The 503,857-nt window shown below is 40.5% G+C and overlaps 9 protein-coding genes, 2 non-coding genes and 3 pseudogenes across 17 annotated transcripts; 7 read left to right on the top strand and 7 right to left on the bottom strand.

Moving 5' to 3' along the window:
• The first annotated feature begins 10,959 nt into the window (after positions 1 to 10,959).
• Positions 10,960 to 11,353, top strand: LOC105872540 (protein FAM136A-like; annotated as a pseudogene).
• A 9,691-nt stretch (positions 11,354 to 21,044) lies between these two features.
• Positions 21,045 to 21,151, top strand: LOC142871610 (U6 spliceosomal RNA). The gene has a single exon (XR_012919847.1). It is a non-coding gene; the product is annotated as a U6 spliceosomal RNA (small nuclear RNA).
• A 27,029-nt stretch (positions 21,152 to 48,180) lies between these two features.
• FRMD5 (FERM domain containing 5) lies at positions 48,181 to 344,545 on the top strand. Of its 2 annotated transcripts, XM_020285994.2 has the most exons (15): positions 48,181 to 48,499; positions 291,627 to 291,731; positions 296,187 to 296,229; positions 296,477 to 296,555; positions 306,961 to 307,058; positions 309,219 to 309,342; positions 313,495 to 313,582; positions 323,011 to 323,099; positions 326,186 to 326,249; positions 326,768 to 326,859; positions 330,167 to 330,241; positions 331,137 to 331,205; positions 332,046 to 332,152; positions 339,572 to 339,915; positions 340,801 to 344,545. In XM_020285994.2, the coding sequence occupies exons 1-15, from the start codon at positions 48,398 to 48,400 to the stop codon at positions 340,873 to 340,875; spliced, it is 1,554 nt and encodes a 517-aa protein (XP_020141583.1). In that variant the 5' UTR covers positions 48,181 to 48,397; the 3' UTR covers positions 340,876 to 344,545. The 2 variants fall into 2 exon arrangements, with proteins under 2 accessions (XP_020141583.1, XP_012622125.1); XM_012766671.3 differs by lacking the exon at positions 340,801 to 344,545 and having other exon boundaries at positions 339,572 to 340,499.
• Positions 344,546 to 347,065: 2,520 nt separating this feature from the next.
• WDR76 (WD repeat domain 76) lies at positions 347,066 to 393,835 on the bottom strand. 3 transcript variants are annotated; one of them, XM_012766665.3, is made up of 15 exons: positions 393,675 to 393,835; positions 392,453 to 392,529; positions 391,608 to 391,937; positions 390,617 to 391,015; positions 381,015 to 381,107; positions 379,620 to 379,675; positions 374,710 to 374,839; positions 372,400 to 372,504; positions 372,262 to 372,305; positions 370,428 to 370,581; positions 367,383 to 367,541; positions 359,325 to 359,542; positions 358,585 to 358,737; positions 356,703 to 356,756; positions 347,066 to 347,637 (listed from the first exon to the last, which is right to left on the bottom strand). In XM_012766665.3, exons 3-15 carry the CDS (start codon positions 391,659 to 391,661, stop codon positions 347,370 to 347,372), a joined length of 1,887 nt encoding a protein of 628 aa, XP_012622119.2. In that variant the 5' UTR covers positions 391,662 to 391,937; positions 392,453 to 392,529; positions 393,675 to 393,835; the 3' UTR covers positions 347,066 to 347,369. The 3 variants fall into 3 exon arrangements, with proteins under 3 accessions (XP_012622119.2, XP_012622122.2, XP_075860420.1); XM_012766668.3 differs by lacking the exon at positions 381,015 to 381,107; XM_076004305.1 differs by lacking the exon at positions 391,608 to 391,937.
• A 64-nt stretch (positions 393,836 to 393,899) lies between these two features.
• On the top strand, positions 393,900 to 406,217 carry MFAP1 (microfibril associated protein 1). Its single transcript, XM_012766679.2, has 9 exons — positions 393,900 to 394,108; positions 397,997 to 398,216; positions 399,394 to 399,523; positions 399,774 to 399,961; positions 400,482 to 400,590; positions 400,690 to 400,850; positions 402,724 to 402,883; positions 405,313 to 405,402; positions 405,493 to 406,217. The coding sequence occupies exons 1-9, from the start codon at positions 394,030 to 394,032 to the stop codon at positions 405,673 to 405,675; spliced, it is 1,320 nt and encodes a 439-aa protein (XP_012622133.1). The 5' UTR covers positions 393,900 to 394,029; the 3' UTR covers positions 405,676 to 406,217.
• Positions 396,600 to 396,706, bottom strand: LOC142871649 (U6 spliceosomal RNA). The gene has a single exon (XR_012919881.1). It is a non-coding gene; the product is annotated as a U6 spliceosomal RNA (small nuclear RNA).
• A 1,669-nt stretch (positions 406,218 to 407,886) lies between the features above and the next one.
• HYPK (huntingtin interacting protein K) lies at positions 407,887 to 409,188 on the bottom strand. Of its 2 annotated transcripts, XM_012766664.2 has the most exons (4): positions 408,963 to 409,188; positions 408,551 to 408,606; positions 408,190 to 408,241; positions 407,887 to 408,058 (listed from the first exon to the last, which is right to left on the bottom strand). In XM_012766664.2, the coding sequence occupies exons 1-4, from the start codon at positions 409,122 to 409,124 to the stop codon at positions 407,963 to 407,965; spliced, it is 366 nt and encodes a 121-aa protein (XP_012622118.1). In that variant the 5' UTR covers positions 409,125 to 409,188; the 3' UTR covers positions 407,887 to 407,962. The 2 variants fall into 2 exon arrangements, with proteins under 2 accessions (XP_012622118.1, XP_075860424.1); XM_076004309.1 differs by lacking the exons at positions 407,887 to 408,058; positions 408,551 to 408,606 and having other exon boundaries at positions 408,182 to 408,241.
• Positions 409,189 to 409,242: 54 nt separating this feature from the next.
• SERINC4 (serine incorporator 4) lies at positions 409,243 to 415,154 on the top strand. Its single transcript, XM_076004637.1, is given in 13 exon segments — positions 409,243 to 409,852; positions 410,300 to 410,476; positions 410,648 to 410,826; positions 411,979 to 412,058; positions 412,165 to 412,258; positions 412,677 to 412,888; positions 413,085 to 413,180; positions 413,285 to 413,411; positions 413,797 to 413,869; positions 414,285 to 414,333; positions 414,465 to 414,618; positions 414,799 to 414,979; positions 414,981 to 415,154. Coding segments are annotated over 13 exon segments (1,698 nt in total). The 5' UTR covers positions 409,243 to 409,750.
• Positions 415,155 to 416,072: 918 nt separating this feature from the next.
• Positions 416,073 to 417,653, bottom strand: SERF2 (small EDRK-rich factor 2). Its single transcript, XM_012766663.3, has 3 exons — positions 417,581 to 417,653; positions 416,916 to 417,024; positions 416,073 to 416,293 (listed from the first exon to the last, which is right to left on the bottom strand). The coding sequence occupies exons 1-3, from the start codon at positions 417,585 to 417,587 to the stop codon at positions 416,230 to 416,232; spliced, it is 180 nt and encodes a 59-aa protein (XP_012622117.2). The 5' UTR covers positions 417,588 to 417,653; the 3' UTR covers positions 416,073 to 416,229.
• A 20,369-nt stretch (positions 417,654 to 438,022) lies between these two features.
• ELL3 (elongation factor for RNA polymerase II 3) lies at positions 438,023 to 442,315 on the top strand. The gene is made up of 11 exons (XM_012766660.2): positions 438,023 to 438,870; positions 439,097 to 439,132; positions 439,474 to 439,586; positions 439,700 to 439,901; positions 439,991 to 440,070; positions 440,213 to 440,288; positions 440,756 to 440,936; positions 441,020 to 441,062; positions 441,177 to 441,348; positions 441,562 to 441,606; positions 441,690 to 442,315. The coding sequence occupies exons 1-11, from the start codon at positions 438,433 to 438,435 to the stop codon at positions 441,798 to 441,800; spliced, it is 1,497 nt and encodes a 498-aa protein (XP_012622114.1). The 5' UTR covers positions 438,023 to 438,432; the 3' UTR covers positions 441,801 to 442,315.
• Positions 442,316 to 443,904: 1,589 nt separating this feature from the next.
• PDIA3 (protein disulfide isomerase family A member 3) lies at positions 443,905 to 468,528 on the bottom strand. Its single transcript, XM_012766658.3, has 13 exons — positions 468,216 to 468,528; positions 461,326 to 461,404; positions 459,698 to 459,815; positions 454,608 to 454,715; positions 452,951 to 453,080; positions 450,623 to 450,739; positions 450,180 to 450,305; positions 449,123 to 449,305; positions 447,162 to 447,270; positions 446,025 to 446,153; positions 445,027 to 445,106; positions 444,582 to 444,639; positions 443,905 to 444,351 (listed from the first exon to the last, which is right to left on the bottom strand). Exons 1-13 carry the CDS (start codon positions 468,380 to 468,382, stop codon positions 444,235 to 444,237), a joined length of 1,521 nt encoding a protein of 506 aa, XP_012622112.1. The 5' UTR covers positions 468,383 to 468,528; the 3' UTR covers positions 443,905 to 444,234.
• A 64-nt stretch (positions 468,529 to 468,592) lies between these two features.
• On the top strand, positions 468,593 to 484,338 carry CATSPER2 (cation channel sperm associated 2). Of its 3 annotated transcripts, none has more exons than XM_012766655.2 (13): positions 468,593 to 468,668; positions 469,459 to 469,605; positions 470,079 to 470,252; positions 470,427 to 470,495; positions 474,758 to 474,930; positions 475,447 to 475,602; positions 475,886 to 476,010; positions 478,005 to 478,183; positions 478,397 to 478,496; positions 478,820 to 478,876; positions 481,721 to 482,103; positions 482,468 to 482,635; positions 484,191 to 484,338. In XM_012766655.2, the coding sequence occupies exons 2-13, from the start codon at positions 469,461 to 469,463 to the stop codon at positions 484,220 to 484,222; spliced, it is 1,761 nt and encodes a 586-aa protein (XP_012622109.1). In that variant the 5' UTR covers positions 468,593 to 468,668; positions 469,459 to 469,460; the 3' UTR covers positions 484,223 to 484,338. The 3 variants fall into 3 exon arrangements, with proteins under 3 accessions (XP_012622109.1, XP_012622106.1, XP_075860421.1); XM_012766652.3 differs by having other exon boundaries at positions 468,628 to 468,901; XM_076004306.1 differs by lacking the exons at positions 468,593 to 468,668; positions 469,459 to 469,605; positions 470,427 to 470,495 and having other exon boundaries at positions 470,166 to 470,252.
• Positions 484,339 to 487,135: 2,797 nt separating this feature from the next.
• LOC105872527 (phosphatidylinositol 4-kinase beta-like) lies at positions 487,136 to 489,638 on the bottom strand (annotated as a pseudogene).
• Positions 489,639 to 496,919: 7,281 nt separating this feature from the next.
• Positions 496,920 to 497,739, bottom strand: LOC105872526 (ribose-5-phosphate isomerase pseudogene; annotated as a pseudogene).
• Positions 497,740 to 503,857: the final 6,118 nt, after the last annotated feature.

Here is a 503,857-nt window from a genome sequence, read left to right as displayed (position 1 = left end):
ACATCAAATGCTGAACCTAAAAACCTGGCCATTTCCCCATATTTTGGTTTTAGGGATAGTTCAGTAATTTCTGATATAGTTTAAAACCAAATGTTTACTTTCATGACTGTTTCTTTGGCTGTGCAGAAGCTTTGTAGTTTCATCATGTCCCATTTATTTATTTTTATTGCTGCTTTGATTGCCTTTGGGGATTTCTTCATAAACTCTTTGCCTAGGCCGATGTCTAGGAGAGTGTTTCCAACATTTTCCTCTAGAATTCTAATGGTTTCATACCTGAGATTTAAGTCTGTTATCGAGCGTGAGTTGATTTCTGTGAGAGGTGAAAGGTGTGGGTCCTGTTTTAACCTTCTACAAGTGGCTACCCAGTTTTCCCAGCACCATTTATTGAAAAGGGATTCTTTTTCCCAGCGTATGTTTTTGTCTGCTTTGTCAAAGATTAGATGGCTATATGAAGATGGTTTTATATCAGGATTCTCACATCTGTTCCACTGGTCAATAATCCTATTTTTGTGCCAATACCAGATTGTTTTAATTACAACAGCTTTGTAGTATAGTTTGATATCTGGCATATTAATACCTCCCAATTTGTTTTTGTTGCCTAGAATTGCTCTTGATATTCGGGGTCTTCTTTGGTTCCATACAAAGCGTAGAATTATTTTTTCTATATCTGTGAAGAATGCTGATGGGATTTTAATAGGTATTGCGTTGAATCTGTAGATCAGTTTGGGTAGTATAGACATTTTAAAAGGGCTGATAACTAGAATATACTTAGAACTCACGAAAATCAGCAAGAAAAAATCAAATAACCCTATTAAAAAGTGGGCAAAGGACTTGAACAGAAACTTTTCTAAAGAAGACAGAAGAATGGCCAACAAACATATGAAAAAATGCTCATCATCTCTAATCATCAGGGAAATGCAAATCAAAACTACAATGAGATATCACTTAACTCCAGTGAGAATGGCCTTTATCAAAAAGTCTCCAAATAACAAATGCTGGCGTGGATGTGGAGAGAGAGGAACACTCCTACACTGCTGGTGGGACTGCAAACTAGTTCAACCTCTGTGGAAAACAATATGGAGATACCTTAAAGCGATACAAGTGAATCTACCATTTGATGCAGCAATCCCATTGCTGGGCATCTACCCAAATGATCCAATGACACTCTACAAAAAAGACACCTGCACTCGAATGTTTATAGCAGCACAATTCATAATCACAAGGCTGTGGAAACAGCCCAAGTGCCCATCAATCCAAGAATGGATTAATAAAATGTGGTATATGTATACCATGGAGTACTATTCAGCTCTAAGAAACAATGGTGATATAGCACATATTATATTCTCCTGGTTAGAGCTGGAACCCATATTACTAAGTGAAGTATCCCAAGAATGGAAAAACAAGCACCAGATATATTCACCAGCAAACTGGTATTAACTGAGTAGCACCTAAGTGGACACATAGGTACTACAGTAATAGGGTATTGGGGGGGGAGGGAGGGGCAGGTATATACATACATAATGAGTGATATGCGCACCATCTGAGGGATGGTCATGCTGGAAACTCAGACTTGTGGGGGGAGGGGGAAGGGCATTTATTGAAACCTTAAAATCTGTACCCCCATAACATGCCGAAATAAAAAAAAAAAAACAACCAAATGACTTATGGTTTTAAAATGAATACTCAGGCTGGGCAAGGTGGCTCACGCCTGTAATCCTAGCACTCTGGGAGGCTGAGGCGGGCGGATTGCTCGAGGTCAGGAGTTCGAAACCAGCCTGAGCAAGAGCGAGACCCCGTCTCTACTATAAATAGAAAGAAATTAATTGGCCAACTAATATATATATAGGAAAAATTAGCCAGGCATGGTGGTGCATGCCTGTAGTCCCAGCTACTTGGGAGGCTGAGGCAGCAGGATTGCTTGAGCCCAGGAGTTTGAGATTGCTGTGAGCTAGGCTGATGGCATGGCACTCACTCTAGCCTGGTCAACAAAGCAAGTCTCTGTCTCAAAAAAAAAAATTAAAATAAAATGAATACTCAAAGCCTTGAAATTTAAAAACTGATCTAACAGATCAATCTTGCGTGGATATGTAGACAAACTGAACTGACAGTGTGCGTGGTAGCCAAAGTAAAGCTCCAAACTCCACAGGATGGATTCTTTTAAATTATATATTTTCTAAGAAAGGAGAACAGTGATACGAATTCCAAAACATAGACCATATAAAACTATTGAAAGTTGGTTGCAATGCCTATTCTTTACAGTAGCAGACTTATTGTTTTGATTAAGTTTCATTTAAGATATTGCTGAAATCTTCTAACAAGCCAATAATTTTTAGTCTTTTTTGTTCTATGAGATACATGAAGGATAATGATGATCAATGGGGCACTCTTCTAGGGTTATCTGCAATTCCCAGAACGAGCTACAATTCTACCCCTTTTTTTCCCATTCATGAAAAAAATAATAGAGTGCAAGTAAGTGGGAGTAAAGTTATAAAATGAATTACTGCTTATTTTTTTCTGGTGGGGAGCTCAGCTGAGCCTAAACAAGTTAATATTCCTCTTGGGAAAAGATCTCAAACCATTCATAGCCAGAGCCAGACGTATTAGCATATGGAGTAAATTAGGGGTAAGATGGGAATGATCGAAGTAAAACAGAAGCCAAATTTCAAGGGGAGTTTACCTCTTCGGAAAGACTCATGCTAAAGGAAGAAGTGACTAAACCCTGTCTTTCTCAGTTTGGGCCTCTTGCATCTTGGACCTGCCCTTTTATCATTGCACTTATATTATTGGTAAACCTCGTACTATAGGAAGGGTTATAAAATAACCACTACGCCAGATTTAGAGAGCAGCACAGTGAAGGGATCACAAGGAGAAAAGGGGTTAATGTTCACAGCTCACCTTATTTGGTTTCTTCTTTTTATCTGCCCAAGCCTTGATGTATTTCCTTGGATTTCAGGACTTTCCCATTCTTACTGATACCATGTCTCTCCGTTGCTGACAGTGACAGGTATTGAGCCGCAGACGGATTCTAGAGAAGGATTCTCAAGAGCAACAGTAAGGACATTTTGGGCTAGGCTAGATAATCCTTTGTTGGGAGAGTGGGGAGGAGCAACTGTCTCGTGCATTGTAGGATGTTTAGCAGCATTTGTATTCTATATCCACTAGATGTCAATAGTCTTCAGACATTCCAAATGTCCCCTGAGGCGAAAAATGGTCCCCAAGTTGAGAACCACTGTAACAGAGGTATGAAAAAGTCCTTTTTCTTTTCATTCAGTTAAGAGAGGAGAAATTTATTTAAAATAATATTTTCTTTTCTAAAAAAATTATTTGTAGAGATGGGGGGGTCTCACTATGTTGCTCAGGCTGGTCTCAAACTCCTGGCCTCAAGCGATCTTCCTGCCCTGGCATCCCCAAAGTGCTAGGATTACAGGCATGAGCCACTGTGTGTACCCAGCCTAAAATAATATTTTCTAAGGACACTAAGGGAAAAAAAGCAAAACACAAAACATAGCATTTATAGTTAGTGGGGATGGTCACACAACATTATGAGTGTATACAATGCCACTGAATTAATTGTACACTTAAAAAATCATTAACATGGTAAACTTTATGTTATGTATATTTCACTACAATTTTTTAAAAAGATCATATATACAAATTTATGATCCTAATTTAACTAAATTTAACAACAGATTAGCATTGCTAGTGAAGTTTAACATGTACCTAGTTCAAGGTTCTTCTCTTTGCTTCAACATTTTCTAGGGATCTCTACCTAACAAAGAGCCCCTTTCTTAAGGATGTCTTGTTCCAGGCATGTGAGGCAAACCTCTTAGCTAGACAGGACATTAGGCTGCTAATTAGCTCTTGGGTTATCCTCTGAAAGGACCATCATAGAAAAAGGGATCTTGGAGATCGTCCTGTTTTACAGATTAAAAAAAAAAAAAAAAGTTGAGATCAAAACAGGTTGAGTAATTTGCATAGATTCGTGGACTTCCTTCAAGGATGTGCTAGGACCAACACCAGGATATCCTGCTTAGAGTTGAGCGTTTATGCTGCCAAACCACACTAATGCTTGTACATGGATACATATTTTTATCAGAGACTGACAGTACCTTTTTTGAATTACAGTCATTCTTATAAAAGAGAAAAATGGCTAATGGAAAGAAAATGAATGCAGATTAATGGAAGTGAAATCATCTAAATAAATATGTCATTGAGAAGTGATTAAGGAGCGGTAGCACCTATTCTCAGGAAATAAGATATGTTATTTCTATACAATGAAATGGATACATATTTACATTATTTAAAAAGGTTTGTGAAAATCGGCTTTCAAAAAAACCGTGTTTTAGCCATGAAAGTTGAATTTCTGTTCTCTGAACTTCCACAGCAATGTTTCCTGTTAATCGGTTCATGCTGCGTCTTCACCTGGAGGGGCCTTCACCCTCTTCCACACCTGCAGACATTCTTCTCCTTGCTCAAAATGCAGAAATGTGAAAATGTCCCTGAACTTCAATCACCCTGGCACCTCCAAGAGGGAATTAAACATTTTTTTCTCCATGTTTCCATAGCAACCTATATACATAGGCCTTTCACCTACAGAATGGGTTTTCATGTTGCAAACTAGATACAATCAGATATGTAGGAAACTTGAATCACAGGGCTACTGATTCTATACCACAACTGCGATGCAGAACCACTGCAGCTTGTTACAGCAGGAACATACGGTTGCATGCATGGCTGGCAGCTCATGCTTGATGTTTGCAAACGGGGCTGGGATTTGTTTTGCATTGTATTTCACATCTGTGTGGTATCTATCATTAAAGTGAGTAATAAAAGTGATAATAGTGTAAGAAGTGCTGGGTTAATGACAGTACTGTGCAGAGCTAGGAAAATAAAGGCCACGACTTGTGAAAAAGTCAAAGGTAATAAATTCTTTGAAAAAACATGCAATATCATCAGAGCTGCTTGATTTCATATTATCAGAGTCAACGTTAATAACATTTTTAAAATTATCTTTCTAGAATGTTAGTGCTTGGAAAACTTCAAGGCCAGAGATGATAACAGTAATGGGTAAGCTCCGAGATGTGAAGTTCAAGGGCCACGAGAAGGGTTCAGGCTTGTTTTTGTCCATTTTGATCAACCAATCTGTTATTTTTAGGCCACAATAACACAAACATCTTTATTGCTGACATTACTGAAGAAAAATAACTTTATAATTTTTCTTTGTTAAATCTCAGTTTTTCTCATTGAGACCATCACTTTTAATTGCAATTCTTAGATAATGTGATGTTTTGTAGGAACCCAAGTAGTCAGCCTGGACAACATAGTGAGACCCCATCTCTAAAAAAATTTAAAAATTAGCTGGGTGTGGTGGTGTGCACCTATAATCCCAGCTACTTGGGAGGCTGAGGCAAAAGGGTTGCTTGACCCCAGGAAGTTTGAGGTTGCAATGAGCCATGATTGTACCTTTGAACTCCAGCCTGGATGACAGAGTGAGACCCTATCTCCAAAAAAAATTTAAAAAAGGAAAAGAACCCAAGCAGTGCAAATAACAGAACAATACCTTTATTTGTTGCTTATTGGATTCTACCTTGTAATACTTTAAATATCTGTCATTACCATAAGATTGTAATTGTCTTGAGGACAGGAACCATGGCATTCATCTTTGTATTTCATTTCTCCCTTGGCTTCAGAAAAGAAGTACCAAGTCTAAAACATAAGCACTGAATACTTTTTTCCCCCCTTAGTTAAACTAAATGGGGATAAAAAGATTCTGATCCTTTAAACTGCTCATAAGATACTTGAGTCTAACAAAAATAAAATAAAAAGAAAGAAGAATGAGTATTAAAATTTATATTAATTAAAATTAAAATTAAAAAAATCATTCTGATCTTATTTTTTAACCTTTTCTATTGTAAAACATAAATCCAGATCACAAAAGTACACAATACAAAAATGTATAGTTCAATGAATTATCAAAAAGCAAACATCCATGTAACTATTACTCAGCTCAAGAAAAAGAACATTACCAGAAACCTTTCTCAATCATTATTCCCTTTGTTTTCCAAAAATGATAATTATCTTGACTTTTCTAAGCATGTATCCTTAAACACTGTAGATTAGTCTTATCTGTTTTTTTTTTAAACTTTCTACAAATGGAATAACACACTATGTATTCTGTTGTATCTAGCTTCTTTTACTCAGCATTGTGTTTGTGAGATTGATTCATCCATAATGTTGCATATAGATTTAGTCTGTTTATTTTCAATGCTGTATGTCATTCCATTGTATGAATATATCCCATTACATATTTACTCATTCCGCTGTTGATACTATATTTGGGTTGTTTCCAGCTTAAAAAGATTACAAATAATACTTCCATGAACATTTGTGTTTGAGATATATATGCACATATTTCTATTGGGTACCTGAGAGTGGAATTGCTGGATCATTGGGTATGTGTGTCTTCAACTTTAGAAGAGAAAGCCAAACTGTGGTTGTATCACTCCTGCCAGCAGTGTGTAAGAGTTCCCAGTGCTTCACATCCTTGCCAACAGTTATAATTGTCAGTCTGTTTAATTTTAGCTATTCTAAGGGATATATAGTATTATCCAATTATAGTTTTAATTTTCATTTTCCTGATTACTAATGAGGTTGGGAAATTTTCATATAGTTATTGGCTATTTCCTATCATCTTTTGGGAAGAGCCTGTTAAGTCTCTTGCCTATTTTTCAGTTGAATTGTTCATCTTTTTCTTACTGATTTCTAGTATTAATAGATCTTTATATAGTATACCCTGAATACAAATGTACTACGTTGTATATGTTATAAATTTCTTCTCCTTTTTGTGGCTTATCTTATTCTTTTAATAGTATCTCTTTTTTTTTTTTTTTTTTGAGACAGTCTTGCTCTGATGCCCATGATAGAGTGCTGTGGTGTCAGCCTAGCTCACAGCAACCTCAAACTACTGGGCTCAAGCAAGCCTCCTGCCTCAGCCTCCTGAATAGCTGGGACTACAGGCATGCGCCACCATTCCCAGCTAATTTTTTCTATATATTTTTAGTTGACCAATCAATTTCTTTCTATTTTTTTAGTAGAGACAGGGTCTCGCTCTTGCTCAGGCTGGTTTTGAACTCCTGACCTTGAGCGACCCTCCCACCTCGGCATCCCAGAGTGCTAGGATTACAGGCGTGAGCCACCACGCCTGGCCTTTCCTTGCCACTTTCTATTAGTGTAGTCCATGAGAAGGGTTCAGGCTTATTTATATCTATTTTGATCAATCATCTGTTATTTTTAGGTCACAATAACAAAAACATCTTTATTGCTGAATTACTGGAGAAAAAATAACGCTTTTTATTGCAAATGTGAGACTATCTTCTTCCCATTGAGACAATCACTTTTATAATCACAAGTTAATTAAATTCCTTAAATTCAGTTTCATCAGTTGTAAAATGGGGATAAAAATATCTACTTTATGAGGAATAAACTTTTGTAAATATGCTTAGCATAGCCGGACGTGGTGGCTCATGCCTGTAATCCTAGCACTTTGGGAGGCCGAGGCGGGCGGATTGCTCAAGGTCAGGAGTTCGAGACCAGCCTGAGCAAGACCCCGTCTCTACCAAAAATGGAAATAAATGAATTGACCAACTAAAAATATATATACAAAAAATTAGCTGGGCATGGTGGCGCATGCCTGTAGTCCCAGCTACTTGGGAGGCTGAGGCAGTAGGATCGCTGAGCCCGGGAGATTGAGGTTGCTGTGAGCTAGGCTGAAGCCACGGCACTCACTCTAGCCTGGGCAACAAAGTGAGACTCTGTCTCAAAAATAAAATAAAATAAAATAAAATAAAATAAAATAAAATAAAATAAAATAAAATAAAATAAATATATATATATATATATATATGCTTAGCATAGAAAAAGAACTTGGTAATGGTTGCTTCTACTCCTGTTCCTTCTTAGTTTGTCCAGTATATTTTTCTATGCCCTTCTCAGTTGACTAGGAGCAAAGACAAATCTCAGATGCTAGAACTTTTTGCATAATAAAAGCCTAACTTTCAGAAATTCATGTTATCTAACTGGGAGAGTTTAGGGGTACATCTAAAAATTATGTATGTGGATATGCTCTTCATAAGTGTTTTATAAATTCTGATGTACATTTTTGATTTTACCATCATTCTTCTTTTCTCCTCCTCCAATATTAGTTGTAAAACATGCGAGAGTATAGGTTTGTTTTCAATAACACATAATGTAATAAAAATTCAGGCTTGTTGCAGGATTGTTACAATTCAGCACTGCACAGTTTTGTTGGCATCATGATAAATACTTCTTAGTCCAGTTCAGAAATATGTCATAGCTATCACAACAATGTAGTAGACAATGTATCAGTCAGCTCTGAGCTTCATTACCCACTTATCATAATTGTAATTTGTGCTTCATCTTTTTTAACTTTAAACATTTGCCAAGAAACCAATTTAAAATGTTTTCCCAGCTTAGCACAGTGGCTCATGCTTGTAATTTTAACACTCTGGGAGGCCGAGGTGGGAGGTTGCTTAAGCTCAGGCGTTCAAGACCAGCCTGAGCAAGGGTGAGACCCCATCTCTACTAAACATAGAAGAATGAGCCAGGCATCATGGCGCAGAGCTGTAGTCTCAGCTATTCAGAAGGCTGAGGCAGCAGGATCACTTGAACCCAGGAGTTTGAGGCTGCAGTGAGCTATGATGATGCCACAGCATTGACAGAGTGAAACTGTGTTTCAAAATAAATAAATACAATGTTTTCCCTATTATTTTTCACGATCTCCCAGAACATATATTTAACTCACAAAACACATATGTCATATATGTACATTATAAAGTTATAATGAATGCTCATGAATATAAAATCTGTCATCTAAACTATGTGCTCCTCTATTCATACAAACTGGCTTCCTATTTAAGATCTTTGAGAATTTGGCCTCTCTAATATATATTATTGGTTTAATATTCACTAAAAATATCCTCAAATTTATAGGATATATATAAGTATAGACAGCTGCATCCCAGCTTCAATGTGTGATTATTTTGCAGCTCATTAATGCTATGAAATCTGTGAACATATTTATTTAGAAAAATTGGCGAGCAGGCAATTTTGTCTCCAAGTCTATCTACACTTCTACGTGTCTGTGTGTAAATGTGACTGCATATGGCCTCTTACACACATTCAGAATTGAATTCTTCTCTCTCTTTCTCTTTCACTGTCATACACACACACATATTCAGACACACATATAAAGAAAAGGATGGATATAGAAAAAGAAAAGATAAAAACGGCTCCCATTTGATCCATCTACCATCTGTACTTTCCTATCCATCACTCTGCAAAATTGGGCAAATGCTCTCTCTCGTATTCATTTCCCTCCCTATTCCCTTATTCATGCTGGGTTGAAGACAAAGTGGGTGTGCAAAAGGCAGTCTGCTATTGCACATTTTCCCTTTTCAGTGACTCCATGGCTGCTGTCAGCTTACAGAAGCCATCATAGAGATGATCTTTTATGGATATGGGGGGAACTCTGAACACTGTGGAAGGTGCCTCATAGGAGAAGAGGGAATAGTCTCCCAGCCTATTCACTTTGCTGCAATCCTGTCACCAGGTGGCAAAAGCAAACATGTGCTGTCAAATGGCCCAAAAGCTTATCAGAGAGGAAAAGATTCAAGGGTTATAGCATCTCAGCTTATACGACCTGCTCATTTAATTCATAAGATGTCTCATTTTTGTATTTTGCTCTTCAATTTTAGTGACACTTATGTCTTTATGGTTGTAATCTTTTGCTTTTTCCTCTCTCTCTCTCTCTCTCTCGATGCATAAGTAAGCCTGGCATGATGGCACATGCCTGTAGTCCCAGCTATTTGAGAGGCTGAAGTGGGAGAATTGCTTGAGCCCAGGAGTTCAAAGCTGCTGCAGTGAGCTATGATTGTGCCACTGCACTTTAGCCTAGGTGACAGAGCAATACTCTGTCTCTAAAAAAAAAAAAAAAAAAAAAATGGCCGGGCGTGGTGGCTCACGCCTGTAATCCTAGCACTCTGGGAGGCCAAGGTGGGTAGATATCTTGAGCTCAGGAGTTCGAGACCAGCCTGAGCAAGAGCAAGACCCAGTATCTACTAAAAATAGAAAGAAATTAATTGGCCAACTAAAAATATATAGAAAACATTAGCCAGGCATGGTGGCACATGCCTGTAGTCCCAGCTACTCGGGAGGCTGAGGCAGGAGGATTGCTTGAGCCCAGGAGTTTGAGGTTGCTGTGAGCTAGGCTGATGCCACGGCACTCTAGCCTGGGCAACAAAGTGAGACTCTGTCTCAATAAAAAAAAAGATAAAAAGTATAGATGCATATGTATATATTATGTGTGTGTAAATATGTGTATATATTTTTAATAATATGCATCTATATAACATAGTTCAGTTCAATAGGCATTTATTGGCTTGGTGTGTTGGCTCATGTCTGTAATCCTAGTACTTTGGGAGGCCAAGGTGGAGAATCACTTGAGCCTGGGAGTTCGAGACCAGCCCAGGAGTTCAAGACCCCATCTATAAAAAAAAAAAAAAAATAGCTAGATATGGTGGTGTGCGCCAATAGTTCCAGCTACTCATCACTGAAGCCTAGAGGTTAGAGGTTGCAGTGAGCTGTCATTGTACCACTGCACTCCAGTGTGGGCAACAAAGGGAGACCCTTTCTCAAAAAAAAAAAATAGGCATTTATTAAGTACTTATGTGCCATGTGTCAAGGACACAGAGATAAATAAGATATAGATTCTGCTCTGGAGGAGCTTGTGGGCTAAGGGTATTTGTTTTCCTCAAGAAATAATTGTATACATAGGGATCATGTTTAAGTATATTACATAGAGTATTAAAATGTAATAGAACTTTCCAGAAGCAGCCAAGTCCACATGGGTGCTAGCACAGTGCAGGGCAGTGCAGGGTCCCCATGGTGGAGCTGCGGCAGGTCCAGGTGTAGGAGATGGTGGACTCCATGGTGAAGAGTCTAGACAGAGAGAACATCCAAAAGATGCAGGGCCTCATGTTCTGGTGCAGCACCACCTGCTGTGAGGATAGCCAGGGGTCTATGCAACACTGTCATTCACCTCTGGCTCAGGCTCAGGATTTGGTGACCAATGAGTTGGAGGAGATCCAGGACTGTCTGGCCCGATGCACCATGCATTGCAACGACAAAGTCAAAGATTGAATAGTTATAGGGAGTAAGGAGCTTCAGGTGAAGCAGCAGCTGGACAGTTGTGTGACTAAGCGTGTGGACAACCACATGCGCCTCATCCCGACCGACCAATAAGATGAAGGAGTCTCTCTCATCCATTGGGAAATAAAAGTCATTTCCAGTGGCCATCAGAGCTGAAGGCAAGAGTCTATTTTTAAAAAGGAATGGGAATTTTAGTCTTTTAAGCAAAAGTTATGATTGAGGAAACTAAGGGTGGCAATAAGTTTAAGGCATATATATATGTCCACTTGCCTCTGCACAATTGTTCCTTTATGTTTCAAACCTAAAAAGTGAAATGGAAAAAAACTGGTGCTAAAATTTGAGTCAGAGATAGTATAGGAGAATGGTTTAAGGCCTATATATTTTTTTTTTTTGCTAAGTGCTTGTTTTGGCAGTAGGGATCTCCCATGGACCAAGCCAGAGCCCTCCAAGCTACCAAATTCTCATGACACAGGTACCAGCAAGCTGGAAGTGTCCTCAAACCTGCCTATGATCTGGTGTAGTTTGAGAAGTGTTTCTGTTTGTTGCCAACCTCCTGTTTACCAGAAGTGTCACCACACCATTTCCCATAAGCTGTAAAATAAAATCCATGAGATCTCTAATTTAGGAGGGTAAAAAAGTTTTCTGGGTCTTCGTTTTACTTGATTTTGTTTTATTTATACAACGGCACAAAGTTGATTTAAGATGTGGAGTTGGGATGAAGAGTAGATTGGATAAGAACTTTATTTATTTATTTATTTTTTCTTTTTTTTAACCTCCATTTTACAGATGGATGGATAAGAACTTTAAAAGGTTCCTTGTAGATATCCTTTTCTGGCCATCAAGATGTGGATGTACAGTTCTTAAAATTATTACACATTACATCTTTTAGCCCGGAGACCATGTGAAAACATGAGAGGTGATGTCATACAGATTATGGGAAACAGAGTTTACCTCTTATTGGCTGATAGGCCCTGAGGCTACCTGCAGCAGAGTGACAGGATAATCTCGTGGGGTAATGCTTTCTCTTTGAAAAGAAAGGGGGTTTTGATTATGGTATATACCAGTATCCAGGAAGGAACAGTAAAAGAGGGACTGTTGGCTACCTGAATAGAAGAGAATTGTTAAATATTGGATTTGGAAGAATCTGGTTTTCATAGAACAGAATGGAATGAAAGCTTAAACTCAGTATTGCTTACTTAGCCCCCTGAATTAACAGAGCCCTATTGAGCCAATCCCCTGGCAACAGGACATTCAAGGGAGAAAAAGTAAGCAAATTGGGCTAGGACAAGCTGTGACTCCCTTAGAGCAAAGGGTGGGCAGTCCCCCATCACCAAATACCATTTTTGCCTGGAGCCTTTGCAACAGGCAGTGTTCCTGCCCCAGATGGCACCTCATGGTTTTGATAACCACCTCATTGTCTTTTTACCAACTTGTTACTTGAAATGATACTATTTGCTGTTGAAATGATAGCCTATTTGCTGTTTCCAGGCTGTGATATATTTTCCTAGTGGTTTGGTTTAAAATAAATAAGGTTTATTTTTCCCCTAAAAAAGAAGAAGAAGAAAAAAAGAACTTTCCAGAAGGCACAGTTCAGCCATAGGAAGCAGAAGAGACTTAATTTGTGTATCAATTACATGTAATTTTAATTTTTTAATTAAATGTTTTGAATTTTTGAAGTGATTTTAGACTTACATAAGAGTTGCAAAGACAGTACAAAGAGTTTCTATCTACCCTTCACTTAGGTACCATTAATATTAACATCTTACTGAACCCTAGCAAATTTATCAAAACTAGGAAATTCTGCTAGGTGTGGTGGTTTATGCCTGTAATCCCAAAGGAGGTGGAGGTGGGAGTATCCCTTGAGGCCAGGAGTTCAAGGCCAGCCTGGGCATATATATATATATATATAGACACGCCCTCACTTCCCCCACTTCTCCCTATTTCTAGGAAAAAAAAAAAAAAAATTAGCCGGGTGTGGTGGTATGCACCTGTAGTCCCAGCTACTCTGGAAGTTGAGGCAAGAGGATCGCTTGAAGCCAGGAATTTAAGGTTACAGTGAGCTGATGACAGAGTAAGACCCTGACTCAAAACAATCAAACGAACAACGGCAACAAAAATCTAGTAAATTAACATCGGTACAATACTATTAACTAAAACACACACTTGATCTGAATATCACCAATTTTCACTAATGCTCTTCTTCTGTTCTAGGATTTGTCATGCTCCTTGGTTTCCTCCAATGTCTGATGGTTCCTTAGTTTTTTTTTTTTTTTTTTTTTTTTGAGACAGAGTCTCGCTTTGTTGTCCAGGCTAGAGTGAGTGCCGTGGCGTCAGCCTAGCTCACAGCAACCTCACACTCCTGGGCTCGAGCGATCCTTCTGCCTCAGCCTCCCAAGTAGCTGGGACTACAGGCATGCGCCACCATGCCCGGCTAATTTTTTATATACATATCAGTTGGCCAATTAATTTATTTCTATTTTATAGTAGAGACGGGGTCTCACTCTTGCTCAGGCTGGTTTTGAACTCCTGACCTTGAGCAATCCGCCCGCCTCGGCCTCCCAGAGAGCTAGGATTACAGGCGTGAGCCACCGCGCCCGGCCGGTTCCTTAGTTTTTCCTTGTCTTTTATGACCTTGATACTTTTGAATAGCACTGATCAGGAATTTGGTAGAATCTTCCTCAATTTGGGTTTGTTTTATGTTTTCCATTATTAGATTGAAATTATAGATTTTTGGGAAAAAATATCACAGAGGCAATGTGCCCTTCTCAGTATCCTATTAGGGGTACATGATGTTGACATGTCTAATTATTGATGTTGTTTACCTTGATCATTTGGCTAAGGTGGTATCTGCCAGGTTTCTCCACTTAAGGTTACTATTCCTTCTTTCTATAATAAACAGATATTTTGGAGAAGATATTTTGAAGGTATGCAATTTTCCCATTTCTCCTCAAACCTTCACCCACTCATTTTTTATTTTCTAAATAACCTTCTTATTTTAGAATGGTTTTAGATTTACAGAAAGGTTGCCAAGATAGTACATAGGGTTTCCATATACCCTCTCCCATTTCCCCCTATTGTTAATACCTTCATGTACAATTGTCACCACTACTAAACTGGTATTAATACATTACTTTTAACTAAACTTTATATTTTATTTGGATTTCACTATACTTACTCATTTTAAAATTCAATTAATCTTACCTGTAGCAATTATTACTATGGTGTTCTAATGGTGATTTTCTGTTTCCCTCATTTTTTTCTACACTATTCATTGGAATTCTTCTGTAAGGAACAGTTGTTCCTTATCCCCTATTTCTTTATTCTATCATTTTATTTATATTAGTATAGATTAATGGACACTTATGATATTCTTTGGGTTATAATATAATACTATTATGTATTTTGTTGATCAAATTATTCCAGTTTTTGCTATTGGGAGCTCTTTCAGGTTAGCTCTGTGTCCTTTTGACATGTTCCCATTCCTTGTCTTTTCTTTTTTAGCTTTCTGGCACGGTACATATAATTATTATATAAGCCTACATAGCCTGTCATCTAGGAGGCTGTTAGATTATTTTCTTCCTCAATTGACATTTTACTTTTTTTCCTTTCCTTATTCTTATCATCCAACTATTATAATTGTTCCAAATTACACCGAAATATCAAGGCAAGACAAATAAACCAAGAAGGTGATAAAGGGTAAGACATAGGTGGACAGGACATATTTTCCTGCTCCTTCCTTTATTTATGGTCTTGGGCAAATTACTCCACCTAAGTCTCAGTTTACCCATCTGCATAAGTGGTGATAATAGTAATAATATCTACCTCATGGAGGTATAAAGATCAGATGAGTTATAAATGTCATAAGATGAAAAAGTACCTTGTTAATTATAAAGTTTTATATAAATGTGATAGTGTTATTTCTGTATCATAGCACAAGGGCATTGTATCCTATCCCTTTAGTTATTTGGTAAAGGTTGTTAAGAAAATGTTTTTATGATTATACAAAGAAGCCCATTCAAGGAGGAACAACGAACAATTGAAATTGTACTGAGCCTGGAATGAGATTAATGTATTTACTCAGAGGCAATCTCATTTCTATAACTCTATTCATTCAGAGAACCCAAGGATTATACTGGTAATAAGTATTACCCCTCTGTCTTTCAGACATAAAATGAAAGCTTTGTCTCTATTAAAATAAAAATATGTCAGGATCCACTCTGGGAGGCCGAGGCGGGAGGATTGCTCGAGGTCAGGAGTTCGAAACCAGCCTGAGTAAGCAAGAGCAAGACCCTGTCTCTACTATAAATAGAAAGAAATTAATTGGCCAACTAAAAATATATAGAAAAAATTAGCTGGGCATGGTAGCGCATGCCTATAGTCCCAGCTACTCGGGAGGCTGAGGAAGGAGGATTGCTTGAGCCCAGGAGTTTGAGGTTGCTGTGAGCTAGGCTGATGCCATGACACTCACTCTAGCCTGGACAACAAAGTGAGACTCTGTCTCAAAAAACAAAAAAACAAACAATGCTTCATGTAATCATAGCACTCTGGGAGGCTGAGGCAGGCAGCTCACTCAAGGTCAGGAGTTCCAAACCAGCCTGAGCAAGAGTGAGACCCTGTCTCTACTATAAATAGAAAGAAATTAATTGGCCAACTAATATATATAGAAAAAATTAGCCAGCCATGGCAGCACATGCCTGTAGTCCCAGCTACTCGGGAGGCTGAGGCAGGAGGATTGCTTGAGCCCAGGAGTTTGAGGTTGCTGTGAGCTAGGCTGACGCCACGGCACTCACTCTAGCCTGGGCAACAAAGTGGGACTCTGTCTCAAAAAAAAAACAAAAACAACTCAGGATCAAATTTTTTTTTCAAAGCCATGTAGTGTTTCCTAAATCAACATAAACTATCATGTGGAAGCAATGCAAGTTGAAGAATCTGCAGTTTTGCTCAGAACTTCATCTGCCTTGTTCATCAGTCAGTGAGATTAATGGAGGACATATTACATACAAAGAATGCATGCTGCAAGCACTGCCCAGGAAGTAATAGGCTTCGTACCTGCCCTTGAGGAGAATGAAACCTATCTTATCATTTTTGGAACGAGAGCTAAAGAAAGAAATAGCTTTTTTTTCTTTCATAGATGGGGATTTCACTTTGTCACCCAGGCTGTAGTGCAGTGGCAAGATCATAGCTCACTGCAGCCTTGAACTTCTGGGCTTAAGCAATCCTCCTGCCTTAGGCTCCCAAGTAGCTAGGATTATAGGCACATGCAACCATGGCCAACTAATTTTTAAATTTTTTGTAGAGACAGGGTCTCACTAAGTGCTGGGATTACAGGAGTGAGCCATGGTGCTGGCCCTTCCTTAATTTTTATGGCTATGAAACAGTAATCAGGCTGCACTATGACATTTCAGCACTAAGTGGAGCCAGATGCCCAATTGCCTTAGAATTTACAAATCTGCAGAAGAGTGCAGCTTGCTTATCTGGAAACCTGACTTTGCCATTGGGTTTATAGACAGACAGCACTAGACTTCCATGGTATATCATATATATCATATATATTTGAATACCCAAGACTCATGGCATCATTATGTTGAGCTATCTTCTTTACACAACTTTACATAACTCCCTTTACATATAAAATCCTTATCATAGCCAGGTGTCGTAGCTTGTACCTGTAATCCTAGCCATTGGAGAGGCTGAGGCAGGAGGATTGCCTGAGCTCAGGAGTTCAAGACCAGCCTGAGCAAGAGTAAGACCTCATCTCTACAAAAAATAGAAAAATTAGCCGAGTGTTGTGACATGAGCCTGTAGTCCCAGTTACTTGGGAGGCTGAGGCAGGAGGATCTCTTGAGCCCAGTTGGAGGTTGCAGTGAGCTCTGATGATGCTACCGCACTCTACCTGGGGTGACAGAGCGAGACTTTGTCTCAAAAAAAAGAACAGCCTAGGCAACATAGCAATACTCTGTCCTTAAAAAAAACTGAAAAAAAACTTTATCGTTTTATTTAGCATGTAAGTATTTACTCCAATTTATTGTGCCTAATTGTTTCATGCGGGGTCTCTCTCCCTAGTTGTATCACAATTCATTTCAGAGAATAGTCCATGAGTTATAAATCGTTGTATGCTGTCCAGTATCTAAGTGAGCTGAACATATAGTTAAAGCTCAAAAGTGATTTATTGATATTATAGAAGTTAATCTGATAAAGGTGATACTTTGGGAAACAGAGCTTTCTCAAATTTCAATTCAGATAAGATCTATGATGTTTCCAAATAATTTGGTTGAATATCATATTATGCTTTCTGTCTTATATTGACTAGAAGGTAAAATGTTGCTGTACCATTTATTTCAATAAAAATTTTTCTATTGATGAAAATTCTCTCCCAGATTTATCTTTTTTATCTGAATTTGATGCCTAAAAACCATTTCTTAAAGAGGAATAAAAAATTACAAAAATCAAATGAAAAAAAAGAAAAAAAATTACAAAAATCAAACACCATCTAAAGTTTCTATTTGTTCTTAAATGCCAGCTCAACAAGTAAAACTTAAAGGTATTCATTTCAGTCCTTCTAACATTAACCCCACAGCTAGCTTATAGCATTCCTCCCACAAGGTAAGTCCAGGTTCTGGATATGTCAAAGCCTTGGAATTTAGAGGAATCTGTTAGGTCCAACTTGAGGGCTGGTTGTTGGATGCTAAGAAGGGCAGTGTGCCATAATAAAAAGACAGAGACTTCGTTTTTCTTTTAAATCCTATTAGGAATCCAAGGTCCGTGGTTTGACATAGTGTGCTATTCCTTTTTATTCAGTTCTGCCTCAGGGAAATGGTGCATGCATGCATGTCAGGGCAAAGGAAGCTTTAGATATCATTCTCTTCCAGGTGATCCCCTGTCGCCCCTTGAGTTTGTGGAAAGTTACCAAACAAGGGTTCCTAGGCTTCAGTAATCCTTGTCTCATCTTCATCGTTTCTGCCAAACATTTTTCTTTTTAAATGAACTATTTTTATTTATATACATTTTGTCTTTATATCACTCATAAACAAAATAAACCAGTTTCTGTTATCATAAACAGAATGCAACCATGAAAATAAATACAACAAAAATAAAACTCTTTAAAATCAAATTCCAGCTAGATACTCTCAGACTTCAAGCCCAAGGCTTGATTCCCTCTTTGCTATAAAGGAAGATGAGTAGATGTTAGGAGGTGTTAAGACATGTTAGCATTTAGCCTGGGCAATAGTGAGACTCCTCTATACAAAAAATAGAAAAATTACCCTGCATGGTGGTATTTGCCTATAGTCCTAGCTACTCTGGAGGCTGAGGCAGGAGGATCACTTGAGTCCAGGAGTTGGAGGCTGCAGTGAGCTATGATGACACCATGGCCATCTAGCCAGAGTGGCAAAGTGAGACCCTGTCTCAAAAAAAAAGAAAGAAAGAAAGAAAGAAAGAAAGAAAGAAAGAAAGAAAGAAAGAAGAAAGAAAGAAAGAAAGAAAGAAAGAAAATTGGAAACATCTACCTTTTTAGAGCTTAACAGATATAATAGGTATTCAGCTATAAAACAAAACCCTTGGCTCATAAATCCACAACAAACTAAGGGAAACAAGTCAGCAGAGTTAGAGGGACAAACATTTTAGGATTTCAGAAAAAACTATAAACTTGGAAAAGATAGGAGGGAGAAAAGGTACAACAGAAAATCGGAATAGGTCCAAGTAAGTTTTCTATGTTGTTGTTTTTTTTTTTTTTTTGAGACAGCCTCATTCTTTCCCCTGGGTAGAGTGCTGTGGTATCAGCCTAGCTCACAGCAACCTCCAACTCCTGGGCTCAAGCGATCCTGCTGCCTCGGCCTCACGAGTAGCTGGGACTACAGGCATGCGCCACCATGCCCAGCTAATTTTTTCTATATATTTTTAGTTGGCCAATTAATTTCTTACTATTTTTAGTAGAGATGGAGTCTCCCTCTTGCACTCCTGACCTTGAGCAATCCACCCACCTCTGCCTCCCAGAGCGCTAGGATTACAGGCATGAGCCACCACGCCCGGCCTCTATGCTTTTTTTTTTTTTTTTTTTTTTTTTGAGACAGGGTCTTGCTCTGTTGCCCAGGCTAGAGTGCAGTAGTGTCATTGTAGCTTACCTCAAACTCTTGGACTCAAGCAATCCTCTTTCCTCAGCCTTCCAACTAGCTAGGACTACAGGCATGCACCACCATGTCCAGCTAATTTTTTATTTTTTGTAGACATGAGATCTCACTATTGCCCAGGCTGGTCTTGAACTCTTGGCTGTAAGTGATCTTCCCACTTTGGCTTCCTGAAGTGCTAGGATTACAGGTATGAGCCACTGCACCAGGCATGTTTTCTATGCTTTTTTGAAAGAAATTTTCAAAGTCAACCATCCTGTTTTTCTTGGGACTGAGGGATTTCACAGGACACAGAACTTTTAAGATTGGGAAAGCCCTGGCAAACTAGGATGAGTTGATCACCTATTTCAAAAGCTTTCTTCAAATGCCAGGCACGGTGACATGGGCTTATAATTCCAGCTACTTTAGAAGCTTAAACGGGAGGATCCCTTGAGCCCAGGAGCTTGAGACCAGCCTGGGCAACATAGTGAGAATAGTGAAAACCCTTCTGTCAAAAGAAAAAAAGCTTCCTTCAAACATACGTTAAGCAGGGCAGAAGTAGAACTATTCCTCCTGTCGCTGTGGGAGGATGAATGAAATTATGTCTACACAACCTACAGAATGGGAGAAAATATTTGCATGCTACACATCCAATAAAGGGCTGATAACTAGAATCTACATAGAACTCAGCAAAAACAGGAAGAAAAATTCAAACAACCCTATCAAAAAGTGGGCAAAGGACATGAACAGAAACTTTCCAAAAGACAAAATAATGGCCAACAAACATATGAATGCTCAACATCTCTAATCATCAGGGAAATGCAAGTCAAATCGCAATGAGATATCACTTAACTCTAGTGAGAATGGCCTTTATCAAAAAGTCCCCAAACAATAAATGTTGGCATGGATGTGGAGAGATAGGAACACTCCTACACTGCTGGTGGGACTGAAAACTAGTACAACCTCTGTGAAAGTAATACGGAGATACCCCAAAGACATATAATAGGATTGCCATTTGATCCAGCAATCCCATTACTGGGCATCTACCCAAAAGAACAAAAGACATTCTATGAAAAAGACATCTGCACTTGAATATTTATAGCAGCACAATTCACAACTGCAAAGATGTGGAAACAACCCAAGTGCCCATCAATACATGAGTGGATTAATAAAATGTGGTATATGTATACCATGGAGTTCTACTCAGTCACAAAAACAATGGTGATCTAGCACCTCGTGTATTATCCTGGATAGATCTGGAGCCCATTCTACTAAGTCAAGTACCACAAGAATGGAAAAACAAGCACCACATGTACTCATCATCAAATAGGTATTAACTGATCAACACTTAAGTGCATATATAGTAATAACATTCATTGGGTGTCAGACAGATGGGAGGGGGAGGAGGAGGAGGAGATGGGCATATAAACACCTAATGGATGTAGTGTGCACCATCTGGGGGATGGACACGCTTGAGGCTCTGACTCAGGTGGGGCAAAGGCACTATATATAACCTAAACATTTGTACCCCCGTAATATGCTGAAATACAAAAAAATCTTTTTAAAAAGAGAAATTATGGGCCAGGTATGGTGGCTCACTCCTGTAATCCTAGCACTCTGGGAGGCTGAGTCAGGAGGATCACTCAAGGTCAGGAACTAGCCTGAGCAAGAGCGAGACCCCATCTTTACTGAAAACAGAAAGAAATTAATTGGCCTGTGCTCGTTTCGGCAGCACATATACTAAAATTGGAACGATACAGAGAAGATTAGCATGGCCCCTGCGCAAGGATGACATGCAAATTCGTGAAGTGTTCCATATTTTTGGTCAAGGGTATATGAGTAGCTGCGCTCCCCTGCTAGAACCTCTAAACAAGCTCTCAAGGTCCATTTGTAGGAGAACGTAGGGTAGTCAAGCTTCCAAGACTCCAGACATATCCAAATGAGGCGCTGCACGTGGCAGTCTGTCTTTTTTTAAAAAAGAAAGAAAGAAAGAAAAAAATTGTCCAACTAAAACTATATAGAAAAAATTAGCCGGGCATGGTGGTGCATGCCTGTAGTTACAGCTCCTCGGGAGGCTGAGGCAGAAGGATTGCTTGAGCCCAGGAGTTTGAAGTTGTTGTGAGCTAGGCTGATGTCATGGCATTGTAGCCTGGGCAATAGCATGAGACTTTGTCTCAAAAAAAAAAAAAAAAAAAAAAAAGCCGGGCGTGGTGGCTCACGCCTGTAATCCTAGCACTTTGGGAGGCCGAGGCGGGCGGATTGCTCAAGGTCAGGAGTTCGAAACCAGCCTGAGCGAGACCCCGTCTCTACCAAAAATAGAAATAAATTAATTGACCAACTAAAAATATATATACAAAAAATTAGCCGGGCATGGTGGCACATGCCTGTAGTCCCAGCTACTCAGGAGGCTGAGACAGTAGGATCGCTAAGCCCCGGAGATTGAGGTTGCTGTGAGCCAGGCTGACGCCACAGCACTCACTCTAGCCTGGGCAACAAAATGAGACTCTGTCTTAGAAAAAAAAAAAAAGAGAGAAATTATGTCTACAGAGCATCTGATAAACTTTGCCATTCCTGGAGTCCAGAAATCACTTTGGGGATATTTTTAAGTGTCAAGGCTTTTTTCTAAAATTATAATTCATGCAGTGAGTATGTCACTGAAAAAAAGAAAAGAAAATAAAATTATAATTCCATTTTATTGAATAGTTACCTGGAATTAAATGAAAGGGACAAACACCCTCCTCTAACGCCCCCTCTGTTTGCTATTAATCATCTAAGAGCTTGGTGACACTCACATAGTAATCCTTCTAGGGACTCTGGGGCATTATCTGTATGTAGGTGAAGAGTAACCAAGGGCACTTGAATAGGAAGACCCTCCAGTTCAGCATGCCAGTGTTTTTTCACAAATTGTCTATTGTCTCTTGAACTCCTACAGCTCAATTTATAAGACAATCTAATTAAATTAAATGATCAGTCACTGAAATGCCTTCTCTGTGCAAGGCACTTTACTAATTCTAAGTTCCTCTTGCAAATCATGTATAAAGCTGAATTATACACTTCTACTTTATTGAAAATCAAGATTTGGGGTTTTTCCACATTTACACCTGGAAGATTTGAATTTTCTATAAGGGAAACCATTACCATAAAACGCTTAATTGTGCATATTCTTAGCACTCCACACATAAAGCTCTAACAGAGTTTTCTGGGTGGAAAACACAATACAGTTACTAATATTTCACAAGTCACTGCATAGTAACATCATTTTTTCTTAATATTATTCTCATTTATTTGCTGCATTATTTTTTTTTTTTGAGACAGAGTCTCACTTTGTTGCCCAGGCTAGAGTGAGTGCCGTGGCGTCAGCCTGGCTCACAGCAACCTTAATCTCCGGGGCTCAGTGATCCTACTGCCTCAGCCTCCCGAGTAGCTGGGACTACAGGCATGCGCCACCATGCCCGGCTAATTTTTTGTATATATATATTTTTAGTTGGTCAATTAATTTATTTCTATTTTTGGTAGAGACGGGGTCTCGCTCAGGCTGGTTTCGGACTCCTGACCTTGAGCAATCCACCCGCCTAGGCCTCCCAAAGTGCTAGGATTACAGGCGTGAGCCACCACGCCCGGCCTATTTGCTGCATTATTGAAACAACTATTCTTCCAATTTTAGTACATGTGTTGCTGACATGAGCACTATTGGAAAAAGTTATTGAATACTTTCTCTGGACTGAACACTGTGCTAGTGACTGGGGATTCAAGAGCAAGATAGACTATGTCCCTGCCTCCATGGGGCTCACATTCTGGCTGGTGCCTTTGAGGTATTTAAAATGAATGTCAGGCCGGGTGTGGTGGCTCACGCCTGTAATTCTGGCACTCTGGGAGGCCAAGGTGGGCGGATTGCTCGAGGTCAGGAGTTCCAAACCAGCCTGAGCGAGAGCAAGACCCGTCTCTACTATAAATAGAAAGAAATTAATTGACCAACTAAAAATATATATAGAAAAAACTAGCCAGGCATGGTGGCGCTTGCCTGTAGTCTCAGCTATTCGGGAGGCTGAGGTAGCAGGATCACTTGAGCCCAGGAGTTGGAGGTTGCTGTGAGCTAGGCTGACGCCACGTCACTCACTCTAGCCTGGGCAACAAAGTGAGACTCTGTCTCAAAAAAACCCCAAAAAACCACACAATAAAATGAATGTCAGAATAGAAAAAAAAAAGGTCTCCAAGCCATAATGCTCTGACTACTTAAGAGGAAAAAAACAACCAAAAAAACAGCTAGCCAAACAGATCTTGTCTATCTTTAGTTTTCAGACTTTGGAGACCAAATAGAAGGAAAGCAGAGCAGTTTTAGAACAAGAAATGATTCATACTGGAATACAATTAGAATAAAAAGAAAATAAAAAGTTGGAATCTCTGAAGTTTCTGTCTTCTTTGGAGCAGAATTCCACAAAAGAAATCTTTTGAGATATATATAGCTACTTCCTCCAAAGGAAAGCACTCGGCCTTTCCCCTGAATCTTTTCTAAAGCTTTGGGTAAACAGCTTTGGTTAATATATCCTGTTTCTTTTAATGATATTGGTCCATCATTTAGCTATTACATACCTCCCAATTTAACTTTCATGGACAAGGTGCTGTACCCATGATATTCTTGGGCATACCAAGAATTTAGCCCAAGAAAGTAATTGGGACAGGTTTTCAGGCAAAATCTTCATTTCCTTTCTATTGGTACCGGGACCTCTGAATAAAAAAGAAAACGAAACTATTGGTAATTTAAAAATTCTTTTGGCAGGCTGGGCATGGTGGCTCTTGCCTATAATCCTAGCAGTTTGGGAGGCTGAGGTAGGAGGATCACTTGAGGTCAGGAGTTTGAGACCAACCTGAGCAAGAACAAGACACCTGTCTCTACAAAAAATAGAAATATCAGCCAGGCATGGTGGTGTGCACCTGTAGTACCAGCTAGTTGGGAGGCTGAGGCCAGAGAATTGCTTGAGTCCAGAAGCTTGAGGTTACAGTGAGCTATGAAAACACCACGGCACTCTCGCCTGGGTGACAGAGTGAGACTCTGTCTCAAAAAAAAAAAAAAGAAAGAAAGAAAAAAGAAAAGAAAATTCGTTTAGCAACATGATAAATAATAATGCCTACTATTAATAGCAGATATTTATTGCAAGTTCTTGGTCTTAAAGAAATAACCTTGTAGTGTTTCAGATGCTAGAGGTACCCAGTAGAGATGCAAAAAAAGTATTTAAGAAGGTTCTAGAGTAGACAGAAATTATCCCATTCATCCTTACTAATGAACTCTGATTTTAACCAGGAGTTCACCCTTCTATTGGACAGATCATATGCTTCAGGAGAAACTAATTGATCTTCCATAGCTCTGGACACTTTTTTAATCTAAGCAAATCATGATGACTCTTCCCCTTTGTCATGTAATTGGCTTAAGAAGAGGGATGTGAGCCAATTCTGGCCAAAAAGTCATAAGGAGGTTTGTTGAAAGTTTCTGATAAAGGAAGTTCATTGATCTTGCTGGATGGTAAGAGGTAGAATGAAGCCTGATAGTTACTGACAACCACTTTGAGATCATGGCAGAGGAGGGAGGGTCATCTTAGAATGAATCCTATATTATGGAAGGCAGAGCAGAGACATGGAAGAAACCTGAGTTCTTGATCACATACATTTTCCTCTGAGTTAACCAATACTGAAGTTCATCCCTCATCACTCTTGATTTCTAGTTTTGTGAGCCAATACACTTTTTATTTAGCACATTTTGGATCAGAATTGATGTTATTTGTAGAGAATATCCTACCTGGATGTAGATTCCAATTTTTACAGATACATTCTAGTTGGGGAGTCATCATATTCATTGACTCTATTGATATACCTCCTTTTCTCCATATTTTAACATCTCTGAAATCAGGGTGTGTCTCTGAAATCAGGCTATAGTGTCATAGAATTGTTTTCAAACCAGCAACTTTATCATAGTTGTCAATTTCTCTGTGTGTGCCTGGCCTTGGTCATATTGTTCATGTAGCTGTTGCTTTGGTTAAATTATAAGCAGTATTTGAAATACAGGTATTATGTTTAATTGCCATTTAAAAAATCATGATTGCATTATGATTCAGAATTGAAATGAAAGCTTATTCTGTCTTTAGAAAAGCACAGAAATAGAAGTGAATTATACATTTGATATAAATGGAGCAAATATTCATCCTTGGAGGAATTAACACAATTCCATAGTTTTTGCAAATACTTTATACAGAAAATAGGAAAAGAAGATACCCAAAAGTATATGAGATTGTGTTACATTCTCTTTTTTTTTTGAGACAGAGTCTCACTTTGTTGCCCAGGCTAGAGTGCCGTGGCTTCAGCCTAGCTCACAGCAACCTCAAACTCCTGGGCTCAAGCAATCCTTCTGCCTCAGCCTCCCGAGTAGCTAGGACTACAGGCATGGGCCACCATGCCTGGCTAATTTTTTCTATACATTTTTTAGTTGGCCAATTAATTTCTTTCTATTTTTAGTAGGGACGGGGTCTTGCTCTTGCTCAGGCTGGTTTCGAACTCCTGACCTTGAGCAATCTACCCACCTGGGCCTCCCAGAGTGCTAGTATTACAGGCGTGAGCCACTGCGCCCAGCTCATTCTTTTACTGAGATTAATGCAAAAGGAATGCTTACCATACAAGAGCAAGGAAAAATACAAAATCCCTGAGAATAGATGCAAGAAATTTTAGTCATAATATGCCTTTGTGTTATGGACTCCTACATTATGCAGGACTGTCATTAAAGCATTGTGCCACAGAAAATGGAAACATTATCAATTTCCTTTTACTTATAAGAAACGAATTGGCCTTTTAGGTAGATTGTGGACACACCAAATATATATGACAATTCATTTTCCTGAAATAGGAGAAGAGTTTTTAATAATTTGGTTCTCTGCTGTTATTTTTTTCAAAGGCCAGATCAGCTTCTTTCCTTTACATAATTGAGGCAATTTGCTCTTAAGTGAAAAGACCAGTACTATTATTGGAGATCCTGTTATTTAGTCCTGATAAAAACCTATTTCAAAAAGAAAACCACTCTAGCTACAGTGGTGCAGGCCTGTAATCCCAGCTGCTCAGGAGGCTGAGGCAGGAGGATTGCTTGAGCCCAGGAGTTTGAGGCTATAGTACACTATGGCCATGCTTGTGAATAGCCACTGCACTCCAGCCTGGGCAATATAGCAAGATGCCAACTCTTAAAAAAAAAATAAAGAAGAAGAAAGATAAAAAAGAACCATTCCAACTTAGGAACCTGCACTTCTTGACATAAATTTAGCTGGATAGATCCTTTATTCCCCTGGACTTAGCATCTGTAATATCCACAAGATAACCCACATTCCTTTGAAAATGTTTGTGTGTAGCAGGATAGAGGCTTCTTAATCTCTTGTGTGTTTTAAATGTTTATAGACATATTTAGAATGTAGAGAGACTGCTCTCTGGAAATAGATCTGTTCCTCTAAAGAGTCCCTAAATTATCTCTCTGCCTCTTCTCTCCTTCTCTTTTATTTAATTCTATATGATACAAAATGTCCTTTCTAGGCCGGGCGCTGTGGCTCACGCCTGTAATCCTAGCTCTTGGGAGGCCGAGGCGGGCGGATTGCTCGAGGTCAGGAGTTCAAAACCAGCCTGAGCGAGACCCCATCTCTACTATAAATAGAAAGAAATTAATTGGCCAACTGATATATATATAAAAAATTAGCCGGGCATGGTGGCGCATGCCTGTAGTCCCAGCTACCCGGGAGGCTGAGGCAGAAGGATCACTCGAGCCCAGGAGTTTGAGGTTGCTGTGAGCTAGGCTGACGCCACGGCACTCACTCTAGCCTGGGCAACAAAGCGAGACTCTGTCTCAAAAAAAAAAAAAAAAAAAAAAAAAAGTCCTTTCTAAAGTCAAATTTGGTTCTACTGCCTACAGAACATCATACAAACTCTGCAGTCTGATATTCAGTTTGATAATGCCAGCCTACTTTTCCACCTTTATCTTGCACCACACTCTTCCTCACGTTCTATACCTCAACCACATTGGAATACTTGCCTTTGCCCAAACCTACCTATAGTCTCTTATCTCCATAGCTTTTCTTATGCTAGCCTCTCCTTGTGGATCCTTTCCCATCATCTCTTCCTGTTGGAGTCCTTCCCATCCTTCATGGCCCAGTTCAAGTGTGCTATTTTATGTCTTCTTATTGAGAGCTGAAGTTTGTATTCCTTGTTTTCCTATTCCTTCATTGCATGTTGTGTCACTATTACACTTGGTTTATCTTGTGTTAAAATTAAGAGTGATTTTTGAGTATATTTGCCCAACTAGACTGTGGGCTCCTGAGAGCAATGATTAAATTTTTTTTCATTCATTTTATTAATTCAATAATGACTAGGGCTAGCCACTGTCTTAAATACTCTCATGAAGCTTCTAGTCAATCAGGAAAGCCAGACATTAACAAATAATTACAAGTGTGTTGAATATTAGGATAGAGAAAGGCAAGTTTGAATAGGAGTGTGTTAGAGGGGAACATAATTTAGTCTGGGTAATTAGGGAAGGCTTCCGGGAAGAAGTAACATTTAAATTGAATTCTCAGTTCTCGGTACTAAAAACCTCAGGATTGTGGGGATTTAACGAATGTGGAAGAGATGGCACCATGTGAACCTGTAGAAGCAGTCAGGGCCTGGGTCATGCAGTTCTAAGAATTTATGATTTTATCTTGGAGGCAGTAGGAAGTCAATGGAGGCTTTAATAAGGGGAATGAGGAGGTCAGAATAATGTTTTTAAAAGTGCATGTTCACTGCAATATGAAGAATAGACACAAGAGCAGATGTGGGAAAGCCAGCTTGTTGTTTGTTTGCTTTGGTGGGAGGTGGTTTTGTTTATTTGTCTTTTGCAATCATCCAGACAAGAGACAATGGTAACTCAGGTCCTTAGATCTTTGTATCCCCTATAACATTGAATACAAGTGTTTGTTTTCAGTATCATTAATAAATGTTCCTTGAACTGAAATAAATTAATTGGCTCATTATGTATAAATTCCAAGACACTGCAATCATCAGGAACACTTTTGAATACTTGGGCATTCTTCTCCAGGTGACATCCTAAGGTCTGTGAATCTAGATTTCACTTGGTCCAGTACAAACCATTTCTTCTGTGGTGGTCCCTGAAGATTCTGTATCAGGAAAAAACAAACAAACAAAAAACCACTGTAACTGAAACTACTGCCAGCTACATTTTATCGGAAACTTCCCTGTAAAGGTCACTTGTTAAGTATTGGTGGAAATGACATTCCTTTCAGCTTCAAGAAAGAAAGCTCATTCTTTCTCATTAGTTGCCTCCTGTTTTGGTTGCTAATATTTCAAGGTATGCAAATAAAACCTCTCCCTTAGGTTACTGCATAAAAACAACAGCCTATGCTTTTAACTTTTTGTGAGACTAGAAAATCAGTCAAGGTGTAATATTTGGTAATCTTTGTGTCAGACCGTTTTTTATGCTTAGTAATTTTTTTTTAAATGTCAAGGTAACTATCTTCAAAAAGAGAAATGTGTGTAGGTATGCATAAGCATGATTAAAGAAGAAAACAGGCCACATTCTTTGTCACATTTTCACCTTGAAATGAAAATAACTATAATGTATTAGAAAATAATATATATATATTTTTAGAAAATAATATTTAAAGTATTTTTTAAAAAGAAAAGATGAGTAGGTACCGTGTTTCCTCGAAAATAAGACAAGGTCTTACATTTATTTTTCCTCAAGAAGACACCCTAGGGCTTATTTTCAGGGGATGTGTTATTTTTTTAAGTACGCTACAACAATCTACATTTATTCAAATATAGTTAAGTCATCTTCTTCTGGAACATCATCATAACTCTCCAAACTCCGAATTCCATCCTGAATTTCTTGCGACTCTATTTCCTTTAGAACCATTGGCCCCGATGTCTCATGTGGAGCAATAGAGCTCTCATGGGGCAGATGAGAAGGGCTGCTCATCTTCTTTACCACTCGGTGACGAAATGCATGGGTGTGTAGATACACTGCGTAGCCATGTCCATCACTAGGTCTTATTTTCGGGGTAGGGCTTATATTGCAGAAATGCTTAGAAATCCTGCTAGGGCTTATTATATGGGTAGGTCTTATTTTCGGGGAACCACGGTATCTGAGGACAGCAGCCAGTTATCTGAGGCATAATCACTCAGGGCAGCTGAGAGATACACACAAATACACACACAATCTTCTTTCAGATATCAAATATATGTAATCCTCATCAGGCCTCTTGATCGAGAGCTGAGGGTCCTAGGACTGGCTTATAGACCTGTCTCCAAGTCCCTGAAGGTTGGTCCCTGACCATGCCAGGGAGAAGAATGCTGGTCCTAAGTTGCCTTTGGGGTATTTTAGCAGGTTTGATGACCTCTTGGGTTACACTGCAGTGGCTCCATTTTCAGTTGCAGGCTTGGCCAGAAACATGCTCCCATTGCAGAGAAACAGACCTCTCAGTACTGAGCACTCTCGGGGTTACTAAGTGGGTGGGACATTTCCCAGCTTCCATGTTGTCCCAGTATCCTCCTTACAGATCTTGTAATACCTGCAGGTCACAGGGCAACAGAGGCTATGGCAGAGACACCTGGACCTTCCAGAGCAAAGGAGAAGGAGCAGTGAACATGGATTGAGCTTGGTGGGCTGACCTTGATTTTTCATTACTGAAAGGTTTCCATTTTTCTGTTATGTGAGTTACATGCATATTAATTACTATATCTGGTAAAAAGAAGTTTGGGAAAGTTGAATGGAAAGATAATAGAGCAATAATCATAATTTAAGTGTGATCAAATCCAACTCCTCACATAGGAAAAAAAGTCAAATGCTTAAAATTACATAGCTACTTAGAGGTGGAGCCAGGACAAACTTTAAATGACTTTAACAATAGGATATTTTAAAATAATGAATTTTTAAATAAGACTCATTCCTGAAAATGGCAAAAATTCAAACAATATGAAAAGGTACAAAATCAAATCTCTGGCTCCATTCCAATTTGCCCTTTCAGAGGTTACTTTTTTAAAAAGCTGTTTCTAAGCCGGGCGAGGTGGCTCACGCCTGTAATCCTAGCACTCTGGGAGGCTGAGGCGGGTGGATTGCTCAAGGTCAGGAGTTCAAAACCAGCCTGAGCGAGACCCCGTCTCTACCATAAAAATAGAAAGAAATTAATTGGCCAACTAATATAAATCAGGCGGGCATGGTGGCTCGTGCCTGTAGTCCCAGCTACTCGGGAGGCTGAGGCAGGAGGATCGCTTGAGCCCAGGAGTTTGAGGTTGCTGTCAGCTAGGCTGACGCCAAGGCACTCACTCTAGCCTAGGCAAGAAAGTGAGACTCTGTATCAAAAAAAAAAAAAAGCTGTTTCTGAAAAAAAAAAAAGCAAGCTGTTTCTGCCACAAATAATATAACTATTATCTTCCACAAGGCGGCAGTATTGCTTACTCTTCAACAATCTCCCCACCTCGGGACACCTGTTTGTCCAGAGTGGACTGTGAAGATTCAAGTCATCATCTCAGTGACACAATCAGTCCCTGGTACTGAAATGTCAGGTCAAACCCAGATTCCTGATTCATGAAGAAAACCAAAAGTGAACAAAGAACTGCAGCAGACAGAGCTGTAGCTGTGTGGAGAAACAGTAGGGAAAGAGAGAACCAAAGGAGGCACAGGGCAGTGGGCAGCCTGGAAACCTAACAGTGTTCTGTCTCCACGGAGGTTCTAAAAGAGCTGGTGTCCAGTTTTGTAAAAATATCTATCCAATTATTTTATGCACAAACTCTTCCCTTCACAATAAGCTAAAACTAGTTAAGGGTTTTCACAGTATCCCTGATGGCTCCACAAGTCTTTGGGCTACTAGAAAAAGACCTGGATCTTTTGATAGCGCCCTTACAAAGAAAGATTTGGAGAAATGGTGTTTGGGTTGCCCCAACCTTGTAGGTTTCCAGCAGGAACAGGTGATAAAAAGCACAGATGCTCCTGTTTTTGTCATTAAATTCTAGAGACATATGGTGTGAGAATGATTTTCAAGCTTTCTGTGTGATCACATACCTACTAGAATAAAAAGTTTGTTGCTGGTGACATCTTTGGGATCCTGAGAGAATGACCCTTCTCTGTGACATTCAGGAATAGGCTCCTCCCTGACCTAGAAGGGGACAGAATTGAAGAAAGTAGTAAGTGATGGAACAGTAGGAAGAAAAACTCTTTTTAATCCCTCAAAGCTGTGAGCTTACTGCAGCAGGAATAGGGACATGGGAAAGGAATGGACTATGACAGAAAATGGTTATGGGAGGGCCAGTTACTAAGAGTGAAGTTTTGTCCCCAAGGTAAGCCAAACTATAGAGAAAGAGGTATGAGGGAAACATTATGGAGTTTGCAAGATAAAGCTCTAATAACTATGGATCTGTTGTGATGAGATCTGTTTGGGGTCCTTTAAAATAAAGGGTTTATTTTTAACATAGAACATAGAGCCAAGGACTAAGAATCCAACCTTTTTTTTTTTTTTTTTTCTAATCAAAGGGCTTTCTAAAAATTTCCAAGCTCTTAGATCAACTTTGTAGTTCAGAGTCTTTTGTTAACTAATGGAAATTGCCATTCCTAATTGCAACAAGAATCAAGAGAGGCATCATATTAAATACTTTGAGTCATAATGTCAAGTTAAGTTAAAATCTTTAGTTTCCACAAGCATTATTTCTTTTAGTGCCCCTGATTATGTCTAAATGATGTGCCTGATTTCAACAATGAAGCTCTATTATTTATTTATTTATTTATTTGTACACTGTATCTAAACTTCATTCCAGATGACAGCACTTGGCAATGTGTCCAATTATCAAGGTTGGTAATGGGAAATCGTGACCATTTCCTTCATAAGGCTTATAAATATTGTATAGTCCTGGCAAAACTGTTATTGATACAAATAAATTTTGCACAGGGTATATATTGTAGTTAGTGGGTACTCCCAAACCTCCTACTGGAAATTTGAAACCTAGTCAAAAGCCAATGAGGAAAACTTGATGTACTCCAAGAGACTATTAAGAGAGTCCACTAAAAGGGTTCTTATTAATAATGCAAGTGCCATGCTCATTGCTACAGGATTATAAGAACCATGAAAAAGAAATGCCAAGCCGGGCGCGGTGGCTCACGCCTGTAATCCTAGCACTCTGGGAGGCCGAGGCGGGAGGATTGCTCAAGGTCAGGAGTTCAAAACCAGCCTGAGCGAGACCCCGTCTCTACTATAAAAATAGAAAGAAATTAATTGGCCAACTAATATATATAGATATAAAAATCAGCCGGGCATGGTGGCGAATGCCTGTAGTCCCAGCTACTCGGGAGGCTGAGGCAGGAGGATCGCTTGAGCCCAGGAGTTTGAGGTTGCTGTCAGCTAGGCTGACGCCACGGCACTCACTCTAGCCTAGGCAACAAAGCGAGACTCTGTCTCAAAAAAAAAAAAGAAAAGAAAAGAAATGCCCACTGAGTTCTCTTAATTTCATTTTAAAAGGTGAGAGGCATAAAAACCAAGAAGTGGATAGCATTGCCAGTGCTATAAACCCTACCTTGTTCTGGAACCTGGTGCTCAGTTAGGAGGAGAGAGGCTCTTGTTGATCAACAGGAGTGTGTATGTCTCAATCACAGTGGACATGTCTGAGAAGACTGCTTGTCTGTTAGATTGCTCACAAATATCTAGTTCCTCTTCTTGTGGGAAGAACACACTTACCTGTCCTGTTGAGCTCAGGTGTCACCATGTGACTTGCTTTGGCCATTGAAACGTGAGTGGAAGCTTGGGGGCTCCTCCAGCAGAAGTTTTAAGACCCAGAGATTTTTTAATGTTCCCTTTTCCACTGCCATGCTTATCAATGATATTCCACATGGACGTTGCTCTGGCAGGCTGGGTGCCAATAAGAAGATAATGACACAGAGCAGACTCTGCTGACCCCCAATGGACACGTCGTAAAAGCGAGATGTAAACTTTTGTTTGAAGCCACTGAGATTTTGGGTTGTTTGTCACTGTAGCACAACTCTACAACCTACATTCTCAAAGGGAGAAGTATCGGCCCAATGGGTGGAAAAATTTGCTCTTGGAGGGCAAGCCATACTCTTTTTATGTATAAAACACAGATATATATTTTGTGTGTATATGCAGCACAATAACAGATACAGAATATTTCTGTGGTATTAAATTTTCATGGGGGAAGATGATTAGAAAAAGTCTTAAAAGGTTCATTAAGAAGTAATAATGAGGCCAGGCGCAGTGGCTCATGCTTGTAATCCTAGCACTCTGGGAGGCAAAGGCGGGAGGATCCCTCAAGGTCAGGAGTTTGAGATCAGCCTGAACAAAAGCGAGACGGTCTCTACTATAAATAGAAAGAAATTATCTGGACAACTAAAAATATATCGAAAAAATTAGCTGGGCATGGTGGCACATGCCTGTAGTCCCAGTTACTTGGGAGACTAAGGTAGAAAGATCACTTGAGCCCAGGAGTTTGAGGTGTTGCTATGAGCCAGGCTGACACCACGGCACGCTAGCCTGGGCAACAAAGGGAGACTCTGTCTCCAAAAAAAATAAAGAAGTAATAATGAAATAAAAATTGAGAAACATTGGTCTATAATTGTCAGGTTATCTTAATCAAGTCTAATCTGAGGGGGATTCTCAAATCTGGTGGCACATTTAAATCTCCTGGAGAGCTTTTTTTTTTTTTTTTTTTGAGACAGAGTCTCACTTTGTTGCCCAGGCTAGAGTGAGTGGTGGCATCAGCCTAGCTCACAGCAACCTCAAACTCCTGAGCTCAAGCAATCCTACTGCCTCAGCCTCCCGAGTAGCTGGGACTACAGGCATGCACCACCATGCCTGGCTAATTTTTTTTCTATATATATTAGTTGACCAATTAATTTCTTTCTGTTTATAGTAGAGACGGGGTCTCGCTCTTGCTCAGGCTGGTTTTGAACTCCTGACTTCAAGCAATCCGCCCGCCTCGGCCTCCCAGAGTGTTAGGATTACAGGCGTGAGCCACCATGCCTGGCCTCCTGGAGAGCTTTTTAAAAGCACTGGTATCCAAGTCTAGTTCTCAGAGATTTTAATTAAATTGGTGGAATTCACACATTGGCATTTTAATTCTAATTTGCAGACATGGTTAAGAACCACTGGGCCAGACATTCTCAAAGACAAAGCAGCACTGCTTCTCCAGGGAGAGGTGCCACACAAACAGCACAGAACATTGGAAGTGACTGGTGTGGAGTACAACTCTGTCCGGCTGTAGATGGGCTATTCTGGCCTCACACCAGGTAACAAAAAGCCGGATTCATCAAGAATAGACAGCAATGTCCATTTTCTGTATCTTATCGTTCCCATTTCATGACACACTATTTGAGTGCAGAGGGTCCTTTATGAGTCATTTGGAAAACATAAGGGAAAAAAAAAACTGGCTGTGGTTATTCCTGGACTAGTACCCATAGTCAGCATTTTCTGCACAGATGCATTCGGAAGTCATCTCTATCTTCAGCTCCTAAAATCCTAAATTCTTATAGAGTGGGTTAAAAATGCTACTCAGTATGGCATCTTATCTTCTATATCTTTAAATGCCACAAAGGGACTTTCACATAGATTATAAAAGTTAAGAATTAAATTAAAAACAATTAAGAAGACACTTTTTCCTTCTTAGCACAGAAAGGAGCCTTGGTCTGGGCTAAATTACAGTGATGAAGGATTATGGCTGAATTTGATGAATTAGATGGATCACAACTTACTGTTTCCTGGATTGTCACTTGGCATTCACAATGATATGGTCATGTTTTAATGAAGTGACTCTATTTTCAGCTAGGAAGTCAAAATTATAATGTGCTACTAATGATATCACTTTTAATTTTCATTTTATGCATCTTTATAGTAAGATAGCATTTACAGTGGTTTCATTTATTCAGAGGTTAAAGTTAAAAGGTGTAGATTGGCTTCACCCATGTTATTTTTGGTCACTGAGCACCTAGCTCATGGGTAAGGGTGGAGATATTTGCAGGTATTCCTTTTGAAATTTCTTGAAGCATAAAAATAAAATTTCTAGGAAATTCTTCATGAGAAGAGGAGCGTCTGTGTCAGTTGTACCAGTTGCCAAATGCTCAAAACTAGCTTGTCAACATTTTGTTGATGATTTTGGCAGATGCAGAAAGGAAAAAAAAAACCAAATGTTTAAGGTTATTAGTATAGGTAAGGGTGGATTTGAGATGCAGAGATGGACAAAATGTGAATCCAAGAACAGCTTAAATGTTAATTCATCTGTAGTTCATTATCTCTAATTTCTTTTTTTAATTGACAAATAAAAATTGTATATATTATCCAGGCATAGGTGCGCACCTGTAGTCCCAACCACTTAGGAAGCTAAAGTAGGAGGATCCCTTGAGTTTGAGGTTGCAGTGAGCTATGATAACACCACTGCATTCCAGCCTGGGTGACAGAACAAGACCTTGTCTCAAAAAACAAAAACAGACACAAAAACAAAAAACCCAAACAAAATTGTATATATTTATCATGTACATCATGTTTTAAAATATATATACATTGTGGAATGGCTTAGGTGAGCTAATTCACATGTGCATTACCTCTTTATTGCTAACTTCAAAGAATGGCAACAATGTGTTGTGAATTCTTTTCAGAATGTCTGCTAGCCCCAGTTCCTAATGTGGAGAGAGCAACCCAGTGTCCATGTGATGCTGCTCCTCTAGCCATAGCTAGAAGTAGACAGCTGACCTAAGCTAAGTTAATTACATTGTCTCTCCTGGGAATTTGTGATTGGGATGCAGAGTCTTTGGTTAGTTTGTATTGGGCACAGTAGCTGCTAGGTAATGAAGAGCTGGGGCTGGACTGCCATTTTCTCTCAAGCACATGCTGAAGCAGAGAAAGCCAATCTTTGAAGAAGAGAGAGAAGACATATGGAGCCTAAATGAGATGAAAATAATATCTTCAGTTTCTGACTTACAAGTGCCATGTCAAGTCTTTTGTGAAAGCTGGCTGTTCTGCCAGCTTTGCTTTTACAAGATACACCTGTACCTTTTCAATAAGCATCATCCCCTTGTGCTTGAACTACTTTAAGTGGGATTCTGTTCCTTGTAGGCAATAATTCCTGATTAAGACAGTGTTCTTCTCCACACACAATGGATAAAATCTGTGAAGGACATGGGCCACATTTACTGCCAGTGTTTGCCTGCTTGAAATTTTGCTTGAATTATCAAGATTAGCCAGTAGATGAACTGGCTATTTAATACAACAGTTGTGGCAGGCTTTGTGAGCAAATGGGTCACAAAGAAATGCTGAATGGTATGAAATCTTTGCAGCAATGGGCACATGTTTTACCACACATGTTCTAAACAAAAAAGTATACTTCTAACATGCAAAACCTTATGGTTGAGTTTTCTTTCTCTAACATAATTAAGCCCTGTTAATATAGATAGACTTAAAGGAGGTATGCACAGCAATTTAATGTCTCCATTATAAAAAGGGTTTGAAAAGATGCTAAGATGGATAGAATAATCAGCTCTATCAGCTCCATCAATTTCTAGCCCCCTTTTGCTTCTGCTTTAGACCCCCCTGACACCAATTATGCAAATTTGCTCAAACAGCGCCTGGTTGCTTTTGCATTGTAATTTAAATGTAGGTGTCTTATGAAGACAAAAGGAAATGCATTGTCCTTTTCAGAATTTAGAATTTGAACTGATTCACTGATTTAGTTCTTGTCAAATTACCAGGCAGCTGGGAGAAACAGCTGGACCAGTTTCTGAAGATCAAGAAAAAAACCTCAAGTCTGAATTACAATAGGGGTTTTCATCAGAATTTTATAGTATTGTTTAATAAACACAAAACACACTTTACTGGTAATTGGCTACTTTCCTGTTTACATTAGCAAATATATTATGAAGATGGAGCCAAATGCACGAGGAGTTCCTTGATTCACTAAGAGTAATCAATTTGGACTTTATTTTAAGGACTACAAAATCTACTTTGAAGGAGGATCTAAAGATCAGCAGCAGTAGAGCATACAGGTCCTCTAGGATTGCTTGGGTTCAATGCCCTATTCTAACTGTGTGAACTTTGGTAAATTAATCTCTCTGTGCTTTAATTTTCTTGTTTGTGAAATACAGATGGTTACAGTACCTACTTTATTGGGTAGTTATGAGGATTAAATGAGTTCGTTTATATGAAGCACTTAAAACAGTGCCTAGCATATAGTAAGTGGCATTAGTCATTATTATATTCCAAAATGCAAAACCTTATCTTTTCTTCTTGAAGTTTCAGCCAATATAACTAATTATTCCATTGGTGGAATAATATCCTTTCAATCTAGTCAAGTCAGTGACTTGAAAGTAGGGAAGAAGACATATGTCTGCCTTTTTGTAGGAGACAGTAGTGTGGGTAAGGAGAGGTATAGTGTGTGGATGTGCTATTTGTGTATATGTGTGTAAGAGCTGTGTGTGTACAAGCAGCCTTGATCTCAAAGTTCAGACCTCCTACTTCCTTATAAGAATTATTTTCTGGCCAGTAGGTTGGTTGAATGACTGTCTTGACTCAGGGCAGGGCCAGGATGTTCTGATTAACAATAGGTGGACAAGGTACATAAGTGTAAGACAAGTGTAAGGTGGACCTAGCTGTAGGTCCTAGGAGGAAATCTGGCCTCACTGGTACACATAAGAAGGGAGAGCAGGCCGGGCGCTGTGGCTCACGCCTGTAATCCTAGCTCTTGGGAGGCCGAGGCGGGCGGATTGCTCAAGGTCAGGAGTTCAAAACCAGCCTGAGCAAGAGCGAGACCCCGTCTCTACTATAAATAGAAAGAAATTAATTGGCCAACTGATATATATATTAAAAAATTAGCCGGGCATGGTGGCGCATGCCTGTAGTCCCAGCTACCCGGGAGGCTGAGGCAGAAGGATCACTGGAGCCCAGGAGTTTGAGGTTGCTGTGAGATAGGCTGATGCCACGGCACTCACTCTAGCCTGGGCAACAAAGCGAGACTCTGTCTAAAAAAAAAAAAAAAAAAAAAAAAAAAAAGAAGGGAGAGCAGCCTGGGGAAGCTGTAGGTCCTAGGAGGAGTAGAGGATGCTAGTACTTTTTTTTTTTTTGAGGCAGAGTCTCACTCTGTTGCCCCAGCTAGAGTGCTGTGGTGTCAGCTTAGCTCACAGCAACCTCAAACTCCTGGGCTCAAGCAATCCTTCTGCCTCAGCCTCCCAAGTAGCTGGGACTACAGGCATGTGCCACCATGCCCGGCTAATTTTTTCTATTTTTGGTAGAGATGGGGTCTCGCTCTTGCTCAGGTTGGTCTCGAACTCCTGAGCTCAAATGATCCGCCCGCTTCAGCCTCCCAGAGAGCCACCACGCCTGGCCAGGATGCTAGTACTTTGAGACAAGAGCCTGCCAGCCTCTTCATTTGTTGGCAAATTAATAAACTCCTCTTTCCTTCTCCTCAAACTGCTTGTCCTTCTTCCTCTGATGCAGCCTTGGGGACAAGTGCTGAACTTTTGGTAAGAGATTTGGCCTCCCTGGGTAGGGCCATTGGCTTCCCATTAGAATAGCACCCCGTGACTGCTGGAAGAGGCAGGGAGCAGCTCTGGGTCAAGCCATGGGCAGGAGCATCACTTTTTTGGGTAAGAAAGAAAGGGATTCTCCCAGCATCTTCCGGGGCCTAGTTAGCTCTGGAGAGTCCTGTCTTTTTCTCCTCGAATTTATGCGGCTCCAACCAACCTGAACTGAGTTGAGGAGAAGGAAACAGATTTGGGAAGCATCACGACAGCCATGGCCATTTGTAAGTCAATTTCCCTGGGATGTTGAGACCCTGAGTCCACCCATTTTGGTGGGGGTGGTGGTGGTTTCAGACTTTGCTGTTGGATTTGACAGGTGCCATTTGCAGGTGGAAGTCCAGAGGTTAAGTGGAACTTGGGGACCTGGTTTGGATTGAGCTCATTTGTGGTTCCCAGGGAACCAGGAGGTATTGAGGGATGTTGGTTCTCTTGTCTGAGATAATTTGGTTCTCAGTTGTCCCCTTTGGATTAGGAGATACTGATTCTCAATTGAGAATTTGGTTTTCATTTGTGGTTCCCGTTTGGTCGGCTGTGGCATTTTATGTTGGGGATTCCCTACGTTGTCTGTTCTTCTACCACCACTCAGAGATGTTGCCAGGGCTGACATAAAGCATTCTTAAAGACTATCATTCCTTCATTGAGAGAATGCTCAGAAGTAAAATGGCGCTTTCTGTGACTCTAAGTTGATTAGACAAAAGAAACTGCCTGAAGAACTGCCTCACTTCCCATAGACATTCTGGTGTTCTTTTCTCCCTCCTCTTCCCAGGTGGTAGAAGAAAACAAAAACAAAACAAAAAGAACTATATTCCATACAGATCTCCCAGGTTTTTTCCTGCTGGCTAATATCGTGGAAGTTTCCTCCCCACAATCCTATGTCCTTAAAAAATTTGCTTCCTAGTATGCGAAGAAGAATCAGACTTATTTTAAATGACACATGCATTTAATTTGAAAAAACACATTTTGCAATTACCAGATTAGGGAAATAGAATGGCATCTGGAATTGAAATTACACTCGTTGTAGAGGAAAATGACCTTCTATGAGAGTTGGATGCTGGTCAAATATGTTCCTGTAGTTGCTCTTGGATTTATATGCTCCCTTACTTGTCATTGATCACAACTTCTTGTTACTTACAGTAATAAGTATATTACTGATACTATTATCAGTAATTTTATCAGTAATATTATCAATGCTGATACTATGATTAGTTTTCCTTTCTTATACAACTTTTTGTTTTTCCTGGAATTAATACAAGCTTTATTTTTATTTTTCACTTATATTGCTTTAATATAATTATTACTGACTCATAACTAAGTTCTCTGCTAAAACTGTATTTCTTCTCAATACTGCATAATCAGACATATCAGGTAGTCTTATCATTTTATCCTCTTGGAAGCACCTGAGAGTCATCTGATTTTCTCCCATCTAACCTTGATTTCTTCTCTAGACTAGTATCACAGCTGTCATTCTGTAATCAGATTTCACCATTATTCTGAGTATTTATATTACTTCTTTCTGTGTTAGATCCCATTTCTAGGATCCTAAGTGTATTATTCAGCTTTTGATACTTATTTCTTACAATAATGACTCCAAAATATCAGTAGCTTACAAAAAAAAAAAAAAAAAAGATTTATTTCTCACTCTCATTAGCCATCCTCTATGGGTTGCTTTTTCCCAGGACACAGGGCCATACCATACCAGCCTTTTGGGACAGAAAAGAACAATAGTATCTACCATTTCCACTTAAATTCCATTGTTCAAAGCAAATCAATGGCCAGGCTTGATGTCAGTGGGACAGGAAGAAAAATCCTAGTCCCAATAGAGAGGGCCAGGAAATATTTGAAGATATCACAGAATCTACCATGTATTTCTGTTTCTTTGTTTGCTCTGACTTTTTGGGGAGATCATGCCCCAAAAGTTTCTTGAGGAAGAGTGCATAAGAGTGAAATTTATTGAGATCACACATATCTAAAAATATCTTTTTACTCAATTGTAGTGTATTTGGGTATAAAATTCTAGATCGGAAGTCATTTTCCTCAGAATATGCAAATACTGTTCTACTATCTTTTTGATTCCAGTGTTGCTGTTGAGAAGTTCATTACTATTCTAATGCTTGTTTGTGACTTTTTTCCTTTCTGGAAGCTTATTTTTTTTCCCTAGCATTCTAAAATTTCACAGTGGTATGTTATGGTGTGGATTTGTTTCTATCCATTGTGCTGGATACTTGGTAGCTACTCTAAATTTAGAAATTCATGTCCTTCATTATGGGAAATTTTCTTGAATTAAACTGTTGATAATTTCCTGCTTTTTAATCATAATTTGCTTTTTGAAATTTTTCTTTCTCCTGCTTAGTTTGTCCTCCAAGTTGCTGTTTCCTTTTTATTTTGGTCTCTATATTTTATATTGAAGATATTTCTTAATTTCTGGTGACCCCATCCCTAGGTCAGATATTCTGTTTTTCTCTCTCCAGAGGGTTTACGCTCCAGTCTTCTGACTGGGGAGAGAAAAAAAGTCTCTTGGCTACATGGAATTGGGGAAGGAAACTACTTCGTACGGGTTTTCAAATAGTCCCCGTTTTCAGTTCTATCTCCATTTCCAAAAGCACTAGGTGCTTCAGTTTCTAAATATTTTGTGGGTTCTACAATGCCAATCAGGTTGTTTCTCAGCTTTCTTGGGTTTACTTAGTCAATTAATACTCATCCATATGCTTTCTGGGTTGGAAAATATTGTTGCTGTGATTCCTCTCCATTCACATTGGTATTTTAGGTTTATGTCTGTTAAAAATCTCTTTACTGTTGTTTTAGTGGATTTGGTGTGAGAGCTGAGGTAAATGCATGTGTTCATCACCATTTTTAAGCAAAAGTATTATGGACTCTCAGAACAACTAAGGAAGATATTATTATTCCCATTTTACAAATGAGAAAAATAGTTTAAATGACTTGCCAAGATTACATATCATCTAATGTTGGAGCTGGGGCTTGTATTCAGGTCTTCTGACTCCAAGTCCAATGCTCTTTCCACTAAATTTCTGAAAAAGAAAGCTGTATAATGCAGTTGTTAAAAACCCAGTCTTTGGTACCAGAGACTTGGATATGAGTCCAGGTTTTGCCTGTTGGTAGCTTTGTTCTTTCAACAAGTAGTTTAATCTTACTATACTGAAAGTTCCTCATCTATAAAATGGGCATGATAACAAGAGCACAACCTCACCACACTGTTGTGAGGATTCAATTAGTAATATATGTAAAGTACTCAGCACAGTCTGTGGCATATAGTGAGTGCTCCTTTATTACTATAATGGAAAAATTGAAATGATAAGATGTAATAATGATTTGCAATTTTAATTAACTGGACTATGTCCAGGGAAACTTTCAAATTAATTCTGCAGACATTTACTGAGTAATTAGCATGTGCACTGTGGAATGTTTATTCTTTTTTTTTTTTTGAGACAGAGTTTCACTCTCTTGCCCCAGCTAGAGTGCCGTGGCGTCAGCCTAGCTCACAGCAACCTCGAACTCCTGGGCTCAAGTGATCCTTTTGCCTCAGCCTCCCGAGTAGCTGGGACTACAGGCATGTGCCACCATGCCCGGCTAATATTTTCTATATATTTTTAGTTGGCCAATTAATTTCTTTCTATTTTTAGTAGAGACGAGGTCTTGCTCTTGCTCAGACTGGTCTGGAACTCCTGATCTTAAATGATCCACCTGCCTCAGCCTCCCAGAGTGCCAGGATTACAGGCATGAGCCACTGCGCCCAGCCTTTCCTTTCTCTTCTGTTTAAACTTCTTCATGAAAATACCTTTTTAAAAAAATGTTTTTTGATGAGCAACCACTTCAAGCCTAGTTGAGTTTAGCTGAGTGATTTCTGAGTAATGGTAGAAGAATTAGGCAAGGTTGAAGCTTTTCTATCCACCTATATCTCATGAAATAAACAACAAAAATACATTGACAAAGCCCAAAATTCACCAGCAGCTACAACAAGGTAAAGGGAGAAAGTTTATATATAGTGAAGTATTAAAAAAAAAAGTGGAGGTGGCTCATGCCTGTAATCCTAGCACTTTGGGAGGCCAAAACTGGAGGGATAGCTTGAGCTTGGGAGTTCGAGGCCAGCCTTAGCAAGAGTGAGACCCTGTCACTACCAAAAATAGAAAATATTAGTTGGGCATGCCTATAATTGCAGATACTCAGGAGGCTGAGGCAGAAGGATCACTTGAGCCCAGGAGTTTGAGGTTGCAGTGAGCTATGATGATGCCACTGCTATGATGATGTACCCTGCCCAGGGGCAATGGAGTGAGACAATCTCAAAAATAAAAAAAGAAAAGAAAAAGAAAAAGGAAACATGGGCTGTTCTGATTTCCTCTTGTTTGTATATTTTCTTTGCCTTTTTCCTTTATATCTTTTTTTAAAAAACCAATGTATACTGAATATTAATCTATATAAACTGAATACTTAATAAATGCTGTTGAAGTTATTTTGCGGGTTACATGTGACTGTAAGGTATATGGAGATTGGGAATGTGTTTTATTTATCTTTGAGTGCTCTCAGCACCTGGCATAGGTGCTCTCAGCACCTTGCATATAGTAAACCATAAATAAATTTTTTTGAATCAATGAATTAATTTGCTTTGTTTTATATGTATTTTGTTGCCAGAATAATGGATGAAAACTAGCTGGAAATATAAGGAAAATGAGCACTAATTGAAAAATATAATAATGCCTGTCACCCAAATCTGAGAGACTTATTATAACTACTTCTGATGCCTCATTAAAGATATTCTATTGTATTCAGAATCCATTTTCCTTCAGTAAATAATTTCTTAACTCCTTTACATTGCTATCAAAATGATCATTTCCAAATACAGATCTGATCCTGTCACTTCTTTATTTAAAAACTTCCAATGACTGCCTACTGACTGTGTGAGAGAGTCGAAATTCCTAACCATGGCACCAATGGTATTGTTTAATCTGGCCTCAGTCCAACTCTTTCTGGCCAAGCTACCCTACATGCTATCCATCCAGGAGTACTTGCAGTTTCTGGAACATGCTATACTCATTTGTGCTTCTGTGTCTTTGCTCATGCTGTTTTCTCCACTTAAATATCACTCCTCATCCCAAATCCATCTCTTCTATTGCCTTCTTCATGATCAAGAGACTATTCCTCAGGACACAACTCAGACACTTTCTCTGATAAATCAAAGGCTACACTGTCTCTCCTAAGATTAAATAATTGTACCATTTGTGGTACTCCTGTAGTATACTCATGCTCCATGTATTATAGTAGAGCTAATTGTACCTACATATAACACTCTCTCTTAGACTGTGAACTTTTTCTGTGGGAACTTCTTGATTTATATATTTCCTTTCCCATATTTGGGCTATGTCTTACATATCCTAGAAAGCTGTCATAGTGCCTGACACATAGTAAATCCTCAGGAAATGTTTGTAGTTTGAAATTAAAAAAAAAAACAAAAAAAAAAAACCACGGCTTATATTTCCATATTAAAAAAAAACAACACTTCTAAGTGTAATGAGGACTAAACTGGAAATCCTTAGAAGGTAGAAAAACTCTCTCAAAAGGGAAGACTTGAATATTTCTTCAAGGGCTGACTGGGAAAACTACATGAATTGTTTATTCATATTGAAACAAGTATGCATCTGTTACTCTTAGAAAAATATAAAGTGACTATTAACCTGAACATAGATGCTTTAGATTTGTGGTCTACAACCCTTTACCGGTCCACAGCCTGTTAGGAACTGGGCAGCACAGCAGGAGGTGAGTGTCAGGCTAGTGAGTGGAGCTTCATCTGTATTTATAGCTGTTCCCCATTGCTCCCCATCCCCCTGCACCCCTGATATCTTCCATGAAACTAGTCCATGGTGCCAAAAGGGTTGGGGACTGCTGCTTTAGACTGAGAAGCAGAATGCTCCATTTGGATATGCAAATCTTTGTGTGTGGTGGAGCTGAAGTAAGGCTTCTGCAGACATTGATACAGAAGAGAACGAAAAAATTGTTTCTTTCCTCTGTGGATTTAAAGCATACATGTGTCAATATTTTGTTGTTTCTATGGAGGTATGAATGTCCTTGTGTGAGCCCTTGCTCTTTGGAGAACAGAAGCTGAGACCTAATGGATACAGGAAAGCAAGGACAGACATTCTTATTGCTTACTGGAGCAATAATTATGCAAAGAGACTGGACTAGCTTTGATGAGGCTCTACCTTGACCTACATGTAAAGACTGAATAACTCAACCTTTGCGAGAAATGTGCTGATGTTGGGCCATTATGTTCTAATGTGATTGTCCTGTTGGACTGTTGGATCAGAGGTCAAGGTCATCCTCTGGGTGTGGAGGGTGGGGTTTCTTCTAAAAGAGTAGATTTCCATGGTCAGTCATTCTAGGAAGATGTAGCACCTAGGACAGAAAATGGGACTTTGAAAGTGGACCCTAACCTGGGTGAGGAGGGTTGTTTTCTCTGGTGATTGGGCCTAAACGCCCAAGACATGGTCAAGGGAACTCTTGCTGCAGAGGGGAAGCTGTCTGTGGACACATGGACCAGGCTGGAAGCTTGACAGTGAGGCAGGCCTGTATCTAGAACAGGAGGGCTTTGAGAATAGCCACATCAAACCTGCAAACACTTTATATTATTCTTCCTTTCTGAATATTGTTAGCAGTTACAGCCTGGTCTTGGCTGTACTGTGGGGAGAATTTGATGGGAAGGGCCTGTGTTTGTCACATCCTAGTAAAGAGAGGGCAGTGCTCCTTCCTGCCAAAACCCAAGGCAATGGCGAAGGCTGCATTGGGTAGAGAGAGCGAGAGATCAGTGTTCCAGAACAGCAGGGTATGGAACATCTGAAGCAGAGACAGGAATCAAACTGAGGAATACTTTGTTCAGTTATTTCAGGCATAAGTAGGAGATAGTACCTCTCCTGGGGACTACCTCATAGTAGATAAAGAATAGAAATTTAAAAAGAGATTTATATCCTGATAATTTGAAGGTGAGCATTCAGAGCCATTATAATTTAAATTTTTATTTTAAATATGGCCTCCTTTATATAAAAAGACACATGAAAGCTATGACACTCTAGTTCTTAAGGACAACATGAGACATTTTATTAAACAAATCCTTTGCATCCTGGGCATCCTGCTCAAGAGATTGAGGAAAATAAAGGCAATCCAAATATACCTCAGTTTGGTTTTGTATGAGACCTTTCTTTCTAGTTACCCTTAGGCTTCTTCTCATGAGCCTGTTGTAGAGGTGTACATCTAGATTCTTGGCTTTCTTCCATTAGTTTTCTATCCTCTCTTTTCCTCACACAAAGTGTTTGGTATTAGAGAGGAAGGGAGAATTTGCATCTGTCCCTGGGTATCATGCATAAGCAGGGATATATATCTAACTGGTCTTTCAATGAAGTGGGCATCTAAGCAGACATGATTTTCTTAGGCTGAGCAGGGATGCCACTTAACACATTGGCATAGCACAATCTCATCCCTGTTGATTGCATCTACTGCCATACTTTGACAAAAGACTGCATTCAGTTCCTTAGAGCTTTTCTGGATTCATGGTGCTTTGCCTTTTTATTCTAACAGCTGCTTATTTGCATAACCTGTTAAAGATACTTTCATACCATCACACTAATGGGCTTCCCCTAGCTTCTTGGACAGTATTTTTTGTTTTTGCTCTTGTAGATTCTGTAACAAACAACTTTTGCCTTCAAAAACGTTCTTCCTGTTTGAAATTTTTCATAATCTTCTCCCAGCTACATAACATAGCTAAACTTTATATTATAGAACATCACTTTAGCATATTAGACCTTACTGAAATTCTGAGTTTCTTCACAGATTTTCTTCTCTGGGATTTAAATGCTGTAAAATATCTATCAATTCCATTTACTTCAGTTCAGCATTTATTGAATACCTGTTATGCTTCAGGCATCAGACTACCTGCTGGGGTTACAAAGCAGAGGAGCTCATGCCTGGTTTTATGCCTTGAACACTTGACTCTAGTTCTAGTCTTATAACTAACTCTTCAGAATTGCATTGAAAAGAGAAACCTCCCAAGGCTATTAAATGGTACAAGCAAGACTGCAAACAATAAGAAGAGCAATCCAGGTTATTAAGGTGGGGGGGGGGAAGAAAGATCTCCCCATGCAAAGATTGGGAAAAAGAATCCAAAGACACTAGGGAAGAAGCATACTTTAAAGGTCAGATATTTTTCTAGGCTAATGTAGGGTTTCATTTTTGTTGTGTGTTATACCTATAAACAAGAACAGTATAAGTGAAAATAATAGGGAAGTATGCACATTTCATTATTTTAAATTAATATGTTTATTACAGCATTTATGTTCTACATAGACAGGATTTTTAAATAACATTTCCTTTTATCAAAATTCTTTGAGGAAGAATATGTCCCTTAAACGTAATGAAGTCTTGGTAAAGAACTTTAAATCTTTAGATGTGGGGTCACAAAGAGAAGGAAACAATTTTTTTCCTTTGGGATTTATAACTCCTGAAATACTGTAGTGTTTTGTTTAGGAAGTCTGAAGACATGATCCCAGTTCTAAAGGTGCAATAAAGATATCCCATCCATTGCCTCCTCTGCTTCCTATCAGCTGAAGGAAAATGCCTCAATCTCCTTTTGTCTTCTGAAAATAAAAGGAGGGAGGCAAAGGGTGTTAGAGTGCAGGGTTTTTTAGGGGTTAAACTGGGGTGCTTAAGAACCTCTGCAGTTCCCACAGTTTTTACTTAAGAGGCTCTTGTAAAGCGTAAAGCAGATGTTCCTCCAAATAAGAGGGCTGGAATACAGAGACTCGCCGGGAAGTCTTGGGGTGCAGCACAGGTTGGGGGGCAGCCGCCTGGTCTGTAGCGAAAGGTGCCCGCATTCTGCAGGTGCAGGGATTTTGATCTGGCACTCTGCCGCCTCCCCGCCCCGGCTCGCAAGAGGACTGGAGCCCCAGCGTTGCAGGGTGCGGGATTTGGCCCCTGAAACAGAGCTCAAACATATTCCAGGCAGCAGACATCAATCCAGCCAGGGGCCCACACCTGGCCCGGGGGAGGGGAAACGGCATCCAGGAGCCCCACGTTTGGGACGCTAGAGGGCCGGTCGGGCTTGGCTTGGTCCGAGTGCTTTCCGGTGATTGCTTCCCCAACCCGCCCATCATCCCAGTACCCTGTCTCGATTGGCTCTTTCGCCTGCCACTCGGTTCCGCCGCGCTGACCCCCATTGGCCCCCTCCGGCCGAGGCCCCGCCCCATGAGCTGGGCACGGGCGGTGGGGCACCGAGGAGACAGAGCTCGGCGCTTGGTCTGGGCTTTGGGGGGGAGGCGGTGGCAGCTGAGAGGGAGGAGAAGGAGGAGGAGCGGGGCCAGCAGGAGGCAGCGGCAGCTACCGGGCTGGGGTGATGGTGCAGGTGCCCGGGGTCGGCGCGGAGCTGCCGGGCTGAGGGGCGCCTGGTCCAGGGTCCGCAGCGCCGCCGCGTCGCTCTCGGGGGCGGGCGGGCGGGAAGATGCTGAGCAGGTTGATGAGCGGCAGCAGCAGGAGCCTGGAGCGCGAGTACAGCTGCACCGTGCGGCTGCTGGACGACAGCGAGTACACCTGCACCATTCAGGTCAGCGCTGCGCCGCCCCGCCCGGGGGACCCCCTAGTCCCCAGAGTCGGGCCAACTTGGCTGGCAGCCGCCGCCCGGGGGTCGCCCCAGCCCCAGCGCCGCGCTTTGTCCGTTTCTGGCTGCAGCGGACCGCCCGGTGCAGGGCGCTTTCTCCGGAGCCCCTGCCGGGGACCCGGCACCCGGTGCTAGGCGCCGCCGCGGGGCGAGTCCTCGCGTCCCGCACCCCCAGTTCCTCCCCTGTCCTCTCCCTGGGTGAGGGTGCCCCTTCCTGACTCCTCGAGCCCGCCCGGGTGGGGAGCACCTTCCGAGGGCGTCCGGAGGGAGGCGGGCGGGGCAGGAGGCTCCTAGCTTGGCCGCCCCGTCGGGGGGCGCAGGCTTCGGCTCTCCGGCTGGGCAAGGACGTCTGGCTGGCTTTTCTTATCTCTCTTTGGTTGGAAGGATAATGGTTTATGTCATAATTTCCCCCCCAGCATTTGTGAGTCAGAGCCTTCAGAAGGTAGAACTGAACGCGCAGCCCATGCAGAGTGGCCTATGGAAGGGAGCCCAGCCCTCTGGGCTTTGAAGATTTAGGGCCCCCTCCCGCCTTTCGAGCCACCAAACCTTATTGTGCTGGGTAGTTTTGGGGGGCGTGGGATAAAGATTTATCAACAAGTCCCAGCGATTTGGGGGTTGGCTGTGGCCGGGAAGAATCGGCGACTTACAAAAAACACCAACAATACGATAATGCTGCACAGCATTTACCTCAGAACCTGGTGTTTTTGAAGGGGTTTTTACAACCTTCACTACTGCTGTGTGGTACGTCAGGAGTAGTAGTCTTTCCCGGGAATGCAGTCACAGCCCTCTCTCTCCTCCTTTATAGAAAAGTCAGAGATTGAGAAAACATTGACGATGCTCTGGTGTTTGGTGTTTAGTTCATCAGCTGGGAGGATCCTGCGCTTTTACCGCCTGAAATTGCTCTTTGTGGAAAAGCAAATTGAGTTGGACCCGGAGGGGTCTCACCTGATCCCTTGCCTTTGCAGCATGAAACCAGAGGCTGTGCTGCTCGGCTCTGATGTGACAGACAAAAACTGTCGGCCTGGGTCCTACCCTTCTCAGTGTCTCCCTGCCCCCGCCCCCTTATTTATTTATTTTTGCTGACAGTGCTCAATAGCGGAAAATAGCGTTGTGTGAGAAAGACGCTGGGTCGTGTATGAGAGCAGCTGCTCTCTGCTGACTCCGTGCTCAGTTCAGCTTTCTCGCCACTTTCCCTTTTCTCTCCCTCCCCTGCCCCCAAAACCAGCTCTGGGCATAAGTGCTGACTCCTGCCAAAGATCCATGAGGGTAGAGAAGGAACACAAGATCTCTTTTTTAAGGTCACTTAAATACAGATTAAGCAGTCATAAAGATGCTAGCCATCAAGTGAAAGGATTTTTGTGGTTGAATATGATAGAGAGATGCTATGTATTATTTCCTTACTGAATGAGTGGCATACCACTTTTTGTTTCTATTGTATCATTGTGCCATGTACAGTTTTTTGTCTTTTTCTTTTGGTGGGATAGGAGAAAACTTCAAATTGACATCTTCACCATTTGAATATTCATACATTGTCAAGATCTTTTAAAGTCTTTATCCTTTTGTTTTAAAATTTAAAGCATTTACACAATAGCATATGAAGAGCAGTGACTTCGTGAGTCCTAATAATACTTTGGGGTATGTGGTAAAATAAGATTTCTGGGGAAGATCATTAACTTTTGCCAAGGTATAAAGTACAAATGAAACACAATTCACATCACTATTCTGCTAGAAATGATTGATAACCTGGTGGTTTTAAGGTATCACACAATAAGGCATCGAGTTATGTTTTTCCCAGTTAGTGGAACCTTTGAGTTTGGTTGATTGGTGTTATAATTGTGGGTAGTTTTTTATTAGTGTTGAGAAAAGAATATTTTTAAGTTAAACAGGACTTAGTGGATTTATGCTTGCTATATCCTACTATGGGTGTATTTATTTTCCTACTGCTCCTATTTTACATTATTGCAATTTAATGTCATAAAAAATCTATGCCACTTTTTAAACATTAAGATGGGTGTAATATGGCCACACTGTAGTAACTGTCCATTATTTAGACATGTTAATGATTGTGCATTGTGATTCTTATATAGAATCTAAAAAACACAGGATTTCTAAAGTGTATGTAATGTTGTCATTCTTTGACACCACTATTGTGAATTGCTTTTGTTTTTACCCATGTGGGGAAATGTAGAAAAAGGACAATATCGAAATTAACATTTTTTGCATATTGTTTTCCTGAGTATTTAGAAATTGACCTTTTCTTAGCAAGTTTTCTCCTTGTACATTTCTGTAGTGTGTGTGTGTGTGTGTGTGTGTGTGTGTGTGCGCGCGCGCGCGCATGCATGCGTGTGCTCATTTGTCAAGCACTGGGCACAGTCTTTTGAATCGGTATAGAAAGGATCTGTGAGCTTCTTACTAGGTTAAGCAATATTCCCAACATTTTAGGCATTTGCAGTACTGTATATTTAAAAAAAATTTTGGTGGTAATTTGAACTCCTTTTCCTTAAAGTGTTGTATGTCATATTTTTGTTTAAATAAGGCTATCTATTTAAAAAATATTTTAGTGCCTCTTGAGATAACCAGAGACCATTTAGGGTATTATAGAATCAGAAATGTATCACTGGGTTGGAGTTATGATAGCTACATTTGGTAAATATCAGTTGTAGGAAATTCTGTCAAAGTATTGGTCTGTCTTTTCATAATGCAGCAGTAATACTGATCTGGCATTTAGGATGTGATATTAATGTAATGAAAATGCCTTATATCTTCTCAATGAAGGTTGCCACAGTTACCAGTCTATTTTCTTTCATTCTTTCTGATATGCAAATGTATTTGTAGAACCTGAGAAATGAAAGTATACATGGGAGGGTTGTAGTATAATTGCTCTCCTGTGAAGAACATTGTTAACAGCTCCCTGCCAGTGTTGAAGGTCATTGCTTCATAAATGCAGGTCTGGTACACTCATCTATTTTTCAGTCATCTGTTTCATTTATATTTACTTACCACATTTGCCATCTTACTTAATTTTATTTGGAAGAAAATAGGGGAAATGAAAAATGAAAAGGCTACCTAATATCTTTGAACTCAGTATACTGAATGGAGTCATTTAAATGCTTAGGTGTATAATATCTTAAGGAATAGATTTTTTTTTAAGACATGGGATCTTGCTATGTTGCCCAGGTTGGACTCAAACTCCTGGGCTCAAGTGATCTTCCTGTCTCAGCTTCCTGAGTAGCTGGGACTATAGGCATGCATTGCTGTGCCCAGCTTCTGAGGAATAAATTTTTAACTATCTTTCAGGTTATGATAGTTTACAAATTATTAAGAATATATATTGCAGAATTTCCAGTAGAGATATTTATTAAAAATATATTTTCAAATCAAATATATTAATCACTTTTTTGTGATTACTGAAAGGTGAAGCTACTTTAGAAATGACTTTGATTTTACTGGGGACACATTGATATAGCTGATTAAGCAGTCAGGTTAAATTTTGCAGTTAAATAAGATACTATCATAAATAAAATGTTATACAGAGACAGTTCTACAGTGGAACCAATATTTGGATTTGATTGTGGCTCAACCATTCAGTAACTGTAGGATCTATGGTAAAGGAGGAAGGGAGAGAACAAATGTGTTAAGCTTTGTGCTTGCAAGGCATTCTATATGTGGTATCTTATTTACTTCTCAGCAGCATTATGGATTGATTATATATCCATTGTACCCGGTGAAGAAAGTGGGATTGTAGGTTGGTAGGAGAGTTGATGGTGTGAGTTGAAGGGCTATGAAATAAACATTCTGGTTGGTCCTTTGCTTACGCCTTACCTCAAACATTTGAGAGGTAGGTAGTATAATACCTATTTTACAAATGAAAAGAACTGATCCAGGAGGCCAAAGGAACTTGCTGAAAGTTACTGGGTGGCCATACTATATAATATATGTATATATATTTTAAAATTTATTTATTTATTTATTTTTAGACAGAGTCTTGCTTTGTTGCCTAGGCTAGAGTGAGTACCGTGGCGTTAGCCTAGCTCACAGCAACCTCAAACTCCTGGGCTCAAGCAATCCTTCTGCCTCAGCCTCCCAAGTAGCTGGGACTACAGGCATGCGCCACCATGTCCAGCTAATTTTTTCTATATATATTAGTTGGCCAATTAATTTCTTTCTATTTATAGTAGAGACGGGGTCTCGCTCTTGCTCAGGCTGGTTTTGAACTCCTGACCTCGAGCAATCCGCCCGCCTCGGCCTCCCAGAGAGCTAGGATTACAGGCGTGAGCCACCGCGCCCGGCCTAAATTTATTTTTTAAAATTTCAGAATATTATGGGGGTAAAAATGTTTTATATAAATTGCTTTTGTACCATTTGAGTCAAAGTTCTAAGTGTGCTCATCCCGCAAATAGTGTACATGTGAATTTACCCACCTCTTCCCACCTGCTTGATTTCTAATGAATGTTATTTCTGTATGTGTACATAAAAAATATTGATTGATTAGTTCCAATTTAATGGTGAGTATATGTGGTGTTTGTTTTCCCATTCTTGCAATACTTCACTTAGGAAAATGGTCTCCATCTCCATCCAGGTTAATATAATGATATGCTCTCATATCTAGAAAACCCCAGAGATTCTGCCAAGAGACTACTGGAATTGATAAATAAATTCAGCAAAGTCTCAGGTTACAAAATCAATGTACACTAATCAGTAGCATTCATATATGCCAAGAACAGTCAAGCTGAGAACCATATCAAAGACTCAATATCATTCCAATAGCAACAAAGAAAATAAAATACTTAGGAATATATTTAAGGAGGTGAAAGACTTCTGTAGGGAGAACTATAAAAGACTGAGGAAGAAAATAGCAGAAGTCATAAACAGATGGAAAAACATACCATGCTCATGGATTGGTAGAATCAACATTGTTAAAATGTCTATATTACCCAAAGTGATCTACAGATTCAATGCAATCCCTGTTAAAATACCAACTACATTTTTCGCAGATCTAAAAAAAATAATCTATGCTTTGTATGGAAACAGAAGACCCTGTATAGCTAGAACAACCTCAAGCAAAAAGAAATAATTGAGAGGCATCAACTTACTAGACTTCAAGCTATGCTATAAGGCTACAGTAACCAAAACAGCATGGAACTGGCACAAGAACAGAGACGTAGACCAATGGATCAGAATAGAGAACCCACATATAAAACCATCCTCACATTGCCATCTGATCTTTGCCATGCTATATTTTAATGCTGGTCTTCTTGTCCCTTAATCCCATCTTTGTTTCCTCTCCATTCTGACTCCCCAAGTCACTTTACCTCCCTATACCTTCATGTTCTCATCTATATAATGGGAATATTAATTTATTTCATAGTAAAAAGAAAATGACTTGGAAATATCATTAAAATAATACTACTAAGGAACATTTAAACAGGTTAACATACTATACATTGTGCCTTATTCTATTCAAATAAAAAGTAGAATTGGGAAATGTTTTACCTTTTTTTTGAAAATAAATCAATTTAAGTCTTAAGTCCCCTTGAAATGATTTCTGATTAGTCTCAATGAAATTGTAAAATCCTAGGATGGGATAACTTGATTCTTTATTAGAACTCTTCTTTAAAATTCAAGAGTTTACATTTACTTCCTTTCTGTTCTACCAAGTCTTTGGATTTACAGGGGCATCTATTGCCTGGACTGTGATTTGTCTTTTCAAAGAACTTCTTCATATTTGGTAAGTGGAATCCTTGGTTTCATTAATGCAAAAAGAATGTTGTTAGAGAATTAGGATAGTTTTATTCACAGAGAAAAACACAAAGCTGTTGTATTTTCATGAATATTGATTTTTAAAAAACTTTAATAGGTAATTATGCTGTCTCGGGATCTCTGTTACAGTAGCATGTCAGTTAAATTCTTAACTCTTGAAACTAAGTTCCAAAATTAGCCTTCTGGGTTCCTAAAAGCATTTATATTCTATTTCTAATTTCTATATTAAATATTTATTGTGTAAAACTAATGCAAATCAGCCTTTTTGGTATAGAAGGTAAATTCTAGATATGCAATTGTGCTGTCATTCCTTTTCTTCTTGAAACAGTGCCCGTAAAGGAAGTGTCAATGGCATCCAAGAGAAATCAAGCATTCGCCACTGCAGATTTTACTCATGGGTATTTGTATGAATTTGCATTCTATTAAATGCTTGAAATGAATATGGTAAGGGAGGCAGTTCAACATAGTGTTTTGTTTTTTTCTTTTTCTTTTGAGACGGAGTCTCACTCTTTTGCCCTGGCTAGAGTGCCGTGGCATCAGCCTACCTCACTGCAACCTCAAACTCCTGGGCTCAAGCAATCCTTCTGCCTCAGCCTCCCAAGTAGGTGGGACTACAGTCATGTGCCACCATGCCCGGCTAATTTTTTCTATATGTTTTTAGTTGGCCAATTAATTTCTTTCTATTTTTAGTAGAGACGGAGTCTCGCTCTTGCCTGCAGGCTGGTTTCGAACTCCTGACCTTGAGTGATCCTCCTGCCTCAACATAGTGCCCGGCCTCAACATAGTGTTTAATAAAAAAGCAGGTGGTTTTTGAGTCCTCTGTTTGTTACATTGCCCAGAGACTCGTTTATCATGTCTGTGCTATCATTAATACATAACACTTAAAAAAAAATTTATGGCTGGGCGCGGTGGCTCAACGCCTGTAATCCTAGCACTCTGGGAGGCCGAGGCAGGCGGATCGCTCGAGGTCAGGAGTTCGAAACCAGCCTGAGCAAGAGCAAGACCCCGTCTCTACCATAAATAGAAAGAAATTAATTGGCCAACTAATATATATAGAAAAAATTAGCCAGGCATGGTGGCACATGCCTGTAGTCCCAGCTATTCTGGAGGCTGAGGCAGAAGGATTGCTTGAGCTCAGGAGTTTGAGGTTGCTGTGAGCTAGGCTGACGCCATGGCACTCACTCTAGCCTAGGCAACAAAGCAAGACTCTGTCTCAAAAAAAAAAAAAAGAAAATTGCCAAAGCAAAATCAGACAGTCACCACCCAAAGACAAAAAATAGTCATTTTTTTGTTATACAATTGTAATGATTTATGAATAGGTATGAAAACATGTAACCCAAAATAAGAGGAAACAGGCATTAGTTTTAGGAGAGATTTACTAATGATATAATTGCTGTATTAAAATATTTGGGATTACTTTAAGAAATGTATTTTTATGGTAGATTATACTTTAGAATTTATGAAGAATAAAGTAAGAGAAAGCTAAAAGCTAAACCTTAAGAATTATAGTACCTAGTTCAGTGCCTTATGTAGTTATAGTTCAATAAATATGCTAATTTGTTGTACATGATTGCTGTGCTAACTTCAACACTTTAAAATTTATCATTCCTGAAAACAATATTTTCTAACAATTATATACCCTTTTTTATAGTTTCAGCCCATCCCATTACAAACCATTTTGCTGCAACCCTTCTCCCTGGTGAGAAGTACAGTATGTAAATATGGTATTTATGGAGCCTTTGAAGTCTCTGATAACTTTCTGCAGTTATCCTTTGTTGAATTAGTGGAGTCCTAGTCTACATAGCTCTTATGACTTTTTGGTTTGTCTCTTAGGATTTCAGGCCTTTTAGGTCTCCCCCTGCTCCCATCTCTGTGGGTTTAGAGGGCTTAGATCAAATGAATACTGTGTAGTGCAGTGCTTTATGAAACGTTAGAGGTCTGCCAGAATTAGGATTTTGAGCATAGGGATCACCATAGCCACAGAAACCTCCTTCACACCTTTTTCCTATGTCAGTCAGTACCACATAAAATAGGATGCAGACCTCCCCACAGCCTCATTTTCTAACTTCTTGCCTCAAGAGGAAGTGAACCATGCTTTTCAACCTGTTTTCAGCCTGTCTATTTTAGGCTGAATTCATCTTTGATAACCTCATCTATAACATTCTGACTCTGCAGACCCTGTTTCATGGAGCAGCCTCCTGTGGGTTGCTCTTCCCTCAGGTGTGCCTAGCCAGGGCTTGAACTATGGATGTGAATATCATGGAGGATTGGCAGCAACCTTACAGCTGCTATTTCTCACCTTGTTGGTGCTCAGGGAGCAGGGTGCTGTTCTTCTGGAGGCCTGGTGGCTGTTGTCCTTCTGTTTTCTGGCCTTGACCCTTGGGGCTTAGGTCGGCCACCTGAATGGGTTTCTTAAGCAGCTAAGGGTATTAAAGCATCTGCGTTCCCTCGTTGCAGAGTGAATGGTGTTTCCCCTAAGAGAACAATATCTATCTTAGCAATTGAAGCAGGTCTTCTGTTCCTTTAAGACTCTCTGGACTGTGGTGACCAATATAACTCTTTGAACTTTTATAAACACTTTAAATATAGGTAGAGCCAAAGATAGACCAGGGACAGCAGAGGGTCTAAGTGTACATATTTCCAACCTCCAGTTTCTCTGAAGAAATTTCCTTCTCAGAAAAATTTAAATTATGGACTTCTTGCTTCACAAGATCACTGTGTGATCCTGATTATTGTTGTCAATATTTTGATCAAGGTAGGCTTCTGTATTGGTCTATCATCAGTTGTAATTCCTGTATTATTTCTAAGGATAGCGTTTTACTTCTTTGATCTTTCCAACTTTTTTATATCCTAGATTTGGAAGGCAGGAACTTGTAAAGCCTCTTAGGTTCAAATTCTCCAGGGTTTTGCATGCTACCATTAGATGAAACACAAATGTGTATGAATAAAGTTCTCTAAAGAGATCCTTCCGTGCCATGCTCGTAAAGGCAAAATAATTGGGCCACATGCTTGGCAACCACTGAGTTTGTGTACAATAGCTCTATTCACTTGTCTACAGAAAACACCCCTTTGACAGCGATTATAGCTTTCATTCTCCCCTCCTCTACTTCTGACTCCTTGAATTACTATGACCTCATCTGCTGGTTCATCTTTAGAGGCACTCTGGACCACTCCAGAAATGCTATAGGACTCATTCCTGTGTGCTAAAGATCATTTCAAAGCCTCAGACACCAACCACTGCCCACCAAGGGAAATCATTCAAGCCCAGGCCCAAATCTAACTATTCTCATGTCTCATCTGAATCATCTTACTGTGTTGCAACTCAGGGACTTTTCTTTTTTAGAAATTATGAACCCTGTCAAAAGCGTGGAAAATAGAGTGCAGGATCTGTTGCAGCAGTGATTCTTAAAAGTGTAGTTCTTTCCTACCTACTTGGGAGGCTGAGGCAGAAGGATTGCTTGAGCCCAGGAGTTTGAGGTTGCTGTGAGTTAGGCTGACACCACGGCACTCTAGCCTGGGCAACAGAGTGAGACTGTCTCAAAAAAAGAAAAAGTCTAGTCCCTGAATGGGCATCATCAGTATCACCTGGTGCTTGTTAGAAACGCATATTCTTGGCCCCACCCTAGACCTAGTAAATCAGAAACTCTGGGGATGGCCAGGTGTGGTGGCCTACACCTGTAGTCCCAGCTACTCAGGAGGCTGAGGCAGGAGGATGGCTTGAGCCCAGGAGTTTGAAGTTGCTATGAGCTAGGCTGATGCCATAGCACTCTAGTCCAGGTGAGCAGAGCAAGACTCTGTCTCAAAGAAAAAAAGAAAAAAAAAACTCTGGGGATGGAGTTCAGCAGTCTTTTGGTTTTTGTTTTGGGGACAGAGTTTCACTCTGTTGCCTAGGTTAAAGTGCCGTGGTGTCAGCCTAGCTCACAGCAACCTCAAACTCCTGGGCTCAAGCTTCGGCCTCCTGAGTAGCTGGGACTATATGCACGCACCACCATGCCTGGCTAATTTTTTTTCTCTATATTTTTAGTAATCCAGCTAATTTCTTTCTATTTTTAGTAGAGATGGGGTCTCGCTCTTGCTCAGGCTGGTCTCAAACTCCTGAGTTTAAATGATCCTCCCGCCTTAGCCTCCCAGAGTGCTAGGATTACAAGCATGAGCCACCACAGCTGGCCTCAGCAGTCTGTTTTAACAAGCCTTCCAAGCTTCCTATGCTTGCTGAGGTTTAAGAATCACTACTACTGGATTACAGAGATATTTTGTAGGTAAAACTGACAAGTCTTGATTTACTGGATATAAAAAGTGAAGGAGAAGGGAAGAATTAATCTCAAATTCTAACTTTTGATTTATTTCTGAATGGCCTTAACTTGCAACATAAAAGCTAGCTTGTTTACAGATATGCATACCTATCTTCAAGTGGGCAGGAGTCTAGAAATTCCACAATGGGTCATTATACCAATTTGATACTGTTGTATTTATTGGTTAGTATTTTTTTGTCTCCCCTTCCCTGACCTAAAAACAATATGATTGTTGTATATTTTTATATTGTTTTGCAAACAAATTTTCTTCACAGCTTAAAGCACTGGGGGAAGAGTAAAGGCCCTTGGTGTCTGGGGACTTTCAACCTACAGGCTGCAGACACATAAATAACTAACTATAAAACATTATAGAATTTGGGGCTAAGACAAGGTGATAAACTGTGTCAGTGCAAATTTAGGGTGGAGCTTGGGAGAGGGGGAGACACTTCAAAATTCATAAGCATTTTCAAAGGGGGTGAGATTTGAACCAGATTGTGAAAGATTGCCAGAAGCAAAAAATGGGCTGTGGGGATGGGTAGGGGGGAATTCCAGGTTGAGTTAACAGCAGGCTACTTGTAGGTAAAAAAAGCTAAACATGTAAAATCTTTAGTCTGTCCTTTAGTATGTTTATCATACTTTGGTACAGTTGAATCAAACAACAGAAATCTGCTTCCTTAGGGGAAATTACTGTCAGCAAATTTCAATCATACTTGACACACGGAGAGAAGTCAGTGCAAACTAAAAATGAATGCATAAAACTGCTGTTGAATAAAATCTAAAACTGTTTAACACAAATTAATGTTCTTCACACAGGAATGGCATTATATAAAGAAAAGGTGGATTCAGATTTCAATCTTAATTCTGTGGCTGCAGCAACTACATATGAATTTTATTTTCAAGAGACCTCTTCTCTTTGGCATCAGTTTAATCATCTGACAAAAAAGAGGATATCAAAACCAAATCCCAACATTTGGTTGATGTTTGAAAATTCTTTGATGGATCCAGGGCAGCCTCAGTTGTGCATTAACAGTTAAGAAATGTGACCTATGGAGCCCTAAAAGACACATTTCAGCATCTCTGTTCATAAACCTAAGTGGCCACCAAAAATAGCTTCTTTAGAGGACTGAGGATTGCTTCACTGAATTCCCCAGTGAACCCCTGCCTGTCAGCTCCAGAGTTCCCAGCCCTATGTAGGGTCTACTTTCAGCAGCCAACACAATGCCAGGCTAGAGTTTTGGGAATGGGAACCTCCAAGAAAGCACTGTTTGGCATTTGAGCAATCAATGTTCGGCAGAATGCCAATGCTAATAGGTTATTTTGCTCTGGAAAAGGAAAAAAAGAAGGGATAGTCTAAAGACTGATGAATAGAGGATGACTGACAACACGGGCACTCCACTTTGTTGGAGAGATTAAGGGGGCTTGCCTGTGAAGTAGTATTATGGGAGCCAAAAAAATTAGCAAAGGCCCACAGGCCTAAGACCTGAAAGAAATAGTGGTACATCAAAACAGCAGGCCCCAGGGCACACTCAAATGTCTGGCCACTTCCATTGAACTTGTAGTAGGAAAAAGCCAAATCATTAGGAGCCCTCATACCTGGCACTCCATAGTCAATCAAATTATCTTTTACCTTCAGGCAGGTGAAAAGCCTTTTTTCTCTATATTCTGATTTAATTCAAGGGCCTGTAGTCTGGGCCTCAGTCTAATTTTGAGGATACCTGAGTGGAAGAGTTGACTTCAGGATTCCCAGAGGATTCTAAAAACTCTAGGCAGGAGGTGCCACTAATATTCTTGTTTTGTTAGACGAGAGTCAAGCAGATAAGAGCATTGATCAGAACACAGAAAGCAGAAATAATCAATTCACCTAAGGATCTCAGGTATTTCTAGGGATAATTTAGACTGGAAAAAACATCCAGCTTGCCCTCTTTCAGATTTTTGCCTCTAGAAAAGTCCAAAAGCCCCAAAGTTATAATGGAATTGGAGGTTTGTAGGTCAGAAGGACTTCATGGATTGGCATTATGCCTGGAATGTTATGAGGCATATTGAGCCTGCAACTTCACTATATACTTATTTGTGCAACAGAGTAGCCCATAAGCTCTTTGGGAGGCCAGTCAGAAATTATGCTATCAAAAGAAATTTGGCTGTTGAATGAAAAATATCTGATAAAAACATAATGTCCCAGTACTAGAATGCAGCTGCTTCAAACTATGCCCAGCTTCAGATTCTAGTACATGTGAAATAGGTTTAAAAAGAAAAAAGCGATGGGAGTTTGTTTGGTGTAGTGGCAGGATGTAAGATACTGAACCAACTATTGCAATGTCAGATTTTATAAGCAGCATAGCTGATCTGAAAAATTATTACTTTCTTTGCTTTTTAATATATCTGGTGTAATTTAGACAAACTTGTTTAAATGCGTAGTCACAGAAATTACATCTAAGAATTGTTTTCTAATTTTATGGTAAAGAAGATATTACTCATATTCTAATTTTAAATATTGGATATACTAGTCAGTCTGATTATTTTTGAGACATAGATATAATGATATGCTATCTTGCTGCAAATTAGATCTTTCAGTGTGTTATTATAAAACATTAAGGACTATTTTTACTAATTGATATATGTCACAAAAGCTACCTTTACTTTTTGGCTGAAAGAAAATGACAAAAGAAGTAGAAAAACTTCCTTTTCAATTCCTGAATTCTATAATTTTATTTCTGTCCATCTTTCCTGACATGGTAGCTCTTCTGTCCATCTTTTATCTCCTTTGCTTTATACTAATTTATACTTTCAGCCACTCACTTGATATAGTCTCTTATTATAATTTTTAATTGTTATTACTGCTTAGTTATCTTTGCTGATCAGTTTCTTTGTGTGGTGGTCACACCTTCTGTTGTTAGTGGGACGTATTAAAAAAAGGTGTAACCATAATGTATAAATATATACTAAGGCATAAAATGAGAATATGAACTTTAAGTTCATTATTTAACATGGGAGTGTTGTATATTTTAGTTAACTGGAGCCTAAGACAATACAAACAAATGGAAATCTGTATTGTATAACATCTCGAAGCTCCAACCTAAAGATTGCTGAAAGCCTTGGGTTTTAGCTGGATTGGGTATTATATGTTTAGAGCTTTCTATTAACTTTCTTGCTATTATTTCTTAATGGATTAATAAATCTAACAAGACTCTATGTCTGTCTTTAGGTCTGGTACTTCAAGAATAGGTGGACATGGTGGGTGCACTGCTAATGGCCAGGAAAGTCTTTACTCTGTATATCTGAAGTTAGTGAAACTGGAGAGAGAGTTAAAATACTTGACTAAAGGGAGAAACAAAAGATCAAAACCAGAGAAACAGTAGGGTTGGCGCAAGGTAAGTCTTCAGCAGTATTACCTGGTCAGAATCGAGGGAGAATCTGGAGCAGCAGGTTGGGGATGATGAGAGAATATTGGAGATCTATTTTTTGTTGTTGCAGCTATGTGCGATGGTAGAGGCTTAATGGTTTAAAGGAGCCGTCTTTGCTTGGCCTCTGTGCAGGAGTAATATTTAAAATATTTAACAATCAGTGAATCATGGTGAATACCTCAGTGAGCAATATTCTGCCAGAGTGCACTGTGGCTGGATATAGGGCTCTCTGCCGTGCCAGACACTATTTAATGCTGAATACATCGCATTCCCTGGCTCCCCATTTGTACTTGCCAGATGTGGGGTCCAAATGATCTAGGGAGTTTTACCTTCCTGTGGAGCAGTGGGCCCATTCCCATCTTTCATATGCTTCCCAAATGCAACTCTTGATTATTTTCCCTTTTTTAAATTCTTCGTGGTTTTCCTATTGTCTACTGGATAACAGTAACCTTTTAGTGTGGCATAAGAGGCCTTCTGTGATCTCCCTGCTACCTCTCTTTCCAGAATATTTCCTTCTCATCCTCCATATGCATCTTTTCTGATTGCATGGATCATCAACCACCTTATCCCAGGGTAGATTTCCTCCCCAGTGTTGCTGGACCTCCTTATCCCAGGGTAGATTTCCTCCCTAGTGTTGCTGGACAGTGCCTTGAGGGACCTTATTATAGCACTTATCACATTGAAATGTAAATATTTACTCACATGCCTGCCTCTTACTGTACTGTCAACTATTCTAAGAGCAAAGATGATACCTTTGCATAATTAGTATCTAAGGTGTCACCTAGGGGCTTAATATGTGTTGATTGTAGATGTGCATGAATAGAACTATTAGCTCTGAAAAAGATGATTTTTATTTTTATTTTTTTTTGAGACAGAGTCTCACTTTGTTGCCTAGGCTAGAGTGAGTGCCTTGGCATCAGCCTAGCTCACAGCAACCTCAAACTCCTGGGCTCAAGCAATCCTGCTGCCTCAGCCTCCTGTGTAACTGGGACTACAGGCATGCGCCACCATGCCTGGCTAATTTTTCCTATATGTATTAGCTGGCCAGTTAATTTCTTTCTATTTATAGTAGAGACGGGGTCTTGCTCTTGCTCAGGCTGGTTTCGAACTCCTGACCTCGAGCAATCCGCCTGCCTCGGCCTCCCAGAGTGCTAGGATTACAGACGTGAGCCACCGCGCCCGGCCTGAAAAAGATGATTATTAATAAGGTAAATGTAAAGATACCTCTAGCTTGAGCTAAATACATTAAAGAAATGAACACATCAGATTTCCTGGTCTTGAGAGTTATGCTATGGTGACTTTAAAAGGTGGTTAGTTAGTGGTGAGGGTTGCACAACTCTGGGAATATAAACATTACAAAACACTGAATTGTGCCCTTTAAAATGGTGAATTTTATGGATTAGGAATTATATCTCACTAAGTGCCAATGTTTCCTGGTTTTGATAATATAGTTATATAAAGTGTTACCATTGGGGGAAGCTGGGTGAAGGGTACATGGGGCATCTCCATACTATTTTTTACAACTTCTTGTGTGTCTATAATTGTTATACAATAAAAGTTTTTAAAAAGTTATTGAATTAGTTTTTCTGACCAGATGTATTTATTATTAAGTTGGGATTTATGGTTTAGAATAACTATAGAAAGTTTTTTCACTTGATAAAGATTTAGTTACTTTTCAAAATAATGTAGGATTATTTATAAGTAGGTAACCTGAGAATAAAATAAACTATATTCTAATAAAAAGATAAATTAAAGGTAGTATTTATTTTTTGCATCATTTTTTTCTATGATTCTTTGTTTTTTATAATATTTCTCTGACATAATTACAATTAAAATGAATGTACTGACAGGCTAAGTGTGATGGCTCACGTCTGTAATCCCAATACATTGGAAGGCCAAGGCAGAAGGATAGCTTGAGGCCAGGAGTTTGAGACTGGCCTGGAAACATAGTGAAACCTAATCTCCACAAAAAAAAAAAAAATTCTCTGAGTGTGTTTGTGTGTCTGTAGTCCTAGATATTCAGGAGGCTGAGGTGACAGGATCACTTGAGCTCAGGAGTTTGAGGCTGCAGTGAACTACGATTGTGCCACTGTACTCTAGCCTGGGTAACATAGCAAGATCCTGTCTCTAAATAAATAAATGAATAAGAATGTGCTGCAAATTGTGCATATCGTAACATGGTGCCATTTTTGTTTCTTAGAAAATTATCTGATGTAATGTCCATATTAAAAATTTTAAAATTGTAATATGAGTTAATTGATTTAAAAAGTTATTGACTTCTTTTTATGTTCTAGGCTCTGTGATAAGCACTTTGTATGCATTCTTTCATTTAATACTGTTAGACAGAAAATATTATTGTCCCTAATTACAGATGAATACAATGAAACTTATAAAGGTTAAGTAACTTAATATCTTAGGAGTAGTAAGTGGGGAACCTGGGATTTGAACTCAGGTATGTGTGATTTCAGAGTTGTTTTTACTGCTCTGTAATAATGATTTGGGGGAGTCAGGAGATCTCTGTTAAATGTCTGACTCTGACTAACTCTGAGACCTTGGGCACATAACTTAATCTCTAAGATGCAATGTAACCTCTTATCTGCAAAATGAGGAGGCTCAAATAGAAGATCCTTCCAGTCCCTTTTAACAAAGACATTTTGTAGTCCGCAAGAAATTTGTCCATGGCTCAATAAGTGTTTTTTTTTTTTTGGTGTGTATATGTGTGTTCCCTCTGTGAAGGATATTCTTTATAAATATACATATTCCTTTTTAAAAATATTTTTTAAAGACAGGATATTACTGTTGCCCAGGCTGGAGTACAGTGGTGTGATCATAGCTCACTGCATCCTCGAATTCCCAGGCTCAAGCAGTCCTCCTGCCTCAGTCTCCTGAGTAGCTGGAACTGCAGGTGCAAGTATTTCTTTTAAAGAAAGATGTCAAAGGAAGAGCTTGGTGACTGCTGCAGTCTATATTCTGGTCCTTAGTTTCGTAGAACACAAAATATAGCTTTATCTGCTCGTTCAACATATATCAGGTTCTGGGGGATTGATTCATGCTAAACAAAATCATAATCTAGAATCTCAGTTTGTTAATTAGAGTGGGATAGTGATTACTGGTTTCTGCTATTGTAGACTGTCTTTAGGGTCAGAGGCTTTGGAAAACCAAATTAGAAAGGTATTTGCAAAGCAGGGAATTAAATGGTTTTGAGGGATATTCTTTCAGGTTGAAAATCTTACAAGCAATGTCTGTTCCACAGTAGAGTTCTGGTAATTATATATCTACCAGAATCAGTTTTCTTTTTCCCTTGATTAGTCTTACTAAATCATGACAAAATCTTCTCTTCTTCCCCTACTTTATGCAGATTACTGTACAACACTAATACAACTTTTTTTCAGACAGGTTAATTTTTCTTTTTTAAAGGTATATCCCAGTTTAGAGAATATATTCTGTTTACTTTTATTACACTTGAATGTTTAAGACTTGACTCTAAATGCAACCTTGGGGACTTGGCCAGACAACTTTGATTTTATGTTGACTTTTACTAGTTTGTCTTTCAGAGGGAGGCCCTTTTATAACTTTGATCCCAAATTTCAAGAGGAATTCTGCCATGGTCCATATGTATTTGACTACATTGTCATTCTGTCATAGTCGGTATTATGTACTCTTGATGATATCCATAGGAGGCATACTCTACCTAAGTTATAGAACTCAAGAGTAAATTCTGTTATATTTTAAGGTTTCCACTATTATTTTGCTCTCAAATTTCCGAATACTGTTTTATGTATCTCTGCAATGTAAACTTACCTTTTAAAAAAGTCAGATTTATTGGGGTAAAATTTACATAGATTAAAATTCCTTTTTTTAGGATGTATAGTTCTATGAATTTTGCCAAATGCATACAAGTTGTATAACTACCATATACAGAATATTTTCACTACTCGTAAAATTCCTTTATGCCCCTTTATGGTCAGTCCTGTCCTTCTCCAGCTCCTGGCAGCCACTGATCTGATTTCTTTTTTTTTTTTTTTTTTTTTTTCTGTCACCATACCATTGTGTTTCTAATGATCTGATTTCTGTCCTTACAGTTTTGCTTTTTTCACATTGTTATAAATGGAATCATATGATATATAATCTTTTGAGTCTGGCTTATTTCACTTAGCATAATGCTTTTTTGAGATACAGTCTATATACCATAAAGTTCATCTGTTTAAGGTGTATACTTTACAGTTTTTAGTACACTTACAGAGTTGTGCAACCATCAACATAATCTAATTTAAAAATATTCATATCACCCCCTTGAAAAGAAACCTTGTACTCATTATCAGTTGTTCATTTCCCACCCGCCTTCCCATTACTTCCTGTCCTTGGCAAACACTAATCTACTTTCTGTCTCTTTAGATTAGATGTGCTTACTCTGGATATGTTATTTTATTTTTTAGCCACCCTGCTTCTCTCTGGGATATTCTGGATGTTTTAAATCACGGCATCATCTTAACACTTGAGTTTATGATACTAAAAGAAAAAAAAAAATAAATCATGGCATCATACAGTATGTGGTCTTTTGTAATGTCTTTCACTTAGCATAATGTTTTTGAGGTTCATCCATGTATTAACATATATTAGTACTTCATTCTTTTTATTGCAAAATAATTTTCCATTGTTTGGATATACATTTTGTTTATTCATTCTTCAGTTGATGGTTATTTGGGTCATTTCAACTTTTTAGGTTTTATGGATAATGCCATGAATGTTTTTGTTTATTTATTAGCTTTTCTGTGGACATGTTTTCATTTCTTTTGGATATGTTATGAACATTTGTGCACAAGTTTTTGTGTGGAAATATGTTTTTATTTCTCTTGGATAGATACCTAGGAGTGGAATTGCTAGATCATAAGGTAACTGTGTTTAACATTTTGAGGAATTGCCAAACTGTTTCCAACATGGCTACTCAAGGGTTGCAGTTGCTCCTAGCCAATCCTCACTACTATCTATCTTTTTTATTATAACCATTCTAATGAGTATGAAGGTAGTATCTTATTGTGGCTTTAATTTGCATTTCTCTAATGACTAAAGATGTTGATCATCTTTTCATGTGCTTATTGGCCATTTGTATGTCTTTTTGAGAGAAATATCTATTCCAATCTTTTGGCCATTTTATTTTTTATTTTTTTTTGTAACAAAACTTTTTATTTTTTTCTATATATACATTTTTTATTTCAGCATATTATGGGGGTACAAATGTTAAGGTTATATATATTGCCCGTGTCTACCTCCCCCCTTGAGTCAGAGCTTCAAGGGTGATCATCCCCCAGAAGGTGTACATCTCACTCATTATGTATGTATATACCCATCCCCTCCTGCCCCCTCCCACCTGCTCAACACCCGATAAATGTTATTCCTATATGTCCACTTAGGTGTTGATCAGTTAATACCAATTTGCTGGTGAGTACATGTGGTGCTTGTTTTTCCATTCTTGGGATGCTTCACTTAATAGTATGGGTTCCAGCTTTATCCATGAAAATACAAGAGGTGCTATATCACCACTGTTTCTTAAAGCTGAATAGTACTCCATGGTATACATATACCTCATTTTATTAATCCACTCATGTATTGATGGGCACTTGGGTTGTTTCCACAACTTTGCAACTGTGACTTGTGCTGCTATAAACATTCGAGTGCAGGTGTCTTTTTTGTAGAGTGTCATTGGATCTTTTGGGTAGATGCCCAGTAATGGGATTGCTGGATCAAATGGTAGATTCACTTGTATCGCTTTAAGTATCTCCGTATTGCTTTCCACAGAGGTTGAACTAGTTTGCAGTCCCACCAGCAGTGTAGGAGTATTCCTATCTCTCTGCATCCGTGCCAACATTTATTGTTTGGGGACTTTTTGATAAAGGCCATTCTTACTGGAGATAAGTGATATCTCATTGCAGTTTTGATTTGCATTTCCCTGATGATTAGAGATGTTGAGCATTTTTTCACATGTTTGTTGGCCATTATTCTGTCTTCTTTTGAAAAATTTCTGTTCATGTCTTTTGCCCACTTTTTGATAGGGTTGTTTGATTTTTCCTTGCTGATTTTCCTGGGTTCTAAATAGATTCTAGTTATCAGCCCTTTGTTGGATGTGTAGCTTGCAAAATTTTTCTCCCATTCTGTGGGTTGTCTGTTTGCTCTCTTGACAGTTTCTTGGGCTGTGCAGAAGCTTTTTAATTAGATCAGGTCCCATTTATTTATTTTTGTTGCTGCTGTGATTGCCTTTGGGGTCTTCTTCATAAATTCTTTGCCTAGGCCAATGTCTAGAAGAGTATTTCCAACATTTTCCTCTAGAATTCTAATAGTTTCACACCTAAGGTTCAAGTCTGTTACCCAGCATGAGTTGATTTTTGTCAGAGGTGAAAGGTGTGGGTCCTGTTTCAGTCTTCTACATGTGGCTATCCAGTTTTCCCAGCACCATTTATTGAATAAGGATTCTTTTCCCCAGTGTATGTTTTTGTCTGCTTTGTCAAAGATTAGATGGCTATATAAGGATGGTTTTATAACTGGGTTCTCTGTTCTGTTCCACTGGTCAATGCCCCTGTTCTTGTGCCAGTACTAAGCTGTTTTAATTACTATAGCCTTGTTTAAAATTGGGTTATTTGTCTTTTTGTTGAGTTATAAGAGTTCATTATTCTGGATACAAGTCCCTTTTCAGATAGATGATTTACAAATAGATTCTCTTGGTTGAACGTGGTGGCTCATGCCTATAATCCCAGCACTTTGGGCCATGAGTTGAGACCAGCCTGGGCAACATAGCGAGACCTACTCTCTATAAAATAAAAAAAAAATTATCCAGATGTGGTGGTCCGCGTCTGTAGTTCTGTTAATAACTACTCAGGAAGCTGAGGCAGAAGGATCACTTGAGCTCAGGAGTTGGAGGCTGCAGTGAGCCACTACATTCCAGCCTGGGTGATAGAGTAAGACCCTGTCTCCAAAAGAAAAACAAAAACCAATACAAAAATCCCAAATAGTTTCTTCTATTCTGTTATTCTGTGGGTTGTCTTTTTATCTTCTTGATGGTATCTTTTCAAGCACGAAAGGTTTTGATTTTGATGGTGTCCAATTTATTAATCTTATTTTTTATTTATTGTGCTTTTGGTGTCATACCTAAGAAATCACTGCCTAACCCAATGTCAAAAAGATTTACACCTGTATTTTCTTCTAAGAGTTTTATAGTGTTAGCTCTTACATTTAGATCTATGATCCACTTTCAGTTAATTTTTGAGTATGGTGTGAGATAGGGGTCTAAATTTACACTTTTGTTTTTTGAGACAGTGTCTTGCTCTGTCACCTGGGCTAGAATGCAGTGGGATGTTCATATCTCACTGTAACCTCAAACTCAGGCTCAAATGATCCTCCTGCCTCAGCCTCCTGAGTAGCTGGGCCTATAGGTGCTCACCACTGGGCCTGTCATGTATATATATCTTTTGTAAAGATGGGGTCTCACTATATTACCCAGGCTGGTCTTAAGCAGTCCTCCCACCTCAGCCTCCCAAAGTGTTGGGATTACAGGTGTGAGTCACTGTGCTTAGCCCCAAAGTTATACTTTTATATGTGGATATTCAGTTGTCTAGCATCATTAATTGAAAGATTATTTTCCCCATTGAATTGTCTTTGTCCCTTCTGTTGAAGATCAATTGACCAAAAATATATTTATTTCTGGAATCTTAATTCTGTTCCATTGATCTATCTGTATACCTTTACTAATCAATACAGTACCAAACTGTCTTGATTAATTAAGCTTTGTAGTAAGTTTTGAAATTGGGAAGTATGAGTCCACCAACTTTGCTCTTTTTCAAACTATATTGATTATTCCTGGTCCATTGCATTTCCATATGAATTTTAGGATCAGTTGCCAATTTCTTCAGAAAAGCCAGGTGGAATTTTGATAGGAATTATATTGAATCTATGGAAAATTCAGAAAGTGTCGCTGTCTTAATACTTTTTTTTTTTTTCTAAGAGATAAGGTCTTGCTCAGTCGCCCAGGCTGGGATGCAGTAGTGTGATCAGAGCTCACTGCAGCTCATACTCCTGGGCTTGAGTGATCCTTCTGCCTCAGTCTCCCAACTAGTTGGGACTACAGACATGTACCATCATGTCCAGCTAATTTAAAAAAATGTTTTTAAAGATGAGGTCTTGCTATGTTGCGTAGGCTGGTCTCAAACCCTGGCCTCAAATGATCCTCCCATCTCAGCCTCCCAAGTCATGGGATTATAGATGTGAGCCACTCTCCTCAGCTCATCTTAACAATATTAAGTCTTCTGATTCATGAATGTAGGATGTCTTTCCATTCATTTTTAGATTTTTAGTTTTTCAAATAATATGTTGTGGTTTTCAGTGTAAGGAATATGCTTTTGAGATTCGTTCATGTTAGTGCATGTACTAGCAGTTTGTTCCTTTTCATTGCTGGGTGTATTCCATTTTATGTATGTATCACAATTTGTTTATCCATTCACCAGTTGATGAACATTTGAGTTGTTTTCATTGTTTTGGCAATTACGAATAAGGCTGCAAAAAAGACATTTATATAGGTTTTTATTGAAACAGAGTTTTCCATTTTACTTAGGTAAATACATAGATGTAGAATTACTGGTTGTATATATGTGTATATTTACCTTTATAAGAAACTACCAAATTGTTACCCAAAGTGGCTATGCCATTTTGCATTCTCACCAGCAATGTATGAGAACTTCAGTTGTTCTGCATCCTCACCAGCACTTGGTATTATTAGCTTTTTGTAAAAAACTATTCTGATAAGTATTGAATGATATTTTATTGAGGCTTTAATTTGCATTTTTCTAATGACTAATGCTATTGCGCATAAAATTCATGAAATCCTGGAATTTTCATTCCTGAATTTTACATTGAGTTCTTCAGACATATTTCACAGGATGTCTGAAGCCAGAGGTTGGGGCACTAAGGAGTGTGGTACTGTGAATGGGTAAGATCTGAGCACCCAGCCTGGAGGGCCTCTACTTTATTTTTTTTTTTTTTTGAGACATAGTCTACTTTGTTGCACAGGCTAGAGTGAGTGCTGTGGCATCAGCCTAGCTCACAGCAACCTTAAACTCCTGGGCTCAAGCGATCCTCCTGCTTCAGCCTCCCGAATAGCTGGGACTACAGGCATGTGCCACCATGCCCGGCTAATTTTTTCTATATATATATTAGTTGGCCAATTAATTTCTATTTATAGTAGAGACGAGGTCTTGCTCATGCTCAGGCTGGTTTCGAACTCCTGACCTCAAAGCAATCCGCCTGCCTCGTCCTCCCAGAGTGCTAGGATTACAGGCGTGAACCACTGCGCCTGACCAGGGCTCTACTTTTATCGGTTTTTTTTTAATTGTCTATTTTTTTTTTTTTTTTTTTTTTGAGACAGAGTCTCACTCTGTTGCCCAGGCTAGAGTCCCGTGGCATCAGCCTAGCTCACAGCAACCTCAAACTCCTGGGCTCAAGCAATCCTTCTGCCTCAGCCTCCCAGGTAGCTGGGACTACAGGCACACACACCTTGCCCGGCTAATTTTTTCTATTTTTAGTTGTTTGGCTAATTTCTTTCTATTTTTAGTAGAGACAGGGTCTCGCTCTTGCTCAGGCTGGTTTCGAACTCCTGAGCTCAAGCAGTCCTCCCGCCTCAGCCTCCCAGAGTGCTAGTATTATAGGTGTGAGCCACTGCACCCAGCTATCAGGTTTTTTTAATATTGAATTTTCATGTGACAAATTGTTAGTAAAAAGGATACCTGTGTTAAAAAAAAAAGCTGCTGAAGTCAGTTTTTTTTTTAAAGGATGAAACTGAGACCCAGAGAGGTAAATTGTCTTACCCAAGGTCCTATACTTAGTCTGAAATAGACTCCTACAACAGTGCTCTTTATTCTGCAGTGTATTATAGTGTCCTAACTTTTTTTGGGGGGGGAACAGAGTCTCACTTTTGTTGCCCAGGCTAGAGTGCTACGGTGTCAGCCTAGCTCACACCAACCTCAAGCTCCTGGGCTCAAGTGATCCTCCTGCCTCATCCTCCCGAGTAGCTGGGACTACAGGCATGTGGCCACCATGCCTGGCTAATTTTTTCTATATATTTTTATTTGGCCAATTAATTTGTTTCTATTTTTAGTAGAGACGGGGTCTCACTCTTGCTCAGGCTGGTCTCGAACTGCTGAGCTCAAACGATCAACCCGCCTTGGCCTCCCAGAGTGCTAGGATTACAGGCGTGAGCCACTGTGCCTGGCCTCTAACTTTTAAATTCTGTTTATTGGCTCAAGGAAGAGTTAAGATGAAAAGTCTACTGATCAAGATTTGTTAAAATCATATTTTTAAAAGTTTCTTTTATACTTAAAAGTAGTACATGGAAACTAAGTCATCTTTCATGAGTTAGCTGTATTGACTAAAAAAATGGGGGTTATCTCTTCTTTAGGAAACCAATTTCTAGTACAAAACCTTCTAAAATTACTCTGCTTGGTTTCTAAGTAATGTAGGAAATGTGGCACAACTGTCAGTGGTTATAAATGACAATACATTATAGAAATAGGTGAGGGAATAAGGAGAGATTTGCTGTGGGGAAATAGTTATTATATTTTGTTATCAATTTTGACAAACACTGGCAGTGGCTCATCAATGTTGAAAGGGTAAAATTGAATTCATTAGGTGCAATCATAATGGTTAGAATAGGTTATTTTTTATAAGGAGGATTCAGTTCTGAAATCATTCCTTTATTGAGGTTTTTCCAGAAATTACCAGAGTGTGAAAGCAGTTCTATACAGTTTTGACAATTCTGAGATTGGCTATAGGACTGATGAGTCAGCAGTGCATGGTTAGATTGAGCAGAATTTTATTACAATGCCTTTGATGGATTTGAGTAAACTTTTTATTTAATAACTGTATAGTGAAAGCATCATATTTGAACTCAGAAAACTTGAAATCAAGTCTTGGCTCTGCTTCATACTACTTATGTGACCTTAAATGGGTCACTTAACTTCTGTGACCAGCCTACTTCCTAGAGTTGTATGAGAATGGGAAAATTTATATGAAAGTACTTTGTAAATTTTAAAGTGTTACTTAGCTATAGTTTTATTATTAATAATCATCTTTGTAATTGTGATATATAGGATTTAAAAAAATTTTTTTTCTTCCTCGTATTTGACTATAATTTACTTGCATTCTTTTTGCCTCTGTCATATGTCTTTAGTTTTTTGGGGAAATTTTGCTCTGTTCTTAGTTCTCCTTTTCCTCCTCTTTCAAATAGATGAAACTTTCTCACTTTTGTCCATTAGAAGAAATGGTTGTATTAGTTCATGTCTTTTGGGTTTTTTTTTTTTTTAGACAGAGTCTCACTCTGTTGCCCTGGCAAAAGTGCTGCGGCATCAGCCTAACTCACAGCAACCTCAAACTCCTGGGCTCAAGCAATCTTTCTGCCTCAGACTTCCCAGTAGCTAGGGCTACAGGCATGCGCCACCATGCCCGGCTAATTTTTTCTATATATTTTTAGTTGGCCAATTAATTTCTTTATATTTTAGTAGAAACGCAGTCTCGCTCTTGCGCAGGCTGGTTTTGAACTCCTGACCTTGAGTGATTCGCCCACCTCGGCCTCCCAGAGTGCTAGGATTACTGATTGTTGTATTAATTTTTTCCTATGGAAAAGATGAATTTGTATTTTGTACACATATTTAGCTTAACAAGCCTGGCTGAAGTATTGAACCTATAAGTTGCATGTAGGTTTTCTTATTTGGCTTTGAATTTCCCTTCCTTGTGGTTGTTAGGTTTCTTGTACTAGTGCCTTTTCTCTGGGCTTTCTGTTCCTTTAGATGTGTTTGAAACTTAACATGCATTTACCTTGGTCAAGCCCGTTTGTTGATTTGTAATAGAGTTCATGATACTTTATCAGGATATAGTTTGTGGACATGAATGGCAGGGTAATATATTTCAACTTCCCGATACTGACAAGAAGAGATTTCATTTGTTGATTTGATGACTCTGTCTTAGGTACAGTAAAAGTTCCTTGCCAGTCCTCAGTAACTGTAGACACTGGAAACAACTTTCTCTTCTGTTGGTGAAATGGAAGTATCTGGTATCTAAAGCTGATAAGGTTGTCAATTTTAGTGTTAGTTTCTTTTCTTTCCCTTTTAGAAAGGGAATTTTTTTTTTTAACCTGAGGGCTTTCCAAGTCATTTTGAGTGGTCACTATCTATCTTATCAACTTCTTTTTATTCAAATTAATTTAAAAAATAAAATAATATATATTAAGGGGTTCTGAGATGACTGGGTTTTTGGAGAACAGTTATGTCTAGCATAAAACATTGTTTCGTTCTTAGATTTATTTATGCTTTTTTGTTAGATTTGCCTTAATCAGTTTGAGTAATATTTTAAAATAACAACATGTCCCAGTTTTGAAATTAGAGGATAGTCTTCAAAACTCACAAATTTAATTCTAATTTAAAGCAAAGGAAATAGAAATACTGCTGTTTGTAATTTATCTAGTATTACTGCTGGGTTATGTTGTACTTTTTATTTTAGAAAACACACTGTTCATTAAATAAAACATGATGTACAATAATATTGTGTTAAAAGCCGGAAGATACTCATGTAAGGAGTACTGTCTCCAATAATGACATCCTAGGGGTCATTTTGTTCACTGTATTCCTTAATGGAGGAGTGGGAAGACAAAACTTGGAATGGGATAGATGAAGGAATATGTGTTGGTTGAGTTACTCATTGAGAATTCAGAAGTTAACGTATACTTTAATCATTCATATCTAGGGGAAAGTCATATCTTGACCTAGAAAAATCCAATTTCTAAAGATACTACAAGGGCAGCATTCTCAGGGTACATTATTGTATGCTCCATAGTATATTAAAAACAAAAACAAAAATGCTAGGTTCGTACATACAGCCTTTATAACCAAAAGCTTATAGTGTTAATACTCAGTAGAACAGAGAGATTCATAACCAGTGAATTGGGCAGTTTAAACTATTTGATCAGTGAATTGGCTGGAAATAGAATGACTTCTCTAAAATATCACTTATCAGATTTAGTTATGGTGGCAATTATAATTTAGCTTTCATATTTTTCAGTGATATATACATTCAATCATGTTCTAAAATTGCCACTAATCTGTGATAACATATTTTGTATTTAGATGTTACACAAAAAATGTGCACTAGCATATACTTTAAGAAGAGCAGATTCTTGTGCATAGTACCCTAGGGTATCTTTGTGGGCTCTTAAAATGCTGCCTGTAGGCATATATTTTGTTACCAAGCTTTTAGTAGTCTAGATTGTAGTTTTCCTATGTGTTTTTTTAAACATAGCAACATGAGTAGATTATATCAATTAAAGTTTTATGAGCTAGAGTAATATAAGTATATCTTGCCACAGAATAGATAACTTTTTAAAAAATTTATTGTAAATGGAAGTATTTTTAACTAAGCTATTTGTAAAAATCTATAGCAAATCCCTTTGTTAAATGAAAAGTCATATATAAATTAAAGTAATATAGGCCAGTAGGGGTGGCTCATGTCTGTAATCCCAGTCCTTTGGGAGGCTGAGGTGGGAGGATCACTTGAGGCCAGGAGATTGAGACCAGCCTGGACAACATAGTGAAACCTGTTCTCTGTAAAAAAAAGTTAAAAAAATTAACTGGGCATGGTGGCACACACCTGTAGTCCTAGCTACTGGGGAGGCTGAGGCAAGAGGATTGCTCCAGCCCAGGAGTTCAGGTCATGGTGAGCTATGATGACGCCACTGCACTCTAGCATGGGCACAAGGGAGACCCTGTCTCTTAAAAAGTAATAAGAAAGAAAGAGAGAGAAAGAAAGAAGGAGAGAAAGAAAATAAAAGAAAGGAAGGTGATCAAAGCTTTCAGGAAGACAGGAATTAATGGAGGGGGTGGTAGTGAATAGAGTAAATCCAAGTATAATACAGAAGCCAGAAACAAGTGTTTTGTTATATTTACCAGCTTCTACCAAATAAAGAAGTTGGTTTATTCAAATTCAATGTCCAGTGATTCCACATGAATAGAGGAAAGAGAAAAAACAGCAATCTGTAGTAATAAGCGATGGGGTGGAGTAGCCTAGGCAGTCCTGAAGTGGTATTGATCAAGGAACAACAGGGAGAGAAGAAACCTTTGAAGTAAGGGAGGATATTGCAGCAGGTAAGTGTTAATGGTGGAATAGCACTTATTTAGGCAGCTTGGCAGAAGAAGAACCTAGTGCATTAAGATCAGCACCTAGGAGGGAATCGGAAGAGAAAGAGTGGGTAGAGATGGAGTAAATAAAATATACGGACTATCAAAAAAGAAGTGTCTTGGGGAAATTGGGTAACTCTAATTCTTTGAATTGTCGTAGCCCCCAAATATAATTGTACCGACAATTTTAACTCTTTATCGTATATTTAAATTGATTCCTAGACTCTGATTGGGCAATGAGGATACAGTTTATGTTCTTTCAGAGAATAGAGCTATTAAAGTTTTTACAAATAACTGTTCTTGCCATTACTGTTATAGTTTCAGTTGTGTTTGCCATCAAAAATAAAATTGCCTCTGACACACAAGAAGTAAAGACAAGAATCTTGAAATTCATTTTAATTTGACAGTGAGCAAGTCTATATGCATGATTCCCCCACTAATCCTTGTCAGAGCTTAATCAAATAGGTGATCTCCATATGTGCAAGAATTCCAAACACAGAAGTACTCTCAGTCAGAGTCTGGTCTGACTTTAAAATATTAGTGATTTTCAAAAATGTCAGTATTTATTGCATTATAAAATTAAATCCCTCTTAATTGGCAAATCACTTAGCATGAAATGTGTTTAAACAGCCACATAAACTATGTCATCGTCTATTCCGTTTATCATATTCATTCTTTTGCTATAAGCAGTGTGTTTTCTCAAGGCACACAATTTGATTTATTCTAACAATTGGCTTAACAGTTAAATAAATTACTTCCCCTTTTCAATAAAGGATTGCCTATCTATTTATTGATTGGTAATAGAGTTTCTAGTCACTTTACCTGATTTGAAGATGGTTTGTATTGTTATTTGCTATTAGTGTCTGTGTATCTTAGAGCAGAGGATAAAGAGGAGCAATGTTCTGCTTTGTTGAATATGGACTTTCTCTCAGTGACTCTATAACAAATTTGAATTTAAATCGTAGAAATGAAATGCCTCATTAAAATGCTTACAAAGCCTCAGAGAGAGGGTCTTGGATTGGATGTTACTCAGTCACTTAAAAGGCACAATACCAAGTGTAGAGGATGAAGAATAAAGTCCTGCCCCGTAGAATCCAGGTGTTGTGGCACTTCCCTCCTTGAACCGTGCTCAGTTATGCAGGTACTTTTCTCTGTTAAGCAGTGATTTAGACAGCCAATAACAATTGCTTGGAGATGAAACCTGTTGGCTCTGCCATCTTGTGTGTGTATGGTTTTTTTTTAGACAGGTTCTCACTCTTGTCACCCAGGCTGGTGTGCAGTGGCTTACTTCAACCTCAAATGCTTGGGCTCAAGCAATCCTCCGTGCTTAGCCTCCTGAGTAGCTGGGTCTACAGGCATGTGTCACCACGCATGGCTAATTAAAAAAAAATTTTTTTATAGACAGGGATCTCACTATGTTGCTCAGGCTGGTCTTGAACTCTTGGCCTTAAGTGATCCTCCCACCTTGGCCCCTCAAAGTGCTAAGATTACAGGTGTGAGCCACCATACCCAGCCTCTCGTGTTATTTTTATATGGAAAAGTCTAATTGGTAGAAACAGATTTCTTAGAAAAAATTTACTAATTAAGGAGTTAGATGAATTGAAAGATGCTGAGAGACATTAAATCTGTTGTCACATACTTTAGTCAAAATCATTTGTTGACTTTCAGAAGTGTTGACTGAGTTTAGATAAAAACAAACTCAGTAAACTTAATTTCTTTGGATAAATTTTATTTTATTTTATTTTATTTTATTTTTTATTTTATTTTGAGACACAGTCTCACTTTGTTGCCCAGGCTAGAAGTGAGTGCAGAGGCTCTACGGGAGAATCCTTTCCTTGCCTCTTCCTTGCCTTTTCCCTGGCTGCCAGCATTCCTTGGTTTGTGGGTGCGTCACTCCAATCTCAGTCGTAATGCTTCCTCCTCTTTATCTATAACTTCCCTTTGCCTCTCTTTGATAAGGACACTTGTGATTGCACTTAAAGCCCATGTGAGTAATTCAGGATAATCTCCCTATTTCAAGATCCTTAACTTAATCGCAACCACAAGACCTTTTTCCATATAAAGGAACATTTATAGATTCCAGAGATTAGACTTGATATCTTTGGGGACAATTATTTAGCCAACTATCGAAGGTAATAAGTCAAAATTTTAATGTTGATTATCTCTGGGTGTTGGGATTATGCAAGATTTTCATTTTATTTCTTATACTTTTCTTCTCTCAGGAAGACTCAAGGAAATATTATTAAATAACTCCATGATCATCTCTTAAGCAGTATCTGATATGATTTAAACCTTTTTGGATTCCTTATTGGGTCACTCTGCTTAGATGTTCAGAAGGGATTTTATAACATTAAAGATATGGCTTTTTCCCACTTCCAGTTTAGTGATGGTCATTTCTTTTTGAAATTGTACCCTACCAGGACAGTTAAACAGAACTCCATTATTATTTTTCCTCCCATGGATTGCTTTTAAAAGATTTTTTTAGCCATGGCACTCTAGCCTGGGCAAGAGAGTGAGACTCTGTCTCAAAAAAAAAATTGTTTTTTAGCTATAAAACTGTATTTATTAATAATCAATTTTCTCATTTAATTAATGCAAGGCATATAAATTTCAACTGAACTGCTGATCATTATGAAATAACCAATTGCAAAGAAATCTTAAGGATCAATGTAGAATTTCCATGAGACTCTGTGAAATATTAAAAATACCTCATAGATTTGCCAGTCCACCTGTGGCCCTTCCACCCTCCCCCCACCCTAACCCCCACCTGTGAAAAAATTACCTTACATGGAACTTAGGGGTAGGAGGGCAAGGGAGCAAACAAAGCTTCATCCGTATTTACAGCTGTTCTGCATCGCTGGCATCATGATGCCTGAGCTCTGCCTCCCCCTCCCCACTGGCCCGTGGAAAAATTATCTTCCATGAAACTGGTCCCTGGTGCCAAAAAGGTTGGGGACTACTGTCATAGATTATCACCATTGTTCCCTTTGCAGGTAGTGGCTTTATGGATGTTTTTATTCCTGAATGTCCTGAGAACGCTAGGTCGAGAACATCCTTAGAATTTATTTCTTGACCTTTTAATTAATACTTTTTTCAAGTTGTTCTCTTTCTTAGAGAAGTGTAATGTGACTATTTTCTACCAAATTCATCATTGAATCCAAAATTAAACTTGTAAGGTTCTTTATTATTTCTAATAAAACCATCTCTGCTTTTGTCAGGGTCCTTTTAACATTTGGGCAGTATTCAGAATTTCTGTTTTTGTATTAGTAAGTACTCTAACTTACCTTTTATCTTTAGCTCGCTCTCTATCTTGCTTAAACTGACTTTTTAACTTTAGAAAGAAGTCAGTATCCCATTTCATTTTGATGGGAAGATCGCAATGTAGTGAAATTTTAAGATTTAAAGAACAGAAAACTCAGCTGTGTGTTTATAACTGTAGGTACAAATAGGATCTCATCCATTTGTTTTTGGTCAGATATGCCAGTTCTTGAAGATATTTTTATTTATTTCCAGGATTACTCTGAAGTTGGGTACTTAGGAAGGTTGAAGGTTTACTCTCATCCAGCTGAAGAATTCTAGCACTGATATTGCTACTCTTGCTACTACTATACGTCCCTGCTATTCTCTACTCCTTTGAATTCCCCAAGTCCTTTCTACAAGAGGTATAGGAAATAAGGTGGGACTTGAGTAACAGGTTTGAGATTTCACAAAGTATAGTTAGCTTGTAGAGTAGGGTGGAGGGCGGATTTAAATTCTTTAGATTATTTTGCTTTGTTAAAGGTCAAGGTGGCTTTTGGTAAATCACAGTGAATCTTTCCCAAATATATTGTATTTTACAGAACTGTAACATAGCAGGAAAATCTCCTGCCTTAATCAGTAACTGTGATTTGGCTAAATTCATGATTTCATTTCCAAAATTCATTGTGTGCTGCAGTATCTAGCACCCCCCATTTTATATATATTGGATAATATCTTCATATTTTATCTAGAATAGTATTATTTCACTAATACTAGCCATTTATAAGTGGACTGAATTGACTTTCTTTAGCATGGGTATAAACATGTACCCTGGTTGCCTGGAAATTTTAGCTTTATTATTATTATTTTTTTTTTGAGACAGAGTCTCACTTTGTTGCCCAGGCTAGAGTGAGTGCCGTGGCGTCAGCCTAGCTCACAGCAACCTCAAACTCCTGGGCTCAAGCGATCCTCCTGCCTCAGCCTCCCGAGTAGCTGGGACTACAGGCATGTGCCACCATGCCCGGCTAATTTTTTTGTATATATATTAGTTGGCCAATTAATTTCTTTCTATATTTATAGTAGAGACGGGGTCTCGCTCTTGCTCAGGTTGGTTTCGAACTCCTGAACTCAAACGATCCGCCCGCCTCGGCCTCCCAGAGAGCTAGGATTACAGGCGTGAGCCACCGCGCCCGGCCTAACTTTATTATTTTTAAATATTAATTATAACTAATTATGATCAATGCCTTTGACTATAGTCCATGTACTTGAAAAATATGCTTGAAAAGTGACCACAAAATAGGGGAGTCAAACAGATGTATAATTTCGAAAATCTCAAAAAGCTTTACAAGAAGAGAGCAGAATCTCAGAATTGGCAGGAATACTTGTATTCAGTATGACCAGAGGGAATTGGAAAGATTGCCCTTTATGCTCACACCGTGTCTGTAGAATTTGGATTAGAAATCTGTTTCACATAGAAATGTTATGACTTTTTTCTCAACCAGTATTTCTTATTCATATTGAAATGTATATGTTAATTATATCTCTTTTAATAGTCAGAGACTGAATGGACAGCTTTTGGCAATATTGTGTATGAAACTTAAGAGTTATGAAAATAGGTTTGGAGAATGATTTTTCTCTTGGAGGGTGAATTACTGCAGGAAGAGAACTGGACACAGCCTTGCAATTGCTGTTGTTAGGTACCTAGTTGATTTAAGAGAGTAGATGTCACTGAAGTAGCATTCTGCTTTTTACTGCATTGACCATAATGATACTCTAGACAAAGGAGAAACAAAAATACATGTTTCTTGAAATGTTTCCCTGAAGAAATTTTCTTGGAAAAAAATTTTTTTTTTAATTTCCTTGGAAGGGACCAATAAAGCTATCATTATTTTTTACAAAGTACCAAAGGGAATACTTGAAAAAAATTAAATATGAGCCTATATCCACTCCTCAAAATAGAATGAAATATTTTATGCTAGAGAGAATACTTTATTTCCTTTATATTGTCCAAAGATTCCTACTATTTAAGCTCCTAGGAGATAGAGTATAACTATTATGATACAATTCTATGTTTCAAAAGATAATTTAGGAGACAACCCAAATATCCATCAACTGGTGAATGGAAAAATACATTTTAGTACATGTATAAAATGGAATACTACTCAGCAATAAAAAAGAGCAAATAACTGATATGTGTAGCCCATGGATAAATCTCAAGTGGATTATGCTAAATGAAAGAAATCAGACACAAAAGGTTGCATACTGTATAATTTATATGACATTTTGGAAAAAGCAACAACACGGGGACAGAAATCACATCAGTGGTTGCCAGGGACTGGAGATGGGGAGAAGAAACTAACTGTAAAAGGACACAAGGCAACTTTTTTAGATAATAGAGATATTCTATATTTTGATTGTGGTGGTTGTTATGCCTATAATATTTAATATTTGTCAAAACACTTAGAGTAAATTTTACTTTTTTGTAAATTATACTTGGTTAAATCTGATTATCCCCAAAGTTATGCTGAATGAGTCCTCAACAGATGGAATTAGATTAATATCCACTACCTGCTAGCTACTAGCCCATTGTATTGGACTTCTTAGCTGGAAACAACATAAACTGACTTTGGTTGATTTTAACAAAAGGGAACTATACTGAGAGGACATTGGGTAGCTAAGAAAATTTATAGCACCCAGGATCCAGAATAACACTACAGAGCCAGTGTGGAGAGGACATGGCTGCTTCTACCTCTGTACACCTTCTACCTCTGTATCTGGATGCTGCAGCTTGCCCCAGTGTCACCCAGGGCACTGAAAACTAGGAACCAGTGCCACCTTACTGCCATGTCTGCCCCCATACACTTCATATTGGTGCTGCAACTGCCTTAGCTGCCTCTGCTTATTTCCAGAATATATTCTCCTTTGTCCCTGCTTCTTCAGTGTCACAGCTCCAGAGTCAAAGTCCAGGGTAGAAGTGTCTGGTTGGCCAAGCCCAAGTCACATACTCTATCTTAGCTGCAAGGGAGGTTGGGAAAGTATCTGGTATTTTCAGTTCCTGTAGTGTTTCCCACTAAGACACATTAAGTGTAGAAGGCAGTACACATGTTGAGTAGAAAAAAAGTCCATTATATCTTTGTTTCTGTGAAAATATGAATAAAGTTTTAAAGTTTACTTTCTGTAGCCCTTATCTTGCTAGTGAATAGGCTAGCATTCTGTCAAATTCTATTATTGTATGGTGCTATTTATGAGTATGTCACGGTCCAGCTTCATATGTGATCTCTGATCTTTAGGCTGATTTTAACTTGAATAATAGTTCTGAATCTGCAAAAAATGACCAACAATGTGTTCTTTGAACATGGTAAGTCATCAATGTTATTAAATGAATCTATAAAAGTTGGACGTACTATAGGGTATTTGTCTAATAATGCACAAATGTGCTTAAAAGACAAAAAGGATACACTGAAAGAATGTACCATGATCAAGTAGAAAGAATTTCAGGTTAGGTTATCATTGGGAAATGCATGAGTAGACTATCTTATCAAAAGGTCAAATGAGAAAAATCTTGGGCTGGCTTTGTTGGCATCTGCTGAGTTGAACATGTGTGCTAGCAAGGATGTTCAGGGAAACCAAAACAAACATGATCAGTGATAGTCTGGAAGGGTGTGAGGTTGTGGAAATGAAAGGAAAGGTAGGGAGAATGGTGGGAAACAGGAAAGAACAGGTGGGGATTGGAAGAGAGAAGCTTCTTGTTAATTTGTCTCTGTTTCATTTTTCTTTCTTTTACATTTATTATTATATTTATTTTTTTAAGACAGAGTCTCACTCTGTTGTCCAGGCTAGAGTGCTGTGGCGTCAGCCTAGCTCACAGCAACCTCAAACTCCTGGGCTCAGGCGATCCTTCTGCCTCAACCTCCCAAGTAGCTGGGACTACAGGCATGTGCCACCATGCCTGACTAATTTTTTCTATATATTTTAAGTTGTCTAGATAATTTCTTTCTATTTTTTTTTTTTAGTAGAGATGTGGTCTCACTCTTGCTCAGGCTGGTCTTGAACTCCTGAGCTCAAACGATCCACCTGCCTAGGCCTCCCAGAGTGCTAGGATTACAGGTGTGAGCCACTATGCCTGGCCTATTATTATTTTTTTTTTTTAAGAGAGAGAGTCTTGTTGTGTTGTCCAGACTGGAGTGCAGTGGCACAATTATAGTTCACTGTAACCTCCAACTCTTGAGTTCAAGTGATCCTCTTGCCTCAGTCTCTCTAGCAGCTGGGAATAATAGGCCTGCGCCACCATCTCTGGGTAATTTTAAACTTTTTTGTAGAGATGGGGTTTTGGTATGTTGCCCAGTCTGATCTTGAACTCCTGACCTTCCCAAGCTCTGGGATTACAGGTATGAGCCACTGCGCCTGGCCTGTTTCATTTTTCTTTCCTAAGAACTTGTGTGGTGGTTAAGAAGCAGCATAAAATGGAGCTCGGGTTTGAAAGACTTCTTCTTGCTAGAAGAAAGGCAGAGACAGAGAATGTGAGGTTAAAAATGCGTGATGATATCTATCAACATTTAATTTGGCTCATATGGAATAAAGTGGAGGCACTTGACTAGGCAACATTCAGGACCTCTAATTAGCTGCAGACTCTCCCCATGCAGCAAGAGAAATGGCTTTGTTAAAAATCTTAGCAGAGCAGAGAGAAGAGAGGGTGACAGGCAGCAGCTTTTTACCTTTGTCTGAGACCCTGCAGAATACTCACTCGATGTTCACTTTCTTCTCTTTTGGAACTGGTAAAGAATAAATACTTGGGCGTTTCACCTCATGCAGATTTAGTTCACGATCTGGTTATCAAATGGTAGAATATCCATATGCACTGAAGCCAAATTCTCAGCAGCTCAGCTTTTGCTAGTCATATGAGGATGATGAATAAGTAATAGGACTCTAGAGTGGTTATCAAGTTGATTTAAGTGGTTAGGCAAATTCGGTATGAAATGATCAAAAGAAACAATGTCATGAATCTGTTAAAGCTAAAGAAGTGCACCATGACTACAATCATTATTTATTCACTCAGTCATTCAAAAAGTATTTGAGTGCCCAACCCCTTTGTTGCAGGCACTAGTCATGGACACAGGGTACAGGAGAGAAGGCAGGCAGACCTATTCCCTGCCACTGAGGAGTCCACAGTCTACCTGTGAAGTAGACACATTGAGTATAATGAAGAAGTGATGTGAGCATGTTTGACATTTTCCTAACATTTTGAGAGAGTCAAGCATAGTAATATAAGCTCTGAAGATGGGAATTGAGAGGACATAGGAGTTTTAAGACAAAGAAAACATTAAATTTTTAGCCCATAGGCAGGAAAAAACATGGCTTTAGAGAAAATAACAGAAATCCCAAATTGGCAAACTATCATAAAGCTATCAGAGAGAGGAAATGCAGTGTTAGGCAAAGTAATGTAAACATAAAGAAATAAAGAGTTAAATAGTAAAAACATTAAAATACTAGAAAAATGTACAAGTTTAATTTATTTGATATTTGTGAAGAATTTCTAATTATATAATAAAAGCTAAGGGGAAATTGAAAGCAAAATAATAATTTAGCTACACAAGTGAAAAAACAACAACCACCTTCTGTGTGTTGGATGAAGTTAAAATCTGAATAAGGTTAAAAGCCACTTTCTCAGAATCACAGAGCTAGTAATGACGGAGCTGAGGATTAGATCCTAAGTCAGTCTATTTTCAGAATCTAAACTCTTAACTATTACATATTCCTGCCCCTTTTAAACTAAGTAGAGCTATAATTCTGCAAATTATCATTTGAAAAAATTCTTGGCAATTTTGTTTTCTAAGTGATATATTTGTTAGTTTGATGATTGTAGTTGGATTTGTGCTTTGTACCTTGTTTTTCATACATGAATAGGTTATGTAGTTTCTGATGTCTTACCTTTATCTTGATTTCCTAAATGTTTCTTAAATGTCCCAGCTGTGTCAGCTGTGCTTTCTTTACCAGCCTTTGCCTTTTAAGAAATAACAGCTTTAATTTATATACCATGCAATTCACTCTTTTAAAGTATACAGTTTACAGTTCTGTGGTTTTTAGAATATTCAGAGTTGTGCAACTATTACCATTTTCTATTTTTAGAGTGTTTTCACCACTCCATAGAGAAATCCTCTCTACCCATTAGCAGTCACTCCCCATTCCTTCTTACCTCCAGCTCCTGGAAACCACTAATCTACTTTCTGTTTCTATGAATTTGCCTGTATTGGACATTTCATTTAAATGGAATCATACAATATGTGGCCTTTTATGAATGCCTTCTTTCCCTAGCATAACGTTGCCAAAAAGCTCACCCTTGTAACATGCATCAATACTTCATTTTTTTAAAATGCAATAAACTATAATATAAAATTTTCTATTTTAATAATTTTTAGGTATAAAGTTTTATGACATTATATATATTCACAGTGTTGTACTCCATTCCTTTTTATTGCCAAACGATATTCCATTGTACGGACATACCACGTTTTGTTTATCAGCTCATCATTTGATGGACATTGGATTGTTTCCACATTTTGGCTATTAGGAATAATTCTGCTAAGAACATTTGTGTACCAGCATTTATGTTTAATCTGAAATACCTCAATCATGATGTGGAGGAAAGAACTTTGGACCTGTATCTTAAGTGCATCACTTAGATTGATGAAATAATGTGTTCCTGGGTAATCATTTACCTTGTCTAGGAGCAGGTGGTATTATCCCCATTTTCAAGATGAGAAGACTACATACAGTTCAAGGTACTTTTGTAAAAAGTAAATGAGTTTGTAACAGTTAAGATCAACAAGAGTTAAACGATCTCTTCATGTGGCAGCATTGAGGATAGAAGTCTGCTTTCAGAGGGGAGGAAAGAAAGAGAAGGGGATGCTTGGGCAGTTCTAGTTGAAGTTAATCTTTGGGCTTTACCCAGTTTCCTTCTTTCTGTTGCATCCCCTTTTCTCTCATAGCCAGAGATTTCTTGCTACTCCATCACAGCAGTTCCACTAGCTCATTGGAACTTTACTCATTATCCTTTATTCTTCCCCTTTCTCATTCTCCTTCAAAACTGTCCCCTTAGTATGATTAATTATTGGCTTGTTTTGCACCACCAATAAACCTATGTTGTTTTGTTTGCTTGCCTTTTTGGTAGTGAGGGAGAAGAGTTTTTTGTTAACCCTTTTTGGTGGTGAGGGAGAGGAGTTTTTTGTTAACCCAGATGAATCTGTAAATGGCGGAATGCCTAATAATCTGGAGGAGAGATTTTGAGTCATTCAGGCTTTTCTTAATTCATACCACTCAGCTTATTGCACCCTCTTATTTAAAAAAAAAAAAAAAGAAGGCACTAGGAAAGGGAAGGAAAAGAGGATGTCTTTAAGGAAGTGTCTCTACCTAAGAATCCCAGGAAACAATAGCAGAACATATAAGGCTTGTCAAAGTGATAGTTCAGTACAAAAGCAGAGAAGGTTGTCGCTCAGCTGAATCCCATTTTCTGCAAAAATAATAATTTCAATGGAGAGTTTGTGGAAAAAGGGGAAGGTATAGAGGAATAAGGGTCTGTTTTGGAACATGAGACATTGAGATAGTTGCAGACAGGTAAATGAGGTCAGTCTCATCTCTACGGAGGGAGAAGGTGGTCATCATATGCTGACCCACTGCATTCATAGAAATTATTTTTATTTATTTATTTATTTTTGAGACAGAGTCTCACTCTGTTGCCCAGGCTAGAGTGAGTGCTCTGGCATCAGCCTAGCTCACAGCAACCTCAAACTCCTGGGCTCAAGCAATCCTTCTGCCTCAGCCTCCCAAGTAGCTTGGACTACAGGCTTGTGCCACCATGCCCGACTAATTTTTTCTATATATATTTTTAGTTGGCCAATTAATTTCTTTCTATTTATAGTAGAGACGGGGTCTCACTCTTGCTCAGGCTGGTTTCGAACTCCTGACCTCGAGCAATCCGCCCGCCTCGGCCTCCCAGAGTGCTAGGATTACAGGTGTGAGCCACCTCACTCAACCCATAGAAATTATTGATAGTAATTTATACAAATCACTTGTTTAATTACCATGCATCACAGCAATGATTAGACATTTAATATGTATCAAATTATTGTTGTATTTTATTTTATTACAAAACTGTATATAACCTTCACCCTTATGCAATTGTTTGATTGCTCTCAGTAGAAAATATGGATAGATGAAACTTTGTGGTGCTCTTTGAGTCACAGCATTCATTTTCAGCAGTTATTTAATGAAACAACATGCTAGGTCCTGGAGAGATTACAGTGAATGGCAAGGACCCAACCTGAAGAGGCTTATGATGAGGCTTCGGTGGGTGAATATAAAATTACCTTTTTTAGTAAACTTTGCATCATACTTAGCGATTTAAGGCAGGACATTTTGGGAACACTTGGCTCAAGGTAAGTATGGTTGAGAAAGGCTTTCTGGGGGAAGTATTGTAATAGTTGAACCTTCTCAAATGATAATTGGGAGCTGGTTGGGCACAGAAATTGGGGGAACAGAAGGACATTATGGGTAGAAGGAATAGCATGAGCACAGAGGCTCCTCTGTCCATATTTATTGCTCACTCAAGGAGGGGCCAATAAGCATCCATGGGATGGGAAGGGAGATAAAAAACAATACACTTGATCCTGCTGACAAAGAACACATGGTTCACTTATTGGAGATGCATTTACTCTTTTGTGCCACCAGGGTGCCATTTAGTGAATTACCTGCCTCTTCTATTGTACAATATGGTACGCTGGTGGCTTGATAAAATTAATGTAACCCCAACAAGTGAGCAATTTACTCTCTTCTTAAAGTAAGTTGCTATGCATTCTTTTTAGCTTGTTATATAGGGTTTTTTTAAAAATAGTTTTCTTTTTAAAGACAAAACTTAAAGGGAATTTTTTGGTAAGTAATCTTCAGATAAAATACTTAGATGCCATTATTAGAGGTCATTATAAAAATGTGATTACTTGGGATGATGGGCTTAATGCTTGAAATTATAATAGCTTGAAAAGCTTTACTCAAACCTAAGTGTCCAACAATAGGTGATTATTATAATCATGGTATATAATCAGATGCTATTCAGCTTTAAACATGAAGTTATAGAAGAATGTTATGATATAGAAAGATGCTCACCATATTGTAATATGTAAAAGAGCAGTCTACAAATAGCATGAATAACATGGTTTCACTTTTGCTAAAATGTTTATTAACTGGTAAGCTGTTGGCTTCAGTTGCCCAGGAGAATAAAATAGGTCCCATTTACATTCTCCAGATGATAATAACTCATCCTGCCTGCTCCCCCCACACCTCCCTTTCAGATTCTGTTCCATCCTGTAAAACTTCCCCAGTTATTTCTGTGAGAACTGAATGTCAGCAATGGTCACTGTGAAGTTTCAGTCGTATTATCCATCTTTGGCTCACCCTGGAGGATGGCTGCTGCCCTGATGAGCCTCACTGAGGCACTACTGAGAACCATAGGGCCTTGCCATAGAAGCTCCTCCAGTGTCTAGCAAAACCCCTAATTTTTAGGGTGACAGGCAGTGCTGGATTCTGTTCCAAGATAGAGAAAAAAAATGGCCTCAGATCTCAGGTGTTCTTTGTTGCCTGGGTTTCGAAGCAGGGCAGAGTCCACAGACTCACTCAAGAAATCAAGCAGCTCCTCTAACTGGTCTTCGCACTTTATCCCCAAGGGTTCAAACTTGGCAGATCAAAGCAGAAGTTACCACACTCCCCAGTGCAACCTGATGTTCCTCCTGTCTTTATTTTTTGGGTGAGTGGCACTATCATTGCTTGGTTGGTCAGGCACGAAACCTGAGAGGCGTCTCAGACTTCTCCTGTTCCTGTACATTTAGGCTCCAAGTCCCCTTCATTCTTCTTTCTTGCTGTCTTGGAAATCTGCTCATTCTTTTTGTCTGCACTGCCTCTCAGAATTTGGACCTCATTTCGTATCTGGAGTATATTAATGGTGTCCTAATCATTCTTGCGCCTTCTAGTCTTTCTTCCCCTCTGGTTTAGCCTCCACACTGCTGTGGTGTGGAATACAGTGCCCTTCATGGTCTAGCCCTGATGCATCCCAATCCTTTCTCTTGCCACTCAATCTTCTCCACAGATACCTCCTGTGGTGATTCTGCCCTTAAAGACATCTCTTTTTGTGTGCATCTGTATGGTAAAATATACATAACAAAAAATATACCATTTTTAAGTGTACAATTCAGTAGCATTAAGTATATTCACAATGTTGTATAACCATCATCTCTATTTCCAGAACATTTTTATCATCCCAAACAGAACATCTATGTCTTTTTACATGCTGCTTCCTCTGAATAGAATGCCTTTTCCCTCTACTCCCACCTCTGTTCCTCCCAAGGATCTCTCCAGCCTTGGTTCTAATGCCACCTTGTCTGAGAAGCTTTTCCTGATCTTTTCAGACTTGAGTTAGGTGCTTGGTGTTTTGTCCTCCCACACTACTCTGAGCATACTCCTATCATGACACTTATCCACGATATTGTGACTGTAGGTTTATGTGGCTCTCTCTTCCACCAGGCTTTGAGGTCTTTGAATGAAGAGTCTGACTGAGTCTTTTATCTCTGCATCCTTAGCTTCTAGCACTGTGCCTGCTGTGAATAAATGATCGGACTCAGCTTTCTATCAGCTATGCAAATTAGCACTTGCTCACATGCTAGCATTGAATGAAAATCAGGTAGCAGGTCTAAAAGAAATTTCATAAATATAGGCTCTTTCCTCTTTCCATTAGATATTCATGGAAATTTTTTTTGAGGGCTGCTTTGAATATGTAATTTCTCAGGCAGTTGCACATAATTGTCTATGTTCATTTTTAGTGAGTGATGGGTTGGGTCAGGAGTATACAGTAACTAGGGAAAGGGACCAAGGATTAGAGTAAAAATTTTACAAAATACTGAAAGTGTGTGTGGTCTTAAATATAGAAAACAGTCAATTTCTGAGACTGCTTTATTTGTCAGGTTATGAAGCACAAAAGAAAGAAGGAAATGGAAGTCTTACTATTTTGGTGCTGTTGGGTAAAAAAATCAGTAAAAAGAATTGGAATGAGTCAAGGTATGAGGCTTAAGGGCACAACAGTTTCTTTTTCCCTTTTCTTTTTCTTTTGTGCGAACAGGAAAATAGATGGGAACAATTCTTAAAAGAAGTCTATTTTGGAGCCTCTAACTTCTCACAGTAGTAGTTCAATGTTTGATTTCTGGTTATACTTCATCCTAGAGTGAGATGTTGAATTTGTCAAAAGGGGTGGGCCATAGGCTCTAAAATTTCTAGAATAAAAATTAGATGTGTGGACCTATCGTCTATGAATGTTTATTTCATTTCCGTTTGCTTTAAATTGAGTAAAATAAAATCCCAAGCATACTATTGAAAATCCAGTTCAGCCCTAGCTGCTCAACTAGAAAGGTCAATCTTTATCACTCCATTTACACTGAATAAACATATTTGTGGCAGCAAGAGAAGAGATATGAATAAAGGGGAAAAAATGTAGTCCAGTAAAGTGATTCAATTGTCTAATCAGGCATATGACTTGCACATAATTTGAAGGGTCCTTGAGGTTTCTTTTTTAAAAGTTTGAATCAGAAATTCGCAGTTGACACATGAGTCATGCAGATCTGATTGAAGTTCCTGGATTTTCTTTTCTTTTCAACTCCTGAATTGTACTTTTTCATTTTCTTTCCTATTTGTAGTCTAGTGAAGAAAGGAAGTGAGAGTAATTTAAAGGGAAATTAGATTGTACATTTGCATATTGTAGAACTGTATGATATTTTGGGTTTATAATTTATGATATAAATGACTTAGCAATAGTTGTTTTTCACACAACACATTTAGAAATTTCAGTTTCAACTCATTGAACAAGTAGTAGATTAGTAGTGTTATTTACCTGCTTAGGACTTTTAAAGTCATCACTGCTGTTTAGTTTTCTTTTTAAACTAAAATACTGATAAAACAACTTAATTGCCATTTTAAAATTCCTGCCTCTAAGATTTTAGCTTAGTTCATCCCCTGGTAATTTAGCGCTCTACTGTGCCTTGGTGTAACTGAATAACATTTTGTTCCCCCAAATATGTTATTTCAAAAGTAAGTAGGAACTCAATAGAAGATTATTCAACATGGGTGTTTTTTCCTAGCTTGCTTAGCAAAAGCACTTAGTTTAAGGACATTCCATATTTTCTGAACAAAGCAGATATTGTAATTTTGTTGATTTATTTGTCCAAAATTATGTATGATTCAGAGGAAAATACCTTTCAAGAAGACATGTGAGTACTACCGCCTGCAGGTACTATAGTGGTGCTAATAATTAAGACATCTATTAGGTCTTTCATATGATCAAATGATTCATAGTTATTTAAATAAATGAAGAGCAATTCTGAAGGCCCAGCACCTAATGTGAGAGAACCTCATATAGATCACAAATATAGAATATTGCCTGTATTGATGGTGATTGATTATTACTCTTGAACATTTGACCAGTAAAGAAAACTTTTTTTTTTTTTTTTTTTTTTTGAGGCAGAGTCTCTCACTCTGTGGCCCCGGCTAGAGTGCCGTGGTGTCAGCCTAGCTCACAGCAACCTCAAACTCCTGGGCTCAAGTGATCCTCCTGCCTTAGGCTCCTGAGTAGCTGGGACTACAGGCACGTACCACTGTCTGGCTGATTTTTTCTATTTTTAGTTGTCCAGTTAATTTATTTCTATTTTTAGTAGAGACAGGGTCTCGCTATTGCTCAGGTTGGTCTCAAACTCCTGAGCTCAAGCAATCCTCCCACCTCGGCCTCCCAGAATGCTAGGATTACAGGCGTGAGCCACTGCATCCGGCCTTCATTACACTTTATTACCAAAGAATATTCCAAGGTACCGATATTCCACATTTTGTTTATGTCATGAGTTGACAAGCATTTAGTTTGTTTCCACCTTTTGGCTATTATGAGTGATACTTCTATGAACATTCACATAGGAGGAAACCTATTAATTTTATATGTGTTGAATAGCAGGCCGAAATTGTGACCACATGCCTATGAATATGTGGGTATTACAAACTGTCAATTAGAGATCTAGGCTGTCACTGGAAAACTATTGAATTAGCTTGAGTAAGATGGGCAACGTTTGGGGGATGGACATGCCTGAAGTTCTGACTGGGGGGGGGGGGACATGGGCAGTATACGTAACCTTAACATTTGTACCCCCATAATACGCTAAAATAAAAAAATATTGTATTAGCTTATCACTTTATAATATTTCTAGTAGAAAAGAGAGGACATCTACCTTTTAGTGCTCTAAATGAGAAGGAGAAAGTTGTAATTGGATGTCTTCACTATTAATATTCTTGATTAAAAGAGAAGGCAGTGGCTCACTCCTGTAATCCTAGCACTCTGGGAGGCCAAGGCGGGAGGATCACTCAAGGTTAGGAGTTCAACACCAGCCTGAGCAAGAGCGAGACCCCGCCTCTACTATAAATAGAAAGAAATTAATTGGCCAACTAAATATATATAGAAAAAAATTAGCCAGGCATGGTGGCACATGCTGTAGTCCCAGCTACTCAGGAGGCTGAGGCAGAAGGATTGCCTGAGCCCAGGAGTTCGAGGTTGCTGTGAGCTAGACTGATGCAATGGCACTCTACCCTGGGCAACAGAGTGAGACTCTGTCTCAAAAAAAAAAAAAAAAAAATCTTAAGGGTTCACTCTTTGGCTGAGTTGTTCTATCTTTGTGATACTGTGCTGTTCTCTACGACTCTGGGCTCTTTTTCCCCCCTTTCCTCTGGAGAACTTCCTGCATATTTCATTATACTCCTTATTGCACCTAGCCAATGGCCACTAAAAAATATTTTGGGGGCAAGATTATATTTGTGAATAAAAAAATTCAACCTATTGAGACTACAGAAAGTGGTGGTCATGGATGTAGATTTAGGGATATTTTGAAATTGAGAGGATAATTCCTGGTCAGAGTTTTCCAGATTTATTGACCATGAAACATTTTAAAATATAAATGTATTAAAGAAATGCATGAGATATTTAATTAGTACTTGGATTAAAATATAGCAAAACTTTACGGAGGAGTTAGTTATAGCAAGAAGAGATGAGAATTTTATTCTTTTGTCTTTTTCTTTTATGATAGGTGCTTAATCCATAAGTAAACAAATTTTGGGAAACAAAAGAATAAAAAATTGCAAGATATACAAAAATGCTTTAATTATAGATTTTTGGTTCTGAAATATAGCCCAAAAAATTAAAAATAAAAGCAACGTTTTTGCATTTTATACATATCCACTGTTTACTATGAGGAACTATGTTGCTCAGTCCATCCTCATAGTGGGGGTAGCATCAAATCTATCCATTTTTTTGTTGTTGGGAGTTTTTTGTTGCAGCGTAAGCTACCTCGGAAAGGTTTTTTCTAACAAAGGGAAGAACGTGAACTACAGGTTTGCAATAATCTAGTCTTCTTGAAGTAGGAGGCTCTGAAAATTACAAAGTTTTTAATGTTGGGCAGTTCACCTTCCAGTTTTTTAGAAAGCAAATGCTGTGATTATTATTTTTGCATTGAAGGGTTTTGGCTTTTTGCTTGCTTGGATCATGTATAGACCGTAAGTCTATGAGGAACAACTAAGAGTGGTATAAATATTTAATATATAATTAATAAAATATCACAAATATATGCTGAAATAAAATTGTTGGATTCATAATATAGACCAGCATTTATTGAATTGGCAATATATGTTCAGTATAACTGTTAGTTGGTAAACACTTTGGGAAAATGGAAAATCAAACTTTCCTGGCATTGTCAGCTATTGTGCACCCTTTTTTTTCTTTTTCCCTCACATTTTAAAAATAAATTTTTTTTTTTTTTTGAGACAGAGTCTCACTTTGTTGCCCAGACTAGAGTGAGTGCCGTGGCATCAGCCTAGCTCACAGCAACCTCAAACTCTTGGGCTCAAGCAATCCTGCTGCCTCAGCCTCCCGAGTAGCTGGGACTACAGGCATGCGCCACCATGCCTGGCTAATTTTTTTCTATATACATTAGTTGGCCAATTAATTTCTTTCTATTTATAGTAGAGACGGGGTCTCGCTCTTGCTCAGGCTGGTTTCGAACTCCTGACCTCAAGCAATCTGCCCGCGTTGGCCTCCCAGAGTGCTAGGATTACAGGCATGAGCCACTGCGCCTGACCAAAAATAAACTTTTAAACTATAGTATGTATGTGTGTGTGTATATAAATGTAAATACAAACAATAAGTATACAACTAGATGAATTATCACAAAATAAACACACCCACATGACCAACACCCACGTCAAGAAATTACCAGCCTCCTGGAAGCCTTCCTCATGACTTCTTCCTCTCCCCACAGTCACCACCTGTTTTTCTTCTATCCAAGGGTAATCACTATCCTAATTAATAACACCCACAGATTACTGTTGCCTATTTTGGATTATTTTAGTATGTGTTCTTTTATGTGTTTCTTTCCTTAATATGTTCATTTTGTCTATGTTGTGTGTAGCACTAGCTCATTTAATTACTGTGTGGTATTCCGTTGTATAAATACACCATAATTCTAAATCCATTTTTTTTTTTTATTGATTTTGGGGATGTTTTCAGTTTAGGGCTATTACAAATAATGCTGCTAAAGACATTCTTATACATGTTTCTTGGTGTGCATATGTGGTGTGTACATATCTGGGAGTGGAGTTACTACATCATGTAGTGTACTTGTATTCAGCTTTAATAGATAATACTAAATAGTTTCCCAAAGTGGTCATACAGCTGTTAGTCTTATAAACAGTGTATGTATGCTGTACTACATCCTCACCAAATCATGTTATTATCCATCTCTTAATCTTAGCCGTTCTGATAGATGTATGATGGTATCTCATTCATTTCAGTGCTAATTTACATTTCTCTGATGCCTCATGAGGTTGAGCATTTTTTTCATTTTTTATTAGTGGTTTTATGTGAAGGACCTGTTCAAATACCTATTTTTCTTTTTAAAATAGCTTTCTTGAGAAATAATTCACATACCACAGAATTTGCCCATTTAAACTGTTCAGTTCAATTTAAAGTATACACTTTAATGGCTTTTTAATTTTTTTTTCTTTTTTTTCTTTTTAGTCAGAATTTGACATGGGTATTTAATGGCTTTTAATGTATTTACAGAGTTGTGCATCTGTCACCACAATCAATTTTGGAGTATTTTTATTATACCAAAGTGAAACCGTGCACCCCTTAGCCATCACTACCTAACCCCTCCCTCTCAGCCCATCTCCACCACTAATCTATTATTTTGTGTCTATAGATTTACCTGTTAAGGATATGTCATATAAATGGAATCATACAATAAGAGGTCCTTTGTGACTATCCAGATATAAAAGACATTGTATGATGATTGCAATAAAGGCTTTACCCATAAAATGTTGCCCACTTTGGAATGAAAACAGTTCACTAAAGCTTAATTAGCAGTGTATACCAAGCAATTTTCACTCTAAGCATCTTATAAATGTGCACTGATTATAAATCATAAATAACTGTTTTACACCGTTGAGTAGGATTAAAAACCAAATTAATCCCAAAGTAAAAGCTTTGGTTCCCCGAGTAACCGACCATTTAAGTAGGTAAAGAAGTTAACATGGTGATTAGGGAAAATTAAAAACTTATGCACTATATTGGTCGGTCTCTCTCTCTCTGTCTCTTCTTTACATTTTTCCCAATTTTTAATAGTATTTAAAAAAATACACATAACGAAATTTACCATCTTAACCATTTTTAAGTGTATAGTCCAGTGGCATTAAATATAATACATTCATCATGTTATGCAAACATCACCACCATCCATCTCCGTAACCCTTTTCATCTTGTAAAACTAAAACTCTGTGTCCATTAAATAATAACTCCCCATTTCCCTATCCCCCCAACCCCCTGGCAGCTACCATTCTGTCTGTCTTTATGATTTTGACAATTCTAAATATCTCATGTAAGTGGAATCGTACAATATTTGTCTTTTTGTGTCTGGCTTATTTCACTTAGCATAATATTCATGCATCTTGTAGCATATGTCAGAATTTTAAGTTACAGACCATTGTTACAATAATATTAATAGTTTTATAACTGCCCATGTATTTACAGACACACCTTGGAGATACTTGCAGATTTGGTTCCAGACCACTGCAATAAAGTGAATATTGCAATAAAGCAAGTCCCATATTTTTTGGTTTACCAGTGCATATAAAAGTTATGTTCACACCATACTGTAGTCTGTTAAATGCACAATAATAGCATTATGTCTAAAAATGTGCATGCTTTAATTAAAAATATTTTATTGCTTAAAAATAATGCAAAGCACAATAAGGTGAAGCCTGTAGCCTGTACCTTTGTTTAGATCTTTATTTTTTCATACTGTCTAGAGTTACTGTCTTTGTTTTTTTTTTAAATTACTGCCTAATGTCCTTTTATTTCACCTTGTAGGACTCTCTTATGGATCTTTTTTTTTATTTCAAAATATTGAGGTGGTACAAAACATGGGTAGTTTTTATAATGCTTAAGTCAGGGCTATAAGTGTGCCTATCACCCAAATAGTGTTCATTATACCTGATAGGTAGGTTTTTCTCTCTTCCCTCTTCCCCCTCCCCTCTTCTTGATTTCCAGTGATATTTACTTTTCTCTGTTCTCATGTGTGCCCATTAATTAGTTCCAAATTATTAGAGAGTATATGTGGTGTTTGTTTTTCAATTCTTGAGATACTTCATTTAGGATGATAGTCCTTAGTTTCATCCAAATTGCTGCAGAAGACATTAAATCATTTCTTTCTATGGCTGAGTACCTTATGCATTTCTCGTAGGGCAGGTTCTAATGGTAATGAACATCCTTACCTTTTGTTTATCTGGGAATTTCTTAATTTCTCTCTTTTGTCTTTTTTTTTTTTTTGAGACAGAGTCTCGCTTTATTGCCCAGTCTAGAGTGAGTGCCATGGCATCAGCCTATCTCATAGCAACTTCAAACTCCTGGGCTCAAGCAATCCTGCTGCCTCAGTCTCCCGAGTGGCTGGGACTACATGCATGTGCCACCATGCCCGGCTAATTTTTTCTATATATATTAGTTGGCCAATTAATTTCTTTCTATTTATAGTAGAGACGGGGTCTTGCTCTTGCTCAGGCTGGTTTCGAACTCCTGACCTTGAGCAATCCACCCACCTCAGCCTCCCAGAGTGCTAGGATTATAGGCATGAGCCACCATGCCCGGCCTTCTCTCTCACTTTTAAACAACAGTTTTTTTCAGATATAGGATTCTTGACTGACAGGGTTTTTTTCTTTTAGTACATTGAATGTATCAGCCCACTGCCTTCTAACCTACAAAGATTCTAATGAGAAACCTGCTGATAATCTTATTGAGGATCCCTTGGTTGTGACAAGTCACTTCTCTTGCTGCTTTTAAGATTTTCTCTGTCTTTGGCTTTTGAAAGTTTGATTCTGATGTGTCTTGGAGTGTGTCTCTGAGTTTAACTTACTTGGAGATCATTGAGCTTCTTGGATGTTTATATTCATGTCTTCCATCAAATTTGGAAAGTTTTCAGTCATTATTTCTTCAAATATTCTCTCTGCCCCTTTCATTCTCTCTTTATAGGACTCCCACAATGTGTAAGTTGGTCTGTTTGATGGTGTTTCACATGTCCACATGTTCATTATCACTTTTCTTCAACCTTTTTTTTTTCTGTTCCTCAGACTTGATAATTTACATTCTCCCATCTTCAAGTTCACTGATTCTTTCTTTTGCTTGCTTAACTATGCCTTTGAATCTCTAGAAAATGTTAAAAATTCAGTTACTGTACTTTTCAGCTCCAGAATTTCTTTTTGGTTTCTTTTTAGGTTTTCTTTTTCTTTATTGATATTTCCATTTTAGTCATCACCATTAAAAAAAATTTCCTCTACATCTTCTTTTAGTTCTTTGAGCATTTTTAAGATAATTGTTTTAAAGTATTTGTCTAGTAGATCTGCCATCAGCTCTTTTTCAGGGACAACTTCTGTTGATTTATTTTTTTCCTTCAAATGTGCCATACTTTCCTATTTATTTGTGTGCTTCATGATCTTTTTTTGTTGAAAACTGGATATTTGAATCTAATAATGTCATAACTTTGATATTAGGTTCTTTCCCTTCCCAATAGAGTTCACTGTTTTTTGTTATTTTTGTTTTGATTGTTGTAGGCCTGCTCTTTGCCAAGGGTCAGCCTGGGGTATAAACTTAAAGTCTTCTCAGGTCTTTTCTGGGCCTGTGCTTTTAGATTTCCATGTGTGGTCACTTTCTAATTTTTCCTGTATGTGCAGTTGTTTTTGAATGTCCTAGTCTTTAGTATCTGGCTTCCAAAAGGAGTAAAAGAAAAATGAAGGAGGGAAACAAAAAGCACGCTGGCCCTTTAAAATCTCTGGAAGTCATTTTAGCTGGAGGAGTGGGTTGTAATAGTTACACAGAGAGTTGCAACAATAATGGCTGCTTGCTTTTTTTTTTTTTTTCTGAGACAGAGTCTCACTTTGTTGCATGGGCTAGAGTGCCATGATATCAGTCTAGCTCACAGCAACCTCAAACTCCCTAGGCTCAAGCAATCTTTTTGCCTCAGCCTCCCAAGTAGCTGGACTACAGGCATGCACCACCATGCCCGGCTAATTTTTCTCTATATATTTTTAGTTAGCCAATTAATTTCTTTCTATTTCTTTTTTTTTAGTAGAGACGGGGTCCCACTCTTGCTTAGGCTGGTTTTGAACTCCTGACCTTGAGCAATCCTCCCACCTTCACCTTCCAGAGAGCTAGGATTACAGGTGTGAACCACTTGGCCCCGCTGCTGGCTGCTTGCTTTTTATCTATACCTCTGTGATCAGAAGCAGTAATCAGCTTTCAAAACACAGATCCCCAATATTTGGAGGACAAGGCCTTTTTTGATCACCCTGGCTCCCACAAGCTGTGTGCAAGCTGCTCTGGGAGTGGGTGCACAGTTGCCTGCTTTGGGGTAGGAGATGGGTAGCTGCTACTGTGCTAAGAGCTGAAATTGGCCAAACTGTGCAGTGCCTGTAATCCTAGCATTCTTGGAGGCTGAGGTGGGAGGATTGCTTGAGGTCAGGAGTACAAGACCAGCCTGAGCAAGAGCAAGACCTTGTCTCTATAAAAAAATAGAAAAATTAGCCAGGAGTGGTGGTGCACTCCTGCAGCTACTTGGGAGGCTGAGGCAGGAGGATCCCTTGAGCCCAGGAGTTTGAGGTTGCAGTGAGCTATGTTGATGCCACTGTACTCTAGCTGGGGTGACGGAACCACACTCTGTCTCAAACAAAGACAGAAACAAACCAGAACAAAACAAAAAAACCAAAGAGCCGAAATAAGAGTCGAAATTGATCAAAATTAACCAGACTTTACCATTCAAGTCATCCCCTTGGAGTTGCAAGCCTTCAATAGACTACAGAATTCCAAAATAGTTACAAACAGATTCTTCCAGTGCACTTGTCCAGGTGGGGAAACAGATTCCTAGTACTTCCTACTTTGCCATCTTCCCAGAATCCTCTCCTGTATCATTCAGTTCTTAACACCTGTTTTCTAAGTCTTTTCTTTTAAAGATAGAGTCTTGCTCTGGTGCCAGGGCCAGAGTGCAGTGGCATCATCACAGCTCACTGCAACCTCAAACTCTTGGGTTTAAGGGATCTTCCTGCCTTGGCTTCCCAGAGTGCTAAGATTACGGAGTGAGCCACTGGGTGGGTAGTCTGGCCTCTAAGTCATGTTAGAAGACAAAATGCCTTCAATTTAAGTTTACCTTAAAGTGAAAGTTCAATTCCATTCTTACTATGCAAAACTATAATGTATTAATTTTCTGTATGGTAATAGAGCATTAAGTTTTAAGTTGCTGTTTCCATATGGTAAACTCCTTTTAGTATGGTGTGTTTTTCTTCTAATATAGATGATTAAAATGAAAGACAAGGGGCCAATTATATTCTATCAGTGGCCAAATACATGCAGTAAATTACATGTGTTAAATCTTGAACTTTCTCATTCAGTTTGGCAGAATTATCCTTGGTAACCATGTGCCCCTGCTGCTTATTAAACATAATTGGACTGCTAGTGTGCAATTCGAATTGTAACCGTGAGTAATATGCTAACAGATTTCAGACTCTGAATAACAACTTCTAAGGCTGAGTTTTGTAGAGTTGAAGTCCTATTCAAAATGAGTTTTACACTGGAATGGATTTTACTCCCAAGTTTTGTGTTTTGAAATAAATGTATGTTATATCTAAGTTTCCATGTACTCTTTCTTGTCAAATCTTATTTTAAGACCAAAATTCCTTTTTCCCTTAAGCTTTCCTACTGACACCAGCAATTAATCCCTGATGGTTTTACTGGTATAAGAATACTGAATTTATGAAATGTATTCAAGCAAATATAATAGTGAAAAGTAATACATTATTTGAAACTGATTTTTAAAGAGATGCTGGATTTCAGGGTGTTAAGTGTTAATGAGCGAACTAAGTTAATGGTGTCACAGCAGATAATTATTTCCCATTCGCATTTTGGCCTAGAATGAGTAGCTGGTGCATTCAGTTTTGTGCGGCTTTGCTATCTGCCAGCTCTCTCTGATGGCCTGGAGCCTTAGGACCTCAGGACAGATGTTTGCAGGAGGCCTTTATAGGTAGATCTGTCAAGCAGAATCAGTAGTGAAAGAGCAAAAACAGATATAGACTGCTGTAGTTTATTCCCCCTGGGATTTCACTTCAGAAATTTCAATTTTAAATCTCAGTACACCTGAAAGAAGAAAAGCCCTTTGCCTCCAGAACACTTTATCAGGACAAATTTAATAATAACTACATGACAGTGGGGCTCTGTCCAGGTTTGAACCAGGACCCTTTTCCTCTCCTGCCCTGCATACCAGCCCTGCCATGGGAACAGCTTTTTTTATAGCCTGCCATAGAAAGGAACAAGCACAGGCTTCCTCAGTCTTCGCACATTTTAGAAGGTTTGGATGTTGTTATGGATTTGACTCACTCTATTGTAGCTTCCCCCTTCTAGAAGAATTTTTTTTTTTTTGAGAAAATGAATGGAAAGTCTTAAGTATAACTATGGCATATTTATGAATTATGCAAGTGTTCAAATGTCAGTTGATTATGGGAAGATGTATTTGAAATCGATATAGTACTTTAATGGTGGTAAAGTTTTTAAGCTAGTCTGCAAAAGCCATTTAGCTCGGGGTGTCGCTGCAAAGATAAGTTCTTTTTTTTTTTGAGACAGAGTCTCGCTTTGTTGCACAGGCTAGAGTGAGTGCCATGGCATCAGCCTAGCTCACAGCAACCTCAAACTCCTGGGCTCAAGCAATCCTGCTGCCTCAGCCTCCCGAGTAGCTGGGACTACAGGCATGTGCCACCATGCCCGGCTAATTTTTTCTATATATATTAGTTGGCCAATTAATTTCTTTCTATTTACGGGGTCTCGCTCTTGCTCAGGCTGGTCTCGAACTTCTGACCTCTAGCAATCCGCTCACCTCGGCCTCCCAGAGTGCTAGGATTACAGATGTGAACCACCATGCCTGGCCCAAAGGTAAGTTCTTACAGTCTAGGATCCTTTGGGGTCACTGAACCACAAAGTTCTCTGGGCCCAAGACACTATATAGCTTAAAGCCTTGTATTACATGGAGTCCTGTGAGTGAAGTGGTTGGAGACTCCTGAGTACATTCCCTCTTCTACTCACTAATATATTGCAAAGGTGTTTCTCTCTTCTATGTCCTCGGTTCTACCTACTGTCCCCACCTAGTTCTTACTTAGGGGATAAGAGATGGGCAGGGAACAGTTAGCCCACAGGCTGAGGGAATTAGAGGAATTAGAGGCTGAATTGTCTTTACTTACATATAAGTTCCTTTTCCTGAGGGTTCTTTTAATGAAAAGGTGAAGAAATATTTATAAAAATAATACCTATTCTGTAGATATTCTCAACTTACACAGCTCTCGTTTTTAAGCAGAAGCTCTGTTAAAAATAAAAGAAGAGAAAAGAAGGAAGCCCTGTAATAAAGTTTGAAGAAACTGGCCTGTTCTTAATTCTGTTTACCTCAGGAGCTTTTGCTGTTTGTTCATGTGTAAGAGGCAGGGACATTATGGAGGGACATTATCTAAAGACTCTTCTAGTTCCAAAATGCGATTATAGGAGTCATTACATTCTGCACCTTCCTAGAGTTGTAAAGCTTTTGTGAAAAGTCAGTGCAGTGTCTAATGATTGCCAATGATTCTTAAGCAGGATGAAAAATGAGCCCTACACAGAAGAGAGAGACCCTGGAGAGCAGAAATTATACTCATGACAGTAAAAGCTCATGGCCTCTAGTTTTGACATTCACTAATCATGAGACTTTCGGCTCTTGAGCTGTTTGGGCCTGTTTTTACGTCTATAAAGTTTAGGTGGTTGCATTAGGTGGCTTCTAAATTATCCTTCAGCTCTTGGATTTTACTCATGTGTCTTAGAAAATGGCATTGAATGGTAATCATGGCATCCATATGATTCAGTTTTGTTTGCTTAGCTCCTAGTAGAAAGGAAGTGGCTACATAGGAGCAGACAAAATAAAAAATTGTTGAATACCTAGTGTATTAGATACTGAAAGGCTCTTGGGAATTTTCATAGTGATACATAAGTATCTAAGTACAGTTTTTAGCTTTTAGGTGTTCCATATTTTCATTTCTCATTTGCAATGAAGAAATAGAGCTTCAGGCAAAGATATTTAGTGCTCAGCTGTGAATTTAGCAGGAAGATGAAACGAGGAAGGGTTTCAAAGTTGGCTACATGAAAGTGGCAGATTATTTTCTACTCTCTAGTTTTGGTGTTTGGTACATCCCTTGTGGTCAGTCAGCCTACCATGTGTTTTCTTGAGAACTGAGTTTTTTACTCTCCTTTTGTAAAGAACTACAAGAGTTTGCCCAGTTATTATATCCCTGTCTACCTTCTCTTAATTTGATCCATCAGAGTAAATTTTATGAACTCAGTTATCCTTTTACATTTATCACCCTCCCCAAACTCCTCCCTAGCCCAAGGGGCTCCATTTCTTAGAATTACCAGTTTTTTTTTCTCTGAATGATAGATTTTAAAGAAATTTTATGGCCTAAACATTGTGGAGATATGTATTTTTCATAATTATATGTCCTTCTTAGAGACTATAGTGACTGTTATAAATGTGTGGAGTCCCCACAATTTGGTCTCTTCTGTAATTTGTGCTAATTTTTCATGAATATACTCATAACATTGCTAATGAGTGATTTGTGAGCATCTAAGAAGTAGTACAAGTTTTTTCATGCTGCCATGAGTTCACTAAAACCAGGTTATGTCAGACTCATTTCATTTCTTGGAAAGGTTTTAGTAGAATGGCAGATCATGGAAATGCGATAAGCAAAGCCAAGCCAAAACTGAGCAGAACATTTGACCACATCTCATAAAGCTTTTGAAAGCTAGATGGAAAAATATGGACTAATTGCTAATATAATTAGGTACTAATTAATGAATCAATGGAGCAAATTTTCTATGTCTCTAGAGTTCAGAGTTCTCTGTGTAAAACTTCTTGATCAACATTTTTATCAGTTCTTTTGATAAAGCCTTCTGTAGAATGCATGCATATTGATTTTGTGAATGACAGTGTAGGAAGGGATAATGAATACCTTTGATGACAGAGAGATATGGAAAAGGTTGCTACAGACAAGGACAACAGGCCTAATTTAATGATAGCATTAAATAGATGTACCTGGAGGAGACAAAAAACTCTATACAAATGAGCCCAAGATGTGAGAGGTTTGGCTTAAATGTAGTAGGCGTGACAATGGCTTTAGCAATTAGATGGCAAGTGAAGTGTTTATCATTGCTGTTTCGTAGTGAACAAATAAAACTAATAATGTGGTCTTAGGTAGGCTGTGTTACCAGAAGTCTAATATCAGGACTTGGAAAGTGATGCTCCCACTCTACTCTGCAGCTTCCAAATTACAAGGAGAATTCAGTTATGAGTACAGGATGCCCTTAAAGAGAACAAGTAGGATTGTTTAGAGCCTAGAAATTGTATCAAATAAGAAGGTCAGAAGAACCATAATGTCATAATTCTTTTGGAAAGTTTTATAGTTTTGCTTTTCTTTTCACATAGAGGGTTCTTTTTTTTTTTTTTTTCCCTTATCAGTTTTATTTTGTTAAAAGGTAGGGATCTAATTTGCCTTGTGCATAGCCAATTATCCCAGCTCTTTTTATTTCTCCCCTTGATTTTTAATGCCACCACTCTCCAATATTTAATTTCCATGTATGTTCTTGACTGTCTCTGAGTTCTCCATTCTGTTCCATTTATCTGTTTGTCTATACTTGGGCTAGAATCACACTATTTTAATTTTACCATTTATTTCAAAATTATGTTGGCAATTCTTGGCATTTATTCTTCTGTGTGAACTTTAGAATGAGCTTATCAAGTTCTATACAAATTCCTTGTAATATTTTTACTGGAATTGTGTTGATATTTTTTGGGGGGGAGTAATTTGAGGAGAATTGATGTGGTTATTCCATTAGATTTTCATATTTATGAACATAATATTTATTTGGTTTTTTTGGAGGTTATAATAAAATCTTAGACTTTTCTCTGACAGAGTCTTATACATATTTTGTTGGATTTCCCCCCAGCTAACCTGTAGTGTTTATTGCTATTATAATTGGTTTCTTTTTAAATTATATTTTCTAAATTGGTTATTACTGGTATATAAGAACACCGTCAGTTTTGCAAGTTGATCTTATAATCAGCAACCTTGCTGAATTCTCTTTATTAATTCTAATTGTAAATTCTCTTAGATTTTTTTTTACAAGAGTAAGATAGCATGCAAATAATGACAGTTTTAATATTTCCTTTTTAATTCTTATGCCTTTTTTTTTTTTTTTTTTTGCCTTTTTTGCTTTTTTTGTACTGTCTGGGAATTCCAAAACAATGTTAGCTAGAAATGGGGATAATGGACATCTTTAGTCTATTATTATTATTATTATTTGAGACAAGGTCTCACTGTGTTGCCCAGGCTAAAATGCAGTAGTAGGATCATAGTTCACTACAGCCTCAAACTCCTGGGCTCAGGGTATCCTACTGCCTCAGCCTCCTGAGTAGCTGGGACTACAGGTGCACACCACCACACCCAGCTAATTAAAAAAAATTTTTTTCATGGAGACGGAGCTCTCACAGTGTTGCCGCTGCTTGTCTTGAGTAGAGTCTACTTCTTATCATTACGTGATATCTTTTTTATTCCAATTTTGTGTTTTATCTTTTTAAAATTTCAAAACATTATGGGGGTACAAACATTTTTGTTTACATGGATCGCTGTTGTAATGCAGGACAGGGCTATAAGTGTGCCCATCACCCAGATAGTGTTCATTGTACCCATTAGGTAGGTTTTTGGCCATCCCTTTTTCCCCTCTCCCTTGTTTTTTATCTTGTGTTTTATTTTACCTGTTAATATTGTTTTACTAGCTTTTCTTTGTTTAATATTTGCCTGTTATATTTTTTCAGCAACTATTTTCAAATTTTCTGGACCATTTTGCCTTAGACATGTTTCATAAGCAGTGTATAATTGGATTTTTAACCTTGTCTAATAGACTCTGTCTTTTAGGAGATGAGAGTTTGTGTGTATGTGTAGAGGGAAAAATATTTGAACTCATTCTTGCCATTTTATTTCATGTTCATTCGTTCTTTCTTTCTTCCCTCTCCCTCTCCCTTCTTCTTTCTTGATAGGGTCTCGTTCTGTCTCCTGGGCTAGAGTAGAGTAGCATCATCATGGCTCACTGCAACTTCAAACTTCTGGGCTCAAGCAATCTTTTTGCCTCAACCTCCCAAGTAGCTGGGACTACAGACATGTACCACCATGCCCAGCTAATTTTTCTATTTTTTGTAAAGATGGGGTCTTGCTATGTTTCTCAGGCTGGTCTCAAATTCCTGGCCTCAAGCAAACCTTCCACCTCAGCTTCCCAAATTCCTAGAATTACAGATGTGACCCACTGCACCTGGCCAATTGTATGCTTTTTCTTTACTTTCTTTTGCATTTCTTTCTCACTTGGATTAGTCAAATTGTCAATATCTTTTTTTATTCCTCTACTGGTTTTGGAAGCTATAGATGGCATTTCTGTTCTTATAATGGTTATTCTTAAGTATTTAACATTCATAAGTAACTGCAAAGTTTTCTATCAAAGTTTAAAAAGATCTTAGTGTACTTGAACATCTCCTTTTCCCTTTCTAGTTCTACTTTTTAAAAATTGCTTTATTAATGTGTAATTCATATACCATAAATTCACCCATTTAAAGTGTACAAGTCAGTGTATTTTAGTATATTTATAGGGTTGTGCAGCCATTTTCACAATCTAATTTTAGAATAATTTTGTTCCCCTCAAAAGAAATCCTGTACTCATTAACAGTGCCTGGCCTACTCCCCACCTCTGTCCTCCCAGTCCTAGGCAACCACTAATCTACTTCCTGTCTCTTTAGATTTGTCTATTCTGAACATTTCATATAAGTGGAATTATATAATATATGGTTTTGCTATTGGCTTCTTTCACTTAGCATAATGTTCTCAAGATTCATCCATGTTGCCATTTTTCTCTTAATCACTTTTCTTTTAATCATAATTTATTTATAATCTATAATGAACTACATTTGATACTATATTTTATCAATTTGTGTGGCCACCAATATATATTGCTTCCTTCTTTGGGCTCTTGTTTCTGAAATACATCCTGTCAGTTTTTTACCGAGAGCCTGTTAGTGGAAAACTGGTAGTCACTGTAGGTCTTAAAATGTTTTTAGTTTCCCTTCATTCTTTTTTTTTTTGAGACACAGACTCGCTTTGTTGCCCAGGCTAGAGTGAGTGCCATGGCATCAGCCTAGCTCACAGCAACTTCAAACTCCTGGACTCAAGCAATCCTCCTGCCTCAGCCTCTCGAGAAGCTGGGACTACAGGTATGCACCACCATGCCCAGCTAATTTTTTCTATATATATTAGTTGGCCAATTAATTTCTTTCTATTTATAGTAGAGACGGGGTCTTGCTCTTGCTCAGGTTGGTTTCGAACTCCTGACCTTGAGTAATCCACCCTCCTGGGCCTCCCAGAGTGCTAGGATTACAGGCGTGAGCCACCATGCCCAGCCTTCCCTTCATTCTTTATGATAGCTTAGCTGGGCATGGAATCCTAGCCTGATAGTTCTTTTCCCCTAACATTTTGAACATATAACTTCATTATCTTCAAGGCATCTATTACTGCTGATGAAGTGTTTGCTGTCAGTTTAATTGTTGTTTTTTTTGGTAGGTAATATTTCTTTATGGCACCTTGATGTTCTGCAGTTTCACTATAATATGTCTAGATATGAATTTATTTGTGTTTATCCTGAGTGGTACTGAGATTGCACTTTGAATCTATATGTTTTGTGGTTGTTTTTCCTTTCTCTTTTGGAGCATTCTAAACATTTATTTTAAGGTCATTTTCATCATTTTCTTTTTCGTTTTAAGTCAGCTCATCTCCCAATGGTTGATTTTGTTGGTACTCATTGTTTTAATTTTCTTCATGTATTTTGGAATTTTGGTTTGAGAGCTTAACTTGAATGATAGCTGTTACCAATCTCACCATATCCTGCCTGGCATTTTTGTGATTGTCTGCATCTGGTTCCAGTAGGTAACTCAGGATTTCTGATCATTATGATAATGGTATATAATACACATCTAACCACTGAGCTAGCAAGTGGCTGGCTTGGTCCCTGGTTCCTCCTGCCTCTTTTTTTAAAATTTAAAATAGGATCTCACTCTGTTGCCCGTGCTAGAGTACAGTGGTGTCATCATAGCTCACTGTAACCTCAAACTCCTGGGCTCAAATGATCATCCTGCTGAGTAGCTGGGACTACAGACATACACCACCATGTCCTGGTAATTTTTCTATTTTGTAGAGACAGGGTCTCATTCTTCCTCAGGCTGGCCTTGAACTCCTGGCCTACAGCAATCCTCCTGTGTCTGCCTCTCAGAGTGCTAGGATTATAGGCACGAGCCACTGCGCTGGACCCCTCCTGCTTCTTTTAGTGTATAGCTTTACATAAACTCCTTTTTCCAGTCTCATTCCTGGAGTTCTGCCCACTCCCTGGTTTTAAGCAATGAGCCTGGCATCAGTCCCCTACCTTAAGTGAGGCACTTTTAATTCTCATTAACTTATGGAAGCTGAACTCCTGGCCCTCTTCCCTTACTTCCGGACATGGAGCCCATTAGATTTCACTCACAGCTTTCTGTTTCTGTTCCATTTATAGTCCTTGGAAATATTTATTATAAATAATACATTATCGTAGAATTCAGATAATTTATTGTCATTTTCTTGGATATAGCTGTGGCCTATATGATAGATGGACTAACTCAGCATCTGTTTCTGCCTCCTCCTAATATGCCTTCCTGTACTGCATGGACTGGAAAGTAGAAACTACTGGATAGGCTTCCTTACATCTAGAGTTCCTGCTGTGATTCAGATTCTACTAGTCATATTTACTTCTATGAGATTTGAATTCAGAAATGAGTCAGTGGGGAGAGGGTCGTAGTACACACGGCATCCATTTGGTCAGTACAGATCCCATGGCTTGGAGTTTGTGGTGTTTCCGGTCCCCAAGTTGTAGCCCTGGGCTGTGTTCCTCAGAGCCTGCAATTCTGGCAGCAGCTTCTTGATCTCTAACTGAAGCGAAGCCCATGTGTTCTTAGAGCCAACTTCACATTGGCTACTTAATTCCTGGACTGTGGCTAAGGAGGTGTGTCATCCTGTAGCCAGCACTTGGCACGGCAGTGTCTTCTTCCTTCGCTTTCTGATGATGGCAGAGGTGCCGTTCCTTTGCCAAGCCAGTTCTGTGTGGATTCTGAGAAGCATTCCTTAGCAGCTGTCTCATTTCATACTGCAACAATTCTGCAAAGTAGACAAGGGCCCCGTTTTAGAGATGAGGAGACTAAAGTTCGAGGAGTTGGAAGTTGCTCAAGGTTGCACAGAGCTCTTGAAATACGGTGTCAGAATTCAAATCCAGACCTGTCCGACTCCAGCGCTCACACAGAACTGTGCTCTCTGAGTTCAGCATCCTTGAAAACAGCACATTTCTATGACGAGTGAAATCTACATGTTATAACAGAGCTTTGGGAGGCTGAAGCAGGAGGATTGCTTGAGGTCAGGAGTTTGTGACCAGCCTGGGCAACATAGTGAGACCATCTCTACAAAAAAAAGTTCAAAAATTAGCCAGGTATGGTTTGTACCTGTAGTCCTAGTTACTTGGGAGACTGAGGTGGGAGGATTGTTTGAGCCCAGGAGTTGATGGTTACAGTGAGCTATGATCATGCCACTGCACTCCAGCATGGGTGACAGAGCTAGACCCTGTCTCTAAAAACAAACGAATAAAAAAGAGTAGAAAATATCAACTAGCTACAAATCTTATTCTCCCTCTTTTTTTTCCTTCCTTCCTTCCTTCCTTCCTTCCTTCCTTCCTTCCTTCCTTCCTTCCTTCCTTCCTTCCTTCCTTCCTTCCTTCCTTCCCTCCCTCCCTCCCTCCCTTCCCTCCCTCCCTCCCTTCCTTCCTCCCTCCTCCTTTCTTTCTTTCTTTTCTCATGGTCTCTCTGTCACCAGGGCTTGAGTACAGTGGCTGGCATCATCATAGCTCACGGCAACCTCAAACTCCTAGGCTTAAGCGATCTTCCTGCCTTAGCCTCCCAAGTATTTGGGACTACAGGTGCATGCCACCATGCCTGGCTAATTTTTCTATTTTTTTTTTTTTTTTGAGACAGTCTTGCTTTGTTGTCCAGGCTAGAGTGAGTGCCGTGGCGTCAGTCTAGCTCACAGCAACCTCAAACTCCTGGGCTCAAGCGATCCTACTGCCTCAGCCTCCCGAGTAGCTGGGACTACAGGCATGTGCCACCATGCCTGGCTAATTTTATATATATATCAGTTGGCCAATTAATTTCTTTCTATTTATAGTAGAGATGGGGTCTTGCTCTTGCTCAGGTTGGTTTTGAACTCCTGACCTTGAGCAATCCGCCCACCTCGGCCTCCCAGAGAGCTAGGATTACAGGCGTGAGCCACCGCGCCCGGCCTAATTTTTCTATTTTTTATAGAGATGAGAGCTCACTCAGGCTGGTCTTGAACTTCTGACCTCAAGCAATCCTTCTGGCTTGGCCTCCCAAAGTACTAAGACTACAGATGTGAGCCACTGCACCCGGCCCTGCACTTTTATATTTTATCATAGCCAGTTTGCTAGTTGTATACCTAGTGAAATAAAGCTCTTGTCTAGAATTTATAAAATAAGAATAAATATTCACTCTAGCCATCTTTATGAAGGGGTGCTGGGATTTCTGACATTCCGTTTTTATTAAAATGTTACTTGTCTCTGATAAAGAGATGTTCTATTTCATAATTTTCTTGGCATGTCTTGTTGCCGTCCAAAACCTTAACCTCTGTCAGATTTATATTTTAAATAATATTTAAGTAATATTCAGGATATAAGCAGAAATATCCTGAAAATTTTATGCCTTATCTACAAACTTGTCTCCTTGTTCTTTCATTTACAGTTATTTCAAAAATTATGCCAGTCATAACATAGAAAATACTTATAATTATAAAATGTTTTATAATATAATATAAAACAATCGGGCAATAAAATTTGCATGTTATAACTGGAAAATCAGGTATGCATGAGAATAAGGACTAGAAGAAAATATGAAAAAATTGGAAACAGTTGGTTGATGCTTTCTTAGAGGAAATAAAACCAGTTTGCCTTGTTTTGTTCATAGTAGGCTTGTTTTGACTCCTACTTTCTGGAATCTGCCTTTCCTTTCCCTCCATTTGTGAAAAATAGGAAAACATTTATCTCCAGGCTTCTGGCACCACTTTTGTTTTTGTAAGTTGTAAAAAAAATTATTGAAAGTGGTTGTATGAATAACACATCTGTACTTTTTTTTTTTTTTTTTGGTATCCTGAGATATAGTTTGTATAGAGTTGAGGATTCAAACACATTTAGCCCCCATCATTCTTGTTCTGGACTTGCAGTCACCTCCTAGCTGCTCTGCCTACTTTCACACTTATCCTTCAGTAGGTCTCTTTTCTGCAATAGCCAGAGTGATACTTTCAAAGTATGAGTCAGATTATGTGTCCATGCTGCTCTGACACTCCAAAGGTTTTCCATCTCATGCAGTGTGAAAGCCTGAGGGTCCTCTGTGTTCCAGCTTTGGGACATCTTTTCACCTTATTTCTTGTTGTTCCTTCCCTTGTTCCCTCCATTCCATCTGCCATAACCTTCTTGCTGTTTCTTGCTTAGGCATCCTGCAAACTCAGGATGCATTAGCTATTGCCTCAGCTTGCAGGGCCTTTCTCCCATTGCTTGCACCCTCATTTCATTCAAGTCTGTGCTCAGATGCCATCTTCTCAGAAAGGCCATCTTGGATTATTCTATCCAAAGTGTACCTCTCTATCCTCTTACCTAGATTTATTTTTTAAAGTATCATTACTCCCTTATTCTCTCCACTTTCTGTGCATCTGAGAAGAGCTCTTATGATTGCCCTCCATATTTTTCATGAGCCTTTGCTCATTTGGGGCCTTTGTCTTCCAGATAACTCATTTTGTAAGTGTTTGTCAGGTCTTCTGCATAGTTTGCTTTGGTCATGTGATTTTTTTCCTACTATCTTTAGAACACATCGTTTTAAAGTTTGGGTGATTCAGGGAGTTTCTTGACCATCCACCTTGGCTTTTTTAGAGATCTTTCCCATTTCTCCCTCTTCTTTTAGTGATTGTGTATATAAAATTTTGGGTTTTTTTCCCCAGCCTTCTAGGACTTAAAAAAAATTTTTAAAAGTAATCTCTGGACATTAGCTTGGATCTAATTTTTTTCTGAACTTTTTGTAATCTATTACAAAAACACTTTAACACTCTTAAATTTTAATATGTGTATATGATACGATCAGGGTTAAATACTTGAATTTTGTGATTAAATACTTGAATTTTACATAGGCATCTTTTCCCAAGATTTTTTTGTTTTTGTATCACCAACCTATTCTTTATTGTTTGTCAGAATTAAGTCCTGTCTAGCAGATTTCTTTGTTTTATTTTTTTCATTGTTGATTTCTCTAAAAATACCCTTTTATATTATGTAGTTTTAAAAGATTCCTCACAGAGATAGTTAAGGATTATCTTTTTTCTAATTTTTTATTGTGTTAAAGTACATATAACATAAAATTTATGATCTTAACCATTCTTAGTGTACAGTTCAGTGGTATTAAATATACTCATAATGTTGTACAACCATCACCACTGTCTATCTCCATAACTCTTTTCATCTTGTAAAATTGAATCTCTGTACCCATTTAACAATAATTCTCCATTTCATCATCTCCCCAGACCCTGGCCCCCCTCCATTCTGCTGTTTTTCTCTAAGATTTTGACTATTCTTACTTCATGTAGGTAGAATCATTTAGTATTTCTCTTTTTGTGACTGGCTTATTTCACTTAGCATAATGTTTTCAAGGTTCATCCATATTGTAGCAGATGTTAAAATTTCCTTTCTTTTTAAGGCTGAATAATCTTCCAGTGTGTGTGTGTGTGTGTGTGTGTGTGTGTGTGTGTGTGTGTGTGTATGTATGTAAGTGTATACAAAGGGAAAGCTTATCACATTGTGCTTATCCATTTTTCTGTTGATGGACACTTGGGTTGCTTCTGTGTTTTAGCTGTTGTGAATAATGGTAATAGGAATATGGGTGTACAAATACCTCTTTGAGATGCTATGTTTTATTGTATGGGGTATATACCCAGAAATTGAATAGCTAGATCATATCATAATTTTATTTTTAATTTTTAAAGGAATTGACATATTATTTTCCCCAGTGGCTATACCATTTTACATTCCCACCAACATTGTACAAGGGTTCCAATTTTTCCATATCCTTGCCAATACTTGTTCCTTTCTTTTTTTTTTTTTTTGATAATAGACATCTTAATGGTTATGAGGTGGTATCTCCTTAGAGGTCTGATTTGCATTTCCCTAATGATTAGTGATGTTGAACATTTTTTCATGTGCTTATTGGCCATTTGTATGTCTTCTTTGCAGAAATGTCTAAAGAATTACTTTTTGGTATCCATTTGAATGAAAGTGGATGGCACCATCTTGGTAACACAATAAGATTTGGAGACTTTATGAATGGCAGTTGAAAGATTAAAAACTATTAGACTAGGTAGTTTTTTGGTTAGGCCTCTGAGATAAGTTTGGATAACTATAAAGCTATATCCTGGTTTGGATTCATTCTTTAGTCAGTAGAGGTCATCGGTGTCAAACAAATTGTTTTTTTATTTATTTTCTGGTAGTGATATTACTGTAACATCACTAATACAGAAAAAAGATTTTCTTTTCAGTATTAACACCAACTAGTTTATAGCAAGCTGATTTCTGCTTACTTGAGTCAGGGTTGTAAGTAAATCTATAAATCTGTGCATCCTGTGCTTTGAAGTTCCAATTAATGAAAGTTACATAAGAGATGCTATGTTTTCTCCCTTTTAGTTATCTCCAGTTGCTCCATACAACTGTAAACCAGGTGCTATCCTATAATTAGTGTAGCTACTCAAGTTTGGAAGAAATATATACCTTCTGAAGTGAAGCTTGCAAATTCCTAAACAGGTTTCACTGTTCTAATGGATAGTAACATTGTGGAAAGATTTGCTCTAGAGTCATTTTCTGGAACTTTGAACAAGGTTCTCTTTTGCATTGCACTTATCCTTTTTCTTGTTAGTTTTTCAGAGTCACCTAAGAACAGCTTTCCCTTTGTAGTATATAAGCCAGGTACTTCACTTGGAACAACCCTGGAGTAGTGGGATTGAAGTGTAATCTTTGGGAAAAATAAATGGAAAGAAAGAAGGCTACAAAGGTGAAGCAGAGCTGTCTCCAGTTGAGTGGGCAAGTTGTCTTGCCTCCAGGGATTTGATGGGGAAGCCAGTCTCTCACTGGCTTCACTTTGCACAGGGTCATAAATGTGGTAATGGAGTCAATGGTAGCAACCTGCTGAGGCATGATTGGTTTGGAGGGTAGTTCTGGTATTAGTGTAACCCACCTGGATGTAGTACCATCGGCTGCAGGAGAGGGGAATCTTACTAATCACCAAGCAGAAGTGCAAGCCATCTCAGCATCTTTTAGGAGAAGGGAGGGATTTATGTGGGTGAGGGCACTGAGTTAGGGATATCTTAGCTGACATTGTAGATATAGACATTGAGGATCCTTAGTTGACCATTTCCCAAGCTGGTATTCTTTGGGGAACACCAATTGTAAAAGTTTGCTGAGTCATTTGCTTTGCCTATGGCTTATTTGTTCCTTGCTAAAAGTCAAGACTAGGAAGAGTCCTAGTCACTAACCTGGGAACTACTGCAAATCAAAACTTTTAGAATGACTTTTCTGCTGGAGGAAGCACAGTAGATATGAAAACTGGAGACGAAAGGGCTTTTCTTCTGTTCTGAACTCTAGTTAGGTCTATTTTTGTGATGTGGACTGTTGTGAGGAGCTTCACTCTAAAAGCTTATCCTACAGTAAGTATCTCTTGATGCCCTTGGAAATGACTTTAAGTTGTCTTTCCTTGTTTGGAGTTAATGGGATATTGAAGCAGAAACTGAGTTATAATATCTAGGGACTGCAGGGAATCTCTAGGGATTATTTTTACTTTTTGTTTATTTTAAATAAAAAAATGCCTTTGAGATGTGGATGACAGGATAAAGGCACCATCAGAGGAATTGCCGTCACTCCTCACTGGATTCTTCAGAAACAAAACAAAGTCGTTGCTATAGTTTTATATCCCTGGGGATAATGTCTGTGATTTCTGTGCTTATTACATTTTTGGGACAATGCTTCTTGCCTTTGTAGAATTTGACTTATAGTAAATCAAAATGGTCAGGTTTCAGGTTTATGGAATATTTACTAAGTGTACAAAAATTGGGTTTTGACTTTAAAGACACATTTTTTTTTTTTTTTTACTAGACGGTAAAAAAAAAAGTTTCTTGAATTGACTTTTTAAAATGGCATGTGAGCAAGGGATCTCTTTGTTCATTTTAGATTTGGAAAAAATAAGAGCTTCCTGGCCAGGTGTGGTAGCTCATGCCTGCAATCCTAACACTCTGGGAGGCTGAGGCAGGAGGATCACTTGAGGTCAGGAGTTTGAGACCAGCCTAAGCAAGAGTAATGAGACCCTGTCTCTACAAAAAAAAATATAAAAATTAGCCAGGTGTGGTGGTGGGTGCCTGTAGTTCCAGCTACTCCAGAGGATTGGTTGAGCCCAGGAGTTTGAGGTTGCAGTGAACTATGATGATGCCACTGCACTCTAGCTGGGCAACAGAGCAAGACTCTGTCTCCAAAAGGTGGGGGCTGGGGGGGTGGGGAGAGCTTCCTGTATGTTTTTCCAATGTAATTGACATTGATCATTAAGGGCTATTTGAATTAAGGTCAACCTGTAATCTTAGTTTTTTTAATTGTTATCTCTTTCAAAGTAGGACTTGCCTGAGATTTTATAATGTAGAAATGTTTCATTCTCAGTGCTGTCGACTTTGTCTGCAAGAGCTTCAGATCTCCACTAATGTTCTACTCCTAGTTGCTATTTAACACAACCTCCCTTCTCCAGAAGTAACTCATTATGTATGCCTTCCATACCCACTCATGTTCAGAGACTTGTTACCACATTCTGTGTTGCCCTTTTTCTTTTTTTAGCTCTTCCAGTTTCCCTCTCTCCTCCCTTGTCCAGATCTAAAAATATTAGCTTAAATTAATTCCATTTGATTCCTGTCAACCCCAGTGAAAAATAAGAATGATGTTGGGGGTAGTAGAAGAGGTCCTGAAGGTAGTCATATTATTTGTTGTACAACTGTTTTCTTTTAGATTATTTTTTAATAATGATACCAGTTTACTTAAGTAAGCATGTATCTAGGAATATCCTAACCTCATCACTGGTGAATGCCAATGTTGAAATCCTAGTGATTTATGCCTAGCATGTATCTTAATCAACCTCAAAATCCTATTTTATTTATTTTATTTTATTTTATTTTGTTTCTTTTTTCAGACTCATGACTGGCACAGAACCTGTTTCTTTTTAAATGTTATTTTGTGAAACTTCTTAACTTTTGAGTGCTAAATAATATGGATATAAAAATAATTGCCTGTTTGGGGCATTTTTTGAAGAGTGCCCTTTTTCATCACAACAATCATTGAAATGTGATTGCCAGATTTATTTGCACAGTGGGGGTGAAATTTTGCCTTCTACCTGGGCACAGCTACTAAGTAAATTAAATAATTAAAAATAGAATGTAAGCAAAAAAAGGGGGGAAAGAAGGATAGAAAAGCCAGGTCCTTACAGCTGCTTCCTTCACACTACCAATAGATCTCTTAGAATGGTGTAGGCATCTGGTGGGTTATTTTTATTAAAGAGTATCATTGAGGGAAAAGAGAGCCAACAATGATGAAATCAACATCATTCAGTAATCACGGAAATGGAGGGTGGTGGTGGTTAGTCAGTGCTTTTCCATTTCTGAAATGAACACGGAAGACTCCAGATGAGATCTGGGCATGCCTCTCTTACAAACTTTGTAATAAAAAAGCATTTATTAAATGACTATATGTGAAACATGTTCGGTTGTGTGCTATATAGAGAGATTGCTCCTCTGTAGGTGTTTGTTATTTAAAGTGAGCAGTCACAGAATGAACACTCATTAGCATCAAACATTAAACAAGGACTTAAAAAAGTGTTTATAGAGCATGAATGCAGTAGTGCCAAGTGATTGGTATGAATAAAGTATATTAGTTGAATTAGTTTAACATTTCTGTGGCTGGGCTGTTCCCTTACTTCTAGTTACTTGGGAAAATTTTTGTGAAGAAGACTGATTTCCAAATGATTTAAGTGACGGCAGTTTGGAAGACTGGTCAGCTGCGAGTGGGAGGGACATAATATCAGAGGGAGCCAAGAGACAAGGGTAGAAGAATGGGCTGGCAAAGAGAATGAAGATTAGATGTATTCTAATGAGAAAAGGGTCTATGGGAAAGAAAAGGCAAGGGTCCTTGAAGTGTAGTGATAGGAATGTGGAACTTAGATTGGAGTTAGTTCTGGTCAATAGGATGGCATGATGTTTGTGCAGTGGCTTATAATGTGATCATGTAGGTGTGGACAGAAGAGAAGCTAAGTATTGTTTTTTTTTTTTTTTTTTTTTTTTTTTTTTTTTTCTTTTTTTGCCTAGTCCACAACACTAGTACTAAGTATTGTTTTTTAGACTCCCACATTTGATTAGGAACTATACGACAGTCATTTAAACATGCCATGATCCAAGTGTGATAGTGCTGAGAATTAAAAAGAAAAAAAAAAATAAACATGCTATGGTCTCTGGAACTGCAGCATTTATTCTCGACATACTCCAACACATATCAACTTAGATTATTTTAAAGATTTATTTTAAAGATTTAAAAGATTTATTTAAAAGATTTATTTTAAAGATTTATTGTATTCCTTTATGCACTTTATGGTTTTTTTTTCTTTAAATGAAGTTTGAACTAAAGTAATTACTTTGGCAAAGAAAAAGGCTAAGTTAAAATTTGTGGAAAGTAGCACCAGTCATGGGGAAATGACATTATCTCAAACACTTTGAAATGCCTGAATTTCCAAACTGTCAGTTGGAGCCATATTTCTTGAATCTTTATTTTAAAAAAAAAAACTCTCCAAGCTGGATTGTATCATTTTAATGTGGTAACATTTATCAGAGGAAAGGAGAAAATGATCCTGGTACTGATTATCACTTGTGAGAAGGTTCAGAGAGGTGAACTTTTAATGACGCTGTGGTGTACCTATGATATGTGTCCAGCAAAATCACTGAAGTAGCTGACCTAACTTATATTGGTTTTTTTGAAACCATCTGATTACAACTCTGTGGGAATTTCTTCAAGTGAAAGGTAATTTGTGAAACTTACTGATAAGACTACTTACATTTTAAAAAGCTTTTTATTGCTTTTAGATATACTCAGGAAAGGCCAAGATGTCCTAGGCTTCTGTGTTATAATGTTGTGCTTCCCCAAAGTCAGTGGTGGCATTGTAGCAGACTGGATTCTAAATGACAGTAAATAGAGGACTAATGTGGCAAGATTGGTGACCGGTGCTTTATTCAGTCATCATTGACACAAAAAATAGGACAAAAGAGATCGTGAAAATGATGGTGGAATTTCGAAGATGGATGAGAGTCTTATTTTATCATCTTCATATTCCTCTTCTTTTCTTCAGAAATAGGAGTTTTTTTCGTCTGAATGTCAAATCAAAAGTTGTATTCATCAGACCACTCTTCTCCATTCTAATGTCTAAGAATTTCAAGAATCTCAGAAGTTGTAGCTGAAGCTTTATCCTCAGTTCCAAAGGCCTCAAGTTAAAGTTAAAGGAATTTTAAAGTCAGTTTAACCTCAGCCTTTAGAAAGAAACTGAAATAAAAATTATCTAATATATAGCCTGGTATTACTTATAAGAGCACAAGGCACTAGGGCAATAATCAAAATGTGAAAGTCAATCATGTCAAATCCATTTCCTATTCTTCTGTGGCAGAATGAAAGACCTGTAGACAAGGATGAAATAGTTAAGTTTATTCTTTCTTAATTTCAGTAAACTTTTGATTTTGACTCATGCAACATCTTCATTGGAAAGCACCCTTTTCATGAACTTAAGTAACTTCAGAGAAAAAAGGAATACAATAAAAACATTTTTTTTTACATATTTCTAAATGATGAATAATTGCCCTCCTTTGTCACTAGATTTTGTTTTTTGTCTTTGGTTTTTTGAAACAGGGTCTCACTCTGTTGCCTGGGCTAAAGTGCAGTGGCGTCGTCATAGCTCACTGCAGTCTCAAACCTGGGCTCAAGTGATCTTCCTGCCTCAGACTCCTGAGTAGTTGGGACTACAGGTGCGTGCAACGATGCCTGGCAAATTTTTAAAAATATTTTGTAGGGACGAGGTCTCAGTGTGTTGCTCAGGCTGGTCTTGAACTCCTGAGCTCAATTGATCCTCCTATATTGGTCTCCCAAAGTGCTAGAATTATAGATGTGAGCCACTGTGCCTGGCCTGGAATATGTTTTTAATTGTTGTTTTGAAATCTGTCTTGTTGATATATCCTAATTTTTATAACCATTCTTCTACTTGCATGATTTCTAGTTTTTTGATATTTTTGGTAGCATACCTAAGAACATCTTTATATAGATTATTTTTCTTCCTTCCTTTTTTTCTTTTTAGGGTACTGTATATTTCCTCACATTCCTTATATTGCCAGATGGAATTATTGGGTCAAAATATATGAACAATTTTACAGTTCTTGTTACACAGTTCTGATTGTTTTTTAGGAAGATTTGGTCCATAATATCACTAAGTAGAAATATAGCCCAGTCAATATCAGATTTTATACTTTATATCTTTTTAGTTAAGCAGTAGTATTTTAAAGCTATTTTAGTTAGTATTTTAAAATTTCTAATAGTATATTTTCTCATATGATTCCTTTCCATCTGTATATTCTTTTTTAAAATTTATCTTTTTCTCTCCTTAACCAATTATGAATGAGTTTTAGAAGTTGCAGTTATATAATTGTATACTTATTTTATTTTACATTTTTGGGCAAGAAACTTTTATCAGTTTTTATCAATGTGTTATTACTTTTTATATTTCTTCATTAATTTTCAGTAAACTGATATATTTATTTTGTTATCTTTTCTCTGAGATATTTTCTTAATCATCACAAAAGATTAATTTTCTGGTTTCTTTATTTTTTTAAATATATTCAATCTTGGCCAGGCACAGTGGCTCATGCCTATACTCCTAGCACTCCAGGAGGTCAAGGCAGAAGGATCACTTGAGGCCAGGATTTTGAGACCAAGAGTGAGACCCTGTTTCTACCAAAAAACAGAAAAATGAGCTGGGCATGGAGGTATGTGCCTATAGTCCCAGCTATTGGGGAGGCTGAAGCAAGAGGATCACTTGAACCCAGTAGTTTGAAGTGGTGATGAGCTATGATGACACCAGTGTACCTAGCTTAGGTTGCAAAGTGAGAACTTGTCTCAAAAAAAAAAAAAAAAATCAGACAAATACAGAGGTATATAAGGCAAAATATGGATCATAATAAATTTTCTGTATTAATATTCAATTGTTCCAATTCCTAAGTGGTGATTCCTTTCTCCAACATTGAGTTGCTATGGATTTCTAGCTTATTATATATTAAATAATACCAAATAAGTATATCATATTCCTTGAGTATCACTTTTTCTTAACCTTATGCCATATCATTTTGATTAATGTTCACGTTATGATAGCCATAGAATTATTTTTTCCATCTTATTTCCATATTTATTGTATCAGGCTGGTAATCACTGAAAATACAAAAGGATTTTAGTTGGTATTAAACTTATTTTTATCGTAGAGGTTTTATTATTTTTCTGTACTTACTCTTATTGGCTTGAAGTATATAGCTTTTTATTTATTTATGTCTTCTTTTACCATTAATGATTTGTCTCTTTCCTTAAATACTTTACATTTGGTCAAAATAATATCTGAGTATTTCAAGGTTTCTTACCTTCTGTTGATGGAATTTTTATTTTTCACTATGTCTTCTACTTATATGTCAGTATAATTTAGGAATGCAATTTGAACAAATATATATTGTCTGTTACAGTGAAAAGTATGGTATTGACTAGACTATTTCAGCTGTCATACAAGGAGTATTTTTTATAAACATCTCCCATGAAGACTGGAGAGACCCATGAAAGATATAGCAAACTGTAGAACTTAATGAAAAAGGGAAAGGGTCTAGGAGAAAGAGAAGGTGGGAGGGAATAAGAACTTAAAAACAAGAAAACAAGGCTTAGAGATTTGGTGATTGGATTCTGTCTACCCATTGGGGACTTCTGGTATTACATCATACTGTATTTAGGTCAATGAGGTCCAATCAGTGGTCATTGAATTGAAGACTGAAAGCAGATCAATATTTTGGCATTAGTGTGGCAATACTTTTTTAATGGCCTTTCCCACTTCATAAAAATCCTTTAATTCTTTTCTTCCTTAGCCAATCTCCTTGAAAGATATCTTGCTCTTTTCACTTCTTTGGCATTTATTTACTTCACATCCACTGAAATCTGGCATTTGCCCCCACCATACTGAAGTGATGCTTCATCAGCTCTTATCCTAATTGACCTTTTTGCAATATGTGACACCGTCAACCACTTCCTTTTTGATAGTTTTCTCTAAATCAATCTAAGTCATTACTTTTTTTTTCCTTTTCATTCTCTCCTACATCTCTGAATTCTTTCTTCCTTCCTTCATGTTGGGAATTCACAGGGGTCTATACCTGAGCTTCTTTTTTCTCACTCTATATTTTCTTTCTGACTCATTTTACTGTGACCTCAATTTCTACTACCACTTATCAGTATAACTACCAAATTTATAAGTTGATTGGGTTAAGGCTGTGTTACTAAGCACAAGGCATGTACACCCAACTTTCTGCTACATATTTCTACTTGGGTTCAGTCCAGGTGCCTCAGATACAACATGTTCAAATTAAATTCATAATCTCATCTTCAAAATCTGTTCCCCCATAAACCCTATTTTGGGGAATATCTTCATTGTCCTTCTAGTTTAACCTAAGCCAACTCTAGTACACATCCTATAATCCTTCTAACCCATCTCTACATCAATCTGTTATCATGTTCTGTCAGTTCTATCTTAGATATCTCTCTTAAATCTGGCCTTTCTTCTCCATCTCTTCTGTCACTATCTTATTTCAAGCCTTCATTATTTTTGTCTGAACTACAGTGGCTTCTTACCTAATCTCCCTGCCTCTAGACAGACAGCTCATTCTTATTCATTCCTATTTCTGGCACAATGATTCCAGAGAGATTTTTCTAAAACTCAATATGCTCCTGCCATTCTTCTTCTTGAAATCTTTTAATGGTTCCATTATTGTCAGGATAATGGTCTGTAGGGCCCTTTATGAACTGACCCTTCTGTATCTGTCCAGAATTGTGTCCTGACATTCCCTGACAGGTGTTCTATACTCCAGCCATATTGAACTATCTGTACATCTCGGGACCATGCTGTCTTTGTCATAATGCGTTTTTTTAAAAAAAAATACAATATGAAGTAGACAAAATGAATCTCCATGATTCTAGGTTTTCTATCATGAGCCCTTCTCAAATCCTTTCCAGGAGGTGGCACCATTGCTGATACACAAACGGCCTTCTCTCCCATCCATTATGAAAACTCTTGTGAAAGAAGCTGAAACTCATTCACGGAAGATAAAAATGAGAGCTTAAAATATTATCCTTCCCAGAGATATTCCATTCCAAAAGGCAAGAGAAAGATGTTTTAAATTAATTTTTAAATTTTTTTTTATTTTTAGAAACAGGGTCTCACTCTGTCACTCAGGCTGGAGTACAGTGGCATGATCATAGCTCACTGCAGCCTCAAACTCCTGGGCTCAAGGAATCCTCCCACTCCTGCCTCCCAAGTAGCTGGGACTATAGGTGTGCACCACCAATCCAGGCTATTTTTTTATTTTTATTTTTTATAGAGACAAGAGTCTCACTATGTTGCCCAGGCTGGTCTTAAACTCCTGGCCTCAAGCAGTATTACTGCCGCAGCCTCCCAATGTGCTGGATTACACGCATGAGGCACTGTGCCTAGCCAGGCCAGAGAAACTCTAAGCACAGAGAATTTTAACCAGCAGAGTGCCTAAAATCAAGTTTAAACTTTCGAGCAATCTGTAATTTTCAATACTGTTAAAACTTAAAACAAAAAAGCAAACAAACAAAAAAGTAGCCTAGAATAGAACCAGTTAGGTTATGGTGTATAATGTCACTGTATGTTTTGAAGTCAGTGGCCTTTAGTTTTTAACATGGTGATTGATTTCATGAGGAACCTTGAGCCCATTTATATTACTTAATTATTCTCGGTTGTCAACTAGGGAGAAAAATACTGTTTACTTTCCTTTTCTTGGATCTTGGGAAGATTGGTAACCCATTTCAGAGGAAAAGTAGCATTATCTAATAAATGTTAATAAATCAATGACTATAATTTAAAAAATATTCTTAAGAGGACAGACTCTATACAAAACTCTCTATTATATCTTGTGAATCCCATTGGGGGATCTGGTTGAATCTGAGTTTATGACTGCCTAGTTTAGGAAGATTTCCTGCTTAGGGCTTGAGGTTGAATTGGAATTGAAATAGGAGAAGTAAATGCTCTGATAAATTGTGGTAATATTCAGTATAGTGAAAAAGGTAGAGTAGGAAATGAAGAAAAGAATAAGGTCATAGAAAAATGAGCATTGGAGCAAGAAAGTGACTTAATATAGAGACAAATTGGTACAGAAATGGTAAATGGAGAACCTATGATAATATAGAGTATTAAACAAAGTTGGCCTTGTAGTGGTCAGAGAAGACCGTGAGCATGTTCTAGATTTTTAGAGCACCACAAAGGCCTCTTCCTCTGCCTTTAAAATGTATTTTCCATTTACTAGTAAAGGATGAACATTCTTTTAAAGATGTCCTTGGCCTTATGTCATGCAAATATGCCCAGAAGGGAAAACACCCTATACTCCCTATAGACTAACTTGGTCTACTTTGAAATTTGGCTGGGGGTAGGCCTTGCCATGGAGTTAACCTGGGGGCTATTAAAGAAGTTTAAGTTCAGAAATTCTTATAATCGCTTCCTTAATTTTTTCCTTATAGTTCCATTCTGAATCAGAAGTGAAGAATTACTGGAATATATGAATCCTCCTCAATCACTACCCCTAGCAAGCTTCCTTAATCTTTGACGTGTTTTTCCCTATCAAGAACAGTGGCAAAAAAAAAAAAAAAATGAAATGGAATCCAGATTAACTGACTAGTTTTTATTCCTTGCTCTAATTCCATAAAGCAAATCTTTAAAAGCTGTGTGTGTATTTGAGAGAGAGGAAAGAAGATTTATTAGTGATTGAAAGCTGCTGTTTTATTTAGAAAATCCTTTTAATTTTAGTTTAGATCCTAAGTATCTCAGACCAAGGAAGAAGTACACACAGCTGCTGGATCCCCTGATTATACTTATATCACTTTCCCTTCCACCTCCACTGGCTCCCTAAGTCCCTGACCTTCATGAATGCTAAGGCCCTGGCATACTCTCTGCAGAGTTGCATACAAAGGAGCACAGTCCAGCATCCAGAAGGAATTTAAAAAGAATCTCAGTCTTGCCTTGCTTCTCTCAAAGAATGTTAAGTAACATCTAAGTAATAACCCATAGCAGTGCTTCTCACAATCCCTTTCTTTAGTCTTCTCTCCAGTTCTTTCACTTTTGGCTGCTCAGAAACATCTTCTTCACAGGAAGAGCCTGAGCTCTTTCTGGTACCCCAACCTCATTTTTCTCCTCAACCTCACATCTGTCCATCCTAAATCTTTATTAGATGGACAGACTTGATCTTTTTGGTGGCTTCTCTTATTTTTCTCTATTCGTTGCTCATTCCTCAGATTCTCTATAACAAAGGTGAGTCTAGAAACTGAGTAAGCAGGAATTCTTTCCTCTCAGCAATTGAGAGAGTTCTGCCTTTCTCTGCTCAGTGTCTTGATTCTGACTCATAGCAAGTCCTGGGAAACTACACAAAAGAGAACATTTCTTCGAGTACAGTGAAAGGCAAATTGAATGGGTAAAGACAAAATGCATTTTAGCTGTCTTCTCCTTCCCCGAGGATGGGTGCATTCACACTTTAACAAATTTTGTTGTGGTACATAAGGCTGCTTTGAGGATCCAGGAATTCTATTTTCTGGGCCCAAGGGAGGAAGGATGCAATCAGAAAGGATCAGTAACCAGCACTAGGAAAGGAGAGGAATTAAGGAGATAGCGCTGACCTTGCTCCCTCTCCCAGTCCTATGCAGTTGCAAGCACATGGTTTCTTCTTTAACCCTTTTTCCAGTTAATGAAAGCATATTATGCTGGCAACAGCATGCCCAAGTGGCATATTCAGATGCCTTTGTGACAATTTTTAAAAGGTGCACCTTCCTCTGGCTGTTGCAACCCTGTAGTCAGGGTGCAGGCTCTGCCGATTGTTTGAGCCAAAGAAACCTATTCTGAAACATTCTTCCATCTCCCCTAATCATCTTTCCTCCTTTTCCTTATCCTACCACTTCCCCGGTTAGCACACATCCTGAGCCACTGTCATACTGAGGAAGGCTGGCAGTCAAGTAGGGCTGATGGGACAGGGTCTGAATTATTAATAAGCAATAGCTTGGACCCCAGGACTCACATTATTTGCTTTGATCAGTCACTGCTTATTAGCATAATCCAGAGAAAGAAAGAACCTGCCTTGCTGTATTGTACCTGGTGTACTTTTTTTTATCCTGATGATTGCCTCAGAACCTCCATCTGTTCCTTACTCAATTGTCTTTAAGTTTGGAGCTCCCTGAAATTGCACCTACCTTCACAGGAGTTTTTCCTACAAGTGTTTAGAACTCAGGTTTCCTCTGATCTTGTTTCTCTGATCTGATTCCACATGCTTTCTTTCCTTTGAGAAATCCTCAAAATGTGTGATCTGCTTAGCACACTTTTTTGCTTTCACTAAAATTCGGAATTTATTCTTTTAGGTTATTTTCTTTCATTTCATTGGATTTAGGATGGGAAGGGATTTAGACATATGCATAAAGTTTATCATCTCAATCTAGTCTTAATTTTTATTATATGTATCTGTGCTTTTGTGTAATATCACCCTTCTGTGTATGATTGACTCAAAATGTTATTGAAGAACATTATTTATAGTTTTCTTCACTAGAAAGAAAGACATTTCCAGTTTAAGTATATTACAAAATGTAGAATATGTTAAGTTGATTTTGGAAGTCAATCCCAGATTTAAAAGAATAAAATGCATTGTGACATAAATGTCTGAGAAGTGCATTTGACTAACTGTTTTCATGGAAATAAAAGTTGATGTTCATAACAAAATTTATTATTGGCTTATATTACATATAACACATGTGGATGGTTTTTATATATCTGTTTATGAGACAAGTATATTGCATTTGTATAATTTGACATATGTATAATACTTTGTGTGTTTTAGTGTTATAAGCATTTTTCAAAGTTACAAAGCAGAGTTGAAACTAGTAGACTCCAGGCCAAATCAGGCTATAGACATGTTTTGTTTGGTCCTCATAATATTACCTCACTCAGTTTTTCAAAAATTTAATTAATTGCCAATGTTTGAGAGTCAAGATATTTCACAAAGAGATCCTGACCTCCAGCTTCTCTTGAAAAACCAGAAGATTTAACAACATTGGGTCCACATTCTTCTGTGGCATAAATGAGTACAGCTGAGTAGTGGCTGCCTTTGTTAGCTAGTAGTTCACCATAGCCTTGATCATTCCCTATTATTTCTCAAGGCAGTCTGCTTCTCTCTTTATTATTTCTTTCCTGATCCTATAGGCATTTGAGTTTGTGACCCCTACTATGTAGTCTTCATAATCATTTTTAAAAATTATTATGAAATATTCATGGAGTAAGGGTACTATAATTAATTATCAGGTTTGTTTCTTTTAAGTATATATAACTTTGTAATTTTTAACTTTGTAAACATATTTTTCACATTGGTATTATAACCTAGAAGCAGAAGTAAAGAGTCAAAGAAAAGGGAACAGTTGTATGGCTCTTGATGCCTATGCAGAGTACTTTCTCAACAAATAGCTGATGTTGAAGTTAGAAAGAGGAGTCAATAGAGAAATCAGAGAAATGCTAGCTTTCCACCCAAGGGTCTCACAGTGTCCTTGTGGGGATCATATCAGTTGAGGTCTGGTTTTTATTTTTACTGATCCAATTAGTAATCCAAAGTAGTTTGGTGAACATAGAATTAGAATAAAGGAAGTCAAGTAGTTTTGCAGAGTATTCCATCATACCTCAGTGAAGACTGATGTATTAAGCTTGCTTTAAAATACAGAACATTTGTCTCTCAAAATCATAATGCCCGCTGAGTCAGCATCCATTTTCCTTGGTCACTGCTCAGTAAATACTGCCAAATTCTTCTCCTTTGCAACTCTCTCCCTCTTTCCAAAAAATAGGTTTCTACTACCATCTTCTGCTAACGTATTCTGTATACAAATCTTATAAATTATCATTAGATTACAGCTTTATTTTATATAAATCATTTTTGCTGATATACCTCATCATCTCATTGGACTTGGGGTAGAGGAACTGAAATGACCTTTTTATATGGTAGGTGACTTTTACAGATAGTGATGTCATCCATTATATGTTTACCCTTTCTAGATTCATGTTTAATTTTGTCTTACAAATTCTGGGTAAACTGTGTTCTTACATGTTGATTAAATTGGCATTTGTTTAAAATTTTATAATTACCCAAATAAAGTTCACATATATTAATAAATATGTTGTTTCATCCCATTCAGACCCCGTGTCAGTCATCTGAGAGGGTATCATGATCCCTATTTTTAAAAATAAAGAAACTGGCCGGGCGTGGTGGCTCACGCCTGTAATCCTAGCTCTCTGGGAGGCCGAGGCGGGCGGATTGCTCGAGGTCGGGAGTTCGAAACCAGCCTGAGCAAGAGCGAGACCCCGTCTCTACTATAAATAGAAAGAAACTAATTGGCCAACTAATATATATATAGAAAAAATTAGCCGGGCATGGTGGCACATGCCTGTAGTCCCAGCTACTTGGGAGGCTGAGGCAGGAGGATTGCTTGAGCCCAGGAGTTTGAGGTTGCTGTGAGCTAGGCTGACGCCACGGCACTGACTGTAGCCTAGGCAACAAAGCAAGACTCTGTCTCAAAAAAAGAAAGAAAGAAAGAAAGAAACTGATGATCAGAGCATGTAAGTGACTTGTACAAGGCCAGAAAACTATTAAGTAATTGGGTTGGGAATTAAATAGATTTTTCCAACTTTAGAGTCAAGATAAGCGGTAGTTTGGAGTCTAAGAAATCAAGTAGAACCAGGTAGTGGCTCAGTGCTCAGAAACTAGAAGGGAGCCTGACCCTAAGGTATAGATTGTTTCTTTTGAAAGTTCTTTTTTGCTCTTGCTGGGAAATCAGGGTCACCCTATTGGGTATAAGTGGCACAGATCCTGTCAAGAGAGGTTCTTGGGGATGTAGTTGTAGTCTATTTGTCAGTGAGAGTCTTGCAAATTGGGTACCCTCTGATCCTGTCTGGGACAGCTGCAGATAGGCGGGCAAAAGTTAAAGAGTGTCCTATGAGACCCTCTTCTCATCTGGCTAAACACAAAGGTAAGGTATTCACTAATGAAGCTTAACTTAGCCCTGAAACATTTTCATTTTCATAGAGGACTTGTAAATAGAGATATTTTTTTTTTTTTTTGAGACAGAGTCTCACTTTGTTGCCCAGGCTAGAGTGAGTGCCATGGCGTCAGCCTAGCTCACAGCAACCTCAAACTCCTGGCTCAAGCAATCCTCCTGCCTCAGCCTCCCAAGTAGCTGGGACTACAGGCATGCGCCACCATGCCCGGCTAATTTTTTGTATATATATTAGTTGGCCAATTAATTTCTTTCTATTTATAGTAGAGACGGGGTCTTGCTCTTGCTCAGGCTGGTTTCGAACTCCCGACCTCGAGCAATCCACCCGCCTCGGCCTCCCAGAGAGCTAGGATTACAGGTGTGAGCCACCGCACCCGGCCCGTAAATAGAGATATTAAAGGGAAAAATCAGTGAAGGTGAGATAGTAGATAAGATGATTCCCTTCTTAGTAAATTTTTTCCCCAGTATTTTAAAAAAGCATTAGAGGGCTGGGCATGGTGGTTCATGCCTATAATACTAGCACTTTGGGATGCTGAGGTGGGAGAATCACTTGACATCAGGAGTTTGAGATCAGCCTGAGCAAGAGTGAAATGTACCTCCATAAAATGCCAGAAAAAAAAAATAGATAAATTAGCTCGGTGTTGTGGTGAATGCCTGTAGTCCCAGCTTCTTGGGAGGCTGAGGCAGGAGGATCGCTTGAGCCCAGGAGTTTGAGGTTACAGTGAGCTATGAGGACCCCACTGAACTTTAGCCGGGGTGACAGAGTGAGACTTTGTCTCAAAAAAAAAAAAAAAAAAAAGAAAAGAAAAGTAAAGCATTAGAAAGATTGAATTATGAATTTTAAAATAACAAAATGCTTAATATAAGGAGTTCTTAAATTCTCTTTAGGCTTTTCTTCTCTTAAAATGATTTCTAAAACCATATAACAGGAAGATTTTTATATAACACTTTTATTATAAGTTCATTATGATTTGTGTATTATAGCACAACTTTGAAATATAAAAATAAGATATACTTCTATTTCCAGGGACTTCTGATATTTTCATATGAAAGTATTCAGTAAATCGTTCTTCTGGCATATGGGTTTCCTCTTGTTGACTTTTTCCCAAGAGACAGGGTCTTACTCTGTCACCCAGGCTGGAGTGCAGTGGCATAGTCATAGCTTATTGTAACCTTGAACTCCTGGGCTCAGGTGATCCTTCCATCTCAGTCTCCTGAGTAGCTGGGACTGTGTGACCACTTCTGGCTATTTTTAAAAATTTTTTGTAGATAGGAGGAGGTCTTGCTATGTTGCTCAGGCTTGGTCTTGAACTCCTGGCCTCAAGCAATCCTCCCATCTTGGCCTCCGATAGTGCTGGGATTACAAGTATGAGCCACTGTGTCTGCCCCTTATTGACTCTTGAAATATTCGCTGATTAATATATTCCCTAGTTCCTTACTGTGCTTCAAATGGCTAAGAATGGAGAGAGTACTGAAAGTCTCATACATTTTTTTTGTAGAGATTAGAAACAAGATATTTCTTGCTCTACTTCTTCAAAGGATTCAGAATGGGTGATTAAGAGCAACTTTAAATGTTTTGGAGTTGAAAGAAAGATAAAGCCTAGCTCCTTCAAGCATAGTGACCTTGAGATTCAAAGAAGCTAAAAGAAACTATATGCCTTTGTGAATGGTATGTATTTGGGATGTTTTAAATGTATTCCTACAATTTAGCTGAATTAATAGATACTCAGAACATATATAAATCATAACTAGAACTCTACTAGTATCTATTGTAGCAAAATCATCATTCTAATGTTGGTGTTTGAAACCAACATAGGGATAGCAAGTCGTTTTACATGAAGTCTGAAATGATTACTAGGTTTGCACATGCTTTAGTTAGTGGTGATTTGCACACTGTACAACTTTTCTTTGTTTTTATTAATGGTAAAAATACGAGACTGTTTTCTAACTTATGAAACTTTTCTGCATATAAGTTATTCTAATGGAAAGAAAGTTCCACATGATCTGCAAATGCTACCAAATGCATTTCCAAATGCTACTAAGATAAGCTAATTCTTTGTCTTTTGATCTAGAAATCCTCTTTTTATGAGTCTTTTTTAGCCTGAAAATTACTGTTATGAAGGAATGCATACCCAGTCAGCATTCCAAGGATACTGCTAGCAGCTGCACCAAAATATTCTTAGGGACATTGTTTATAAACAGGAAGTCCCTTGAACCTGAAGATCAAGAGAAACAAATTGATCAAGCCCTTGCAGGAGCAATTTATCACTTTGGAATACCTTTGACAATTGCTGAAAATGCATGCTGGCAGGAAGTTTTTTAATTACCAAAACCATCAGATCATTTGCTTGGTTCTTTTTGAGTCAGTGAAATGTATGAGTGGGTAATGGAGTCTGTCCAAGAAAACATGAGCTAAGCATTGTGCCTGGCACTGTCCTTGTTACAGATGGATGGCCAGATGTGCAGGGGCAGTCCCTAATCATTGTGTATATATAGAATCACACATAGACACACACACACATACATGTATGCTACATATATATGTATGAATGAGAGTTAGAAGAAAGATTTTTGTAGTACATAGGAGAACCTCATATTTGCAGTAGGTTGCATTCCTAGAAAAGGCATTTTAAATGGAAATGACCTTAAAGTTTAATTTGGTTTTCCCTTAAAAGTAATGTTGTTACAGCAGCCTAGATATTAAAACAATAGAAAGAAAATTTTAATAGAAAAATTAAAGAATTTAATTTTTAAAAAATAAAATAAAAAAAAATAAAAGTAATGTTGTAATAGAGGATTATATGCTTGACTAGGGGAGAGATACTTCAGTCTTTATATAATTGGTTATAAATATAATATTCAATCAGCTATTAATGTTAGAAAGGGACAATAGCCAAGCAATTTTCAAAGATAATACATTTTCTCATTTAGTTTTGCACACTATTATCTTCATTTTGCAAACGAGGAAACTGAAATTTAGAGAGGTTTAGTAATCTGAGGAAGATCATAGGGCAAGGAAGTTCTAGAGCATGGATTCATTAAAGGGATTAGAGAATGCTAACCTTTGAGAGTTTCAAGGTTAGAGACATGAGGAGGAATGAAAAAATATTGAGTCTAGAGATGGATTATAATGGAAAAGAAGCGGTGGACTGTGCTTTTGCTGTGTCAAAAGCAATAATGGGAAGTAGTTGCCAGAGGATTGTCTGAGTGATTTACTTTGTTGAATGGCAGTAAATTGAGGACTAGACAGTTGTAAAATATATGAAGTCTTGCAAAAAGGTAGGTAGCATTAAAGTATTTGCCTTGTCTGAGTAACAATGGTAGCAACTTAAAAATAGCTTGGGGCATTATAATGAGTAAATACCTGCTTATTATTACAATAGGATATGTATAATATATTCCAAATTTGTTCTTTGTGCATGATGACATTCGTCATGATGCCTCTAAAATAGAAGAGCAAAGGAAATTGTAAAGTATTTGAAAACTATTCATACCCAGAATATTCAAAAATAGGAGGGGACAGATTTATGCCTAGTATGTAGAAACCTGGAAGGAGTGTTTTTCTCACACCACAAGCCAGAGAAGTTCAGATAGTACATAAAATTATAACTTTTCTTAAGCCTTATCAGAGAACTTAGGTTTTGGGGCAATCAGCTAGCCTGAAATCTAGGAAAAAAAAAATGCTTCCAAGGAGAGACAGATGTAAGCACTGGCTCACCTGTGGAAGAAGATGGGACTAACATACAAATGAATAAAAATTCAGCTAAAAATTTTAACAAACTCTTAAAGGTTGAGTGTGGGCTAAGATAAAAGTATAGAATACCTAGGAGCTGCAGACACAAAGAGAGTTTGCACCCACTTATAGTTTCATATCCTAGGACCTCTACTGGATACTCACAGGAAAGATTGCAGTCAGGGTGGGAGGCCAGAGAAATCATCCCTCAGTTCTTCAGGCCTGGAATGGGCCTGCAGTGCTACTGTGGGAAAGATACAAAGCTCTACCCATGCCCTTCTCTAAGGTGAAAAGATCTTAGGCTATTTGGGAAAGGGCAGCAAACCCTGTTGTACCTCAGGGTATAGGAAAATCCATTGTGGCTGGGAAAAGGGGAAATAAAATACCCTCTACCAATGGGGAATGGAGGGAAACCATCCAGGGTCTAGACCATTGGAGGTCTCCTATGTCTGTCTAGTATTCAATAAAAAAATTTATGAGATACACAAAAGAGCAAGAAAAACCAGATCACTGTCAAGAGACAAAGCATTCAACAGAACATGATTTAGAGATGGCCCAGATGTTACAACAATCAGGGAATTTGAAAAAACTATGATTAATATGTTAAAAGGTCTAGTGGAAAAGATGAACAACATACATGAATAGATTGGGAGTTTCAGTAAAGAGATGGAAATTATAAGGAAGGATCAAATGGAAATGGGAAACATGTAAAACACAATTGGAATGATGAAGAATACAATGCTTCTGATGCGCTCATCAGTGGACTTTCCCCAGCTGAGAAAAGAATCTATGCACTTGAAGATAGTCAGTAGATGTTATTCATACTAAAACACAAAGAGAAAAATGAGTGTGTGTGTGTGGGGGAAACCCCAGAACAGAACTGAGTATCCAAGAGTTTTGGGATGATGTCAAATGGCCTAATGTAATAACACAAATATAATTGGAATCCCAGAAGAAAAAGACAAAAAGAATGGGGCAGAAGAAATGTTAAAAGAGAGTTTTCCAAAAATAATGGAAGACATCAAAGCACAGATCCAAGAAGCTCAGCGAATTCCAAGAAGGATAAATGCCAAACACATAGCCTTCCCCCATCCGAGATATCATAGGCATATTTCTGAAAACCAAAGAAAAGGTGAAAATCTTGAAGATAGCCAAAGAAAAAAGACACATTACATACAGAGGAACAAAGATGAATTATAATAGAGTTCTTATCAGAAACCTTGTAAGCAGTTTCCTACAAACTGAACATACTCTTACTATACAATCCAGCAGTTGCACTCCTTGGTATTTACCCAAATGAACTGGAAACTTAAATCCATACAAAAACATTCATATGGCCAGGTGTGTGACAAAGGCCTGTAGTTCCAGCTACTTGGGATGCTGAGGTAGGAGGATTGCTTGAGCCCAAGTATTTGAGGCTATAGTGCACTATATTGTACCTATGAATAGCAAATGTGCTCCAGCCTGAATAGCATAGGGAGACATTGTCTCTAACCCAAACCCCCAAGCCCCACAAAAAAAATAAATAAATAAACCCTGCACGTGGATGTTTATAGCAGCTTTATTCATAATTGTCAAAACTTGTAAACATCCAAGATGTCTTTCAGGGGGTGAATGGCACCTGAAAAAGAAATGAGCTATCAGGTCATGAAAAGACATGGAAGAAACTTAAATATATTTCACTAAGTGAAAGAAACCAATCTGAGAAGGCTACATACATACTATATGATTTCAACGATATGGCATTCTGGAAAAGACAAAACTATTGAGACAGTAAAATGATTAGTGGTCTCCAGGGGTTAGGAAGGAAGGAGAAGATTAGGCAGAGCAAAGGGGAGTTTTAGGGAAGAGGAGTATATGTGAACTTTCTGTACTTTCTGCTCAATTCAGCTGTGAACCCAAAACTGCTCTAAAAATTTTTTTATTAAAAAAAAATAGAAGCCAACACTAAAAAAAAGAAAAAAGAAAAAATCTGTCAACCCAAAATTCTATAAGCAATAAAAGCATCTTTGAAAAATAAGGGATAGGCTGGGCGTGGTGGCTCACATCTATAATCCTAGCACTCTGGGAGGCCCAGGTGGGCAGATTGCTGGAGGTCAGGAGTTCGAAACCAGCCTGAGCAAGAGCGAGACCCCGTCTCTACTATAACTAGAAAGAAATTAATTGGCCAACTAATATATATAGAAAAAATGAGCCAAGCATGGTGGCGCATGCCTGAAGTGGCACATCCCAGCTACTTGGGAGGCTGAGGCAGTAGGATTGCTTGAGCCCAGGAGTTTGAGGTTGCTGTGAGCTAGGCTGATGCCAGGGCACTCACTCTAGCCTGTGCAACAAAGCGAGACTCTGTCTCAAAAAAAAAAAAAAAAAAAGGGAGAAAATGGTAAATTTTATGTCATGTACATTTTACCATAGTAAAAGAAAGAAGGAGAGATCAGGATATTTCAAGAATAAGCTGGATGAAAAGAATGAAAAGAGCAAAGAATGGCACTGATTCACAGATACTTCATAGTTAATGTAATGAGGCAAAGTTCAGAAATTAAAAAAAAGTATCCAAGGAACATAATCTTTAAGGATAATAAAAGACAGGAATAATAATATCAGAATTAATTAACAACAGTACCTAACATTTATTAGGTTCATATTATGGACCAGGCACTAAGATGATTGCTTTGTATCTGGCACTGGCAAACTTTTTGTTTGTTTTTAAGACATAGGGTCTCACTCTGTTATCCAGGCTGTAGTGCAGTGGCACGATCACTGCAGTTTCAGATACCTGCGTTTAAGTGATCCTTCTGCCTCAGCCTCCCAAGTAGCTGGTATTACAGGTGGACCTGCAAGGCCTGGCTAATTTTAAAACTTGTTTGTAGAGAAAGGGTTGCTATGTTACCCAGGCTGGTCTCAAACTCCTGGACTCAAGCAGTCCTCCTGCCTCACCCTCCCAAGTAGCTAAGATTACAGGTGTGTGCTACCACACTCAGTAAGGCAAACTTTTTAAATAAAGGGCCACAGAGTAAATATTTTTGGGTTTCCAAACTATATATCATTTCTTTTGCCTATTATTCATTTTTCATTTTGTTTGTTTTGTTTTTATGTCCTTTTAAAAATGTAAAAAACTATTCTTAGCTTGAGGACCGTACAAAAACTATTTGCAGGCTGGATTCAGCCTGGGATTGTACTTTGCCTAACTCTGTTCTAGACCTTGAATTTTTTACCTTAGCACCTGAGTATTTAAAATCCAAACCAATTGCATATCCCTGAACAGTTTGTAGAAAAAAAACCAAAGGCGTATGTAAATTGAGAATTGTCATATTTCCATAGCTTTTGTTGCTATAGAAAGGATATAACAAAATTAAAGAAATAATTTAAATCATCTATAATTCTACCACCCTAGCATAATAGCCAAAGCCATATTACTTTCTAATTCTGGCCTTCATGCAGCATATTTTAAGGACACTAATTTTTAATGTATTTTCATCACATAAAAATAACTTCAGCATTTCTATTTTTAAAATCTCATTAGCACTTTTTATAATGTAATAGAATGTTAAAAAATTTATCAGTTAATTCCAGTCATGTAGCTTCATGAAAGCTCCTGCTCCACCCGCCCCAGTCACATAACATTTGAGCAGCATTTTCCAGGCAGTTACTACAAAGCAAGAGAGAAAAGAGTTCCAAAGGAGGAGGAGAAGTATGTAAAAAAGAGCGTATGAGGATTGGGAATGAGAAAAAGATGAGAGTAGAGTGAGATAGAATTGTCAAAATGGTGCATTTCATACCCAAAAGATCAATTTTCATTTAAGGTTTTATTCAAACTTTTGGCCTTCTGGGTTATTCTTGTTTTGAATTTTGTTACTGAAGGATTACTTTCAGCTTCTTCATTATTTTTCTTAGCACTGGTACTGTTTGGGCTTTGTTACCCTTCTTCCTTTTCTTTGCTTCTCTGTCCCCAGCAATTTTCTCTGGCTATGGTTAAGGCTATATTTCCCTTCCTTTCTTATATCTTTTCATTTGCCCATCAACCTTCTCAAATAAATACTTTAACTTTGCATATGAATGAAAATACATCTTGTCATTTAGGAAACAAACACACACAATATCCTTATGTTGTAGTCTGAAGCCCTTGGGGGCATGGTCCCTGAGACTCTTCCAGAGAGTCCCCAGAGCCACAGCTATTTTCATAATAATGCTGAGAGCTATTAACCTTTCTTACTTTTCTTGAGCTAATGCGTATTTTACAAATTTCTAGTATGTTAAAAATATGCCACATACATAATCCACATAAACAAAAGCTCATTGAAGTCCTCATTTTTAGCAATGTAAAAGGGTTCTGAAACCAAAAAGGTTGAGAATAGCTAATGTATTCTATCAGCAGACGAAAAGCATTTATTAAGCACCTTTGTATTTTCAGATCCAGTACTAGTCCTGTAGAATCAGTGACAGAACCTTCTCTCACAGTTGAGAGGTGAAGATAATACTCCTCAAATAATATATATATTTGGAGGCGGTTAAGGCAGAGATATCACTTATGGGAGTCCAGAGGGAAGCATATTGTGTTACAAATTCAAGACCTAGTGTTAGTGGTAGGAGGGATCAGTGAGAGGCTGGAGCCATATTTGTTAAGCCTTTCTGGAGCTGGTGATCTCTGAATCAATGATTTTAAAGATCAAAGTGAGTTAGCCAGGTGAAGGACTTTGGTAGGAGGGAGTGTGGAGGAAGCAGCAGGAGCAAAGGCATGGAAGTAAAGAAGAGTGCAGTGTATGCGAGCAAACACAAGCAGGTGTCTGTTACCTCATGTAGGGCAGGTCTCAGAGAGGAGTGGAGACAAGACTGGACAGATGGGCAGATCTTAGCCATTTTTGGCCTTTTAGGAGTTTGAACTCTATCCTTGAAAGGCAGCTCCATCTTTTTTTTTTTTTTTTTTTTGAGCACATACGTGGTTTTATTGCTTCTATCTATATATGAAGAATTTGGTTTGTTAAAATAATATTGGTTAATTGTTGGTGTCAGACACATTTCTAAACATTTTACACATATTAACACATGACATACATCCTCATTTTATTTATTAGAAAATGAAAGCTCGAAGAGGTTAAGGATACATCTAGAAGATGAAATGGTGTTCAAGTTCAGGCAGCCTTGCTCCAGAATCAGTACTGGTATGCTGTGGCACCTCTCAGTACAAAAGGAAAGGAATGGAAAAAGGTTAAGAATGGGATGTGAACAGCTATTCACAAAATTGTTTTCAGAAATGAAAACCAGCTCTGTATATAGGCTAAGAACTGTTGTGCAGTTTGAAGGTGCAAAATTTCTGGTTGTGTGACTTTACATATATATCTCAGTAAAGCTGTGACTTGAAATCAGAATTGTAAGATCCTATGATAAGAAGCTATTATAGATACAGATAATAAAAGTAAATATCAGACATTCTAGCAAGAAAGCCCTTCTATTAACATTTGTTGATAGATAGCAAATGGGCTCTTAATAGACTTTTGTGAAAATAACCTCTGGAGAGTATTGCTTTTTATGAGGTATATGTATAAATTGGGTCACAGCCTTCTACTTGGCTATGTGTAGAAATTCAAAGATTTCTGCAGTGAATGTGTATAAAATAAGCTTGTCCCACATTATGACTTAACTTTGCCTTTCAGTCTACTTTTCTACCACTGACCTTTCAGTGCATTCTCTACTTTGTGTTGTCCATATAGCATGTTTTTGCATTATAATCAAGTGTTTAATATCTTTTAATGTATGTTGTAAATATTTTCTTCTATGCTTATGATAGGTAGGCTCTGTGATACCAATTTTGAAAAAACAGGTGAAAAGATAAACTTGTGCATAATTATGTTACTCTTGGTTGAAGAACATCTTTTGCAAGTTTATGATCTTTCTTAGGAAACATTTAACTATTTTTCTGTGAAACAGAATGTAACCATAGTTTTTAAAACACAGTATAGTCAGCCCTTGGTATCTGCAGGTTCCACATCCATGGTTTCCACATCTGCAGATTAAACCAACTGCACAATGAAAATGTTTGGGGGAAAAAAAGAAGACAACAATACAGGCTGGGTGTAATGGCTTATGCTTGATATCCTAACTCTTTGGGAAGCGAAGGTGGGAGGATCACTTGAGGTCAGGAGTTTGAGACCAGCCTGAGCAAGAGCGAGACTCTGTCTACGCAAAATATAAATTCACCAGGTCTGGTGGCGAGCACCTGTAGTCCCAGCTACTTGGGAGGCTAAGGCAAGGAGCATTGCTTGAGCCCAAGAGTTTGAGGCTGCAGTGAGCTATGATGTCACCACTGCCCTCTAGCCAAGGTGACAGAGACTCTGTCTTAATTAAAAAAAATAACAATGCAACAATAAATAATATAAATAAAAAACAATTCAATATAACAACTATTTACATAAGGTATTAGGTGTTATAAATAGTCTAGAGATGATGTAAAGTATACAGAAGGATGTATGTGCATAGGTTATATACAAATACTATTCTATTTTATATGAGGGACTTGAGCATCTGTGGATTTGGGTATCCTTGGAGGTCGTGGACCCAGTCCCCAAGAGACAACTGTAGTAAGCTTAATAGGAAGGAATTGTGTGGTATAAATAGTCACCATGCATTTAGTTCTAATGGGTAGTAATGATGATGGATTTTCTTGTTAAAGCTAATGAAAGTAAAAAATTTTCATTTTTGAAAGGCTAAATTGAGAACTGCTGGAGGTAAAAGCAATACAGGTAGGAAAGAAAGAAAATGACAAGCAACAAATAAATAGTGGGAAGATGAACTCTAAGCCTTTAAATCCTCAACTCAGCAATAAATGACAAAACATGTTACCAAATCTGCATCACATTTTTGCAGCCATTTAAATCTTACTGACAGTTTCTTACAGCTAGCAAGTTTTAAAAAAAACACACAAAGAACAGAACTTTATTTCTTATTGTTCTGGGGGCTAAGAAGTTCAAGATCAAGGAGCCACAGGTTAGAGCCCTGATCACTCTGTTTTAAAGATGGCATCTTGAATAACACATTTATTTTTAAGAAATTTTGCTTTGTAGACCTTGGGAATAATCTGAGTGAGAGGATATTTACTACCATGTATGGTACTAATAAGAAAGTTTTATCAGTATTATTCATAGTAGCCAAAAAAGTAGAAACGACCCAAATATCCATCAACTGAGAAATGGATAAATAAAATGTGGTATACCCATACAACAGAATATTATTCAGCAATAAAAAGAAATGTATGTTGCAACATGGATGAGCCTTAAAAACATGTTACATGAAGTAAACCAATCACAAAAGACTTCATATTATTTGATTCTGTTTACAGTAATGCTCTGCCTAACAATATTTTATGTTCTGAGAAATGTGTCACTAGATGATTTTGTTGTATGACCATCATAGATATAGGCAGGGGTCCCCAACCTTTCTGGCACCAGGGACTGGTTTCATGGAAGACAATTTTTCCATGGATGGGGAATGGGAGGAGGGAGGGAGGCAGAGCTTAGGTGGTGATGTGAGCGATGGGGAGCAGCGATGGGGAGCAGCTGTAAGTAGAAGCCTCACTCACTGGCCAGCTGCTCACCTCCTGATGTGCATGCCCCCCCCCCCAAGTTTCATGGAAGACAATTTTTCCACAGGGGGTGGGGGGCATGGCAGATCTCTGCTGCCCAGTCCCTAACAGGTCGTAGAACGGTACTGGGGATTGGGAACTGCAGACATAGAGTATACTTAGGCAAACCCAGATGGTAGAGCCTACTATATACCTAGGCTATATGGTATAGCCTATTGCTCCTAGGCTACAAACCTATACAGCATGTTGCTGTACTGAATAACATAGGCAGTTATAACATGAGAGTAAGTAGTTGTGTATCTAAACATAGAAAAGATACAGTAAAAATATGGTATAAAAGATAAAAAAAATGGTATGTACCTATATAGCACACTTACCATGCATGGAGTTTGCAGGACTGAAAGTTGCTCTGGGTCTGTCAGCGAGTGAGCAGTGAGTGAACATGAAGGTCTAGGATATCACTGTTACACTACCGTAGACTTTATAAACATTGTACACTTAGATTACATTAAATTTATTAACAGTTTTTTCTTCAGTAACAAATTAACCTTAGCTTACTATAACTTTGTAAACTTTAAAATTTTTTAAAACTTTTGAATCTTTTGTATTAACACTTAGCTTAACACACAAACATTGTATGATTATACAAAAACATTATCTTTCTTTATATCCTTATTCTATATGCTTTTTGATATTAAAATTTTTTCTTTTTACTCTTTAAACTTTATTGTTAAAAACTAACGCAAACATATTAGCCTAGGCCTACATAGAGTCAGGATGATCAATATCACTATCTTCTACCGCCACATCTTGTCCCACTGGAAGGTCTTGAGAGGCAATAACATGCATGGAACTGTCATCTCCTATAATAACAATGCCTTCTTCTAGAATACCTCCTGAAGGACCTGCCTGAGGTTGTTCTATGGGTAACTTTTTTTAAATAAGTAGGAGTATACTCTAAAATAACGATGAAAAGTATAATAAATACATAAGCCAGTAACAGTTGATTATTACCATTATCAAGTATTATGTACTGTACATAATTGTATGTGCTACACTTTCATATGGATGGCAGCACAATAAGTTTGTTTACACTAGCATCACCATTAATATGTGAGTGATGCATTGCATTATGACAGCTATTACATCACTAGGCTTTTAACCTCCATTATAATCTTATGAGACCACCATGATATATGCGGTCAGTTGTTATGTGCTGCATGACTATGTATGAACTGTCTGGTAAAGGCAAATCCATGGAGACAGAAAGTAGATTAATGGTTGCCTAGGGATTGAAGGGAGTAGGGAAATGGGCAGTGACTGCTAACGGGTATGGGGTTTCTTATGGGGATGATGAAAATGTTCTAAAATTGATTGTGGGGAAGGTTGCCTAACTTTATATATTTATATTAAAAACCACTGAATTGTATGCTTTAAATGGGTGAGTTGTGTGGCATGTGAGTTGTATCTTAATAAAGCTGCGTGATCTTTCTATCTCAAAAGTTAGAGGAATAACTTGAATATTGAAAGATTTGAAAACACGTGTTATGAGGGAAGGTTAAAGGCCAAAGACTACACTGTACTAGTATATGTCTAATCAAAACTATTTCCTAAAACTGCTTCATAATTTGAATAGAATGATTTTTTTCCTTGGAGGATATAAATCCCCAACTTTATACCATTTAATTAATATTTAATTCCTGCTTCTCCCTTTCTAGAGAAAATTTGGACTCTGATAGAGCTCATTCTTTATTGACCTGACAAGCAAGGTCTTGGAGACTAGCACTATTGCAGCTAATGAGTCAAGTGGACACCCATGCTGGCTGTGTTCCCAAGACTATTCTTGTATTAGCGCAAATGGCATGAGGACAGTGCATCCAATATATCAGCCACAAAGAGGTTTTTCTTTCTGATTGACAATGTGTGTCTTCTTGTCTTAGTCATATCCGTCTTTCTTTGGACAATAGGTGGAAAATCTTCCAACCATGACTGCTGGAATTCCTTTCCTTCCCTCTCCTAGTACCCAAGGTTATGAGTGCAGGCAAGGCTTTTGTTCCAAAGTCATCGTCTCCTTTTATCCATTTCCCTTCTTCATTCCTTTTAGATCTCCAAGTGTCAGAGAAAAAGATTGTGATTGTTAAGCTTTTCTGATTTGTTTACTCATTCAGGCACACATGATGAACAGTTGGGAGTGCAGCCAGTTTCGTCATCCTGTTGCTTGTCTAAGCGATCTCCAAGTGAGTCAGTAAGGCTTTACGCCCAACTCTGACTATCCATTTGGTTAGTGGGATGGGTAAGTTGTGGACTGGGAAACCTTTTAAACTTTTACATAGTACCTTTTGAACTCTTACTCTTTTGTTCTGCAGGGCAGAATGAAAGTCTCTTGGGAGCTCCTGAAAAGATTCCCATCTCCAAACAAACACATGTTACCTTTAATTCCAAGCTAGGTCAATTTCTTTCTTTCCTTTTCCTATCAAAGAGTAGTAGTCTGTTTATATGATCTTCATTTCCTTACCCTGATTTATTCATGGCCCTTTCAATTTAGCTTTTATTTCCATTGAGTTGCCTGATTTGTGTAGCAGAAATACATTCTTAGAGAGTAGAGGACCTCCTTCATGCCAAAACCTTCCATCCTAATTTGACTTGACTTTATGTGATAATACTCCTGACAACTCCTTCCTTCTCAGAACTTTCTCTTCCTTTGCATGGAACTCAACTGATGCTTATTGGATTTGACAGTACTTTCTCACACTGCAAGCTTACTTTACGTTTTAGCAGTTTCATCTTTGTGTCTTGCATTGAACTACGTATTTCTCTCATCATCTAGTTGGAGTATTCTCTCAGGGCTTTACATTCCAGTATGTGATACAAACTGCATCTTATTTATATTTAGATCTTGTGGTGCAAGGGGATGGATATGTCCAGAGGTTAAAGGTACCTGCAAAGACTAGACAGTGATGCCAAGTGGACAGTTCCTGCCATTGAGTGTGATGTGGTCATCACCATAAAAATTGCTTACAAGGCTTTCAACTAGTCAGTAATGCAAAGCTTTTCAGCCCTACCATACCTTAAGCCAGAGTGTCCAGACTTTAGAGAGCTACTCAGAATCACTAAGGGCAATGGTTTAGAATGGATTTCTGGAACCCATACAAATCTATGATTTAGACTTTCTTGAAGTCGGGCCCAGGGAGCTGCATTTTAAGAAAATAACCAGGTGTTTATGATGCAGTTATTTCAGACATCATTCTTGGCAGAAACAGTGTCCTAATCACTTTGCCTTTATTTATAGGGTATATCTCTAGAGAATAAGGAGTAACTAAGTAATTTGCAAAATGCAGTATAAGCTGCCTAGGACCTGGAATACATCTATTTCTGAAGTAACAGTATTACTCATCATGGATGTTTGTTCTTCTTTACCCTGGGAACAAATACATGCATTGCCATTGTTTATAGTGAAGACCTAAAAGGAGCAGGCATACCTGTTCTCACTATCAGTCTATTTTCACCCACACAGGAGTTTCAGAATCATCTGTAAGAGGCCTGGAATCCAGAGGCACCTGAGGGAATTAGCAACAAGAAATACATAAGTAGGTTAGTTAATGAGGTTATCTTAGTATTGTTTTCCATTGTTTAAGATACTCCACTGTGCCTACATTTTGGGGGACATATGTATCCTATAATATTTTTACTTGATTTGGTTTGATTTCATACCTGTTAGTCACAAGCTCTCTTTGTGCTCCCCTTTCTGGGGGAAAGCCCCTCCGAATCCTGTGAATAGCTGCCAGGCCACAGCGCTGGCTTCTCCAGCAGGCATCATGAGGCCAGAAGGACCAGTTTATTTCTAGCTGCAGGAGCTAGTTCTCTTCTCTAGGCCTTCTAGTCTGAGTAAACAGAATTCAGAGAAACCAGGATTCTTCCAATACAGAAACTTCTTTGGGAGGTGGAGAAAAATAATCTTATGTTCAGAAGTCAAGATGTCCATGGTTCTCATCTGCCTTGGGAGATATCAATGCCTTACATTGTGTTTCTTTTTGTTGTAACAAGAGAGCTTGGGTCCTGTGTGAGGTCACTAAGATTAATAATGTAGAAGTGGTTTTTAGTTCAGAGGAATTTGTCAACAGCTTGTATTTTTAAATGTTGTACTAGAAGGAAGTATATTGTACTCATAGGGTTTGTGCTTCTTTATTAGTGATCTTAATGTATGTATGGGCAGTTTGATGTACCCTAATTATTTCTGGTACAGGGTTTCTGTTTGCTGCTAGATCTCAATGTGGTGGTTGTTTAGGATGCAAAATTGTGATAAAGGAGCTATCAGATATAGTCAGGATTACTGGATTTCAGCTCTTGTGAGTTAAATTTGAACTTTTTCCTTCTGTGCTCCATCTGTTAAAATGAAAGACCTTTGAATATGCTCTTATGTTGTGTACCTACTGTGGTTAGACTCAGAGTTTAGGAAGTTTTTTCAGAGTTAGTTTGTTAAATGCTCTAAATTAAATCAGAGAAAAAGCCAGCTAGAATTGCTTACTCAGAATAGTTTGGTTAAACTCATACATGGTTATATTTTTAGATGTTGTGGAATTCTTTGTAATCCTTTATAACAAATTCAAGGTTGTTTAGATGTATTTCTAACGGCAGAGATAGTCTTATGGCTGCCTCCGTGGCAGGCCTGAAATCACCCCAGCGTTGGCCTCTTGGTAGTTGCAAGTAGATGATAAAAGATAATGCCTTTGTATCTTGGATACTGGTAAGCCTTGGCAACAGACAATCTCCATGTCTCTCTCGAGAGAGTATGTCAAGCCAGTTTTGAGGAAAGAAGAAAAAAATGATGGTGCGAATCAAAATAGGGGCCAAGAATCCCAAATTTGTTTCTTCCTTCCATTCTGCAAAACTGAGGACTGCTATTTCCCCATATTTTTTTCTACATGTTCTTTTAACAGTGTCTCCATTTTCATAATTGTGTGATGGGAATTCATGTGTGTCAGGGAGATTACTCTGGACTCCCAGGAGAGGTTGTGGTAGATGACCTTGGTACTGAAAATGTGGTGTGTGGATCAGTAGCATCAGCATTACCTGGGAGCTTGTTAGGATTCCATAATCTCAGGCCCCCTCCAGACCTACTGAAGCAGAATCTGTACTTAAACGAGATCCGCAGGTGATTTGTATGCATGTTAAAGTTTGAGAAGCACTGGCCTAGGAAATTATGGCTATTTACTTTACTGGTTACGAGCACACTAATTTCTCAATCTCTTTTGGTTATTGAAATGCCTATGAACTTACCAGAACTTACTAGAACTACAACATATTGGTGTGAGGGAGGTGTTTATATATGGGGGTGATTAGCTGCCATGCAGAAACGTGTAACACTCAGCATAAACAGAATCTGATGATATTGCCCTTAATCTGGGAACTGAAAGGGTAATGTTGTCATGTTTGGTTATTTAACTACTGTCCTGCTCAACTTGACAGACACGCCCCGGGAGTGGAGAGCAGTTCATTGCTTTTCATTTGCAAAATAAACATCTCTACTGTAAGTAGCAAATAGTTGATTTTAAAACTCAAAAGATAATTTTTTAAATAAAGATTTGTTTTGGATGAAGTTTAGAGGTTGGGAAAAAGACAACTTTGTCTAATTATTCTAATATAGAATGTTTAAAGGAATTAAAATGAATATAAACAATGTAGGCAGTGGAATGCAGAGTTTCCTTTAAATCACAACTGTGACAGTATCTCTTTAGGAGGCACTAGAAGTTCCAAATGACCATGGTGAGGAAATGGTATATTTGCAGTTTGGGCTCATAATTGTCCAACTCTGTGGGTGAAGGGAGACCCAAGGCTGTGGCAGAAGCTATCTCATAGATTGCTTTCTGCTCATGTCTCTTTTTGTAGAGAATATGCTTTCTGTTCAGTGAAGTGTCAAGTGACCAGAGGGAGTCACATAAGCTTTGAAGCTTGGACTTTTTATTATTTATTTATTTATTTATTTTTGTCACTCTGAACTTTTGGGAGTGTGGCATTTATTTTCTGGCTGCTTTAGGCATTTGCTTCCTGCTGATGTACCAGGGTCAGGCCAGTCCTTCCTGCTGCAGGTCCTTCCTTCTGTATTCTAAGAAAATGACATTTTACATCAGGATGCAATACATGTATCATTCAAAGGCCAGTCTACAGCTCCTGGAGCATGAGGACTCACTGAGTTTGCCAAGATTGTATGCAAATATTTAAAAAGTCAAATACATGTATAAAAACAGTTTGTCAGACTAGTGTTGGAGGAAAACAAGAACAAGTCGAAATCGGTTGTTTGGGAGGAATATTTTGGCATGGTTTCTCTGAAGTTGGGCAAACATAATTTGTCCACGTACCCATCTGGGCACACAGTAGCAGTCCTTCTGCCCACAGAAGGCATTTGCACACATTAGACAAGTCTGAATCTCTAGGACACAGGTAGATGGTTTGTGTGTGTGTATTTGTGGGTATACACTGTTACATATTATCTGTATATATAGTGTTGAAAGCAGAGCCTCCCTGGGCTACGGACCATGTTGCTTTCTTTAGAAAGCCTCCCTGTAGTCTGTTCTAGCAGCACGTTCTACTTCTAAGGTTAGAACACACATCAGGCTGATGGGCGTCCCCCTTCTTATCTGCCTGACATGGACACTTTCATAGCCACGTCATTCTAGAGGTTCAAGTCTAACCCAGATAAATCTTATGGCCCAGACTACTTGTCCAAAGTCTCCCAAGAACACAGTTGCAGAGGGAAAGTGAGGCCTTGCTGAAGGCACTTCAAAAAAACCCAGAGAGACAAAGAAGTACAGATGAATCAAAGCTCCTTCAGCAACATCTGAGAGGAATTCCCTGTTGGGCATGAAGTCCAGGGGTCATTCTTAAAGTCATACTAAACAGAAAACTGAATTTCCTGGGGATGCTTGTTAAACACAAAGCCCTAGCCCTATCTCTTAGATACTCTGATTCAGTAGGTTTGAGGTGGGCTCCTGGAATCTGTATGCTTAGTAGTACTCTAGGTGAGTCTTATGCTTGGGGAATTTGGGGATATACTTTGCTGCCATCCTATATTTATTTTGTTGGGTGGGACTCTGTTGGCTGGCTGTCTAGGGGTCCAGTGAGTAATAACCCAGTGAATCACTGAATCATGGTAATGTTACATCTATGGATATGATAATTCCAATTAGTGCTTTCTATAAAAGCCATTTCAGTATGTCCCTCAATGACTTTTCTTAAAACTATTTATCAGCACACTCTGAACTCATTGCCCCTTTGTCTCCAGAAAGGTCTTTCAGAATATTGACTTATATATGTATGTCCGCAATGCACAGCTGCAAAGTAGGAATCATAGGCTTCGGATTTACATTATAGACATGAAGCTTTTAAGTATGTGTGGCCTAAAATAATTTGTGCTATGATGAAAAGAAAATGTTAAATAGAAAATAAAACTCTTAGATTTCTGTACACTAATGGTGAAAAAATTGTGCATGGTTGGAGCTTGATAAATGCTGGAGGAATTCCAACATACTGGTAAGTGGGAATTTTGTGGCTCAATAAAACATTTATGTTTTAGTTAGGACTAGCTGGTCACAGGTGTCTGGAAGGAACTTGAGCTAGCCTTAGCAGAAGGGGAGGTTTATTGTAAGGATATAGGAGTTGCCAGACCCAAGAACAGGGACAGCAGTTGGACCGCACTGAGAGACTGGAACTAGGGAACAAATGGGAAACCAGCACAGATCTGAGGAGTGGGGGTGCTCTTGCTCCCTCTCCCTCTGCTTGTGTTTGTACATCTGCTCCTTTCTTATCTATATACAGGCCAGATTTCTCTGTCCCACATTCTACTTGGTAGAACAAATGTCCACCCTGCAGTATATGAGTGACTCATGAAGACACTGCCTTGATTATTCTCGCATTTCCAATTCCAAACTGTCAGGAGAGGAAATCTCACTGGCCAGGCTTGAGTCGATGTGCACCCCTGGCTCATGGTAAGCACAAGGCTGCCAGAGTCCATGTGTTTTTGGAGATATGGAATGAATATAGAGGTAAGGTCCTTGAGAAAGAAGAATCCTTTCAAGCTGATTTGCTCACTCCAAAATGCAACCATTACGATATATATTGTTGATTTTTTTTTTTCAGTGGGACTGGGTTGTATTACTCCATTAATATATTAGCATGGTTGTAGTGTTTTATCAATAAAGTATTGCTTCTCTTCTGTGCTTTTGCATAAGCTAATAGATTTAGTCATTGCTACCCTTCTTCACTTGACTAACCCTATTCATGCTCAAGTTTCAGATTAAATGACTAATCAGGAGAGGAACTCATTCGGCAGTCTTCTATGTTTCTTCATGCTTTCCCCTACTTCTTCTTTTTTTTTTTTATCAGTTGCCAAAAGATTTATTTTCAACCTCCTCACACAATGATAATCATCCTTTATATTTTCAATGAGTGTTTTGCAATGCTTGTGAACTCTTCTATAAGTCAAAGTCCAAAAGATTAATCAGCTTGTGTTTAGCTAGACCAAAGAAAATCTGTAAATGAAAATTCTTTTTTTTTTCTTTTTATTTTGGCATATTATGGGGGTACAGATTTTAAAGTTTCAATAAATGCCCTTTCCCTCGCCCTCCACAAGTCTGAGTGTGGATCCCCTACTTCTGATAAGATAAAGTTTTGTGGCTTGAAGGAGGGAAAGGAAGAGAGTTTAGCAAATGTCCCCAAGAATACTCCCTAATTTATACAAGTTTCTGTGCTAATTCCCATTAATATTAAAAAGGGAGCATAAACAAGAGGATGAAACAAACGATTGCCATAATGCAAAATAAAATGAAAATTCCAGAAGGACAATATAAGGAGAGATAACATTAGGTTGTGGGGTCAGCAAAAGACTTTATGAAGGACATTTCACTTGAAATAAGCCTTGAAATATAGATCGAGTTTCTAGAGGTTGATGTTGGGGGGAAAGAGAGGATTTTAGGTAACAATACATTGGGCAAGGTGTGTAAAACCCATTTCACTGGAACAGAGGGCAAGGGTGCAGTAGGAGATTAATCTAGAAAGGGTCACTTAGCTCATACCCCCTGCTGGGCAGAGTGAGAAAATTACATTGAATTCCATTGGCAGTGGTTCCATGTTGCCAAATTTTGCATAGAATAATTACATGATTAGAATGTAAGCAGGATGTGATAAAAAATCTCTGTCTTTTTCTCTGAATCTTTAGAGTCTAGCACAGTGTCTGGCATAGAGAGTGTGCTTAACAAATATTCATGACTTAGTAAATGATCACAACTGTATCTTAGCAACATTAATTTGGCAGCATCATATAAAATGAGTTATAGAAGCCTTGGAGATGTGAGACTGATTTGGAAGTGAAAATATGTAGCCTGAGTGAGAATTAATGAAGACCTCTGAGTTAGAACAAAAAGGATGGAGGCTGACTCATAGGATACTGTGGAAGTTGAACCTGAAGGACCAGACACACAAATGAGAGGGAAGAGACTCTCTCAATGAAAGGACTAGATTCTCAAAAGACATTGAGGACCCAACAAAACTTACAAATTACTGTTTTATGAGAGAAAAATATGAAATAGTTCATTTCCTTGCTTTTTAAATTAAAAGTTGAGAATATTAAACCTAAGTGAATCAGAAGTGATTTTTAAAAATATATACTGCAAGGTCTACTTCTTGTTCTTTCCCTGTGTCATCATATAGATGAGCCTCCCTGTTTATGTTTCATGTAGGATATCAGGCCTCAGCTTTATCCTAAAATTCATACATGGGCACTCTGGGTTTTTATTTTCCTCTCTTGACTGAGGGGACGCAGGGAGAGAGGAGAATATAGGCTCTCAGCACAAAATTCTAAAGAAAAACAAAAACAACATTAAAAAAACAACTTTCCATAGGCAGAAGAAAAATAAGATAATACTAAGCACTGGGCTAGTGTTTTCTTTATAAAAAAAAAAGTTTGTGAAAAAAATGAGTATTTAATGAAATAACCACCATATTTATAAGAGTGTTGGTTGTATACTTCCTTCTGGAACTTAGCACTGTAAGACTTGTTCCGTCACTAATTCCCATTTTTCCCATCACAATATCTTGTTCACATTAATGTGCTATGATTTATCTTCTTCCAAAGTCTCTTAAGCTTAGAAAAGAGGAGCTAAATTAGTCAGGAAAGCATCAAGCACTATCATGGGCACTTCACTAGGCACTGGTGAGGAGGAGATTTGTAAGTTGCTTATGTTTTCTGCTCTTGAGGAATTTATAATCCTGGTTGAAGAAACAGGCTGATATAAAAATACATAACATATATATATGTACATATATATATTCACACATATACATACACATATACATATATGAAGTAAATATTAACATATGCCAAATGTTAAATATGCCTGATTTCATAGTGTTTGTTCCATAAATGGCTTAAAAAACACCAGTCAGGTATACAATAACACGTTAAGTGGATTTAATTTATCATTTTCTTCTTCTGAAGAAAAACACTTATTTCCTAAAGATTTCATTGAGAGAGAAAATCATATTTGACAAATTAAATAGAATACAATTATTAATAGCTTACAGTTGCTATAAATTGATCTCAGATGCCTGGTACTTGAATAATGGAACAGGTTCTTTGATTTATATTGTAACTTCATTGGCAAGTGTTTCCATAGTTACAGTGCTCTTTGTGCAAGGTCCCTAAGCTGGTTGTGTTAGGTAGTCTCAAATTGCCCATTTTCTCTGATTGCATATTTATAGTCTTTAGCAATGGAAAGAATTTAGTAGTCATGGTAAAGATTTATAGTAGTCTTTTACAAATTCAAAACATGGAAGATAGAGTGATTAAAATATAGCACTTTCCTTGGAAATGAGTACAATAAGATTTAGTTTAAGCATGCACATCTTCAGAAGAAAGACTGGTAATTCAGATAGGGCTTGCACAACATTTTATCTCTGATTTTTTTTTTTTTTTTTTTTTTTTTTTTTTTTTTTTTTTTTTTTTGAGACAGAGTCTCGCTTTGTTGCCCAGGCTAGAGTGAGTGCCGTGGCGTCAGCCTAGCTCACAGCAACCTCAAACTCCTGGGCTCGAGTGATCCTTCTGCCTCAGCCTCCCGGGTAGCTGGGACTACAGGCATGCGCCACCATGCCCGGCTAATTTTATATATATATATCAGTTGGCCAATTAATTTCTTTCTATTTATAGTAGAGACGGGGTCTCGCTCTTGCTCAGGCTGGTTTTGAACTCCTGACCTTGAGCAATCCGCCCGCCTCGGCCTCCCAAGAGCTAGGATTACAGGCGTGAGCCACAGCGCCCGGCCTATCTCTGATTTTAAAAAGTATCTTGAGCTGGCTGTTGTGGCTAAATATTATATGTGCTAAAATATATTTAACAAATCAAAATACAAAATCCGGTTATTATTATATACGTAATTAAGTTTGAACATATATGGGGCATCTAAAAAGAACAATACTAGCTGGCAATGGTGGTTCGTGCCTGTAGTCCCAGCTACTTGGGAGGCTGATGGAGAGGATCACTTGACTCAGGAGTTGGAAACTGTGGTGAGCTATGATGGCACCACTGTACTCCTGCCTGGGTGATAGAGCAAGACCCCATCTATTTGTTTTATACATTAAGGAATTCCTTGGGGAATAAGCCATTTTTACTAGGTCAGGAGGAAAACACTACTGAGTAAAAGAGCTTAACAATTTAAGGAACTTATAATCAGGCTGAACAGAGTTCAAATCCCACCTCTGACATTACTGGCTGTGTAACTTTGGGAGAGCTAGTTAACCTTTCTAAACCTATATAACTTGATTAGAGAACAGGATCTGGGTCTTTTCTCTCCAGGCACCCAGCCTAGCATAAAAACTAGCACATGGTAGATGTTCGCCAGATGTTGAATAACAAATGACTCCCTGAGTAAGTGCTAGGTAATATTCAGGACGGGATTCTCAAATGGCATGACTCACCGTACAGGAATCACTTCATTTAGTGTAGTTGTACTTCAACTCAGTGTAAATATTGGGCTTTCCATTTTGATTTTATTTGCCCACCCAAAATTTGAAAATTGTTGGACTAGATCACCAAGTTTTATCCCTAAATACAATTTACACCTCCTTCAGTGCCTGGGATGATGATGATGATGACGACCACGACAACAGTGACAGCTAGTATTTAGTGAGCACTTTCTGTGCTCCAAGCACAATTCTAAGCATTTAAAATATATATTAACTCGGCCGGGCATGGTGCCTCACGCCTATAATCCTAGCACTCTAGGAGGCTGAGGCAGGAGGATCATTTGAGCTCAGGAGTTCGAGATCAGCCTGAGCAAGAGCGAGACCCTGTCTCTACTAAAAATAGAAAGAAATTCATTGGCCAACTAAAAATATATAGAAAAAATTAGCCAGGGATGGTGGTGTGTGCCTGTAGTCCCAGCTACTCTGGAGGCTGAGGCAGGAGGATTGCTTGAGACCAGGAATTTGAGGTTGTTGTGAGCTAGGCTGATGCCACGGCACTCTAGCCCAGGCAACAGAGTGAGACTGTCTCAAAAAAAAAAAAAAAATATATATATATATATATATAAACTCATTTAATACTTACCATTATTATTCCCACTTTTCAGGTAAGGAAAGTGAGGAAAAGTCAAGCAGGTAGTAAAGGTCAAGCAGGTAGTAAGTGGTGGAGCCAAAGTTCAATGTGGCTCCAAAATCCACACTTCACTGCTGCACTAGGTTGTCCCATAATGTTTTGTTTCATTATTTAAAGCAGCCTGCCTTGACTGCTTTCCCCTCTGCATTCATAGCATATGTTGACTGCATTACTCTTACATTTTTATCTTATATTACTGTTTAATTTGTTATATTGTAGGGCTTTTTGTGAGTCCTACTTGATTTAAAAACCTGTAAGGGCAGGGACTAGCTCTTCATTTCTTTCTGACCCTTGCCCATTGTTGTCCTGTGTTGCCCCTTATGTCATCAAGACCATGAATGATGGTTTTCACAGTGAATGGAAATCCTCTCCTTAGTAGGACTTTATTAAGGCCAATATCACTTTGATAATGCAAATATTTCATAAAAGTCATAATTATTGCTTTTTAATGAGACTTATCTTCCCTCACCTCATCAGTTCTACCCTTTAAAAATCTCCATAGAAGTGTACTATCAATAGGCCAATATTACACTTTTAGAAAATTATGGCAAGATATATATGTTTACCATTATAACCATTTTAAAGTGTACAATTCAAGTGGCATTAAGTACATTTATGATGTGTAACCATTATTGCTACTAGTTCCACATAGTTTGGGGTATTTTCATCACCCAAAAGGAAATCCATTAAGCAGTCACTCACAGTTCTCTGCAATCCATATCCCCTGGCAACCACTAACCTGCTTTTTGTTTCTGTGGATTTGCCTATTCTGGATATTTCATATAAATGGAATCATACAGTATGTGACCCTTGGTGCCTCGCATCTTTCCTTTAGCATAATGTTTTCAGGGTTCATCCATATTGTATCATGTATTAGTATTTTATTCCTTTTTATACTTAAATAATATCTCATTGTTTGAATATACCACATTTTGTTTATCCACTCATCTGTTGTTGGGCATTTGGGTTGTTTCCTTTTAGTTGTTGTGAATAGGGCTGCTATGAACATTCATTTATAATATTTGTTTGAACACCTGTTTTTAATTCTTTTGAATATATACCTAGGAGTGGAATTGCTATGTCATATGGTAATTCTATGTTTAGCTTACTGAGGAACTCCAATATCCCTTTTATAATGTTATAGATAATAGATATCATTACTTATATTGCAATTAAACACCTCCCTTTCTCTCATTCCTAGAGCTAATTGGTCAGCAGGTCCTCTCAGTTCTGCCTTTTAATTATCTCCTGAATGTGATCCCTTTTCTCAACCTCTGCTTAAACTATCAAACTGCAAGTATATCTTAATTAACCAGTTGCTAACTGTATGACTTGGACAAATTATTTAACCTCTCTGAGTGTGTTTTATTACTGATAAAATAGGGGATACTGTCTATATAGGGTTGTTATAATTAAGTGAGGTGGTACATAAAAAGCTCTTAGCTTTGCGTTGGCACAATAGGGCTCAATAAATGTTAGCTATTATTAATAGTCTTCTAACCTGTTTTTCTTCCTCAGGTTTGGTTGCCTCAAATCCGTTAGCCATACTGCTGCCAGAGTAATTTTTCTAAAATGCAAATTTGGTCTTGTTGCTTCCCTGTTTTGTAGTTTCTTATAACTTACTGTGCCTACAAGATAAAGTCCAAACTCCTTCGTTTGATTTGAGACCCCCTTCTTTGGTTTCTCTTGTACTGTATGACCCCTTACCAAGACCAGTGTCTGTACTCTTACCATCCACAGGGCTGCCATAGTATCAGGTAATTTGTTTACTCTTCTGTTTTTAATTTAATTTTTCTACTTGGCCCCTGAGGAATTATCTTATTTTCTTAAAAACTCAGCTGTGTATTTGAAGAAATGTTTGCTGAATTTTATTCTGAGTTACTTTGAGTTTTGTTGTGGGGAGGCTTTTTAGGTTGTCTGATCTACCCTATTGCCAGAAATAAAAAGTCCTTTTTATATTTCTTGTCTTATCTCCTGTTTTCCCACTTTGACTCTCATATAAGACTCCTCTAGGGCTAGAACTGGGCTCAATCTTTATACTCCTAGGCTCTGGAACATAGTGGTTATATAATATCTGTTTAGTGAATATTCTGTAAGTCACAATGTTTATTTGGCATGCTTGTTCACCTTTTAAAATTCACAAAAATACTAAATGCTGCAGTTGTTAAATAAGAATCTATATAAATGCCAGCTGCTGAGTGATGTTTGTGTATAGGGGAACATTTCCTGGTGGCCATATTACATTTCCATAGGTAAATCCCTTTGTGCTCAGATCACAATCTAATGTGTCCTGGTTCCTAGATGTGGTTTTACACATGGTGCTTCCTCAGATTGTGTACTGTAGTCACAATCTTTTAGCAGAAATATAAATGTAATTCTCCATAGGAGTGGTGGGCTCTGAGTTTTCTAACTCAGTTGCTGTCAATTTTATATCACTAGAGACATAACAATTAAAATGTGTTACATTTCTGTAGTTCTTTCTCTTTAAATAAATTTGAGATATAACACATACCATACAATGCACCCATTTAAAGTATACAATTCAGTGGAATAAAGGCTAAATAAAGGATGATTAGCCTGGAGAAGAGAGAAGGCTTATAGGAATGTGATGACTTCTTCCAATATTAGAAGATCTGTCATGTGGGACATGTAGAAAAAAGTTTAGGTCTGCTGTGTTGCCCCAAAGGGAAGAACCAGGACGTTGCAGGGAAATAGATTTATATCAACATTTGTATCAGAAGAATTTCTGACAGTTGGCATTTGTTGAAAATGAAGTAGGATGCCTTGGGAGTTCATAAAACTCTCCATCAATAACAGTATCCAAACAGGAGCAAGATAACTGGTAGTGGGGAATTCAGTAATGATGATTCAGGCATCCTGTGGGTTGTTATCAGATGGTTTCTGAGGTCCCTTTCTGCCATGACAAATAGATTCTTTAAAGTCTAGAGAGAACAAAGGTAGAAGAAGTTAACTACAGCCTGTAAAACAGTATGTATGTATAATTTAAAAATGAGTTGAAAACCATACTTTTAATCAGTCAGTTTTCAACTCATCTTTAAATTATACATACATACTGTTTTACAGGCTGTAGTTAACTTCTACCTTTGTTCTCTCTAGACTTTAAAGAATCTATTTGTCATGGCAGAAAGGGACCTCAGAAACCATCTGATAGGGGGGCAGGGGCAATATTTGTAACCCTAACAATATTTGTACCTCCATAATATGATGAAATTAAAAAAAAAAGAACTAAAGACAACCTTAAGAGGAAAAAATAATAAAGATGAGTTGGCCTGGCGTGGTGGCTCATGCCTGTAATCCTAGCTCTCTGGGAGGCCGAGACGGGCAGATTGCTCGAGGTCAGGAGTTCGAAACCAGCCTGAGCAAGAGCAAGACCCTGTCTCTACTATAAATAGAAAGAAATTAATTGGCTAACTAATATATATATAGAAAAAATTAACCAGGCATGGTGGCACATGTCAGTAGTCCCAGCTACTTGGGAGGCTGAGGTGGGAGGATTGCTTGAACCCAGGAGTTTGAGGTTGCTGTGAGCTAGGCTGATGCCACAGCATTCACTCTAGCCTGGGCAACAAAGTGAGACTCTGTCTCAAAAATAAATAAATAAATAAATAAAAAAAATAAAAGATGAGTATACCATCATCATCTTGAAATTTGGTAGTCAAATCATAAAATTTTAGAGTAGTGAAGGACCTCATTGATCGTTTAGTTTATGCCCCCTTGTTATATACATTCAGATACAGAGGTTATTCACATTCCCCAAGGTCAGATAGCCAGGTCGTGGCAGAATCAGAACTAGAATCCACATTGTTTTAAAACAAATATAGAAACTATTCATTTTAATAATTAAGAGAAAATAAAAATAACTTACTGGATGAAAGACTTGGATCTTGACAGGTTATGACCCAGATCCTTAATATATTATTGATGAAAACTAGGTATGTTCAGGGTGCCTTTCTAACCTTTTTGAGGAAAGATCAAAGAATGTGAATGACAAGCTTTACTGCAAAACTTACCCTGGTGCCACTGTCAGAGAAAGAGTATTGAACTGAATGAACCATTGATTTGACACAGTATGGCTTTTTAAACTGTGTATGTCTTTATGATTTTTTTCTCTCTTTGCCTTTATCATTGTTTTTGACTGTTCTATTATTTCCATAGTTTGAACCCACAGATCTTGTTTTATTACAGGCTACTTTTATCTCAGTGTCTTGAATGTTTAACACAAATAACAAATGCATTCAATGGCAAAGCATTCAAACTTCTAACATCAATATCAGTAAAAACAGTAAAACATTTGAGAACAATGAAATAAAAGCAGTGGGAAAAAGAATCCTGGGCTCAGTTGAAGCTTAGCTAAGAGCATATCAGCTGGTTATGAGGCCTGAGCAGGACCACTGAGGTGATCAGGTTGAATATAATTATGGATGGACAGCAATTCTGTCCTCCAGTTTTAAGCACATAGCATTAAAATATTACAGCAATTAGTAACCATGTAAGACTGGCATGAGAACATGAAATCTAATCTTTTTTTTTTTTTTTGAGACAGTGTCTCACTTTGTTGCCCAGGGTAGAGTGAGTGCCCTGGCGTCAACCTAGCTCACAGTAACCTCAATCTCCTGGGCTCAAGCAATCCTACTGCCTCAGCCTCCCGAGTAGCTGGGACTACAGGCATAGGCCACCATGCCCGGCTAATTTTTTCTAAATATATTAGTTGGCCAATTAATTTCTTTCTATTTATAGTAGAGATGGGATCTAGTTCTTGCTCAGACTGGTTTCGAACTCCTGACCTCGAGCAATCCACCCGCCTCGGCCTCCCAGAGTGCTAGGATTACAGGTGTGAGCCACCACGCCTGGCCATGAAATCTAATCTTTTTTTTTTTTTTTTTTTTGAGACAGAGTCTCGCTTTGTTGCCCAGGCTAGAGTGAGTGCCGTGGCGTCAGCCTAGCTCACAGCAACCTCAAACTCCTGGGCTCAAGGGATCCTCCTGCCTCAGCCTCCCAAGTAGCTGGGACTACAGGCATGTGCCACCATGCCCGGCTAATTTTTTGTATATATTAGTTGGCCAATTAATTTCTTTCTATTTATAGTAGAGACGGGGTCTCGCTCTTGCTCAGGCTGGTTTCGAACTCCTGACCTCGAGCAATCCGCCCGCCTCGGCCTCCCAGAGAGCTAGGATTACAGGCGTGAGCCACCGCGCCCGGCCGAAATCTAATCTTGATTATTGTTTGGGGAATATTTTAAGAGGAGTTTATCAAATAAATATATTTTTTTTTGCTTAAATGGATGCATTTGGGATGATGGGAGTATCTTGATTTGCTTCTCTGTGAGATTACATGTCTTAATCTTCCCTATAGCATCCTGAAAAGAATTAGATATTTTGCATATTTCCAGTTTTTTCACTGTTTTTATCACACGAAATACCCTGTGATATTTATATGTGTCCACTGAAGCCCAAAGGTAAAAGAAGGGCATTTTAATCTGTCTTTTAAAGCATATAATCAGAAAGTCTTTGAGAAGCCTGTCATAAATTACGAGCAGTTTCAGTGAGTCATTTACACAGTATCTTCAGCCACCAAATCCTGTGAAATTTAGTTTCATAATTGCATCACACTCCTTTGGTACCATTGTTGGAGTCAGAATTCACTTGGGAAAACACTAACTTAATTGCCAAACTTTATCTCTTCTTCTTTCAGTACACCTGCAAAGTGCTTATTATAATGGGAATTATGCTTGTTCCAAGGAGAAGCTATCCTTGTGAATTAGCCAATTAGCCAGTGTTCCAAATCTTATCTTTCATTCCCAAGCCTATGAATTTTTTCCCTGTAAGTACCAACACTTATTTGTGAGCTTGCAAATTGAAACGTATGTATTCCTTTGCTTGACATCTCATCACTGCATAATAGGACCTTCAGCTATGCCTTTAGGAAGTGATTATATATATGTCTTGGTAAAAAAAAATCTTCAGACTGTATGTGGAAAATGAATTTTCTAAAAAACACATTTTAAAGAAACCTATCTCATAGTGTTTCTTGGCATATGAAACAAGGGAGTCTTCGGTAGAAATAAAAGAATACTGGAATGAGGTGCATACAAAGCAGCACATTTGGCTATCAGTTATCAACAAAATCACCAGAAAGGAAACACTTGGTCCCTCCAGGGAGGAGGATTGATTGTCATATAGCAAGAATCCTGGCTGACTTAGCATTGTTCAGTATATGGGGTGGAGGGTATCTCATCACCAGAAAAATCACCTGAAAATACTTTTAAAAATACGTTTGTTTGGTTTTGCTATTGCAAACTTATTCTTGATTAGTGTATAGAGTATATTCGAAGGAGATTTGCTGCAACCTTGAAACTCACGTTTCCCCCTCTGTGTTCTGATGTGAGCTAGTGGAGGAAAGGAACCCTTGTCTTTGATTTACTGAGTTAACATGAACAAGAAAAAATTTGTGTGAAACTTTGAACAGCCTTAAGAACGACCATTTTTGAAAATAAATTGTCATATTGTCCCCACAGTACCAAGAAAAGGAAAGAAATCATGGGAAAAGCAAGTTTCAGAGTAATTCAAAGCCAATTGTCATTTCTTGGATCATGAAAAGCCTTAGTTAGGTTATTAGTGTTGGCCTTTTGTGTTCACTTTCCTTTCTTGTCATCCTCTGAGGCTGTATATATGTAGCAGATGGACCAGATTGTGGCACAGCTGACCCGTTAATTTTCACTATTTCCATTATTAGAAACTTTCATTGGTTGTGTGGCAATTCACATCAGCCACAAAGATGGCCAAAATTAATGGATTTTTAAATTGCCTTCAGGCTATTCATTTATGGCCTCAAAACCCAGACAAAATGTCAGTTCAGAATTTTATTTGAGGGGGATAAAAATCAGCTGGAGCAATAATTTTAAATACATGCTAATAATTCTTTTTATTAATCCTCTGAGTTCCTAAGCACAGAGATAGGATCTCAGTAAATGTAGAATTCAGATGTTTTAGGAATACATGTATTATAAGTAAGGGAATGGACCATAGTTCATTTTTGTGTATGAAAGAATATAATTAGTGCCTTGTTGTTGCTTACTATTACTGGCTTCTTGCTGGATTCCACCTATCAGTCTCTTTGTTTCCTGAAACAGATGATCCCAGAATGCTTCAAGAATCACAATGCTGATTTTTTTTTCTTTGTGTACATATAGCAGTGAACTGTGTGGTAACACAATCTTTCCTAAGTTCGTAGTTGAGGATTTTAAGCAGTCAGTAAAGACAGAAAATTAAAGGAGAGAAAATCCAGAGCAAGCTGTTCAAAACTAATCAGTAGGAAATTATGTAAACGTAATTAACTAGGGCATCAAGGGAAGGGCTGTGGAGTGTAATGAAATTTTTTAGAAATGAGGCAAAGCAGCCAAACTAAAACAGGGTTAGTTGAAGTGTTCCCAAAAGGTAGGGAGGGAATATCCTCCCTGCACAGGGAGCACTGCTTGACCTCATGCCTTATTTTTGGCTGTGAATCTCTGTGTCATGATCCTCAGGGGGGTGGTATACAAGGAGAGTTTGGAGCTGAATGAACCAAAAAAAGGAAAATAAAGAGTGGCTTGCACTATTTATTGGATGATGTTCATACAGTAAAATGGAGACTGAAATGTAGATCTTATGGTCCAGCTGCAAACCTCTGACCTTCCATTTGCAAATAAGCCAAAATGATTAGCAAGGATTTAGGGGAAATTTTTAAATTTCAGATCTAGGTAGACCAGACGGAGAAAGATTTGAAGGTTCCCTGTCTAGAGCTCACTTCAGTTCAATTTTAAACATATTTATTGAACACCTGTTCTATGAAAGGTAATATGTGAATGCTGTACGGAACAAATAGCTAAGTAAGGCACTCCAGTGCCCTTTAAGAGCTTGCAATCTATTATGAAGAATGAGACAAGTACACAGATAATAAGCATAGCAGGCAGTGGTGCAAAATGTGCCGATGGATGGCAGAAGACTCCTAAATGTCTATCTCTAGTCCCGTCTTCTCGTTTGAGCCCCAGATCTGAATAGTTAGCTGCCTGTTGGACCTCTCTCACCAGCTTTTGAGTTGAGAAAAAAATGTAAACTTTCAGTTTGTGATTACTTCAAAGGTAGACTTAGAAACCTAGACACACACAAAAAAATGAAGTGTTTCTTCAAAGCTATCATTTGTTTTGTTGTAAATATAGAATTCAGATGTTTTAGGAATACATGGGAAATATTTGTTACATATACATGTACCATACTGTATACACACAAACTCTATATGAAGAGGACAAACTCTCTAAAATATAATACTATGAAATTTTAGAAGATAATGCATATATGAATTCTGCATTTAAAAATTGTTTGGAATTTCAAACAAAATTATCTAAATAAAGGAGATATAAAATTTTATGTGGTTATTCCTTTGTGACCTAAGTCACATGCTTTAAAAATTTTTTTAATTGGGGTAAAATATATTTAACATTAAATTTAACATTTTAACCATTTTTAGGTGTGAATTAAGATCATTCACATTGTTGTGCTAATGTCACCACCATCCATCCCCAGAACTTTTTCATTTTCCTAAACTGAAACTCTATATCCATTAAATAATAACTCCCCATTCTATTTTCTGTCTCTATGATTTTAACTACTCTAGGTACCTCATATAAGTGGGATCATACAGTGTTTGTCCTTTTGCGTCTGGCATATTTCACCTAGCACAATGTTTATCAAGGTTTATCGATCTTGTAGCATCTGTCAGAATTTCCTTCTTTTTAAAAGCTGAATAATATTCCATTTCCTTCCCTTTTAAGGCTGAATAATATTCCACTGTATGTACACACCACATTTTGTTTATTCATCAGTCAATAGACATTTGGGTTGTTTCCACCATTTGGTTATTGTGAATAATATTGCTGTGAACATGGGTATACAAATATCTGTCCAATTTTCTGCTTTCAGTTCTTTTGGGTATATACCCAGAAGTGCAATTGCTGGATCACAGGAGTATAGTTGCTGCAGATGGGCTTTGTCCCCATCTAAGAGACAGGGTCTTGCTATGTTGAGCAGGCTGGCCTTGAACTCCTGGGCTCAAGGGATCCTCCCACCTCAGCCTTTCAAGTAGCTAGTACTCTAGCATGTGCCACTACACCTGGCTCAATTGCTGGATCATATGATAATTCTGTGTTTAATTTTTTGAGGAACTGCCATATAATTTTCCATAGTGGCCGTACCATTTTATATTCTCATCAGCAATGTGCAAGAGTTCTAATTTCTCTACATCCTCACTGACATTATATTGGCGTTTTTTTGTGTGTGTTTTTTGTTTTGTTTTTTTTTACATAATAGTCATCCAAATGGGTGTGAAGTGGTATCTCATTATAGTTTTGATTTGCATTTCCCTAATGATTAGTGATGATGATCATCTTTTCATGTGCTTATTGGCCATCTGTTTATCTTCTTTAGAGAAATGTCCATTCAAGACCTTTCCACATTTTTTATTGAGCTGTTTTTAGTTGTTGAATTGTAGGAGTTCTGTATATATTCTGGATATTGATCACTTATATGTGATTGGTAAATATTTTCTCCCATTTCATGGGTTGCCTTTCACTCTGTTGATAGCATATTTTGTTAATTTTGATGAAGTCCAATTCACTTGTTTGGTTTTGTGGCCTTTGCTTTTGGTGTCATAACCAAGAAATCATTGCCAAATCCAATGTCATGAAGATTTTTCCCTATATTTTCTTTGAATTTTATACTTTCGGCTCCTGTGTTACAGATTTTTGATTCATTTTGAGTTACTTTTTGTATATAGTGTAACATAAGGGTCTAAGTTCATTCTTTTGCACATGGATATCCCAACACCATTTGTTGAAAAGGCTGCCCTTTACCTATTAAATAGTCTGGGCAATCTTGTTGAAAAATCATTTGACCATATATGCAAGTGTTTATTTCTGGGCTTTCTATTCTGTTCCTTTGGTCTATATGTTTGTCCTTATGCCAATATAGTATCACATTGTTTTGATCACTGTAGCTTTGCAGTAAATTTTGAAATCAGGAAGGGTGAGATGTCAACCGTATTCTTTTCGCTTCCTTCTTTTTTTTTTTTTAAAGACAGGATTTTACTCTGTTGCCCTGGGTAGAGTGCAGTGGAACAATCATAGCTCATTGCATTCTCAAACTCCTGGGCTCAAGCAATCCTCCTGCCTCAGCCTCCTGAGTAGCTGAGACTACAGGCATGTGCCATGACACCGAGCTATTAATAATTTTTCTATTTTTTGTAGATTGTAGATTTTCTATTTTTTGTAATTTTTCTGTTTTTATTTTTTGTCTCGCTCTTCCTCAGGCTGTCCTTGAACTCCTGGCCTCAAGCAATCCTCCCCCCTTGGCCTCCCAAAGTGCTAGAATTACAGGTGTGAGCCATAGCACCTGACTGTGTTCTTCTTTTTTAAGGTTGTTTTGATTATTTGGGCTTCCTTTAGATTCTGTATGAATTTTAGGACAGTGACATACTTTTACTTGTGGTCTTTCAAATAATTTACAGGAAGTCCTCTGACATTTTTACATAAAGACCCCTTTTGAAGTAATCCTCTCTAGCTCATCTTAGTTTAGGGTAAATGATAGGGTCTGATAATTTAAGCCTATATAGGGCTACACGATATTCTTTAAACCCTTAGGAAAAAAAAGTTACAGGATACTGGATTTGGAAAAGATATTTTCTTTCTAGAGAAAAAGGGGAAAACCACATTTTAAAAAGTTATCATGCCTTTTGGCTTTTAAAAAATTTTGGTTGGAAAATACTCATCTATTCAGGATTTGCCCTTGGAGAAGAATTTAGATTGACACTCCCCCATTCTCAATAATCCTATTTTTTGCTTTACAAATGGATACGCTTGGGGAATTTTATACCATATGCATGTAATATACAAGCTATGAAAAATAATCCAAATCTTCAGGGCACTACAGTTTGTTATGTAAAGATACATAAATCATGATAGCTTTTAATTTTTTTTTTTTTAAGAGAGAAAGTTTGGCTCTGTCACTCAGGCTGATGTGGAGTGGTGTGATCATAGCGTGCGTGCTGCAACCTTGAACTCCTGGGTTCAAGCAGTCCTTCTGCCTTAGCCTCCCGAGTAGCTAAAACTATAGGCACAGCAAATTTTTTAAAATTTTTTGTAGAGATGAGGCCTCATTATGTTGTTTATGCTGATCTCGCACTCTTGGCCTCAAGTGATCCTCCTGCCTCAGCCTCCCAAAGTGCTGGAATTATAGGCGTGAGCCACTTTGCCCGGCCTGTAATAGCTTTTAGGTTAAGTCTTTCTCCTCTTTATGACCTTCATGAAGTCTAGCACAGTTATTCTCCATAGCAGATGTTTTATAATTGTTTTTCAATGAAATTTTTAAAATAAGAATTTTATGTCTATTTTTCTCCTCAATATTTAAAAGAACTTTTCTTACTTAGACATCACTTTTCTTCGTCATCTATTCAAAGGCAAGGTGCTTTCTAAGTTTGTTAGTGATCATACTTTTCTGTATTTTCTAGTCTCAGTTTTATCATTTTGGTTAAAAGATAAGAAGTTAATACTTTCCCCTCAATATTTACATTTATTTGAATTGTCACATTTATTTGAATTGTCACATTTCTTTTGGCTTTGAACTTATGCATACTGCAGTAATCTTGCAGTTACTTCTCTGATCACTTACTTTGTAAAATACACAAGAAGTTCTTTGTATCCCTTCCAGCAGGTAGAGTAAAATCAGATCTGTCCAAGGGAAATCTCAGAGTGTTGATGTCCACCATAAGCATCTTTGCTCTTTCTACTGGATCTGAGCATCTATTCTTACATTCAGGTTATGGTGTGGTGTTCACACTTGGATTAAGCCTGACCAAACATGTATTGCACAGACAGATGAGTTAAATCTTTGTAGAGTTTAATATGGGAGTTTAAATCTTTCGAGCTTTCTCTGAAAGTTAGTCACCAGTATACTGCAGGCAGTAACAACATCCATTGTACCTGATTAGTTTTCAGTAAGTTCCAAATTGTGCAGCTGTTTGATAACTACCATCTAATTGATATGTTTAAGACAAGTTATTATCTGTAAAGCCCAATTTGGTCATTTAAACTTTCTCAGTTATAGTAGATGGGCTCACCACATGGTTAATCCAGTTTGGCCATAACAGTAGTGGAAAAAAGCAAAAATTAATGAGAAATGATATGTTTTACTATATTTGTTTAAATACTATAAAGCTGTGAACTAAGTATAAGAAATGTAGAATGCTTGATTAATTGATTGATTGAGACAGAGTCTTACTGTATTGCCCTACTACAACCTTCAACTCTTGGGCTTAAGTGATCCTCCAGCCTCAGCCTCTTGAATAGCTGGGCCTACAGGTATGCACCACCACACCTGGCTATTTTTTTCTATGTTTTGTGGAGATGGGGTCTTGGTCATGCTCAGGCTGGTCTCGAACTCCTGAGCTCAAGCGATCCTCCTGCCTTGGCCTCCCAGAGTGCAAGGATCACAGGCATGAACCACCGCACCCAGCCAGAGTGCTTTTTTTTTTTTTTTTTTTTAATGAATGGACATGTTTAAAAACTTCGTGTGAATATATTTTTTAATTTGATTTTAGAAGATTTTTCTTAAGCATTCATTGAAAGATCAGTACGTAGATTTTTTTTAAAAAACATGAACTCCTCCTTCAAAATATGTGTGATGGTCCTTAATATATCTATATTTTAAATGTCTAAGAATGGTTTATCCATGTGACAACATGTTCTTTCCAAACATCACAGTCCTAAGGGACCAACTGAATGAGGGCTGTTACTGCTTCAGGCTAACATTCTCTGATCACATTCTCTGGCTTGTGGAACCAATTTTAGCAAAATTCAAGTAAATTGTGGTTTGTGTCACTAAAGTTTGCCTTTTCATCATTGCTACGAGGTGCTATCTGTTTTGTGTTAAATAGTACATGGAACTGCAAGAGAACTACATGCATAGAGACTGAACTCTAGAGATTACTGGACTACTTCTGAGTTACTTGATGAATTTAGATAGTCTTGATCTTGTCATGGGCTTATAGAAATAGCAGAGTACCAAAATTATGACTACAAGTAGAGTCATAAAGGATTCCTTGTTCTTTTAGCACAGAGTAACAAAAAACTCATTATTTGCTACTTTCCTCTTTCCAGAGGAAACTCATGGTTGTGATAGTGGTTCTTGGAAAACTTGGTTCCAGGAAAATTCCAGAGAGTTGTGAAATATCTTAGTGGTTAAACATGTTCAAGGGCATCAGCTTTGGAGTTAGACCTATATTAAAGTCCTAGCTCTGCTATTATTGTAGTTTCAAAATAAGGATGATCAGACTACTTAGCCTCATAAGGATTAAATGAGATAATTTCTGAAAAGAGCTTATTTGTTCAATCTGGCACAAAGTGATTACTCATTAAATATGGAATTATTGCTGTTATTACCAATAATTTCTTCTGCATATAAAAACAATGTATATTCTTTATAGAAAATTTTGGGAATATGAAAAACATTTTAATTACCTATATCCCACAATACCAGAGATAGTCATTGATAACATTATTGGTATATTACTTGGTAGTCTTTTTCATTTGTATGTATGTATTTGTGTGTATATGTATGTGTGTGGCGTGTGTATACACACAAAGTTAAGTCTGGCACATAGCAACTGTTTAATAAAGATTTGTTGAATAATATTGTGAATGATAAAATATATTCTTTTAAAAAATAGCTGTATAGCATTTTTCATGGGTGTAGCACAATTTATTTAACCAAATCCCTGTTGTTGAAATTAGGTTTTATTTTCTCTAAAAAATAGAAAGATTTTTCTATTATAAATACTTTCGAGATGAACATTTGTATTTATAAATATTTATGTATGCATTTGATTATTTCTTTAAAATAAATGCCCCTAAGTAGAATTACTGAGTTAGAGGTTCTGAGCATTGTAAGGTTTTGGCACATATTGTCAAAATGCTCAATATAAAAGTTGTCCCAAGTATAGTGTTGCCTTTCTAAACTTTGCCAACTTGATATATCACAATGATCTCTTACAATTTCTTTTTGTAACCTCTTATAGTTTTGATTTATATTTTTTGACCATTAATGCAATTGAACATTTTCCTCATGTATTTAAGAATATTTTGAAGAAATGCCCATTTCTTTGTAATAATTTTTCTCAGAAACAAATAAAACCTCAAGCTACTGCAGTAATACTTCCTTCCCAGAATAGTATACCATAGCTCATGAGAAGAAAAGGAAAAATACTTATTTTTGTATATTTCATGTAAGTTTCTTTGATTTGCATGAACAATAAGCCACAATAGATAATGACAGTTATTCCTAACATCCATTCAGCTACCCATTGACATGGATATGTCATAACCTGTCGTCCTTGGCTTACAGATTTCCCCAGGGAAAATGTTCCAGGAGAGTGGGCAAAAGAAATGTTTTCTGGGGAAAAGATCAAAGCAAGAGTGTTGTGATTTCAGACATCACATTTCCCTGTGGCAGTCTATATCTAAGAGCAAATCTGTGCTAGCCAAGCAGATGAATTTGGCATTTCTGAGAGTACATGTGATGGCTGAATTAAGATTTCTGGTGACAGCTGGAGACCACTCTAGATACCTATTTTTGGACATCTCAGACGGAGAGATGACTAGAAGAGGTCTCATTTTAAGTCCAGAGACCAGGAAACCTCTATACTTGTTCATAGAGCTTTTCATTTATCTGAATATTTTCCTCTGCCTCTTAGGACTTACGTTCTCACAAGCTCCTGCTCTCATATCAGGGGAGTGTATAGTTGAATCTGGATAGTTTCTTTGGTTTTTGAGTTGGACCACTCCTTTCTACATGGAACTTCTATAGGCAAGTGGGTCAAATGGAAAACGTGCAGGAGAAGCAACTCAGAATGCTTCCAATGCATGCATGCGTGTTTTATTTGATATGCTAGACCCTAAGTAAAAGGAAAGTACTCTTTAAAATAAGGGGATATGCCCTATATTTATACCATCATCTAAGTATTTACAATGAAGTGTTTTTTATTGTAAGTGTCAAAAAGGTTGGGACAGGACTCACTTAAATTGAAAGGGCAAACACTTATTCTTTTATGATGGAATTGGTGGCTAAGAAACTTATATCCTCCTTTAATATCTGTAATAAACTATGACCATTTAAGGGTCAAACAGTATCTTGTTAGAAGCAACTTACTTTCCTTTAAAACTGGCACCACTTTAGAATTTGCAGTTGAGATCTACTTGGCTAAGACCTCATTTCCCATCCAATTCTTTTTAAAATTGTTGATCTATCAGCCAGGGAGATGATATTTTCTGGGTCTATTTATGATGGGTCTGTATCAAACTAGCAATGTCTAGAAACCCTCCAAGACCTGTGTGATTTTTTTAAAGAGATTTATTATGTAGAAGGAAGAAGCAAATATGTTCTATTTTATACTATTCAGAGCCAAAGAATCACCCATTTCCCTTAGGAGTCGCTTGTAGTAAGAGGGACCTGGACAGAGAAAGACTCTGTGACAGCTGCTCATCCCCTTGCACTGCCCCATCCCTGGCTTCATTTCAGCTTGCAGCACAGAGGAACCCCCACATTCTGTTTCCTTAGTGCCCAGGATATAAGTAACTAAGACTCTGAAATGTAGACCTAGCAAATGCCTGTGGATAGTACATCATTATGAAAAGAAGGCAGGAGGTATTGTGCCCTCTGTGAGGAAGTTTTAAAAGTTTCTTTTTAAAAAAATTGATATGGAATATTTTATAAAAGTTTCTTCTATCAACTAACTTCCCCATTAACAAGTAAATAGACCTTCCATATAGCAGCTAGGAAGTACCTAAGTGATCATCCCCTTTATTGGACTGTGGCTGTGGACTTCTCACTGGTGTCCTTATGACCCCTAAAACCTAGTGGAAAACCTGGCACAGGTAAGCACACAGTAAATATTAGCTGAAACAATAATTCAGCAATCTAGCCCTGTGATTTTCATTTTTTCTCCTGCCTGCCAAAGATCTTTTAAGTTATTTCTGTTTCCTATGGCCTCTGTGTTTCAAAAGATTTATTATTCTTCATTAATTAAATAATAATTCATTTGTTTCCTAATTTTATTGACCAAAACCAACCAGGACTTCTTGTCAATATGAGAAAATCATGGTTGATTAGTGCCATAATTGCAGCTCAGAAACAAAATGTGACACGTTATTTAACTTGTATAGCAAATAAACTATTTGAAATAAAAGCAACTTCCATGTCCAATTATTACTTTTGGGGGGGGGCTTCTATGATCTGAACACCAAGATTAAAAATCAGTGATCTTGGGCCAGGTGTGGTGGTTCACGCCTGTAATCCCAGCATTTTGGGAGGCCGACGTGGAAGGAGGGAGGATTGCTTGAGGCCAGGAGTTCCAGACCAGCCTGAGCATAAGAAAGACCTTATCTCTACAAAAAATAGAAAAATTAGCCGGGCATGGTGGTGCATGCCTGTAGTCCCAGCTCCTTGGGAGGCAGGAGGATTGCTTGAACCCAAGGTTTCAGTGAGCTATGATGATGGCACTACACTCTAACCTGGGCAACAGAGAAAAACCCTATCTCAAAAAAAAAAAAAAAAATCGGTGATCTTGTCTAAACCACTTATTTTACAGCAAAACATGCTAATGCTTAAGAAGGTAAGGTAAGATGACTTATCTGTAAAGCTAAACTTATTGATTCCCACTTCCCAATTTAGAGTCTAGGATGGGTATATAGGCTAGAGCTATATATCTAGAATATCTAGAGGATATTCTAGAATGAGGCCTAGGTTCCTGGCTCCTGTTTAAGAATAGATGGTGTTTGGATTATTGCTGACTAGATTTTACAGTTAGAATCCCATTTTAGCAAATACTGTATTATCTCACATCTAGATATATATGTATATATATATAGAGAGAGAACGTATATATATTATATGGATATGTAATGATCTAGCTGATCTAGCTTACAGTTTATACTAATGTATTGTTGTTGTAAACTTCACAATTCTACCAGATTAAAAAAATTTTATATGAATAGTTATCATAAGGGACTCATTTTTTTCTCTGGGCAGGCTGTGGGAACACCTTCCTTGTGGCCCCAGGAGAGGGAATGGCTTGAGGGCACATGTTCCCAACTTGAGATCAGGCCAAGGGCAGCCATTAGAGGGTGACCCTCGTGGACAGTGGGGTCAGCCTTTGTAAGACCTATAAGAAAAAACCAGGGTTGAAACTATGCTGTGAGGGCAAGGTCAAGGATTTAAAGTGGATCAAGATTCCCATGTCCATGATGTTTTGCATTTTTGCTATTATTAACATGTCAGTGTGGTATAATAAACGGCCAATAAAATTTGGTTGTTCCAAAAAAAATCACAAGTCCCTATCTATTTGGCAGGTAATCTTCAAATCAGTATATTAATTCATTTGCTACAGCATTTATGGACAATAGTTATATTCAAACACCTATATTACTAACAAACTTTGAGGTGTTTTGGCTGAATATTATGTTTGTCTTTATACACATATGTTTTTGTGTGCAGAGTTGCTGAAAAGTTCAAGAAATGGAATTTGAAACTCTGGGACAGGCAAATGTAAAGAAAATTATGCAATAGTGAGAGGAATACTAAGATTTACCTAAAAGATGAGCTTTTACTATTTTTTTTAAATTTAATTTTTATGTTTTGAAGAGACAGGGTCTTGCTCTATTGTCCAGGCAGGAGTACAGTGGCACAATCATAGCTCACTGCAGCCTTAAACTCCTGGGCTTATGAATACATACAGGTACATGTTATCATGCCTGGCTTTTTTTTTTTTTTTTTCTTTTGGTAGAGATGCAGTCTCGCTATTGCCCAGGCTGGTCTTGAACTCCTGGCCCCAAGTGATCATCCTGCCTCGGCCTTCCAAAGTGCTGGGATTATAGGCATGAGCTACCACACCTGGCCCAAGAAATTTTATTGAGGTATAATTTGTAGGTAATAAAAAGCACAGATTTTTTTGCTGGCAAAAATTTGGCATAGTTTGTCTTTGAAAGGGACAGTATCTGCCATCTAGAATCATAAACCAGTTAGTGAAATGAAGTTCTTCCAGCATGAACACAGTTCTCATATGGACTTTAATGTGAAATAAAGGAATAGCATGGTAAGTTCTGGTGTCCTACAAAAGCAAAAAACACTCAGAGCTTTCCACTGGAAGATTTTATAATGGAGGTAAGCAGTAACCAATTTTAAAGCTTTTTAAAGCCAGTTAAATTATCTGTAACAGAAAATTTCCATAATACTTTCTTTTTAACCCCATGAGAGCAGGGTAGTCTAGCTGTGTTTCAAAATCTCTAAATTAGCAAAGTAGAATCATTCAATCACTGTTATGACGAGCAGCAAGAAGGTACAAACATTTACAGGGTGATGTGGAGTGGGTTCTTTTTCCATCAGACAGGCCCAACATGCTGAGAGGCTCTTTGTTTGATTGTTATATGTCACACTTAGAACTTTTAGGTTTTAGAATCTTTAAAAGAGAACTTAGGCGGTCAGTAGGTCCAAAGCATGTTTTCTGTTTGTACAATCAGAACCCTTAAGAATATCTTAAAGTTTTTAAAAATCCAGCATCAATAGTAAGGAAGCAGTTTTTGCATGTAAGCATTTGTGTATATAGTGGAATATTGAAAAATTTTTAATGTTTTCCTCATTAAGAATATCATCAATGTACCTTGATTAATAAGAATAATTCAAATAGAGTGTCACAGGCTGAAATGATAGATCAGAGCCAAAAGATGACATTAAGCATAAATGAATATAAAATCCTGAACTTAGTTTCCAAAAATCAGTTCTGGTTATACAATAGCATTTTATAGGAAAAGACCCCAAAATTTTATAAGCTCACCATAAAGCAAGGTAGTAAAATGTTAGCCCTGGGCCAGGTGCAGTGCCTCACGCCTATAATCCCAGCACTCTGGGAGGCCAAGGCCAGGAAGGATTGCTTGAGCTCAGGAGTTCCAGACCAGCCTGAGCAAGACCCTGTCTGTACAAAAAATAGAAAAATTAGCCGGGCGTGGTGGTATGCACCCATAGTCCCTGCTCTTTGGGAGGCTGACTTGAACCCAGGAGGAGGATCACTTGAACCCAGGAGTTTGAGGTCGCAGTGAGTTATGATGCACACTGTACTCTACTCAGGGCAACAGAGCGAGACTCTGTCTCAAAAAAAAAAAAAAAAAAAAAGAAAGAAAGAAAGCCCTAAATGTTTCTGTTAGATTGTATTACATAGGGAGTTTTGTAGTACACTTGTTGCCAGAACTTTAGTTTTGTGTTCTATTCTGGCATCAGATTTTAAAAAGGATGTTAACCAACTAGGACATACTCATAGGGAGGCAGCAAGGAGATGAGGGGACTGAAAACTGCCTGGGAGGATGACTCAGAATTACTGGGCAAAGGCAAAAGTAAAATCATAGCTCTTGCCTCTTGGGGAAAGAAATCTTAGAGATTATTTGATCGGAAACCCTAACTTGCAAGTTGAAGAAACAGGCTCAGAGAGATGTAACCTGGGTCACATGACGAGACAGGAGCAGACTAAAGACTAGTTTCCATATGTGCCAGATGATGAAATAGCTATTTTTTAAATTAAACTTTTTGAAATAATTATAGATTCATGCAATTGTAGGTAATAATACAAAGAGAGCCTATGTACCTTTTACCCAGTTTCCCCCATGATAACATCTTGTAAAACTGTAGCACAATATCACAACCAAGACGTTGGCATCGATACAGTCAAGATACAGAACATGTCCACCACCACAGGGATCCCTCCTTTTGTTCTCTCCCTCTCCCCCTCCCTCTCTCCCTCTCCTGTCCCGCTCCCTGTCCCCCTTCCCCTCCCTCCCCTCCTCCTCCCCCTCCCCCTCTCTCCTCTTCCATCCCTGACACCTGGCAAACCCTAATCTTTTCCTCTATAATTTTATCAATTCAAGAATGTTATATAAATGGAATCATGCTATATATAAACTTTGGGATGTTTTTTTCACTCAGCATAATTTCTTGGAGGTTCATCTAGGTTACTGAGTGTATCAGTAGTTTGTTTCTTTTTATTGCTGAGTAGTATTTCATGGTATAACACAGTTTGTTTCACCATTACCCATTAAAGCAGTGGTCCCCAACCATTTGAGTACCAGGGACCAGTTTCACGGAAGACAATTTTTCCATGGACCTCAGGCAGGGTGGGAATGGTTTGGGGATAATTCAAGCACATTACATTTATTGTGCACTTTATTTCTATTATTATTACATTGTAATATATAATGCAATAAGTATACAACTCACCATAATGCAGGATCAGTGGGAGCCCTGAGCTTGTGTTCCTGCAACTAGACAATCCCATCTGGGGGTGATGGGAGCCAGTGACTGATCTGAACAAAGGCAGAGCTCAGGCAGTGATGTGAGCAGTGGGGAGTGGCTGTAAATACAGATGAAGGCCCACGGCTCGGGGCTGCTCACTCCCTGCTGTGTGGTACTGGTCTGCAGCCAGGGGTGTTGGGGACTGCAGCATTAAAGTACATCTAGATAGTTTCCAGTTTTAAACTACTATGAATAAAGCTGTTATGAACATTTGTGTAAAGATTTTTGTGTGAACATAGGTTTTCATCTCTCTGGGATAAATGCCCAAAAGTGTAACTGCTAGTTACGTGGTAGTTTCATGTTTAGTTTTGTAAGAAATTGCCAAACTGTTTCCCGGAATGGCTGTACCATTTTACATTCCCACCAACAATACATGAATAATCTATTTTCTTTGCATATTTGCCAGCATTTGGTGTTACCACTATATCTTATTTTAGCCATCCTGATAGACATGTAGTGATATCTCATGGTTTTAATGAGCTAATGCTAAATGATGTTGAGCATCCTTTCGTGTGCTTATTTGCCAGCTGTGTATGCTCTTTGGTGAAATGTCTGTTCATGTCTTTTGCCTGTTTTCTAATTGGATTGTTTGTGTTTTTATTGTGGGGTTTTGAAAGAGTCGGGGCTTTTAAAGATATCCATTTCAGGAATGTGCTATTCATTCTTTGACTTTGCCGTTCCTGCCTTCCCAATACCCTGCTCGTGGTAACCTACACAGTCTGACTTGTGTGACTTATTATAGCCTGAGAAAGTCATAATTCCACTCTGAATAGATCTAGAACAAAATACAGGTCATCTAAACTCACTGCTGCCTAGTGAGTTCTTTAAAAAAAGATACAATTCACATCTTGTAAAAGTCACCTCTTGCATAATTCACTGATTTGTATAATCAGTGGTTTTTAGTATATTCACAAAGTATTGTGTAACCATCACCACTATGTAATTCCAGAACATTTTCTTCATGGCAACAAAGAAATCTACCTGTTAGCAGTCACTCTTCACTCCCTCATTCTGCTATTACCCTTTCCCCTAGAAATCACTAATCTACTTTCTGTCTCTATGGACTTGCCTATTCTGGGCATTTCGTAGATATGGAATCCCACAATATGTGGCCTTTCATGTCTGACTTCTTACTGTAATGTTTTAAAGATTTGTCCATGTTAGCATGTATTAGTACCTCATTCATTTTTATGGCTGAATAATGTTCCATTATATGGATATCCCACATTTTGTTTACCAATTTATCAGTTGATGGACATTTAAGTTGTTTCTACTTTTCAGTTATGATGAATAATGCTGCTAAGAACATTTGTGTACAAGATTTTGTGTGGACATATGTTTTCATTTCTCTTGGGTATATGCTTAGGAATGAACTTAATTGCTGGGTTATATGGTAACTATATTTACCATATAAGGAGGAAATGCCAAACTGTTTCTCAAAACGCCCATGTCATTTTATATTCCCACTGGCAATGTATGAAGGTTTCAATTTCTTCACATGCCTTTGTTATTTCAACTACACTTGTTATTTTTTATTATGGTCACTTGCGTTTTTGATTATGACCATCCTAGTGGGTAAATGGTACCTCACTGTGGTTTTGATTTGCATTTCAATAATGATTAATGATGTCAAGCATCTTTATGTGCGCTGATTGGCCATTTGTATTCTTTTGGAGAAATATCTATTCAAATTCTTTTCCTATTTTTAAATTGGATTATTTGTTTTTTCATTGTTGACTTGTAAGAGTTCCTTATATATTCTGGATGCTACACATTTATCAGATACAAGGTTTGCATCAGTAATAGTTCCTTCTCTCTAGACTTTTCTGACTTTGTATAATCTCGATCTCTGTTGCCGCTTTCAGGAAAAAGGATGGAGAGAGTGTTTTGTCCAGTTATATTTTTCCTTTAACCCTGTGATCTCCAACCCCCAGTACCAGTCTGCAGCCTGGTAGGAACTGGCCACACAGCAGGAGGTGAGTGGCGGGTAAGTGAGTGAAGCTTCATTGGTCTTTACAGTCGCTCCCCATCGCTTGTGTCTCCACCTGAGCTCCGCCCCTGTCAGATCAGGGGTGGCATTAGATTTTCATAGGAGCACGAACCCTACTGTAAACTGTGCATGCAAGGGATCTAGGTTGCATGCTCCTTATGAGACTCTAATGCCTGATGATCTGAGGTGGGGCTGAGGTGGTGATGCTAGCACTGGGGAGTGGCTGCAAGTACAGATTATCATTAGCAGAGAGGTTTGACTGCACAATAAATGTGCGCTTGAATCATCCAGCAACCATCCCCCCGACACCTGTCGGTGGAAACTTTGTCTTACATGAAACTGGTCCCTGGTGCCAAAAAGGGTGGGGACCACTGCTTTAACCTACCAGCCTCTTTGATTACTTCCCCTTTACCTTTTTTGTTTTTTGAGACAGGATCTCACTCCATTGCTTGGCCTAGAGTGTGGTGGCATCATCATAGCTCACTGCAACCTCCAATTCCCCGGGTAAAGCGATCTCCTGCCTCAACCTCCCAAGTAGCTGAGACTACAGTTGTTTACCACCAGGCCGCTAATTCTTCTGATTTTTTAATATAGATGAGGGTCTCACCCTTGCTCAGGCTGGTCTTGAACTACTGGCTTCAAGCAGTCCTCCCGCCTCAGCCTCCCAGAGTGCTAGAATTACAGGTGTGAGTCCCCGTTACTTTTAATCTTGAAAAAGCTGTTTCACTTCATCTAAAATATTGCAGTAAACCTCTCAGTGGTCTCCAAGTCCAGAGTCTCCCACTTTGACTCATCTTTCACTCTTTCCATCAGATGCATCTTACCAAAGTGAGGTTCTTATCATCTAACTCTCCTGCCCAAAAACTTTTGATGACTCATTTAATAGTTATCTATTGGATTCCTCAGCCTAATTTTCAAAGCCTTTCATGACATGTTCTGTCAACTCTGACAGATCTAGACAACTCACATCCTCCCTGAATACCTTCCCCCACTAGTTTTCTTCATAATGCCTACTTCCAGAATGCCTGTCTTCCTTCAACTCTTCCTATAGAAATTCAGTGTAAAACTTAAATACCTTAGTCTCTTTAATTATTTCCTCCCCCTTCCACCAGAGGGCACTATCCAGTCTCTAAATCCGTATCACACTGCAAACTTCTATGTGGCCCTTATTATTCTATCTTGTTGTATAGCTTTCTAAAGTAGGTTGTAAGCTCTCTGAAAGCAGAGTCTAGTAGCTTATCCATCTCTGGACCTTCCCCAGTGACCATTCCAGGGCTTTTTAGATCTAGTAGGTATTTCTTGAATTGATTTCTTGAACTGTTTTGATTTGAATTGAAAACAAGAACCTAGGCACCCACATCCTTGGAGAAAAATGTGGAAAACATAAGGCAGAAAACATGGAGTAGACAGTGGGAGGTAAAGCTAAGAAGGAAATTTATGCTTTAGCTTTATAGCCAATCACAACATCTAGAGATTAAAACCTCATTTTTCTGAATGTGAGTTTTGTTTTTGAAAACTAACCTGTGCATAGCAGATTTACTCTGTTCTCAACACTAAGGTTTAAAAATAAGCGGAACTGGTTGAGTGAAATGATGTAAAGTCACCTTATCTGACAAATTGTATCATCTATTCTGAATGAAGGCCCTATAATTGTTGTGAAGGATGTCATCATATTCACCTCCCAATTATAGAGAAAGTAAGAGGTTGCAAGTACTTTTAAACTACAAAGCACTGTGTATAAGTTGACCTTTAAAGTTTAAAAATATTTCTTACAAAATGTAGGTCAGTTTATATGCTTATATACTATTGGCAGCTGTTTGGTGGGCAGGGGCGGTCTCTTAGCTGGCCCTTTAAGGATGAGTGAGTCATGAAATCAATATGGTGACCAATGCCAGGCGTGGTGGCACAAGCCTGTAATCCTAGCACTCTGGGAGGCCGAGAAGGGAGGATTGCTTGAGCTTAGGAGTTTGAGACCAGCCTGAGCAAGAGCGAGACCCTGTCTCTACTAAAAAAATAAAAAGAAATTAGCCAAACAACTAAAAATAGAAAAAATTAGCCAGGCATGGTGGCGCATGCCTATAGTCCCAGCTACCCAAGAGGCTGAGGCAGAAGGATCACTTGAACCCAGGAGTTTGCAGTTGCTGTGAGCTAGGGTGATGCCACGGCACTCTAGCCAGGGCAACAGAGCAAGACTCCTCAAAAAAAAAAAAATAGTGATTAAAATCAGTGTAGACTTAAGGATAAACCCAATCCCAGATTTTTATATTAAAAAATCTTAAGTCAACCTGTGTACTAGATTGTATTTACACCTCCATTATATGTGTGGTGTTATTAACTCTATTGAGTATTCAAATAAAATAAATTGATTAAATAGTTACCTGTTTGGATTTGGTGGCTGAGAAGTGACTTTGTTTTTATTAATTTTGGGGTCTGAATAGGAAAGTGATACTTTTCTTTTTTTTTTTCTTTTTTTTTTTTGAGACAGAGTCTCGCTTTGTTGCCCAGGCTAGAGTGAGTGCCATGGCGTCAACCTAGCTCACAGCAACTTCAGACTCCTGGGCTCAAGCAATCTTGCTGCCTCAGCCTCCCGAGTAGCTGGGACTACAGGCATGCGCCACCATGCCTGGCTAATTTTTTCTATATATATTAGTTGGCCAATTAATTTCTTTCTATTTATAGTAGAGACGGGGTCTTGCTCTTGCTCAGGCTGGTTTCGAACTCCTGACCTCGAGCAATCTGCCCGCCTCGGCCACCCAGAGTGCTAGGATTACAGGCGTGAGCCACCGCGCCCGGCCTACTTTTCATTATTTTATCCTTCCTTTTGGGCTGTTTGAATTGATTTCTAAGTTGTAAGGTCTTGAAAGCTGGGAAACTGTGCCATATATTTTTTTGTATTATAATTATTTGATAATACTAATAATGATCATCCCTAATATTTATTGAGTGCTTACTAAAGGGTAGGCACTGTGTTAAATACTGTCATTATTTATTTTAATTCTCAGAGCAATTCTATGAGATATTTAAAAGAAAATAAGACTTAAATAATTTGCTAAAGTCACACATGACATAGGTGGCTGAGCCAAGATTGAAACCCAGGCATTTTGACACCACAGCCTATGCTCTTAACCTCTACACCATCTTCTTTAATAAATGTGCATTCTCAGTGATGCTAATTAGAACCAAGCTGTGCACATGGCATATGTGCAGTGACATCCTGTCTATGTTTTTATTGTGTAATGTACCCAGGATACTATGAGCCCACAGCTGGAGTCCATTAATGATAATAGTTTGGGAATTCAGAAATAATTTCCAGAGCATCCTGGGTACAAGGCAATACATAATTTTCATTATTCACTGATCTTTAAATTCTGGGTATTAAAAGAGATTTGTTATTTGGATAACCAAAATAGTTTTTTTATTTTTCTAAAAGTTGGATTTGAAATAGAAGTAAAACTATAGTGTGCCTTCTGATATTATTTCAGTAGGATTTTTTCAATTTTCTCTCTTCTATGCTTGTCTTAAAGGAGAGGTAGAAGGCAACATCTTATTCTTTAAGCTTTTCCTTATAATCAAATTTCTTGAATGAGAAAAATAAATACAAGTTTAAAGACTTTCTAAGGAATTTTCAAGTAAACTCTTTAGGTATAAGTGCTCTTCAGTTTGCTAGTGTCAGTTGTAGATGCATTAGGAGATATCCGTACAATGGAAAACTATGTAATACTAAAAAGTATGAGTTAGATAAATATATCCTGATAAGGAAAGGTGTCCATAATATATTATCAAGTAAAATGACCAAAATCCAGAAATATGTTTAGTATTCTGTCTTTTAAGAACCCGTTAATTTATAGGTGTTACTGTATATATTAGTAAATGTATAGGAAAATGTTTAGAATGTTATACACTGAATTGTCAACATGTTTAAGTCTGGGGAAAAGAGTAAGGTTAAGGGAAAAGTAAAGCAGGACTTTTTATTCCATGTATTTCTTTTTTGTTTGAAATTTTATGTGCATGTATTTCTATTTTTGTTAGGTTGGGTTTATTTTTCTTAAAAAATAACTCCCCAAATACAAAAATATACAAAGATACTGAAATACACTCCTGTATACCAATTACTTAAAGTGAAGAAATACAAACATTTTTTCATGTTTGCTTTAGAAAATTTTTATAATGAAAATTACAAAGTTGAAGTTTCCTATTTTCTCCCCCCAATTCTATCTTCTTCCTTCCCTCTGTGAAGGCAACAACTATCATCAATTTTGCTTGTATTCATTCCATGTTTTTATGTATATATATTCATACAAAGATATAAATCCATAAACAATGTATAGTATTTTGTATATTTTTAATTTTATGTACATATACTGCATTTATATTAAGTAACTTTTTAAAACATTATTTTCAACATCTAGCCATGTTGATACCTTCAGATCTAGTTCAAGCATTTTTAACATCTTACCATGTGAATATCTTCATATCGAGTTCAGTTGTATTCCACTGTATGACTGTATCACAGTTTATCTCATCTCCCATTGCTGTATGTTTGGGTTGTTTCCATATTTTTTTTCTCTTATAGACTGTTCTTCAGTGGACATCCCTGTACCTGTCTTATTGTGTACCTGTATGAGAAATTCTCTAGGACAGGGCTTCCCAAACTTTTTATTTGTCAAGAGAAAGGAAAGGATTTTTGCGTAACACACTGTTGTAAACAGATGAAAGGTAAATGGTAGGGTTTCTAGATAACATGGCAGTGTCATCCTGAGGGCTGAAGGAATAGTTATTTAAGCACACTTGTAACACCTTGCCACATCACACATGCTGGGAAACTCTGCTCTAGGGCATTGCCTTATAAACCGTGATGTTTATATGAGTCACCTGGTGAGCTTGTTAAAATGCAGATTTTGATTCTGTAGGTCTGGGGTTGGGCCTGAGAGTCAGTGTTTCCAACAACTTCCTGGGTGATGCTGATGCTTTGAGTAGCAAGGCTGTAGTGCTGTGCTAACCAATATGATAGCCACTAGCCACACGTGGCTATTGAGCACTTGAAATGAGACCAAACTGAGACATGATGTATGTGTAAAATACACATCAAATTTTTTGAACATTTAGTATATAAAAGGAATATAAAACATTTCATTAACATTTTATATTAATTATTATGTGATTGTTAATTATATGCTGAAATGGTACCATTTTGAATGTTATACAGTTAAATAAAATGTATTATTATAATTAATTTTACCTGTTTTCTTTCTTTAATTTGGCTACTAAAACATTTAAAATTACATATGTGATTTGTTTTATATCTATATTGAACAGTACTGCTCTATAGTAGTTATATACCTAGAATTGAAATTACTGGGTGATAGGATGTGCTTATTTTCAACTTCACTAGATATTTCCAAATTATTCTTCAAAATGTACTAGTTTATTCTTCCTCCAAGAATATATGAGAGTCCCTTTAATCTCCACTTTTTCATCTACACTTAAAATTATCAACTTTAAATGTTTGCCAGTGAGGTGGGTTTAATTTGCTATTTCCCTAATTACTAATGAGGTTGATCATTTCATGTTTATTGGCCATGTGAGTTTCATCGTCCACGAATAACTTTATTTTCTTGCGGATCGGTAGTACTTTGTCACAAAGCCTGGATATTAATTCTTTTTTATATGTGTTGTAAATGTTTTCTCTTCATCTGTTGCTTGTCTTTTCAACTTTGTCTATGGTATATTTGGTTGTATAAAAATGTGTAATGTTGACATAAACAACTTTATCAGTCTTTTAAAATATGTTTCAAGTTTAGGTCTTTTGCATATTTGGTGTTTATTTTTGTGTATAATGTGAGGTAAGGATCTAATTATAATACATATAATTTGTGTGTGTGTATTTCCACATGGAAAGCCTGTTGTTTCACCTATTTATTGACTATTTCATCATTTTCCTGCTTATTTGAAATCCTTCATCAATCATATGCCAAGGACCATTTCTGTTCAACTCTGTTTCTCTCTGGGGTTCTTCCTGGATTATCTAAGATTATCTAAGTCTTTCAAAGTTATTACAGTCAGAAGAAAATCTTAGAAAGTCATTATAATGATATTAATATTGGCAGTAGGTTATACCTAAGTTGACAATATAGTTCATCATCATTTTACTTTTGAGAATGAAGGAGGATTTTTTTTTTTTTTTTGTGGCTGGGTTACAGTTTATGGATTCTTAAAATAATTATATTTTTAAAAATATTTCTTGACTGAAAAATGCTTTTATACATTGGTGGATTATATAGTAGACTATTCTTTATATTAAAATGTATAAATGCATGAATAAATATATGCCAATAAATTTGACAACTTAAATGACATTTCTTGAAAGACATAACAACCAAAGCTCACCAAGAAGAAAAAGATAACTGGAGTAGCCCTATATCTTTTAAAGAAATTTAATTGGTGATTAAAAATCATAAAGCCAAAAATAAAACTATTCATAGGTAGATTTACTGATAAATGTTACCAGTCTGAAACAAACTCTTCCTAGATGGCTTTTTTTTAAACAAGCTGACATATTGATGCTGAAATCATATGGAAATAGAAAGAACCTTGAATAGTCAAAACAATTTTGAGAAAGAAAAAGTTGAAAGTTTCACACTACTTGATTTTAAGACTTAATATCAAGCTCCATTCATTAAAACCATATGGTTTAAGCTTAAGGATTGATATATACATCAGTGGAACAGAACAGAGAGTCCAGAAATAGACCCACCTATACATAGTCAATTGATTTTTGACAAAGGTTCCAAGCAAAAATTGGATATCCATGTGCAATAAATATATCCTCAACTGTTAATCATACCCCTTATATAAAAATTGCAGTTGTCCCTTGGGATCCATGGGGGATTGGTTCCAAGAACCCCCAAGGATACCAAAATCCACAGATGCTCAAGTCCCTTATGTAAAATAGTATAGTATTTGCATATAACCTACCCATATCCTCCCATATACTTTAAATCATCACTAGATTACTAATAATACCTAATACAATGTAAATGCTATGCAAATAGTTGTTATACTGTATTGTTTAGGGAATAATGGTAAGAAAATAAATCTGTACATGTTCAGCAAGGATTGACCATTTTTCTTTTAATATTTTTGATCCACAGTTGGTTGAATCCATGGATGTGGAACTGATGGATATGGAGAGCCAACTGTAATTCAAAATAGTTCATAGACCTAAATGTAAGAAGAAAATATAGCAGGAAATCTGCATGACTTTGAGTTAGTGAAGAATTCTTTAGAAGGCAACAAAAAGCACACATCATAAAAGAAAAATATGAAAAATTGGACTTCATTAAAATGTAAAACTTTTGCTCTTAAATTTAAAACACTGTTAAAAAAATGAAAACACAAACATAGATGGACAAAAAATTGTAAAACAAATATATCATAAGGGACTGCTCCCTTATAATTAACTCTCACAAATCAATAAGAAGAGAATCGTTTTTAAAATAGGCAGAAGATTTGAACACACTACCCCAATGAATATATACAAATGGTCAATAACCACTTGAAAAGATTCTCAACACCATTAGTGGTCAGGCAAATACAAATTAAAACAAAGGGCTTGGGATGAATGGTTACATATTTATGGACATGACAGATGGGGATGAATGGCATACAAGCAGCTACAGTCTTTCCTGACTGTGTCTTTTCTGTGCCATGTCTGAGATACACAGAGCTTCCAGGCTGCCAGGTAGTGAGGTCAGTGGGAAATATGAGAAACCAAAAGTTAGATACAAGTACAGGAAATACAATCTGAGTAGTCTGCTCTAAAACATTTAGACAGTGGTCTGTATGTTCTTGCTATAGTGATTTTGTCATTTACTGGGTGCAAACAAAGACTTTATTGTTTAGTGATGCTTTTGTAATAAACTGTTTTTGGCAGCAACGATCTGAAAACATGTTCAAGCTTAATGAAAATCTAATTATGAATCTCTAAACAATTCAAAGTGCAAAGGGTAATGGCAGTAGTCTGGCCAAAAGGGTCAGACTAATAGGGACCATTGGGCACCCTTTAAAACTGCTTTTTAATTTGGTGAAGCCTGGGAGCACCCCACAACTTTTCTTTAGGACTGAGGCTCTGGAAGCATCCAGGGGCATTACAGTTTGTACTTTCAGCCTAGGTGGAAACTGTAATCTCTTCCAAATGTCTTAAAACTTGTCCCAGAAATCTGCCACTAGGTTCTGACTGTGAAGGAGTCAGAGTCAAGTAACTATGATATCCAGAGAAGCTAGCATGTCGGGGTTGTGGAAATTGGGAACAAAGAGAATATGGTGACAAAAATCACATCTGTAAATCACATGGATTAGTAGGGAGTTGGGAAGGACCTAGGATTTCCCCCCTGATGTATATTTGTGTCAAGAGCTGAAAATGTAGAAGGATACTGGTTTACTCTTTGGAGCTAAGCAAAAGCTGCAACCAAGTACACAGTGAAAGAACATTTAGTTAAGTGGCAGGGAAGAGTGTTAAGTTTGAAAGTTTATATTGTATACTAGACATTATGTTCTAAGTACTGTGGAGGATAGAAAAATATGAAACTGTTCCTTCCTGTTAAACTGAACTTGTGTTATTTTTTAAGGTATATAAAATGTTTGCACATAGGGGCCTGTCTCGATTCGTCTCTTAGGGCTCAGGCTCTAAATCCAAGTATCCTCAGATTCAGATTGAAGAATAAATTAAAGTTAGTATGCTTTTTTTGGCTTTCCTTTTTTATTCTTTCATGTAATTAAGTGGCTTCTGATCTTTTCTATTTTTAGACTGTCTTCATAGAATTATCTGTCTTTTAGCTGCCCTCTTGTTCCATTATGGAATGAAATTTCTATTTTCCTAGGTCATCAAGGAGTAAATCATTTGAGGACTAAAAAAATAAGTATGCCATATAGTTGAGGATTTTTATGATTTATGACCCAAATAGTTTGACTTTAATTTTGAATGAAAATATTTCTAAGATGTGCTTTTTTAAACAAAGAATGTTTATATTAGTTTGATCTTCTGTTGATTCAAGGTCATGTTTATAGGAACATCAGTCAGTGTTTTGTGTTGTGGATATGTATGGTGCAGGGCATGAAGCTGAATGATTCAGTTTGCCACTACATAGCTCTGCACTGTCACAGCCTCTTCTCCTCTGGGCCCTTGGATTGCCTTGATTGGCAGGCTTCTGGGTATCCAACTAGCGTGGATACTAAGGAGCATGTCCTTAGGCACTCTTCGCTCTCACCCTCTCCTCCCCTGCCTTTAGGGGCTCTTTAAGAGCTGGTAATTCTTTGTCAGCTTAGACTGTAGACAGAATTTCTTTTCTCCCTCTTTTGTAAATGGCTTTCTTCTGTGCCAACATCTGCTACTTGCGTCCTTGCTGCCTACCCTGTCATCATTTCCGATCCCTGCTTTTGCTTCTAGTCTCTGTTGCTTTCTGACAGCTCTCTGCATCTACCTTCTTGTCTTCTCCTTTCTCTTCTCCTTTGTGCTCATTGACATTGTGAGCAAATTGGAGGAAGGCTCTTCCTACAAAGAGCCATCTGATCAGCCTGCAGCTCTTTAGCACTTTTGGCTGTTTTTGTAGCCAGATGTTCAGGGGGTGGCTCTGAACCTCAAATACTTTAAGGAAAAGGTGCTTCTGAATTTGAAGCAGGGATTTGTCAGAAGACTTGTCTCTATATAAATGAAGTTTTATTCTACCTCTCATGAAGTGTGCGACCCACACGAAGAGTATCTCTTGTTTTAAATAAGAATAGAATAACTTAGTTTTTGTATTATCTAACATATTGGATATCCTCAGATGTCTTAGGCCCAGAGAAAATTCTAGCTCTTCTATGAAGCCTTCCTAACCTTTCTAGTACTGTTTGCAGACTCTATTAGAGCATTTATTCACCTGGCCTTGTAATGTGCATATTCTCTATCTTACTGGATTAAAGGCTCTTTGAAGTAGAGGAGTGGGTGGGAACCTATCTGTATCATTTTTGTATTCTCCACTTTACTACAGCTCTTGAGATAGTACCTTGTATATAATAACTTTCCCCAAAATGTTTCGTTGAATTGAACAATCTCTTCCAGTTCCCTTTTATAGTTTGTATCTGATGCTAGTTGAGGGTCTCTCCCATCAAATGTGTCATCTTGCATTTGCTTACATTAAAACTCCTCTGCCAATTGCACAGGTTCCTAAGTTTTTCATGTTTTCTGTCCCCAAAGAGCTGGCTTTGCTGCTTGGTGAAATGTAAGGTCAAGCAGAAACTAGGTAAAGTTACTGTACACTTCCTCTTCCAGAACTAGTTAAAGGTTATAATCTTTAAAATACTCTGTCCTTCCAGAGATATGCCCACTTGTTCCTCACACATTTTTGTCTCTGAGCAAGTTCACTCCCCACAATAAAACAACCCCATCACACTGCTGTGTTGGGAGATAATTCATGTATCATGCAACTCACCCCTTTAAAGTACGTAATTCAGTGGCTTTTAGTGTATTCACAGAGTTGTACAGCCATCACCACAATCTAATTTTGGAACATTTTTATCACCTCAAAGGGAACCCTCATGCCCATTAGCAGTCAATCTACATTTCCCCAACTCCCATTCCTAGACAAACCCCTAATCTACTTTCTGTCTCTATAGATTTGCCAGTGCTGGACATGTCATATAAATGGAATCGTATAATGTGTGGTCTTTTGTGACTGGCTTCCTTCACTCAGTAGTGTTACTGGCTTTCGAGTGGAAGGTTTTCCAAGTTCTTAGTGATCATCAGGAAAAGAATTTTAGGACCCACCATGTAAGCCAAGCAAGTGACAGCTTTTTGTTGAAAGTGAAAGTACACTCTCAGGAGGGCGGGGAGAGAGGGAGAGAGAGAGAGGGGGAAAGAGGGAGAGATCGAAAAGAGCAGCTGCACTGGAGGGAAGTGGTTTTAGATCTTTTGCAGTTTTACTAATTGAGAGGAGGAACATTTAAGACCAAGGGTTGATTTTTACTAAGAATTTAGGTAGTAATTCCTAGAATTGGGTTCCTTCCCATTTTCATACTTTATATTGTTGTCTCAGGACTGTCAGGGTGATTTCAAGGGCAGAGAGATTTAAAAACCCCAATGTGAATGATACTGTAATTAGCCAAAATTCATGTAAGGTGACAGAGATGGCTGACAAGCCAGTTGAAGCCGGTTCTTGTCTGTGGTTGTCAGCCCCTCTAGTTAGCTCTTGCTTGGGGATTATTTTAACACCTGCACCCAATCTCCAAGCCCCTGCATCCAGTCTCAACCCTGTCTCCTACTCTGACAGTACTACTGATTTTTAAAAAAATACTGTTATATTTATAACTTCTCAGAACAGATATGGTCTAATAATTCTCATAAGTCCCTGCATGGCCTGGTTTTATTGTATTTGTGATATTTGGTTAAGTTGCAAAATATACTGTCACACATCATATAACATTGGCTGCTGATGATAATGAAAATGGCCCTGTTTGAGAGCCAAATTTCATTTATAGTCATATTTCATAAGGCTGATCCAAACTATTGCTGTGGTCAGATGAATTGGGATGTATTAGGACTCTGTGGTTTTCACACTGACATCTTCTAATGGGTTATTTGAAGCTTTTTAATTCCTCGGGATCATAAGGCATTGGAGCTGGAAGAAACCCAACAGTTATTTATCCTAGTCCCTCTTCCTCTAACTCCTATCCCATTTTATAGATCTCACAATGTTAGTTGTTCAAGGTCACATAGCTAATTAATAGCTGAGCCAATTGTATAGCAAGATTATAACTGATGTGTTGCAGTTTCTAATCCAGTGTTCTTTCCTTTTATTTCTATTTCTTTATTTCCTTTGTCTCTTTGTTACTGTAGTAGCCTGGGTTCTCTAGAAACAAGAGCCTGAGGAAGAGATTAAGTGAAGGTTCATTTGGAGGTAAAATCCCAGAACAGCGAGAACAAGGGAAAAGAGATGAGAAGCAAGAAGCTGTGAGAAACAAAGGAAGGTAGTTGTATTATCACGCTGGCACCTATGGCAAATGAGCCTCAAGGATATAGAGCTGGTTGTTCAGCAAGTGTGTATGCTTGACCATGTCTGATATGTCTAGAAAGGTTAGATAGAACAGTTCATGGGAGCAAAGAGGGAGAAGGAATTTATTGCCCAGCTCTTTTCTGTGTGCTGTCTCCCATTATCAAAGGTCAATCAGTGGAGAGTTAATTCACACTTCTTGGTTGTATCATCCTTCCCCACCACTGGGAAAGCCAGATTCCATGCCCTGGTGAAGGATTTTATCCAAGTGTGAAAAGTGGTGGGAGAATCCAGAAACTTGGGTGTATGACTAATGTATATAGTTAATAGGAAGGATCTCTGCCATCCCCCCCCACACACACACACACAATGTCCCTGGTTGGCCTCAGGAACAATGAGACAGTGGCGTGGAGGGGAACTGAGGATGTGCACAAGATCTGTCTGGTACACTTGCCAAGATAGTGTCCTTCCTAGCAAAGGTTCTGAAGTCATCATTTGTGAGCATGTTATCACCTTCAGCTACCGTATTTGAAGGATTTACTTAGATTTGCAGTCACGTTCTTTTTTCTAACAAGATATTTTCTCACAATTGCTAGTTGAGACTCTTTAGAGTATTGAACATTGAGAAACCTGTAACTAAAACTGTCATTAGGAAACTTATTCTCTTCGCCATCTATCATCTCTAAAAAAAAAAAAAGACACCTGGAAAGGCTTTTCAGGGTTATAATTGCTCAGTACCCAAATTTCTGTGTAGGTTGCCCCACAAAGAGAGATTTCCTCAGTCAGTTCAACTTCTCTTTCAAGGTGAACTAGCTAGTTTATATTGAGATTTCTCCTACTCTAATTAGAGTTTACTTTCAGTATATTTATTCTACCCTCTTTTATTTATGAATTCAGAATTATTCTTTCCTGGTTTGATTATATGGTAATTTTCCTCCTGGAGGTCTTTAACTTTTTGTGAATACCCCCACTGATTATAAATGCTTTTTGACTGTCTAAATTTGAGCTGGCATGTTTGATCTAGGCCAAGGTGTCCAAAACAATTTGGACAGTGGACAAAGAGGTAATTGAGGCTTTAAATTGTTCAGTGAATAACTGCTAATGAAAATTTTAAAGTTAGTTGTTTGAAAAGGTTTGAAGATAAGAGAGGATCGTATGGTGATTAATGAATAAGGGAGGAGGTTATTTCAGTTTGGGGACAAATGGTTAGAAATACTAGGATAAAAAGAGGCAAAAATGTGGTTAAAAAAATAACTGAATGGAATTGATTGAGCTCTCAGTAGGAAAAAAAAAAACCAAAAACTGATACAGAAAGTGAAGATCACACAAAGACAAGGAGATTTCTAACAATCTCCTGATTTTCTTTGTAGAATTATAGAATGTCAAAGCTGGAGGAAGCATTAAAAATAATTTAGTTCAATTAGGCTGAGTACAGTGGCTCACACCTGTAATCCTAGCACTTTGGGAGGCCAAGGCAGAAAGATTGCTTGGGGCCAGGAGTTCAACACCAGCCTCTGCAACAGAGGAAGACCTGTCTCTACAAAAAAATAAAAAAATTACCCAGGTATGGTGGCATGCACTTGTAGTTCCAACTACTTGGGATGCCAAGGCAGGAGAATTGCTTAAGCCCAGGAGGTGGAGTTTGCAGTGAGTTACGATGATGCCACTACAGTATAGCCTGGGCAACAGAGCAAGATCCTGTCTGGAAATAAAATGTCAATGTTGGTTAGTAATTGTGATAAATGTGCTATACTAATGTAAGATGTTAATAATAGAGAATGAAAGTGGATGAGGGTTATATGGGAACTCTGCACTATTTACAACTTATATATCTTTAAAACCATTCTAAAGTAAAAAAATTAAATGTTTCTTCTAAGTGGCTAAACATATAAACTAATTAAGAGATGAAGGATTGAAAGAGTTAAACAGGACTCTGCAAATTCATTGTCAATGAGAAAGTATAAATTCAAAGTTGAATTGTTTGCTTTGTTTATCTAGTGCCTATTTGAGGTAGATTTATGTAAAGATTTTCTAAATTCAAGGGGAAAAAAAATAAAAATACTAATTAATCATCAGATATCCCTCAGGCATAACTTCATCATTTTTAAGTTTCTAGTGTTTTGAGTTTCTTTTACCTGAGTTGAAATATTCTAAAAATGTAACCACACCCATTTTTGGACACTGCTAAAGATAAGAAAAAACCATTTATATGGAAACTAGAGTAGTTTCCATACTAAAAAGTATTATAATAAGCTTCTGCATTAACAATTCATAGATGTAATTTTTGTGAAAGATATGGTTTATATTAATCTTCTACTGGTGTTCCTAATTTTTATTTTTTTAAAAACTTTATTCACTGAAAAAAAATTTATTGTTCATGTACAGGGTGATATAGGGGCCAGGAAAGTGACTTGTTCACAGATCCTGCCCACAAGGAGATTATAGTTTAATGCTAGGGATAAGACATACTTATAAACAACTAAACTGTAAAGTAGAGGGTTATAACTTTCTAGCAGAGGTGTTGATAAAGTACTATCTAAGATGAGTAGTGGAAGAAAATTCTCCCAATTAGAGGCCTCTGGGAAGGTTTCATGGTAGAAGTAGTAGATTGACCTGGTCTTAAATGATTTCAGACTTGTTCTAACTCAGGAGTTATGTATTATTGATTTATATAACTCTAGCACATAGTAGGTCTTAAATAACATTTGTCGAATGACTGAAGGATTTGTAAATGAAAATGGGAAGGAAAGATATCTAGTCCTATCTGTCACCTCTGACAATGCTGTATAAAACTAACATCTATGCTGTAAATTACTTAATTTGATTATGTCACTTTCCATTTTTACATCTCAACAAATATGTTATTTATAAATATATTATTTACAAAAGCTTTTATAGTGACTTTCCAGTAGCTGGCATATGGAATGGAGGAGCAAAGCCAACCCTTTATTTACTATGGTTACTCTATTTTTTTTAGGAGCCCACTGTCCAGCAAAAGGTTTATTCAGGCTACTTGTACTCTTGTATGCCTTTCTTTAGGCTGTTTAAGGCTTGTGGGAATCTCTGCCAAATGGTGGTACAGATTTCAGGAGAAGTAAAACTCAATCAAATGAGTGGGCTACTTCTTAGCAACTCTGGTCAGGTGTCTGGTTCAGAAGGTTAAAACTATGTTTAAAATAAAGATTGTGTATCATCTGTAGATTTCAGGTATATGGGTTCTCTCCCTCATTTCTATGGATAATTAAGAGATGTCTGATAGCACATCCCAGTATTTTTAGGAGGGGGGTTTCCCTGTTACTTGCACTTTTGTAATTTGTTTTCAAAACAACCCAACTTTTTCATCTACAGGCAGTAACAATAATGCATACTGCCTTTCTCACACGAACTACTAAGTGCCTCAGCAGTAGATTTCTAGGAATACAATTATATTTAAAACTAGTATAAATATGAGATCAAAATCCCAAGTGACAAAAGAAAAAATAGATAAATTGGACTTCAACAAAATGGAAAATTTTTGTGCTTCAAATGATACCAACAAGAAAGAGGCTGAGCATGGTGGGCCACCCCTGTAATACAAGCACTTTGGGAGGCTGAGGCAGGAGGATTGCTTCAGGCCAAGGATTCGAGACCAGCCTGGGCAATAGTGAGACCCTGTCTCTACAAAAAATAAAAAATTAACTGGGCTTGGTGGCATGCACTTGTGGTCCCGGCTATTCAGGAAGCTGAGGCAAGAGGATTGCTTGAACTAAGGAGTTTGAAGTTGCAGTGAACTATGGTGATGCCACTGTACTCTAGCCCAGGCAAAAAAAAAAAAAGGGTAAAGGATTTGAATAGTCATTTTTCCAAATAATACATACAAATGGCCAGTATGCACATGAAAAGATGCTGAACATCATTAGTCATAAGGGAAATTCAAATCAAATCAAAACTGCTGTGAGATACCATCTCACTCCCACTAGCTTGGCTATAATCAAACAGATTGACAATACAAGGCTTGCAAGCATGTGGAGCAACTGTAATACTGCTGGTAGGAATATAAAATGGTACAACCACTTTGGAAAACAGTTTGATAGCTTCTCAAAAAGTTAAACAGAGCCACTCCTAGGTAGATAACCAAGAGAAATGAAAATATATGTCCACACAAAAGCCTATCCATGAATGTTCATAACAGCATTAATGATAATATTAATACCTTAAAGGTGGAAGCAACCCAAATGTCTATTAACTGAGAAATGGATAAACAAAATGTGGCATATCCATGCAATAAAATATTATTTGGTAATAAAGAGAAAGTATTGGTTCGTACTACAATATGGATGAACTTTGAAAACGTTATGGTAAGTGAAAAGGGCCATATATTGTGTAATTTCATTCATATGAAACCTCCAGAATAGGCAAATCCATAGAGACAAAAAATAGATTAGTGGTTGCCAGAGGCTGGTGGGGGATGGAAGGAATGGGATTCTCTGCTAATGGATATAGGGTTTCTTTTAGGAGAGACAAAAATGTTCTAAAATTAGATTATTGTGATGGTTGCACAACCCTGTGAATAGACCCCAAAACCACTAATTGTGCACTTTAAACAGTAAATTTTATATGTGAAGTACATCTCAATAAAGCCACTTTTTAAAAAAGAATTGTCATAGAGGCTTGTATGATAAAGTGTATTAATCCTTATAGTACAGAAAGTGTCACCCCACCAATATATAATGTTTAAATGTTTATAATGTTAAAGTTTCCACAGGCTTAGGGACATTAAGCCAAGGGACAATCAAGACAGAAGGCCAAAGATTACCCATGTCTGGCCTAGTAGTTGGTCACAGGAAGTTTAAACAGTTTTTTCTTTTTTAAATTTTTGTTTGTTAATTTATTGTTAGAGACAAGGTCTCACGCTGTCACTCAGGCTGGAGTGCAGTGATGCGACTATAGTTTACTGCCACCTCGAACTCCTGGGCTCAAGCCAATCCTCCCATCACCATCTCCCGAGGTAGCTAGGACTATAGGCATGCACCACCATGTTCAACTAATTTTAAACATTTTTTTTCAAGAGACAAAGTCTCACTGTGTTGCCCAAGCTGATCTTGAGCACTTGGCCTCATGTGATCCTCCCACTTTGGCATCCCAAAGTACTGGGATTACAGGCATGAGCCACTGCTCCCAGCCTTAACCAGTTTTTTCATTTATTAACAGTTGTATTGTTTCCTAAGAGGATGTTCTTGTAGTAAGGATAGTACTGGCATGCTAGATACCTGTGGCAAAATATGAATAAATATTTCCTAAGAGTGGTTCCAAATGGTATCCAGTGTAGAAAAATTATATGATAATCTTTTCTTAGCCTGATGGGTGCTCCAGTTCTTGATATATTAGAATTAAGGGAAATTGAACTTGGCTAACCTTAATACAACTTCCAAATGTATTACATTTATGTATTGTATTGTTTCCAAGAATTTGCAAACACTAAAAGGTAAAAATGTTAGGAACTGTTTAGAAAAATTGTAGTGGCCATTGCTATTCTTGGAAAAGTAATTACACCAACATTGTGTTTCAGTTCCAGAGCCAAAAGAATGTATGTCAGAGTAAGCTAGCAACACCAGGAAAGCTGCTACTAAGGAAAATTGGAAATTTAAATTCATATTAGCCTCTTGAGCTAGAAGTTTTGTCTGTAGCCCTTTATACTTTTCTGTTTGCTTTGAACTAGCTTTGGTAATTAGATATTGAGTAAACCTGAAAGACATAAATGAAAATGTGTACTGTTACTATGTGCAAATGTCCTTGGAGCAATTAAGCCCCTGATGCATTTTCTATCATTTGTCTCAAAATTATTTTTGCAGGATGTGTGACTTGTCTACTAACTTTCTTAACGTGATATATTAGCACATTTATAGCTATTCATTAATTCTCCCTTTTCTTTTAACTTCTCTCCTACTTGTTCTCTGGTAGAGCTAAATTAAAAATCCAAATCTTTTTCTTTGGGGAACATTTTAAGGAAAAAGAAGGCATCTCTCTCCCTTCTTCAACAAAAGGAGAACTTCATTCACTCATTCAGGAATTATTTATTTATTTATTTATTTTTCTTTCTTTTTTTTTTTTTAGACAGAGTCTCGCTTGTTGACCAGGCTAGAGTGAGTGCCGTGGCGTCAGCCTAGCTCACAGCAACCTCAAACTCCTGGGCTCAAGCAATCCTTCTGCCTCAGCCTCCCGAGTAGCTGGGACTACAGGCATGTGCCACCATGCCTGGCTAATTTTATATATATATTAGTTGGCCAATTAATTTCTTTCTCTTTATAGTAGAGATGGGGTCTTGCTCAGGCTGGTTTCGAACTCCTGACCTCGAGCAATCCGCCCGCCTCAGCCTCCCAGAGTGCTAGGATTACAGGCGTGAGCCACCGCGCCCGGCTAGGAATTATTTATTGAATGTGTACTCTGTGCAAGGCATTATGCTAGGTGTTGGGTGTTTCTAAAATAATCAAGGAGATAACCACAAAGCTGAGCTTTAAAGTGTAGCTTAACGTAATATTTTAGTGCTACGAATGATGATAGCAGCAGAAAGACTATACTGTTGTTTGTCAGAAGAAACAGAATAATTCCACTGAACTCTCTCTGACAGAGGGGCAAATGACAATAAACCTTGTTCAAATCCTGAATATGAGTTGAAGGAATAACTGTATTTCCCATTAGTCATATTGTGCTTTGACCTGATATTAAAGCCAGCTGTTCTCATATTCAGGATATAACAGCATGTATTCACGCATCAAAGAGAGTAGGTGACATACTACATTTCTCCTTTTTACTCTTCTCTGCCCTTTCTTTACTCTCTGAATGCTGTTTCTGACCATTCCTATATCCATTTTGTTTCTCCTCTCACATTACTGTACTGTCTGTTAGAGAAGAGTTTTTATTACTTGTTTTATTGTCAGTGATATTTCTTAACAAATCACCTGATCTTCCATGTTGAACTTAAAGGTTATATATACATACATGTACAAATATATACAAAGACACAGTAAACTTTTTATTCCACTTTCCCCTCTTTTGGTCATTTTTAATTGATTTAACTGTGGTTGATATGGTTTGATCAGCCTTTTGGTATGAATCATTTAAGCATGGTCAGGAATACAAAATACACCAGAGGGTGAAGTAAATGTCATAACTTATTAGCTATTTCTCTTTTGTTAGAAAAGACAGCATGACAGGAAAATAAGTCCTTGCCATAAATGCCATGTTTAAAAACCTAAGGTTAAATTGGAAAATATCTAGGACAAATGATGGAATTTGCTAATTATTCAGTCATGCCACTTATAATCACCTTGAAAGAGAACAAATGCCTCCTGGACACATCTGACTGTCTAAGTAATCAAAGAGAGACTGAACTCTTACCTAATAGAATTTTGCAAGTTATTGAGTAAGACAACACTTTAAAGTGACGTAGACATTTAGCTATTTTTTCCTGCTAACCTGTGGGTGTAGGCTTGGGAGAAGAGTCAGATTAGTTCTAAACAAAATGAAGGAATTTTTCCTTTTCTCAACATGTGAGTTGTAGTGTGAGCTCAATTATGTGTCACAGTTATATTTAGGGGGCAATCAGAGGAAGTGTAGTCATGAAAGCATTCTGAGACAGAATGTTCACAGAGGTAAGAGATGAACATATAGCTTGTGGTATTGGGAAAGCAAAGGGAGTGAGCGTTAAAAAAAAAAAAAAAAAAAAAGCTGTAGTTGGTAATGTTGAATGCTGTGTAACACTCAGGCAAAATGATGACCGGAGCTGGTGGCTCATGCCTGTAATCCCAGCATGTTGAGAAGCTGAGGTGGGAAGATTACTTGAGACAAAGAGTTTTGAGACCACTTGGGTAACATAGTGAAGCTCCATCTTTAAAAACAAAAAAATTTAGCTGGGTGTGGTAGTGTGCACCTACAGTCCCAGCTACTTGAGAAGCTGAGGTGGGAAGATTGCTTGAGCCCAGGAGTTCGAGGTTGCAGTGAACTTTGATGACACCACTCTCTCTAGCCCAGGCGATAGAGCAAGATCCTGTCTGTAAAAAAATAAAATAAAAATTTTTTTTAATAAAAGACTAAAAAGTACCTCTTGGATTTAACAAGAATGTTATTAGTGGCCTTTGCCAGAACCTTTTAGTGACATAGTGGGGCAGGGGGCCTAATGGAAATAGAAGAGTAAACAGAAGAGTTTGGAAGACGACAAGGATGTTCACCAGCACACCTTCTCTCTACCACCATACTGAAAGCCCATGCACAAGACAACACATACACACACACATGCACACAAGTTTAAGAATTAGAAAGAAACAAAAATGTCATTACTTACGGATGATATGATCTGTGATTTTTCTATCAGAAAAGTCCAAGAGAATCTGCACACTAGTAGGTACATGTTTGATTTTTGTTCTAAGTGCTCAACACATATGATCTTATTTAATCCTCTTAATTAACTGTGATTAAGTATGATTTTCATCCCCATTTTGCTGATGAGGAAATTGTGGTACAGAGAGGTTAAGTAACTAGTGCAGTTGCATGATGACCATGTGGGTAGCAGCAGTGCAAGAATTTGAGCCCAAGCAGTCTGGCTGCAAGGGCTGTGCTCTTAACCCCTGTTCTACACTATCTTCAAATGCAGGGACAGAAATAGTAAGTAGAAAGGACTCAGGATATAAGGAGGATTTTGTTTATTTTTAAATTTGAAGATAGGAGAATATTGAGCAGTGTGTGAGTGATGAGGAAGAGAGGGACTAAATGATGGAACTTAGTTCTGGAGGAGACAAAAAAGAAGTAAGTTTAGGTCAGATGTGGTGGCTCACACCTGTAATCCTAGCACTCTGGGAGGCCGAGACAAGCGGATTGCTCAAGGTCAGGAGTTTGAAACCAGCCTGAGCAAGAAAAAGACCCCATCTCTACTATAAATAGAAATAAATTAATTGGCCAACTAAAAATGTATAGAAAAAGTTAGCCGGGCATGGTGTCGTGTGCCTGTAATCCCAGCTACTTGGGAGGCTGAGGCAGAAGGATCATTTGAGCCCAGGACTTTGAGGTTGCTGTGAGCTAGGCTGATGCCAGGGCACTCTAGCCTGAGCAACAGAGTGATACTCTGTCTCAAAAAAAAAAAAAAAGTATAGAAGAACTTGAGGGGACTTCAGCCTTGGTCAGGAGAAATGACCCCTCATCCTCTGACATTAACTCATGGGTTGTTATGTCTGAAACAAACAACAGAGTTTGGAGTAGGCATTTCTGGTGGTGGTTTAATCCTGTTGACAAGTGCCCCCTGAGTACGTTATAGGCAATGCTGCATTAGGAGTTGTTCGTTTAATTTTTGTGACATGTGACGCAGTTTCTCTGGCCAGAGGCTTCTCTTAGGTCAGCATACATTTCTCACTTAGTTCATCCGTGCGGTGCCTTTCGAGAGACGTCACTATGGGGAAGATCTGTCGGGAGCACATGTATAACATTTTTGAGTCGTTCTATTAATATTTAGTTGGCTTTAGGACAGAATAAAAGCCTCTCACTGATAAATAAAAACAACCTGGCTGACATCACCTTCTTGAGATGTCTCAAAATAGCACAGGGCTGCTCAGGTTTTAGGATATATAAACAGAAAATACAAAATATTATAGATTTTTAAAAATAAGATCAACACTGTTCATTTGTCAGTTGGTCCAAAGAAAAATATAGTCAGGTGCCAACCTCTCACAAGAGAAACATCCACATAATTGCATATCACTGACAGATCTAAAAATGTCTCCAGATTTTATTACTTCTGTAGTACCCTGACAGTACTAGTAGGGTATCATAATCAGCACACATTTTTTTGGACAAGAAAATCAAGTAGTCTTTGAGGAGTAAAACACATTTTGGTGCCTTCAAACAAATGCCAGAAGAATTTGGCGAAAGATAATCTAGCAAATGCCAAAATAGCAGTCGGCCAGGATACTGTGTGCTTGGCTCACAGCCAGTCAGGCACAGGCAAAGTCTGAACAGTTGCTACTTCCCACCAAGAGAGTAACACTTTGAAGAATGCTCCAGATGTGTGTGTTCAAAATTTGACCTCAGACTAGCCTAAGTGGTATACAACCTGTTCCTAGGTTGATTTAGTCGCTTAAGGTTCTGTGTGGCTTAAGGTTCTTTGTTAGCATGGCATGGCAAGACAACAAAAACTTTAAAGCCACAGGTTATATAGAGTGTCTTCTGGGTACGGGAACCATATCTTGTAACTTAGCCTGCCCTAGAGAGGAGTCAACTGTGACAGCATGGTTGCAGGCTCTTTGGGGGTTGAAGTCTGGAACCTGCTGCATGTGCTCCATCAGAAATTCTAGCTATAGGACCAGGTCTTAAGAAAATATGGAAATAGAAAAGAGCAGGATTCTAATAAGAATTAAAGTATTTTGATAGGCCAACGGAAATTCTAGGAACAAACAACATTCAGCATTATAGGAAGTCAGCTTTAGAGACTGAGGTGACAAAAAGAAGGGGATAGATACGTAAGGGGATAGGGTGGAGAGAGAGTTTTCTAACCTGGGTGGAGGGGAAATAGTTACCAGCACCCAATTGCTAGGCCAGGGCTAGACTGAGCCTGATACAGAACTCATCAGTATTTGACAAGGACTCCTTAAATCCTCTCTTCTCCCTCAGCTCCCAAGTTTCAGACTATTCCAAAGCTTGGAGAAAGAGCTAAATCCGAAATTATTAATTGCTAAAGTTGCTGAGGATTGAACGTGGAGATTGGGGCAGGGAACTAGGCAAGCCCTGTGTCTCCCTGCTCCAAACAATGCTAAGTAAGGGGGATTTATTTTCCTAAGATAGATGGGCACATAGCCCATTCATTCCCAAAGGAGTATGGAAGGAAACATTGCTTTTTCTCTATAATCCCTTACTGTGAAATTAACTGATGCAAAAACAGGCACTAACACAGGTGGCAACTGACAGGAATGAAAACTCAGTTTTCCCAGCCTTTGGAAGTCTGTGAACCAAGTGTGGACCAAGTAGTGCCTTCAAGGGAAATGCAGTCATTATTTGGTCAGGGGAACAAACCATATAAATAGGTAGTCAAATAATTCCAGGTAGAAGGCCTGAAAAAATAAATTGTCTTGCTGAAAAAGGAGGGTCGAATGAACAGTAGTCATCCCTGCATGATCGGTGACCTTTTGAGATCCTATTATGGTAAATTATATCACTGTACTTTTCAAGTAGACAAGATTCAATTAGACACCTGCCTGAAGAGCATATTTTTCATTGACTTTTGATTATCAAATCGAGATCTTTTTCATGCCCAGACTATTGCCAAGGAAACAAGAGTAACGATCTCAACTCTGTAGCCTGGCTAAATTGGAGAACCTGTGTGACCAGGCAAACTCCTGGAATCTTTCTGATGAGCAGTATTAGACATGGTATGTCTGTGGCCTATTGTGTTTTCCTGTGCGTTATAAGTACTTTGTGGGAAAATTTATGCTCTACATCAAATAGGTAAGAATGAATCATAATCTCCTCTTATTGAAGACCTCATGGATATCAGACATTGGGCTAAGCCCCAAACATAAATGATCGTATTTAACTCTCATGAATCTTTAGGGACAAACTATTTTCACCCATTTTGTAGAGGAAGCCAGGCTTAGGTAGTTCAAATGGCTTACCCAATGTCACCTAGGTAATGAGGGTCAGAGCCAGAATTTGAATTCAAGGAGTTTGACTACAATGCCTGTGATTTAAATCATCATATTCTACTGCCTTTTCCCTTTCTGTTTTTGAAATTAACTCAGAACTAAAATTTTTTTGATATATTAGAGTTGTTTACTGGTATAGTTCTCTGAGGGGAAAATCTTACAAAGCAAGTGTAAATAATGGGGTAAATGACACCCTTGATTGAATATATACAATGGAAATTATACATGAAAATATTAACCATAGAGCTCACTCATGCTATGTCAAGGAGGAGGCTTGTATAAAAACTGTCATTTGTGATATTTATTGAGTCTCCTCTTAAAAGAGAATTTGTCTTTTATCATCAGTTTGAAAAGCTTTAATTATCTGTTTTCTGGCCTGCTTGACTTTTAAAATAGCTTCCAAGAGACCTGGTGGGTAAAGATTTACATCTGGCCATATAATCTGTAGAGTTGGAATAGAGTGATCATTTGAGGAAAAACAAAAGAAGATGTCCAGGTAATCTTAAAGTTAAGGCAGATGAAAGTATAAAGTGATTAGAGAATACCATGGTAGTAGCCAGCAAATATTCGAGTACATGAAATAGGACAAAAGAGCATTAACATTGGTATGGATTGAATATTTGTGTCCCCCCTCAAAATCCATATGTTGAAACCTAATCCCCAATGTGATGGTATTAGAAGGTAGGGACTTTGGGAGGTGATTAGGTCATGAGAATGGAGCACTCCATTATTGGGATTAATGACCTTATAAAAAGCCAAAGAGACCAGAGTTCTCCCCTTGTATCATGTGAGGACACAGCAAGAGGCCCCATCTGTGAACCAAGAAGAGGGCCCTCACTATGAATCTGCCGGCACCTTGATCTTAGATTCCCAGCCTCCAGAACCGTGAGAAATAAATTTCTGTTGTTTAAAAGCCACCCAGTTTATGATATTTTGTTATAGCAACCCAAATAGACCAAGACAAACATTATTAATTTTGTTTTTATATTTTCATAGAGAAATGATAGAATAATTATAATATGCAGGGTTGTTTTTTTGTTTGTTTTTTTTTTTCTGTAGAAGAGGGCCCTGGTAAGAACTTTATATCCTTGCACGTTTCAAGGAATTCAGAGACAACTTTCATCTATACCACCTAGTATAATTGCTTTTGTCAGCCAAGGCAAGTGTGTAGCATTCATTCACTCAGGCAGGAGCCCAGAGCACTCCTCACCACATAGCGTTGTGGAGCTAATGGGTGTCTAATCACTCTGCTAGAACTTCTGACTAGGAGACTCAGTCCGAATAACCACCCTCCCGCATTGCTTCAGGGCTGCTTCATTCATTTATCTATTCATTTATTTTTTTTCTCATTTGGAAAACTTGCTTTGGTGACCTCTTGCTCTTTTAATAGAGAATAGATTTTCTCTCCTTATTTAGTTTCAGGCCATTATTCTCTTTCCCACCTGGCTCAGACTTTTCTTTTGTTGGGTACCTCTCATCTAGCACTTCCCTCTACCTCCCTGCCATGTAACCTCAAGTGTCAGAGTGACAGAAGACTGCAGAGCTCCCTTGGATTCTCCGTGGAGTCTGAGTCAAACCAAGACAAACCATCTTCCTCCCCTTTTACCTTCTCTTTTTGGGTACTGGAGTGGGATCTGTGGTGTGTCTCTGAGCTTTGCTAAGAGGTAAAATTGCCTTTGATTATAGCATTGAACTAGGAAGAGTTAGAAAGTGAAACATGCTTGCTTTTTCCTAGCATAGAGTTTTGTTTACACAAAGCTTGAGAATGACGCTTACAGGGAACTAGAAATATCACTGAGCCAACCTGTTTTTGCCTCATTCATCCAGGGCTTTGGAGTCATTAACACATTAAACATCCCCACAAAGTAGTGATGAATTATAAATCTTGTCAGTAACACTAGGTATTTTCAGTTGTACCTTACACTGCTGCTCAAGGAGAAGTAAATATAAAAATAAACAAATAGTAGAGGGCAGAATCAGGATTTGTAAATGGGGTGGTTTTGTGATTCTATTCTTAATACCCTGACTCTGGGTATGGGATTTTGTTATGTAAATCTTTTTTTTTTTTTTTTTTTTTTTTTTGAGACAGAGTCTCATTTTGTTGCCCAGGCTAGAGTGAGTGCCATGGCGTCATCCTAGCTCACAGCAACCTCAAACTCCTGGGCTCAAGCAATCCTACTGCCTCAGCCTCCCGAGTAGCTGGGACTACAGGCATGCGCCACCATGCCCGGCTAATTTTTTTCTGTATATATTAGTTGGCCAATTAATTTCTTTCTATTTATAGTAGAGACGGGGTCTCGCTCTTGCTCAGGTTGGTTTCGAACTCCTGAACTCAAACTATCCGCCCAGCTCGGCCTCCCAGAGAGCTAGGATTACAGGCGTGAGCCACCACGCCCGGCTGTTATGTAAATCTTATTAGAACACCAGTTTCCCCTGCCTACTCCTACCTCAATTCAACAAAACTAATTTCACTTAATTTTTAAAAATCGGTGTTGTAGGCCAGGTGTGGTGGCCCATGCCTACAATCCTAGCACTTTGGGAGGCCAAGTCAGGGTTGTTTGAGTTCAAGACCAGCCTGAACAACATGGTAAGGCCCTATCTCTACAAAATATAGAAAAATTAGCTGGAGTGGTAGTGCATGCCTGTAGTCCCAGCTACCCTGGAGGGTGAAGCAAGAGGATCACTTGAGCTGAGGAGTTTGAGATTGATGTGAGCTGTGATAATGTCACTGCACTGTTGATGGGGTGACATAGTAAGACTCCAAAAAAAAAAAAAAAAAATCAGTATTGTAGTGATCACACGTATTCATTATCATTTAATCTGTCTAAATTTATGCCAGGAATTCTATTAAGGAAGTTCAGATTGACAACAAACATCAGCTATCAACTTTTTGGTTTGTTTCCCGTATTCAAGTTTCCTTGAGAGCATCAGGCTACCATGGCAGAGTATTCATGGTTTGTTCATTCACTTATTCATTCATTGCAAGAAATATTGGAGGCTAGAGAACAAAAATGAATAGAACGCCGTTCATTTTCTTAAAGAATTTATAATCCAAGGACCCTTTTCATTCATTAATTCTTTCAGTACTTACTGATCTGGTTCTTTGGGTGTTGTCATTTGCACAATGTTCTGGCCATGCACCAGAATCACATGTGGAGCTTTTAAAAATTAGCATTGCTCACACCTCACCCCAGACCTACTGAATTGGAATCTTCAGGCATCTGTTCGATTTTAAAGCTTCCCGGTGATTCTAATGTACTGCTGGGGCATTGAGAAGTAAATTTATTGAGGAAGTTACAGTGATTCAGTCAGCATATGTCTCTCCTTCAATCATGTATAAACTTGTGTTTTAGTTACCATGTTATCTTTCTCCTGTTCCCTGCGATGTTCTGTTTGGTAATCTTAGTCACTATAATGCCTGCAGATTTAAAGGCTTTAACACTGAAGTTATCCTGGGGCAGGTTAAGATCAAGTTGCTACTAAATGCCAAAGTTAGTTTATTGGTTCAGACATCACCCATTCTGGTTCCATAACTCTTACTGCTTTCCTTTTGGGACTGCAAGGTTGAAATCCTGCATAGCTATTCTTTTTTTTTTCCTGAGGCAAAAGGATGCAGTGTTGTTATCCAAAGGGCTTTGAAACAGTGAACCAAATATAAGTTAAATATGGTGGCAGGAGCCATTTCATAAAGGTTACAAGCTTATTTTAGGAGTAAAGTGAGGGCTGTGTTCATTGGTGCCAAAAAGAAACTGGCATTATCTTTTTAATTCAGTCTGCCTGTACTTCTGACATAGCTTAGCCAGTTCATCAAATTCCTCTCACTACAGCCTCTCATTCATTCCTTCCTTCAGAAAGTCTTTGTTGAACACCTCCTTATATCAGGTACTGTTAGGTTTGTGGATATACTGGTGAATAAAATAGAAGTGGTTCAGTCCATTTCTTTGAGCCTTCATCAGAGAAAATGCATATTTTTTAAAATTTTTATCTTACAGGCCTTCATCCTGAGCTCCTACCCACTGATCAGCAGGGGTACCTAAATATCCAGTCTGGTTGAAAGGTTAAACTGATCCAGTAATTCAGAAAGTCCCTAGGGGTAGTGTCATAAATGATGAGCCTGGGTGTCTCTGGGCTCAGGGCCAGTGCCCTTCATCCACTTTAGTGCTGCTTTTTCTCCCTGCCATTCATGGCTGACATATGTGGCTGTAGGCTGCTTGCTCAGAACCCAGTAGCATTCTGGCCACCTGGGCCTCACCTTGACTTCTTGGTTGCACACCCCTGAGAGTCTGATGCGTCTGCCGTCCGGTTCACCTCTCGTATTCTCTTGGTTTCTGTGCCTTATGGGAACTATGGGAGCTCGGGAGACCTGAACCTCAGGCTCTTTTCTGCCAGCCCTGCTACAACAGAGTCAGTTTCTGTGCCCCATTTGGTGGTGGTGGCCACCTGAGAGTTGATCTTGTCCGGAGTCTCAAACATGAAGAGAGACCTGGCACTTAGCCCTGTGCTTCGTACTCACTTATTTAACACACTGATTTCTCTCTAGGCTAAGGCTATCAGGGCTGCTTTACTGCCCTTCCATCATTTCTCAGAGTCTGGAAGGGCTGGACTTTTTCCTGTATTATGTTGTCCTCCTGGCATAGACCTAGTGTGGCTGTCATAGTTGGATGGAGTATCTTCTCTGTACTCACTTTTGTATGGGCTTGTTTATTGGTTGACATGGAAAAGGGAGAGAATAAAGCATTTTGGGAAATTCTTTAAGATAGCAACTTGGCTTGCAAGCTACTGACTTCCTGCATATCATAGATTATATCGTTGTTGGCAGTCGTTCATTCTCCCTTTCTTTTGCCGTGTGGCAAGCATCACCTCCTATGAGAAGAGTACACATCCTTGCCACATTGATATTGGGCTTAAATGTGTGAATTTCTATGGCCAATGGCATGTGAACAGATATGATAAAGGCCATATCTGAGCAGAAGTTTTGAGAGACAGTACAGGTTTCTACCAGCCTCCTTGCTCTATTTCTTCTGCCATGGTCTTGCCCTTTGGTGCATGACCAAAGGGCTGCTTATTCTGCATGGGTCACAGAATGCAAAGACATGAGATAGCAGCCACACTGCCACTGACCTACATCCAAACTGTAAAGTGAGTGAGAAATAAAATTTTGTTGTAAACCACTGAGATTTGAGATTATTTGTTATGACAGCAAAGCTGATTAGTGTACTCTATAATGTTTTGCATATCAAAAGCCAAATGTCCCTTCATTCCTTTTGTATACCTTTTCTAATAAATTGTAATCTCTTCCCAAGCAATGGTTGCCTTGGGCTAGATAGGTTATGCATTCAGAAAGGCAAAATAATAAAGCATTTTAATTCTTTTCAAAATATTGCCATGTTACATAATAAGAGGAACTTCATCTGGAAGATGTTCTAACCTCTGATTTTGGATTTGGTTTCTTGTGTGTGTGTATGTGTTTTGCTCTGAAAGAAAAATATGATCATCATTGTGGAAATGAATGATGGTATATGCTATGCATATAGCACATCCAGGTGAAAATTAGAAAGTGGTTATTAAAAGATAGAAAGTATTAGTTTAAGATTATGACATTATTATAGAAACACAATATAAGGAAGAAGAAGGTACTACCTTCAGTGACTGGTAAATTCTGGGTTGTGTCATGGTCCACAGTTTGAACAACCGTAGAATCCTTTCTGTCTTTATTTGTGTGGATGCAAGTGATTTATCTTAGATACCAACAAACACCTAGGATTCTTCTTGCAATTTTTTATTCCATTGTGTTTTAGGAATTTGCAGGCATGTAAGATGTATTTAGTGGTGAATACCCCTGCTGCTTATGTACTTACGCCAGAGGCAAACAAAAGAACTAAAAAACAATGAGGAAAAGAACTGTTTTTTGTTTGTTTTTTAAAACAGAGTCTCACTCTGTTGCCCAGGCTAGAATGCCGTGGTGTCAGTCTAGTTTACAGCAACTTCAAACTCCTGGGCTCAAGCAGTCCTACTGCCTCAGCCTCCAAAGTAGCTGGGACTACAGGCATGTACCACCATGCCTGGCTAATTTTTTCTACATATATTTTTAGTTGTCCGGCTAATTTCTTTCTTTCTTTTTTTTTTTTAGTAGAGATAGTGTTTTCCCTCTTGCTCAGGCTGGTCTTGAACTCCTGATCTCAAACGAGGAAAGAACTGTTGATCCCACAGTAATCGTTTTAGCTAGATCTGTGCATATGTGGTAATCACCATGAGAAGAATAATTTTGGAAAAAAAAATATAGTAGCCTTTTGCTTTAGAAATGCTTAGGATTCCTCTGGATTTGACTGGTTAGAATGTCTCCGCTGATATGGTTCATTTCTAGTTTTGTTTACAGAACTACCCACCATTTTCTGTTTGAGGAAAATCACTTCACCATGTTCAAACCTGGGGTTTGCTAAGAAAAAAGTAACAATTCTTACTTCAGATACTTTGTTGGGGTGTCCAAGGTTTGCAGTTGGATCTGAAAACAAGATTTGTTGTTCATTCTCTTATGAGTAAATAAATTATAAGCCGTTAAGGAAAGTAATAATGCAAGCAAGGCCTAATCATTTTTTAGAGTAATTGATCTTATACTATAAATATGGAAAAGGAAAAAAACTAGATAAAACATGAGAAATACAATAACAAGATATTCTAGTATATTTTTAGTACAATCAAATGCTATTTTATAGAATAGGTATGACAAAAATGGATAATAAGTGGAAGATTTTTTGTTCAAGACAAAATATACAGAATGAAAGTTGTTTCTTCCAAAAGGAAAGAAACAAAGAAGTCTGACCACAGTTGCCTGGGCCTGTATCAGCAGAGCCTAGGAGAAAACGTATGGTTTTTCTGGGTCAGATTTTAGAACCTATCCTGTTTAACAAAGAAAATCGTACCTTGCTGATTTCCAGAAAGATAGTAAGTGAGCATCCACCTAGCCTGGCTCTCCAGAGTGGCAGTCCCCTCACCTGTCACTCACTGGGCGTCTACATCTATTTGCTTTCTCTACACCAGTCACATGTAATATCCCCTATTCTCCTAACACTCCTACCTCTTGATAATTCTTCTACTGATCCTTCTATACCAAATTTTATTCCAAAGCCAACAGTACTCCTATTCTCTTTACACTTAGAATGCTAATTAAGTCATGAGTTACCTTTTAGTGTATAAGAGGTATGCTGGTAACATGAAAAATGAGTGTTTGCTTCTAACTTTGACTTAGTTTACTAAGTCTGCCTATACTTTGGCAGACTGGATAGATAGATATTATAGAGATTAGATATAATATTAGTTAACTGAAGAAAATGATGACGTTCATAAATTTGGAAAAGAGAGCTTTATTTCTCATAAAGGGTTACAGCTTGTGGGTGGCTATTCTGACAGGCTGGGAAGCAGAGCCCCTGGGATAGGACAATGGGAATAGGAAATTATGCTGACCAGAGTGGCCAGATATACATATTTAAGAAGCTATAGGAGGAATCATGAATATTTATGAAGGAGAAACATGTGCATATGCAATCAAGCTTTATGCCCCTTTGTGGGGGTCCATGTGCAGAAAATGGCAGCCCTCTGATGTCAAGGGTGAAATAAGGACACAAAAACCTTCTCTGTGCATAATTCATGAACTGGTTAAAACCACTCCATGACTGGTGGTCTCTTATCAGGAAAGAATGCTGGCTAATTGTGGGTACCAAAATCACAAATAGGGAAGAGTAGATCACAAGATCAGTTTATGTTTAGCACTTAAAGAAAAAAGCCTAATGGCTGTTAGCAAGGGAGGGAGTATAATGAGGCGTGTCTGACTTCCCATCCTATCATGGCTGGAAACTCAGTTTTAAGGTTTCTCTGGGGTCCTCTTGGCCAGGAGGGTTCAGTTTATTACAGCCTTACCAGGTTCATTGCCTGCTACTCAAGAGGAAGCCAATACACTGAGACAGCAGGGGTTACAGCAGAGAAAAAGTTTAATATTGCAAGCACCAGGCAAGGAGACAGGAAGAAATTCTCAAATCTGTCTACCTGAGAATTTAGGGGAAAGGGTTTTTAAAGATAGTTTATTGGGCAAAGGGCTAGGCAATTGGGTCTGCTGATTGGCTGGGTTTGAGGCAGAACCATAGGGGTGTAGAAATTGTCGTCTTTGCTGAGCCATGTTTTAGGTGGGAATCACAAGACCAATTGAGTCCATTCCTCAGTACAAGCAACTGGTCTGGGTGGGTCACCTGCTCCACTGGAATGCAAGGCCTGTATCTCAAAACCTAGCCTTAGGTTTCTCAAGGGTGATGTTATCCATGGAAACAATAAAGCTAAGAATCATGACCACCAGCTATCTGACTCCTGAGTAGTAAGCAATTACAGGAAAGCAAGCTAGGGAACAATGGCTGGTTATGTATATATTTCCTGTGCCACAGTTCCCACCTTGTGGCCCTTTACTAATTTTATAAAGGGCAGTTTCACATTCAGTCAATGGGGAGCTTAGGATTTTATTCAATTAATAGTTCACAATATATAATTTTATATATATATATATATATATATTCTCTATGCCTCTGTTATGTTTACTAGAATGTCCTCCTTCTCCATTTCTGTCTTCCTTTAAGGTCCATTCAAATGGTGTTTCCTCTATGAAGCCTCCCTCACTCTCTCCTGGCCCCTAGCTGTAACTTATCTCATCCATCTGTGCATTCCAATAGCATTGAATTACTATTTTTCTCATAGGGGGTTTTTATGATATTGTTCTGTATTATAGTTATTTGTATACATTGTGTATCTCCCCTAATAACGATGATGGTGATAGCAGCTACCACATATTGAAACCTTTGTGTTGCCCAGCTACTAAACACTTCATTCCTCACAACACCACCATGAGTTAAATATTATTAGCCCACTTCTACAAATGAGGAAATTGATGCTAAAAGAGCTTAAACTAGGTCGGCCTAGGCCGGCTCAATATGGTAAAGTTGGGATTCAAAACCAAATCTGTTCTACTCCAGATCCCATACTTTTAACTATTCCCCTGTTACTCACGAATTTCCTAAGGATGTAGGTTGAGGGCAGATGGGAGAAACTCACGTTTACTGTCTAATGTCTAATGTCTACTCTGTGCCTGACACTTGACTAGGAGCTTTCAGGTGTATATTAATTTATTTGCTATAAACAAAGTTATAAAGACAAGTAATAGACTTTGAGAAGATATTTGTAGTTCACATAACTGGCGAAGGATGAGAGCCAGAATTATGTTTGTAAAATCCCACAAATCAATAAGAAAAAGACCAATTTCCCAATTTTAAAAATGATCCAAAGAAATGAACAGGAAGTTTACTGAAGGGCAACTTGTAATAGGCAAAAACATATGAAATGATAACCTTGTTAGTCAGCAATTAGAGAACTGTAAGTTAAAACGATGAGATACCATTCCATACCTAAGTTGGCAAAAAATTAAAATGCCTGACATCTAGTGTTGGTAACTGAGAATGCTCCCACAATGCTAGGTATGAAAGAAAATGGTGTACCACTCTGGAGAGCACTGCTGGTGATGTGAGGATTCTTATATCCTGTGACCCAGCAATTCTACTTATTGATGCGTTTTTGGAGAAATTCTTCCAGGAGACCTGTTCAGTGCCAATATTATATAGGGGATTGATAAAATGTGCTATTTTCATACAGCTAAAAATCATAGGAAGTTAAAACAAATGATCTGCCAGACATCTCCTATTTATTTTCTGTACTTTTCTCTGTTTGAAATACTTAATAATATAAAACAAAAGATGAAACAAAGCCTAGATTCTAAGCCATGTCTTGTACATTGTAACAACAAATGTTTATTGAATTAAAATTTCATTTATGTACATAATGGTAATAGCAGTCACAACATACCGAGTCCTTACTTATTGTTGATGCTGTATATACTTCATATCCTTACACCACCCCCCAAACAATCTTTCAGGGAGATACTGTTAGATTCACTAGTAAATAATGAAAATGAGACCAAGGAAGGTAAAGTACATCTTCTTTCCTTATATCATGCTGATTCTCAGAAATTCACTAAGTCTTAACTTTTGTGTCTTGAAAGCATTTAATGTTCCCTAACTTACAATCAGTTAATAACTTGAGCTCTCAAAACAGCCCATTTTAATGCTAGTAAAATATGAAATTCAAATACTATAAATTTTGTATTCTCAAAGACTTTTATGTTTGCAAATTCCCCTTATAATTTTGTTTTTAGGCTTTTGGAGGGATTACTGATCTTGTAGGAATGGGCGTAGATGGTAAACAAGTCCATCTTACTTTTAAAAGAGGCTTCAAAAATTCCCTGTGCAGTTTTTAAGTGTAGATATTTTCAAAAGTTGGAGGAGCTTATTCCTGAAAAAGAAATCAGTGAAAAGGTTTTGTACTAAAACAGTGTGTTTCTCACAATGAGACAAGTTCCTTATAACAAAGCTCAGGGTGCTCTGTGGTGGTCTGCCTGTTGCAACCTCTGTTTTCTATCCACAGCCCTGGGCTTCCTTTTCTTGCCTCTGAACCTTTACGCATGTCATTTCCTCTGAGTCAAATGTTTTCTCAACATTGTAGTTTATGACTCCTTTGCCAGGCCCTCACTGTTACTGCCTCATTTGCAGCAATTCCTGTGACAACCTGAAAATTGGAGGTACTAGAGGACATGGGGCAGTTTAGGGGAGATGAGAGTGTCCTTGGGTGTGGTCATCTAGGTGGTAGCTACATTAAAGAGGCAGGAACATTTCTTGTAGACCCTGATCTCAACCTAGGAGTGTACATAATTGGTGAGGCCCAAAGATTGGGGCTCTTTGTGCCCTCCATCCCCATTCCTGCACAGCTACAGATCAAGCAGGTAAGCTACTGCTCCTCTGACCTCTTCTCCACTCCCCCACATTTCTTCTCTCTAAAGTTTACCTTGTCACATTTGTCCAAACTCACTATCTTCATGAAGCTTAATCTTCACGGTCATTTTTCTGATCTTGCTGCAGTCATTCTATAACAAACACATGTGACTCAGAACTTTGTACCATTAATCTGACAGTTACTTGCTTATATGGAAAACAGTATGCAGCTGTGGAAATAGTGCTAGCCCACTTGGAGGATCTATAGTCAGGACTGGCTCTTCCATTTCACAGGTGACCCTGAGCTAGTCTCTCTTTGTGCCTCACCGTTAGAAGGAAAGTAAACTCATTGATATCTTGGAGCCAGACTGTCCCAACTCACAAAATCTGATTGTTAAATTTTCAATAATATTGTGAGCTTTTTTTCTTCTTTTATAATTATTGAATTATAAGAATATTCATTATTATCTGCCTTCTTTTTTTATTGTGTTAAAATATACATGACATAAGTTTATCATTTTAACTATTTTAACTGTACAGTTCAGTGGCACTCAGTACATTCACATTGTTGTGCAACCAACACTATTCATCTCCAGAACTTTTTCATCATCCCAAATGGAAACTATCCTTTAGTCCAGGGGTCCTCAAACTGCAGCCCCCGAGCCACATGCGGCCCGCCGAGGACATTTATCCTGCCCGTCGCCACTGCCTGTCCTGCTTAGCAACCGACTTGTCCCGGGCCCACAGTGCACATGTGTGGAATGTGCACCGCACTCTCCAATGGCCCTCCAACAGTCTGATGGACAGTGAACTGGCCCCCTGTTTAAAAAGTTTAAGGGCCCCTGCATAACTCCCTTTTATTCCCTCCTCAAGCACCAGGTAATCACTGTTCTATTTTCTGTCTCTATGAATTTGACTAATCCAGATACTTCATAGAAGTGGGATCATACAATATTTGTCCTTTTGTGTTTGGCTTACTTCACCTAGCATAATGTTTTCAAGGTCCATTTATCTTGTAGCATGTATCAGAATTTCATTCCTTTTTAAGGCTGAATACTATTCCACTGTGTATATATGCCAGGTTGTGTTTATCCATTCATTTGTTGATGGATATTTGGGTTGTTTCTACCTTTTGGTTATTGTGAATAATACTGCTATAAACATTGGTATACAAATATCTTTTTGAGTCCTTGTCTTCAGTTCTTTTGAGTATATACCTAGAAGTGGAATTGCTGGATTACATGATAATTCTTTGTTTAATTTTTGAGGTGCCACCATACTATTTTCCATAGTGGCTGTGCCATTTACCACTAGCAATGTATGAGAGCTTCAGGTTCTCTGTGTCCTCACCAACATTTGCTATTTTCTGTTTCTTTCTTTCTTTCTTTTTTCCTGAGATAGAGCCTTGCTCTATTGCCTGGGCTAGAGTGCAGTGGAGTAAATACAGTTCACTACAACCTCCAACTCCTGGGCTCAAGCAATCCTCCTGCCTCCGTCTCCTGAGCAGCTGAGACTCTAGGCACATGCCATGATGTCCAGTTAAATTTTCTATCTTTAGTAGAGATGGGGTCTTGCTTTTGCTCAAGATGATCTCGAACTCCTGAGCTCAAGCAATCCTCCTGCCTTGGCCTCGCAGGGTGCTAGGATTATAGCTGTGAGCCACCATGCCCAGCCTTTCTATTTCTTTTTTATAAATCATAGCCATCCTAGTGGAAGTGAAATGGTGCTTTATTGCAATGTTGATATGCGTTTCCCTAATGATTGGTGATGTTGATCATCTTTTCACATGCTTACTGCCTGGGCATTTATATATCTTCTTGGAAAAATGTTTAAGTCTTTTTTCCATTTTTAAAATAGGGTTGTTAGGGGTTTTTTGGTGGTTGTTAAGTTGTAGGTGTTCTTTATATATTCTGTTTATTAATCCCTTATCAAATATTTGCAAATACCGAAATTTGCTATTTTCTCCCAGTATTATCTTTTATGAACTGATATTAAAGCATAAATTATTAAAAATTAAATTATTTAAACTTATGACTAAGTTGTATTAAAAACAAAACAAATACTCAAAACTAATTATTTTATGGTTTTCTATGTGCTTGAGCTTATTTACATCTATTAAATCAAGTAGTAGAAATGCTACGTAATGGTGTACTACTGTGCATTTTTTCTCCAAACTCTAAATTCAGTGATTTCATTTTTTTTTTTTTTTTTTTTTTTTTTTGAGACAGAGTCTCACTTTGTTGCCCAGGCTACAGTGAGTGCCGTGGTGTCAGCCTGGCTCACAGCAACCTCAATCTCTGGGGCTCAGCGATCCTACTGCCTCAGCCTCCCGAGTAGCTGGGACTACAGGCATGCGCCGCCATGCCCGGCTAATTTTTTGTATATATATTTTTAGTTGATCAATTAATTTATTTCTATTTTTGGTAGAGACGGGGTCTTGCTCAGGCTGGTTTTGAACTCCTAACCTTGAGCAATCCGCCCGCCTCAGCCTCCCAAAGTGCTAGGATTACAGGCGTGAGCCACCACGCCCGGCTAGTGATTTCATTTTGATAGCTTGAAATTGGCCATGATAGGAGTACTTAAACCACAGAAATCAACAAACACTACAAATCAGGGCTCGACTTATTGTTTTGTTGATATTTTAGACTCCAGAAAGTGATGGATAAAATTTTAATAATTGATTGTCTATAGCCATTACATTGTGAATAGCACAAAAAAAAAACTGAGAAAATAGCCGTCCAATATTTGAAAAATTATTCAAATTATTCATTGGTTTAGCAAAGAAGTCACTCGTAAAATTGACAAATGAGTGAAGTTCCAACATAAAACTTTGTTGTTTCACTCTTATTCTTTAAAGGAAAATATTGATTCATAAATTCATGGTGAACCTATATTTGAAGAGCTGGTTGTTAAATATTTACAACACACCACCGAGTAAGCTTCCTAAGAGCAGGAGTTTTGTCTTGTTCATCTCTGTAAATGTGGCACCCAGAAAAGTACCTGGCTTGTTGAACAGATGAAGATATTAATACGTAATATTCTCAGTCTCTCAATTTCTCATGAGGACAACAGACCTGAGCTGCCACCTCACTGGGGAAAGGAGAGAGCAAATGTGATAGTAAAGCTGAAAGCACTGTTTGAACAAGCAGCATTAAACAAATATAAGGTGGTCTTATTAAGATGTATTATGATATGATAACATATTGAATATGTTATTTTTTTCATATGTTGGTTGGTTAAAGGACTCGCTAGTGAGACAAGGATTTTTATATAAATCATTTGTTTCACCCAAAGAAAACATACATTAATTTTATTTCTTTAAATATTTTGCAGTCCCTTCTTTTGCCTGGTTCAATGCTAGACGCTCTGGAAAATACTAGAGAAATAGATTCCTTGCACTCAAAGGATGTATAAGCTGCTCATAACTATAACTTACATAAAACATTTAGAGAACAGAAAATATTAAGGAAAAAATGTTTGGTATTAGACACTGTGCCAAGGTTTTTAGTATTTATTCTTTTTTTTTTTTTTTGTCTTAATAGGATGCCAAAGATTTTTTACTAACCTTTCTGATTATGAAAAAATCCTTCTTTTGATGTTTTTAAAATACCAAAGATATTATTTTTCAGGGTATCTTGAATGATAGCATTAGCTCATGATCAGTAAGCATATAGTAGATGATCACTGTGTATACTAGGTGTCCTAATAGAATATCAAGTCTAGAATTTACAGCCTTTTAGGAAAAAATAGACAATCATAGATTCATTAGAAATATATACCCTCATGAACTATTACCCGTCTTTCTCCTTCTTAACAGTCTATCTTAATATACCAAAACTGATTTCCCTGGAAACAAACTATGTCAGTAAGACCAAAACATGGAGGACAAGGAGACAGTGGTGGCTTCAGATTTATAGCACAAAAGTCTCTTTTCAACCAAATGAGAAAGGAGAATGGAAAAGGAAAAGATTAGGGCTGTGGAAGACAGGGCTTTGTCCTCCCACCCTATATACTTTGTCTCACTCCTTGAGAGAGACTAGAATTCTTAGGGGTACAGCCACTGATCTATGCCTGTGGACTTGGTATTAAACAAGTGAATAGTTTGAGAACTTAGTGACAGGACATTTTTAATGATTATGCCCCAGAGTTTTTTTTTTTTTTTTCTTCAAGGCTCTATATGCAAAGACCCCTATCATATTTCCTTGCTGAGAGTTAATTACTCAAATGCCCAAACGTAATCAAATTGATCCTTATTGCTTTCTGCAGACAGCCATTCAAAGTGGGCTCCTGGCCAGGTGCAGTGGCTCATGCCTATAATGCTAGCACTTTGGGAGGCCCAGGCAGGAGGATTGCTTGATGCCAGGAGTTTAAGACCAGCCTGAGCAACATAGCGAGACCCCTGTCTCTACAAAATAAATAGCTAGGTGTGGTGGCATGTGCCTATAGTCCCAGCTACTTGGGAGACTGAGGTAGGAGGATGGCTTGAGCTCTAGAGTTTGAGACTATGGTGAGCTATGATGATACCACTGCACTCTAGCCCAGACAAAAGAGACAGACCCTCTCTCAAAAAAAAAAAAAAAAAAAGAAAAAAAGAATAGCTCCATACACTTTATTAAAGGAGTTACCCCCTCCCTCTCCTTTACTAATAACTAAATTCTACTGAGACATGGAGCAGATTGGTGTATTAGTGTTTCACTGTCCCTTTAAGGCAAAAATATTTTATGTTTATATATTCCATTTATGTTAACTTTTGTCAAAAGTGCTTTTCAAAGTTTATTTCCATTAAGTCACAAAGTCTAATCCCTAGATCTGAACTGTATTAAATACTTTGATGCCAGCCTGTGCTTTGAGTAAATATTTCAAGTAGATAACTTTAAACTTAAATAATCCGTCTCCCTAGTATATTCTCAGATGAAATATTGATTTTAATGCTAATATAGTTGTGTAGGGTTCCACTTTCTCTTTCCTTATACACAAGAATGGATAAACATTTAGCCTTTCCTGGACAGTGGGACTTGTTCTATAGACTGCAGCAAGGTTTGAAAGCCATATTTAGCTTCTCCAAGGCTTCATGTTGTTAGATCAATGACTTGCCCAAAATCAGCACTCAACATATATGTGATTGACTTATCAGTGTACCCTGTTTAAATCCATACTGAATAATGTAATAAATAGATGTAATCTTGATGATAAAAATAGAATCTAGGCCGGGCGCGGTGGCTCACGCCTGTAATCCTAGCTCTTGGGAGGCCGAGGCGGGCGGATTGCTCAAGGTCAGGAGTTCAAAACCAGCCTGAGCAAGAGCGAGACCCCGTCTCTACTATAAATAGAAAGAAATTAATTGGCCAACTGATATATATATATATAAAAAAAAAAAATTAGCCGGGCATGGTGGTGCATGCCTGTAGTCCCAGCTACTCGGGAGGCTGAGGCAGAAGGATCGCTCGAGCCCAGGAGTTTGAGGTTGCTGTGAGCTAGGCTGACGCCACGGCACTCACTCTAGCCTGGACAACAAAGCGAGACTCTGTCTCAAAAAAAAAAAAAAAAAAAAAAAATAGATTCTGAAAGGCCTTCACAGTTTGTGAAATACTTGCAGATGCCTGATCTCATTTGATTTTCTCAAAAATTCTATGAAATGCAGCAGGTAGTAGTATTGTATCCCTTGTTATCCAAACACATCCAGTTTATATTATAAAGTAACAGAGGTAGGCCAGAGGTGGTGGTTCATGCCTGTAACATCAGCACTTCTGGAGGCCGAGGCAGGAGGTTCACTTGAGCGCAGGAGTTAGAGACCAGCTTGAGCAACATAGCAAGACCCTGTCTCTACAAAAAAATTTTTAAAAATTATCCAGGCATCATGGTACGTGCCTATAGCCCTAGCTACTTGGGAGGCTGAGCCAGGAGGATCTCTTGAGCCCAGGAGTTCAAAGGTTACAGTGATCTATGATGACACCATTGCATTCCAGCCTGGACAACAAAACGAGACCCTGTCTCTAAAAAAAATTAAAAATAAATCAATAAGGGAACTAGACTTGAACCCAGTTCTTTAGATGCCAGAGCCTGTGTGGTTTCCACAGTACCATGCTGTGTCTCTATGGCCTGTTTCAGGGTAATGAAGAGTTACATTATTTCTGTGTATAAATATTAACTACACTGTAAGGATTCTGATGGTTTCTTGGTAAAAACACTTCAGTGATATAACGAATTCCTGCTAGATTGTTTTGTTCTGTTGATCTAAACATTCTGAGTAATTTTAGTTGTTTTTAGTGGTTTTTTCCCTTTCTGACCAGATCTGTCACATTTTGTTACCACTCTAGGTTTGCAGATGTTACTGTTTAATTAGATTGCTCTGTGGAGGATGAGAGAACCAGGAGGTTTATTAGCATAGCTGATAAGCAGATTGGTTTAGAAGCAAAAGAGAGCAGTGCTTCTTTGGATCCTATAAATTGGTAGGAAACCAATGTGTTAGCCTTTTCTATTAGAAACTTTCTATAAACAGGGAACTTCTCTGCATCTATGCATTCCCTAGATCTGAATATTGTATTCTGAACCTTACTCTGTAGTCGAGTAAGATAATAAGGGTAATGCACATATAAATCAATCTTTCATTTACTTAAAAGAATACTTCTGTAGTAAAGGAGGAAATGGCAGCTACTCTGATCCTTGAATAAATACTGGGCAAAAGTAAACCATCCCTAAGTGCACAGTCCTTCAATATGACATAACCTTTCTCATTTAACAAAACTTTCCCCTAGTAATTCTGTGTTGGAAAACCATGAAAAGAAACATGTAGATTTGGCAGCCCAATCCTGAAGTTTGTGCCTAAAAAATTACTGCAGTTTATGCACCAAAGGTCCAAATGATGTTTGTCTGGGCAAAGACATGTCTGAAATTAAAAAGGATGAGGATGACCTTATTTCACTTAGTGAAATGAGATGTACTCTTTATTAGAACCATTTAAAATAGTTTTTCTTAGGGCAGCACTGTCAAAAAAGAAGATATATTACATATTCTTCCTTATTATCAGAAGAAAATACACTCTTAAAATAGTTTCAGTAAGATTTGCTTGATTCTCATAGTACCATTTTAAAATTCCTTTTCCTAGCTGGTGATTTGGCACAAAGATTAGGGATAGTTTTTTCTTTTGAGGTGGAAAACAGTGATCACAACATGATTAAAGATAGCACTGTGAAGTTTACTGATATTTAATAAACAATACCCACCTCTTTTTCCTCTTGTTCCTTCATCATTAGTAAATACGGTTTTCAAGGTTGAGCATGTTTTAAAGTACCACACACAACATGGGCAACATAACATAGTGAGGACCTATCTCTACAACAAAATAGGAGAAATTAGTGGAGTGTGGTGGCACATGTCTATAGTCTTAGTTACTTAGGAGGCTAAGGCAGGAAGATTGCTTGAGCCCAAGAGTTTGAGGTTGCTATGAGTTATGATGACACCATTGTATTCTAGCCCAGTCAACACAGTGAGATTGTGTCTCAAAACACACACGGCATGACATGTAATCAGCAACCTACACATGTGTTTGTTTAGTTAATGCTTATATAATCCTTAGGATATCCCAGACACTGTTAAATTATTTAATCTTCCTCACAACCCTTGAGGCCACGTACTCTTATACTCATTTTACTAGGATACAGACAGGTTAAGTACTTAGTCTGACATCTCATGGAGAGGTTAAGTACCTAGTCTGACATCTCATAGCTAATAAGTGAGGGGCTGGGACTTGAACCCAGAAAGTCTGGCTCCAGGGTCCTTGTACTTAGCCACTCTGCTATAGTGCTTTTTATATTTGGGTGAGTTCCAGTCATAGATAAGCTTGTACAGGAAGATTCTTTTCCTCATACTGCTTTTTCCCATCACAGCTGCAGTGTCTTTTGCTATCTTCCTGCTCTAATCTCTGTCCTTACCTTGCTCCAGTTAGGCTTATGTTGAACATGTAATGATAGCATTGTCTGGACCAACCCTATGGATAGTCTTTGTTGAATGTGTCCCCAGACTCTTGCATCCCTCTTCCTTCTCATCCCCTCCTCTCATCCCTCTAACTTTCTTTATAGGGCCTCCCCAATGGAAGTAAGAAAATGTCAAGCATAGCTGATACTTAATATGAAATTTCTAGCATAGCTGGGAGATTAATTCCCATCCAGCCACCAAAGTTAGAGGATGAACCATAGGGGAGATTGTTCCTGTCAATCAAGCTGGAACTCAGAGCACATTTTCCAAAAACATTTTTTATATAATGCATAGTTTTTATTACTTATTTAGAATACCGTAAGCCTGCACTTTTTAAATTTATTGATTCATTAAATCATGTGTTCAGCAAACTTTTGAAAAGTACCATGTGAAAGGTATTATACCAGGCACTAGGGATACAAATCACCACCATAGATTAAGTCCAGGGCTGGACCTCAAAACCTAACCATTATTTGTAGCGTTGACACTATGAGAAAATACTCATGAATTTCCAAGTACTCAAGTTACTGAGTAACTTTGGGAATATACCTTTTTCTTAATTTAGGTATTGACAGTAATGACATTCTTGACTTCAGGTATTTGAGAAAAATGTAAAATTTATAATAGTGACTTTTAAACATCAAGGTATGCTTTTCATTATAAGAATCAACTTCTTAAGATATAATAACTTGCAAGTAACCAATAGTGTTTTAGGTAAATCCAAAAGATTGTTATGTTAAACCCGGGTTATACTTATATACCCTAAAAGTGTACATACTATTGATTGAGGTTGGTGTGGAACATTAGTAGGCATAGCCTGTAATTTTTCCACCAACACTTCTCAACATCATACCTGTTCAGTGAAGATGTTTGGGAAGTTGGTCACTGGTTTTGAAAGAGGCATGCCAAAATGTGTTATGTTTTTCTTTCATTTATGAATAGAATGGTTAGCCTTATTTAATTTGGTAGGGGAACTTTATCATCCAGTGCTGTATTTTGCTGTAGACTTGAAATGGCTAAATACACGTAAGTTCTAAGAAGGTTTGTCACTAAATGTAATTAAAATGTGTAGTTTTGCAAAGCCTAGGGGTATGAAAATATCTGTGGAGTATTTCGGAAGGTAGAGTCTCTGTGATGCCCAGGAAGACTATATAAGTGGCATTTATTCACTGCTGCACATGCAGTCGACCCTTCATATTCGCAGGCCATTTCACTTGTCTTTAGTATATCTTTGCCTGGGGAACAAAATCTGGACAAGCAATAACCGTTTTAGGAGGCTGGGGTTTCTTAGGGAGACTTAGTCATTGCTTTTGTCAATATTTGTCAGTATCTATTGAATTCTTAAAATGAAGAGTATTTAGAAACTTGCACACAGTGACAGTGGACAGATGGTGAGTTCAGGAAGGAAAAGGAAGGAAAAAGAAGAAGCAAGCAGTAAAGACAGATGGATGCCCACAAACATGAATTGAATAACCCATTTGTTCCTGTTCTAACCTTTGCACTTGAAACCTCTGATGTCTGATCCCACCAGAAGCCTCATGAAAAGATTCCTCGAGGTCCTCAAGTCCCATTCTCTGACCTCTGTGTAGCATTTCGTATTGTGACCTGTGCCCTCTTGAGCCACATTTTTCTTTATTTTGTGACAGTCTGCTGATTCTCAGATTATTATTCTGACTGTACCTTCCTTGGTGGTGTTGTCTGGGTCTTTTCCTTGTTTTAAGTGCAAGAATTCTCTAAGGTTCTACCTTGACCCTCCTCTCTACTCCTTTACCTTCCTCTCACATCTGTAGCTTCAGCAATCCAGACTTCTCCCTAGGGCTTCAGTCCCACGTTTCCAAAAGCCTGTCAGGCTCAGGTAGTTTCACTAGCATTTCAGTGTGTCCAGAACCACACATCATCTGTCCAGTCTCCTGTTTCTCTCCTGGGTACCCAATTCTTCCTCTTCTTCTTTTTTTTTTTTTTGAGACAGAGTCTCACTCTGTTGCCCAGCTTAGAGTGCAGTGGCATCATCATAGCAATGCAATCTCTAACTCCTGGGCTCAAGCCATCCTCCCACCTCAGCCTCTTGAGTAGCTGGGACTACTGGTGTATACCACCATGCCTGGCTAAGTTTTTTTTTATTATTATTTTTTGTAGAAACTGGGGTCTGGCCATTGCCCAGGCTGGTCTCGAACTCCTGGGCTCAAGTAGTCCTCCCACCTCAGCCTCCCAAAGTGCTAGGATTACAGGCGTGAGCCACCATGCCCAGCCTAGCACCCTGTTCTTGAATGACATCAGCATTCTCCAAGTCACCTTTGGCTCATCCCCCCTACTGATCTCCACTGCAGTTAGTTGGTTATCTGGACCTGCTGATTTATCTATTATACTAAATATCTGTTGCCTCTGTCTCTCAATTCCCACAGACTTCATTATGACCAATTAATCTCTCTGGAGAACAGTTCTTATCTTCAATTCTCTACTCAAAACTTTCAGGGATGTAAAGTGTTAGGAAGGAAGGGAAAATAAAAGGAAAAGAAACCTCCCTTAGCTGGGCATCCGAGGGCACAACCTTCTTTCCTTTCTTCCTTGATCCACCAAGCATAAGCAACAGACTCCAGTGCTACTAGCCAAATGCTCTGTCTCTTCTAAATACATCTGTATCTGTATCTCTTTTCCCCCTGCATTCCAGTTATTACTGTTCATGTTATCTCTACTACCAGAGATCACAGACTCTCATCTTGTTCACCTTAGTAACCTCGCTGTGCCCAGCACTGTGCTTTCACACATAGTAGGGACCCAAAGAAGTATTCTTTTTTTAACATTGAGTAATGCAATATGAACTTCCCAACTCCTGCCCACAGGTAGTGCTCTTATGCCTGGCATAAAAAGTAGATGGAAGATTTCCCTGTTGTATTCGTGTGTGTTTGACTTCTGCTTCTTTCAGTGCCTTCAAATATTCCATTCCTTTGTGAGGAATATAGTTTGTGGAGTCTGATTTAGGGAAGAATTTCTTATAAGGCTTCATCTTTGAGGTTAGTTATCACTGTGACCTTACAGAGCTTCCAGTCACTGATTGTTTCTCAGCAACTCACTGTATTCTGTGAGTCTTCAACTCACTTGGGTCTTCTGCTGAGTGTAAAGTTGGGACAGAAGGCACCATGCTGCCCTCTTGAGTATTTCTGGTAATTCATAGCCAAGCCATCCATGGCAGAAAGTTCCTTTAGCAGAACAGATAGAGCCCATTCCAGAGATGGAATCTGTCCTCAACAATAGCTTGCTCAGTCTTAGTGGATAATTCCATTATAAATAGAAATGATTCCATATGGCCAACATAATGCAGAAATTTCAAAATCCATTAGAGGCATTCTTTACTCGTTCCCTTATTGTTATTTGTTCAACAATCATTTATTATTTCCTGCTTGCTAGACACTGAGATTTGATGATGGGAAGGACGTGGTTCCTGTACTCAGGAAGCTTATTTTTAATGGAGGAACTTTACTAGCTTAGTGCAGTGTTTCTTAGTTATTTTTTTGTCAGCAACTCCTTTGGGAATCTGATGAAAGTATCATCTTCCCTGAAAATACATATACACAAAATTTTGCATACAAAAACCACTGCTATGGCCGGGCGTGGTGGCTCACGCCTGTAATCCTAGCACTCTGGGAGGCTGAGGTGGGAGGATTGCTCGAGGTCAGGAGTTCGAAACCAGCCTGAACAAGAGCAAGACCCCGTCTCTACTATAAATAGAAAGAAATTAATTGGCCAACTAATATATATATAAAAAATTAGCCGGGCATGGTGGTGCATGCCTGTAGTCCCAGCTACTCGGGAGGCTGAGGCAGCAGGATTGCCTGAGCCCAGGAGTGTGAGGTTGCTGTGAGCTAGGCTGATGCCATGGCACTCACTCTAGCCTGGGCAACAAAGCAAGATTCTGTCTCAAAAAAAAAAAAAAGAAAAGAAAAAAGAAAGAAATTAATTAGCCAACTAAAAATATATAGAAAAAATTAGGCAGGCATAGTCACGCATGCCTATATTCCCAGCTACTCAGGAGGCTGAAGCAGAAGGATTGCTTGAGCTCAGGAGTTAGGTTGCTGTGAACTAGGCTGATGCCACGGCACTCTAGCCCGGGCAACAGTGTGAGACTCTGTCTCAAAAAGAAAAAAACAAAAACAAAAAACAAACAAATAAAAAAAACCAAAAAACCACTGGGGTATTCTACAGTAAAAACACCTGTCCTTTTAGATAGTAGCAAAATACAAAATGTGTTAGGATGTTAATATCCATTTTGATCAGCAGACAGAGAACTTGAAGGTTTAAAAACATTCTCAAGTATTCTAAGTATTCTCAAGACCAGCAAATTTGTCAAACGTGTATATTAACTCCTAATGAAATTCTAGACCCTCATATTATCATAAAAATTAGAAACCGTATATATACAGGCATACCTCAGAGATACTATGAGGTGGTTCCAGACCACCACAATAAAGCAAATATCACAATAAAGCTAGTCACACAAATTTTTTGGTTTTCTAGTGCATATAAAGGTTATGTTTCCACTCTATAGTCTGTTAAGTGTGCAATAGCATTATATCTAGAAAAGCAATGTGTATACCTTAATTGAATAATTTTTTTTTTGCTAAAAAATGCTAACAATAATCTGAGCCTTGAGTAATCATTTTGCTGGTGGAGGGTCTTGCCTTGATGTTGGTGGCTGTTGACTGATCAGGATGGTGTCACTGAAGGTTGGGATAGCTGTGGCAACTTCTGAAAATTAAACAGTGAAGATTGCTCCATCAATTGACTTTTCCTTTCATTAAAGATATCTCTGTAGCACGCAATGCTGTTTGATAGCATTTAAGCCACAGTAGAACCTCTTTCAGAATTGGAGTCAGTCCTTACCAACCCTGCTGCTGCCTTATAAACTAAGTTTATGTAATAGTCTAAATCCTTCGTTGTCATTTCCATTTTTTGTTTGTTTATTTAGAGACAGAGTGTCATTCTGTCACTCAGGCTAGAGTATAGTGATGTCTGGGCACAAGTGATCCTTCTGTTTCAGCCTCCTGAATAGCTGGGACTACAGGCTCACCATCATACCTGGCTAATTTTTTTTATTTTTTGTAAAGATGAGGTCTCATTCTTGCTCAAGCTGATCTTAAACTCCTGGCCTCAAGCAATCTTCCCACCTCAGCCTTCCAAAGTGCTGGGAATTCGGGCATGAGCCACCACACCTGGTCCTTTGTTGTCATTTTGGCAGTGTTTACAGCATTTTCACTGGGAGTAGGTTCCATCTCAAGAAACCTCTTTCTTTGCTCATCCATAAGAAACAACTCCTCCTTCATTCAAGTTTTTGTCATGAGATTACAGAAATTCAGTCACATCCTCAGGCTCTGCTTTGAAATCTAGTTCTCTTGCTATTTTCACCACATCAGCATTGACTTCCTTCACTAAAGTCTTGAATCCCTCAGAGTCATCCATGAGGGTTAGAATCCACTTATTCCAAACTCCTATTCATATTGATATCTTGACAGATGTTCTTCATGGCACCTAGAATGGGGAATACTCTCCAGAAAGTTTTCAGTTTACTTTGCCCAGATCCATTAGAGGAATCACTATCTATTGCAGCTATCACTTTATGAACATATTTCTTAAATAAGAAGACTCGAAAATCAAAATTACTCCTTGATCCATGGGCTACAGAATAGATGTTGTATCACCAGGCATGAAAACAACATCAATCTTGTATACCTCCATTAGAGCTCTTGGGTGATCAGGTGCATTGTCAATAACAGTAATATTTTGAAAGGAATCTTTTTTTTTTTTTTTGAGGAGTAGGTCTCAACTTACAATATTCAGTAAACCATGTTATAGAAATATATATGTCACCCAGGCTTTGTTGTTTTATTTATAGAGCACAGGCAAAGAAGAGTTAGCATAATTCTTAAGAGCCCTAGGACTTTCAGAATGGTAAATGAGCATTGGCTTCCATTTAAATTCACTAGCTGCTATCCCCTAAAAAGAGAGTCAGCCTCTTTTGAGGCCACACATCTATGTATGAAAAGTCCTAGTTGGCATCTTTTTCCAATAGAAGGCTATTTAATCTACATTAAAAATCTGTTGTTTAGTGTACCCATCTTCATCAGTTATCTTAGTTGGATTAGAATTAGTGTAAACTCATGGTTTTTAATATAGAGATATAGAAATGGATATAAATATACATTCTTAAACATATTTTCTTAACTCCATCACTGAGAAGGCCTGAAAGGAATGATCCTCCAGTGACAATGAGCATGTAGCACTCAGATATAGCTTTTAAAATACCATTTCCTAAAAGAAATCAGCCATCTTTGGGAACTAGCTGATTCTGGGCCAGGGTAGAGGAAGGATAAAATGAGCCTGGAACATCTAATTGTAGCAGAAATTAAGAAAGTGCATAAATAATGATGAGGATATATGAAAAGGATGGGACATGAGGATTGTTTGAGCCCAGGAGTTGGAGGCTGCAGTGAGCTATGATCATGCCATTGCACGTTAGCCTGGGTGAAAAAGCAAGACCCCATTTGTTTAAAAAAAAAAAAACACCAAAAAACGAAAGGACAGGAGCCAACTTGAAGGGGCTCCCATTGGCCAAACCCAGGACTATTTTAGCATCAAAATTAAGAATGTCAGTAACAGATTATAACCCATAGAATAAAATGAGAATCCATGGACCCATACTGATATATTAATTAATTACTACAAGATAAAGAATGCTCTTCTTTATAGTGGACTGCCAAGTGATAAGCAAGTAAGGAGTAATAAAGTTAGAATAATCACCACTTGACAGATATCAAGGTAATAATTGATTCATGCATGAATTATTTAATATCAGTGGCTGTTAAACTAATGGGTAAGAATTTGATGAGGAATAGGATATCAACATAGTCTCAAAATAATTATTACAGAAGGAAAAATAGTAACCATATAGTAGAGAAATCTAGCAGCTACTATCTTAACTAAATGATCAAAATTCATATCACCAGTTATGGGACAAACTAATCATGTTCCTCCTTCAATAATGCACGGAGAAGGACACAACATGACTTTTGTAGAATTCTTGCCCAAAATGCACAGCCTCAATCTACTGATGAGGAAACATCAAGCAAACTCAAATGAGAAGTTATTGTTTAGAGGAATGACATCAGCAAGACAGCAGAATGGGAGCTTTCTACTGTCATCCCCCTACAGATGCATCAATTTAGCAACCATCCACGGATGAGAGTACGTTTGTGGGAGTCTGGGAGTCCAGCAGAGATGTTCCAGCACACTACTGGATCACAAAGTCTGAAAATAGATGCATTGAAGAGGGTAAGAGTAGTTTCACTTTACCGGTGTCACTCCTCCCCCAAGGCAACACAGTTCAATGCCTAGAGAGTCAGATTCAGTGTAATCCCTATCCAAAATCCTAATGTCATTTTTCAAAGACATAGAAAAAAATAATGCTCAAATTCATATGAAACCACAAAGACCCTGAATAGCTAAACAATCTTTATCAAGAACAAAGCTGGGGACATCACACTTCCTGATTTCAAATTATATTACAAATCTATAGTAATCAAAACAGTATAATACTAGCCTAAAAAGAGACACATAAACCAATGAAACAGAACAGAAAGCTCAGAAATAAACCCATACATATACAGTCTACTAATCTTTGACAAAAGCATGAATGGGGAGGGATAGTCTCTTCAATAAATGATGTTGGGAAAATTAGATATCCACATGCAAAAGAATCAAATTGGACATTTATCTTATGCCATACACAAAATCAACACAAAATGGATTAAAGATTTAAATGTAAGACCTGAAACCATAAAATTTCCAGAAGAAAACATAGGAAAAAGCTCTAATATATTAGTCTTGGCAATTATTTTTTTTGGTTATGACACCAAAAGCACAGACAATAAAGGCGAAAATAAACAAGTGGATTATATTAAGAAATTTCTGCACAGCAGAGGGAACCATCAACAAAATGAAAAGGTATTTCATGGAATGGGAGAAAATGTTTGCAGTCTATCTATCTGTCTGATAAGGGAATAAATCCAAAATATATAAGGAATTCATACAACTCAATAACAGAAAAACAAATACCCTGATTAAAAAATGAGCAAAGGAGCTTAGTAGACATTTTTTTCAAGGCAGACATATGAATAAAAATAGCCAACAGGTATATGAAAAGGTACTTCACATTACTAATCATCAGGGAAATACAAATCAAAACCACAATGAGATAGCATCTCAAACATGTTAGAATGGCTGTTATCAAAAGGCAAAAGATAATAAGGATTGGTGATGATCTGGATTAAAGGGAATGCTTGTACACTGTTAGTGGGAATGTAAATCAGTACAGTCATGCAAATCAGTATGGAGGTTCCTTGAAAATTTAAAATTAGAACTATCATATGATCTAGCAATCTCACTTCTGGGTATATATCCAAAGGAAATGAGTTGAAGAGACATCTGCACTCCCATGTTCATTGCAGCATTATTCACAAATAGCCAAGATATGGAAACAGCCTAAGTGTTCATTGACAGATGAATAGATAAATAATTGTGGTATATATGTGTATATATAGTGTATGAACGATTATATGTATACAGTGAAATATTAGAATATAACATATATTCAAACAGAATATATAGTATATATTTAATGGAATATAATATATAAACACACTTACATATAAAATGGAATGTATACACACACGTGCATATACAATGAAATTATTATCCAGCCCATGAAAAAAAGGAAATCCTGTTATTTGTTACAATTGAGTGAACCTAGAAGACACTATTCTGCATGAAATGACAGACACAGAAAGACAAATACAGTATGATCTCACGTATAATCTGAAAAGGTCAAACTCGCAAAAATAGAGTATAAGAGTGGTTATTAGGTGTCCAGTCAGAGGTGGGGAAATGGGGAGATACCAGTCAAGAGGGTGCAAAGTTTTAGTTACGAGTAAGTTCTGGACACCTAATGTATAGCATAGTGACTATAGTTAATAATAATGAATTATATACTAGCCAAAAATAATAGTTTCAGTTTTGCTAGATGAAAAGAGTTCTGGAGATTGGTTGTACAACAGTGTGAATGTCTTGACACTACTAAACTGTACGCTTAAAAATGGGTAAGATGGTAAAATAATATATGAATTTTACCACAATTTTTTAATCTAAAAAAAACCCAAAAATCAATGAACCTTTTACAAAATATATTGAAGTCACAAAAATATCTTCCAGTCAAGAAAGACAGACTATGGAACTGTTCAAGACTAAAGAAGACGAAGGAGACGTGACAACTGAATACAACTTGTGATTCTGAATTGGATGGACCCTAAGTGAGAAAAAAATACTTTTTTTGTTCTGAAGTATTGGCACAATTGACTTAAATATGAGTAATACCTGTACATTAGATAATAGTATTATATCGGTGTTAACTTCTTGATTTGGATAATTATACTGTGGTTACGTTAGAAAACATTCTTGTTTTTAGAAAATACACACAAGTATTTGGGGAATACAGGGTCATCATATCTACAATATCAAATGGCTAAGAAAATAATATGTAATATATACATACATATATGGAGAGAGAGAATGATTGCATATTGGAAAATGGTAACTATCGGGAATCTGGGTGAAGGGTGTCCAGGAGTTCTTTGTACCATTCTTGCAACTTTTTTTTGTAAATCTGAAATTATTTCAAAACAGAAATTGCAAAAAGGAGTTCAATCTCGGACATGTGGAGTTTAAGTTATCTATCAGATGTCTAAATGGACATGTCAAACAGGCAGTTATACACACATTGTGGAGTTTGGATTAAAGGTTTGAGCTAAGGTATCCAATTTGGGGTCTATATGTAAATGGCATTTAATGCTATGAAACTTGGTTAAGATCACCAAAGGCATGAGTTTAGGTAGACTAAAACCAAGGACTGAGCCCTAGAATAATTCACCATTCCAACATTAAATACTTCATTGATATCTCAATAATATTCTTGACTTCACTTTTGGTCAGTTTCCCAAAATGAAGAACTTGGGATTTTTGTGAAGAGAGAAGAAACTGTTAACAGCTGTTTGTTTCCTATCTCCAACATTTGATGATTCCAGCTTATATTCTTTCCTCAGAAGTTTTGGCACCTGTTTGCTAGCAAATTGTCCACAGAGACTGTGTTCTAAAAAGTAAGGTTATCTTGCATGGCAGATAGCAGCTGGATAGAAATAGGCCTGCCTATCTCATGGCAGGACAGAATGTTGGAATGAAAAGTCTTTCATTCAAATCACAGCCAGACTTCCTGATGTGAAATCAGCCCTCATCTCACAAGCTCATCTCATCAATTTTCTGGTAGAAGCAGCTGTGCTGCCAGGGATAGAAACCTTTGGCTAGCCATTACTAAGTCTAAAAGAACACCCTTTGTTTTCCCTTTAGTGCTCAAGCCTTGGTGCCTGCCAGTTGGAATGTCAGTGGAGTTTGGGGGTTTGCACTTGATGTGAATGAGCTGGAGAGTCCGACAGTCGTGACAAATGACAGACATCCCTCCATGGAATGTTGGATCACATATGCATTGCCTCTGATCATTCTGCTTGTTTGAAACTAATGTCAAAGGCAATGTAGAGCATTGCCTCTTACCTTTAATAGGAAACTAGAATTATTAATAAAACCTTTGTTCGCCTGTGCAGAGATTTGCCATCAGAGAACTCTATCTGTCCTTTGATACCTGGAAATTATTTCTTCATTCATTTTCCAAGAAACATCACTTTCTCCTACCTAATAATAAGCATATCTAAATTTTATAGAGTACTTTGCAATTTACAGTTATATATCCATTATCTCATTTAATCTTGACAACAGAACTAAAAAGAAGGTAGTCATCCTCATTTTGTAGAGAAGGAATTACAGCTCAAGATCATACACCGCCAGTGAGCAGCTGTGACCCTTTTTCCCTGATGATTTGGTGTGGACAATACCTGAGTTCCACATTTAACCAGTTAAAGAAATGTAGCTTTATTAATTACATTATCCAACAAAGTCTTTCCAGTGTGATGTAGGAAATACCTCACACAAAAGACAGACCATTTTAGTATACACACACACATATATCACATCATATTGTATACCTTAAATATACAAAATAACATTTTTTTAAAAGACAGTAGAAAAAATTTAAAAGACCTACTAGAAGCATTAATAGATGGAAGATCTCAATGTTATCAGCCTTGAGGAACATATTATTGTGGTTGTGGTTTTGTTGTGGTTGTTTGGAAACAGCAGAAGTCATATGAACTGAAATTATTGTTTCTTGTGTATGATCATTCTGGATTTTCTGTAAAGAGTAGAGATAGAGGGAATGTGTTTTCTTTTTATCATTGGCAAGCATCTTCTATATTATAGGGAGGAAATTGTCACAGTTAGATTTCAACAATATAAACACTTAAAAACAGAAATCAGGCCCAAGGGAAAAAGTCACTCATTTTGACAGCAGAGCTATGTCAAGAAAGCCCAGGGGAAAGGAGACAATAATCAAGGAGACAGCTTGTATGGAGAAAGACCAGGTTCTGTCAGCAGTTCTGGCATCCTAGGTCATTGCCAGCAGGCATCCTGAAGGAATGAGATGAACCACAAGAGAAGGTGTTGGTCAGAATTTATCCTTTGCAACCTTACTGCCAAATGAGAAATTCTTTTGAGCTTGATCCATTCTACTTCCCCAGAACCAAAAACACATTTTCTTGAGGAATCTCAAGAGTAGAACCTTTGGGTGTGGATTGGAGAGAGGAATGGGCAGAGATCAGGACAAGAATGAAGACTGGTTTTAGAGATGTAGCGCAAAGATGCTGTAAAGCATAGCACTTAGGGTATTGTAAAAACCAGATGAAACTTGAGTGTTACACTCCAGGCCTTTATCCTCATAAGAGTCATTTAGCAACATTCTTATGTTAAGGTAGGTCCCCATGTCTCTCCTCTTGAAAGTGAGTGGTCAACCTTTCTCTCTTTCCCTTTTACTCATCATGACTAGAGTATACCTGAGCAGTTGTTATTTGTGTTTGTGCATTCTAGTAATAGTTCAGTGGTTTTCACCTGGGCCCCACATTGGAATCATTGGACAGCATTAAAGAAATACTGATACATGTGTTATTTTTTTAAAAGCTCCCCACAAGATTCTAATGTGTAGCCAAGGTTGACACTGTTCAAGAGCAATGTTTATCAAGCTTTAATGTGTAAATGAATCATCTGGGGATCCTGTTAAAAGATGGGTTCTGCTTTCAGTAGATCCTGGGTAGAACCTCAGGTTCTACATTTGCAACATATAGAACACTTTGAGTAGCAACATTCTAGAACATTATTTCTTAAATTGGGGTATATAATAAAAAATAACCTCCCCAGGTTATTTAAAACAATCAAACAAACAAATGGTTATCCCTACCCAGACAATTAAGTCAGAATCTATAGAAGAGAAAGTGGGGGGTCTAGGCAAAAGCTAGATGGTAAAATAGAATTTTAAGGCCGGGCACGGTGGCTCATGCCTGTAATCCTAGCACTCTAGGAGGCCAAGGCAGGTGGATTGCTCAAGGTCAGGAGTTCGAAACCATCCTGAGCAAGAGTGAGACCTCGTGTCTACTATAAATAGAAATTAATTGGCCAACTAATATATTTAGAAAAAATTAGCCAGGCATGGTGGCACATGCCTGTAGTCCCAGCTATTTGGGAGGCTGAGGCAGTAGGATTGCTTGAGCCCAGGAGTTTGAGGTTGCTGTGAGCTAGGCTGACACCACGACACTCACTCTAGCCTGGGCAACAAAGTGAGACTCTGTCTCAAAAAAAAAAAAAAAAAAAAAAAAATAGAATTTTATAGCACTCATCCCCCCAAGAAATATCAGAAGTATCGATTTAAACAACTATCCACACATGAAAATACCTTCACAAGGGCTAGGGAAGTTAGGTGAGAGATTACAGCAACTGAGCATAATACAGAAATAAGAAAAGATATGCTAGGCTCAGTGGCTCATGTCTATAATCCTAGTACTTTTGGAGGCCAAGGTGGAAGCATTGCTTGTGGTCAGGAGTTCAAGATCAGCCTGAGAAAGAGCAAGACCTTGTCTCTACAAAAAAAAAAAAAAAAAAATACAAAAATCAGCTGGATGCAGTGGCATGTGTCTGTAGTCCCAGCTAACTGGCAGGCTGAGGGCAGTAAGATCTCTTGATCTCAATCAGGAGTTTGAGGTTGCAGTGAGCTATGATGATGCGACTGCACTCTAGCCTTGGTGACAGATGAGATTCTGTTTCAAAATGAACAAACAAAAGCAAGCTTCAATAAAATACAAAGAAACAATTCAACAAAAATCAGAAAGCCATAAATGACAAAAATGAGAAATTTGAGAGAGTTTGAAATTATAAAAATAAAATCAAACAGAAATTTTTCAGCTAAAAAATACAATAAATGAAATTAAAAATGCAATACAGAGCATCAGCAGCACAATTTATCAAGCAGAAGAAAGGATCTGTGAACTTGAAGCCACGTTATTTAAAAGCATACAGAGGAGAAAAAGAAAAATGAATGAAAATGAATGAAGAGAGCTTAGGGGATTTATGGGACAGCATCCAAAAAGTAATATTTGAGTTATAGGATTTGCAGAAGAAAAAGAGAGATAAAGGGGTAGAAAGCTTATTTTAAAAAAGTAGAAAACTTTCCAGATCCGAGGAAAGAGATAAATAGTGAGGTACAGGAAAGCCAGAGGTCTCCAATCAGATTCAATCCAAACAAAACCATACCAAGACATACTATAATCAAACTGCCAAAAATTAAAAAGAAAGAATCCTGAGAGTAGCAAAAAAAAACAACATATTGCATAAAAGGGAGTTTTAATAAGGCTAGCAGTGAATTTCTTAGGAATTCCTTATAGGCCAGGATAGAGTGGGATGATATACAGCCAACCTTCCCCATCCATGTGTTATGCATAAGCAAATTCAACCAGCCATGGATTGAAAATGTAATCAGACTTACCATAGTTGTGTCAAGTGCTGAACATATACAGACTGTTTTTCCTTGTCATTATTCCCTAAACAATAAAGTATAACAGCTATTTACATAGCATTTACATTGTATTAGGTATTACTAGTAATCTAGAGATGATTTAAAGTATACAGGAAGATGTGCACAGGTTTTATAAAAATAGTATACCATTTTATATAAGAAACTTGAGCATCTGTAGATCTTGGTATTCAAGAGGGATCCTGGAACCAACCCCCTGTGGTACCAAGGGATGACTGTATTCAACGTGCTGAAGGAAAAAACAAACAAACAAAAAAACACCAAAAGAACTGTCAGCTAAGAATACTTTATCTGGCAAACCTGTCCTTCAGAAATGAAGGACAGATAAAGGCTTTCCTAGTTAATAAAAGCTGAGGGAGTTTATCACCACCAAATCTGTCTTATAAGAAATGCTAAAGGGAGTTCTTCAAGCTGAAAGAAGATGATGCTCATTAGTAACATTAAAACATATAAAAGTATAAAACTTACTGGTGAAAGTAAGTACAGGCAAGCTCAGAATACCTCTAATACTGTAATGATGGTGTGTAAATCACTTATATCTATAGTATGAAGGTTAAAAGGCAAAACTTCATATTTTTACCTTTTATTAAAAATACTAATAGCTACAATAATTTGTTAAGGAATACACAGTATATAAAGATGTAAATTTTGACATCAAAAACATAAAATGTGAGGGTAGAATGAAAGTGCTGAATTTTTATGCAATCAAAATTAAGTTGTTATTAGTTTAAAATAGCCTGTTATAAGATATTCTGTGTAAGCCTCGAAGTACTACAAAGCAAAAGCCTATAGTAGATACACAAAAGATGAAAAGTAAGGAATCAAAGCATACTGCTAGACAACCCTCACTGCTAAATTTGACTGGCTTTAAAAAAAGTATACTGGTAGAGAAAATAACCAGATCACAAAGGAATAGAACAAGAGAAGAGGAAACAAACAAAGGGTATACAAAATAACCAGAAAAGTAACAAAATGGCAGCAGTAAGTCCTTACCTATCAATAACTACTTCAAATATAAATGGATTAAATTCTCTAATCAGAAGGCATAAAGTGGCTGTTGAATAAAAACCCAAGACCCGAATATATGCTGCCTAAAAGATACTCACTTCACCTTTAAGCACACACAGATTGAAAGTGAAGAGATGGAAAAAGATATTCCATGCAAATGGAAATCAAAAGACAGCAGGGGTAACTATACTTAGACAAAATATACTTTAAGTAAAAAACTGTAAAATAAGACAAAAAAAGTCATTATGTGATGATAAAGGGGTCAATTCATCAAGAGACTATAGAAGTTATATATGCATCAACATTGAAGCACCTAAATATATAAAACAAATATTAAAGGACCTGAAGGGAGAGAAAGATTGCAATACAATAATGGTAGGGGATGTCAGTACCCAACTTTCAGCAATGGACTAATCACCCAGACAGAAAATCAATAAGGAAATATTGAACTTAAAACTATGCTTTACATCAAGTGGACCTAACAGAAATATACTAAATATTGTATCAAGCAGCAAGAGAATATACATTCTTCTCTGGCACACATGGTACATTCTCCAGGATAAATCATATGTTAGGGAACAGAACAAGTCTTAATGATTCAAGAAGACTGAAATCATGTCAGATACCTTTTCTGACCACAAAGGTATGAAACTAGAAGTCAAGAACTGGAGTATTTTTAGTTCCCAAATACATAGAAATGAAACAACATGCTTTGACCTTGACCAATAGGTCAAAGAATTAAAAGGGGAATTTAAAAATACTTTGAGAAAAACAAAAATGGAAACAACATACCAAAACTTATGGGATGCAACACAAGTAGTTCTAAGAGAGAATTTTATAGCAATAAACAGCTACATTAAAAAAGAAAGAAAGATCTTAAGTGAACAACCTAACATTACACCTCAGGGAACTAGAAAAAGAAGAACAAACTAAGAGTAAAGTTAAGAGAAGGAAGGAAATAACAAGCACAAAAGCAGAAATAAATGAAATAGAGACTAGAAAAACAAAAGCAACAAAACTAGAGTTGGGTTTTTGAAAATATAAATAAAATTGGCAAACTTTTAGCTAGACTAAGAAAAAAAGAGAAGACTCAAGTGAATAAAATCAGACCTGAAAAAGGAAACATTACAACTGATAACCACAGAAATTCGAAGGATAATAAGAGACTACAGTGAATAATTATACACCAACAAGTTAGATAACCTAGAAGAAATGGGTAACTTCCTAGACACATACAAGCTACCAAGATTGAATCATGAAGAAATAAAATATTTGAACAGACCAATAATAACTAAGGAGATTTGATTAGAATAAAAGGTCTCATATCAAAGAAATGTTCAGGACCTGATGGCTTCACAGCTCAATACTACAAAACATTTTCAGGAAGAACTAATACCAATCCTTCTGAAACTCTTCCTAACTATTAAAGAAATGGGAGGATCACTTGAGGTCAGGAGTTCGAGACCAGCCTGAGCAAGAGTGAGACCCAGTCTCTACTAACAATAGAAAAAATTAGCTGGGCATGGTGGCGCATGCCGGTAGTCCCAGCTACTTGGGAGGCTGAGGCAGGAGGATTGCTTGAGCCCAGGAGTTTGTGGTTGCTGTGAGCTAGGCTGATGCCATGGCACTCTAGCTGGGGCAACAGAGCGAGACTCTCTCTCAAAAATAAAGTATATAGCAGAAGGCAAATATTACATGCCTAGTTAGTGTCTTTTAAAATAGAAGACACCTGTCCTCAAGTAACTTATAGTTTAAGAAGCTTCTGTGTCTCTCATTCTTCATTTTGTTGGCAGCTATCAGCAATCAAGGTTTGGATTTTGTCCGTCACATGGTTTTTCCCTTGGAAACCTATAATTGGAAGAAGGATGCAGGGCTAGGACACTACACCATATTAGAGATTTCATTATTGAGCTATCTCCTAAGAATACTGGAGTGAATTTCAAGTTTAGCAGAGCTGATACATAAATGGAGGTGAGAAAACAGAATGGAGAACAGGTCAGTGTCCTGTTTAAAAATATCAAGTATTCCCTCACCTGGTAGGCCTGATGATTCTTGATGGAGAAGAGATTTTGGATTTATTGTGGCAAGAATTGTCTGGTTTATTGGTCAAGAATTATTAGAACTGAAGAGAGTGCAAAAGGTCTATATTTGCCCTCCCTGTGGATGCCTTGTCCTGGGAGAGTGTTAATAAGCCTAACTCGGTGATGGGTTTTTACAATGAATATCCATATTTCAAACTCAAGTGGGTGCTCTGGAGCAGTGCTGGTCTGAGTGCACAGAGTGCAGCAGCAGCAACAGCAGCAGCAAGGACCTGTCCCAGGTATGCAGGGCTCATTTGTATGGATGCACTGAAGCTGTGGGAGCTGCGCACATCAAAGCCACTGCAGTCCCCGTCACAGGGCCTCACTGAAAACAGGATTGTTCCGCAGTTTTCCTTTCCTATCAGAGTTCCACTCCATAATCTAATGCCCTCTATCTGGAGAGGGACTGGTAGAAAAGGAGCTGAATGTACAAAGCGAAGGACAATTTAAGTGCAGTGCTCAGAAATAATTGGCAGCTTAGGGTAAGATAAAGTTCTTCAGTAGTAAAAATCATAGCATCTTAGCTCTGGCAGAGACCTTTACAGGTCATACCGTCCATCTTGCCTTACCTGTTTTCAAAACTTAAACCATTCCAATTGAATAAGAACTGATTCTATGTTTTAGGACTTCCAGAAAGAAAATTACACCATTCTCTTTGAAACCTGTTCTGATATATAGTACCTCATTCACTGTAAGTTTGTTCTTAAGTTAACCCAGATCCATCATGATCCAGTTAAAACTGGTTTTTATTTGTTCAATCTTTGCTAGAGATGTATAATGACTAGTCAGTATCCCTTATGTGAAAGTCAATAAAGATCAACGATAGTTAAATTACCACTTCAACCTTCTTTTCAGTGGCTATAATCTTTGTTTCCTTGAGCAATAAACCAGACAATTCTTGCCACAATAAATCCAAAATCTCCGCCAGGCGAGGTAGCTCACGCCTGTAATCCTAGCACTCTGGGAGGCAGAAGCAGGAGGATCGCTCAAGGTCAGGAGTTGGAAACCAGCCTGAGCAAGATCAAGACCGCGTCTCTACTAAAAATAGAAAGAAATTAATTGGACAATTAAAAATATATAGAAAAAATTAGCCGGGCATGGTGGCACATGCCTGTAGTCCCAGGTACTTGGGAGGCTGAGGCAGCAGGATTGCTTGAGCCCAGGAGTTGGAGGTTGCTGTGAGCTAGGCTGATGCCACAGCGCTCTAGCCCAGGCAACAGAGTGAGACTCTGTCTTAAAATAAATAAATAAATCCAAAATCTCTTCTCCATCAAGAATCATCAGACCTATCAGGTGAGGGAATACTTGATATTTTTAAACAGGACACTGACCTGTTCTCCATTATGTTTTCTCACCTTCATTTTCTATGGTTAGGATTTTTAGCTTCTTAGCTATTATTGCCTTCATCTTCTCCTTTAAGTTTTCAATGTCAGTCTTTGGTTGTAAAGCCTAAACTGGACCAACCCAATGCTGTAGAAATATCCGATGAATACTTAGTATAATGAGCAACTCACTTCATGCTTCCTGAATACCAGTAGCTTTTGCTTTGCACAGTATTGTGAGACTAAAAATGATCATGTAGGTGAGACTCCATAATGTGATCTGAATAATCAGCAGGAAAATTATGATACATAAGTGTGTATCAAAACATTTAAAACTCTATTTCTGTTGGTTATAAATGTATAGAGAAATCTAAAAACATAGACCAATATTAGTAAACTGTAATTTAAAACATCATAAATATTAAGAATTGAAGTTTTATTTGCAGGTAAAGCTCAGTGATACTGTGGGTTTGGTTCCAGACCATCACGATAAAGCAAGTCACACAAATTTTTTGGCTTCCCAGTACATATAAAGGTTATGTTTACACTATACATTAGTCTATTAAGTAGCATTATATTTTTAAAAATATGCAAATACCTTAATTAAAAAATACTAAAAATTTGAAAAAATGCTAACGATATCTGAGTCCCCATTGAGTGTAATCTTTTTGCTGGTGGAAGGTCTTGCCTTGATGTTAAGAACCATGCTCTGGATTAGGATTTGGCTTAAGGGAACATTGTGGCTGGTTTGATCTTCTATCCAGACCACTAAGCCTTTCTCCATTTCAGCAATAAGGCTCTTCGACTTTCTTATCATTCAGTGTGTTCACTGGAGTACCACTTTTAATTTCCTTTGAGAAATTTTCCTTTGTGTTTACAACTTGGCTAACTGTTTGGCACAAGAGGCCTAGCTTTGGGCCTGTTGGCTTTAGACATGCCTTCCTCACTAAGCTTAATCATCTCCAGCTTTTAATTTAAAGAGAAAGACTTGCAATTCTTTCTTTCACTTTAATACTTAGAGACCATTATAGGGTTATTAATTTGCTTGATCTCAATATTGTTTCTCAGGGAATAGGGAAGCCTGAGGAGAGGGAGAGACCTGGGGGAACAGCCATTTGTTGGAGCAGTCAGAACACACGCAACATTTATGAAGTTCACCGTCTTACAGGGGCATGCTTCATGGTGCCCCAAAACAATTACAGTAGTAACACAAAGATCACTGATCACAGCTCACCATAACAGATATAATAATAATGAAAAAGTTTGAGATATTATGAGAATTACCAAAATGTGACACAAAGGCATAAAGTGAGCACATGCTGCTGGAAAAATACAAAAAACAAATATTAAAAAAACGCATAATAGCTGTGAAGCACAGTACAGTGAAGTGCAATAAAATGAGGTATGTCTGTTTTTGTAAAAAACTTCTCTAGAGTACTTTGAAATGTGCTTACCTTCTTCTTATTATATATCTTAAGATACTGAATAAATATTCCTCCAGGGCATCTTCATACTTTCATCACAACCACTTTCCCCATTTACGTTGATCAGTTTGCCTTCGCTAAATTCCTCTGGTGCATATCTAGTCCCTTGAATAGCAGCAGTGTCAGTAATCCCACAGTTAGCTATTTCTTCTATAACCACTTAGATTCCAGCATTATCCCTTTTTGTTTGTTTGCTGCATTTTCACCTTTGTTGACAGTTTCCTTTTTCAATTATCCATTTTTGGGTTTCATCACTGGGAGAGAGGGAGGCAACCACACTGCACACTTTGTTGTTTATGCATCAGATGAATAACAGATGCACAGTGACGAATCACCAAGAGGCTGAGAGAAGTGACGTGATTTGTTACTGATCACGATCCACATTTGTTATTTATATTGTGAACTGCAGAGCTAGCAGTTAAGTGTGTACTTTATGCAATTACTCACAGTTAATGTACCATGGCAACTGAAGTGTCAACCCTCTTGTTTGGAGGTTACATTTTAGACAAAGTGTTATTCAATCCCTACATCTACCCTCAGGTCCACTGCTCATTATCTGGTCCCTGGTCAGTTTGTTATCCATTCTCACACTTAGGTCTTTTTCTGACATAAAGCTTTACCAACCTCATGTTAGTGTTCAGAAAGTTTTTCTTTCTTCTCCAGGGGTAATACGTAGGATCTTTCCTCTTTGACCTCTATGACCTTGGTTTCTGACCACTCCTTCAGTCTCTAAGGTTGTTTGAATGCAGAATGTCAGTTCTTGGCCCTGAATTGGTGCAGTGTCTCATGCCTGTAATCCTAGCACTCTGGGAGGCTCTGGCAGGAGGATCGCTTGAGCCCAGGAGTTTGAGGTTGCAGTAGTTCCTGATTATCAGCACATGTTCATCCAGCCAACTCATCCTTATCCTTTTGGTCATATGGTTCCGTCAGTCATATTAGCCTAAAGTTAGCAGTTACCCGATCTGGTCCATCATCAGGATCTTCTGAGGAGCTTTACAAACAAACAACTTCCCAAGCTCTGTGAGGGTCCTGGGGTGCGGCCTCAGAATCTCCATATTTGAATACTCCCCATATTATAACTCTGGTTTGGCCTATGATATAAACCATGCTTTCCTAGTTCTTAGCAATCTTATCATAGACTATAATAAGAATTTGAGAACGGACAGATACATTAGAGGTCAATTTTGTCAACCTACTTATTTTATAAATGAGAAAACTAACGCCTAGAGATGCCAGATGATTTGCCCATGGCCTCGCAGTTATGGGCAAAGTGGGGACTAGAACTTATGTTTTCAAACCTCCAATCTTGCACACTTTCCTAATTTTCATCATATGGGACACAGTCTTTGGCCATCATCTGCCTCAAGCTCTCCTTTGGTGATTTTTTTTTTTTTGTCCATGTATATCTGTGGAATAACATCTGAGGAGAGATGCTCACATAGGTTTCTCTGTGGGTGGGAAAGCAGTCGTGGCAGGACTTGTTGAGGTAATAGGGGCTACACACCCTGGAGCAGCTCTGGAAGACTCAGCCCAGTCCTGCTGCAGTGCCTCTCTCTGCTTGCTCAGCGCCTGCCCAGGGGGGCCTAAATTGCCACCCACTTGTGTGCTTAGATATCTGACTTGTGCACACAGTGCAGGTTTCCAGAGGTGGTTTGTGTGGCTACACACACTGCCTGCTGGAAGAGGAGGGGATATACTATTATGTAAAGCTTTTTCTATTTCCGTGAGAATTTTCTCACAGCTAAAGACTCTGGCCTTCAGGTTTGCTGGCAGAGTAGAATGAGTCTGTCTGTAAGTCTGGGAGAAGCACTAAAGAGCAGAGCATCCATCCCTTTGATGTGTTATGTGAGTTCATAAAAAATGAATGGGGAATGTCAACTAGTATGTACGAACAGTTAATATTTACATGCTGATCCTGGCTCGAAATAAATAAAAACAGAATTCGACTACTTCTTAACCTCCCTGAGCTCACCAGTCAGTCATAGGTAACAGCCCTATTTGAAATGCTAATGCATCTTGTAGCTATTTAAAAAGGCAGGAGCTACATAATCCAGGGAAACTGAGATCAAGGGACTTTCTTATAAATTGTCCTTACCTAGGCCCAGCACGGTGGCTCACACCTGTAATCCTAGCACTCTGGGAGGCGAGTTCAGGAGTTCAAAACCAACCTGAGCAAGAGCAAGACCCCATCTCTACTATAAATAGAAAGAAATTAATTGGCCAACTAATATATATAGAAAAAATTAGCTGGGCATGGTGGCACATGCCTGTAGTCCCAGCTACTCGGGAGGCTGAGGCAGCAGGATTGCTTGAGCCCAGGAGGTTGAGGTTGCTGTGAGCTAGGCTGACGCCACAGCACTCACTCTAGCCTGGGCATCAAAGCAAGACTCTGTCTCAAAAAATAAATAAATAAAAATAAAAAAAATAAATTGTCCTTACCTTTTCTGAAGCACTTGCCTCCCCCTACCCTGGCTTCCTGCTAGACCCCAGAAAATGAAAAATTGTATTTCATGGAATCATGGCATTTTAGAGCCAGGAAAGACCTTAACATTCTTCTGTTTGAATTCTAGAATTTTAGTTTTCACCACTCAGACCCAAAATGGTCAACAGACTTAATTACAGTCACACAGTTTGTTTGGGGCTACATTTAGACTACAGCTCAAGTTTCCTGACTCCCAAACCAATGTGATTTTGACTCCATATTATACATAAAAACATTTTCAGATTCTTTTTTTTTTTTTTTTTTTGAGACAGAGTCTCACTTGTTGCCCAGGCTTAGTGAGTGCCGTGGCGTCAGCCTAGCTCACAGCAACCTCAAACTCCTGAGCTCAAGTAATCCTTCTGCCTCAGCCTCCCGAGTAGCTGGGACTACAGGCATGTGCCACCATGCCCGGCTAATTTTAGATATATTAGTTGGCCAATTAATTTCTTTCTATTTATAGTAGAGACGGGGTCTCGCTCTTGCTCAGGCTGGTTTCGAACTCCTGACCTCGAGCAATCCGCCCGCCTCAGCCTCCCAGAGTGCTAGGATTACAGGCGTGAGCCACCGCGCCCGGCTCATTTTCAGATTCTTTAAATAAAATCCTGATGACTTGGCAGTTGTGAATTTTGCTGGCTATAACTACTTTTGGAGGAAACAGGACTGCATTGTTATAGTAGGGAAACCAGGTCAAAGAAACTAAACACTGGTCCAAGGGCTGAAAAAAATTCTCACAGCTTGTCCATTATGATAATTTCAACTTGGGGTACCAGGAAGATTCTTACAAAAGGCAGTTCCCACTGAAGATGAGCTCACAGATAAAAAGCACAAAGCTCATCTGCAAATAGAAGAACCTATCAAAGGACTTGAACAGAAAGTTTTCTAAAGAAGACAGAAGAATGGCCAACAAACATATGAAAAAATGTTCAACATCTCTAATCATCAGGGAAATGCAAATAAAAACCATAATGAGATATCACTTAACTCCAGTGAGAATGGTCTTTATCAAAAAGTCTCTAAACAATAAATGCTGGCATGGATGCAGAGAGAGAGGAACACTCCTACACTGCTGGTGGGACTGCAAACTAGTTCAACCTCTGTGGAAAGCAATATGGAGATACCTTAAAGCGATACAAATGAATCTACCATTTGATCCAGCAATCCCATTACTGGGCATCTACCCAAAAGATCCAATGACACTCTACAAAAAAGACACCTGCACTTGAATGTTTATAGCAGCACAATTCATAATTGCAAGGCTGTGGAAACAGCCCAAGTGCCTATCAATCCAAGAATGGATTAATAAAATGTGGTATATGTATCCCATGGAGTACTATTCAGCTCTAAGAAACAATGGTGATATAGCACATCTTATATTTTCCTGGTTAGAGCTGGAACCCATACTACTAAGTGAAGTATCCCAAGAATGGAAAAACAAGCACCACATATACTCTCCAGCAAACTGGTATTAACTGAGCAGCACCTAAGTAGACACATAGGTCTACAGTAATAGGGTATTGGGGAGGGGGGAGGGGGGCAGGTATATACATACATAATGAGTGAGATGTGCACCATCTGGGGGATGGTCATGCTGGAAACTCAGACTTGTGGGGGGAGGGGGGCAATGGGCATTTATTGAAACCTTAAAATCTGTACCCCTATGGGTACAGGTATATGCCAAAATAAAAAAAAAAAAAAAGAACCTAGAACCTACAGATAATAGAGCAATCTGAAAGGAACATCAAAATGAATATACATAAAATGTTCAAGAGGTAAAGGAAGAAAGAAGTCTTATGTAAAGAACATTAAGGAGGAAATTCTTCATTATCCAGTTGATTCTCTGATTAAGGTATTTACCTTAAATGTAATGTTTCTGGGACGAACTGAACAGGTAAATCACAGACTTGAGCCCACTGAGTGTTCCTTGGTGGTGGTGATTTCCCCCTTTTTAAATAGATTTTGCCTTTTCCTAACGTCAATAGAATAGATGAATAAACACAGTTCATATTCTAAAATCACACCCACTGGCCTGATGGTGAGCTCTCTGTGTAGACTGCCATTGCCATTACTTGGTTGCTGGAACAGTCGGTCCTGCAGTGTCATCTCCATGTCCCTGGTGTGTTTACATCTCTGATTTATTCTGACTTCACCAACTGAGTCACTGCTATAGCTTTAGAGCTATTAAGTGGAAGGCCCTAACCTCCCTAATTCTTCTCCATGAGTCAAGTTTTTAGCAAGTTCTTCTAAGGGATCAAGACAATTCTATCTGGGCCACAGGCTAGAAATATAAAGAATCATCCACAAATACCTTCCAGAGTAACATTTTGTTTTTGAAACTTTCACAGAACCTGCTAAGAAAATGCAGTAAAGGCTCCATTACTGATTTAAGTTAAGGTTTACATTGAAAGCTGGGACAAAATGTACAAAAAACACCTGTTTTGCTTATTTGTAGATACATCAGATCTCAGAATAATGAGAAGGGAAAGACCATCTTAAAAAATGAGAAATTTGGGGCCAGGCACAGTGACTTATGCCTATAATCCTAGCACTCTGGGAAGCTGAGGTGGAAGGATTGCTTGAGCTCAGGAGTTCGAGACCAGCCTAAGCAAGAGTGAGATCCCGTCTCTACTAAAAATAGAAAGAAATTAATTAGCCAACAAAAAATATTTAGAAAAAATTAGCTGGGCATGGTGGTGCATGCCTGTAGTCCCAGCTACTTGGGAGGCTGAGGCAGGAGGATCGCTTGAGCCCAGGAGTTTGAGGTTGCTGTGAGCTAGGCTGATGCCACGGCACTCTAGCCCGGGCAACAGCTTGAGCCAGAGTGAGACTCCCATCTCTACTAAGAAAAATTAGCAGGGCATCATAACATGTATCTGTAATCCCAGCTACTCAGGAGGCTGAGGCCAAGAGGCTCGCTTGAGCCCAGGAGTTTGAGGTTGCAGTGAGCTATGATAATACCATTGCACTCTACCCAGGGTGACAGAGCAAGGCTCTGTCTCAAAAAAAATAAATAAATAAATAATTGAGAAAAGGAACCTGGGGAGAATTAGTCTTCAAATGACCACTCGGTTTTTTCTTTCCCTGTGAAGCCTCACTTTCACATCAATAAATATTTTAAACCTTGTCTGACACCCTGATAAACAATGAAACTTACCTTCTGATCTTTGGAAACCCTACCACTGATCAACTTTAAGGTAATTTCTAAAAATTTTCTATTATCTTTCCTTTTCAAAAAACTTTACAAATATACTTTATAAAGACCCAATGTATTCTTTAAAAACTCCTAGTAGAGTTGCCAAAGTGCCATTTCTCCCCTAGTGAAGTATAAAAATTGAGTCCTCCAAACAGAAAGCAAAGGTTGTTGGCAAGTTCCCTATTAGGCGCTCATAGCTAGTTGGAGAAAGAATTCTCACACCAGGAGTAGAAAAGCTTTAGGAAAGAAAGTTTATTTTACTTTCTCAAAAAAGAGAAGTTTTATGTTGTACATTTGGTCTGTGATCAGTTTTTTTTTTTTGTAATAACACTTTTCCCTGTTTTTATAAGGTTCTTCATTTACTCCAGATAGTTAACAGAACAGTGTTTAATAGTGAAGTAAGCAGATTTTACACTCACTATTACTGCTTGAATAGAAAGAGCCATATGCATTTTTGTTTTTGTAAGTCATCTCAGTGCCATATCACTGAGATATGTGTATGGCACATGAAAACAGAGATTCAGAGACATAAAGTTAATACATTCAACATTGTCAAGCATTCAAAAGATAAATGCAATCATATAGCTAAAAAAAATCAGTTTGTAACTTTGACCTTTCCCAAGGATGTGAGGAATCTTTTCACTGTGATCAGTTTTAAGTTAATTTTTTTATATGAAACAAAGTATGAAGTCCTTTTTTAACGTATAGATATCCAGTTGTTCCAACACCACTTGTTTAAAATGCTTTCCTTTCTTCACTGAATTGCTCTTATAATTTTGGTGAAAATGAACATATGTGGGTCTATTTATAGGCTCTTGATTCTGCTCCATTGATCTGGTTGTCTTTCTTTGTGTCAATACCATGCTGTTATGGTTACTATAGGTTTATATTAATAAGTCTGGAAACTGGATAGTGTTAGTCCTCCAAATTTGTTTCTTTTGCAAAGTTGTTTTGCCTATTCTAGGTCCTATTATTGCCCCATGAATTTTGGAATCTCTTTGGTAGTTTCTACAAAAAAAGCCTCTTAGGATTTTAATTGGGATTGCATTGAATCTATAGCTCAATTTGGGGAGAATTGACATGTTAACACTTTGGGGTCTTAAAACCTATGAACACAGTATATCACTCTATTTGTTTAGTTCTTTGTTCGTTTCTGTCAGCAGTGTTTTGTGGTTTTCATTGTAATTGTCAGAGTTTTTATTATTTGCTAATCATTTGCACATAAGGTGACATCTCATTGTGGTTTTAGTGCAGGTCCCTGATCACCTGTGAGATAAGCATCTTTCAAGTTCGTATTGGCCTTTTAGGTTTCTTCTTCTCTGCATTGCTTTCATACTGGCTCTGCATTTTATTTGCCAAGAATCTGTCTATTGGGTGATCTTATGATATCCTGGTTTTCTTTTATTTGTTTTTATTGATAGTTGAGTTTTTTTTAAGCTCTTGAATTCTGAAATAGTAATTTAGATATTGGGGCAAATACCTCTTTACATCTTTTTATTCCTTGTTAATTTTATCCTCCGCTCCTTTCTGCAAGTGGGAATTTCTGATCTTTCTGGTGTTCCCTAGCATGTTCTAGCTTGGACAACTTTTGAGAACTCTGATTGGAGAGCAAAGGATGAGGTCACCTCACTTTTCAGTGTCCCTTGGGCGATGCCTAGTTTATCTTTTTGCTCAGCTAATCTGCTCTCATTCCTCATGATTCACTGCTCTGGACATTCTGCAGTTCTGTTCCAGCTGAGCACATTAGAAGAGAGAGACAATTCCATGTCACTGAGCAGGGCTTGGCAGCCTGGGGTTCTCACCTTTGAGCCAGTGGGTGCCTAGGCACATTGCTCAGCAACTGCAGGAGAGGGTTGTCAGAAGGCACGAAAGTCCCAGTCATTGTTCTGTAAACCCACTTTGAGCAATGAAAAGGATCTGCGTACAACAAATTCTTAAGAAAAAAATTATTGATTGATTTTAATTGAAAAGGAAGCCTTTGATTACTGTTGCCTACAAAGTATTCTTGTTGTGATTTCCAAATCAGAGAGCTATCTGAATCTGAATCTGGTTCTGTCTTGCAGAATATTCTTTAGCATATTAGAATTTGTGAATAGTTGTTTTGCTTTTCAACACTTTAAACATTTGTTGAATACCTACTGCATGCCAAGCACTGTGTCAGGGACCAGAACTATTAAGATGAATAAGGCATGGCCATTCCCCAGAAAAGCTTATAGAAGCCAGAGTGTAGGCAGGAGTAAGTAATTCCCATGCTTTCTCAAGAGAGAAAGAAAAGGGAGGGTAGAGGCAGGAATGGAATCATTCTAAGACACAAAAACCAAGCAGCTTTTACTTGTAGAAACTTAGCAAGGAAGAGTAGAGGTAGAGAATAAATGAGTACCTGCAGGATGTGATTTCTTGACAACTGGATAGGAGTCCAAAAAGAGAAAGATACTAAAAGAAGTCGGTAGTTAGGGATTTCTGCAATCCCAAATGCTTGCTCATGCTGTTCTCTTCCTAGAATGCTTTCCATGACCCTTTTCATTTGGCTAACTCCTACTCACCCTTAAGGACTCTTATTAGATTTTTATTTCCAATGGGAGAGCTTTCTTCCTTGCCTCTCACTTTCAGTGAGGGACCCTCCCATGTGCTTTCATAGCATCCCACTGCTTACCCCAGTTGTTCCACTGATCACAGTGCATTGAAATTGCCTCTTTGTCTGTCTCCTCCCAGTAGAGCACAGACTTATCTTCCTTACCTTTCTATCTAGTGCCTAGCATTGTACATGGCCCATGGTGGGATTTTTAAGAACTATCTCGAATAAATGAATAAACAATTAAATATCAGGTAAGTAAATAAACAAACAAGTGAACAAAAACAGGAGGGTGGAATAGTTAGCCCAGAGAAAAAGAAAAGGGCTAAATCTAAAAATAAGGCTGAGGGCTTGGAGGCTGTAGGGATAAATATCTGTTAGAAGCACGGCAACAATAATTGGAGGAGGATCTCATTTTCTCTGTGCTACTGATTGTTGTTGGGCCCAACCCCTTTCATGGTTCAGAAACTTAACAAGAATTATCTTTTTTTTTCTTATATTTTTTCTTTTTTTTGAACAATGCTATGACTGTGCTAATAAAGAATTATCAAAAATTGATTACGGGCCAGTCGCGGTGGCTCACGCCTGTAATCCTAGCACTCTGGGAGGCCGAGGCAGGAGGATCGCTGGAGGTCAGGAGTTTGAAACCAGCCTGAGCAAGAGTAAGACCCCCGTCTCTACTAAAAATAGAAAGAAATTAGTTGGACAACTAAATATATATAGAAAAAATTTGCCGGGCATGGTGGCGCATGCCTGTTAGTCCCAGCTACTCTGGAGGCTCAGGCAGAAGGATTGCTTGAGCCCAGGAATGTGAGGTTGGTGTGAGCAAGGCTGATGCCATGGCACTCTAGCCCAGGCAACAGAGTGAGACTCTGTCTCAAAAAAAAAAAATTTATGACGGCCGGGTGTGGTGGCTCAAGCCTGCCATCCTAGCATTCTAGGAGACCGAGGCAAGAGGATTGCTTGAGCTCAGGAGTTCGAGACCAGTCTGAGCAAGAGCGAGACCCCATCTCTACTAAAAATAGAAAGAAATTAGCCAAACAACTAAAAATAGAAAAAATTAGTCGGGCATGGTGACACATGCCTATAGTCCCAGCTACTTGGGAGGCTGAGGCAGGAGGATCGCTTGAGCCCAGGAGTTTGAGGTTGCTGTGAGCTAGGCTGCCACCACGCCACTCTAACTTGGGCAACAGAGTGAGACTATCTAAAAAAAAAAAAAAAAAATTGACTACATGCCTAGTTATGTTGTAGTTGCCCTGGGAAATATGGTCCCTTCCTATAGAGCACGTTGTGAGCACTGGTCTCTTTTGTAGTTTATCTAAGCAAAAGAACTACTGAACAAAGTACGGTCCGGACATAGCAGATCTCCCCTCTAGACTGACAGCCAGCAGAAATGGTTGTTCAAATGGCTGTAAGTCAAATTAACCCAAATGATGATTCTCCATCTTGGTGAAGTTTCCTGTTCAAAGCCAAGTGCATCATAGCTATGATCTTTCTCTGGCTTAGCAATGGAGTGACCTTAAAAAAAAAAAAAAAGTTACTTGGATAGTTCAACTGGGTCTTAACATACTGAAGCAGTAGGTTAAAATCAACAAAAAGAAATTGACCAGGCATAATAAGTCCTACATTTTAGCTCCAGCAGTCAAATTACATAAATAGAAGATTCAGGAGGCCTGGCTTAGTAGGAAAATATTTGAAATGGGGTTCTATACATCCACAAATTGAACACAGGCCAACAGTGTAAGTTTCTCTAAAGCCAAATAAACAGTTTAGGTTACATTAGGGGAAATATGGTATTCAGATCAAGATTCAACAGCTTTATTATATTATAAAGCTGTAATATATTTGGAGTATTGTGCTTAGTATGATTTTCTGAGTTAGCAAATAAGAGAATAACATGAGATATTTATCAAAATCTAGAAATAAGTCATGTGAAGATCCAGTTGTAAGAATTAGGTATTTCTTTTCTTTCTTTCTTTCTTTCTTTATTTTTTTGAGACAAGGCCTTACTCTGTCTCCCAGGCTAGAGTACAGTGGCATCATTCATCATAGCTCACTGCAACCTCAAACTCCTGGTCTTGAGCAATCCTCCTGCTTCTGCCTCCCAAGTAGTTGGGAGTACAGGTGCACACCACCATGCTTGACTAATTTTTCTATTTTCCGTAGAGATGGGGCCTCACACTTGCTCAGGCTGGTCAGAACTCCTGGCCTCAAGCCATCCTCCTGCCTCCCAAAGTGCTAGAATTATAGGTGTGAGCTACCACACCTGGCCAGAATTAGATATTATGCCTGGAGAAGGGAATACTTGGGTGACCTGGAATAAGAAAGTATCAAGTATCTGAAAGCAATTGTGTGGAAGCTTGGGTGGAGTTTCCTTCAGGAAGCAAAGGTAGGATCAGTGGATAGAAGTTACACACTAGAGTTACCTAGACAACATTTCTTCTCATTAAAAAGAACTTGCCCTAAAGATGTTCAAAGGTAGAATAGACTATCTGCATCAAGTGGTTAGGTCTCTGTCGCTCGAGTGAAGGCTGGAAAGCCCTAGCCCAGAGACCAGGACTGTACAGTTGTATAGGTCAGTCATTGCACAAGGGCAGCTAGGGCTGAAATCTAGCCAGTATTGCAGTCTCTACATCATATATCCTAGCATTGGTTACCCGGAGGAACAGGTAACTTTTTATAGTTCACCTAAAGATGCCCCAGGTCTAGTAGATGTAGAAAGGTTTTTTCATCAGCTGAGATATCCAATCACTAACCACTAACCCCCTGCAAATTCTTTTTGTCCATTTGTCTTTGGTTACAGTTATATGTAATTAAACTCTAGAAGATAAAGTGAAGAAGAAAATCCAAGCAAACAGATTCCATTTAACCCAAAGGAGAATAGTTTATGCACACTTTTTAATTGTGTTGACGCATTTTGAAGGCTGCCCTAACTCAATCCCACATGGTGTGTGATATGCTGCAGAGGGGATGAGAAAGAGATGGGGTTGGGTGGTCTTCCATGCTCGATGAGCTTTCCTAATTACAAGGTGTGAGCTCTGCTAGATCTGAGGCATATTCAGTGCCTGTCATATCTTTCTTTGGATATGAAACACTATTAAAATGTTTTCCACTGAAAAACCTTACATTTAAATGTGAAGTTTAAAAAGCAGGATATAAAACTGTCCATATATCATTTTGACCCTGTTGCATAGAAATGTTCTCAAACAAAAAGACAACAAAATATGATAGTAACAGATCTACTCCCTGGGGGATGGGATCATGGGTGATTTTATGTAGTAGTATTACTTTTACAAACAGAAAAATATTTTAAAGCAGTCTTCCCTTCACCTTGAAAAATACACATTTTAAAAAGTTTCGTTTCACCGTATATTGCCCCATGTGACATAGGAAGAAAAATGTTGTTTTTAAAATTCACAAGACCCAAACTTTTCTGTAATACTGAGTTAATGAGTAGGGTAGTTCAGTAAGTTACCCCTGGTATGTCTAGGTGGATGGTTTAAGAACAGTGATACCCTAGTAACACACAGGAATTCAGATTTCTAAAGGGCCCAAATTTCATCCTCCTACCCTGTCATCAGCTTACTCTCCAATGAAATTTGCACCTTTTACATTCTTGTTTCTTTTATCACATTACTATAACATGCTACCCAAACAGAGTGCAATTAAAATCTTTTGGAGAAAAAGACACCTCGTTTACTAAAGAAATGCTACTGGAACTGAGCTCTAGAAATAGATGGGGTAGAGCTGGACACAGTGGCTCATGCCTATAATCCTAGCACTTTGGGAAGCCAAGATGGGAGGATTGCTTGAGGCCAGGAGTTTGAGACCAGCCTGGGCAACATAGTGAGACCCCATCTCTACAAAAACTTTAAAAAATTAGCCAGGTGTGGTGGCACACATCTGTAGTCCTAGCTATTCAAGAGGCTGAGGTAGGAGGATCACTCCAGCCCAACAGTTCGAGGATGCAGTGAGCTGTGATCCCACCACTGCACTCCAGCCTGGGCAACAGAGCAAGACCCTGTCTCTTTAAAAAAAGAAAGAAATAGATGGGGTAAAATGCTATATCCCAGAAGAGTGAGTTACCCTAGATACCATACATGTTGAAGCAGGAGGCTCCCATTAGCAGCATGTATTTGGGGGAAAAAAGAAAAAGAAGCAGCAGGTGGGAGACATAAGCTAAAAACAAACATATGAAGCAGTGCTTTCAACTCCTGAGCTGTTTTCTGTCTCCAGGCCAAAGAATGCTGAGATAGGAACATTTCAAAGACAAAGAATAGAAGCATGGAGCAGTTAGCAAGAGTAATTGTCAGAAGTGCTGGCAGTAGGTAGGTCACGGGTGTCAGGCCAGCAACCTGGGTTGTCTTTTGATGTTTCTGGGAATAGAGATTTATCTTAAATATCTACCTGGTTTAGTTTTAACTTGAGAACTTTCTTTATCTAGTTCATCAAAATCACATTACAATGTAGTAATTATGGAAAATTAAGCAAAAAATCCAATTTCCCCTTTTTTCCTTCTACCTTCCCTTTTATGATTTGCATTTGTCAAGTGCGGTTTGATTCTCAGCCAAGACACTCTTGTAACTTTCTGTGTATGCGGCAATCTTCTTTGACTTTACTCTTATATGATTTAGGCACCTCACTAGCTAAAGGGCATGTGCCAATTGCTAGGACACTGCCAGGACAGAATTTTGCCACAAGTTCCTACAGACTCACACTGAAAAAGGACCCTCACTACAGGCAAGGGGCAAAAAAACTGGCACTAATTAAAGCCAGTTGGCAGGTTTCATGATGAAAGGCAGGGCTGAGGGAAGAGGATGCTTATTATATTAGAAAGCATAAGAAATAAAACTGTATAAATCCAACAAAAGTATATTTATAACCTATAATGTTCTTACCTCTGGAAAATCTTAGGACAGAGGGATAGTGTCATCTATCTCTTCCTAACCAGGAAACTATCCCATTAGCCAGCATAGGGCCCCATGTATTCTGTTTGTACCAAAGTCTCATGGATTTCGTTATAGGCAACACACAGTCCCCTCAGGGCTCTGTTATTTATTGGCTAAATGTTTAAAAGGGGTCTTTTTTAAGAAGATGTTTTAGGGTTTTTGAGTATATGTGGCAATGTTCAGAAATCAAAATATTTTTATGGAGAAATTCCACTAATTTATATGGAGAAATTCCACCCATGGGGGAAGGACCGGATCTCTCTCATTCATTATTGTATCCTTAGCACTACGCATAGAACTGGGCATGGTAGGTGTTGAGTAAATATTTGTTAAATGAATGATCAAATGAATGAATGAATCTGCATGGATATAAAATTCTCAATAACTAAAAATTAATTTAAGGTAATTTAAACCTCTCTTTTGGATATCTGTAACAAGCTATATCCCTCTCTCTAAATCAATCCTAAGGCATCTAGATACAATCAGTCCTCATTCACCCACAGTCCTGTCTTGCTCTGTGAAACAATGTTTCATGAAGTAGGCAGAAATTCAAAATAAAAAAGACATTTCATAGGTTTTTGGTGAAAGCAAAGATTTTGTTCAGTGTCTTTCAGTTATTAACTATAAAGCGCTAGGTAGATTTTTTTTCCAAAAAAAAAAAAGTAAGAATAAATGATTGTGAAATGACAGTGTCCTTAGCCAAAGAAGTTATTTTGCAATGAAGGAAAAGCTTATTAAACACAGGAATGTATTTTTCACTCAAATTACAGAGAGAAAGATAATTTCCTTTAGATATTAAAGTAAAATAGCCCTGCATCTTCCATACACAGAAGAATAAGGTAGATACAAGGCATTATATTAAAACCAGCTTTAGGAAAGCTACAAGCACCACATGTACAATAAATGACTGTCATCTCTCCTGCTTGAAAAAAAGGAACATACAGAATAGGAGTCAGGAGAACAAAAGAAATATTTCATTTTTCATGTCAGAGATAGCTTGAAAAAAATATGAAATTTCCAGAAAATTCTTCTGAGAAAGGGGATCGGGTCAATTCTTTTGCTCCTCACTTTCTCACATATTGGTAATAAAAGGAATGCTCTGCAGGGCAGCATACATCCTCCTCGGTTTTTCAGTTAAAGCTAAAGATAGGAAATACTCCATTGTGGGGAATTCAGCTGATTTTGAGTTCTTCTTAAAAATATCTTCTGGGCCTTAAATTATTTTTTTATTTACCAAAAGAGTATTCACTGGGCCTTAAATTAAAAATAATTATAATATGATTTGGGGAAATCTGCTTCAAATAATTGTGGGTGGGTAGGGTTCAGATGATCCAAGATTGGTTGTGAATTCGTCATTGTTGAAGCCGGGTGATAGGTACATGGGAGTTCATATACTATTCTTCTACTTTTGTGGATATGTGAAATTTTCCATGAAAAAAAAAGCTGAAAATTATGCCCCCCCCCAAAATGAAAAAAATCCCCTATTTTTTTAGATTAGTGTGATAAATAGCAAATGCATGAAATGCAGAATTAGAAGACCATTATATGCAGGTCTAAGTGTTCAACTGTACTAGCAATGTGGCCTTGTGTTAGTCACTACAGGTCTTTAAACCTCAGTTTCAAATCTGAAAAATGACAATGACAATTTTATGTACTTCATAGGATGTTATGAAAATGACTATTTCTGAAAGTACTATATAACCTGTAAAATGATACAAAACTGTAAAGTTAAATAATTTTTAATTGAACTGTAGGCCTATCCAAAGTTGTTCGTGTTTTATTTTCTCCAAATTTACACTTAATTAAGCCAGTTTCAACCAAAAGCAAGCCCTTATCTTTCTAAATCTATAGCATCAGAATAAAACTGAAGTATCTTCCTCTTCTTTCCCTCTGCTCCTACAGGGTGTCCCAAAAGTCACCATATATAGGGAAAATGGGAAATTGTAGCCAAATGTGCCTTTATTTACAAAATATTCATTACAAAATTTTTCCTTTTTATGGAGACTTTTGGGACACCCTGTATTGGGATTCCTGGGCTTCTATTAGAGTCAACTCCTAACTGTTCTTCCTGCCTTCCTTCTGCCCCTTTGAAAACTTTCTGCCGCCTACTACTGGAGAAATCTTCATAGAGCATTGGTTGTATTGTGTGACTCCCTTGCTAAAAAGCATCCCTGGTGGGAGGCTGAGGCAGGAAGATTGATCTCGGTTAGGAGTTGGAGACCAGCCTAAGCAAGAGTGAGACTACATCCCTACTAAAAATAGAAAAAATTACTCAGGCACATTTGTAATGCCTGAGTGGCACGTGCCTATAGTCTATCCTAGCTACTTGGGAGCCTGAGGCAGGAGGATCGCTTGAGCCCAGGAGTTTGAGATCACTATGAGCTATGATGACACCACTGCACTGTAGCTGGGGCAACAGAGCCATGCTCTGCCTCAAAAAAAAAAAAAAAAAAAAATCTCTGGATCCTCACTGCCCATGGAATTAAATCCAGTGTACTTAACCCATGCTTTGAAATCTCCAACCTTTGATCTGTAACCTACCTTCCCAACTACCTCACAACTACTCATGTTCTCAAACCTTTAGCTCAGACAAAAGATGTTTTTGTTCCCCATTTCTCCTCTTGGAATGAAGTACACCTTTCCTCCCTGTCTAGATTTTACCAATCCCTAAGAATCAGCCTAATCACTCCTTCAAGGAGTCTTCCTAAACCTTTCCAGACAATCTCATCTCTTCTTAGTCTTAAATATGATTCATTTGGGCAATTAAATATTCTTTTGTGATACTGTTTTTATCATTATATTAAACAGTTAATTATCCATTGTTACTTTTTCCCTAACCTGCCGGATTAGATGATAAACTCTTAAAAGACAAGAACCGTGACTTTTACATCTTCCTGCTTCAATGCCCAGTGCTTCTCACATAGCAGGCACTTTCATTAACATTTGTGGGAAAATATTACCTAAACTGAGCTGGAATTTTATAGTCCCTAATAGCCATACCTAGTATGTTAATATTGCCTTTATATGTACTTCTCTGGATCTTAAAAATGACTTTTTAAAAAATTAATTCCACATAGTACCTTATAAAATGGCATAATGGGACATTAATTTCAGTCTTAGATGTTACACAGACCCAGATTCAAATCCCAACCTAGATATATTAGCTATGTGTAATCCTGGCAATTTACTTGGCCTCATTATTCCTTAGCTTCCTCAGTCATAAAATGTAAATACAATAATAATATTTGCTTTGCACAGCTAGGTACAATATACATACAGTGCCTGGAGGTCATCAATAAAAGGCAGATATTAGTGCACATCATATGGTTTTAACAGGTCATCAAAATGAATGACCATGGTTCTATTTAACTCTTGGGAGTTAGGATGCAATAAATACAGAACAGAGTCAGGAAAAGTCTCTACCCACTTCTCCAAGCCCTGCTTCTGTGCTCTGTATTTGCTCTTGTGCATCCTTAGCCAATAAGGGTTATAAGCTAAATATAGCTGGAATCTCTAATCGTCAGTTGTAATCTATAGGTACTAAGTCCCCAGGCTATTCTTCATCTCTTTCTATAGTAGATGAGTTACCTTAGTATACTTCTTTGGAGGCGTCCCTTCAAGCCAAACCATAGCTCAGTCATATCCTCTTTATTTGCTCGCTGTCTATTTCACAGCAGCACTAATTGTACTTAGTTCTCTTATAGTCTTCTGCATACAGTCGTGTTGAGTTTGCCAGCTCTGAGTCTTCTGAACGATGGGCTATCAATCATCGCGTTTTCATTTTAGTGAACCAAGGTTGCCTCTTCCAGACAAGACCCAAAGCAATGATACAGAAGGACTTCAGTCATAAAGCACAAAGTTGTCAATACTTGAGGGCATAAGACTAGGCAGAATGCAGGGTCAGAAGAGAATTATTAATATCATCATCTGCAGTTGGCCCTTAGGGAATATCTTCTCTCCATTGAGGGCAGGCCTCTGGATGTTTGCTTGCTTACGCGTAAGAAAAGCATCAGCATGTGAAAGAGGCCAAAATTGAGAAAAATGTTATTATGTCAGGATTCTATCATTATGGGCACTTATTTCAGTAGTTAATGCTGTGTTGTTTTCACACTTGAGAAAAGAAAAAAAAATCAGGAAAAATAGCCAAAAAAGCATTAGTTATCAAAGATGAGAAAATGGAAATCACAAGATTACTATATTACTATGTATAGGGACTTTTGATTATGAGTCTGACCCACTGTGTGGGTTGCCATTTCTTAGATGGATCCCTTGTGACTAATCTTAATCGATTGGTTGATCTATAACCAATGACTAGTCATCTTAATCTATGGTTATAACAAAGGTTGGACTCACCAATGATTTTAAAACCACAATTCTATATAGGTTGGATTTTTTAAAATGCAAGATTAGACTTCAGTTTCTCTACTTTTGCCACTCAGCCTTAAGTCATAAAAAGGGACTTGAATTCTAAATTACATTTGTTTTTCTACTGCTCATTGTTGCTGAGATGTGTCTTATTTATCTTTTATTGATTGCAAAACAAACCTAAGGAGAACTGTTGGTTTCCATTATATGGATTTCATTTTTTAAAAATAATCATTTACTAAAGAAATTTAATGAGTACAAATGAAAATAACTTGCCCTTTCAGTAGTACCATGCAAAAGGCCTTGCCAACTAGAACCCATTAAAAGAGAAAAGAAATATTTACTAAATCCACTCATTGCATTTGCTAGTCCTTTAACAAGCAAAAATGTCCAGAAAAAATCTCAGAGATGCCAGGAATCTCGACACAGAAAATATTGTCAGTGGAGTCCTCTTAGAATCCAAGAAGCAACATTATATCTATTGGTCTAAATCATACATTCATAAGATGATGAGGTTTGAGCCCCAGAAGGGACTTTGGTAACCATCTGGTTTAGAGACATAAAGTAGTTGGTGTCCCCCCTTGAAGTCAGAGCTCTTGTGTCTCATCTCCCAGTTCATTGTGGTCACCTGACTACTAAAGTTTTCCATATCAACTATAAAAATCAATTGTGCTTATTTTCAGGCACATAATGTCAGCTTTACTAACACTACCTCAATTCCATTTGATTTCTTTGGAACTACCAGGACTATATTTGGTTTCTTTTTAAAGCCAAGCAGTTTTATAAACCTTAAAATATTTCATTTCCAAAACCTAAAAGGCTCTTTATTTAGTCCATGATGAATATTTGAGTAGGGTTAAATTTATCATTCTGGCAGTACTCACATTGTACTTGTCATTAATTGTGACTCATCAAAGAATGTTTTGATGTTGAATACTTGGCTAACAGATGGCTCTGTTTAGAGGAATTGAGGCAGTGAGCTATGAGGTCCGAGGAGAGAGACTTCTTACATAATTAGTCACTAGAGGTTGTTTGAATCTGTAAGAAAGCACAGTAGTCTGTGGTGGGGGTGGTGGGGTTAGTTAGGCTTGGTATCAGGCTAGGGAAAGCCTCTTTTTTCCAACTCCCTTCAGAGAAGGGATAGAAGAGTTGATGTCAGTGTTGCTTGTATGCCAGGTGTGGATTTGGAATAACAAAAATGACCAGCAGAGAAGCACAAAGTCAAATACTAGAGTGTCTCTGTTTCTACGGAGTCTGTCATCTTGGTAACTGTGGTCACAGAGACCACCGCAGAGGAAAGAACAGGAGCTCATGCAGTGGTAGTACTAATAAGGACTCCAATATACAATGTGAAGAAAGTAATGAACCTTCTTTTTAGAAAGCATTTTGCATCAGAGGCTACATAAGCATCTCCCTTTTCTTTCTCCTCTTTTTTTTTACCCTCTCCACTTTGTTTTTGTTTTTCCTTGCCTTTTATCTTAGGCTCGTCAATGGTACATAAAGGCCTGATACTCAAAGGCATGAGTAGCCCTCAGTACAAAATTATTCAGCATCTATGTGCCAACTACTGTGTTAGCCATGAAACTACGTGAGCAGTTTGTGTGACAGTCTGGGTCCTAGTGTATGCACAAGCGAGTCATTCTTTGGAATGAGATTTAATGCTTCTTTAATTTACTTAAGAAAAAGGGAATACATGTTGTGTCATAAATAGAACCAAGAAAAACCTGAACGATAAAATTCAAATTCTCCTGTCTACATTCTAGAAATAATCACAAGTGGTTTAATAGGGGACACATACTTGACTTCTCTGAGCCTCAGTTTCTTAATCTGTAAAATAAGTTAATAATATACACCTTAGCCGGGCATGGTGGCTCAGTCCTATAATCCTAGCACTCTGGGAGGCCAAGGGAGGAGGATTGCTTGAGCTCAGGAGTTTGAGACCAGCCTGAGCAAGAGCGAGATCCCTGTTTTTCTATTAACAATAGAAAAATTAGTTGGGCATTGTGTCGTGTGCCTGTAGCCCCAGCTACTCAGGAGCCTGAGGCAGAAGGATCACTTCTGTATTGGGCAGGTGGGAGGGGGGAGGGGGCGGGTATATACATATATAATGAGTGAGATGTGCACCATCTGGGGGATGGTCAAGCTCAGACTTGTGGGGGGAGGGAGGGAGGGAAATGGGCATTTATTGAAACCTTAATATCTATACCCCCATAATATGCCGAAATAAAATAAAATAAAAGGCTGGTTGTCAAGAGCATGGCATTCAAAATAAAAGTGATAATGCTTTCACTGCACATCACTGGAGTGTTACTTCATTTTGGGGCTGCATGACTTAAAAGCACTGAGAGAAAAACTAAATCAAGTAATACAAATGACTGAATGCGTTCTGAGAGGCTAATAAAGAACGATGAAGAGAATGAAGGATTTTGAGCTCAAGAACCTAGACTTGAGCTCCTGCTCAGCATTTTCTAGCCTCATAAATAGAAATTATCACAAATATTTTAAAAGATGACACATGGCGTTTACAAATCTGTAAAAAAGGTTAAGAATAATTTTTAAATTTCTGAGAATTCTTGTAAGTACTTTACAAATAACAAAACATTATATGAATCAGATTTTTAAAGGGATGATGGGGGAAGTTACTCCTTCTAAAATAGCTGACTTAAATGCCTCCAGGTATTATAGGTAAAAGAATAAATGAAGGGCAGATGATATGGTAATTCTTCATTTTCACAGATAATAGAATTGGAGTATGATCAACTTTGCCGAGACAAAAAGCCTAAAAACTAAGTTGTCTGAACAATAGCCAGCTATTAATGGACATCAGTAACCCTTTCCTTGCTCATGCCACTTCTAAAATTCATAGACTCATATAATTTCCACCCTTTTTGGATGGGTACACATGCACACAAGGAAAGTGCTATGTAGCATCTCTAACAAACCAAAATAATTTAAAATCCATTTTGTTTAATGCCTTGAAGTGTTGCAAAGTTCAGATTAAGAAACACTAATATATAGGACAGCAAAATTACTATGATCAACAATAAGTTGGGCTATACTTTAAAATAACCAAAAGGGCCGGGTGTGGAGGCTCATGCCTGTAATCCTAGCTCTCTGGGAGGCCGAGGCAGGCGGATTGCTCGAGGTCAGGAGTTCGAGACCAGCCTGAGCAAGAGCGAGACCCTGTCTCTACTATCAGTAGAAAGAAATTAATTGGCCAACTAATATATATAGAAAACATTAGCCGGGCCTGGTGGCGCATGCCTGTAGTCTCAGCTACTTGGGAGGCTGAGGCAGTAGGATGGCTTGAGCCCAGGGGTTCGAGGCTGCAGTGAACTAGGCTGATGCCACGGCACTCACTCTAGCCTGGTCAATAAAGTGAGACTCTGTCTCAAAAAATAAATAAATAAAATAAAATAACTAAAAGAGTGGAATTGTAATGTTTCTAACACAAAGATGCTAAATGCCTGAGGTGGTGGATGTCCCAATTACCCTGATTTGATTAATTCACATTGTACACCAGTATCAAAACAACACATGTACCCTATATAAATATGTAACTATTAGTACCCATGATAATTTAAAAAAAATTTTAAAAACACTGATATAGACAATTACATTTTAGTGATGTTTTAGTTGATCTGTGATTTGGGAGGAAGGTCATAGCCTGAACAACCTTTTGAGATTCCTTCACTCAATCTATTTTTCTTAATTGACCAGATATTTCTAATTAACAAATATGTTGAAAACTCTAGAGCAAAAATATGTCATCTCACATGTGTATTTTAATTGGATTTACTTGTTTTTTATATCTTCCCACAAAGTAGCTGAATTTAAAAAAACTAAATGAGAAAAACTTTGATTTCCCTTCTGGTGAGCTGTTTGATTGAGACCTGATTTAGGCCCTTCAATACTTGAGAAGCTTAAAGAAAAAAAATTGTGTCTGGATTAAAACATTGAAAATAGAAACATAAATTCCAAGTTAAGTCCCTTGAGTTATTTGACATTTGAAGTAATTCCCCCAAAGTAATTTCCTTTGTAAAGGTTTATAAATTTATGAGAGAAAATACCTTATCCTGCCTAGAGATTATGGTGTCAATTAAGAATAAACAGGCTTAGAAAAAACCGAGCGTGAGTTCGGAAATGGATCTGCTCTAAGTGTAATGGAATCATATTCGAATTCTTAGTTGAAACAGTGAGTATGAGCCTTCCCTTCTTATCCAGGGCTTGAATCAGCTGTAAGTGGTTTTATAAATGGTTCTTGTTTTCATGTACTAGTTGCTTAGCCTTGTGTCTTTGCCTTCCCTGTGGGGAACTTCCCACCAAAATACCTAAAACCAAGGGATCTTCAGTTATCCATCTGAAATGCTGAAAACACTGTGGTTCTCTTGTACATTCAAAGACCATACCCTCAAGAAACTGGTCTCTGAAGTTGCCACCTTATTCTTGGTTGTAACCAGAGTAGGGACAGTTTACTGGGAAACATGCAACATATAGAAGAATAATTTGCTCCTTTATTGAAGACTGATATACTTTTCCCAGAGTTTGATTGCTCGTGAAATGCATTAAGAGGTTATGTGCTTAACAAAAACAAAATTTATTCAGGTTTGCTGTTCTACACACAAAAATTGGCCCTTTTCACAAAGCAGATCTCCACTGGCTTTCTTTTTTGTGGTCAAATGCTGAGTATTTTTTGTTTGAGATGATAACTTTATTTTCAGCCTGAGAGAGCAGTTGACTTGCCCTCGGTCTAATGTTACTGAGCAGCTGCCAAAGCCTGTTTCACATCCGCTGTAGAGGACTGTCCCTGGAGAGGGGACACATAACTGTGCATGTCTCTTTCAGGATGTCTCTTTGGGTACCGTGTTGGGATGACTTTCTAAGGGTGGAGAGGGATCTGTGTTTGACTTTTTTATCATGCCCCTGTACAAAAAGGAGAGACAGTGTTGAAGAGCTGAGACTTCGAGAAAATTCTTGCAACTTGACTTGCATTTACAGTATACCTAAGCTGAGGACAAATTTTGTTTTAGCACGATACACCAAAGGCAAATAAATGGACTCACATACACTTTTTTAATTCTATGTTCCAGAATCAGAAGGGCTGTGATTTACATTGGGGGATGTAGGAATGGGAGGCATAGTTCCTTTAGATCTGTGGTCCCCAACCCCTGGGCTGCGGCCCATTACCAGTCCGTGGCCTGTTAGGAAATGGGCCACGCATCACCCCCTGAGTTCTGCACCACACCCCTCCCACCTATGACACCCCGTCCCACCCCCCAGTCCGTGGAAAACTTGTCTTCCAGGAAACCAGTCCCTGGTGCCAGAAAAGGGTGGGGATCACTGCTTTAGATAATTACAATTATAATATCTTACATTTTCTGATTCTTTACTGTGTAAAATGCTTAGCATATTATCTAGCCCATAAGAGTTAATAAATAACTGTTAAATGAATAGTGCTAGGTGCTGTACTAAGTGCTTTATATGTGTCATTTAATCTCCTGTGAATATGCATGTACATCTTTATGATATACATGAAGAAACTGAAACTTAGATTAAATAACTTGTCTAATGTCACACCACTAGTAAGCATGGTAGTCAAGATTCTATACTAATTTGATTCCAAAGTCTGTATTTAGTGCATCACAACTGGGCACACCAAAAGCCCTGGCTTAGGTATTATATAAGATATCCATGTAACAAAAACACTTGTACCCTGTTAATTAATATTTTGAAATAAAAATAATAAAAACTTTAGAAACTTAATGAAAGGAAAAATGGAAAAGGAATACATCACATCTACCTGCACACACACATGGTCACAGAGCATCTTTGAGCTCACTGTCTCTTGAGATTGTCACTTGTTTTGGTGCTCTCATGGCCCTTACTGGACTCACCTTGTCAGATTTACTCAATATAAATTCATTCAATGTCATTTCAAGACATTTTCTTTTTTTTTTTTTTTTTTTTTTGAGACAGAGTCTCGCTTTGTTGCCCAGGCTAGAGTGAGTGCCGTGGCGTCAGCCTAGCTCACAGCAACCTCAAACTCCTGGGCTCGAGTGATCCTTCTGCCTCAGCCTCCCGGGTAGCTGGGACTACAGGCATGCGCCACCATGCCCGGCTAATTTTTTTTTTATATATATATATCAGTTGGCCAATTAATTTCTTTCTATTTATAGTAGAGACGGGGTCTCGCTCTTGCTCAGGCTGGTTTTGAACTCCTGACCTTGAGCAATCCGCCCGCCTCGGCCTCCCAAGAGCTAGGATTACAGGCGTGAGCCACAGCGCCCGGCCAAGACATTTTCTTAAACCTAACCCTGTTATACTAGAGATACCCCACTTTATCTAGGAAATGTTCTTCCATTATTCATAGAGCATCTTAAATTATATCATCCCCAGAAACCTTCTCTGAATATTTGGTATTTTCCCTGAGCCTACAATATGCCCAACTCCCTTTTCATTTCTTTATTATTTCAGTATTTAATATTATTTTCCTTCCACATTTGCTGACCTCTTGTTTTCATTTAGTTAAAATTTTAGAATTAAAGAGTTTTAGAACTAGGAGAAACCTCTGCCCTCCCAGCCAGTTTTTCCCACTTTCCTTACACCACACCCCTCAGAGATGGAGGTTGTGCCTCTCCAGCTAGACGGGCACTCCCGGTGGTCAGCACTACCTGGGGGAACACCGGGAAGTACTATGAGAGACCCTGACACAGAGTGCAGGAAGAAAATAATCACGTCTGGTTAACCAGTATTTATAGATTAGTCATCATGGTCAGGAACATTATGGCCAGGACTTGGGGGCAGGTAAACAATGAGTCGGACCTAGTCCTTGCCCACAAGGAACATAATCTGAAAGGCTGTGAGGAATGAGTTGACTGCACAAAAAAGACATGAGTTTAGAGACGAATGCTTTGTGCATTTAAAGGAGGAAAAAATAATCATAGCTAGTTGGAAGGAATCAGAAAAGACTTCATGAAGAAAAGTAAATTTTATCTTAAGCCTTGTGGGACGATGGGAACAGTCTTATTAAAGGGCATAGGCTGCTCCCTCTCATCCCCTGTTAGACAAGGATATTTCATCAAGTTGAGAGAAGGTGGATGTGGCAAGTACCAAGCTCTGTAGAAAGAGATGCTACAGAAATGCTAAATAAAATGTCATCGCTCTTGTTCAGACATGGCAAACGAGGATGAGTCAACCATCCCCTCCCCCATTGTCACCTACACATTTTGGGGATGGTGTTGGGTAAGTGAAAAGCAGCCCTATTTATCTTTGGTTGAGTCATTCTCATGCCTACCCTTTAGCATTACTCATCTTACTTTGGCCACCCAGCTCTCACTTTGTCCTCTCAGCTCCTGTATTGGGGGTAGGGAAGCACATAGGGTCAACTGAATAATTTGGAGTCTATAAGTACAACCGTCGGGCCACTGTCTCACGGCTCCTCGGTGGGCAGGGACAGTACCAAGTGCAGTGATGAACTTGCCCATCTGCTTTGGGCCTCGGCCCTCCAGCAGGCCTCCTCCTCCTGGGTAAGTGAACAGGCAGAGGCATCTCTGGCCCAGAAGGCGGACCTGGATCACAGTCTGTGCCAGTCCCTAGTGACAGCATGAGAGCAGGAAGGGATGAAAAGTGTACAAACTGAGTAGCCCTTTTCCTAATGATGCTTAATTCAATCTGGACACTGACAAGGCTTGGCCAAGAAGCTTTCTCTCTCTCACGTCCAGCTCAGTTCTGCCAGATTTCTTCCAAAATGGTCATTCCACCCAGGTAGCACAGGACTTTTTCATAGAATGAGTGCTTGGGTGAGGATCAAGAAACTCGAAGCCATCAGACTCCATAGGAACATGTAAGGGAAAAAATAAAGAAACAAATAAAACTAAACAAAAAAAAAAAAAAAGAAAAGAAAAGAAAAAGAAACAAGAAACCCGGAACCAGTTTCAACTGTGCCATAAACTTTAGGCAAGTCATTTAACGTCTGTGAGTTTTGGGGTTTTTTTTCCCCCTCATTTATAAAATAGAAAGAATACCCATCCTGCTGGTCTCTGTGAATTTTGTGTCTGAAGCTGTAAAATCACATAATAGCTGAGAATACCCTTTGAAGAGTTAAAATGTGCTAAGTATTGTTGTGACTGGAGTCTTATTGTTAACACATCTAAGTGCAAATAATACCACCCATGGAGGTAACACATGAAAGGTATGATGTGGAAGTTTGCTAAGCACTCTTTCTGTTTACACAAGGAGTGTGAATTATAGCTAGGGTGTGAGGTGTTTGTTGTTGCCAGGGAAGTAGTTGTGAGGGGCAGGTGCGATATAGAGCAAAGAAGGATCTACAAGGCTTAGTGAGCAGTGTGGTCTGTGGAATTCAGCCACATAGAACAACATCTATAATGCAGGCCATAAGAGTAGTAATTCTCCACTTGTGTTTTCCTATTGCTGTCTGACCAAGCCTTCTTCTCATTGTTGATCTTTTGGTTGTGGAATAGGAGCAACACTTGCTTCCTAATTCTGCCCCCTCCTCTGCCTGTCTCCACCACCAAGGAATGAACCTTGCTTGAGGGATGAGTATGCTACTGGAGAGACACCTGGAAAGCAGCCAGCAAGGACTTTGTGATACAGTGGTCCTGTCCCCTCCTCCACATTCTTTCTACCTTGGAGAGTCTGTGTAATTTTGCTCCTCTGGGGAAGCTCTGAGAACTCTTTAGCAGATACCAAGACTGTGCTAATTGAGCTCCTTCATTGGATAGTGGGAATTGGAGAAGTCCTTGAGCTGTGGTCTGGATTTCCTAGCCCCTGGGGGCAGCCCTGGGCTCCTCCTACCTTCTAAAGCGGAATTGCCAGTAGAGAAGAAAGTCACTGGGTGGGCACAGCGGCTCACTCCTGTAATCTCAGCACTTTGCAAGGTTGAGGTGGGGGGATTGCTTGAGCCTAGGCATTTGAGACTAGCCTGGGCAACATAGCAAGACCTCATCTCTAAAAAAATTACAAAATTAGCTGGCAGTGCCATGTGCCTGTAGTCCCAGCTACTCAGGAAGCTGAGGCAGGAGGATGGCTTGAGCCCAGGAGTTTGAGGCTGCAATGAGCTATGACCCCACCACTGCACTCCAGCCTGAGTGACAGCAAGACCCATCTCTTAAAAAGAGAGAGAGAGAGAGAGAGAGAGAGAGAGAGAGAGAAAGAGAAAGAAAGAAAGAAAGAAAGAAAGAAAGAAAGAAAGAAAGAAAGAAAGAAAGAAAGAAAGAAAGAAAGAAAGAAAGAAAGAAAGAAGAAGGAAGGAAGGAGGGAGGGAGGAAGGAAGGAAGGAAGGAAGGAAGGAAGGAAGGAAGGAAGGAAGGAAGGAAGGAAGGAAGGAAGGAAGGAAGGAAGGAAGGAAGGAGAAAGAAAGAAAGAAAGAAAGAAAGAGAAAGAAAGAAAGAAAGAAGAAAGGAAGAAAGGAAGAAAGGAAGAAAGGAAGAAAGGAAGAAAGGAAGAAAGGAAGAAAGGAAGAAAGAAAGGAAGAAGGAAGAAAGTCATTCTTAGGACCTCAGGACAGATCCTCAGTGGAACTTTCCAAGGTCTAGCCCCTGGTTTCTGGGGTCTCTCGGCAGTGGTGGGCAGAGGTCTATTTGCCTAATTTATTAATAGATAAAAATTTCTCCAGACCAGATTTAACCTCTTTCTTTGCTGTCCTTTTTTCCTTTATTCTGCTTTCTGCTGACCTACAGTTTTCCTCAAGGAACCAAGCAAACTGCTTTCTTCTCCATCCCCCTCTCGTGCTCTCACTTCCCTTCCTGGACAGATTGTTCCGGGGTTCCAGCAAAGCTGCCTTCAGCAGCCTCTGACCAAGGTTGCAGGCTGGCCGAATGTGTGGCTGTGCACTGCCCCTTTGACCACCCCAATTAAAGAGGACCCGGCTCAGAAGCTGCAGGATCCTTTTCTTTTCATACAATGTTTTCTTGATAAATCTTGAGAAAGGGCAGCTCATTCCTGGAAGCGAGTCTGCAGTGCTGAAGCCTCGATCACCCAAGTGCTCCCTCTGCATGATGGCCGCGTCCCAGGCTGTCCAAAATGCAGCGGTGCACGGAGAGAGACAGCCTGCTGAGGTGTTACTGGTTTGCAATACCCTGATAAGGAGATTTCATTCCCTCCTTGCTGGCAGAGTTATATAGAGTAATTACATAAGTACTGCTGTGACACTGGGCGGAATCTCATTAAAAACTGTATAAAGAACAATTGAATTGTGGCAGAGAATATTCATTTTATCCCAGTTAACTCTAATCCATATAACAGAACATTAGCCTGAACATATATGCTGGTGCTGCGTTGGCTCCCTGATACGATGTATTTGGAATATATATTTAGTGCAGCATTTGTTTATGTGGGGCATGATAAAAAGTTAGCATGGGGCAGGTCCAGATTTTCCCACCTGGTGAGGAAGTTGCTTGCTGTGCTGAGCAGATTGTTGTTTGATTTTTACCACTCCTGGGAGAGCTACTTGTTCAGCTTAGATGGGACACTCTGTGACAATTTGGCGACATGGTGACTCTGAAACACATACACACGCAAATGCACATACAGACTCAGGCCCAGAAGGATATGTGCCCCTTAGCAAGTTTAGCTTCCCACCCAAGATGAAGAAGAGTCCTGGCCAGGGTAGAATTTGACATGGGTTATTGTTCCTATATTTTCAAAGAAGCAGTGGGCAAGTCCTTTTTTTAGTATAAGGATGTTTTTGGTTGATGGCATGTGAACTGTCCCTTCGGCCTTACTGACTATCAGTCACCACAACAGACAAGAGCCCTTCTAAATAGTTTTCTAACACAACAGCCCAATACTCAAAAGCACTGAAGAGCAATAATGTCTAATTTATTTATACCACTTTTCTGTGTATGAGGTGCTTTCACACACATCTCATCTGGTGTGGAGAATTCAATAATCCGTTTTTAATTATCCAGAGCACAAAGTTTTTAGTATTTGAGGTCTGAAAGCACCATGAATCATTTTATTTATTAATACAAAATATTTTTCATTACAGTTCTCTTGTTCTGTGGCACTATAGGGTGACTATAATTAACAATAATTTATTATGTATTTTCAGGTAGCTAGAAGAGTAAATTTTATGTTCCTAACACAAAGAAAAGTTTCAGGTGATAAATGTGCTAATTACCCTGATTTGATCATTATATGTTGTATGCATATATTGAAATATCACACTGCACCCCATAAATATGTACAATTATTATGTGTCAATTAAAAATGATAATGAAAGCAAAAGAGATGAATTTTGCAAATATAAAAAATGTGTTTCATTATGAAAGGTATCATATCACAGAACATTTAGAAACTAAGAGAAAAATTCTCTTGACCTACCTTTAGCACCTTAGTACAATGATATTACCGTGTGCTCTTATTTCTTTCTGGTCTTTTTTCCTTATGCATTCTTATACATGTAATCATAATACTATAAAAGTGCTTTTCTTCTCTAGATCTTCAGACTACCCCATCTGAATTTTGTTATCTGGTCTCATACCATGTTTAAAGGAAAGAAATCAAGATTAATCAACCTCTGTTTATGTGAAGGGCATTTTAATAATAAAGACTATATGTCCTTATTGTTAAAAGTCAGTGTCACTTTGCCTGTAATCAAAGTACCAAAGTGATGGTGGGGGAAGCATTCAACTGTTAAACGCCCAGCTTCTCTCTCTGGTTATTAAAACAGCTGAGCGACACAGCTAGAGAAAACCATTTGAGAATCTGGAGATTACTGTCACTGGTAAGGATGTCCCAGCTGTGCTCTATTGTCAAAGTTTCCTCCATCATCCCAGAATGCCAGGCCCCAAGCTGAGCTCACTCTGGGGATTCAGATCCGTCGAAGGGGAGTGCTCTGCCTGTGTCACTTAGGAGCTGTAGGTGAAACTGAGGTTAAAAGCAGCTCACTGATGTCTCTCTTAATGCACCCCTGCCCTGAGGAGTGTGTGTTCGTGTTTGTCTAAGCATACCTGAGATAGCTGAGAGAGGCTGCAGAATCACCATTGCCAAGGGCCTGTCATCCGCTTTCACCCTGCTGTGGCTTAAGCGTGGCTGTTCATCTATGTGAATGCATGTTCTAAAAGCGTGAAGCCAGTTTCCTCCCCAGACTATGACCTGCTCCCCCTTTTCTTGAGGAAAATGAGATCGGGGTTAGGATCTCATTGAAGGAGGCACATGTCCCTCCTTGGTCACCTTCTGCTCCTCCGTTAGGCCCTTTAGTCTCCCTGTTTTGCAGAAGCACGTCTAGCACACACAGCCTCTAGACCAGAGAGTAGATCAGGTTTCTTCAGAGGCTGCACCAACCTGCCAGTATCTTTGCTGGGAGCAGTGAGCCTGAATTTGTAACCAGAGCCTGCCCAGGTGCAGTGTAGGATAATCCCCTAGCCTTCCTGCGCACCAACAGGGAAGAAGGAAGCAGTTAGAGAAACTGAGGCATTCTTACGTTGAGCATCTCATCCGGCATAATGACCAAAGCAAGCTTCAAAGCTCCTGGCTATCTGACAAGTACTCTTCCCAAGCCAGGGAGTCTCCATGCAGCATGCAAATGTCTTCTTTTCATCTTTCATCCTTTTTATTTATTTATTTTTTTAAGTGAAGAGAGCTCCCTGAAGTGTACTTACTTTCCAAATATGTACACAGCAGGACGTGAGATATCACTTCCGCCTGTAATGGATGCCTTGTGTCCAAAGTATTTTCCTGGGTATTGTGCTGTTCAATTTAGGACTCCTAATGCATGATTAATATGTGTTTAAACAGTCATTGCTGGCTGGTGCAGTGGCTCATGCCTGTAATCTAGCCTTCTGGGAGGCCAAGGCTGGAGGATTGCTTAAGGTCAGGAGTTTGAGACCAGCCTGAGTGAAAGCGAGACCCCGTCTCTACCAAAAATAGAAAAAATCCAGGAGTGCTGATGGGTGCCTGTACAAGTCCCAGCTACTTGGGAGACTGAAGCAGAAGGATTGCTTGGGCCCAGGAGTTGGAGGTTGTTGTGAGCTATGATGATGCCACTGCACTCTACCAGAGGTAACAGAGCAAGACTCTGTCATAAATAAAGAAATAGATAGGCCGGGCGCGGTGGCTCACGCCTGTAATCCTAGCTCTCTGGGAGGCCGAGGCGGGCGGATTGCTCGAGGTCAGGAGTTCGAAACCAGCCTGAGCAAGAGCGAGACCCCGTCTCTACTATAAATAGAAAGAAACTAATTGGCCAACTAATATATATAGAAAAAATTAGCCGGGCATGGTGGCGCATGCCTGTAGTCCCAGCTACTTGGGAGGCTGAGACAGAAGGATCGCTTGAGCCCAGGAGTTTGAGGTTGCTGTGAGCTAGGCTGACGCCACGGCACTCACTCTAGCCTGGGCAACAAAGTGAGACTCTGTCTCAAAAAAAAAATAAAAAAAAAAAAAAAAAAAAAAAAAGAAATAGATAGATATATAGGTAGTCATTGCCTAATTGGACTGCTTCACCTTTGAGACACTGGTGAGTATGCAAAGCAGACTTACAGAAAGCACTTTGAGCATGTGCAGAATGATCCAACAACTCTAGCACTGTACAAGGAATGAACATTTATTTGTCTATGAATTTATTTATTTATTTTGAGACAGGATCTAGCTTTGTCACCTGGGCTAGAGTGCAGTGGCAAGATCATAGCTCACTGTAGCCTTGAATTCTTACGCTCAAGTGATCCTCCTGGTTCAGCCTCCTGAGTAGCTGGGATTATAGGTGTGCACCACCATGCCTGGCTAATTTTTTTTTTCATAGAGATTGAGTCTCACTATGTTGCTCAGGCCGATCTCAAACTCCTGGCCTCAAGCGTTCCTCCCACCTTGGCCTCCCAAAGTGCTAGGATTACAGGTGTGAGCCACTGTACCCAGCCCAGAATGAACATTTTGAGGCTCATACAGTGCCCATGTAATCCTGTAGTTTCCACTGAGCTGCATAGGACTTTCAGAGACTGGTTTCTAGAACCATTTGTCTAATTCAGTATTTTTTTAGCATCTACCAGGCAAGCTGGTAGTTCCAGAAAGGGGAATTGGATGTGGGTCCTACCTAAAGGGAGTTTACAGTTTAGTAGGAATAGAATATGTTTGTGATGAATTATAGCACTGGGTAGAAAGTTAAGAGGGCTCTAAACTGATTTAGAAAAAGTATGGCAAGTCCATCCCACTGTGCATGAGACAGTGAGGTAGACAGTGAGTATAGATGGAAGTGGATGGGGCTGAGTGGAAGGGAGGAAGTAAGGAGCTTGCAGTTACTGCTGGGGATGTCAAGGAGCCTTTGCAAGGCCTTTCCCAGTCATCCACACAGGCCACCAAAGTAATAGGTAAGGGTGCCTGAGGTACCCCATCTGCGAGCCCTGTTCAGTTCTTTCCCACTGGGCTTTGCCTTGCTGACAGTGGAGCCTCATGCCCTACTTGCTGCTCCTTTGGGTCTCTATGGCTGTGAGGCAGAAATATTCCACGAAGAGGTCCCCAAATTCTAGATTTTTATTTGCAAAAATGTGATTTGAACCTAATGAGCTATGGACAGATAGCAAATAAGAAAGAGAACCTAAAGGTGTATGACTCTGAATATTTTGGTCATTTTCATTTCATTCCATTTGCAACCTATCAAAGGTCCTTAGATTTGCATGTCACTTATCACAGGATCTGAACTCTCTAAGTAGGTCATGCCTGTGAAATAGATGAAGGTTTTGCTCTGAGAAATGTTAGTTGGGGGACAGTATAAGCCTGTCCTTTCCTGAGAATTCTTAGAACTGGTTGCATATAAATAGAAGCTGAAAAAATGGGAACTTGGCTTGAAGATATCTTATATAGATAGAGAGAGGGAGTATTGGTATGTGTGTGTATTTATACATACTTTGAAAAAAGTTACACCCTCTTTATGGAAACTGCTTTAGAAGTTGGGCTCATAATTGCTTCATGATTCAACCACCAAATTACTGAAATGTTCCTCTCAACGAATATTTGACATTTAATTGAAATTTTAATATAATGGAATGAATATGTCAAAAATCCAAGCAGATTTTTAATTCTTTATTCAAACTTGAATTTAGAAGAAAGGGTGGGTTCAGCTAGGTTTTTTTCCCCTTAAAAATAATGGTGGGTGTCAGAGACTAACACTGAAGAGGAATCAGGACTTCTACCACTATATCCTGACAGGTTTCCCAGGCAGTGGCCAGGTGTTAGAGGACAATACACTTTCAATCCCTTTTATCCTGTCAACTTGGTTGGGTTTATTTTTTGTTTTTTTGTTTTTGAGACATAGTCTTGCTCTGTTGCCCCAGGTTGAGTGTAGTGGCATCATTGTAGCTCACAGCAATCTCCAACTCCTGGGCCCTAGCAATCCTCCTGCCCTAGCCTCCCGCATATCTGGGACTAGAGGTGCATACCACCACACCTGGCTAATTTTTCTATTTTTAGTAGACACAAGTTGTCTCACTCTTGCTCAGGCTGGTCTTGAACTTCTGAGCTCAAGCAGTCTTCCTTCCTTCCTTCCGAGCTCAAGCACTCGGCCTCCCAGAGTGCTAGGATTACAAGCGTGAGCTACCGCACCTGGCCCTATTTTTTTGTTACTTTGGAGAATGCCATATGGCACAATGATTATATATTCAGGTTCTGTAAACTACTTGGGTTCAATTTCTAGTTGAGTCACTTGCTGAGCAAGTTACTTACCTTCTCTGTGCTTTGATTTCCCCATTTGTTAAATGGACATGATGACAGTACCTATCTGATAAAGTGGTTGTGGCGATTAAAGAATACGTGTACAATGCTTAACACAGTGCCTGACACATAGTTAGCACTCAGCCAACATTAGCTTGCTTTCTTCTTCCCTCCCCACCCATCTTGTTCATAATCTCCACCTGTGGGAGAATAAGCCCGAGGATAGCTATTTAAACATCGTCAGCTCAGCCACTTGTTACCTGTTGTTAACATCTGAGGCAAAAGGTTTTAAATACCGGAGGAGGTTGAAATATGATAAGGTTTGAGTTATCTGTTAGTTTCCATGTATCTCAGCTGCCTCTGCCTCAGTAATAAGGGAAATTAAATTTATTAAAACTTAAAACTAAATCTTTCCCAGGACTCTATACTCTCTGCTTGATATAAAGTTCAGCTCTGCTCTCTCCATGGGTGTGGCATTTCTCCCTGCCTTTGCGGTTGTCACCACCTTAGTTGGTGATGCAACTACTCATCCCCTTGCCTCCTTTTCCATCTTCTTGGTTCATTCTTCTTTTTCTTTCTCATGCCGTCGTGTTCCTTGAAAGCTCCTTAAAACTGGAGATCATAAAAAACATCATTTTAAAATTTAATTTAGAATTTCAAATGGATTTTTTTGTAAATTGCTTCTTATAAAACAACACCCAAACTCTATAGGAAGATAATTTTAGCTGTCAATTTTTGCCTAACTCAAAGTTATCAGCATGAAATAGACATGATAGCTTCTTAATATATGGAGTTTGGAATATAGTATAAATGGAAAATTTTTCAGTCAGCTTTTTGTAATCTTCCAATAGTATATTTCCTACGTAATGTTCTTCACACATACTCTCCGATCCAAGGTAAATATCCAGCAGCCATCCCTGTGTAATGCTAACCATTCCAGATATTTATGCCAGGAAATTTAGATTTGAAAGTATATCATACAATAAAACAGAAGTTTCTTAAATACAAGTGTTCATTAAATTCCACTCACATGTTAACTTTAAAAGTAGTCATTTCTACAGGTATAGGAAACAGAGGTTTCTTTTTCTTTGGAACCAACTCACTGCAAATTGACAGGGTATTTGGAAAATTCAAAGGCTTGTACTATTCTAGATAAATCAAGAGTAAATCAAGAGAAGTGGTTTAATGCTTTAAATGGCATTACCGAGGCCTTTGAAGACTAAAATTGCCTGCAAGACTTCCGAAGTATCTACTTTAATTGGCTTTAGTAAATAAATTAACCAGGTCATCAGTCAGAGTGTATCTGTCTTTAAAAATGAACTTGGAGTGTTGAGGAACAGAGAGGAGGCCATGTGACTACCATGTATGGAACAGGGGCTAGAGGAGAAGAAGAGGAAGGTCAAGACCCTTCTCCATCCTGGGAGCCCCCCTGCCCCATAAAACAGAACCCTGGCTTTAACCTTCTTCCCTCAACCACTGCAGTCCCCCATTTTTCTCTCCTGAGCACAAGAAAACCCAACCCTCTGCTCCCTTTCTTCTCCCCCAAGACTCCCAGACATATTGTCATGTTTTCTAATGCATTTTACATTAATGTGTGAGATTCCCTGGAGGCTGTGTGTTGGGAGTGGAAAGAGAATGAACAGTGGCTCTGAGCCTGAATTTCCTCATCTGGAAAATGGAGAGAATTAGAAATAATATATGTAAATAAAGTGCCTGGCACAGAGTTAGTACTCAGACTCTGCCAGCCTGAAGCATATCCCTTTCCTTCCTGTTATTTCTACATGTATTTGAATATATAAATATGACAGAAGAAAACTATCATAAGTATTTACCATCATGCTACACACTCACACACACCCATCACACCACGAGGAAGAAGATTACTGTGCTGCACAGCTCCACTCTTCTGCCTTTGTTGTGAGGAGCAGAGAAATGGATGTAGCTGCAGATTAGAAGCAATCAAGAATTTTGCCCCTTTAAAGAAAAACAAAAGACAGTAAGGGGGCTGGTTGGGACTGGAAGAGGAGACCTGAGAGGAGGACAGATTTGGGTAGCTGTCAGAGGAAGTGAGACTTTGAGCAAGATATTTTAAAAAGATCCGGGGGAAAATTTCACTCTCTGTGGTGCAGTGTGCCCTCTTGTCCATATCCCTAAGAAGTCTTCATATCCAGTGAAAGCTGTAACTGTAACAAGAAAAAGAAAAAAGAAATCTTCACAAAGGTTACTTTACACTTCAGTACATTTAGAGTTGGTTAGGTGTGGTTGTGTGTCCATGAAGTTGCATATTTTTTTAGATTAATATTAATGTCCTCACGGTGGGCTAGGAGGGGAGTGTGGCAGGCATGAAAAGGCTGAGGCACCCAGTACGCACTTAATTCGTAATGATATTCTAATAGGTAAGAGTAATTTCCTATTAAAACATAAATTGAGACTTTCTGAGTAGTGATTTAAATCGGTTCTCCTCTGCTTACAACTGATTATGACTGTAGCTTTTGTTTAATACCCTTTCTAATTCTTTGGGTTCAGGAAAAAAATTTATTTAAAAAAAAAAAAGACATCAAAATTTTTAACGAAGAGAGTTTCTACTTTCTGTAACGGCTAAGCACTTCCTGTTGAACCAGCTCTACCACAGATAACTGTGAATATTGAATAAAATATAAAAAGCAACTACCAAGGGCCGGGCGCTGTGGCTCACGCCTGTAATCCTAGCTCTTGGGAGGCCGAGGCGGGCGGATTGCTCAAGGTCAGGAGTTCAAAACCAGCCTGAGCAAGAGCGAGACCCCGTCTCTACTATAAACAGAAAGAAATTAATTGGCCAACTGATATATATATATAAAAAAAAATTAGCCGGGCATAGTGGCGCATGCCTGTAGTCCCAGCTATTCGGGAGCCTGAGGCAGAAGGATCACTCGAGCCCAGGAGTTTGAGGTTGCTGTGAGCTAGGCTGACGCCACGGCACTCACTCTAGCCTGGACAACAAAGTGAGACTCTGTCTCAAAAAAAAAAAAAAAAAAAAAAAAGCAACTACCTGACACCACCAGAACATGAGAAAAAGCAGGCAGAAACTAAAGCAAGATCTACTCTTGTAAGAAGGAAATGGCAGTGGGTGAGTCTCCCATTCTTCTATGGCTTTTAGCTTAAGGTCATATCCTATCTGTGTCACACGTGGCAGTTAAAACTCATAGAAATCCACAGCTTCTAGCAAACCCACAGAGGTCAGAGTCTGGAACAGTTAGAAAGTGAGGAGGAAAATCCCAAAAAGGAGAGAGGTAGACAAGACAGCCCCAAATTCTGTGCATAAATTCTGCCCAAATCTCTGGCTGACCCTTTAGCCGTGCATAGGACAGACTCCAGGGAACTCAGCTAAGCCTGAAAGAACTGAGACTTCTGAATAATGTCTATATCTTATCCAGGAAGCACCTCATTGTTAAAATGATGAAAATTAATTCTTGGTTTATTGAGCATTTACTTTGGGAAATGTTATTTTCATAGTACCTGAGACTTCAGGATTTGTCAACATAGAGCCCCTAAAAACTCTGATCTTTGAGGATATCATTCAGAGCTAGTTCATTGAACACTTTCTTGGTACCCAACTGTGTGCTGGGGAATTTAAATATCATTGAGAGGCTAAAACATACATATATGAAGCCATTAAATAACACAAGGCCATATTTAATGCCAAAAACACTTTTATACACAATTCATGCCATAGGAATTAAAAAAAATCAACATGTATGCTTGGGGACTACTAAAATAAATAAATAAGATAGCCCTTGTCCTTAAGGAGCTTATGGAGCTTAGGAGTTTATATAGTAACAGGGTAATAAAATGGTATATTGTAAGTGATAAAATAATATACAAATAAAGGAAAAATTCATTCTAGTGGGAAACAGAAGACTGTTTCATGGAGTCGGTACCATTTGGTTTAAGTGTTGAAGTCTTACTAGGATTTTGACAGGTACAGATAAAGAGAATATTCCCGACAGAGGGAACAGCATGACCCAAGGCACAGTGGTGGGAAATATGGAGTTTGGTTGGAAATGTCAAGTAGCCAGATTTGCCTAAAATAATTTGTGTGTGGCAGCTTAGAAAGTGGGGAGGGGAGTGCTATATTTTGAATATTTGTCCCCTCCAAAACTCATGTTGAAACTTAATCCCCAATGTGGCAGTATTGAGAGGTGGGGCCTTTAAGAGGTGATTAAGTCATGCAGCCTCTGCCCTCCTGAATGGATTAGTCCATTCATGGATCAATAGATTAAAAGGTTATCATGAGAGAGCAACTGGTGGCTGGATAAGAAGAGGGAGACGGATCTGAGCCCAGCACATTAGCACGCTCAGCCCCCTGGCCTGTGCTGCCTCGAGACTCTGTGGAGTCCCCACCACCAAGAAGGACCTCACCAGACACGGTCCCTAGACCTTGGGCCTCTCAGCCTCCATAACTGTAAGAAATAAATTCCTTTTCTTTATAAATGCCCAGTTTCAGGTATTCTGTTATAAGTAAAAGAAAGTGGACTAAGATAGGGAGCAGCCAATAGGACATGGCATTGAAAAGATAAGAAAATGATCAGTCATGGAGAGGCCAAGTGCAACGTACTTTGCCGTGAGTAAGAAGAGAGGTTGTGACAACCTGATTGGGTAAGCAAAGACTCCATGGACAACGTATTATAAATAGAACTTTTGCTCTGGAGGAGAGGTTGTATTCGTTTCCCAGGGCTGCCGTATCAATCACACACTGGCTTGAAGCAACAGAAATGTATTCTCTCACAGTTCTGGCTAGAGGTTTGAAATCAAGGTGTCAGCAGGGCCATTCTCCCTCTCAAGGATCTAGGGAAGAATCCTTCCTTGCCTCTTCCAAGCATCTGTTGGAATCCTGGGTTGCTGGCAGTCCTTGGCATTTCTTGATTTGTGACTGCTTCACTCCAGACTCTGCTCCACCATCATGTGGCTGTCTTTCCTCTGGGGGTGTTCATTCCTATGCATAGCTTTCTTGTAAGGACTCCAGTCTGGATTTAGGGCACACCCTGATCCTGTGTGACCTCATCTTAACTAATTACTTCTGCAAAGTCCTTACTTCCACATAATGTCGCATTCTGAGGTTCTGGGTGGACATGAATTTTGGGGGACACTGTTCCACCCAGTACAGAGGTGAAATTAAAGTGTTGTGAAATATCCATGGTCTTACAGTTTTGAGTCTACTTACTTCTTAATATTAAAGTACTCTCTTTTATGGAATACTAATTATTCATGAAAGCGTATTGTGTGTTATTAATACCTAACTACTCAGGACTCATTTACATTTTGACCTTTATATTGATAGTTGTCATTGATAGTTAACAAAAATTTCACTTCAGTATAAACGTTTAAAATTAAGACATCACTAAGTATTAATCCTGGCCCTTTACCCATTTCTTTCTTCCTTCTATTGTTCCGGATGGGTAAGATTAAATGCATTTTTTAGGGAGAAGAGGGTTATAAAGCCCTCCACAAAATCTGTTTTCTAAACCAAAGCCATTCCATTAAGCAAACCTAAATTTAGATTGTCAAAGCCCCATAGACTCTGAAAAGCAAGTTGTTAAAACTCATAATGAGTTCAGCGTTGCTGCTTTTGGAACTGTCTGCATCTCAGCAGTAGCCCTTGTACTAGATTGCTGTAGAAGAGGGAGGGGGTGGATGTCTGAGGGCCTCTTGTCTTTGAGGCCATCATTTCAGATATTAGTTGAAATTCCATATCCTTGGCCTTCATACATTCTAAATTCCTAATTTAACCCTTTGCACTCGCTTGCTTTTTTTCTCGATTCCTTTATTCTACTCTGGATTTAATTTTTCAAATACCCCAGATTTTACAAAGCACGGCAGTAGAATAAAAAACTGGAGTTTCTTTTCATACAAACTTATTTATTTGGATTTTTTTATATTTCAAATTATTGATACATTCAAAGAGTAATTTTAAGCTCTATAATTTTTGCTAACTGTGTCGAGTCACACTCGACATCCGAGTGCAAAGGGTTAAATTATGAATTCCTAGCAGCTATAATTTGTAAAATGCATATGGACAAATCACCTAATGACAGATCAAAGATGATTAACTTACCAAAGCTGAAACATCCTTTCCCTCCCTCTCCATATATCCCTATACCAGCAAGCCTGGCTTTTTCTAACAATATCCCTAAGTTAAAGAAAATGCAAATGGAGCTTTTGAGATTCAATTAAAAATGAAAACATTTTGCAGCTGTCATGGCTAATTTGACAATAAATATGAACAACAGTAATTTTCTTAAAATATATATATATATATATATATATATATATATATATATACACATTTTTTTTGAGACAGAATCTCACTTTGTTGCCCAGGCTAGAATAAGTGCTATGGCGTCAGCCCAGCTCACAGCAACCTCAATCTCAAGCGATCCTACTGCCTCAGCCTTCCGAGTAGCTGGGACTACAGGCATGTGCAACCATGCCCGACTAATTTTTTGTATATATATTTTTAGTCAAATAATTTTGTTTCTATTTTTAGTAGAGACAGGATCTCGCTCTTGCGCAGGCTGGTTCCGAACTCCTGACCTCAAGCGCCTGCCTCGGCCTCCCAGAGTGCTAGGATTACAGGCGTGAGCCACCGCACCCGGCCTTAATATATTTTTTGAATAAGAATTTTAGGTGTGAGAAAATACTGCTACCTGCTGATGGGCTACCTCTCTAAATCTTCAGATGTATCCCGTTTCTGAAATTGACTCTCTTTGCTGAGAAAATGATCACCGATATACATACAACCTGCAATTGGTGTTGAGACTCAACTGGGTCCACAGGAGCAGCCCCTTAGTTTTCTGTGCAGCATTAGTTTCAGTTCTGCTGGCAAATCTGGGAAATGAGCACTTAGGATGGTATTTGTTAGGCATAATTTACTACTTTTAATTTTTACAGCTTTTTTTCGGTCAAGATTCATGTCTTGAGTGCCCACCGTGTTTCAAAGATTAAGCACAGCAGAAGGAGTAAGACGAGGTCCCTGTCCCATCCCCCCAGTCCTCCACGGTAGATAATTACAACATACTGAGACGCAGATACAACATATTGAGAGAGTGTGCCCAGAATGCTATGGAAGCTCAGAGGAGAGCATCTAAAACTTTCTTTAAAGAAATGTACAAGTCTCTTTTTTTTTTTTGGGGGGGGGCCAAACCACGTGGCTTTATTATACACTCGTGGACGAGGTTCTGGGGCCCCAAGAGCGGGGCCCCGGAAGTCGCCCTACAAGTCTCTTTTTATACAAACATGGTTCTATACTTGGGAATTGACTTAAACCTTGGTTCTATAAGAAGGAAGTATATTCTAGCAAACATTGTTTTAAAACATAGAATTTGCCAAAACAAATCAATGTAGTGACTGATCTGAGAAATCTTAATTATTTCTTTAATTAATTCAGTAGTCAGAGCCTCAAAAGAATTAATGACCTGCTCACCAAAGTCACTGTGATAACACTCAATTGAAAGATAGCCTTTCAGCCTATTCTCCCAGCCTCCATGCTGAATTGAAATTGTCCTCCGTTCCTAATTCTCATTCACTCCCCTCTTCAAATTGGTCGCTTAAGTACTGTTTATTCTGCCACCTAAATATTTCTGTAATCTGTCACATTTTAATCTGCATTGCCATTGTTTTATGACCCATCATAGCTTCCCAGGATTGTTACAGTGATTTCCCAGCTGGTTTCCCAGCTTCTACTCTATCTTTCATTCCTCTTCCACCAACATGAAATCTACTCAAGTCTTTTCTACTTAAAATCTTTCCAGCCCTGACAAGGCACAGTGGCTCACGCCTGTAATCCTAGCACTCTGGGAGGCCGAGGCAGGAGGATCACTTGAGCTCAGGAGTTCGAGACCAGCCTGAGCAAGAGTGAGATTCCGTCTCTTAAAAAAAAAAACAAAAACAAACAACAACAAAAAAAACCCACTAGGCCTACATCGCAGTTCAGCTTCCTTCTCTGCTCACTCCAGCTTTCTTCCTCCCTCTTCCATGGGTGTTGATCCCAAGAGTACTTCTTATTAAACAACCTGTTTGCTAACCTCAGAGATCTCTAATGAGTTCATGAGGAACTGGACCTGTGCCGAATGCTAAGGCAGGTATCCAATCCTGTGTTATCACAACTCTCTCGTTGATCTGAGGGGCTGACCTGAAGATCCTGTGGCATCTTGGCCAGGTGTCAGGATGTCTTTTAGAAAGACAGGAAAACTGTAAGGGAAAGCCCTAGAGACGTGTGGAACTTGCCCATAGAAAGGCATTTGATAATTTCCAGACATTAAAAACATCCTAAATCTTATTTCACATAAGCCCAGGAGCATGGAAGTATTTTTCAGCATCAACTTCCTAAAAATAACTTGGCTATGAGGTTCGCATCAATATAATTAAGCAAATGTAGTGATTAGTCTTTTCCAATATTGAGCTCTTAATTCCTTTTCCAATGGCAAGGACCCAATTAGAGACCTTCCTGGAAGCACAGCCGTGTTTTCCTTTCCCATGACTGAGTGTCGGTGGCATAAGCAGTTACTTGGGAGCTGAGCTGTACTTCAGGTGTCTTTCTGGGAACCCACTGGAGTTTGGGCGGGGACCCTCAATGTAGCCCCTTTACCTCCCCTCCCAAGTATGGCCTGTGGAGTTAGAATCAGCAAACTAGGCAAAAGGTAATACCCAGCAGGCCAATCCTGAAATGAATTTGTGGGGATAAATTAGACTGATCTGGACATGGACACCATTTCTAGGAACAGCCTTAAACCCCAGCTTAATCCTTCTCTGTTCTTCCAACACTGATCTCACTGGTATGAGGAGGGAGGCGCTCATCAGATAAAATTAGCTGGGTCATATTCATTTAGTAATTAATTAGCAAATACTTCCTAAGGATCATATACAAGGCACTGGGCTATGAACCATGAATGCAGACACTAGACACCACATTTCTGTCTCTCCCAGCGTTAGGGGAATGGACATGAATATGCGAAGCTTAGCAATAGGACGGTTAAGTGGCACAAGCAGGGAGCGCCATGAGAGCAGAGGAAAAAAGATGGCTTTCCCCAAGTCATTTTCAGATATCTCTAAACCCCTCACTCTGCAACCTTGTGATGGCTCAGCTGTTGCCTTGCCCAAGGGAGGCAGGCCCTTGATAGATACATGTTGAACCCAGTGTTTTTACCAGTGGTTTTCCATCCATTTTTTGGCTTTCAAATAACACAGCATTCAGTTGGAGCAAGTGTCAAGGTTTTTTCAGTGGTGACATCTCAACCAGTGTTACTGTGCAGCCCTCAGTGGACTCTTGGTTTCATGTTTGTAACCTACTGTACAGAGGCACAGGGATGACTGGGAGGTGCCAAAGGCCTCAGGGACCCTGCTGGGCTCAGGATTCCTACCTCTCCTCCACTCGATCTTTCTTTTCTTTTTTTTTTTTTTTTTTTTTTGAGACAGTCTCACTTTGTTGCCCAGGCTAGAGTAAGTGCCATGGCATCAGCCTAGCTCACAGCAACTTCAGACTCCTGGGCTCAAGCAATCTTGCTGCCTCAGCCTCCCAAGTAGCTGGGACTACAGGCATGCACCACCATGCCCAGCTAATTTTTTCTATATATATTAGTTGGCCAATTAATTTCTTTCTATTTATAGTAGAGACAGGGTCTCGCTCTTGCTCAGGCTGGTTTCGAACTCCTGACCTCTAGCAATCAGCCTCCCAGAATGCTAGGATTACAGGCGTGAGCCACCGCGCCCGGCCTCCATCTTACTTTTCTGCCCAAAAAACTGCAGAAGGAACAGTCCCACACTTCAAGAAGCCCTGCCTTCTCTGTTTGCTCTCTCCATCACGCTGCAAAGCCTGGGCCATGTATCTGCCGGATGCACTGGGGATCTGGTCACCCAACCCACTTCCCGTGCACATTGGGACATACATTTCCAAGCCCAAGAATTATTTATAGACCAGGAGACACCTGTTGCTGCTCAGCAAACTAACAAGTTCAGGGACCCAAAGGCACTTGTCTCAGAGCACCATCCTCAGCTTCTATTAAAATCTCAGCCTAGATCCAGAGGCTCTGCCTCTGGTTAAGTCTGGGATAGTGCTGGGATGGGGTCGGAAGGGACACTTTTTCAGCCCCTTCCTATCCCTTTCACTCCCTATCCCTTCTTCATCTGGATAGTTGAAGAGTTCTCAATCTTATATAGAGGGCCACATGAATAAAACTTTACTCCCCACCCTCACACCAGCCAAACTGTCACCCCTAAAGCCCTCCCACATAGAAATTCAGCATCCCCACTGCCACCTGGATTGCAGTCTAGGAAATAGTGGGCCTACAGAGGACAGAGGGTGGCACCAACCCCAGGATCCACTCTGAGGAGATCCTGCAATAGTCCTCATTGTATGAGGCTGGAGGCATGCACTGGATGATCTAAAGGATTTTTCCATCGCTCACAGTTAAGTGTAAAATGACCAGATTCGTAGCAGGATAATAGTTTCACCTAATGGTGCTCACTGTCTCAGGCCTGCTAGAGGCAGTTTCTAGAATTGAATGGATTCTGTTTAGTTACTCTTTCCATTTACTTTGAGCAATGGCCCTGAGTATTTTTAATTAATTAAAGTAGCGATAAACGTCTTAAACATCTACCTTGTTAAGTCTACTTAATTACTCTTTCTTAATCCTTGTTTAGGAGAAGATGGACCTGGGATATGATTACTCTGGTCAATCAATAACAGAATCAGAGATTTTAAGCATATAAGGGGCCATGAGATTATTTGGAGAAAGGGAAACTGAGGCCCAGAGAGAGACAATGACTTGCCCAAGAGATCACAACCAGAATCTGGCTTTCCTTACTCCCATTACTTCTCTTCTGCCCCAGACCTCCTGCTCAAAACTGAACATGGAGGACTTGCTTCCCTGGCATGGAACTACATGCTCGGGGCAAAGATCCTATACCTACCCCTCCATGGAGGGGCACCTGGATCCTCTCCCAGGAAAAAGGAGAGGAAGAGAAGGCTGTCATGACAGCCAAGACTGAGAAGCCTTAAGGAACACAGATGCAGGGAGGTAGGCGGCAGTAGGTGGAGGCTGGGGAACCTCTCAGCCCCACCTCCTAGACAAGAGAGCCCAGAGGCTGGGAGAGGAAATGTTCTGGAACAGACTCCCTGTCCCTGACAGCAGAACTGGGTTGAGAAGGGGAGCTCTTAACTTGGATTAGGTTTAATGATAACTACCAGCTTTACTTTCTGATGATCTAGTTCATAGCAAAAGTACAGTGAGGCCAGGCGCAGTGGCTCACACCTATAATCCAAGCACTCTGAGAGGCCAAGGCGGGCAGATCCTTTGAGGTCAAGAGTTTGAGACCAGCCTGAGCAAGAGCGAGACCCCCGTCTCTACTAAAAAGTAGAAAAAATTAGCCGGGCATGGTGGTGCATGCCTGTAGTCCCAGATACCTGGGAGGGTGAGGAGAATCACCTGAGCCCAGGAGTTTGAGGTTGCTGTGAGTTAGGCTGACTCCACGGCACTCTAACCCGGGCAACAGAGTGAGACCCTGTCTCAAAACAAACAAATAAACAAAAAAAGTACAGTGAGTTTTGAGCTAGTTAGCCATTGAAAGTAAATGATAATTGGGGACTTGACCTTTCTAGCCAGAATTGGGTAGCTGCCTACTGAAAGGCAGAATTTGAAAACCTGGCAGGAAGGAACAGAGTTTCTTTGCAGTATTTAACTCACAGCCTAATGCTCTGAAGTTGGTGCTCTTGGCATATGAAAATGTAGAGGGTTAATGAAAGCGAGGATTGTGCTAACAGAGCTGGATGGTGATAGAGGTCAAATATCCTCTTCTCTCTCCCTTATCCCTGCAGTCTTGGCTTCAAGAACTGCTAGCGACAAACAGATGCTGGAGAAGGGTTGATCTGGTCCAGTGATCCTGAGACCAGCAACAGCAGCATCCCCTGGGAACTCGTTAGAAATGCAGATTCTCAGGCCCCACCCCAGACCCACTGAACTAGCAATGCTAGGGGTGGGGCCCAGCAATCTGTATTTTAACAAGCCCTCCAGGTGATTCTGGTGCAGGCTCAAGTGTGAGAACCACTGATCCAGAGCATGATATGGTTCTGAATTTATTGCTCATTAGGGAAGCTCTACCTTCCGAGTGAGCTAGCTGTGTGCCTCCCAGTCCTGTCCTCTTCCACCTCTGGGACAACCACCGTTGGGAGATTCGGAGTCTGTCCTGCTGCTTTCCCACACCTCAGCATTTGTACAGGAAACCGTCTCCCCACCCATCTGTTTGGCTCCTGGTCCCAGCTGTCTCCCTCCTCTCCTGGGGCTCTCAGTCTTGTTCCAGGGAGGATGTTTCTTTCCACTTGGTGGTGGAAGGGGAGGCATTCATAAATCTGGCTTTGTTCCACTAGTGAGACCACAGACTGAGAACAAAACCAAGAACCTCCTCCTCTTCGAAACCCACCTCAGGGTTCTGTCTGCTGTGGTATGTGGCTTTCAAGGGAGGCCCTGGCCACCCTTCCCAGGAGAAGCAGTGAAAATGACCTGTTTGGTCCCCAGATAGGATGCCAGCAGATGCTCTGGGGAACTTGGGACTGCCGCTGGGAAGCTATGGGCTCTACTTGCTCATTCCTCTCCCCTTTACCTGCCAACATCCTGTTGTGCAGTCACCTGGGGATTTCAGGGGGAAGAGTCTGACAATAGAGTTAGCTTCTGTAGCTTTGACTCCAGAGAGAACCTGTTATGCTTTTTGAAAGAGATCAGGGCTCTGAGTTAATCTGTTGAAATACATTTTGCCAAATATTTGTTTTCTTTTCATTCTAATCAAAGCCAAGGCATTAAAAGATACAGTGTCTGTTGGAATTGTGTCCTGTCTCATCCTCCACCTCACTCAACTCCTCCTGTCTCTGTCGCACTGAGTAGAAGCTGCCAGGTGTCTGAGGGGCTTTGGGCCGATTGCAGATATCCGATATTTTCTACTCTTCTTCTGATCTGGCCTGGAAGGAATAGTCTTCGGGTATGAGGAACATGCAGATCTGGGCTTGGAGAGCCCTGTGGGTCATACTTCCAAAATGCTGGCCATTCCCATATCTTGGGGACACTGCAAGGCAGACTTGTAGCCAGAATCCACCCATGTACTATTGTCCAGGGAAGGCAGGCTTCTGTTCCTTCAAGGCATAGTCTCATGGCCAAGGCTGTGTAGCATTCTTGTCCATTCATCCTAAAAGAAGAAGAGGTCACTGGATGCCGAGGAAGTTGGTAGGAAGGTTCACAGGGCTTGTGAGTTTTCACAGACCCTGTGTGTGTTGTGTCTCTTGTTTTGAGCCTCACAATCCTTTGAGAGGTGGAGTATTAACCCTGTTTTATAGAGGAGGAAACTGAAGCTCAGAGAAAGGGATGGATCTAAGGTCACAGGCTGAGAAGTGGCAGACCAGGGCCTTGACTCCAAGTCTCATGCTTGGCCTCAAAGCCTTTGCTTTCCCAGAGATCCCTGTCCTTTTCCACTCCCCGTGCTTCCCCCCCTTACTTGTAGGGAACGTGAGTGACCTGATAGAGCTGAAAAGGAGACTTCACTCAGGACTCAAAAATCCTGACCTCTTTTATTTGTGGGCTGTGTCCACCTCAGGATCATCACATACATTGGTGCTGGCCAAGAAACAATTCTCTGTGAAGGGGAAGGAAATTGGGGGAACAGCTAGAGAAGTATGAGGACCCATGAGTTTATCATATTTCCTCTGACCCTGGCCACCTAGGCCACTCCCTATCTCCTCAGAAATTCCTAGATTTGCCAAACAACATGTGCATTTGTTTTTGCTAAAAATAAATAAATAGAGTTGGCAAACTGTCCTTAGGGTTAGGGGCAAGAGGAAGTCAATTTTTCCCCAAATTTTAGATTTTCTTTTGAAGTTATCTGAAGCAAAATTGTATGAGATGCATAGTTGTGTGTGTGTGTGTGTGTGTGTGTGTGTGTGTGTGTGTGTGTGTGAGAGAGAGAGAGAGAGAGAGGAGAGAAAGAAAATAAGAGCTTCACAAATACAAAGAACTCAGCCTGGCTGATTGTCCAGTAATTCTGCAGCTGTGACATGACGAGTCTGCTGAGATATTCAGCACTGGCTGGAAAAATACAACCCAAATTTATTCAATCAATAGCAAGATGCAGTGATGCTTTTAAGAGTGCCTTCCTTGTAAAAGTGGGAAAGATGAAAAAGTTGTCTGCTTTTCTTCAGGCCCAGCTCTGGGTTTTTTTCTTTCCAGATACTTCACTAGCTACAAGGAAGTCACACAGGAATGAGAAACTGTGGCTTTGGAAGCGTCATCATTGATATCTCAGTGGTGACTGGTTCTGTCATTAGCTCTGCTCTTGCAGGCTGTACAACAGCAGGTTTGAAGGTTCTGCTCAGAGGGTCTTAATTTCCCTTGTTGAGTCTGCTTTAGGCCATCTGTGCTGACAGAACACTTAGTCCTCCCTCCCATGACATTTACTTGCACACAGTGACCTCCATGTTCCAGACAGAGCGTGATCTCCCCGCCCCACGTGCACGTCCTTTGCGTGCTACAGCATGTGGCGATGAGCTAAGCCGGTTGTCTGACCGAGTGAGGACTGCCCACAGGGCTCCCGGCGGCACTGCACCTGGCATCCGAACCCACAGATCTCTGTGTGGCATCATGAAAATCACGCTGGCTCTCGATTTGCATATAGAATGGGGGTTGTTGCGTCAAAGAAGTTGCTGCATGTGAGGATTTGGTGAGAAGAGTGGTTAATTAGCGCTGGTCCTCTCTTCTGAACTCTGATTTCCCCCCACTCAGGGCCTGGCTGCTCCATTAGGAGCCAGCCACACGGTTACCTGGCCCTGTGGCAGCCTCCTGGCACTATAGTCAGGAAACCAGGAGCCTGCTTGGTATCCAGCCTGACTGCTGAGTTTTGAAGAGTAGGGACCAGAGGGGAGTACCTGGGCAGGGCTGAGCTGTGGCCCTGCTGCATTTGTGGTGACCTGCTGCACCAGACAGTATAGTGTGGCTTGCAGATGGACATCTCCGCATCTCCCCCTGGAATGAGCTTCCTGATCTTTACCCGGAGTGAGCTGACTGCTCTTCTAGCTGCAGCCTCAGCAGCTCCCAGACAGATTTTGTTGGTTTAAGCCAAAGCAAGAAAAGTGGGCTCCTGGGCCCCGAGCTCAGCGGGGGTTCCCTCCCTTCAAAGAAAATGTAAATTAGTGTGGAAGGTGCTGAGGTGAGAAAATCTGGGGCCCCCGCTGTTAGCACTTGTTCCTTCACCCCCACTCTGCCTCACAGCACTGGGCTGGGTGTGGTGTGTGACCACAGGGGCAGAGACCACACCCCAGTCATTGACACACACTGTTCTGCTCAGCTCACTCATGCCGTGGCCTTGAGAGGGTGAGCTAATGTGGCTGTTCCTCTGTGAATTTAAAGTGCTTCCACACAGCGTCTGCTCCCAAACCTGGCAGATCTCGGCACACCCCACGTGTCCTTAGAGGACACCGATAAGGAAAGCAAGGAAGTCTTTGGCCCACAAGGAATTTAAATATAAAGTTAGGCTAGAATGGAGGCTGAGGTGTCATCTCATCCCTACTGCCTGTGTCTTCCCTGTCAGGCCTCTGAGGACAACTGGTTCAGCTCTTGCCCTTTCCCCCAGACCTCCAATCTTGGCCTTTTTCCACTCCTGGACTCAGTACTTTGGGGGCCACAGGTGCCCACTTTCCATGATCCCCCATCTTACGCTGCCTCCTCTGAGGGCCCGAGAAACCATGGCCAGTTCCCCTGTAAACAACTCAGAGAAAGTTGTGATTGCTCTTGCCTCTGCAAGCCTCATTTAGTTTGCACTTAAAATCCATGTGCCTCACAAGTAAACAGGAGTGAATAAAGCGAAGTCTGATGATGGGGGGATTTCTGCATCTTAGCTTCCCCCATTAGAATGCTGCATGCCAGAGTCCCCGGGGTTGACCCCATCTATGATGGGCTAAAATTAAGCTTCTCTCCTGCCCAAGGGTATTGACTATGAGGCAGAAAATGCAATTAACCTTGAATAGTTAAGGTCACTGGCCCAAGCTTGCTTACTGCTAGCTGCCTCAGTCCCTTCCCTAAAGAAATGCAAACCGTAGAGAAGCAGACCCAGCCAGGAGGAGCAAGAATAGGCATTCTGCTACCCCCACCGTTGCAGAATGATTACTCAGGTTCCTGGGTAATTCTTTGCATAGAGAGAGAATAAATGGGTTGTACTCGTAGGCACAATTACTTTCAAATATGTGTAGTGTAGGTACTGTCGTGGCTCATAAAATATAAATGTATTTTTTAAATGGGTGCTTAATAAGTTATTTTGACCCAATAATGTCTTTGGGAAGAAAATAACCTCAGAAGTCTAGCAGGAGGGTAAGGACTTGGGTGCTCCGCCTCAGCTCACTTGTCCTGAAGATAAACGTCCCTAGGCTTGGAGCCCTGACTTTGTGACTAAACAGTAATCGCCTGTCAGCACAAGCGCCTGTTTCTCCAGCGTAATCGATGGCACAACATTCAACGCACAGTTTAGCCATCGTGCCAGGGTCATTGCAAAGGGAGGAGAAGATAGAAGTCACTGGGCTTTGCCGTCCTCCAAAGGAAAGACTGGTTGCTGAAGAATATTCCAGAAACTCCTGGGACTTAGGGCTGGGAGACCACGGAGAGGTTATCCTAGGACTCAGCCGGCATCTGGAAGTGCAAGGGGACCCAGGAGGCCAGGAAACTGTAAAATTCCTAAAATCCTGCCCCTGCCAGTGGCTTGTTGTAGTGAGCCCATCAGGATGGCACAGCTGCATGTGACTGCGCCTGAATGCTGCCTCAGGGACACTCTGTCAGCCACGGGCACATGTACCTTAGGGGAGGGCTGTGTTGCAGCCTTCTCGGAAAGGTGCCTCTGCAGAGCTTTTGGTAGGTTTCTACCTTTGTGTTTCTGCCACTTAAACTTCATGGCATTCTGCTAAGAAGGAGCTCTGTTCCTTCCTCTCTCCCCATTCCTCTTACCCCCACCCCCAGCCTTAGAGCAGCGGCTTCTCTTCTCTAGTCTGTGCAAGAGCCTCATAGCTCAAAACTGTGAATCTGCCACTGGGAAATGGGAACCTGAGGGAACTGTTACTTCATGGTGGGGAACCAGGGGATTCACCAGATGCTGAGAAGTAAACAGAAAAAGATCCTCTTTTATAGATGCAGGGGATGTATAATGGGATATGTCCTTGTTTCATAACTTCTGCAAGAGAAAACCTGTGCTGCTTTTTTCTTCCTGAGAAGTGGGAGAACTCTGAAGTTGGATCTACTGAATTTAGGGTTCTTACTAGTTAAGAGCCTGATAAGCACATCGGAGCTTGCAGCCCCTGAGAGTGAGTCGTTGTTATGGAAGGTGGATTCTTATTAAAAGTCCATAGGATTTCCATCACAGAAGCACGTTTTCCCTACGGCTGTCTCTCTCCCAGGCCCTTGCTAATATGGTTGTTGTATGTATGGAAGTGAATTTCTTTAGCCATTAAAACTCATACCAGCTGATCACAGTGTATTATAGTAGCCAGCTTGGTGCAAAGTAAAATTTGTAGAGAAAAATAATCATAATATGCCACTCTTACTATTCCATTTTAGTTGCTCTAAGATAATAGTGTAGGACATGCTGCGTGGGATAGAGTTAACCATATTTCTTCTCATAGAGGAACCTTAAATATCAGTTTAAGCTTTTCAGATACTCTAGGGCATCAGTAAAGAAGTAGTTGGCAGGCCCTACCCAAGGAGACAGTTGCTCACGGAGTCCTTTGAAAGACCCGGTTTGTTGTCTACCACCCAGAAGTAACAGTGCGATTCATAAGTCTCTATCCTGGGAATAGTTCTCTCTGGTGGGAGACAGAAGAGACAGGGAATGGGGCCAACCGCTTCAGGACTGTGTCATGAGAGGGAGTGTGAGGCCAGCGGGAGAGGAAGGGGAGGGGCCCACATGTTGGCTCCTTCTGTAGTTGAGCTGTCCACTCACCCATCCTTCAGCTCCTGCAAGGATAAGCTTCTTAAGATATTTGCTGAGAGATTTAGTATCCTGCCCCAGTTCTCCACGGATAATACAGGGTGAGCCAGCAGAAGGGGAAGAGGTGACAGGTAAACCTTTTGTAAAGGTCTTAAAAATATGCCCATTATTGGAGCAGGGCCAGACCCTTCTGTAAATTACCCATGCCCTTGGGCTTTGGCACAGGGTGAGATCTTGGGATCTTATCAGACAGCCTCAGTTTGGATGCAGAATTAGACACAGAACCACCAGAGATAATCATCTGAGCTGAGCTGCCCCACAGGTTGATGCTTTGCAGGGCTGCAGATGTTTTGATAGTTTCCTGCAAGTCATTCTCCACCCACTTCATCCCAGGTACCCAGGAGGGTCTCTGAAGTAAAAGGTTATGGGTTATAAACAGCCTAGTTTCTCACCATTTTGTGAAACCTTTTTGCCAACCTTTTACCCTTCTTTTCATTCAAAGTTATTCAGCAAATAACTGTTGAGTACCTACCTGCCAAGTATCAAGCCCTGTGCTAAGTTCTGGGGAAGGTTCCTGCCTTCATGAAAATTACAGTCTAGAAAGGAAGCAGGCAATAAATAAACAAGCCAACAAAATGATTACAAATTGTTACAAATGCCATCAAGGACATAAACAGGGTAATGAGATGGAAAGTACCTTGGAGGGCCATTCTAGAAGAGAAGACCTCCTGCAAAGAGTGCTCTTGAGCTAGGACATGAAAAATACAGGGAGTAGCTGAGTAGGGTTGTAGGAAGAGCATTCCAGGCATGGGAAATGCAAAGACACAGAGGCAGAAGAGCCTCAGAGTGTTCAGGAACAGAAAGGCCATGGCTGGAATGTAGTGAGAATGATTTGAATTAACTTCAGAGAGAAGTCAGGAGCCAGGCTTTGCAGGGCCTTCAAGGCCAGGATCAGGGTTTGGATTTTATTCTGGGAGCAATGGGAAGCCACTGATGGTGTTAAGTAGAAGTGGGGAAGGTAATTAAAGATCATTGTGTGTTCACTGCCACATTGTTTGTAATAGCAGATTAGAAACTAATTCCGTCAAAGTGGAACTGGACAAATAACTTTGGGTTCATTACAGTCGTATGCAGTTAAAAACTGCGAGGTATATCTATATGTACTGCAAGAAAGATTTTCAAGATATCCTAAGTGGGAGGGGGAAAAAAAACCCCAAGAAACAGAATAGATTATAAAAATGTTACAAATATATTTTTTTTTTTTTTGAGACAGAGTCTCGCTTTGTTGCCCAGTCTAGAGTGAGTGCCGTGGCATCAGCCTAGCTCACAGCAACCTCAAACTCCTGGGCTCAAGCGATCCTCCTGCCTCAGCCTCCCGAGTAGCTGGGACTACAGGCATGCGCCACCATGCCCGACTTACAAATATATTTTTAAGAGAGAAGATGTAAGGCCAGGCATGGTGGCTCACACTTATAATCCTAGCACTTTGGGAAGCCAAGGCAAGAGAATCACTTGAGGCCAGGAGTTCAAGACCAGCCTGGGCAATAGTGAGACCCCGTCTGTATCAAAAACAAAACAAAACAAAACAAAACAAAACAAAACAAAACAAAGAAAGAAAGAAAGAAAGAAAGAAAGAAAGAAAGAAAGAAAGAAAGAAAGAAAGGGGAAGGGAAGGGGAGGGGAAGGGGAGGGGAAGGGGAGGGGAAGGGGAGGGGAAGGGAAGGGGAAGGGAAGGGGAAAGGAAAGGGGAAGGGAAAGGGAAGGGAAAGGGAAGGGAAGGGAAGGAGGAAAGGAAAGGAAAGGAAAGGAAAGGAAAGGAAAGGAAAGGAAAGGAAAGGAAAGGAGGAAAGGAAAGGAGGAAAGGAAAGAAGGAAAGGAAAGGGAAAAGGAAAGGGAAAAGGAAAGGGAAAAGGAAAAGGAAAAGGAAAGGAAAGAAGAAAATTAGCCTGTCGTGGTGGTACACTCCTATAGTCCAGGAATTTGAGTTTGCAGTGAACTATGATGATGCCACTGCACTCCAGCCTGGGCTACAGAGTGAAACTCTGTCTCTAAAAAGAAAGGAAGGAAGGAGGAAAAGAAATAGAGAAAGAGGGAAGAAAGGGAGAGAGGGGAGTTGTATATGTATGTATGTTTGCCCATGTATAAAATATCACATAAAGGACATTCAAGAAACTGATAACAGGTTGCTTCTGGGGAGAGGAACTAAGGAACAACGTACCTAAGGCAGGAGGCAGACTTACTCTTGATCCTATGTATGTTTGAATATCTTACAATGTGTTTATATAATTTATTAACTAAAAAAGACATTATGTCTATAATAAATTGCAATCATTCTGGTTGTTGTATGGAGAATGACTGAGGAAGGTAAGAGCAGAGCAAAGAGTAGTTAAAAGGCTCTGGCAGTGGTCCAGGTGGGATGGTGATGGCGGCCTGACCCTTGGTTGGTAATGGGGATGGAGAGAATAGATGGATTCCAGATTTACTTTAGAGGCAGAGCCAGCTGGACTTGGTATTTACCAATTAATGCTGTATTGCACACAAACATTGCCTACTCCCACTGGCTTAAGAAAGCTTTGTGCATTAGAGATTGGAACTGGGTTTACCTGACTTCTCTGGCTGCTTTGTGGTGGGAAGGGTTCGTGGGTCCTTCCTGGCGCCTCAGGATTCTGGAAAGTATCTGATGTATCACAGTATGGAGAACATAGTTATGGATGTGTGCTCCTTCCATATACACATGCAACAGTTATAAACAATGTCTAATGACTGTAAAAACACTGGGGAAGCCCGCTCACTTCTCAATGGAGCTTGCTTGTTTTGCAGAGAGATGCCAAAGGCCAGTACCTGTTTGACCTTCTGTGCCACCACCTGAACCTACTTGAGAAAGACTATTTTGGGATCCGCTTTGTAGACCCAGATAAGCAGCGGGTAAGTCAATATTCGAAGCACAAAGAGAAGACAGGACAAGTCAATAAGCGTAAGGCCTTGAACTGTCACTCATATTCAGAGTTAAGCCCCAGGAGTCAGGGACCAGCCAGGTTTTGCAGTTGGATGTCATCTCTTCAAATCATATCATTAGACCTGAAAGGTACCTTTGCTAGAGTTCACCTAGAGAAGCTTGTCATTTTACAGATATGGAACTGGCAGACTAGAGAGTTTAAGTGATTTGCACAAAGTTGCCCAGTTGGAGGTACAGCAGCTGGGCTAGTGTTGTGGTTTCGGAGCCCAGATCACAGGGTGAGCCTCTCCTGCCCCCTTTCTAATAAGTGGGCTGAACTGCATTGTTCTGGATAGGAAGGGCCCCACCCGAGGTGCCACACCAACCCACCAACCCAGTCTAGGTAGGACAGAGATAGAGACAAACTGACATGGCCCTTTCGTTGCCTTGCAAATCCTATAATCCTTGCTCTGCTCTACACAGAGCAGCCAGCTCTGCAAACATGGGACATTGACAAGGATTACGATATCCAGACAGATACAGAAACAAGTCCACTGTCTCAGGCCCCTGACTACCTCTCCAGCTTCATGTCCCCTGAGCTGTCTGCTCCCCGAATGATGCTGTGGCTCTCCAGACACCTTGTGCCTTCTTTGTTTGTAGAGCCTACACCTTCACAATTCCCTGCCTAGAACGCTCTTCTCCTTTTCCTTCCTTCTCCCCACTCCACGCTTTTCTTCTAACTCCTTTTCACACTTAAGGTCTTAGCTTAGACTTTTACTTCTTCCAGGAAGTCACCCCTAACCCTCACTCTAAACTAGGGGATCTCCTATGGTCCCCATAAACTCTCTACTACCTCTATCATAGCACTTTTTTTTTTTGTTTGGTTTGTTTTTTTGAGACAGAGTCTTACTCTGTTGCCTGGACTAGAGTGCTGTGGTGTCAGCCTAGCTCACAGCAACCTCAAACTCCTGGGCTCAAGCGATCCTCCTGCCTCAGCCTCTTGAGTACCTGGAACTACAAGCATGTGCCACCATGCCCAGCTAATTTTTTCTATAGATTTTTAGTTGGCCAATTAATTTCTTTCTGTTTTTAGTAGAGACAGGGTCTCGCTCTTGCTCAGGCTGGTTTCGAACTCCTGACCTTGAGTGATCCTCCCGCCTTGGCCTCCCAGAGTGCTAGGATTACGGGCATGAGCTACCATGCCTGGCCCATAGCACTTATTACACCATGCTGTGATTACTTGTTTGATCACCTGTGTTCCCTGCAAAAAAATACAAGTTTTTGAGGGCGTGGACTTCATCTCATTCATCACTGTCTCCCACGTAACTAGCACAAGGCCTAGAATGTGGTTAGTATTCAATAAATATTTGCCAAAGGAATGAATGGGTGAGGAAGTTAATGTTGTATAGCACTGTATTTCTCACCTCCACTTGCCCAGTCTCCCAGCTCACAGACACCTGCAGTTTCTATAACTTCCACTTGCCTGGTGTTTGCTGTTGGTGGGGAAGTACTGTCTGGCATCCCCTTTGATGTGAGGAAATAATGATGGACTGTGTTTATAAATGGTGTTTGCTTTGTTTGGTCTGAGCTTTTTCTATCCTTAAAAAGAAAGGCCAGTTACCCCAAGATTCATCATCTCCCAGAGGAGGTGGTGTATGGAGAAAAAAGGGCAAAATGTATCCTGTTCATTATATTTTAGTTAGGTCAGAGTGGTTAGTGGAGGTGATAAAGATTAAAAGGAGAAGGAGCTAGAAAGAGATAAGAAAATGGGAAAGAAGAGAAGTTAACATTCGTGGAGTGCCTGCTGTGTGCCAGCCTCTTCCACGCTGAACACAACCTGGTTCTTTCAGCTGGTGTACATTGCTCACCGAGCTGTGTGGACATTAAGCTAAGAGCTTCACATATGTCATCTCATTTGTTCCTTAACACAAATGAGATGAGTGTCCATAATTACAATATCTGTTCTCCAGAAGACTAAATGAAGTCTCAGATAGGTTAAGTAACTTCCCCACGGTAAGTGTCAAAGCCAGTTGTGAACTACTCCAGGGCCTGTATGATTTCTCAGATTCCATGCTCAATTTATACCTGATAGTTTCTGAAAGTTGGGTGAGTCTGTGCTTTGAGAGAGGAGTTAAAGAGAGCAGAGAGACTTGAAGGGGGGGTACCTGGGGGCTGTGGTGAAATGGACTTGCAAGAGTTGCTGTCCTAGATCCACGGATTCATGGTAGAGATGTAGGAGGTGAGCTCCCTGGCTCCCTCAGGGTGTAAGGCTCTAAACTAAACCTCTTTCCCAGGTATGACCCAGCACTTGCCCCATCCCCACATCCTTGCTTGCTCTGGGAGCTCTGCAGGTCTCTCCTGGTCCCCCACTGTCCCGCCCTGCTGTTCTTGACTCAGGCTCAGGGCCTCCGCCTGCCCTCAGCCTCTCCTGTGCACCGTGTCAAGGCCCCAGAGTCTCAAGATGGTACCACATTGGCCCATTCACCCAAATACAAGAGGAAACCCTCCCCTCTGAATCCTCTTTTCCTCTTCTGATCCCTTCTCCCCAAGCCCATGTCACCAGTTTGCTAAGTGATTCTGGGACCCAGATTTAGCCAGGCAGCTGCAAAAAGCAACTCTGGCCTCCCCATATTCTTGGGATCCTCTCAAGATTTCCCTCCCAGACCCTTAAAATCCCATTGACAAGCTGTGGCAGCTTTCCACTCCTTTCCCACCCTCTTCCTGAACTCTTCCAGCCTCAGTCCTTCCTTGAGCTCTCACTACGGTACACGTCGAAGTCTTTTCTTCAGCTATGGCCAAGGGAATAGCCTCTTTGTGGTTCAGCTCCATCTGCCCTCTGCTGATAACGCATCTCATAGTCATTCTTCTTAATTCCTCTAGAACTTCCTTTGTTAATTCCTTTTAATCTATCAGCCTGATGTCTAGGGGTGTTCTGTTTACTGATTCCCTGACTCTTGCTATGTTCCCCTCACCATATGCAATTCCAGTGTGCTCTGAGCAGACCGGCCTCCTCCACCTTCACAGGCACAGCCTGGAACCCCAGTTGTTGCTGTGCAATTTCATCTCTTGCCTTTGCTTCCCCGTGAAGCCAAGCCGCGGTGGGCCGTGTAATGTGAGAAGGACCTCTTAACCACATTGAGTGGCTATAATGAGTTGCCAGCCTCGTGGGAACTTGGATCAGAGGAAGCAAGAGAGCAGAATGTCAGCCTGGATTATCCATGTGGAGCTGATGGAAGAACTGGCTCTTAGTGGGTCCATTAACTGCATGACCCATGGCCCAGCCCAGAAGGTGATAGCTGGGAACCATGGGAGGCCAGGATGCTGTCTGCATGGCCCTGGCTGCTTTCCTGCTGGAGGGAGGACTCTGCCAAAACAGTATGCTAAGTGGAAGTAGCCAGAACAGAACTGTGGACCCAGTCTCTTTTTCTATTCAATAGCTACACATTGATCACTCTGCTAGGCACCAGTGATACAGGGTTAAATAATACAGTTTTCTCCCCTCACAAAAGTTACATCTGGCAGCTTTAAGCTACATCCAGATAATCAAAGCCCAAATAATAGCAGTGCTAGCCAATCCTGATTAGCATAAAAGCAGCAAACATTAATAGTGTAATTTTATAAAGGACCCATGTAGAATTGAGAAACATATATAGAATGGTTTCATTGCTTCCTTCCCCCAATCGTAAGTACTATGGGAAAAATTATATTGCTACTATGCTATGTCCTGCCTCTTTGAAAAGCCATGTAAGTACAAAGACATTTGTACCCCCTTAATATTTTGAAATAAAAGAAAATCCAAGGGAAGAAGGATACTAACATACACATTAGTTGTGGTTAGTTATCTTATGAAACTTAGACTTTAGACATCCATGGATGCCAAGGAATCCTGAGTATGTGTTCTCTAATTCAAGGGTTGGCAATCTGTGTTACTCCAAGAAAGGTGGAATATGCACCAGCCATTGCTGCTTTATGAATTTCTACTTGTCAGTACTTTCTAGAGTTGTTCCAATAGCCTCTATCCCCATTCCACTGCCAAAAACCTTTAGTAGGTAACACAAACACACACCACCTATTCACGTCAGCATTTCCCTACTCAAGCCAGGTGGGGCTTTGTCGCCACCACATGTACGTGAGTCGCTCGTGCCTACTTGCCTGCCAGGATGATGGCTCAGAACTTCGGCACCCTGCCTTGGAAGGCAGCACTTCCAGGGAAGCCCAGAAATGGCATCTAAAGCTGGAACTATCCCCCCTTCCCAGCTAGGTTCCACGGGGAGCTTATTTCAGAAAATCATATCACTTTTTACTCTCCCAACCTATATTTCACAAGCTGCTGGGCTGCTTTCACCCTAGGCTATAATCTGTCTAGTTATTTAAATTGGATAAAACAAATTATTTTTGACAGTGCTTCTCATTAGGGTTTTAATGTTCTGTGTTCTCTGTTTCAGCATTGGTTGGAGTTTACAAAGTCCGTGGTGAAGCAATTGCGATGTAAGTATTTATTCTCCATGAAAAGACTGAAGCTTCCCCCCACCCCCGGGGAGGGAAGGATGAAACTTCCCACATGTAGTAAGCCGAGGTCCACATACGTGAATTGCCATTATCCTGAGTATCATTTGGCCTTAAACACATGAGGGTTTTCTTCTGCTGTTCGGTGGACGATGCATGCCGGTGGGAGGACAGCCCAGTCATCTTCCGTGAGAGGGGCTTCCCTGATGTGCCCTCTTTTTCTCTGCAGCCCAGCCTCCATTCACCATGTGCTTCCGTGTGAAGTTTTACCCTGCAGACCCTGCTGCTCTGAAAGAAGAAATAACCAGGTGAGGCTGAACACACTGCCCCAGCTACTAAGACCTGTTGGAGAGGATAGGAAAGGGGGCCTATGACCTCTTAGATCCTCTAATCGGGAAGCTGCTCACTCCTACAGGCAAGGAACCCTTCCTACATAGAGCCTGCTTCTTCTGTATTTCATTTCCACGTTCTTTCCTTTGCTCACCCCTTCAGTGGAAATGGGACAGAGTGAATGTCTTTCCTTCAAGAAATGTGAATACTCCATCTCTAACTGATCACTTTCAAGGGGATCTGAAGAAACTAATCAAAAGCATTTTTTCTTTGACTGATGATGTGGCCACTGTGGACGTTCTTAGAGAGGGCTGGCCACTGTGGACGTTCTTAGAGAGGGCTGTGTTGCTGCTGCTTATTTTGGGGATTGAAAACAGATTCAAGTGGCCTAAGGGATGTACTTGGGGGACACCAATGTGTGATGCTGAAAGACAAACAGGGAAATACCGAAGATTTTAAATCCAGATGGGTGAACTCCAGTGTGCTGCTGGATCAGGATCGTGATAAAGTCTTTATTGTGGGGATCGTGTTCTGCGGCAGGCAGGCAGCTGTGTGGAATGAATCCTGTCTCGTTCAGCACCACTTGAGGATGAGAAAGAACCTCTGTGCCTGCAACCTTCCTACAAGAGGGTCAGTGAATAGGAGCTTCAAAGCTTCCTCAGGATTTTGGATATCTGAGCCCAATTCACTCTAAAAGTCTCGCCTCATAGATTCAGACTCTCTGTATAAACAGGGATCTGTAGCTTTTATATTAGAAAGACCTAATTTTGACATAAGCAAAACCTCGACATTACCTTATAGAAGGCAGGATCATAGGTAAAGAGGTGATGCCAGGGCTTCCTAGAGCTGAGGGAGAGACAGCACTGCCAGTTCCGGTCACCTCCCTAAGCCTTTGGAGACAGCAAAGATGGGAATGAAGACATTGCCGGTCATGTAGACTATCTGTCCTGTCTGGCTTTGAGATCTATTTCTAGATCCTGAACTGCCTGGGAAAATCCCAAAGAAGGGAAGAAGGAAGGAAGGAAGAATATGGAATTATATTCCTTTCCTGTTCTGAAGAGCATGCCAAGTCAAAGGAGGAAAAGTTTCTCTAAGAGGAGAAATGAAGAAATGGGAAAAGAACAGGGCAAGAAACAGCAATGAGTGTGCAAAGGAAGCAAGGAAGTGGGACAGGCAGGGAAATGGCTTCTTCACAGGGCCGCAGCGGGGGTTGAGGGAAATCTCCTTCTGATGGAGTCAGAAGGATCAGGAAGGCTACTTCCTGCAGATGCACGGGTGGTATGTACCCACCCACTCGGAAGCACTAAAGACAGTGAGGTGTGTAGCTAGAACCAAACCCCATGCTTCTTACAGGGCACAGAAACTACAGGTTCTGCTCATTCACATGGATGTGGATGTGGCTCCTACTTTGCTTTGAAAACCAAATCCATCTAAATTAACAAGTGACCAACCCTATGGCTTTAGGCAGGTGAGTGAGGGTAGAACCACTATGTCTAACAACTTAAAGAGTTTTGTAAAAGCACTATCCTGCCCCGCATGTGAACTCCAGAGTGTTTGCCTTAGCTCTGAGCCTCTCTCTCTGTTTCTCTGTTGAAAGAGGTACCAGTGCCAGGGCAGGCCTCAAAGTATCCAGTCCAGATATCAGAGCAAACTTAATACATCTTTGTTTGTCCAACTCACTGGACCAACAGTAGGGATAAGAGGGATTGGTCTAACACAAATCAGTGAGCAGCTGGTGGGAGCACCACAGTCCTCTTGACTAAAGGACAAGAATATAAGGTTATCTTGGCCCTTAGGAGGAGCTCTTGATAATATGATAGTCCACTGGATGTGGTGGCTTATGCCTGGAATCCCAGTACTTTGGGAGGCTGAGGTGGGAGGATCGCTTTAGCCCAGGAATTTGAGACCAGCAACATAGGCCCCATCTCTACAAAAAAAAAAAAAAAAAAAAAAAAAAAAAAAATTAGCTGGGCATGGTGGCATGTGTCTGTTAGTCTCAGCTACTCAGGAGGCTGAAACAGGAGAATTGCTTAAGCCCAGGAATTTGAGGTTATAGTAAGCCACTGCACTCCACCCTGGGCAACAGAGTAAGACTCTGGCTCTAAAAAAAATATATATATATATAGTAATAATAACATGACTTTCTAATTCCAGTGTCACTATCTTATATTAATGGACAGACCCTCCTTCCCAAGAAGCAGCATAGACCTGAGAGCTCAGATCCTACTAAAGTCACTTCTTGGCTATATGGCCTTGGACATAAGATATTTAAACCTCTCTGACCTTTGGATTCCTTATTTATAAAATGGCGATAATAACATCTACTTCATAGAATTGTTGGGAGGACTAACCACTCCTAACGTCTTATACTTTTTTCTGAGACAGGGTCTCACTCTGTCACCAGAGCCAGAGTGCAGTGGCATCATCCATTATCATAACTCACTGCAACCTCAAACGCCTAGGCTCAAGCCATCCTCCTGCCTCAGCCTCCCAAGTAGCTAGGACTACAGGCGTGAGTCACCACACCCGGCTAATTTTTCTATTTTTTGTAGAGACGGGGTCTCGCTCTTGCTCAGGCTGGTCTTGAACTCCTGAGCTTAAGCGATCCTCCTGCCTAGGCCTCCCAGAGTGCTAGGATTATAGGCATGAGCCACCGTGCCCAGCTGTCTTATAGTTCTTAATACACCTCCAATGAATATTGCACTGAGCAAAGGCTCAATATGTTTGCTGCCAGATTGATTACATGGTCCTTGGGCCACAAGGGCTCTGCATAGAGCACAAGAACAGTTAGTACTGGCTTTTTCCCTTATGTGAAAAGGCACTTTTCTAATAATCTCAGCTCCTCTTCTGTCCCCGTTTCCTACCCACTAGAGTCCTAAAACTTAAGCTGCTAACTTCTGAATCCTGAGAGAGAAAGCTATCCCAGGTAATCATCCAAGTCCTGGTAAGTGCAGCATTGGGACCATGGCCAGGCCTCCCACCAAGTCAGCAAACTTCAAGGACACTGGCAAGTGTATGAGCTCCTCTCCCATCTGTGTGCTTTTGTGCTACCATCTTGGACAATTTTCCCTCTCTCTCCACCTCACTGGCCTTCTGTCCCTAGTATGCAATTTCCCGGCATTGTGAGGAGTATGAACCACGGGTACCTGGGTAGTCTTTGTGCCTCCGTCTCCCTGGGGCAATCTGTGAGGCTGTGGAATTAGCCACATTTTTATCTTCATTCACATCCCTACTGATCTGAAGAGCGTGGGTACCTGCCCCAGCCTCACTCAATACCCATAATTCATCCCTGGCTTAGAGCCCTGCATCCCTGCTCGCTACCAAACTAATTTAGCTGTCAGTGTGTTTTTTCCTGGCAATGTTAGTCCTAAATTTCTCTGCCATCTCAGCCATTTCCATAAAGCCAGGCTGAGAGAAAGGGATGAAGTGGGGAGTAAAGAGCTGTGCTTCAATTTATCTCTTGGATTCTTCCCAGATGATAAATTTAGTTGCCAAATCCTGATTAATTTCTTTTGTCATTTTTTAAAGTAATAAATAGATTTTCTTGTCTAGGCTAGAGACAAGGCAGAGAAAATGGGGAATTAGGCACCTGGTTTAGCTTTTAACAAGGACTACAAGTGTATGAATTCTTTGGAAAGAAAAAGTAATACAAGGAAACTGAGTACAAATGGGCCCCTACAACCCAAGGAAGCAGAAGATCTGATACACAAAAGATAAAAGGTGCTCCAAAGAATGTTAATAGAATGAATGCATATACAGGGTGTCCCAAAAGTCTCCATAGAAAGAAAAAAAATTTGTAATGCATATTTTGTAAATAAAAGTACATTTAGCTACAATTTCCCATTTTCCCTATGTATGGCAACTTTTGGGACACCCTGTAGGCATGAACGAATGGAGTCATTAGGTCATTTGGTCCTTCAATGAACATCATTTTAGCCTAGCTTAGGCTAAGATGGATTGGCAAACTTTTTCTATAAAGGGCCAAATAGTAAGTATTTAAAGCTTTTTGGGCCATATGGTCTCTGTTGCAGCTACTCAATTCTGTCATTGTAGTGTGAAAGCAGCCATAGATGATACATAAATGAATGAGCAAGGCTATGTTTCAATAAAATTTTATTTCATTGCAAACTATGGCAACATTGCAAACTATGGCAACCCCTGGGCTAAGAAATCAGAAAGACATGGGTTCAAATCCCAAGCTGTTCTTTAACCAGCTGTGTGACAAGCAACAATAACTGTAAGCGCTCAGTTTCCCTATCTGTTAAGCAGGGATAAAAATGGTTGTCACCTCAAAGAGCTGTTGTGAGGATTAAAGGGGAGAGTGTATATGAAACAGTACAACGTGGACTCAGTAAATGCGAGTCATCATTATTATTCTTTTGTTGTGTTATGCAATAACACAACTGGAGGCATCATACTACCTGACTTCAAATTATACTACAAAGCTATAGTAACCAAAACAGCATGGCACTGGCATAAAAACAGGCAGACCAATGGAACAGAATAGAGAACCCAGAAATAAATCCACACATTTACAATCAACTCATTTTTGACAAAGTTGCCAAGAATATACATTAGGGAAAAGGACAACCTCTTCAACAAATAGTGCTGAGAAAAATGGATAACAGTATACAGAATAATGAAAGTAGACTCTTATCTCTTTTCATATACAAATATCAAATCCAAATGGATTAAAGACTTAAATCTAAGACCTGAAACTATAAAACTATTACAAGAAAACATCAGGGAAGCAGTCCAGAACATTGGTCTGTGCAAAGATTTCTTGAGTAAGACTTCAAAAGCGCAGGCAACCAAAGAAAACATGGATAGATGGGCTCACATCAACCTAAAGAGCCTGTGCATAGAAAAGGAAATAATCGACAAAGTGAAGAGACAACCCATGGAATGGGAGAAAATATTTGCAAACTATAGAGGTGACAAGGGATTAATAACCAAAATATATATGGAATTTAAACAATTCAATAGGAAAAACCCACAAATAATCCTATTTAAAAAATTGTCAGGCATGGTGGTTTATGTCTATAATCCCAGAACTTTGGGGCACTGAGGCAGGAGGATTGCTTGAACCCAAGAGTTGGAGACCTTCCTAAGCAATGTAGTAAGACCCCATCTCTACAAAAAAATAGATTAGTTGGGTATGGTGGCATGCGCCTGTAGTCCCAGCTACTCAGGAGGCTGAAACAGGAGGATCACTTGAGTCTAGGAGTTTGAGGTTGCAGTGAGCTATGATGACACCACTGCATTGTAGCCTGGGCAACAGAGTGAGACCATATATAAAAAAAAAGAGGTGGGAGGGGGGATGGCAAAACATCTAAATAGGCTTTTCTCAAAAGAAGACATACAAATGGCCAAGAGGTACATGAAAAAATGCTGAACATCACTAATCATCAGAGAAATGCAAATCAAAACTACAATGAGATATCGTCTCACCCCAATTAAAATAGCTTTTATCAAAAAAACAGGGAATAAGGAATGCTGGTGAGGATGTGGAGAAAGGGGAATCCTCATATACCATTGGTGGGGATGTAAATTAGTGCAACCACTATGGGAAACAGAATGAAGGTTCCTCAAAAAACTAAAACTAGAACAGCCATATGATCCAGCAGTCCCACTGCTGGGTATATATCCAAAAGAAAGAAAATCAGTATCTTGAAGAAATACCTGCACTCCCATATTTATTACAACATTATCCATAATAGCCAAGATATAGAATCAACATAAGTGTCCATGGGCTAATGGATAAAGAAAATGTGGTACATATGCACAATGGAATCTTATTCAGCCATAAAAAAGAATGAAGTCCTAACATTTGCAACAACATGAGTAGAACTGGAGGACACTATGTTAAGTGAAATAAGTCAGGCACAGACAGACAAATATCATATGTCTGTCTCATATGTGGGAGCTAAAAAAAAAAGTTGAGCTCATGGAGATAGAGAGTAGAACGATGGTTACCAGAGCCTGGGAAGGGTTGTGAAAAGGGGCATAAAGAGAGGATGGTTAAAGGGTGCAAAAATGCGGTTATATAGAATTAATAGGATCTAGTAGGCAATAGCACAGGAGGGTGACTACAGTTAACAATAATTTATTATATATTTAAAAATAACTAAAAGAGTGGAATTGGAATGTTCCTAATACAAAGAAATGATCGATTCTTGAGGTGATGGATAACCCCATTACCTTGCTTTGATTACCACACACTGTATACCTGTATCAAAACATCACATGTGTCCCCAGGTACAGTTGATGAAAAGAATAAAAAAAGAAAAAAAGAAAAGAAAAAACTAAAAGAAAAAAAAATCACATGTGCCCTATAAATATGTACAACTATTTTATATCCATGATAATTTCTAAATTTTTTTAAAAAGAAAGAGATAAGCAAAGTTTAAAAAATAAGTTTCCTCAAGAGCAACATTGTGGCCAGGTGCAGTGGCTCATACCTGTAATCCTAGCACTCTGGGAGGCCAAGGCAGGCAGATTGCTCGAGGTCAGGAGTTCGAAACCAGCCTGAGCAAGAGCATCTCTACTATAAATAGAAAATTTATCGTAGAAAATACTCAGTCTCTACTATAAATAGAAAGAAATTAATTGGCCAACTAATATATAGAGAAAAAAAATTATCCGGGCATGGTGGCACATGCCTGTAGTCCCAGCCACTTGGGAGGCTGAGGCAGCAGGATCGCTTGAGCCCAGGAGTTTGAGGTTGCTGTGAGCTAGGCTGACGCCATGGCACTCACTCTAGCCTGGGCAACAAAGCAAGACTCTGTCTCAAAAAAAAAAAAAAAAAAGGACCAACCTTGTTATCTTAAATCTGGTCTGAACCTGATTTCTTCTTTGGTCCTGTTGAGAATTTCTCTCTGAACACAGAGTTTTTCTGATTTAGTTGAGGACCCCTTTCTTTCTAACCTGACAACTAACTGAATTACCATGGGGCTAGAAAAAGCACTGGGGCCAGAGTTAGGATTCTAATCACCGTGTCACCTCAGACAGGTCACTCCACGTCTCTGGACTTGTGGTTCCTCAGCTGTGGAACGAGAGGGTTAGGCTCTGTGGCTCCTGCTCTGAGGCTTGAGACAGGATGACCCAGCCAGTCTGCCCCTCAGGAGCCGCAGCACACAGTGGCCCTGGCCTCAGGCCACAAGATAGCCTTCCTCAGGCTCATGTGTGGCAAGGGAGAACATGCCAGGGTCTCTTGGGAATGGTCTGAGGATGCTGTGAGTCACATGGGATATTAGTTTCATGACCAACACCAAGTCATTGGTGACCTCCTTAAATGAACAAACACAAAATTCCATGGGAGATCTGTGGCAGAAAAGGAGGGGGAGCCCTAGTACAGCTGTCTCCCCTGATGCTGTCAGGTGATTCTTTCATGAGCGCATCTCTTCTTGTCCTCTAAAAGCTATGATTTGTTTCTTTAGGACGTTGAGGTGCCCCTTCCTCCCTTTCCCCCAGTTCTATGACATTGCCTGAGAATGCTCCAGGGCCTTACCTTTGACCTCCCCGTAGCTATTTTATCACCAAAGCCCGAAGGGACCCACCCAGCAGTGGAAGGCCTTGTTTCCGTTCCAGGACACGTGAGGCACCTGTTACAAACCCATCAGCAATGCCTTGTGAAGACAGTGGTTCTCGGTGTGAGCAGCATGTCCTCTCGGGTGGACAGAGAGGGTGGAAGCAAATCAGAAGCTGTAGAGGGGCCTTTTCAAACCCCAGGAGCACCCCACATGTACAGATTCTGACCTGCTGCCCCAGGGAGACATTCCCTTCTCTGCCACATTGAGAATCACTGCCCAGAGCTGTGTTCTCGCTTTGAAATATTTCCTTTAGTATGTGCTGTGCCTGGATGTTGGGCACAGTCAGACATGGAAGGCACGATGCAGGTATCCAGGCCCAGGGAGTGATCCCTGAGGAAGGGGCAAAAGGTTCGCACCCACATCCTGCCGGAGCCTGCAGGAGGTGGGAGCCGGAACAGTGAGAGGCAGAGAAGCGCTCACTCGCTGTCTCCCACACACCGTGTGGCATTTCACCGTGGGAAGCAGAGTGAAGACAAGCTTGATTTGGTAGATCCATCTTAATTATTGCCTCCACATGATGTCTTTGGTCCTTCAGTTTTTCTTAGCAAACACTGGGGCAGCGTGGGGTTGGTGGGAGGAGGGGGAAGGGTTCTCGGTAACTTCCAGACTAAACTACTCCCCTTCCCTTTAGTTTCCATCCCGATGTGCATACAAGGATGCTTTTGAATTTCCTTAGGTCAGTGCTTCTTAAACTTAATCTATATACAGATCACCTGGAGGTCTTGTTAAAAGGTGCACATGTTGGTATAGGGCGGGCCTAAAATTCTGCATCTCCATAAGCTCCCAAGTGATGCTGCTACTTCTTATACGTGGGCTACACTTTGAGTAGCAAAGCCTGAGGAGAGAAGAAGTTTGACTGTGCCTTCATTTCTGTGCCTTAATTACTTGACTTTCCAAGCTCACAGCTCTCAGCATTACTGCTGGTACCCTGCCTACCCCCTCCTAGACATCGCACTGTCACTGGGCCTCTTACTTACTCTTGGGCATGATCCAAGTGGACATGGAATACTCTTGTTTTATTCTTCAGCCTGAAAACAGAAGCAGGGGAAACCTCCAGTTGTCCAGGGAGGGGGCCAATTTCTTTTTGTTTCAGGCTGGTGGAATTTAAGGGAATTTTGTTACATTTTCATGATTCTCCCAGGGATGCTGTAGTTCTCTATGGCTGTCTAACAAAATACCGCAAAACTTAGCGGAAAACAACAAGTATTTCTTCTCTTAGAGTTTCTGTGGGTCAGGAATTCAGGAGCAGCTTAGCTGAGTGATTCTGGCTCAGGGTGAATCATGAGGTTGCAGTCAGGAGGTTGGCCTGGGCCACAGTCATCTGGAGGCTTGACTGGGGACCCACTTCCAAGATGGTGCACTCTCATGGCTGTTGGCAGGGAGCCTCAGTTCCTTGCTGGCTGTTGGCAAAGAGCCTCGGTTCCTCACCTCATGGACCTTTCCATAGGGCTGCTTAATCAACCTCAAGCAGAGTGTGTGGTCCAAGAGAAAGAGAACAAGAAGGAAGCTGTTAATGACTTTATGACCTGGTCTCAGAAGTCAGACACTGTCGCTTCTGCTTTATTCTATTCTTAGAAGTGAATCACTAAGCCTCAGCCACACTCAAAGGGAAGGAATTAAGCTCCACCTCATGAAATGAGGAGCATCAAAGCATTTGAGGATGCATTTTTAAACCATCACACAGATGCTCCCTGGCCAACGAGCCATTGTGGTACATGACTCTCTCAAAGGTTTGATGCTCCTCATAATCTCTTCTTAGGAGACCGGTAAGACTTGGGGCCTCAAAGACCACACACCTTGCAAAGACATTTCAAAATGGAAAGTCATCAATTCCATTCCATTGTGATGGGGTCCATCCAAGCCCTTGTGAACTTACAAAGTGGTGACAGTGCAAGAGGGCAGTATAACTCAGTGGCACAAATTTGAATCCTGGATCTACCAGTTAATTGTATGTCTGTGATAAAATCACTATAGCCTCAGCTTCTTTATCTGGAAAAAATGGGTGTCATCATAGTACTCATCTCAAAGTGTTATGTGAGAACTAAATGAGATAGCGCACGTAAAGGTGACACCCGGACTGGCAGATAGTGTGCTCCATACCTGTCAGCTACTGTTAACTCTTATTCTTGATACCTTGTTTCCACCTGGAGCTGGAAGCTCTGTGCATTCGAAGAGATGCTGGCCACAGGTTTCTGCTTAATTTTTGTGCTTCCTTCACCAGTGCCTCTTCTTATACTCTACTCAAATTCAGAGAGGTCTGGTTGACACCTGCCGATTGCAGGCTCTTTCCACATATGGATGGGTTCTCTTGGCAAGCCAAGGCTGAATAATTCTTCCCTGGGCTAGTTCCTCCACTTGCGTTCTACTTCTTAAAAGATGGAGCATCAGCCAGAATCCAGGGTGTGGACAGGCCCAGTTTGCCCCATGCCTGAAGGCATAGTTTTCTTTTTTGGCAGTTTTCTTTTTAGGGCTGGCTCCTTCCAAACCCGGCCCAGTAGTAGGGTGCAGGAGAAGATGCTTTCACCAGGAGACAGACGTTTTTGTTTTGAGCTACGGAAGGAAACTGACATGTTGTTTTGAATCAAACCTCAATAAGGCAAAGTACTTGAAAGAGTCTCCAGGGAAATGGAAAATATATTTGTTCTGTGGTATGTTTTGAGGTTTGGGTTTTTTTTTTTTTTAATGTAGTAAAAGTATCCTGACAAATATTTTGATAGGCTTACATTACATGTTTATGTCTTTAAAGCAATCAAAGAAATCCTTTATAATTCATCCTCTTTTTTCTCTCCAGGTATTTAGTCTTCCTACAGATCAAAAGAGATCTCTACCATGGCCGCCTCCTCTGTAAAACGTCTGATGCTGCCTTGTTAGCAGCTTATATCCTTCAAGGTAATGACTTTTGACAGGATAAATTTGCTTTTCGTGCTAAGTACTGATTCCATTATTTCAGTTACCACAGATGACTACTTCTTGGATCTAAACAGTGTCTAACTTGAAGCAGAGTTCAAGTTAGAGGATTTTGCTTAGACTTCCTAGAGCCAGAAACCACCAAACACTGGATCCTAAACGGTACCTAAGGTCTTACCACCAGCCCCTTCAAGTCATTCTGACTCTGGGGGATTCTCCCTGTGCCTTTGATTGATAAAGTTACTGGGACTCTCTGGAGAGTAATTGGAATCATTTTGTTTTTTTCTATCCTCTCATGCAATCTCTAGGATACAAAGCATCTTGGAATTCTGGAATCTGTTTCAGAGTCCTTTTAGTTCAGAGTGTTTAAAGTTGAAAGTATTTCCAAGTGACAAGCATATTTCCTAACATGCTAATAAGAACAATAGCTGAGTCTTACCCAGCTGATACCCAGATGGGCTTTTTGTGCAAAACAGTGGGAAAGAGATGCACCCTTCACATATGTCCCCTCCTCCTGAAATGCAGGAGTCACTTAAATGCCACTTCCCAGGTTTCTCTCAGTCCTTAGGCCTGAAACTGCCATTACTACCATAGCAGTAAAATCATGAAGCTTCCATCAAAAAATATGAACTCTTAATCGGAAATCTGTGAACTCCCAGAAGCAACTTTGTAAAGAGAACTTAGAAAATGCTTGCTGATAAGAAACAGAAGCCCTTCTGGCAAGAGAAATATCACAGCTGCATTAAGAATGTAAAAGTCAGCCCATTGCCACTTTCACTTCTGAGGCTTCTATTTTAAAAATCACCTAAATGGGAAGTCTAGTGGGCCATTGCTGATTTGAAGGTACCTAAGGATGCCCCTTTCGTTCTTAAAGACAAAGCCTGGCCAGATTTAAGTGAAGTTTTAAATTCTAGTCATTCCTTCAGTTTTATACTGACAATCATTTCTTTTTCTTTAAAGAATTGCTTGATGTCCAATATTGATATTTTCCACTTGAAGCTTCCTAAATATAATCATAATAAATGACTCTGAGGCTCAAGGTCACCCCATACTTCAGGCTTGGGGAAGCCTTTAGTCTCTTGCTAAACAATAGAAATTCCTGAGTAACTTGGAAGTCACAGTAAGTAGACTTGCAGTAAAAAAGCATAAGCCACAAATACGATATTCAGCCATGAGAGGAGGGCATGTTTTGCTCTTAATCCTCCTCCCTCAAGACTTCTCATCTGAGGGCTGAGACTCTCACCAGGGAAGGAAAAGGGCAACCACCAGGCAGCTGGACCCTCCTCCTTTCCTTTATCATACCTACCACGTCCCCTGCGGAGTTCTTCCTGGGAGAAAGCTGGAATCCGACCTGGGTGTGGAAAGCACCAGGGGTCCTCTGTCCTCCCAAAGCTACTGAGCTTAGATCTCATCAGGTTTAGAGATGAACATTCTCTGTGAATGGCCAGAGGAGAAAGCCCCACACCTGGCAGGGAGCTGAGAAATCAGCCTTAGAACTTGGTGCTTTTGAACTCAATGACACTTTTTGCTTGCAGCCAGGCTTCCTGTTCCGCAAGCCTTTCAAAGGGGCCTGGCACCTGGTCAGCCCTTAATGAATATTTATTCAAATTTATTCATTTGATCATATTTGGACCGAAGGTTGAGTTCTGAATTTGGATCATGGCTTAATTCATCAATTTGCTGTGTCCCTGCTAAGATCCTCAAAATGAGGTTTAGACTTCTCATCTGGCTCAGGCCCAAGAGCTTCTGTCTTCCTGACCAAGCTCACTGTTTTCCTGTGCTGCCACAAAGAGCAATGCTCCTAGGCCCTCTTCTCATGGCTGAATGAATGAGAACCATGGTGCAGGCTTTTGCTCTTTTATTGCAGATTTACTTGTGGTAACCTCAGAACAGAGGGTCAGGTCCACGGCCTCCCTGCATAGACTTGAATGTCAACCCAGTGTGTATACCTGGGACGGCAAAGGTGGACATGTTCCTCCAGGGCCTGCCCTCTGCCCAGCCCTCAGCCATGCTCAGGATCCACTATTCTCTGTAAATCTGCTGTGTGCTTTGGCTGTTGCTCTGTGTACTGATCTCTTGTTGCTTTGCCAATGATGATTTACCTATTTCCACACTTGTTTTCTTGTACCTTCCTTTCGAAAGCGGAGATTGGGGATTATGACTCAGGGAAACACCCTGAAGGCTACAGCTCCAAGTTCCAGTTTTTCCCTAAACATTCAGAGAAGCTAGAAAGGAAAATCGCTGAGATTCACAGGACAGAACTCAGGTACGTGACACCCATTGAGGCCCAGGATGCTGTGTCCCCTCCCCCAGCCTGAGCACGCGGGCTCTGTGGTATGTCCTTCGCTCTCATAGACCGACCATTCACTGACAGAGGGTGTCCCCCAGCCTTCCCTTTTTTTTTTTTTTAAAGGGCTGGAGAGCACCCAGGGGTCTCAAACTGCTCTGGCTGCACAGAGAGGTTGTTGAAACACTGTTGAAGGAACTGCTGAGCTACCCCCAGCCTTCCAGATCCTGAGATGTACCCACTGACAGCATAGCCCCAACCGCTGTAGGCTCACTCTCCAAGAAAGGTGGTTTAAGCTAAGGCTAAATGGCAAGAGAGAAGTTGTATTATAGGGAAAATAGAGAGAGAGTGGCTTTTGAAAGGTATTTGTTCCACTAAGGATGGATGGCACAGGGCTGATTCGTGAATACTGGGAGTACCCTGCGATCACTTTGGTTCAGAACTACGTCTTCAGCACTAACTCAACCCCCACATACCCTGCCTAGAGTCCCTGACCCTGCACCAAGGAAAGTGGGCTTCAAGGAGAAGGGGCTTCAAGCATGGAGCCTTATGTTCTTCAGAGTCTCTTAGTTTGCTCAGAATATGCAGAATCCCATAAAACAGCATCAGTGCAACCTTTCACCCACATGAAATAGGATTTTCTACAAAGAGTGATTTTAGAAAACAACAATAGGGAGTTTAGCCTCCACTTGCTGAGGCACACTGGAGCATGGATTGTTCCAGCCTTACCAGGTGCATTGCCTGCTGCTCAAGAAGAAGCTGACACACTAAGACAGCAGGGGTTACAGCAGAGAAAGAGTTTAATATCACAGGTGGGGTGCAAGGAGATGGGAGGAATTTCTCAAACCCATCTCCCTGAGAATTTGGGAGAAAGGTTTTTTCAAGATAGTTTGGTGGGCAAATGGCTAGGTGATTGGGTCTGCTTATTTTTTTTTTTTTTTTTTTTTGAGACAGAGTCTTGCTTTGTTGCCGAGGCTAGAGTGAGTGCCGTGGCGTCAGCCTAGCTCACAGCAACCTCAAACTCCTGGGATCGAGCAATCCTGCTGCCTCAGCCTCCCAAGTAGCTGGGACTACAGGTATGCGCCACCATGCCCGGCTAATTTTTTCCTATATATATTAGTTAACCAATTAATTTCTTTCTATTTATAGTAGAGACGGGGTCTCGCTCTTGCTCAGGCTGGTTTCGAACTCCTGACCTCGAGCAATCCGCCCGCCTCGGCCTCCCAGAGAGCTAGGATTACAGGCGTGAGCCACCGCGCCCGGCCGGGTCTGCTTATTGGCTGGGTTTGAGTGGAACCACAGGGGTGTCGAAATTGTCTTCCTGTGCTGAGTCAGTTCCTGGGTGGGGGTCCCAAGACCAGTTGAGTCAATTCCTTGGTACGGGCCACTGGTCTGGGTGGGTCAGCCAATCCACTGGAATGTAGAGTCTGGAAGAGATCTCAAAAACTAGCCTTAGGTTTCACAAGGGTGACGTTATCTATGGGAGCAATGAAGAAAGCTAAGGTTCTTTATGACCATCTGCTATGTGACTCCTGAGTAGAAATTATAGGAAAGCAACAATGGCTGGTTATATATATTTTTTAACTATGCCTGTACCTTTGCAGAGTTCAGGCCCCTACCACGGTTCCTACCTTGTAGCCCTTTAATTAATTTTATAAAGGGCAGTTTCAAGATTCCTCAAACTAACAAACTATGAAGAAAAATAGTATATATAATGAATGCAGTGCTGTAAAATAAAATATGTCATCATTTTAAAACAATACAATTTTGGCCAGGTGTGGTGGCTCTCGCCTATAATCCTAGCACACTGGGAGGCTGAGGCAGGTGGATTGCTCAAGGTCAGGAGTTCGAGACCAGCCCGAGCAAGAGCGAGACCCCCTGTCTCTACTAAAAATAGAAAGAAAGTAATTGGCTAACCAAAAATATATAGAAAAAATTAGCCGGGCATGGTGGCGCATGCCTGTAGTCCCAGCTACTCCCTCGGGAGGCTGAGGCAGCAGGATCCCTTGAGCCCGGGAGTTTGAGGTTGCTGTGAGCTAGGCTGACGCCACGGCACTCTAGCCTGGGCAACAGAGTGAGACTCTTTTCTCAAAAAAAAAAAAAAAAAACAATTAAAAAAATATTTAAAAATGTTTGTGTATCACTGTTCTGAGGAAGGAATATGCCTGGCAGGGGAAGTGGGTGGTGGTGGATATTTCTAATGCTAAGCGTAACTGTAAATAGTTCTAGTTTCTAGTACTAAGCTTAAACTAGTTCCCACCCTGACCTTGACCCTCAAAGCCCTTCACTCAGTGACTTTCTCTCAACAAATACACCCGAAGGCCTCCTTAGCCTTTGTAAATAGACTCCCTGCCCACCGTGTGTGGCAGGACGGGTTCTGTCCCAGAGGAACGGAGGCTTCCCACCCCTCCCTGTGCAGGTGCAGCCTTGCCCAGCGCCCAGCCGGGTGCCTCCCCCAGCTCTCTGTTAGGGAAATAGCGACCCCTTGTGGTGAGGATCAGAATAAACACGGACCTGTGTGAGGCCTCACAGTTCCTTCAAAGAAGAGATGAGGGACATGCTGGAACTGCCTGGACGGTTTTAGGAGATGTCAGAATAGTGGGGAAACAGGAGTTTGAGGTTTCTGTGAGCTAGGCTGACACCACGGCACTCACTCTAGCTTGGGCAACAAAGTGAGACTCTGTTTCAAAAAAAAAAAAGAATAGTGGGGAAAGTCCTCTAGAAACCTAGTTCAAGGCAGGGGATCCCCCAGGAAATGATGCCCACTTTTAGGGCCCTGGAGGTTTGGGCAGACTCTAGGGGTGAATGGAGCCCACAGGGCCTGCCACCCTGCAGACAGGGAATGGAGTCCAGCCGTTTGCCTGCTGCACAAGCATTTTCCAAACACTTTCCTGTGTCTCAGGCACGCTGGTGGATGTAGAAGTCTGCATTCACAGCAATACCTGCCTACACAGGTCAGCCTGTCCTCCTAATGTAAAACCGTGTTCATACCTCCTTTCTCTAACCCTAACATGAGTTCCTGAGGGCCCAGACTCTGTGCTATGTGTCCTGGTATATTTTACGGCAAGTAGCACACAGGCTGTCACGTAAAGATGCTGTTTGAGTGCTACCTCTCCAGAGGGACCGGGAAGGAATCTGGCCTGCTTCTCACTTGGGTTGGCTTGTCTTCCTGCCCTGCCATATTACTTGAGGCAAATGATAAACTTAGAAACGAACAACCTGTCAGTCCTACCCACCGGCCTTCAGAGGTGTTGACTCCACAAACTGCCCAGAGCTCCGCATACCACTGTCTGTACAAGTGCATGTCCTTACAGGGCACTGGAGCCATGAGAGAGCCCACTGGTGACAGCCCCACTGGTTCTGCATCAAGCTCATCAACACACCCGCTAAAGAGGCAGCGGCAAGGAAGTGATGCTATAGGCAGCCTTCTTCAGATGGCTTGGACCAGGGCTGAAGTCTTCCTTTTTCAGCTTGTTTCCTTTTCATATCTTCGCCCTGTGGTCAGACAGAGAGGCTGTGGAGTGTGGGAGCTCAGCGCTGTCTCCTCCTGCTTCTCCTCACCCTGCGCTCTTGTGCCCCCTTCTGGTGAAGGGACAGGGCTGGGTGGCATGCGCAAGACATACAACCCCTTCTTTGTGTTTCAGTCTAGATCAGATGGCAGATGAGAAACCTATGGCCTGCATCCAGCCTATAGATGTGGGGGTTTTTAAATCCCCATAGTATTTAAAATTGTAAAACACCACATAAAAATCAGTATCTCTGACTTTTAAAAATCACAACATCTAGCAATGCTGGGCCCTTCATTCTCACATGACAGAAATCTCAGAGCTGAGGAGCAGCTGTGCTCATTAGGTGGTGGGAACACTCTCCATTTTGCCACAGTCCCCTCTACCCCCTATTGTCCATACAGCCCAGGGGATTCATTATGTAGCCTGCCTCACTCTCAAGACATTGGAGTTTTTGACTCTGGGCAGGAGTCTCTGACGTTGGTCCTAGAACCAAGCAGGGAGCATACTCTATGGAAAAATTGAGCTGTGCGGCTCACCCTGAGCACGTCTTAATAGATCATTTACCTCAGGGGAACCTGTGGGAACAGGAAGCCCTGAAATCATCTCATTTTCTTTATTCCAGTGGTCAAACACCAGCAACGTCAGAGCTGAACTTCTTAAGGAAAGCGCAGACTTTGGAAACTTACGGAGTGGATCCTCACCCATGTAAGGTAAGAGTCCCAGTGGTCGGAGACTGCGCCAACCTTACTTCCTCTAGGGGGCGACAGGAGCGAGGGACCACATGTCTGCACCCAGAGGCACCCTCCAGTGCCTGCAGGACTGGCTCTTCCAGTGACAGATGCCAGAGAAAAGGTCTCATTGTGAAAACTCCGCTGTATGCTACGCTGCATGATTCTGTGTTGCCACATCAGCGTCAGAGGAGCCGAGGCAAAGTCAATCTAAATAACAAATCCAACACCCAGCCCCACTTGGGCAGCAGTGGAGAAGCCGGTAGAAATGAAGACAGGCGGCGAGTGGTAGGCCCCCCACAGGGAATGATCGGAGGCAGCTCAGCGACTGTCCACCCTTCCCTGACCCGTAATCTAGTTTCTTTCCAAGAGTGGGTTTTATTGACTGCAGTGGCATAAGTCACCGCGCGGAACCGCAGTGGAGGCACACTTAATTCCATTACACGCCTCTGAGGGATGGACGGCCACAGCCAGGGAGGCTGTGCCCAGAGAAAAGCTCCGTAATCACTCACTTGTGTCTGGCACTTCGGAGATGAGCGCCGGCAGCCCCAGTCACCGTTGAGGGCAGCAGAGACCCGTGGCCTCTTCCTGTCTCTGTGGCTGTGTCCCTCCCCTTCAACTCCTGTCCCTGTTGCTTTGACACTCCTGCTCTCTGCCTCAGTTTCTCCACATTTCTGCCTCCCCTTTTCTGTTACTGGAGAGGTTACAATACCACTAGTAAAAAGCAATTGTCAAATTGATCTGAAGGAGATAGTATCATCTGGGAACAGGAAGACATCAACATTTTCTTCCTGACGGGAGAGAGGACACTATAAGTTTCAAGCAAAAATGAAAAGAATAGCATATTCATTTCCCAGGGCTGCTGTAACAAAGTGTCACAAACTAGGTAGCTTAAACGACAGAAGTTTATTGTCTCACAGTTCTGAAGGCCTGAGATCGAGGTGTCGGCCGGGTTGCTTCCTCCTGCAGGCTCTGAGGGAAGGATCTGTTCCAGTCCCCTCTCCTTGGTTTGCGGATGGCCATCTTCTCCCTGTGTCCTCACACTGTCTTCCCTCTGTGTGTGTCAGTGTCCACATTTCCTCTTCTTATAAGGACACTAGTTGTATATACTGGATTAGGGCCCACCCCACTGACCTGAGTTTAACTCAATGACCTCTGTAAAGAGCCTGTCTCCAAATAAGGTCACATTCTGAGGTACTGGGGGTTAGGACATCACCACATGAATTTTTGAGAGGGATACAACCCAGCTCATAACAAGCAGAATAGAAACAAATGAGCACAGGCCGGGCGCGGTGGCTCACGCCTGTAATCCTAGCACTCTGGGAGGCCGAGGCAGGTGGATTGCACAAGGTCAGGAGTTTGAAACCAGACTGAGCAAGAGCGAGACCCTGTCTCTACCATAAATAGAAAGAAATTAATTGGCCAACTGATATATAAGAAAAAATTAGCCGGGCATGGTGGCACATGCCTGTAGTCCCAGCTACTCGGGAGGCTGAGGCAGGAAGATCGCTTGCACCCAGGAATTTGAGGTTGCTGTGTGCTAGGCTGACGCCATGGCACTCACTCTAGCCTGGGCCACAAAGCGAGACTCTCTCAAAAAAAAAAAAAATGAGCACAGTGACATGGGGACAAAGCAGTGTTTTTCCCTTGTCCCCCTGGTGAGTTGACAGTGATTTGTTCTTGCCTAGGATTTAACATGCGCCTTGAGAACATCCTGGCATTCAGAAACCCTGGTCATCTTCTCTACCCACTGCTCCTTGTCCACTAGCTTAGTCTGCTGCCAGGTAACCCTATGTTCCTGGGGCCACGCTGTCAGAAAATACATTTAGACCATTTATACAAAAGAATTGGCACGTAGGTATTTACACGTTAGCAAAACTCCCCAAATAATGCCCTCTGCATATAGATGTAGTTTAACACCCCCCCAAAAGTTGCGCAGATACTATGCACAGGGGCCCCACACAGGAGTGATGAGAGCTTTGGAGCTAGCCAGCCCGAGGGCGCAGTCCGAGTCTCCTGCCTACGGGGGCCTTTGGAGGCTTCTCTGAGCCTCCCTTTCCTCACCTGTGTGAAGGTGCACGGTGAGTGTCCAGCACCTGTGCTCCCTAAACTGCTGAGGTACTCGACTCATAGCCGCTGAAGATAGACATGGTTAGCTGAAGGTGCCAGGTCAGCTCTGCACTTGACCCCAAACCTGCCCAGTCCCCTTGAGGCCAGAGACGGGTCCCCGGGCAGGGCCGACGGCACTCACAGGTGGGCAGACGGGGAGCCTGAACACAGCACTGACGAGAGGTGGGTGGGGATTCCCACTTTCATCATGGGCGTCTAAAGATGGAGTGGCAGCCGGCCTGGTTCCAGCCCAAATTCACATGCCCCAGGATGCAGGGCTCCTGACACAGCCTTATCTTTGGTGAGTTTGTCCATCACTGGACACAGAGAAGCAGAAAGGACTGCAGCATCCATGCCAGGCACTGCGTGCAGCCCAGTCCCAAATATCATCTCATCCCCACGGCATCAACTCCTGGAAAGAGGGAGGGAGGGAGGGAAAAATGAAGAAATGCTTGTGGTGTGCCTCCCCTGGCAGGCCCAGGGGAGTGCTTTTGTGTTATTTCCTCACATGAGCCCTGGGAGTGGGTGTTATTCTCCCTGTTTTGGAGATAAGAAGGCTGATGTTCCAGGAGGACAAAGTTCACAAGGCCCTGGGTGGTACAGCAAGAGTTTGAGCTCATGTCACTGACAGTTGTTGTGCACCCTCTGTAGGGCAGGAGTCCCCAGGAGACCTACTCTGGGAAGGTGGGAGTGCTTGTCCCATTGGGCCCCTTGTCCCTAGGCCTCTGCTTCTTGCTCCCCCAGGCCATGGCAGGGCCCAGCTGCAGATTCCATTCACAGCCCCCTCAGTTCCTCCCATTAGGCTCTGGCTCTTGGCCTCCTCAGCCCTCCCAAGCAAAGAGAACAGTCTGGGAGCCTTTACTCTTGTCATTAAGTAGAGTCACTTTAGTGATAAGCTACCAAGCTCTCCCCTTAATGTTGCTACAAGGAGAGCTGAAATAAGCTGGCCCAGTCGGTGTAATAAATACTGATGATTTCTATTAACAGAGAGGCAATTACTGGGCCCAGGGAATCTGGGGCACGCAGCCCTGGGGAGGACAGAAGAAGAGGAATCATTTTGATAATTAAATGAGAGCAGAAAAACACTTCAGCTGGGCTCTGTCCCCTGGACTGATTTAGAAGCTGCTCTTCTTCCTGTGCACACTGATGGTTTCTTCCTGCCCATAATGTCCTTGTCTGGCCCTGGGACCAGGAAGAGGAAATCCTACAAACCCTGGGTGAGACAGCCAGAGAGCTCTGCTAGCTAGCGGACTTGCAGTGACACCCAAACTCCGAACTTGCACGAGGCTGTCCCACACGCCCTGCCTCGCCCCTCAGCCCGTAGCTCCTGACAGGCCCCCCAGCAGCCCGAGCCTGGCAGCTGCTGTAGGAGGAGAGTGGCGCAAACCACTGGCAGCCCATGGCTGCTTCTGATCCTCAGTCCTGGCACCTCTCCAACCTCAGGAGCCACCGTCTTGTTCCATCCAGGTGGCCCTGAGACCAGCAGTTTTCCCTGGGTCTCCTGCAGCCCATACTGTGGACTCCTGGGCCAGATGGATGGAGCTGCCCCGTGAAGGCTCATAGAGTAGTTAGACCTGTCGCAGACACCCAGCCTGTACCCAGCCTCACTGTTTTAAGTCCTAAAGGTGCCATTTATTAAGAGCCTGCACGTGCCAGGTACATACATATATTATCTCACTTAATCTTTACAATATCACTGCCAAGAAGATATTCTTGTCCTAATTTTAGGATAAAACACTGGGCCTCTGAAGATGCAGACAAGAAAGGATAAGAGCAGGTTAAGAAGTCCCCTCTGAGGGACTAACTTGTTCAAAGTTACTGGTAAGGATAGTTGGTAAGGTAAGGATACTTGTCTGAGTCTCGATGCTATGATCTTTCAGTTGTCATTTACGGTCTTCCTTCTGGAGAGATGGCATTTATTTAGGATCCACGCACTACTCTGCCAATTCCATTACAGAGAGAACACAGACCTATGAGATTACTGAAATCATCCTATAAAAATGTAATGTAAGGTCACTGGTGTCTTTCTGTCTGCTCTGTACAGACCAGGAGAAAATTGATTTCCGCAGGATCTAGGTTAGATCAACCGCGGAAACAAAATTAACACTGTTTGTTCCTCTGCCCTTAAAATAGGATCATTACTTTCACAATCCAGCCACCTAGCCTCCTCTCTAAAGAGAAACTCCTTCCCCATTTTGACGAGTTGTCCCTGAGTTCAAAGAAGTGCAACAGGAAGGGCCGGTGGTGAATCCTCCCACCCTCAGACGGGCCTTCCTGCTGCAGGGAGGGTGTCAGACTTACTGCTGAAATGAGGAACTTGACAAAGGCCACTCAGATGGCAAGTTTCCACCAAGAATTTTTTTTTTTTTTTTGAGACAGGGTCTCACTTTGTTGCCCAGGCTTGAATGCCGTGGCGTCAACCTAGCTCACAGCAACCTCAAACTCCTGGGCTCAAGTGATCCTTCTGCCTCAGCCTCCCTAGTAGCTGGGACTACAGGCATGCACCACCATGCCTGGCTAATTTTTTCTATATATTTTTAGTTGGCCAATTAATTTCTTTCTATTTTTAGTAGAGATGGGGCTCGCTCTTGCTCAGGCTGGTCCCGAACTCCTGACCTTGAGCTATCCTCCCACCTCGGCCTTCCAAAGTGCTAGGATTACAGGTGTGAGCCACCTCACCCAGCTCCACCAAGAATTCTATGTCTGCGCTTTCCCAGGTGATACCAGGCCTCTTACAGGGTGCCGCCGCCGCCTCTTCACTGCCATTCTAGCTTCTTGTGGCCAAATTTAATAGAGTATGTTAGAACTGGGTGATTTTCATGACTGACTCAAAGGTCCCAGCTCTGAGCTCTTTCAGAAATGGGCAGAAGTGTCTGGAAGAGCATGTGAAATCATCTTCTTCCATAAGGTTTTGTAAGGATAATAGAGGCTTTATTCACTAAGATTGAATTGGTGTGAGTCATGCCCCAGAGGGGACAGGGTGACCCCACAGGCCTAACAACCAAGAATGCCATGGTCCTGACTCAGTCACACTCAGGGTGTCCTCTGAGGTGCCAGGAGACAAAAGCCCACTTTGTTTGTATCTGGAGGTGGAACGTGTGGGGACTAGACAAAGGTGGCCGGATGTTACTACTTCTGAGAACCAGTGAGTACTCTGATTTCCAAAAATCCTTTTCTGGGCCGAGCAATGATCTTAGGGTGAAGCGTTTATGGTGTGGAACTGATGCAAGTCAAGTCTGATGGTGAGGTCTGTATGAACACATGAATGAATGATAATGAAAACTCATCCCCTCTCTAAGAAAAACACTGTTGGCCATGTCCTAGCAGTAAGATATTTGGACCATCCCTAAAATAAGATGGAAGTAGCATTTCTAGAGGTATGCACTATTGTCCTCATTTTGCAAACGAGGAAACTGAGGTTAGGGGAGGTTAAGTAAGTCACAGAGAAAATAAGAAGCAAAGCTGGGGTCTTTAACCAAGACTGAACCTCTTTCCACAAGGATGAGAAATTGAAAATACAACTTTAGAAGTAAACCATATTCTTTTGACTATCATCCCCCGCAGAGTGGGGCTGGTGATGTCCACAGCATGGCTTTCGAGACCTGAGTTTTTATGCCACCTCCCGGCTCCATTAATGGCCCAGTCCTGTGGGCACGGATGTCACGGGGATGGGAAGAGGACAGGAGGGGACAGACTACAACTTAGTAAAGTGGAACATCTGAAGAACAAGAGACTACTGTCTGTGTCACTTTTCTCTTTGTCCTCATCCCCACCTCTTTTTTGTCATGCAACTTGTTATTTTGCATACAACTCCCAGGGGCAGGCTCACAGGGAGAAGGACATAATGGTAGATAGAGGAAACTGGAGAAGTTCCAGGGAGGGTATTGGTGTGTCTGCCTGCTTGTATGTTCGTGCTGGTACAGATGTGAGATTTCTCACTGTCATTCAAGTCCTGCTCCTCACTGGTTGCTGAGCCTCACGTGCCAGAGATAAGAAGCAAACGTTCCAGCTGACCTCGCCCCTGTGGTCGGGCAGCTCATTCGTCTGTGTCTGTTGCATGCGAAGCAGTTTGGAGAACTGCTCTCTTCATGAGACAGACTGGATTGGGATCGTTCCAGATGTTACTGTTACTTATTGGAATGATGTGGCATCTCATCGGGGTTATTCCCAGTTCTCTCCCTGTTTAAACCAGCCAGTCTGGTCACAAGAGGCTGTTCCCCTCCAAATCCAACGCCTGCCTTCACTCAGAGGCCAGCCCTGAGGTGTCTGGAAGATGCAGGTGAACAGCCCGACCAGGGCAACCTGGCTGGCACTGCCCCCCTCCCTCTTCCTTTTGCTGTGGCCAAAGGGGCACCAGTCAGTGGGTCAACTCTAGCCGATCTCTGACTGTGTCATGGCCTCTGACCCCTTCTCCTCCTGCCCATTTCAGATTCTTGGATCACCCAAATCTCCTTCTCCATGGTTCCCTAACAAGAAATGACTTCTTTTTTGTTCTAACTTCCCACACCCTTGTTTCTAACAAGCAAAGTTCAAATCCATCAACATCAGAAAAAATAGTAAAATGCTAGTTTTTTTAAAAAATAATAATTTGTATTAAGTTCAACAAACTCAACTAACTAGTAGCAGCTATAATGATATTAACAACACAGCCACCAGCATTTGTGGGGTGCCTACTAAGCATAACCTATAAGGTAGCTAATATTATCAGCCCTCATTTTACAGTGAGGAGCTCAATCACAGAGAAATTAAGGGACCTGGCCACAGTCGTACAGTGGGCGGCACAGCCAGACATGGACTGAGCGGTTTGACCAGAGCCTATGGCTCTAGTGGAGGTGCTCTCCTGCCCCTCACTGCCCGCATGAGCTGGGGGGGTGGGGTCGGAAAGAGAAGCGGGGGGGGGGGGGGGGGGGTACTTCCCTGCCTGCCTCCCTCCTCTCCTCTCCTTCCCTTGCTTGGGGCCCCTCCCCCACCTAACCTTCCCCCATCCCCAGCCACCACCACCCCACCCCTCCATCCTACCACCTTCCTTCCCTACTCTCTCCCTGTTGTGTCAATGTCCACTACCCTCCTGCAGGCCCAACCCTTCATTTCCATTCCTCCAGCTGTTCTTTCTAGGCCTTTCCTCTATCCCAGCAAGCATCGTCAGAGCCCTTCCCTGCCTCTGCCCCACCTCTGCCTTCCCCTCCCACGTTTGTGCACATACATACCTCACCACTGCAACCAAACTGGCCCTGCTGCCCCACCTCGTGGTCTTACACCTTCATCTGATACACATTTCTATCTACACCACTACAGATACAGTCCGGTCTCCACCCTCCGGTCTCTTTCTCAGCCCACAGTTTTAGGACTTCCTTGGGTCCTGCCTGCACCGTGAGCAGAAGGCCCACAGATCCCACCTTCCCTTTGAGGCCAGCTGCCTCCATCCCCCTCCTCTCCCAGGCACTCCCCGCACAGGCAGCCCGCCCTGACCCGCACCTGCCAAGTCCACCAGGCCAGCCCGGGTGCCTCCTGGCAGCAGCAGCGTGTGTGAGCAGTGCCCGGCACGCAGACATCAATAACCACCACCAAGCACTGATGACAGGACAGGCCGGAGGAAATCCAGCCCTGTACCTTCACAGTGTCTACATTCCAGTTATTTTTAAATAGCTTTTTGTTGTGCCCATGGGTTGCAGCTAAGTGTCTGGATCCTGACAGGCCCTGAGGAAAGGACAGTAATAACAATACATTAATTAGAAATGTTTGTAGAACATATTCTTAGTTTGTCCCTGGACCCAGATGCTCACACTTGTAACCCTGACTCTGAGAGGCAGTTTTAAGGCAAAACTACATTTTTCCTGAGGCAAGGCTTCTGAGGCCCTGCAGAGGCCCCACTGTCCTTAGGACGAAGAAGGCTGAAAACCTGTGCCACGGAGGCACAGCCTGAAAGTTGAGAGACCAAGACAGCCCACCCACAAGCTGACCTGGCCCAGCAGGCACAGCCCGACTTGCTCGGTGTCCGCCCTGACTCCATGGCACCACCAGGGCAGTGGCCCAGGGGACTGTTTGACCAGCATCATAACATGATTTTCTGGCCACTTCAACACATTCTCACACTCTCCATTATTATCCACACAGCCTGACAGAACAGATTCTCGCCCGATGCCCTATCAGGAAGGAAGCCGTTCAGAGACAGCACAGTCCCTCAGCCATCCTCATTCTCATTGGGCTCAATTTCCCATGTGAGGGACCATGACCCATAGCTTCTGCTGCACCTTCTCCCCACTTGGCTCAACAGAGCCTCAAGCCTGGTGTTTACACACTTGGTGACAGTGACCTTGCTGTTGGTTCAGACACCTCAGGGCTGAAGCATCCTGTCAGGCCACCCGGTGCCTCCTGGCAGGAACAGTGTGTGCGCAGTGCCTGGTGTCAGATATTAATAACTGTTCCACTCATCCGCTTGCTTCTTATCTTCTTCAACTAAACTTCTCTGGAGGGATCTAGTGTCATAGGACCATCATGACAATGATAACTGCCTCTCTCTCTCTCTTTAATAACAGCTTTTTGATATGTAATTCTGTCATAAAACTCACCTTTTAAAGTGTGCGATTCGGTGGTTTTTAGTAGATTCACAGAGCAAAAAGACCACAGCATATGACCTTTTATAACTGGCTTCTTTCCCTTGGCATGTTTTAAATGTTCGTTGATGTTGTAGCAGGTATCAGTGTTTCATTCCTTTTTACAGCTGAGTAATATCCCATTGTGCCATAATATACTACTTGTTTATTCATTTATCCATCGACGGACGTTTTCCACTGGAGAATGGATTGACTTGTTTCCACCACTGCTGAGCTGTTGGAATAGTGCTACTGTTAACATTCATGCACTTAGTTTCTGTGTGGACATGTATTTTTAATTCTCTCAGGTACAGACCTAGGAGTAGAATTGCCGGTTCATATGGTAACTCTGTTTAACAATTTGAAGAACTTCCAAATGCCTTTTCAAAGTGACTCTACCATTTTACAGTCCCACCAGCAATGCATGAGGCTTTGCCATTCTCTTTGGATGTTCACAACAACCTTCTAAGGTTGGTATCATTATAACCTAGTTTACAGATAAGGGCACTGAGGCTCAGTTTGTCACCTGCCTATAATCACATAACTGGCAAGTGGCAAGGCTGGGACTCAGACTGTAGTCTTGTGGTTCCAAATGACATGCTCTTCCCTCTGTGACCCAGTGCCAAGTATTAACCCTGCATCACCTATGAACAACAGTCTTTCTCCCTTGCCAGCATCCCCCCAGTGAGAAGTCTTTCTGTGTTGCAGGATGTGTCAGGAAATGCTGCATTTCTGGCCTTCACTCCTTTTGGGTTTGTTGTTCTTCAAGGAAACAAGAGGGTCCACTTCATTAAATGGTGAGTGTCTTCATTTTCAAAGCTGGCTCCTTATATTTCACCAACTGGGGAGGGGCTGTGGTTCCCACGTCCTTTGTCTGTGATTGGGCAATTATGGTTCAGAGCCCTCTCCAAAGCCTTGTGTTGATAATGGTAACTGACAAAGGGAGTGGTCTCTTCCTGGGGATCCTATTCTTCCAAAAGGGTGTCCCTGAGAGCCAGCAGCCTCTCCAGAGAGAGAAGGGATATGGAGGTTTGATTTTCTGGGGAGCATGAGAGGCCTGGGGCTGGAGCCAATGTTAGGGAAGCAAAGTTCCCATGAGAGCTGAGTCCTTGGGTCCAGGACCCACAGAAGGCCATAGCTAGCCCTGTTGAGCCGGTTGTTCTGGAACACCTCTGCGGCTGGCCTTAACCCACTGAGCTAACAAGGGAGGGGCTCACAGACAATGACCCCTACAGCAGATATAAGGCACCTGTGACTCTGGCAAAACACCTTCCTTAGACCAGTCCCCACTGTGGGCATTTTGTCTGCGAGAGCTCATATGCTGCTGTCTCACTTCTGTTCCTCATAAGGGCATAAGTGTCTTCAGCCTCTAGGAATCACATCCCCACTCTTTCTTCCTTCCCTCCCCTCTCCACTCCTGTTTCTAACAGGCAAGAGCCCCTGCCTCAGCTGCAGCTATGCCAAACTGCTTCCTCTCCTGCCCAGTCTTTGCTTTTGGGGTCTGTTCTGCTGCATGGCCCTGGGCACCAACTCTGGTTTGTTGACATTTGGCTATCCTGGAAGCTCTTATGCTGGCCAGCCCATGCAAACATCTGTCAGCCTCATCAGAACATTTTGCATATCCTACTAAGCCCCTGTGATTTCTGTGCCTTCTTGGGCCTCAGACTGCCAAGTCTAAGCTGGCCAGTTCCTCCCATGGGCTTAGATAAGTGGCTTCCCTTGGTCCAGCAGAGCTCAGCACAGGAGACCTGCTCCCTGTCTAGGTTTCTTTTGCCTTCTCCAGAAGAGCTACTGAGGAGTCTGAGTGCAGAGTTGCTTCCTAGTAGGCTTTCTTCTGGGGGTGCTGCAGGGCATCCCTCCTCCTGTGCCCTCTTTTACTCTCCCACTGAGCTTATGGACAGATACCACCTTTTCAACCCATATTGCTCTTGTGAAAGATGGCAACATGATGGTCAACCAGAGTGCTGGTGAAACTGCTCCTCAGACACGCAGAGCCAGTCCCATTCCCCAGGTCAACAGCATGTCACAAGGCAGCCTGCTGCCCTGGAGTTACCAGTTACCAGGGAGTACCCAACACACCTGCTTCCTAGGCTTCTTCAAGCTGGTCCACTTCATTGTGCTGTCCGGGTGAGGATCTCCTGTCTAACAGAACACTTTTCAGAAAAAGACAATGAGCAGGATCAGGCCACCGCCCTGCTAGTGTGGAGCATTGGCTGCCTGCATGTCTAGGCTACGTGATATTTCTCAGAGGGCCCAGATCCTGGGCCACATGCTGACCAAGGTGGCAATCCCACAAGCCCCCTGTTAGGGGGCTGGTTTAGCTACAGACAAGTAGGATGTACCTGTTAGACCCTGCAGTCTCTAACTTGTCCCTACCCCTCCAGAAGCCATGATGCTCCCCCAGTTTTCCCAGGCCCTTTTCTTTCTATGGCTTCTCTCACGTGCCACTTCTTCATGAAGGCTCCTCTTCACCAGCTCTTGACTTTGTAATAATAGATGTAAACCCAATCTCACTTTCAAAAGAAAACTCCTTACTTTCCTATCTTGCTTGGAGCCTAGATGGTCTGTGTGCTTGTCTCTATATTAACCAATTGACATTTATTGTGTTCTGTGTGTGAATGAGAGGTTGACTGATTGGTTGCGGGGGAAGGTGAGAGGGAATCAGACAGGAAAGGAATATCCTGAGGCTTGTATTAGCTCAGAACTGGTGGCTGGAAGTTGTGAACCCTTGTCCTGACCCAGCCGTGATTTCCAGGATCACAGAGAACAAGTGATTTTCCTCTGTCTCCTAAATTTTGTCCAGCAGTAAATTGGGCACATGGTTCTCACTACCTTTCTGCTGCTTCCTAGGATATTGAGTAAATGTCCCTACAAGTTACAAAGAGAAAGAAGCCAAATGGAGGCAGATATGCACAATCAGACCTCCTTGGGGTCCCTGTTGGGTAGAAAATAAGGCCTCCAGTGACGTGCAGAGGCCTTGAGGCTTCAGAGGGCAGCTGTGTTGGGCAGATAGCAGGAAAGAGAGTGACTGATGCTAAGGCCTAGTTCTCTGGCTCTCAGGGACACCCACCTAAGACCCTGGTAATTTTTCCATTTTGCAAATGTAACCAAGGCTGAGAACAGTATATGGAGGTGAGGTCTAGGCCGTGCCATGTACAGTAACCATGTCACTTCTTCTGATTTGTGTCTGTCCCACGGGTGACATACCCCAGTATCCTGTTTGCCTCTTTTACTGCAGCCATTCACTGGGCTGGTGGCTTCAAGGATTTTTCTACAATAACCCCTAAGCCCCTTTCCTGGTCAGTACGCTGCATGACTGTTCCATGTAATTTGTTCTCTCTCTTTGGTATGTTGCCCCGCCCCCTCCCTGAGATTGTCTGACATTTGTCTGCATTAAACTGCATTTTCCATCCCGTGGCACAGTCACCTGAAAGACTCAACTCCCTCAGAACCTGGTTGCATTGTTTCTCATTATTTGCTGTATCTTGAACTTTGGCCTCATCAGCTACCTGTGGCATCTTATGTTTGATAGTCCCATCCAGATAATGCGCCTGTGTTATGAACCAAATCCTGAAATGACCCACACTCTACCTAGACTCACTTTCCATGCAAATGTTTCCCTTTTACAGCCACTGTTGATGAGCCCGAAATCCTCCTATCACCCTATTATTATAGTGTGATTGACCAGAAAACTGTGGATTGAACTGTTCCAACAACTGTTCTCTAAGGCCACTGCGCTGCTGTCTTGTTTCAGTTCTAATTTTGGCTAAACTTGTGTCTGTGCCTGGAGCCCCTTCCAGTCAGGGTGGGCTGTGCATCTGTAAGAATTGGCTGTGAGCAAGCACCCCACATGAGGTGACAAGCACTCTCTTTGTCCTTCTAGGAATGAGGTGACCAAGCTGAAATTTGAAGGAAAGACTTTCTATTTATATGTAAGTCAGAAAGAGGTGAGTGCTGGCTTCTTTCTCTTCAAGGAAGGGCTGGGGTGATGGGATGGTTCCTGGCCAGGGCCAAGTCTAAGGGGTCCAGGTGGAGCTAAGCCACCTGCATACTAAGCCAAGACCAAGGCCAAGACCTAGAGGTGAGGTATGAAGGGGTAGGAAGGCCCTGGAGCACAGGACTTCCTCAGGGATGCTGATGACACCCAGAGCTTCCACCTGAGATCCCTATCTCCAGGAAATGCAGTCAAAGTAAAATTCTTTTTCTTCTATATGGAAATTCCAGATGTGAGTGCCACTTTCTCACCAAGGGCTCTCCTGGTTCAGTTTGTGCTAGCTGAGACTTACTAATTGGACTTGCCACGTGTGAGATGAACTGTCTCTGCCACAGTGGGTCCTGCAGGCCTTCTCTCCCAACTAACCAGCTGCCAGGGACCCTCCAACAGCTCAGGGGCCAGAGTCCTGGGCTACTTAACCCTTCGCTTCTCTATCCACACTCAGACATTTCTATGTGGAATTTTCTGCAGGAAAAGAAAATTATTCTTTCATATTTTGCTCCAACTCCAGAAGCCTGCAAGCACCTCTGGAAATGTGGAATTGAGAACCAAGCCTTCTACAAGTGAGTGGACACGTGCAACAGGGACCATCTTTATCAGAGCCTAAGTCACAAAGGGTACTTTAGAGGAATGATGGGCAGGCAAGCTTTGAGAAACTTTGAGAAAGGAGACCTGAGATGACAGGGCTGGCCTTCCTAGTAAAACTCAGACCCTTTCTGGGTCTCTGTCTGTACCCCCTGGAGGTACAGAGCCAAGGTCTGGGAATGTGGTTCAGCTGAATTGTCCAAGACGTCTGCCTTGAGGTGTCCTTGGAGAACCCCCAGCAGTAGAGCATTTCTGGTTTCTTAGGGGTAAGATTTGGGCCAGAAAAAGCCAGTGGGCACCTAGCTTGAATCAAGCTGTCCTTGGGGAGCCATTCAGAGCCTTGGGAAGCCTAGAGCACAACAGCTCCACAAAGGACCAGGCTCAACCCAGAGGAGCTCTCCCTGGCCTCTGGGCCCCAGCCCTAAACCTTGGAGAGATTCTGGGGTCGGCTTCCTGGTCAGTGGCTGGTGGTGATCTGGGGTTGATGCCAGCCCTTCCGTGTGTCACTGCCAAAGGGGTTGCCAGTGACAGGCCAAGTGCCCAGGGGCATGGGGGTGGGGAAGCTGGAAGTGGGCAAGGGCTTGACTGTTACTGGGAAGCCAGGTTGGAGCCAAAGGAAAGAACTTTGCTTACCAAAGGATTTTGTAAAGCATGTGAGGCTTTTTTTGTTGTTCAGTTTTCTTTTGTTAAGAAAGTGGTTCTACAAAGCATTAAGAAGCGAAGAAATGACCCATCAAGAAACGGGGGTGATGCCACGTAAAGAATGTTTCACTAAACCCCTTGGTTTTTTTTAAAAATAGAATGTAATGATATATGCTTTAACATGATGTACCTCAATAAGGGCAAGGCAAGACATAGCGTGTGGTATATTCAACCCGAGGTGAACCCTACTGTCACCAGATGCCCCTGACAGGCCAGGTCCCCCTCCAGTAACCCGAAGGATTCTAGAGATCAGAATTGCTCTGAGCTGTGGTGCTACCCTCCTCCTGGCTGAACAGACTCTGCCACCTGCTGGCTGCCCAGAACCGGTCTCCTCCCAGTCACCAAGGCCACGGCCACGGCCATAGCCATGGGCACAGCCATGGCCACAGCAGATGTTTCTCCCACAAGCTCTGAATTGCTTAATATTCACTATGCATTTATACCAGAATCAGGGATGAACTGGATGGGCAGGCAGAATTCTAACCTGAGTGGGCTCCTTTCTTCTCCTGAAGAAGAGAAACTTTGGCATGGTTAAATCATCAAACGTCCCTCCTGTTCAGTCCCTGCTGTCCAGGGAAAGTCAGGGAAACCTTTCTTTTATTACCACCTTCCCTTTGCCTGTGAGGACAGAGCCCAGGTTTGGCCAGTTACATGAACCTGGAGAGCAGCAGCTTGAGACGCAAACTCCTGCTTGTGGGACAGAGGAGCAGTCCAGTAAAGATGGGGTCCCATGCATCTCCCCAACAGAGAGAGGAAGGCACTAGAAGACAGAGGCCTGCTCCACACTCAGCTGTCCAAATACATTGCCCTGGAGTGGTGTATTTGGAAGCATTCTCTTTGCCAAAGGGTCTAAGACAAATGCAAGTAATCTCCTTGTCTCTTGTCTTTTCATGCTTCCAGTGCCATTTTTAAGGGCTTTCTTTTTCCATCTGTGTCATGGGGACAGAATGCTCGGAACCTGTGACCAGACTGTTTCCAGGTCTTTCCAGTAGTAGATCTCCACACCCACCCAGCCCTGCCAGCACCCACACTGGAAACAGATCATTTTTCAGTTTTCTGTTGCATCCTTTATGTTCTAATTGTTAAAAGCCTCTAGCCTGGGTCAGATCCCCAGTTAATGCCAAATCTCTGGCAGGAGCCACTCTGGCCTTGCTCTCAGCATCTCTCACGCACAGATCCCTAGTCCTGCCTTGGCAGTGCCCAGACAGGAGCTGGGTCAGGCTTGAGAACATGCTCAGGCTAGAGGGAAGGCAGGTTCAGACCTCACAGAGCACCGAGACAGGCGGGGATGGTGTCTCCCAGGAACTGTTCATGCATTTTGGGGACAGCTCCTACTCTCTGTGTACTCATAGGAAAGGACCCAGATAGGTTCCGGACTGGGTTAGTACTGTAGGTACCTGGGCATGTTACAGGTGAGCCAGGTTTAGGGAGACTTGTCTCTGGGCAGCTCTGTCCAAGCTTCCATTTCCAAATGTGAGACAGTTAATGGGATTGGTGAAGTCACCAGGAGCATGTTTTACAGTTCCCAAGGCCTTCCAAAGTCTCCATGACAGCTATCTCTAGCCTTGAAAGTGATGTTATGTAGGCATTCTCGGGGAGGGAGGAAAGCTCAAGTTCAAATACATGATGGACCTTTTAATGTTAAGCTAGTTTCTTTTCTTTTTTTTTGAGACAGAGTCTCACTTTATTGTCCAGGCTAGACTGAGTACCGTGGCATCAGCCTAGCTCACAGCAACCTCCAACTCCTGGGCTCAAGCAATCCTGCTGCCTCAGCCTCCCAGGTAGCTAGGACTACAGGCATGTCCCACCATGTCCAGCTAATTTTGTCTATATATATTAGTTGGCCAATTAATTTCTTTCTATTTATAGTAGAGACGGGGTCTCGCTCTTTTGCTCAGGCTGGTTTCAAACTCCTGACCTCGAGCAATCCGCCAGCCTCGGCCTCCCAGAGTGCTAGGATTGCAGGCGTGAGCCACCACACCCGGCCTAAGCTAGTTTCTTCATTGCAGGACTTCTCAATCTTAACTATGATAATGTATTTTAGGACTATCCAAGAGGGAGATGGAACAGGAAGGGTACAATTACCTAGACATAGACACAAAGACCAAATACTAGGACTAGAAGGGACCCCTGAGGTCCAGTAGGCCCAGCTCTATCATTTTGTAGATAAGAAAACTGAGGCTTAGAAAGGGAAAGAAATTTGCCCAAGGTCACACTGCTAGTAAGTCAGTGAGATTAGATGGGTGAGATTAGATGGATGGCATTCTGTCATTCCCCCAGACCATCATCCCTAACACGTTCAGTCCCCTGGTGAACCACATGAAGCCTACTGGGGGACCCTTCTGTCTCCTGACATTATAATAGGTTTCCACATGACTGTCCTGGGCACTAAAGCAGGAGGGCAGTTGGCTGTGAACACAGCCCTCAGATTCTGAATGAGAGTCAGAAACAAGGGTGGGCTATGAAATGCTTCTTCCTGAATGGTTTCCTCAAGTAGCCTTTGGAAGGAGCTGGGCCGTGCTGCTTTAGCCTGTGCGAAGCAGTTTCAGGCCATCTGTCACACTGGACTTTGCCTTGCTGCAGGCTGGAGAAGTCAAGCCAAGTCCGCACAGTGTCCAGCAGCAATTTATTCTTTAAAGGGAGCCGGTTCCGATACAGGTAAATAGTGACAGTAAGTAACCATTATGGATCTATTTTCAGACCCTTCTCTGGAAAACAAGTCACTCAGAGGTCCTTATCCTTGAGAACTAAGAAACTGGGGAACTCTCAGAAAAGCCTGAGGTTTCCATCCAATTCTCTAGTCTTGTAACCCCTTTACTATTTCTTTCCTTCCCTACAGCTGGTTGTCTGTAGGCCTTTTGTTTGTTTGTTTGTTTGTTGTGTTTGAGACAGGGTTTCGCTCTGTCACCCAGGCTAGAGTGCAGTGGCATCATCACAGCTCACTGCAACCTCAAACTCCTGGGCTCAAGTGATCCTCCTGCCTCAGCCTCCTGAGTAGCTGGGACTACAGGTGCGCGCCACCACGCCCGGCTCGTTTTTCTATTTTTTATAGAGTTGGGGTCTTGTTCAGGCTGGTCTTAAACTCCTGGACTCAAGCAATCTTCCCACCGTGGCCTCCCAAAGTGTTAGGATTACAGGCATGACCCACTGCATCCAGCCTGTCCTAGGGTTTTAAATGTGTATCTTCTCCTTCCCTTACAAGAGTAGCAAAATAAGAACTGTAACAGTGATTCTTTTCAGTCTCATTGTCTAAAGGTGTTTTGTGTTTTTTTTCTCCCATGATGTTACCACTGGAATATGCCAAACAATAAGGAATCATTCCTAAATAAGAATGGAAGATCCCAAAGGATAGAGAGCTAAGATAGACTGTCACAACATTTTAGAACTCTTTACCCCAGCAAGCAAAGCTTGCTCAGTGACCAAAACATTGGGGAAGGGGTGGGCCAAAGATCCATTTCCTGATTCAGCCAAAACATCTGAGATCTTGGAGAGGAGCCCACTCCTGGAACACTGTCTCATTTCTTGCTGCTTGTTTTTGTTATACTACTTACAGCGGCCGAGTTGCAAAGGAAGTAATGGAGTCAAGTGCCAAGATCAAGCGGGAGCCACCAGAAATACACAGGTAGGCTGCCAGGGGCTTCCTCCCAAACCAGGTCCAGCTCAGATCCCAGAATCTCAAAAGACCCAGCAGTTTGAATACTGTGAAGCTCCTGGCCACAACAGCTACCAAAATGTGCAGGAGACTAGGGCATGACAGTGAACAAACCTGTCTCAGCTGAAGGTATGGGGAGAAGTCTTTGACCCTTGATGGAGAATGAGGGAGGGCTGCTACCAGACAGCAGTTCTTTTCTGCCCTCTGGACTCTTGATGTTGATCACAGACTATGGAGGATGTGTCTAAGCAGCAATATTTCATTGGTTCTGGAATCCGTCCATTATAGGAAGCCAGGAATAGCCTCACAGCCCCACACTGGGTCTAAAATAGATTCAGGATCCATGCTTCATGTATATCCATACATCACACATTTCCAGAAGGCTATCTCCTAGAACCTGATAAGACCCAGAAAGAATATGATCAGCCAAGAAGGCTGATTAGCCAACCAGCCTTTGCCTCTGGGAGTGGGAGCATTACTGCTTGTCTTGGTCCCCAGGAACATTTTCAGTACTGCTCATCCTGGGGCTCTACTCCCCGATAGTCCTGCTCCCAGACTCCAACCAGTGGCACTGTTGTGCACTAAAGAAAGGTTCAGGTGGGTCTAGGATATTAGGAGGTGGACGAGTTTGAAGCAGTGTCTCTGACTGGGATCCAGGGACCAAAGGCAAAGAGAAAATGTTAAAGAAAAAAAAAAAAAAAAGACCAAAACTTACAACAGAGTTGAATACTGGCTGCTAGAATTGCCAGGTTGAGTACCTGCTAAATTTGTGCACTGAGTCAACAAAGTTCTCTTTTTCTTTAACCTCAGAGCAGGGATGGTTCCCAGCCGGAGTTGTCCCTCCATAACCCATGGCCCAAGGCTAAGCAGTGTCCCCAGGACCCGCAGAAGAGCTGTTCACATCTCCATCATGGAAGGTGAGCATGAGCTTCTGGAGATGACCACTGGGTTGCTCCAAGTTGTGACTTGGCCAAGTTCTTTCTCAGGGATCTTGAAAAGATACTAATTTGCATTAGGGACAGCAGCAAGTTTTTCGGGGGAAGGGCCTCCAGCAGCAGGTAGGTGGTTTACCCAGTGGATGGGAAGACGAGCTGGGTGTGAGGCGAGGGGCATCCCACCCAGGCCTGCTGCTCTGTGGTCCAGCACGGAGTCCTGGGTTAGCCCTTTGGATCCACCAGGTTTCACAAAGTTCTGAAATTGCTTTTCAGCAAGAGGCTTTTCACTTGCTTTCTAGAGCTGACCAATCTTCACAGCTTAAATGATCAGGATGGCTGAGACAGAAACAAAAATTCCTGGTACTGAAGCATTCCAATAGCTGTCGCCACCTACCACTTCAGTTGTAGAAATCTGTCCTGTTGCTGTCTGTCCTGAATACCTTACCACTGTCTTAGGAAATCCAGTATGATCCATCTCTCTCCATCCTTCCCTCCCTTTGGGGGAGGCAAAAGTGAGAAGACAGAAATTCTGTGTATCTTCACTGAACTAAATAACCCAGTAGCAGGCTCCCTGTATTCTCTGGGTAGTTAGCACTGTTAGGAGGTGCTCTCAGAATATTGCCTTCTAGCTGCTGTCACTCACCCAACTTTACAGGTGTAAAGTTGAGTGGTTTCATTCCTGAAGATGATGATTTTCTAACACCTCAGAAGACCTCAAACAGCAGGAGACAGCAGCAGGGTTTCTTCAGACCTGTCTCCTGGGATTAATGGGGTGGAAGCTGAGAAGGGAAGGCCCTTTGCCATTTCTATGGGCATGCTGCTTGTTAATGAAAATGAAGAATTGCTCAGGTTACGAAGGACGTTGCTCTGCTTTTCCCCTGGGAGGATCTCTGGTTTTTGTTTAGGGTTTTAGGATGTGTCACTATGAGTGTGAGACTCCACATTACCTGAGTCTAGTATATAACTCCAGACAGTCTAGGGGTTGAGAACCCTGGCTAGGCAACCACCATCAAGTTTCTTAATTATCTGAGTATCTTAGTTGTGCATTTTCCGTACCCACCCCATTGATTGGAAGGAAGCTAACACGTGCAGAAATACTTTAAAGAGACTGAAGTATTCACTAGGCAGGCAGCAAACACAGTGCCAAGAGCCCTGGTCAGGAAGTCAAAGACAAGATTCAAATAGGAGTCCTGCCATGCACTTTCTGGGGCAGGTGGCTTAACCTCACTGAGCCTCCTGCCCCACTGCAGAATGGAGCTGGGTGTGAGAGACCACGTTGTGAACTCTGAGGCATAATTGCTCTGCGAAGCATGGAATTACAGAGAGCTAAAGCATCATCAGATGCAGCCTCTTGGTTTTCCTCCCATCTTAGGCTTAGCTAAAGAACTGAGCTTGGCTTTCGCTGTCCCTCTTCTTTTGGGGTATACATCTCAGGAAAGTAGAATGAATTTATTCTCCTCCTTTGAGGAAACAACTTTCTCCCCTCTCTGTGGCCCTTCTTCCCATCCATCCTGAGGCTGATGCCATTGGGTTCACCCTAAGGCTTCTACAGAAAGTGGGGACAGCTGTCCTCCCAAAGAAAAAGCTCCTTTATGCAGGGCATAAAATAGGAGTGAAGCCTCATGCATGTCTCATTCCCAGAATATGTAAGAATGTCCAGCAAAACCAGCATCTCCAGGAGAGGGGAGGCTGACACTGTGTGGGGATATAACTCATTTGGAGTCACTGCCAAGTAGGGTGACCAGAATGACTCAGAGGTGGGGAACACAATCCTCGTGTTCCACCGAGACATGCTGAGCCTGCCTCAGTCCCAACCCAGCTCTGGCCTTACCTCCAGCCTCCTCCCAGAGCCAGCTTCTCCCACTGCAGCAGCAGGTTCCTCGTGCAAACTACTCGCCCTGCTGCAGACACCAGGGGAGGATGCAGTGGGGAAAGGGCACGTCAAAACCTCAGCCTCCTGGAATTTCACACTTGGCAGGTTATGGCTCAGCAGGCTCCATGTGCTCACCCAGCCACCCTGCTCCTGACACCTGTGCCCACGGCTGCCAGCAGACAAGCACAGCGTATGGCCCCCAGCCCAGGACCCATCAGATTCAGGAGGAGGCAGGCAGAAGCAGCTAAGAACTGATCTAGCAGGAATGAACCTTACAGGCTCAGGGTGAGGCACGGGAGATGGACATCTGGTTTGGATGTGGAAACAAGAAAAGATTTTAACTGCTAAGTATCAGGGCAGGGGGTACCAAGCCTGTGTAAATAAAGAATTGATCAATTTCTCCAGGAGGCAAGAGTTCAGGTGCATCATCTTTCAAGGAAAGGTTTTGCCTTTAAAAGTCCTAACAGGCCAGGTGCAGTGGCTCACGCCTGTAATCCTACCACTCTGGGAGGCCGAGGCAGGAGGATTGCTCAAGGTCAGGAGTTTAAGACCAGCCTGAGCAAGAGTGAGACCCCTGTCTCTACTAAAAATAGAAAAATCAGCTGGACAACTAAAAATATATACAAAAAATTAGCCGGGCATGGTGGCATATGCCTGTAGTCCCAGCTACTCGGGAGGCTGAAGCAGGATTGCTTGAGCCCAGGAGTTTGAGGTTGCTGTGAGCTAGGCTGATACCATGGCACTCTAGCCCAGGCAACAGAGTGAGACTCAGTCTCAAAAAAGAAAAAAAGTCCTAACAAAAACAGCTGAAACACAGTTGGGTGAACTGTCCACCCAACAGGGGGATGTCATAAGTGCCCTAGAAGAAAGGCACAACCAACCAGAGTCCCAAGGAGTTTATGGACATTTGAAATTGGTTCATGCTCCATCAAAGATTGTCTTTCCCACAGTCCACATAGCCCTTAAGTTAGTGTCACAGAAACCACCTCCTTGCACTGCAGAGCCACCCAGCCCAAAGCTAGTGTAGACTGTGCGACTTGTTGGCATCAGGCCAGGCCTGTACCAGGTGTGGCCTAGAGAGAGCCCAATGTCTTTGTACCTTTGCAACCTGGGTTTTCTGGGACAGTCTTGATTCTCCCTACCCTCTGGAATCTTTTGCTGACCTCTCTGTCCCTCACTCTCTGAGAGGTTGGGGCCCTTATCCGGGCCTCAGGGAGAGGGCAGCAGGCTAGAGAACCATTACTTTTTATGGCTCTAAGTGCTTCTGGCTGAATCCAGTGCACTGATAACACGGCCTCTCAGAGCTGCTCCTTCCTCGAGTTCAGCCTTCTCTCTCCAGCGCAGGAGGCACTGCTGAGGGGCTGCCATGGTGTGGGATCAGCGGACATCCTTCGCCCCTAGTAGGCTTTCCACCCTTCCCCTCTCCACATCTCCCCTGCCTGGCTGGTTTCTCTGAAGAGATCTGCTGGTTTCCACTGAAGAAGTGTCTGCCTGCCTGGGCCACCATGGGGAAGAGTCTGATTAAGATTCACACCAGAGTCCATGTCCAGCTCCGCTTGACTAATCACTGCTCTCGGCACCTACGTGTGCGCATCCTGAGGATGGGGCCCCGGCTCCAGGGTAGGGTCCTGACCACTGTGCCCCTCTGCCCTTTGGGAGCCACACCTGGGCACAGGAGTCAGCTGGAGCACCTCCAAGGTAAAAAAGACTCTGCTTTGTTTTGCTGTGCCACTTAGCCTAGATCCTTCCCACCACACTCACCCCAGCCAGCCCAGAAAAACAGCTTGAGGAAGGAGCAGGGCTGGTGTGGTTCCTCCATAGTGAAAACTTAATTTCTTGTACAGGACTAACCTGACAGGGAATGCTAACCTTACATGTGAGGTTTTCTGTTGAGAGAGCAGTCGGACTAACATTTACTGAGTAATTGTATTTGCCAGGCATTCTGCTAGAAATGCATACCTGTCCATTGTCTTGTTTACTGAGAGCACCAACAATTCCCAATATGGTCTGGCTTTTGGTGACCCTTGCCTTGTTTTCTCATGTCACAGTGTCTGCCTCTCTTCTTCCCCTGCAAGCTGAGGGCTGAATTGTAGGCTAAGCTAAGCTTGCACTGGCAGCTAAGCTGGTCACACTTTGGAAGATCTGGCAGTCAGAGCCGTCTGTGTGAAGGGGCAGGCCTTTGGAAGGGTATCAGGTGGCCTATGCAGTGGGCTGAGGTTCCAGAGAAAGAGGGCAGAGGTGTGCGTGGGAAAGGAGCCAAGCCAGCAACATGCAACCAGGGCCTTAAAGGTTCTGTTTTACCGGTGACCTATAACATACTCTGAGGTACTTATGTGCAAATGGGAGCGTCAGGGAGGAATACTGAGTAATAGCAAGGTTAAAGAAACTTCAAGAGCTCTGGAACAAGGGACAGGACCTCTTAATTTCACATTCTTTCACAACAGTTTCTTGGGCAATTGAGACCTAAATCTAAGGCAGGTGCAGGCTGTTGACTTAATCCATCCTGGCCATGATTCCATTCCGTGGAACTCAGCTACAATTAAGTTCTCACTTAACATCGTTGATAGGTTCTTAGAAACTGCAACTTTAAGCAAAGCAACATAATGAAACTCCTTTTTTTCCCTCATCAACATTATAAAGAAATGACATTGAAGAAATCAATGTTATTTGAGGACCTGCTATACATTGTTTCATTTAAGGTCACAGTTTCCAAGAACCTTTTGAGAACCTTAAGTGAGGACTTTCTATATATGATCAGCAGCACCTTGAACTAGAAAAAGTCTTGGATTCCATCCTTGGCTTTGCCTTTAACAACCAACCACATGACTTCAGGCAAGTTCTGTAACCTCTAGCCCTTACTACTTCATGGAGTTATTGAAAGATAATATGAAAGTGCTTTAAAAAAATTTAAAACATTAACCAAATTTAAGATTTTAGCCTACGGACAAACAAAATACAGATAGGAGGAGCTTCTGAAAGCAGAAGTTGAGAGCTGTGGCGAATGCACCAAAGGCGAGGTGATGGGGAGGACAAGTAGAAGGTGCCCGGCCATCACCCAGCCCCGCCCGTCCTCTCATTCAGAACCCAGATTCCAGGGTCTGTTCCTCTGGAGAATCCTTAACTGTGCCTGTGCTGAGTCAGGCTCCACCAGGCTGCAGGGGCCAGTTGGCTGGGTGCAAATGGCCAAGCCACAAATAAGCCAAGGAGGAAGCAACTTCTGAAAGGTTACTGGAACATTTCTTTTTTTTTTTTTTTTTTTTTTTTTTTTTTTTTTTTGAGGCAGAGTCTCACTTTGTTGCCCAGGCTAGAGTGAGTGCCGTGGCATCAGCCTAGCTCACAGCAACCTCCAACTCCTGGGCTCAAGCAATCCTCCTGCCTCAGCCTCCCGAGTAGCTGGGACTACACGCATGTGCCACCATGCCCAGCTAATTTTTTCTATATATATTAGTTGGCCAATTAATTTCTTTCTATTGATAGTAGAGACGGGGTATCACTCTTGCTCAGGCTGGTTTCGAACTCCTGACCTCGAGCAATCCGCCGGCCTCGGCCTCCCAGAGTGCTAGGATTACAGGCAGGCGTGAACCACCACGCCCGGCCACTGGCACATTTTTAGAAGAGATCTTTAGGCTTCTGGAACTAGCCCTCATGGGGGAGGGGAGGGGAACGTGCAGCCTCAAGGTCACATGTGGCCCTCCAAATCCCTAAGTGCAGCCCTTTGACTGAATCCAAACTTCACAGAACAAATCACTTTAATTAAAAGGATTAATTCTGTAAAATTTGGACCACATCAAAAGGCCACAGTCAAGGATCCGGACGAACAGACTGGGACCATCACCGTCTATTTCAGAGCAACAGCATGGGCCTGGCTTTTCTTGTCATAGGTCACAAAGGCAGAGCCAGCAGTGGAAAATGTAGGCATTTCACCTGAAACAAGAAGCTATTTCCTTGGGAGCACTGTGATGTGGGTCACACTCTGATCCTGACAGCTGCTGTTTGGTTGAGGGTGTGACCAGCTCCTGTTTTTCCCTGCCAGAGCTTGAGCCCAGTGAGAGCTTTGTAAAGAAACACTTTCATTCTGAGAAAGAAAAGAGAGAATTGGATAGTTTTAGGGAATGCCCTTTTGCTTCTAACAAATGTGAGAGAGTTTCTCCCCTGACCCAACCAGATCTTCTCAAGAGACTGCTTTGCGCTCGAGTGTCTAAAGATGTGGGAGCTTTCAGCGGATTCTAGACCCAGCTCCTTCTCAGGTGAAAAAAGAGGGAGCTGGCCGGGCACTGCTCCCCTGCTCCCTCAGGAAGCTCTTGAGAAGAGCAGAGAGTTTCTACCATCGCACAAAGACAGAACAGCTAGAACAGGGAGGCTGAAGACACTGATAGCAACTGCAGAAGTACAAAAGATTTCACCTCATGAACTCAAGACACCAAGTGCTGGGCTGTTAGGAGGTCACTCAGTATTTGAAAATAGTATCTGATGAAGCCCAGTTGGGCAAAACACATTTTCCTTCTCCCAATTCCTACCTCTCAAGGCCCTCCACCCAAAAGGCAGACTTGAGACCTGAACCACGATCCCACCTCTACATCAGGGACAGTCTGCAATTCAGATTCTCTTTCAAATTGGGCTAAAACTAGCCCCAGCACACCAAAGGCAGGAAAGGTAGAATCTGTAACAAATTAGGCCAAAACCATAAGCAAAAAAAGAAATCTTCTAAAATGACTGTTCTGATTTCTGCTGTTTCTCTTATCCTGTTCTTTTTTTTTTTTTCTTTTTAAGACAGAGTCTTGCTTCGTTGCCCAGGCTAGAGTGAGTGCCGTGGCATCAGCCTAGCTCACAGCAACCTCAAACTCCTGGGCTCAAGCGATCCTGTCTCAGCCTCCCGAGCAGCTGGGACTACAGGCATGCGCCACCATGCCCGGCTAATTTTTTCTCTATATATTAGTTGGCCAATTCATTTCTTTCTGTTTATAGTAGAGACGGGGGTCTCACTCTTGCTCAGGCTAGTTTCGAACTCCTGACCTGGAGCAATCTGCCCACCTCGGCCTCCCAGAGTGCTAGGATTACAGGCGTGAGCCACCGCGCCCGGCCTCTTATCCTGTTCTTGATGTCAAAATAGAGTACAGGGCCGGGCCAGGGACAGTGGCTCACACCTGTAATCTGAACACTTTGGGAGGCCAAGGCAGGAGGATCACTTGAGCCCAGAAGTTTGAGACCAGCCTGGGCAACATAGTAAGACTCTGTCTCCTAAAAAAAAAAAAAAAAAAAAAAAATTGGCCGGGCATAGTGGCACATACCTGGATAGCTTGAAACCAGGAGTTTGAGGTTACAGTGAGCTATGACTGCATCATTGCACTCCTGCCTGGGCAACAGAGTGATATCCTATCTCTAAAAAACAAACAGAAAACAGTACTGCAGCCAAAGTTGGTCACAGGAGTGTGCAGAGGGACACCTGACAAAGCAGAATGCATGTTACTGAAGAGCAGAGGGTGTGTTGGGACACAAAAAACCTACTTATGTCCCTTTTGCTCTTCCAGGCCTCGAGTCTCTACGGGACAGTGCCCATTCCACCCCGGTACGTTCCTCTTCCCACGGGGACACCTTCCTGCCTCATGTGAGGAGCAGTCGGGCAGACAGCAATGAGCGAGTAGCTGTGATTGCGGATGAGGCCTACAGCCCTGCGGACAGCATGCTGCCCACCCCCGTGGCCGAGCACAGCCTGGAGCTGATGCTACTTTCCCGGCAGATCAACGGAGCCACCTGCAGCATCGAGGAGGAGAAGGAGTCTGACGCCAGCACCCCAAATGCTGCAGAAGTGGAGGCCCTTGGGGGAGAGCTGAGGGCCCTGTGTCAGGGGCACGGCAGGCCAGAGGAGGAACAGGTGAATAAGTTTGTTTTAAGTGTCCTCCGTTTGCTCCTTGTGACCATGGGACTCCTCTTTGTTTTGCTCCTTCTCCTGATCATCCTTACCGAGTCTGACCTTGACATTGCCTTTTTCCGAGATATCCGCCAGACCCCCGAGTTTGAACAATTCCACTATCAATACTTTTGTCCCCTCAGGCGATGGTTTGCCTGCAAAATCCGCTCAGTGGTGAGCCTGCTCATTGACACCTGAGAAGGCATGACTCCTCCCAATAACTAGCCAGGTGGACCAAGGAGCCCGGCTACCCATTCCCAGCAATGGGACCCATCGCGGAACCATCGGCACATATACCAAGTCCTCCTCTCATGACAAAAATTACACTGCAGCCTAGGAGGGTTGTTTCCCAGAAGAAGAAAGGGATAGGCTCATGCCCTGTCTAAACAAACTGGGAAAACTCATTTTCTTCAGAGGTTCTTTCAAGAAAGGCTCAGCGACTCTTGTTTCTCATCCTTCTGATTTGCAGGATAATTTTTGGTTTTGAATTTTGATTTTTCATAGATGTGTATTATTTTGAAAGTATCAAATAAAATAATTTATTTTACTATTACTGATTATTGTAGTAGTGTCACCTAGCTGATGGGACACTAGTTGAAGACTAGCAAGCCGCTGTCCTCTGTATTCTGCAGGAGCTTTCCTACTGGTGCTGCTGGCTTCCAGTAGAGTCATCACTGCAGCCTCGGCGGGGCAGGCCAGGGGTCTGGACAATGGGGACTGTTTAGGTTTTCTTGCCAGACAGACTTTTAAAAAAGTAAACATCCATGTAGAATGATTAAATGGAAAGTTGCTTCTTATGATGGTCTGAGTTGGATTTTCTTTTCCTTTTGTTTTTTCAAATCTGAGCAGAGTGGGCATCTGAAGGGACCACCGCTACAGCAGCAGCAGCAGCAGGGGTGGGGTAAGTCTGTCCCCTTAGACTAGAGCCTAGTGGGCATCACCTTAGTTTTGTATAATGAACTTAGACTTCTGTGATTTTTTTCCTGAAGAACCTCAAGACTTTTTATAGTGCTCCAGGGACGTTAAGTGAATTCAGTGGTGCCAGAGAGACAGTATTGTCAGAAGTGTTGGACAAAGTATAGCTAACAGAAACCAGAGCTAAGTTACCTGAGAGACTGTTGAGATTCAGAGAGCAGTGCTTATTTTGTACACAACCTCCCCCCAGACTATTTCAATTTATATTTTAACAACAAAATGTTATTTTCTTATCAATTCATATTTTATTTTTTACTTTACGGATTAAGAAAATAGAACCTGATGAACTAAACGATGCAAGAAAGAAACTGATCCTGAGAACGAAAAGCTTCAGAAAATAGAATTCCAAGATCAACAAAGCAGCCTTAGAAGGGACCAGGAAAAGAATCTCTTTAAATAGGATTTCTAAGAGATGCCTACAAAAGACAGAAGGTGAATGTGGCAGAGACCAACACTTAGATGTAGAAATGCTGCCCCCTAAGGTCATCCTCTGCATCAGGAAAATAAGTTCTAGAAAAGCATCTGCCATCCTTGCTGAGGGAAGCCCTGGAAGCACGCAGAAGCACAGGCACATGAAGGGTGAGTGTGCTCCTGGGCCTGAGCTCTTCAACTTTTAAAACCAATGACACACAAGATCTTGTTTTCATCTCAGGGAGAGATTTCTAAGTCATCTGGGGCCTGAAGGTTTATTTAAGGATGATCAATGGACATATTCCTGGAACCTACACAATAGTGAAGCAGCTGCTGACACCCTGTGACACCCTATGATGTTGGACAGCCCATAAGCAGAACAGAATAAGTCATTTGTAGATTTGATCTCCCCTATTTCATCTCCCGAGATGGTAGAGCCATGTCCATGTTTGGAATATAACAGCTGTGAAATAATTGGGTGTTTTGTTTGGAGGGGAGGGGTTGCAAATTTTAAAGAAGGACACCCTGTCATCTAGACCAGAGGTTGGCAAACTCCTGTAAAGTGCCAAACAGTAAATAATTTGGTTTTGTGGGCCATATTCAGTCACAACTACTCAACTCTGCCATCATAGCACAAAAACAGCCAGATAATACATAAATGAAGTAGCATGGCTGTGTTCCAATAATACTTTGTAAAAATAGACAGTGAGCTGAATTTGGCCCACAGGCCATAAATACGCCAACCCTGATCTAGATAATAAAACTGATCCTTACCAGTATGTTAGCAGAAGAGAGTCAGCTGTGCTCCCATCCTAACGTGTGTCAAAGATCTGGGACCATTTCCCAGAGGAGGCACTGGGATTGCTTGCTTAAAGGGTGCTCGAATAACCAACCAGCAAAGAGATGTCTGATGCCAAGATGAACAAGATCAAACACTGGAATGCTAAAACGCAGCTGGAATCTAAGAATGGAAGAGGGCCTCTCTGACCATTTCCAAACCAGCAAGAATTTGGGCAGAATTACAAATATCTATTTACCAAGTGACAAAACAAACTGAAGGATATCCTAGTAAAGATTAGTGATCACTTGAAACCAACTAGCCACTGCCACTTGTCATCTATATAGCAAAGGCTTTATTTAGCACAGGACTAAAATGAAAAGTAGACCCACTAAAATGAAAAGTAGGCTGTCAGGAGACAGGGGGCTGGTATTAACCTGGATATTTACTGTCTTATGCAACATAGCAGATTACCTTTTAGTGTAGTGCTCCTACCTCAGTCTGTAGAATAATGGTGTTTCTATGCAGTGAGTGATAGCCTCGACTCTGACCTTTCATATTCACATTAAAGACAAATGCAGTATTCCATTTCTGGTATGTTACTTGTGTCTAGAGTTCTAACAGTACAATAGTCCATACCATTTCCAACAGCTGAATTTTGCTCTCTGAACAGAAACTTTCGGGTTGTTTTTTTCCAGGGCTTGTCCCAGAGAATATGGATAGGAAAGTTTCCTTCCATCTGGCTTTTCAAATAGTGCTTGAATAACAAACCTCCTTTGTTGGTGACTGGTCTTTTTAGCATCTCCCCATCATTAAAATTTGTTCAAGTTTTTAACCTGGTTTTACTGTGTTCTACTATGTCTCTCATTTTCTCTCAAAATTAGTTTTAGTTCATTGTAGAAAAACCAATGGTTTCCATAGCTTCATCTACCAGAGGAAATAAAATTCTTACTAAAGAATAGTTGTGCTGCATCTTTTAAGCAGTAGAGGGTAAACTACCTGCAAATGTGAATTTCTTAGTTTCATTTAAAAATATATAGTTGTTAACCTTTCGTGTGCCAAAAACTCTAAGTTACATTTTCCTTCAAAGCAATGTACTCTTTTCTACATATGCAGTATGTAGTTAGCATAAAATCATTGGTGCCATGAAGATTATTTTTAAACTTAAATAAATATTTAAATATCATGGAAGAGTGGGCTCTTTCTTTTTTAACTTATAATCTGTCTCACTTTTTTCCCCTTAAAGTTACCAAGACACAGATAAAAGGATACCAGTGGGATTCACATAGCTGACTGCTGTTCATAACTGGGATCATATAATGATCATTTTTGGTCATAGACTTCCTAGACTCTAAAATAGAAAAGAAAATGATCATTTTGCTTATATCCATTTATTATCCTTGTCCCTCCCCCCAAAATAAATACTACTAGAAACTGAAAAGCTATAAATGTGAAATAATTATAGAGATGAATTGGACCTCATTTTTCTGAGGAAAACCAAGAAGTTTAAGTGATTTTCGCAAGATTACATAGTATTAGAGCCCAAACTATAACCTAGGTAGCCCAGCTTCTAGTCCAGTGTTCTTACTAAAGCTTGAAGTGAAAGATCAGAAAACAGTTCCTATGAAAGAAACAGAATGGTACCACCACCACAGTAATAAACAGCATATTTATAATTTACAAAATATATCCCTATAACATCATCTCATCTGATTATATAACCATCACTCTGTGGCTACGGAATTGGTAACGGTCTGCCAAATTCCACGAGGATAAGAGATGACACTGGGGCCTGGCCCACTGTGCAACCTACTTACCTAGTCTTCCGGTTCTCAGTTCTGCCTGCCCTACGCTTCCCTATCCTGCTGCCAGATCATCTTCCTAAATACCAATCAGGTTATGTCACTTACTTCCAAATTCTCAGAGGTTCCCACTACTTAGGAAATGATATCTCCAGTGCCATTTCCCACTGGAGTGTTTTGGTTTTATGACAAAAGTCTTTGCTTGAAGTGATCTGAAGAGTAAAAAGCATAAGAACCACTGGACTTGGGTGGCTTCTCATGGCCCTACAGATAGATTCACAGCCACCTCCCTTCAACTGATACCTAAACGAGAACTGCCTACACATACACCCCTGGTAGGTCTGTAGCCCCCACTCCCTCTGCTTTGGGTTCTTCCAGCATCATCAAGCCTCTCTGCACCTGAACATACTTTTGGTTTTAGCTCATGAACAGGCTTCCTCTACAGACCCCTACAACTCGCTGATGGAGTAGAGTAAAACAGGCAGAGCACACTTTTAATACATTTCCTCTTGCACAACTTCCATTTTGGGAAAATGTACCATAAAATGTTTTATAGGCAAATGAGCCAGAACACGGTTTATGCTATCTTGGAACTAAAACTCGTTTCCAGCCATCAGTGATGTACTATAAACCGGGGGTTGGGGGGTGGGGAGGGTGGGAGAGGGTTGGGGAAGAATGTATTAAGTTGGAAGGGACAGCCTTACCAGCACAATGGTGCACACCTGTAATTCCAGCTACTCGGGAGGCTGAGGTGAGAGGATTGCTTGAGCCTGGGAGTTCAAGACCAGCCTAAGCAACATAGCAAGATCCTGTCTTAAAAAAAAAAAAGAAGAAGAAGAAGAAGGGACAGCCTAACAAACAGGAAATCTAAGTTTTTAGAATGTGAAGTTAGAGGGTGTATATTTCTTCCTCTCAGTTTGATAGAGAAGGCATATGTGTCTTTCCCCAACCCTATTCCACATACTATTTGTTGGCTGAAAGGATTTAAATATTTGTATCCACAGCCCTAAGGCTCCCTGCTTTCCTGGAGAACTCCTTTTGTAAAATCTTCTCTGTGAAAAGGAAACTGAAAGTCCAGAATATTAAAATAAGACTTAGGCAACTCAGATTCTATTACTTTCTAATAATTTGCAGTCTGGCCTGGTCCAACCAAGTCTGTGTCCACTCAAAATGAGAATTGTCTGCTCCTTCCTTAAAGTCACATAATCAAAGGCTGGCCATGTCAAAAAAATAACTCAAGTGGAATTCAGCGCTTATATGCTTAAAAGATATCATAAAGGCCAAACTTACAGAAAACGTTTATCCTGAAGGGAGCAATCATAATAAATACATAATTATAGAAGCTACACAGCTGTAAGCGAGTCTCTGTTAGAAGTACATTTCACTACAGATTACAGTGTAAGAATGTCCCAAGGGAGATAATTTTCCTTTATGTGCTTTCTAGATTTAAACAATTACTCCATTATAAAGCTTATCATCAAGAAACAAGTCTCTACTCATTCATTCTCCTTAACTTCCTGCATTGCCTAAAGAAGATATAACCCTATTAAGTAAAATTGGATATAAACAGCACAGTTTATGAAGCTACAATGGCAAAAGAAACCACAAAAGTGAGAAACATCAAGAATTTGCTAACATTTATTGCAGAGGCCAGGCAACTACCACTAAGTATTCAAAGCCTAAATAATGGTACTAATTTGATTAAGAGTAGTTTCCAGCATCTTAAAAAGAACAATTCCCACCTACACACTTATAATTTTGACTCAAATTGTACAAAAGCAATTCATGTAGCCAAATCATTTGTACCCCTGTAATATTTTGAAAAAAAAAAAAAAAAAATTCCCATAGACCCACTCAAGAACCTGTGAAGTTAATCGGTATAAAAAAGGGAAAGGGAGCCTAAAGCCTTCCTTCACAATGTTTCATGAATAGTTTAAATATAACTCAACCTCACTTAGCTTTTTCCCTTTCTTAATGTTTTCATCTGACTTATCAATTCCTCTACTCATATCACGTTGAACATAGAGAACTCCTAGTCTTTATAAACACCTTCAACCTATTAATAAACTAAACCTCAAAACACTTAAATTTTAATTATAAAGAAGGAAAGTATTTGGAAAACAAATTTTCTTCAAGGAAATTACATCACTTTATTTCTGTGATATATAATTATAAGAAAGTATTTAATAATATTTCCTCTTAGAATTCAAACATATCGCCAAAGCTCTTTACAAGTCTTTCAGGAGTAGTTTGGCAATGAAGAACAATCAAAAAAGTTGGATAGATGTCACACAGTAATATCAGTCACTGATTGAGCGGCTCCCTTTCCTAACAACAGACACGATGACATTACCATAACTTCTAAAAACATTTTTATACAGAAATACCCAAAGTGGTATTTCATAACATTTCTCCAAAGTATGAGTTGGAATGAAGGTATTCACTTAACAGGCTATTATTGACTCTCCTATGGAGAATTTAAAGGCAGGGACAGATACGGGTGTCTGGGACATTCTAAGGCGGTAGCTTTCACTTCTTTAGCCATGACCCACAGTGCAATACTAATGCAAAAATACATTTTACATCAGAGTATACATAAATATATATACCTACAAATATATGTGTATATGTAAGTTTTATAAAATAATACTTATTGTGTTTTCTGTTCTTTACTAATTCTTTCCTTTTCATTTTTTTAAACACTGGTCATTAAACTGATTTCATGTGAAGAGCTACAACCCCTAGTCTGAAAAACACTGGTCTGAGGACAATCTTACACTGGAATATCCCTATATAGGAATCAGGGTAGATCCAAACCCTGTGCCTAGGAGTCCTGGGATTCCTGGAGGTGTTTCAGGAACCAGGTAGAAGAGGGGGAAAGGAAAGGCTCAGCACACTCAGACGCAGGCCCTGCCCCAGGTAAACCAAAGCTTCTCAGCAGTTATCTTGGGATTTCACATAAGATTTACCTTAGAGGCAAGAGGCAAAAAGGTAAAAAAAAAAAATTAAAAGGTTCAAAAATCACTGAGTTAGATGATCTTTCAAGGATCCCTTCCAGTGTGTGAGTCTAGAAATAAATATTCATTCCAAACTACAAAATCAACCACAAATCCATATGTTACTATAGAACCAAAAACATATCATTAGACCACAAAATCTTTTAATACTGATCATTCAAAACTTTATAATTTATAATGTTAGAATTTCTCAACATACTGTCTGATTGAAAGTGAAGGCTCTTCAGCCTTCCCTCAAATTCCCTCCCCATCCTATAGAAACATCCTCCAAGTCTTCTCTCTTACTAAAAGGACATTCTACTCATAGTTATTAATAAAGCAATTTTGTATTTGCTAAATATAGCATATTACTAAGTAAACACACTAAGGCACATGAATCACTAGGTCCCTTAGACAGTGATCAACTTGAACAAATTGGGTTCCTAAACCAAAAATTCAGCAGTTTTTTTCACTCATAAAAACATGTATCTTCCCGCTGGAATTACCTCCAGCCATAATATACCGAGTCGGGTGCACAGTATTGATGGAACACACAGAAGCAAGGCATTCTCCACCAAGAAAAGAATGCACCCTCTTTCCTGTCTCATGGAAGATTTCTACCCGTCGTGGATAGGCCATGCTGCCAATCATGAAACAGTCTTCTTGTTTAGGATCCCACACAGCTTGGAACCTGGTCAGCCATCGCCCAGTGATAGTGTTGTGCCTAGTGGGGGGGAAAAAAACAGTTTTTTTTTAAAGCAAGTGTTATATAACTCAAGGTAGCATTGGGCAGAGAATAAAGATGGCAGTGCTCTTAAATGCTAGTTTTCTCTGCCAAGTTTCTTCTCATTAAGTTACTGATTTACCACCAACCTTCTTTCATCCTCCCTAAAAGACTGAAATTCTAGACACAAATGTCGTCTTCCTCATCTGTGAATCTCCAGTACTGAGCACAATGATTTGTACTTAGTGGATGGTCAATGAAATAGTACCTTTTTTTGCTCACTATCCTAGACCAATGGACAACAAGGGGAATTTTCTGTGCGAAATCTCCATTTTGTAAAAGCATATCTTAACAAAAGAAGCCCTAGAAATAAGAAATCTACAATCTAGGCTATTTCTTGCCATTTTAACAGGATCTGCTATTTCCCTTCGTTGTATTCCTCCTCTGATAACTGAACCTGAAACCATTTTATATTCCATACAACTTTAAAATTAAATTTTAAATTTAATTAAATTTAATTTACAGCTCAAAGGAAATTAGAAAACATTTGGAGACAAATGAAAACAAAAATACAACATACCAAAATTTACAGGACACAGAGAAAGCAATACTAAGAGGGAAATTTAGAGCAGTAAAAGCTTACATTAAAAAAGATCTCAGGCCGGGCGCTGTGGCTCACGCCTGTAATCCTAGCTCTTGGGAGGCCGAGGCGGGCGGATTGCTCAAGGTCAGGAGTTCAAAACCAGCCTGAGCAAGAGCGAGACCCCGTCTCTACTATAAATAGAAAGAAATTAATTGGCCAACTGATATATATATAAAAAATTAGCCGGGCATGGTGGCGCATGCCTGTAGTCCCAGCTACTCGGGAGGCTGAGGCAGGAGGATTGCTTGAGCCCAGGAGTTGGAGGTTGCTGTGAGCTAGGCTGACGCCACGGCACTCACTCTAGCCTGTGCAACAAAGTGAGACTCTGTCTCAAAAAAAAAAAAAAAAAAAAAAGATCTCAAATCAACAACCTAATTCAAAGAAACCAGAAAAAGAACAACAACAAATAAAACCCCTGAAAGTTATTAGAAAGAAAAAAGAAAATAAAGATTAGCACAGAAATAAATAAAAGAACAGAAGGCTGGGTGTGGTGGCTCACACCTGTAATTCTAGCACTCTGGGAGGCCAAGGCAGGCGGATCCCTCCAGGTCAGGAGTTCGAAATCAGCCTAAGCAAGAGCGAGACCCCGTCTCTACTATAAATAGAAAGAAATTAATTGGCCAACTAATATATATAGAAAAAATATCTGGGCATGGTGGTGCATGCCTGTAATCCCAGCTACTCAGGAGACTGAGGCAGAAGGATTGCTTGAGCCCAGGAGTTTGAGATTGCTGTGAGCTAGGCTGACGCCATGGCACTCACTCTAGCCTGGGCAACAAAGCGAGACTCTGTCTCAAAAAAAAAAAAAAAAAAAGAAGAGTTGGTAATCTTGAAAAGATTGACATAATTGACAAACCCTTAGCTAAATTAAGAACAAAAGAGAAAACTCAAATAACTAATATCAAAGGGAAAAGGGAACATTACAACTGATGCACAGAAATAGAAAGGATTATAAGAGAATACTTTGAACAATTATATACCAACAAATTGAATAACCTAGAAGAAATGGATAAGTTCTATGGTTAGAAACATATAACCTACCAAGACTGAACCATGAAGAAATAAAAAAAATCTAAACAGACTTAAAATTAGTAAGGAGGCTGGACATAGTGGCTCATGCTTATAATCCCAGCACTTTGGAACACCAAGGCAGAAGGATCTCTTGAGCTCAGGAGTTCACCTCCAGCCTAGGCATTACAGTGAGACCAAAAAAAAAAAGCTGGGTATAGTGACATGTGCCTATAGTCCTAGCTACTCGGGAGCTGAGGTAAGATGATCACTTGAGCCGAGCAGTTTGAAGCTGCAGTGAGCACTGATCGTGCCATTGCACTGCAGCATGGGCAACAGAGCAAGACCCTGTCTCTAAAACAAACAAACAAAAAAAGTGGTAAGGAGATTGAAGCAGCAATCAAAAACTTACCAACAAAGAAATACCCAGGACCTGATTGCTTCACTAGAGAATTCTACTAAATAAAAGAACAAACACCAATGCTCCTCAAAGTCTTCCAAAGAACTGGAGGGAATACCTCCAAGCTCATTCTATGAGGCCAGCATTACCCTGATACCAAAGCCAGACAAAGATATAACAAGAAAACTACAGACCAATATCCCTGATTAATACTGATGCAAAAATCCTCTACAAAATACTAGCATCCCAAATTCAACAGCACATTAAAAGGATTATATACTATAACCAGAAAGATATAAGGATAGTTCAACATAACAAAAATCAACGTAAGACACCATGCTAACAGAACGAAGGACAAAAAGCACATGATCATCTCAATTGATGGAGAAAAAGCATTTGACAAAATTCAGCACCTTTTCATGATAAAAAAACACTCAACAAACTAGGAATAGAAGGAAACTACCTCAATGTAAGAAAATTATGGGCCAGTGATGAACACAAAGGCAGAAATCCTCAACAAAATACTAGCAAACCAAATCCAACAACACATTAAAAAGATTATTCATAGCTCTTGGGAGGCCGAGGCGGGCGGATTGCTCAAGGTCAGGAGTTCAAAACCAGCCTGAGCAAGAGCGAGACCCCGTCTCTACTATAAATAGAAAGAAATTAATTGGCCAACTGATATATATAAAAAATTAGCCGGGCATGGTGGCGCATGCCTGTAGTCCCAGCTACTCGGGAGGCTGAGGCAGGAGGATCGCTTGAGCCCAGGAGTTTGAGGTTGCTGTGAGCTAGGCTGACGCCACGGCACTCACTCTAGCCTGGACAACAAAGTGAGACTCTGTCTCAAAAAAAAAAAAAAAAAAAAAAAAAAAGATTATTCATTATGATCAAGTGGAATTCATCCCAGAGATGCAAGGATGGTTCAACATATGCAAATTAATAAATGTGATACATCATATCAACATAATGATTGTTTTAATTAATGCCAAAAAGCATTTGATAAAATTCAACATCTCTTCATGATAAAAACTCTCCAAAAACTGGGTATAGAACATACTTCAACACAATAAAAGCCATGTATGGCAAACTTATAGATAGTATCATACTGAATGGGGAAAAACTGAAAGGCTTTCTTCTAAGATCTGGAACAAGACAAGGATGCCCACTTTCACCACTGTTATTCAACATAATACTGTAAGTCCTAGCTTGGTCAATTAGACAAGAGAAAGAAATAAAGGGCACCCAAATTGGAAAGGAAGAAGTAAAATTATCTGTTTGCAAATGACATGATCTTATATGTAGAAAATCCTTAAGATTCACATATAACCAAAAAAACTGTTAAAACTAATAAATTATTTCAGCAAAACTGCAGGACACAAAATCAACACACAAAAATCATTTGTGTTTCTATACACTAACAGTAACCAATCCAAAAAGGAAATTAAGCAAACCGTCCCACTTAAAATAGCATCAAAAAGAATAAAATACTTAGGAATAAACTTAACCAAGGAGATGAAAGACCTTCACACAGAAAACTACAAAACACTGCTAAAAGAAATCAAAGATATAAATAAATGTAAAGATATCCCATGTTTATGGATTAGAAGACTTAATATTGTTAAAATGTCCTTACCACCCAAAGTAATCTACAGATTCAATACAGTCCTCATCAAAACCCCAAAGGCATGTATTACAGATTTAAAAAAATAAAAAAACACTCTAGAATTCTTATGGAAGCTTAAGGGACCCTGAATAGCCAAAACAATCTTGAAAAAGATGAACAAAGTTAGAGACCTCACACTTCCTGATTTCCAAAGGTAATACAAAGCAACAGTATTCAAGACAGTGTAGTACTGGTATAAAGACAGACATATACAGTAAACCACTGGAACAGAATAGTGAGCCCAGATCCAGCAATCCTACTTCTAGGTATTTATCCAAAAGATCTTAAATTGGTTTGTTGAAGAGATATCTGTACTCCCAAGTTCAATGCAGCACAATTCACAGTAGCCACTTTGGGAAAGCAACCTAAGTGTCCATCAACAGATAAATAAAGAAAATGTTTCACACACAGTGAAAACCTATTCAAATCTGGGCAACATAGCAAGACTCTGTCTCTACAAAAAACAGCCAGGTATGGTGGTATGTACCTACAGTCCTAGCCACTTGGGAGGCTGAGGCAGAAGAATCACTTGAACCCAGAAGCTTGAGGTTACAGTGTCTCAAAAGGAGAAATGTGTGAAGTTTTTGAGATCTATTACACAGCATTCGTGTACTATTACAGTTAATAATAGAGTCTTGTACAGTTCACAATTGCTAACAGTAAATTTCAGAGTTTTCGCAAAAAATTGTTAAGTACTTGAGGTCATGGATGTTAACTAGCTTGATTTAATTATTCCACATTGTATTCATAAAACATAACATCATTTTGTACCTCAGAAATATATATAATTATAAATTTTCCATTTATAATAAAAACTAAAAAACTAAACAGAGTAGACAGCCCAGAAATATAAACCAGCCTGTATGTGATCAAATGATCTTCAATAATAGTGCTAAGACCACACAATGGGGAATGGAACACTCTCTTCAACAAATGTAAGACCTAAAACTATAAAAGTCCTTTTCATTCTATAGATTGTTTCTTTTGATATGCAGATATTTTTGAGATTGATGTAATTCCATTAGTCTACTTTTATTTTTTCTGGCCTGTGCTTTTGGTGTCATATCTAAGAAAGCACTGCCAAATTTAATGTCCTGAAGCTTTTCCCCCATGTTTTCTCTTAGTAATTTAATAGTTTTAGGTCTTTAATCCATTTTTATTTAATTTTTGTATATAATGTAAGGTCCAACTTCATCCTTTTGCATGTGGATATCCAGTTTTTCCAACATCATTTGTTGAAGAGACTGCTTTTTCTCCATTATGTGGTCTTGGCACCATTATTAAAGATCATTTGACCATAAACAGGATACGGGTTCCTCAAAACATTAAAAACAGAATTACCACATGATCCAACAATTCCCCCTCTAGATACATATCCAGAAAAATTCAAAGCAGGATCTTCAAGAGATATTTGCACATCCATGTTAACTTGCAGCATTATTCACAATAGTCAAGAGGTAAAAACAATCCAAATGTCCATTGACAGATAAATGGATAAAGAAAATGTGGTATATATACATGCAATGAAATATCATACAGCCTTTAAAAGGAGATCCTGCCACAGGCTACAACCTGGATGAATGTTGAAGATGTTATGCTAAGTACAATAAGCTAGTAATAAAAAGGACAAATTATATGATTCCACTCACATGAGATATCTAAAGTAGTCAAAATCAGTTGGCCACAGTGGGTCATACCTGCAATCCCAGCACTTTGGGAGGCTGAGGTGGGTGGATTGCTTGAGGCCAGGAATACAAGACCAGCCTGGGAAACATAGTGAGACCCCATCGCTACAAAAACTAAAAAAATTAGCCAGGCATGGAGGTATAGGCTTGTAGTCTCAGCTACTTAGAAGCCGGAGGATCACTTGAGCACAGGAGTTCCAGGCTGCAGTGAGCTATGATTAGACCACTGTGCTCCAGCCTATGTTACAGAGTGAGATTCTGTTTCTAAAAAAGTAAATAGTAAAATCATAGAAACAGGTACAGATTAAATATCCCTAATCAAAAAATCCAAAATCTGAAATGCTCCGAAATCTGAAACTTTTTGAACAATATAATGCTCAACGGGAATGCTCATTGGAGCGTTTTAGATTTGGGGGTTAAGGATGGTCAACCAATAAGCATAATGCAAATATTCCAAAATCTGAAAAAGTCCAAAATCCAAAACACTCTGGTCTCAAGCATTTTGGATAAGGGACACAACCTATAGTAGAAAGGTTGTTGTCAAGGGCTGAGAGAAGGAGAGAGGAGAAATTAGTGTTTATGGGTATAGAGTTTCAGTTTTACAAGATCAAAAAGTTCTGGAGATTTGTTGTATAACAATGTGAATACTTATCACTACTGAACTGTACTCTTAAAATGGGTAAGAGGGTAAATTTAAAATAAAAACTAAAAAATAAAATGTGGGGCCTTTTATATCTCTCAAAAGCAAAAAGAAAACACCGCCTCTTTAGTCTCTACACCTTAATACCTTCTTACTGTCCAAAGAATAATTTCTTAAAAAATACACATTAGAAATTGATAAACGAGCTAGTATTACTCTCATCCCAAAGCCAGACAAAAACACTACAAGAAAAAAAAAATCACAGGCCAATATCCCTGGATGCACACAGATGCTAAAATCCTCAACAAAATACAAGTAAACCAAATTCAACACATATTAAAAGGATCATTCACTATGATCAAGTGAGATTTATCCCAGGCATGCAAGGATGGTTCAATATTTGCAAATCTATAAATGTGATACATCACATTAGCAGAATGAAGGACAAAAACCATATTATCATCTCAACAGATGCAGAAAAGGCACTTGACAAAATTCAACATCCTTTCATGATTACAAATAAAAAAGAAGCCCTCTCAAAAATTAGGAATAGAAGGAAACTATGTAAACATAATAAAGGCCATATATGAAAAGCTCACAGTTAACATCATACTGAATGGTGAAAAGTTTTTCCTCTACGATCAGAAACAAGATAAGGATTCAAACCAGCAATGGTATGTTAAAAAATAAAAAGAAACAAGGATGCGCACTCTTGCCACTTCTTTTCAACATACTACTGTAAGTCCTAGTCAGAGAGCAATTAGACAAGAGAAACATATAAGAGACATTCAAATTAGAAAGGAAGAAATTAATATGTCCACTTGCAGACAACATGATCTTATATATAGAAAACCCTAAAGACACCACCAAAAATCTGTTAGAACTAATAAATAAATTGAGTAAACTGGCAGCATACAAAATCAACTTACAAAAATCAGCAGCATATCCTGCAGATGGGTCCCAATAAAGAAAAAAAAAAAAATTAAAAATAAAAAAAATAAAAATCAGCAGCATATCTATACACAAACTACCCAAAAAGAAAATCAAGAAAACAAACCCATTTATAATAGCTACAAAAAAAATAAAATACTTAGAAATAAATTTAACCAAGGAGGTAAAAGACCTGTACTTTGAAAACTGTAAAACATTGATAAAAGAATTGAAGAAGACACAAATAAATGCAAATATATCCTATGTTCATCAATTGGAAGATTTAATGTTGTTAAAATGTCCATACTACTAAAGTGATCTACAGATTCAATGCAATCTCTATCAAAATGCCAATGACATTTTTCACAGAAATAGAAAAAACAATACTAAAATTGTGTGTAACCACAAAAGACCCCAAATAGTCAAAGCAATCTTGAGCAAAAAGAACAACGCCAGAGACATCACACTACCTGACTTCAATTCAAAGCCATAGTAACCAAAACAGAGTGATAATGGTATAAAAACAGATACACAGACCAATGGAACAGAATATAGAGCCCAGAAATAAAGCCATGCATTTAGGGTCAATTGATTTTTGACAGAGGTGCCAAGAACATGCAATGGGGAAAGGACAGTCTCTTTAATAAACGGTGTTGGGAAAACTTAATATCCTCATGAAGAACAAAATTAGAACCTATCTCACACCATATACAAAAATTAATTCAAAATAGATTAGAGGCCGAGTGCCACGTCTCACACCTGTAATTCTAGCACTTTGGGAGGCTGAGGCAGGAGGATTGTTTGAGCTCAGGAGTTCGAGACCAGCTTGAGCAAGAGTAAGACCCTGTCTCTACTAAAAATGGAAAGACATTAGCTGAACAACTAAAAATATATAGAAAAAATTAGCTGGGCATGGTGGCGCATGCCTGTAGTTCCAACTACTAGGGAGGCTGAGGCAGAAGGATCACTTGTGCCAAGGAGTTTGAGGTTGCTGTGAGCTAGGCTGATGCCATGGCACTCTAGCCTGGGCAACAGAGTGAGACTCTGTCTCAAAAAAAAAAAAAAAAGAAACTGATAAACTAGAACAAATAAACTTTGAAAAAGGAAATGTAGAGGAAAAAACTTCTGAGAAAAGAAATAAACATATTCACGTATAGCCTCTACAGACTATAAAACTCATGAAGCAACAATCAATATCACACACCCTGTCCCCAACTTCATAAATACTGATAAAGTGGGATATCTAGGAGAAGGCATTGAGTAAAATTTGATGTAAAATACACACACACAGCCAGGCGCGGTGGCTCACGCCTGTAATCCTAGCACTCTGGGAGGCCGAGGCGGGCGAATTGCTCGAGGTCAGGAGTTCGAAACCAGCCTCAGCAAGAGCGAGACCCTGTCTCTACTACAAATAGAAATAAATTAATTGGCCAACTAATATATATATATATATATATATATATATATATATATATATATATAATTAGCCAGGCATGGTGGTGCATGCCTGTAGTCCCAGCTACTTGGGAGGCTGAGGCAGGAGGATCGCCTGAGCCCAGGAGTTTGAGGTTGCTATGAGCTAGGCTAATGCCACAGCACTCACTCTAGCCTTGGCAACAAAGCAAGACTCTGTCTCAAAAAAAAAAAAAAAAAATACACACACACAAATTCAAAGTAATTGATGAGGGAGGATAATCAAAGAAATAAAGTGGGAAGGTGGGAAAGCCCTCCTAGTTCAGAATAAACAGGCACAAATAAATACAGCATAGCCTCATCAGCAACTGAGTAGTCTTCTTTAGTAAGGTAACATGAATAATTCTGATCAGAATAAAGTCATTAATCTTAACCAACAATAACCTCTCACCTGCAGAGAATAGCTACTGACTAAAAGAGATTGAACCTCTTTATAGACACAGGGAACCTAGAAGCAAGAACCCTGCTGGATAGGAACTAGCAAACTGGGACACTGATACAATGTAATACAAAAATGAGACCTATTAAATCCCTTTGACAATCAGATGTCTAATGTATGCACTCCAACAAATAGCTTACAGTATTCCAGAGTCTACATAATTCAGCAGATGAAAGCCTACCTGATGGTGGTGAGGAGAGGAATCTGAGAGGATATACAGCTGCTGTCAAAGATTCTGCAAAATAAAGATCAAGAATAGAGTTGACACACTCTTTTTACTATTTCTTAAAATTTTTCTGAAATAATATCATGGTACTTAATACGCTTCTCATTGGTTCATGGTATGAAATATATTGTTATTTTAAAATATGTAGGATCAGCCTCTAACAAACCTCAGCTAATACACTAAAAGTGACAAGGGATATTATAAAATTCAGTGCTTATAGTTTAGTGTAGAAATCATTTATTTAGGGCGACTTCTGGGGCCCCCTCTCTTGGGGCCCCAGGACCTCGTCCACCAAAAAAAATTAAAAAAATAAAAAAGAAAAAAAAAAAAAAAAAAAAAGAAATCATTTATTTAAACACTATTGCTCCAAACTTGAAATGTACATTCTAAAGTGATAATCTGGACTCTAAAAGTACATTCAGATTCACAATACGGGATATACATAATAGTCTGAAAATGCACAAATAATCTCCAAGTATATGCACATATCAAGAACAATTTCTCTATAAGACTCATCAGTTGAGAGCTTGACATGTTATGTCCAGGTGCTGACCAGACAAAGACCAACCAGCAACCAAGGAGTCCTTGTGGGGCAGCTGGAGAGGAATCCAGAAGCCTCCACTGAGTACACCAGCAGAAAGAAACTAACCACATCACCACCACCTCCCCTTCTCCTTGGGCCTACCAATTCCAGTGTGGTTTCTTGACATTAGAGCTCGTTGCCTAATTACATTACTACAAAACCAAACACTAATGGTTAATGTAATAAGAGTAAAACTTTGCAGTGTAAATGAACAGGAATGGGACAAATAGGTAGCACTTAGGACAAGGAAACTACATGGTTGGAAAGGGGACACTGGGATTCCATTTCCAGTGACTCACTCTCTTACTACATCACCTGGTAATGGTCACAGACTTTGTAGAAACTAACTGGGCACCGGCATGTACTGCAAGCCATGCTTTTCCCAATAGGTGAGTCCAAGCTGAAATTAGGTATCATTCTGGAGCATGGCCCACAGTATATACTCAGTAGATATTTGCTGAATGAATAAGAATAAATTCCAAAATCATTTAAGGTAAAAGTCTCATAAACTGAGAAGCACTTGCAATTTTAAGCAAAATCGGGGATTCTAAAAAGAACAAAATCATTTTCCTTTGTGGTTATACTAACATTCTCCACATTTTTCTCTACTAACATTATCTTCTGAGTTTTGTTCAAATGGTTCATATTGGTTCAAATTGTTCATATTTTGTTCATATTACATTGTTTTATATTTAATTTTAAAATTTAGCTATAACTTGGAGGTGGATATATTACATTTTTAAATCCATCTTTAGGAAGTAGCTACAGAAAGGTACCAAAGTTAAAACCCTAGGACTATAAAACTATATCCAATAGTTTGCATAGAAGCCCAAAGCCCAATTTTTGCTGTTTTCTGCCTGTTCATGGTCTGGGGCTCTGCAATTTCCATTCAGCATGTCACTTGTAGGGTAGACCCCACTGTCCCCAAAGGATGCTAAAATTATCTCCTTTCCAAGATACCCAACAGCCTGGTTTCTTGGATTCTTCAGTGCTGAAAAGGAAACCTGACCATCAACTCCACAGGGTAACTATAGACCTTCTTTGCCAGTCTCAAGGAAATTCCCAGGACCCAAAAACTGCTGAAAAGCCATTAAGTAGAGGTCATTGGTCTTTGGGAACCTAGATTCAGCCACAAAACAGTTAACACTAGCGATCAAATAGGGAACAGCAATAAACAACGCGTTTGGTTTACTGACAAAGTAGCTACAGACTATATAGATTCCTTAAAAACTTATTTCTGTCTTCCCAATTTACCTCAGCTTACAATCAGCACATGTGGTCACAACTCTGTTACCAGTGAGAGGTGAAAAATAGGCTGAAGCAATGCTCTTTGTATGTTCAGTCAAAGAAATCAAAGGCTGGCTTCCCCTGGCATTCAGGCGCCTTGCATCATAAATATGAATATCCCTGAAAGGCAAGGAATAATTATCAATGTTGCCCCTGTACATGTAATGACCCTCTAGAATAGGGCTGAATAAAAGTTATACACTTAAATACTTGCTACGTTGAAGAACACTTAAGACAGAATCTCTAATCCTCTGTATTAATTTAACAAACACTGGCATAGATAGAAAGTAAACTATTAGAAAAATCCCAGAACTACGTAAGATATATGTAACTTGTGTGTATAGAGAGACAAGTTTCTAGTTGGTTTTCTAATCATTCCAAGAAAAAAGTTAACACAGATCAACAAGTCATATATAATTTTTTTCCTCAAAATTTTAAATTTTCTTCTCATACTATAAGTAAATTCATATAATGCCAAGGAAAACAAAAATGTGTATTTCTTTCAGTATTTTCACTACTTATTAAATCCAAAAGAATTTCTCATTTTCAAAAAAAAAAAAATCACTCAAGAAAACCTCTACCAATAAAGAAAGGAAAATTATTTACCCTTTGGGTATCACAAAGGTCAAATATCTTTATCAATCCAACTAAATCAAGTATTCATGACATTAAAAGACATAAATCATAAAATTTTACAAAGAACATACCTCAATCCTGCAGTGATAAAATACTGTCTATGTACTGGGTGGACATGAATAGTTCTTATTTTTGTCAAAGAAGAATTGATAAGTTTCTCATAAGAAGTTCCCGGTGTCCGTCTATCTACCAGTGACATATTTCCATCCCAGTGTGCTACTATTAAAGTAGAGGCATCTTCTGCCAAGAAGTCAAAGGAAGAAAAGCTACTTCCTTCATTTCTACACACCTAAGAGTATAAATAACAATCAGCTTATATAACATTCTTCTTTTAAAGAAAGTCAATGCATAAATTCTTTAGTAAAAGTGTTACAAAACACTTTAACTAAATAACCTCATTTATCTTCCCATCATCCCCATAGGAAGCATAGGACAAAATGGAAACAAAATCAGGGTACTGAGGATATCTATTACCTCAAGCATTTATCATTCTGTGTGTTAGGAACATTTTAAGTCCTCTCTTCTAGCTATTTTGAAATATACAATCCATTGTTCTTAACTATAGTCACCCTACTCTCCTATCAAACGTTAGAACTTATTCTTTCCATCTACCTGTAAAAAAACATTTTTTTTTTGAGACAGAGTCTCATTCTGTTGCCCTGGCTAGAGTGCTGTGGAGTTAGCCTAGCTCACAGCAACCTCAAACTCCTGGGCTCAAGCAATCCTACTGCCTCAGCCTCCCAAGTAGCTGGGACTACAGGCATGCGCCACCATGCCCAGATATTTTTAATACAAATTTTTAGTTGGCCAATAAATTTCTTTCTATTTTTAGTAGAGACAGGGTCTTGCTCTTGCTCAGGCTGGTTTCAAACTCCTGACCTTGAGTGATCCTCCCGCCTCCCAGAGTGTCAGGATTACAGGAGTGAACCACCATGCCCGTCCTACCTGTAAAATTTTTATAAATAGAAACAAAGGCACTGATCAGCTATGAGGCTTCCCTACCATCAAATGGCCCATCTACCCATGTCAGGGCTACATCCCAAATCTCTTAAACCCAGTAAAACTGAGTTCCAGATCTACCTTGTGAAATTTACCAGAAAATGAATTGAATCCAAATTCTATACAATTGAAATTATATCCTAATATACAAGGTAACTATGTCAACCAGGTCTAAGATACATGGCTGAATGCTCATCTACTCTTGGTAGAAAAGTAAATAGATAAAACTTTTTTGATAGTTAATCAGGCTACATCTATCAAAATATTTAATACTTATACTCTTTGACCCAATAATTTCACTAAGAGATATATAATGATGGCTGCTACAAGAATGTTTATTACAATAGCAAAAAGAAGCAACCTAAATATCCACCAACAGACATCTGGTTAAATAAATAATGGTACATCTCTACTTTGAAATACCATGCAATGTTAAAAAGAATGAGGTAGTTTTACATTACTAACTGTCCAATATAGACTATTAATTGTAAAAAGCAAGTTGCAAAAGGCTATGTGTGTAGTATGAATCTATTAGTGTAAAGAAGGGAAGAAAAAAATCTTTATCTATAGTCTTGTAAGTATATGTGCTTTGTGGAAGCATACTCAAGATACACAATAATGGGGCCAGGCGTGGTGGCTCATGCCTGTAATCCTAGCACTCTGGGAGGCGGGAGGATCACTCAAGGTCAGGAGTTCGAAACCAGCCTGAGCAAGAGCAAGACCCCATCTCTACTAAAAATAGAAAGAAATTAATTGGCCAACTAAAAATATATAGAAAAAATTAGCTGGGCATGGTGGCACATGCCTGTAGTCCCAGCTACTTGGGAGGCTGAGGCAAGAGGATTGCTTGAGCCCAGGAGTTTTAGGTTGCTGTGAGCTAGGCTGATGCCACGGCACCCTAGCCCAGGCAACAGAATGAGACTCTGGCTAAAAAAAAAAAAAAAAAAAGATATATAGATATACAGCAATGGGCTGGGCAGGTGGCTCAGGCCTGTTATCCTAGCACACTGAGAGGCCAAGGTGGGAGGATTGTTTGAGCTCAAGAGTTCAAGACCAGCCTAAGCAAGAGTGAGACCCCAACGCCACTAAAAAAATAGAAAGAAATTAGCTGTACAACTAAAAAAAAAAAAAAAAAATATATATATATATATATATTAAAAAAAAATTAGCCAGGCATGGTGGCACATGCCTGTAGTCCCAGCTACTCGGGAGGCTGAAGCAGCAGGATCGCTTGAGCTCAGGAGTTTGAGGTTGCTGTGAGCTAGGCTGACACCACAGCACTAGCCAGGGCAACAGAATGAGACTCTGTCTCAAGAAAAAAAAAAGATATACAACAATGGTTACTTCTGGAGAATGGGGAAGGGCAAATTTACTTTTATACTCTGTTTACTGTAAATATTTTATCACAAGCATGTTGTCGTTATAATTTCTTAATCACATACAATCCATAGTACTATCACTTTGGAGTTAGGGCTAATACACTTAAAGAACAAAACATAAATATTTCTATCAAGTAAAAGAGAATGACCACAATTCTTATTGCTGAATCATGAACTACTTCTGATTTTTAGTTTTAATAAGCATTATTATAAACTAAGATTAATAAATGAATATACTAAAGGTATCACAACCCCCCACACCCAAAAAGCCCAATACATGCAAATGAAGTATTCAGTCAGTATATTAAAAGGATTGGCCGGGCGCGGTGGCTCACGCCTGTAATCCTAGCTCTCTGGGAGGCCGAGGCGGGCGGATTGCTCGAGGTCAGGAGTTCAAAACCAGCCTGAGCAAGAGCGAGACCCTGTCTCTACTATAAATAGAAAGAAACTAATTGGCCAACTAATATATATAGAAAAAATTAGCCGGGCATGGTGGCTCATGCCTGTAGTCCCAGCTACTCGGGAGGCTGAGGCAGAAGGATTGCTTAAGCCCAGGAGTTTGAGGTTGCTGTGAGCTAGGCTGATGCCACGGCACTCACTCTAGCCTGGGCAACACAGGGAGACTCTTGTCTCAAAAAAAAAAAAAAAAAAAAGCATTAAGAGCAGGGGTTTTGGAGTCAGACAAACCCAAGTGCACATTCCAGTTTTGCCATCTATGTCCTTGAGCAAGCTAATAAAACCTCTCTTTGTCTCAGTTTCTTCATCTGTTAAAAGGAATAATATTACTTCTTTTATAGGATGTTATAGGATGTTTAAGGCTTAATAATATAAATATAAAGCACACTCAAGATAGTGCCCAGCACATGGTAACTCTTCAAGAACAGTAGTTATCAGGAACAAATTACTGATACGTGAAACAACATGAATGAATTTTAACAGCATTGTGCTAAGCAAGACATAAAAAGACTACATATAAATTCCATTTGCTTGACATTCTGGGAACGGCAAAATTATAGGGATAGTAATCACATCAATAGCTGCCAGAGGTGGCAGATAGGAAGAGAAGAATGACTACAAAAGGTCATAAAGTAATTTGGGGGAAAGACAAAGATTTTCTATATTTTGATTGTAGTGGTGGTTACACACAGGTGTATACAATTAACCAAAATGCAAGGAATTATACACCCAAAAAGATAATTTTTAATGTAACTTATACTTCAAAAAACATGACTTTAAAAAAATAGGTGGAGAACTCTTACAACTCAATAAGGAATGTAAATATGTAAATAACCCAATTAAAAAATGAGCAAAGGATCAGAACAGACATTTCTCTAAAGAAATACAAATGACCAATAAGCACATGAAAAGATGCTGAATATCATTAATCATTATGAGAAGGTAAACCACAATTATATATCACTTTACACTCACTAAGATGGCTATACTTGCCAGCAATAACAAGTGTTGGCAAGGACGTGAATAAATTGGAACCTTTGTTCACTGATAGTGGGCATGGAAAATGGTGCAGCTAATTGGGGAAACAGTTTGACAGTTCCTCAAAATGTTAAGCATAGGCCGGGCGCTGTGGCTCACGCCTGTAATCCTAGCTCTTGGGAGGCCGAGGCGGGCGGATTGCTCAAGGTCAGGAGTTCAAAACCAGCCTGAGCAAGAGCGAGACCCCGTCTCTACTATAAATAGAAAGAAATCAATTGGCCAACTGATATATATATAAAAAATTAGCCGGGCATGGTGGCACATGCCTGTAGTCCCAGCTACCAGGGAGGCTGAGGCAGAAGGATCGCTCGAGCCCAGGAGTTTGAGGTTGCTGTGAGCTAGGCTGACGCCACGGCACTCACTCTAGCCTGGGCAACAAAGCGAGACTCTGTCTCAAAAAAAAAAAAAAAAAAAAAAAAAAATGTTAAGCATAGAGTTACCATATGGACCCAGCAATTCCACTCTTAGGAATATACCGAAAAGAAATGAAGGCGTATGTCCACACAAAAATTCATATATGAATGTTTATACCAGCATTATTTGCAATAGTATAAAAATGGTAAAAACACAAATGGTTCATCAACTGACAAATGGATGATTAAAATGTGGTATGTGGCATGTGCATACAATAGAATATTATTCAGCCATAGAAAGGAATGAGTAGAATCCATTATTATTATTGACATTTTGCTCAGTGAAAGAACCCAGTCACAAAACACCACAAATTGTACAATTTCATTTTTACGAAATGTCCATAATAGGCAAATCTATAGAATCAGAAAGTAGATTAGTAGCTGCCTAGGGACTGGGAAAGGGAGAAATTGGGAATGACTGGAATGGGCAAGGCATTTCTTTTTAGGTTGATGAAAATGTTCTAAAATTAGACCTTGGTAATGGTTGCACAACTGTGAATTTACTAAAAATCATTAGGCTGGGCGCAGTGGCTCACACCTGTAATCCTAACACTCTGGGAGGCCAAGGCGGGTGGATTGCTCAAGGTCAGAAGTTCAAAACCAGCCTGAGCAAGAGCAAGACCCCATCTCTACTATAAATAGAAAGAAATTAATTGGCCAACTAATATATATAGAAAAAATTAGCTGGGCATGGTGGCGCATGCCTGTAGTCCCAGCTACTGGGAAGGCTGAGGCAGCAGGATTGCTTGAGCCCAGGAGTTTGAGGTTGCTGTGAGCTAGGCTGACGCCATGGCACTCGCTCTAGCCTGGGCAACAAAGCAAGACTCTGTCTCAAAACAAACAAACAAATTATCACTGGATTCTATACTTTAAATGGGTAAACTTTATGGTATATGAATTATCTCTCAGTAAAGCTGTTTAAAAAATAAGTAGAATCCATTATTATTAATGACTGACAAATATAGATGCACCTTTAAATTCAAAAACTCTAATTTTCTGTAAGAATATAAACAAATACAGGCCGGGCGTGCCAGCTCACGCCTGTAATCCTAGCACTCTGGGAGGCCAAGGCAGGAGTATTCTTTGACCTCAGGAGTTGGAGACCAACCTGAGCAAGAGACTCCATCTCTACTGGAAAAAAAAAACAGAAATTAGCTGGACAACTAAAAAATACATATATATAAAAAAATGAGGCCGGGCGCGGTGGCTCACGCCTGTAATCCTAGCTCTCTGGGAGGCCGAGGCGGGCGGATTGCTCGAGGTCGGGAGTTCGAAACCAGCCTGAGCAAGAGCGAGACCCCGTCTCTACTATAAATAGAAACTAATTGGCCAACTAATATATAGAGAAAAAATTAGCCGGGCATGGTGGCTCATGCCTGTAGTCCCAGCTACTTGGGAGGTTGAGGCAGGAGGATCGCTTGAGCCCAGGAGTTTGAGGTTGCTGTGAGCGAGGCTGACCCCACGGCACTCACTCTAGCCTGGGCAACAAAGCGAGACTCTGTCTCAAAAAAAAAAAAAAAAAAAAAATGAGCTGCACATGGTGGCGCATGCCTATAGTCCCGAGGCTGAGGCAGAAGGATTGCTTGGGCCCAGGAGTGTGAGGTTGCTGTGAGCTAGGCTGACGCCATGGCACTCTATCCAGGGCAACAGAGTGAAAATCTGTATCAAAACAAAACAAAACAAAAACAAACAAACCTAAAGGGGCTTAAGCATATTCATTCTTAAGAAAACACCAAAAACTCAGCAGGGACAAAAAGCCTCCTCAGTTGTAAAAAGACCGTTTAGGAATTCAGTGAAGAATAAAAGCAGTTATATCATATGCTATAATTATTAAAATAATTATTTGAAAACCCTTTTAAAAATAATTATGAATCATCCATACATGGTATGTTTAGAATGATAACAAAGATATCAGAATTTCTTGAGTACTGGCTTACATAAAAAAAATTAACACATAGGCCGGGCGTGGTGGCTCACGCCTGTAATCCTAGCACTCTGGGAGGCTGAGTTGGGCGGATTGCTCGAGGTCAGGAGTTCAAAACCAGCCTGAGCAAGAGCGAGACCCCATCTCTATTAAAAATAGAAAGAAATTAATTGGCCAACTAAAAATATATAGAAAAAATTAGGCGGGCATGGTGGCACATGCTTGTAGTCCCAGCTACTCGGGAGGCTGAGGCAGAAGGATCGCTTGAGCCCAGGAGTTTGAGGTTGCTGTGAGCTAGGCTGATGCCATGGCACTCTAGCCCAGGCAACACAGTGAGACTCTGCCTCAAAAAAAAAAAAAAAAAAAATTAACACATAAAATTAGACCACCAATTAGTATTTACAAAATAACTTTAGTGATAAGTACAGTGTTCTCTGCATTGTATGTCACATACAGGTTGCTCTTAAACTGAGTACCTCTAAAAATGTTAAAACTCCCATTCAAAATAAGACAAAGGATGAAAATCTACATCTAAGCCATCCTAAATTTCACAAAGATTAAAATCCATATCAAGAAAAAAATGTTCAGGTGGCTCATGTTTATAATACTAGCACTCTGGGAGGCCAAGACAGGAGGATTGCTTGAGGTCAAGAGTTCAAGACCAGCCTAAGGCTGGGCGCGGTGGCTCACGCCAGTAATCCTAGCACTCTGGGAGGCCGAGGCGGTTGGATTGTTCAAGGTCAGGATTTCAAAACCAGCCTGAGCGAGACCCCGTCTCTACTATAAAAAAATAGAAAGAAATTAATTGGCCAACTAATATATATAGAAAAAACTAGCCGGGCATGGTGGCACATGCCTGTAGTCCCAGCTACTTGGGAGGCTGAGGCAGGAGGATTGCTTCAGCCCAGGAGTTTGAGGTTGCTGTGAGCTAGGCTGACGCCATGGCACTCACTCTAGCCTGGGCAACACAGGGAGACTCTGTCTCAAAAAAAAAAGACCAGCCTGAGCAAGAGCAAGAGCCAGACCCTGTCTCTACTAAAAACAGAAAAAATTAGCCAGGTGTGGTGGTACATGCCTGTAATCCCAGCTACTCGGGGCACAGAGGCAGAAGAATCATGTGAACCCATGACTTTGAAGTTGCAGTGAGCTATGATGACGCCACTGCACTCTAGCCCAGGTGATAGAGCAAGATGTCTGGGCTCAAGCGATCCTCCTGCCTCAGCCTCCCAAGTAGCAGGGACTACAGGCGCATGTGATCACACCTGGCTAATTTTTCTATTTTTAGTAGAGACGAGGTCTCGCTCTTGCTCAGGCTGGCCTTGAATTCCTGACCTCAAGGGATCCTCCTGCTTGGGCTTCCCAGAGTGCTAGGATTACAGGCATGAGCCACTGCACTCACGGCCGTAATTAATTTATCATCTTGTTTTGTCATGCATAAGACTCGTCCCCACAAAATGCATGTCCACAAAGGCCAGGATGATGAAAAAGTATAATAACATTCCTATTTTTGTTCTGGATAAAGATGTACAAGTGTTAAGCCTAAAAATAGAAACATGTTATTTTATTTAAAAGCTTTTTGCAAAAGAAAATTAATAAGAGCAAACACTATATGCCAGGCTCTAAGTACTTTACCTACATTAATTCATTTAATCCTCATGACAACCTTATAAGGTAGATACTGTTACTATCTCATTTCACAACAAAGGGAAGTGAGGCAGCAAAGACATTAAGTTACTTGTCAAGGGCACACAACTAGTTAAAGATGGTCTGGGATTTGAACTTAGGCAGCAGGATAGTTCTAAAAGTCCCTATGCTATATGACTTCTCTCAATGTGGCTTCTATAATAATCATTCATGTGGCATTTCATAAAGAATCCAGAATATCATCTGAGGTTAACATGTAAACACATTAATATTTACCTCTTCAAAAATCCCCCTGGAAAAATCTCCACAGCGTAATGTGCCATCATAGCTCAGTGACAATATGTGGGCTGGATTGGCAGGTGAGAAGTAAAGACAGCTAACTGACTGACTATGGGGCTGAAAAACATAAACTGCATCTTCTTTAGGTTTCTGGGTCTGAAAGAGAGTTTCGGGTGGGGAGAGAGACAAAAACTAGTGAAAATGAATAATATTTGCTGTTGTTATATCATTAGAGTATTTACATCTGGACTATACTGTCTTTTCTTAGCCTGTAATGTAATTGAACCCACTCTCCCATTCAGAAAGTCCGAGTAAACTTTATACTGTCACTAACATACTTTTTCTAATTTTCAGTTCAATAATATCAAGTCACATTAATTTTAACAGTGTCCAGCTTTTTGTAACTAGCAAACTAATTTATAAATTACTGTTATGACTTCAGTTTATGAAATCCTCAGGAAATGAGAAATCTACTCTTTATTTCACACATAGCATAATTACTTCCAAAACCAGTATCAATACCATTACCACTTTGCTTCCTGAAGTAGGCTTCTATATAACGTTATCATTCTCAGTATAATTTTCACAAGGTATTTGGTCTTGGCACAAAATAATTGTTTTAAAAGTACTCTGTCAGGCCAGGCGCAGTGGCTCTCACCTGTAATCCTAGCACTCTGGGAGGCCGAGGCAGGAGGATTGCTTGAGCTCAGGAGTTCAAGACCAACCTGAACAAGAGCAAGACTCTGTCTCTACCATAAACAGAAAAATTAGCTGGGTGTGGTGGCGCATGCCTGTAGTCCCAGCTACTCAGGAGGCTGAGGCAGGAGGATTGCTTGAGCCCAGGAGTTTGAGGTAGTAGTGAACTATGATGATGACACTGCACTCTAGCCCAGGCAACCGAGTGAAATCCTGTCAATCAATCAATCAATCAATCAATATACAAGCATAAAAAATCTTATAGGGATGACAAAAATGTTCTAAAAGTGGATTGTGATAGTTACACAACTCAGTAAACTTATTAAAAATCATTAAATTATACATTCAAAATGGGTGGATTTTATATGTAAATTATACCTCAATAAAGTATACTTTTTGGCCAGGCACAGTGGCTCACGCCTGTAATCCTAGCACTCTGGGAGGCTGAGGCAGGTGGATCACTCAAGGTCAGGAGTTCGAAACCAGCCTGAGCAAGAGCGAGACCCCATCTCTACTAAAAATAGAAAGAAATTAATAGGCCAACTAAAAATATATAGAAAAAAATTAGCCGGGCATTGTGGTACATGCCTGTAGTCCCAGCTACTTCGGGAGGCTGAGGCAGAAGGATTGCTGGAGGGCTTCAGCCCAGGAGTTTGAGGTTGCTGTGAGCTAGGCTGATGCCACAGCACTCTAGCCCAGGCAACAGAGTGAGACTCTGTCTCAAAAAAAAAAAAAAAAAAAAAAAAGTACACTTTTTTAAAAACTGGGAGATCTAGGGCATGAGCACAGGACAAGCAAAATGATATTGCTCTTAGGTTTGTTGAATCTGTTAATAAGATGGCCACATGTCTTGGAAAATTAGAAGGTTGATGGAAATACTGGACTACAGAGACTTAGTAATATAGATTTTTGGAGTCACCAGGAAAGATATGAAAAAGGGACTTTTCTATATATATGTCTTCAACTCTGTACAGATCAACCCACCCTAAAAAGATCTTCACATAACAATGCTAATTCTCAATTTTTCCTTTTCAAAATTCTTCAAGAAGTAGTCTTTATCCATTGCTTCCACTTCTTCCACCATCTCATACTTTCTTAATCTCCTAAAGGCTGTGTTCCTTCCTTAACTCATCATCAAAGTTATTCTCTCAACTCATGAATGGGACCTTATTTTCAAAACCAATGTCCTTTTCTTTGATCCCATTCTTTCTGACTTCTCTGCAAGAGGCCCTGCCAACCTCCCATCCTTGAAACTCATCTCGTCTTCTATTCTGATCTTCTTCCCACTTCTCTGCTTCAGTTTTCTTTGCTAAATCTTTTCACCTCCTACCCCAACTCACATCTTATTAAATAAGAGAGAAGCTATGATCCTAAAACAAGAGAGTATTTGTGGTTTTTCTGTCTTCACACCTGCAAAATTTTTTTATAAACCCCAACTAGCTTCAAGTCACCATTGTTTCTTCATCTCCTTTAATTGTCCTTATGGTATTTTTCATGTCTTTGTTCTACTTCCCCAATTAGAAAATAAATTCAGAGAACATAAAGTTGGCTTTTCTTAATTTTGTAACTACTGAAATCCCTTAATGCAGAACTACATGCACAATGAATGGAATTCAGTATCTGTTTCTGACTCATCAAAAGATGACAGGGATCGTCCCAGGCAGTTCCCTGGGAAGACATTTTGATCCAGCTTAGAGACTGTCCATTCAGACTGCTATAATAAAATACCATAAACTGAATGCCTTATAAACAACAAAAATTTATTTCTCACATTTCTGATGGCTGTGAAAACCAAGACCAAAGCTCTAGCTGATTAAGTGCCTGGTAAGGGCCTACTTTCTGGTTCACAGGTGGTACTTTCTAGCTGTATCCTCACATGGTGGAAAGGGCAGTGGTCTCTCTTGGGCTTCTTTTATAAAAAAGGTCACTAATCCCATTCATGACCTAATCACCTCCCAAAGGCCCTACCTCCTAATACCATCACCATGAGGGGTATTTCAACATACAAATTTTGGGGGTCACAAAAACATTCAGACCACAGCAGACCATATTTTAAACATAACTAGAAAACTAAGAGCTTTGTGTGATCTTCTCATATATACATTTAAAGTTTTAATAAAGCCTCCTGGCAGTTAATGCATGCCCAGATGGCTAATGATATTCAAGCTAAAAATGTTAAAGTTCTATAAAGCAAATTTAAATTCTTTCAGATTTCTAAAACTTGGAATCATAAAGCACAAAACTATAAGCTTCAAGCAACATTTATAAACACATGGCTCTAGCCTATTCTCTTCTAGACTATTTGCTTCAAATTTTAATATCTTCAAAAAATTACTAATAACTTACCAAATCCCAAAGTCCAACTTGTCCAAATTTGGCCCCAGCTGCTACCAAAGTTCTAGTTTCTGATGGGTGGATAGCCAAAGAGAATACTGGGCCTTTAGTAACTTTTTGAACAGTATCTTCACTAAGGACCATGCCATTTAAATTACCTTTGTAGCTAAGAAAATTAAAAAGTTAAATTTTATAAGAAAACTAATCTCAATAGTCAAAATAAGTAAAACATGAGTCAAAAAAGAAATATCACAATTAGTAAATAAATGTAGGAAAGTACTCAACCTCATGTTAACCAAGGAAATCAAATTAAACAATGTGATACTATTTTTCTCTTATAAAATTACCCTTGATAATTTTAATAACACCAAAACTATTAATAATAGGCTACCGTTAAACATACACCCTACTCACATACATTGCTCATGGCAGCATAATTCATATAAGATTTTTGGAAGGGAAGAGGTTTTTGGAAAACAATTCAGTAATGTATACTAAACACCATAAAAATGTACACAATATTTGACTCATTAGTCCCACTTCCGGAAATCTATCCTAAGGAAAAAACTCATTATCACACAAATTCACTTCATCAAATACACACGCAAACAAACAAACACACAAAACCAGAGGAGCCAGGTATAATGGTTCACACCTATAGCCCAAGCAACTTGGGAGCCTGAGGCAAGAGGATCACTTGAGGCCAGGAGTTCAAGACTAGCTTGGGCAACATAGTGAGACCCCATCTCTAAAAAAGTGAAAAAAATTAGCCAGCATGCTGGTATGTGCCTGTAGTCCCAGCTACTTGGGAGACTGAGACAGGAAGATCACTTGAGCCCAGGGGTTTGAAGCCACAGTGAGCTATGATCACACCACTGCACTCCAGTCTAGGCAACAGAATGAGACCTCATCTCTTAGGAAAAAAAGGAGGGGGGCCAGGCATGGTGGCTTATACCTATAATCTCAGCACTTTGGAGGCAAAGATGGGAATATCGCTTGAGCCCAAGAGTTCAAGACCAGTCTGGGCAACCTCTCTACAAAAAAATTTTTCTTTTTTTTTTTTGAGACAGAGTCTCACTTTGTTGCCCAGGCTAGAGTGCGTGCCATGGCGTCAGCCTCGCTCACAGCAACCTCAATCTCCTGGGCTCAAGCGATCCCCCTGCCTCAGCCTCCCAAGTAGCTGGGACTACAGGCATGCGCCACCATGCCCGGCCAATTTTTTTTGTATATATATTTTTAGTTGGTCAGTTAATTTCTTTCTATTTTTGGTAGAGACGGGGTCTCGCTCAGGCTGGTTTCGAACTCCTTACCTTGAGCAATCCGCCCGCCTCGGCCTCCCAAAGTGCTAGGATTACAGGCGTGAGCCACCGCGCCCGGCCTACAAAAAATTTTTACAAAACCGAAAACTCAAATACCAAACAGGTGGGACGAGGTTAAGTAAATTCCACCTACTCAATGGAATATTATGCAATTATTCAATAATTTTAAAGACTCCAGTAACATGCAAGCACAAATGAAAAAGGCATAGCATAAAATTATATATATATTAGAATATAACAAAGTAAAAATGTATGTGAATTCATTCATCTATTCAACACTGAACAAATATATACAACGCACCAGGCACTATTCTGCTTATTAAGACAAAATCCCTGCCCTCATGAAACATATCATAGTGGTATTGAATGTGGCAACAATGGAGAAGAAATATATGAAAACAAAGACAACACTCATTAGAATGGAAATATTTCACCTCACAGGAAAATTTCCTATAATGGTATACGACGGTCTTTATAACTCAAACTTCTCACAAGATGTAAAACAAAGGCAAGGCATTTCAACTTACCTTTTAATGCTAGATAACCCTTTCTCAGTATTCTTACTACTTGTCTGAAACAATGGGAGAGATGAAAATACCAGGTTAATATATATTGAAATTTCCCTAACAGATGATTCTAAAAGCAGTAAGCCTCCCAAGTGATACCTTGCTCATTGCTGTCCATGTCTCCAGAAATCCTTTAAATAGTTCCTTGTTGTCATCTCGATTTTTAGGAGCCATTTCTAGAGGCCCAGGTGGTAACAAAGGCTGCTATAAAAAATTTTTTAAAAGCATTGTTTGTCTCCATGCCCTAGAATATAACTCAGGGAAGGGAAGGATATTTGTTTTTTCACTATTTCACTTTCAATATCAACAACAGTAGTAGCACATCATGGGCACGCAAAATAATTTTTCAATAAATGAATGCCAGGTATCCTGTGAAGTAATAAGTTAACTTGCCCAAAGTCACACTGTCAATAACTAGAGAAGCTGGGAATTGACTCAAATCAGTTTAACTCATTACTCAGTGATACTATGCCACACCAGTGTTTTTCAAGCATAGGCTGTAACTAATTTATGTATGTGAAATCATGTAAATATATTATAACCAGCAATTTACTCTATTTATTTATTTATTTTTTGAGACAGAGTCTCGCTTTGTTGCCCAGGCTGGAGTTAGTGCCGGGGCGTCAGCCTAGCTCACAGCAACCTCAAACTCCTGGACTCAAGCAATCCTGCTGCCTCAGCCTCCCGAAGTAGCTGGGACTACAGGCATGCACCACCATGCCCGGCTAATTTTTTCCATATATATTAGTTGGCCAATTAATTTGTTTCTATTTATAGTAGAGACGGGGTCTCGCTCTTGCTCAGGCTGGTTTCGAACTCCTGACCTCGAGCAATCCGCCCGCCTCGGCCTCCTAGATTGCTAGGATTACAGGCGTGAGCCACCTCGCCCGACCAGCAATTTACTTTAGTGAATGAGAACAGAGAATACCATGTGGTAAAAAAGGTATCATTTCTCAAACTGTCATTTCAGTTGTGTCTGCATATGTGTGGTAATGGGTTGCAATGTTAATATATTTCTTATTGTGGAATGAGGGTTCAAAAAATTTTGAAAACCACTCTTCTATGTAGCTTCCCATAGCACCGTTTTTTTTTAGGAGACAGCGTCTTGCTCTGTTGCCCAGGCTGGAATTCAGTGGCTCAATCATAGCTTGCTGCAACTTTGAACGCCTGGACTCAAAGCAATCCTCCCATCTCAGCTTCCCAAGTTGCTAGAACTAGTGGCATGCACCACCATGCCCAGCTAATTTTTTTTTTCACTTTGTAGAGACAAGGTCTTCTTATGTTGCCAGGCTGGTCTCGAATTCCTGGCCTCAAATGATCCTTCTACCTCAGCATCCCAAAGTGCTGAGATTACAGGCACAAGCCACCACACCCAGCTTCCCAGAGCTCCTTGAGTTGCAATTAGTTCCCAAACCATCAGCATAATTAGTGCTATCTTCCTATTTACAATTAACCACTTAGATATAAAGTATTAAAAACAGTAGGTGCTCTCAAATAAAAAAATATAATTATAATCTCATTTAAATAATAAATTTGTTAAAGACAACTACTCACTGATAGTATAAAATTAAACTACAGCAAGCGGCCAGACACAGTGGCTCATGCCTGTAATCCTAGCACTCTGGATAGCTTGAGACCAGGAGTTTGAGACCAGCCTGAGCAAGAGCAAGACAGCATCTCTACTAGAAATAGAAAAAATTAGCTGGGCATGGTGGCACATGCCTGTAGTCCTAGCTACACAAGAGGCTGAGGCAGGAGGATTGCTTGAGCCCAAGCGTTTGAGGATGCTGTGAGCCATGCTGACACCACACACTCTAGTGTGGGTAACAGAGTGAGACTGTCTCAAAAAAAAAAAAAAAAAAAAAAAAAAGGCCGGGCGCGGTGGCTCACGCTTGTAATCCTAGCACTCTGGGAGGCCGAGGCGGGCGGATTGCTCAAGGTCAGGAGTTCAAAACCAGCCTGAGCGAGACCCCGTCTCTACTATAAAAAAAATAGAAAGAAATTAATTGGCCAACTAATATATATATATAAAAAAAATTAGCCGGGCATGGTGGCTCATGCCTGTAGTCCCAGCAACTCGGGAGGCTGAGGCAGTAGGATTGCTTAAGCCCAGGAGTTTGAGGTTGCTGTGAGCTAGGCTGACGCCACGGCACTCACTCTAGCCTAGGCAAGAAAGCGAGACTGTCTCAAAAAAAAAAAAAAAAAGAAAAAAAGAAAAGAAAAAAAACTGCAGCAAAGAAGCACCTTTATGATTTTGAAATCTTACTCATTAAACCATACCACATTGAAGTATTAAAGTAATTAAATATAAATTAAACATAATTTACAAACTTTTAGTCCAGTTTCAACACTTCAAACTTTTCAGTATTTTATATTAAATTAATATACTGTATTTGCACTTTTCCTTACAGTTTCATCATCTGCTACCAATGACGGCTGTGTTGGAGTTGCTGGTAATGAAACTCCTGAAGGATCAACATTTAGTAATCGCATCGACCTTCTACATCCAATCTCATTTGTTGTCTTCTTAGGTTTCTTTCTAAAGGAATGGAGAAAAACTCATGTTATACTCGTTAAACAGTAAAATGTATTTGACAGTATTAAGGATATAAGTTCTAGGAATGTATCTCACAGATATCTCTGCACATTGCGTATATATAATCACACTCACACAGCCACACTGATTTTATATATTTTTATTTTTGTAGAGACAGAGTCTCTATCACCCAGGCTGGAGTACAGTAGCGCAACCATAGCTCACTGTAACCTCAAATTCCTGGGCTCAAGCAATCCTCCTGCCTCAGGCTCTGAAGTAGCTAGGACTATAGGTGCATGCCACTATGTCTGGCTAATTTCTTTATTTTTTTAGAAATAGGGTCTCACTATGTTGCCCAGGCTGGTCTCGAACTCTTGGCCTCAAGTGATCATCCAGCCTTGGCCTCCCAAAGTGTTGGGATTACAGGCATGAGCACTGCACCCAGCTGCCACACTAATTTTAATATAAAGTCTTATACATAAACCTATGTATTCATCATGGGGAGGTGAAAGACACTGAGTCAATTATGGCACATATATCTAATAGAATAATATGCAGCCATAAGAAAGAATGATATAGATTTTTGTGTGCTGCTGAAATGAACTTGAAGTTATAAGCAAAAACAAGTTCCAGTACATGTTTATGAAAAGGTTACATATACAAATACGTTTGTACATACTGAGGTTTACCTAGGGAGGAATATACATAAAACTATTAACAGTGGTTTCTTCTAGAAAGGAGGCCCGGAAAACTAAGGTCTAGGATGGTAAGAAAACTAAATGTTTCATTGCATTCCCTTCCATATACCGTAGTTTACTTTGTTAATCATATCCATCCCCTACTTTTTATGCACAATTTTTTCATTTTAAAAAAAGTAGTTCATCTAAAAATGCTGAAGAAAGAGAAGCCTGTGAAACTACTTCCAAAAATTCACATTCAAATTCTCAGTTATAGTCCACATTAGTTCAGGAAAATTAGTAATAAATGTTATTTACTCAAAATATACTATATGCTGGAAACTGTATTAAGCATTCAATCTCTCATTTAATCTCCAAAAAAGCCTAACCATATAGAATAATTTGGGATCCCATACAATCCTTTGAGAAATCCACTTCTAGAGAATTCCATTCCTAGAGAAACTCTCATACATGAGCACTAAGAGAGTTAAGAATGTTCAGAGCAGCACTCTGGAGTAATGAAAATTTGGAAACAACTCAACTGTCCATTAACAACAGAATAGATAAACTCCATAGTACATTCACACAGTGGAATATAATACAGCAGAAAAAATTAATGAAATAAAACTATACACATCAACATGGACAAATTTAAAAGCATAAAGATATAAAGATGAGCCGGGCGCGGTGGCTCACGCCTGTAATCCTAGCACTCTGGGAGGCTGAGGCGGGTGGATTGTTCAAGGTCAGGAGTTCAAAACCAGCCTGAGCGAGACCCCGTCTCTACCATAAAAATAGAAAGAAATTAATTGGCCAACTAATATATATATAAAAATCAGCCGGACGCGGTGGCGCGCGCCTGTAGTCCCAGCTACTCGGGAGGCTGAGATGGGAGGATCGCTTGAGCCCAGGAGTTCTGGGCTGTAGTGCGCTATGCCGATCGGGTGTCCGCACTAAGTTCGGCATCAATATGGTGACCTCCCGGGAGCGGGGGACCACCAGGTTGCCTAAGGAGGGGTGAACCGGCCCAGGTCGGAAACGGAGCAGGTCAAAACTCCCGTGCTGATCAGTAGTGGGATCGCGCCTGTGAATAGCCACTGCACTCCAGCCTGGGCAACATAGCGAGACCCCGTCTCTAAAAAATAAATAAATAAATAAATAAATAAAAATAAAATAAAAATCAGCCGGACATGGTGGCTCGTGTCTGTAGTCCCAGCTACTCGGGAGGCTGAGACAGGAGGATCACTTGAGTCCAGGAGTTTGAGGTTGCTGTGAGCTAGGCTGACGCCACTGGCACTCACCGTAGCCTGGGCAACACAGGGAGACTCTGTCTCAAAAAAAAAAAAAAAAAAAGATATAAAGATGAGCAAAACAAAAAAAACTCAGAAGAATATAAAAATGCCATCATTTATATATCAAAAACAGACAAAACTAAACAATATAGTGTTTGAAAACTATAAAGTGGTAAAATGAAAAGTAAATGCAGGCTAGGTGCGGTGGCTCATGCCTATAATACTAGCAACTCTGGGAGGCCAAGGCGGGCAGATTGCTCAATGGCACTCTAGACTGGGCAACAGAGCAAGACTGTCTCAAAAAAAAAAAAGAAAGAAAAGTAAATGCAAGGAATGATTATCACAAAATTCAGCATTATATTATATCAGGAGGACAGAGTATACATGGGCCTTCAGAGATATATAATTTCTATTAATCTGGATGGCAGGTACATGGATAGGGCTTATATTACTGTAATTTTTCAGCTAGACTAATGCTATATGTACTTTTTATATGTATATTTCATAATTTTTTAAAATTTCAATTCCTCTGGATTGGCATAATGCCAACTTTACAGAAAAGGGAAAAAATTATGTAAATTGTGAAACATTATACCATAGCCATAAGTGGCTGAATCAAAACTTGAACCCACATTTGCTAAATTTCAAAGGCTCTGCTTTTTCCTCCACATTACATAACTTCCACACTACCAACTTGATTCTACTACTTTTTTTTTTTTTTTGGAGACAGAGTCTCACTCTGTTGCCCGGGCTAGAGTGTCGTGGCATCAGCCTAGCTCACAGCAACCTCAAACTCCTGGGCTCAAGCGATCCTTCTGCCTCAGCCTCCCGAGTAGCTGGGACTACAGGCATGTGACACCATGCTCGGCTAAGTTTTTCTATGAATTTTTAGTTGGCCGATTAATTTCTTTCTATTTTTAGTAGAGACGGGGTCTCACTCTTGCTCAGGCTGGTTTCGAACTTCTGATGTTGAGCAAACCACCTGCTTCAGCCTCCCAGAGTGCTAGGATTACAGGCATGAGCCATAGCACCCAGCCTGATTCTATTACTCATACAACTGTAAGTACTGGAACTTTTAGGTGATTTATGAACAAATCACCAATCTCGGCTAATAAAAAATATGCAAATATAAAACTACTAATCCACTGGCTGGATCAGCACTATTGTTTTTCCAGCGTTAACGATGTTACTCTTTTTTTGTTGTTTTTGAGACAGGGTCTTGTTCTGTTGCCCTGGATTAAGGGCAGTAGTGTCATTATAGCCTCGAACATTACAAGTCTTTACAACCTCAAACTCCTGGGCTCAAGACATCCTCCTGCCTCAGCCTCTCAAGTAGCTGGGGCTACAGGTGTGCACCACCGTCCCCATCTAATTTTTTCTATTTTTCTGTAGAGATGGAGTCTTGCTATCTTGCCCAGACTGGTCTTGAATTCCTGGCTCCAAGTGATCCTCCCACCTTGGTCGCCAAAAGTGCTGGGATTATAAGGCGTGAGCCACTGCATCCAGCCCAATGTTCCTTATAACAACTTTTCACATTTGAGAATACCTGGCCATGATTAAAGGTTTAGCTTTTCTCAAGCTAATTGACCTAATATTATAGAATCAAACCAATTAAATGAGGCTATATTTCATTAGCATCTACCACTAAACAAATAAGCTAGGATGAGCACGGTGGCTCACGCCTATAATCCTAGCACTCTGGGAGGCCGAGGCAGGTGGATCATTTGAGCTCAGGAGTTCGAGAGCAGCCTGAGTAAGAATGAGATCCGTCTCTACTAAAAATAGAAAGAAATTAGCTGGACAACTAAAAACATATAGAAAAATTAGCTGGGCATGGTGGCACATGCTTGTAGTCCCAGCTACTCGGGAGGCTGAGTCAGAAGGATTGCTTGAGCCCAGGAATCTGAGGTTGCTGTGAGCTAGGCTGACACCACAGCACTGTAGCCCGGGCAACAGAGTGAGACTTTGTCTCAAAAAAAAAAAAAAAACAAAAGCAAATGCGCTAATACCCCAAAAGCTTTAGTTTCTTCAGTTATGTGTGAGCATTACTAAAATGCAGTGGAGATAATTCAAGGTAAAGAAATCCTGGGTTTCTTTTGACCTTTGGTAAATTACTTTACCTCTTTGAGCCTGTTTTCTAACTCACAAAATGGATATATTACCTACCACATATGATGATTGTCAGAATTAAATAATATAGTACAAAATTGCTAGATCATTGCACTATGTTTCACAGATGTTTAATAAATCTTAAATCCCTTCCTTTATTCTAAGACTGGGAAAGCAAAAACAAAATGAGATGCAAAAAGATAGCTAGAAAAATAAAAAGGAAGTAGAATAATCTTTAATAGTTTTCTAGACAAAAATAATTTAGAGGAAATAAATTTTTCTCTATAAACAGCAACAGTAAAGATAAACAAAATTCAGCTTTAGAATCTATTTGCTCCATATTCCTTTGATGAAGGTGAGAACTGTAAAGCCATTAAAAGGTAGCATTCCCAAAGAGATCTTAGTGATTAAGATTAAATTATAGAGTTTCTGGCTAAGAGAGATGGCTCATGCCTATAATCCTAGCACTCTGGGAGGCCAAGGCAGGAGGATCATTTAAGGTTGGGAGTTCAAGATGAGCAAGAGCAAGAACCCATCTCCACTAAGGAAATAAGGAAATAAATATTTTATATATAATATATATATATATATATAATTACAGAGTTTCTGATCTGTTTCATATGCTTACTACACCACACCATTTTTTTCAAATTATAAAACTCAGCAGTATATCATGGTCCAGGCATTGTAAACCAAGTATTTTACCTCTTAGATTCAGGAGGTTGTCTCTTCTTTATCATTTCACGAAGCCTTGCAGCTGACTGCAAAGTATACAAAACATATATACACAAAAAAATGTTATAACAACATAGCTTATCTGTTAAAATGTTAAGCATCTGCTACTGTACCCACACTAAACTAAGGTCTATTCAGGAACTAAAGATCCTCAAGATAGGAAAACTGCTCTTGGGACAATTACACTATCAATAATAAAGGCAAGTATATAATACTGTCTAATATGCTAATATTCTGATACCTTGGACCAAGCTACTAATGAGTTTACATGATTAGACATAGTATTTAATCAAATATACTATAAAAAATTAAAAGGTTTGACTTCTACTACTAGCAAACCTACTTTGATGTTTCCCATAAAAGTTATAGGTTATACTTCTATAAATCAAATCACATTTTCTGTTAACTAAAATCAGAGATCCTTTGTCTAAATTTCTGATGGATTTTCAATTGTTAGTGACTCAAACAATTTAGTTCCTTCATTTAACTCACCCTGTCTCCCCATAAGATGCAAACATACATTGAATATTTGGAAATTTGATATTGAGAGAAATCAATTAATTTTAATTAATTAATTGATTTAATTAATAAAGCCAAAGGTTTGATATCTTTGGGGGGGCCCTAATCACACCCTCCTAAGCAGCTATTCTCACACACATAGAAGTTTTACCTCTAGTGCGAAGACACCAATGTAAATTATACCTTTAATTTTAATGATTATAAAACATTAGCATATATCTGGCCATTTATCTGATTTATCTGGCTTTTTTTTTTTTTTTTTTTTAAGAGACAGGTTATCGCTATGTTGCCCAGGCTGGTCTCGAATTCCTGGCCACAAGCGATCCTTGTGTCTCAGCTTCCCAAAGTGCTGGGATTACAGAGGTGAGCCACTACACCCAGCTCTCGCCATTTATCCCTAAAGCTCCCTATAGAAAGCAGATTCCCATCTATTCTTAAAGTGTAAGATTTAAAAAGAAAAAAGAACTGTTCCACATTCCTGTGCCATACATCCTTCAACCCACCCCTCCCACTTCTCCTTCATCTTTAAAGCAACAATTGGGAATATAACCCTGTTTTTTATCCAAGACAACCAACCATAAGACACCATTATTTTATGCCCTACCAAAAAAAAAATGGGGAAAGCTGCCAATTATATTTTAAAATGCCTATTTCAAAATATTAAAATGTAAAAAAATATGCCTTAGAATCAAGGAAATACAGCAACCTCTTTCTGTTAAGTGCAAAACCTGCTCCTAATTTTGCACTCCCTCATCTGACACTATGAAACCTGACTTTGTAAGTATTTTATTGACATACTGACAAGAGGAATGGCATCTTAGTTGCAATTACAAATTCCACACAAACCTCAGATAACTGAAGAGAAGCAAAAAAGTTTGCATTTTCTGATATGTTCTTCAGTCTCTTTCTTTCATACGGTGACAATCCTGAAAAATCATCCTATGAAATTACACCAAAAAGATTCCATTACTTTACATAATCTACAATAAAAGCACTCACAAAGATAGGTGTTTCATTCTCTGCATGTATACTTTCCTTCAAATTGTACCCTCCATATCCAGACTTTAATGCTGCTAAGAAAAAAAGAAAAAAAAAAAAGAAAAAAAAAAATTGTACCCTCCTATTCATTTCATGCTGTCTTACCAAATAGTACATAATTGTTGCTGAATTGGATATTAAATGAAAGTTTGAATTTGGAATAATCATAAAATATTTGTATGGCTTCCAATTAAGGAAGAAATAATCTGATATCAGGAGTCAAGTAATATAATCTAATAGCAAATTATTTCCTGGCGGCCATTAATTGTACTACTACTTAAAAGTTATTTTTCACTAAACAAAAACCTTCCAATAGGCCGGGCGCGGTGGCTCACGCCTGTAATCCTAGCTCTCTGGGAGGCCGAGGCGGGCGGATTGCTCAAGGTCAGGAGTTCAAAACCAGCCTGAGCAAGAGCAAGACCCCGTCTCTACTATAAATAGAAAAAAAAAAAATTAATTGGCCAACTGATATGTATATAAAAAATTAGCCGGGCATGGTGGCGCATGCCTGTAGTCCCAGCTACTCGGGAGGCTGAGGCAGAAGGATCGCTCGAGCCCAGGAGTGTAAGGTTGCTGTGAGCCAGGCTGACGCCACGGCACTCACTCTAGCCTGGGCAACAAAGTGAGACTCTGTCTCAAAAAAAAAAAAAAAAAAAAAAACCTTCCAATAGAACAGCAGAGTGAATGAATGCATTTGTCTCTATTTTCTCTTAAAAATCCACTAATATAAGTGAACTGATTAAAAAAAATACTCAGAGATATGAGAAGACAATGTATTCATGAAGAGCAAGATATTATAAAAAGGGAACGCAGGCCGGGCGCTGTGGCTCACGCCTGTAATCCTAGCTCTTGGGAGGCCGAGGCGGGTGGATTGCTCGAGGTCAGGAGTTCAAAACCAGCCTGAGCAAGAGCGAGACCCCGTCTCTACTATAAATAGAAAGAAATTAATTGGCCAACTGATATATATATAAAAATTAGCCGGGCATGGTGGCGCATGCCTGTAGTCCCAGCTACTCGGGAGGCTGAGGCAGAAGGATCACTCAAGCCCAGGAGTTTGAGGTTGCTGTGAGCTAGGCTGACGCCACGGCACTCACTCTAGCCTGGACAACAAAGTGAGACTCTGTCTCAAAAAAAAAAAAAAAAAAAAGGGAACGCAAAACAAAGAATAACAGATAATTTTTAATAAAATGCTTAAAGAAAACTTATAATGTAAAACAAAAAGAAGAGATCAACACATGGACAGAAAAAACAAACTAGAGAATCAATCTTGGAGATCCAATATCCAATTCATAGTTTGAGAAACTGCAAAGAAATTATTAGAAATATAATACAAGAAAGTTTCTCAAGACTTAAGACATGAGTTTCCAAATTAAAAGAGCCCAAATGAGGCCAGGCACAGTACCTAATGCCTATAATCCTACCACTCTGGGAGGCTGAGGCAGGATGATAGCTAGAGGTCAGTTCAAGATCAGCCTGAGTAAGAACTAGATGCCATCTCGTTCTCCCAAAAATAGCAAAAAATTAGCCAGGTGTAGTGGGCGCACAGCTGTAGTCCCAGCTATTCAGGAGGCTGAGGCGGGAGGATCGCTTAAGCCAGGAGTTGGAGGCTGCAGTGAGCTATGATGATGCTACTGCACTCTAGCCCAGGTCACAGAGAGAGATCCTATCTCAAAAAAATAAAAAATAAAAAAAAATAAAAGAAATTCAGAGGAAAATGATAAAAGGAAGGCTAAGAAAGAGTAAAATGGTCCAGAATGAGGTAAGAAAATAGAAGGCCTGGCCGGGCGTGGTGGCTCACACCTGTAATCCTAGCACTCTGGGAGGCTGAGGCGGGCAGATTGCTCAAGGTCAAGAGTTCGAAACCAGCCTGAGCAAGAATGAGACCCGTCTCTACTATAAATAGAAAGAAATTAATTGGCCAACTAAAATATATATATATAAAATTAGCCAGGCATGATGGTGCATGCCTGTAGTCCTAGCTATTCGGGAGGCTGAAGCAGTAGGATCACTTGAGCCGAGGAGATTGAGGTTGCTGTGAGCTAGGCTGACGCCACGGCACTCACTCTAGCCTGGGCAACAAAGTGAGACTCTGTCTCAAAAAAAAAAAAAAAAAAAAAAAAAAAAAAGAAAGAAAATAGAAGGCCCCAATGAAAAACAATGAAAAAACAATGAAGCCATTTGAATTCTCTGATTTATATTGAGAATTTTTACAATTCTGATAAAGCTTGGGCTGTACCTAATAAGGATGTGGGAATGGTAAGTGTGGGGTACATGTGAAGAAGGTGGTGTTAAGTGAAACAAAGCTTTGTCTTCACAGTAAATCAACAGATAACTGGGAAAAAAATAAGCTAATTAGGCCGGGTGTGATGGCTCACACCTGTAATCCTAGCACTCTGGGAGGCTGAGGCAGGCGGATTACTCAAGGTCAGGAGTTTGAAACCAGCCTGAGCAAGACTGCGTCTCTACTAAAAATCCAAAGAAATGAATTGGCCAACTTATATATATATATAAAAAAAAAAAACCTTAGCCGGGCACGGTAGCACATGCCTGTAGTCCCAGCTACTCGGGAGGCTGAGGCAGTAGGATCGCTAGAGCCCAGGAGTTTGAGGTTGCTGTGAGCCAGGCTGATGCCATGGCATTCACTCTAGCCTGGGCAACAAAGTGAGACTCTATCTCAAAAAAAAAAAAAAATTCTGAATGTTATTTTTTGCGGAAATGTATAAGATGATCCTAAAATTCATAAGTCCCAGAATAGCCAAAACAATCTTAAAAAAAACTAAGTTGCAGCACTCAGTTCCCAATTTCAAAACTTATGACAAAGCTACAGTAATTAAAACAGTGGGGTAATGACCTATATTCCATATAGATCAATGGAATAAATTGAGAATCCAGAAATAAACATATACACCTATGGTGACCAATTGTCAACAAAAGGTATCAAGACCATTCAGTGGGAAAGGTCTTGCCAACAAATGATTCTGTGACAAATGGAGAGCCACATGCAAAAGTATGAATTTGGACCCCTCCTTCACACCATATACAAAAATTAACTCAAAATGGATCAAAGACCTAAATGTAAGAGCTGAAACTATAACTCTTAGCAGAAAACACAGTTGTAAATATTCATAACCCTGAATTAGGCAATGGTTTCTTAGATATTATACCAAAACACAAGCAACAAGAGAAAAAATAAATAAATTGAATTTCACCAAAATTAAAAACTTTTGTGTGTTGGCCAAGTGTGGTGGCTCACACCAGTAATCCTAGCACTCTGGGAGACCGAGGGGGCGAATTGCTCGAGGTCAGGAGTTCAAAACCAGCCTGAGCAAGAGCGAGACCCCCATCTCTACTATAAATAGAAATTAATTGGCCAACTAATGTGTGTGTGTGTGTGTGTGTGTATATATAGAGAGAGAGAAAAAAATTAACCAGGCATGGTGGCGCATGCCCATAGTACCAGCTACTTGGGAGGCTGAGGCAGAAGGACTGCTTGAGTCCAGGAGTGTAAGGTTGCTGTGAGCGAGGCTGACGCCACGGCACTCACTCTAGCCCGGGCAACAAAGTGAGACTCTGTCTCAAAAAAAACAAAAAAACTTTTTTTTTTTTTTTTTTTTTTTTGAGACAGAGTCTCACTTTGTTGCCCAGGCTAGAGTGAGTGCCGTGGCGTCAGCCTCGCTCACAGCAACCTCAATCTCCGGGGCTCAGCGATCCTACTGCCTCAGCCTCCCGAGTAGCTGGGACTACAGGCATGCGCCACCATGCCCGGCTAATTTTTTGTATATATATTTTTAGTTGGTCAATTAATTTATTTCTATTTTTGGTAGAGACGGGGTCTCGCTCAGGCTGGTTTCGAACTCCTGACCTTGAGCAATCCGCCCGCCTCAGCCTCCCAAAGTGCTAGGATTACAGGCGTGAGCTACCACGCCCAGCCAAAAAAAACCAAAAAACTTTTGTATGTCAAAGGACATTATTAAGAAAACAAACATGCCATTCACAAAATGGAAGAAAATATGTGCAAATCATATCTCTCATAAGGGTCTAATATCCAGACTATATAAAGAACTCTTACAATTCAATGATAAAAAGACAACCCAATTTTTTTAAATGGGCAAAAGACTTAAATAGACATTTCTCCAAAGAAGATATACAAATGATCAATAAGATTATGAAAAAATGCTCAACATGCTCAGTCATTAGGAAAGTACAAATCAAAACCAAAATGAGATACCACTTCATATCCACTAGGATGGCTATAATCAAAAAATTAAGAACATTATGCTAAGTAAAATAAGCCAGTCACTAGAAGATAAATACTGTATAATTTCACCACCTGAGGTAACAGTAGCAATAAAATCCATAGCTAGTAAGCAAAATGGCATTTGGGAAGGGTCAGTGTGAGGGAGGGATAAGGAGTTGTCTAACGGGTACAGTTTCAGTTTGGCAAGATGAAGAGAGTTTTGGAGATTGGCTGCACAACAATGTGAATGTACTTAACATTACTGAACTATACACCTAAAAATTGTTAAGATGGTAAATTTTATGCTATGTATACTTTACCACAATTAAAATTTTTTTTTTTTTTTTTTTTGAGACAGAGTCTCACTTTGTTCCCCAGGCTAGAGTGAGTGCCGTGGCGTCAGCCTACCTCACAGCAACCTCACACTCCTGGGCTCAAGCAATCCTGCTGCCTCAGCCTCCCAAGTAGCTGGGACTACAGGCATGCACCACCATGCCTGGCTAATTTTTTTTTGTATATATTTTTAGTTAGCCAATTAATTTCTTTCCATTTATAGTAGAGACGGGGTCTCGCTCTTGCTCAGGCTGGTTTTGAACTTCTGAACTCCAGCAATCCGCCCGCCTCGGACTCCCAGAGTGCTAGGATTATAGGCATGAGCCACCTCACCCGGCCTAAAATTCTAATATTTAAAAAAGACATGGCCGGGCGCGGTGGCTCACGCCTGTAATCCTAGCTCTCTGGGAGGCCGAGGCGGGCGGATTGCTCGAGGTCGGGAGTTCGAAACCAGCCTGAGCAAGAGCGAGACCCCGTCTCTACTATAAATAGAAAGAAACTAATTGGCCAACTAATATATATAGAAAAAATTAGCCGGCATGGTGGCTCATGCCTGTAGTCCCAGCTACTCGGGAGGCTGAGGCAGGAGGATCGCTTGAGCCCAGGAGTTTGAGGTTGCTGTGAGCTAGGCTGACGCCACGGCACTCACTCTAGCCTAGGCAACAAAGCAAGACTCTGTCTCAAAAAAAAAAAATAAAAAATAAAAAAGATTACAGCAGCATGCAGAAGCTTAAAAAAAAAAAATAAAAAAAAAAAAGACAAACAATAACAACTACTGGCGAGAGTATGGAGAAACTAGAATCCTTACACACTGGTAATGGGTATGTAAAATAGTATAGTTTGGCAGTTCCTCAAAAAGTTAAACAGAGTTTACCCTATGACCCAGCAATTCCACTCCTATGTATATACCCGAGAGAACTGAAAACATATGTTCATGAAAAATCTAATATGCAAATGTTCAAGCAGCATTATTCACAATAGCCAAAAAGTGGAAGTAACCCAAATGTCTATCAACTGATGAACGGATAAATAAAATGTGATACATGCATACAATGGAATGTTATTCATCCATAAAAAGGAATGAAGTACTGATACATTCTACAACATGAACAAATCTTGAAAACATTATGCTATGTGAAAGAAGCCAGACACAAAATACTACATATTGTATCATTCCGCGTATATGAAATGTCCAGAATAGGCAATTGTATAGAGACAGAAAGTTGAATAGTGTTCGCCAGAGTTGGAATGGACAGGAAGGGGGATTGTTTATGACTGCTAATGGAAACAGGGTTTCTTTTTGGGGTGATGGAAATGTTCTGGAATTGGATAGTGGTGATGGTTGCACAACCTTGTACATATACTAAAAACCACCAAATTGTATACCTTTAAACAGTAAATTTTATTATAAGTGAATATCTCAATAAAAAATATGTATGTTGATGACAGAAATAGGATTATTTGTATAGTTTCAAAGTATCTCCCACCAAATATTTAGTAATTGCAAAGGAAAAAATAGTAAGTTTACAATGCAGAATCCTGGCAGACACCACCTTAGCCAAGTGATCAAGGTGAACATCACCAGTAAAATAAATCAACATCATGTATATACCCTGATATGATACACCAAGGAGGGCACAATCACTTCCGTGGTATCCTTCCAAATGATGCAAAACCTTAATCTAATCATAAGAAAATATCAAACAAACCCATATTGAGGGACATTATATAAAATAACTGTCCAAGGACATGAAAGACCGAGGAACTGTCATAGATCAGAGGAGACTACAGAGACATGACAAGTAAATACACTGTGCAGTCCTGGATTGGATAATGGAATAGAAAAAAGACATCAGGCCAAGTGTGGTGGCTCTCGTCTATAATCCTAACACTCTGGGAGGCCAAGGCAGGCAGATCATTTGAGCTCAGGAGTTTGAGACCAGCCCGAGCAAGAGCGAGACCCCATCTCTACCAAACATAGAAAAAATTAGCCAGGCATGGTGGTGCATGCCTATAGTCCCAGCTACTCAGGAGGCTGAGGCAGGAGGATGGCTTGAGCGCAGGAGTTTGAGGTTGCTGTGAGCTAGGCTGATGCCATAGCACTCTAGCCAAGGCAACAGAGTGAGACTCTGTCTCAAAAAGAAAAGAAAAGAAAAAAGACATCAGTGGAAAAACTGTTGAAAGCCTATTATGTTCTGTACTCTAGTTAGTAGTATTGCACCAATGTTAATTTCTTAGTTTGGTAAATGTTCTATGGTTATGTAAGCTATTAACATAAGGGAAATCTGGGTGAAAGATATACAAGAATTCTCTGTACTATTTTTGCATCTCTTCTGTAAACCTGCAATTATCTCAAAATTTTAAAAATTAACTGCTAAGAAATGCTTTATGAAGTGAAAGTGTTTAATAAAAGGGTTGGGAGATAATATTTTTTTTAAATTTTGCTGTCAATCTGTCAATTCTGTCCACGTCTGGGCCAGTTTCCCATGTTGAGTCAAATTAAGTCACAGGCTCCACAGGAGACAAAATTTTTTAAATTTCCCAGAAAATAGAACAAAATCCTTGACTTGCAGGCTAAGACTTTTGACTGTGATATGACAAAAGTCTTCCTTCATTCAGGAAGAAATAAGCTTATAAACTAAATACTGTTCCTACAGCATGGTACCACAAAGCTTTAGTCATATTACTCCAAAAAGATAATGAAAGGGAAGAGAATAAAAGAACAAATGTTCTGTAAAAAATGTTATATCTTACAGTTTGTCCAAAGAAAATGTGTGTTAGGCCTCTAAGACTCTGCTTGACCATCGCCAGTGCTATAGTACTCACTACCTCATATTCTATTTTTTTTTTTGAGACAGAGTCTAACTCTGTTGCTCCGGCTAGAGTGCCATGGTGTCAGCTAGCTCACAGCTACCTCAAACTCCTGGGCTCAAGCGATCCTCCTGCCTCAGCCTCTCGAGTAGCTGGGATTACAGGCATGCGCCACCATGCCCAGCTAATTTTTTCTATATATTTTTAGTTGGCCAATTAATTTCTTTCTATTTTTAGTAGAGATGGGGTCTTGCTCTTGCTCAGGCTGGTTTCGAACTTCTGACCTTGAGTGATCCTGCCGCCTCCCAGAGTGCTAGGATTACAAATAGCCTGGTGCCACAGCACTCTGGCCTGGGCAACAGAGCGAGACTCTGTCTCAAAAATAAGGATTAATAATGGGAGAGTACCATCTCTAGGGTAACATTTATTTATTTGAGACAGTGTCTCACTTTGTTGCCCAGGCTAGAGTGATTGCCCTGGTGTCAGCCTAGCTCACAGCAACCTCAAACTCCTGGGCTCAAGCAATCCTTCTGCCTCAGCCTCCCAGGTAGCTGGGACTAAAGGCATGCGCCACCATGCCTAATTTTTCTATATATATGTTAGTTGGCCAATTAATTTCTTTCTATTTATAGTAGAGACGGGTCTAGCTCTTGCTCAGGCTGTTTTCGAACTTCTGACCTCGAGCAATCCGTCCGCCTCGGTGTCCCAAAGAGTGCTAGGATTACAGGCATGAGCCACCACGCTGAGCCTTGCAATGGAGTTTTAACAAGCTCTCCAGATAATTCCGATATAGGCTAAAGCTGAGAACCACTGATCTTAATAAATCTCTCACTATGTAGGTGATTTGCTTAAAGGAACAAGGTTTCTTTCTTTTTTTTTTTTTTTTTTAGGAACAAGGTTTCTTAAAAGTGGTCATGCCCAAAAGAAGCTAGGCTCCCAACTCCCAATCCAATGCACTTAATACTTATCCCATGCTGTCCCACCATCAGCCCTGGTTCCTACCTCTGGTACAATAAAGCATAAATCAAATTCCTATTTCATAACAATAACTCTTCAATTATCATGTTTCCTTTTCCCTTCCATCATTTTCTGTTCCCCTAGTTCCAGCAATCTTTTGTCATATGGTACGTACAGTTTCATCTTGTCCTACATAAAATTTGTCACTTTGAATGGAGCACAACACTCCTGGTAGAGAGTAGAAGCCAAAAGAATTAGAGACCTAGTTCCTTAAACTGATTGGAACTATTAAAAGGAACTATTGTGTTTCTCAAGTATCTGGTCTGTCATTTGTCTTCTTTTATATTTAAAAGAAAATTTATTTAGGCCGGGCGCGGTGGCTCACGCCTGTAATCCTAGCTCTTGGGAGGCCGAGGTGGGCGGATTGCTCAAGGTCAGGAGTTCAAAACCAGCCTGAGCAAGAGCGAGACCCCGTCTCTACTATAAATAGAAAGAAATTAATTGGCTAACTGATATATATAGAAAAAATTAGCTGGGCATGGTGGCGCATGCCTGTAGTCCCAGCTACTCGGGAGGCTGAGGCAGAAGGATCGCTCGAGCCCAGGAGTTTGAGGTTACTCACTCTAGCCTGGACAACAAAGTGAGACTCTGTCTCAAAAAAAAAAAAAAAAAAAAAAAAAAAGAAAATTTATTTAGTATGTCAATACAATCAATTAATGATTGTTTTCCTACCCTGATATCACAGGTCAAATACCATATGTCCCTTTTGGTATACTGCACATAACATGTCAATGTAAGGCACCATAAAGTACGAGTAAACCTAAAAATATATGCAATAATTTTAGAGTAATAAAAGGGGACGCAAAGTCAATCCTCTCTTTGACACATCAAAACAAAGAGCAAAATTAACCCAGAAAGTTATTTCTTAAGCATTAAAAATAAAATTTAAATTAAACTTACATTAGATGATAATTTGTTTGAAATAGAGAGATCCTTGATGAGCTCAGCTTATCAGAACTTCAAATTTCAAAACAGTAAGAAAATTAGAACAAGCTGCTCATTAAATTCTTACCAAGCCTGGTGTGGTATCTTCATCACTGTCTCCATCCTGACTGCTTTCCATATCAACACCAATAATCACAGCATCTGAATTGCTGTGTTGTGGCTTGTTACTTTCAGTATGAACATCTAAGGATGATTTTTGCAGAGTGGAATCTGCGTTGGAAGATGTGGCTTTCATCTTTGGAGTTAAAATCCTTCCACAAGTTTTTTTTATTTTAGTCTTATACTTTTTACAGGCCACTTCATTATTAGAATTCTTTCCTATTAGGGATTTGGAACACTTAAATTGGTCTAGATTACTGAGTGAAAAAGGGACAAGATAAACCTTAGCTGTTTTTCCTAAAAGAGTAGTCTGTACTGGTCTCAAAGATACACAATCGATGTTTTGGTTTTCTTTATATTCATTCACCTATTCAGGTAAAGAAAAACAGAGCATTAGAATCCCAGATCCTATGCCTCTTCTTACGTTTCCAGCAGATCTGTGTAAACAAACTGAATTCCCAAGTTATAGTGACAACATAAATCCAAATCCATAGCCCCTAAGGGAACTTTTTTCCCCTCCAAAATCTAGATATGTAATTCACTAACTTGAATAGAATTATTCATTTACTGGGCACATTTCTTGTCCATATGAGTTTGACAGACCAACAATAATAATGATTAGCATTTGTATCTGAAGAAACCACCCCAACTTTCAGCTTCGGATTTACTGGAATTGTTTAAAGAGTATGACGCTGGCAATAACAGCCGCAAAAGCAAACGCAGAGGGCTGGAGAAGGGGAGTCCCAGATCTGATCCTGCCAACTATTTCTAGGGCTACTGATAAGAATCTTACTTAATCCCTAACGCCCAGTTTTCCATAGAGGAAAATCAGGGCAGGGATCCCCGCTTATCCCTGGTGCCAGGTTACCCGTGCCCTCCTGGGCCTGTGCCCGGCATATGCCTCACAAAAAAATGCGGCAGGAGCACACGCAAAATGTCAACCCATTTTTCATCTTCACCTGGAGTCGCTGTCTGGATTCCGCCTTCTCGACCGCTGCGCCAGACCCCGACATCTTTCTGCTATTTAGCAGCCGGCGTCTTCCCGCCAAGATTGCCGCGGGAGGCCGGGAGGGGCGGAGCCCCGAGGGTGAGAGAGGCGGAACCCCGCTCCAAGCGCCCGCGGCTTAAGTAGGTCGCCTTACAGCCTCAGCCTAAGACTCGCACTCTTTAGGGATATTGTGGGACCGAATCAGCGTTTTTTACTTTGGAGCCGGTGATTTTGATGGTGGTGGTACTGAGATCTTGCTTTGAAAAACACTGGCGCTTCTGCTAAGGAAAAACCACCTTGTCTTGCAATGTTAGAAGCGTAAGGAATGGAGGCAAAAGGAAACCAAAATTAACATACAGCCTTTGCCTGGAATACTGCTTCCTTGTATAACTCCACCATCATAAAATTATGCCCCATTACTACCGTATTACTTTCTTCCTAGGTAGGAAAGCATTTTGATTTTTTTTCCAAGAGCTTATAATTTATGCTGGTTTAAATTTCACCTGACCATCTGCCCACCTGTTACCTAAGGATCCTAACCGCGACCTTAAAATGCCCAAAGCCTAGGACAAAATTGTGAATCCAGTAATTTGTGTATCACAAAATAACAAATAAGATTTTAGTGCATTGTATTTCTATAGTCACAGCCATATTAAACTTTTTTCCCCCTATTCTCTGGGCTGCCATGGGCCAAAACAATTGCCTTTCCATCAGATTTACTCCCTCTGCACAACATAATTTTTGAACTAGTAAATTCATAATATAAAATTCTGTCTACTCTTATCTTTAATTTCTTTCTAGCCCAAAACTGCTTACTTGGTTAAGTGGTTCCCCCTCTTTTCCTTGCTTGAGACTTGCCTAATTTCATTTCTTCTCCCAGCTGAGGCCCAATTCTAGAACAGGTGAAATAATTTGAGAGTTAATCATACTATTATAATAGCGCCTTCAAGGCCATCCATGAACTGGTACCTGCTGAATCTTCACCACTCTTTGACTAAAAAAAAACTACAAATAATCCCAAACTTTTCATAGTGTCCTATGTATATCATACTATTTCTGGACTTCAAGACTTTGCTCATGCTGTCCCTTCTCTTCCTCACCAAAGCAGTAATTAAGTCCTTTCCACTGTGAAATGTGCTCTGACATTCCAATTACCCATTTTTTTTTTTTTTTTTTTTTTTTTGAGACAGAGTCTGGCTTTGTTGCCCAGGCTAGAGTGAGTGCCATGGTGTCAGCCTAGCTCACAGCAACCTCCAACTCCTGGGCTCAGGCAATCCTGCTGCCTCAGCCTCCCTATATATATTAGTTGGCCAATTAACTTATTTCTATTTTTTTAGTAGAGACGGGGTCTCGCTCTTGCTCAGGCTGGTTTCGAACTCCTGACCTCAAGCAATCCGCCCGCCTCGGTCTCCCAGAGTGCCAGGATTACAGGCGTGAGCCACCAGGCTCGGCCTCCCAATTTGTTTTTAACACAGCCCAGCATGTAAATTGGGGCTGCTGCTTTTATGATTCTAGAAGTCTATGAAGACTTCCTTAATAAAATGTAAGCTTCTTGAGGACACGGGCTTTTTAACAATATTCCCTACTCCTTTCAGAGCCCTAAGCACCATAAACACTAATAACTTAAATACAAACAACTTTACAGCCGGGAATGTATTGTAAAAGGCGGTTTCCAGAACCCCTGAAAGCCTGAGTGGAATGTTGGGATTTCAAGTAATGTCCCAGGTCTTTTTACAGAAAACTTCAAGAGATCAGTTTGAAGGCGGATTTTTTTTTTTTTTTTTTTTTTTTTTTTTGGTCACTGGCTTAAATAACCACCAGCTGCACTCTTGTGACCACCAAATACCGCACCACAGCCCACTCCGGCCTCAACAACTGAGCTAAACAGGTGCCATTAATACAATTTTTATTCCATCAAACTCTCATTTTTCTGAGCTAAACGAACAGCAAACTAAACGAACAGCACCCTTCTATCTCCTCAGTTTCTTATTTATCACTGTCCCGTTCTCCCTCGGTTTAAGCCAAGCTAACGTGAAACCTTTCATTCGGATCTTCCTCGCCGCAGGGCCTTAACAGCAAAGCCCCAAAGAAGCAATTTCCCGCCAGGAGAGGCTTCCAAATCCTGCGACACTGAGGACGCAAGGGCGGTCTATGAACATGCGCACTAACACACTCGACTTTCTAGCCGTAGTCGCCCAATCGTCCTCCACTATCCCACAATCCTCTCGTCACATATTTCCGGTTTATCTAGCTCAGCCGTACGTAGTTCCTGTCAGTCACGCAGTAGTGTTCTGTGGAGCTGGGTGGGAAGGAGTTTTTCTGTTCGTTGACGTCGTTGGTGTTCAGTGTTTGGAATCAGTCAAGTTTCAGGAATCACAGCCGCTGCTGTCAACATGTCGGTCCCAAGCGCACTCATGAAGCAACCGCCCATTCAGTCTACGGCTGGGGCCGTCCCGGTTCGCAATGAGAAAGGTACTGTGCTGATTCTTTTTCCAGTCAAATCTTACCTGTTCCTACTCCAGCATCCTCCAAACCTCCCCCGCCCACTCCAACTCCGCCAAGCCTTAAGACCCAGCCCCCAAATTCTTCGACTTTCCCATCCCCACCAAGTGGATGGAACCCACTTGTATCTGATCTTGTTCCTGTGGCCTGGCTGCTCCCATATACAGCAAGCAGCCCTTTTAGCCTCTACAAATTCCTTCGATCTATATGTAGTAAATGCCTATTGCAGAGCGTTGTGCAATCCCTCTTTTGTTATCCATAGCAGTCTTTTTCTGCTGCTTTTATAACTCTTATCAATTATTGTAGTTATTTGTTTGTGTCCCTTTACTAGATTATAAACTCATAACCCCGTTGAGGCAGAAACCATGTCTTCAACTTTTTCTCCTTTTCAACCGACGCGGTGACTGTGTTTATTATATTGAATACAAAGTTGTGTCAGACAATACCCCTAATCTTAAGGAATTCATATTCTAGTAGATGTAAGATATGCAAAAACAGGCATATTCTAAGCAGTGTACAGGCTTTCACCCTTGTGATCCCTGTTATATAAGCAATATAAACCAAGCACTATGAGAGGACAGAGATGGGATTATCACGTCAGATTGTTATGATCAAGTAAAGCTTCCTGAAGAAAGTGACATTTAATTTGATCCTTAAAGGTTGGGTGGGATTTCAATGGGCGTAGATGGAGGAAGGAATACTATACCTGTTCAGGGCCTCAGACTAAAGAGTTTTTTCAGTAAGTGTGTCGGAAAATAATATCAGTTCTTTTTTTTTTTTTTTTTTTTTTTGAGACAGAGTCTCACTCTGTTGCCAGGGCTAGAGTGTCCTGGCGTCAGCCTAGCTCACAGTAACCTCCAACTCCTGAGTTCAAGCAATCTTTCTGCCTCAGCCTCCCGAGTAGCTGGGACTACAGGCATGCACCACCATGCCTGGCTATTTTTTTCTATATATTGTTAGTTGGCCAATTAATTTCTTTCTATTTTTAGTGGAGATGAGGAGGTCTTGCTCTTGCTCAGGCTAGTTTCAAACTCCTGACCTTGAGCCATCTTGCTGCCAGCCGGGCCTCCCAGAGTGGCAGGATTACAGGCATGAGCCACCACTCCTAGCCTACTGAAATTGCATTGTAAAGATCAGATTGTAAAGATTTTCTGTCTTCTAAGTGTTTGTACATACTAAATAGGATTGAATACACAATTATACAAGACGGACTCTAAGCTAAGGAGCATACAGTCCAATAGGGAAGGAATATAAATACTTAAGATGTTTTTCACACTTGAGTTTTTGTTTTGAGAGACAGGGTCTTGCTCGGTCGCCCAGGCTAGAGTGCAGTGGTGCAATCATAGCTCACTGTAATCTCAAACTCCTGGGGTTAAGAGATCTTCCAGCACTGAGATTATAAATATGAGCCATTGCACCTGGCCACACTTAGATATTTAAACAATTTGGAATTTTTTGTTTGTACAGCAGAAGCTAGAGGTCTAATTTTACTATTTTCTTTTTTTTTTTTTTTGAGACAGAGTCTCACTCTGTTGCCAGGGCTAGAGTGTCCTGGCGTCAGCCTAGCTCACAGCAACCTCCAACTCCTGAGTTCAAGCAATCCTTCTGCCTCAGCCTCCCGAGTAGCTGGGACTACAGGCATGTGCCACCATGCCCAGCTAATTTTTTACATATATATATCAGTTGGCCAATTAATTTCTTTCTATTTATAGTAGAGACGGGGTCTTGCTCTTGCTCAGGCTGGTTTTGAACTCCTGACCTCAAGCAATCCACCCGCCTCGGCCTCCCAGAGAGCTAGGATTACAGGCGTGAGCCACCACGCCCGGCACTATTTTCTATATAGTTAGCCAGTTGTCCCTCCTCTGTTGACTAACTAGCCCATCCATTCTCTACTGACTTTTAAATGCCACTCCCGTAATATATTCAAGTTCTCATATAACTCATATAAGTTGTTTTCTCTACTCTCTACTTTGTTCTGCTGGTCTCTATGTACTCCCTGAGTCAATAACATATTGTTTTAATTAATTGTAACTCTAAGCCTTGCTATATTTAAGGCTGGGTGTGGTGGCTTACACCTATAATCCTAGCACTCTGGGAGGCTGAAGCAGGAGAATCACTTGAGGTCAGGGGTTTGAGACCAGCCTGAGCAAGAGCAAGACCCCATCTCTACTAAAAATAGAAAAAATTAGCTGGGAAACTAAAAATAGAGAAAATTAGCCGAACATGGTGGTGCCTGCCTGTAGTCCCACCTGCTCAAGAGGCTGAGGCAGGAGGATGGCTTGAGCCCAGGAATTTGAGGTTGCTGTGAGCTAGGCTGATGTCATGGCACTCTAGACTGGGGAACAGAGCAACACTCTGTCTCAAAAAAATAATAAAAAAACAAATCAAACCCATAATATAATGTTGACTGGGAGGTGTGTGGGGACAGCGTAAGGATGCCCACTGTCTGTTTTTTTTTTTTTTTAATATGCAACCCTTCACGAATTTGCATGTCATCCTTGGGAGAGGGCCATGCTAATCTTTTCTGTATCATTCCAATTTTAGTATATGTGCTGCCAAAGTGAGCACAATGCCCACTGTTTCTATTTTTTTTTTGAGACAGAGTCTCACTGTGTTGCTCAGGCTAGAGTGCCATGGTGTCAGCCTAGCTCACAGCAACCTCAAACTCCTGGGCTCAAGCAATCCTCCTGCCTCAGCCTCTCAAGTAGCTGGGACTACAGGCATGCGCCACCATGCCCGGCTAATTTTTTCTATATATTTTTAGTTGGCCAATTAATTTCTTTCTATTTTTAGTAGAGACATGGTCTCACTCTTGCTCAGACTGGTTTCGAACTCCTGACCTTGAGTGATCCGCCCTCTTCAGCCTCCCAGAGTGCTAGGATTACAGGTGTGAGCCACCATGCACGGCCTCCCACTGTTTCTTAAAGAGAATATTTCTAATGTTTTTCATGAAATATAATGTTTGCTATATCTATTGATAAAATCATGAGACTCTTAAAAAAATAGTGTATTGCTTTTCCCCTAATTTTCTAAGGTTAAACCATCCTTGTAGTCCTGGGCTAACTAGAGCATGGTGGCTTAGGAGTTTTTTTGGTTTTGGTTAGTTTTTACATTGCTTGAATAAATTTGTTATTATGTTATTTAGTAATTTTGTATATAAGTTTATAAGTGAAATCCACCTGAAGTTTTCCTTTGAACTGTCTGGTTTGGTTATCAAGGTTATACCCATCTTATAAAATGAGTTGGTTAGTTTTTCTTCTTTTTTTTCACTAGAGTTGTTTGTATTTGTAAAAAACTATCCTTGCAGATTTGATAGCGTATAAGCTAAAGGAAATGAAGGTAGGAATAGGTAAGATTAGGATATTAAGTTATAGGGCAATATGTTATAAAGGCTGCCATGGAAATTCCAGTGGGGACTACAAAAATGCCTGGGCAGCATTTTAGTTTTAGAATGTTTAGTTCCTGAATACATCACCCTTACCATGTGTTCAGCACTGTTACAAATTGTTTAAGGCTGTAGTTGAGGTGGAATAACATGAATTGTGATGGATGCAGTCTGCCTTTGTTAGAGGGACTTTTCCCTTCTGCTTCACTGCTCACCTTCCTCCACTTACTGTACCCAAGGTAGGCTTTATTATCATTAGTGTTGGCGTTCCCAATGAATGCCTTCCTATGACTTGGTCTTTATAGGAAAGCACTATTAGATGGATAGATGGTTGGGTAATGGCTCTCTTCTTCTTCTACTTAGACTCTTGTCTACCAGGAATGCAGGGCTCTACCTGCAAAGGCCAAGGGTTGAGGGACCTTGGGAAAGAAGTTACTAAAACATAGTAAGTTATGTTTATGTTTTTCACCCAGGTGAGATTTCGATGGAGAAAGTGAAAGTAAAACGTTATGTGTCCGGAAAGAGGCCAGACTATGCCCCTATGGAGTCCTCAGATGAGGAGGATGAAGAATTTCAGTTTATTAAGAAAGCTAAAGAACAAGAAGCAGAGCCTGAGGAACAGGAGGAGGATTCATCTAGTGACCCCCGGCTGCGGCGGTTACAGAACCGTATTAGTGAAGATGTGGAAGAAAGGTAATGAGTAGGGTTATATTTCCCTGGACCTGAATCTCTACAGCTTAATAACAACAATAATAGCTGTACTTGAATAGTACTTATAATGTGGCAAGTATGCTATTCCAAGTAGATTACATTTACTAATTCTTGTAATCCACACAATAATCTTATAGGTACTATTATCCTCGTTTTACAAATGAGGAAACTAAGGCACAAAGGGGTTAGAAAAGTAACATTAGCAAAGTTACACAGCCAGTAAGTGAGAGCTTCAGAAAGAAGCAGGTAACTTCTGGTTTAAAGGCCCTAATTAACTCATTAAGGGAATAGAAAATGCAAACCATTTGTTAGTTGTTGAGGGGAGTCTTTAGCACAAAGATGGTCTATACAATTTGAGAAATTGATTTTATCCATCTACTTATTCTAAATGCTAATGAGGGGAAACGACCTGATAAATGGTTTCATGTTGGAAAAAGAGCCTCCCAGTGAGGGATTTTGTATACACATATTGATTGAGGCATTACCTCACAGAGTATGCCAGAGGTCTTGAACTTTCACAATTCATGTTGTCTCAGGAATTTTTTCACAGAGCTTCTAGGCCAATACAGTTCTGTTTATTTTATAAGTAGTTAGATTCAAATAACTTAATATTTATGTTCTAAAAGTTTTGCCATTTGAAAATATAATGCCCATGAAAGAAAAATCATTTTTATTTCATTTCTACATTCTCCACAATTAGTACTAGTAGAATTTGTGTGCCTGTTGGACATTCACTACTTCTCTAATCTTGGAATCATTTGGCTCACTCTTTCATATTTTGTTTTATATTGATTTTCACACTGTACTTTATCACAGCAATCACCAAAAACCTAGTTTCCAAAAAATATGATGTTATTGAAAAGAATGTAGCGTGACATAATGTTGAAACTGTGAACTACCTTGGGCTATTAACAATATCCCAGTGCACCCCTATGAGTTGGCTGTGGTGGCCCTGGAGTTGCCTCAATATATGTTTTAGACTCAACTTGACTATTTGCTCTGACATTCTGGTTTAGTTTCTTTAATATGCACCTTGGTTTTCGCATCTCAAGACTTCAGTATTAATGAAGGCAAACATAATGTCAGGGTGCTCTGTGACTAACGTATGTGGTTAATGCTCCATTTTTGTGACATTGGTGTTATATTTACTGTTTTTCAGATTGGCTCGACATCGGAAAATAGTGGAACCTGAAGTGGTAGGAGAAAGTGACTCAGAAGTAGAAGGAGATGCTTGGCGCATGGAACGAGAAGATAGCAGTGAGGAAGAGGAGGAAGAAATTGATGATGAGGTATGATAAAGGAAAATGGGAAGTTTTTTTCTGGGTGCAAGAAAAAGTTGCAGCCAGTGCTCATTTGTTGAGGCCCTAAGCTCATTGCTTGTGGCAGAACTGATCATGTTCCCTGTTTGTTGGAGACATGATTGAAAAGGGAATGGTGTCAAGTTGCATTTACTTATATCAGAATTTGTTGAGCTTGATGAGGGAAAAATAAAAACCCCCAGGCCATTTGATTGACTGGCTTAGATGTATGACTTCATAGGAAATAGAGCGGCGCCGTGGCATGATGCGTCAGCGAGCACAGGAGAGGAAAAATGAAGAGATGGAAGTCATGGAAGTGGAAGATGAAGGACGTTCTGGGGAAGAGTCAGAATCAGAATCTGAGTATGAAGAGTACACAGACAGTGAAGATGAGATGGAGCCTCGCCTTAAGCCAGTCTTCATTCGAAAGTAAGTATCTCACAAATCAGGTCTGAATCCACATAGATATACGGCTTGTCAGATCTGAAGATAAAAGTCTCTTTTCTGTCTCATGCTCTTCTGAAATCTAAGCATTAAGTAAAAGTCTTTTACCCAGTGCCCTAGCCTTGCAGAGTAGTTGTTGAAGAATATCTTGGTGTTAGCAGGGAGCCTGAGTTCGTTTTCACATCTTTTTCAGCTAAAGAGCATACATCTGCCCAAAGTCTAATATTTTAAACACAAAATTAAGCTTTAAAAGCAAATCCCTATTCCTTTTCTAATTGCTAGAAATCCTACTATTTACAGCCCAGCAGGTGCCTTGCTGTCTAGGCAGTTCTCAAAGATGAATGGAATGCTCTAAAGACCTGGGATGACTTCCATTTTGGGCTCTTTACAAATAATAGAGCCAAAGATTGTTTGGCTTTGTCTGATTTGGGTGGGACTAGATCTAGGGGAACATAGAGCTTCACTCTAAAGACTTTGGGCAATTAATAGGACCTCTGTGATGCAGGAAGGACCGAGTGACAGTTCAAGAACGTGAGGCTGAAGCATTGAAACAGAAGGAGCTGGAGCAGGAAGCAAAACGCATGGCTGAGGAGAGGCGCAAGTACACACTCAAGGTACTAGAGAGTGGTTGCAAGGATTGAGTGCAAGAAGTAATGTAATGAGGTTGGAGGAGAAAAAGGAAGTCTAACAGCTGAATTGTTCTCCCTGTCCAGATTGTAGAAGAGGAAACCAAGAAAGAGCTGGAGGAGAATAAGCGATCCCTAGCAGCACTGGATGCACTAAATACTGATGATGAAAATGATGAAGAGGAATACGAGGCATGGAAGGTTCGGGAGCTAAAAAGAATCAAGAGGGACAGAGAAGATAGAGAAGCGTGAGTAAAAAGGATGGGCCTAGTTAATGTTGCTAACAGAAAAGGTTTCGAGTTAGGGTAGCTTTGAGGCTTATTACCTACTGTGAATTACATTCTAGCATCATTTTAGGGTTCTTGCTGCTGGGTGAGTTTCTCATGATTGGAATATGAACAGAGTCTCACTTTGTTGCCCAGGCTAGAGTGAGTGCCGTGAAGTCAGCCTGGCTCACAGCAACCTCAAACTCCTGGGCTCAAGCGATCCTACTGCCTCAGCCTCCCAAGTAGCTGGGACTACAGGCATGCACCACCATGCCCGGCTAATTTTTTCTATATATATGTTAGTTGGCCAATTAATTTCTTTCTATTTATAGTAGAGACAGGGTCTCGCTCTTGCTCAGGCTGGTTTTGAACTCCTGACCTTGAGCGATCCGCCTGCCTCTGCCTCCCAGAGTGCTGGGATTACAGGCGTGAGCCACCGCACCTGGTCTATCTTATATAATGACTCAACCCAAAATTGAATGGCTTAAAACAATTTATTATTTCTTACAATTTTGGAGGTTGGCTCAACAGTTCCTCTACTGGTTTCATCTGGACTCATTTATGTAGTTACATCCAGCTGGAGGATTGACTGGGCTAGCAAGTCCAAAAGGTTCATGACCAACCTGGGCAACATAGTGCAACCTCGTCTTTACAAAAAATAAAAAAATTAGCCAGCCATGGTGGCGCACACCTGTTGTCCCAGCTATTCAGGAGGCTAAGACAGGAGGTTCACTTGAGCTGAGGAGTTTAGGACTGTAATGAGCTATGATCACACCACAGCACTCCAGCTTGGCTGACAAAATTAAGACCCTGGCTCAAAAACAAAAAAAAGTCTAAAAGGGCTTCATTCACATATCTGGTAGTTATTGCTGGTTATCAATTAGGATGCCTCATTTCTCCTCAATGCCTTAGATTGTCTTCCCTTACATAACAATCTCAGGGCAAAGTGGAAGCTGGCAATGTCTCCTGAGGCTTAAGTTGCTATAACTTATACATCATTTCTACCACATATTGGTCAAAGCAAGTCACAAGGCAAACCCAGATTTGGGAGGGTGAGGAAATAAATTGTACCTCTGGATGGGAGGAGCAGCAAAATCACACTTTTTGAAAAAGGGCATGCATACTATGAGGGGAAGAATTTGTGACAAATAATCTACCACACTGTGTTAGAGCAGAACCGTTTCTGAGCTGTGCCACCCATTTCTATAAATTACTGGGTATGAGAGGGTAATCGCATATTACAAAGAGAAACCATCAATAGATAACTCTGTCCTCAGCCTATAGTTTCTAAGGTTCTTACTCTGGGCTTTAAAGAGTCCATGTACCCTTTAAAAATTGAATGCAAAACTATGTATATGTGCATTTTTCTAGAGAAAAGAGATCTGTGACACCCCCCAAAAAATGATTAAAAATCACTGCAGTCTAGATAATGATAGTAATCCTTGGTTTATGACATGTAAGTACATACATGATAATGATGTGCTTACAGTAAGGAATACCAGCAAAGCCTTACACAGTTATTTTAAATTCACTCTGATTTATATTTTTAGGCTAAGAAAGACTTTTAGGGAAGGGGAATCAGCAGTATTGTAAAATCAAGCAGTAATAGTATGTTTGAACCTCAAAAAAGCTAGTATCAATTTTTGGAAGTTTGCAGTACCTGGTCTGGCAAACATAATCAAGACCAACTCACCTTTTTGTTTATTGAGCTTCTGATCTTGATTCCTAACAAGCCATGACTAGACTTGAAGAAGGTAAATAATGCTTGAAATGACATGGGACTGTGTTATTTTCAGATAATTGAGTCTTTCTGAAGCTGGAACAATACTAATAATTAGTTTTGCTCCCTGGACAGGCTTGAAAAGGAGAAAGCAGAAATTGAACGCATGAGAAACCTGACTGAGGAAGAGAGGCGAGCTGAGCTTCGGGCAAATGGCAAAGTCATTACCAACAAAGCTGTTAAGGGCAAATACAAGTTCTTACAGAAGTATTACCACCGGGGTGCCTTCTTCATGGTAAGAAATAAAAAGGGACTCAGAAAATTAGGCAGTAGGTATAACTCAGAGGCTTTGAATTCTTTTTTTCTTCCAGGAATAAACCATCCCAGAATGTTATTTCCAGTTGGCAGTGGTCAGCTTTCTTATAAACCCAGAGAAAAGCATTAGCAACTGGATTATAGAAGTAGCAACAACTGTTCTCTATTTTGTTGCAGCTCTCAAAAAGAGGAAATGATGTAATAGAAAAATTGAGGAAATGAAATAGAGAAATAGTGATCCATGTAGATAGTAAACTAATTAGGGCCCCAAGATCAGTTAGATGTCATTATTTCATAGCTGAATGAGAAGTTTTGGTTATGTGAAAACCAAACTTTATAAATAGCTTCATGTTAATTCATATTCAGGTCTAGTTCACTTCATTCTGAACTGACAGAAAGTAAGCCTAACTAACCGAAAGAAAGGTTAATTAACCATTACGTGGAATGCCATTGTCTTTGTTCTTCATATAAAAACCCAAGGTCAAATAGCAGTTGATTAAGCTTGTATAGTTTATTAAATTATTTCTAAGGTTACAAGAGTTTGTATCAAAAACTAGACTAGCTTCAACTGCTGTATATCAAACCCTAAATATCCCCACAGCTTAAATTCCTGCCCTACGCTGCAAAGGCTGATAAAATTTTAAAACTTCAGTGGTTTCCTTACTACTCTCCAAAATTAATTTCAAGTCTGTCTGATCAGGGAATGTTTGCTTATGTAGTTTTCCAGCAGATGTGGTTTTTTAGAGTCAGTGGAGATTGCGAATTACTTTTTGTACTGCTTCAAAGTCATAAAGCATCTCTGCTTAAGTAATTCTGCAGCTTTAATAATCATACTTCTTAGAGAAGTAGTACATTGCTGGATAAGATAACATAAGGAAAGTTTATGTGAAAGTCTTTTGGTGAACATACTCAAATGACTCTTCTCATCTGAACAAGGAGAGTGAAATTGAAATGGTTTATGGGATTAAATGAGAGACTTTCGGGCCCCAAGGAGAAAAGTAGATCTCACAAAAACAGTTTAGTTGTCCATTTAAACTGTGACTTTCTATAGTTGAAGGGAAAATACTCAAAAGTTTTTGGTTAAAGGACTCAGCTCTTCCATGAAGCCTTAACTAACATAGTGCTATTTTTAATTCCTTCAGCGTGTATGTTTATAATTTGTATGGCAGTGTTGTAATCTTACCAACATTGATTTGAAACTATTCTCTATAGTTACTTTTTATTACATTGAGTAAATAACCTTTTGTACATTCAATATTCAAAGGTCACTCTTTAGCACTGCTAGAGGACACATAATCTTTGCCCTCAAAAGGTATAATCTTGGGCACGGTGTCTCACGCCTGTAATCCTAGCACTCTGGGAGGCTGAGGCAGGCGGATTACTCGAGGTCAGGAGTTCGAAAGCAGCCTGAGCAAGAGTAAGACCCCTTCTCTACTAAAAATAGAAAGAAATTAATTGGCCAACTAAAAATATGTAGCAAAAATTAACTGGGCATGGTGGTGCATGCCTGTAGTCCCAGCTACTCAGGAGGCTGAAGTGCAAGGATTGCTTGAGCCCACAAGTTGGAGGTTGCTGTGAGCTAGGCTGATACCACGGCACTCTAGCCCAGGCAACAGAGTGAGACTCTGTCTCAAAAAAAAAAAAAATGGTATAATCTTGCAGGATTTAAAAAAAAAAAAAGGCAAATATACATTATAAGAAGGAGTGAAAGTACCATGAAGGTTCTGAAGAGGGAGATGGTCTATTTGGTAGAAGATGAAAAGGAAGTAACATTTAAGATATATAGACTTCATTTAGACAGTCCAGGTGAAGAAACAGCAGGAGGGGAGGCAGGAAGTATAAGCTGTAAATAGAAGTTACAAGGGGAGCTAAAAAGATTAAGGCTATATAATACTTGGCCTTGACTACTACACAGAGGAGTTGCGTTTAATAGAGAACCATTGAAGTTTTTGAGCAAAGCAAAGATCATAATGAGAGTTGTATTTTAGAAACATTAATACTATTTGGAAAGGTAAAGGAAATGATTTACACTTTAGATGTGAGTTTGAAGTCCCAATAGAATATCCAAGATATATACAAAGCAGTAGAAAAATTTGGAATTAGAGATTTTGAGAGGCCTGTGCAGAGTTGAAGTCACATAAGTAAATGAGCACACTGAGTGCAAAAAGAATAAGAAATATCTTATTCTTAAAGTCTCTCATTTAATATATATTTAATATCCAACCTTAAAGAAATATATATACTTAGGAAGAAGATAATAAGGAAAAAGAATCTCAACTCCTCGACTAGATGTAAGCTCTTAAAAGCTTAAAACCCTTTCTTTGTATTTTGTTGTAGAGTTTAATAAATCTGTGTGGTTTGAATATATGGGAAATAAAGCCACAAGACTGATAAAATTCTGTTCTACAGGATGAAGATGAAGAAGTATACAAGAGAGACTTCAGTGCCCCTACACTGGAGGATCACTTCAACAAAACTATTCTTCCTAAAGTCATGCAGGTATGGGGAACCATAACAACATGAGAGAAAATATTCTAAGGACTAAGGCATGGTGTGTTTGGTGGTATAACTCATCTGTCCTTTCCTCAGGTCAAGAACTTTGGACGCTCTGGTCGTACCAAATACACTCACCTTGTGGATCAAGACACCACCTCCTTTGACTCAGCATGGGGCCAAGAAAGTGCCCAGAACACAAAGTTCTTTAAACAGAAGGCAGCTGGTGTACGAGATGTATTTGAGCGACCATCTGCCAAGAAGCGGAAAACTACCTAGGGTCCAACTACTTACTCTTCCAACTGTGGAACACAAGGGGAAGTCTCAGCATCTGGTCCTTGATTTGCTTTTACTATTATTTAAGGCCCCTGTATCCAGCTTATTGGACCTACTGCCATACTTATACTGGGTAGCCCAGTCTTTGAAGGTGCTTTGTGAGGTTTGGACTCATGTTGAGAAGCCCACAGAAAGAGCACTATCCAGGTAGGATTAGAGGCTTCCCACTTAAAACTATTTCTGAGAAATCTTAGATTTTATCATTGGTATGGCTTCCCATATTTACTTGGGACTGTTCTGAATTTTTTTCTAGCCACTTAGCTTGGGTTAGAAACGTGGGCATATGAGTGGACTTCTACCTTAGGGTTAGAAGTAATATACCAGGAAATCTAAGCTCAATGAAACCTGTTTTGCATTTTTGGTTGAAGTTTTTCTATGTGAACAAACTTTTTGATCCATTTATATGTACGTGATAAGAAATAAAAGAATCACACACCAAAAGAATTGTTAGCATGATACTGAGAATAAAATGTCCAAGCTAATAAGCGTTAACTGTGTTAAATAAAGTTAAAAGCAAGGAATTGTCAGGCAGAGGGCATTTCACATTTTGATCATCCCCTTTGATCTCAGAAACTCAGATACTAGACAGGCTCTTTAAGTAGCACCCAGATTTATTCCATGAGCAAATACAAATATGCTTGGTTGTCCTTGCTGTAGAAACTGTACCTGTACAGAACAAAAGCTGGCTCTTGAACTGGGGCATTTGTCTTATTGAATCCAAGTACTTACTAGTATCTTCTTGCCCCGCTCATGTATGAGGGAAGGTACCAATGTTCACTGAGTAGCAATGCAGTAATATCATACTGGACTTAAATTCATTTTTCCATTTAATATTTATTGTATAACTGCACATAGTAGAGCACCAGAGGTTCTAAGAGTTATAAAGAATGAAATTTAACCAGTGGAAAGATTGATTTCTCCAATGCATAAAAAATAAGACCAAGGTCTTTTCACATCCTTCAAATGCCCCACTGAAAAAAATCAAACTGTTTAGTGTCCTAGCATAAAAATTTGAGTGCAAATATTAATAATTACTATGAGGTAGTAAAACACATGAACATAAGTACAAGTCACTGCTGTTGTGGGATACAATCTAAGAATTATCCCAGAGTCAAAATGAGAGTAAGTCCTCAATTCTTTTAGAAAAGTGTTTATAGTTGCCATTTGAGTATCCACTCGGAGGCAGGTACTAAGCCAAGTTTTTGCATCCATGAGCTCATCAGTTCTTACAAACAACCTATAAGGTAATATCACTTTACAGTTGAGGAAACAAGTTTATCAAGTGTGACTTGGCCAAAGGTGATTAATTTTTAAAGTAAAATTAATCATCTCTCTAGGATAGGAAATGGAACATAGAATGTGTTATGGCTCAGAATTCAAATACTAATAAATCTTTCATAGATCAATTCTATATAAGGCCTCCCTGCCCCTCAATAAAGTTAAAAAATAAGACCTCTGATATCTTCTATACTTACCATGTTTTCACCTCATGTACCTAAATTCTAACTCAAAGTGACATATGAACTGGATTGGTAACCTAGAAGGCAGGTGCTGGCCTTTCAGATATTCATAAGGTATCTTAGAGACATATGCCATTGAGTAAAGTAACTGCAGACTCCAAATATACCTTCAATAATGTTCAGTGGGCCAGGCGCGGTGGCTCACACCTATAATCCTAGCACTCTGGGAGACTGAGCCAGGTGCATTGCTCAAGGTCAGGAGTTCGAAACCAGCCTGAGCGAGACCCCACCCCGTCTCTACTAAAAACAAAGAAATTAATTGGCCAACTAAAAATATATAGACATGGTGGCACATGCCTGTAGTTCTAGCTACTTCAGGAGGCTGAGGCAGAAGGATTGCTTGAGGGCTTCAGCCCAGGAGTTTGAGGTTGCTGTGAGCTAGGCTGACATGATGGCACTCTAGCCCTGGCAACAGAGTGAGACTCTGTCCCAAAAAATAATAATAATAATGTTCAGTGAGAGCTAGTCATGAGTAAGACTGGCCTGCCACCTAGCATCTGCATCTGAACATGATGCACTGATTCTTCACATAGATTCACTAAGGTTTGTGGGGGAAGGGATCACTTAGATTCAGTTATTCTCCAACATATAAATTCCCAACAATAAAATGATATACATTGCACTTGACCCAGAATGATAAAACTGCAAAAGACAAAAAATATCTTTATTGCAATAAGTTAATACAGAAGGTATAGCTGAGAAAGCATATATCAGTTGGTTAGGGCAATAAGAGCCTCTACCACATTGCCCATGTGTTCCCGCAAGCTCCGTTCTGCTGCTGCTCGAGAGATCTCCATCTCTGTCATCTGCAGGAAAAGGATCAATTATGTTAACTAGTTCTCCCAGGCATTAACTTGCCAAATATACTGACTCTACTTATTTCAGGAAACAAACAGAACTTCTCCTGCCCATACACTAGTTAAGTACTATTACTCACTATCAGCTCCAGATCTTCCTTTTTGATAGTGACTTTTGCCAGTTCCTTCTCCCTGCAAACATTACATACGTTAGTCCTCATTCTCAGCCAACACCATAAACTCCCAGGAAGCATCATTCCCAACTATGCCATGCAAATAAATCTTGATAAACACTACTGAGTGAAAACACGAAATGAGTCCCACTAATATCCCCTCATCCCCGGGGAGCCTTCCTTCCGATAAGAGTAGTAAACCCTAGATGCGCAGGAATTGGTGGTAGACTTGAAGAACGGTAGGTACAAAGGCTTAAAAATGGTTTTTATTGTTGTCTGGGGGTGGAGCGGGGAGAAATTTAAGGCTGGCTGTGCGCTGAAGACTTACCGCTCCTGTTTGGCTTTCTGCTCACGGGACCGTCTGTCTCCAATAACAGACATGGCCTATGGGAAAGACAAGGCTAATTACTGCTCCGATATACACAACTCCCAATGATCTAAAAAGCCAATAACAAGTGGCTCATGTATCTATTCACGATGATGAGTGTAAACAGGAGGCAAGAACTATGTTTAACTCCGTTCTGTGCACCTGAAGTCCGCTTAATCCCAAGCTCCATCAATTTCCTTTTAAGCCCGTAGCGTGCTCCGGTGCTCGCTGTCTCCCTTGGCTCTACCCTCTACCCTATTGCCGCCTCCTGCCACTGGGATCGGGACCCCGTCTTGTAGCGCTAGCTTCCAGCTACAGCCTCAGAACCCCATCTGCTCTCAGCCCGCCCAGACATTCTCCCGGCCAACCTTACCGTTTCCAGATTGGAACTCTGGATCTCCTTCTCCTCCGCATAGTCGGTGACCCGCTCGAGGTCCGCCGCACCACTGTCATGTTTCCGTGGCTTCTCGGGAGGCCGCTCTGGGCCGCTGGTCTCAGTCTCCAACTCCAGCTCCACATCCCCTTCGGTCGCCATATCGGTTCCACCCCGCCGCCGAAGCACCGACTTATGACGACTTCCGGTAATTGACCCACGACTTCCGCCCGGGAAGGAGGCGGGGCTGGCCCTGGGCCACACCTTCCTTATGCTCCGATTCTAGAAGCTTCAGCGAGGAAGGCAGTTTGCCTTTCAGACTTCCTTTCAGGCTTGAAGAGTGTTGTTTCCTGCAAGTCTTTCTCCCACACCTAACTGTCACCGCACCAGAACACCTTACGGGCATCCTTCCCTCCTCCTTATGTAGGAACAATCTCCCCACTAAATACACCCCCGCCAAGGAATTCTGTTCAACCAGGATGGATGCCGTCTAATCCTAAACCAATTAAGAACACTAATCCACAAGAGACCACAAATGCAAACTGCTCCCTAATCTGGGGAGAACAGCCTGAGTAGCCCAAGTAGTGAGGTCCTGAGGAGAAATCACCTACATGGGCATTTGTATTTACCACATCCTGAAGATCCCAGGAGATCCTGATGTCCCCATTCTGCCCTAGATTGAGTGTTCATCCCCAGCAAAGCGGAAGTCCGGTGGGCTGAGGACAAAAGATGCTGCTTCCTCACCTACCTTCCATCTGGTGGACCTGAGCCTAATCTCTGGGACAAATATGGTGGGTGCAAAAGCCATCACAGTCCCCAGCACCTCCCTGGGCCTGGCACAGCAACACAGCGAAGTCAGCAGTGTCACGGTGAAATCCCCTTTCTATCAGGTGAGTAGGTGTTTGGGCAGATAGGCTTGAAAGCAACCTTAAGCAAATGTTATATGAAAAATTGGAAGGGTAGCCGTGGCCAAAGCTGGAAAGGAAAAACTGCAGAAGCCAATAAAGATGATAGGCCTTCTTTCCTCGATTGTCCTTCTGATTCTTTGCCTCTCTCACTTTCCCAGCTCCAAATGTTTAGGTCTAGGCAAAGGTCAAATAGCTCAAGCCTGCTTGTAATGAAAGCCCTACCGGTTGTCAGTGAAGGAAATGCTCAAGAGCTTGAACCAGCCTGAAATGAATGGAACCAGACATTCTGCCAATTCCTGAGTGAAAGAGAAAAAGGAGAAGGGAAAATTCTGGAATTCAACCTCATGCGTTAGCCTCACATGTAACCTTTATGTATGTCTTTCCTCAGCAAATCTCCACCTTGCTGCCTTGTATTTGCTCTACCCCCAGGTGTCCTGCTGTGGGCCTGTTCCTTGTACCAGCTGCTGCCACTCCAGGTGGCCCTCTCTCACAGAGTCTACTTGTAGCCGCCTGTTCTACATCCTCCTCCATGTGGGAGCCTCAGCAGTCTGCTGCCTCCTGCTGTCAAGGACAGTAGTGGAAAAGGTCTGGGGCAAGGCACATGGGGTAAGTAGGAGGGGGTCAGGTTGCAAGGTGGGAAAGGATAAAAGGGGAAACCCTGAGATAAAGACTTGGGTTGAGGAGGGCAGGAGACAAATAAGTGGACATACAAGTGAGAAGTAGGTACCTCCTCATGCATTATGACTCACCCTGCCACTTCTCACACACTCCCTCTAGATCCAGATGCCTTCAGGGTTGTGTGTCCACCTGTTTGGCCACTCTGACTGTCCAGTGCTCAGTGGCTCTGGGGCTGTGTACCGCATATGTGCAGGAACCGCCACCTTCCACCTACTGCAGGCTGTGCTGCTGGTCCACCTCCACTCCCCCACCAGCCCACGGGCACAGCTGCATAATAGGTTTGTATGTACTTTTTGGGTAGGGAGGGGGCAGAGGAGGGAATTAAACACAAGCACGGTAAAGGAAATTCTGGGATGAACCAATAGCACTGTCAAAAGAAAACAGGTTTAAATCCTGCTTCTGGGCTGGGCACGGTGGCTCACACCTGTAATCCTAGCACTCTGGGAGGCTGGGGCGGGAGGATTGCTTGAGGTCAGGAGTTTGAGGTTGCTGTGAACTAGGTTGATGCCAGGGCACTCTACCCCAGGTGACAGAGTGAGACTCTGTCTCAAAAAAAAAAAAAAAAAAAAAAAAAAAAATCCCTGCTTCTGCCATACTTTCTGTGTGACCAAGAGCTAGACACTTCTCTTTGAGCTTCTAGTCTCTAAAACGGAGGTAACAGTGGGGTTATTGGCTGGGCGTGGTGGCTCACACCTGTAATCCTAGCACTCTGGGAGGCCAAGGCGGGTGGATCGCTCAAGGTGAGGATTCGAAACCAGTCTGAGCAAGAGTGAGACCCCGTCTCTACTATAAATAGAAATTAATTAACTGACCAACTAAAAATATATAGAAAAAAATTAGCCGGGCATGGTGGCACATGCCTATAGTCCCAGCTACTCGGGAGGTGGAGGCAGGATTGCTTGAGCCCAGGAGTTTGAGGTTGCTGTGAGCTAGGCTGATGCCATGGCACTCTAGCCTGGGCAACAGGGCAACAGAGTGAGACTCTTATCTCAAAAAAAAAAAAAAAAAAAATACAATGGGGTTATTATATGCGAACCCTTTGTAAACCTATAAAACACTGTCCAGATGTTGTTTCATTGAGATAGAATTTGGAATAGGTTAGCCCTACACAATGGCACATGCTGTAGTCCCAGCTACTGGGGAGGCTAAGGCAGGAGAATTTAATTCTCCTCATTTAATCCCAGGAGTTCAAGACCAGTCTGGGCAACACAGTGGGAACCCTGTCTCAAAATACAAAAGAATTTGGAATAGTGTGCAATAGACCTATCTCAGCCCCCTCTCACTTGGGCCTAGATCCTACTTTCCTATACTTGTTTCTTCTCTGCCCTCTCTCCTATATCTTTGCTTTCTCTTTTGCTCTCCCATAGGCACTCTTCACTCTCCTTTACCTTTTCTTCTGAGTCTGGTTTTTCTCTCCCTCTCCTAACCAGCTTCTGGCTCCTCAAGCTGCTGTTGCTGTTAGGTCTATGTACTGTTGCCTTCTGCATCCCTGATGAGCATCTCTTCCCAGGTACTCTCTCACACCCTGATTAGCAAAAGTAGGCAAAGTTTTCTAAGACAAAGAGTAAGAAAAGGAGTGATAATTTGACATTTTTCCACTGGTGCCCATCTTGCAGCCTGGCATTACATTGGCATCTGTGGAGGCTTCACATTCATCCTACTGCAGTTGGTGCTTATCACAGCCTTTGCCCATTCCTGGAACAAGAACTGGTAAGGGGCACATAACCTCAAAGGCTCTTCCTGGGAAAGTTGTCTGGCATTACTAGATGTAGAAGGACTGGGCAAATTGTATGGCAGGTCATTGATCCCACAGCTTCCCATAGCAGTAACAAAAAGCTCAAGAGAATGGACTGGACATGGTAGCTCATGCCTGTAATCCCAGCACTTTGGGAGGCTGAATCAAGAGGATCACTTGAGTCCAGGAGTTTGAGACCAGCCTGGGCAGCAGCAGCAGACCTTGTCTCCACAAATAAAAAAAAAAAAAAAAAAAAAGCTCAAGTGTGATGACGGTGTGGGCCAACTGGGACAGGAATCATACAAGTCTTCTGGGAGAGGGGGAATGGTTGATAGTTGACAATGGGTAAAAAAGAGTTAGAGCTCCAAGCCATTGCCCACCTCCCACCCTTAGGCTGACAGGTGCAGCCCAAGACTGCAGTTGGTTCCTAGCTGTGCTGCTGGCCACCCTAGGATTCTACAGCATGGCAGGTGTGGGAGCTGCACTCCTGTTCCAACACTACACGCACCCCGCTGGCTGCCTGCTCAACAAGATGCTGATTAGTCTGCACCTTTGCTTCTGTGGCCTCCTCTCCTTCCTCTCCATCGCTCCTTGCATCCGCCTCAGTGGGTATATGCCCTAAAACATTCCGGATTTGGGGCCTGTAATATAGCAAATTTCATTAGCCTCCCTAATCCCAATTATCTGATAAAAGAATTTCTGCTTCCCCCAAGGGATAGGGAGACAAAAGTGCGGGTGGGAGTAACAGTGGAAGAAATTACCATCCTGTAGACTAAAGCAATACTACCCCTTTCTCCCCAGAGCAACCTCGCTCTGGCCTTCTACAAGCCTCTGTCATCAGCTGCTATATCATGTATCTGACCTTCTCTGCACTGTCCAGCCGTCCTCCAGAGAGAGGTAAGGGATAATACCTGGACTCCCCATGCTTAAGACCTTTTTTCTCTTGTCAAATACCCAGCTCATTGTTCTTAACACCATACTTTTCTGTTGCCCCTTCCCAGTAATCCTTCAAGGACAGAATCACACCCTGTGCCTGCCTGGCCTGAGTAAAATGGAATCCCAAACACCAGATACCTCAATAGCAATGTTGAGTGCTGGCATCATGTATGCTTGTGTACTTTTTGCTTGGTGCGTAAAGGTGTCAAGGGGAGAAATGTGAGAGGGAGGATGACCAGGACAGAGAGGGATGATCAAAAAGAATGTCTGGGACCATGGTTTAAACTCTGAAGCACTAGAGTGAGAAAAGCTCCCCACAAACAGGGACACTAAGAATAGCACTTTGTCAGATGATCTGTATGAGATGAAGGGGGTGGGGGAAATGACTTGAGAATTTAAAATATGTGCCAAGATTTTAGGGCCCTCACATGAATAGAATTCTAAATCTTTGGTGGAAAGAGGCACAGGGAACACAATATCCCTCCTGGGGGTTACCGATATGGACCAACTAGCAGTAAATGCCCTCAAACAGTACCTATTATTTGACTAGAGCAACCTGAGAACTCTTCTTTCTCAGCAATGAGGCTTCCTACCTGGCTGAAGTATTTGGACCCCTGTGGATTGTCAAGGTTTACCGCTATGAATTCCAGGTAAGCATTGAGAGCTCAATATCCCCAACACCCCTCTGCCCCCAACGACAGACACACACACACCCTACCAACCTCCACCCAGAATGCTCAGATTCTAGCTGCTGTTACCTTTATTGAGTACCCACAATGTGCTAGGCACTGTGCTAGATACTTTACATACATTATCTCGTTTAATTTAATCCTCACAACAACCCTGTGAGGTAGGTATTTGCTCCATTTTACAAATGGAGAAATCGAGGCACAAGAGATTAAACATCTTACCAAAGTTCGCATAGTCAGTTATATGCTGGAGTTAGAATTTGAACCCAGGTGTGCCTCCACTTTTTACATTACCAATCTTTTCAAGGGGAGTTTCCTAGATTAACACCCTCACCTTTTAAAGCCATTCCAAAACATGCTGCCTTCTGTTTTGCAGAAGCCCTCACTCTGTTTCTGCTGCCCTGAAACAGTGGAGGCAGAGGAAGGTGAGTGTCAAATGAGGAGCTATAAGAATTGGTAGATCTCTATGGAGTGCCAAAGAACCCTCAAGTAGCTGGGCGAGGAGGAAAGAGGTGTTTCCGCAGCATTGCTCTTAGCAGGCCTTCCATCTCAACAGGGCAAAGGGCTGGAGCTGCCAGGCCAGTTGACCAAGAGACCCCTCCAGCTCCTCCAGTGCAAACCCAGCATCTTTCCTACAGCTATTCTGCCTTCCACTTCGTCTTTTTCCTAGCCTCACTCTACGTCATGGTTACCCTTACCAACTGGTTCAGGTAGGATGAAGGTGGGCCTGAGATACTCTTCTGAAAACATACATATTTTAGGGAAAGAACAATTCAAGGCCATTCCAAACCAAATGAATCTGCCATAATCTTTCATGGGGAGGGGAGGTAGGGGAGGTCTGAAAGTTAAGGCCCTGCAGGTTTATCTAACTAGAGCCTTTGGTTCCACAGCTATGAAGGAGCAGAACTGGAAAAAACCTTCACAAAGGGTAGCTGGGCTACCTTCTGGGTCAAGGTTGCTTCCTGCTGGGCCTGTGTACTCCTCTACCTGGGGCTGCTACTGGTACCATTCTGTTGGTCCCCCACCCAGAACTCCCAGCCCCCTATGTTCAGGGGGCACTGCCATCGCATCAGTATTGCCAGATAAGAAACAGCCTCCAGTCCAGGTCCTTCTAAGAAACTGGGGTTTCCCTGAGGTTGTACTCCTAGTTTTGGCTCAGGAGAGCTGTCCAGCCCAGCTTAATACCTCAAGGAACAATGGGGAGTTTTCTCCTTTCAGGCTGAAGGCAATACTATGTCTGAATTAGAAGATGTGGTCACAAACATCTGACTCACTGGAGCTACCGTTATGTCTTCATCCCAGCTCAAGAGCCTAACTCACAAATCAGCAGCTCAGGAACCACTGCTGATCCCAGCAGACCGTGTGGCACCAGTCCTTTCCTGGCTCTTGAGCTGGAGGTGGGGCAGGGAAAGACCAGTAGGGACTGAAGACTTGGCTGTGCCCTTGGAGATAAAAAGAAAATAAGCAGTTCAGCCCTGGGCACAGGCATGTAAGAAGGCCAGAACCACAGAACAAACCAGGGCATAGGAAGAAAGGAGCATAGAGGCTACCACAGGTTTTAATCCTGATCCTGAGGTCAAGGGAAGTGGGAAGACAAAAACTACCCTCATTCCATGAGGAATGACAGAAGAGAATGTGAACACTTGAGAGCAGCTGACCACAGGAAGTCGGTAAGCAGGAGTTTTTGGCCAACTTTCAAGCAGACAAACAAACTGAGAAAGAATGAGGAAGAGAGCTACAAACTTAGGTCTTGAAGCCTTCCCTCTTAGGGCCTCAACTCCATCCGTAGGATGGTGTTCAAGGTCTGGGTGGGGAACAAAAAAAAATCACAGAAAAGAAGTCTCTATGGTTCTCAAAGGATTCCTCTACCACGTATCTGGAGTACTTGTCTGGTTGTCATTGTATAATAAAGGCTTCTTCTGTGATGATTCACTTACTAAGTCTACATATCCACAATCTCTTATTAGTCTGAAGAGCTCTCCACTTTTGGTGGGAAAGGGCAGTCATTCCTCCATCCCCATCCCCCCAAATCCCCAGTCAGACCAGGCGCTCAAGGAATTACAAAGCTACTTTTAATACTTTGGGGTGAGCCCCACAGGAATAAAAAACACTGGGAAGGGGTAACCCTCTCACCCCCAGGAGTGGCCCAGGGGGAGAGAGGCTACCTGAGGGGAAGGAAGCACAAAAGGGACCCGCTGCAGACTCAGGGCAAAGGGAATGCCATCGGTGCTGGGACCTGTGAGCACTACAGGAGGAAACGCGAGCGTGGTGGGACTGGCTCCAGGCACACAGGCAAGAGGGTTGGACACGAAGCCACAAAGCTACTTGGGTTCCTCCTTCTTCTCGTTTGCCTTTTTCTGCTTCTGCTGCATGATCTCCGAGTCCCTGGGGGTAGAGATGATGGGGCACTGGGAGGTACCAGAGGGCAAAAAGGACAAGATGCAGGGGGATGAAGGGCACAAAGGATAAGATGGAAATGGATGGGACAAAGTTCAGCATGTGGCTGCTGTTTTCCCACCCTAGGAGAACAAGAGGAAGAGAGCTGAGGCTCAAAAGGCAATCAGTCTCCATCTGGCTGTTGCCCAAGGGGTCAGAAGTCTGGCCACACAGGCCCAAGGCTCTCTATTCTGTGCCGAGTAGTACCACACCCAGCAACACTAGTGAGAAGGTTGGGAGAAGGGAGGAGAACCGAACAGCAAGGAGGGCCAAAAGTACTGGGCTGTCATAACCACAACTGTATTTGAAATATGAAGCTCCCTGCCCTTGCCCTTAAGGTCAGACCCAGGGGCACTCAGAAATCAGACTGAGGGCAAGCACCCATCCCAGTCCCTTCCTGTAATGCTATAAGCTAACAATCTGGAGGGTGTGGAGGAAATAAAACCCTAGAGGTAGCAATGCACTCTGCCCCTCACACTCATCCAGATTCAAGCCCTGAGACAGCTCTCTTTCCTACTACAACCCTTGGTCTAACCCAGGTCTCCCCATCCCTTCCCCTCCCTGGGGCTACCTCTGCTTGCGGGCGGCAGCAGAAAGCCCGTCATCTCGGCGTTTTCCCTTAACCGAGTCGCTCTGCTTTTTCATATTCTTCTGGCGGGCGAGCTCACGCTGGTTACCGCCTAAGAAAAGAAGGTAAAAGGTGAGACCTGGGGGCCGCTCTGGCCACACACCAGAGACTCTTCTCCCCAACCCCGGACACCAGCTGGGAACCTGGCTGCTTGGGGGAGGAGGGGCAGGAAACGAAGCTGCCACAGGACAGGTCAAATTGCAAGTGGAGGGAAAACGGTCCCGAAGAGCCAGCTGGAAGCATTGAGTTTTGGAGCGGCGTGGGGGCCCAGACAGGTGGTGGGAAGTGTGTGGACGGTTTGAGTCTCTGTAGGGAATGGGCTGGACTGTGGAGTAGGGGCTCTAGGCCTATCACAGGGGCGCAGGGCTTCTCACACCGCGGAAGGTCGGGGAGGGCCTATGCCTTACGGAGGAGGGGTTGGGGGGCTCGTGAAGTGGCAGTAGGCAAAGGGCTTGATTTCCGGGCTGAGAGTGTAAGGGTGGCTACAGAGCGCTCCCAGAGAAAGGCCTCGCTCGGGAAGCTAGGGGGGCGTCAAGGCCGGCGATTCGGAGGTCAGGCATAGCATAAACAGAAAGAAAAGGGCAAGAGGAAGGGGTCTAGGTGCTCACGGGTCATGGCGACGGCAGCGGCTCCGGCCTGCCTCCGTTGCGTTCCCTCGTTCTGTCCGACGTTGCAGGAGCCGCCCCCTTCTCGCAACGTAACCAAGTCGTCCCTTTCCTCCCCGCCCCTTCGCGCCCGGGCGCCGACCCCCATTGGGCAGAAGGAAGCACGTGCCGCCGCAGGCCATGCTCGAGCCGGGGCGGAGGTTCGCAGGCGGAGCGCGCAGCGTGGGGCGGGGCTTCCCGAGCGAGGCGTCGGGCCAGGCCCGGAGAAACTAGGACGGATCACGTGGGCTGGGTGGGGGTGGAGGGGTGCGGCTGGCGATGTGGCATTCCCGCGGGCCCGAGCACGTGACCGGGCACAGTGACCTCATGCGGGGACAGTTTAGGGTGCTGACAAACTCTCCCTGAAGGCATGCTGGGGAATGAAGGGCGGGGGTTCAGTCAGTTCTGTGTTATCAGGACTCTTCGATTAAACTTGGCCCTGTTACTTAGGACGTCACCCAGCTTTTTATTTGGACGCGAGGTGTTCACAACTCACGGATAATCATGTACAAACGCAACTTCAGAAACGCCTGCCAACCTTGTCCCCTTCCAAGCCCCTCGAATATAGAAAATCGCAGCCACATCCAGTATGTTCTAAAAATCTGCCCCTGCTCACTTCACCACAGAAACTTCGAATGTGAAGATGCAGTAGCTTGGAAGTGTTGAAGGACTCCAAAAATCACAGACTATGGAGTTGGAGCAGCAGCAGAGATTAGGGAATACACATACTATTGCACATACATATGTCCATTTTTCCCTCTGGACATTTCACCATTGTACTATCCTCACCAGTCACCCCTAGTTTGTAAGAGACAGTTGAATATAACCAGAAACTGAAACTAAACTCATTCTCATTCCCAGGCCAGTTAATCTGTCTACAAGACTCCCCACCAGGCCGGGCGCGGTGGCTCACGCCTGTAATCCTAGCTCTTGGGAGGCCGAGGCGGGCGGATTGCTCGAGGTCAGGAGTTCGAAACCAGCCTGAGCAAGAGTGAGACCCCCGTCTCTACTATAAATAGAAAGAAATTAATTGGCCAAATAATATATATAGAAAAAATTAGCTGGGCATGGTGGCGCATGCCTGTAGTCCCAGCCACTTGGGAGGCTGAGGCAGAAGGATCGCTTGAGCCCAGGAGTTTGAGGTTGCTGTGAGCTAGGCTGATGCCATGGCACTCATTCTAGCCTGGGCAACAAAGCGAGACTCTGTCTCAAAAAAAAGACTCCCCACCAGATCTAAAGAATTCACTGGATAAAGGAGAAATGCTTAGAAAACATAACTGGAGGCCTGGTGTCGTGGCTCATGCATGTAATCCTAGCACTCTGGGAGGCTGAGGCGGGCAGATCATATGAGCTCAGAAGTTGGAGACCAGCCTGAGCAAGAGCGAGACCCCATCTCTACTAAAAAAATAGAAAGAAATGAGCTGGACAACTAAAGAAAAAAAATATATATATATATATGCATATATATATATAAAGAAATTAGTCGGGAATGGTGGCACATGCCTGTAGTCCCAGCTACTCTAGAGGCTGAGGCAGTAGGATCACTTGAGTCCAAGAGTTTCAGGTTGCTATGAGCTAGGCTGACGCGGTGGCACTCTAGCTCAGGCAACAGATTGAGACTCTGTCTCAAAAAAAAAAAAAAAGAAAAAAGAAAACATAGCGGGAAAAGATTGATTGTAAATTTTAACTTGTGATTCTATCCAGCTAGTGCTCATAGCAGAACGGAGTTGAGGCTGGAACTTGGAACTGGCTGCCTCCTGAACGTAGAGCTGTTTGAAAGCAATAAACCTCAGTCAGGACTGTCCTCACGATTTCTTCCATACCCATGAATCACTTGAACTACTGTCTATTAGTTAATATTTCGTACCAGTCTTTTTTTTTTTGAGACAAAGTCTCACTCTTTTGTCTGGGCTAAAGTGCTGTGGCATCAGCCTAGCTCACAGCAACCTCAAACTCCTGGGCTCAAGTGATCCTCCTCCTGCCTCAGCCTCCAGAGTAGCTGGGACTACAGGCATGTGCCACCACACCCAGCTAATTTTATATATACATTTTTTTAGTTGTCCAGCTAATTTCTTTCTGTTTTTTTTTTGTTTGTTTTTGTTTTTTAGTAGAGACAGGGTCTTGCTCTTGCTCAGGCTGGTCTCAAACTCCTGACCTTGAGCCATCTGCCTGCCTTCCCAGAGTGCTAGGATTACAGGTGTGAGCCACCACGCCCAGCCTGCACTAGTCTTAAATAAAGGATACAACTCAAACGTCTTATTCCTATAGTACATTTTTTTTTTTTGAGACAGAGTCTTACTTTGTTGCCCAGGCTAGAGTGCCGTGGCGTCAGCTTAGCTCACAGCAACTTCAAACTCCTGAGCTCAAGTAATCCTTCTGCCCCAGCCTCCCAAGTAGCTGGGACTACAGGCATGCACCACCATGCCTGGCTAATTTTTTCTATATATTTTTAGTTGACCAATTAATTTCTTTGTATTGTTAGTAGAGACAGGGTCTCGCTCTTGCTCAGGCTGCTTTCCAACTCCTGACCTTGAGTGGTCCACCCGCCCCAGCCTCCCAGAGTGCTAGGATTACAGGGGTGAGCCACCCCGCCCAGCCTTCCTATAGTAAATTTAAAATCAGTATCACCTGCCCACAGAAAGTAGCTGTAAAATAAGGCCAGGAGGTAGCTCATGCCTGTGTAATCCCAACGCTTTGGGAGGCCAAGGCAGGAGTTGTGCTCAAGTGGAGTTCAAGACAAGCCTGGGCAACATAGCAAGAGCCCCCTGTACAAATAAAAAAATTGTTTTAATTAGCGGGACGTAGGGCCTGCACCTGTAGTCCCAGCTACTCAGGAGGCTGAGGCAAGAGGATCACTTGAGCCCAGGAATTTGAGATTACAGGGAGTTATAATTAGGCCACTGCACTCTAGCATGGGAGACAGAACTAAAAAGATGATTGATTAATTAGTTAATCAAATATAAGGAAATTAAAGAGATTATTAAATTATACCAAAATAATGTCATTGTTCAGAGGTACTGAGCCTGGGACCTGACCTCTCTTAAAAAGAGAAATTAACAATTGTTAGACAGGTAATAAGACATAAATCTTCCAAACTGAAGCTTCCTCTTGACATAATCAGAGGCTTGAAAAGCATTTTTTTCACTTCTTCATTTTAAATATTATTTAATGCTGTATCTCTATACTAACTAAAAATCACTTAGGAGACAAAGACTTGCTCTGTCACCTGGGCTAGAGTGCAGTGGCACCATCATAGCTCACTGCAACCTCAAACCCCTGGGCTCAAGCAATCTTCCTGTGTCAGCCTCCTGAGTAGCTGGGACTACAGGTGTGTGCCACCACATCCAGCTAATTTTTCTATTTTTTGTAGAGACAGGGTTGCCCTTGCTCAGGCCGGTCTCGAGAACTCCTAGGATCATAGGTATGAACCTCTGCACCTGGCCTAAAATTACTTTTCATATCACCAGTGGCACATATCCTATCCTTTAGTACATATGAAATGTAATAGATCAGCATTGCTGACATACATAACAATGTGCAAATCCTGACTCTGCTACTTATTGAATTTGATTTTGGACACTTAATTTCTCCATGCTTCAGTTATTTATATGGCAAATAGAAATAATATCTATTTTATATGTGTATATGTTATACAATAATATCTCAGTGTTGTGGAAAGGCTTAAAAAAGATAACTTGATAAAAAGGGCTTGGCCCATAATAGCCATTCAGTTAATTAATGTCTCCTCTGTCACCATTCTTCAAGTCCTAAAACTTCCTCTTCCTTTTCCAAATCCCTCTACTCCTTTGTTATAGCCAGTCTTCAAGATGGCTCCTGATCATCCCTCCCTCCTGGTAGTCACTCTGTTGTGGAGTCCTCTCCCACACTGAATCAGGCTTTGTCTGTGTGACCAATAGAATATGGCAGAAGTGATGGTATGTCACTTCTAATGCTAAATCATAAAAGACATCATGGCTTCTGCTTTGCTTTCTCTGTCTCGGATCACTGGCTCTTGGGACAGCCAGCTGCCATGTCACGAGGAGAGAGAGGCCCATGTGATGAAGATCTGAGGACTCTCACCAACAGCCAATGGGGAACTATGGCCTCTTGCTGATAGCCACATGAGTTATCTTGGAAGTGGATACTCCAGCTACAGTCAAGTCCTTAGATGATTGTAACCTCCTCAAAGATCCTGTACCAGAACAGCCCAATAAGCCTCTTCTGAATTCCTGATGCACAAAAATTGTGATATAATAAATATTTATTGTTTTAAGACACTAAGTTTTGTTTTGTTATGTAACAATAGATAAATAATACAACTTTCCACCCACAGCCTAATCTACTCCTTTATAAACCTCTGAGGAAGATTCAGACTTAGAGTGAAAAGACCAGTCCTTTCTGGCTCTATCTTTTCTGTTTCCCCATTGTGGTATGAGATTGGAGGATTAAGATGAAAACTCAGAGGTGTTTTTCTTTTCTCCACTCTGCCCAAGCAGTGGCTTCACCTATGCTCAATTCAGGGTCCCAATTATCAGTGACCTAAAGGACTATGGGAAGGAAGAAAGAAAAACTGAACTCTTTGAAATCTCTGAACTATAGGAGGCTTAGGTGAAGGAATTGGGAGAGACCCTGGAAAACTATAGGATACAGGCCTTGAAGGCAGGGAGCTTAAAGCTTAGAAGGAGGTTGGACTCAGTGTGGGATGGGCTGAGGTGACAGGAAAGAGCCATTAGGGAGAGTAGCATGTACTCCAGAGATGAGAAAGAAAATACCTCCACCAGCTAGGTGCAGGGGCTCATGCCTGTAATCCTAGCACTCTGGGAGGCTGAGGCGGGAAGATCGCTTGAGTCCAGGACTTTGAGGTTGCTGTGAGCTAGGCTGATGCCAAGGCACTCCAGCCCTGCTGACAAAGTGAGACTCTGTCTCAAAAACAAAACAAACAAACAAAAAAAACCTCCATTTAAGCTCAGCACAAGCCTACGCAACATAGCAAGACCCTGTCTCTTAAAAAATATAAAGAAACCTAGCCAGTGCAAAAAAATTAAAAAATAGCCAGTGCAGTGACACTCCCTGCTACTTGGAAGGCTGAGAGAGGAGGATCACTTGGGGCCAGGAGTTTAAGACCAGTCTGGGTGACATATAGAGAGATCCTGTCTTGCATAAATAAATAAATAAATAAATAAATAAATAAATAAATAAATAAATAAATAAATAAGCAAGCAAACAAGCACAGAGTTGAGAGTTCAGGAATAAATTAGAGATAATGAGGGACCCATGGCTCTGAAGCAGAGAAACAGGTAAGGCAGAGGATTTAGGGACCCCAGATATAAAGTGGGAAGATGAGGGAACTGAGCTTGAATGGTGCGAACATCATCTGTAGACCTACAGGTATCACCAGCAACAGTCTGACCACAATTTATAAGAATTTGGGCTATCTGGCTTTCCAACCCCAGGTTCCCAATGGTGCCAAGCCGGATGGGTCGGTACTCCGTACCTTGCATATAGAAAGAACACAGAAATAGCCCACTAGGGAAAACTGAGCCAACTAGAGAGGTGAGTAAAATAGTGTGGGATGAAGAAACAAGTTATCTTTGGTACCTGCTACCTCTTTATCAACTCCAACAGCTCAGATGGGTGAAAGAATAGAACAGTCCTATAACCAGTCTCCTCTTATCACCCATGCCACCCTGCCCCCATGCCCAAGAGTCTATTTCCAATTCTGTCAGAACCCAGCCTGTTTGCCACATTTCCAGCCTAATTTTTCCAGGAGTTGCCATTAGAGATTCACTCGTTCTTTCTTTCTTTCTTTTTTTTTTTTTTTTTTTTTTTTCTTTTTTTTTTTTTCTACTTCTAATCATGTGCTGTATCTTTTTTTTTAATTAAAAAATTTTTTAAAGTAGAGATGGGGTCTCACTCTTGCTCAGGCTGGTCTTGAACTCCTGAGCTCAAATGATCCACCTGCCTCAGCCTCCCAGAGTGCTAAGATTACAGGTGTGAGCCACCACACCCAGCCAATTCTTTCAATAAATATTCATTGTGCACCAACTATGTGCCAGCTACAATCCTGTATCACATAATGACGTTGTGGTCAATGAGGGACTGCATATACACTGGAGGTCCCATAAGATTTAATGGATCTTCCCTATACAGGTGTACCATTTTTTATCTTTCATGCCATATTTTTGCTGTACCTTTTCTGTTTGGATATGTTTAGATACACAAATACTTACCATTGTGTTACAATCGCCTACAGTATTCCAGTACAGTAACATGCTGTACAATAAGCCATAGCATAAAGCCTAGGTGTGTAGTAGGCTATACCATTTAGGTTTGTGTAAGTGTACTCTATAACATTCATACAATGACAAAATCACCTAACTATGTATTTCACAGAATGTATGCCCATCATTAAGTGACACGATTGTATTGCACTAGGCACTGGGCATACAATGATGAACAAAACACGTATCTTTGTACTTGTGGAGCATATAGTATAAAGAGGAAAAAGCTCTCAGACATTTTCTCCCCCTCACCTCCCTCTCTAATATACATATATTTATGTATATCTGTGTGTATATATGCAAATTGATTGTGATAATTGCTTTAAGGCAAAAGAACAGGTCCAATGCAAGGATGATATTAAAATATTTCACAGCATAAGCACTGATCCATGAAAACAGATGTCATTGTAATTTGATAACTCTCTGTGAACAATTCTACCTATTCTGGTATGGAGTAACTGAATAGTACTGCTGGTTCTATGAAGGGAGTATACCTTCAGACTCTGTAGATTTTGTTTTGATTAGGTAGGTGAAGGAAGTGATATTTGAGCTGAGGCAAAAAGATGAAGAATTAGCCAGGCCAAGGAGGGAGGGGCAAGGAGAACATTTTAGGAGGGAATGTGTGAAGGCCCTCAGGCCCTGCTCCCTAAGGTCATCCCATCAAGAGCCACAAGGTTAATGGGTAGGTATAGGCAAGTCACTAATGCCTCAACTCAGCAGGGTAGTATGAAACTAGGTCAGAGAGGTAGGTAGGGAAGTGACAAGATCCAAGTTACAACTGCTAATACAACAACCACTAACATTAGGTAAATGCTTATTAGGTACAGTCAGTGTACTTTTCTTATTTGAGTCTTACAATGACCTTTTGAGGCGTCATTATCCCCTTCCTATCACTTTAGAAATTTTGGCACAGGCAGGGTTAGTAACTCTCCCAAGGAAACTCAGACAATAAGGGGTGGTGCTGGGAGTCTAACCAGGCCTGTGCTCTTCATAAGCAGGAAGTTTTAAAAGATCACTTTGCCGATAGAGAATGGATTAGAGCAGAAGAATGGAGATGGGGAGATCAGACAGGCAGCTATCACAAGCACCAGGGATGCTAGGCCTCATTTGGTAACAGATAACTGAAATTCAGTTCAGACTGATTTGGACGAAAACAGAAATCTGTTGGCTTATGCAACGGGAAAACTGAAACCAGTGAGAGTGGAGTGTCTCCGTGTCTCTTATCTTAGCTTTATTTTCTCAGATCCAGATTCCTTGGCGTGACAGGAAATGGTCACCAGTGGGACCTGCCCTTTCATCTCACAGCTTGTCCATGAGAGAGGGGCTGAATCTTTCCCTTAACTTTCAGTTTTTGAAATCCCAAGTCAGGGTTCTGATGGGTCAGGTGCCTACCCTTGTGGTGGGGAGGAAGGTGTGGGGCAGCACATAATGAGAACAGAATCACGTAATTAGTGTGGGAGAGGAACTGGTTTATAAAAGAAAGAAATGCATCCCAAAGAAAGGAAGCTACTAGACAAATAAAGCAAAAGATGTCCATTACATCAAGGAAAACAAGATAGCCACTTGAACTGAGATGGTGGCAGCAGCATGGCAAAAGTGAGCAGCTCCAAAATGTATTTTGGAGATTCAGTGAGAGGTTGGATAAGGGGGTGGGGGGTCATAGAGAGGAAAATATTATTTATTCTTGGATTCATTAATTTCTTCATTAAATATTAAGTGTATACCCATTATGTGCCAGACATTGTTCCAGTCACTGTGTATGCAGTGGTACACAAAACAGGCACAGTCTCTGACCTCATGAAATTAACACTTTAGTGAATGAGACTGACAATACATAAGTAAACAAGTAAACAAGCCAATCAATATATAATTACAACTTGTGTCAAGTGTTAAGAGAAACAAAATGTAAGGATTAATAATGGGGCCGGGCTTGGTGGCTCATGCCTATAATCCTAGCACTCTGGGAGGCCAAAGCAGGAGGATCGCTCAAGGTCAGGAGTTCAAGATCAGCCTGAACAAGAGCGAGACCTCAGCTCTACTAAAAATAGAAAGAAATTAATTGGCCAACTAAAAGTATATAGAAAAATAGCCGGACATGGTGGTGCATGCCTGTAGTACCAGCTACTTCAGGAGGCTGAAGCAGAAGGATTGCTTGAGCCCAGGAGTTTGAGGTTGCTGTGAGCTAGCCACAGCACTGGTGCCACAGCACTCTGGCCTGGGCAACAGAGCGAGACTCTGTCTCAAAAATAAGGATTAATAGTGGGAGAGTACTATCTCCAGGGTAACATTTATTTATTTGAGACAGTGTCTCACTTTGTTGCCCAGGCTAGAGTGATTGCCCTGGTATCAGCCTAGCTCACAGCAACCTCAAACTCCTGGGCTCAAGCGATCCTTCTGCCTCAGCCTCCCAAGTAGCTGGGACTACAGGCATGCGCCACCATGCCTAATTTTTTCTATATATATGTTAGTTGGCCAATTAATTTCTTTCTATTTATATTAGAGACGGGTCTCGCTCTTGCTCAGGCTGGTTTCCAACTCCTGACCTCGAGCAATCTGCCCGCCTTGGCCCCCCAGAGTTCTAGGATTACAGGCGTGAGCCACCACACCCGGCCTTTCTGGGGTAACATTTAAACTGAGGCCTAGAGCCAATTATAGGAAAAGCAGAAGAGGGTTCTAGCAGTGGAATTGAATCCCTAACATTCATCCTCTTTTATCATAGAAGAGCTGTGCGGTTTTAAGACATTATCTCCCTCCTTCCTGTACTCTAGGGGTGGTCTTATACAGCTAATTCAATCAAAATAAACTAATCCTTTTTGGTATTAATTGGTTTAGGGACCCAGGCCTAAGCCAATTACTTCCTTGTATTCACCTTGTGAGTTTTTGGTTCAGGAGTGAGCATGTGATCTAAATTGCTCTGATCAGGCCAGGCACAGTGGCTCATGCCTGTAATCCTAGTATTTTGGGAGGCCAAGGCGGGCGGATCGTTTGAGCTCAGGAATTGGAAACCAGCCTTAGCAAGAGTGAGATCCTGTCTTTACTAAAAATAGAAAGAAATTATCTGGACAACTAAAAAAATATATATAGAAAAATTGGCTGGGCATGGTGGTACATGCCTGTAGTCCCAGCTACTTGGGAGGCTGAGGCAGGAGGATCGCTTGAGCCCAGGAGTTTGAGGTTGCTGTGAGCTAGGCTGATGCCACGGCACTCTACTCAGAGCAACAGAGTGAGACTCTTGTCTCAAAAAAATAAAATAAAAATAAATAAGTAAGTTGGCCTGATCAGATGAAAGGAAAGGACTTTTGCTGCCAGGAGAGTGACAATGCTAACAGGAACAGGAAACATATAGCCCCTACTGCTCACTGCACTCTAGTCTTTGACCTAGAAGGGAGCTAGCGTTAAGTTGAAGCAAAATGAGTGGTAGAAGGAATCTTGGTCCTTGGTGATGCTTTTGAACCACTGGATTCATCATCTTTTTTTTTTTTTTTGAGACATAGTCGAGTTCTGTCCGTGGGGCTAGAGTGCCGTGGCATCAGCCTAGCTCACAGTAACCTCAAACTCCTGGGGCTCAAGCGATCCTCCTGCCTCAGCCTCCCAAGTAGCTGGGACTTAGTAGAGAGTGTTCTTGCTCTTGCGCAGGCTGGTCTCAAACTCCTGACCTTAAGCCTTCCTCCCTCATCGGCCTCTCAGAAGTGTTAAGCCACAGCACAGGACCTGGATTCATCAACTTTAACATTTGTTCTACTCTGAGCTTCCTGCTATGGGGACTACCATATTTTTTTTTTGAGACAGAGTCTAACTTTGTTGCCCAGGCTAGAATGAGTGCCGTGGCATCAGCCTAGCTCACAGCAACCTCAATCTCCTGGGCTCAAGCAATCCTGCTGCCTCAGCCTCCCAAGTAGCTGGGATTATAGGCATGTGACACCATGCCTGGCTAATTTTTTGTATATATATTTTTAGTTGGTTAATTAGTTTCTATTTTTAGTAGAGACGGGGTCTCGCTCAGGATAGTTTTGAACTCCCGACCTCAAGCAATCCGCCTGCCTCAGCCTCCCAGAGTGTTAGGATTACAGGCGTGAGCCACGTGCCTGGCTGACCACCATATTTTTTGTTTAAGATGCCTTGAGGCACATTTATGTTATTTCAGCCAAACATATCTTTTTTTTTTTTTTTTTTTGAGTCATTGTCTCGCTCTCTTGCCTGGGCTAGAGTGCCGTGGTGTCAGCCTAGCTCACAGCAACCTCAAACTCCTGGGCTCAAGCAATCCTTCTGCCTCAGCCTCCCAAGTAGCTAGGACTACAGGCATGGGCCACCATGCCCGGCTAATTTTTTCTACATAATTTTAGTTGGTCAATTAATTTCTTTCTGTTTTTAGTAGAGACGGGGTCTCTCTCTTGCTCAGGCTGGTTTCAAACTCCTGACCTTGAGCAATCCACCCACCTCAGCCTCCCAGAGTGCTAGGATTACAGATGTGAGCCACTGCACCCAGCCAAACATAGCTTAATCAAACACAGACAAGAGGAACAGCATGTACCAAGGCCCTGAGGTAGGAAAAAGTTGGATAATTAGATCAATTTAGGGGTCATGTAATGAAATGGTCCAGTCAGATTATCTGAAAGTGCAACCAATCCTCTCCACGCAATTGGAACTTTCAACCAACTTTTTAGTGTCTTCCTTGTAGAGATGAATGTAGGACCAAGGATCACCAAGTATTGGAGAAAACGCTTAACATAAAAATAGATGCAAACGAAACAGAAACAGAAAAGAAGATCTCAGAGGATACAGAAACAATTAATTTCAGGAATGGAAGAAAATGGGGGAAAGGTTTAATTAATATCCTTAGAGATGAACAGATGAAGAGAATATTAAACAATAACAGAGGGGTTGTAAAAAAGAAATGTTTAAATAATGAGCTCTTGGAAATTAAAAATATGGTAGGTGAGGCCAGGTGTGGTGGCTCACGCTCACTAGCCCAAGTGACAGAGTGAGATGCTGCCTCAAAAAAAAAATTAAAAAATGAGGGAGTAAACCAATTAAAAAAGGGAAGGATTTCCTTCACTTAGCTCCTATGTTGGATATCCTTTTTTCTGGATTCCGGAAAAAATCTTCCAGCTGAGGGTGAAAGGAGATCCCAGGATGATAATCTTGAAGTAGGCCTAGAGAGCAATTAACCATCCTAGATTGGATTAGGAGGATGGAGGGCTCTGGAAGAATATGGCTAAGAAAAAATGGAAACCAATAAAATTCATAAATTATCTGATGTATTTGGATATATTGAGAGGAGAGTTACACTCCTAGAAGAGAATGTGAGAATTAATTGGTAATAAGTACACAGATAACTAAGTAAACAAACTAAAAGACATAATTGGCCTGTGCGGTGGCTCACAGGAGGGCAAGGCTGGAGGATTGCCTGAGGTCAAGAGTTCATAGGCCAGCTTGAGCAAGAACCAGACCCCTTTACAAAAAAATAGGAAAATTAGCCTGGCATGGTGGCATGTGCTTGTAATCACTTAAGCCAAGGAAATGGAGGTTGCAGTGAGCTCTGATGATTCCACTGCACTCTAGCCAGTGCAACAGAGCAAGACTCTGTCTCAATCAATCAATCACTAAATAAATAAATACATGACATAATTATTAATTCTGATAGGCGATATACAAGAAAGAAAATGTAAATATAATACACTAAGTATCACAGCTTGTAAGTAATATTTACATATTCATAATAATGTAAACACTCAATTTTGACCTAACAAAAATGACTACATTGGGAAGATGAAGAGAGAGAAAGTACATGCAAATTTGTGGGCAGCTGAGAGAGTTAAGTTCTCATTTTTAAAATAGAAGTCGGTAGCTAATCTCTGAAACCGAAAACTCCAGAAATGGCATGATACCGGTAGTTAGAAAAAGCAATAAATAGCTGGGTGTGATGGCACACACCTGTAGTCCCAGCTTCTTAGGAGGCTGAGTTGGGAGGATCACTTGAGCCCAGGAGTCCAAGGCTGCAGTGAGCTATGATTGCACCATAGAGAGAGACCCTGTCTCTAAAAAATAAAAAGAAAAAAAAAAGAAAAGTGAAGAAAACAAAACAAAACAAGAAAAAGCAAGAAGAAACAGCAACAGCTTAAAGAGTTGTAATCTTCTCACTCTAGCCTGGGCAGCAAAGCGAGACTCTGTCTCTAAAAAAAATAAAGAGTTGTAATCTTCTTTAAGCAGTGAGAAGTGGAGTGGGATAAAGGTTACTATTTTTCATTATAAGTCTTGTATGGAACTTATATGATGCACATGTGTAACTTCCATAAAAACAGATCAATAATACGCTAAAACCCCAGCCATGGTAATAAATGAATTAGCATAGGAGGAGAGACTAGAGAAAGGTTTTAGGTACTAATCTCTTAGGAACTTTTCATGTATGTGTCAGTAGCTGTCAGAAGCATCTACCTATCCTCCACCCCCTACTCCCAATGACCAACAAGTCTGGACTGAGAGAAGAAAATCTGGACTGATAAAAAGAAAGAGAAGAGCCTCCAGGAGCAGATCCGGAGACAAGGATACCCCAGATAGGGTAAGAATCCAGAAAGAGTATGGCTAGGATTATCCTCACAAAGCAGGCTGAAGGAAATGCCCAAGGAAGGGAGCTAAGGCACTTCCCCCCTTCATCTTGGGCTGGATGATAACATCTCATTGCTGACCATCCGTGCTTCTGAATATCTCCCTCCCTCCACCAGGCACCTCCACCCTGCCCTACCTACTTCTGTGCACATATCATGAGCACAGCTGGGGTCTCAGAGCAGCACTTCCTCCCAGACACCTCTGCTTCTCTTTCAGTTCATATGTATTGCATTTAAATTATTCAGATATTCATAAGTTCTATCTCCTCTCCTCTCCTTTGGGAGACACCAGGAAGATAGGGCAAGTTTCCCTGATAGTCTCCAAACCCTTCCCATTCTCACTCTCTTCTCTGCTTGCCATCCTCTCCAGCCCACTCCCTGCTTACCAAGACCTTCAGCTGTTGCATGATCCTGCCAACCATTTTGTCTACAACAGCCTTATCTCATTAAGGTTTCCCTTTCTTTTCTTTTCTTTTCTTTTCTTTTTTTTTTTTTGAGACAGAGTCTTGCTTTGTTGCCCAGGCTAGAGTGAGTGCCGTGGCGTCGGCCTGGCTCACAGCAACCTCAAACTCCTGGGCTTAAGCAATCCTGCTGCCTCAGCCTCCCCAGTAGCTGGGACTACCGGCACATGCCACCATGCCTGGCTAATTTTTTCTATATATATTAGTTGGCCAATTAATTTCTTTCTATTTATAGTAGAGACGGGGTCTCACTCTTGCTCAGGCTGGTTTCAAACTCCTGACCTCGAGCAATCCGCCCACCTCGGCATCCCAGAGTGCTAGGATTACAGGCTTGAGCTGCCACACCAGGCCAAGGGTTCCCTTTCCTATTCTCCCTCAGCCCTTTGGGCAGAAATTCAGAGGCAAGGAGCTAATACAAAGCAAGGTGTAGGCTGTTCCCTGCTACTCTGTTGAAAAATATGCATTACCCTACTCCTGCAAGAATCAAAACAGGGCTTCAAGTTCTTGTGCTGGGGCTGTCTATTAAAGTGTACTCTCAATATAACAGCCCCAAGTCCCTGGGAGAATATAGAGCTCCCAGTAAAGTGAGCTCTGTCAGTACAGAGTGACACCTGCAGCAGCCACAGGGCTGTAGGCCCAACAGACACTGATGAGGAAAGAAATGTCACCAGGTCCAATGGACAGGAACCCCACAAAGAAGGGAAAAGGCTAAGAAGACCAAAACTATAACTCTAAGGGAACAGGTCACATGCACATCTGGATGATGTCTTCTTCCTCCCTGTATGTTATAATACAGAACCTGCCCTGCTGTAGCTGAGTCCCAGCTGCTGATGCTGCATGACCTCATGAATGTGGAAAGGGAGCCAAATGGCCTGAGTTCCAATCCTGGCCAGACCATGCACTGGGTTCTTATGTGCCATGGACCCCTTTGGAAGTCTAGTGAAGCCTAAGGACCGCTTCTCAGAATAATATTTTAAATACATTTAAAAAATACATGGTATTTGTATATCCACGTTCATAGCATTACTTACAATAGTCAAAAGGTGGAAGCAACTCAAGTATCTATTGACAAATGAATGGATAAATGAAATGTGGCATATACATACTATGGAATATTATTCAGCTTTAAAAAGAAGGACATTCTGACACATGATATAACATACATGAACCTTGAGGACGTTATGCTAAGTGAAATAAGCCAGTCACAAAAGGCAAATACTGTATGAATCCACTATTCAGTAGCCCCTCTTATTTTCAATTTCACTTTCAATGGTTTCAGTTACCCATGTTTAACAGCAGTCCAAATATATATATATATATATATATATATATATATATATATATATATTTTTTTTTTTTTTTTTTTTTTGAGACAGAGTCTCGCTCTGTTGCCCGGGCTAGACTGCTGTAGCCTCAACCTAGCTCATAGCAACCTCAAACTCTTGGGCTTAAGCAATCCTTTTGCCTCCGGCTCCAAAGTAGCTGGGACTATAGGCATGCACCACCATGTCTGGCTAATTTTTTCTATATATATTTTTAGTTGTCCAGCTAATTTCTTTCTATTTTTAGTAGAGATGGGGTCTCACATTTGCTCAGGCTGGTCTCGAACTCCTGATCTCAAGCAATCCTCCTGCCTCAGCCTCCCAGAATGCTAGGATTACAGGCATGAGCCACCACACCCAGCCAAGCAGTCCAAAAATATTAAATGGAAAATTCCAGAAATAAATAATTCCTAAGTTTCATATTGCGAGCTGTTTTAGTATCATGACAAAATCTCATGTTCTCTTATTCTGTCCTGCCCAGGATGGAATCCTCCCCTTTTCCAGCATATCCATACTTTCTGCTATCTATGCTACCTGCCTGTTTATGACTTAGTAGCTGCATAGTTTATTAGATTGTCTGTAGAATCTCAATGCTTATGTTCAAGTAACCCTTATTTTGATTAATAATGGCCCCAAAGCTCAAGGGCAGTGATGCTGGCAATTTGGATTTGCCAAAGAGAAGACTAAATTGCTTTCTTTAAGTGAAAAGATGGGAAGGTCTCAACTTAAGAAGAGAAAAAAATCATATGCTGAGGGTGCTAAGATCTACAATAAGAATGAATTTTCTGTCTGTGAAATTGTGAAAAAGGAAAAAGAAATTCATGTTAGTTTTGCCGTTTCACCTCAAACTCCAAGACTTATGGCCATGATGTGTGATAAGTGTTTAGTTAAGACGGAAAAGCCATTAAATTTGTGGGTGGAAGACATGAACAGGAACGTGTTCTGACTGACAGCAATTGGGTTCAGAACTACCTGTAGTTTCAGGTATCCACTGGGGGTCTTGGAACATATCCACCTTGGATAAGGGAGGTCTACTATATGAGGTAACTAGACTGGACAAATTCATAGAAACAGAACACAGAAGGGTGGTTGCCAGGGGCTGGAAGGAGGGGGAAACGAAGAGCTGTTTAATGGGTACAGAATTTCAGTTTTGCAGGATAAAAAGAGTTCTGGAGATTAGTTACACAACTACATGAATGTACTTAACAGTACTGAACTATACACTTAAAAATGGGTAAGATGGGCTGGGCGAGGTGGCTCATGCCTGTAATCCTAGCACTCTGAGAGGCCGAGGCGGGTGGATCGCTCAAGGTTAGGAGTTCGAAACCAGCCTGAGCAAGAGCGAGACCCCGTCTCTACTAAAAATAGAAAGAAATTAATTGGCCAACTAAAAATATATAGAAAAAATTAGCCGGGCATGGTGGTGCCTGCCTGTAGTCCTAGCTACTTGGGAGGCTGAAGAAGAAGGACTGCTTGAGCCCAGGAGTTTGAGGTTGCTGTGAGCTAGGCTAACTCCACAGCACTGTAGCCAGGGCAAGAGAATGAGACTCTGTTGAAAGAAAAGAAAGGAAGAAAGAAAGAAAGAGAAAGAAAGAAAGAAAGAAAGAAAGAAAGAAAGAAAGAAAGAAAGAAAGAAAGAAAGAAAGAAAGAAAGAAAGAAAGAAAGAGAGAGAAAGAGAGAAAGAAAAAAAGAAAGAAAGAAAGAAAGGAAGGAAGGAAGGAAGGAAGGAAGGAAGGAAGGAAGGAAGGAAGGAAGGAAGGAAGGAAGGAAGGAAGGTTAAGATGGCAAGTTTTAAAAAAAAAAAATTTATTTCTTTGGAGACAGGGTCCTGCTCTGTCACTCAGGCTGGAGTACAGTGCCATGGTCTTAGCACACTACAGCCTCGAATTCTTGGGCTCAAGTAATCCTCCCATCTCAGCCTTCAGAGTCACTGAGATTACAGGCTCGAGCCACCATGCTCGTGAAATGCTAAATTTCTATTAAAGGGTAATGAAAATAAAGATGCATTTTTCTCCCTTCCAAGTTCATAGACTCCCTGAATTCTATGATCTGCAGACCCAGGTTTAGAACATCTGCTTTGTGACAGTGGGTAAGCCATTCAGCTTCTCTAAGTCTCAGTTTTTTCATCAGTCCTTAGTGTTTGACACATTCTTAAGTTATTCATTCTCTCACAAGTTTAGGCAATTATTTCACACCATTTTCACACCTTAACCCCCATCACTCCTTCCTCATCCTCTCTCTTGCTTCTTGCTTCCTACTTTACTGAGAAGATGGAAGCAACTAGAAAAGAATTTCCACACACTCCCACCCCATCTACTTACCTCTGCACCTGCATAAACTTTCTCTGCCTGTGGTCTGTTATAATCAATGAACTGCCCACACTCCTATCTAAAGATGATCCTGAACGGATCCCATCCTCTCTAACCTACTCAAGGACACCACTCCAGTTATCCTCTCCTCTCTCCTACATCATCAAAGTTTGGGGGATGTTCCCAAAATTATTTCCATCGACATACAAACACACTATTCCTGCCATCTTAAAACCTTTTCTTGGTCATATTTTCCCCACCAATTAACTCTTATTTCTTTGCCCCCATATTTGGCAAAACTCAGGTTTCTTATATTCTTGGTGTATTCCTTTTTACCATTCTCTTTACACTAATTTCAATCAGACTTTGATCCCCACCATTTCACCAAAACTGCTCTTGTTGGCCAGTGTGGTGGCTCACACCTGTAATCCTAGCTCTCTGGGAGGCCGAGAAGGGAGGATAGCTCAAGGTCAGGACTTCAAGACCAGCCTGAGCAAAGTGAGACCCACGTCTCTACTAAAAAATAGAAAGAAATTAATTGGTCAGCTAAAAATATATAGAAAACATTAGCCAGGCATGGTGGCACATGTCTATAGTCCCAGCTACTCGGGAGGCTGAGGCAGTAGGATTGCTTGAGCCCAGGAGTTTGAGGTTGCTGTGAGCTAGGCTGAAGCCATGGCACTCTAGCCCAGGCAACAGAGTGAGACTCTGTCTCAAAAAATAAAAAAAAAAAAAAAAGCTCTTGTTAAAGTCAACAATGAACCCTCAATTGCAAAATCCAGTGGTCAATTCTTCTTTTTTTTCAACAATAGCTTTATTGAGATATAATTCACATATCATACAATTCAGCCATTTGAAATGTAGAGTACCATTTCATGATTTTTAATATATTCACAGACAAGTATTATTACTACTGTCAATTTTAAAACAGTTTCATCACAATGGTCAATTCTTAATCTTCCTATTACTTGACCTATAGGTAGCATTTGACACAGTTGATGATTCTGTTCTCCTTGAAACATTTTCTTTACTTGGCTTTCAGGACATACCACTCTCTTGGTTTTCCTCCTTCCTCACTGGTCATCTCCTCTCAATTGGCTATGCATTTCTTCCCCCTTGACCTCTTTCTAGAGATTGGAGTGCCCCCTGCAGGAGTGGGGAACCTGTGGCTTTCTGATTGCAAGATTGTTCTTTTTTAAGCACCAAAGGAGGCAAGAAAAGCTTCATCTTTCTCTGCTGAACCACTTTTTTTTTTTTTTTTTTGAGACAGAGTCTTGCTTTGTTGCCCAGGCTAGAGTGAGTGTTGTGGCAACAGCCTAGCTCACAGCAACCTCAAACTCCTGGGCTCAAGCGATCCTGCTGCCTCAGCCTCCCGAGTAGCTGGGACTACAGGCATGCACCACCATGCCCAGCTAATTTCTTCTATATATATTAGTTGGCCAATTAATTTCTTTCTATTTATAGTAGAGATGGGGTTTTGCTCAGGCTGGTTTCGAACTCCTGACCTCGAGCAATCCACCCACCTTGGCCTCCCAGAGGGCAAGGATTACAGGTGTGAGCCACCTCGCCTGGACAGTCTCACAGCTTTTTATACCATCCCTTTGTTTAATACTACCAATTTTACAGCTCTAGCCCAGACGGCTTTCACCAACTTCAAACTTGTATTTAAAATTGCCTACTCCACATCCTCATCAGGATTCTAATGGACAACCCAACATGTTCAGAATTAACCCTGCTCGACTCCAAGTCTTCCCTACCTCAGTTGATGGTAATTATATCTTTTTAGTTGTTCTGGCCAAAAATCTTGGAGTCATCCTTGATGTCATCTCTCTCTCACACATCACATTCAACCCATCAGGAAATCCTGTTGGCTCTACCAATATATATCCAGAACCCTCCATACCTCTCCCACCTGGTCCAAGAGGCTACCACCTTCAGGTTGGGTTGCCAAAATAGCCTCTCAATAGGTCATACTGCTTTTCTCTTATCCCACTATAGTCTATTCTCAACATAGCAACCAGAGTGACTCTTTTAAAATAGAAGTAACTTTCATGTTACTCCTACTCCTCTGCTCAAAACCCTTCAGTGACTTCCCATTTCAGTCGAAGTAAAAGCTAAGGTTCTTACAATGACTGATAAGGCCCTCCATGATCTGGTAAGCCGCTGCTCTTTCTGTTCCTGCCTTTATCTCTCAATCTTCTCCCCTTCACTCACTTTGCTGCAGTTAACTGGCCTCATCTTTTCTCCAAACACTCCAGGCACACTCTGGCTGTTCTCTCTGCCTGAAAAGCGTTTCCTCCAACAATACAGCTTAGCCAATCCCCTCACCTCCTTTAAGAATTGCTCAAACTTCATCTTCTCCAGATGGCCTTCTCTGACCACCTTATTTAATATACAGTCAACCCTCTCCTCCTCTCCTCCCAAACCCTCTTACCTTGCTCATTTTTTCTTTTTATCTGTAGCATTTATCACCTTCTAATATATACTATGATATTTCTTATGTTTATTTCTCCTGTTTGTTTATAGTGTCTCCTTCCTTTCTAGAATGTAAGCTCTCCCAGAGCAAGAATCTGCTCACCGATGTCTTCCAAGTGTCTAGTACAGTGCCTAGTTCAGAGTAAGCGCTCAACAAATATTTGTTTAATGAATAAATGAGAAATGTGAATAATAATACCCACACTAAAAAGCTATTGTGGGGATTACATAACAGGCAAAGGTCCTGACACACAATGGACACCCAACAAATGTTAGATCTGTAGCTCCCTCCTCCCTTTTCCAAGTATCTTCCTAGTTGCCTGTTCTTATTTTTCCCTCCCTCCTCTCCCGAAATTTTCACCATTCTAGTCTCTCCTTTGAGTTTAAATCTAGAAAAATCCTACAAAAGGCCACAAATGTCATCTTAGTAACAAAAGAAAAGGAAGCCCAGGAGACCAGCTTTACCCATTACCACAACTGTTCCTCAAATTAGCATATTGTCATCCAGAGAAACAAAAAGCCCTGATGGACAGGTAAATGTTTTTGTTTTTGGATTTGGAGTTTATTCCACTGATCTTTAAAATCAACTTTGTTGAAGTATAGTTCACATACAATACACATTTTACGTGCACTGTTTGTCGAGTTTTGACAAATGCATAGGTAATTTTATTGGCATTAAGGTCGTTTGGGATAATGCAGGTCCAGGGATTAACAGAGGGATCCTGGTTAGGAAAGAGGACATGGGGCTCTTGGGAAACATCAAATAGGAACAAGTGGGGACAACAGAGGCTTGGACTGATACTGGTCTTGAGGTCTCACAGCACAGGATCTGGACCTCCGGAAGACCTGGCAACTTCAGGGCACCTCTTGGCCCTCCTGAGGGCCCTCACGTGTGTTTAGGCCAGTAGGTGAGAACTGGGACTGAGTTTTGGCTCTCCTTCGCCCTGCAACTCTCCTACCACCACCCACGTCCCCCATCCCGGCCCAACCAGGGAGGGCGCTCTGGCCTGCGACCACCAAGCCTCACCGCTGCCACCACACCACAGGGCCAGATAGCCTCTCCAGCCACAGTTAGTAACAGGCTGCAGATCTGCTGCAACTCCCCGGCCGGGGAAAAACAAAAGGGCAGAGTCGGGTCCCCCTTCGGGGCCGCCATCCTCTGGTCCCTCGGGTCTCTGGGGCTCACGGCCTCGGATGCGCGCACCTCTGACCCCGCCTGCCAGCCTGGTCCTCTCTCCCGCTCTTCTGTGGCTGAAACCCTCGAGGGGTTGCAGGTTCAACTTTCACTCAAAGACGGCAACTCTGAACTCGAGGTAGCTGAGGAAACTGAGGCAGGAATGGGAATTCTGGATAAGAGGTCAGATGCTGGCCGCAAACTCTTTTCTCCTCAGCACTGGAATAGCCCTTCCGGAAAGCCCAATGCGATTCGTGCCAAACCAAGAAGAAAGTGCTGGAGTCCCCGCAGACGGCCCTGCAGGGCGAAGCGCCGCCCACGCGGCTGGGAAACCTCAGGGGTGGCGCCGGCTGGGGGTGGGGCCGCGGGCGGGTTCTGGCGGAGGGCGGGTAGACCTGGGCTACCCGGTGTGCCAGCCGAGCCCTACACAGCGGAGGTGGCGGTGGTGGCCCCCGCCTGTGGCTCGCGTTCTGCTTGCGCTCGAACTCACCGCCATGGAGGAAGTCCGGGAGCCTCTGAGCGGGAAGCTCCGGCTTTGCTTCTCTCCTGCCGCCCGGACCAGCCTCTTACTGCTCAGACTCAACGACGCGGCGCTACGGGCTCTGCAAGAGTGTCCCCGGCAACAGGTGCGGCCGTCCCCCTTCTTACCTAGGCCCTGTAACTCGGGACGTTGGGTCTCAGCCAGCAACCCTGCCGAAGGGACCTGGGGAGAGAGGGAGCGGCGTCCGCAGGCTCCGGCTTCCCCACCTCTCCAGGTGAAGCCCGCGAGGCAGGTGCCCTCGGGCCCCTAACCCCGGATCCTAGGGACTCCGCTTCACCTGCGCTCAGCTCGCATCTGTGCTCTCCCCGCAGGTACAGCCAGTGATCGCTTTCCAAGGCCACCGAGGGGTAAGTGCAGGCCCAGGCTGTGTGAGCGAGGTGGGGGTGAGGAAGCAGGAGCGTGGGCGCCAGGAAGGTGTGGTAAGGGCGGGAGGCTGGCAGTGGTCATAGTCTGAGGAAGTTCCGAGAACTGAACCCCGAGTGGGGCAAGAGGACTGCTGGGGTTGTGGTCCCAGGAGACTGTGGTTGAGGGGACTGTGCCGTTTCGGTCTCCTGGGGAACTCAGGCCCAGCTGCACCTGGTGTGCTAACGAGCCCCATGGGATCCATCTTCCGTCTTGGGGAGGAGTGGCGTTGGCAGGAGGGGGAGGGGCTGACTTCTCAAGGCTTACCGCCCCCTTCCACCCCCAGTATCTGAGGCTCCCAGGTCCTGGCTCCTCCTGCCTCTTCTCCTTCATAGTGTCTCAGTGTGGCCAGGAGGGCGCTGGTGGTAGCTTGGATCTTGTGTGCCAGCGTTTAGGCAGGTAAGAGGGAACAGGTAGCAGGTAAGAAAGGGTTTGTGGAAAGTGGGGGAGGGGAATGTGGAGAGGTGCTTAAAAACTTCACCCTCCTGCTTTTTTCCACCACTCCTTTCCAGATCTGGGCCTAACCGCCTCCACTGCCTGGGCCCACTCAGGGAGCGCCTCACTGTTTGGGCAGCCATGGATTCTATCCCAGCTAGATTGTCAGCTCAGGGACACCACCTTACTGAAGATGCCAGACATCCTGAGAGTTGGCAGAACACAAGAGACTATTCTGAAGGAGATGCAGTATCACAGTCACAGATGTCAGTAGAAGAGGTGAGGCCAGGAACTGCTGGGAGTTTTGATAAGGTGGGGTAAAGCCTTAAGTCCAGGGAGGCAAGTGCTCTTGCCACTTTCCCCACCAGGTGTCAGACCCACTGGCAATCAGCCGAGGACAGTCACTCCCAGGATCCTCAAGGGAGTACATGGCCCAGTGGGAAGTGAGGTACTTGGAACAGGGTGGGACTGACATGGGAAGCCTGGGTATTGTCTTCCTCTCTAATCTTCACCTTTAAATACTGTAATAGTGATCTAGGCTCACCTCCTATCCTAGTCTTCATCTCTTCCATTCCCTTAAAATATCCTAGGAACCAGGCCCACCTTCCAAATAGAAAGCCTGATCAGGCACTGTCTTCCTCTGCCAGCCGGAAATGTCTACACACGGTAAGTTGTAATGGCAAGGGCTTTTTAAAGAGCACGTTTAGTCAAGCTAAAATTTAAAAACTGGGAGCACCCAGCCTGGAGTGAAACATAGACCCCCATCTCTACAAAAAAAATTAAAAAATTAGCCAGGCATGGTGGTACACACCTGTACTCCTAGCTACTTGGGAGGCTGAGGCAGGAGGATCCCTTGAGCCCAGAAGTTTGGAGTTACAGTGAGCTATGATCATGTCACTGTACTCCAGCTTGGGTGACAATGTGAGATTTTGTCTCAAAAAAAAAAAAAAATTAATTAAATAAAAATTGGGAGCTTGTTTCAATTAGCAATAATTGTACCTTGAATAAGCCTCATCGGCTATGATACTGTCCCTGTGCAAAAGCAGGGAGCTTGTTATATGGGAGGAATTTTTGAGAGGACAGAATAGGAAGCTCCTGGTTGTTTATGTCACATGGATATTTTCCTCAAACAGAAACGTCCAGCTCCTGTAGCCACTATAGAACTAGAGGAAAAGAGGTTCAGAGCTCTGCCTCTAGCTCCAAGTCCCCTACAAGGGCTACCCAATCAGGATTTACAAGAGGGAGAAGATTGGGAGCAAGAAGATAAGGATGAAGACTTGGATCCCAGCCTGGAGCACAGTGCCTCAGTTCAAGGTGAGTTAATAATGAGAGGAGGGTAAAAATGCCAGTGAAGAAAATACCATCATCACTTTTGTGTTTTCTTGCTTCCTTCTTAGACTCTGAATCCTCAAGCCCTGAAGAGGTACCAGATTACCTCCTGTGAGTTCCTTGCCATTTCCAATTTCATCAAGCCTGTGTATATATAAACTTCCTAGGAGCTGGGAGCTTTTGGTGGCAATGAAATTAAAAGTCACAACTCTCTGCTTCCGGCAGGCAATACAGGGCCATCCATAGTGCGGAACAACAACATGCCTATGAGCAGGACTTTGAGACAGATTATGCTGAATACCGGATCCTGCATGCTCGTGTTGGGGCTGCAAGCCAAAGGTTCACAGAGCTGGGAGCAGAGATCAAGAGAGTTCAGCGAGGAACTCCAGAACATAAGGTAAGGACTGGACCCAGGCTGGCTTTCCAGCTCTACTGGCCATTAACCCCCTGCTAACTACCCATAAGCCTGTGTTTGTTCAGTGACTAAGCAAAGTGATAAGCAAACCTGTTTTGAGAGAAAAATTAGTCTGTATCATTTGATAGAATGAGAAAGGAAGTTACTTCCCTCATTTTTAAATGTTGAACTCAGTGCTAGTATTTTCTGTTTCAGGTGCTGGAAGATAAGATAGTCCAGGAATATAAAAAGTTCAGGAAGGTAAGACAAGGTCTGGGAATGGAAGCACAAAGGTAGAAATGAAGATTTTTACTTTTTGACATGGACACTTTTTTTCTCTGCAGCGGTACCCAGGTTACAGGGAAGAGAAACGTCGCTGTGAGTACCTGCATCAGAAATTGTCCCACATTAAAGGTCTCATCCTGGAGTTTGAGGAAAAGAACAGGGGCAGCTGAAGCTGTCAAGAGGGCTCTTGACCCTCTGCTCAGTGATATAGGAACAAAGTAGCTATAAACTAAATAGAGTGTAATATCTGCTTTCCCTATGCTGACCACTCGAGTCCATGGTGGCAAGCAGAGAGCTGCTCTAGGTTCTTGAGGCTTGGTTTTCATTGTTGCCATATTTTAATTTTTAGGGTATAGGCAGTGTGCCAGAACTCCACAGCTGTACACAGGAGTCTAGGAACAGCAGCAGAGGCTTGGCTTCTTCACCTTTAGTTCAGCCAAGTAATTTTCAAATAGTAACAAATGACATCATTTCTAGGACAAGATAACTTCAGGACATTAGACAAACTAGAAAGTGAATTTAGTCTGGTAGCCTCCCTAAGGAAACAATGAAAACTTTTGGTAACAGAGCTAAAGGAACTTATAGCACACCTGGAAATAATGGGAAAGGGCTTGGGTGTTACTCATGTACTAAAAGAATTCTTATACAAACATGGCTAAAAAATTAAAAACTGACTGCTCCTCTGTCCTTTGTATAGTTGTATGTTTTCCTTGAATCCTCCAAGGCAATAATTCTTACCCTGGCTATACATAGGAACTACTTCTGGGGCTCTCTAAAAAAGTAGATCCTCAGTCCTCATCCCAACTGTTATTAGAATTTCCAAGATTATGGTTTAGACATCTTTTTTCCCCTCCAGACAGGGTTTTACTCTGTTGCTTGGGCTAGAGTGCAGTGATATCATCATAGATCACTGTAACCTCAAACTCCTGGGCTCAAGCAATCCTCTTGCTTTGGCTTCACAGAGTGCTAGGATTATAGGCATGAGCCACTGTCTGGCCAATACCTTTACTTTTTAAAAGCCCTAAGCATGACCCTGATGTATGTTTTGCAATAAGGCTCTATCAATTCCATCTTATGTTTGACAACCAGAGATTATAATAGGAAGAAAGTTCTCCTTTTCTGAACACAGGGGTTTGTAGGATCACCTACAATTTACGGCTCCTATCTGGAATTATCCAGTGACTGAACACTGTACAGGATTTAGATTTAGCTATAAAGAGGGAAATGGTTCTGTTCATTTGAACAAAAATAGATAAATTCAGTCCTATCCTTTTCGTTCTTCACTATTACAGAAGAAAGTAGATGCTTCACTCACAAGCAGGAACGATACTGCTTTTCCCAGTTCCACTGCAGAGGGAGGTTAGTAGGCCATGCCCTAGGCTTTGGGGGAAAGCTATACTCAACAGTGCCAGCAATTCCTGAAACAACTTGGAGAGAACCCCAACCTGATGCCACACCTATTGCAGGGCATTTCTGGGCAGAGAACAGTCCTCGGGAGGTATAAACATGCAATAAGCTTAGCTAGGTGGCAAGGATAAACAGCAACCCATCCCTAGGGCATAGACAGGGCCAGAGACAGCCTTAAAAGAAAAGCCCCTCACCTGTTTTAATCACTGAGGGCCCTGGGTAATAAACATGCAACAAGATAAAAAGATGAGAAATTTGGAAAGGATATTGAAGTGATAACTATGGACACAGTCTATAGCTGCAGTGACCAATATGGTAGCCACTATGTGGCTATTTAAACCAATGAAAATACTCTGGGAGGCCGGGGCAGGTGGATCGCTTAAAGTCAGGAATTCAAAACAAGCCTAAGCAAGAGTGAGACCCTGTCTCTACTAAAAATAGAAAGAAATTGGCCAACTAGAAATATGCAGAAAAATTAACTGGGCATGGTGGCGCATGCCTGTAGTACCAGCTAACTTGAGAGGCTGAGGCAGAAGGATTGCTTGAGCCCAAGAGTTTGAGGTTGCTGTGAACTGGCTGACACCACAGCACTCTAGCCCGGGCAACAGAGTGAGACTGTCTCAAAAAAAATAAAAATTAAAAAAATAAACTAATGAAAATTAAAAATGTAGTTCTTAGCCACATTTCAGACCAGATTGGGCCAGTTGGAGGTAGTATGGCTGTAGACTTTATCCACATTTCAGATGATCCATAGATACAAGAACTGGACAGGACAGATTATAGGACATTTCCATCACTGCAGAAAGTTCCATTGGATAGTGATAGTCTAGAGAACCTTTGGTCCCTCATCACATGGAAATAAGACAGTTTAAAGGGGGCTCATTTATTGTCACTGTTCCAAATGTACAAAAAAAATTAGAAAATAACCCCCCAACTCAATTCCCCCCACCCCCTCAACATTTCCCCCAACACAAATAATTTTTCCCAAAACCACAAACATAAACTGGTTCTGGTATTTCCATAAACAGTGCAGCTAAGAAATAGTTTAGAGAAAATTTAACAGGATTCAGATTACATCCATTTTGTCCTCTCAGTGCTGAGAGGTAATAATCTCATATGGGTCCCAGTCCTCCCCAATGGTTTTCCCGTCTCTGGTGGAAGAGTCCTTTTTACAAAGTAGTATGTTTGGCTGCTGCTTTAGAGATCCTCCTGTGCCTTCTTCTTCTTCTTCTTGGGTTTTTCTTCTTGAATTACAGGGGAGTTTGTAGCTTCTCGCTGCAGGTAGCTAATAAAATCACTCAATTCTCGGCCACCCTGAAAACAGAAAGATTACTCTGAAACTTGAGCTTTTTAAAGAACCCTAATTTGTGTCCCCCTCCCCAACTGGAAGACTTTTCAGTCTGTAAAAGCATATTAGCAACCACATATATTGACCATTAGAGTTGAAAGTTAAATAAACCCAGTTAAAGAACTGGATATGTACAAGCATGTGTGTGTGTGTTGTCTGTGTGTATACTTGCGGGGAGACAGGGCAATGCACTTACTTCATATTTCTTTGGATTTAACTTCTTGTTGGCTGGAGAAAAGTAGATGGTAGGAAAACTGGAGAAAGATAAATAAAAAAATTAGCCCAGTGCAGTGGCACATGTCTATAGTTCCAACTACTTGGGAAGTTGGGGCAGGAGGCTGGCTTGAGCCCAGCAGTTCAAGGTTGCAGTGAGCTACAATGGTACCTGTGCACTCCAATCTGGGCAACAGAATAAGACCCTGTCATGACACTCCCCCCAACAAAACTCTCAAGAATTAAAGCGAACAAATTTCTGGCAGTCATGTGGGCTCACACTGCAGAACTCTAAGCCAAAAAGGAATCACTTTGGTTCTGTTCTCAAGTGGGATATGACCCCCTCCCACAACCATGTCCAGTAAAGAAATGGTTTCCTAGCTTTTTTCTTATCAGTTGCCTAGATGCTTAATTTTTTATCTACATACCCTCTGACTTCATATGGAGAAGGCACATCATTGGCTGTGGCATCCATCTTGGCTATGACAATATTTGGGTCTTTGCTGAGCTGTTAATAAAGGTTAGATCTTTAAATTTCAAGTTTTCAGTGACTGAGGGACACTTAATAAATTCAGGCCTTAAAACAATCTAATTCTTCATGTACCTGAATAAGTTGTTGCTCAGATGGGAAGAGTAGCTCCCATGATAGTACCTAATGTTCTACAAGCTTCCCTTTTTTTCTTGGCTCCTACATAGTAAGACTCTACATAGAGCTACCTTCAAATTTACTTGGCCTGAATAAGACATCATAAAGGCTAAGTAAGCCAAGGCCAGGCGAGATGGCTCATGCCTCTAATCCTAGCATTCTGGGAGGCCGAGGCGGGTGGATTGTTCAAGGTCAGGAATTCAAAACCAGCCTGAGCAAGAGCGAGACCCCGTATCTAATATAAATAGAAAGAAATTAATTGGCCAACTAATATATATAGAAAAAATTAGCCAGGCATGGCGGCACATGCCTATAGTCCCAGCTACTCGGGAGGCTGAGGCAGGAAGATTGCTTGAGCCCAGGAGTTTGAGGTTGCTGTGAGCTAAGCAGATGCCATGGCATTCACTCTAGCCTGGGCAACAAAGTGAGACTATGTCTCAAAAAATAAATAAATAAATAATAAAGGTTAAGCCAAGTGTTTTAAAAAGAATGAATATATGGATTCATAAAAGCCATTACCAAAATTCAGAAGCTTCTAGATCTTTTTAACTATAATCTAGATTGAGTCTAAGGAATGGAATGTTCAAGTGGGTATCTGATGCATTGCACAGCACAGGTTAGAGACACTAGGGGGCAGTCAAAAGGAAGTGCATAAACAGTCAGTAGTTGGGAAAAAAAATCACATAGGATCTAAACTAATTAGGTCAAGTAATTGGCCAATGGTGAATTAACTTTCCAGCCCTATTCAAATTTTATCTTCAGAGTAGGGTTCAGACTTACCTTCTCTCCCAGTTCTTTATATTTGGGCTCCAGATTCTTACAGTGACCACACCAAGGGGCATAAAATTCAATCAGCACATCTTTATTTTCATTATTCACTATTTCATCAAAATTCTCTGCTACCACTACCTGGAAAACACAGAAGATTCTCTGGTTGATAAGGTAACAAAAGGAATAAATTCATAAGCTACATTTGTTTCTGGACCCAATCCCTCTCACATTTGATGTGTTACCACTGAAAATAAGTCATGGAAACCCAAATCACATTTACAGATTATATTAAAAATATTGGAATGACCAGGAACAGTGGCTCATGCCTGTAATCCTAGCACTCTGGGAGACCAAGGTGGGCAGATTGCTGGAGGTCAGGAGTTTGAAACCAGCCTGAGCAAGAGCGAGACCCCGTCTCTACTATAAATAGAAAGAAATTAATTGGCCAACTAATATGTATAGAAAAAATTAGCCAGGCATGGTGGCGCATGCCTGTAGTCCCAGCTACTTAGGAGGCTGAGGCAAGAGGATTGTTTGAGCCCAGGAGTTTGAGGTTGCTGTGAGCTAGGCTATGCCACGGCACTCACTCTAGCCTGGGCAACAAAGCGAGACTCTGTCTCAAAAAATATATATATATATTGGCATTCCTTAGAAATCAATTCATACCCATGTCTGTCACCTGTCAAACTATGTTCAGGAAGTTATAGGATGGATAAGTGCTACCTGACCATTCCTTAAAATAATTTCAAGCCAGATGGGTGCAGCGGTACATGTCTGTAATTCCAATTACTCTGGAGACTGAGACAGGAGGACTACTGGAGCCCAGAAGTTCAAAACCAGCCTGGGCTACATAGCTAGACCCTATTTCTAATGAAAAATTTCAGAGCTACAAAACTATTCTTATGGGTTAGCTTGCTCTATCCCAGACAGGAATATAGCCCTAATATAAATTCCATCAGAAAATTCTATGAAGGTGTTCTGTCCCTACCAAGCATTATGAGCTCTGCCAATGTTTACTTTATGACTCATGGAGGTGAGGACAGAAAAAAAGATGGTGAACAAGTTCTTCATTTAGATTCAGCATTTTTGGGATAAAGAAATGAGGAGGCAACTGCTTATAGCTTGGTGAGGCTATGAGCACCTCACCTTTACAGGCCCATCATTGCTCTCTGGGATAGGCTCAGACTTCAGGTATCTCTTCAGGTTGCCATCAAAGTAATCCTGCAGGAACCTCTCAAGAGCCTTGCCATCACGCCTACAATTGGAAAAACAAGGGTCAGATTTGTTAATTTACTCCTACCACTGCAAGGATTAAAAGCAATTTCTCTGAATAACTTCTACGTATTTTAGTTTCAATTTCAAAGGTAAAAAATGGGCTCTTATGTCTCAGTATGTAGTACTGATTGAGTAAGAAACAAACCACCTTGTTCTATTTCTAGTGTGTTCTTTGTGAATTAGTAAGTTCAGAGAAGGAAGAAACACTAGTCTTCTGGAGATTCGTCTTTTTTTTGAGACGGAGTCTCTGTTGTCTGGGCTAGAGTGCCCTGCCATCGGACTAGCTCACAGCAACTTTAAACTCGTGGGCTCAAGCAATCCTCCTGCCTCAGCCTCCCAGGTAGCTGGGACTACAGACACATGCCACCATGTCTGGCTAATTTCTTCTATTTTTTTAGTTGTTTGGCTAATTTCTTTCTACTTATAATAGATACGGGGTCTCGCTCAGGCTGGTCTTGAACTCCTGAGTTCGAGCAATCCACTCACATCAGCCTCCCAGAGTGCTAGGATTACAAGAGTGAGCCACTGCACCCGGCCTGGAGATTCATTTTTATACAAGAGCCAGGTCTTGTCTCGTCATTCTAGAGAATAAGTGTGTATTTACAGTATCTTATTTTACTGATTGGCTCGCAAGGAAGATTTTCTCTTCTCTTAATCTCCCAAAGTCTCAAAAGGTGAAGGTAAATATTGTGTCTGGGGTCTTAAGACATTCTGTGGGGATGGGAGAGGGTTGGTTTGGTTTGATCTGAAATCACATCAATCTCAAAGAGGCTGTTCAATCTTCTATTATTATCTTTAATGATTGAAAGAACAACTTTACTCAGTCAGCGCCAATACAATCCCACAGTCACCTAATCAATCATTGAATACAGAATGTTCCTTTCTCATTGCTAGTAAGCCTTAGTTTACTATCTTATTTTTTTTTTTTTCTTAAATAAAATCAAGTAGAAGTTTACTATCTTATTAACGGAAACAATTTTGAGTAAAAAAATTTCCTTGAAATTAGAACATGAAAACATATGAACACCTATACATGCCTCATTAACCTCAAGTGGTAACCTCATCTTGCCTCATGTTAAAATCTGATAAAATAGAAGAAACATATTAAAAATAAAGATTTTTTTTTTTGAGACAATCTCACTCTGTTGCCCAGGCCAGAGTGCCATGGCATCAGCCTTGCTCACAGCAACCTCTAACTCCTAGGCTCAATCAATCCTTCTGCCTCAGCCTCCCGAGTTGCTGGGACTACAGGCATGTGCCACTGTGTCCGGCTAATTTTTTCTATACATTTTTAGTTGGTCAATTAATTTCTGTCTGTTTTTAGTAGAGACGGGGTCTCGCTCTTGCTCAGGCTGTTTTCGAACTCCTGACCTTGAGCGATCCTCGGCCTCCCAGAGTACTAGGACTACAGGCATGAGCCATAGCACCTGGCCTTCATACATTGTTTTAAAAACAACAATCAAGGATAAAAAGGAAGACCGGCAGTTTTCCATTAATGTGAAATCCTGACTTCACATGAACATGCACAATATCTAGAAATGTGTTTTCCCCCTTTTCAATCTCAAAAAGCAGCAGCATGGATTCTATTACTAGTTCTAATGGGAGAATGGAATTGTAAGAATTATAAGCTGCCATCTTTTTGTTAATTTTCAAAATCATGATCCTTAAAGTACCTATACTTAAGTCAATTGAGAAAAAAAACAGCCATAGGTCTTGACTAGATGAACTATCTTCATACTCCAAATTATTATTGTTTATAAATTCTCTGTATAAAAGGCTTTAATAATTTCCTTGCTGAATCAAATCCTAAACTCATGTTAACTAGAACTCACGAGAACTCCTCCTGCATGACAAACTTCTCTCCTTTAGCAGTTCTGATAGCAACAACAGGAATCTCTCCAGCAGTGCCTTCCAAGCCAAAATCAGAAAGTTCATGGCTAAAGGTTTTGCGGCTAGCTACAGCAAAGTTGAGTTTGTGTCCAGCATCCAGGAATTTCTTTGCCACCATCATTACTCTGTGGGAAATAAGAGAAATTTGTGCCAAGACTATAACAGTAAATGGTAAAACACATTTGAAACTAAGAGGTAAGTGGCTAGAAAGTAAAGACTAAGTTCTATAGTTCCTGCCGCCCTCTGGAATCAGTCTGAACAATCTGTTTTTGGGCACTTACACAGGATTATGGTATACTTCCATGACTTAGGAATTTCACTGCCAAATTTGTGATACCCAATCAACCAGTCCACTCTCACTGAATTTTGTTATATATGTTATATAACTGTAAAACCTATTATAGGCATAATGACTGATCGGAAAAGAAAGTTTATATGGATAAAATGCAAATCTAAATATGTAAGTAGGTAGGCACAATGTGTTTTACATAAAATTTGTTCCTTTCTTACTGGAAGGTTTGGAGACAATGTATCACAAAACAAAGAAATACTTATAAAAGCCATGCCCAAAAGATTTTTTTTTTTGAGACAGAGTCTCACTCTGTTGCACCGGCTAGAGTGCCGTGGCATCAGCCTAGCTCACAGCAACCTTAAACTCCTAGGCTCAAGCAATCCTTCTGCCTCAGCCTCCCATGTAGCTGGGACTCTAGGCATGTACCACCATGCCTGGCTAATTTTTTTCTATTTTTGGTAGAGACAGGTCTTGCTCTTGCTCAGGCTGGTCTAGAACTCCTAAGCTCAAATGATCCTCCCATCTCGGCCTCCCAGAGTACTAGGATTACAGACGTGAGCCACCACACCCGGTCAACCAAAAGATTTTTGAAACACTTTGTTCCCATTCTTTTCTGCTCTGATATCACACATGGTAATAGGATAGTTAAAAGGGACTGTTTATAAATTGGGTAAATGTGTTTACAAAGGCAAAATAATTCTTATTACCTGTTTCTCCAGTAGTTGGAACCTTTAGCATTCTTTTCATAGTCTACATCATAGTAGGCAATTAGTAAGTCCTTGCCCTGTATCAAATCTTTATTTTCTTCTGTCATGTGAGGGCAGATACCAAAACTGAAATGAAATAATCCATTATCAACTTTGGTAGGTTCATAGTTATATTATGGAATTATACACACAAAGTAACTGATAGCACTTATAAAGGAAAGAGATTTTCAACATTTAGGAAAAGAATTGAGTAATATAACTTACAGAGCCACAATAGGAGTTCTAGGACCCACATGTTACTGCTTTAACGTAAACTTAAGCTATTATTGTTATAACCCTTTGAATAGGCTATTTAAGCCAAAACATGGCTCTGCTTAGTAACTCAGGTAAACAAACTAAAACGAAGCAAAGAAATCCTACACAAAGTATAGACAGGTACTCACATGTTTTCCTGGATAAACTTTTTAATCTTGCCACTGGTCATTTTCTCTTCTGTATATGCCACAGTCTTGTCCTCAAACTTGTTAATGAGATGTGAAGGACGAAATAAGGTGATACCCCTTTAAAAGAAAAAGTCTTAGTAGGCAGATAGCAGAGGAACTATTTCCCATTTTTATTTAAAGCTCTGACTACCTACTTTTGCTGCCACTTTTACTATCACCATCTAGCACAGAAGGACTCTCTTCTGGGCTGGGTATGATGGCTCACACCTATAATCCTAGTACCCTGGGAGGCCGAGCTGGGAGGATTGCTTGAGTTCAGGAGTTTGAGACCAGCCTGAGCAAGAGCAAGACCCCATCTCCACTAAAAATAGAAAAAATGAATTGGGCAACTAAAAATAGAAAAAATTAGCCAGGCATGGTGGTATGTGCCTGTAGTCCCAGCTACTAGGGAGGCTGAGTCAGGAGGATTGTATGAGCCCAGGAGTTTGAGGTTTTGGTGAGCTATGCTGACACCATGGCACTCTAGCCCAGGCAACAGAGCAAGACTCTGTGTCAAAAAAAAAAAAAAAAAAAAAAGACTCTTTTCTGGTACCATAGACTCAACAAAATGATCTTTTCGTCAACACTAAGATGTTAACCGCTTCTTGGGTACAGGGGTTTGATTAAATCCTGAGTTGGAAAGCTAAGAGATCTTGGTTCTAACTTTAGCTCCACCACTAATTTCAAAGACCTTGGTATCAATTTAATCCAATTTACTCCCAACCCCCAATATGTACAATAAAACAGGGCTTGCTTTTATTGGAAGGTACCTTGCCCTATCATTCTCCTTGAAAAATGCACCTCTCACATAGTAAGAAAAGTACTTAATTACAGAAAACACTTTTAAGATTCCTTCTAGTTACATAATGTTATACGTAGATATACAATTATAGATAATATTTAGCTTAAGTTCATTAGAAATTCCTTTGTTGTAGAGTTCTCTATTCCTAAGATAGAGAAGCCAAGTAAAGCCAAGTTTATAAAATTTTGTCTTGTTGGAACTTCTTTGCCTCTCACCTAAGTCAAGCTTTCCTGAATCAACTGGAACACTTAAGGAGGCAAATTTCTTCTTTAATTTCCAGTCTTTTGTTCAGCTAAAACTGTACATCAGATTTGGTTCTGAGTCACAGTTTTATATCTAGTACCAGCTTTCTTTCCAACAAAACACCACTATTCTAACAATATCTTGCCTCTAGCTTCTCCCTCATTCACTCCTCCCCCGGCCCCTCCCCCACTACACACACCCACAGAAACTCCATCACTTTTGTTTTTTGCAATGTTTTAACACCTTTAAGTCCTTACATCCCCTTCTCAATATTTCCAATATTAACCATTAACTAGCTTTATGTCAATTAAAACACAGGCATTGGCAGGGCGTGGTGGCTCATGCCTGTAATCCTAGCACTCTGGGAGGCCGAGGAGGGAGGATCGCTCAAGGTCAGGAGTTCGAAACCAGCCTGAGCAAGAGTGAGAACCTGTCTCTACTAAAAATAGAAAGAAATTAATTGGCCAACTAAAAATATATAGAAAAAATTAGCCAGACACAGTGGCGCATGCCTGTAGTCCCAGCAACTCGGGAGGCTGAGGCAGTAGGATTGCTTGAGCCCAGGAGTTTGAGGTTGCTGTGAGCTAGGCTGACGCCACAGCACTCTAGCCTGGGCAAGACAGTGAGACTCTGTCTCAAAAAAAAAAAAACGGTTAACAGGTGGTATGCTTGCTAATCAGCCACAAATGGCTCCAAATCCATCTATATACCTTGTGTGTCTCAATCTAGGGTAGACTACGGTCAAGCCTACTAACTCTGCAGCCAGACTTTGCAGGTACAAATCCTAGTTCTGCTATTTACTAGCTGTGCAAAGCTAGGCAATTTTCTTTTTTGTGGGTTTTCTCCTCTATAAAATGAGGATAGTAATACATCTCACTCCTGCTGCTCTATCTGGAATAACTTTAATCTCAACTGCCATAACCTTCCTGGAAAATACTCATCTTTCAAGTCACCTTCTCTATAAAGCTTTTTCTGACACTGCAGTCTTACAGAAGAAAAATAAATCACTCCCTCCTTTGTACCAACACCCTGTTAATCCTTCTATCATAACAACATATATTCACTTATACACTATCTCTTCCTACTAGATAGATGCCCCTCAAAGGTAGCCATAATTTCCAGCACTTAGCTTAATATCTTGCAAGCACTCAATAAACCTTTTGGAAAAATTAGGCACAAAAATCACCAGTTCACACAATAGCACTCGGTCCAGAGATTTACAAGGGCATTCAACAGTCACTTACTCTCCATTATCATCATACTCGTTCACCAGGGACTGAACATTGGTGTGTGCAAATCGGTAATTATCCCTCAAGTTGCTGGCTGCTTTTAAGAACTCAGAGTGAGCATCACTGAATAAATCATCGAAAAAACCTACATAGAAAATGTTAAAAGAAGAAGCAATAAATATTGATGGATATTCAAAACTATAAATTTCTTCTATTTTTCAAAGCCTTTATTCTATTACAGATGTAGGTAAGAGGACTGAGTCTGCTTTACCATGACTATCTCGGATATTTGGCACAATATTTAGGATAAGAATCCTTCCTCTACCCTTTACAGAAATAATTGAGAGCCAAAGGAGAGGATTTGTCAGTGTTCAAGACTTAGTTCTACTTTCACATAATTGAATAAATCTGGGCAAATTGCTTAATTGCCTAGAGTTTCAGGGACTATTTCATGTATCAGAAGGCTTAAATTAAGACAATATGTCAAAATAAACTGTAAATCAGTTTTTTTATGTCTTGTCTTTAGAACTGCAAATCTAGAAAAGTGACAGAAACACTAATGTTTAATAAATGCCCGTTACAGTCAATTCCTTGTAAAATATATAGAAACATTAAGATCCAGATGATAAGAAGTGGTTTCTATTCAAATTTAAATGATTGTACTTTCCATTGCCCCAAAGTAAAAAAAAAAAAAAAAAATTTAAATGATTGGCCCAGAGTGGTGGTTCACGCCTGTAATCCTAGCACTCTGAGAGGCCGATTGCTTAAGGTCAGGAGTTCGAAACCAGCCTGAGCAAGAGCGAGACCCTGTCTCTATAAAAATAGAAAGAAATTAATTAGCCAACTAAAAATATATAGGAAAAAAAGTTAGCCGGGCATGGTGGCGCATGCCTGTAGTCCTAGCCACTCGGGAGGCTGAGGCAGTAGGATTGCTTGAGCTCAGGAGTTTGAGGTTGCTGTGAGCTAGGCTGACGCCACAGCACTCTAGCCTGGGCAACAGAGCGAGACTTTGCCTCAATCAATCAATCAATAAATAAATGATAAACCATCTGCTGCCAGGAAGGCAGTTTTATTATAGGAATGATGAGGTTAAGAGAAGCACAAACATAACTTACATGATTAAATTTATTTTAGGTCAAATTTATCATATATCACATTCAAAAAACAAAGCTAACATTCAAAAAGTATATAATTGGCTCATTTTAAGGATAAAATGAGAAACATACTGCAACACCTGAGAAAGCAAAGACTGCTGTAAAAATGTAAGACAAATCCTAGCAATCTGGCCTTAAATTTTAAATTACCCAATTACTGTGAAAATAGCAGACACATAAGTTTATTATTTACTTGTATCCTCCTGCCTGAAAACATTATTTTCAGTCATAACTACCCTATTACATGAGTCAAATATCACAGGTTAAAAAGTGTTAGAAAAAGCCAAAGATATTCCTATTCCAGTTCTTTAATGGAAATTGATCTATAAGAACACAAACCTGCTGAAATAAAATACCAATTTCTCCTGCATTATAGTAATGCTGACCTAATTTTGTAGTTATCTTTTCACTGCCCCAAGGTTTCATACATTGTTTTAACTTTGTGGTTCTCCCAGACATAGGGGGTTTTTGAAACCAAGTTGATGATTTTATGGCATAATTAAATATTTGCTACTTACCCACTACAGAGGCATCTCTATCACCAATGAATTTCTCAAATTCTTCCTCAGTCTTGAGAGGAACTGAAGCTGGTCCTGCCTGCTTCTTCAGGTGGCTGACAATTCCATCTTAGAAGTCAAGATAAAAGTTATAGCAACACCATTACTTATTTATAATTTTTGAGAAGGTAATTATTCACATGATTCAAAATTCAAAAGGTACAAAAGGATATACGTCAAAGCTTTCTTCCTACTCTGTTCCTAGTTATTACCCAGTTTCTTCCTTATGAGATTTCAGTTTCTTGTATATCATTCTAGACTAGACATTTTATGTACAAACTGGCAATTACATCAACCTAGCTCACAGCAACCTCAAACTCCTGGGCTTAAGCAATCCTCCTGGCTCAGCCTCCCAAGTAGCTGGGACTACAAGCATGTGCCACCACATGCCTGGCTAATTTTTTCTATATATATTAGTTGGCCAATTAATTTCTTTCTATTTATAGTAGAGATGGGGTCTTGCTCTTGCTCAGGCTGGTTTCGAACTCCTGACCTTGAGCAATCTGCCCACCTCGGCTTCCCGGAGTGCTAGGATTACAGGCGTGAGCCACTGTGCCTGGCCTGTCTCAACCTTTAATTATAGTTGCCTAGTGTTTCATTATACGGATATACCATAATTTAATCAGCCATAATTGATGGCCATTGGTTTCCAATATTGCTGTTTGTTACAAATACTTCTGTAATAAACCTTGTATTAATGTCATTTTGCACATGATAGAGTATCTATATGGTGAATTTCTAGAAGTGGATTCACAGGGTCAGAGGGCATATACGTTTATAATTGTTAAACTGCCCTCCAAAGAGATTTAACTATTATTTTTACATCTCTCTCTCTCTCCACTATCAAGTAAATTCCAAATGGGTAGGGACTGTTTTGCTCACTGATATATACCTAGCTCTAACAGTGCCTACCTACATAAAGTTCAATAAACATCCATCTTACAAATAAGTTAAATGAATAGACAAATTCCTATTCTCAAACAGCACAAAGAGTTATCTTTAGCCTTACATTTTTAAAGCAAAAAATGCAATCACTTGACTAGCTTGTGTATCTCTCTCTCTCTCTCCTGCTTTCTGTCAAATCACACCATGTATAGGATCCAGCCAAAACCATACTTTCCCACTGAGGTACAATGAGCTAGTTAAGTAAAGAAAAAGTTTAAATAGGGCCAGGCCATGGTGGCTCACGCCTGTAATTCCAACACTTTGAGAGTCCCAAAGAAAGGTGGAAGGATCGCTTGAGGCCAGAAGTTCAAGACTAGTCTGGGTAACACAGCAAGATGCCATCTCTACAAAAACAAAAAATTAGCTGAGTTTGGTGGCACATGCCTGTAGTCCCAACTACTCAGGAGGCTGAGGCAGGAGGATCACTTGAGCACAGGAATTCGAGGTTATAGTGAGCTATGATCAGGCCACTGTACTCCAGCCTAGGCAACAGAGTGAGACCTTATCTCTAAAAACTAAAAGTAATTAAATTAAAAAGTTTAAATACGTCAGGCGCAGTGGCTCACGCCTCTAATCCTAGCACTATGGGAGGCGTGCGGATTGCTCGAGGTCAGAAGTTCGAAACCATCCTTAGCAAAAGCGAGACCCCGTCTCTACTATAAATAGAAAGAAATTAATTGGCCAACTAATATATATAGAAAAAATTAGCCGGGCATGATGGTGCATGCCTGTAGTCCCAGCTACTCGGGAGGGTGAGGCAGGAGGATTGCTTGAGGCCAGGAATTTGAGGTTGCTGTGAGGTAGGCTGATGCTATGGCACTCACTCTAGCCTGGGCAACATACAAAAAATCTTTTCATCCCTTAAGCCTAGTTGACAGATGGTTATTCATTTTGTCCTAGGATCTATTAACACCATTCACAGGCTCAAAATGCTCACAGACCAGAGGCAGTACTACTCTTCCACTGTATTCTACCTTTTCTACCCCTTTCTTTTCCTATGTACTCTAATGATTTGCTAATTGGCTAAGAGTACAGTTCAACTCTTTCAACATGATTAAGCCTATTTTGCATGTCTGAGGTAATTTTTTTTCTTCCTTCTCTTTATGGATTTTTTTCTTTTCTTTCTTTTTTTGAGACAGGGTCTTGCTCTGTTGCTCAAGGTAGACTGCAGTGGCCTTATCATAGCTCACTGTAACCTAAACTCCTAGGCTCCTAAACTCCTGATCCTCCTGCCTCAGCCTCCCAAGCAGCTGGGGCTATAGGTACACACCATCACACCCAGCTATATGCAGAGAATTAAGATGATGATGTGATAAGAAAATGACTGGGTGGCTACTTTAGATTTATTTAGTGGCCTAGGAAGGACTCTCTGAGGTGAAATTTAAGCCACGATCTGGATGACACAAAGGAGCAAGCCCTGCAAACAAAGATCATTTATGCTTGTGAATACAGCCAGGGGAAAAGCCCCAAGGTCAAACAGTCTTGAGATGGCATCAGAATTAGGCAGGGGTATGACATGTGTGTATCAATAACAATCATACATACTGAAAAAAAATTCTACATCTCCTAAAATCTCCAAACTTGATCCTTTCCTCTTGGTTTTCCATCATGAAAAGGCAAAAAATATGCCTGATTATTTGATAGGTCCAACGTAAAAATGTATTTGATCATATGAGAATATTTTTTCCTCATCAGTTGTGGGCTCTGCAGGATCCAGGCTACCCTTACCTCTCAAACTTTACCTCATACTTGCTAATAATATTCTAGCCACATGGTCTTTTCATCCCTTGAACACAGTAAGCTCAGTTATACATTAAGGACTTTTTGTCACCTGATTTCCCTCTGTCTAGAAAGCTCTGGACAAGATCATCTCATGGCTGGCTCTTTCCTATCTTTCAGGTCTTAGCTAAAAGGTTATTTCCCTGACCATCCTGATTATGTGGTTCTCACACTCTCAATCACTACATCATCCACTTTATTTTCTTTCTTTAACACTCTTATCATAACTGAATTTATCTTATCCATATATTTTTTTGACTTTTTAATTGCTAAAATAGGGCCGGGCATGGTTGCTCACACCTGTAATCCTACTCTGGAAGGTTGAGGCGAGAGAATGGCTTGAGGTCAGGAGTTCGAGACCAACCTGAGCAAGAGCGAGACCCAGTCTCTACTAAAAAAAAATATTCAAGTCACTTTGGAAATGAAAAATAAAAAGGAAAAGATTTAAAATTAATCTATAGGCTGGGCGCGGTGGCGCATGCCTGTAATCCTAGCACTCTGGGAGGCCAAGGCGGGCGGATTGCTCAAGGTCAGAAGTTGGAAACCAGCCTGAGCAAGAGCGAGACCCCGTCTCTACTATAAATAGAAAGAAATTAATTAGCCAACTAATATATATATATAGAAAAAATTAGCTGGGCATGGTGGCACCTGCCTGTAGTCCCACCTACTTGGGAGGCTGAGGCAGGAGGATTGCTTGAGCCCAGGAGTTTGAGGTTGCTGTGAGCTAGGCTGACGCCACAATACTCACTCTAGCCTGGGCAACAAAGCGAGACTCTGTCTCAAAAAAAAAAAAAAAATACATATCTTAACCATGTGTACCTATATAGTTCTGTATACTGTTGTATATTGGTTGTATACTGTTGTACGACTAATCCCCAGAACAGTTATCATCTTGTAAAATTGAAACTCTACCCATAAAACAATTCCCTCTTTCCCTTGCTCCAGTCCCTGGCCGTCTGTCTCTACAAATTTAACCACTCTAGCTATTTCATGTAAACAGAATCATATAGTATTTGCTTTTTGTGATTGGCTTATTTCACTTAACATAATGTTTTTAAGGTTCATCCATGGTGTAGCCATGCGCCAGAATTTCCTTCCTTAAGGGTGAATAATATTCCATTGTATGTACATAGCACATTTTGGTTTTTGGTTTTTTTTTTTTTTTTTTTTTTTGAGACAGGGTCTCACTTTGTTGCCCAGGCTACAGTGAGTGCCATGGCGTCAGCCTAGCTCACAGCAACCTCAAACTCCTGGGCTCAAGAAATCCTGCTGCCTCAGCCTCCTGAGTAGCTGGGACTACAGGCATGCGCCACCATGCTCGGCTAATTTTTTCTATATATATTAGTTGGCTAATTAATTTCTTTCTATTTATAGTAGGTGTACAACCATCTTGTTTTAAGTATACAGTACACCCTCAGTGTTGTTGATAGATTCTCGGAAACTGCAACTTGACCTTAAATGGAAATGATGTGTAACAATCTTGTCAACATTTTAAGGAAGGACATGAGTCAAGGACCTGTTGTACATTGGTTTCACTTAAAGTTGCAGTTTCCAAGAACCTATCAATAATGTTAAACAAGGACTTACTGTATACACAGAAGTGGTATTGCTGAATCATATGGTAATTCTATTTTTAATTTTTTTGAGGAATCACCATAATGATTTTCATTGAAGCTGCACCATTATACACTCCAAACAACAGTACACACAAAGGTTCCATCCAATCTCCACATCCTTCCCAACATTTGTTATAATTTTGTTTTTTTAATAGTAGCATTCTTAATGTGTGTAAGGTGGTTACACACACACACACACACACACACACACACACACACACACACGAAGGATTTCGCTATGTTGCCCATGCTGGCTTTGAACTCCTCATCTCAAGGGATCCTGCCACAGCCTCCTGAGTATCTGGGACTATAGGTTTGTGCCACCGTACCCAGTACATATGTATTTTTAAAACTCTGTTTGTTACTTTCTTTCTCTCACCCCCCAGAATGTAAGCTCCACAACAGTAGGGACCTTGTCTGTTTTATCGATAAATGCCAAGCACCTAGTATATCTAGACTACCCAGCATAGAGAAGGAACTCAAAAAATATTTGTCAAATGAAAAAATGTCTATCTGACCTTATAACTCAAGTTCAAGTATTTTCTATACTACTCACATAATCTATACATTGTTAACTGCCAAACTAACCCCTGAGATGAGGAATTTTTAAGACTGAAAGTTTATTATGTAAAAAAACACATTTTCATGGTTTTACTACAAATAAGGTATTTAACAAATTCAGTTTCCAGAATGTAAATTCAGGATCCTTACCAGCAGTCCTAGGCCCATCATAAGCACCTGCTTCTTCACCATCTCTAAATATCTTCAGGGTTGGATATCCACTGACTCCATACTTATTACAAGTGTTTGTGTTGGCAGTACAATCAACCTAAAGATTGAAACAAAAATTACTTTGTTATTCAAATACCTGCTGCAGGTTCTTCCTATATTCCCAAAATATTAGGATTGGTCAAATCATGAGAGAATCAAGCAACTGGCATACATGCCACAGAACATTAGATCTTAAGGGCAAACTGATGCTTGCCTAGCTACAGCAGAACTGCCAAAGGCAATTCTTTAAAATCAAGATTCCCAGGTCTCGTACAAAATACAAAAATTACTATTTAAATTCTGCCCTTGGAGTCTCTATTATCTAAAGCAGTGGTCTCTACCTTTTTCTGCCTTAGAACATGTGAGGGATAAATCACTTAAATTATTAACAGTGGCTTACTTTGATAACAACTATCAAGGGGATATACAGATGGGTGTACATATACTCTTAGGTGGGGTGGGGTATAATCTGATTTTGCAAATCATCTAGAGTTATTAGCAAAGGTATCATTACTTGTACATGCTCCCTTCGCTAGTTTGCTAGTGAAACCTATCAGGAAGAGGGAAAACAATTTCCATCTGTTTAGCCATGTACTCCAAATCAGATCCTTATGCTCTAAGATGGGTAAACTGAGATCCAGAAAATTAATGTGTCTATAATCAAACAGGCTATAGTCATAAGAGGCAAAAATTAAATCATGATTGAACTTCTATTTATCTGAGGCTGGCAGAGGTGTGAGCTTTTAGACTAGAACTGGAATTTACTATACAGAATGATGGCAAAATTCTGGAAGCATTACTTTAATTGTAAAAACAAATACCAAGTTTGCAGTTGACCAATGTGATTACATACTTGTCAACACCCTCAAATCATTTTCTTATTCCCATCATTGTGATTATCATATGGCAGTTTTTTTTGTTTTGTTTTGTTTTTTGAGACAGAGTCTCACTTTGTTGCCCAGGCTAGAGTGAGTGCCCTGGCGTCAGCGTAGCTCACAGTAACCTCAAACTCCTGGGCTCAAGCAATCCTGCTGCCTCAGCCTCCCAAGTAGCTGGGACTACAGGCAGGCGCCACCATGCCCGGCTAATTTTTTCTATATATATATTAGTTGGCCAATTAATTTCTTTCTATTTATAGTAGAGACAGGGTCTCACTCTTCTCAGGCTGGTTTCAAACTTCTGACCTTGAGCAATCGGCCTGCCTCGGCCTCCCAGAGTGCTAGGATTACAGGCGTGAGCCACCTCACCTGGCCCATATGGCAGTTTAAGGAACTCATTTATTCAATGATAATTTTCCTCTAACCTTTACAACTGTACTTTTACTTTCCTTATTTGCCCCTTAATTCTTATTTACCATATATTTTACTTCTTATGCCAGTAATTTTCTTAGTCTCACTACTTTTAATCTTTTGAAACTATAATTAATACAATAGTCAGTTGTGTATTTTCCCAGAAACTAGTATTCACTCTTCTTAGCACTGTAAGAATAGAGAAAATGAATGTTAATTTTATAAACTACATTTTAAAATACTTCATTTCCTTTAAATGAAGAATCCACCTGTACTTACCTTTGCTAATGGGACTATTCCTTTTAATCTGGTAGCTGCAGCTTCATACTCAGGGGCAAGCCTCTTGCAGTGTCCACACCTATATGTGTATATATATATAAAAACCAAATTCTCAGTTTAATCCTACACTTCTTAATTTTGTCTCGCAAGGAAGAATTTCTAATATATTATATATATAATACTACTTTTGAGCTAACAGATGATTCCAAAAGTAAAAATATCACCTGAATAATATCCATTACTGCTGAGGTAAACCAGAGCTCTCAGAAGGTAAAGGTCTTATCTCAAGCCTGAGGTTGACTCTACAGCTTTGGGTCAGCCCAGAGCAGCATCTAGTTTCTTAACCACTTCGGGACCGTGCTCACCAGCTGCGAAACCTTGCCCACAGCCGGCACTCACAGTCTGCCCAATAGCTTGTGCTGTGCATTGACCAGGAATCCGTTTTGCTCTTGTGCAATGAGGAAAGCTTGAAAGCACTGAAAGCTTGTTTTACTTTACAGGCAGCTTTACTTGTAATGTAAATATCAGAATAGGTAGCATGTATATATATGTTTTCATTATGTTATTTTTAAATGTTCACAATTTTATTTTGATAAATGAAAAATTAGAAAAGTCGTATCACGGCTGTCAGCTAAAGTTGACGTTCAGCTGTGCGCCTTCATAGCATAGAGTCGACGACGCTGGTCTGGAAGTGGTTAACAAGAAGTCCTGAAAGTTGCAGTGAGAAGTATACTTCATATTAAAGAGGGAAAGGGTTCATGCCCTTTTGAGTAATTAGGCTGAATGAAAAACAAGATATCAATAATTCCATTTCTGGGAGACTTCCCCCAAAGGAAGGTACTTTTCCAGCACTGTAGTTCTTAAAAAATATAGTGACTGAAATTTTGTAATGTCCCAAGTATGATATTAACTCTTGAAGAATCAACACTGAGTTGTGATCAAGCACATCAAGTGCTTTTTCTTCATTTCTTCAATATGAGTCTCTATGACCAGAAACCTAGTTTGAGGGATTAGTGGAAGGAGGTACTCATTTCATATAAATAAGCACTTCACAGCTCAGAGGCTTTTTCCTTCTCAACTATTTTTTTTTGAGACAGTCTCACTCTGTTGCCCAGGCTAGAGTACCACGGCATTAGTCTAGCTCACAGCAACCTCAATCTCCTGGGCTCAAGCAATCCTCCTGCCTCACCCTCCCGAGTAGCTGGGACTACAGGCACAAGCCACCATGCCTGGCTAAATTTTTGTTTCTATTTGAGTTGCCAGGCTAATTTTTTTCTATTTTTAGCAGTGATGGGTCTCGCTCTTGCTCAGGCTGGTCTCAAACGATCCTCCCATCTCGGCCTCCCAGAATGCTAGGATTACAGGCATAAACCACCATGCCTGGCCATCAACTGAGTTTTAACACAGCATTAAAATGAGATATTTAAAATGGCAAGCCTTGTTTTTACAGCTACACAGTTCACCTGGCCATGAAAACTAATGAAAATATATAAACTAGAAAATTTTCCCTAAGGGCCAGCAGAAGCACCTGCTCCTCTACCCACAAAGTCCTAACATTCCCAGAGGTACATTGTATATACAATGTGGGGGGAGGGGGACATGAAATATATTCTTCCTTATCAGGGGACATGATCAGCTGTATATCATCTCTTCAAAAGCCAATGGGCTGCAGAGGGATCACTTTGAGAAAGTTAGTAGTTGTGTGACCACCCAAGAGACAGCAAATACAGAAAGAAAACAGAAGGAATAGAAAAGAAACATTTCACAGCCAACAGCCTCAATTTATTAAATGATAGATTGATAAGTAACATGGAAATATTTTACCCCTAAAATTTGTTTAAAACAAAGGACTTATAAGAGCTTATATTCTCCAAAGTCTTCAGGAGACTTATTAAAAAATAATTATTAGAGGCCGGGTGCAGTGGCTCATGCCTGTAATCCTAGCACTCTGGGAGGCTGAGGCGGGCAGATTGCTGAAGGTCAGGAGTTCGAGACCAGCCTGAGGAAGAGTGAGACCCATCTCTACTAAAAATAGAAACAAATTAATTGGCCAACTAAAAATATATAGAAAAAATTAGCTGGGCATGGTGGTGCATGCCTGTAGTCCCAGCTACTCGGAAGGCTGAGGCAGTAGGATTGCTTGAGCCCAGGAGTTTGAGGTTGCTGTGAACGAGGCTGATACCACGGCACTCCAGTTCAGGCAACAGAGTGGGACTGTCTCAAAAAATAACAACAATAATAATTATTATTATTCTTAGAAAGCTTAATGAGGGAATAGTGATACTGAAAAAAAGACATTCTGCAGGGTCACATACATATTTACTATAAGTATGAAAGAACCAAATGATAAGCACTAAATTCAGAATGAGGGAGTACAGTCTGGGCACAGTGGCACAACGCTGTCACTTTGGGAGGCTGAGGCAGGAGGATTGCCTGAGGCCAGGAGTGATGCTACCACTGTACTCTAGCCTGAGCAATAGAGCAAGACTCTGTCTCCAAAAAAATGAGGGAACACATAAGATACCTAAGAGGTACAAAGGGGTTTCAACTGTCCTGGCTTTGTTTTTGACTGAGTGATGAATAAATATCATTCCCTATACTATATTTCACACATGCATATTTTCCTGAAATTTTGATGTGTCTTGTAATCATATTTTCAATGGTGGCATATTTTTCTTACTGAGACATAAAATAAGGTTCCTCAGCCTAAGCAACATAGTGAGACCCTGTCTCTACAAAAAATAGAAAAATTAGCTGGGTATGGTAGTGCACATCTATAGTTCTAGCTACTTGGGAGGCTGAGACAGGAGGATCCCTTGAACCCAAGAGTTTGAGGTTGCAATGAGCTATGATGCTGCCACTGCACTCCATCCAGCCTGGGCAACAGAGACCTTGTCTCAAACAAACAAACTACACACACACACACACACACACACACACACACACACACACACACACACACACACGGCTCCTATATGATAAGGTATTATTCGTTACTATCTTCTGTATTCCTTTAATTTTGCATAAAAATTTAAACACTGATATAGGGATACTTGGGTTGCAACCAAAATATGCAAAGTATAATTGATTTAATATAATCACCAATTTATCTGAAAAATAAATGTATCTGGGGTAAATAAGGGTTATTTTATTTTTTTAGATAGGGTCTTGCTCTGTCACCTGGGCTAGAGCATAGTGGCATCATCATAGCTCACTGCAATCTCTCAAACTCCACCAATCCCCCTGCCTCAGCCTCCGTAGCAGCTGGGACTATAGGTGTCCGCCACCACACCCAGCTAATTTTTTCAATTTTTTTGTAGAGACGGGGGTCTTACTCTTGCTAGACTCCTGACTTCTAGCACCTCCCACCTCGGCCTTCCAAAGTGCTACGATTACAGGTGTGAGCCATCATGCCCAGAGCATAATAAAGGTTTATTTTATTTTTTGAGACAAGGTCTCATTATGTTGCCCAACATGGTCTCAAACTCCTGGTCAAGGTGGGGGCAAAACAGAATTATGAGTTAACAGTTTCACCTCAACTATCTTCAAACATTTGAAGAGAAAAAAACTATGAAATAGTTATTAGGTAAGGCCAGTAGGTGTCAACTATAGATGCATACAAAATAGCCACAGGGAATTAAAACAAAACAGCATGCATGGCTTACTGAATGAAAATCTCCAGGAATCTGAGAAGGAACCAGGTTTGTGTATAAGCTGCAAGGCTGGGACTGAAAACCATTGCCCTAAACTTTGGCAAATATCCCCTCCCCCCTTTTTTTTGAGACAGAATCTCGCTCTGTCACCCTGGCTAGAGGGCAGTGGCATCATTATAGCTCAATGCAACCTCAAACTCCTGGGTTCAAGCGATCCTTCTGCCTCAATCTCCAAGTAGCTGGGACTATAGGCTTGTGTCACCGTTCCTGGCTAATTTTTCTGGTTTTTTGTAGAAGAATAGACAGGGTCTCACTCTTGCTCAGGCTGGTCTCAAACCCCTGGCCTCAAGTGATCCTCTTGCCTCAGCCTCCCAAAGTGCTAGGATTACAGGCATGAGCACCCACACCCAGCCGGCAATATCATTAAAGTCATCAAGTGCACAGAGAGTTCCAATGAGGCTGGAGACTGTGCTCTTTAAATACAGAAGGAATGGAACTAGGGTGAAATTTAAGGGAAATAAGGGTTAGTCACACAGTTCCATCAAGACCAACCATTACTTATTTCACCCATCCCCAGAAAATATTAAAATATAAACAGTCCCATCTACCTTCAGTGATGGCACCTAGCAGTTAACGGCTTTCAATATATATTCACCCAAGAATCATTACCTCATATTCCTGCCATGGCCAAATGCTTCTTTAGCATCTGATAGAAAAACTGATATAGTCCTTTACTCATAGAAGCACCAGTCTGGTAGGGTGACAGATAGGTACCGATATAGAGGAAGGATCAACCAGTTAGTTGTCCAGGGAAGGAAAAAGTTAACTTTTGAGCTAAATCTTCATGCTGAAGAGATCAATTGGAGGGTAGAGGGGGATTTCAAGTAAAGGAATAAGCACATTTATCATTATTTATTACGACTATCCTAGAGGGCAGCACACACATCTACAACCTAAGTCGATGTTGAGGACTTATAATTAACACTAATCAATACATTTTCAGAAATTATCAAATATTTAAATAGTGCTATTTATTTCCTCAGAAAAATTCAGATACTCTCATCCTATATAGATAATTAATTCCATAATGAAAATATTAGTCTAGAAGATCAAATGCAAAGAAAGCTTTTACTTTCACTTGTAAAATGAAAGTGGGAAAAAAACCTCAAACGAGAAAAAGAACTTGCTCAAAATAGGGCCATTTTTTCCTTAATGAATGATCTGTGTGGTAACAAAGAAAAAAAGAAAAGCAGCAAAATAGGGCCATTTTACTCTTCAACAAAGATTCTTTAACTGTTCCCATCTACCTTTTGAGATAGTATTCCTGGTCTTAAAAGGTATATAGCAGTCAGAAAACATTTCCAGCTTAAGTGTTAATAAATAAAAATACTATAGTTGATTGTGGAGAAATAAAGACATTATCAACAGGAGACTTCCTTGACTCAGAATTGCTCACACAGAAAACTGATCTTTCTTACCGGCATTGTGGAGGATGACCTTCTCTTTTAAACCAATTAAAAGCAGACACCACAGCAGAGATCCGCCCAATTCTAGGGGCAGTTCAGAGCATGATGGGATATGTAGTTTTAAGGAAGCACGTGCAACAATTTAAAGTAGGCAAGAATGCCTTCAATTGAAACAAAAAAATTCTGCTCTAGGATAACAGTCTAGGCCGGTTCGGTGGCTCACGCCTGTAATCCTAGCACTCTGGGAGGCCAAGGCGGGAGGATTGCTCGAGGTAAGGAGTTCAAAACCAGCCTGGGCAAGAGCGAGACCCAGTCTATACTATAAATGGAAAGAAATTAATTGGCCAACTAATATATAGAGAAAAAATTAGCCGGGCATGGTGGCACCTGCCTGTAGTCCCAGCTACTCAGGAGGCTGAGGCAGGATTGCTTGAGCCCAGGAGTTTGAGGTTGCTGTGAGCTAGGCTGACGCCAGGGCACTCACTTTAGCCTGGACAGCAAAGCAAGACTCTGTCTGAAAAAATTTTTTAAAAATTAAAAAAATAAACTAACAGTCTAATGGTCCACAATTCTCCAGCCTTCCTACTTTAAAGTGCACATCCTTCTGATTCAGATAGTCTTCACCACAATACTTTTAGAGTAACCCTCAGCAGGTCAGCTGAGCCTGAAGAGTGAAGACCAGAGTTTGAAGCAAGCAAAAGTTACACACTAACTTTTTTTTTTTTTTTTTTACCGATACTTTTAAATACAGATAGTTTTTAAGTAGGGGTCATTGTGCCAGGAGGGGAAAAATTAAGTTCTGTAATTAGCATGGATATATTGAGCTACCCCAAGGTTAAGATAATCAGTTTGCTATGGTTATGATTTGGAGGTTTAGAAAAAAAACCAAAAAACAGGTTGACTGGGGCAGAATTCCTATTTGCTCTCCCTTTCCCCCAAGACAGTTTTTTTATTTCAAGTTACTTCTAATGAATTTGCACCCTTGTTCAATTAAGTTACCCTTAAATGGAGTATTTCTCCAACATCGGCTACTTTCTCATTGTGGAGTCTGTCACTTTTTTTTCAGAAATCCTAATTAAAACTTAAAACTGACAATTTGGACAGATTCTAATGGAATTATTCTTGTTCATCTACTCTTTTATTTTGACATAAGTCTTCTGCCAGTACTGAGAAATAAGTGATCCGTTTAATGCGGAAATTGCACGCTATGCGATGGACAAAATAATTGCTTGCCTCAAGAAAGCACTTATGACCATTCTGCAGCCACTGAGTGACCTTGGCTAGAAAGCAATAGCTGTGGGGCAAGAAGAAAGAAAATACCCTGGGGTCCAAGACTTCTGCACTTGCTGAAACGTTCGCTTCCACTATTAGGCTTTGGGGATGCCAGGCCTGTAGACTGGAGAACATTTATGCTGACTAACCCAGAAACTGTAAAGATACATATCGAAGGGGGAGGGGGTAAAAGGGGTAGCTAAACCCTCTGCAAATAGGAAGTGCCGCAAGAGCGCCGAGGTTAAGGATGTGGCCCTGCGTGAAAGGAGCCTTCGGGTTTTCCTTCTCGGGTGTCGCTCCCAGCCGATCAGCACCGACTTCTCCGCTCTAGGCGAGGCACCTCCGGCTTCCCGGGGGTGGGAACCGTGCCGGCGGCGGCAGGGGCCCGCAGGAATGGTGGAGAGCGCCGGTGCTGCGTAGGCCCAACCGTTCCCCGCGCCCTAGTCCCCGGCCCAGCCTCGTCCTCCCTCCCTCCCTCGCCCCGGCAGAGTGGCCTCACCAGGGGGCAAAGAACTCGACCAGCATGAGGCCCGCAGAACCTGTGTCGGAGACGCGACTCTCGAAGTTGTCGTCCGTGAGTTCCAGCACGTCGGAGGCATCTGCGAGGCGGGCCGCGGCTAGAAGCAGCGCCACGCCCGGGAACAGCGCTAGGCGGCGGAGGCGCATCGCGGCGAGGTGAGGCGGGGGCGGCCGGGAGGGTCGGGGTTCGGCGGGGACTGCGGAGGTTGGGACGGTAACCACGCACCCGCTGCCTGCTCTCGCGCGTCTGGCCCAGGCGGACCTGCAGCCGGAGGTCCCAACCCCCCAGGCCGGCTCCGGCTGCTGTGTGGCAGCCGCCGATTGGCTGCGCGGCGCCTGCGTCGGGCGGGCGAGACCAGCTGGTAACTGCCGGGTGGCCGAGGCGTGGGGCGTGGCCGAGTCGGCGAGCGCGGAGCCGAGCCGGCTGGGCCGGGTCCTCAGCTAGGGGCTAGGGGCTAGGGTCAGGGTCGAGGGCTGGGCCTGGGGCTCACCGGATCCTGGGGGTTGGGCAGGCGGGGCTAGGAATGCGGCGCCGCGAGGCTGGGAGCGGGCGCTGAGCTCGCCCTGGGTGGGCGGAGCGGAGCTCAGGGGGCGCCACAGCTGGAGGCGGAGGCAGAGGCGGAGGCGTGTAGTCAGGGCTGAGTTGGGAGGAGAACCTGGGCTGAGGTGAGGCCCAGAAGCGGGAATTGGGGTGAGAAGGAGCAGGCCCCCACGAGAGTGTTGGGGTGGACACACTTTGAACTGGACACATTTTCAAAATGTCAGGCTTTTGTTGCATTTTCTCCAGTTCCTCTTCACTAGGTTTTTCTTTTGGGGGCAACCTAAGCCCTCCCACACACTGCCCCACCTCATGGCCTGATTCCCTCAGGTCCAAGTGGGGCCCGATTTTTCTTTGTCCAGCCTCGAGTCCCTGCCATTGTGTCTGCTGCATTTTTATATATTTTTTGAAATAAGTTCTTTATCAGAAATGCTGCTACAAAGTGAAGGTGCCTTGCCACTTGGTCGACTGCACAGTATCTCTTAAGACTCCTGTTCCCCTTTGGTTTTTGAAAAACGTTGAGTCTTAGTAGGATGTGTTTTTTCCAACTGCTCCTAGTTCATAGATTTGGGCACCTTAAGGGATCTTAAGGGCAAAGAGGGTGGGGAGAAGGGGCAGAAAACCGCTAATCCTTGGTGCAAGTATAAGAGTGAAATGACACTTGATTCTTCCATTTTCTTAACAGACATGGCCATTTACCAACAACCAGGGCATGTGCAACTGCCCCGAGCTGATGCCATTCGTTCACGTCTCATCGATACTTTTTCTCTCATTGAGCATTTGCAAGGCTTGAGCCAAGCTGTGCCACGGCACACAATCAGGGATTTACTTGGTCAGCAACCTATTTCTTTACTAGTCTAAATTTAAGACTCCTATTCACATCCTCCAAAAAGAGATAAATTCGAGGGTGGAAAATTCAAGGGAGGTTGGTTGGGTTGCTGGTTTAGAGATCACACTAAACTTGATAAATCAAGGGCTTTATATATAAAACTATTTGAATCCGGCAGATAGAATTCATGTCACTTACGTTTAGGCCTAAGATAGCTATTAGACTCAGCTGACTTGGAAAAGTTTCTACCAGAGACACTTAAAACTTGTAGGGTTGAATCTGCTGCTTTTATTCATGGGCATGGACAGTACTGGTCATAAGCAATACATTGGTTCTCACTCCAAACTAACAGGATTCTGAGTTGATGTGAGAAGGAGCAGCTGTGAGGCAAGCTCCTGCACTAGGGGGACCAATATTACTGCCCCAAACCTACTTCTCTATATTTGTTCACTATCCTTTTACAATGTTTGTTATAGATCCTTCTGGCCGGGGGAAACTTATGTTGGGAGATCAACACCAGCTAGTGCGCTTCTCCATAAAGCCTCAACATGAAGGACATATTTCACATGCCGCAAGAATGTTGAGCAGGCTTCACATCCGCTGCAGCCAGAGGCCGCCTCTTTCCTTGTGGGCTGGATGGGTTCTTGAGTGTATCCTTTCATGTCACTCATTTTATCCATGGCTGTTCATCACCTGCCTGATGACTTATTTTTCCCTTTCCAAACTCCATTGTCTTCTCATTATCACTGCTTTTATTCTTGCCCTTATTATTTCAGCTACACAAATCAGAACTCCAGTATGTGTGTTTCCTTAAGAGAAAACAGGTCGCCTCTTCACAAACTTTATGGTCTTCCTCATCTTTTTGAATACGATTGTATTTATGGTTGAAATAGGTGAGAACTAACATTGAATGAAAGAGGAAGTGGGTGGGAGTCTTTTTCCTTCTAACTTGATTATCTTACATTTTTGAATGTCATTTGAGTTGTGATAAAGACAATTATATGAAGCCCTCTGGAGTAGGATTTGTGCAACTGGTTAAGATCTGGAAACATTTGGAGGGCTCTAGAGAATACAGTAGATATGGGTAGACACTCAGAGGTAGAGTATAATATGTAGCAATGTAACAAATCCACAAGGAACTGGAAATGGGAAGAACGGTTTTATTTCTTTTGTCAGTTTAGTCCAATATTTGTTTGAATTAACCTTTTCTATTAAAGGGAGTGGTGCCTATCAGTGAATAATCTAATGTTTACATTTTTACAAATATAATTGGAAAGGTGACTTAAATACAAACAAGAAAGCTCACAAAGTTAGGTATAACTAAGATATTAAGTGACTAAAAAAATTACAGAGGAAATGACTCTTAAACCAATCATAAATTATATGAAATGTATTAAAAACAGAAGTACATATGGGGAATCAGTGATCTCATATGATGATCATCTCAAATAAACTCAGAAATGATGAAAGAATAATAGCAGTACTCACTTGTTTCATCCTCACTGTTTTGGGGACATTTCCCACTTTAAAACAGTCCTTTAATGTAGTTAGGTCAAAGATATTTAAATACACAACAATAATTGATGTCTCTGATCCACTACAGTATACTATGTACTTTGAGATGTTTTATTTCTTTCCATAGCAGGGAGCACTTTGAACTAAGTCACTCATAATTTTCTATTTCTTGTGTGATTATTGGCATGTATTTGCCTTGTGGTGTTAGGGATATAGTCTTAAACTTTGGAATAAAGTAAATAACAGTACATGTACAAGATTACCTAGATCTAATAGACAAATCAAAATAGAATAGCACTAACCATTCTATTTGGTAAAATAGTTTGAATTTGAAGCATGATCTACGTGCCGGAGGATAGGTAGATTGCCAGACTGGGAGTTATCTGGCAAGCTCATGAAAATTTTATCATACTAAAGCATATTCTTGTGATAAAAGGCAGCACAGATTTTGCAAAGGGAAATTATTTGTGATTAACAGATTTATTTGGACAGACTAATTCTTTTTTTTTTTTTTTTTTTTTTGAGACAGAGTCTTACTTTGTTGCCCAGGCTAGAGTGAGTGCTGTGTCGTCAGCCTGGCTCCCTGCAACCTTAATCTCCTGGGCTCAAGCGATCCTCCTGCCTCAGCCTCCCAAGTAGCTGGGACTACAGGCATGTGCCACCACGCCTGGCTCATTTTTTTTTTTGTATATATATTTTTAGTTGGTCAATTAATTTCTTTCTGTTTTTAGTAGAGATGGGGTCTCGCTCTTGCTCAGGCTGGTTTCGAACTCCTGCCCTCGAGCGATCCACCCGCCTTGGCCTCCCAGAGTGCTAGGATTACAGGCGTGAACCACTGGACAGACTAATTCTTATGATAAAAAAGAAACATTAAGACTGTGTTTAGGCTTAAAAAAATATTTTTTTCCAGATCACAAAGACTATAACTATGTGTTAGGGCTTTAAAAAAATCTACTTTCACAACTGGATATTGATATTCTGTTTTATACTTTTAACATCAAATGGCTTATTTTTATAATTTTCATATTTTATTTTTATTTTTTTTTTCATTTTTTTTTTTTTATAAGGACAACAGTTTCCTACATATTTTATTTTTAAATGATAAGAGAGAGAAAAGAAAGATTTGGCTCATTTGTAAGCCTTAATCTGAATAGTCCTTATTTATTAATACAACAAAATACTGAGTATAACATTATTACAAATTTTTTGTTTGTTTGTTTTGACACAGGGTCTTGATCTTGCCTGGGGTATGATCACAGTGGTGTGATCATAGCTCACTGCAGCCTTGTACTCCTGGGCTCAGGCAAGCCTACCACCTTAGCCTCCCAAAGTGCTAGCATTACAGGAGTGAGTCACCTCTACCAGTTTGTTTTTGAGTCAGGGTCTTGTTCTGTTGCCCAGGCTAGAGTGCAGTGGTACAGTCATAGCTCACTGCAACCTCAAACTCCTGGGCTCAAGCAATCCTCCTGCCTCAGCCTCCTGAGTAGCTGGGACTATAGGCACATGCTACCATGCCTGGCTAATTTTTTCTATTTTTAGTAGAGATGGGGACTCACTCTTGCTCAGGCTGCTCTTGAACTCCTGACCTAAGTGATCCTCCAGCCTCAGCCATTCCAGCATGATAAAATTATAGGCATGAGCTACCACACCTGGCCATCCCTTTTTTCCTGAGAGTACAAGTGCTACTTCTGTCTTTGGACTTCCCTAATCAAACCATCAGAATCTTCTTTTCAAGACCCTTACTTTATGTTATTGTTCTCTTTGGGTTCCTATTTTATGAAGGCAACAACTGAATAAAAATGATGGCATTCCATTTTCCAGCCATAAATGTAGTCCTCGGCTCTGTCTAATAGTATAATCCCATGGTTCTGAGAATCAGAATTTATTGTTATTGAAAAATATTGTATTTTATTGAATTAAATTGTCATCAATCGTGAAGTACATTATTTATTAATGATTAATAAAAATAAATAAAATCATCCTCAATTAAACTGGGACACATTGATTGTAAGATGCACCTTAATTTCAGAGATACTAAAATGTGAAAACCTGTCCATCTTAGAATTAGAGAAACATTTGTGTAAAAGAAAAACTTGCTGAAGAAGCACATAGCCTAAGGAACCGTAGGGATAAGTACAGTGTGACTCTGTTGGTTTTAAGGAGGTTCCAACCTCCAAAATTCTAGGGAGGGTTGAAGTATGTCTCTCTCCTTTTTGTCTTGATCCAGTTTAGGATCAGGAATGACAGTAAAGCCATAACACCATTGATTCTTATTTAGCTCTTAAGTCTATTTTGATATCAATTTTTTTCTAGAGCATGGTATACATCCATTAATTGTATAAAAGTGATGAAGAGGATTGAAAGATAAAGGCAATGAGAATAGCAATTAAAAAATAATATCAGGATTCTAGAGGAGAAGAGTAGGATTCAATTTGCTTTGCAGAACAAAATCAATTTTAGGGAGAGAAGAAAGGAAAGTTTCAAAAGAAAGCTAACATATAAAGAATCAACTGTATTTATTTATTTTTTTTTTAAGAGAGGACTTCTTGTTCTGTCACCCATGCTGGAGTGCATTGGCCTGATCATGACCGTAGCTCACTGTAATCTTGAATTCCTGGCCTCCTGTGATCCTCCCACCTCAGTCTCCTGAGTAGCTGGGATTATAGGCATGCGCCACCGTGCCAGGCTAATTTTTAAATTTTTTGTAGAGGTGGGGTCTAGCTATGTTGCTCAGGCTGGTCTTGAACTCCTGGCCTCAAGCAGTGCTTCTGCCTCAGGCTCAGCTGGGATTACAGGGGAGAGTCACCACACTCGGCCCCCAAGTAACTTCCTTTTATAAATCAGTATACCCCATGAATCTGGCTTCTAGTTTCTACCGTGTTTCCCTGAAAATAAGACAGGGTCTTATATTTATTTTTCCTCAAGAAGACACCCTAGGGCTTATTTTCAGTGTTATTTTCCCCTCAAAGCCTCAGCTTGCAGCACACACAGGATGGCCGGGACCTGACAGGGGGAGCCGACCTTGTTGGTAGGGCTGCCTGCACCTTTCAGGTCACCTCTGGGATAGTAGCTGTTAGGATAGGGCAGATGAGAAGGCCCCATATGTTGTGCAGATTCGCTGTGTAGCCACACCCATCACTAGGTCTTATTTTCGGGGTAGGGCTTATATTGTGCAAATGCTTAGAAATCCTGCTAGGGGTTTTTATGGGTAGGTCTTATTTTTGGGGAAACACAGTACATGCCTCATGAAGTACTTTAGATATCATAGCCCTATATTTTCATTCTATTCTCAAGACTCATTGCTTACATTGAACTTTGAGACTGAGTTAACAGTACAGCAGGAAGGAGTTGTGTAGGGGGTTAGTTAAAAAGAGCAATCTCTTAGTGGCTATGTGACCCTCAGAGTAGGTAGGAAGTAACTTGCAGCTTGTAGAAATATGGATATCGATAGATGAGTTGTGACTATTTTTCATGGTCAGTTCTGTCCTTTGTAATTCACAGGTTGAAACAACAGTGTTAAGAAGAGAAACTCAAAGAGAAATGGAATAGAAGTGGGCACAACTGTGATTTATAAGTGATCATTCATCATTCAGCTTCCTATTTCCTTAACTTTTATTCTGCCTTTGTTCTACCCTCACAGAATTGCTGGAATCCACAGATCCCAGACTGTGGACATTGAAGCTGACTATGGAGGTGGCAGCTTGGTTTATCTTGCTTATTTTCATTGTGGAGATCCTTCTTATGTGGCTATCCAGCTTTTCCCTTTTCTGGAAGAATGCCTGGAATGTCTTTGACTTTACTGTTACCATGTTGGTAAGGATAGATATCCTGGGGATTAGTTTAGTGGGATGAGGAATGTGTTTAGGTGAATCAAAAGAACAAGAAAAGTTGTGTTGTTTTTTTTTTTTGAGACAGAGTCTCACTTTGTTGCCCAGGCTAGAGTGAGTGCCGTGGCATCAGCCTAGCTCACAGCAACCTCAAACTCCTGGGCTCAGGCAATCCTGCTGCCTCAGCCTCACGAGTAGCTGGAACTACTGGCATGTTCCACCATGCCCAGCCTGGGCACTATTTTAAGTGTTTTACACATACTGTCCCATCTGTGCTCCAGAACAACTCAATGAGCTAAGCACTGATTTTATCCCCTTTTTATATCTGAACAAATTGAAGTACAAAGTTCAAGTAATTTAGTTAGGCTGAATAGGAAACAGTCCCAGAGAATGCTATTCAAGGGGTCATGCCCAGGGAACCATGAGGAGGAGATGAAGAAGGGGCAACTGTGCTTGGATGCTTCTGGGTATATTTTACTCATAATCTATGTGTTTTCCACAGTCCCTGATTCCTGAGGTTGCAGTGTTGGCAGGGGTGACAACCCAGTCTGTGTGGCTCCAGTTTCTGAGGATCTGCCGGGTGCTGAGGTCTCTCAGACTCTTTTCACGATTCCGTCAAATTCGAGTTATTATTTTGGCCCTGGTCAGAGCCCTCAAGGTGATTCAACTGTTGCAAGCTAAAGCAGGGGGGGAAAGTGGATAAATACAGGGGTTTAACATTTAATATGAAACAAGTCTGCAAGGGTGAAAGAAGGCAATGAAAAGTCCTGTGAAATGTGATTGATGAGAAGGGGCTGGGGACAGCTGCTGTGGTTCACAGATGACTGGGTTCAGGAGTGGAAGGGAGGGTTTGGTGGGGGATTGCCAGGTGGGCTTGACTGGGCTGTCATTGGAGATCAACCTAGTCTGGCCCATCTCTGACTTGAAGTCATGGCCTCTAGAGCATGACCTTCCTCCTGATGTTGCTGCTCATCTTCTTCTACATTTTTGCTGTGGCTGGTGTCTACTTCTTCGAGGAGTACACCCGTTCAACAATCCCGGACCTGGAGTTCCACTTGTTCTTCTCGTAGGCAGGGCTGGGAAAAGCCTGGGTGAGGGGAGAGAATTTGGGTAAGAGACTGGGAAGCTTGTCCAAAGTATAGTAATACAAAATGTATAGTGCATTCCAAGAAACTGGAATAGAGCATAATAAGGAGGGGGAAAGAGAAAGCAAAGGAATAGTAAGTGATGTTAGCTCTGATTTTGAGGGTAGAGCACCTAATTCCAGGTTTATTCTGGGTTTTGCAAATTCAAATGTACTCTTATCAAACATCTTTTTTTTTTTTTTTCTGAGACATGGCCTTGCTCTGTCTCTTGGGCTAGAGTACAGTGGTGTCCTCATAGTTCACTACAACCTCAAACCCCTGGGCTCTAGTGAGCCTCTTGCCTCAGCCTCCCCAGTAGCTGAGACTACAGGTGTGTGCCACCATACCCAGCTAATTTTTCTATTTTTTGTAGAGATAGAGTCTCATTCTTGCTCAAGCTGGTCTTGAACTCCTCGCCTCAAGCAGTCCTCCCTCTTTAGCCTCCCAAAGTGCTAGGATTACAGGCATGAGCCACAGCACCTGCCCTCAACCATCTTTAAATAGCAGTATACTCCAGTGGTTAAGCCCTGGTTTCCATGACTCAGTTACCTCTTTAAAAAAATGGAAATAATAGCAGTACTACCTCATAAAAGTATGGAGATAAATGAAGTTATGCATTTCAGCACTTAGTACAGTATGAACACATTACAAATGCTCAATAAATATTACTATGACTGTCAAACATGGTCACTGGTTTTACCCCACTCTCTAGGTGTGGATATTACCCATGCATATATAATACCTATATTCATTTAAAAGTAAAATCTTGATAAGATCTCTGTTTAGAAAACACTGATTACTAGAAGAAAATCAACTTGAATTTAGAATAGATAATCCTATTTATGAATTGGAATCCAATCTTGTCAGCAACTCTCAGGTCTCTCTTAGGCTCTAACAGGTAGTTGTATCAATATATTGAGTTAGGAAGTCCTAGAATTCATCCTATACAGCCTGATGTTTTCAATAAATTATATATGGGGAACTAAAAGGGAAAGAACGAAAATTTAGATACCTTCCTGAGACGTTTTATCACAAAGATCTCAGGAAGGTCTCTAAATTTTTCTTAATTTTTAAATAATTATTATTAATTTTATAATTTAAAACATATTCATCATCATTCATTATTTAGAATCACACATGTTTATGTCACATATCCATCCTACTTGCCTATCAGTTCATACCAGTGAAGTAAATAGGAACAATGTTTGCTAAATTTGTGAGTGATCTTCTATTAAGTGGAGTCCATACAGCAGTGGAGAATGACCTTAGAAAAAATTATATCTCATTGGTAATTCATCTTTTTTTTTTTGAGTGGCGAATCATTCATCTTTTAAAAATTGAGTCAATAGCTATTTATTGAGTATTCTCTATGCCCCAGGAGTAAAGGAATAGTGAGAGGTATTTGCAGATTATTCATGACAAAGGAAAATTTAAAACAACAATTTCAAACTGAAGAATGAGCCAGGCACAGTGGCTCATGTCTATAATCCCAGCACTTTGGGAGGGTGAGTGGGAGGATTTCTTGAGGCCAGGATTTTGAGACCATCCTGGACAACATAGCAAGATTGTGTCTCTACAAAAAATAAGAAAAATTAACTGGGTATGGTGGCAGATGCCTGTGGTCCCAGCTACTTGGGAGGCTGAGGCAGGAAGATCACTTGAGTCCCAGAAGTGGAAGTTGTAGTGAGCCATGATCAAGTCACTGCACCCCAGCCTGGGAGACAGAGCAAGACCGTGGTCTCAAAAAACAAACAAACAATAACCTGAAGAATGTTTAGCTAAAAATTGAATATGGTAGAAAAGCCAAAATCAGAACAAACTATACAGAAATACTCTTTTGTTGCTTTAAAAGTAAGAATGAGAGGTTGGCTCAGGAAGAGGTTTCTGAGAGGTTTAGATTTCTGTTTCTATCTATTCACAATACTTTTTACTTTAGGGACCTGCTGAATTCCCTAGTGACAGTGTTCATTCTCTTCACCTTGGACCATTGGTATGCACTGCTTCAGGATGTCTGGGAGGTGCCTGAAGCCAGCCGTGTCTTCAGCAGCATCTATGTCATCCTTTGGTTGTTGCTTGGCTCCATTATCTTTCGAAATATTATAGTAGCCATGATGGGTAAGCATAGAGGAGGTGAAACTTGGGGGAAAGAGTGGTTGGGAAGAAATGAGTCTGAAAGCTGGCATTGGTGGATTATGGGTAGAGAGAACCTATTGCCGCAGGAAGGCTTGGGTCTTAGCATGGATATTTCACTTGGTTTCTCCCTACCCAAGCCTTCTCCCCAGGTCTAATTACTACCATCTCCCAACTCCTAATGGCCCTTTGGGGCAGTTACTAATTTCCAGAATATCAGGAAAGAGCTGAATGAAGAGATGACACAGCTGCAGGTTCAGTACAAAGCTGACAGATTCAAGCGTCAGATCATCCAGAGGTCTGCTCTCCCATTTTCAAACCCAGCTTTATTTCTCAAAAGTTTCCTGAACTCATTCCCTATTTCTACTTCTTGTCCTTGACCCCATTTTCTGTTTGTCAAAGAAGATTTGCCCACAGGGTTAAGAATTCTCTAGCTCTAGAATATTGCCTGATTCTTCATCTGCTATGGGGACTCCTCTGTTCTTTTTTACCCCTTGAATACAGTTTGTTTTCCCCACTCAGATTTCTTCACTTTATGACTTGAATTCTTTTCTTTTTTTCTCTTTGCACTTTGTCTTGAATATAGCTCTCTTTACCCTTTTGGGTTTTTTTGCTTTGCAGGAGACAAAACCTGTCCCCTGAGGCACGGAAGTTAAGATCACGCAAAAGGGATGCCAGGTTAGGAGTGTACATGTGAACTGGGATGGAAACACATGAAAGAAGAGAGGGTAGAAAACCAAGATGAAGACTGGCTTTGAGAAAGAATTCATACATTCAATAACTATTTATTGTAGCCTATTGAATTGTGGTCCCCTAAATGGTATGTCTATGTCCTAACTCCCCAGAACCTGTGAATGTGACCTAATTTTGAAAGAAGGTCTTTGCAGATATGATTAAGGATCTTGAGATGAGATCGTCCTGGATTACCCAGGTGGGCCCCAAGTCCAACAACAAGGGTCTTTATAAGAGATTGAAGAGAAGACAGAATAGGAGAAGGCAGTGTGAAGATGGAGATAAAAATTAGAGTGTTGTAGCCACAAGCCAAGGGAAGCTGAGGAATGCCAGGCAGCTGCCAGAAGGTAGAAAAGACCAGGAATCTTCTTCTAAGAGCCTCAGGAGGGAGTAAGGCCCTACCAACAGCTTGATTTCAGACTTCTCGCCTCCAAGAACAATACGTTTCCATTGTTTTAAGCCACGAAATTTATGGTCATTTGTTATGTCAGACACAGGAAACTAATATAAATACTTTCAATGAAACAAATAAAATTCTAGATCCTGAGTGTTTAGCAGTAGACAAGAGAGCAGAAGGAGAAATAAGAAACTCATTCATCCATTAAGAAATAACTATTGAATACTTAGGGGCTTGGGACATTCCAGTGAACAAAATAGACAATAATGCCACTCTCATGGAGCTTACATATTAGTAGGAGTAAAAAGATAATAAACATATTAAACAAGTAATATATTAAAATATGATAAACATTATTGAAAAATTAGAAGTAGAACAGCTTAAGGGGGATTGGGAATAGAGGGTAGGGATTACAGATGGGTTGTCATTTTAAACAGGATGATCAGGGTGGCCTCATTGAAAAGGTAATGTGGGCAAAGACTTGAAGGAATAAGGAGATTACAGTGTGAATATCTATGGGAAGAGTTTTATAGGTAGAGGGAACAGCTAGTGCTAAAGTCCTAAGCCAGAAGCATCCCTGATGTATTTGAGAAACAGCAAAGAGGCCATTGTGACTGCAGCAGAGTGAGCAGGGGGAAGAATGCTGGGAGATAAGGTCAGAGAGATAATGGGGACCCAATCCTGTAGGACTGTGGGGGCCATTGTAGGGACTTTTACTCTGAGGGAAATGGGAAGCAGAGCAGAGGGGTGCTATGAAGTGACTTACATTTAAGAAGGATTATTCTGGTTGCGGTGTTGATGACAGATTATAGAAGAACAAGGGAAGAAGGAGCACAGAGATCAGTTGGGAGGCTGTGTTGCTGTCCAGGCAAGAGATGATAGCACAGACCAGGTGATACTACAAGTGAGTTAGTGAGAAAAGATATATTTTGAAGGTAGAGTCAATAGGATTTCTTTTTAAAAAATTTTTTTAAATTTTCTTTTCCATTTTTTTAAAAATTTCATATTATGGGGGTAATTTTTAAAATTATTATGGGTACATAATAGTTGTATATCTTTATAGGGTACATGTGATGTTTTGATACAGGCCTACAATGTAAATTAATCAAATCAGGATAATTGGGGTATCCATCACCTCAGGAATTTAACATTTTGTGTTAGGAACATTCCAACTCCACTCTTTTAGTTATTTTAAAGTATACCGTAACTTATTTTTTATTATAGTCACTTTATTACACTATCAAACATTGTTCATTCTATCTCTATCTATATTTTTATACCCATTAGCCATTGCCACTTTGTGCCCCCCTCCCCACTACCTTTCCCGGCCTCTGGTAATCATCATTCTAATCTCTGTCTCCATGAGATCAATTGTTTTTAAATTTAGCTCCCACATATGAGTGAAAATATACGAGATTTGTCTTTCTGTGCCTGGCATATTTCACTTAACATTATGTTCTCCATATCCATCCATGTTGTTGAAAATGGCAGGATTTCATGACTTTTTGTGCTATATAATATTCTATTGTGTATAAATACCACAATGTATTTATGCTTTCATCTGTTGATGAACACTTAGATTGATTCCAAGTCTTGGGTATTGTGAACAGTGCTGTAATAAACACAGGAATGCAGATGTCAGTTTGATATACTGAATTTCCATCCTTTGGGTATATACCCAGCAGTGGGATTGCTGGATCATGTGGTAGTTCTATTCTTAGTTTTTTGAGGAAACTCCATACTGTCTTCTATAGCGATTGCACTAATTTATATTCCCATCAACAGTGTATGAGGGTTCCCCTTTCTCCACATCCTCACCAGTATTTGTTATTGCGTGTCTTGATAAAAGCCTTCATTCTGTCAACAGGATTTCTTAATGGATGGCATGTGGGAGGGAATAGATGAGTTAAGGGTGACACATTGGGGATGATTGAGTTTGGTAGTGCCCAAGGTTAGAGTTTGGGAATAGTTTGGTCTTCATTGCCTATGGCCCAGCTTTAGAGGTTGGCCATGGCCAGGAACAGAATAATGAATGAACTACTCATATCTTGTAAATGTTTTTGAAGCAATAAAATTTCTCCTTTCATCCAGGTTGGTAGTATGTGCCTGAAGTCCCAGCTATTTGAGAGGCTGAGGCAGGAGGATCACTTGAGCCCAGGAGTTTGAGTCCAGGCTGGGCAATAAAAAAAAAAAATTCTCCTTTTTTTTTTTTTTTTTAAGAATAGTTGTCCAAGTAATTTTCTATTTTTAGTAGAGATAGGGTCTTGCTCTTGATCAGGCTGGTCTACTGAACTACTGAGCTCAAATGATTCACCCGCCTCAGCCTCCCAGAGTGCTAGGATTACAGGCATGAGCCACCATGCCTGGCCTAAAAATTCTCCTTTCACTTACAGAAAAGCACATCAAAAAGGGGAATTTTTGGACTCATTTGAAGTTTATGAAGAAGCGTTTAAACACAGTCATGACAAAGAGGGTTTAGGAACGGATTTAATGGTAGTTGCATCAAAACCAGAAATGTCCTCGTCAAAACCAGAAGCAGAAGCATCCTTGTCAAAACTGGATGTGTCTTTGTCAAAACCAGATGCGTTCTTGTCAAAACCAGAAGCAGAAGAATCCTTGTCAAAACCAGAAGCAGAAGAATCCTTCTCAAAACCAGAAGAAGAATTCTTACCAAAACCAGGAGCATCCTTGCCAAAAATGAACGAGTATCCATCTTCTTCTTCTGCATCCTCCTCCATTTCCGACTTTTCCGAAATCAGAGATTATGAATTTACTGGTGAGCAGAAGGGTTTCTTCCATTTGAATTCAGACTCCTTCTCTTTATAAGCTATCCCAATCTTAAGAGGAGCCCTCCTATTATATCTGCTTTCCAGTTTTCTCCATCAGTCTGATTTTCTGGTCTTAATTACTCTTTTTGTGCTTCTTCATTTGCTCCATACTTCTCATTCACCTTGGATAAATGTGGCTGTAACTCTCTTTGCTCATTATAAAAAGGGGTCTCTTGGTGGAGCACTCTTTTGCCTCTCTGCTTCCTGTTTCCTCTTTCATCCCCACTTTCCCACCTACACCATAAGATTTGTCAGCTCTTACCCAACTTTCACAAATCTAGCCATGTTTTAATGAAGCATTCCTCCCTGCAGATCATTTGGACTGGGAAACACTTGTGCATCAGAATCTGCCTGGGCTAATGGAAATGGGTCCAGATGACCGTGTTGTTTGGCCCAGAGATTCACTCTTCCGATATTTTGAGTTGCTAGAAAAGCTTCAGTATAACCTAGAGGAGCGGAAGAAGTTGCAAGAGTTTGCAGGTATGGAGTTAGGGCAGTCATGGGGACTAGGAGTTAAGTACAAGGTGGGAAAATATATATATATATACACACACACACATATATATGTATATATATATGTGTGTGTGTGTATATATATATATGTATATATATATATATATATCTCATATATAACTGGGGAGAAGGAGGAGGGTGTCCACTACTCTGTCATCTCAACTTCTCAATTTCTGCCTCACACCTAAAAAGCAAATTTTTGGTTTGATAGGTCACATTCTGGGTATGTATTCCAATTTCCTCTTAGAGAAAAACTAGAAACTGCTTCTCCAGCAGGGGACGCCCAAACTCCATGACGTCTGAGAGCTTGTGTCCCCAGAGGAGAGTATCCAATTCCAGTTGTTGGGAATTAGAACATTGTGGGCCTTTGCTTTATTTGGGCAGCTCACCCCTTCTGTACATGTTCCTTCTCTTTGAAGGTCGCATTTCAGACTTGAAAAGCAAAGCCTCAGGCTCAAGTTGGACAGCTGTGGGGATAAAGACAGTGAGCAGAAAGCCCACAAGTGCCCACAGTCCCAACCCCCAAAAGAGGTTTATGAATTACAAACTTCTCTTCCTATCAGCCCATCCTAGCATTAGCCTCAGTAGATAGAAGTATGTGATTTATTTATTTATTTATTTTTTTCTCAAGAGTGAGCAAGATGAAGAAGTATGTGATTTAAATAGTAGGGTTGGATGTAAGCTGAGAACTATCTGTTCATAATTATTTTCCCTAAATTTCACCACTTGGAGATTAATTTGTATTAATACAATTTCCCTCTAAAAGTAACAAAAAACCAAAAAAACAAGAGTTAGGGGCATTTTTTTACAATTTAATATGGACTAGTGTTATCTGGGTTTTCCTCCTCATAACTGGTTGGAAGCAACTAAATGTGAGAATACAAAACTGGGGAGGAGGACTGTGTGTGTATGTGCGTGCATGTGTGTCTGTGTGTAGTGGGCACAGGTGGGCAATAAGAGGAATTTATAACATTGGAACATGGAATTTAGGGCAGGATGTCGAAGACAGGCTTTGCTTACTTCAAAATGTTGCCTAAGGTTCATCCTGCTCCTTCCAATCATTCCCAGCCCTGCCTTCTCATTTGCTCTCTGGGAGCAGGGTGACAGGGAGGAGAAGGTAGCAAAGGGGTGTAGCTTCTTTAATCCCAATTAACTTGTCTATGACAAAGAGTACACAGACTCATATGGTTTCATTTAGAGCAGGCATCCTCAAACTACAGCCCACGGGCCACATGCCGCCCACCTAGGACATTTATCCGGCCTGCCGGCCCGCCAGGTGTTTTTGCTGCTGCCTGTCCTGCTTTGCAGCCGACTTGTCCTGGGCCCACAGTGTGCACTCTCCAACGGTCTGAGAGACAGTGAACTGGTCCCCTGTTTAAAAAGTTTGAGGACCCCTGATTTAGAGTAAAGATTAGTAAAGATTGTGTGGCAACCTAGAACCTAGAAAAGTGGGTCTTCACCAGACATTTATGTGTTCCGAATGTGCTCAGCTCTCCAGCCTCACAGCCTGTTTCCTTTACAGTACAGGCACTGGTGAACTTTGAAGACAGGTAAAGCTGACAACGGATGGCTTCAATCTCTTTGGACCCGGCAAAAGATAATAAAGGGAGTAGTTGGAAATAGAGAATTCAACATATAAGTGTCTAATAAATACTGCTGGTAATTGCTCAGTGGTCTGTCTCTGAGGGAGAGTATACTAAAAGACATAAGGTCAGGCAAAAATCTTAGCTCAGATGCCAGTGAAGCTTGTGCTCCTCAGCGTTCTACTCTTTCTGCATCTCCTGACTCTGACTCTTCTTGGCTTTATCGTTGTAGCTCCCACTTTCCTGCAACCTACCTGTTAAGAGTCCTAATTTCACCCTCTTCCCTCCCCGATGAGTGCATAAAGTCTTCTCTGTGGGAGTAAGGAGATCCTCGGAGCTGTTAGTATAACTAATTGAAGAAGTATTGTTTCCATTGCCCATTCTACTAAGGTTGCTTCTCTTGTGCATCATTAACTTTAATTGGACATCATTTTTACCTGTTTCTAGGCCAAAAGACAGTTCCTTTATTCCATTTCTTTACCATTGCTCAGGGAGGGGTACAAATCAATAAGGGTTCCACAGGTTTTAAATGTTAGAAGGGACCTCAGAGTTAACTTGTCTCCCATCAAAGTAGGAACACCATTTAGAATGCCACTGAAAGGAGGATGATATCGCTGATGCTCAATGTTTCTAGCTATTGGGAATTTATTATCTAGAAGGGATTCCATTCCATTGCTAGATGACTAAAGTCTTTAGAGATGTTTATTATTAGAAATTCTAGGCCAGGAGTGGTGGCTCATGCCTGTAATCCTAGCACTCTGGAAGGTTGGGGTGGGAGAATGGCTTGAGGTCAGGAGTTCAAGACCAGCCTGAGCAAGAGTGAGACCCTGTCTCTACTAAAAATAGAAAAAATTAGCCAGGCATGGTGGTACACACCTATAGTCCCAGCTACTTTAGGAGGCTGAGGCAGGAGGATCACTTGAGCCCAGGAGTTTAAGGTTGCTGTGGGCTAGGCTGATGCCATGGCACTCTAGCCTGGGCAACAGAGTGAGACTCTGTCTCAAAAAAAAAAAAAAAAAAATTCTATCACTTATTGAGTGTTTACATGTAAGAAGATATTTATATATGTAGTATTTATGTATACTATATAGAGAGTATGTATATTTCATAAAACAATCATCTATGAAAGATATCCCCCCATTATTAGAGAGAAGAAAACTGAGGCTTAAAGAAGTTAAGTAAGTTCAGTAACTTGCCCAAAGGCATATACCAAGGAAGAGACAAAGCTAAGTTTCTAACCCAGGTTAAAAATTCTGAGTTTAGAAAAATTCATTTTATACCATTTAAACAATAAAATTGCTTACTGGGAAATTCAAAGGTAGTGTAGCTTCAAGATTGATTTAATATGAAAACTCACTGTTGTTAGATGTGTGGTTTTGTTTCTCTGCAATCTTCTTATCTCTGTTCTCTTCTGTGTGTCCTTGTTACCCTCAGGCTGGCTTTGCTCAAGCAGTCAGATAATTTTCTGAAGGTCCTAGGCCTATATACCTACTTACTCACATCCAGGGGACAAGAGACAGTGCCTCCTTTCTCAGTCATTGAACAAATCATCTGGGTCAGAATAATAGTTATTCTTGGAGTGAGAATACTGACTGGGAGGAGGCATGAAGAACCTGGAGTGTTGTAGTGTTCTATATATCTTGATCTGCATGGTGGTTACACAAGTGTATATAAATGTAAAAATTCAACAAACTATACATTAAGATTTGGGTATTAACTGTATGTAAGTCAGACCATACATACACACACACACACCCACACACATATCCTGAGCACCACTCTGATTGCACCTAAAAGGCCATATGGTCACATGCTCACTCCTGAACAATCAGATGTAAGATTTCTCCTGGAACTGGAGATAGAGTCACACTCACCCTTATAAGGGCTGCTGCCCAAATGGGGAAGGGATGAATGGATAAAAAGGAGGCAACTATAAAGTCCTCCACATTAGTCATTACCTAAGTGTATGTCTGGCCAAAAGGCCAAGATAGGGAAAATGAAAATGAATTGAATGTCCAGAACAGTCAAATCCATGGAGACAGAAAGTAGATTAGTGGTTGCTAGGGACTGGGGGAGGGAGGAATTGAGACTAGCACCTAATATGTATGTAGTTTCTTTTTGGGGTAATACAAATGTTTTGGAATTAGTAGTAGTAGTAGTTGTACACCATAATGAATATACTAAAAAACACTGAATTGCATATGTTTTTTGTGGGTTTTTTTTGCTAACTAAGGACTTTATTTCAAACAAAAATAAAAAATAAAAAATTGAGAGCTATTTGCCTGGGTGTGGGGAAGGGATCAGGATAAAGAATTCTCCACAACTAGGCTAGTACCCTCAATACACAGGAGGGGTTGTGGTAATTCCCTTTCTTGTCCCTGAGGTGGGAACCTCAGCAAGTTCAGAGCCCACCTATCAGGGGGAACCTGGGCTTGGGGCCAGTTCCTGGGAGGGGTAGAGTTGGGCAGCAGCCTGGCCAAAGGCCAACCACAGGATTGAGTCCTAAGTGCCAAGGACCTACTCTTCCACTGTCCTGGGACCCAGAACAGACGAAGAGGATGGCCAGTGGAGAACCTCTCAGATCCTGGCGAGAAGAAAGGCCCTGGTGTCTCTCACATTCATCACCTCTGTTCTCTGGAGGGCAGTGAGTCCTGGAGTCTCTCAGGTGGTAATACTGACACAGAGCCTGAGGGCAGGGGAGCCCCAGCAAGTCAGGACCCCATAGCTGGCTCTCCCACCCCTCGGCAAGCTCTTGCGGTTACCGCATGATCCTTTATATTTCTCGCCTTCCATTTCCTTGTGTGGATGGTTGGGTAGATGGTTTCCTGGTTTGGGGATTCTCAGATAAGGGCCCCTCTGGGAGGGTCCCCTGGATCCCCCACAACCCCAGGCCTGAGAAGGAGGGTATCACATGATGCCATTGGTGAGGTACTGGAAGCCGTCATAGAGTTTAGTGGTGATGGACCGCATGCTGCCGTCCACCATCTGCTCCACCAGCAGCTGAAGCTGCTCCTCGGTTATGCTCATGTGGAACCTCTCTTTGAGGTCGCAAATGGTGCTGGAGCCATGGAAGCAAGGAAGCTGTGAACCTTGCTGCATGATCTCCACGATCTGTACCACCTTTTCCCTGTGTTTTCAAGCGTCGATCAGCCCTTGCAGCATGAGCATCTTATAGTAGTTGAACATGTCACCATCTAGGCCACCCATTACATCCACAAACTCTGTGGTCAGCTGACGTCTCAAAGCCCAGGTTTTGGGGTGAGCTGGACAGGATGAAGCCAAAGTCGATGTGGATGATGTGGCATTCTGCATCCAAAAGGATGTTCCCATTGTGTCTGTCCTTGACTTGCAGCAGGTAGCAGACCAAGCAGTAGCCAGTGCAACTTTGCACAAAATTGCACTGGGCACTGAGGAATGCCTCAGTGGTGTAACTGCCATGCTCCTGTCGGAAGTAATCGAGCAAGGAGAGCTGTGACTGTTTCTTCACCTGGTAGATGGACATAGCGTTGACCACTGGTTCAATCATGCCACTATCAGTTGAAATCACAAGGATCTTGTATGGCTTGATCCAGAGGGGTACTCGCTCCTGTTCCCAAATGGACTGCAGTTGCTTTAACACCTGGAAGGCCAGCAGTTCTTGCCTAAGGTCATCCCCACATTTGACAATGATTGACAGGAGCCACCAACTGGGGAGATGGCCATAGGGGGAGCCCTCTCTGATCCGCCGCACTTTCTCCTGCCAGGGCTCTTTGAGAGCAACTGCAGAAGGGTCTTCTGGGTCTCATTTGAAGGCTGTGGGGGTGTGAGGCAGCTGTTCTGAAAGGCGCCTTCGGATGTCCCCCGCTGCAATAAACACAGGCTCCTTGCTCTCTTGAATGGTGATGCTGTCCACAGAGAACTGAGAGATGTTGTCACAGCTGTTGGTGTATACTTCAGGGAGCTCCACTTGCAGCTCGCCTATGTCATCCACCGACCAGGCCTCATCATCATTGTCATAGTTGGGCACAGTGCTGAAGCTGCCAGCCCACTGCTCATGGGTGATACCACATTCGGGCAAGTTCTCTACGGACCGTGTATTCCGAATTCGGTTCTTGGGGATCTGGGCAGGGACACTGGTGGTGTCAAAGTTTTCACATTCAAGAACTTCCATATAGATCAGGTAGGGAGCCTTGTCCTTAGAGTTTAGGACAACAGCCTGTGTGTGGGGTATGCGGACCACGTGGTGGTCAAAGCCAGCATTGGGCAGCCAAACTCAGGCAGGGAGCTTATGGTTGAGCAGGGAGAGCTCTGAGATCAGCCGCTGTGTTTTCTGCTCTTTGGTGGGGAGTGTGGCAAGCCGTTTGCCAATTGCCATCAAGGATTTGATGAATTCTTGCTCAGGGGCCAATCGAATAGGCTCATCCTCATTCTCCACTTTAGGGTTGCTGGCTGTTCGTTTCAGGTTGCTGCTGAGACTTATGCTGGCGGTGGCATCTGACTTAGAACGCTGGTGAGTCCTTTTAGAGGGAGACAGCCCTGTGTCAGGGGTTGGGCTCAAGGAAGGCAGTTCCCTCTTTCCGTGAGCTGGCTGCAACTCATCTGAGAGGATCAGCTTCCGTAGCTTGGTCCCACGGGAGTGTCATTGAGTGGAAATGTGCATGTCTGAAGAGTAGGCCCCAAGCAACAGGGCACACTGGAGGGAAAAGTTAATGCTCTGGTGGCAACGGTGGACTATGTAGGGTTTAATGGCATCACTCACATCCTCATCCATGTGGATGTACATGTTAAGCAGCTGGGGCAGATAGAAGTCCACGTCCTCATCGTGAAAGCAGAAGAGCCGGTTGCCAATGTAGGCTTGTACTCCAGGCTCCTTGGAGTTATAAAGGTATGAAATGGCCATGGAGATGTCAAACAGTTTTGATTCAAACAGCCTCAGCAGCCATGACTGTTTAGCTGAGTTATTTTGCCGCTGCCTTCTTGCTCCTTTGGCTGTGCTCAAGGCCACAGTGGCCCCCATCTCATCTTCATCCTCCCTGATCTGAGCAGGTGGATCATCTAGGCAACGGATTTCACTGTCCACACCATCCCCATTGACCAACTCCAGTGGGGAGCCTCTGCTAGAGATGGCTACGCCTCCATGCAAAAGCTTGGCTTTCTCCAGCACCTTCTGGCAAGCCTTCTGGGCTACCTCAGGGTCAATCACTGATAGTTCCCGGACCCCCTCCGTGGTGACACTTAGCAAGGAGCCCCCATTATTCCCTGCTGGGGCAGGAGTCAGCTCAGAAGTTGGCTTCAATGGGGCAGGCTCCCCTACTGTGTCTCCCATGGCCACAGCCAGACTTCGAGCTTCCAAGCTCTGGGGGACCCCCGCGGAGGTGGTGTGGGCGGTCGGGGTCGGACTGCCCACACCACCCCCTCTGCAGCAGCGGTCACTGCCGGGTTCCATTGGCCGGGTTCCACTGCCACTGCCTGACAGCAGCCGTGGCTGCCTCTTTTTTTTTTTTTTTTTTAGACAGAATCTCTGTTGCCCAGACTAGAGTTCCGTGGCACACAGCCTCGCTCACAGCAACCTCAAATTTTTTTTTTTTTTTTTTTTTTTTGAGACAGAATCTCTGTTGCCCAGACTAGAGTGCCGTGGCATCAGCCTTGCTCACAGCAACCACAAATTCCTGGGCTCAAGCGATGCTCCTGCCTCAACTTCCTGAGTAGCTGGGACTACAGGCGAGGCCACCACGCCCAGCTCCTTTATCTATTTTTAGTAGAGATGGAGTATCGCTCTTGCTCAGGCTGGTTTCTAATTCCTGAGCTCAAGCGATCCTGCCTCAGCCTCTCAGAGTGCTAGGATTACAGGCGTGAGCCATCGAACCCAGCCTGAATTGCATATTTTAAAATGGTGAATTTGGCCCGCAAGGTGGCTCACGCCTATAATCCTAGCACTCTGGGAGGCCTAGACGGGTGGATTGCTCAAGGTCAGGAGTTTGACACCAGCCTGAGCAAGAGTGAGACCCGTCTCTACTAAAAATAGAAAGAAATTAATTGGCCAACCAATATATATAGAAAAAATTAGCCAGGCATGGTGGCGCATGCCTGTAATCCCAGCTACTCGGGAGGCTGAGGCAGGAGGATTGCTTGAGCCCAGGAGTTTGAGGTTGCTGTGAGCTAGGCTGACGCCACGGCACTCACTCAGCCTGGGCATCAAAGCGAGGCTCTGTCTCAAAAAATAAAATAAAATGGTGAATTTTATGTGAATTAATCCCAATTTTTAAAATGAAGTAAGTAAAGATTATCTAAAACTAATAAATAGACTGACTAACCCAAGGTCGCAGGGGAGTAAGGGTCTGGATGGGTTATTTCAGGTAGTCGTTCCAATGGGAACATTTATTTGGTGGTGAAAATTATGCAGTATAGCCCAGCGTGCTTCCGGTGCTCACTCTAGGAAACACATTTATTTCCCAAGTAAAGTTTTTCTCTTAAATTGGGTCGAGTCGGAATGAGGCTGTGGCTAGGAAGTTCCTGACACCACGGGGCCAGTGAGTGTCTCTGAAACCGATGAGGGGTGGAGATCCAGCCTGGGGGGAGGAGGAGAAGCTGGGCCCCAGCGCCAGGTTAGGGGAGGTGGTAGGAGGGAGACCCCGTCAGCTGGCCCTTCCCCCACAGGTCCTCTTAGGGGGAGTGGAGATGTGGGCCGCAGAGCTCCGTGGCCCGGGCTATGCGGATTCCCTGAACGCCGCACTTGCGCACAGCCCCTTATGTAACCGGCAGTGCTGTGGATTCCCTAGAGGAGGTCATTAAAAAAATTAGCTATACAAAATAATAAAATAAGAAAAAAAAAATAAAACTAATAAACAGCATCAGACTTCTTTTTTCTTTTCTTTTCTTTTTTTTTGAGACAGAGTCTCACTTTGTTGCCCAGGCTAGAGTGAGTACCATGGCGTCAGCCTAGCTCACAGCAACCTCAAACTCCTGGGCTCAAGCAATCCTTCTGCCTCAGCTTCCCGAGTAGCTGGGACTACAGGCATGTGCCACCATGCCCGGCTAATTTTTTCTATATATATATTAGTTGGCCAATTAATTTCTTTCTATTTATAGTAGAGACGGGGTCTCGCTCTTGCTCAGGCTGGTTTCAAACTCCTGACCTTGAGCAATCCTCCCACCTCCTCAGCCTCCCAGAGTCCAAGGATTACAGGCGGGAGCCACTGTGCACAGCGTTAAACAGTATCAGATTTTAAGGAAAATCTTTTTAGTTGTTCCTTATAAAATGAGGAATAAAACAAAAATGTTTGAAAAATAAACTTAAACTTATAACATTGTAGTAGAAAATCCTCCCTAAGAAATGTGGCAAAAATATTTGGAAAGAACTAAAAATACTATTTTTAGACACAATTTTATACCCAAAGGAATCAACTAAAATTAGAGATAACAAAAAAGATTTTCATTTAATATTATCAGAAGAAAAGAGGGCTGGAGACACAAGCCTGGCAAAGAGGAATGTTTAAGGTATAGGAGGAGGAAGTAGAGCCAGTAAAGAAGCATGAGAGGGAATAGCTGAAGGGGCAGAAGGATAATCGTTCTAGAGCAATGTCCCTAGAGCCAAGACAGAATTGGAAGAAAGAAATGGTACAATAAGATCTGGACAGGAGCATCCAATGATCCTGGCAATCAGAATATAATAAACATAATATTATAAAACAACAATGAAGCGCTATTTCATAAATTTTACATATGTTATCCACAAAGAAGATGCTCTTGAGTAGCTCTCTCAAAAGTGTTTGAGGACCAACAGAACTGGCTTCACCTGGTAACTTGTGAAAAGTGTAGAATCTCAGGTTCCATCCCCCAGGCCTATTGAATTAGGAGATATATATGCACATTAAAGAGTCAAAAGCACTGTTTTGTAGATATTTTATGAATATTCTCTCCTGACTTTTCTTTTTTTTTTTTGAGACTGAGTCCCGCTTTGTTGCCCTGATGAGAGTGAGTCCTGTGGCAACAGCCTAGCTCACTGCAACCTCAAACTCCCGGGCTCAAGCAATCCTGCTACCTCAGCCTCCTGAGTGGCTGGGGTTACAGGCATGCGCCACCATGCGCAGCTAATTTTTTCTATATATATTAGTTGGCCAATTAATTTCTATTTATAGTAGAGATGGGGTCTCGCTCTTGCTCAGGCTGGTTTTGAACTCCTGACCTTGAGCAATCCTCCCCCCCCCCCCCAGCCTCCAGCCTCGGCCTCCCAGAGTGCTAGGATTACAGGTGTGAGCCACCGCAGCTGGCCCCTCCTGACTTTTCTATAGCTGACCTTCTCCAGTGGTCTGTGCGTTCTGCCTGTTATTCTTTAACTCCTTCCTCAATGAAAACAACAATCTGGCTTTAATTCTGCTGGAATGGCAGTTTATTCAACAAATATTAGTTGAGTTCCTATGTTCCAGACATTGTTCTAAGCACTGGGGATATGCCAGTAAACAAATAAGACAGAAATCCCTGCCTATCCTAACTAGTTCCTCTTAAGATCACCACATTATAAGACTTCCATGATGACAGTGATTGTATCTCCTCCCATTTTTTAAAAAATCATTCTTCCAGCAACCCACAGCCATGTGGTAATAGCTGCTGAAAAAACAAACGAAACTTTTTCTGACTAAATAGAAATATTCTACAAATATTCTAAGGTCTAAGGATCAAGCTCCTTTAGCAAGCCATCCATTATTTCTCTAGCTTCCTTTACATCCTTGCTCTGACTGAGTACTCCTGCTATAGCATGCACCAGTGTCCTGAAGTCAAAGAAGATATTCAAGCTCCATGCCATGGCTCTTAGGGTTCCTCAGGAGCGTTTTAGAAGTGAAGTCAAAATTTAGATATTGTTGCGATATAACAAAATTTTACATTTTTCACATATGATTTGTAATAAGATTTTATTTTGGAATATAGTTTTCCCCTTTGATTGCTAATTATTATTTATATCTGCAAATGCCATAATAGAACAGAAACAACGTGTTCTCACTTGGAAGCAGAAAAATTAATGTTTGGTTTTTTTGTAGCATAAAGTATATAAAAAATGCAAGAATGCAAGAGAAATTTTATAACAGTACAGCTTCTATCTCCTGCATTATAACTTTAACTTTTTTCTGTTCAACATAGATTATTGGTTAGGAATCTGTATTAATTTTGCTTTACTATAATTGGTCTATACATTGTGACTGTTCTTAAATTTATTTATTTTATTTATTTATTTTTTTTGAGACAGAGTCTCACTTTGTTGCCCAGGCTAGAGTGAGTGCCATGGCGTCAGCCTAGCTCACAGCAACCTCAAACTCCTGGGCTCAAGTGATCCTGCTGCCTCAGCCTCCCAAGTAGCTGGGACTACAGGCATGTGCCACCATGCCCAGCTAATTTTTTCTATATGTATTAGTTGGCCAATTAATTTCTATTTATAGTAGAGACAGGGTCTCGCTCTTGCTCAGGCTGGTTTCGAACTCCTGACCTCGAACAATCCACCCGCCTCGGCCTCCCAGAGTGCTAGGATTACAGGCGTGAGCCACCGCGCCCGGCCTGTTCTTAAATTTAATATAAAAGTTTTAAGATAGGCCGGGCGCGGTGGCTCATGCCTGTAATCCTAGCTCTCTGGGAGGCCGAGGTGGGCGGATTGCTCAAGGTCAGGAGTTCAAAACCAGCCTGAGCAAGAGCGAGACCCCGTCTCTACTATAAATAGAAAGAAATTAATTGGCCAACTGATATATATATAAAAAATTAGCCGGGCATGGTGGCGCATGCCTGTAGTCCCAGCTACTCGGGAGGCTGAGGCAGTAGGATTGCTTGAGCCCAGGAGTTTGAGGTTGCTGTGAGCTAGGCTGACGCCACGGCACTCACTCTAGCCTGGACAACAAAGCGAGACTCTGTCTCAAAAAAAAAAAAAAAAAAAGTTTTAAGATGTTTATTTATCTATTTAGTGTATTTCCAAAGGTTCAAAACCTCAGAGAATCTCTAGGTCTCATTCCATCTCATTTCTTGAGAACTCGAACTAATCAGCCAGACCCCAAATGTCCAAAAGGGATTCAGTTGTCCTTTCAGCAAAAGTTTTAATGTCTTTTATTGCCAGCCATGATACTGAGGTTTGAGGATAGAAAAACTGTTCAGTGCGTGAATGTAAGCCTTTTCTAATGCCACTTATGGAAAGATTTCTGTTTCTTACTACTTTTGCAAGGTATGCATCTGAGAGACAAGCAAACATCTTCCCAATGTTTACATCTACATTTTTCCTATTCAGGTGACTTAAAATGAGCTTAACATTTTTAACTTTTTTTTTGGTTTTGAACTCCTGACCTTGAGCAATCCGCCCGCCTCGGCCTCCCAAGAGCTAGGATTACAGGCGTGAGCCACAGCGCCCGGCCCATTTTTAACTTTTTATTTTAAAATAACTTTAGACTTACAGAAGAGTTGCAAAGATAATTTGCATATACCTGTCATCCAGATTTCTCTAATGTAACATTTTACATAACCATAATGAAATGATCAAAACTAAAAAGTTGACATTGGTAAAATACTATTTATTTTTTATTTTTTTATTTTTTATTATTTTTTTGAGACAGAGTCTCGCTTTGTTGCCCAGGCTAGAGTGAGTGCCGTGGCATCAGCCTAGCTTACAACAACCTCAAACTCCTGGGCTCAAGCAATCCTCCTGCCTCAGCCTCCCAAGTAGCTGGGACTACAGGCATGTGCCACCATGCCCGGCTAAGTTTTTCTATATATATTAGTTGGCCAATTAATTTCTTTCTATTTAGAGTAGAGACAGGGTCTCACTCTTGCTCAGGCTAGTTTTGAACTCCTGACCTTGAGCAATCCACCCGCCTCGGCCTTCCAGAGTGCTAGGATTACAGGAATGAGGGTAAAATACTATTAACAAAACTATAGACTTTATTAGAATTTTCACCAGTTTTTCTACAATATTTTCTGTTCTGGATCCAATCCAAGATATGACATTGTATTTAGTTGTCATGTCTCCTTAGTCTCCTGTCACTGGTTGTGACATTTGCCTTAATCTTTTCTTGTCTTTCATGACCTTGATGTGTTGGAAGAGTTCTTGTCAAGTATTTTGTAGAATGTGCCTTAATTTGGGTTCATCTGATATTTTCTTATGATTATACTGAGGTTATGTATTTTTAGAAGAGTTACCACTGAGATGAAGTTCCTTTCTCAGCACATAATACAAGGGGTATATAATAGTGATATGGCTTATTACTGGTGATATTAACCTTGATACTTTAGGGTGATGTCTGTCAGGTTCCTCCGCTGTAAAGTTAACGATTTTCCCCTTTATAACTAATACATATTTGGACAGAGATACTTTTTTTTTTTTTTTTTTTTTTTTTTTTTTTTGAGACAGAGTCTCGCTTTGTTGTCCAGGCTAGAGTGAGTGCCGTGGCGTCAGCCTAGCTCACAGCAACCTCAAACTCCTGGGCTCCAGTGATCCTTCTGCCTCAGCCTCCCAAGTAGCTGGGACTACAGGCATGCGCCACCATGCCCGGCTAATTTTTATATATATATATCAGTTGGCCAATTAATTTCTTTCTATTTATAGTAGAGACGGGGTCTCGCTCTTGCTCAGGCTGGTTTTGAACTCCTGACCTTGAGCAATCCGCCCGCCTCGGCCTCCCAAGAGCTAGGATTACAGGCGTGAGCCACAGCGCCCGGCCTTGGACAGAGATACTTTGAGGCTATGCAAATATCTTGTTTCTCCTCAAACTTTTTTTTTTTTTTTTTTTTTTTTGAGACAGAGTCTCACTCTGTTGCCTGGGCTAGAGTGCCATGGTGTCAGGCTTGCTCACAGCAACCTCAAACTCCAGGGCTCAAGCAATCCTTGTGCCTCAGCCTCCCAAATAGTTGGGACTATGGGCATGTGCCACCATGCCCAGCTAATTTTTTCTATATATATATTTTAGTTGGCCAATTAATTTCTTTCTATTTTTTAGTAGAGACAGGGTCTTGCTCTTGCTTAGGCTGGTTTTGAACTCTCGACCTTGAGCTATCCACCCGCCTCGGCCTCCCAGAGTGCTAGGATTACAGGTGTGAGCCACCTTGCCTAGCCTCTCGCCTGGCCTGGCAAGCATTTCTGGCCAACCGCTTACAACAGCAGGCATCTGGAGAAACCCTTCAATTTTAGCAAAAGTACAACCACATTTTCTCCCTGAAAGCTAACATTCCAAGTCACTCCACACCACACTGTTATACCCAGCAGACTTTTGTAAACCTGATCATAGGATGTAACTAGGTATTGTGCATGCTTACAATGAAAACTAACTTAAAACAAAACAGAGAATGGCAGACAAGTAAGCAAGGTTTCCAGTAAGGCATCAGGAGATCACTGCTGGCTGCGCCCTTCATTTTACCAGTTTAAAGAGAGGTTTTGGTTTTTATTTCTCAGCAAATCCAATATTCAGAAGCTTAACCAGCAGACTCAAGTCAAAGATTTTAAAGACGATTCCCCTTTCACCCCCCTTTTTTGGTAAATGTTTCATATAAAACATGAAATCAAGTTCTACTTTATAAAAAAAATATTATAATAGTAAAAGTATATGTTTGTATTTCTCTTTTTAAAAAGACATTTAATAACAATACTTCAGAAGACCAGATTTCAGCACCCCCTAGCCCCCCACCCTGCCAGTTGTCCACCCTGGCACAGATACAAAGGCTTAAGGCAAAGGCTCCTGGAGAGGTCTGTCCACCCTGGCTGTGGGCTAGAGACTCAAGGTGAACACACTCTGCTCCTTGCAGGGTCAACAGAAAGGCTTCTCCCTCGTGTTCACTGAGCCATCCTGCATCCTGAAGTAGACTCTCTCAGCCATGTTGATGAACAGGCCTGTGTCCACCACACCTGGGATCATTTTGATGGCTGTGTTCACTTCACTCCATTTGTGTACCCGGTCAAACTTCCAACCCAAGATGAAATTCCCATTACCTGTCACCACAGGACCTGCCTTGTTCACAGCCATTTGGAGTTCAACCACACCCCCAAACTTCTGGCTCACAGCTCGGCTGTGATGTAGGGATGTAGGCCATTGGGATGACCTCGATGGGGATTCCCTTGCGCCACTGATCCCCAAGGTTCTTTGAATCTTTCCTGAAACCAGCGATCACAATGAAGCGACTGGCATTGCCAGCCATGATCTTCTCCTGGGTCAGGCAGCCTCCACCACCCTTGATGAGATTGAGGTCAGCATCTACTTCATCCGCACCATCGATATCAAGGTCAATCTCTGGGTGTCGATCCAGGTCACTGAGGGTTAAGCCATACTGCAGGATGAGCTGACGGGCCTGGAAGGAAGTGGGAATACAGACGAGGTTCAGATTCTCTTGCTTCACTCTTTCAGCTATTTGCTGCACAGCATGGCCAATTGTAGAACCACTTCCAATGCCCAGCACTTGGTTATTCCTCACGTGGTTCTCCACGGCTGCACGGCCAGCCAGCTTCTTTGCCTTCTCTGCCTTGGACATCATGGAGGGGGCCAAGCAGACGCCGCTGGAGGCCCCCCCACTGGCGCTTGTGCCACCAGCACTGCCACAGGTCCCGGACTGTCCATTTTAAGTCGTATCTCGGTAGAAGCAGCAAACTAATCACCATGGAAGAGTTCTTACCATCTATAATAGTGGCTCCCAACTTTTGGCACCAGGGACTGGTTTCACGGAAGACAGTTTTTTCATGGACTGGTTGGGGGGGATGGTTTGGGGATGATTAAAGCACGTTACATTTATTGTGCATTTTATTTCTACTATTATTACATTGTAATATATAATGAAATAATTATACAACTCACCATAATGCAGAATCAGTGGGAGCCCTGCGCTTGTTTTCCTACAACTAGACAGTCCCATCTGGAGGGTGACGGGAGACAGTGACACCCGAAGTGTGTTGCTTATGTCTGGTCTACTCCATAATCTCGTTTTGGTTGCTGTCACTGCAGAAAACCCTGCTTCACAAAGATAGGATGTTAGAAATGCAAGCAGGCTTTTCAGTGCTTTTATGGCAATTGCAGGATATTCTGCCTTGACTTTTATCCAGAACATACGGAGATTTGAAGTTGTCTCAAACATACTTTTAAGACCACTGTCATTTGTGATCTCAAACAGTTGATCCTCTTCTAGTATGGACAAAGTTTATTCACCTGGCTTATTCACAATGGGGTTGCAGATCCATTCCTTCCCAGTTCGTGGGATCTTTTGTGGTTAGGGAGTAATGCTCAAACTCTTTCAAAAGCTGAGATAGGTGACCATGCGCCAGCTGGAGGAAAGAAGGCCCCGGCTCAGTCTCTTTCAAAATCTCTGCTATTGTTTGAAACATGCCAAAAATCACCCCCATAATTCCAATTTGACTTTGAATGTAGCCACTTTATCTGCTGACTTAAACACAGTTGTCATTCTCCCCGGAAGTGACAGATTGAGTTTGTTGAGCAGGTTGGATATGTCACACAAGTAAGCAAGTTTTGAGACCCATTCTGTGTCACTGAAATGTGCTGCCAGTGGTGACTCCTTTTCTAAAAAGAAATCTCTGGAGCAGTTCTCAAAACTCTGGCCAGTGATCTACCTTTATAAAGTCATCTCACTTCTGTGTATGTTCTGCGTCTGTCTCCTCACAGAGCTGAACATACAGACACGAGTTAAGGGCATGCACTTTAATGTGGTTGATAATTTTAATCTTATCCTGTAAAACATTGTTTAGTTCAGGTGACGTTTTTTTGTCTAGCCAGCATTTCTCTATGGATGACACAGCATGTAGACTCACATTGAGAAGTGACCTCCTTGACCTGAGTTGGGAAACCAGAAAGGTGTCCAGTCATGGCAGCTGCTCCATCCATGCATACACTGACACAAAATGACCAAATCCATTTTCCTGAGATGTAATCATTCAAAGACTTGACTAGTTCTGCAGCTGTGGTGTTGGTTGGCAACAAAAGTGCACATAACATATCCTCATGCACATCCTCCCGAAAAATACATCACACAAAAACAAGCATTGTTGCCTTGTTGTCAACATCAGTAGACTCGTCAACCTGGATTGTGTACCATGGTGATTCATTAATCCTCACTAACAATTGTGCCTTGGTAACCTCTGCTATTTCATCAATTCGTCTATGATGGTGCTAGCCCAAAGAGGAACATGTACCACCTTTTGAACTGCAGCCTCTCCTAAAAGTTCATGACTGATGTCCTTAGAAGCAGTCAGGATCAATTCTTCACCAATAGTAAAGGACTTCTTCGCTTTAGCAATGTGGTTAGCCACTAAGAATGATGCTGTCAGTGCAGACGCATTTGATGAAGTAGTGGCTTTCAGTAATTGCTTCTGTTCTTTGTGTTCACATTTTTTTCTTCTGAAAAACCCCAAAGGCTTGTCTTTTAATGTAGAGTGTTTGTTCTCCATGTGGTGAAGCAGTTTTGAAGGTTTCATCATGTCGTTGGATAGCTGGTTGCCAAATATTATACAAAGCAGGGTTGGAGAATGTGAATCACCTGTTGCGATGAACCTGTAATTTTTTTTAATTTTTTTTTTTTTTTTGAGACAGAATCTTGCTTTGTTGGCCAGGCTAGAGTGAGTGCTATGGCGTCAGCCTAGCTCACAGCAACCTCAAACTCCTGGGCTCAAGCAATCCTGCTGCCTCAGCCTCCCGAGTAGCTGGGACTACGGGCATGCGCCACCATGCCCAGCTTATTTTCTATATATATTAGTTGGCCAATTAATTTATTTCTATTTATAGTAGAGACGGGGGTCTCGCTCTTGCTCAGGCTGGTTTCGAACTCCTGACCTCGAGCAATCCGCCCGCCTCGGCCTCCCAGAGAGCTAGGATTACAGGCGTAAGCCACCACGCCCAGCCTGAACCTGTAATTTAAGTAGGACTCTTGGTATTTTCTTTTAAATGCAGCTTTCATTTTGTCAGCAGTCTTAGAGTCTTCTGCTGTCTCATCACTGGGTCTTTCCCCCTTTTCAAAGAAGCTCTCCAGCAACGTTTGTTTTTTACTCATTTTTGCTAGAGTTAGCTTGTGGGCTTACCAAAACTGTGACTGAGACAAAGTGCACAGTGCAGGAAAGAGGCATGGGCAGAACTGGTAAATAAAATAATGGGTGGGCCACTCATGGACTAAAATAAGTGTTGAATTCTGACTTACAGCCTGCCACCAGATGCAGCTGTACAATTGCAGTACATCAACTCCCTTGCCACTATAAAGCCTGCCACCAGATGCAGCTTAATTGTCACTTGTCACTCACTGATAGGGTTTTTATATGAGTCTGCAAGCAATTGATTTATTATGGTCTCTGTGCAGTCAAACCTCTCTGCTAATGATAATCTGTATTTGCAGCCACTTCCCAGTGCTAGCATCGTGGCCTCAGCTCTACCTCACATCATCAGGCATTAGATTCTCATAAGGAACACACAACCTACTGTGTTTCCCCAAAAATAAGACTGTGTAGAGATGGGGTCTCACTCTTGCTTAGGCTGGTCTTGAACTCCTGGCCTCAAGCAATTCTCCCACCTCAGCCTCCCAGAGTGCTAAAATTACAGGCATGAGCTACCACACCTCGCCTGTTTTTTGTCTTCTTTTCAATGAGGAAAAATAACCTCTTCTCCCAACATGTGTCTCTCCCTTGCCACTTCTAACCAGAGGTCTTCACTCCTTCACCTCTTCCTCCCAAATCTCATACAAATTTTTCTTGTTCACCAACTGTAACATGGAACCATACAAAGAAATGAATCCTGGGAAATTAATTCCAGTTTGGCTAAATGGAAAAAGTTTGAAACAACCATAGATCATTCTGACCATTGCAACTTCATTGCATTTTTCTCTCCCTTGGGCTGCAAAAGAACACTCTCTTTAGGTTTTTGTTTGATTGCTTTCTCTCAACTTTTGTTGCTAGCCATCTTCTTCCCAAACTTTAAATGTTTGGTCCTCAGCCATTTTTGCTTCTTATTCTACAAACTCTCTCTAAGTAGTTTCATCCACTTTTATATTTTCAACTATTATCCATTATGCTAATGAGTTTTAATTCAATTTTCAGTCCAAACCTCTCTTAGAAACTCCAGAGGAAACTTCTAGCTGCCTCCTAGACATCTCCATTTGTCTTTCCTCAAGCACTTTGTTTGTAATATGTCCAAAACCAAACTTATTACCATTTCCTCCTCTTCTAATCTCAATGAGGACTGCCAGACAACTTCCCTGGGTTGAGGGAGTCCTCAGTGATCCTCTCCCTGCTTAACTCAACTAGTTCCATATTTCTTATGAAGGTCTTTTACTCAAGATGCCATTTCTTGCACCAATTTTTATATTAAGATTCTTTCCTTCCTAGAACAAAAAAAAAAAAAGAAGAAAAGAATAATTTTAAAATGTAAGATGTTTTAAATATATTTTAAAATTATGAAAAAAAAGATTTTTAGTTTCAAAAAAGAATTCATCTTGAGCTAATCTAATCATAGTAGTGATAACATTTAGTGGATCTGTACTAGAGCCTGGCACACCATAGGCACTTAATAATACAAGGGAGTGAACATTTAGTTTGCTGGTGCTGTTTTTCTCTCCATTTGGTTATCCATAGGTTGGAACTTGTCTTGCTCTTGTTGAACTTTACCAAACTACAAGCAGTAACCAAGACACTTTGCCCTCAGTTAGCACATAGTCTGAATCCTTAGCAGCAAGCAGATTACTTAACCAATTGCTTACTACAGCATAATGTGGATTGCCAAGAAATTTCCCATCCTGTGTTGAGGGTATCCTCATTGTTCCTCTCTCTGCTTGACTCAACTAGTTCCATATTTGTTCTGAAGGTTTTTCACTCAAGACACTACTTCTGGATAATAATTTCTGTATTAATTATAACTCTTTTAGTTTCAAATGAAAGAATTTATCTTGAGCTATTAAAATAAATAGTAATAGTAACACTTAGTGAATGTTTATTCTGTACCAGTGCCTGGCACATGATAAGTACTTAATCTTTGTTGAATAAATGCCAGACATTGCACTAAATACTGTAAATGCATTATCTAATCCTCACAAAAAGCCTATATCAATATTTTTTTTCCTTTTCACAGAAGAGAAACTGTGGCACAGAGATTTAGAAACTACCTAGGACACACAACTAGTAAATGTTGAAACTAGGATTTGAACCTAGGCCATGTAATTTTTTGTTACCTTATAAGAAAAAAAAAAGAAAGAAAAGAATTTATTTTAACAGGGCTGTCATAGAACTAAGGGCAGAAATTCAGGTGGTTTGAAGAATGGGCTGAAATGAGCTAGAAAGCTGTTGGGAGCCCAGGCCATATTCTTCCTCTGAGTCTCCTTCCTGCTTTCCAGCTAGTTGTGGTACCCTTGATGGCAAAGGGAAAATACTGGCAAAATGGGGTAATAAATCATTTCACTGGTCCCAACTTCTGACCTGCTTTCCCAGCACTTCCCCCACCTCCCTTTGTTTCCTGGGTCATTCCATTTCTTTGGACCTCAATTTCTTTATCTATAGAATGAGAAATTTTTACCAGAGGATTCCTCAGGTCTTTTCCACCTCGAAAATTCTGTGATCCTAAGTGAACCTTCTAGGGCAGAAGCACATTAATAAATGGAGTTCAACATGTGGGTTTGGGGGAGAGAACGGGGAAGGGTTCTAAGGAAAAAAGGGCAGAATAAAGGTTTGGGTAGAGCCTCAGTGTTGAATTATTGTTTAGAGCTGGTGCCCAGTAAAGGCCTATGAGGAGGTAGAAATGGGGAATGGAAAATTCTTCTAACCCTGACCAGACCAGATTATTTTGAATGGAATCTCTCTGATCCATGAGCATTTCTGTGTGTAGAGGGAGTAGCCCCCTCACATAGTGATTTAATCTGGTTTATCTCTTCTCAGCACAGAATTTTCTGCAGAGTTTTCACCTAGGGCACACAGAGAGAGAGCCAAAGGGAAAATTCAAACATCTGAATGGCCTCAGGAGCAAGTCACATTTCTCTAGTCTGTTTCCTTATCCATCAGTTTGCAAGGTTTGGTCTACGTGATGTCAGGGTACTGCCCAGCTCTTTACATTTTGTGGTTCTGGATGGTGCATCTAAAGCAGCTCTCCATCCTGAATTCTCCATCCTTGGATCAAACCTCTGTCTTCATTTTCCTCTCTGTTTATACTTAGCTGCTCAGTTTCTTTATTCTAAGCTCCCTTTCTTCCTCAATTTCCTCAAATCCTACTTGCTCCTTATTAAATATGAACTGTCTGATTTTAAATCATAAGTGTGGTTTATTATATGTCAAACAAGAAGCAGAACAATTCATCAAAGTATGTGCCTAAACTTTGACACAGTTTTGCCATCTTATCGGTAGCTTGTTTATGCCGGCAGCGAAGAAGCCTGGAGAGCTAATGGTGATGAAATCGCGAAAGGTGTTTTCCATGGCTTGTTGAGAATTGAACATGTTTCCTTGCAAGAAGTGCTCCAAAGCCTGGAAGAAGTAGTAGTCAGTGCAAGGTCTGGTGAATATGGTGGATGACAGAGAGTTTCCGAGTCCAGCCTTTGTAGTTTGAGCAGTGTTGTTTGTGCAACATGTGGTCGAGTGTTGTCTTGCAAGAGGATTAGCCTGTCTCTATTGATCAATATCGGCTGCTTAATCACAAGCATCCTCATC

This window comes from Microcebus murinus, chromosome 6 (assembly GCF_040939455.1).
Source record: "Microcebus murinus isolate Inina chromosome 6, M.murinus_Inina_mat1.0, whole genome shotgun sequence".
Taxonomy (NCBI): Eukaryota; Metazoa; Chordata; class Mammalia; order Primates; family Cheirogaleidae; genus Microcebus; species Microcebus murinus.
Note: the sequence above shows the minus strand (reverse complement) of the source record. Positions and strands in the feature narration are given on the sequence as shown.

What these genes read in the sequence shown, in the direction of transcription:
- WDR76 (XM_012766665.3), bottom strand. Translation starts at nt 391,661, where the DNA reads ATGTCGGGGTCTGGCGCAGCGGTCGAGAAGGCGGAATCCAGACAGCGA. An exon ending in CATGGACAGCAATGAGCAAG is followed by an intron (nt 372,306 to 372,399) that starts GTATCACTTGGG and finishes CCATTGTTTCAG; the next exon opens with ACAAGTAGTAAGAATACTGA. An exon ending in AAGTTGGACTTTGGGATTTG is followed by an intron (nt 367,542 to 370,427) that starts GTAAGTTATTAG and finishes ACTCTCTTTCAG; the next exon opens with ACCCAGAAACCTAAAGAAGA.
- FRMD5 (XM_012766671.3), top strand. Translation starts at nt 48,398, where the DNA reads ATGCTGAGCAGGTTGATGAGCGGCAGCAGCAGGAGCCTGGAGCGCGAG. An exon ending in ATTCACAGGACAGAACTCAG is followed by an intron (nt 309,343 to 313,494) that starts GTACGTGACACC and finishes TCTTTATTCCAG; the next exon opens with TGGTCAAACACCAGCAACGT. An exon ending in AGGGTCCACTTCATTAAATG is followed by an intron (nt 323,100 to 326,185) that starts GTGAGTGTCTTC and finishes TTGTCCTTCTAG; the next exon opens with GAATGAGGTGACCAAGCTGA.
- MFAP1 (XM_012766679.2), top strand. Translation starts at nt 394,030, where the DNA reads ATGTCGGTCCCAAGCGCACTCATGAAGCAACCGCCCATTCAGTCTACG. An exon ending in AGGAAGAAATTGATGATGAG is followed by an intron (nt 399,524 to 399,773) that starts GTATGATAAAGG and finishes ATGACTTCATAG; the next exon opens with GAAATAGAGCGGCGCCGTGG. An exon ending in ACCGGGGTGCCTTCTTCATG is followed by an intron (nt 402,884 to 405,312) that starts GTAAGAAATAAA and finishes TCTGTTCTACAG; the next exon opens with GATGAAGATGAAGAAGTATA.
- PDIA3 (XM_012766658.3), bottom strand. Translation starts at nt 468,382, where the DNA reads ATGCGCCTCCGCCGCCTAGCGCTGTTCCCGGGCGTGGCGCTGCTTCTA. An exon ending in GTCGAGTTCTTTGCCCCCTG is followed by an intron (nt 461,405 to 468,215) that starts GTGAGGCCACTC and finishes ATACACATATAG; the next exon opens with GTGTGGACACTGCAAGAGGC. An exon ending in TGATGGGCCTAGGACTGCTG is followed by an intron (nt 454,716 to 459,697) that starts GTAAGGATCCTG and finishes TTGACTTCTAAG; the next exon opens with ATGGAATTGTCAGCCACCTG.
- SERF2 (XM_012766663.3), bottom strand. An exon ending in GCTGCCGCCCGCAAGCAGAG is followed by an intron (nt 416,294 to 416,915) that starts GTAGCCCCAGGG and finishes CTCTACCCCCAG; the next exon opens with GGACTCGGAGATCATGCAGC.
- HYPK (XM_012766664.2), bottom strand. Translation starts at nt 409,124, where the DNA reads ATGGCGACCGAAGGGGATGTGGAGCTGGAGTTGGAGACTGAGACCAGC. An exon ending in AGAGTTCCAATCTGGAAACG is followed by an intron (nt 408,607 to 408,962) that starts GTAAGGTTGGCC and finishes TCTTTCCCATAG; the next exon opens with GCCATGTCTGTTATTGGAGA. An exon ending in AGGAAGATCTGGAGCTGATA is followed by an intron (nt 408,059 to 408,189) that starts GTGAGTAATAGT and finishes CTTTTCCTGCAG; the next exon opens with ATGACAGAGATGGAGATCTC.
- CATSPER2 (XM_012766655.2), top strand. Translation starts at nt 469,461, where the DNA reads ATGGCCATTTACCAACAACCAGGGCATGTGCAACTGCCCCGAGCTGAT. An exon ending in CCCTGGTCAGAGCCCTCAAG is followed by an intron (nt 475,603 to 475,885) that starts GTGATTCAACTG and finishes CATGGCCTCTAG; the next exon opens with AGCATGACCTTCCTCCTGAT. An exon ending in CAGAGATTATGAATTTACTG is followed by an intron (nt 482,104 to 482,467) that starts GTGAGCAGAAGG and finishes TCCTCCCTGCAG; the next exon opens with ATCATTTGGACTGGGAAACA.
- ELL3 (XM_012766660.2), top strand. Translation starts at nt 438,433, where the DNA reads ATGCTGGCCGCAAACTCTTTTCTCCTCAGCACTGGAATAGCCCTTCCG. An exon ending in ATGGCCCAGTGGGAAGTGAG is followed by an intron (nt 440,071 to 440,212) that starts GTACTTGGAACA and finishes AAAATATCCTAG; the next exon opens with GAACCAGGCCCACCTTCCAA. An exon ending in GAGGAACTCCAGAACATAAG is followed by an intron (nt 441,349 to 441,561) that starts GTAAGGACTGGA and finishes TTTCTGTTTCAG; the next exon opens with GTGCTGGAAGATAAGATAGT.